The sequence below is a fragment of the Pholcus phalangioides genome, unplaced genomic scaffold (genome assembly GCF_987345545.1).
Source record: "Pholcus phalangioides strain wild (caught in Gottingen) unplaced genomic scaffold, Ppha-v1.0 ptg000017l_1, whole genome shotgun sequence".
Lineage (NCBI taxonomy): Eukaryota > Metazoa > Arthropoda > Arachnida > Araneae > Pholcidae > Pholcus > Pholcus phalangioides.
This window is the reverse complement of record NW_028301610.1, coordinates 42,077,384-42,575,332: the sequence shown is the minus strand read 5'-3', so window position 1 is coordinate 42,575,332 and position 497,949 is coordinate 42,077,384. Positions and strand designations below refer to the sequence as shown.

Here is a 497,949-nt window from a genome sequence, read left to right as displayed (position 1 = left end):
GATTTAAATTGTTGGAAGGATTTTTTTACTGGAGTAGAAATAGTTCAGGGTGATTTTTATAGAACCAGCCCAATGAATTCGCTAATAATTCCGCAGTTAATGCATGCAACCGCTAAACCTTAGGACATATTAATCTTTCGGCTTTGTAGAGTGAAATAATCGATTAATTTGCGAATGGCAAAAACACGTGGCAGCACATACGGTGCTAAGTTCAAGAACGCATAAGCTCCAGGACCTCTAAGTCTTGGTTGCTTTTTTTTGTGGTGTTTCTGAACAAAAGAGTGTACACATTGAACATCGAAAGACCGGAAACACACACACCCCCTGTTTCACATTTCAGAGAGGTATCGAAGCGTTCCCGAAGGATGGTTGTATACCAGTGTGCACACAAGCAAACTTCACACTCACGCGTAACAACATTTGAAGAATAATTCATTCTTGCTGCGATTAAGACAATCACCAAAGGAACACTGCAACATATCACTGAGAATATGAAATATCGAGTGGCAACGTGCCTTCAAGAAAACTGCATTCATTTTCAACGCCTGCTCTAATCACTATGAATAGCACTCGAACGTATAGTACACAATCCAAGGTCAATTATACGGGGTGTCCTGTAAGTGCTAATGCAGCCTTTATCTCATCAACCGTCCGTCGCGTCGTAGGGATATAGTTCCAATTTTAAAAATGCTCAAAAGACATTCAAAAATTACCCTGTGCCAATTTTGAGAGTGAAAATACAGTGTGTGTGACAAAAAAAAAAGTCTAAATTTTTATACAGTCCCCTGAGTTGTTGAAGTTGAAAAAGCTGTTGCTCTTTTTTAACTCCTGAGGTGAACAGAATACATTCCATGTTCCTAAGTGCAATATTCGCTAAGATATGTTTTGAATTCAAAAATTGGAAAAAAGTTATGAAAGAACAGCAGAAACTAATGAACAATGTACCTTTCCCTCGTTTATGCTGTCTTTCCGCAACTTTCCTCCGATTTTTGCATTCAAATATCTCAGTGAATATTGCACTTGAAACTTGGCATTTCTTTTGTTGGCCTCGGGAGAGACGTGGCAACAACTTTCTGATTGAAAGTTAGAGATCAAGGGGACCGCATAAAAATTCATATTTTTTATTTTGTTACAGTGTCTTTTCACTCTCAAAACTGGTACAGGGTAATTTTTGAACGCCTTTTGAGCATTTTAAATTGAAACTATATCTCTACGACGGACGGTTGGTGAGATAAAGGCCGCATTAGCAGTTACAAGACACCTTGTATATCAAGCACATAATTATATGTGTGGCAGCTTTTGTGATGTACCTCATTTTGTGGGGCCGGTTCTATATGAATTACCCTGTATCACGGCTGTTGTTACTGCAATAATTGAATTAGTTAAACAGTCACAAACGCTCAAAGCATTTTCTATAATCAGAAGATTCCATGGAAGCAATTTTCACCATTATAATAATTAAAGAAAAACAGTATTTTATATTACATCCAATACTATGTATCCTTAACCAACTTCTTAATTAGAGGCTTTTCAAAGAACAAACTATAATTTGTTTTACGAATCAATGCTTTTAAAATAAGACATTCCATAGACTAAGGATCTTCAACCTTACAGACATGGCTGTCCAAATTGAAACTTCCCACGAAACCCGAGGGCCACCACAACTCATGTTACTTACCGACATCTTAATTGAAGGGGCCAATGGGGCCCCGAGTTAAACAGGGACAAAAATAATTGAAGAAATATTTATCTTGAAATTATTTCTTTTACTAATTGCCAACTTCAATTAGTTCTGAAATAATTTTTTCACAAATTCTGAAAACGTTTTTGCTTAATTACTGATTAAATTAATTAATTCTGAGATTAATTGTAATCTTAAATCAATATAAATATTTCTTTATTATTGATATCGATAATTTTGAAATTATTTTCCTTCTGAATATATCTCTAAATTATTCCCTTCCATTTTTTTGCAATTATTTTTTTATTGTTTGTGAAAAATAATTTCTACTAGAAATTATATGAAATTATTTTTCTCAGTGATTTATAAGTTACTTTTTTAACTAATTCTGAAATTATTTCTATAAGAAATTACAAAATTATTTCTTTCACAAATTTTTAAAATTATTTCTTGACAGAAGCTCAATAGGAATAATATTTTGTACACTAGAATTTCACTGTAGAGGGGCCAGTGAAAAATTCTGGCCTTTGGGCAATGGTGGATTAAAGTCGGTCGAGGCCCCGGGCGCAAAAGAAAATATTGGGCCCCTTAAATTAAGAAAAAGTGAAGTTTGGGTTTTTTGAAGCACCCGGTGCGCCCGCCGTTAAATCTACCTCTGCCTGAGGGGACTTCCGAAGACCTCAGCCTAGGTATCAAGACCCCTTCTGTGCAGTCTTTCTCAAAGACCCTTTGAAACTGAAATTACACGTGTTCGTAAAAATGAAACAAACGCGCTCTTGGCGAAAAATAAAAAAAGCGAAGTTTTGAGAACGAATTTCTCTCTCTCTCCTCTTTCTCTCCCAAAATTCTAGCACCTAAGATTATCCGGAACCTCGAGCTTACGAGATTATAATGTAGTTGTCTCCAAAGTTTACCATCCGAGAGAGAGGGCCACATCAACATTTCCGTAAATTTACGCAGGCCACATTTAATGAGAGGGGTGAATCACAGGGGTTGGGTAGCCCCTCCCTCCTGGTTACTACACAATGAGTTATGGTAAAATTTGAATTTATTTTGCAAAAAAAAAATATAATTATCAATAATTAACTGATAAATCATCATTAATTATTAAGTAATTATTAATTAATTTGACAAATTTAGAGCTCGATCACTCTAGTTTTGTACAATAATACCTAGCACTTCTGGTCTGATGCTGAAAAAAAAACCCCAACACATTCATCTTGAAATAGCAAATTCCCCCTTCAACAAATTTATGCCAAGGTTTTACCACTATTGATAAAAAAATTTCTGATGAAATTTGCAAAATTTAATAAATTATTCTGTTACTGATTTAAAGTGGAAACTGGTCAAGTAAGAATTCTGGTCACGATTTGATTTTTCTCTAGATCAGCGGTTCTCAACTTTTTTTGACTCGCGGAGCCCTTTTAAGTAAAACAATTCTGTGGCGGAGCCCCGTAGGCCAATTTTTTGATTATTCATCAAAGTTACTGATTTATTTACTATGTAGTTACTATTTAAAAATATAATTATTTTTTTAAATTTAATGGGGTTTTTTTTTCATTTTCCTCGAGCGGCCGTGGAGCCCCTGGAGAGTGCACAAGGAGCCCCCAAGGGCTCCGTGGAGCACCGGTTGAGAACCGTTGCTCTAGATATACCTATTCTTTGGGTGCCTCGCAATCTCCCCGCTAATGCCTAAAGATGATTATACGTGCAATAGCGCCAAAAATTCAAAAATTGCGATTCTTGTAATGTTTCGGGTATCATTATTGTTGATGTAAAGGCAAAGCGGTAGTCAACCATTTTGCATCTTTCCTGATGAAACTCTTCCGGTAAAAATCAAGTGACCACGAAGTGTTTGGAAACAAATGGTGGGACTTTTTTTCGGAACTGTAGAACCGAAAATAAATAGTCGCTCCACAGTGATACACACTAGTTTATGAGTCTCAAGTTTTCGGAGAAAAACAGGCAAGACGTCCAAAACCTGGATTTTCCGGGAGTCTTACTGCACCACGAAAACACTTTGACATATTCAGTTAATCTTACAATGATTTTTTTGGACAGGACTTCTGTGAAAAATCAGTCTCACACATTCACCCTACATTCCTGATCTAGCACCCAGTGAGTTTTTTCCGCTCCCAATGGCCAAGGAAAAACTTCGAGGTTAGCAATATCCTACCCTTGGTGATGCTATTTTAGCTTATGCAGATACTCCAAGACAAAACGTCTATACTTGGCATCTTGACACCTTCCTCCTGAAGCTATTCTCAGGAGGAAGGACTTGGAACTTTTATGTTCGAAATGATGTGAATAACACTTCCCATCAATGCAATTATTCCCTTCCCCCCGATTTTCTCAAAACTTATCTAGTTATCTTCGATGGTATATGGAGGCTGACCCTTACTATGTATATATGCCAATTCGAGTTCGCAACATTCTCCGCGTTGTCGTGCTTCATACCTACATCCATTGGCAGATGAAGTTAATTGTATTAAACGGACCTTTTCAGCCAGTGTAGATGTCGCTTACGTGAAAGACTTTCACGTAGAAAACCTCCGATATACATAGAAAATGCTTGTGAATTGTTTGAAATTGCTACATTGCATGTTTGGAATTATTTGTCCTTACACTTTTTGACGACGATGGCGGATGAACATTAATTGCCGAACTCTATAGAAAAATGTTGCAGAATTTCGTGATCCAGACTTGCAGCTAACATCACCATTGGGCACAACTTGGTTCGACCAGGACTGGCAGATCTTCAGCAAGTCGTTTTTGATTTCCCGCTTAGGTAATTTTTGTGGCTTTACCATTCTAATACTCAAATTTAATACCGTTGGGAATACACGCAAATTTCCAAAAAACACATTTTCGAGTTTTTCAATTTTCAAATACTATGAAATTTTCTGCGTGTAACTGTGTTTTGTTCTACTTGTACTAGAAATATTTCAATATAAACTGCTGGCAGGCATTGCATATGCTATTTTTTTCCCACTAAAATGCTCTTTTCTCAAAACTAAGTTTTTGTTAGATAAAGAACATTTTTTCCAACACCACTCATTCAAATGTCTTGAAACTTTGTGTGTGTCTCAACACTATGGTGTTACTTTAACTACTGGTATACTTTAACACGAGGATTTTTCATTAAAATTATTTTTAAAAAATTTATGGCCCAAAATATGAGTAGATTCTGGTGATTTTTGAAAAAGTTGCGTGTTGATGAAGTTGAAATTCAAGGAAAAAACAGCCAACAATTAAAAACAATTTAGGATTTTAATTGTTGGCTGTTTTTTCCTTGAATTTCAACTTCATCAACAGGCATAGCATTTGAAAGAAAAAAATTGACTGAATAAAGTGGATAGAAAATTTTTTAATGTTCTTTAAAAAGGAAGGAGATTTTTCCCATAGGAAAGCATGGAACCAACCACCAACCCCTTTACTTTGCACATCCCCGTACTATAGTGTTGAATCATTTGATATCATCAAGGCGGATGAGAAGGGTGCAGATTTGTTGGGCAGGCCGCAAAATGCATTTGGAAAGCTGTCTTGTTGCTAGTATGGAGTGTTACGGTAGATGGTGCTGTTGGTTTATGGCTTTATTTTCAAACAATTGACGAATTGACATATTAAGACACGTCATCAAATGTTTCCCTTATCACCTCAAGAAGAAGGAGGACTTCCAGAGGACGTTATTTCAAAGTCCACTGATGCCTGTATTGCCCATATGATACATTAAAAGCTGATTTCATAACCATTTAAAGTTACTGCAGCCATTCACAGTCTTTCCTCTTCAATTGAAGTTAGTAGGTACAATATGCACCGCCCTGTACATTAAAAAGCGAGAGTGTTCAAAACTAATAACTCCGATCGTTTTTGCGCCCATCCTATAACGATAAATAACGTTTACAGCTTAACACGAGATAATACAAGACAAAGTGGGCCACCCACGGGGCAATGCTATCATTTTTACATTTAAACACGCTATAATCTGGAGTAAGTCCCAAAGGAGAAGATACAAAACGTGGGCAGCGGTTAAAAAAAATAGGCCCATCTCTTTTTTTTTTTTTTCAGGAAAGAAAGCCCGGCCTATCAAGTAGGCGATGATACATTGTACTGATTTTAATGAGATTCTCATTCATCAACGCTTGTTTTATGGCCCATAGTACTATCACCATCGTGGATTTCTCTCGCTCTCTTTCTCTTCCTGGGGGCCCGATCGGCTACTAAATACAGGCCCTGGTGATTTCAATTAATAAGGCCTAGAGCGGTCAATTCCCCTCTTATGGAAAAAAAGCCGTCTTTCATGTAATTAATCGAATATAAAAAAATGACCGCGTGGTTGTGTGGTTTGTTTTTTTTTTCCTGTTTTTGATGACCAGTGCAATAAATTCTCAGTTTTCACATCTAAATTTCCCTCATTAGTTTTCTTTAGTTATTTTTTTTTTTTTTTTTTAGTTTGAGGCCTAAAGAACGAGTTTACTTACTCTTCGGAAGATTATTTTATAGAGTGGAAAGGCGGAGGCGATCTCGTAACTCAAAAAAACAAAATAAAAATGGCCACGAGATTTAGGAATGTCCAAAAAACCAAAACGAAACAACCAACAAAGGGTTAGTTAGTAGGTTGGCCCCAAGAAACAGGTGTTGAAGAATTCCAGAATGGACCTTGCGAGAATCGTTTAAGGGATGAAATAAATTTTGTCGATTAATAGATTGATTTTTGTTGTTGTTGTTGTTGTTGCCATACGAAAAAGATTTATTTATTGCTATTATATTTATCTTCGTGCCTTTTATTCCAAAAAATGATCCGAGCAGATATTATAGAATGTTATATAATGTGAAACCGTGATGGTGATGCTTTTGGGCGTCGGTTACGGAATGAGAGAGATATCTCTTAAAGCCATCATTTACTTTTAAAAATGGCACTTTTGTTTCTGTTTGGAACAGAAACGATAACCGTATATATGATAGTGTTGAATCATTCGGATTCGATATTATCAAGGCTGATAAACAGGGGGTGCAGATATGTTGGGCAGGCCACAAAATTCATTTGGGAAGCTGTCTTGTTGCTGGTATGGAATCTTAGTTTTCTCCCCAGCGCGACCCAACCCGCAAGGGTAAAAGGCTTATATCCCGGGAGGGACAGAGCCTGGGTCGTGACTGGTCTGTCGGTATGGAATCTTACGATAGATGGTGGTGTTGGCTGATGGCCGTCCATAATGCTTTGGACCAAAGTGATAGATATATATCACTCGTTCGACCATGCGAAAAGATGGTTTTAATTCATGGGCAGTTCTGCTAGACTCTGAAATTAGTCACACTCTTTTCACTATATTTCACTTAGAACAGGAGTTCTAGATCTTCCGCGCTCCATGAACCCTTTGTGCCAATAAGATGAAATCCACGTATCCCTTTACAAAATAACATTTTATTTATAGCAATATGAAAGTAATCAGTATATTGTTTTCTCCTCCAAGCTCACGGACTCTCACGGACCCTTCAAGCCCTGTTTACATGGGAAACGGAAAAAAGCTAGTTTAAAACCTGTTTCAAAGATATTCATCAGAACCCGTTTACATGGACCCACTTTAACCTCACTTTTCAGATTTCGTCAGAGGTTACGTGGGTCAGCCGGTTCAATTCGCCGCGCAAAGGATTCATAGGAAAGAATGTTACACTCCCCAAGCATCCCCAACATAGAAGAGGGAATTCCTGCTCCCGATTTCTTTCACTACGAAGGAAAGAAGTCATCAAGAGTGTGCTAGAACTACCAATGCTGCCGCAATATTGCACATGTAAACGGGGTTTTTGGTATCTCTCGAGGAATCTTCCAAGCAATCCGTGGAACCAAGACATACTGAGGAGAGCGACCTGGGAGTCCAGTTGACTTGTATATATGGAATGCCATGGTTGAATCTATTCATCTCACTTTGGTTAACCCACATTTGGTCCGCGTGTCATGAGTTTAGCATAGAGAAGTGGCTCTCAACCTTTTTTAACTCGCTTTTCAGTGTATAATCTCTATGGTGGAGCCCTGTTTGACTCGAGGAGCCCTTTTTTGTTTCATGGTGGAATCCTGTAGGTCTCTTTTTTTATTTATCCCTATCAAATTTACTGATTTATTTTATTTTCCTCGAGTCGCCGTGGAGCCGCTGGGAAGTGCACACGGAGCCGCAAAGGCTCCGCGGAGCACCGGTTGAGAACCGCTGGCTTAGAGGGTGGGTCGCAATGAATTTCTCAAAGAGAAATTTTGAGTTCTTGGCCTTCGAACAGCATTGAAATTGAAATAAGTTGATTAAAATCATACACATTATAAAGGTATTTTCTTCCGAAATTTTAATTGTTTTAAAATATTTTTTCATCAGAACAATAGAAAATTCTATCGTCTGGGGGGATATGGGGGCTCGTGTCCCCCTCCCCCGCGTACTTCTCTGATTTCAATATGCGTTGGGGGGGGGGGGCAAAGGCAAAACTGATGATATTTTTCTGACTAGGGGGGAAGGGGGCAGAGCTTTGCTGACTTTTTCTGACAAGGTCGGAGAGGGGAGGGTCAAAAATGGCCAAAAAACTGCTGACGTAATACTTGAACAACCCCTAAGGCATGGTATTTATATTTGACACCCATCCTCAGACATGGTTTAATGGAGGTACGGTTTTACCCCGGGTAGCATTCCACGGCTGAAAGCATGTTTTTTATCGCACAAGGCGGTTAATGAATCACAACTTAAATACGTATATTATCCGCCAAAATAACATTCTCTAAAGAAGTAAGAAAATTCGTTCTTTAACATTGGTTTACATTCTCATTTGCATGTAATTTCACGCATGAGGAGATTGCAATTCCTATTTCCAGGAAAAAATTCGCCATTTACACGTGAAAAAACAAAACGATAACTAAACAACGAACAAAAATTTTCACACATTTTTAATTAAAATTTGAAAAAAAAAAATGGCATAATATACCAAACATTCTGTTTTCCTTGCAATCATTGACAAAAATGAAATAAAATTAATTAAATGCATTTTATAATTAGTTTTTTTTTTCTACAGCAATATTGATTCAAACCAATGGAGGAAAACAGGAATTTTGATAGATTCCAAATTTCAGATATTTAAACATAAAAATTAATAAATTTATTGAAATATTTGGTCATGGGTAAAAATAATAATTTTCCCCTGGAGTTTTAGGGTTGTATAAATGGGGTTTCTCGGTTTGGGTCTAAAATTATATTAATTAAAATCTGTTATGCATTTTCAATTGCATGTTGTATATTTTGATGCGCTTTTTATTATTGCTAGGGATACGTAAATTTCGCCAAAAAAATTTTAAAAAATCATAAATTTCGCATTTATTTGCAAAAAAAATTCAGGTCATAGAAATTTCGTATTTGTCACAAAAAAAAATTTTTCATAAAAAATAAAAATTTAAAAAAATAAATAAAATACTAAAAAAATAGCATATCACCACATAGGCCCTCGGCTAAAATTATTTTTCTGAGGCCTGTCCCCCTACCTTGCTAAAAATGCTTCCTCTCCATAAATTGAACCAGGTCTCATTTTCATGCGGCCCCTCTGCACTTGAGGTTTCTGGGCCGTGCTCGGTGAGACCCATGCATTAAGACGACACCGGTTGGATGTCATGTGTGAAGTCAATTTATTTTAACTCTTTTCTATTGCTGTGTCTTCAGCAGAATACTATGCCGTTCACCAATTCTAACATACAGTAGTCTCGTTTATCCGACCTTCCGTATTATCTGACGTCCCACCGCAAAAAAAAAAAAATGATCAAGCACCAACTGTTGAGCTTTCAGAATTTCACATAACGACGGAGTTCAGCTCTAGAAACAGCAATTAAATATATTAAGCAACAAGAAGAAGCTGCAGGAATCGACATAATGACGCTGCAAAGATGGCGAGATTTGGCAGCGAAGAAACGGCACTCATCAGAAACGCAGACTACGATCAAAAATTCTTTTTAAATCATCACAGGACTGAACTTTTTTAAGAATACTGTGTATTTAACTTCGACATATTCTGTAACTGTATAAGTTCATTTTCTCACTAAATTTTTTCTGTTGTTTTGCTGTAAACATGATTTTAGGCTCGTAATGTGCAAAATTATAACATAGTTTGACGTTTAATAGGCTTTTCCTTAACAATTCCGTATTATCCGACGTTCTGCCGGCCCGTTTATGTCGGATAAGCGAGACTCTGCTGCACTAGATCCTTTATTTTCGTATTTAGTTTCGTATTCTTTTAAGGTGTCAATTATAGCCTGGAAACACGGAAGAATTAACGATAAAATTTAAATTATCGAGATTTCGTAGAAATGTAGTAAAAATTCAAATTTTTGCATTTATTCGTCAAAATTGGCAAATTTTGCATTTATCGCATTTATTTCGTGAATTTCGCATTTATCGCGGTTATTTCGTAAATACGAAATTTACGTATCCCTAATTATTGCTCCAATTTCCAAATTCGCCAACCTCAGTCAAAAATTGCTGAACAGAGAGAAACTGAAGGTAATTGAAGGCTCTACACAATGGAACATTTTTATCCAAGGATGGATAGCCGAAAACTGCAGGACAGTCTTGTCAAAATCCATTTAGTGACCATATTTCATCGTAAAAATCGGGATCGAGAAAAAAACTTGTTATTTTCCATTGTTGCCAATTATTTCTAAAGATACCAAAATATGCTATAATGAATAGAGACCGGATTATATGCTCTACAAATTTGCAAATATGTACTTGAAAATGCTAAAATATGCACTTAAAAATGCTAAAATATGCACTTAAAAATGCTAAAATATGCACTTAAAAATGCTAAAATATGCACTTAAAAATGCTAAAATATGCACTTAAAAATGCTAAAATATGCACTTAAAAATGCTAAAATATGCACTTAAATATGCCAAATTCATTAAAACCCAAAATGTGCAGTATAAACCCAAAATTTGCACTAAACTTGTGGGCGGGGTGCATGTGTGGTGTAGCAGTAGTGGGTAGGGCCTCCAAAAAATGGCTCGGGGATCCATGATGTTCTTAAGTCAGCCACCTCGTGGGCAATTTGCCTGTTGTGGCGTTGTATTTGTATTCTGAAAGTAATACCAACTTAGGCTGACCATATTTCCTCGAGAGAAATACGGCAAATTGGGATTCCAAATACGGGAAAATACGGGACATCGCTAATTATCGCCAAGAATGACGCCAAAAGTGCACAAAGTTGCCAAATAATGCAGAAATTACGGAAAGATCGCAATGGCGGGAAACGAAGCGTTACTGCAAATTCAGTGGATTAAAATGAATTCCACGAAAGAAAACGTTCAACGAGACAAATGTAGGAGATTAATGTTCTTATTTATAGTTGTAATTATCATAATATAATTTATAAGTTGAAAAATAATTTCAATCTTTGACTTAAATGAAGAATAAAAATCGAAGTAGCGGACGAAAACCAGGACGCTTTTCAAAGAAATCGGGACTGCCGGAAAAAAAAAACCTGCACCGTCCCATGGAATACGGGACGTATGGTCACCATATACCAACTTATAGTTATTGATAGTAGTTTTCGATTAAAATGACAAATTCGAGAAAAATCCGACTAGAAAACGGGGAGGACGGGGAAATTTTTGCAAAAAAGTCGGGACGTCATATAGCCAAATCAGAAAATATCATTTTGCATCAGCGAATCATAGATCAAACGAGACTGTCGATTACTGCTGCCATCTATATTGGAAGTTTTCAACCTTATATATGATTAGAGTGACCATACACCCCATATTTCCCGGGACAGTTCCGGTTTCTTCTGTTTTTGCGGCTGTCTCGACTTTTTTCACAGAAATGTCCCGGTTTTTTACGTATTTTCAACGAAAAATCAACTTTTTTTCTACACTATTTTATTTTTCAAACCAACCATTAAAATATTACATTCCCAACTCGGAAATTACATTACGATAATGAGAAAATAATAAGAATATTATCTCACACACGATTTGCATTATGTTTTTTTTAAATTCACTGAAATTTGCAGTAGTGCTTCATTCCCCCACCATGGGCGGAGATACAGCGTCAAAGGTGGATTCGACTGATCTAATTTATATATGTATATATGAATTGACATCATCATCATAATCGTGCCCCCCCCCCCCCAGCAATAATGACGTTGCCCCCCCAGACTTTTAAGTCAATCTCCGCCTATGTCCCTCCCCCCCGCGAAGACAGAGGAGAGCGTGACCGAACGGCATCATCTCTCCGAGCGAAAAGTCCCGTTTTTTTCTACTTTTCTCCAGATCTTGAACTTTTCGGACTTCTGGATTGGACGCGGAGGGGTCACGAGGTCAGCACGTCAGGCTCCCTCGATGAAACCGCGCGGGAATTGATGAGTAACCCCGGGGAAGAGAAGGAGGGACATTGGGGGGGGGGAAGAGAAAGCAAAAGGCCAAAAAGCGTGTCGAAACACAAATATGCAAAATATCTTGACTTTCCGTTTGAAATTTGAATTTCTGCTGAAATTATGGGTTGAAAGTTCTGAAATTTAGAATTCGACTACTTAATTTTATTACCCGTCGAACGAGACCTTTTGCAGCCTCGACGAACAGAGTTAAGTGGGCCAAAAGATAGATTTAATTTTTGCACGTGGTTATATAATACCCGGCGCTAATTAAGGCATTTAATTAGCGTGGGAGATGTTATCAGGTGGGATTACATACATGGTGATGAGGGAGCAAAAATTGTGACGTGGGGATTGTTTTAGAATGACGTAAAAATGATATTTTTTATCCCTTTCCTTGAATATTATAACCAAAAAAATAATAACAATCATGATGCAATTTAGTGATTATGTGGCGTGTTTTGTGTGGGGTTTATATAATATGATGGGGAAATTATGTGTGTAGGTATGAATTTGTCAATCTCAAAATATTAAAAATAATACCACAATTTTTTCAGCCTCGCTGAATCATATAGAAAATAATAAGAGTAATTAATGACCGTGTAGTGTTTGTTTTTACGTGTGGGCCACATATTCGAATAGGGAGTATTTAAGTGTGCATGTGTGTATGGTGAATGAGTGGAATACTAGGTAGTCTGAATGACATTTATAGTAAATACTGCAGAGGCCTTCTATCTCTAGGAGGTGCTGGTTGGATACCATTAATGGAAAACTAGAATGCTTGAATCCACTCAGTGATCTATCAGAAAGTGTCAAATTCATGAGCGAGAAATTTCAGGAGCTGAAACTAACCATCAGCAAATTACAAGACGAGAATAGGAAACTATGGGAGGAGAACGAAATGAGATGTGGTGCCAAAATCAAATGCTGGAAGATAGGCTGGATGCCTATGCACGAAGAAATAACCTCATCATCCCCGAAATGTTCCTGAAGGAAAAGGAGCGGATACGGACGAAATTGTTTTGAAACTTGCGGAGAAGATGGAAGTGACAGTGGACAAAAGTAACATCGAAGCAAGTCACCGTCTCGGAAGCAGAAAAGACAAAGGCAAAAGTCGACCGATTATAGTCCGTTTTGTCAACCGTCGACACAAGGAGCGTATACTAAGGCGAGAAAGAGGCAGTCTACAACCAAGGATCTTGGATTTCCAGGAGAAGCAACAAAGATTTATTTCTGTTAACACCTGACACGAAGGACGCAAAAAGATTTACACCCTATCCCTGGCAGCAAAGAAGACTCACGATTGGCGCTTCCTATGGATGAAGAATACACCAGAAAGGACGAGGAGAACAGAGTGTTCCAGCTATGCTCCAAATACGCAGGGCCGTCTTTAGAGCATCATGGGCCCCCGGGCCAAGTGATTTGTCTGAGGCCCAACCTCAAAAAATTCTCAAAAAATCCAACTACTTCTCTTGTTTTTCCGAGGCCCCCGGGCCGTGACTGGGTGAGCCCATGCGTTAAGACGGCACTGAAAATACGATATAAAGGAGGTCTACGAAAGACAAGGTTTTTGAAAGATAAGTATTACCCCGAATTTTTTCTGATCTCATAGAATTTCAGTTAAATTTAAAACGTAATAAAAAAAATGAATAACACTAACACTGCTTATCAAATCTTTTCTAAACATTTTGAGGGTATATTGAAAAAAGCAGAAATAAAAAGAAGTTAGGATTAAAAAGTACAGCATCCCCAAACAACCTTGGGTCTCTAGCTCAATTCTGAAGTCTATTAAAAACAAAGACAGGCTTTATAGTACATTAAAATCCAATCCTTTCAACATTCAATTAAGAGAAAAATATAAAATCTATAGAAATATATTGACATCTATATAATATAATACATCTAAGTATTTTGAAGATCAATTTTTGAAGTTTAATGGAAATATTTCAGAAACAAGGAAAAAGTAATTAATCAAGTTTTGAATAAGAATACCAAACAATCTACTGTGATCCCGAGCCTAAACATTTTAAGGTCTGTATCAGAATCAACCAATACTCAAGAGATTGCAAAAACACTGAATCATGTATTCAGTAATCATAACACTGATACGCCACCTGCTGTTAATAACGAAATATTTGTAAATTATAATATAACATTTGTCTCGAATTCTTTGTCCCTGAACCCAGTTACTGCTGATGAACTAAACAGAATAATATCAAAACTTAGCTCTAAATCTTCCGTTGGTTTCAATAAGATAAGTATACGTATTGTGAGAGAAAATATCGAATTTTTTTAAATTTTTTCTGTTATATCTAATAAATTTGATCTCTGAAAGCGGAATTTTTCCAACTAAAAAAAAATTGCAAAAGTAATTCCATTATTTAAAAAGGGTGATCGAGCTGATCTCCTAAACCATCGTCCCATATAAATTTTGCCAACTTTGAGTAAAATCATTGAAAAAGCGATGTACAATAGAATTTTGAATTTTCTAGAAAACAATTGCTCCATATATGAAAAACAATTTGGATTTCGTAAAAACATGTCAACCTAAAACTGTACTTATATACTTATATGGCTCATTGACACAGTGCGATGCGCTATAGATGATGGTAATTTCACGTACGGAATATTCTTAGACTTTAAGAAAACATTTGATTTCGTTAACCACGAAATTTTACTAAAAAAACTCGCTCTCCATGGAATTCATGGTGTAGCATTAAAGTTGTTTGTGTGAGAGTTGCCTCTCAAATAGGAAACAATTTGTAAATATCGGAGCGTACAACTAGTGTTAACAACGTCACTTGCGGGGTACCTCAGGGATCTTGCCTCGGACCACTTTTATTTCTGGCCTATGTAAATGATATCTATAAAATATTCAGAAATTGCAAAGTGTTTATGTATGCAGATGACACGGCCCTTTTAAATACAGGAAAACAAATTCCTCAAATCATGTAGATGAAATCAACTATGATATGAACTTATTAAGCATCTGTGTGGATATCAGTGAAAATGCTACAGCTCAATCAGTTTGCATACTTTTCAGACCTTGGCAAAAGCCGTTGGACACTGTGCCATTGCCAATAAAATTCAAACAGGATGAGTTAAAGTTTGTGATTCGGTTAAATACCTCGGAGTTTTAATTGATGAGCATTTTTCATACTCTAACCATATACTGTACTAGAAGTCAGCAAATCATTAAAATCCTATATATACATATTTTCGAAAGCAAGGCATTTAGTAACTCCTGATAACCCCTGATAATCACTCAAAAGAAAATATTGAGGGCGATGAGATCTTTGCCTCATTTAATAAGCACACGGCTCCTCTTTTTAAACGCTGGCGAATTCTTCCGTTAGATAGCTTGGTAAAATATTGATTAGCTATAATAATGTATGAATCATTACATAAAGCAACACATATTCCCTCTTTTCCTATCCCTGCACACGGATTATTCAACAAGATTCTCCTCCAGAAACTGTATCCCGATCCCTACAGTGAGAACAAATTTCAAGAAAAATACGGTTTTCTTCCGGGGTATTCCATTTGGAATTCTCTGCCATTGAGTGTTCGAAATAAATCCTTAGCATTGTTAAAAATGACTGTATTTAACTATCTTCTGGATGAAAATCTCTTGGAATGAACAGTGCGGGCGTGCTCGTCTGTACATATAGTAGAACCTCGCTTATCTGAACATCAATTTTTTTTTTGTAAATAATGTGATCAACACGTATTCCCAAGAGATCGTACGATCTGTCCAAGGAATTTGTTAGTAGACATCCATGCCCGACCCGGGATTCGAACCCAGACCTGCACAGTTCAGAAGCTAGCTCCCTAACCACTAGACTGCCAGGCGGTAACTTGTCCGAACAACTTGGTCAACCGAACACCTTTACAACCTCTCATTTTCAGTTTTCTATAGTCAGTGATGCACAACAGTTGGCATTTTCTTGGAACTTGAACCCTCTTACCTCCCAACTCGATAGCTTCCTTCTAATGTACAATAATCCACTTCCAAACAATTGTATATACTGTATGTGAGCTACAGATGTAAGTAGGGGCGGATTCGGATATAGTTTATGTAGTTATAAACGATTGACAAGCAAAAAAGCGCGTGAATAGGAGCAGGTCTGCCATCTTTGTTTTTTTTGTCTCACAAACTCATCCTAATCCTATGGGTGTGCTTTAATGAGAGGGAGGAGTGCGTCTTCTTATCATGGTTTTTGAGGTGAGGGGGTGGGGGTTATAATTTGTCCGAATTTCAATTTATTCCTTTGCATTATCCAATAAGTTTTGGAATCGATTTACCGAACCTTTCACTTTTCCGAACACCCTTCGGTCCTGATGTGTTCGGATAATCGAGGTTCTACTGTATGTACAAAAGCACTTGTTGCTTTCACCGATAAGAGGTTTTCTTTTCCTTCACCCCCCCCCCTCCCTACCCCCTCCACTCGCCAAGAAACTATTTTCAACTCCTATCTTTGTAATTGTTTCTCCTTTTGCATTCTGTATTTTTCGACACCTGTTCTCCATGACAAAACTGTTGAAGTGACAATACCGGATTTTCTAATCGGCATGGGGTCTTCCATTCGTGTCCTTATCAGTACCCTACTGATAAGTAGGACTCACTTGGTCCTTCTTGAAAAATTCTTTTACAAATACAAATACAACGCCACAACAGGCAAATTGCCCAACGAGGTGGCTGACTTAAGACATCATGGATCCCCGAGCCATTTTTTTTGGAAGCCCTACCTACTACTGCTACATCACACATGCACCCCCCCCCCCCCGCGGAACCCCCCAACGAATCGGTACATGCGGGAATGTGCGTGTACGTGTAGTGCAACCTGACGTAAAGTTTGTTTCTGTGTAATGCTTGTTATGTGTTGTGCTGTCATCTGCCCCCAGTTTTTCTAACTATGAGTGAAGTGTTATGGTTGAATGATTTACCGTTGTAGGACTGGTGCTCTCTGTGGCGAGACTTTTTAACGGGGAGATCGGCTCGCATTTGCGCCTTGAAGTTGGGAACCACAGAAAACCAACTTCAGCCGACCACCGTTCGCTGACTCGTTCTTCTGAACTAATTATACAGTCAATTATGAACTTTTCACAGAAACTCAGATGAAACTCCTTTGATTGTGAAAGCAACTTTCCTTCTGTTTCATTAACTGTGGTTAGTAAAGTACTGCAATAGTAATGTCACATTAACAAATTATTGGATGGGAAGACAATAAATGAAATTTAAACAAATATTATGAAATGAAAAATTAATTTAACCTGATATCTCAAATAATGAATAATTCGACAGGTAAATTTAAATGGAAACAATAACTCGAACTTTTTCTCTCCCTTCTATATTATTAAAAATTTGTCATTGAATTAAACTGAAAAAAAAAAACCGTAGCATGAAATTCTCTTATATCAGCTTTTGGTTGCCATAATTCAGTTAATAAATATATTTACACCTATTGGGCCGATATACTTCGTTCTTTTTATCTTTCTTTCAGGTCAAAAGAAATGAGATTTATGTGTATCCAGTGTCGTCTTAAGTCATGGGTCTACCCGGACACGGCCCGGGGCCCTCAAGAGAAAAGGGACCTCACAAAAATGAATTCTGGTTAAAATTCCCGAGAATTTGCCTGGTAGGGCCTCAGAAAGATCACTTGGCCCATGATGTTCTTAGACGGCCCTGTGTGTATCACAAGTTCAAAGATACAAATACAACGCCACAACAGGCAAATTGCCCAAGCGAGGTGGCTGACTTAAGAACATCATGGATCCCCCGAGCCATTTTTTGGAGGCCCTACCTACTACTGCTACACCACACATGCACCCCGCCCACACCCCCCGCGGAACCTCCAACGAATCGGTGCATGCGGGAATGTGTGTGTACGTGTAGTGAAACCTGACGTGAAGTTTTTTTTTGTTTCTCTGTAATGCTTGTTATGTGTAGTGCTGCCATCTGCCACCAGTTTTTCTAACTATGAATGAAGTGTTATGATTGAATGATTTATCGTTGTAGGACTGTTGCTCTCTGTGGCGAGACTTTTTAACGGGGAGATCGGCTCGCATTTGCGCCTTGAAGTTGGGAACCACAGAAAACCAACTTCAGCGGACCACCACTGTGGGGTTCGAACCCGGATCCTCGCATCGCGAGTCCGTCACTATAACCACTCGACCACCACAGCGGCTTCAAAGATGTCATAGGGTCGAGAGCATTTTACTAGCCTTTAGCTACTGCTCTCGTCCCTGCCCCAGCTTTCTTCATCACATTATGAATCAACTGTTTACCGTGTCTATTCAAATATTTTTTCTTTCTCTTTGCATTTTCTTTCAAACATTGTAAAATATGTCATTTAATTGTAAACTCTAATTTGTATAGTGCTTTCGTAGTTGACTGGGGACAAATAAATTATGTTATGTTATGTTCGCCACGATCGATCGACTACTACGGGAGACGGGGACCTTCCACACAGCACGGCCTGATGCATGGAGATGCCACTTCCAAAAACTCTTGCTTGCAATAATTTTCAAATAAATCTTTTTGTAGTTATTAATTGTAATTTTTGTCGTTCCAGCGTGATGTCGAAACCCCTGCATGCGTTTTTCACCCTCTCAACGTGGTTCGCACCACCATGTTCCATTGCAATTTTTGTTCCTCTTGATGTCTACTAACAACCTTCTGAGTTTGTCGGTCCATTAACAGAGCACCCTGTATATACGGCGGGTATACCTCGGGTATATATACAGTAGCCACCGCTTATAAGAATCAATTTTTTTTTCAGCCATTTTGATTCTTGCAAGCGGTTGATCCTTATATCCGGAATTTTGTTTTCTGTTATTCTTCCAGTTACCGGTGGAGTACGGAAGGAGTGGAGTGGCGTGGGGGTCTTCAGGCGAGAATATGTTGTTTTTAATGTAAAAACCAAAAACATAAACTTTATAAATTTTTATTGAATATTTTAATTTCTAAAATTTAAAATTAGTTAACATCTATACCATATCGTTGTCCGTAGACATCGTTCGGTATCAAAGTTGACTGACTAAAATGTTACACAGTACTACTATTGTACTATTGTCATGGCCCTCCCCACAAGGGTAGGGGTTCCAACCCTAGGACCCGGAATGATTCTCATCATTTTTTTATTTTTTTTTCAAGCTATAAATTCACCATAGAGGTGCCCTTGAGAAGTCTGGCCCGGGGACCTATCAAAGATTCCAACCTAGGGCCTCTGTTCCAAGATATAGGGCTGTTGTTCTTGCGCATAACTCTAAATCAGAGGTTCCCAAACTTTTTGATCCACCTTCTGCCCCCCCCCCCGAATTCAAGCCAACCCATAGGATTCTATGCGATACCCGTAGCTCCTATCACCTCAGTAAGTAGTCCTCCAAATAACCTTGTGAATAATCAGAAGATCCTATTACTGAGATAAACGGTGGCAGAGAGAGAGTTTTGAGATAATTTTTTTTTTATTCTTATAAGCGAAAATCTGATTCTTATAACCGATGATTTTCCTATGTTAAAACAGCGTTTGATTTTTGTTTTGCAGATTTGATTCTTATAACCGAATGATTCTTATAAGCGGTTGATTCTGATAACCAGTGATTTTTATAAGCGGTGGCTACTGTATATGCATACCTCTTGGTACATGCACAAAACTTGGTCCCGATAGGTCAAACAGTTCCCGATATGATCAGGAGTTAAATGAAAACTTAACCCAAAATCGTAACCGCGATTTCCGTAACACAAAAACGTAACTGATTTCCATCACAAAATCATCACCAATTTCCGGGGGGCCCGAAAGGGCCCCAGCCAAAGAAAGGGAAGAAGCAACTAGCTGGGAGCAGGAGGAGAGCCGGGAACGCCCCTTCTGGTGTCCCGGGTACAACACCAGAAGGGGCTAAAATGTTTCCTTTAACCTCTCCTTCAACATCACAAGGAAGCACCAAAATGCGAGCTCGTCCCGGCTGACCAAGCATCTAGTTGCGGCCCTGGCTGTAAGGGTTAAAAAGAGCGATATTCAAAGTGGAGGTAAACCATGGGATGATAAATGTCCTCAACGATATTCAACTGGGAGATGTGGGAGTCCTAAAACTTATGAAAAATGTATGTAAACAAAGCACAGGACCAGATGATATTTATACAAATACAAATACAACGCCACAACAGGCAAAATGCCCAACGAGGTGGCTGATAAAAAGATGCCCATAAAAATATGGATGTCATATGTTTCAAAAATACAGGAACCCCATTAAAAATGCAATTAACACAAATTATAAACAATATATATGTTACCGGCAAAGTATGAAATCCAGGCATTCTATAGAATGCCTAGGCATTGTATAGAATGCCTGGTCGTTTCAGGCAAAGTATGAAATACCGGTTTTATTCTATACTTTGCCTAGGCATTCTATAGAATGACTAGTCATTCTATAGAATGCCTAAACACAATCCAGGCAAAGTATGAAATATCTTCTTCCAACAAATCTCTTTAGGGGTGGTATAAAATATTACATAAAATTAAAATTTCACAGAATTTTCTTTTTTTCCCGGAAACGTTTCCCTTTCGCTCTCGTGAAAAAGGATCTGTTGAGGGGCGGTATAAAATATTACAATTTCTTCGAATTAAAATTTCGCAGAATTTTCGTCATTTTTTCCCGGAAAAGTTTCCCTTTCGCTATCGTGAAAAAGGATCTGTTGAGGGGCGGTATAAAATATTACAATTTCTTCGAATTAAAATTTCGCAGAATTTTCTTTTTTTCCCGGAAACGTTTCCCTTTCGCTCTCGTGAAAAAGGATCTGTTGAGGGGCGGTATAAAATATTACAATTTCTTCGAATTAAAATTTCGCAGAATTTTCGTCATTTTTTCCCGGAAAAGTTTCCCTTTCGCTATCGTGAAAAAGGATCTGTTGAGGGGCGGTATAAAATATTACAATTTCTTCGAATTAAAATTTCGCAGAATTTTCTTTTTTTCCCGGAAACGTTTCCCTTTCGCTCTCGTGAAAAAGGATCTGTTGAGGGGCGGTACAAAATATTACAATTCCTTCGAATTAAAATTTCGCAGAATTTTCGTCATTTTTTCCCGGAAAAGTTTCCCTTTCGCTATCGTGAAAAAGGATATGTTGAGGGGCGGTATAAAATATTACAATTTCTTCGAATTAAAATTTCACAGAATTTTCGTCATTTTTTCCCGAAAACGTTTCCCTTTCGCTCTCGCGAAAAAGGATCTGTGGAGGGGCGGTATAAAATATTACAATTTCCTCGAATTAAAATTTCGCAGAATTTTCGTCATTTTTTCCCGGAAAAGTTTCCCTTTCGCTATCGTGAAAAAGGATATGTTGAGGGGCGGTATAAAATATTACAATTTCTTCGAATTAAAATTTCACAGAATTTTCGTCATTTTTTCCCGAAAACGTTTCCCTTTCGCTCTCGCGAAAAAGGATCTGTGGAGGGGCGGTATAAAATATTACAATTTCCTCGAATTAAAATTTCACAGAATTTTCGTCATTTTTTCCCGGAAACGTTTCCCTTTCGCTCTCGTGAAAAAGGATCTGTTGAGGGGCGGTATAAAATATTACAATTCCTTCGAATTAAAATTTCGCAGAATTTTCTTTTTTTCCCGGAAACGTTTCCCTTTCGCTCTCGTGAAAAAGGATCTGTTGAGGGGCGGTATAAAATATTACAATTTCTTCGAATTAAAATTTCGCAGAATTTTCGTCATTTTTTCCCGAAAACGTTTCCCTTTCGCTCTCGTGAAAAAGGATCTGTTGAGGGGCGGTACAAAATATTACAATTCCTTCGAATTAAAATTTCGCAGAATTTTCGTCACTTTTTCCCGAAAACGTTTCCCTTTCGCTCTCGTGAAAAAGGATCTGTTGAGGGGCGGTATAAAATATTACAATTCCTTCGAATTAAAATTTCGCAGAATTTTCGTCACTTTTTCCCGGAAACGTTTCCCTTTCGCTCTCGTGAAAAAGGATCTGTGGAGGGGCGGTATAAAATATTACAATTCCTTCGAATTAAAATTTCGCAGAATTTTCTTTTTTTCCCGGAAACGTTTCCCTTTCGCTCTCGTGAAAAAGGATCTGTTGAGGGGCGGTATAAAATATTACAATTTCTTCGAATTAAAATTTCGCAGAATTTTCGTCATTTTTTCCCGGAAAAGTTTCCCTTTCGCTATCGTGAAAAAGGATCTGTTGAGGGGCGGTATAAAATATTACAATTTCTTCGAATTAAAATTTCGCAGAATTTTCTTTTTTTCCCGGAAACGTTTCCCTTTCGCTCTCGTGAAAAAGGATCTGTTGAGGGGCGGTACAAAATATTACAATTCCTTCGAATTAAAATTTCGCAGAATTTTCGTCATTTTTTCCCGGAAAAGTTTCCCTTTCGCTATCGTGAAAAAGGATATGTTGAGGGGCGGTATAAAATATTACAATTTCTTCGAATTAAAATTTCACAGAATTTTCGTCATTTTTTCCCGAAAACGTTTCCCTTTCGCTCTCGCGAAAAAGGATCTGTGGAGGGGCGGTATAAAATATTACAATTTCCTCGAATTAAAATTTCGCAGAATTTTCGTCATTTTTTCCAGGAAAAGTTTCCCTTTCGCTATCGTGAAAAAGGATATGTTGAGGGGCGGTATAAAATATTACAATTTCTTCGAATTAAAATTTCACAGAATTTTCGTCATTTTTTCCCGAAAACGTTTCCCTTTCGCTCTCGCGAAAAAGGATCTGTGGAGGGGCGGTATAAAATATTACAATTTCCTCGAATTAAAATTTCACAGAATTTTCGTCATTTTTTCCCGGAAAAGTTTCCCTTTCGCTCTCGTGAAAAAGGATCTGTTGAGGGGCGGTATAAAATATTACAATTCCTTCGAATTAAAATTTCGCAGAATTTTCTTTTTTTCCCGGAAACGTTTCCCTTTCGCTCTCGTGAAAAAGGATCTGTTGAGGGGCGGTATAAAATATTACAATTTCTTCGAATTAAAATTTCGCAGAATTTTCGTCATTTTTTCCCGAAAACGTTTCCCTTTCGCTCTCGTGAAAAAGGATCTGTTGAGGGGCGGTACAAAATATTACAATTCCTTCGAATTAAAATTTCGCAGAATTTTCGTCACTTTTTCCCGAAAACGTTTCCATTTCGCTCTCGTGAAAAAGGATCTGTTGAGGGGCGGTATAAAATATTACAATTCCTTCGAATTAAAATTTCGCAGAATTTTCTTTTTTTCCCGGAAACGTTTCCCTTTCGCTCTCGTGAAAAAGGATCTGTTGAGGGGCGGTATAAAATATTACAATTTCTTCGAATTAAAATTTCGCAGAATTTTCGTCACTTTTTCCCGGAAACGTTTCCCTTTCGCTCTCGTGAAAAAGGATCTGTGGAGGGGCGGTATAAAATATTACAATTCCTTCGAATTAAAATTTCGCAGAATTTTCTTTTTTTCCCGGAAACGTTTCCCTTTCGCTCTCGTGAAAAAGGATCTGTTGAGGGGCGGTATAAAATATTACAATTTCTTCGAATTAAAATTTCGCAGAATTTTCGTCACTTTTTCCCGGAAACGTTTCCCTTTCGCTCTCGTGAAAAAGGATCTGTGGAGGGGCGGTATAAAATATTACAATTCCTTCGAATTAAAATTTCGCAGAATTTTCTTTTTTTCCCGGAAACGTTTCCCTTTCGCTCTCGTGAAAAAGGATCTGTTGAGGGGCGGTATAAAATATTACAATTTCTTCGAATTAAAATTTCGCAGAATTTTCGTCACTTTTTCCCGGAAACGTTTCCCTTTCGCTCTCGTGAAAAAGGATCTGTGGAGGGGCGGTATAAAATATTACAATTCCTTCGAATTAAAATTTCGCAGAATTTTCTTTTTTTCCCGGAAACGTTTCCCTTTCGCTCTCGTGAAAAAGGATCTGTTGAGGGGCGGTATAAAATATTACAATTTCTTCGAATTAAAATTTCGCAGAATTTTCGTCATTTTTTCCCGGAAAAGTTTCCCTTTCGCTCTCGTGAAAAAGGATCTGTTGAGGGGCGGTATAAAATATTACAATTTCTTCGAATTAAAATTTCGCAGAATTTTCGTCACTTTTTCCCGGAAACGTTTCCCTTTCGCTCTCGTGAAAAAGGATCTGTGGAGGGGCGGTATAAAATATTACAATTCCTTCGAATTAAAATTTCGCAGAATTTTCTTTTTTTCCCGGAAACGTTTCCCTTTCGCTCTCGTGAAAAAGGATCTGTTGAGGGGCGGTATAAAATATTACAATTTCTTCGAATTAAAATTTCGCAGAATTTTCGTCATTTTTTCCCGGAAAAGTTTCCCTTTCGCTCTCGTGAAAAAGGATCTGTTGAGGGGCGATATAAAATATTACAATTTCTTCGAATTAAAATTTCGCAGAATTTTCGTCATTTTTTCCCGGAAACGTTTCCCTTTCGCTCTCTTGAGAAGGGATCCCTAGAGGGGCGGTGTCGTCAAATTAAATTTTCACACGGTTTTCTTCGATTTTTCCGGGAAACCTTACCGTCTGGCTCTCTGGAGAAGGGATCTGTTTATAGGGTCGATATTCTTATTCATAGTTGTAATTATAGTGATATAATTTATGCGTCGAAAAATAATTTCAATAGTTGATTTTAATAAAGTATAAAACTATAAGCATCTAAAAGTAGGCTTTGTAGATTCTACAATGCAGAACATTCGCGACAAACCACGGCATTCTTGCAAAAAAAGTCGGGACAGCCAAAATAAAGTGAAAATACGGAAATGTCCCGGGAAATGCGTGACATATGTGTCATATGCATAAGGTCACCACAAAACGTTTGCTAAGTAGGCCTATATTTTGCTATTTATCTTTTATTTTCACTGTCCCGAATTTGTTTTTCAAAATGTCCCGTATTTTCGACTAAACTCACTTGACTCGCTGAAACTCGCTCAATCTTGACTGAAAACGTGGAGGAAGATAATTTTAATTTCTTACAAATCACGGTACGATTAATTATGATTGTAAACATAAACGTTCATGTCGTATATATATTTGTGACGTGTTTCTTTTTTACATAACAAAAACAAGACATTTTTAAATAAATATCAATAACATAACATTTATTTCGTAAAATACATTTTTATTTACAGCAATTTATTGTAGTCCTTCTTCGTACATACCCATCAGCATTTCTTTCCCATCAATTTTAACCATAATTATCAATTTTTCAAAATTTGACAATTTTTTGAGAGATAGAATAGCAATAAGCAGGGTGACCATACATCCCGTATTTCTCGGGACAGTCCCAGTTTTTTTCTGTTTTTTTGCTGTCCCGACTTTTTTGCAGAAATGTCCTGAGTTTTCAAATATTTTCAACGAAGTCAACTTGACTTTTTATTCTTCAAATCAACGATTAAAATTATCTTTCCAGCTTAGAAATTACATCACGATAATGAGGCTTTTGGAATAGACATCATAATCATCATCAGCATTCTCAAAGGGAAACCCCCCCCCCCCCCCGAGCCAAGATTATAGTGTTATTTTACAGGAAAAAAGGTAAAACCCCCTCAGAAGGTAAAAAAATCTCAATTCCCCCTCGAGAAAATTCTGCGTACGCCTATGATCATCAGTATCACTTGGAGGGATAAGCACAGCATGCTTTTCCCATGGAAATCAATGTTAAAATTGCCGAATTTACCGTAGAAATGTGGAAATTTAGTAGGGTTTTCCGCCTCATCAATAATTTTAAAAGTTGAACTGAATTCTCGATTTTCGAAAAATTGAGTTCGCTTAGAAATATGAAGCACAGAAAATTAAATATAAAATAATTAGCCGGACCTACTTTTGAGTTAGATATTCATGCAATAACATTGATTTATATCTTCTCAAGCACAAAAATGAGAATTAATACTTCTGTATTGTTTTATAATCCACCTATATTTATCAGCCACCTCGTTGGGCATTTTGCCTGTTGTGGCGTTGTATTTGTATTTGTATTTGTTTTATAATATCCAATATCATCAATCTATATAGTTTAGGATGTTTTGAAGTTAATTATGGGCCCATAAATTACACCGAGGAAATTCCGCAGCTTTAATCAAGCATTTTTTGAAGCAAAAGCAGGCAAATCCATAACTTGAGCTTCAAGAAAATTTTCGAAATATCTAGCACCCATCAAAAAGAAAAAAAAAACCAATTCATTTCTATGTTTCTTTAATTTTGATTTATGTCTTTCATGAGTTGCGCAGGAAGTCGCCATATTGGTTACCATGTATGTCTCTCCAGAAAAAGGGAAATATCATGTGATTCAAAAAGCCTCATTAAGAGACTAAAAACAAGAATATTCATCTCACACATTTGTCATGTTTTTTTTAATTCATTGCAATTTGAAGTGGCACTTTATTTCTCGCGATTGGCGAATTTTCAGTGATTTTAGCACGAGTTAACGACTTCGCTTACTTTTGGCATCATTTAGCGATAATTGACATTGTCCCGCACTTTCCCGTATTTCGAATCCCAATTTCACGTATTTTTCTCGAGCAAATATGGTCGGCCTAACAATAACCAATTCTTTACTTAGAATCTCTATCTCCCGTATTTCCAACGATAAAATATGGTAAACCTACGTATACCAATTTGTTTTCCGTGACCGACATACCACGGTCACTTTCCCTCGAATAGATGAGTTAACGGGCGCTTTATACATTATATTTTTTGTTCATAAATCCGTAGATAAAAATTTTGGTTACTTCAAGACAAAATGATATCGCATAGTCCGCATTTGCAAGTTCCATTTATCAATGATGAAATATTAACAGTAGAAAGACGGAACGGGGGTCTTTTTGACCCTGTACGCTGTTTAAGCTTACATATCTCTGCTAAGAATAAACCGAACCACCTGGAATTTCTGGACTTTTCCTAAATTAACATGTTCTTATTGTATACCAAAGCTTCCTTTCGTTACCTTTTTAACAACGAAGCTACGAGCGGATATACCTAGAAAGACCGAAGGGGGCATAGTGACCCTTAATTATATTCTAGCACATTATGCGGTAAATACTACTATCGTCGTCACAATTGATTTCTAAGTAGGTTATAATCCTTCTGAAAGTCTTTTTTGCATTTGACCTTGTGTGTGACCTTTCTTTTCCTCTCATTCTTATCTGCAAGTGTCGTCAGCAGGTGTGTCATTTTTGGTTTTTGTCAAGCATTCTTGCCATATTATCCGTTAAATTGTTTATTCTGGGACGTAGAAAATTTGAGTGCATGTGATCTTTTCAAACAGTTTAGAACATAGTTTCAAAAACTTTTTGTTCCATCGCCCCCTTCTTCAGATAAATTTTTCCCCCATCACCCCCCAACTCAAGCGAACCCATAGGATCCTATGTTATACCCGTGGCTTCTATCGCCTCCTTGGCCCTTTCTATCGCCCACCAGGAGGCGATATTGCCCACTTTGGGAAACATTGGTTTAGAATGACAAGAAAACGTATATTTACTGAAGAAATACTCCAGGACATGCAAAGATTAGATGAGAGAAACTCTGGAAGCAGTTATGATGAAAGTGCAGAAGAGCATAGACCTACCCTATGTCGAACTGTAGTGAAGAAAGTAGCGGTTCTGATGACGAAGATTTAAATCAATATAAAATTATTTCTCGGGCGCGGTAGCCCAGGTCGATAAGATACTCGCCTAAAGTACCAAAGGATGTTTAGAGGTGTCGCGAGTTTGATACCCGGTTCGTCTTTGTCAGAAAACTTTCCTGGCACAGGGGTACAACAGACACGGCGACTTGACCGCATGAAGTCCCTCACTGAGGAGTTAGTGCACCAACCTCTCGATGAGCTTAGAAACAAGCTTGCCGTTCGGAATCGGCAATAAATTGTAGGTCCCGGTCTAATTAGCTCTCGTGGGCAGAAAATGACCGTGGTGTGACTCATTATAACTCGTTGAAGCCACAGAAACGATCTAAGAAACTGTAGCAGATGGGAGCATATGGAAAATCATAGAACCTTCCTCAACTTTAGGATGTCGAGGATCGCAAAATATATTGAGAGAAAATCAAGGCCCCACATTTTATGCGCTCAAAAAACATAAATGAAAGTGTTCTGGGTTCGTGACGCCTTATTTTCTGCGACAAAATGATTCGACATATACAGAAGCTGAAGCCCATCGTCGTCTAAATAAAACTTCTTGGTCAGTTTCTTTGCTTGAACTGGATGCAACGATATCCGTTATGTATGCAAGAGGTGCAAAAAACTTCCTACTGAATTCATTGTGGTCGTCGAGATTTGGGGTCCTCTATTTTTTCCCCAAACAATGACAATATATCGTTTCAAAGAAATTTTGAAATTCATGCGATTCGATCTGACCAATTTTCTCTTGCATGTTCACAATGGATTTCATTCATAGAATACAGTGTGACTTGCTACAAAACAGGGCCCAATCTAACTGTGGACGAACAACTTCTACCCTCAAAAGCAGGACGTCCATTTACACAGTATATCCCAAGTAAGCCAGACAAATTTGGGATAAAATTCTGGCTTCTTGCCTGCGTTGATTCCAAATATATTCTGAATGGACAGAAAATCAGTTTCGATTACACTGGGACAGATAACACCAGACCAGCAAATCAACTTGTCTATGAACATGTAATTCGATTAGTCAAACCTTATCTAGGAGAACGTCGAAACAAAACAACAGATGATTATTTTACATCACTGAGATTATGTGCATTTTTGAAAAGGACAGGCTTGGTTGGGACCCTTCAAAAAGACCGTCGTGAGGTACCTCCAACTGCAAAAACAGGAACACAGGATCTATACTCGTCCATAGTATTGAAAACTGGAACTGATATCACGCTGACATCTTATCAGAGAAAAAAAAAATTAAAAATGTCTAGTTCTGAGTTCACTTCATACTGATGTAACTATCAACGAAAACGTGAAAAAGACCCCAGAAACAGTTGCCTACAATAACGAAATTAAATATGGAGTCGACATCGTGGATCAAATGGTGCGATTATACACCAATAAGAATGGAAGTCGTCGCTGACCAATGCATGTTTTCGGAAAAAAAATTACGAACCTCAACAGATCCTTTTTCACGAGAGCGAAAGGGAAACGTTTCCGGGAAAAAAAGAAAATTCTGCGAAATTTTAATTCGAAGGAATTGTAATATTTTATACCGCCCCTCAACAGATCCTTTTTCACGAGAGCGAAAGGGAAACGTTTTCGGGAAAAAGTGACGAAAATTCTGCGAAATTTTAATTCGAAGGAATTGTAATATTTTGTACCGCCCCTCAACAGATCCTTTTTCACGAGAGCGAAAGGGAAACGTTTTCGGGAAAAAATGACGAAAATTCTGCGAAATTTTAATTCGAAGAAATTGTAATATTTTATACCGCCCCTCAACAGATCCTTTTTCACGAGAGCGAAAGGGAAACGTTTCCGGGAAAAAATGACGAAAATTCTGTGAAATTTTAATTCGAGGAAATTGTAATATTTTATACCGCCCCTCCACAGATCCTTTTTCACGAGAGCGAAAGGGAAACGTTTCCGGGAAAAAAAGAAAATTCTGCGAAATTTTAATTCGAAGGAATTGTAATATTTTATACCGCCCCTCAACAGATCCTTTTTCACGAGAGCGAAAGGGAAACGTTTCCGGGAAAAAATGACGAAAATTCTGTGAAATTTTAATTCGAGGAAATTGTAATATTTTATACCGCCCCTCCACAGATCCTTTTTCGCGAGAGCGAAAGGGAAACGTTTTCGGGAAAAAATGACGAAAATTCTGTGAAATTTTAATTCGAAGAAATTGTAATATTTTATACCGCCCCTCAACATATCCTTTTTCACGATAGCGAAAGGGAAACTTTTCCGGGAAAAAATGACGAAAATTCTGCGAAATTTTAATTCGAAGAAATTGTAATATTTTATACCGCCCCTCAACAGATCCTTTTTCACGAGAGCGAAAGGGAAACGTTTCCGGGAAAAAAAGAAAATTCTGCGAAATTTTAATTCGAAGAAATTGTAATATTTTATACCGCCCCTCAACAGATCCTTTTTCACGAGAGCGAAAGGGAAACGTTTCCGGGAAAAAAAGAAAATTCTGTGAAATTTTAATTTTATGTAATATTTTATACCACCCCTAAAGAGACGAAAATTCTGTGAAATTTTAATTCGAAGAAATTGTAATATTTTATACCGCCCCTCAACATATCCTTTTTCACGATAGCGAAAGGGAAACTTTTCCGGGAAAAAATGACGAAAATTCTGCGAAATTTTAATTCGAAGAAATTGTAATATTTTATACCGCCCCTCAACAGATCCTTTTTCACGAGAGCGAAAGGGAAACGTTTCCGGGAAAAAAAGAAAATTCTGCGAAATTTTAATTCGAAGAAATTGTAATATTTTATACCGCCCCTCAACAGATCCTTTTTCACGAGAGCGAAAGGGAAACGTTTCCGGGAAAAAAAGAAAATTCTGTGAAATTTTAATTTTATGTAATATTTTATACCACCCCTAAAGAGATTTGTTGGAAGAAGATATTTCATACTTTGCCTGGATTGTGTTTAGGCATTCTATAGAATGACTAGTCATTCTATAGAATGCCTAGGCAAAGTATAGAATAAAACCGGTATTTCATACTTTGCCTGAAACGACCAGGCATTCTATACAATGCCTAGGCATTCTATAGAATGCCTGGATTTCATACTTTGCCGGTAACATATACACATGATAAAATATTATACAATGCCCATAAAGAATACTTATGGTTGTCTTATTCTAAGAATGGATAGCTTCTCGATTTACCCCAACATGTTTATCGTATTTCTTTTTAAACGTGTCAATTGTGCTACAATTTACTACCTCCGGGGGTAAGCTATTCCATTTATTAACAACCCTATTAGAGAAAAATTCCCTGCGACACCATAACCTTGCATTGTCCCTCACCAATCGATACTGGTGTCCCCTTGTAAAAGCAGTTGATTGGCGGTGTACTAAAAGTTCATGGTCCATCCTATCCATCCCATTGAAAATTTTGAACACTTCGATCATATCTCCTCGACTCCTGCGTTCATCCAATGTAAACATATTCAAAAAATGAAGTCTCTCTTCATAACTCAAGGCCTGTGTGCCAATAAGGACACGCGTAGCTCTTCTCTGCACTCCTTCAATCAAGTCTATGTCCCTCTGTAGGTATGGTCTCCAAAACCTTACAGCATACTCCAGTCCAGGACGAACTAAGCCTCGAAAAAGCGGAAGAATGACTTTAGGAGAACGCGAAGAGACCTTTTTGAAAATAAGACCAAGCATTCTATTCGCTTTTTTGACAACCGCTGAACAATGTTCAGAAAACTTAAGTCGCTCGTCAATGAGAATTCCCAAATCGGTGACTCTAGTTGCATCCGGGATAGTGACACCATTCAACTCGTAAGAGAACCGTGGGTTGTTCGAACCAAAATGAGCGACCATGCACTTATCTACGCTAAACGTCATGCCCCATTCATTTGCCCATGCTGCAATCTTGTTTAAGTTGGTCTGGAGCAACTCCCTATCGCTTTCATTACCGATTACCCCCATTAGCTTCACATCATCTGCGAATTTGCTAGTAATTCCATCGATACCCTGATCGAGTTTGTCGATAAAAAGTGAAAAAAGTATGGGACCAAGGACACTTCCCTGAGGAACTCCACTTGTGACGTCTGTCCAACCAGAGAATTCCCCGTTCACCATAACTCGTTGCGACCTATCTCTTAACCACGATTTATCCTATGGTTCTTAGGGAATGCATTAATGAAATGGTGCACAGATTTACAGGAGTAGTATTGCTTAAAGTTTGGCCTGATCTATCTGAATTTCCAAAATTTAATCGGGTTCAACATGATAAACTTTTGAAGCATTTTTACCTGAGATTGGCACCGGGGGCAACTTTTTGAATTGGATAGAATTCCTCAAGCAAATGTCCTTGGTCTCATACTTTCTTCACTTTTCACCGATGAACTTGATCAAGGTATTGATGGGAAATTCGCACATGACGTGAAGCTAATGGATGTAATCGGGAATCCAAGCAATAGGGAGATGCTCCAAACGAACTTCAATACGATTGCAGCATGGGAAAATGAATTGAGCCTGCCTATCAGCGTTGACAAGAGCATGGTTGCTTACTTTGGTTCGAACAGCATACGTTTCATTTATGAGCTTAATGGTAAAATTATTTCGTATGCAACTAATCTCACCGGTTTAGGAACTCTCATTGTTGAGTGGCCTAGGTTTTCTGAACATTGTTCAGCGAACTTTGTTCAAAGTTCTTTTCAATTCAGAGATCTTTCCAATAATGAACTGTTCGCATTCTGTTCGAATTTTTGAACAAATTTCTCAAAAAAGGTCTCCGCGTTCTTTTAAAGCAGTGGTTTCCAAACTTTTTGAGTCACGGCGCACTTTTTTGGTGAAAAATTCATTGCGGAGCACTGACGTTAATGATGGAGATAACGCCCGACCTGTGCGCAACTAAGATTTAGTTTCGATGTATGCCATGACCATACGTCCCGACTTCAACAGAAATGCTCCGTTTTTAGAAAACGAAAGTAATTTTTTCGAATAATTCTTTTATTTAGTCAAATTTTCTGTCCCCTGTGAACTACTGATAACTCTTTTTTTAGCCAATTTTTATTTGATCGTAGTTATTCTACGAACAAGTTGAATTAATTCTTTCTTTTCTTTTTCCAAGAGTCGCTTCATATCTGAGGGTTTCCGCAACTTTTTGTGGAAGGACTTGAACAAGTTGGTAGAGGTATGGAGACCAAAAGTAGGATCACTCACCTAATGTTGCCCAAGGTTGATCTGAAACCACTGGAATTTTCAAGAGAAAAAATTTTGTTTTCTTCACAACATTGTCCTTTCTTTTCCTACCAGGAGCTGTTAAAAAAAACAAGCCACGACATAGGTATTTGCCTATGCGGGCAGTAGGCAGCCTACTGCCGTTCGTTATGCAACTGTATGTGCCAATTCCACATGGTGAAACTGAGGGTAGAATTGATCGAGGAGCGGTACCGGAGGATGGCGAGGAACCTACGATCATACAAGACTCTGGGGGATCTCACGAGATTTCTTGAGGACAACATGGAGTAACTTCATGATAAACGACCTCCATCAGCCAGAAGAACAGATCACCCCCCCCCCCCCCCATAAGATCGAATAAGGCAGCAATCGGTACCACCACCCCCCAAAGAAACGTTGCTAGAGCATGGTGATGCAGAAGATTTCACTGACAACGATGGCGAATTTCTCCCACACTCACTGGTGGTCCCGAGGTGCCACAGAAGGGAATGGGATAGAGAGTGACGGAGTTATTTATCATGTATGTTCTTGAACTTACATGGGAATTTTTAAACTTTTGCGTCCATAGTCTCTTCATAGTCGTATATTTCCGTGCCCGCCACCCCTGCATTTGTCACCGTCTCCTGTATTACTTTGTTTTTCCATGTGTCTGCACTTTGTTCTGATCGATCATTTTCCGTGGCCCCATGCGTTTGTTTTGCACCGTCCACTGTACGGCTTTGCACCTCAGCCGACTATTAGTGTCGCACACAGAGTTTGAACCTGGATAGAAATACGATATTGATATTGGGGTAGATCGAAAAGCTATCCATACTTAAATGTGAAGACAACCAGAATTTCTTAGTGGCAATTGTATCATCGTTTTTTCATAGCTTTTAGTTTTTTTCATGAAAATTGCTATTATTATGAATTTTTAAATTTTTATTTGACATCCATATTTTTTTTTATGGACATTTTTTTTTCTTCACTCACCTCGTTGGGCAGCTTACCTGTTGTGTCCCTAATATTTATATCATTATAATATGCAAATAAACATGTTTAAATCTCCTTTTCTATTATTTTAATACGTCTGGAAACTTAAATTCTTTCGTGAAGGAGCTTATAAATGAAATAAATCTCAAGTTTACATCAGCTACAACTAAACAATAAAATTGACCTGCACAGATAAAAAAAAAAAAAGAGACGCATTTCCTGATGTTTGTGTGACCTCTTTTATTGACCACTTGAAAATTGTAACGCGAACAGAGATTGATTGATCTTTCACTGAGTCATTTCGCACATAAACGCTGATCAAAGGTCGAGGCCGTTCAGCATTGAAATAATCAGTCCAATGCTTGAAAGTAAAATCTACTCGAGAGGAAAAAATGAAAGGGTTTTTCTCTATTACGTAGTAATTAATGACCTTCAGAAGGTTTCTTTCACTAGTAAGAGACGTCAAAACATAAACAATGTTTTTGTAAACACTAAATGATACTCTGGTTTTTCACTGAAATAAAAAGTGATGCAAAATCTTATGATGTTTCATCATTTCTTATGTAAATATTACCAGAATGTTTCTTTTCCTGAAAATGATGAAAAAATCTCTGATTTTTCAACTTCCTATTATTCCATTCTAAACCCTTAATTAAAGGATAGGCTACTACTAATACTTATTACTTGACTGTACCAGCACCATCTATAGCAGAAGGCCTTCTTGCAAAGCTCGTGATGTCGCTGAAAAGGGTCATCTCACCTATACCCATTGGATATACTATAAAAGATGGTGCATGCTTTTTTTTTCGGCCTGCTATATCCAATAGTTATAGGTGAGATGTGACCTTCTTTAGTGACGTCGCGGAGGCCTTCCACTATAGACGATGTTGACCATATATGCACCTTGTACACATTCCCCTACTGAATCGGCACATGCCGGAATGCGTGTTCTGAGAGTATGTGTGGTCATAGCGTATTTATGTTGTCGAGTTGCGCTTGTTTCGTGTTCATGCTATCATCTGTCTTCCATTTTCTGAAGTAAAGATGGAAATGCTTGAATTTTCACGTTATGCCAGTATGGTATTGTAGGTCTGCCTGCTCTCAGCGGAGAGACTTTTTCAAATGGGAGACCGGCTCACACACACACATTCCCGCCTCGAAGCTGGAAAACCGCGGAAAAACAACTCCAGCTGACCACCACTGTGCCATCAACGGGGTTCGAACCTGGATCCTTGGGACGAGAATCCAGTACGATGCCCACACCACAAAGCGACTAAAGGATGGGCTATAAGCAATTCTGGTACTATATCAGTAAGGCTAATAATATGAGCGAACACTACTGAAAGAGCTCTTTCATACACTTATACAGATCCCGAGTTGAGTATCGCTCGAAGGTAACTTTTCCAACAATTTCCATACCGGTATGTTGCATCAGGGCTTCGACAAGCTTTTTACGCGTTATATCTGATCTCATAATCCAGTGGAAATCGAAACTCTTTGAAAGTTTAAAATCTCAAACACCTCACTCATGTAATTCCAATGAAAAATAATTGTTCAATTGTTCAACAATTCAAGTCCATACCTTATACAGTTGAAGAGTAGCTCTCGTTCATGAACTCGACTGTTTAAATAGATATAGGTTTTACTGTATTGACCTGAACACACACTTGGCCACAGATACAAGTGATATTATTTTACTAAAAAATCGGAAGAAAATAATTTATCAACAATTAACGTAATTTTATTAAGTGATTAATGCAGGGTGATTGTAAATTCATGGGACAAACTTTAAGAGGTGATATAAGACTCCAAACAATCATTATGGGTCATAGAGTGTGCGGTCGAATTGCAATAGCAACAGTGGTAGAGGGTGTTTTCAGTGCCGTCTTAAGGCATGGGTCCACCCGGGTACGGCTCGAGGGCCTCATGATAATGAGATTTGATTAGTTTTTGAGAGTAGGTATGTAAAATGATAGGAAAATATTTGTGGCCAGGTAGGTAGGCCTCCAAACAAATCCATATGCCCGAAGGCCTATGATGCTCTTAAGACGGCCATGGGTGTTTTTAGAGAGTGTGCACAACAACACTACACCAAATGCAAATATCATATTTTTCTGACGGGTTTGCTGCGATAAGTGCAATCAGCCATTCAAGGGTGCAGGGGGTTGTAATGTGGTAGATCTACTCATGGAGCAACCTGAGTAACGCGTATTGAACCACAAGTCATTGTACCGCTTCATCATTGTTTGGCGCAAAATAGCCTTGATGGCCCTTGCACCGATAAAAAAACCAACTCGAATCCAATCTGAAGGTGCATATGCACCATCGAATGGTTGGCAGCACATATCGCAGCAAATCCGTCAAAAAAATATATTTGTTTTGGGTGAAGTGCTGTTGTACTCTCTCTAAAAATACCCTCTATCGTCTTTGATATTGCAATTCAACTGCACATTCTACGAACAAAAATGTTTGTTTAGGTGTCTTATATCACCTCTTAAAGTTTGTTCCATCACTTTATAATCGCCCTGTACATAGAATAGCTAATACATGCCTTTATCTAATTTTTCTGCTCACAGAAAGACGTTATATAAATGTGAATTCGAAATCGATAATTAAATTTTTTTTTCAATCATAAAGTTTGGATGCAGATAATGTTGCACTAGGATGCAGATAGTTTTCATGTCTATTTTTAACATGGTTTCTAGAACTATGATTAGACCTATAGAGACCAAATTATTTTAGTTAGTTTTACAGGTCATCAATATCGACTCTTATTTGTAAGAACGTAGTTCCCAGAATCTCAAGATGATGTAACAGCTCTTATCCACCTTTGATGAAACTTGAGTAGCTGACGCATCAAAACAGTGGCTACGTCGTTAGAAACATTTTGTGCCAAAAGACACGAAACTCGGACATAATAATAAGGAGTTGAATTACGCACTTGGATGCTGTCCATTGAGTTGGGGTGAAAAGCCAAATGGGAACGATGAGTGATGATAGCGAAACGCCGATCTGCAAAACCTCACATGATTTTATGAACTTTTGGGGTCATCTCTCCCTCCCTTTCAAACACGATTCTTGCCAATGGAGTACATCAACGAAAAATCTAAAATTAGACATCATTATCGAACACAGAAAAGGTTAACAATTACACAATTATGCAGTAGTCGAAGTATAGTAATTTGTAGAGAGAAGAAAAAGAGTTTAAGGGGGTGTGTTTTTTAGTGTTTTATTTGTATGGTAAATATTTTAGCATACTATCTATTCATTTTATTTACGTGGTGCATGGATATTAAATAAAGTAACTAGACGGTACCGATAATGTATGCTATACATTGCATCAGGGCCGCAACTAAGGGTGGGGCAGGCAGGTCTGATGCCAAGGGCGCTAGACTAGAGGGGGTGCCAAATTCACCCTTTAACTGCTCCTTCTACATCACAAAGGCGCCAAAATGCTTGCTTGCCCCGGGTGACAAAGTATGCAATAGCAGCCCTGCATTATATAGTATCGACAAACGGTGATATGACTAAATGTTTCTAAATCAGAGTTTCCCGAAATGGGTGATATAGCCCCTTGGGTCACGATGGAATGGGACGAGAGGAGGGTCGAAGCTACAGGTACAGTGTAGGATCTATGGTTTGGCTTTGTCATGGGGGAGGGGGGGGGGTGTACTGAGAATATTTTTTTTTTCCAAAAAGGGAGCCGACAGTAAAATAGATTATAGACGACTTCCCTCTAAATGCAGCGAGAGCTAATAGTAAATGTCACGTTGTGAAAAGTAGATTTGATATCTGCAGTATGTTCAATTGGCTGATATTTCATTCCCTCTCTACACATCCCAACTTATTCTTAAATCCGTGTGTGTTACTCAGTAACTAATTTAGTTAGTAGTCTTTTCTCTCTTTCTCTCACGCACACACACCCGCCCCCTTTACTTTTAACATTAACGCATGATCCGGGACCTCATGGCAATTAGATCTGTTTACAACTTTCAAGAATAAGTATGTGAATTGGCAAGCAGGTACTATTTTTAAGTGGGGGAGGGGATTCAGAAAAATAATTTCACTCGAGGGCTATGATCCAACGGCTCAGGAATCCCGATTGATCTGGTTAAAGTTTTGGAGAGAGCACGTATGGAAATTGGTAAGCAGGCATTTATAGTTGGGGGGGGGGGGGGCTTATAGAAAAATTTGTTTCACTCGGGCGCCTATGATGCTGTTGAGCGGCTTTGGGCACTTTATGGAAATGAAACAAAATTTCAATCCAAAAATTGAGCATTGACACGAGTTCTTGTTCGCAATTAACTCAGTTTCTCTGTTTTTGTGTCACTCTCAGGGCCGCAACTAGAAACTAAAATTTACCCTGTCACTTTGGGCAATCTGTATCCATTTTCGCAGCCCCTCCCCATAATTCTTAACGAAAAAAAGAATATACTCAGCACCACTCTCGGTCGAGAGCCCGCCCTGCCCTCCATTATAGTTGCAACCCTGGTCAACCTTTCGATAAAGAGATCTTCAACTGTAAATCAAGTGCTCTTAAAATTTTAGGATTTTCTACCGGATGGTTGATGCTGGGGGGAAAAAAAGTACAATTTGATTATTTTTTGTTGTGCCCCTTTTCTCTTGATGCCCTAAGCACGTGCTTATTTTGCTTAATGGTTAATCCAGCCCTGAGTCTATTAGACGAATGTTTAGTTATCTAGGGTTAAACGAGTGGTCAAGATGATGGATAGTTCAAATCCCTTCCTTATAATATTGCTGGGCTTGGTGATAAGTATAACCTGAGATTGTGACAATCTCAGAGGAGAGAGGATGCATAGATGAATTATGTTTAAAAACCTTGTGATACATTATTAAGACTAAAATTGATTTATATCGGTATGCCTCTTCACAAAGTTACAGCTGTGGTAAAATATTTTCTCAAGATTTTCAAATGAAGGTCTTCGTATGCGAAAATTAAAATATAACTGATAGTTGTATGTTTATGATGTAATGGTTTTCATGTGATTATTATTCTTCTATTATTAAAAACGTGCTTTTGAATAGAACAAAAGATCAGTTGCAGATCAGGAAAAAATTTCTGGAGATAATAGGCAAAACCTTCTGACTTCCTGCTGATATGACGTCAGTACAACTGAAGATAGCATGTGTGACCTTCCACAAAAACTAGCCACGTCCGGCTATATGTAGTACGCGTTTTCTTTTCTCCTATTCAATATTTACAAAACATGTGACTACGAGTAATAACTATCTCTTTACTTGAGAATTATATCAACAGAATTCAACTTGCTCTATCAAATTTCATGTAACAAAGGTTACTGGATTTGAGTTTGTTTTTTCCTCCCTTTAAACATATTGCACATATGACTGTCTCAAAAGACTGGTAAATCTGAGATTTAAAGTTAAGCTGAATCGATCTGGGGATGGGGGGTCTCCCCTCCCGTATCTCCGGCCACATGTCTACACCTTAAGTAGTTCCAATTTGAGGAACCTTGAAATAATTCGTAAATTATCATATATTAGCAAAATATAGAGTGCGTTGCTTCTTATACAGAGGCGACGACATAACGAAACCATTAAGGGGGCTGAATATTGCCGTATGTAGGAAGGGAAATGGTGCGTTGCATTGCATATTCATTAATTATTGGGGGGACTCGGCCCCTTAAAGTTTATTGGGGGCCTGAAATAGCCTGAGCCCTCAGATTCCGGCGCCTCTGTTCTTATACGTAATATCTACTCATAAAAAAAACGCTACTCGTATGAAATCTGTATGAAGAATTTCGCGACAAAGAACACAAGCAGAACGCTTCCTGATAATCGTTTGCTTATAACACAAAAGCAGTAATCGAAATTCGATCTTAATGTAGCAAGATTTCGGAATGGTATATTAAAAAAAGTTGTTTACATAAAATCCAGAAACATGACAGCAAAACACCAAGTCAGCAGCACAAGCATCATATATATTTGTTGCCTAAATGAGGTGGTGTGTGATAAGAAAACTAACGCGCACAGCGAAATTTCCGACACTAAAAATGCATTTTCTCTATACAGAAAAAAAAAAATCTGTATTGGATATTGTTGGCCTATCTAAAAAAAAAAAAAATTTTAACCCATTAAAGTTGTGCAATTTTTTTGCAACAATAATTTATTTTAACTTGAAAGGAAACTATTTGAAAACAAGCGTCAAGATGATAATCACGAAACTAACAATTTTTTTGGTGCAAGAAACCGCTGTTAGACATCTGCCCCCCCCCCCCCGTCGTGCCAAAAGCACGAATGTAAAATGCCCTTGAAAGAAAAGACTGTAGGAAATGGCATTTGAATGTTTACTCTATGGAAGTTATTTTCCTAAAATGTTTTGTAACGTGTTTCAGGCAAAACTTAGCTAAATAAGGTATCCAACCAGCTGATGGAAAAAAGAAAATTTGCCCACATTCGTGCATCTGGCATGGGGGGGGGGGGGGGAGCGTTTTTAAAGCTGAATGAAAAGGATTTATCAAAAACAATCCTAAGGAATAAGAATGTAGTTATTACCCATATTAAAAACAAATTAAAGCCCACCAATGTTCTTCAGAGATAGCCATGCTCATTTGGAAATTGTGTGCTATCAGTTTTGGAAGAGGTGCTGCATCAATGCCAAAAATCAAGCATAATATTATGTTCTGAAAAAAAAAGTAGCCTATTTGGTAAAAATAAAAACTTTTCAACTGGTCAAATAAATCAACCTGCAGCAGTATTAGGAATAATGAGGGGAAAAGGTCTGAAATTAAAAATATTAACACTACCTTAAATCTTAATGTAAAATTTTAATGTTTTAAAGAAACTACACCGTCAAAACAACATTCAAAATTTTTATTACACTTCAAGAACATATAACTTCCAAACTTTTGTGTTCGATATCACTCTGGAATATAAGGCACATAAGTTCCACAATGGACAAAATTGCATTTATATGCATATTTTTCAAGGTAAATAAAAGATGTACAACTGACAATAACTTTTCCACATTAACTCCACAAGAAAACCATAAGGTGGTGCAGCATTTTGTGCAGCCTATTCAAATACTAGTTTTTTTTACACAGGGAAAACATTGTTTAACCCATTTGCATTCAGAAACAGAATAATAAGCAAATTTGAGTGCCCTTTATAACTAAACAGGAAGTAATGCACTTGTATAGCATGTAAGGTTTCCTCATTGATGAGAAACCAGTGTATATAGCCAAATGGCAGATTTAGAGAAAAGATACAATTTGCGTTAATCGGTTCTATGAATTTAAAAAAAGTGCATAGTAATTTTCCATGAGGAAAAAAACTTGCGGATAAATTTTACAAATACGCTAACATGACAATATACAGATGCTTCTAGAATACTTAAAAAAGCTAGTGAAAAGACTAGTTTAAAAAATTATCAGAATGTAATTCAATGTACAACGAAGTATAAAATTTTCTCTCAATAACAATAATTTCAAACGAATACAATTGAACATCAGTAAATCTAGCAGAAAACTTTCAAAATATTAATGTACATAAAATCAATGACAAAAATTTTAATGCATCCTTCTGAAATTTCAGAAGCGGAATAATCAAACTGACAGGAGTGAAAACTGATGTTACCAGATTATATCACATGTGCATAAAATCAGAATTAGGATGAAGAAATCCATTAGGAAAAATTTGAGCAAGTATGACTACCTTACAAGACATCAATATTCTAAAATACAATTAGAGACTGTGATGTGAGCATGTGTTGATTAACCCTTGCAGCAGCAATCCTGAGATATCTCGTCAAACCTGATCTGCTTCATTTCGGTCTCCCCGAAACATCTCCGGTGCTTAACATGCTTTTATTTCTAATGTGGCAATTATAATGCTGATCAGGAAAATTTTAAAAACTGCTTAAAGCGTTAATACATTTGCCAAGGCAAATGAAACACTGCTTGTTCCATCAACAGTTGCAAAAAATGAGATATAACATAATTATCTATTTCCTGTACACTGTTTTTTTTAGAAAAAAATGCATAAGTCACAAAACAACCTCCCTCCAACTCATATAAAGATTTTTTTTTAATTTTTAAAACAAGAAATTTGCCATTCAAGTTATCAAACTTTGCACATAGCAGATTCAATATTTAAAAAAAAATTTAATTTATCATAAAATAAAGAAGCTATTTCAGATTTTTTTTATATTCAGTAAGTTATAGATTTTAAAATTAACAGTTTTCAGCGCTGAAAATTAATATTTTACATCTTAGTGTATCGATGCATATAAGGTACAAATTGCAAATTAAAATTAAATTTGATAGGCAAAAAAATTCTCAATATTCATATGTGGCTAAGTTTCATGCAAGGGAATGACTCCAAACAAATCACAGAAAAGAAAAATATTTACATTTACATTCATTTTCCCTTCCAGTTCAGATAAAACATACACAAAAAATGTCCAGATTATGAAGTTTCTGCTAATGGAATAAATAAGAATGATAAACTTGATGAGAAATGTAAATGAATCTAGCAACTCAATAGAAACCAAAATAGTTCAGTCAACATAGAGATTCACACACACACACAAAAATCCATATGCCAAGGGTCACAAATACTGTTTTTCCACAATAACCAAATATAATAGTCAAAATAAGAATGATAAACATTTATGCATTTTTAAAATATAAGGAACAGATGGATATAACAGATATGAATCAAGCCATGCTGAAAAGAATTCATAAACTAATTAGTGTCATAATGTAGTTTCTTCACCAGGCACAGCTTCTTATTGGTCTGGTACCAATATTCCAGAACTGATCACGTATAACTGCAACTTTGACTTCGGCACAAAATGAGACACGGCGTGTTGCAGCGTCCGTTGTTTCAGCGTTTAATGCGAGTGGTGAAAAACGAGGGGAAGCAGATCTTGCTCTTAACAAAGATGACCGCAGGTAAGGCTGCAAAATTGGAATAGGATCAGAACACACAGTAGGTGTTTGAGGTTCAGAGCCAGCTACTGAGTTTGTACATATCGTTGGTATTGATGATTGATCATCACTGTCCCATGTTTCTGTTGCTTCAGATGCTATTTCATCAACGTCTGCTAATGAAGCAGAGTCAGTGTTATCTTCTTGTTCACTCAGTGAACCAAGACTCTCACCATAGTCACTTGATGTGTCAGAACTTAAATGGAAAAAAAAAAGAATTAAAGTTAGAATTTTCTACCTATAAAGTATGTACTCAAAGTAAATTTCAATCCACTGAGACAAGATTCTAATGTAATTAAAAGTTAGAAACCAAGTTCATAACACCAACCTGTAATCACTAGTAATTGAAGACAATGACTTAGGATATGTTTTTCCACCAGACACTTGCTCATCTATCTCGGCCATGGTACACTGGCTTTGTAGAAACAGATGAACTGTTCTGTCTGACAAATAAACTGGAACTTCCACAATGCTAAAGTATATAAAAGAAGCAAATATTAAAACAAAGTAATAAATTACACTTTTTAAAATTAAATGAATCCACATATCATTAAAAAACTATGCTTCAAGCAAGACAGATTCTTAAAATTTGCAACAGATTAGAGGTTTATATAAATGGTTGATATTCTTCAGAAATTTAAAGTACTACAATTTTCTATGTATAGCTTGCAGGAAAGAAAATACCCACTGAAATGAAATATAATAACTTGGTATATAGCACACATTTGCAGGTTTGTGATATTTTCTTCCCCAATTTTTTTCGCAAGGAAATGAGGGTAGATGGATGAAACCTAATGAAACAGTGGTAAAACACATACCATACCCTCTAAACACATAGAGGTAAGGTGTTCTAGGTATTCTAGAGTAAGGATACAAAGGATGGATAAAAATTAAATGCATATTTGGACTAAAAAATATTTCATCTAGTTCAGGAATATAAAAAAAAGATTGTCCACAGAGCATTGAAAAAAAGTTTTCTTAGGATATCCCTCCAATTGCATACAGGAAATTGTGGTATATGAAAAATATATAACAACATTTTTCTACTTTGATTAAATGCTAGGGTGGTATTTTTACCTAATATAATAATGACACACTTTTACTATGAATGATTTACTTCCCAAAATATTTGAGATTTCATGCTCTAATTTATTGTTTGTGTAACTAGTAGTCAATATGTTACTAATATAACTTCATACAATTTGTGATCAAAGTATTTTGGTGTATAATGCATTGCAGGTCTTGAGATAAAGCTCAGGTGTCAAGTCACCATGGCGATTAAAAAATAGTGTTGGTGACTAAAGCTTCTCACAGAGAGGTTGGTGCACTAACCCATCAATGTGGGACTCCCTGCGGTTACAATCTTTTTCTGTGGTCACGTCAGCATTTCTGTTGTACACCTTTGTCAGGAAAGTTTCTGGGCGATGGGTCTCTCTCGTTTGGGTCCGCAGACCCATGCATTAAGACGTCACTGACTGCATCTGAGGGATGTCCGTTAAGAGGGGTTTTCACTGTATTGTTAAACTGCCTAGATAAAAAGTTATTTTCTTTTATAATTTATCTTTATTTCTTTAATGTAAAAAAATAAACAAGTACATTTGTATATTCATGTAACATTGAGTGACCATTAATTTAATTTAGATTTTTAATTGATTTGGGGTAGTTTTCAATGGATTTGTATAAAATTTCAAGTAATAATTTGATACCAATTCAAATACTACCCCTGGCGGAAAGTGTTTGTTCACCCATGAAAACATCGGCAATGCCATGTTTAAAACGCAAAAAAAAAAAAAAAAAAAAATTTCCCAGTGAAAATTTTTTGTTAAAATTAATCATTCTGAATTCGGAATAAATAGAAAAAGAAATCAAATTTATTAAATTTGACCATGAAAATCAATTTATAAACTGGTAATACTCGAGAAAAAAATGTTTGATCACCTCAGTTTTGAGGAAAAAAGTGATCAATCACTATTTCAAACAAATGTATTGACTCGAATCATGCAAATGAAATTGTTTGCACAAACACAAAGTAACAAGACCATAGGCGTAAGCAGAATTTTCTTGAGGGCGGTTTCAGATTTTTTTCCTTCTGGGGGGGGGGGGGGGGGTTAGAACCCCAAAACCCCCTTTTGTGTACGCCAATGAACCAGACAATGTATAAAAAAGTGAACCCAAAAGGTTTTTAATCATCACAATTGTTTCTGAAGTGTAAGAGATGGCTACCAGAAAATATCTTTCTAATGATTTTAAAAAACGGATAGTTTCCATGGTTCCATGTTGAAAGATGGTGCTTCTCAAAGGGAGGTTGCAAGAATTTCCAGCTGTGTTCAAAGTATGGTGTGCTGCCTTTGGATAAAATGCCAGACGACTGGCGGTTTAGATAAATTTGCCTCGATCTGGTCACCCTCGTAGTACCACAAACAGAAATGATAGAAAACTGATCGCAATTGCCAAGAAAAATTGCCATGCCACCTTGAAACAGTTGAATGCAGAGTGGGTGAAGTACAACGTTTGTGTCTGGAACCGTGCCATACACAATCATTTGTGAGAAAAAGAATTCAGGTACAGCAAATCCACAACAAAACAAAAAAACATCTAAACCTCATTTAACTTAGCAGCAGAAGAGGTATCGGTTGCTATGGTGTAGAACAACCATGCCCACTGGGGCATGAATGATTGGAATAAAGTCATTTTCAGTCGCAAGTCAAGAATGGAGATAGCTACAATAAATTCATCTGGAAAAGAACAGGAGAAAAGTTTAAAGATGAGTGCATTGATAAAAGAACTAAATTTTGGTAAAAATGTTTGGTAACTGAAGAGTGTAGACTCCAAAAGGCCTAGTACCATCGTGCAACTGAAGCAAGCAATTAGAGACTGCTAGGAAGAAATTTCTCCATCATACTGCGGACAACTTATTGCTTCTATGCCCCAAAGGATGAAAGCTGTCATCCGGATCAAAGGTGTAGTTATATATTGAATTTCTTATTTTAGAACCCATTATCGATCATTTTTTTCCCTCAAAACTGAGGTGATCAAACATTTTTTTCTATGGGGGGTTACAGGTTTATAAATTTATTTTCATGATGAAATTGTAATAAATTTATGATTTTTTTAATTTATTTCAAATGATTGATTTTAACAAAAATTCACTCAAAAAAAAAATCTTTTTGTTTTTGAATTTTAAACGTAGCATTGATGGTTCATGGGTGAACGAACACTTTCTGCCAGGGTTAGTAGCATAGAGGGTATTTCACAATTAAAAAAAGTAGTAATAATAAATTAGTCTAGTTCCAGATGTTCCCTTCCCCCAATTTCCAGCATGATAGCTTTGATTTAATGTGAGAATGTAACACCACTACCATGTGATAACATGATAAGTGTAGCAAAAAAAAAAAAGACTTCAGACATGAGTCAATTCTTCTCCTGTCACAGAGACATCGCAAAACAAACGCAAAGAAATGTTTTACTTTCTTCTACATTTTTAATCCTATTCTTCCCAGCAATTGCATATAAAAAAAACCATGAGATAAAATACTGGCTTTAAAAATTTAACAATGATATAATTTGAAATTTTGAACACCACAAATAACATATAAATCTTTTGCAGAAATATGATGCAACATCTGTTTTACCTTTGCATGAACTTTTGTAGACCTTCTGTTCGGTCATTGATGAACGTCTGGCTGAAACGGCTGAAATATTTCTTTGGTGGGAGAGGAGCTGGTTCTCTGTTAGGAACAGAAAAATGAATATTGTAAATGAAAACTGACAAACAACTAATGTGAACACAACAAATCCAATACATAAAAATAAACAAGTTTTATTGAATTCGAATGGCATGGGCCTTACCAGTAGAAACCACAATTACTTCATATTTTTATTGTTTTTATGAAGATTGACTTTTAGATTAAATTATGTGATTTAAATGTTGTTACGCACATGAAATTCATTACTTTCACATAAGTTGATTATTATAAGTGAAGAAAGTCCAATTATGTTGTGCAAGCTATACTATAAAAATTGGTATTAAAGGTATAGATGAAAATTATATCAGTAATATAACTGATGTATTATAATATAATGAATAAGAGTTATAAGAATTGTAACTCTTATTCAATAAAATATTATTCCCTCCTTAAAACGATAAACTATTTATTCCACCAGATCATGGCCGGTTCTCGACATTTTTCACGTGTAAGTTAATGACATTTTGGTGATAGAAGGGAAAAAAAAACCTTTACCCCAGTTGGTGATATAAAAAAAATCCTTTAGTTTAGGTCCCTAAAAAATTAGTCTCTTTTAGTGGGTGCCTTTTGCAGCTGTGTAGTACACAGAATTCAAAATCGGGCCTTGCACCAGATATAATAAAGCTAATTAAAGTTACTTTTCTTCAGTTCAAAAACTTATAGCACAAATGTTTTTCAAAATGTTAGTTTTTCTAAAAAAAAAAAAAGACACCGTATTCAGTCTCAAGAGAATGCAAGATTATTATTGCTTTATTTAATTTTGTTACACTATTATTTTACACCTTTGAGAGCCAATTATGCACCAAACTTGATATTCAAAACTACTAATATTCATTGGCCTCCACTTCCTGCAGAAGGGCCTCTAGGCTGAGATCTTTGGCAGGCCCCTCTATTTTAAATTTATAGTATGAAAAAAAAAGGATAACCGTCAGTCCAACCCTTGTGAGTGACATACTAATATCTCGTAGTACTTTTGTACCATATTTAATAAATGCAGTACATTATGATTCTGTCATCTCAAGAATGATTATTAAAATGTTTAAAAAAATCAACAGAAAGAAAGATAAAAAGCTTACACATTGGGATGATGCCACTTCAGCAAATTTCGCAGATGAGCAAATTCTGAATATCGTCTATGAACGCATGAATATGGCTGTGCAAAGCAACAGTTATCACTCTGTGAATAAAAGAAAAATTATTATACTTAAATGAAGGGCTATGCACATTTTTAATAAAATATTTACAATTTCAAAGCATGTAACTATGTGGAGGCACCACAAGCTTGAAAAAATCTTTTTTCTCAAAAAAGACCAGCCATATACCCCTGAAATTAATATTCACCTTGCTTTTTTTCCTGCATTTCTCACAGTTAATTATTCAGTATTGTTGGCGCTTGTTTTAATAAGGAACATAAAAACTTGTTCGATATAAGAAAATCACCTAAATTTTGCAAAACTCTAAATGAGGGTTTCCCAAACTTTTTGTTCCATCACTACATTCTTCAAAAATTTATTCGCTCATCGTACACCCTCCACCCAAGCCAACCTATAGGATCCTATGTTATACCAGTAGCTTCTATTGCCCCCAGGGGATGATAGTGCCCACTTCAAGAAAAATGTTTTTAGAAAAACTGTATTGCATCCTACCCTTCCCCAGAGCCTTCATTTTTCATTATAATAATTGTAATAATATAATTACACAAACATTTGATGAATTAAATTGCTTCAAGATATTCTAGTAAAATATTTTGTTATAAATACAAATACAATGCCACAACAGACAAAATGCCCAACAAGGTGGCTGAGAAAAAGATGCCCATAATAAATATGGATGTCATATATTTAAAAAATAGAGCAACCCAATTAAAAATGCAATTACAAACAATATATATACACATGATGAAATATTATACAATGCCCATAAGAATACTTATGGTTGTCTTATTTTAAGTATGGATAGCTTCTCGATTTACCTCATAATGGATAGAATTTCACTCCTTAGGTTAGTCTATAAAACAATAAGCAGGGCTACAGCTTCAAATGCTATAATATGCTTCAAATGCTATAATATGCTTCAAATGCTATAATATGCTTCAAATGAAATTTATGATCCATAATATACCTTCCACTTACCATTTCACTAGTCAGATTTAACAGTGGGCACAGCAGGACTTGGGACCAAGGTCCTAGCAAAATCCCAATTTTCCACTTTTTGTAATTTGAGAGAGAGAGAGGGACCCCAATATTTTCTTCTACGCCTGGGGTCTTAATCTACCTTAACCCATTTGCATCATAAGCGCAGAATTTTCCTGACCAGTATTACCAAAACACATATATGGACGTATCACGGTGTACAAGGGCGCTACACCACCACCCATCTTTTCTCTTAGGGATTTAAAGTCCCGATATACGAGTGAAGGTTCAAGGTTGTCAGGGATGAAGAAAATTTGCACCATATTTCACATTCATAACATTTATCAAGACAACATTTATCAAGTTATTTCATTAAATATTTCAGAAAATGGAAAGCACCCTGTTAAAGGGTTAAGATGAGCACCCACAGGTCTAAAACACTTCTGAAACTCTAGCTGGATGCATTTCAGATACAATTAAATAGCCAGGCTACATAACTTAGATGTAAAAAAGCTAAAATAAGGGGTTTCATAGCAAATAGCTTAAAATTGAAGAAAATTACTTGCTATTTTCACACAACTTGGCATAAATCTTACAAAATTAAATCATTATTATTTGTGCTATTTATTCAGTGAACTCCTATATAACCTCTTAGGTTTGAATACGGTGAAACCTCGTTACAATGCTACTCAATACAACGATAAATCCCTCTACAAAGATAGGCCTATATTTTCAAGTCTTGTTTTGGAAATGCTTATAGCTTAAGTACTGCCTCTTGATATAGTGAGGATTTCACTACAACAATGTTTTTTCTAGGTTCACACCATGCACAAGGGTAGAGCTGACAGGGCAGTAGCCCTGAGCCAGAACAACTACAATCATTTTTTTGTTTTTTCATGCTATAAATTCACTACAGAAGGACCCGGGAAAAGTCTGGCCTAGGGGCCTGGCTCAAGGATGTGGAGGCCATGTACACTGCAGAGTATCGTTATATCGAGACTTCACAGTACTTAGGCTACATGTAAAATTGTTTGGTTTGGGATATGGGTGGTTGTAAATGCAATAAAAATCTTACAAAAAACATGCACGTCACACAAGGAAAAGTGGTAGAATCAGACAAAATAATGTCAATCACATGGGCAGAGATACGAGGGCCCCCCCCCCCCAGCGTCACAGATGGAGTCGACTTATCTAATGTATATATGAATTGACATCATCATTGTGCCCACCAGACTTCCAAGTCTATCTTTGCCTATGGTCAATCATTGCCTCACTCTCAGTTTGAGAGAGAGAGGCCAAACAATGACTAGTCAAAGATGGGGCTTGCAAATCAAAAATATATTTAGTCTCCAGCTAAATTTCTTAGGGGCCAAGCATGTTTTTTTTCTCAAGGAAAACAGTTTTAAATAATGTGTTCGTGATTTTTTCCTCATGTTGAAAGACGCTGCAATGAAATCAGGAAATTTTGTGTCAACCTTAGGCCACTTAAGCAACTAGATGTAGAAAAATTTAGGCACCAAAACCAATTTTCTAGTCACCATGGCGATCTGATGCCTGGGATTTGTCAAACCCTGGTCAAAGATGTTTGGTTAATCAGTGAATACACATTTTAAATTTAGGGACACCACTTGCCATAATGTAGACTTGGTTTTTGCATGGGCAGCTCAACATTTTGCACAAATGGTCCAACACACAGTTTCTACAATAAAAAAAAAATCACTTACTTTCAAACTGACAGCATAGGTCGTATAACTTGTCCCATTCTCAGATGATCTAACCACAGGACTATGCACAGTCACAGTAGTCTCCTAAAATATGTAAATTTGTTTAGAAAAATAATAAAATTCTCAAAAAAAAAAAATGTCGTTATTGCGTAAGCTCACTAACTTGTTGCCGCATACACATTTTCAAGGTCGACATCAAAGCTTATTTTTCAGTCCAAAATATCCAAAGATTTTAAAGGTTTATTGACTATTTAATTAAAAATATATTAATTAGTGACAACTTACCCACTGGTCTTGTTCTAGATCCATATCCTCTTTGCTGACCATTCCGTATATAAATCCACAAAGTAAATAATTATTAACCTGCTGGATAATAAGCACAACTTTCGTTTTTGACAACAAGAAGCAAAATGTAAGCTGCAGTTTAGTGACTAGACTAGATATTTAGTGATATTGAAAGTGAACGTAACGTGGCGCTGAAAGGAGATAAGATAGTACAATGAAAATAAACAAAAAAGGGAGGGAGAATGAAAGCATGTGCTACGAAAAACCTCGTGACACCGCGTCAAACCAGATCATCACTAAATTCTGGACAATCTGGTAAAAACCCGATAAATTCGATTGGCGAACATTTGGCTGCTTTTGCGAGTGACTTTGTTTCAATTTCGACGCCAAGTCCGACTACAATATGATACAGTCGGGCTCACTTATAACGAGAGAACTCGGATAATACAAAATTTTACATATAACGAAGTTTTCCCATGTCCCGTGAATTTCGTATTGTTTATCTATGCTGTTTTTCTTGCTTATAACTGGATCCCGGAGGTTCGTTTAGGCACTAAAATGCTTAATATAGGCACTAAAATGCTTAATATAGGCACTAAAAAGGCATTTACAATTAATGGAAGAAAGAAAAATAACTAAAAGTTTAGGTATTAAGTGCTCGAAAACTGGCTAAAAATATTGATTGCACTTACTCCGTCTACTGTTTCAATCATAGCTTATAACTGCAATATTTCAAAAATTAAATAGTTTTCATGCCAGAAATAGAGTATATGTGATCCCTCAGGATTAGGCAGACTCCAGGGCCAGCATTACCAGACGCAGAGCCCGTGGAAAAAATGATTATCAGGTTCCTTCGAGTTGCGATTCTCTTTTCTTTGTTGCATTATTTGAAAAATCCATTATAATTTTTATAGTTGAACACACACACAGCTACCATGTTTGATTGTTGCAAAAAAAAAAAAAAAAAAAAAAAAAAATAAATAAATAAAAAAATTTTTAATTGATATTTCCACATATGCGGACATAGGCTATACTTCAAGGGCAGGGCCTGGTGTGGTTGCAACTGTCACACACCCCGTGAGGGCGTCTCTGATAAATTCAATAGAAAACTAAACTAATTTTCAATGGTTGTTTGTAGTGCATTTGTGGTGTACAAAAATAGAATTGGACCCAAGGCCAGAGCCCTCTCAACTCCTGCACGGCCTGAGTGAGCCAAGACGCCAATTGATGATCTCTTGGGACAGCGATTGGTCAGCTATACATATGTAATGCAACCCAATGCGTGAGCTAGATATGTACTAGAAGAAACAAACTTTTAATTTCTCTCGTACATAGCTGCGTTCGTATGAAAAAAAAAAAAGAAATTCATATCCAACCTGGGCCGGAACAAGAGGGGGGGGGGGCAACTGCCCGGGCGGCAATTTTATGTGGGAACAAAGAACACCGTTATAAAATTATCGAATTTTAAAGTTGTGGGTGGGGGGGGGGAATAATGTTTGCCCGGGCGGCAAAAATTGTAGTTACGGTCCTGTACCACCAACACCGTCCGGCCTAAGCAAAGTTATCACTCAGACGCTTGCACCTATTTGTGTTTAAATGGAGCTGTAAGGTTGGAGGGGAAGGGGGGGTTGGCTTTCTGTTAATAATTATTACTAAAGAGCGATTTTGAAAAGATCAAGTCTTATAAGTTCACCATGCTCAAAATACTCAAGTTCTACAGAAAATGGTCTCTGATATTCCCTAAAAATTAAAACAATGTTAAAATAGGCATTTATGGCAGGAAAAATTAAAAAAAAAGGTGTTTTTACAAAAAAAAAAAGTTCGAAAATAGGCAAAAATAGGCATTTATGGCATTTTGCCTGAACTTCTGAATACCAATTTCAGTAAATTACGCTTACAACGCGAGAATTAATAATGCCCAGGAATAATACAAATAATAATGCCTTCTTCATTTCCCTGAAAGATATTCTATAGTCCGTTTCAGGTTAACTTTGCAGTGAAGGGGAAGCTACGAGGGAACCGCATCACTCGTTGCTATGGGAACGAAAGCCTCTTAACCAATGTATCGATGCGCGGCCTCGGTAAGGTATGGCCGATTCTCGCCAATCTCACTGAGAAAAATATTTTTTACGTGTAACGTAATTGCACAGTTAAATTAGTAATAATTATAGAATTAAAAGAAAACCATTGCCGATACTTTCAGAAATTAAAGTGAGGTTTTCGAAATCATGTGTTTTGTTTTTTGATTAGAAAGTGTTTTAAAATTTAGAAAAAATAATTATCTTCTATCAGCGCGTCACTTACTCTTCATTGATGTGCCGTAAGTAACACTAAAAATTTCAAAAAACAGTCATATGTTTCTGCGATATTTCCCTTCCCTCAGCTGAAATTTATTTACAAAAAAAATCCAAACAATATTATGAAAGCAACGACTATAGTTAAAATACTGTATATTAACCATGGCTCTCAAAAACTTGGGGATTTTTAATTTTTTCTTCAATTTATATGGAAAAAATTAATGTTAAATAAAATTTTTGAAGCCAATCAATAAAAAAATAATAAGAAGCAGATTAACTCTGTTTTCACGTGTAAATGCAGGAATAGCACCAAATAATAATAATGATACGGAAAAGTTTAGAATTTTTCTACTCACTTTTCTTGCCGAAATTTTCGTCGCTCGACCTTTCCCCCTTCCCCGAACGGTATACGTCGATGCCACTTGTTTTCACGACAGCTTTAGTCTTTTGTTACGGTTGATGTGGTGCGTAGCTATCTCTGGTGAAAACAAAGACACAACTGTCACATAAAAGATGAAAGCCCAAACCACTGTGGACCCCCCCCCTCTCATTTATTTTATCTGAAGAGACACTAAAGGCAAGGGGCATCGAGAGAAACAGGTGGGTGGAAGATGGCGTCCGTTCGTGTGAGTGGAAGTCGCGACTCTGTCAACACTCTCCGTGATCGGAAACTAAAACTATCCCATAAACATGGCAAAAAATAAATAATTAAAAAAAAGGAGGACATAAAACCAAAACTTCTGTACCCATAGAGGGCCTCTCATAACAATATCGGTGCTCTCGTGGAAGAAAAACACTTCTTGTAATCTATGAGTGAATATCTGAACTCACTGAGCCTATTTTTGGGAGAAAATGAACTGATTGAATATTCGTTTTTATATAAGCCTATAACTGCATGTAAAACAATGAAAAATTGTATCGTTATGGAAAATTCAACCAAATAACGAAAAAAATATACATATACAGTATACAATTGTGTAATGGAAAAAACACGAGTGATATTGGCGGGGGAAATTTCTAGGATATCGCGCCAGAGTGTCGTCGCCGTTGCTATGGATTTTTGATAATGGTAACCAATATTTTTTATAATTTAAAAATTTTAAACAAGTAAACATCGGTTCAAAACGATGTTTTTTCAGTATTTTTTCAAAATCATATAAAAAATTGAAATATTCTGTATTAATGTTCATCTTAAACCTCCGATATATGAGAACTATATTTTGCGGCGAAGGAATACACTCTCTACCTTTCTCTTCACTGCAAAGTTAACCTGAAACAGACTATAGCTTAAGTATTAAGTGTCCGAAAACTGGTCTATATAAAATCTTTCTAGTAGCGCGTTTTTAAGTATGTAATTGTGGAAATCTACATTTGCTTCACTTTTTTTACACTTTTCTTCGTTGTAAATCTTATCTTGTTTGCAGAAATCCTTACCGAGGAAAAAAGACTGAGGTTATATATTCCCAAGAGAATCTAACCTCTCCCCAACACACCTTTAGTACGCATTTACGAATCTTTAGTTAGATTCGGACATTGGTTGTGTTGATGTAATCGTGTGCGTGTTAATTTTTGTGAAATTCAAGTACAAAAACGCTGTCTGTTGCTTCAAAAATTGAAGTCACACAGTTTTATGAAAGCGAAAAACAGGAAAAAAAAAAGTGAGTTATATTATATCACACACAGCGATTCTGGATTCCCCGAAGTTTGTCATCCACGATTTTGAAGAGCAAAATGGAATTAAAGGAAAAAGTTTTCGGATTTTGAACTGAAAATCTAAAAGGATGAGATTCATAGAAGGCTCTTTTTAAATGATTTGGAAATAAGGGACGAAAAAAAACGTTCCGGTAACTGGGCTCTTAGTAAGAGAAAAGGCACTATATTTTGCATGTTAATTAGGTAAAAATGATTTCAACTCAAAACGTTTAGCGTCCACAATCATATCATGAAAAAAAACAACAAAAAATATCTTAATTTATGTATTTAATTACGAAAGATTTTAATTTGAATGTCGATCCCTTTTCTGATTAATTTAATCTCTTCTTATTTTAAGAATGATCATTGAAAAATGCGTATCGCGTGCATTTATAGCCAGGGTCTCAACCTTTGAGACATTGCGGGCCATATTTCTTTCATTTAAATTTGAATTTTTATTTATTTTCAGTTAAACTCCTTTGACCAACTAATTCATTGATTAGTTATCCGCAACTAATTCTTTTAATTAATTATCTGTAATGAATTCTTTTAATTAATTATCTGTAATGAATTCTTTTAAATAATTATCTGTAATGAATTCTTTTAATTAATTATCTGTAATGAATTCTTTTAAATAATTATCTGCAATGAATTCTTTTAATTAATTATCTGTAATGAATTCTTTTAAATAATTATCTGCAATGAATTCTTTTAAATAATTATCTGTAATGATTTATTTTAAATAATTATCTGTAATGAATTATTTTAAATAATTATTTCTTTTATTAAAGCTTAAATATGCCCGATAATTCTGAAATTATTTTTTCATTGATTATGAAATTATTTCTCCCAAAAATTCTCAATTTTTTTCATAAATTATTACTATTAACAATTTTAAAATTACTCTTGACAATTCTGAAATTACTTTTGACAATTCTGAAATTACTTTCAATAATTCTGAAATTAAAGTATTTCTATCAGTAGTTCTGCAATTATTTCTTTCAGTAGTTCTGCAATTATTTCTTTCAGTAGTTCTGCAATTATTTCTTTCAGTAGTTCTGCAATTATTTCTTTCAGTAGTTCTGCAATTATTTCTTTCAGTAGTTCTGCAATTATTTCTTTCAGTAGTTCTGCAATTATTTCTTTCAGTAGTTCTGCAATTATTTTTTCATTAATTATAGATTCTTATCAATTATGAATTTTTTTTTCAATAATTCAAAAACTATTTCTTTCATTAAGGTGTTTTTAGCATTTCTGTAAATTCTGTATTTATGTATACCTTTTGGATGCCAAATTTTGTCTCTCGACGTATGTACCCTGTATGAAATCATAGGCCTCAAAAACTGTTTTGGCTTCGGGTCCCTCAAATTCGTTATGGCTGCCCTTTCAATGATCAAATGCACAATATTACTATAAATTTGCAAAGTATCTCACAGTTCTAAATACAGCAATACAGATTACAGAAACCAGAGTTCTTTAATGAATTGTGTTTTTTTGTTTTTGTTTTTTTTTGCATTTAATAGTTTTTCTATGTAAAGTAGATATTTTCTAAAAATGGTCGGCGGGCCACAGCAACTCTGATCTATGTCCGCTCTACAAGGTGGATTTATGGTTTTGCCGCCTGTGGGCCAGTGCTGTCTTAACGCATGGGCACAAGAGAAGAAGGGGGGGGGGGGGGCTCACAAAAAATAGATCTTGTTGAGTACTTTCGAGAGTAAGCACGTAAATTTGCCAGGTAGGGCCTCTCAGAAAAATCACTTGGCTCGGTAGCCATGAAACTCTTAAGACGGCCCTGCTGTGGGCTACACAAATTTTGTCGCTTTTTTTCTATTCCGGTACAATTTTCTTGACCATTCAATCCACAAATTTGTTACCCTGAGCTATAGCCCCATTAGCATAGGCGGTGAAAGACTTGAAAGTCTTGGGGGGGGGGCATGGTCATTATTGCTGAGGGGGGCACGATGATGATGATATCAATTCATACATACACATATACATTAGATCAGTCGACTCCACCTTTGACGCTTGGGGTGGGGGGATGCCCCCATGCCCCTTATCCTTCGCCCCCTGTCTTAAAGTCAGAGGCCTGGGAAGTGTTTGGAATTTGTGGTGCTCGTCTTGATCTTTATGTAGGAGAAATTGTGATTTCTGAATCAATTCAGTGGGTGCACAGACCCGCACCGTAAATTGCCGTGAGTGGTCGAGCATCCACAGCACTCCCGGGTCCGACGTCACTACTCAAACTCTCTTTTTGTCATTTACGTGTTTGCACACGTTCTTGGTCACTCATTTGGTCCTTGCTCTCTAGCTCTCTAGGGGCCGTATTCACCGACATGGGTTAAACTGTAGTCACAATTTTTGGATAAGAGATCAACATAGATTGGTTAAAAACCTGAATTTAACCAATCCGTGTCAATCTCTTATCAAAAAATTGTGACTATAGTTTAAACCATGTTGGTGAATACCGTCCTAAGTCATTCTTTTGGTCACTCCCATACTTACACTCTCTCTATACAGGTGCGGATCCAGAGGGTGCCAATGCGGGAGATTGTCCCTCACAAGAAACAAACAAGCTAGGAAAAAAATTTTCTGTCCCGTATTTTACGGGACAATCCGACTGTCTTACACAATAAATCGCCCCTCCCGGCACATTACACTGGATCCGGGCGCCTGTATTTAAATCACTCTTTTAGTCACTCTCATGATTACACACTCTCTAGGCCACTCTTTTAGTCCCTCACATGTTTTCAAACTATCTAGATCACTCTTTTCTGAATTTTCATCAATTCTGGAATTCTGAATTTTCATCAATTCTGGAATTCTGAATTTTCATCAATTCTGGAATTCTGAATTTTCATCAATTCTGGAATTCTGAATTTTCATCAATTCTGAAACCATTTCTTCCATTTAATTCGAATTTTCATTAATTCTGGGGCATTATATACTTTATTTATTCTAAATTTTCATGGTTTCCATGGAAAAATCAGTTGCTAAGGGGGAACCTGCTATTATTTTCGCACCGGGCCTCGTAAGGGCGGCCCTGGGTTGGCGATGCCCTCAGAAGCCGCCGCCGACTATGAGAAACGCTGCTGTAGCCTATAGGCCTGCCGGACCTTCATATTATTTCATTTTTTGCCTTATAGATTTACTGAAAACTCAATGGTTTCTTGTTTATGACTTGGGGGGGGGGGGCAATCAAAAACCCTGGTGTCTAAAATGTTATAGCGCTTCTATAAATATGCATTTAAATTAATTAGTTTCCGCTCAGATTATTCAAATATTTCATTTCCCTTCACGACGTCCGTTTTTAATTAATGATTTTTGTTGCAGTTATGTCACATCCTCTGATTCTTCCATATCCTTCCTGGAAATTTTTTTCACTTTCGTTTTCCAATAATAGGAAAATAGTGTGAAAAAGAATTTTTAGTCGGTGATTAACTGTTTGCGGTTTTTAGTACGTTGTTATTCATGTTACTCATCGCCAATGGGTGAAAACCCGAGCGTCCATATGTTGTCTATTCATTTCATGTTATCGTTCAGCTCAACTATATTACAGTATTTTTATCATCGCAACTATTTGAATGATCATGTCATAATTCGTAATTTTCTGTCAAAATAAGATGAAGCATCAATTAGTCATTAACATGTTACGTTATTTTTGTTTTTTTCAATCTTTTATCATTGTTACAACCAGTGGTATGTTAATAAGTGGGCCCGAGCCAAAGCTGGGCCCACTTATCAAAACCGCCAATCAATGGGCGGTTCGAGCTTATTTGCCGCCCGGGTGCAAAGCCTCAAGGGCCGCCCTGAAGAAGACTTTTGCGGGAGGCTCTGACGGGGCGTTACCATAGGAAACCCTGTTAAAAAAAACACGATTCTTTGCAGCACAAAGTCACATACAATTGTTTACCAATCGGAATATGCGTGACCATATGTCACATTTTTAAAAATATTGTCCCGTTTTTTGGTCTATATTCATTTTACTGTTCTTAATTATGCCTAATTTCTCAACTAACATTGCAGCTGTTGTTATTCATCATTGAGTCATTATTGCTGACACTTTTACTGACACTGTAAAGAGGAAGTATAACTCAATTCTTAATTTGTTTTCATTTGGCGATTCCTGAAAAATTAATATTCTTAACATGTTTGTCGGGCAAAGTATGATTCAAAAGCATGGTGCCATGTGCAGAAGCGCATTTACGGGGGACTTCCCATGGCAGTAAATTTGAATGGTCAAGAAAATTAGCATAAGGGGAGAAGGGCTCCGACACATTTGCAAACCTATAAATCCGCCTCTTCCCAGACAGCAAGGGACTAGGTTGGTGAGTGATCAAACGAGTGATCTAGAGTTTGCAAGCATGCGAGTAACCAAAAGCTGGATCTAGAGAGTTTGCCAGCATGTGAGTGACCAGGTTAAGACGAAAAAATTAACTGAGAGATGAGCCACGTTTACAGGCTGAGCGGGCTATAGTAGCCGGGTAAATTTAAGAAATAAATGGTCAAGAAAATTAGCCTAGGATGAGAAAATTTTTGTAGCCCACAGTCAGCTCAACCATAAATCCGAAATTCTGAAATTATTATTTTTTCAATAATTTTCAAATCATTTTTAATTCACACATTCTGATTTTTTCAGTTTTTCTGAAATTATTTTTCATTAATTCCGAATTTCAGCAACTCTAAAATTATTTCTCAACAATGCTGAACTTCGACGAATTCTAAAATTATACATCTTTCATTCTTCCAGTCACTCTGAATTTATTTTAAGTAAAATGTTGATATTATTTATAATTAATTCCGAATTTTCACTAATTTTCAAATCATTTTTCATTAATTCCGAATCTTCACTAATTTTCAAATCATTTTTCATTAATTCCGAATCTTCACTAATTTTCAAATCATTTTTCATTAATTCCGAATCTTCACTAATTTTCAAATCATTTTTCATTAATTCCGAATCTTCACTAATTTTCAAATCATTTTTCATTAATTCCGAATTTTCACTAATTTTCAAATCATTTTTCATTAATTCCGAATTTTCACTAATTTTCAAATCATTTTTCATTAATTCCGAATTTTCACTAATTTTCAAATCATTTTTCATTAATTCAGAATTTTCATCGATGTATAGGGTTTTTTTTCATGCATTTCTGAACATTATGTAGCTAACTATGTAAGCCTTTTTGAATGCTGAATTTTCACTCCCAAAATTTATGAAATTAGAAACTAAAAAATCAGGAAATCTAGTCTAATTTTCTTGACTATTCTTTCCACGAATTTGCCCCCCACCGCTCCTGCAAGTACACCTGTATCTCTTAGTCACTATTTTGGTCACTCCCATGCTCACACACTCTCGAAGTCACTCTTTTAGTCATGAACATGCTTGTGCACTGTTTTGGTCACTCGCATCTTTCACATGATCTAGATCAGTAGCTTTCAACTTTTGGACACGGTTGAGTAATTTTTTTTTGAGTGGAAGGCCCGGTCTCGACTAAGGGGAAATGAATGGGGAAGAATTAAAAGATGAATCACTCACACGGCCTGGTTTGACTGATGCCGAAGCCCGGCGGTTGAGAAAAACTGCTCTAGAGATCCCCCTTTAAGGTCGCTCACCGAATTGGTTCGTTGCTTTATATAGGTCACTCTTTTTATAATTCACACGTTTATACATGTTATATCACATGTTATATGTTCATAAGCTTACACACGATTTTGGTAACTATTTTTGTCATTCACATGTTTTCACGAGCTCTAGGTAACTCACTGACCTGGTTTCGCACTCTGTGTGTCACTCTTTTGTTCACTCACATGCTTGCAAACTCTCTAGGACACTCTTTTGGTCACTCACTAACCTAGTCCCTTGCTGTCTGGGCAGAGGCGGAGTTTTTAAGGTTTATACAAATTTTGCTGCCCTTCTCTCATTTCACCAACTTTTTTGGCCAATAATTCCTCAAATTTACCGCCCTGGGCCATAGCCCGCTATGCTCCCTGTAAATACGCCACTTTTTGTCGGTTGTTTTTTTTTTTTCAAGTTTTGTAAAAGATCTTCCATCAAACTTCTATAGTGTAATCCGGCTTTACACTATAAAAGTTTGATAAAATCCCTTTTATAAAACTTGAAAATAAACCTCATAGGTTACATTACGAGCAAATGCAACCGATAATCTTACTGGTTGAATTTTTCAAATTTCATAAAAGAACTTTTAGAAAACTTTTATAGTGTAATCCCGGACTTAGAACCGAACTAAAAAGTTATCCATGTTTTAAAACGGTCCAAAAAAAAGCACCGTAAATGGCATGCACGTGAATCGATTGCACCATTTCCCGCTGAAAACAATGAACTTATAATAATCGAATTTTGATCAGAAAAGTGGTTCAAGATTTCATAACATTTGTGTTCGTAAATTCGCCATTGTTAGCGGCGTACTCATTTTTGCCGCGAGCAGGAGGATAAGACAAAACACATGAGAGAGTTTGGCCTTCGGTGCCGTTCAGAGAGCACCTTATCTAATAGAGACCATCAACGATAAGCATTACTGTCAACGCGAATTGTCCTTATCGCGTCAGGTAATGACTTCGAGCCAGATCACGAGTGATCTGAGAATTTTGTAACTGAATGAGGGGCAGGAAGCCTTATCGGAAGACACTGAACATTGGCATGCAAACTATTTCTATGATAAAGCCTGCCACGTGAATTTGTCTCAGCCGACTGCCAACATTCTACGAACAAGAAGTTTCACAACAATGCACCAAAACAGTGTTTCTTAACATTTTTTTAGCCCACGACCTCCTGAGGACAATATTTACTTCCCGTGGCCACATTGTCAAGGCACGGATCCAGCAATATGTGTCTGGCGGGGCGAATTGTGTGTGTAAGTTCTTTGTATCATCCCGTATTTTCCGGGGCAGACAAATTTTCCCACATTCTTCGGCTCTTATTTCGGAGAGGCGATCTTTTCTATCCCCCATCCTGCGCACTGGATCCGCGCCCGAGCGAAAGCAGGCATCTCCAGTGGTGAATGGAATGGAGGGAGACATCTTCAGATTCGAATGGCATCTTTAGCTTCGAATGAAACCTAAGCAGATATCTTCAGCTGCGAAAGGAGCGGATCCAGGGCAATGTGTAGGAGAAACGACTTATTGTATAGTTGCATTGGATCATTCCGTATTTTACGGGTCAGACAAATTTAACCACATTATTTAGCTCTTGAGAGGGGTGATCGGGCGATCCAAACCCCTCTGGAGCAGAGCTTGCCCCACCTGAAACTCCAACCTCGTCCAGGAGTGAGACCCTTTGTATTTATTGAATTGAATTTAGTCAAACTGAATTTTTAATAAACAAACAAAAATTTATACATAAGGTCGATCTGGACTCCAAGGCCCAGCATGAATCTACAGGTTGTGAACCACTGCACCAAAAAACACGATATATGTAATATTTTCAGTATAAACCAAAAAAATATATATTCTCGTCGCATTATATAATTTAGGCCGATATATATATCATCCATTTTAAATTTTCTTTCAAGAAGGGTGGGGTTGCCACCCGGCAGTGACTGGTTTTCACATTGATCGGCTGCGCAGGACTGGCTATGAATCTCAGCTGGGGCATGATCGACTGAATTCCAAATTGTGGTCCTCCTGTCAAATAGGATCTGGGAGCAAAAGATGACTCGGTTGGGATGGTTACAAAAAGACCTATAAGTCTTCTCTGGGGTTCTTTACTAACAGCTAAAGAAACAAATGTCAAGTTGATCAAGGTGCTGTCTTAACGCCTGGGGCCTACCGGGTACCTCAGTGAAGACCTCATAATTATGTGATCTGCTATTATGATTTTCGATTGTAAATACGTAAAATTTGTCGCAGGCTTCCCCCGGATCAAACCTGGGGTCAAACTTCACGGCGGAAGACGAGTATCTTACCACCACGCCACTCAGACGTAAACTGCCAGGCAGGCAATTTCAGCCAAGATAGGGGCGGGCCTCTGAACATACCTCTCTTGGTTGCCAAAGATGTTCTTTAGACGGCCCTGGGTGCGACCTAGAGTACAAGCTCATCCATACACGATGGCCCGTTGCTCAATATTCGAAGTGCAGGACTATCTAATTTTTCCGTGGCTTCCATATGGGATAGGATGACTGGTACCAGCTCTAGGATCCAAACCGAAAAACCGAACCCAATCTCAGCCTCAACCTAGGATTCAGAGTGAATCTCTTTATTATATTTGTTTTTTACGCTATACATTTACTATGGAGCGGACCGGGAAAAAGTCTCAGCCTAGGGGACCGGCTATTGAATGTCAAGAGGGTGGGTGGGAGAGGCATGCCACTACAATATGCAACCACGAGACGATGGTTCAAGACCTGGATCTCGCTCACACTAAAATATAAGCCCTCCATTCGCAGATCTAGATTGGTCAGCGTCACTAAATGACCCCCCACAGCCAAAGTAGGCATTAGCTAACGAGTTTTATATTGATATAAAATTTTATGAAGATGATTTCAAACTTCCTGTGACTTTGAAAGTCACCCCCATGGTTAAACTTTCACTATCAGGGTCGTCTTTGCGCATGGGTTTCTAGTGTATAGCGGGTCTCGTGATAATGAAATTTGGTACTATGATTTTTTTTTAGAACGTAAGTATGTAAGTTGATAGGCAAGCACTTTTTGCCAAGTTGGGACCCCAGAAAAACATCAAGGTGAAACCAAACCGGATTGTTCTAGTCGAGTGACCTCTTTCTCTTCTTTGCCTCGCTACTCGAGAATGTGAGGCGTAGAGCAAAACAATACTGTCGCTTTCGTCACTAGACGCTATTATGCACTCCCGTACTTCGTGGTCGCTTCAGCATGTGTTCGGCCTTAGGGACGTTTAATGTGATTTTCGACTGATATTCACAACAGCCAGGTAAATATTTCTACTCTTGCCGCAACTCTTTGTCAGCCAGGGCAAGCACGCATTGTGGCACAACGTGTAATGTAGAAGGAGCAGTTGAAGGATGGATTCGGCACCCCTTCGGATCCAGCACCCGGGGCACCAGAAGCCCAGTTTCTATGCCCCAGCTATAAAGATTCGAATCTAGGCAAAATTCGAGTCTAGGCCTGTCGAATCAAAAGCTCGTTTGCTGACCACGAAGTTTTTGCTGGTAGAAATGGCCGTCTTCCCTAAAATTTACCTTCCCACGTAAATTTTTTTTTTTTCTCTAAAAGAATTCTATTCTATCTATTCCAAAGGAAATTATACAATAGAAGTACCAAAAATCACATTATCATCACCATCACGAGGAAACATCTCATTCACTTAATTGATATGTCGCCGGCGTGTCACATTTTACCCTAGATCAAGCGCGTTCAAATATCTTTCTGATGAGATATGATAGATATATCACCAAACACAGACATAGAATATTGGGAAAAAAAAGGTAATACACAGAGATAAGGCAAGAAAAATCGAAATTTTTGCATTGATAAAAATCCATGCTTTTGACGTCAATCAGAGGAAAATTTCACTTTGTAGCTTCAACCGTAATTTCATGGACTCTTTGAACCTAAAAAAAAAACTAGCTTAAAAGACAAGCTGAAGTTGCGTTTCAATACAGATAACACTGTTTATATACAGGGTGTCCCACAAGTGCTAATGCGGCCTTTATCTCGTAAACCGACCGTCGTACAGGATTAGTTCTAGTTTAAAAATTGTTCAAAAGGCGTTCAAAAATTTCACTGTACCAGTTTTGAGAGTGAGAATACAGTGTGTGACAAAATAAAAAAACTAAATTTTTATACGTTCCCCTTGTTCTCTAACTTCCAATTAGAAAGTTGTTGTCCTGTATCTCCCGAGGCCAAAAGAAATAAATTCCATGTCTCTAGGTGCAATATTCGCTAAGATATTTGAATTCAAAAACTTTCAAAGTTATGAAAGAACAGCAAAAACTAACGGACAACGTTCCTTTCCCACATTTATGCTGTCCTTTTCCAACTTTTTTCCAAGTTTTGAATTGTATAATATCTCAGCGAATATTGCACTTAGAAACTTAGAATTTTTTCCCCCCTGAAAAGAAACAGAACAACTTTCTAATTGGAAGTTAGAGGACCAGGGGACCGTTTAAAAATTTAGATTTTTATTTTGTGACACACTGTATTTTCACCCTCAAAACATGTACAGGGTAAATTTTTAACACCTTTTGAGAATTTTTAAATAGGAATCATACCTCAACGCTGGACGGTTGATGAGATAAAGGCCGCATCAGCACTCAGAGGCCGTTCAAGTATTACGTAAGCAAATTTTTTGCCATTTTTGACCCCCTCTCCCCCTGTCAGCAAAAGTCAGCAAAACTCTGACCCCTTCCCTCCTTGTCAGCAAAATTTCGTCATCATCTCTGCCCCTCTGAATCCTAACGCATATTGGTGGGATCAGAGACGTACACGGGGGGGGGGCATAGGGGGAGCTCGTGCCCCCTTCCCACGATCAAATTTTTTTTTTTAATGGAAAAAAATATATTTTTTTGTAAATTTGAAATTTTCGAAGACAATACCTTTACATGTTATAATCAATTTCTGTTAATTTCAATGTTATTTGAAAGCTATGAACTCAAAAATTTATCTTTAATAAATTCATTGCGACCCACCTTCTAAACCATATAATGATAAATCGCATAAAGGCCCTTGGCCCGCGGACCAAATATGGCCCTGGGGGTTGTCTGATGCGGCTTGCCCTCCTCAAATCTAATTTTGTAAAAATGAACTAAGCGGCACATTTACAGATTGTTTAAGTGTCCCGTGGTACAATTTCAGAACATTCAAGTGTCCCGTGGCACATTTTCAGATCACTTAAATGGCCCGGGACACACTTCCAGAACACTTAAGTGATCCGTGACACATTTAGAGATCCCTTGAGTGACATGTGACGTAGTTTTAGAGCACTTAAGTGGCCCTCGATGCGGTTCTACATCACTCAAGTTACCTGCGGCACATTCTCAGATTATTTCAGTGATCCCCGGCATATAATTACGGATCACTTGGGTGATGCGTGGCGCAGTTCCAGAGCACTTAAGCGGCGCGTACACATTTCCAGAGCACTTAAGCGGCGCGTACACATTTCCAGAGCACTTAAGCGGGGCGTACACATTTCCAGAGCACTTAAGCGGCCCGCCGGACACATTTCCAGATCACCTGGATCCGCGAAACATTTAGAGATCACTAAAGTGGCTCTGTAGGCCACTTATCAATAGGGGGGGGGGATGTCACTTCAAGTGCCCACAAACTATCGAAAGGTTTTTCTCGTTTTTGGCGCACCGAGTAAGATGGCACTTAAAAAATATTTCGTATTTTTATAAACGTGGTTGATGACGTAAGCATCTTCCAAACCCCCCCCCCCCTTGTCATCAAAAGTAAGCAAATCGGAAACCCCCTCCCCCATTGATGATGACGTAATATATGAACATCCCCTTACAGGATACCCTGTATGTAAATAATTTGTAGTAGATTGCGCATTTCTATACATCATTTTAAAAGCTTTCGATGGAATCTAAGGAAATTGAAGTTTTTTAAAAAAATTAAGAAATAATTGGATTTTTGATTTGGTAACTTTTTTTGTCTTATTTGTCTTCTATCTTTGCCACTCCTCTGTAACAAGGAAAGGAACCCTTTTTGCGGTCCTATAAAATTATTTTTCACTATCCTTCAGTCTTGGCGCACGCCAGGTTTGCATTTGCACCCGAGTACGACTATCAAAAAATCGAATAGAATGCTCGATTTCATTCTCATAAAGGTCTCTTCGCGTTCTCCTAAAGTGATCCTTCAACTTTTCCGAGGCTTAGTTCGTCCTGGATCGGGGCATGTAGTCAGGTTTTGGAGACCATACGCACAGTGAGACATAGACTTGGTTGAGGGGATGCAGAGAAGAGCTACGCGCGCCCTTGTTGGCATACAAGGCTTGAGCTATGAAGGAAGACTTGATCTCTTTAATATGCTTGCACTAGCTGTTATCCGCGGCTTCGCTCACGGGGATTGGTAATCTGAAAATTGATTGGTTAGGTTTCCTTACAATAACTCTTGAATCCCTCATGACCCCCTTGGGTGTTGCATTTCCAGAAATCCCGTTATTTTCGAATCTCTATATTATAAAATACAGTACTGACCGAATTTCATGTTTATAGCTTCCAGCGGTTTAGGCTCGGCGATGATTGCCCCATATAACTTTTGACCCCTCCCCCTATGTCACCCTTACACTATGAATTTTGAAAAATCCATTGTTAGTGAGATTTCACATTACAAAATAAAACTACTCATCATATTTCATATTTATAGCTTCAGCGATTTCGACTCATCTATGATTGTCACATATAACATTTGAGTCCTCCCCATGACCACTTTAGAGGCCGAATTTAGAACAAAAATCCCTCTTAGTGAGTCTTTACGTCATGAAATAAAACTACTGACAAAATTTCATAAATATGGATAGCTTCAGCGGTTTAGGCTAGGCATGATTTCTCTGTATAACCTTTGAACCCCCTTATGACCACCTTAAGGGTCGAATTTTGGAAAAACCAAGCTTAGTGAGTCTAGTGAAAAAAACTATTGACCAAATTTGATATTTATAGATTCAGTGGTTCCGGCTCGGTAATGATGAATCAGAAAGTCAGGACATGTTATGTATATGTATAGATTGAGGAGAACGTAGGTGTGTTGGGGGATATCATCGAATTCAACGGGATGGATAGGATGGACCACGAGTTATTTATACACCGTCAATCGACTGCTTCAACAAGGGGACATCAGTACCGTTTAGTAAGGGACAACTCCAGGCAGTGGTGTAGCTGGGAGTCTTCTCTAATAGGGTGGTTGTGAATAAATGCAATAGCTTACCTACTGCGGTCATGAATTCTAACACACAATTGGCACGTTTAAAAAGAAATACGATAAAAATATTGGGGTAGATCAAGAAGCTATCCATACTTGGATGAGACAACCATAATTTTTTATGGGCAGTATCAATGTTATCATATGTTATCATAATTATTAGTGTTTTTTATTGCTCTTATTGGGTTGATGTATTTTTGATATACTAGTTTAGATAAGTATTGGACACCCATATTTGTATGGCATCTTTTTTCAGCAACCTCGTTGGGCATTTTGTCTGTTGTGGACTTGTGCATTTGTCTGTTGTATATCAAACTATATACTACGTACTATATTGGTGGTAAAAAAAGCCACTTGGCAATGAATTTGAGCCTATCTCCCAACGAGAAAAATTGTAAGTGTGCCCAGGGGCGGGCTCGAGCTTATCTGCCGCCCGGGTGCGAAGCCTCATATGCTATCCCTAATGGCGACCCTAGCAGGAGGCTGACAGGGCTTCAGTGACCTCGAGATAAACCTGATTTTTTTTCAGAAGAAAGCCACACACCATTGTTTACCGTGAGAAATGTGAGTGACCGTACGTCCCGCTTTTTAAGTAGAATTTTTTCTTTTTGCTCCAGAATTATTTTTCCTTTCTTAATAATTCCTGATTACTTAATCCTTGAAACAGCACTTATTTTTGTGAGCCATCATCACTTATCCTGTAAAGATGATTTCTAACGGGGCTATATTTTTATTAAGAAATTTTTTTTCAAAGGTGTTTCTGGTACTCCAGGGACCGGACAAATGAGAAACCAAATTTTTCCTTTGCTTTCATTTGACTATTGTGGAACAAATTCTGGGTGAGGGCATGTCTCCCCTCCCTCCCAGAGCAGGGCCCCTAGGCTTGGATCTTTTGCGGGCCCTTCTATAGTTAATTTGTAGCGTGAGAAAGCCAAAAAATTATGAGAATTCTCCCGAGCCCTGTCAGCCCCGCCCTTGTGGAGCCATGGGTGAGGGAACCAAAATGCACACTTGCCCCTTGTGATAGAGCACAGGGGCGGCGCTTGGCCATGCGACCATTGCGGCCGGTAATGGTAAAAAAAAGTTCCATTGGCAGAAAAAAAAATCAAAGAAAATGTTTTCCGTCTGTGCTCTGGAGGGGCGCAAAATCCGAGATCAAAGGGCGAAAAAATTTGTTATCGTTAGGAATTTTTTGGATAAGTTGTGAGAGATGGGCATCACTCCCAAGGATAGGACTGATAGGGCTCCAGCTTGGGGGCCCGGGACTAAGTACTTTTTTCACATTATAAATTGAGTGTAGAAGGGGCCTTATGGAAAATCTGACTTGGGTCCCGCGAAAGATTCCATCCCAGGGGCCCTGACAAAGGATGTTGGGCTATGGGGGGGGGGGTAGCAATAGGCAGCAGGCGCAAAAGTACCGCCCGGGTACAGATTTGGTGTCGAGACGCCCCGATAGCTTACATTCTTGTTTCTGGTAATACGGTCAGAGGTCCTATCTATTTTCTCAACGTTTATACTGCCGTGGGGCAGTGATGAATTTTCTTCCTTGTAATCTTCATCTCCACAAATAACCAGTCTTTCGATTAATCTTAAGAGCGACTACTTTACAATCATCATTGCCACCCCCCCCCCCCCCAATAGGGTGGGTCTGGCAGGGTTTCAGCCCAGTGGAGGCAACAATTCTTATCAATTTTGTTTCCCCACCTTATAAATTCACCATAGAGGGCCCGTGAAAAATATCTGTCCTGGATCCCGCCAAAGATCACAGTCTAGGGACTCTCTCTGCTTCAAGGTATGGGGCCATGTCTTCAATACCTGTACACAGCGCACCACAATGGAAGAGCTAGACGACGGATTATCATCCTAGAGGTGCAATTAAATACTCTTTCAGCTGGGCCAAGCTATTACTTCCTAGAGATACATCTCTAGGAGGTAATGGTCAAGCATGCATTATACTTCCCCCCCCCCCCCCCCCCCCGGTAGTATTGAATTACGTCGTTAAAAGAATAATTCAGCGCTCATTTTGGTCCATCATCATTTGGTCCAGCATCAAACCAGCGTGTGCTCTTAGCTTACTTAGAGCAAAGTCTGTTTCTCACGTGGGCAAACGGGGTACGTGGGTAGGACCACGAAATTGGTTGCTTTTTGCATCACAGAGGTCCCTCCCCATGTCTCTGCTTCAAAGAACACTCTACGTAAGGGACCCCCCGAAATTCCATATGTGTCCAGAGCACGAACTCATTGGTTGGTGGGGGGGAGGGTTCTGTCAAAACTCTTGACTTATGGGTTCCCTGTCTTCGACAGAACTCTGAGCTATTATTTTGTTAAGAAGTCATTTAATCAAAGTATTTTTATTCCGTTTTGTAGCTTCTCTAATTTAACGGCCGTCACGGCTGCACCCCTCACACCTAAAACACATTTCACGAAAAATTTTGAACATGACGCATGAACATGAAAACCTATATTCGAAGTTATAATTATCGCAATGTAACTTATAAGAAATGGAGGTTATCTTCATTGATGATTTCAGTTAAGATAAAAAATTTAAGTAAGTTCCTATGTGTGAAAACACGGTAGAAAAAACGTGTGCCATTCTTATAAAAATGTCAGGACAGCCAAAATCACAAAAATACGGGAATTTCACATAAAACATGGGTCATGTAGTCACTTTAATCATTCGGGAATATCTTATATGATCTCGGTGAATACAATCACGAACTGCTTTCGCAAATTTCTGGAGTGTTCTAATTTTTTTGAAAACTACGTGTATAATGCTTGTAAGTGTAGTTAATTTTTGTCATATTCTCTGACGAGTTAAAAAGCCTTTCTAATGATTCCGTAAAATATTTATTTGTACCTCTATATCTCGGACACCTCTCTAATAACTTGCTGTTACGGGGCAATTGGCCCAAAACAATAGAATTGTTCTAAATTCTTCTATACACCTCTCTAACTTGGACAGACTTTAATGGAACCGTAGGTGTCCAACCTAGACAGGTTTTATTGTATTAGAAGTAATTTGCGAACCGGAAAAAATAAATAAATAGGAGAAAAAATAAATAGTAAAGAATAATTTTCAGACCGTCAAAAAATAAATAAATAGCAGAAATAATTTGCGAATCGGTGAAAATAAATGAACGAGAGAAATAATTCTCAGATCTCTGACGGTTTAAAACCGAAATAAAAACCAATATAGGTTAAATCTAAATTTTTATTATAAATATTATATACATTATTTATTGTACGGACGAAATTTTTTTTATAGATACCACCATTAAATTCAACACACAAAACATTATGCGAAAACTATATTTTTGGAAAATAATCTTTTCTAAAAAATAGTTGATCATCACACATGGAGAGCCTTAGCTATATCCATAAATAATTGGCAAAGCATATCAAGACAATAATTAGCGTAAATTACTGTATTAGTTTCAAGTTGATATTCAGCACTGGTGTCAGTAAAACCTAGAAAAAATTTTGATGACCATGTAAAAATCAATCGAATAATTTATAGAAAATTATAATCATGACCTAATGTGATAGACATAATTCGTGAATATACCTTCACTTAATTAAGTGAAAACAGAGCACTACGAGGGTTCATAATTATTGATGGTTTTTCACTGACAAAAATATCATTTGTTATCCCCTCATTTTACTAATAATGACACGCGAATCGAACGTTTCAAGCATAAAATAATTAATGAGTTTTCTTATTGATTTTTTATAAGACTAGTTGGAAAAATGCGACAGTTTCAGCTTCTACTGTGTTCGACTAAAAATAGCTCTAGGTCATTTATCTAGTGAATACATGTTGAAAGTTTTTGTTAAACAGATAATGTTATCAATCTCAACAAGACAACGTAGGAAGCTTTCTCTTTTTGACCACAGCCAAAAAAGGGTTGAATAGCCAAGGCTGTAAAAATTATTCACGGATGATATCATGTTTGATAAGCATGTTACATCACGTTTTAACAGTTACAAAATAAAACTGAAATGGAGGACGTTCAAATGCGTTAAAAGCTAATATTAATCTTCAAAGCAGCTGGTAAACACGAATTTTACGCATGTAAACTTCCTAGTTGAATGTTTAAACAAACTTATTTCTCAGACGCTGACGTTAGAGGAAAGGACATCGTGTCATACAAAAGTACATTTGCTTTGTTTACTACAAAGATATACGTATTTACACGCGTAAAATGTGCGCGTATTCGGGAGTAATGTGTGTACATAAGAGCTTGACGTAGAAGAGCCAAGGGTCATGTTAGCATACGGGAAATGAGCCAAATACTGTTTACGGTTCGTAAACTTGAATTTGTTTTCCCATTAACCGACGGAAACTGAAGAAAACACCAGAGACGAATCCAAAAGAACTGAAACAACTTAACAATTTAATCACCGAGTACAGTGGCGTAGCCGACGGGGGTGGGGAGCTGGGGAGTGATTTCACCCCAATCAAAATTTTGCCTACATTGGTGCCTATTCTCCTAAATGACTTTTGATCTTCAAAAAAATGAGATAAAAAAAAATAGAATTTTTCATTATTCACCTTTAATGATCTTCATGAAATAATGAGTGAGAAAAAAAAATCTCCACTTATGCATGCTCCTCTTGCAGTTTCACAGTGTTTGGGTTTGTACGAATTTGAGAGAAGAAAGAGAAAAAGTGAAGGTTTTCATTACCAATTTTGAAAATTGCTCTCAAGCTTTTCATCTGAAAGCATGTTCAGAGCAGCCCCTGTTCCCGCCTTTATTAAAGGACAAAATCTTGCCCACTTCTTGCTGTAACTTCCCCCCCCCCCCCCTATTGGTCGTTCTCGCGTTAGAGCTGCTAGAAATATCTTCCATAGGTGCCTCAGTTCTGAGAATATGGCGTTCACCAAATGTTCGTTCTGTTGAGAAGAGCCACCAAGAGCTTTGATTAAGGTGCCTTCTGAAGAAATTAGGCGTGGGAACCTGTTGTGGAGAGACTACCGAACTTATGAAGTAATGGCTAAGATTCAAGCTCCAAGAAGTATCGCATTTTCTTTGGGTTCCTTGAGTAGAGCTTGAGCTCCTCGAAATACCACCACATGTGTAGCAGATTTGGCTAGATTTACAGTGCCTAGAAATGCCACGCTATCTGTAGATGCCTTGGCAAGTGCTACTAGCTTGTGTATAGGGCAGTGTCAAAGACTAGGTAAGGGGGAAAAGCAGCTCTGAGTTTTTGAGCTCTAAAAAACTCAAGATAATTCACAAAAGAGGTTCTGGAAGAGTTTTTCTTAAAGGTGGTGAAATAAAAAAAAAAATCTAATCTTATGTCAATAGCGCTCTGTAATGCAGAGAATTAGAGAGGAAATTGCAGTCAACTATATATTGTACGGTAATATATTGTATTATACGTTGATAATGCATAATTTTCTGCTCAAAATGCGACTTTTTCAGAATTATTGTATTTTTTTCAGGGTGTAGTTTCTCTTTTCTTTGAATCACTGTTTGTCTTATCATTATACATATACAATAGTGTGCTGAATCGGAGAAATTATTCCTCGGAAAAATTTATGAAAGGTATGTTTGACACGTATACCTCCTTTCCAATTAATCCAGTGTTTCTTAAGATTTAAGCACCCGTGGCCGTCCCCCCCCCCCGACTTCGTCATCGTTTATCTGCGGTTCCCCAAAATAGCCTAATGTAAAAAAGAAACACTTCAAAGAGACTGAATGGGCACGCATCAAGACACCAACGCGTTGCTACACCCTCAAAAAAGGTTGGCGATGAACCTAGGAGCTACGATTGCGATGTACACTTTGAGGAACCGTTGAATATCGAGGTTTCTCAGCCACCTCGTTGGGCATTTTGCCTGTTGTGGCGTTGTATTTGTATTTGTATAATATTTCACGAGCATCAAAGGGGTTTTTCCGAGACTCCCTAGCTGTTTAGAAATGCCTGCGTAGCATTTGACTCTCAAAAATTTTAACAGGATCTTTATGAAGAGCCTTTTGCACTCGAGGCACCCGAACCACTGCATTCGCCTGAAGTTACTGCATGGGCTGCGGTATGCGCCATGTGTACTGACAAATTGTTCCAAAATTGTAACGTAACGTTCAGTAGTAATCGTTTCTCGCATGAAGAAGGGGCCGATAATGCCTCTGGCGCATACCGCAGCCCATGCAGTAACTTTAGGCGAATGCAGTGGTTTCTCTTCACACAAATAAGGATTTTCGGAACCCCAAAATCTCCAGGTTTTTTTTTTTTAATTTTAAAAAATTAAAAAAAAAACTAAATTTTCGAAATTTCTGTACAACATTCTTACAGTTTTGCTAATAAACGTACCGTTTACCGCATAATTCTATTGATCTTTGTTGTAGAGATATTTAATTTTGAAATAAGGGCTTATTCGCTGATCACCCTGTATCTCCCTTGATGCAATCCCTATTAGGCTTATATAGTTGCAATAAACTCTGGTTTAACCAGTCTATCATTACTCATATTTAGTATTGGTAAATAAAAGCCCAACACACAACCTTTTTTTACTAAGTACCGAAGTCTGCGATTGGGAAGACGTCGGAACGTTGGGAAGAAAATCGATTTCTCCCGGTGACGATCCCTTTCACCCAAGAAACTCTTCAAATTGGCAACATCCACGAAAATCTTATCAGCTATTTAATGTCTGAAACGTATTTTGTCAGACTGCGTCAACGTATTTTTTTTTATGGAAAGCCTATTTGTTTTATTTGCATGAAACATTCATATCAGTTTCTTCCGATCTACTACGAATTTGTGTTTAATAATTGTTCAAACAATAGAACGATTGCAAAGTTGAGATCATTGTGTTAAAAGCCCGCTAGTGTCAAAGTCTCTTACACTTGTGTGAACCCAATAATAATATGAAGGCTAGACTACGTAAAACGTGAGAAGGAAACACACTCTCGCAGACTCTTCAATAAATAAATAATAGAACTTTTGAGAAAAACCGCAGGTGTTTCACATCTTAGATATTTGCTTTACGACTCCCCATTTTACAATAAGAAAATACAATTATATCTTACTGTAACATTATCTTGTGTTAAGCAATGTGTCGCTCCATGTTTTTTCCTTTCGGTTTCGATAAAACGGTGCATAATCAGAACCAAATCTGATATGAAATGAAGCCATTAAATACATTAAGATACTTGTAATTGTTTCACGTAAAGCCACTTTCAGAATTTTTCCATCGTATATGAACGATATAATGGTTTTATTACCAAAAAAAGTTGTCTTGATATTTTATCTTATCCTCATTCATAGAAGTTACAGAAAGTTCTTAATGCTGTTGAAAGCATTATTGTGTTTAAACCTACTATCATATCAGCAGATTGCCATGGGTAGGCTGCTTTCGTGATGATGGTGAAACCACGGTCTTTGTGTATTGTTAGGGTAATAGTTACTTTTGTACATCTGGCCCACTTGCTTTACCTTCAAGCATCATCATTTTCTTATCACTTTCAACCCCAAGCAATATTCGTTAAAAGATAGCGTCTGTGTGACGTCTATAGGAAATTTCCTTCGTCCTGAGAGTCAGTGGTTCCCAAACTTCCATGCTTTAAGTCGGTGTCAGCCCCAAACCCCAAAGTAGGCGATATCACAGCCTGGGAGACGCGATATAATGGCCCGGAGAGAGGTAGAAGCTATGGGTATAATATAGGATCATATGGGTTGGCTCGAGTTAAAGGGCGATGATAAAAAAAATTTTTGAAGGTGATGAAACAAAAAGCTTGGGAAACCATGCTTTAAGTACATCTTAAGGCGAGTGTACATTAGCGCGCTGATCTTGCAACGTACGACCCCGTACAGTGGTTCTAATTCATTCGCGGGTACACAAACCTCCTTTGTGTTCCTTGTCTTTTCGTCTTGATGTTTTGAGAGGAAGGTTAGCGGAAGTTTTCAAAGACCGGTTGGAATCAGTCGGGGTGGTAAGTCAATGGGAAGAATTTAGTACGAAGCTGTCCTCTGTTTTGCACGACGTCATACCCTTTTTTCGAAAAAAGCGTGTTTGTTCATCGCCCCCTAAATGGTTCACTGATAGCGTGCGTAACCTTTATCTTGAAAAGAAAAGAGCATTTAGAGAGTATAAAAGTGGACGAGGTGTCCTATCATTGTTTACTGATAAAAGAAGACTGTTGAAGAAAGCGATAAGGGATAGTAAAAAGGAAGGTGAATCTAGGTTGGCAGATAACATTGGCTCTGACCCAAAATCATTTTTTCGATACGTCAATAATGGATGTAAGGGGACAGTTGGCCTCCTCTTGATAGGAGGCTCTAGGGTAGAGAGCAATGTAGGCATGTGTAGCGCTTTCAATGACTTTTTCGCGTCGGTTTTCAATGGAGACAATGATATTCGATATGTAGGTGTTGCATGGGGTAATAAAACCCTGAACGATATTCAAGTAGAAGATGTGGAGGTCCTAAATCTTCTAAGAAATGTATGTGCAAGCAAAGCACCAGGACCAGATGATATCTATCCCAGGGTCCTCAGGGAATGTGCTAATGAATTGTTGGGGCCAGTCGCACAGATATACAGGATTAGTGTTGTAGAGGGTATCGTCCCAAGGGATTGGAAACTTGCTAACGTTGTTCCGATATTTCAGAAGGGTAGTAGAGAAGCGGTGTCTAGTTATCGTCCAGTGAGCTTGACGAGCTTCCTCTCGAAAATTTTGGGAAATTATCATCAAAAGGCAGTTTGTGAAGTGGATAGACGAGAATAATGCATTGTCGGATAATCAGCATGGGTTCAGGAAGGGGAAGTCATGTTAACTAACCTCCTTTGCTTCCATGATCATGTGACTAAGGCTTTGGGTAAGAGCAAAAATGTAGATGTTGTTTACCTTGATTTCCAGAAGGCATTCGATCGGGTCCAACATGGTAAACTCTTGAAGCGTTTACACGAGATTGGAATTGGGGGCAACTTGCTGAATTGCATAAAATCGTGGTTAAGAGATAGGTCGCAACGAGTTATGGTGAACGGGGAATTCTCTGGTTGGACAGACGTCACAAGTGGAGTTCCTCAGGGAAGTGTCCTTGGCCCAATTGACATTACTAGCAAATTCGCAGATGATGTGAAGCTAATGGGGGTAATCGGGAATGAAAGCGATAGGGAGTTGCTCCAGACCAACTTAAACAGGATTGCATCATGGGCAAATGAATGGAGCATGACGTTTAGCGTTGATAAGTGCATGGTCGCTCATTTTGGTTCGAACAACCCACGGTTCTCTTACGAGTTGAATGGTGTTACTATCCCGGATGTAACTAGAGTCACCGATTTGGGAATTCTCATTGACGAGCGGCTTAGGTTTTCTGAACATTGTTCAGCGGTGGTCAAAAAAGCGAATAGAATGCTTGGTCTCATTTTCAAAAAAGTCTCTTCCCGTTCTCCTAAAGTCATTCTTCCGCTTTTTCGAGGCTTAGTTCGTCCTGGACTGGAGTATGCTGTAAGGTTTTGGAGACCATACCTGCAGAGGGACATAGACTTGGTTGAAGGGGTGCAGAGAAGAGCTACACGTGTCCTTATTGGCACACAGGGCTTGAGTTATGAAGAGAGACTTCATTTTTTGAATATGTTTGCATTGGACGAACGCAGGTGTGGAGGAGATATGATCGAAGTGGTCAAAATTTTCAATGGGATGGATAGGATGGACCATGAAGTTTTAGTACACCGCCACTCGACTGCTTTTACAAGGGGACACCAGTATCGATTGGTGAGGGACAATGCAAGGTTATGGTGTCGCAGGGATTTTTGTCTAATAGGGTTGTTAATAAATGGAATAGCTTACCCCCGGAGGTAGTGAATTGTAACACAATTGACACGTTTAAAAAGAAATAAGATAAACATGTTGGGGTAAATCGAGAAGCTATCCATACTTAGAATAAGACAACCATAAGTATTCTATATGGGCATTGTATGATATTTATCACGTGTATATATTGTTTATAATTTTTGTTAATTGCATTTTTAATTGGGTTGCTGTATTTTTGAAATATATGACATCCATATTTTTATGGGCATCTTTTTCTCAGCCACTTCGTTGGGCATTTTGCCGGTTGTGGCGTTGTTTTTGTATTTGTATTCGTGTTCGTTGGAAAAACCGATTCCAGGTGGGTCCAGTCATGGTCCCCTCAAGGGTGGGGCTCTGCAGTCCTGGGACCCGGGAATTTTTTGCTTTTTTACGCTATAAATTCATCATAAAGAGACCCGTGAAAGTCTTGTTTGGGGGGGCCCCGCAAAAGATTCCAGCCAAGGGCCCCTACTCCACGATGTGGGGGCCATGGGTCCAGTTTTCAAACAGCTCAAGAATCATTCACGACACCATACAAACTACTGAACAACCGATTGCGAATGCTTTCATTGCATGATAATGTATACGCGCCTTTAGGAACGCGCAAGTGACTTACGTACTCACGAATGAACGGCCAGGTAGTCCTTGGCTACGTGTAGCATTGGTTTGGAGCCTTTTCTATATATATGGAGAAGCAAAGCAATATTTTTTTTACGTCACAAGCACCGTTCGTATGGTTTCCGAGTCCGTCTTAACAAATCATCAAAAGATGATCACCAAAGCATCGCTCGAGAGACTCGTGATATTGAGATTACGTACTATGGCCTTCGAAAGTGGTATAAATTAAGGAAAGTATTTTTTTTCATCTAGGTAGCTCAAAAATTTGCTTTTCCGTCCCGGCTCCAGCTGCCATTCGGAAAGTATTTAACTTTTTCAACTAGGTAGGGGCACGGAACATCACTTTCCCTGTTTCTTATTTTGCTGTCAAGATGGCCCTAATGATCCCTACATCATGGAACCTATTTCCTTGGCCAGGGGTTTTAACCCCCCCCCCCCCAGAGTAAATTTTTAGTAAGAATCAACTCGGGTTCCCGGGTTAGATTCACGCCAGTCTTTGCCATATGGGAGGGGGAGGGGCAAGACCACCCACGACTATCATCAGGGTTAAAGCATTCATAAACCAAATCTGATGTATTATCAAACTCAGAATTACCATAAAGCCAATCCTGGGATTGGGTGTTTTATTTCAGTTGATGTAATTGGGATGTACTCTGTGAGTAGAAAATCAGACTTCAGCACTCTTGGATGCTCACCAGTAACAGGTTGATGATGAATGTGTCAGGCCGCACACATAGTGCGGTGACCAAGAGGTACGAGAGTGCATAATAAAGACTAGCGACGGAACAATCGTATTGTTTTGTTCTACACCGCGCATACTCAAGGAGCAAGGAGAGAAAGAGGCCACTCAACGAGGTTCGTGACTTGAACAAACCTGTTTGTGTATTTTCACCTCGCTCTGCTGATTTTCACTATCTGCTGATTGGTCCGTTTCTCCCCTTTTTTTTCTTTCCCTCTTCTACGGAGGGGGGGGCCATCATCATCATTACACCCTTATATTTCAGAACCCCCTCCGGTCATTTTCTCTATCCTCCTCCTTATTTACTATGTGCGGACATCTCTTCCTCCAGCCCTATGCATTTTTTCTTCCTAGTCGCAATTCTTGTAAATCGTACCTCTTCTCTCCGCTATGAGCGCAGCCTAAGAGTCACTATTCAGAGAAACTGCGATTCAAACAACTCTCTACCAAACATATTTGTTGCTTAGATCAGTGTTTCTCAACCAATGGTCCGCGGTAGTCCGCAAGCAGACTTGATAAAATTGATTCTCCTGCAACTTAATTCCAACTGAATGAAAAACTATTCAACCTTTGCAATATTGATTTTAGTTTTTTACGTATGGGGTCAAATAAAAATTGAACCTTCACACTTGGATTCAGCATTTATCATCGTGAAAAATGTCGGGAATTGCCTTAAATGCAATTTGCTAATTACTTCTGAAATTGCTGAAGTGTGGAGGGGGGAAATGAAGAACTACTACAAATCGCACTAAACAAAAATGTATTTCACGGCAAAAAATATTTGAATGACCATATTTCACTGAGAAAAATACGTTAAACTGGGATTTTAAATAGAGTAAAATACGGGGCATTGCCAATTGCCATTGAAAACGTTGCCTGATGTATAGACACAATCACCAATTGCTATTAAAATTGATGAAAAATTTCGAAAGAAACGTTGAACCTGAAAAATATGTGAGATGAATATTTATTGTCATAATTATCATAACATAACATGAAAACGCTGTGTGTTCCTGACCTTAGTAAATATTACAAATTCAATATTCATTGTATAAGAAAATCGGAACAACCAAATTTAAAGGAATATCCCGTAATTACGGGACACAAGTGATACACATCCATCAAATTGTTTCAGGCATTCTACTGGTCCTTGGCTTCAGAAAGGTTGGGAAACGCGAGTGTAGATGTAGGTTGATACTACTACAGGTTGAAAAATAATTATGTTGAATATTGAGAAATATAAGAGTTTCTCAGGTTGTTATGTAGAAAACGAATTTTTGGAAGAAAGAAAGAGTCGTTGGTCTTCACCAAGGAACCAAACCCGGGTTCACCGTACCGGGTAAGTACGGTAACCAATAAACCAGAGTTACAACCTTTACTCCCTTACAGCACAGATTATATTCAACCATAATATTCTTTATGGGCTTTGTATAATATTTTATCATGTGTATATATTGTTTATAATTTTTTTGATTGTGTTTTTAATTGGGTTGCTGTATTTTTGAAATATATGAACATCCATATTTGTTATGGACATCTTTTTCTCAGCCACCTCGTTGGGCATTTTGCCTGTTGTGGCGTTGTATCTGTATTATTAGCGTCAATTATTACGTTTTCATGTTTATTGTTTTGTCTTTTTGCGAGTATTATTGACAAAGAATGCGTTGCGAAAATGAATGGCTTTTTTTAAAAATCCCTGAACAAAAAATGCGATTTTCCTACTCCGGTTTAAACATAACACATTAGTGTGACGTTACCACATGACATAATTACTAATCATTCGTTTTGGAAAACAGAGTCGCATAACCAAGAACTATCAGCGTGAAATCTTGTTCATCGGCTCTTTATGACATGGCACTACTACTGGCATCGAACTTTGATACGGCGCATTGCATTTCCTTGGTTTTACGTCGATTAAACAGGTTCACGTTGGTTTTCATTGGATTCTTATCAAAAACGACTTGTTCCGTGATACGCAAGAGATATAGTAAAAAAAAGAAACACCAATTTTTCACGCGGGAAAACCGAAAAAGAAGGTGGAGAAAAATAAACACACTTTTCCCATTGAAGTTTCTTCTCACCACAAACTATTTATTATTGATTCCCACTAGAGAGATTAGAAATGAAATCTAAGAACTCCAGTGTCGACTTTGGACTCTTCTACGCCCAATATTTACTCGTACATTTCAATTTATATATTGATTGATATCAGCCAAAAAAAAACCCCAAAATTTCTTGGAAATGCTCAATTTTAGTTCATGCAATCTGTTGAAAATCACAAAAAATATACATTTATTTGAACTTTAGCTTGCAAATACAATTATGATAATGATTGTTTTTCTTAGAAATAATATTTTTTTAGATCAATAGAGAGAGAGACCTCGCTACAACGATACTCGATATAACGATAAATACCTCTACAACGATAATTTTTCAAATTTTGATTGGAATTGCCTATAGCCTAATGATAAACTCCTCTCGATACAAAGATATACTTTACTACGATAAGTTCCCTTATAGCGATATTTTTAAAGAGATTTTGAAATTGCTACAACGATATTTTATTATATTCCGCTAAAAAAAATAGCTTTCGATATGTTGCGAATTCCCTAACTAGTTTTTGTTAGAGAGGGAGTCTAATAACATCAGTGTTTTGCGCGAAGTACCCCGAAAGTGTTAATGTAGTTGACATGAATTTACTTTTGGAGTAGTACACAAAATTGTAAAGCAGTAAACTTCTTTAGGGGAAAAACGTTTAACTGAATTTCATTAATTAACTAATTTTTTCTTGCGAATAAATACGAAGTACATTTTCTGGTGGGTAATGTTACCTCTAGATATAACGATAATCCCTCTACAACGATATTTTTCTGGGTACACAGAGTATCGTTATATCGAGATTTCACTGTGTATAAATATAAAATAATAATAATAACGTTGTGTGTCACGAATGAAAAATCTCGACACACGATGAGTTTCCGCCATTGTGATTTCACAAGAATGAATGTACGAGAATGTGGTATTCTAAATTGCATAAGAATTGGAAATTTGGCTCGATTCCCATATTATTTATGTGTCACGATGAACAGCTGAATGAGAATTCATCTTTTCTTATTCTTCACGAAAAAACTTACGTGATTCTTGACACATTGTCGTCTCTTATATTTCATTTTCTATCTCTCCCCGCAAGTAACAAACAAAAGATTTTTTCCTATATCATATTTTTTTTCTTAAATACAGCATGATACAATAAGAAACGGATCATAATAGAGAGCCGTAAGTTGAGGGATCATACTTCCAGTGATATTACAGAGCCACCCTTAGGGGTGAGCGACCGGTGAGATCGCACCGGGCCCCGAGCTTTGGAGCTCCCCGCATTTACGGTCACAATAATTTATTTCAAAAATTCTGAATTTTCATCAATTCTGGAAATCTTCATTTTCATCAATTCTGGAAATCTTCATTTTCATCAATTCTGGAAATCTTCATTTTCATCTATTCTGGAAATCTTCATTTTCATCTATTCTGGAAATCTTCATTTTCATCAATTCTGGAAATCTTCATTTTCATCTATTCTGGAAATCTTCATTTTCATCAATTCTGGAAATCTTCATTTTCATCTAGAAAGAAATAATTCTGAAAATTTCTGCATTTTTTTTTACCTAGATAGAAATACTTCTAGAAATCGGCATTTTAATCTCGGAAAAAAATAGTTCTGTAATTATTTCTTTTATAAATTCTGAATTTCCACCATATCTGGAATTTTTTTTTTTTTTTTAATATTCTGAATTTTCATCAATTGTGGAATTCTGAGCTTTCATCAATTGTGGAATTCTGAGCTTTCATCAATTGTGGAATTCTGAGCTTTCATCAATTGTGGAATTCTGAGCTTTCATCAATTGTGGAATTATGAGCTTTCATCAATTGTGGAATTCTGAAGACTTTCGTCAATTCTGAAGACTTTCGTCAATTCTGAAGACTTTCGTCAATTCTGAAGACTTTCGTCAATTCTGAAAACGTTCATCAATTCTGAAATTATTTCTTTCATTTATTCTGAAGTAACTTCTTTCATTTATTCTGAAGTAACTTCTTTCATTTATTCTGAAGTAACTTCTTTCATTTATTATGAAGTAACTTCTTTCATTTATTCTGAAGTAATTTATTTGACTAATTCTGAAATTTTTTCTTTCAGTATTGCTAAAAATACTTCTGTTACTAATTATGAAAATTATTTGTCACTAATTATGAAAATTCTTTGTCACCAATTATGAAATTATTTGTCACTAATTATGAAAATTCTTTGTCACCAATTATGAAATTATTTGTCACTAATTATGAAATTATTTCTTTCACAAAATTTCTGATATTCTTGGTCACTACTCCTGAAATTATTTTTTTTCATCAATTTCAAGTAATTTCTTTCACTAATCCTGAAATTATGTTTTTCCTTATGTCTTTTTTTTTAGAAGCTGGACTGTTCCCTCACAGAGATAATGAAATTAAGGGCACCAAAAAGTGTATAAGCCCCTCAACTTGTTAAGACGGACCTAGTAATATATCCATAGACTGAAGATATAAGATATTCTTACTCTATGAATATATCAGATGCGCAGCGTTATAATAGTAGTGGGATGTGCGGGCTTCAGCGAATTGCTTGTTTTTTTATTTAATTGTCTTTCAATGTTTTTTAGAAATTTTCTAAAAATGGCCGGCTGGCCGCGGAAAAAATCTTTGAGGGCCACATTTGGCCCGCGGGCCATGCGTTGAAGACCCCCTGCTCTAAGGCAAGGGTGCTTAATCTTTGGGAGAGCGTGAGCTGCTTCAAAGGTTTGAAAACGTGCCGCGGGACACTTAGGACCTAAGCGGAGATAGACTTAGAAGTCTGGGTGGGGGGCACGGTCATTATTGCTGGGGGGCACGATGATTATGTCAATTCATATATACATATATACATTAGATCAGTCGACTCCACCTTTGACACTGGGGGGGGGGCGCCCCTCCGTATCTCCGCCCATGGCTTAGGTTATCTGGAACCACCGCAGCCTACTTAAGTTATCTGAAGGTTTGTCGCGGATCACTTAAGTGACCTGGGAATGTGCTGCGGGCCATTTAACTGATGCGAAACTGTAAAGCGGGGTCACTTAAAATATCTGGGAATGTGCTGCGGGCCACTTTACTCAGGGCTGGACAAATCTAACACACCAGGTGACCATGACGACTAAAAAAAAAATCTAGATCGGTGCCTATTTTTCTATCAGTGATTATTGAATAGAAATCTCAGGACAACACGAGATTTTGGAACTTTAATATCAGCATGTCTCAGGTGGTCACCAAAACTCTGGAAAGTCGATTGGTGAAGCTCCGACTTGAGTGATGTGAAACTGTACCGCGGGTCACTCAAGTGTTCGCTGCGAGTAACTCAAGTGATCTATGAATATGCTGCTGGTCCCTTAAGTGATCTGTAAAAATGTGCCACTTACTGTAGTTCATTTTTACAATATTCGATTTGAGGTCAAAGACCACATCTGATGACGCCAAGGGCCTCCAATTATTAAGCAGGCCATGGGTAGTCCGGAATCAAAGCGATAGGGAGTTGCTCCAGACCAACTTAAACAGGATTGGAGCATGGGCAAATGAATGGATAGCGTTGACAAGTGCATGGTCTCTCATTTCGGTTCGAACAACGTACGTTTCTCTTACGAGTTGAATGGTGTCACTATCCCGGATGCAACTATGGTCACCGAGTTGGGAAATCTCTTTACGTTCTCCTAAAGCAGCGGTTCTCAACCGGTGCTCCGCGGAGCCCCGAGGATAATAAAATAAATCAGTAAATTTGATAAACAAAAAAAAAAAAAGGGGGGGCCTAAAGGGTACCGCCATATAAATAATATACTAAAAACGGCTCCTCGAGTTAAACAGGGCTCCGCCAGAGAAATTATACACTGAAAAGGGCTCCGCGAGTCAGAAAAGGTTAAGAATCGCTGTCCTAAAGTGATCCTTCCACTTTTTCGGGGCTTAGTTCGCCCTGGATTATACTCCATACTCCAAGAAAGAAATTTCATTCGAGGGGGGACCACTTCCATTTCGGGGGGACCAAAGTGACAGAGCAATAGATTTTGGCATTTTTTTAATTTTTTCGGTCATTTTCTAACATTTCAGGGGGCGGGACCAGACCCCCAAGTCCCCCCCCCCTTTCACCCTACAACCTTTGTCCCTACAACCTTTGAGTATGACATCAGATTTTGGAGACCATACTTATAGAGGAACATTGAATTGGTGTAGGGCAGCGGTTCTCAACCGGTGCTCCGCGGAGTCCTTGGGGCTCCTTGTGCACTCTCCAGGGGCTCCGCGGCCACTCGAAGAAAATACAAAAATCAGTAAAATTTAAAAAAATAATTATAAATATTTTTAAATAGTAAAAATAAATCAGTAACTTTAATGTGGATAATTAAAAGTGTGGGGGGCCCCACCCCTTGTGGGGGCCATGCTTACACATTCTTGTTTTTGGTATTACAGGCCCTGTCTATTCTCTCAACGTTTCCGTTGTCGAGATATGACTAAAAAGCAGGGCCGCAACTAGGGGGGAGCAGGCGGGTCTCCTGTCCCGGGCGCTGGACCAGAGGGGCAAATTTTATTCTCAAACCTCTCCTTCAACGTTACAAGGGGGCGCCAAAATGCGCACTTGCCCCGGGTGACGAAGCATCTAGTTGCGGCCCTGCTCAAAAGCGTGATGCCATGTAAATTTTTGCTGTGTTAAATTTTGGGGTCTTAACTTAAGTCTGCGTTGCCGCCCCTTACAACTTGCCCCTCCCCCTTGCACCCTCGCTTAAGCCGCCCCTGGTTAGACGAAACACTATGTCTTATAATTCTTATAGACATTTCCCGATTAAAACGTTTTCCCCGCTTATACGGTTTTTTAGTTGCGATTTTTGAAAAACGTTATAAGCGGGATCAACTGTATATTATTTTATGACAATTATTCTCTCTTTGACCTATACAGCTGCTGCCATCTAACAAACAAGACACTAAACATTTTAGCTATGGAAGCTCACAGAACAAATACGTTAGTAACGAAGAAGTTAATAAATTTTAGGGCCCTTATAAAATCTAATATTAAAATTTTAGATAGTCGAAATTTTTTTAATGGGAAATTTTTTTCAATGAATTTTAGTTTCCAAAGCCAATCCCATTTTCCTTACATCGAAATATTGTGAGGTGTCAAAATAGTTTTTATTTGTATAAGTTTATAAATGTTTGATCGATTCGTGCTGCCATCTATTTAAATTGTTAGTGCGTGATTGTTACCTATTCATTATGAGTGATTGTTATCCAAATTGTTATCTATTTAATTGTTAGTGGGTGAAGTAACGGTGTTTGTTCATAAATGCATGTTTATGGTGTTCCGAGTCTTTTTTTGGCTCAATTTCGATACTGTATATTTTTTTACACTGTTGCTATACAATCGTGGATCGCGAGAGGTTCGATGGGAGCGATCGCCTCTTCCAAGTGCCGAATAATATGTTAAAATTTAAATCTGTACCGTGAAATACGGGACAATCAAACGAACTTACTTTATTCGCCCCTCCCGCATGGGCGGCGATACGGGGGTGGCGTGGGGGAGCAGATCTAATGTATATGTTGTGTAGGAATTGACATCATCATCATCGTGCCCCCCCCAGCAATAATGACCTTGCCTCCCCCAAGACTTCCGAGTCTATCTCCGCCTATGCCCTCCCGTCACATCGTCCTGGATCCGCGCCTGTCCCTTTTCGTAATGAAAGTCGTGTTTCCAGATTTATCAAATTCGCAATGCGTCTACAAAAGACTACTCTAAAGACGATGGTTGTGAAAATGGAGACAGTAAATTGGCGACGAGTTATGTTTTTACAACATGGGCGGAGATACGGGGGTGAGGAGCGTGGGGGCATGCCCCCCCCCCCCCGCGTCAAAGGTGGAGTTGACTGATTTAATGTATATATGAATTGACATCATCATCTTCGTGCCCCCCAGCAATAATGACCGTGCCCCCCCCCCCCAAACTTCCAAGTCTATATCAGCCTATGTTTTAAAATAATAAAATTCGTATGGTGACACAGAACTGTTCCGCCAAAATAAGAGGGGGGGGGGGGGTGGTACTTTACGTCTATACAAAATTTTTTTTCCCAAAATGGAACCCAGGATCGCAACAAACCTGGGTTGGGCAGCCGTGGGCAACGTGATATATCACGTTTCACGTATTCTATAAAATTTCACGGGCTACGCTATTATTGTACTCTATGTACAGGGTAGTTACAAATAATTACAGAAAAAGCACATGGGGTATCAGGGTTGCCAGATGAAGCTAGTGATCGCTCTATTGAAGGGACCAAGTAAGTCCAAACAAACCGTGGCTTCCCATGCTTTCCTATGAGAAACATCCCCGTTTTTAAAAAAACATTAAAAAATTTTCTCTGTTCACTTCAGGAACTCGATTTTTCCCCCTCAAATTTAGACAATTGAACGAGGGCTTTTACAATTTTAGTTGCTATTTGTTTTCGAATATTAACTTCAACAACATGGAACCTATTGCGAAAGTAACCAAAATTTACCCATCCATCTTGTTCCACAAAATTTTTTTTTCTCTCTCTCTCTCTGTGGTGTTTGAACAAAATCTGACAATTTTTTTTTTGCGAAAAGAGCATTTTAATGCAAAAAATTAGTATATATATAATACCTTATAGCTGTTTATATTAAAATATTGTAGAAATACTTCTAGTCCAGGTAGAAGAAAAACTCGAACACAAACACGATTCGAAACTGTTTTTTGTCAAAAATTTTCGTACGCATACCACTTTTAAAGCAAAGTAATAGGTACAAAATGAAGAGGAAAACAAAACAGCCTAAGTGATTATTTTCCTAAGTACTATAGGCCAGAGAGATGACTCATCGCGGCTCGTTAAAAAAGTTTATTTTTAATATTTTTTTCTCAATACTATATCCACATAGCGGAAGGTTCGGATGGGCGGCGTATATTTCAGTAATACGTGTTCAAGATTATGAGAGTGGAACGGTAGAAGGGTGGTGAAATTTGTACTGCTTAACAGGCAGCTTCCAGTACTTTGAGGCACGTACCTAAGCTTACAATTGATTCTGAAATTGAAATATTTTCCGACATAAGGGGAAACGAAAGTGTTTGACTCATGGGGTTGCTCTGTTGAACTTTATTTACGAAATTTTCATTTCTGAATTTATCCTGCCGGGTTGCTCTGCCCAGGGTAGTAGCTGGGGGAGGGGAGCAAGTGGGTCTGGTGCCCCGAGCGTTGGACCAGAAGTGGCACCGAATTCCCTTTCAACTGCTTGTTCTACATGGCGATGGGCGTCAAAGTGCCGGTTTGTCTCTGGTGAGAAATTATCTAGTTGCGGCCCTGGCTCGGCCTGGTGCTCTCGACATGTTCCCCCCTTTCTGGAGCAGGATCTCTAGGCTGAGATCTTTGGCGGGGCCCCCCAAGCCAGACTTTTCAGGAGGGCCTCTATAATGAACTTATGGCATGGAAAAAAATTTAATCGTCACAGGAATGGAGTCCTGTCAGCTCAACGACCTCCGTCAAGGGCGAGGCTGACATGGTCTTAGCCAACACCCCGTAAAGAGGGTGTTGTCGAGTTATTTAGGGGTGTTGCCCTGGGCCCAGGACGATTCTCATCCTTTTATGGGCAGTTATTTATATGGGCATATTATTTCAGTAATACGTGTTTGTTTTTTCACGCAATAAATTAACTAAATTGAGGGTCCGTTACCTATCTAACCTGGGGTTCCGCTAAAAGTCCCAGCCTTGGAGTCATACTCCAGGATAAGATGCCATGGTGCATGACAAAAAACAGCTCTAATCGAGCCTCACAAGTTTGAAATACTGCCGAAAAATATTATGAAGTCAATCAGGACGGAATCAGAAGGCAGGATGTAACTAGAGGTGGAGGTGGGGGGCAACTGCCCCGTGTGCCAAAATTTAAGGGGGCGGCAGTTTTAGGTAAAACAAAGAACAACATTACAAAAATTAATTGAATTTCAAAGTTGTGGGGGGGGGGCAAAATGCTGGGTCCATGTGTGAAGACGGCACTGATGAATTTACTTAAATTTACTTGAATTCACTTGAATTTACGTTAAAAACCACACAAATCCAATTTTTTTTATGAAATCGACAATCTTTTACATTCTAGCATCGCATAGAAAATACTAATGTGGAAATTCGGTTCGAACTAGGCTGACCATATTTCCCCTAGAAAAATACGGAAAAAAGTAGGTTCACAAATACAGGAAAATACGAGGCATCACCAATCGCAACCAAACAGTCGCCAAATCAAGGCGAAATTGCTAATTTATGGCACAAAAAATAACCGAAACCTTCTAAAATGCCCCAATTAGCTGTTTTCAATCTCCAAGTTTGAAAAGATTTTTAGAATAAGTTCGTTTGTGGTGATTGGAGAATTCTAATATTTTGTCTCATCAATTGATTCTAATTTATTTTTCTACCTTTCTATACACGTCTATGTGAAGGAGAAAGGCTGTTTCTTTATATGTTTACATCATTACTTTGCGCTTTGAATGTGTTTACTCTGCAAAATATACAATTAAAAAAGGGATTTTTGGGTGAAATTCGCAGGCCATGTCCGCGTTTCATGTAAAAAATCAATGTTACTCTCATAAGATGTTGAATTAAATGTGTTGAATGAATTAACTCGTTCACAGTTGCCTGTCAAATGTGAACAGCAGCAGAGAACAATGTGCGCAGTGAAAGGGAATCCATGTCTTCAAGGGGTTGTTTGTAAATAAATGAAACACATGCTGCACATCAAAAAGGTTGCGGAGTGCGTGAAAGCTTCATAAATTAATTAAAAAGGAAAGAATTATGGCAAAATATTGATTGAGGTAGGGTTGTGTCGTAGACACGTCCACCGCTTTGACGTGAATACGTTTATTGTGCCTTGAATTGCGTAGTACGTACTGATATAACGAAATTATGTCATTATACCATTGCTTTTGACTTGCGTTGCTTACTTTTTGAGATAAAAGAATTTATTATGAATGAGGACAGTGGACCTGGTGCCCAGACGGGAAGAGATATTTAAACCGGAGTGATATCGTGTTGAATGCACGTTTGCAATGTGCACCTGATGATACGATTGCTTTAAAGTTACATTACGTTAAAGAATTTCGTCATGTAACTTTTTTTCGAATGCTCCCAGTATCGTCACATGATTTAAAAGACGTATTCAAGTAAAAAATGATGGTTTTTGCATGAATAGAATCAGACGGAGATAGTATTTGTTTTTAAAGAGAAGAAAAATTTCTTTAAAAGTCACCGATAGGATGCACCCTGGGATGCAATATTTGAATTCAGAATTTATGCAATTCAGGCCGTCAATAAATTGAATACACACGCGTGCATGATCCATTCGATGCTGGAAGCCTGATCAGCATAATCCGTATAGTTTTGCGCATAGGCCCACCCGAGAGCTGCCAAGGGGGCCTCATAAAAATGACATCTGGTTAAAATTTTCGGGACTGAGCATGTAAAAATTTGTGGACAAGCATTTTTAACCAGATGAAGCTTCAAAAATATCACCTTTCTCCGAGGCTCCCATGATGTCTTAAGACGGCCTTAGTTCTCGGGGCAACATTATCTCATTCCACATTCTGCTTAATTAATTTTTGAAGAGTTAAAGAAACTTTGACACACTCTGTACGGTTTCACTAAGAAAATATTCCGGCGAGAGTGAGGTGATGTTCCTCAGCCTAATAGATGAAGGAACGATAATTTTTTCTGGATAGTATGCTTAGGTGAACTTGGAAAGAAACGTCAACTTGTCTCAACCTGGGGGGGGGGGGCATTTGCTGAAGTCGTGGGGGGGGGGGTGGGTTACTATGCCTCTACTTCACGCCTTACTCAACAGTACTAATAAGGAAAGATCGGGTGCGTCCAAGTGGGGATCCAGAAGCGGGTGATCACCTTTCACAAGAGCCAAATAATATAGGGGATATTTTTCTGTTCCTTAAAATACGGGATGATCCAATGCACCCACATAATAAGTCGCTTCTCCGATATATCACCCTGGATCCACCTGCCTCATCCTCCTTATTCGCAGCTGTAGAAATCTGACTCGGCTTTATTCACAGCTGGAGATGTCTGCCTGCGCTCCATTTGAATCTAAAGTTTTCTAGCTTTGTTCCATTCGCAGCTGAAGATACGTGCCTCCACTCCATTCGCAGCGGAAGATTTGTGCCTCAGCTCCATTCTCTCCTGCTTCTGCTCCATTCGTAGCTGAAGAAGTCTGCCTTCATTAGAAAGTGGATCTGGGATGGGGGGGGGGGCGATGAGAATGACTACCCCTCCCAATAGCCGAATTAAATGGGAAAATTTGTCTGCCCAGTAAAATACGGGACGATCAGACTAACTCACACAATTCGCCCCTACCGTCACGTCGTCCTGGATCCGTGCCTCCTAGTGTCTCCAGTGGTGAATATGGATAGCGCACTTGCCCGGCTTGCAAAAGAACTAGGTCCGATTCCCGGCGGAAAAAAGTTGACTTTTTTTCCGAGTTCACCCCGGCATAATATCCCGAAAAAATTGTCTTTCCTTAATTTCAGCACAACTTATCTCTCGCCGGTCAAAAAACATCTTCAATAGCGACGAACCAGAATTTCGAGTGGTCTGATAACGAAAGCCTCTTGATGACGTCATATAAAACCAAGGTAATAACATTGGAGACCTCAACATAGAAGACGGAAAAATATATCTCATGAGTATACCGTATATCATCAAAAACCAAGAATTTCGAAACTTTTTCGTTTGATGTAAGCTTCCATTTAATTACATTTCCCTTTCAGAAAAAGAGGATAATCTCATCAAAGAATTGAATTTATTAGTTAATTAGCACATTTATTCCTTTGCCTAAAGGACAGTAACAATAAATTACGACGATAATGAATTGCCAAAACGCAAAAAATAACAAGGAACGTCATTTAGATATGTCTTGATATTTTGAGTAAGCGATATATATTTGTGTAATTCATTAGAATTTTCAATCTTAAGTTTTTCACTTTATTCGGTGTCCTAATAAAAGTATAAAATTGTTCGGCATTCCATCATGAATCTTTCTCTTTATTGAGTTGCTAAAACTGTCTTCTTGAAAGCATAGACATATATGGTTGCGTCAATATGTATGATTGCTTCACACGGATTAGCAAATTGAAAAGTCTGTCGACTTTATTGCCTTTGCAGTCGAATTAGTGAACCTTACGCTACAGTTTTCTGCTCGAGTGAACCAGTTCCGAAATTCTCGGAAACTTTTCATTCGAATTTCTAGCATTAAACGAAAAACTTTTCCCCCAAGACATTTATTCGAATCTCATTTATCACATCAGGGATGGTATATATGGGTACACGTCCTTTCGCTCAGAAGCGTTTTCACGTTGTGAATTCGCTATCGCCAGCCGCTTATTCTAAGTGCCTTTCGCTCAACCAGGTAATATAAATCGCCGAAATTCATCGATCAGTCCGATGTAACGGCCAACAGCCGAATTTTGTGTTCAGAGGGGCTTGTAATTACGGTGTGTCCATCGAGTATCGTCTGTATAATTACGTCTGTGCGCGTTGATCGTTAATTGTTGTTTCGCTTGGAGCTACGACATTCGGGGTGACATTCGGTTCTCGCCCCATTAGCGTGTAACTTGTCCTCTCCACCACTTATTCCAGAAAGAGAATTCATTAAAGAATTTCACCAATCCATCCGCATCCACAAAGCGTGATCCGAACATTTCATCGTTTCATCTGCATACACAAAACTATAGAGGAGATAGAATATCACTGCACAAATGCAATGATGTACCATAAAAATTTACCCACGCATTTTTAAATTTCTCAACAGAATAATTCTATTCTATTTCGAAAGGCAATTATCAAGCGTTGAAACAAAACATAATCCACTCACAATCTACAATTTTTTTATGTTTTACAGGTCTATTCCCCTACTATATAGAGTATTTTGAAAGGTGGTCCGTGCAGGTTGAATTTTGAAACTCTGTAACAATTGAGAAAGCACAAACATCACGAAGCATGTTTATCTAATGAATGTAGGTCTATATTATGCATTATTCATTTCAGACAAAGGTCACCCAAGATTCATCTAATCGTCCATCATTCCGATAGGAGTCCCATCATTTTTATCTAACATAAAAGTGTAGTGGACTTCAAGAAACTTGGTGGTTTGCCAGTTTTCTTAGAGTAAGAAGCCCTTCCATTTATGAGGAATTATTGAATTATTTGAGAGCCTAAGCCCTTTTTTGCAACATTTATCCATGGTGCGGGATCTTTTTCCATTCAAACGGTCTGTGCATGGTCCCCATATCCTTCAGCAGGGCTCCTGGGCTGCGACCTTTGACGAGCCCTATATTGTGAATTTATGGTGTGAAAAAGCAAAAAAAAAAAAATATATATAATATATAAGGATTGTCCCGTGTCCCCGGGCTGGAGCCTTGTCAGCTCCATACTTGGGGAGGAGAGCATGAGTGCGTGAGAAACGGGTTCTAGATTTTCTTAGAGAGGGCTACAAGAAGTCCATAGTTTGAAAGTCTTGTCTGTGTTCGTATCGTACTTTTTGTAAAATAACCAAAATGTCAGTTCTCAATCAATCACTCTTCAATCTTTTCATATCAATTAATTTTGTATGTGAAAACTTCATGGAATTTAAATTATACATGTGTAAAATTGTATGGCACGAAGCAAAACAAGGAGACGAGTGACGTTGGATTTCCTTATATTTCCCTCCGCTCAGTTTTTGGTGCCAAATTATTGGCATTTTACTTGACGCGATTTCGTTTTTCATCATGTTAATGACAGTACTTCATTTGTTGCTGAATTGCAATCAAGACCCACTCTCACCTCTTAAAGAAATATGGTCAGCCATTTGTGCCTGTAGTTATTTAGTTAGAAATCTAATAACACTATGATGTGTAACGGTCCTTGATTCACTCTCTGCGCTTCAAAACGATCTTGGCTGTACCGGTGTATAACAAAACAACTCTAATTTACCTCAGTATGTAGCAAAAGGATCCTCTATTCTGGTCGGAATTTTAGTTGGTGTGTAAACAAGTGGGGTTTTTTCGATTCCCCGGCATGTAAACAAAAATTCTTCAATCCACTCGTTTTGTAAAAATGGGGGGGAGGGAATGTCCATCGAATCCTTTGGTGGGGTGTTTAATAGAGGGTTCCTTTATTTTTCCCTTCGGTAAGTCGGTAAGTAAACAAAAGTTCATTGATTCCTTAGGTTTGTAAACAAAAAGCACTAGATTCTTTCGGTTTGTAAACAAAAAAACACTCGATTCCTTCGGTTTGTAAACAAAAAGCACTCGATTCCCTCGGCTTGTATACAAGACGTCCTCCATTACCCAAGTGGATTTTTGATTATCTCGGTATGTAAATAAGTGGGTTTTCGATTCCCTCGGCGGGTAAATAAGACGTACTCGTTTATCTCGGTGTGCAAACAAGAATTCTTCAATTCGCTCATTTTGTGAACGGGATTGTGGGGGGGGGGGGTCTTTAAGTCTTTTGGTGTGTGATAGGGGTCCTCGTTTGAGCGCTAATTTGACTATTTCGACCTTATTATGATAATCAATCATTTTGTCGTACTATCGATTCACGCGAAATGCTCTCTAATGGCCAACACTTCACGAAGTGCATGGATTTAGACACGATCGTAGCATATAGCAATCATGTTACACTCATAATCTATTAGAGTTCAGTGTATGTACAAATATGCATCTCTGAATATTACAAACTGAACCTGTCAATAAAATTTGATTTGAACATATTATCAGTTATAGATAATGCTCGGATTTTAATCATGTCATATTTTGGGCATTTTCGAGCTATTGGTCATATTTTGGGCATTTTCGAGCTATTGGACATATTTTGAGCATTTTTGAGCGATCGGTCATATTTTAGGAATTTTCAAGCAATAGATAATTTTTTTAGTCTCTTTTATTACCGAAAATTTTAATCTGTGGACATTTTTTTCAGAGATATATTATGCACTTGCAATGAATTCTTGTGCATTTTCTTTCAATTTTTTTTTGAAAAAAAAAATTTGCATTTCGAGTAGCCATTGTTTTGTTCTCGAAGGAACCTTTTACTATGTTTCTGAATAGCACGACAAGCACTTCCGAAAGATGTTATCCATTCAGACGCTCGAAATATTCGTGTTCACTGCATTTCATCATGAATAAACACAGGGAGTTTCGTCAAGAGGGGCAGATTTGGTTTTGCCACCCACACCCCGTCACTATAGAACTCCAAAGCTCTATAACAATTTTTTTTGCATTATGTTTTGAAATAAAAATCATTTTCTAATTTCGCCCCCCCCCCCCAAACATGCTATTTCCTCAAGCTTGGTATTTGCCCTCCCCCTTCCCCACACTTTGCCCCTTACTTTAATTCTGTTATTCGCTATCTGTGGTTGAGTGTTCAGAGTAAAAAATTACGAAATTTTTTACTTTTTACATCACGATTACCTGGGTTCGAATCTCACCGGTGGCAGAATGGTGGCTTGGTTCTATGTCGTTCTCCAACTTCAGGAGTAAATGTGAGTCGATCTGTCCGTTGAAAAGTCTCGCAACAGATCCTACAACCGTGACCGCAACCAAAAACAAAAATTTCGGCCCTCCTTACAACTGTACAAATATTCAAGCGTTACACTTCACTCACAAATCGGAATGAAAATGTCAGCACTAACTTCACGCACAACACTAGATACGCCCGAAGACGGTTAGGTATATCAAGTATCAGAACATCACACTTTCGTCACAACTCACATATCAAAGCGGATAAAGTGGTAGTAAATTGTTCCCAATGACAGTAGACTGGAGTTGTGCTCGGTTCAGAAGAAGGGCCGATAGTACCACAATGTATTTAATTTTGTTAAATATATTAAAAGTTCCAGCACAAAACCGATTTGATGTGCAGAAAAATTACAATTCAGCTTGAGAAACAATTAACAAGATTGCATAAACTGAAATTTGCTTTACGACAAGCCTTCAAATATTGCTCCATCTGGTAATTTTTTATCGAATTTTTAAGAAAACATTGTGCAAAGTAGTTTCTTCAAATATTTCTTGGAAGAAACTAAACAATAGCTTACTTTTTACAAAAAAAATGTTAAAAAAGTAACAATAGTTACTTTTTAAACATTTTTTTTTAACATCTCATAAAATTCAGGGTGATTCTAGAACGTACCAAAGAACAGTTATTCAGCATAAGGTAGGCATGGTTTTCATTTGAATTTGGTGAGAGAATTTCAATTAAAAAGGTAAACTGATAAATCTTTTGTTTATTTCTTAACTTAATAAGATAAGAAGCAATAACTGAAAAAGATAAGATGAAATAACGGGAAAATTATAAGGTCATATATATATATATATTTTTGAATTTTAAGGTCACATTTTCACGTGTACTAAAAATTTTGAAAATATGCAAGCATTTATGACCTTTTTTAGATCATAAATGCTTGCATATTTCCAAGATTTTTTGGTCATAAAAATCATTTGATCATTTTTGTCGCACCACGGTCATTTTATGCTCACGGGGGCTAATTTAGACTGAAATCTATAAATTATTGCCGATTCCGAACGGCAGCATTTTTTGTACTCACCGAGAGGTTGACGTTCTAACCCCTCGATGTGGGACTCCCTGTGGTAGCGATCTTTTTCTGTGGTCATGTCGCCGTTTCTGTTGTACCGCTGTGTGAGGAAAGTTTCTGACAAGTACGAACCGGGTATCGAACTCGCGACACCTCTAAACATCCATTTGGTACTTTAGGCGGAGTATCTTATCGACCTGGACTACCGCAGGCGCGTCATAATCCGAGCCCTAGCAATATCAATTAACTTCAATTTGAACACATAGTTATTACAATCCACAAATCGTTGAAGATTACCACAAAAATTACAAGGTATGGATAAATCGAATTCTACAAGAAAATTTTAAGCATCTCCTCGGAAATATTTCCACCATTAAGCTTATTACACAAGCTATAATACACACACGAAAAACTAAAAATTATTATTATTTTCATAGCATTAGACGCGTCACAAACGCAGATGCGCGGTAAATGAAACGAAACAACATCCGTATTTGATTTACGCATAAAAATGCGACAGATACCGTTTTTCGAGAGAAAAAAAAAATTAGATAAAATAAAAAATCGGTTTAAGATGAATATATTTTTTCGGTGAATTTAACACATTTGATGCAGATTTTCCTTGGAAAAAAAAAAAAAATATATATATATATATATATATTTTTTCCTTTTTTTTGGTATTTCCTATTTTTTTACGCGTCGTCATCCCAGTCATCGATATTCGTGTATTCAATTTGACAGATGGATGTGTAAGTCTATTTTTTTTTTTTTGGTTTATTTTTTCCTGTTTTCTCCAGAAAAAGGCTTTTTCCCGTTTTTTTCATATTTTTCCGAGATCGAGCAAAGACTCCTTTTTTTTTCCCTTTCCCATGCCTTTCTGATTAATAACGCATGGATGCCTTTCTCTGCTAAGGACGAAGATGAATGACGTTTCGCACCTGGCTTCCGCCAGACGGCGCTGATGAATCAGGAATGCTTTATGCGATAAGATAACCGGAATAGGAACGACATAAAGCAATTTCTACTTTCCTTTTTTTTTTTTTCCTGTACGTATATATCTTCCCATCCTATTCGAAAGCTTTCCCCTTTTATACTCGGCAAATCACGTAGCAGTTTTTATTCTGCCTTATGAGCTAATAGCATTGCTTGGAAAAAAAGATGGAGGGATTTGATATCAAATAACGACGGATATGAGGCTATGTGGAGAAAAAAAAAAGTTGCGAGAATCTTTATTAGACTTTTTACCGCGGTGTATTTGATGCAGTGTGGCAGCAATGTATGTGTGTTCCAGTCTGTAGAACGACCAATTCAGAAAAAGAAAGAAATACTGTCCAGCTGTTTTTGGGTTTAAAGCTAGCTCAGACAGCCTTGAAAAGTTTTTTGTAAGGATCAAGATTCTTTAACTTTTCTTAAGGAAGAAAGATGGCACTGGATGTTCTTTCCTATTTATTCCAATTACTACTCAGGCGTAGATGGAAGATATAACAAGTTTTTTTTTTAAAATCTGTAAGGTTATCTTATGTTTTTAGATTCAAGACTTACTGGCATAATGTACGTAAACGGCACTGGAAAAGTTTTGAGACTCGAGGAACAGCCATATAGAATGATATTTTTATTTTGGTGAAACTTTCGGCATAAACATCGGTTTGTTTGCAGGTGTGAGCAGTTACAGGGTGATCAGCGAATAAGCCCTTATTTCAAAATTAAATATCTCTACAACAAAGATCAATAGAATCATGCGGTAAACGGTACGTTTATTAGCAAAACTGTAAGAATGTTGTACAGAAATTTCGAAAATTTAGTTTTTTTTTAATTTTTTAAAATTAAAAAAAAAAAAAAAAAAAAACTGGAGAGTTTGGGGTTCCGAAAATCCTCATTTGTGTGAAGAGAAACCACTGCATTCGCCTAAAGTTACTGCACGGGCTGCGGTATGCGCCATGTGTGCTGAGAAATTGTTCCAAAATTGTAACGTAACGTTCAGTAGTAATCGTTTCTCGCACGAAGAAGGGGCCGATAATGCAGGGGCGTAGCCAGAAATTTCGTTCGGGGGGGAGACCACTTTCATTTCGGGGGGGGGACCAAAGTGACAGAACAATGGATTTGGCCATCTTTTTCCCTTTTTTCGGTCATTTTCTCACATTTCGGGGGGGGGGACCAGACCCCCAAGTCCCCCCCCCCTCGCTACGCCCTTGCGATAATGCCTCTGGCGCATACCGCAGCCCATGCAGTAACTTTAGGCGAATGCAGTGGTTTCTCTGCACACAAATGAGGATTTTCGGAACCCCAAAATCTTCAGTTTTTTTTTTTAATTTTAAAAAATTAAAAAAACTAAATTTTCGAAATTTCTATACAACATTCTTACAGTTACAGTTACAACATTCTTAAACGTACCGTTTACCGCATAATTCTATTGATCTTTGTTGTTGAGATATTTAATTTTGAAATAAGGGCTTATTCGCTGATCACCCTGTATTATTTACTAGTAAAAGCCCGTGTACGCTCGTCAAGTAATTTAGTAGATAAATAAATCGTCAAGTAGTAAAATATGTTCCAACGTAACATATATGTATTTTTATTTGTAAGTAATCAAGTAGTGAATGCTCATTGGGTAATACGAGGCCCCGCCCACTGACGCATGTGCATAGGGCCTACTTAATCGAAAAGAAACCGGATTCACTATCCTATACTTGTCTACTTGACAACCAAATCACTCCAGAACTTAACAACTGAACCCACGCAAGTGGTCTTCAACGTCTGTGTACATCTTAAAGTACTTGACGATTTAAAATTTAATCAACTACTAAATTACTTGATGCGTGTAAACGGGCCTTAAAGTAAAAAAAAACATGTCAGGATAGATGAAAGGGGAGCTTCGTGCGATTTTGCGCCCTAACTTCTCGTGTGGATTGAGTAGGATGCAGATGACTGTTTGAAAGAGGTTTATTGCATCCTAGAAAATGATTGTCAGTATTGGGTCATCATTTTCAGAAGATACAAGTAATTTTAAAGATGAAATTTTTTGAATGATTTTAGATGCTCGACTCCTTTTATTAGTCACTAAAAATGAAGTTAAAATTCAACAAAAATAATGGATAAAAGTCTGTTTCTAATTCCGCAGAAAGTCTATCTAAAGCAGTATGTGTGCAGCCTTCGAAAACCTTCTAGAAGTCCTTGAAAATAACATTTTTACTGCCACAATACCATCTGGGCATACCATCATTCAAGAAGAACGTAGGAAAAATTTGTTAGCTGCAAGTTACTCGTTCTTCCTCAGTGGAGTGTATGCAGTCAAATAACAACCCCCACAAATGCCGAAGAACTTTGAAAACGGAATCATTGAAAATATGAATGGAGTTCTGACAAAGGGATGAAACATGGTTTTATTATTTTTCACATTCTCACAATGCCCAAAATAAGGTGTGGTTGTTTGAAAACAAAGCAACGTCAGTCACTGTTAGGAAATCTAAGTCTATAGAGAAAAAGAATGATTAAGACCACATTCAAAGAGTTTCACCTAAAGTCCAGACTCCCCACGTAGCAATGCTCTAGTTTACAGTGTAAAAGAATGTGTGGTAAATCACAATTAGGGTACAAAATTTTCCTCCCTGTAAGATTTCCTCTCTGAACTTGCTTGAAACATCTAAAAATTATGATCGATGTGTGGACAATCATTTTATAATATAGGAGATATTTCTTGCAGATATCATCTCTCAATCGACTTGAGATGTTTTATTGCGCAAAATCGCACAATACTCCTCTTATGTCCATTCATGCAGCTGGTCTTGAAAATTTTACTGACAGAGAACAACTCACTCACTGCAGGAAATTACCTCGTGTTTATAGTTATAGAAAGCTAAAGTTCTCGCAAAATACGAAAAATTATCACTCCCGGTTTGGCTGTTTTCTGGAGTCACAAAAATTTCCTATTGGTCTATATGTGTACATTTATATAGCGATTCCGAATTTGCTGTGAACTGTAGGTGCCGGTTTAATTAGCTCATTGAATTCACTCGAATGAGCATTATGCGACAAAATGGAGCTCTGTCGTGATCGGTGAGACATCATTAGGAAATAACGAAGATGCCTCGCTGCTTACCGTCAAGATTATACTAGATGTACATCTTGCGGAAATATAGGTCGATGATGGATGAATATAAACTCGGAGGCTCGTCTTTTGTGAGTGTCTCATCTGTGTAGTGTCGCATTTGGTTGACACAGTTACCTCTTTGTTTTCACCATCAAAATCATACGATGTGCTTTCAAACCTCATTAGTTTAATCAGGTGCGACTCACGCCGAAGAGCTCTCGATAGCGATGAAGAAATAAACTCTTTGTTTAGCAGTTGACACCTCGTTACATCTTTAACCCTCTCATCATCATGGACGGGATATCTCGCCTTCTTAAAAGCTTTTTATTTTAGCTATGACAAGCCCAGACATTTTTTAAGCTGATTTCTCAATGGAAAACGTTTTTCGATGCTCCTTACTTTGCACTTGCTGAAAATCGGAAGAAAGCCTACTTCATTAAAAAAGATACGGCATTTTAAAGAAAGTTTGGTGATTTCTCTTCAGTGCCATCTTATGCTGAAAATAGGTTCTGTTATTTGGTCTGTCTTCCGAGTGCAGATCCAAAGGAATGAGTTGGAGTGGGAGGGGGTCCGACGGGAGTAAAGGTTTCACGGTTATCATAAGTCCCGTATTTTACGGGAAAGCACAATTTTTTACTTATACAGTCGAATCTCGCTATAGTGAAACCGGGATATAATGAACTCTCGGTTATAGTGAACTTTTTCAGTGGTCCAAACTGAACATCTATTTAACTAATGTTATTTTAAACGCTTATAGTGAACTGAGAAAATGAAAGTTTGCTTATAGTGAACTGAAATGTCTCTTCCACAGATTTTTTTCCAGTTTTTCAAAGGTAAGTTTACACATATAAAGATCCCAAACAACAGCATTCCTAGACTTTCGTGTCAAATCCCACTTTTTCATCCTCCCCACCGTTTTCAGGAATCAGCCACTGATCCACTACAAGACTCCACTCTTTTCAAACCACCTTTTGAAAAATCGGAACAATAATGGAACAGATCCACAGGTAAGATCTTAAGTGCATCAAGCTTATTTTTTTGCCTACCTATACAATTTCTGTGCTGCAACCGATGGATGGATCAGGGCGTTATTTGCAGCCTCAAATCTCACTACAGGAAGCAGTATGTTATGCGTATTTTGGAAAGGTATGATGAACAGCGAGTATAGCATCTCTCTTTTGTAAGCAATCGTTTTGCTGGAGAGGTCTTGGAGACAAAGTAACAGATGCAACAATTCGCAACCGCTTTCGACACACGGGTCTTTCCAAGAATTTATTGGAGCAAGGAAGAGACAGTATTGCGAACGACGAAGATGAAAACCTACCGATTGCTATATGACTGGAAAAGCATTGTGTAAATCTTTTTCGGAAGATGAAATTCAACACTTCGAATCTTGTGATAAGAGCCGTGTACTTCAGATATTAATACTGATGATGACATCGTATTAATATGTGAAGTATCGCAAAGAACTAAGATTCCCTACCCTCAGAAGAAGAAAGTGAAATGTCAGCACCTTCAATCTTTGAAGTGAAAGGGCTGCAAACATTCTGAATACTTTTTTTTCTACGGAAAATGTGGACAAAAAAAAAACTTTGGACTCTTTCCTAATCGTCGATAAGAAAATTGATGAAATTTACTTAAAATCGAAATGTATTCAATCAAAAATAACAAATTTTCTCCATAGGATATAAAAATAAAAGTAAGTAATACTACTTCAAAATTCTTCCTTTCTAATATTTGATTGTCTATTTAAGAAATTAATAATTTATTAGTAAATTCTGTGTTATCGCAGTGAATGTTTCTAACAAAATCACCATCAAATGCTAAAAAATATTAATGTTTCAACAAATTTCTGATAAAGTGAACTTTTTATAGGGTCCGCAGATGGTTCACTATAACGGGGTTCGACTGTATTAATTTTTTTCCTCTGCGATCTCGTTGATTTATTCCTTTGTAGTGTCTTTTAAGGAAGCGTGGATAGCACGCAGTGTCATCTATCAACAAAATTTGAAGCGAATTTAAAAATTCAGTATGGATCAAAACTTAATGACTCCCCAACAATAATGCAGAGTTAACAATGCATTTTCTAGTTGTTTTTTTTTATACACCTTACTAGTTGCGAATTTATTTGCGGATACCCTGTGTTTGCATGAACTTGTTGATTTAATCAGTTAATAACATTAATGACTCTGGTAGGTTTCAGATATTCTACACTCACAAACGTACTCGCTGTATTGCGATTCAAAGAGGAATCACATTGTTCCATATGATAACGCTAACGATATACCACTAGTTCGAAAATTATGATTAGTTCTCTTATAGCACTGATAATATCTCTGATAAGTGCACTTATAATACGTTTAAATTTGCTGAATTCAACGATGAAATTGGCTCAAATTATCAACCATACATTACGAGAAGTTGGTTGAAGTATGCGCAAAAACTTCAAAACGATTTTAAGAAAATCAGAAATGGTTCGAGAATCAAACCAATATTTTGCCACATGCTGTGGCAATTCCGACAGTGTATGATAATCTACGACCCACTTCATCAGTTGCCTTACGAATAACGTCGAATTAGTTGCCAGTAATTTGAGACGACTTACCTTTTGAAAATTAAAACCATGTAAGCTATTTTCCAAACTCGTAACAGATTTCCCAGAACGAAACTTCTGTATTTCTACGCAGCTGGAGAACGAAAAAAAGCATGATAAAGTAAATATCGTCCAGCCTTTGGGCTTTATCAGGTATTATATTAAAACAACAGTCGAAAAACTTCTTGTTGTTCTATTGAATTTAATCGACTCCGCTGACAACCCATGATCCATCTAAACGTGGAATGTCATCGCCCTTGTTAAACACTGACGCGAAGAACTCATTAAACACTTAACACATGTTTTCTTGGCCTCCAATTTCAACCCCCCAATATAATAGGAACCACCGGCCACTTTGCTTTTATTGTTAACATACTTTGAGAAAGGTTTCGGGTCAGCACCAAGATTGCCTGCCAATCTAGTTTCAGATTCCTTTAAACTTTTTTTAACTTCGTTCTTTTATCAGTTTAAGTTTTTCAATTTCTAAGCTTTTAAATTATAAATGCTATTAGAAAAGAAAATTTGTAACGAAATGTTAGTTTCTTATGAGAGTAAAGATTCCCTGACGCTTTAAACCAAAGAATTTGCATTGTTTGAACTCGTTTTTTACAAACAATCCCATCCAATATTGACAAAACTTTCTATTTAAATTCCCCTTGTTTTCAATTTGGAAATTTCCGAAAAAATTAAATTAACTTCCTGGTTTTCTTCATCGGTTGGCCTACCGTTAATCATCCTTTGAAATCGCACGGCAATTTTTTGTCACATTCACACAAGAGTGTTTATTAGACAGGGACCTACATTTTGAAGACAATGTTTCCGATTGTCCATGCTTCCACGGTTGGCGTCCAAACCTGTTGAAAAAAAAAGGGAAACTAATCTTATACCGTAAAATTTTCAAGAGTCGTCGAAATTGATCAGAAATGAATCTAATATTCAACTATCCTGGAAACTGTTGATACAGAAAACTATCTGGAATCACATTGAAAACATTTCCCCCATCCGTTGAAGAAAGTTTTCTTCCACCTTTTGACGTAAATACGTCGTTTTAATCATCTGATTATACTTGGTGCATCGCCAAAACGTTGCGTAACGAAATGCTTTAAACGCTCGTATCTCAGAAAGTTCGCGACGCAAATGGAAACCAATGATATCGTAACATGGGAATTGCAAATACCAATCCGATGACACGCTTTCGATTTCAATACATCTTCCCGTCCGGGCACCAGGCCACCGCCATGATTCTTAATGAAATTGTTTCTCGCTTATCTCAGAAAGTACTCAGTACTAGTCAAAATCAATAGTATCTTCAGATGAGCATTGCACATGCCAATCCGATGATATCACTCCGGTTTTAATACTTCTTTCTGTCCGGGCACCAGGTCCACTGCCCTTATTCATAACAAAATTGTCTTCCACTGTCTTGGAATGTATAAGAGGAACATCGATCCTGTTGAGAAAAATTTACACAATACTCTATGCTAGCGGTGAGTAAACTTTTTGAAGCGCGACTCCCCTTTTGACCAAAACATTTATCGGCGACCACCTACGTAAGCTGACCATATGTCCCGCGACCCTTACATGGACTGGTCATATGTCCCGGAAAACCGGGACATACAGATTTTTTGTGCCAATAAACGTGCTGTCCCGGAAGCCCTTTTCGGAACGCTTGTTTCGATTTTGATTAGGGGATGTTAACTTCCAAAGATATTCATTTTTTTAATATCATATAAATATTTACTTTGTTTTTTGATGTACTTGGTGTCCCTTATGCAAGATGGAAGTGTATGGTTCTTGATTTTCTTATACACGGTGATTAAGAAAGAATCATCCGATTTCAAAATGATTCTACACTTGAAATCGACCATTAAAAAAAATTTTCATAAAACGTAGACTCATTTCCCCCCGTATATTCACATATCACTTATCATTGTATTCTGTGTTTTTAATTTTGAAGAAATATACAATTTTGAGATCAAGTGGTTCTGTTTAATTCACGCCGTAAAAGCACTAAGTTGATAACATCCACCACATGCCAGAAGCACGAATGTACAAATTTTCACTTTATTTTGATCAGCTGTTTGGATACCTTGTTTTGCTATCTAAGTTGTGTCTGAAACGCGAATGTGTATCCCTATTTTGAAACACACATTACAAAGGAGATTTTAGGAAAACAATTTCCATAGAGTAACATTGGTGGAGTAAACATTCAAACGTCATTTTCCACTTTCTTTTTTTGCAAGCTCTTTAAATTGTTCAGCTGAAATAAAGGCATTATTTAGTTTTGACATATTTTTAAATAAAAATGAATTTCTTATTTGGAAATTTTTATTTTGCAGAATCTCGCATGACCCCTCTAGTTCACTGAGGGGTCTGTTTTGCGCACCATTGCTTTATGCAAGCAAATTTAATTACCAAACCAGATATGTCTCATTGCACTGTAGCTGGGTATAAAAGACGTATTCTGGTTTAAACTTGCGGCTGTATCATGACACAGCCTCTCTACCAATTTTTTTTACATCCGCTCGAGCGCAATCCTTAAAAATTACGACTGTGTTTGCGTTTAGACATGCACATCTTTTCATTATGAATCTTATAAATGAAATTTTTGGGTTCCTATTGTTTGTACACAACAAACGTCTATAGGAAGCATATGATTTTTCGCATCGTCCAACTCAATCGTATAGTATCAATCTCACTTATTACATGCTCTGGTTTACAAGTATGAATCCCTTGTATGTGTTTTTTTTCAAATGGAACACAATCCCTACTGACTCATCCAGGGAGCTTGAGATTCCCCGCCGTCCAGGTGCAAAGCTTCATGTGCTGCCCCTGGCGGGAGGTTGACAGGGCTGAAGCCTAGGGGACCCTGGGGTAAACCTATTTTGTTTTTAGAAGAAATCCGCAAACCATTGTTTACCGAGAAAATGTGCATGATCATACGTCCCGCTTTTGAAGAAAATGTTTTGTCTTGGAAACAAATACACAAATACAAATACACAAATACAAATACACAAATACAAATACACAAATACAAATACACAAATACAAATACACAAATACAAATACACAAATACAAATACACAAATACAAATACACAAATACAAATACACAAATACAAATACACAAATACAATACCTCTATACTATATTGAATCTTTTTTTTTTTCCAAACCGAGCACAACTCAGGTCTATTGCCATAAGCAATTTGCTACCTAGTGAGTTGTGCCGGAATTGTAAGTGTGTGTACCTAACAGTCTGAGTGCGTATCTAGTGTTGTGTATGATTTTTCAGTGCTGCCATCTATATCTCAGAAGTGAAGTGAGTGATGTGTAGTGACTGAATATTTGTACTGTTTGTAGGCCTGTTGCTCATCGTCCATCACTATCACCACTCGACCACCACAGCGGCAACTTACAAGAGTTCTTTTACTTTTATTTTCCGTTCGGAATTCATTCCGACCGTTCATGGTTATGCCAGATAACTCAATCCACAAAACAGCATTTATTGATGAAACATCATTACTTACACTTATCCTGTAAACGTGATGCATAAGCGACGCAATTTTTATTAAGAAATTTATTACGAAGGCGTTTCTAGTGCTTCAGGGACGGAGCCGAATGAGAAGCCGAATTATTTCCTTTGCATTTATTTGACTCTTCCAGAAAAACTACTGTTTAAGAGTGAAAAAATGCACACTTGCTCCTTGTGATAGATTATATTTTTGTTTCTGATATAACCGTGCCAGACCCTGTCCTTTACTTCAAGTTTGCTCAACATCCCCATTGGCAACGTGTGGCCCAAAAGCTGATGTCACGTGAAATTTTACTTTAGGAAGTTTTTAAAAATTTTTGTGTTCAACGAAAGCCTAAGTTGCGTTCCTTACAACCTGCCACTCTAATGCGATGCACCGCACCCCATACACCCTTGCTTAAGTCGCCTATGGACCCATCTACATGAGGAATCATATATAAATATCTGCAAATTCTATATCCATAGCCCTTATGTACAATATATAACTTAGTCCTGACTATTATCTATTTTCACAATGTCATCACGCACCCTCTAGCACAACTGTTCCATCTTGGTTGGACATCCAACATTAACTTAATCTCTAACATTTCCTTCACTAAGGTGTTTGGAAGTATGGTTAATCGCCCAAGAACAGAGAACATACCCATTAACCTCATTTGTTCCCACCCATAAGATGACCGAATCCCAAAACATTCGAAGAAAATAAAGAATGTCTATAAAAAAGACAGCAAAAATTCTGAAAAGAAGGAGGTAGACAAAGAAACAAATGGTTGACAGAATTGATTTAGTGTCGGCGGTGAATAGTGCAGAAGACGCCATTGCATGTACTGCATGTACATACGAGGGGGGAAGAGATATAAGTTTTAGTGATTTGCAGGGATGACGCCCCAGTGTTTTTTGATTTTTATTAATTTTAGTGCTTTAACTGGCCAAGCAAACAAAAACAAAATTGGAAGAAAAACCAACTTAATACATTGTTTAGTGGCATTAGCGATAGGACGCTCTTTATTTGTAAATCCGGATACTTTTTTAGACTTGCCAAATGAAATAAAATAACACACCGACTTACGATATACTCGTTTCCACGATTTTGGAGTTTCGGTTTCCTGTGAAAAATGCACATTTCTGAAATTCAAGTATAATCACGTGATTATTGTTGCGATACCCGAGATTATTAAGTGATGATTCAAATAAAAATTTTATTCGATTAGACCATATGCAATGAAAAGACAGTTTTTGAGAGGTCTTAAGTACAAAGATGAAACTTTGCCGTTTATTTAGTAATGGAATTCCAGAGAAGGTCACATTTTCTTACCAGGAGTCCAGTGCGAATCTTGAAAGAAATTTGTTCAATGTGGCGTTCATTGATGACAACGAAACCTGCAATTTTCAATTAATTTTAAACCGTGGGTTAAAATTTTTCTTTTTTTTTTCTGCCTCCAAACACAAGCAGCTTATTTCTTACGATGAATGAGCTATTATTACACCCTTCAAAGTGCTTATGGCGTGACTTTGCACAGATTTTAGGGAACGTAGCTTGTTTTTTTTAAAGACCGAATTGCAATCAAAAGGCAAATTAAAGTTATAAAGTTAGGAAAGTACGATAGAGTAACAAGGAAAAAACGTGTTTTTTCTAAATGTTTGTCTCAACAAATATTTGTTTATGGGTCATTCTTACGAAACTTGACAAAAAGTGGAAAAAAAAATAATTATCAAAAATAAATGTCAATCAAAAAAATTCTTAGGGACACTTCTTTACCTGATGATAGATAAAATATAGCCACCAGAGAAGTTTATTCAAATTTAATGGTTAAAAAATAAATTTAAGTGTCATAATGTTAAGAGATAGGAAAATCTGATAAGGCATTTTGCTTATTTCAGCACTAGTTTGATACTTATACTCAACATTCACAACATGTTCCATCTATCTTATCTTCATTTAGCACAAGTGCTGATACTCCGAACAATTTTTTTTGTCAAATGCATTTTTATTTCCTTTTTTTATTTGCATTTCTCCTTCCCTTTTTCGTCAAATTTATGGGGGATAACAGATTTCTAATTTGCGTTTATTTTGCTAGAGCACGACAGGCTTTCTCTTAAAGCAGCCTTTAGATGAAACATTACTGTAGCTTGATTTTGCAACCAAGAAATCTGTCCTAGGCTCTTTGTTATTTATCATTTTTTATCAATGATCTATCCGCACTTTTCAAAAATTGTCTGCTATTTGCTGATGATTTGAAGATTTTTAAAAGTATTGATTGTATTGATGTATGTTATTGTTTACAAAATGAGTTGTCTTTACTTCACGAATGGCGTATACTTAATAGACTTAATCTCAATATTGATAAATGCTTTGTTCTTTCATTCACTCACAAAAAGAATCCTATCTTTTTTACGTATAGCATTAATAATAGCCAATTGCTTAGAAGAACCTCATCGAACGATTTGGGCGTGATTTATAGTACCAATTTTAACTTTGCTGATCACATTAGAAATCTTTGCTCTGTGTCATGTAAAAAACTTGGCTTGCTTAAAAGAATGTCGAAAGATTTCAACGATAGTAATACTTTAATATCCCTTTTTAATACGCTTATAAGATCCAAACTGGAATATGCTTCAATTATCTGGAACCCATTTCACGCTTGCCATATTATGAATCTTGAAATTATTCAAAACAATTTTCTAAGGTATTTATATTTCAAAAAACATGGTCCTTATAATCATATTCTATCTGCCATTCATCTTCGAAACAGTTTCAATGTTATTAGTTTAAAAAAACGCAGAGATTACTTGCTCGTTATTTTTTTCAAGAAACTGTTGACTAACCAAATTGATTGCATACCCATTGTTAATGAAATCTGTTTCAATATTAAGTGCCACAATACAAGATCTAATTGTTTATTTGCCGTCAAATCATACAATACTAATATTGGTAATTACTGTGCTGTATAAACAGATTTTCCGTATTTTATAATGAGCTTCCCCGACATCTGGATATTTTTCATTCGTCTGTTACCGACTTTAGAAGATTTTTGCTGTGATAGCGTTGTATATAACTTTGTGTGGAGTTTTGTATTTTGCATAATTTTTGTTACTTTTTATTTGTCTTGTGTACTTTATCATGTAGTTGTATTTTCTATTCTGTGCTAATTTTTATTTTTACTGCAAGCTGTAATTGGGTTTTAGACCTGTAGCTTTGTATTTTAAATAAATAAATAACTAAAATAGTTTGTTAAAATTTTTATCACCCCGAACTCTTTTATGATCAAACCTTACTTTTGGTTACCTAATGCCAGGAGAAAGACATTTTTATGTTTTAGAACACTAATAAAAAACTAAGCACGTTCAAAACATGTACTTTTCGGAAATAATAGAATTTTCTAAAGTGAAAAATGAGGTGAAGTGAAAATAATTTCTCACAAAAAAATTAGCCAGGAGAAGGATATTTAATAAAATCACTCACCTATTTTTTCGTGAATAAATCTAATTTGCGAATGAATATTTAAAAGGTAGTTCAAGTGATGGCTATATTCTTCTTAACCTTTTCAACACAAACTTTGATAGATGGCAACTGGTGTTGTAAGACATGAACCAATGTTTTCCAAATGGCGCAAATGAAAAAAAAAAACTGGGGAAAATATTCATTTAGCTATAAACTATTGATAAAAATATTTAAAATTATGAAAAAGATGAAATATGTAGTATACTGGTCCTAAAATATATATATTATTAAATAAAAGAATATATTTTTATTTTAAAATTATCATTATAAAATTTGAAAAATGGGCTGGGGATGGCCAGGAGAAAGACATTTTCTTAAGAAATGGAAATTTGTTCAAGCAAATTTCAAAAATCTATTGGTGAAAAAATTAAATCAGAGTGGTGACTTGTCAGAAACTGTAAAGTTCCGTGTGTTAAATACATTTAATGTGAACTGCTTTGGACAAAATTTAGGCCAATTGCGTGAGAATCATCCATATAAAATCGTATTCCGTCTTACGTGGTTATAGTCGGTTGCACCTATCACGTAACTTTAGGATATTGCTGGTTTTTCGTCGCAGTTTGGTGCAAGGGAAATCAACAGCTGGAACTCTACAACCAATATACGTAAAGTGCATGACCACCATTTCTAGAACTCAATGATCATAACTTACAATGAAATTCAGTGAGAAGCTAACCATGAAAAGATTTTATAACCATTTTTCGATTTTACATGCATATTCGCACCCACAAAATTGACGATACATCGTTCAGTAATCGGAAATTTCAGCAGTGAAAGTCATCAAAGCAATCATTCATTTGGCGAACAGAGGGTTGAAGGGGAACCAAACGATTTTTTATAGTGGAATAGTGATTCCCGGACAAAAGATGTAAAATAGAGGAATTTCACATCCGAAGGTGTCAATACTCTGCGGGAGACATCATCAGGATGTAATATCGAACCTATCCATATTATTTTCCATTCAAGATGCCAATGCAAATCACGGACGAAGCCTTAAAAATTGAAATTTCTTGATACCCCGCTTCTTTAGCCCGCCTGGTGATTCTATACTGACAATTTGAATTTTTCAACTAAACTGACATTTGAATTTTTCAACTACACTGACATTTGAATTTTCTTCTCCAGCGAATTATTATTATTCCTTTAAAAATTATCTTTTTTTACACAGCATTGCTAGAAAAATAATTATTCGAGATAACGAAAAATCTTTTGGAGTTTTTAGTTTTGTTTCCAAATTTCTAGCGACTCACACAAAATTAATGAAACGGAACACGTTGCGTGTACCACAAAAGTTTGATACCGCATACCATTGCGAAAGGAAACGAACAAATATGCAGATTAAAATGAAATAAAATCAATTTTTCGCACGGATAACCCTTCCCGTCATTCATTTTTTTGTAGGAAAAATTTACACTTAAATGAATAACGAACGAATTATTATTATAAGAAGACGTAAGATAAAATATGCATTTTTTAATACAAATATGCAAATAAGAGTGATAGTCATAAACGTCTTGAAGATTAAAAAAAGAAAAATTCAAGTTGAATTCAGACTCACGTTTCCTTGAGGTTTTTTTCGCTGTCAATTGCGAGCATCGTAGAAATAATTAATTAAAAATTCAATTATCACATTGTCATCGCCATTTTTTTTACCCTCCTCTCACAGAATAAACAAAAGTAAAATAATGACATAAAATAATTACAACGAAGAGATACTGAGGATAAGAAAAAACACTATTTGTCAGTTAAAAATTTTCACGCGAAAAACAATGTGCTTAAGTTATTAACCGTATGCCCTTGCTACAGCAGCCATTTGGAAACTTTAACGAGTTTATCGTAATAACTGATTGTAGATTATTAATTATCATCATCCTCGGGTAAATGGAACAACATGCGGACGAAAGTGAGGAAACAAAACAAAAACAAAAAACCAGCAACATTTTAGCTGAGAATTTTTCCCCATTCATTCTCATTAGATTGTAATTAGCTGTTAATTTGCTTTTGTTAATCATTGTATGGCTATCAGTTTTAAATAGTGATTCTTTTTTTCAGAAGGAATAACGAGCGAATGTTTGCAGACAATGTCCTCTTTCTCTTGTTATTAAATGCGTTATGATTAAGGGGAGTTGAATAAAAGTGATTGGGAAAGATTATGTTACGGATTTCGGATAGAAACTTCGAAAAAATGCGGATGGAATCCTAGTTCTAGAATAAATTGTGTTGATCGCGAAAAAATGCAATTTACTTTTCTCTACCATTCAGACCTCGGATAAGTGAACAAGTTGTGACCTGTGAGCATGTATTTATTCACTTTTTATCGATAAATTCGATCAGGGTATCGACGGGATTGTTAGCAAATTCGCTGATGACTAGGCTGACCATATTTGTTCGAGAAAAATACGGAAAATTCGTCTTCGAAATACGGGAAAATACGGAACATTGCCAATTATAGCCAAAAATAATGCCAAAAGTGAGTAAAGTTGCCATTTCATGCGAAAATCACAGAAAAGTCGCCAATCGCGGGAAATGAATCTCCATTTGACATTGCAGTGAATTAAAATAAAAACCTTACAAATATGCGAGATGAACATTGTAATTTGTTATCGTAATTGTCATAATATATTTTCTGGGTTGGGAAGATAATTTTATTCGTTGATTTGATGAATGAAATGAAGAACAAAAAATCAAGGGCTTTGTTGAAAATACGTGAAAAACCGGGACATTTCTGCGAAAAAGTCAGGACAGCCAAAAAAAACCAGAAAAACCGGGACTGTCCCGGGAAATACGGGACGTATGTTCACCCTACAGATGACGTGAAGCTAATGGAGGGTAGTCAGGAATCCAAGCGATAGGGAGAGGCTCCAGACGAACTTGAATATAATTACGGCATGGGCTAATGAATGGAGCATGACCTTTAAGAACGTAAAAACAACGCTCATTTCAGTTCGAACAACCCACGTTTCACATACGCGAGTTCAATGGTATTACTATTCCGGATGCAACAAGGATCACTTATTTGGGAATTCTCATTGACCAGCGGGTTAGGTTTTCTGAACATTGTTCAGCGGTGGTCAAAAAAAAGCGAACAGGATGCTCGGTTTGATTCTTAAGAGGGTGTCTTCGTGTCCTCCTATTTAGGTCATTAAGATTCTCCCGCTTTTCCGGGGCTTAATTCGTCTTGGAGTATGCCGTTAAGTTTTGGAGACCATATACCTACAGAGGGACATAGGCTTGGTTGAAGGGGGGGGGGGTGAAGAGAAGAGCTACGCATGCTCTTGTTGGTACGCAAGGCTTGAGCTATGAAGGAAAGACTTAATTTCCTGAGTATATTTACATTGGAAAAACGTGGATGTCGGGGGAGATATGATCGAAATGCTCAAAATTTTCGAGGTGATGGATAGGATGGACCATGAGTTATTAATACGCCGTAAAGCAACTGTTTTGACAAGGGAACACCAGTATCGATTGGGCAGGGACAACTCCTGGTGTTTATAGTTATAGAAAGCTAAAGTTCTCGCAAAATACGAAAAATTATCACTCCCGGTTGGGCTGTTCTCTGGAGTCACAAAAATTTCCTATTGGTCTATATGCGTACATTTATATAGCGATTCCGAATTTGCTGTGAACTGTAGGTGCCGGTTTAATTAGCTCATTGAATTCACTCGAATGAGCATTATGCGACAAAATGGAGCTCTGTCGTGATCGGTGAGGCATCATTAGGAAATAACGAAGATGCCTCGCTGCTTACCGTCAAGATTATACTAGATGTACATCTTGCGGAAATAGGTCGATGATGGATGAATATAAACTCGGAGGCTCGTCTTTTGTGAGTGTCTCATCTGTGTAGTGTCGCATTTGGTTGACACATTTACCTCTTTGTTTTCACCATCAAAATCATACGATGTGCTTTCAAACCTCATTAGTTTAATCAGGTGCGACTCACGCCGAAGAGCTCTCGATAGCGATGAAGAAATAAACTCTTTGTTTAGCAGTTGACACCTCGTTACATCTTTAACCCTCTCATCATCATGGACGGGATATCTCGCCTTCTTAAAAGCTTTTTATTTTAGCTATGACAAGCCCAGACATTTTTTAAGCTGATTTCTCAATGGAAAACGTTTTTCGATCCTCCTTACTTCGCACTTGCTGAAAATCGGAAGAAAGCCTACTTCATTAAAAAAGATACGGCATTTTAAAGGAAGTTTGGTGATTTCTCTTCAGTGCCATCTTATGCTGAAAATAGGTACTGTTATTTGGAGTGGGAGGGGTTCCGATGGGAGTAAAGGTTTTACGGTTATCATAAGTTCCGTATTTTACGGGAAAGCACAATTTTTTACTTATACAGTCGAACCTCGCTATAGTGAACCCTCGGATTTGCTGACTTTTGATGACAAGGGGGGAGGGGGTGTTTGAAGGTTGCTTACGCGGCATCAACCACCTTTTTTGAAGATATGAAATATTCTAAGCTGCTGATGAAGTTTTGCTGACGGGGGGGGGGGGGGGGGTGAAAAATGGCTAAAAATCCGCTGACGTAATACTTGAATGCCCCTGTATAGCCTTACCCATCAGAAAATAATTGAAAATTTTAAAATATCTTAACCTTTAAGTAGTCAACCTTTTTACTGAACTGATAATTTTTTCATGATTGATCTGAAATTAATCAATAATCTTCGTGTCAGAAAAATCATTAAAAAAATGGATCACGCTTATAACGTTTTTTGAAAATGACCATCAGGAAAAAATGTTCTTAAGCGGGTTCAAAATGAACAAATTTGTGCGATTACGAAAAAGGAACGATTCAGTGCTACTACTTTACCATGCATCAACTCCAGTGATATCGCCATACAACACTTTACTACTGATCGAGTTGGGTCGAAGAAATGGAGGCGCCATCTATCGGCGGTCACCTCAGGATATCGGGAGGGAAAGAACTTGTTGTCTATGCCCTTCCTCAGAAGATCGAACCCGCGTATCTGCCGTCAGCTTCAGTGGTGGTAGACAAGCATCTTACTATTGCGTCACTCGGGCAAAGATTTATCGCTGGTACTACTTCAACTATAGATCGCTCAAATTCGTTGCTAAAAGCCTGCACGCAAGAGGAGTTGATGAAGGATTTGGGAAAATTTCTCAATCTCCTTTAAAGACCAAAATCTTCTTTACAACTTTTAACGCGAAATCATCGTTTTCGTGAAAGGGATTCATCAGTGAAGAATGGTCTTGTAAACTCAACGGCTAGTGAAGTGATGAAAATGTGAATTTTACTGCTAGAGATGTTTAGATATCCCGCCATGAGACTTGAGCAGTTTGGTCAAACATATTTATGAAAATTAGCATGTGCATTGTAACTTACATATCGCCCCCTCATGCTAGAAGATGAATGTGCAATGTCCTTGGAAAAAAAAGAACGCGGAAAATGACGTTTGACAGTTCACTCTACTAATGTTACTCAATGGAAGTTATTTTCCCAAAATGTTTTGTAACATGTGTTTCAATAGAGATACACATTTGTGTTTCAGGCAAAACTTAGATAGCAAAATAAGGTAACCAATCAGCTGATTAAAAAAAAGTGCAATTTGCACATTCATGCTTCTAGGACGAGGGGGACGATGTGCAAAATACCTTCTAGCGATAAATGTCAGAATTGTAGATTTTTTTTTTGCTCTTAATTATTTCCATTACTTCATTAAGAAGTGTCCAAAGTTTCATAACTTTCTCATGAATAATTACGGTTGATACCTCTGCATCGGCGAAATTTAATTATGAACGTTGATCGAGAATGTAACGTTGAAATTCATTTGTTTTCGGAGTTGCTATGCCGTGTAAAGACTTTGTCAAGTTCGGTTTCTTTTGAAATACATTTCAACCGTCCAGCAAATCTTCATCTCACGAAATACGAAGCCCTTACAACATCCCCACAGCCGCACAAAACATTTCAATTTCTACGACCGTTCTATATTGCTTAAATCTAAGAAGTGAACAAAGCATAAATTGCCACTTTGAATAGGAACCAAAAAGCCATCTTTTAATGTGAAAAGATCATCAATGGGTTCTACCCGATGATATTTCCGCAAAGGCTAAGACTAAGGCATAACACGAATCCAAAGAAAAGGCAATATATTCAGTGGGGGGAAACTAATCAAGCATAGTCATGGTTTCATCATCGTCACCACTAGAAGAGTAGTTAACAATGTCAGTAAAGCATTTGAATACGTACCAGACAGGGTTTCACATACACGCGATCAAACTAATCACGGAATTCCCTGGAGATATAGAACTTGGCCGGAGTATTATAACCGGAATAAGTTTCTAGACTACGCACAGCGGAATTGCACTTCCGCGAGAGGTGCAAAACCTTTTGCATGGGTGATTATTAAAGCCATCCACTTTGGAAATATCTGAGCATTTATTCACCCATCCATAAAATAGAGTATTGAACGTCAGAACTCGGAACGACCGCACTATTCTCAGTCTAGCTGACATAGGAGTTTGGATGCAGAAAAGTTAAATCCTAATGGTCGGATATATAATTGGGATTTCCCAACGCACGCACAGTTTCAAGATCCAGCTGTCAAATGAGCGCAAACGAATATCATTTACATGAGGTAATAGAATATCATTGGAGAAACAATTATTGGGGCCTCCACCACATTTTTTTATATATTTAATATTTTTCACTTCTTGTAGTGAAAAAATGTCCGAACTCTGATGGAGCACATGCGACAAACTAGAACAAGAACAACAAACATGCACAAATACATGTAATTCCACATAGTGTTTGCACGTATAAACAACGTGCTTGTCTTGACTACGCGTCAAGATAAACGAACAATGTTTTCAATGGAACTAAGGGTCGCAAATTACTTTTATTTTCAGCGCATGTTAGCATTTAATCTAAGCTAACGACACCAAAAAAAGAAGAGAAAAAAGGTCCTATAGCAGCCCTTGGGAAAAAAATTCCCTTTAACTATTAATAATGTGAGCGAAATTGCCATATTAGGCGATTTCTGAAGTGAGATAATGCGCTTATACTTTGACCTTCCAGCCACGGATGATTTTTGGAATTTTTGTTTAGAGAAACGCAGGGCATTTTTATCCGTTTATCCGCTATGTACAGGGTGGTTATAAATAAACTGACACTACTCAGACGTATGTAGCGACCATTCTGATGGAGGTATTTTGATGAAATTTGGTATATACTATATATATACTACTAGCAAAAATTCACGCTAATGCACGGGTTTTCTTCAATTACTGGGCGGATTGAAAAAGTGACAAACCATTATAATAAATTATTATACATAATACTGGCAGCATCAAAGAAGTGACAAACCATTGTAAAGGTATGTGCATGTCTGAAACGTATTGTTAGGGAACCATGGTAACCGAAGTATACATTCCGGAAGTGACTGTTGGGCCCAGGAATAATTGTTGCTCGACGGTTTTTCGAATATTTCGGGCATTTTCCCAGCTCTGATGAAATTTTAAAGTGACCTATCCCGGTCCTGTTTATATATAAGATGGCGGAAAAGAAAGATTCAATAAAAAAATAGTTCGATTTTTGACCACCAGGTTGAAAAGTGGCACTTTTTACCGCAATTATTTTTTTATACATACACTTGAGTAGTGTCAGTTTATTTGTAACTACCCTGTACATAGAGTGCAATAATAGCGTAGTCCGTGAAATTTTATAGAATACGTGAAACGTGATATTCACGTTGCCCACGGCTAGAGGGTTAAATAGGTTTGTTGCGATCCTCGGTTCCATTTTGGGAAAATTTTTCTGTATTTTGAAGTAAACTATATCCCCCCCCTCTTATTTTGGCGGAACAGTTCTGTGTTACCATATGTGAGGGTTCTAAAGCACAAATGTAATGTTAAGTATTTGTGTTTTATACCTCTCCTGCTCTAAACCGCTAATATGTGAGTTCAATCCGGATTAAGAAAATTTAGAAATCAACTCACATTGTAGGGTTTATGCGGTATAATCAAGAACTTACTAGAAACCAGGCTATCGCTATATATGCAAGTATAAGAAAGTATCACTTCATATAATCTCTATCTTACACTTTTTCATTATAGGATTTCACAAATTGACTCACAGCTCTAGGTTTAACATTGTTATGGACACAGGTTGACTTTCATTCACTGTGAATACAGGGTGATTCAGAAAAGATGGGAAAAGCTTTAACAGAGGATAGTATATACACCAATACAAATAATTATCATTAAAGAATGCATGGTCTAACATGAAACGCAAACGCGGTAGTGCGTTTCCAAACAGCCGCTCCACAAACGTTAAAACGGCATACCTGTTCAAATTTATCGGAAGAAAAAGAACACCATGCATGCAAATGAAACCTGGGGAAGAAGAAGAAACCGTATGCAAATCTGCGTCACAGTGAATATAAGGTACGTACGCCATCCCTGTGAAGTTATTCCAGCTTGTAACCGTTCTAACAGTTGTAACGTACGGGATAATGGCGCATTTTATTAATACTGAAAGAGCAGACATGCATTTCATTTACTGTACTGCAAACGAAAGTACCACAGAGGCAGCACGAATGTACAGGCGGTTGTCCAATCCGAAAACATTTGCGCGCTTGCATCGGCAGCTGTGCGAAACGGGATTCTTTCTTGCTTCCCGGTCTGATGCAGGTCGTACAACGATTGTCAGAACGAATGCATGCGGTTTTTTAATCTTCCCCATGTTACATTTGCATGCATGGTGTCCTTTTTCACCCGATAAATTTCAACAGGAATGCCGTTTTATCGTTTGCAGATCGGCCGTTTCGAAACGCGATGGCGCGTTTGCGTTTCATGTTAGACCATGCATTCTTTGATGCTAATTGTTTGTTTTGTTGTGTACTATCACCTCTTAAAGAGTTTTTCCCATCTTTTCCGAATCACCCTGTATATTAGTTGATTTTAGCGTATTTGTAAATGAAGTGACCTGACAGGAAGAAGCGGTTTTACCGCTTGAAACCACGCGATATATTCTGAACATACCTAGAAAATCTAAGCCATGGAAGTTCTGGTATACACATACACCATGCGACGTTGAACTTTCGAAAAGTTAGCGGTTGCCGTAACCCAATATCACACCCTTCTCGCATTTTCAATTTGCATGTCATCGAATTTCCTTATATATCTCAACTATATAACTTTTATTCATGGCCACCGAAGCTCCGATTTATAAGATTTATTCTACCCATGAGCCAAGTTCAGCTTTAAACTAACGATAAATGATATTGAATGCTTATTTGCATGTTTTTACCTAAGTTAACATGATACTTCATCCTTTCCCGGATACTATCCCGGATGCAACTAGAGTCACCGATTTGGGAATTCTCATTGACGAGCGACTTAAGTTTTCTGAACATTGTTCAGCGGTTGTCAAAAAATCGAATAGAATGCTTGGTCTCATTTTCAAAAAGGTCTCTTCGCGTTCTCCTAAAGTCATTCTTCCGCTTTTTCGAGGCTTAGTTCGTCCTGGACTGGAGTATGCTGTAAGGTTTTGGAGACCATACCTACAGAGGGACATAGACTTGGTTGAAGGGGTGCAGAGAAGAGCTACGCGTGTCCTTATTGGCACACAGGGCTTAAGTTATGAAGAAAGACTTCATTTTTTGAATATGTTTACATTGGATGAACGCAGGTGTCGAGGAGATATGATCGAAGTGTTCAAAATTTTCAATGGGATGGATAGGATGGACCATGAACTTTTAGTACACCGCCAATCGACTGCTTTTACAAGGGGACACCAGTATCGATTGGTGAGGGACAATGCAAGGTTATGGTGTCGCAGGGAATTTTTCTCCAATAGGGTTGTTAATAAATGGAATAGCTTACCCCCGGAGGTAGTAAATTGTAACACAATTGACACGTTTAAAAAGAAATACGATAAACATGTTGGGGTAAATCGAGAAGCTATCCATTCTTAGAATAAGACAACCATAAGTATTCTTTATGGGCATTGTATAATATTTTATCATGTGTATATATTGTTTGTAATTTGTGTTAATTGCATTTTTAATTGGGTTGCTGTATTTTTGAAACATATGACAACCATATTTTTATGGGCATCTTTTTATCAGCCACCTCGTTGGGCATTTTGCCTGTTGTGGCGTTGTATTTGTATTTGTATTTGTATTTCAGTTTATTGCAGATAAAATTGATCAAATCAATCGATCATCTAGAAAAAGTATCCAAATAATACGTAGAACTCATAGATACGAAATTCATGTTGCAAAGGGTTGTATAGTTATTAAAATACAAAAACTAGCTTTTTATACGGACACCCTGTCCTCAAAAACCCAATTAGAAAGTTGTTACCTTGTCTCTTCTGAGGCCAACAAGAAAAATTACACTTTTCCAAGTGCAATATTCACCAAGATATTTTGAATTAAAAAAGTGGAGAAAAATGGGGCAATAACCGCAACGCTTCCTTCCATTATTTATGCTGTTGTTTTCCAATTTTCGAATTCAAATATCTCCGTGAGCATTGCATTTCGAAACTTGGAATTTTTTTGGGAATACCTTACTAATTAGGTTTTTGAGGACAGGGTGTCCTTATAAAAAATCAGTTTTTACAAGAACTATACTACTCTTTGCAGCATGAATGACGTATCTGAGTTTCACACGTTATTTGGATACTTTTTGTAATTGGAAGTATGCATCTAGGATCAACGGTTCGCAAGTGAAATGCAGCAAGGGGAATTATGGAATCACTCTATATATGCTATGCATACTTTCATGTAATTTTCAACAAATGTACTGTCAAAAATCTAAGTGTTTTATCCCGTTGAGACCGAAGAAAAAGGCTCATTTATTCGGTCAAGCGAAATACTGTGGAACTCTGTACAAGTAATTTCTACAACACGTTCTTTACAAGTTTTATGCAAAACATGTACAAGTAAATAAATAGAAAAATTCAGTATCAACCTATAGAGTGTTGTTGGGATAGCGCGTAGAGATTGCGAACTAAAAATAAGCATTCAGTTAATTTGTTAAATTTAGTAATTGAGTTAAATGAGCATTCAGTTATTTTGGCAACTGAAGAACAGCATTTACTTTTATCAAATTTTTCTGATATAAGTTATTGAAACGGAAAACAAAAAATACTAGAAAAAATAATTTTCTACTAATTAAGTACATTTTCTTAACACACACTACAATGTGTGGAGGAAGCTCCGTCTTGCATAAAGATTGTGTCTGCAAGGCAGTGGCGTGCTTGCAGAGCTGGAACAATTTCGTTCTGTAACAGCAATGCAAATCGCTTCCCGGTGATCCAACATGTCACTGGACCTGTAGAACGCAACTCCTCGTAGAAGTAGGGACAGAGAATAAATGATGCAGTAAATCCACACCATACCGTCACTTTTGGTGAATGCAACGGAACCTCTAAGATAGCGTACGGATTTTCTGGTTCCCGAATTCGGCAGTTGTGAGTATTGACTGCACCATCCAAGTGAAAATGCGCTTCGTCTGTCCAGAGGATATTCATGATGGCCATCATTTTCAGCTACCATGTGAAATCGCAAGATGGCATGTTCCACAACTGACCGAAGTGTGTGCGAGGAAATGTTCAGCAAGTGGCGTGAACTGCTGCCTTTAAGGTCAGGTAAAGTTCTTGTATTGTCACGACTTACCAGACGTTTCAAATGCCCCCAAAAGCCAAAAATCGCATGGACTAAGATCCGGGGATCGGGGAGGCCATAGATTAGGGAAGTACCGGTTGATGGCACGTTCCTCTGTGAAATGTGTTTTAAGAACATTCTTAACACACACTGCAATGTGTGGAGGAAGCTCCGTCTTGAAACCTGGAAACATTCGCGGAGATCTTGTTTCTCAATGTGTTTGCTGCTCACAATGACGACAATTTACGAGATAGAGCTTTCTTGGTCAAATTGTTTTACCAAAATAGCAATTCCGCAGTAACTGCTCTACATAAATATCGGACTTGGAAGAGAATTCGAAAAGATCCAATGAATGTTGAAAACCTTCGGATAACGAAATTTGAAACCACGGGATCTGTTCGTCCTGGAAGAGGAAGAGAACCCGTTTCTATAGACGCAGTACATGATGTTTCGCTTCAGGTGGAAGAGGACAGAGCTTCAAATTGTCGTGGTAGCACTATAGTTCGTTTCAAGTTAACTTTGCAGTGAAGGGGAAGCTACGAGGGAGCCGCATCATACGTTGCTATGACAACGAAAACCTTTTAACCAGTGTATCGATGCGCGGTCGCAGTAAGGTATGGCTTATTCTCGCTGAATAAGATCAATCTCACTGAAAAAAATATTTTTTTTACGTATAATGGTAACAAATATTTTTTCTAATTTAAAAATTTTGAACGAATAAAGATCAGTTCAGAACGATATTTTTTCAGTATTTTTTTCAATCATTCAAAAAATGTAAATATTCGGCATAAATGATCATCGTAAGCCTCAGATATATAGGAACTATATTTTGCGGAGAAGGAATACACTCTCTACCTTTCTCTGCGCTGCAAAGTTAACCTGAAACGGACTACAGTGTCAGGCGTGTAGCACAGGCGTTTTATAGGCCACGTTAAACTGTCCATAAGATCATGCAGAATATCCTCCGATACTATCCGTGCAAATTTTCACTTGTGCAGCGTTTGCTTCCACATGATATGACTGGTGCCGTCTTAACGCATGAGCCCACCCGGTCGCGGCCCGAGGTCTCAAGAGAAGAGGGCCCTCACAAACCTGTTCAAATTTTCGAAAATTTGCCAGGTAGGGTCTCAGAAAAATCACTTGGCCCAGGGGCCCATGATGCTCTTAAGACGACCCTGATTATGGCGCTCGACTCCGGTTCTCACTGCAGTTTCTAGCTCGCGTCGAGGTCGATTCGGAATGGCCTTGGAATATCCTCTAGACAGACAAAGCGCATTTTCACTTGGATGGTGCAGTCAATACTCACAACTGCCGAATTCGGGAACCAGAAAATCCGTACGCAATCTTAGAGGTTCCGTTGCATTCACCAAAAGTGACGGTATGGTGTGGATTTACTGCATCATTTATTCTCTGTCCCTACTTCTACGAGGAGTTGCGTTCTACAGGTCCAGTGACATGTTGGATCACCGCGAAGCGATTTGCATTACTGTTACAGAACGAAATTGTTCCAGCTCTGCAAGCACGTCACTGCCTTGCAGACACAATCTTTATGCAAGACGGAGCTTCCTCCACACATTGTAGTGTGTGTTAAGAAAATGTTCTTAAAACACATTTGAAAGAGGAACGTGCCATCAGCCGGCACTTCCCTAATCTATGGCCTCCCCGATCCCCGGACCTTAGTCCATGCGATTTTTGGCTTTTGGGGGCATTTGAAACGTCTGGTAAGTCGTGACAATCCAAGAACTTTACCTGACCTTAAAGGCAGCAGTTCACGCCACGTGCTGAACATTTCCCTTCACACACTTCGGTCAGTTGTGGAACATGCCATCTTGCGATTTCACATGATATCTGAAAATGATGGCCATCATGTGGAACATGTTTTGTTGCAGTAACAATTGTAAAAGTGTTTAACGATTGTAAAAATTGTAAACGTTTGCCTAAATGTGTCGTTTCTTAATGAAACGCCCTCTAGTGGCGACATATGCAGTGCAACTAATTTTTTCCCCCCTGAAACAAATTCCCATCACTTCATGAAGTCGTCCACAAAATTTCAAAATTTTCTGAAGACCGGTTTCGCCTGTAGGCTACTTTAAAGTGGGGTCTTTTAATTATGGACGCCCTTTACTTTAGTGTTTTTAGAGAATACATGAAATCTCACTACAGTGATATTCGATATAACGATAAATTTCTCTACAACGATATCTTTCAAATTTTGTTTGAAATCGACTATAGTGCGTTAACTCCAATGTTAAACTCCTCCCGATACAACGATACCTCTACTACGATAAGTACTTCAATATAAAAATATATGTATTTTTAATTTTACTCAAAATCGTCTTGAATTCAATTTTAACGTCGTTACTTGTTTTCGCACCATACGATCACCGCAGGTATTGTCGAAGTTGTTGGTATTCACCCTTTCCGTGTAAGACGCATACGTGCAATACAGTAAAATTCTTTACAGGGGAAATGCATCTAAATAAATTTTATTAATGAACCAATCAATTACAGTTTTATGTAACGATATTTTTTCTTGGTCTGCAGAGCGTCTTTGTATCGAGTTTTTACTGTAATCTATTACAGTTAAACCTCGAGAAATTTGATTAAAATATTAATTCACATATTTTTAAATACGGCCACCTATCTGAAATGTTTTGTGCAGGAACATAATTTAAGTCGAATATATCGAATTTACAATTTAACGTTTAATAAAAATTTTAATAGAATTTCGATCAAATTAATCGAGTCGATTAACTCAACTAAAATTTTTCACCTATGGCCGATAACAACAATTAATCGATTAACCGACCCGATTAATTGATTAATCGGATCAGCCCTGATTTCTAATAAATATAAATTAACTTTATCAGCATTTTTTTGTTGTTTCTATAAGACTTATAGCCTAAAAACTATATTTTTCTACATATATATTTATGTTATACGTATTTTTATATATCTTTATTAGCCTAAAAACTATAGAAATCTTCTAGATTCAAAATCAGTGGAATTCATGGAAGTTTTTGATGAATTTAGAGTCATAAGGATGAGTCTTGCAAACTTTTTTTTAGGTATTTAACACTTTTAGGTTTCGTGATATTTCAGTAGGATTGAAAGTATGTGTGTTTATAAAGGAAACCCTTATCCAAGAGAAAAGAAGCAGCTCCCCCTGGTGGATGGAATCGATCGTATTCAGAGCAGCGGGTCCTGGGGTATGTGATCATCTCTCTCTTATTCTGTTTCAACCACTCTTTCGCTACGAAAGCGGCACACAAACATTTTCTTTGTTCAACTTCAAACATTTCTCACGTTTTCTTGATATCCTCCAGAACTTTTATTTCTCTCGTGCCAACGGGGGCGCAGTACATTAATTTGGCTTTCCCAACAACCAAGACAAGAACTTTTCTCTCCTTTCTTTCACCTGTGCGACCGACAAACTTTTTGCTGTTTGTTTCTTGTTGAGAACTTTTTCCTTACGTCAGAACTTTCTTAGACTGAACTTAGTGAGGAGAAGTCGGATAGGTACCGATCTACACACGAGACGGCTAACTGAAGATTAAATTACCTGAAAATAAAGTTTTTCCCGAGTATAAAATAAATTGTTACCGATCAAAATTACGTCTTATAATCGTAGATATAAAATAGGATAGTTAAATATATCAGAATATCAGAAATTTTTGTCCGGTAAAGCCAAAATGAAGGCGATTTTCATAATGTTACTGTTACTGATGGTTGGGACGTCCCATGAGGACAACTTTAAAGATGTTCAGTTCATAGGTCTTGTATCTGAACAGCAAGATAACGAGGTTGTGCCCTATATGGATGAAGGAGGCCAGTCTAAACCTTATCCAGAAGATGAGGAGGTTGACATGGATGAGGATGACGAAGAAGATCTTCCCCCATGTGAGCTGCACAACACGGATCAGAACTTTATGCAGTGGCAACTCATGTCAAAAAGTTATGACGTGTTCGTGGATGGCGATAATGTAAGTTACTTCCATAATGCATGTTTCTTATTTTTGTCGCATGAAGTTTTCTTGATGTTTCATCTATTGTCGTGATTATTAATTTCTTCGAAAAAAAATTTATTCGTTGCTTCAAAGCAACACATATCAAGTCTATCATAATTTTACAGGCAGATATGTTCAAGAATATTTCAATAGCTCTCGGTAATTCATGACTATTTCAATTTTTTTAAATTGACTTTTAAGAATATTATTAAATTATTTTTGATAACTGAACATGAAAACGGGATTTGCTTTTAATCTTATCAATTAATGTTTCCGTAAACGTGGATAAACCACACTGATTTTCAAGTTCTACCGTTGCGCTAAACTCTTTCAAATGTTGCCGGTTATTCTTTAAAAATGTTGCAACTTCATTGCATCTCTGATTGATTTAAATATATTTACGCACATCCAGTTTATTTTCGGAATTTAACGGAAAATTTTAAAGCGATTTCTTTGAACGGATTTTAACAAATGCTTGGGGTTTACTGAGGAAATGCACAGATGTTGGATTTGAGTTAATTAGAAAAGGAGGGAGCGCAGAACTATTCGAGAAAATTCTCTTACTGTGTCCGGGTATAAATTTATCAATTCCAAACTTATTTTCCATGTTTTAAAATTTTTGTGGAAAGAATTTTGAATATGTTTGCGTAGTGTAGTTAAATGTCTGTGTGCGGTTCTGGTTTCGTTTATTCCATCTCGTTTTCGCATCAATGTTCACAAAAGCTTTTATGACAGTTCTGAAGTTCATTAAAGGGTTCTCTTGTTGAGGACCGTGGACTCCAAATGCTTGGGCATTTGCAATACTTGGTTAATGCGATCTGCAATTGAATAGAATAGCTTTGATTTATTCTATCAGTTGAGGAATGACTACAAAGCAGCTTCGTTTAATGAAGTTTTATGAATTTTATACGTTATGATAAATTTTTAATTAACATACTTGTTGCACTTAGATTGTTATTTAAACTACGGATGTTTTGCAATAGGTATCAGATGAAAATAATCAGAAAATAAATTTATCCACCTAGCAGTTGAGTGGCTAGTTAATGCTTCTGATATACGTAAATACCATTACATGATACTCTACATGCATTTTTTGAAACATCATACAATTACATTGATTATTCGCATTTGCTAAGTAATTCTTGTGTGATAATTTCTTTTTTATTGAACAATGAATGGTAAATAAATTTTTGCGTTGGCGCTTTCATCGTCCAAACTACGTACATTATGTTCAGTGCCGTACAGGGCAAGCAATTTTCATTTGATGTAATTTTTTGCATCGAAAAACTGATGGTTAGATTTATACTTGTCCAGTTTAGCACCAGATACGCACAATTTTCAGTGTTTAAGTGGAATTTTTTTACTAAGCAACCACATTCTCGTAATTAATTTCTATTTATAATTATTTTCGTGTCTACCAATTTTTTACACATGAGTAAATATAAACGATTATTCATTTAATTCATTTCGAGAGTAGTAGATCAAGTAAATATGATCAAAGGATGTTTCCAGATTTGGTAAGTTTGAAACTGGCTCAGTTCTTGTGAGAATATTTCAACAACTAGATACGACTTCTGAATGTCTCTTAGGAATTTATTTCATTTTGTTGTGTTTTATATAGAAACGGAGAGCTCTCGGGGGACTTGCAGTCTTGGCACAGATAAGTTTTTTGTCACCCTGTCGTTTCACTAAGTTAATGTGTTTTCACCTCGGCACTAGAAACAAATTACATAGTACAGTAGACTCGCTAATCTGGTGCATATCAGACCAAGGTGTGTCGGATTATCGAAATCGCCGGATTACTTGAAGTTAGTTGAAAAGCCCCAATTGAATAATACAGAGATGCCGCTTATCAGAATCACGGATATTATCATCATTCGGGTATTGTTATGCAAAGTACGGAACGGACCGCAGTAGTAGCTGTATAATCCATGAACAAATGAAGTTACTTTTGCAGTGGCTCACCTATAGTGGAGACAAATGTAATGTAAAAACATACACAAAAGCCCTTTCCTCCAGTTATTGGTCAGTTTATTTCAGTTGACAAAATTCACAATTACTTGGCCGCCGAAAAACTGTCTTAGGTTATCTATGGAATGGTTATCTATCTACCGTACATTAAAAAATATCATAATTTGTAAAATCAATTAATAATCCCCAAATTCGATTTCATTCAGACTCCTCATAATGGCTGAATAATAATAATAAAAGCAGGATTTTAGCTTAAAAGTACAAATATCCTGTTTTAGAACAATATGGAAAAAGAAAACGGCAAGATTCAACATTTTGCAACCAGTTGTGAGGGTAAGAAAAACCGAAGAGTCCCGTTCGATTAAACTGGAGGTATGGTAATCATATTTGCTTTGGATGTCTTTTAGATATAGTTATCATTCGGTTATTGTTATCAGATACCTTAAGTCCCGATGTGATCACATTAAGCGATGTTCACTGTGTAAACTTCTGCACACACAGACATGCAGTGACATGTTTTCCTCTACTGCGGCTTGAAAAAAAAAAACCCCGTCGGATTACTGGATGGGCCGGATTAGCGCACGGCCATATTATCGAGAGGCTACTGTACATCGAAAGACACAGAACAAGAAAGATTTGAAGCGTAGTTACTCAAGCAATTCTTATGACAGCTGTAACAATAAAAAGATAGAATCATCTCATGCCCCATTTTCGCTCATGGAGGACCATATACCGCTACTGATAGTGATTGAAACGTACGGATAATGAAATATTTCAAGACCACAATGCTTCCATTAATGGCTACACGACGATCAAATAGCGTATTGATAACACACACACACACACACACACAAAAAGACTCAATCATTATAATAACGCGATAAAGAGGGATATAACTCAGATCATAACGTGTCAAAAACAAAGGGACAATGTTATAAACTTCCGAGTGGTATTAATGCTGCGACTCAAATAATTGTTTGTTGCCTCTTTTCCGATACAATGGTTTTCGTATATACTCTTTATATTTTTCTCTCTCTAGTACTTACGTTTCTTAACAATAGGTTCCAGTGTAATCGACCAATAAAAGGAAACCCCCGTAGATTGAAAAATCCCTTCGAAGCATATATATATATATATATACACACACATACAGTCAATCACCAATTTATTCTTCCTAGATAATAATAGATCGTTAGAGGAGCATTTTTGCAGCATTTTCCGTAGAGGAGATCCCAATTTTTAGGGAAAAAATAATTTTTGGTTTATGAGCAGAATTTTTGGAGTAAAGAAAACGTTATTATTGTTATCGTGAAAAATTACATCTGCGTGAGTTCGGCTCATTTTCGGAAAAGCATACATTGTTACTTACCACTTTTTTCTTTTTTACGGATTTCGTTGATTCAGCAGCTGTTGGAATGAGAATATACATCATGTCCTTTGATGAAGAACTTCCATATATTACATCAGCACAAAACTAAAACTCATAACACAACCCAATGAAATGGGATTTTTTTTTCTTATATTATCAAACTCTCTATTTATTTGCGAATTTTGCATTCGACGTTTATTAAGAACCGATCCTTAAATCACAACTCGTAATACTTCAACTGTATATATATATATATATATATATGTATTTTCATCCCTAGCTGAATACCTAAAAATGAAAATAATCATAAGAAGGAATGTATGTAGCTGTAATGATAAAATTTCGAATGAACTTTCTTGAAGCAATAACTCAAAGTTCTTCTTGGAATGGAAAGAATCAAAGGAATGTTCATATCAGAGAGGAGGGTTTGAAAGATGGCGGGCACAAATAAATAACCTCACCGAAAATACTTCCATTTTTTTATTGTTTTTTTTTTTTAGTAAGTAATTTTTGAACGGTCATTGGAAGAATGTTTGAACGGTTCTTGGGTATATCAAGAAACAAAACAAAAAAATGTTGATAAATTGATTTGTACTCATTCCTATTGAGAGGAGTCAAATACCTTTTAACATAGTGGAAATACACTGCTCAAAACAATTAGGGGAGCAAGCAAAAAAGTGAAGAAAACCGTGCGAGACAGCCACGTATTGGCATGCAATGGATAGTACACGCGTATCAATGCGCAATACAGAAAAAAGACGTAAAAAAATTTAGAATTAAGCTTTAATTCTTTGAAAATATGGAAAAAACATGAAAAGATGATTTAGGGCAACAATTTGGTTACATGTAAACGATAAAAAAAGTACTGTTTAGACATGATGCATGAGTTTTAATAGGGCGTGTGGTCTCCTCGAACAGCTAAGACTGCTGCACACTTGTTTGCCATGGATGCGATGAGGTTATCGATCAGACTTTGGGGAATACTGTTCCACTCCTCAAGAAGTGCAATCTGCAAGTCTCGGACAGTAACAGGCGGCCTTGGTCGCGGAGCAATGCGTCGTCCGAGCATACATGCTCGATTGGATTCAGGTCAGGAGAGTACGCTGGCCATTCCATACGCTGTATTGTTTCAGCTTCAAGCATGTTCTCCACCAGACGAGCTCTATGCGGTCGGGCATTATCATCCTGGAAAACAAAGGAATCTCCAATGGCTCCAGAGTAAGGGATGACATGAGGTCGCAGTATCTCGTCTGCATACCTTCGGGCCGTCAAAGTGCCATTCCGAATGATATGCAGGTCCGTACGTCCGCCTATGCTGATTCCACCCCATACCATCCAACCAGCTCGTCTGTATTGTGACCTTTCACGAACGAATGCGGGGTTATTTCGAGTGCCCCTGTCCCTCCATACCAGAACACGTCGGGTGTCACACTCCAGACTGAATCGGGACTCGTCTGTAAACAGCACTTGGCTCCAATCATGTTGCTCCCAATCTCGATGTTCAGCAGCCCATCTTCTTTGGACCGCACGGTGGCGTGGGGTCAACGGAATGCAGACCATTGGCGTACGTGCATAGAGCCCTCCCTCATGAAGCCGATTACGTACTGTTTGGCTGGACACCCTTCGTCCTGTTGCCAAGAGCAACCGTCTTTGCAGCTGCGTAGCATTCTCTGTTCTGTTTCGACGGGCTGTTAACCGTATATACCGGTCATCAGTTGCTGTAGTGGCGCGTGGCCGACCTTGCCTTGGTCGACGTCTAACATTTCCTGTTTCTTGGAATCGATTCCACAGCCTTGCAACAACACTTCTGGCCACTCCAACAGCGTCCGCGACACTACGTTGTGTTTGCCCGGATTCCAGTCTGCCTATAACACGCCATGCCATGGATTCCGGTAAATCACGTTGTTGAGACATCCTCAAGTCACCTTGTCTCAAAAAAAATACTGCGCAATCGAATTTCACAGTTACGGCAGTAAAACAGACGTTTCTGCAACATCCCGATTTGTGCCCTTATCTCCTTTTTCTGGTTTTTGACGTCATGAAATTTGATTTGCATATGAAGTTTTCTTCTTCCGTTTCCTGCTAGGCTTTAAATTATGGATGATTCATTTTATGTTACTTATCGGTATACATCTTTGCGCAATTTTGTTAAAACCATGTGCTCCCCTAATTGTTTTGAGCAGTGTAGAAACTGTTCTAGTAGAAATATCATTAAAATATTACAAAACCAGTGATTTTTTTTCAAATTTTTTACCCATATTTTTGATTATATGTACGGTCTTATGTCAGTATTTTTATATATATTCAATACTTAATTTTTTTGCAAATTTGTAAAAAAAAAGAAGATTAAAAACAGCTTGCGTGCATGATAAAATAGCATGATATCAATGCAGTTGAATAAAAATTGATTCAAAATAAAGGATACTATTCAGTTCGTGAAATGAAGCAAAAGATTGAGATTTCATTGACTCAATTTTATTTAAAATCAAATTTAAATATAATTTTTTTAATTTCACGATTCAAAATTTAAATTTTTTTAATTTCAAAATTTAAAATTTAAATTTTTTTTGATTTTTAAAATTTAAAATTCGAAATTTAATTTTAAATAAGATTGAATCAATGAAATCTCAATCTTTTACTTCATTTCATGGATTGAACAGTTCCCTTGATATATATTTTTTGTGAATCAATTTTTATTCAATTACATTGCTGTAATGCTATTTTATCATGCGTGCAAGCTGCTTTTAATGCATTATTTTGAAAATTTATAAAAAATGAAGTATTAGAGATATGTGAAACTTTGTACCTACATATGATAGCATATATAATCAAAAATATGTGTAAAATATTTGAAATAAATCAATGGTTAATTGGTATTTTTTACTAGAGCATAGGTTTTTTTCATTATGTCAAAAGATATGAGATCTCTTACGCGTGTGTAAATTGGGAAACTGCGAGGAATAACGTTGAATCTTCGGACATACGGTAATTGGTATTCATGACACTAAATAATTGACGCTGGGGACAATGTGGCCTGTGATTTGAGTGTCCACTAACGAGATTTGATTGATTTTATTTCTGTCCGTCGTCTCCACAAGTTTGGCTGAAACTGAATGTCTTTGCGTCTGTTTAGTGGAATGCTTTAAACCTGGGGCGCGCAACCTCCGGCTCGCGGGCTACATGCGTCCTTCCAGGGGATTCCATCCATTCCGCGAAAGGTGTTCGGTATCAATTGACACAACACGATAAATTCCTAGGCTGACCATATTTCCTTCATAAAAATACGGCATATCGCCAGTTAATTGTTAAATGCATGTAAATTTGCTAATTATCGCAAAAAATTGTCAAAGGCCAGCAATGTTGCCAATTACAGCACGCAGTAAAATATACAATATAATATAATAGTCAAAGACAGTTAAAGTTATCAATTACGGCCAAAAAATTTGTCAAAGGTAAGTAAAATTGTCAATTACAGCTAAAAGAATTGTTAAATGCAAAGTTGCCAGTTACAGCCAAAGTAGACCAACCTTTAGTAGTAGTGGACCTTTTTCTTCGGGTAAAAATTGTTTTAACGCCTAAAAAATTGGTCTGGCGAATAGATTTTTTGGAAATTTGTCCAGCCCTGCACTAAGCGTTATTTGGTCAAGGATCATCTCACAGTTTAAAACAGATTCCAACAGATTTTACTTTCATCTTTCCCACTGAGAACTTGTTGCACTAATCGCCCCGAAGAGACATTTTATTGCTAGAACGATTGTGTGGTCGTCTTGGTGGTATATCTCTTCTACAAGTGGAAAAGCAGTGTCTGTCTGTGTCAGTAAATATTCTTACGAGGACTAAGATCAATTTCAAACACATGGAACTTTAAAATTGTCTTTGGCACGTCAAGCCGGTGATATCTTGTTGGGAACAGAAAGTGTACTTTGTAATCCTTAGAGAGTTTGTTCGAAAATGAGATCGGTTCGTAAGGCAACTTGAATTGCATAATTAAATTTTTTAATTGTTTAATATAAGGACTGAAATAGGGCTCAAGTACACATTTTCGTTTAAGACGAGAAGTTGGTACATATCCTGGGTCACTACATCCTTATTTTCTGAGTATATTTCCTATAACCCATGGATTTTGTTTTTAATCAGCATTTATTTGAAGGCCACTTGGTCAAACACACAGGAAACCTAAGACCAAAAGTACCGACAAAGTCTCTGTATATTGTAGCAGCTTCCTCTGTATTTCATTCTAATTTCTGGTTTGTTCTGAAACACACATCCCGACGAAACCTTACCAACCCCGTACGGATCACCCAACAGCCCCATTTTCTCTGACGTGGACTCGTCCTCTCAACCGACTTAAGTGAGCTACTTCATTCCTATATAGAGTCGCTGAGTTTAAGATTGTAATTTTCATAGTGCAACTACTTATTTCACCAAACACCAACTCCGGCCATATCGCTATATTAAAATTTTTTGCCATTAACGAATTGGGTTGGAAATGAAAGCGCCATCTATGGCTGGTCACCTCAAGCTCATTAGGGAAAATCTTATCTCTATTCTTCCTCCGATTCGAACCTGGGACCTGACGGCAATCTTCATGGCGGTGGACGAGTATCTTACCACTACGCCACTCGGGTGCTTTCATAGTGCAACTGGAAGAATGTGTCATTTCGGGCATAAATTTGTTTTTTGGTGAGGGGGAAACAATTTGGTGTCCAGCAACCTAGAGCACGTTTTCGCGTGATTTTCAGAATATGTCGTAAAAAGTTAGCTCAGAACCAATTACTTTTCTCTACGAAGACGAAATGGTGCGGTGACAGGCCATTTTAGCTGCCAGAAATGGCATGGACGAAAAATACTCGAAGGCAACGGCAAAGTAAGTGATAAAGTATTTTTCAGCGACCATGCAACTGACTCGCAGTTTACAATGTGACAGAGCAGCTGAAGAGAGAGCAGAACGAAATTTTAATGAAGAAAACTCCGGATAAGTTTGAAAGTAGGTGCTTTTTGAATTGTAGAAAGAAAAGAAAAAAAAACTCATAACCTGTGTGTATTTTATTAACATGACTGAAATGAACATTAGAGTCTGTTAGACACCATGCGCGTCTTCGAGTCCAAATTTTAACACGCGTGCTGTCGGTTTAATCAGTAATATTCCCAGAATTGTTCCAGTTATTTTTAATAAATCAATTTAAATTAACAAAATCAAAAATGCCATTTTCAGGCACTTTTTCGCAAACCCGAGGCTACCATCTCGAGACGAACAATTTTTTCAATTCGTTACATCATTTAGGATAATCACAAACATTTTCGCAGTTGAATTGCGACCAAATTAATTTATTATTATCACAAAAAAAACTTAATTAAAACTTCTTTCATTAACATTACCGTAAATTCAAAGCCCGGTACAGCCCCACTTGTTGTACACGTCCTAAGTGTAATCACAGATCCAAGGCGATGTATGGAAGGTGTAAAACAATACGGCCCGTATTTTACGGGACAGTACCATTGTTTTTTATATTATTTTCCCAGGTCGGAGGGAGGGAATAGGGAGAGACATGGCTATCTGGATAGACAATTGCCTAAGGGTGGCTCTTGTTTCATACACTGATCGATATACATTTCGACAGAAAGTACCACGGTTTTCCACAACTCCAATACCAAATGATGTTGAATTATGCTTCTAGGTAGAAAGAGATGAAAGAACCAAGAAACCATATATTCATCATTCATTATGGATGGTCTATTTATATATACGCATATAAGTAAACATGACCCAAAAGAAGTATAACATTATGTACTATGTTCGTTTATTCGATGTTTTTCTCGTAATATAAGGAAAAAGAGCAGGTTCCACGATCTTGTTTCCGCGATAGCACCACAGATATATAATAGAGATTATAAGAGATTGCATATCCGATAACAACGACAAAACGTCACCATAAACAATTCGGCAGTGAGGATATACATCTATCCATATCTATATGTATTAGGTAAGAATGAATGAGGGCTATTGGAAATGGTCATGCATTAGAAATGGAAGATGAAACCTGAAACAGGAGGGACCTCCTTGATCCGCTTAAACGGAACCGCGTTTTCATCTCAAGCAAATCCATTAGATTTCTTTTTGACTTCGGAATGTAAGCGGAAAAGATGAAGGAAACAAAAACTGGAAACAATTTTTGTTGATTCTATGGAAACACTTCAGTCGACTTCAAATAAACATTTTTGTTTTTAGTAAAGCTTCCCACACACACATTCGGTACTTTTTTCACTGAACAAACTGGTTAAAAACAAAGCTATTCCTGCAACTTCCATTTTTTTAGTATCTCATGAAAAATACAATGTTTTTGATAAATGGTTCCCAAAACACATTGACCTAGTTCTTGCCTTATAAAAAAAAAGCTTTTTGATCAAAAATAAGTGTTGAAAATTCGACATAAATTTCAAAAAGACAGTAAGAAACTATTATAGCTATATGATGTTATCGAAACTTATTCAATAAGCTTCTGAACGTACTGGTTTGATTCCCACAAATGTAAGTTACATCATTTACCTCCATACATGTGTCTAGGGCTTCTTGACGCCTGTGGTATCTTATTTGCCATCTTTATGCGTATTGTGACGTCAGAATCGCCATAGCCAATTGCTATTCCCTTATTCTGCTTTTTTTGTACGATTAGACGTCGCTCAGAGACAAAAAAAAACTGGTTACGCCACTTTAAGATGGAAGATGAAGAGCCATCTTAAGATTAAAATGGCATATCGCCCGCCCTGTTATATAGATGCTGTTGTGCATGTGACTAACTTGCACGGACCGGTTTCCGGGTTCGTTCGGATCAAATTGCTGTGAGAGCAATAGGTTTGAACTGGAGTTTATGAAAGACATCGACGATTCAGTAACGGCCGACAGAATATTGAATATGATTAAGAGGTCAGAATGGCCTTCAACATCCGTGACCAATGAAACTTTCGATATTGTCAATAAAATTGCGAAAAATGACCTCTGAAAATCTCTGAGAAAAAGATAGCCGAAAGTGCTGGTATTCCAATTAATTCATTCTGTCATCTTGACAGAAAAACTATGCATGTATTAGTTGTGTCAATAGATTGTTCAGAAAAACTAGACATAAGGAAAAATGGATGAGCACATGAATATGATTAGACGTGTCATGTCTTGACCTTGTATCATTTTCGATTCCTTGACAACTGTTTTTCAGTCACTATACTCACTCATAAATTCTAATTCTTCTCACTGCTCTCTCACCATACGCTGACTTAGTTACTTGAAAAGTTATAGCAGGTTAGCAGGTTAGTCATATGGTGCTCTTTGCTTATACTCAGTGGGGGAATGATGTAACTTTCTCACACATAGCAGTTCTTCAAAAACTTCAGGAATTGTTTAACATGCTAGTATGCCAATGAGAGAAATACCATCCAACATGGCTTCGGTATTCTTAACCCACTATTAAACTACAAAAGTTTTATAAAAATTATTTTATAAATTTTGAAGAATGCAACCAATAAATTGATCGGTTGTATTTGATCGAATGTAACCGATAAGCTTATTGGTTGCATTTTCACATTCTATAAAAGAACTTTCATAAAACTTTTATAATGTAAACGTGGCCTTGGTTATATTTAATCTCTTTTATCGCTATCTTATTTTCAGAGAAATAAAAAAACTAGAATATTCATTAGAGCAGTCTTAAATCACTGCAAAAATATGAAGAAAATTCAAATCTTCATTTGTACACATACTGAAGTGCAAAAACGAAAAAAAAAACAACAAAAAACAGAATATGAGCATATTGTGTAGTCTATATAGTCTTTTAAGAACAAGAATCGACTTGGATACGTCCCATCACGTGACATCAGAAGACAGTATTCTGTTTTTATGGTAACGTAGTCCTGAGAACACCAGTTTAGCGACAGCTTATCAAATCTTTCCCGTTAGGTGTGTTCAGCGCTATTTTGGCATCCTGTAAAATTGGCTTGTAGTGTCGTGGCGGAATGAAATTGAGGACATTGATGATTAGGCGACTAAACTGATTAATGCCAGACGCGTATCAGCAACTTCACAGAGAGAAAATTCTGCTGTTTCTCTTCCCAAAACAAAATAGTTTCTCTTTCCGAGGGGCTTTTCAAAGTCCAATCTAGTTGTGTGTTCTAATACAGTGCTTCCCTCAACATTTTGTTTTATTGTGAGTGGAAGGTGTGGTCATATACACGACAAATGAGAAATAAAGGGGGGGGGGAATGAAACAAAATGAATCATTCACGTCTCGGTTTGACTGATGTCAAGGCCCGGTGGTTGAGAAACACTGTTCTAGTATAACTATTTCAGGTCCTGCACATTTGGTAGTTTTCCTGCCCGTGTGCGGAACTGAGATAATACGTCAAGCATGGAGTTTGTGGAATACTCTGTAGATAATTGGCATCAGCACCCTGTTAAAGCGAATATAGTCTACAGTTCTATTGTATTCAGAGATGTAGAATTTCTATGTTGTACTCTTGCTCCACTTCATCCCAAATGTGCTCTACAGTTTCAAGATTTGGCGACTTGAATGATCAGTCCACGCTTTCAAACTCTGATGAATGTATACCTAACATTGATTGAATAACTACACTTCAGATGTTCATCACTTTATACTGCATATATGCTCTAGCAGATGTAAATAATGAGTACATAGGAGGCAGCGTACAATAAAATTTACATGCGATAAGTGAGTTACATGTCTCTACTCAGCATATCTCACTACTGTAAGGAAAAAAACTGTTGCGTCTCTGTGGTATATTGATTAGTGTGCTTGCGTGCATTTTAAAAAGACCAGAGTTCGATTCCCGGTGGAGACAAACTTTTTTACCTAAAGGTCATCTCAGCATTAAATTTTTTTGTTCAGGAAGTCTCTTTCTTTGATGTGTTTTTCGGCTGAGAAAATGCCATCTTTCCCTTTGCATGAGGTTGTTTATGGCAGTTCAATGTGAATGTATTCATAACTGAATGTAAATTGAAATTTCATGATTAAATTATATAGAAAATGATACAGTATAGGAAATTGTGTGCGGTGACCTATGTCGTTCTAGTGGCATCATAGTTATAAATAAAATTTAGCGAGAAACATTTTGAACTTCCAAGAGTTTAGAAAGCAAGTATCGTACGATAGATACGATACACATATTTTTAGAATTAATGTTCTTGAGAAAATTAATGTCTTTAATTATAAGAAAGTCTCTAAAAGCTCGTAAAGGGAACCAGAAAGCAAGTCGCTACATAAGAGCTGACTCATTAAGCAGGTCTCCTACATATTTCCTGGAAAAGACGATTCTTTAAAACATGAAGGATATCAAGAGCGATAGCTGTATCCATGTTTCAACATTAAATAAAGAACCAGGTTTCTAATTTTCAAACGAAAAAGCTCAGAGTTAGTTTGCACGACTTCACTAATCTCATATTATTCACCGGTGAAAAAAACAATAAAAACAACCGTGACTAAAAGACGTTGATCGACTGCACATTCTCAAGGGGAATTCAAGTACTGTAGTCACAGTACTTACAAGGGAATCTTTTCCCGACACCATCTTCTTTTACCAAGTAACTGAGTTTTAGGAGAAATTCGTGAGAAGAACCGTTTCTTTCCATCTTCTTTTCCGTCCTGAAACCTCGGCCATTTTTACTTTTGAGGCCGGCACAGATCTCACGCAGGTTTGTAATTACACGAACCCTCCAGAACGTTTCTTTAACAAAGAATATTCTTTCTATGGTTAGAGCGAGAAAATAAGGCTTTCCCCTATTTTAAATGAGGTTCATTTGTCGGCTTCCAGATAATAATAATAATAAATAAAAGAAACCAAGATTAGTACCTTACGGAGTGAAACCGTAAGTGCTTTCACTGGAAAACTAGTTAAAAAACGCAATATTAATTATAATACTTCTAAGAGACCGTTCAACATTGTAGAAAGAAATAAGATATGGGCCAAGTCATGTAGGAAGAAAAAGGATAATAGCCAAGAAAAGAGTATGTTCAATTGCATTTTATGCGAGAGGACGAAAAGAAAATGGAGCGCAACAAGAGAAATAGATTGAAGTAAGTCCGATTTTATTTTGAGAATGTGATTGGGAAAGTTCCAGGAACTCAATAAATGGTGATCATCACCAATGGAACATGTCCAGGTAGTTAATTCGAGTGAAACTGATACTATCAAATCACTAGAGAGTACGTATCAGATGGTTAATGTTAGAAAAAGCAGTGGGGATCTAGGAGGGTACCACTTTCTCGTCCTTAACGAGAATCCAGTTCTTGAAAGTTTTTTTGAGGTGTTATCTAAGGACGAAAAAAAAACCCCTTTAATTCTCATACGAACCGGTCTTGACTTCTGTCCATCCTTTCTGAGAATGAGGAGGTGGAAACCCCTAAATTTATACTTTACCTGAATACACTAATTCATTAGTTCTCAAAGTGCGAATCGCGGCTCTAAAGGGCATCGCCAACCTCTCTCAGGGGCGTCACGAGGATCATTGATCATTGATCATTTTTGTCGCACCACGGTCATTTTCTGCACACGACGGCTAATTAGACCGGGACCTACAATTTATTGCCGATTCTGAACGGCAGGCTTGTTTTTATACTCATCGAGAGGTTTGCGCGCTAACCCCTCGATGGGTGACCCCCTGCGGTAGCAATTTTTTGCTGCGGTCAAGTCGCCGTTTTCTGTTGTACCCCTGTGTCAGGAAAGTGACGTCACGAGGAGATGATGCACTGGTGTGTGCCCGTTCAGTGCTCTGAAGAGTGATTACTTTCTAGACTATTCTGGTTAGCGATGAACGGATTAACAACGACAATGCCAAGGCAGCCGTGGGTTGAAAAAGTTTGAGAACACCACAAAATACATCCCTAACCTATGGAGAGGAGATTCATGCGTTAACCACTCCAATGCCAAGAGGCTAACATTAACTTCTTGTTGTAATCTAAGAGTTTTATATAACTTATATAAGATGTTGGATGTTTCACGAAGGAATTTAAAAAAATTCTATTACTAATTATGAATATATTGTAAAAGGTAAAAAAATATAATCAATGCAAAAGAAAGGATTGATCTATGATAGTTTTACTCCCGTATTGAAATTCGAAGGGAAATAAGGAATTAGAATTTTTATACGCCCCCAATTCCAAAATAGTTATATACATGTATAATATGTATAATTGATATAAAATTTGTCATTTTTTTTCTCAAAAAGAAATTCATTCCGTAATACTGAAGAAAAATTCACCGAGCTATCGATGACTGAAATTCTTAATTTGTTTAACTTTTTACGGCCATATCCTGATTCGTCTCTTCAGAATTGGTCATTTTTCCGCTCAAAAAGTTGCTAAAATCAGAAATTTCACCTCAAAGATTTTTTAACCCATTGTTACGGAATAAATTTCTTTCGGTACAATAAAGAAATGCGTAAATTTCATTTACTGAAATGATTTGAGCTAGGCCACATAAAAATTATAATTTTATATTTCGTCTAATTGTTACAAGAGTGAAAACTATCGGAACTAAATTATCCTCTTTTTGTTGATCATTTTACGTACTTTAGTTTCAGAATCAACCGCAGAATTTTTCATTTCTTTCGGACTCTCTTCGTGAAACACCCTGCATATAACCTGAACCAAACATATAAGCTTATAGTTTATAGTTTGCAGAATTAACAAGACATACAGTGCAGAGAAAACTACACAGCCGCTGCACGAATTATCTGAGCCTAAAGGATTTGCGCCACGAAATTGAACTGTACAAAGTGTTGTCTCGGCACAATTCAAGACGGGAATCCGAGTTGGAAATTAGTTAGAACAAACAACGAAATCTAGCTGTTGTCAAGATCGAGTAAATTGGTAGATAAAGGATTAATTACAGATTGCCAACAGGCTTCTCACACTCCCAGAAAATCTAATTGACACGAGGAAAACTTGTGTTTTGAAAATGACGTAACTACAGTTTTCACGCTTGCAAGTCTCAAACTGTAATCATAATTAAGGCACTAATTTTGTTGGTACCGATCAAAAGTTTGGATTAAGTCATTCAAGAGTCCAATAACGAATGAAGAAACATAAGGTGATTCTTTCACTTCGTGTTTCGCAATTCTTAACGTTATCTTGTAAGCATGAAAATAGAGGTTTTCGTCATCTTCAGTGATTTGTCGCGTACAATAAAATAGTGTCTCACAATCGACTGACTGCTTTCAAAACTGGATAGCAAGAAAACTGTGACAGATATTAAAGTCATTCTTGCGGATTATAAATGTCCGGAGCCAGAAATTTCAGTAACGTCATTCATGTTGCAAGGGATTGTAGAGTTATTAGAGATTTCAGTTAGGCTGGTATTGCACTATAAAACTTTGATAAAACTTGAAAAATGTAACCAATCAACACATCCGCTGCATTCGAGCGAAGTGCCGAGTGAAAGCCTATTGGTTGCATTTTTCAAGTTTTATAAACGAACTTTTAGAAAACTTTTATAGTGTAATTCCGGCCTTAGACTCCAAAATTTTTTAAAATTTTACACCGTAAAAATTCTCATTACATCACGCTTTTGAGCAATACCTCGACAATGTTGAGAAAACTTCAGGGCCTGGGACTTTGATACCAGAAACAAGAATGTATCTATCAAGGGCAGCTCGAGACAGAATCTCTATCCATGTGGGACTTATACTCTGCTCTCAGGGACGTCTTAAGAGCATCATGGGCCCCTGGGCCAAGTGGTTTTTCTGAGGCCCTACTTTGGAAATTATAGAAAATTTCAATCGGATCTCATTTTTATGAGGCCCCTTTTCTCCCGAGGCCCCGGGCATGCCCGGGTGGACCCATGCGTTAATACGGCCCTGCCTCATGGACCTCCACATCCTGCGTCAGGGACCCTAGGCTGGAATCTTTCGCGGGCCCCCAAGCCAGATTTCTCATGGGAGCCTTTTCAACAGTTAATTTATAGTGTGAAAAAAGAAAAATGATAAGATGATAAATGAGATAGTCCCGGACCCCCGGGCTGGAGCCCTGTCAGCCCCACCCTTGGGGGCTCCCCTTGTCCCAACTTGTCCCAACAATTGCTAACAAAAGTAGACATTTTTTTTTCATCCTTTTATCTTCGATTTGGCTCTCCTCCGGAGGGGACAGAAATAATTTTCTTTGATTTTTTTTTAAGTCAATGCAACTTTTTTTTTCACATATTCACCTCGTATTTCCCACCCCTCTTGAGCTGGGCTCGTGCGGCCGCAATGGGTCGCATGGCCCAAGAGCCGCCTCTGTATTCTACCACAAGGGTCAAATGTGCACGCACGCGCGCGCGCGCGCACGCACACACACGCACACATTTTGGTTCCCTCACCTAATATTTTTTCCAGAACGATCAAATGAAGACAAAGGAAAAATTTGGCTTTTCACTCCTCCGGTCACTTGGAGTATTAAAAATATCTTTGAAATAAATTTCTTAGTAGAAATGAACTTCATGTTGTGTGTGTGTTGTGTTTTTTACATCATCTTCAAAGGATAACTGTAAGTGATGATGGCTTACCAAATAAGTCTATTTTGAGGATTAAGTTATCTGGCATTATATTAAGAACGATAAAATAATTCTGAACCAATATCAGAAAAAAAATTGCTTTAAAAGCGGGACGTACGGTCACGGGCATTTTGCACGCTGAACAATGGTGTGTGGCTTTCTTCTGAAAACAGTCAAGTTTATCTCGAGGTCCTATAGACTGGAGCCCTGTGAGTTTCCCACCAGGATCACCTTTAAGGGACGACACATGTGGCAGGTTAGCTCGAGCCACCAATGATACTTACTGTGTTTTTATTCTTACTTAAGATATACAGAGGGGTTGGACAAAATAATATGCACGCCTGTGAAATGAGACAAAATCTTTATTAATAGGCTGTTGGCCCTCCTTTTGCATTAATTACAGCTTGTATCCGTCGTAGGATGAACAGATGCAAGTCATGCGCTACAGTCACGGGGGATACGTAGCCAATCCTCCTGCAAAAAGGCCACTAATTCAGAACGTGTCTTTGGAGGTGGAAACCTACTGCTTATTTTGGCCTGCAAAATACCCCACAAAGGTTCAATTATATTAAGATAAGGGGACCGAGCGGGCCACACGAGGTGTTGGAGTTCATCATGGTGTTCATCAAGTCAGTCTCCGACAATTCCAGCAGTGTCAAAGGGCGAATTATCTTCTTGGAACACAGGTTGAGGATCAGGGAACAAATATTGCACCATTGGATGAAGATGGTCGGCCAGAATACTGACATAAACCGCTGCATTGACCCCCCCATCCAGGACAACAAGTGGGCCGAGACCACGATGAGACATCGCGCGCCACAGCATCACTGATCTCCCTCCATGCTTAACAGTAGGAAGGAGACAATCAACGTCATAGGCTTGTGCTGGCGTTCTCCAAACATAAACACGCCCGTTAGTGTGGAATAGTGTGAACGACGATTCGTCTGACCAGATGACATTCTCCCATTGTTGTTGTGTCCAATTCTTATGTTCGTGACACCATGTTCGTCGTTTCAAGGCATTGCATGGTGTCACCGATGGTTTTGGAATAGCCGCTCTGCCGTGTATGTTTCCTGCATGCAGTTGACGGCGGATAGTTTTTGTCGATACACCTTCCTGTAGATGTGTGTTCATCTCAGATGTTATCTGGGATGCTGTTGTCTTGTGCTTTCTGGCCACAATCCGCTTCAAAACCCTTTTGGGTCTATCAGCCATCTTCGACTTTCGGCCACTGTTATGCTTGGTAGATGATGTCTTTCCCTGTTTGCTATAGGCTGTCATTACCATCGACACAGTACTTCTCTCGACACCAGCAAGGGTGGCCGTTTTCATTACTGTGGCCTCGGCAAGACGTGCTCCAACAATCATGCCTCTTTCGAAATCTGTGAGGTCAGCCATAACGAAGTTTTAACGCCCCAATATACATCGCACCGAACGCTATCACTGCTACGACTATACTGATGTGTGCACATTATCACCCACTAAGTGGAACTCTTCCACACTAGAGGGCGGGCGTATAGGACAGGTTCCCTCGAGCGTTGTTTTTTGCACAGGTGTTCACATTATTTTGTCCAACCCCTGTAGATATCATACGATGTGTTTTAAAAAATGAAGAATGTGAAAAGAGTGCGAAGATGAGAGTGATTGAGACGAGTGGGGATTGACAGACTGTTTTTACTCAATAAATATTCCTCTCAGTACGTATATATGCTGTATTTATTTTTATATTAGTTTATGGTTTATTAGACAAAGTATTGTCAGGTAGGATTTTAAGTAGTTTCACGAGATGAAACAGCGAAAGCTACGGTTCCGAGAGGCAAAAAATAAACTGTAGGCAAAACTAGAGAGAAAAAACATGAATTGCATGAATTGTTGTTTATCTTTCAGGGAATGATTTCCCCCGAATACTCCCACACACAGATGTGCGTGTACGTAATTTAAATTACAAACATTCCAACCAAGGGGAATGCTCAATGTGAAATTGCGACATCCTGGGAACATCCCTATGGAACATGTACTTGTTTAGGTACATTGTGTGAAAGTAGACAGTATATTTAAAATTCCTAGAGTTGCTTACCCAGGGCCACCCGTCTTAGAAGTATCATGAGCCCCCGAGCCGTGTGCTTTTATTCTGAGGCCCTACTTGGAAAAAACACTTGGTTACTCATGAAATTTTTACCAGATCTAATTTTCGTAACGCCCCATCTGCTTTTGCAACCCCCGGGAGGCCGTGCCCGTGTGGGCCCATGTGTTAAGACAGCACTGTGTTTACCACAGGCCCGTCATTTGGGTCATATATATATATATTTACATGGTGAGTATATGTTCTTTGCCCCCCTCGAAAAAGTTGAAATGACGGGCGTTGTTTACCATTTAAATTTCATCATAATTTCAAAATAATATTAATTTAAATAAAGAAATTGTATGAGCTGAAATTCTGTCACAATTTCATTAATGCTTTTTCGGTGATCTCTTTTTTTTGAATATCCTTTCAACTGATAATTATTTACTATGGATGCTTTTCAATTTCCGAAACGAATTTTTAATTTAACGCTGGGTCGCCCATCATCCAAATTCGAATGACGAAAATATGAAGGAATGCTAGGCGGTTTTGCAACAAAAGTTGGTATGCGACTAGCATGCCAGTCGCCAAGTGACTGAGTCGCGTTCGATATTTAGTCGCCAATTTCCTCGTGTGAGGGCTTCCATAGCCATATACGTGCTCGTCTTCTGGATACGGTTTCTCTTATCAGTCGCCGGACTTTAGTTTCTCCGTGTGAGGAGGGCCTTAAACTTGCCCCTCTTTCTCAGCGACCCCTCGAAAGTTAAAATGGTCTACGTCCAATCAAGGAAGTCTAATATTTTATTACATCGGTTACTCAATAGGGCTGGGGAACTCCCTTTTCAAACTGAAATTCACAGTACAATACATGCGTATTACATAGTATTCCTGGGAAAAAATAAAGAGCTGGGTTTTTGGAGAAGGAAAAAAAAGAGGGAGAAAGAGGATCTCAAAAAGGGATTTCAAAAATTTTCATTACCTCGGATTATCCGGAAACTCGAACATTCGGGGCTCCTATGTTCGAGACTCTACTGTACTGATAAACAATGTAACTGTTTTGTGTATTCACCTCTTTTCCCGGGCAACGAAGAGTATTTCTGCTAGTTTAGAATAGTTATGAAAAACGGTGCATTTTTTGCTTGATTTATTGTGAAAAAGCCGGACATATGCGTAATGAAGCTTTGAGAAGACTGAGCGACACATTGGAAACAATGCTCACACATTAAGCCATTTTTACGATTAATTTTCAGATGCATGGAATTTCCAGATTACGACTCCGTAGATGCTGCGAGGAAGCGAGAAAGGTGCTTTGGCGTATGGTCTCGAACAATTTCGTTCGAAGTATTTATTTTTATACCTCTGGCCAATTCAGAATTCACTACACAAGTTGCGGAAGTTTATTGGTACAAGAACATTGAGCTAATCGAAGTAGTTGAATGCAAGAGATTTTCCCACAGGAGTCGTAAACTTTTTCTTTGCTTTCTGTTGCATATGGCGGAGCATACTGAAGCCTTAAACACTAACGTTCGATCGGGATGATTTTACTCCTTGTTTTGGCTTATCTCAGTGTCTCCCTTTACCTAAAAGTTTGTTTTTTCTCCAGCAAGTTTTCCGAAGAGAGCGAACATTTTCCCGATTACCTTTGTCTTGATTTGATTAAGAGATACTGATTTTCGCGAGACGATATTCAATTGAAGATTCTCGCAGAAAATAAGATGCTATTGCCAATTTTCTGTGTCTTATTATTTCGAACGGAATGCAATGTGTGGTGTTTATATTTTGTAGGTGTATGCTTGGTCTTTATTTGAAATTTTTGCTCTTCTCTATTCGTATGAACACTAGAGTAGTACGGGGTGGGGTGTCTGGTCTAAAAGTATACAAACGTAACAGCTTGTAGAAATAAATTACCTTTCGGGTGAGTTATTTCTTCAGTAGTTAACGAAAAGATAAAATGAAAAAAAAATGTCTCTGTGTCATAGGCACGGCCACAAATTTTTACGTGAATACGTTCTTTGTGCCTACCTTTGCGTGGTAGATACAGAAATAATGAGATTTGAAATCATTAGATATTGTAATCATGATATTTGTCTTTGGAATAGCTAGCAGACGATAACAAGACTGCGTATTTGCGTTGCAAACCTCTCGAGATATAACGTGCAACAATTTTGTTACGGAAGCGGGCCGTGAGCCTTGTGCCCAGACCGGAAGAAGAATTAAAACCAGAAGTGCACCATATTGGATTTGTCCCATAAATACTTATCAGACGTCACCATCGGCTTCTGTTAGCATTGCGAACCCCTCGAGACATAGCGGGAAACAATTTCGTTACGAAAGCGTGAGCCTGGTGCCCAGACCGGAAGACGTATTAAGTCAGAGTGATATCATTGGATTTGTCTTAACTAGATCTACAAGCAGGCATACAAACACTGATATATTCTGAATACTTCCTCAGATACGAACGCTTAAATTATTTCGTTACGCAACTTTTTGAAAATGCACCCAGTATCGTCAGATGTTTACACGCATTCACGTCAAAATGGAAAAAAAAAACCCATATAGCCGGTGTTATTCGCTGTTCAGGATGCTGAGTCAGAAATCTTTCGACTTTTCGACCGCTGCTTTGAGAGGCTTTTCAGAGCAATCGCGCGCTGACTGCTAATCAGCATATAGATGCCACAACGTAAGACTCAGCGCACGTTTTGGCTAGCCGAATTTGAATCTGTGACGCGCGTGTTAAACATCGTGCATCAATGTAACGTGGAGCCTCTTACATCCGTATGCTAGCATATCTCTTCAGAAGCAGATGATTTAATAACACTTCAAATGCTACTAAACACTTGGCAAGAGATCGAGTATCGTTATACATCTACAGTGCCACTAATGGAGCTAACATTGAACTTTATTCACGTACAAATAAATTTGAGGAGTTGCCCACGTTAATACCACTAAAATGTATAATTAATCAGAGACGATTCTCTCTTTACAAGCTCTATTACTTTTGGATACCTTTAGCCCGGACAATCTGTATTTATTTGTGCGTTTTTGCATTTTAACTCATTAAAATAATGTTCCAATTCTCACTTTAGTGCTTAAATCTAGTTTTAACATTATCAAGTAAAATTTTCGCAGTCAATTAAAATATTGCTTAATTCGATGATCCTCTCAATCAAAAAGTTTCCGTTAAAAGGTGAAAAGAGTAGAGTTGATTTGTTGAAATTCAGTAGACATATGTAACAAATAACTCTATTAATGATATTACTATATTATTTTTAATTATCTCAGTGGCATCTCTCTTCTTAAAAAGCCTCTTATTTTAGCATTGACAAGCCCAGATATTTTGTAGAGTAGATTTCTCAATAGAAAAGTTTCTCTATATCATTACTTTGCACCTAGTGGAAATTGGAAGAAAGACTAGTTCATTAAAAAAGATATGGCATTTTATACTATGCCGCGAAAAGGGTTAATATAGCCAAAAAAAGAACTTTCACGTTTTCCGTTAAACAAAAACTTGGATAATTTTTTCATTTTCGCAACATTCCATAATATTTGTTACCATGAACTAGTTTTCTAGAATTTTCCGAAACGTGTTCAGGAAAAATCACAAATTCAAGGAAAGATTAGCATAGCTTTACATGAAATCGCAGTAATTACAGTGATGGCTGTGAATATAAGAGCTGAGAACATCTGCTCCACAGCAAATAATCTTCCGAAGTACGAAAACTAAAAGTAAATTCATTTATTCCCAGACGTTCATTACTGAGAAAACACCCATAACAACTATTTACTGGTTATTTTAGCGTAACGGCTATAGACTGGAAATTTCAGAGACAGACAGAGAGAGAGAGAGAGAGAGTGAGAGGAGTAATGGATCTCTTTCGAAATAGAACCTTTTATATGATCCAATCGATGATGGAGCACGTAAAATGCGACCGTTATTGCCTCCGCCACTGGTCGGATATTTATGGACGCCATTCTAACGGGAAGGGATAAGCGTTCGAGTTCGAACGGGTGCAAACGAGCAGTTCACAAGATGCCCTCCGAGGAAAACGGAACGGGAACAAACGGCTCCGAGACGCGAACCGGAATGGGCCACCATTCACTTTAGTTTCACCATAATATGTACACGCACAGTACCGAAGGAGAAAATAATAAACGAGGTGGCATCACCCCTGACATGGCCAATGATACCCATCTATCCATCTCCATTACTATTATTTTTTTTTTTGTTTAAGACTCAACGTCTCCCTTGATGGAACAATGCGACTCGAATTGTCACCGGTAGCAAAAAAAATGTTAAATATAGGAACTTTAGTACATAAGAGAGCGAACCAAAATTTATCAGACATGATAAGGAGTAGATTTTTTCCAAAAAAATATATACTCGCATCCTCTGAATTGAGTGAGAATCGAAAATCGGTATCAAAAAATACGGTATTTTAAGCGCTGATAAGCATGCAGTTTTATGAGATACATCATATATCAGATTTCACGCCTTTTCAATTCCTCCAAATATGAGCCCGATTCCAACTGGGTGTGAAATATCGCTCTATCGATGCCATTTTCCTCTGAAAGTTTATTCGCCAATCTCTTGGAGCACGAGTTTAAGCGTTTTCGCATCAAGTTCTCCTTTTGAATTGCACGGAAAGATTCGTGACACTGAGTGATAGCCCTTCGAGAAAGGCGACATATGCAAATTCTGACCTTTGCTTCTGGTGCTGGAAGTGATCGTAATGGCGAAACATTTTCCACATCGACTGAATATACCGTTTCTGAATATGGAAGAGGCACAGCTCATATACTGTTTCTGATATATCAGCTTCGAGAGTTAAATGACTTCAAACTTTTTGATTCGGATCCCCGTATAAATGAATTATATTCAGTCGTACGAAATACGGGGTGATTCATAAAGAAGTATGCAGTTTCCAGATGCTATAAAAGAGTAGCAGTTGAAGACAAGGACCACACAACTGCGATCCGTTAGGTAGATGTTTCTATAAACATTATGTTTGTGTGTCTCGCTACTGAGGGAAGTGGCATAAGAGTTAGCGTGTGTGTCACGTGATTAGTCAGTCAAAATGTCTGCGTCTGCAGCTGTCGCATCAACCAAAGGCAAACAAAAACATATCCAGACAAGAGCTTCCCGTGACAAGTTTATCGTGAAAAAAGGGCTGTATACTTTCTTTATGGATCCAGAACTAGAAGAGACTAGTCACACACGTACAAGCGCCCGAGTGGCGCGGTGGTAAGATGCTCGTCTACCACCGTGAAGATTGCCGTCGCGGTCCCAGGTTCAATCCCGAGGGAGGATATGGGAAAGATATTTTCCCTAACGGAGTTGAGGCGACCACCGATAGATAACGCTTTCATTTCCCACCAATCTCATTAATGGCAGTAAATTGCAACATAGCGATATGGCCAGAGTTTGTGTTTGGTAAAGTAGTCACAAGCGCGACAAATATGTCTCATGTCTTTCGTTGATACCACAGCTGCAGGACAGTTATTTTGACTGACTAATCACGTGACATAAACACTACTATGTCACTTCCCTCAGTAGCGGGATACAGACTTTATCAGTATATCTACCTAAGGCCCATGATACACATACTCCTAAGAAAGCTTGCTTATTTGCTACTAGGTAGCGTGATCGTTTACTGCAGGCTCGCCGAGGGTATACGTTTGCTAGGACCTAGCACAGTCACAGAGGCTTGCCTGTCCTCGGCATATTTTTAGATGTATGCTTTGTTTAGGTGTGTTCCACACTCAATAGTTGATGAATAAAGATACGTAATTTTTCGTAATTAAGAAATAGATGGTGATGAATGCGAAATGTGTGACAGTTTTTATGAATGAATACGAAAATTTGTTTTTCACCACTTTTCCGCGAATCTCGATAATTTACACTTTTTGAAGAGAACATATGTAATAATTTTACTGAGCACTTGAACTCTAGGTTTTTTTTATTTAGTACGGCACTTTAATAATTAACCTCGACATTAAACTTGAAAAAAAATATAATTCTGGCATTAATTCCGAACTTTTGATTTGAAAAATATTGTTGAAAACAATTGCAAAATTTTTTGATTCGAAAATTATTCTTGACAATAAAAGTGAAATTTCTGATCATTAAATTTTATCTTTTACAAAAGTTGGATTCTTTGTTTGTGAAATTTACGTGTCTCTATTGATTGAATAACACGAAATATCAATCAGTTCGAATCCCGGTACGGGCATGTGGATGCCTACCAACACTAACAAATTTCCTGGGCAGATGGTAAAGATCTCTTGGGAATACGCGATGTACACGTTTAAAAGAAAAAAATATCTTATCAATTATTCCTCCGCAAAAATGAGCAAACTCTTTGAGCAATTTTTATTGTACAGTCGACACTCCATAAATGTTCCTTTAAAAATAATAAATTTAAAAGATTTTCATCGTTCCATCGAGCCATTGTTACAAAATAATAACAATCTAGTAGACCCGCGCGCGCGCGCGTTCAGACTTGTTTATCAGCTTCTGTCCCTCCAATCGCATACTTACATGCACAGAACAACAGACCGTCTTGAGATTCAGTCACGTGCTCTTCCATATTATTTCGAATACACGTGCTAATCATTCGCTCATTGGTAGCATGTGCTCGAAATCAGCGTGCTTTCGTGCTACTCAATAATAAAGTATGTGCTAATACTGGCCCTAACGGATCGCAATCGTCGTCCGTTATTCTGAGTTATTGTGAACGCCAATATTACCAAGCATACAATTTCTTATGTATTGTTAACAATATAATATTATTTATGCCCATTAGCAGATTTTAAAATACAGGATACGGAAAAGTACATTAAAAAATACGGGACGAATTTCTCGAGACAAGATTTTAACTTGAAATATAAATGGCAGCATACTCATACACATGTATCATATGCGAGTCAAGATTAGTAAGACGTTGTTTGTCCCTGTCTACAACGGCACCACTACAATAATCGAACTTTCTCTGGTACTAGAATTGTAGTACAAAGTGTTCCTAACGTCTTTAACGGGACATTTTTTGTCCTGTATTTGGGAGAGCAAGAGAATTAAATTTTAAACAACTCTCTTGTAAAAGATTTGGAACTTTTATAACTACATTCAAATGATGTTAATTCTCTCTCTAAAATCAAAAGCGTCCCATAATTTTTTTAAGGAAAACTGGGACATTCATTTAAAATACGGGACATCCAATTTATGTCTAATATCAATATTCCGAATTCATGATTCCATTATGAACTCCCGAAACGTAAAAAATTCCTCTATGATATTTTCGTAGTAGTAAAAAAAAAAAAAAAAAAATGAGGAAACAAAAAAAGTACAAAATACCATAAAAAAAATATAGATTTCCAGCTTTTTCTTTCCCATTTCTCCCATTGGCTGACACATCGCTCCATACGGGACATCCGAGAAGACCTCTAACCCTCGAAACTGCTTCAAGTAGAGAGAGAGAGAGATGGCCATTCAACATCGATCGGCAAATAAGAGACTTTCTCCAGCAAAAAAAGAGAGAAAGGAAAAACGTCCCGGAACATTAAAAGGTGACTTTTATCGGAAAATGGAGGAAACAAGAAAGAAAATAAAAAAAAGGGGCAGGGGGGGGGGGCGGAAGGGCTCTCCCCGCCCCATAATCCCCCCAGAAGAACCCCCCCTACCCCCCTGGTCGATGGACTCTGAAGCAATATCCTTTAAAAAGTTACGATATTCCTTTAGAGCCGATGGGGGGGACCGTAAAAATCGGTTTGATAGGATTAAACTATCAAGAAAGATTTAAGCGCAGTGACGATGGCGTGGTTCCCGGGGTTCCCAAACCATCCACCCAAACCACCCTTGAACCAACCACCTTGATGTAATGTTTGTCTTGAAGGCGTCACCACGTCGTCCGTTTTCTGGTTGGCGCCTCTCTGGGTTGACGCCCGAACAGAAAACGTCTCAAGACATTTCTGAAAAGGATGCGGAAAAGAGGATATTTGGGAGCCCCCCACCCCCCCCCCCCACCGCCCTATCTCTATTCCTCCTTTTTATTCAATATCGTTTTCCCATCTTGAGTTTCCCGGAAGAAAAGGGATTGTTCTTATTGAATAGAAAGATATTGCTGTTGTTATATGATGGCATACAATGGCATGTTTCCACCATAAGCCTGGAATATTTCTTGCCTAAAAGACTAGATTTTATGATTTTTTTTGGAAATATGTAATATTCTTAAGTACGTTATTTAATCTTTGATATATTTTTCCTACTTGTACAGGGTGCTTCTAAACTAATACGACAAACTTATAGGTATAGGACACAACGAAACACAAGCTTTTGGCCATTGGTGCTCAAACCTTTATACAGTGTGGTCCACTTTATTGGTTTGGGAACGTGCCGCGATTCACTTAAGTGGTCTGAAAATGTGCAGCGGGCCGCTCAAGTGATCTTGGAACGAGTCGCGGGCCGCTTGAGTGATCTTCAATTGTGCCGCTGTCCGTGATCTGGAAATGTGCCACAGGTCGCTTAAGTAATCTGGAAATGTACGACAGGCCACTTAAGTGATTTGGAAACATGTCGAGCGCCGCTTGAGCGATCTAATGCGCCACGGTCTACTTCAGTTATCTGGAAATGTACTACTGGTCAATTAAGTGGTCTGAGAATACACCACTGGCCGCTTAAGTGATCAGGAAATGTGACACAGATCGTTTGAGTGATCAGGACGCTCGAACCTTCTCCAATTCGCCCGCGGTCTGCTCGAACGATGTCCAAGTTTGCCGTGGTCCCCTTCAGTGATCTGGAAATGTGCTGCGATCCACTTCAGTTATATGGAAATGTGTCACAGGTCCCTTAAGTGATCTGGAAATGTGCCACAGGTCCCTTAAGTGATCTGAAAATGTGCCACAGATCACTTAAGTAATCTGGAAATGTACCACACGTCGAAGTGAAAAATGCCGCGGTCCTCTTGAGTGATCTTCAAGTGTGCCGCGGTCCGCTTTAGTTATCTGGAAATGTGTCGCGATCCACTTTACTGATCTGGAAATGTGCTGCGAGTCATTTGAGTGGTTTGACAATCGGTAGTGAGTCGCAATTGACGAATTGTGGTCACGGGCCACATTACGCCAAAGTGCCATTGGTTGAGCATGTGTGCTTTTCACTCTAGAAAGTATGGTCAGCGGTTGGCACTAGAGGGTGCTTTCAATTTCAGCACGAACACATGGTCCGACGCAAGATGATATGGAGAAGAGACGTGGAGAAAAACTCTTTAATGAAGACAAATGAACATCAATAATTGCTTCACATGATTAAATAATTCAATGGAGTTTGAATAAAAGTTAAAGATTAACACTTAAGCTGTTCAAAAATTCAATCGCCAGTGCTGATACAAGCCTCACATCGCCGACGTAACGACTCCTATATACAGGGTGATTCAGAAAAGACAGGAAAAACTTTCAGAGGTGATAGTACACACTAATACAAACAATTGTCATCAAAGAATGCATGGTCTAACGTGAAACGGCCGCTCCTCAAACGTTAAAACGGCATTCCTGTTGTCTGGAGAAAAGAACACCATGCATGCAAATGTAACCTGGGGAAAAAGAGGAAGAAGAGGATGCAAATCTACGTCACAGTGAATAAAAGGCGCGGACGCCATCGCTAATGACGCACTTTAGTAATACCGAGTCAGCGCTTTTTATTCACTGCGACGCAGATTCGCACATACAGTTTATTCTTCTTCCCAGGTTTTATTTGCATGCATGGTGTTCTTTTTCTCCCATAAATTTCAACAGGAATGCCATTTTAACGCGGCCGTTTCGAAACGCACTAGCGCGTTTGCGTTTCATGTTAGACCATGCATTCTTTGATGACGATTGTTTAACATTGGTGTGTCCTATCACCTCTTAAAGTTTTTCCCATCTTTTCACCCTGTATTCTAAAAAATGCCTGACACATTTAGCAGAATATTTTAATTCTTCTATTTATGCGAATCCTTATTTCTCCACATCAAGCAGTTATTGGAACTTCAGTTCGATAGAGCGTGTTTGTGCTGAAATCGAAAGCGCCCTCTAGTGGCTAATCACTGTACGTACAATCATATTTCCTAGGGTGAAAAGCATTTATTTCATTGTGTTCTATCACCCCTTGAATTTTCCTGTGTTAGTTTAGAAACTGGAAACAAATGCACTGTATATAAAAGCGCCGGCGATGGTCTTCCGATCAATGTATATAAAAACGGTTAATAGAAATGCATCTGCTGCCACATGCACACAAAGAAAACACATCTACAATGGGCTAGGCTAGTGTTTATTAAGCGCCCTTTCGTCTGTGGCATAATTTAGGCCCGTTTCACACGGAGCGGATGCGGACGCGGGTCCGCATACCCTTTCACACGAGCATTAAAGATGCGGGCGTTCTCTTCAACCTTGATTCAGTGCCCATAGGCAGGCTAGAGCCATTCTTCGGTGGTTTAATCTAGAGTCCCATAGAATATGGATATGGGTACAGAGATGCCTTCATTCCGATCTTCACAAGTAGTCGATGGGAGAAAATATCCTGAAATATTTTCAAAATATTTTGAAAAAAAAATCTGTCTTTTCGGAAAAATATGAAAGAAAAATTCCAAAAACATACAATGTTCGGAAAATTCAATCCAAAAACATCCAAAACATTCGATGTTCCAAAAAAAAAAATATTTCAGGAGATATCAAAGACTTTGCAAGTAGAAAAAAGGGGAGGGGTGGAGACTTTCAAAATGTCTGCGCTTAGAAATCTTCACATCACAATTATGTCTTAGGCCGGGATTACACTATAAAAGTTTTGTAAAAGCTCTTTGATAAAATGTGAAAAATTCAACAGATAAGATCACCGGTTGCATTTGCTTGAACACAACCAATGGTTGAATTTTTAGACTTTTATAAAATATCTTTTATAAATCTTTATAGTGTAATCCCGGCTTTAAGCCCGGGTTACACTATAAAAATTTCATAATTTTCCTTTTAAAAATGCAACCAATAAGCTGATCGGTTTCGTTTGCTCGAATGCAACCGATAAATTTATTAGTTGCTTTTTTCAAGTTTTATAAAATAACTTTCATAAACCTTTTAAAGTGAAATCCCATCCTTAGATTAGTCACTTCTGAAATATAAAATTTCATTTTTTTTCAGTTTATAGACTGAATATCCAGTAAAATATACTTGTAGGTATCGGGGGGAGTGGCACCAAAACTATTCAAGTGCTTAGGGCCTTCAAACGTCTTAATCCAGCGGTGAGTGAAAGCTGTACGCGGATAACATTAATAAAAGTATTTTTTTTTAAAGTTAAAAAAAATTAAGATTGAAAATTTAAAAAAAACAATAAATATTTAAATAATTTCAAATATTTAAAAATAAAAAAATTAAAATTTTTAAATTAAATTCAAAAGTTATTAAAGTATTTAGTCAATTAAATATTCGTAATGAATAGGACGGCTTATAATTTTGGTCCCGTCAGTGGCCATTGTTAAGTTTTATTGTATAAAATTGTAAATTATGGACAAAAGGCAGTTAAAGTTGCTGCGAGGATCCGGGTTCGAACCCCACAGTGGTGGTCGGCTGAAGTTGGTTTTCTGTGGTTCCCAACTTCAAGGCGCAAATGCGAGCCGATCTCCCCGTTAAAAAGTCTCGCCACAGAGAGCAACAGTCCTACAACGGTAAAATCATTCAACCATAACACTTCACTCATAGTTAGTAAAACTGGGGGCAGATGACAGCACTACACATAACAAGCATTACACAGAAACAAACTTTACGTCAGGTTGCACTACACGTACACGCACATTCCCGCATGTACAGATTCGTTGGGGGGGGGGGGTTCATGTGTGGTGTAGCAGTAGTAGGTAGGGGCTCGGGGATCCATGATGTTCTTAAGTCAGCCACCTCGTTGGGCAATTTGCCTGTTGTGGCGTTGTATTTGTATTTGTATTTGTATTTGTATTTACCATGAGAACTAGCAGTAGACGTGCGCACGCCGAAGTTAAACTCAGGAGTTTTACTTCCCCCTTGAAAATAGGCAGGAGGTATATATACCGCTTGGAATGTGTGTGAAGATTAGCGAATACCTATAGAAATATGCATGCGAGAGTTGCTTACCCCTAGGAACGTACATTAGGAGTGCATATTCCAAGATGCCTAGGAAACCTACCTATCCCCCTTGAATATTCCCCTCCCCCCCATGACAGACTATTTTCTGGATGACCAAAGCAACCCATTTCTCTGGCCTAGTGCATCGGGCTCTTGTCTACGGTTACCATGATGCATCATTCAGAGGTACTCTCACATCTAGAGGGAGCCAGTGAAATTTCCCTGATTTAAAGCCTACAGAGAATTTGTGAGACTACCTTTGAAAATGAGTAAAAAATTCTTGCTGAGTTCCTTCCGAGATTAGTTGAATTTATGTCCACGAGAGAATTATAAAGTGAGTACTTAAGCCTCGAATAATTTCCGTACTTAGAATGTGCGCTTCTCGTTATTACGCAATAATTCATAACAAAATTAATTTTTTTTTTCTTCATGGAATATATACGACTGAAACATTTACCTGATTTGAAATAAATTCGTTCCAGTAGAATTTCCGTCATTTTAAGTGAATTCAGAAAAATAACAAATGCTTTGGAAAGTGCTCTCGACCAGATTCTTGGATGGCAGCCCAAATTTTAAGTAAGTTCTTCATGGTAGACTGGAGCAGAATTCTTCTTCTTGGGTCTCAAAGAATGAATTATGCTGAATACAATATACATATATGCATATAACTACTTTTTATATATTATAATATATTCGCGGCAAATTTTCTGGAATTTATGGAAAAAAGGCACGAGTTTATTTTTTTTTTTCTATAAAAATCAATTCAGAAAAGTGCAATTTTCTACTAAAATTTCTAAAATAAAAAAAAAATCCAAGCGTTTTCTCAATATTTAAATATTCAAGAATCGTCACGTTTATTCATAATATATGTGTGTATATAGTACAATCTTTGTCCCGTATTTTCCGCATTTTTTTTTTACCATCCTTACTTTTGATGATGCCCATTTTTTCCGGTTTTCTCCGCGAAATATATTTGTTATCTTCACTGTAAACATGAATATATAATAAAACTTCCTATTTTGAGACACGGACTGGCAAAAAAAAAATTTGTCCGTAAAAGAGGGGTGACCGTAAAACAGTTTTTTTTTATTGAAATCTTTAAAATAAAACTTAATCATTATTTGGCCGTAAAATAAGGGTGACCACATCTGCGGGTAGACTGTCAAGAGGGGGTTCACTGTACATAGCTTGTACAACTGTACAAGTATATAAAAGATGTCAACTGTCATTGCTGTCCGATAATTCATTCTTTAATGTTTAGTCTCAGAGTTCCCATTCAGAAACTGTCTGAGAACGAACGAACACACGCACAAATGTTGTCACTCATCAGTCTTGAAGCCATTGGAGTAAGAAAAAATTACAGGATTTAAATAATTTACATACGATCCTATAAGTCATGAATACAGTAAAAAATTAAATTGAATACAAAACATTCCACGTGTTTCTACGACCAAATCTAATTAACCCCGTCGTGTACAGGCTGTTGGCGATAAATTTAAATGATCTGTATAAGACATATAGGCGATAAATATGACATATACTTTGATCGCACGTTAAAAAGAGGAAAAAATTAAAAGAAAGAAAGAAAGAAAAGCAATAAGGATGGGATGAACAGTACAGACAGTAGATGATAGATAAGGGAGTTACAGGGAGATAAGAAATATATACAGTACCTTGCTTTTTCGCCCTCACCTACGTGTTCTCTTTCTCACTTCCATGTAAAGTATATAATAGAAGGATTAGTTTTGAGAAAGATACAAGGAAAGGAGAGGGACACACACACATCTTTGTTTTACAGGGTTACAGTAAGCTTCGATATGAGAAAAAAGAGGTTGTAAAAACAGTCAGCTAGATTGAATTCATTCCACTGGCATTTGGACGCAATATTACGTCCCTGATCATAAAGGGGTTAAAGCTGAAGCGCACTTTTTGATGAGAAATTGGCAGATGCACAGGATTATTCTAAAGACAAATAATTCTGATTAACTTAATTTATTCATCAGGAGCACGCTAATAACTCGTCATTGGATGAAATCCCGAGTTTTTTCACGATCTCTCAAAAATTGATTGGAATGGTGCATTTTGGTGATGAAAACTGTGCCCAAAATTCATAAACTTCAACGGTTTATAGCTCGGTAAATGTTGGTTCTGAAATTATGAGGGTTTTATTAAACATGAACGAAGTTTTTGGGATGGTATGAAAAATCCAAATTTTTAAAATTTTTTTTTGTAAACTGGCCGCTGTGGTGGTCGAGTGGTTATAGTGACGGACTCGCGATGCGAGGATCCGGGTTCGAACCCCACAGTGGTGGTCGGCTGAAGTTGGTTTTCTGTGGTTCCCAACTTCAAGGCGCAAATACGAGCCGATCTCCCCGTTAAAAAGTCTCGCCACAGTGAGCAACAGTCCTACAACGGTAAATCATTCAATCATAACACTTCGCTCATAGTTAGAAAAACTGGTGGCAGATGGCAGCACTACACATAACAAGCATTACAGAGGAACAAAAAAAACTTCACGTCAGGTTTCACTACACGTACACACACATTCCCGCATGTACCGATTCGTTGGGGGTTCCGCGGTGCATGTGTGGTGTAGCAGTAGTAGGTAGGGCCTCCAAAAAATGGCTCGGGGATCCATGATGTTCTTAAGTCAGCAACCTCGTTGGGCAATTTGCCTGTTGTGGCTTTGTATTTGTATATTTTTTAGTCTTAACGTTGTTTAGGATAATTTTTGATTTAAAAAAAAAAAATTCCATGTAAATAATTTTCACCTTCATTTCACGATTAAACACCACCATCAAAGAATTCGGACACGTGACACATGTCATCAACACCTTTAAGCGATTAAAAATTACTCATTCTATTGCACAAATAATTCCTATCGCAATTCCTTCAATTTAAAATGCCATTTCTGAAATTCAACTTGACATTTCAATTTCTTTTATAAGTACGTATATTGCTAGTGATTCCGCTTTTTTAATAAAAAATCACGAAAAAAAAAAAATTCATACACACACACATCTATCTTTTTAATTTCCCCCATCCAAAATTTCAATTGGAATAGAGAATATTTAAAATTTAATAAATAATCAAAAAAAAATTTCTACTTACATCTAATCTTACCTTAAATATGAGAACAGAAAAAAAAACCCATTCAATTTTATTTCGTAAATGCTCAGAGACGCCCACAAAAAATATGAACAAGTATGCATTTTACGTATAGATATAAAAATATTGAAAATTTCCTACAAAAGATTCCGAGGATTGAACCACAGGAATTTTTATGTTATTTTATTTCTTATTTTCCAGTATTCAATAGTGGGAAAAATGAACACGAAAATTTCAGACATTTTTTTTCTTTATATATATATATATATATAAAGAGAAGAAGTTTCTAGAAATAGATAAAGAAGTTATATAAAGCAAGAAATTCCAAGTAACAAACGTTGAAGAAGAATAAGAAACCATTTCGAAATCTCAGTATTGCTAACGTTGTAACATGCTCAGTATGGAATATATAAGGAAAAAAAAAATGTTTTGCCTGAATAGGCATCAGTGATGGATTTTCAAAAGAAGTCTTCCTCTCTGAAGGGAAAAAAAGATGTAAAAAAAATGAAATAAAATATAAAATTGGGGTTCCATCGTGTTCAAGAAAGGCGTGCAATAATTCAAAGACGATGCAGAATTGAAAGAGATTCAGCAAAAAAACAAAAAAATTGAGAAAATCCTCGGATTTCTATAGACAGTGTGATGGAAGAAATATACGAGAATATATTCTATTTTATTATTAGACTATTTATTTATTGTATTTTATTTTTGTTATTTCTTAATATTGATCTTTTAATTTTATGTGAAAAATGTTATTATCTTATGAATTTGGAGAATTTTTTTAAGGTATCCGACTACGTGTGGAAAACGTCATTTCGGAAGAAAATATGAATTTTAATTTTTTTTTAATTTTTTTATAGAAGCCCTATTTGTTGTGATTCCAAAACGGGCCTTGTTTTGTTTATATGATGCTTAGAATCAAAGTTACGTTCACTTTAGTGTTGGGTTTTTACATACAAGTAATACGCGAATAAAGATTTTAAATGTGTTTTATGAAGAATGCTATTTTTGATATTTTACTTGAATTTGTGACATGATTTGTAAAAATTGATGCATTGCATCCTTACGAAATTTTAATGTGATATTTTGCTATATATTGTTGAGGTTATGAACCAAAATCTAAGATCTATCACATATATTTTTTGAATTAGTGTTTTATAGACAAAATGTAGGATGAAATTTCAAAAAATTCACACGTACTTAAACATATTTTGGTGTAACTTATGAATATATCACGCAATCCTTTAAATTTTGGTTCATAACCTGCAACATTACTAGCTAAATGCACTGTGAAAATCACAAAGCATTTCGTTCATAAAATTTTTTTCAATCGTGTTTCGAATATCACATGAATTTTGCCTAAAATTTGACACAAAAACGACTTTTTCATAAAAAATATAATAGATAGACCAAAATTTGTCACTGTTTTCACCATTTCAAGACACTGTCTATCAAAAAATGTATTTAAAGTTCACTCCAGAACCATTTTAAAGAAAAGTGACAAGAAAGGTAGTCGGATACCTTAAGAATTTTGAATGATATTAATTTTCGCAGTCGCATGCTGCTGGCATAATTTTGTGGATTCCGTGATTCTTCTCTGAGCTATCAGTTACAATAGGACTAGACATTATTATTAAGGCTAGACTATTATTACTATAAGGTGTTATATTCCACCTTAATGAGGGGCCCAGTTGGACTTTCAGTGAATGGATCGTGCTCTGTATGGACTTCCGCACCCGAAGGCTGGTGGAGTGCATTGAGCTCAATGTCTTGCTGGGTCCAAAGAACACAGCGAATAGACCATCGGTGATTGGAAGGGAACAGCATTGAGTGTAAGTCGCGTTTCCAGCTGTATCTCGCCTATGGGAAGCCGAGAATGTGATGGAAATACTGCGGACATGAATCCTTAATGATAGGTTAAATCTGTATAGGGTCATCGTGGATCAATTGCGGTATTTTTTTCTTGGGATTGTTTGGGACCCTAGTTCCGGTAAAAATCAACCTCAATACATATCGGTACGTACAGCTGCTAATAAACTATATCCAATTTATGTCATTCATCCAAATGGAGTAAACGAGCGGGGCAACTTCTCGAGTCACAGGTCTAAGTGAGGTACTGTTTATTTCAAGGAGCATTCTTCGGATTTCATGGAAAAGTTTCTTAATGGACTTAGCGTACAACAGCAGGACACACTTGCTCTTCTCACAGGTGCAGATTCTACATGGGTTCAAAGAGCATTCCTAGTTCTAGGCAAACAATCCTACTACTATTAAACCACACATGCACCTCGTCCAAATTCCTCGACCTAACTTCTAACGAAGTGGTACATGTGTATGTACGTATAGTGAATCTGACGTGAAGTTTTGTTTCTGTGTAATACTTGTTGTGTGTAGTGTAGACAAACAATCCTGAATTACGCGGAGCGTAATAGCAGGACACCTGGTGGCCTACCAACCCCATGCTTCTAGAGGATAAACCGAGAGAAACTGACGTCTGCCGCTCGCGATTACTATAGGTGTCCATTCTATGAGCGCATGCGCATCAGAGACAAATAGCTGTTCGAGAATTGATATATTTAATCAAGACCGGCTAGCCGCAACTGTTAGAGCAGTCGGTAGGACGCCGAATCAAACGGAATCGGAAGGTTTATGGTTCGAATCCCGCCCGTAACGCTTTTTTTTACATCTTCAATTTTTTTTGAATGATCATTGATTTTTTTTTTCTTTTTCACTCTCTTGCACTCAAAGCTGTTATTAAATGTCTCGACATCCCCGGAGGTGAGCGGGATCACGATGCGCTTGCTGCGGGGGGGGGGATGGCGTATCAGCCAGCCCGCCCACACGTTTTATTACTTTTCGCATAATAACATGAAAGTATTTGATGTGCTTGTGATTGTACTGTAATTATTTTTCAAAAATTAAAGAAAAAAAACAAAAACGAATTTTTTCACAAACGCAGCGCCATCGCGAGTGTAAAATACCGTAATCCGAATGGCAGCGATTCCCTCCATTCCTTGAACAAGCATCGCTTTTGTACGGAGAAAAATTCAAAGAACCATCCGGAGATTTCGATTCGAATCTCCGAATCCAAAAAATTTGGATTCGAACGAACTGCTCTAACAGTTGCTGCAATTAAATATATGAATTCTCGAACAGTGCTCTTCTTACAGGTGAAGAGGTTAGCTATTGCTTTGTTCAAGGAGCTTTCACGGTGTTCTGTGTTAGCTACTGCTTGGTTAAAGGGGCATTTCTCGGATTTCTAGGCAACCAATTCCACTCCATGACGGGGAGTGTGCCAGCAGACAACAGCTTCTCTCACATTTTGAGGTTAGATACTGCTTGGCTCAATGGACATTCTCTAGACTTCTACACAATGCAACACGATGGACGTAGAGTATGCCAGCATGTGTGTGGACATCTGCTGCTTTCATAGGCGCGGGTTAACTACTGCTTTGTTCAAGGAGCTTTCGATGCGGTCTTTCTTTACAACGGCTTGGTTTAAAGAGCATTCTTCGGACTTCGCGGTAATCCATCCCGATGGACGTGGAGTGGACCAGTAGAACGCCTGTTCTTCTTACGTGTGTAGTTTAAGTACTACTCGGTTCAAAAAGAATTCTCCGGTTTTTTAAGTCAATCCATCCCAATTTAAGCGGAGAGTTCTAACAGGACAACTGCTCCTAACTAATTATATATTAAATAAAAAAATATTCAATCTGATTTTGTCACGAATTATCATTAAATTTTATTTTTTTTAAATTAAGAAATTAATATCTTAACGTGGAAAAAAATCATATAAATAGTTAATTTAATCAGAAAAAAAATATCAATTAAATCTATCGCTGACAGTATCCATTTTGCTGAAGACAATATGAACTGAAATTTTTTCCCTCCATTACCCGTGTAATATTCTCAACCAAGAAACTTTTTTCCATTATAATTATCATCCTTAAGAATGTACGTATTTGGGAATGGATTGTTTCGTGTTCGATTAACATACCAAAAAAATTACTTTAATTTAAAAAAAAAAATTATGTAATGATTCTTTAAGATACACACATGGAAAAAAAGAAAGAAAATCCACAAGAATTTTCTAAGGAATTATTCATAGAACTTTCTAGATATACGCTTAACTTATATATTCTTTTCACTGCAATGAATTGTTTCATTTCATGACTCCTCTTTTAATGAGTCAGAAAAAAAAAATGAAAGGAAGGAGAAATGATGAGAAATATATTTTTTTTCCCCTTGTTCTTAGAAAACGAGGACTTGGCGCACGTAATTGCTTAAGATAATGGCAAATTAGCATTTTTCTTTTAACACCATCCTTCTCTTTTATAAGAAAAACTTGCTCTTAAGACACACGCCTTCTCCTGACAATCAAAGGCGCCCATTACTGCCGAAGTTAAAAATGAAAATGAGTTTTCGAATGCTCTTGTATAAAACAATTCTAGGTGTAATTACCGCTATTTTGTTTCTTTAAAAGAAAAAAAGATTCAAAGCATTAAATTAGTACTTCAAGAGAAAAATTTATAATAATACAGAAAGAACTCTTTAATAATGGTAAAAAATATTTCGGTTATCTGATGCTTCTCTTTTAAAAACTCGATATACCCATGAATTTTAATATAATAAATCACATCCCGTTGACACACTCAAAGTTTGAGTCAAAAATTAGATTATTAATTATTGTTAAAGAAATTTTTCTCAATTATTAATCGAGTTGCGGAGAATTGGTTCGGCCACGTGTAAAGATCTCATTATTATTATAATTATTGTGTTGATCAATTACTTGAATTTTCAGGAAGGAATTTCAATAACTAATAAGTTGTCTAATTTTTTTTACGGGTTATTAGAAAACAACAGAAACTAATAACTATAATTAATATCGTATAATTTTTCTTAACGGTTTCTCTCAACTCGATAACAATGATGGATCGGAGTGATACGTATTTTATTTTTGTCCTTGTTGTAATTACTGGAATATCATGTTGAATTATGGTACAGGGTTTTCTTTACGTGATAATAAACTTTGGACTGTTTTAAAACCAAAAATAATCTGAAAAATTCAAATTTTGCGTATGATTTTGAAGTAATTGGAAAATTCGAAAAATTTCTGATGTATAAGTTTTATTTAAGATTACGTAAAAATTAAAGTAAATACTAAGACCTGAGATTAAAGTTTGATGACTTTTCTAAGCACAAGTATAGTAGGAATCGTTTGAAGTTTTTATTACGAGCGTTTTTATTTGGAACTTATGGAAATGTGTATTGATGATCTTGCCGGTTTCTTCATAACAAATTAATTACACTGACACGAGATATGGCAGTGACTTTTATATTTTTAAAAAAGATCACGAAACTTATATTGTCTTACAATTTGAACCAAGAACCCAAGGACGGGTTGAAGTAACTTGCTCCCGGTGCAAAAACAGCTTTGCGGCCTTCTAAAACGGGGTTTCCCAATCTCTCAGTGCCCATGAACACCCCGGTACATACCAGGTATGCGTGAGCATCCACAAGAATGGCTATCAAATTATTATTTCATGGTCATAAAAAGTATCATTCGACAATAAATTTGAGCGATAATGTCCGCTATCCAGCGATGAAATTGCAAGTGTGCCCCCACGCACTTAAACGTTGGAGGCTATCAAGGCTAGAGAACTAATTATTCACCCAGTGCTGCAAGTAGATACTCTTTCTGTCGGTCAAGCATGTATTATACCTCCCTCGTGTAATATTTTGAATAATTTGAAAAGGAGAATTTAACGTCGTCTGGTCCAGCACCCGGGTCACCAGACAACCTGCACCCTTCTCATAGCTTGGGAAGGGGGGTCTCTGTTAAAACTCTAGTAGGTTTTCCCTATCTGGTAATCGCAAAGTGCTTATACAGTGTTTATACTTCAAAATACCAACACCCAACAACGTATGTAAGGGATGTTACAGGTTTTAAAAAATTAGTGGTACACTGTAAAGTACCGTCAGTACTGAAAGTATTAAAGTCAAAATGTACTCGGAGCATTTTCATCTAGTGTTGCGGCCCAAATTTAGTGGCCCGATGATGTCGCACTATCGGCACATGCCAAAGTGCGGCCCCGCAAGAGCCTTTATCTAAGAAGTATCTTCTGAAATAACTATAATCCCCTGAAAATTCCGCCTCTTTCCAACAGGTATAAACCTAAGTAAATGACGTTTTAGAGTAATGAAAAGAGCCTTTGAGATATTGACGATCTAAATGTCTTTTTGCATTCTTTTATCATACTCATGTAAATTCGATTTAGCGGTTTACTCATTCGAGCAAAGTTTTATGTTCGCGATAAAAGCCATTGGAAAATTCCTATCCGGTTGAAGCTCAATAAATGCACAACTTTTACTGCAGAACTTTGAAGTGTTTGCTGCCAAAGTAAACAACGAGACAGTCTAATCCGTTTTGCTTTGGCCCCTTTCAAAGTATATTGGATGCCAACGAAGCGAGCACCGAATATAAATTTCTGTTATCGTATTCCGGCTGTTTTTCCTTTGGAAGTATCAGAAAGTTTAGTCTTTTACATGGATTATATGACTCCACGTTTCTAGAATTTTTCCTCTGCCTGCAACCAAGCAGTTGCTGCCTCGATAATAATAACAAATATATTCGATTGATACGTGGAATTATTCACGGTATATTAGATGATGTTGGCTTCAAATTCATCGCTTTACGTACAAAAAAAAAATTCCGAATTCCATCCCATCAGCAGCTTCGATAAAGTGGAACAATGCGCACCATTTTTATAATTAACATCGATTTTTCATTAACAGCTTCATTATGTCATTACAGCAAGGGAAATAGTCAGCGTTTATTTCTAAAATCAAGTCTCTCTCTATACATTATATATCCTGAAAAATATTCATCAAAATTGAATTAAGAGGGTGAAATTATTGTATATTCCCTTTATACAAAAATATCACAGAATGATAGTTTTATGAGCTATTTCCTTATACGTCTGTAACTTTTGTATACATAATCAACGAACTTTGGCCTTAGGATATATTGTGTTACAAAAGCTCTCACACAGATAATACAATATCGATCATTTTCTTCACTAATAACTTGTATTTCGCAATAGGGAGCATCTTTTCAATATGAAGTTACATTGCGATATCCAGTCCTGAGATTTTCAGTCTCGTAATTTGCGATCGAATGCGTTTATAATGAGGAAAAGAGATTGAAAAGCGAAAAAATAGAATCAAGTTATTTGCATTTCAGATTAAAGAATGAGAAAATTGCTCGATCTTTTCGCTGTATCTAATTTAAATTGTTCAATCTTTCGCTGTAATTTATCGGAGATCTGACGGTATGAGATACGTTTACACTTTACATTAATCAAGAATCCCATTTGTTCTCGATTGTTCATTTTAAGCCATATCAACTTTGTGAAATAGAGAACTCAGTTCCAGCTGGTGTCTAAGTGGTTAGCATACCACACTCTTGTCTTAGTTCGGATATTCCTTTGCGTAAATGCTTAAAAATATGTAATGGCTACTCTGTTGGGGTAATTAAACAATTCTTTATAATTCTAATTCAATTTCTCAGTTTTTTTTGGTATAAAATTGTAATATCATTTTGATTGATTTATTGCGCAAACGCGAAATGGCAATCATATACTGGCGACTCAGCCGCCTCGTTGGACATTTTGCCTGTTGTGGCGTTGTATTTGTATTTGTATATTTTACATTTGATTTTTCTTATAAGGTATAGATCCACGTTTCTCAACATTTCTAAACCCAAAGACCAGTAAAATGTCTGAAACAATTCAACGGACCATTTGTGTCCCGTATCAGGACTGTATTTTTGGTTGAGCTGACTTTTTCATACATTTGTGTCGCTTGTTCATCGCTACTTATTTGAGTTTGTAATAAAATTTGTGAATAAACAGCGTTTTTGTGTAACTTTATAAATTATATTTGTTATATATGGCTATAAATATAAATATTCCACTCACATATTTGTCAGGTTTAAAGATTTTTTTGAAATTTTAACAACAATTGCTGATTTTTATCATCTATGGCAACGTTTTCAATGAAAAATGAAAATTTCATCGTATGTTTCTTGTAGTTGATGATGCAGTGTGTGTGGTGTCAGTAAAAAAAATATTGCATTTGTACAAGAGTGTTACAAATGCAATATTTTTAATTTGCCACAAAACCATCAAGGTGAGCTCACAGAGAACAGAACACACATTGTTTCTAGACCTCTTTTCCCTTTTTACCTTACTAAACTTGACATTTTGAAGAGATATTGTTGCCCAACTCAGATAATACTTATAGTATTCCATATTATCCGACACACCATCTGTGAAAAAACAGCGTTCCATCTTAACCCGGAGAGAATCGCAATCTGCTAAAACCTAGCACAGCACAACAAAATAATACCCTTGTGATGTACATTGTGCTTAGTTTCAAATTAATGGGCATATTTCCAATAATTAATAAATACTTTTGTTAACTTGCTTGAGTAAATTTCAAGAGGTAGATAAATAAATGCTCTTCTATAGCAGCAATGGCGATGGCGACAATCGAGTGACGCTTGACTCTATAGAATCATGGGGTCATTATGAAATACTTTATCACTGCTCCTTTTCATTTAAATTCATTCTAAAATCATTTTAAATGTTTTATATATTTAACACGAGTTTTTCCTGAAGTTTCAAAAACGGTGCGAAGTACCGTAAACCCTGCGTTACGGTACTTCAAGGATGCGTTGCTTGTAAAAGAACACCCCAGGCTATGCTTCACTGCAACTATAACACTATTGCTAAGTAACAAACATTTATTGAACTTCAAATCGTAAACTAAGTATATTATAGAAATGCTATCCAAAAGCAGTACCTAATGTCTCGAGCTCAATACTTACACAATACTCTCTTCCGTGAGTATGATTTTTCTTTAATCTTTTCTGCGTTTCATCACAACGTTGCGAATTGTCTTGACATTTGCCAATGTAGAAAGGACATTCGTCGCGCTATGTGAGTTTAAAATATCTTTATTTAATTACTTTTATCACGCTGAAATTCTTATTTCAATGATAATACTCTGGTAGCATAACAAGTAGCTTCACCAGAGAAAGAAAGATAGATATTCTCTTTAAAGATGAGATTACTCTGACACGTCTTTTGTAGGATGTTCTTCGTTTTAATGAGACTACCATGCGACGAATGAAACATTTGTGAATATATCTTCAAAGAATGCGTTGATAAGACTGTGTCGAATATCTATCTACCGGAATAAATGTCACGAATTTCAAGTTCGTGCATTAACCCATCATGCTAGCGTTATTTCGAAAACGTTTAAGCTCTGTTGATTAAAAGATTTTTCAATCCGAGAAGAACTGCTGGAATTGTGCGATAAAACCCGCTCGGATCTGTTTGTTTAAGGATACTAAATGGCTTTAAATGGCTAATGCATTCATTTAATCGTCGTTTTACTGTTGTGAAGTATTGCGTCATCAAGGAAACTGGTACAAAGCGCTCTTAATGAATACGCCAGAATAAGTTATGAATAGAAATAAATTGATTTTGAAAAATTTGTGGATGTATGTATGTATGTATGGTATATATATTGGTACAGTAATGCCCTGAAGTTACGAGATAAGAGATGCCAACAACAAGCGCATAAGTCAAATTCGCGTAAGTCGAGTTGCACCTTTCATACAAATATTGGTTAATTGGAAACAAGATAGAGAAAAAACTCGTCTTTTCAAAAATAATTGCAGTGTAAAAATGCATGTTTTTCACATGTAATTGAAAAATTATCATTGAAATTTTTAAAGCAATCTAAAATATATGCAAACGAACATCATATATAGCGAAATATTTGGTAACAATTTCGGTCCAACGAAAAAAGTGAACTTCTTGTTAGAGCAGGGTAATTTTGTTATTAAATTTAGCTTCTTGAGAGGCTAGCATAAAGTCAAGTAAACTAATTTATAATAGTGTCGAAATTAATTTGATTGGCAGTCGAGTGACTGGCCACGTAAATATAAAATAACATCACTTTGAACGACATTTTTCAAGACCGGCAATAAAGTTTGACTCAACGTATTGGGTGGTGACCAAATCATTCTTTAACCCTTTAATCGACAAAGACGAGATATTTCACCTTCTCGAAAGCCTTGACTAGTCCAGATATTTTGTAAAGTTGAATTTTCAATGGAACACTTTTCCCTATACCACTTAGTTTGCATCTGCTGAAAATCAGAAGAAAGCATGCTTCATTAAATAACAAATGACATTTTGAAGGGGTTCTGGGGATTTCTGATGTGCCGCTTAAAGTGTTAAAAATTAAAGCTGTTGCCCAAGCCTTCATTACAAATAGTTTCAAGGCCAAAATAGATTTCCGAAATTTCTGGCAACGTTTACTTCTTCAGCTGCTCTTTCTCGGTTTCCACTTTTAGTACCTTGAAAATTAGCTCATTTTGGCTATATGTGATGTTCTGATTAAACGAACATACTTATCTGATTATATTAAAAACCTCATCATAATTAAAATATTGTTTCCATCTCAAGTAATAATCTCATAATGCTTACAAGTTGTGCGGAATTTAAGAACCAGGCATTTCTCACGGAAAACCGCGTAAACCGGTGTAACCTAAGTCGGAAATGACTGTATTTTACGTTTATCCATTTAGTGTTTTGTGTTTTATCAATGCTATGAAGCATTAAAGCCAGATACCAGTGTTTCTTGCTGCAGAAATTATTAAACTGTTACTTCTATTGATTTCATAATAAAAAAAATTAATTTTACTCTCCTGTAAAATGAGATTGTTAAGCCCTAGGGTTGTTGAGCCACTCAGGTTTTGAAGTACGCAGAATTTAAATGAAACGTAACTCCATGTATATTAATAATGTGATGATATCTTCGTCACGTTTTGGTGCTTATTCTCTTGACTATATTTTTCTGGAACACAATTTATTGTTAGATCTGAACCTAATGGTTTAAAAAAAGTCAACTCCTAACAACTATCGAGACTCACAAGAGGGTCTTGAGTCTAAGCTGTGAATAACAACTCCATTAAGAAAACACATTGTCATTTCCTCCACGATGAGCACACAAGTTGTCTCAGAGATTCATTTAACTGTAAGAAACAACTGCTATATTATACCTTTCTCGCAAAACACTTCAGAAAAACATTAAATTCTCATTAAGTTAATGTTTCACGTGGGGAAAAAATCCTCTTTTGTAAGATCAAAATTTCTATATATATATGTTACGGTAAAAGCCCGAAGACTGATAAAACCTAGGTTTTTACCAACGCGAGTTGGCAAAAGCCCGAAATGCGCTTGTAAACGTTTTCATTTCGTACTTTTACCAAGTTGAAGTTCTTTTTAAAGTAATAAATTAACCATTATGAAAAAAGAGTTCCTGATTCTCATTTATTAGTTAATAATTATAACTATTTAATAATTATAACTATTTAATAATTATAACTATTTAATAATTATAACTATTTAATAATTATAACTATTTAATAATTATAACTATTTAATAATTATAACTATTTAATAATTATAACTATTTAATCTCTCTCTCTCTCTCTCTCTCATTAACTATTGAATAAATCAACCTCCTATCGAGAGGGGGCCAACTGTCCCCTTGCATCCATTATTGACGTACCTTAAAAATGATTTTGGGTCAGAGCCAATGTTATCTGCCAACCTAGATTCAACTTCTTTTTTACTATCCCTTATCGCTTTCTTCAACGCACTTCTTTTATCAGTAAAGAATGACAGGTCACTTCTTCCACTTTTATACTCTCTGAAAGCTCTTTTCTTTTCCAGATAAAGGTTACTCACGCTATCCGTGAACCATAGAGGCTGCGATGCACAAACACGCTTTTTTCGAACAAAGGGTATGTCGTCGTGCAAAACAGAGGACAGCTTCGTGCTAAATTCTTCCCATTGACTTATCACCCCGACTGATTCCAACCGGTCTTTGAAAACTTCCTCTAACCTTCCTCTCAAAACATCAAAGTTAGTTTTCCGAAAACAAGGAACCAGTCTTTTGATATCAACCTTACCCGAAGAAAAGTTACAGTGAAAACTGACAACACAATGATCACTGGAAGAAAACTCGTCCCCCACCGAAACACAACAAGTTCCTCAGAACTAGTAAGAACCATATAAAAAATAGCAGTACACCTAGTGGCTTCTGATACATGCTGATGCAAAAAATTATCGAGCACCATCTTAAAGAAGTTCCTTTGATATTGATCTCCAGCTGAAAGATTCTCCCAATTCACCCGGGTAATTGAAATCCCCTAGTATTACAACCCTCTTACGCTTACACATGTAGGAAATTCCATCATGAAGTTTGGCGATTTAGTTTGGATCCCTATTCGGTGGATTATAATAAACCCCATCAATAAGTTTATGACGCCTCATGTATTCAAGCTCAACCCATATAGTTTCAATATCACTTCCCTGCACGTTACACTCTCTCTAGCCCTTAAACATGATTTTACGTATATTAAGACTCCACCCCCTTTCCTATCAAATCTATTTCTTAAAAAGTATCATATCCTGAGATTTGTAAGAAAGATTCATCCCCATCGTTTGTCTAAGTTTCTGTAATGGCTACAGGATCCATACCCTCCATAGCTATCATAGTTTCTAAAAAATCTTTCTTATTACCCAAGCTCCTGGCACACATTTTAATTTGCCCTGTGATTTTGTGTCAATCGAGAAGCCATCCAAGTCAGAGGTGGATAAATCACCGTTCATACTGTTATTATTAAGAATAACTAACCCGTATTCCCGTCTACGTGGTCTGGGAAGAAAAAAATCTGACCTGAGCCTATCGTGAACCTCCCAGAGCCCACTCCTATTCAGGTGAATCCCATCCCAACGAAACCACCTGTCGGTAATGGCGGGAAGCTCCAAGAACGTGGCCCAGTGAGAAGCAAATACCCTTTAGGTCTAAATTGAATTGGTGGATCCTACTCCTATACCCCTTACTTCCCCTTGGCAGAACTGGAATCACTGCCACATCTACCCCCCCCCCCCCTCCGAGCGGATAATAGTAAGTCCCGGTACTCTGACAGAGTACCTACGCTCCTACCTGATTCGTTCCCACCCACAGGATTACCCGCAAAAGCAACTTTCGGTGATGAAAAACGTCTCGAACGTTGCTAATCTTCCCCCCCCCCCTCCCGGAAAACATTCGGGATTTCACTGGAAACCCCCAAAATCCCTATACACTCGGTTTCCCAGTTCCCTAACCATAGAATCGCCGATGATTCAACCACTACCACTATCCCCCCACCTCATCCACGACCACCCATTCACCCTCTAAACTGTCGTTGTTCGTGGAGGTTGCTTCCTCACCGACAGGTGGCTCCGTTATAACCGGGCCCTCTAAAACTCTCTCTCTCCCGTAATGCTTCGAGTTCCAAAAACTTGACCTATCCAAACACCCCTTACACTTGAAAGTATCAGCTACCATTCCCCCACTATTCCCTAGATAAGGGAAACGTCCCGTCGCAAGCTCTACAACAACACCAGTCGCAGTCGAGGCATACTAACACTTTTGCAGAAAACTAGATACTAACACTTGAAAAAATGGAATGAGAATCGTTTGCAGGAAATTAAAATAACGTATATAAACGGGCTTTTACCAATTTGCGTTGGTAAAATCTTGGTCTTACCGATAAATCCTAGGTTTTACCAGTCTACGGGCTTTTAACGTAACATATATATATAGTAAATCTCTGATCTTCCAAAAGAGGATTATATATATGTACAGATACACATACATATATAAAATCAAGCTTAGTTTTTCAGCACAGACTGAATCTGTCACGACCGCAGAGTTCTTCAAGAAAACAACTCAAACACGAGTGCTGTTTTTTTTCCTGAAACTTTTCCATTTATTTCATGTAACTAAGTAATAAGGAGTGGAACTTTATTAAGGAAAAATTAATTTAATCTTTTAGAATTTTTTCAAAAATCTAGTTGGAAAAAAATGAAGTGGTTATTAAAATTATTTCAAATAATTCGTCACAAAAAAAAGAGTTTTTTTTGGGATTTAGCCAGCGGCAAACAAGAGTTTTCGATGAATGAGAAGAAAGTATAAGATATCTCCAACTGCATTCAATAGGTTTCAACTAAAAAAAAGCAACAACGTTAATTATCCATGATATATAATAGAATATTTCTAACAAGCAATGATGCATTTAAATTTGAGCTTGAAGCTAAAATTTTTGGTTCGATTAATCTTTTCATTTGAGACGAAAACTGACTGCAAGTCCAAATCATTAGTTTTGGCAATTTCAAAAACTCACAGGTGTCTAGATAATTTTGGTCATGTTGGGGAGAGGTACAAAACCTCCATACATGCGGCCCGCCAAAGGGTTGCATCATGTACATGGAATATGTTCCGGTAGAAAAACTGTCAATACATACAGCACGATAAATATCTAGGCTGATCATGTTTCCTTCATAAAAATACGGAAAATCCGGATCCATACAGAATATCTCTAATTATCAAAAAAGAAGGGCAAATTAAAGTGAAGTTACCATTTATAGCTTAAAAATTGCTAAAAGCAAGTAGGAGTGCCAATTACAGCCAGAAAAATTATAGTCAAATGAGACTGAAAACGCCAGTCACAGCCAAAAAAAAATTTGAAAGTTCAACGAATGACTAAACGCCAGAACTTTGCAGCTGGACTTATTCCGTTGCCGAGATCTCTTCCAACCCAGCTTCGTGGCAGGGCCCGGAACACTTTATTTTGAGTCAAAAAGGAAAAAAAGAAAAAAATTTAACAAAATACAAAATTTTGACAATATATTTTGCCCGGACAATTGGGTGCTGTCGCGTTTAATAGATTTTGTGGTGCTAACAGAGGATGGGGTTGAGAGTTGTGGAGAAATGTTCCGGGTTTTGTTAAGAATGAATGTACATATTATAATGAAGGTATATTTTAGAAGAGCAATTTTGGAGTGGGCCCATGTCGTCTCATCTGTTATCTTATACTTGTCGTATTATATACACTGTGATTATAATTAAAGTTCCCGTACTCTGAGTAGTTTTTCTCAAAACTACTTATCCGGTTACAGCCAAATTTTTAGGATATCTTAATGGGACTATGGGAGAGAGATTCATGAAATGGAACAAAATAGTTCCATTTTCAACCACCAGGTGAAACATGGCGCTTTTTATTGCATTTTCCATCTTTCCCATGGCTCATATAGTGTATATGCCAAGTTTCAATGGAATGCGTTCTCCAGAACGGGCGCTACATAGGTCGGAGTAAGTCAGTATACTGATCAGTGGTTTGAACTGCTTCAGTATACTGAAACTACTCAGGTCTATGTAGCTCCCGTTTTGATAGACGTATTCCATTGAAACTTGGTATACACGCTATATGGACCACGGGAAAATGGAAAATGCAAATAAAAAAGTGCCACTTTTTCATCTGGTGGTCAAAAATTGAAATATTTCTTATTTAATAAATATCTCCCTCATGGTCTCACATTAAGATTTCCTAAAAATTTGGCTATATTCGGATAAAAAAACTACTGAGAATAGAGTATGAGAACTTTAATTATAACCACTCTGTACATAGAATACAACAAACAAACAAAACGAAAATGTTATTGTATAATATAAAATATGCATCGGGGTGAGTCATCTAGCTTAACACCTTATTGGTGAGCAAATGGGTTTGATTATCGTTGACAACTTGTGGGCTAGAAGCCAACATCAGTTTTATTGGGTTGAGTTCACTCGCTGTGGTGATCTGATGAAAAAGTTTTCAAAGGTAAGTAAAGTTGCTAATGACAGCCAGAAAAATGTTTAAATGAAAATAATGTTGCCAATTATAGCCGAAAAAATTGTCAAAGGCTATCAAAGTTGACATCTATCCGTAAAATTGCTGAAAAATTACCAGTGGCGATGTATTAGAGGGCTACTTCAAGTCACAATTTATTAAAATGTAATTCACCAAAAAAGAAATCGTATATGTTTGGCAAATATGTCAGACGAATATATTTATGTGACTATAATTAATTATGATAGAGTCATAATGATCATAATATAGTTTATAAGTCATAAAAATAATATTAATTCTTGATTTCAAAAATTCAAGTAAGCCTCGTTGAAAATAAGGAAGAAAACGGGACATTTTTTCCTTATTTCAAACGGGACATGGGATGTCCCGATGAACTTTCGGGGATGTCCCGTAAAATGCCGGTCATATGGTCACTCTATATATGTATGTGTTACGGTAAATGTAATAAATCGGTTATATATATTATGCATACATACCAAGTTTGATAAATTTATCACTTTTATATGCATAATACCCAAGCGTCGTTGGTAAATTTGATAAATACTGAAACATTATCACTTTTACCGGTGATTATGCATAATAACCACACAAGTTTCGTTTATAAATTTGGTGAATACTTGAAATTCATCGCCTTTATCTGTGATCCGATATAATGATAACAAATTTTACGATCATACCCCGATATAATGATAACAAATTTTACGATCGTACCCTGATATAAAGATGCAATGTATAAATATATCATGTAATACAATTTATCCTGTTTATTAACGATGCGACGTTTGGGTACTATGCATAATTACCGGAAAAAGTGATAGATTTAGGGGAATTTATCAAACTGACCAAAATGATCTGCGATATATGCATAGTAACCGATTATTACGTATAATAACCGGAATTGTCACATTTACCTTTTAACATATACAAGTTACTGGCCCGCAAGGGGCAGAAATACTCCATATCCAGCGTGCGGACTGAAAAGCTTATGCAACCCTGATGTAGGGTATCTTTTTGAGTATCGGACGTAGAGATTAACGTGATAAATTTCATTATCATTCACATAAAAAAAATAATTTCAGATTCTATATCCCTTGATAAAACTAGAAATAATTTTTATTAACAAAAATCTCAAGTCTTATTTTATTAATACCCTCGTCTTTAAATGATTATCCTAATCATCCTAATTAATCTTAAAATTACATAAACTACATAAAATATTGTACGAAATAATCTACTATAAATTTCCAAATAACACAGAACATAAAAATATCTTATCAGCTTTTTTATGAGGTTTTTTCCCCCAAACTAACTTTCAAGATTAAAGTAAATTAATACTTATTAAGTGGAAATGCGGGAAATAATCCTCCGGGAATCCAGACAATTAAGACACGAAACTAATGATTTTTTAAACAGATAATAAACCAAAAAAAAAAAAAAAAAACGGGAAAAAGGGGTATTTGTGGGAAATTGCGGCTTTCGTAGTTTTAAGGAAAATAAGTGAAAGTAGGGGAAAAAATAAATAAAATAGGTGAAATAAGAACTGTAAGAAACTAGAAAATCGCTATTCTATGATCATTGGTTATTTATTATAGATAGATGTCGTACGATCAGGCACTTTGTTTTACGTCCACGATCGCAAAACAAAAATCCGAAAAATAGCATAAAAAATATAATAAATAAAGTATAAAAGCTATTGTCGGCGTAAGAGATGGAAAAAATCGTGGAAAAAAAGATTTTTTGGTACGGGAAAAAGAAAATTATTAGAAAATCGGATCGTTACGGAAGTATTTGAGATGACATTGGATGATATTCGCTGTAGTTTTACGCAATTTTGTTCTTTTTTATGGAAACCCTATAAGATGTGATAAGAAAAGTTTCGATCGTTAGTGTTTTTCAAAGATTTTTTTTGACTTTTTATTTCTTGATCATATACATATACGTACTTATAATGAGATAGAGATCGTCAGAGAAGAGATTTTTGTGTTGAAAAAGTAAAATATATAAAATCTGCCTGTAATATGATATTCATATATTCCCCGCGCCATCACGAGATAATTTATTTTGACGTTGACTTTTTTCCTGTTCATAAAGGTATGAAAAATTATATGATGTGGCGGAAAAAAATGTCTGGAATTCTCACGGTTTTTAATGGATAATCCTGGAAGTAGAGAATATTTTGTTGTTGTTGTTAAGAACAATAAAAAAAATGTTTCCCGAAGGTACATTTTAATAACAAGAGATATTCTTATTGATAAATAATTGCACGAGTCGGAGATTTTTTGTGTTTTTTTTGGATTTTTTTTTTACTGAATAGCGTTGAAAATATGTTTATGTTTTTATTGGAAAAACTTGACGATTCAATAAGGATATGTCTTAATCCGGTTCAATATTTTGTACTGATGTTTTTCTGTGTTAATATCAGGATTTTCTAGGTAATATGGAATTTGAAATTCGCGGAACAAAAATCGGAAAATAACGGAAAAAGCTATTCTTATCGTAAAAAAAACAAAAAAACGGGAAGGAAAAAATCGTGAAAAAAAGGATTTTTTGGTACAAAAAAAAAAAAAATCATTAGGAAAAATCGGATCGTTACGGAAGTATTCGAGATGATATTGGATGATTCGCTTCAGCCTTACGCAATTTTTTTTTTACGGAAACCCTATAAGATGCGATAAGAAAAGTTTTGATCGTTAGCTTTTTGTTTGAAAGTTTTTTCCCCATTTTATTTTCTTGATCATATACGTATATGTACTTATAATGAGATAGAGATCGTAAGAAGAGTTTTGTGTTGAAAAAAATAATAATAAATCTCTGCCTGTAATATGATATTCATATATTCCTCGCCATCACAAGATAATTTACTTGGACGTTGACTTTTTTCCTGTTCGTAAAGGTATGGAGAATTATATGATGTGGCAAAAAAATGTCTGGAATTCTCTCACGGTTTTTAATGGTTAATATTGGAGAGAGAGAATTTCTTTTGGCTAGAAAAACAATAAAAAAATGTTACCCAAAGTTACATTTTATTAGCAAGAGATATTCTTAATGTTAAATGATTACATGAGTCGGGGATTTTACTGGATAGCGTTGAAAATGTGTTTACGATTTTATTGGAAAAAATTGACGATTCAATAGTTATGTCCAAATCCGGTTCAATATCTTATGCTAATGCTTTTTATGTTGATATGAGGATTTTCTTAGTATAGGGTTTGATTTCTCTCTGCATAACTATAAATTAATATCACCAGACGCGATGGTTTGAATGACTTGTTGCAGTATCTCGGATGATTTTTTTGAGTTGTCGCAGAATATAATATAATATTGTACACTCGAGATAATTAAAAATGTAATTATGTTCAATACTGTTCTTGTTGTTAATGTGTGTAATCTCAGGAAATAAGAGAATAAAAATAAATTTATTAAAAGTAACGAGATGTTGCACTAAACTCTAGAAAAAAAAAAGTTAATGATATAATACTTTTTTTTGACGTTTCTGTGAGTAACTTGATAATATTTGGTAGGGATTGGTGGTTTTTTGGCGAAAGTTAGGGTATTTGGAATGCATTAGCGATGTTTGTCATAAATTTGCGATATTTGGGAAGATTTAGCTGTTTCTCGTTATTACACACACTCAATCTGGTCACCCGTACTATGAGAGATAGTTTCAAATTACCTTTACCAATTTTTGACGTAAGGATCTGAAATTGCAACATACTTTTCTTCCATCTGGCTATGAACTTCTATAATCCAGCAGTGAACTGCTAAAACGACTTTGTCAACCAAGCAAATCTTTTGTCATACACAATGTTCAACACCTTTGAAATAAGCTTACTTACAGAAGTTGCTGTGCTGCTTCTAAAAATATATCTTTCGAAAAAATCAACAATCCCAATAATCTCTACACCATTCGAACATTAACGAGCAAGTAAAAGTCTGTTATCTTAAAAAATGTCTTGTAGCATATTGGTTCGAAAAAGCTATTTTGGTTGTCAAACAGAACTGTGAACATTTGTATCCTTATTTCATCTCAGACAAGGTCCGTTATGTCGTCGCTTGCAGCTGTAGGTTGCATAGATCAAGCCCCACTAAACATAAGCAATTGCAAGAAAAGTACGAGAGCGTAAGCCTCCATAAGACTCAATACAAACGACTCGTAATAGAAATAGAAGTCCGTATGCTGTCATTTATGTTCTGAATGATGCACTTTGGCGAGATAGGAATTTCTATATGGAGCCATGTGTGCCTGCCACACACGTATATCAGCTTTAGTTTTTTTCCCCTCCATTATGCGTGAGCAATATTCTGCTGGATATAATGATACATAATTGAAATAGTATGGAGCTCTGCACGACGAGTAATGATGACATATATCATTGGTACCATAGAATGATGAAATCCAGATTTAACTGTTTGGGTATGTCATATCAGTATTAGTCTGAAAGACTATTCGGTTTGCTTTCAGATGAGAATTGACGGCCTCTCTTTCTGCAGTTATATTACGTTCTCAAGAAATAAATCGTGTGCTGTCATCTGTGTTCATACTTGACAACCTTTTAACGAAATCGTGGATGTAAAAATAAAAAAAAAAGTTTAATTGAATTTTTATCAATTTTACAACTAAGTACAAAATAGACAAGGTTAGCAATCGGGTGCGGTTCATAGGTGATGTATCAATAAAAGAAATTTAGTTAGCGTAAAGTATATTTGCTGACTTATGTCCCGTATTATACGGGACTGAACTATTGCAATTATAACTAGAGCCCGGACGTTTGGGCACTAAAAATGGTATAAACAGGCAGGCAGAAAGGCACTGAAAATGTTTAAAATAGACACTATGTTTTTGGTGTTTTTTTCGCAGAAGGAAGTAGAAATTTTTATGATAATGAAAAATTTATTGTTGAAATAAAAAAAAAATTACATTAACTACGCACGCACAAATAGCACTGCAATGGAAAACAACTGAAAATCGCCACCTTTTAGTGGCAAATATAACTACCATAACAGTGAAATTTTGTGTTATTAAAAAAATGTCTTTCTATGCATTTCGAATGTCTTTCTTCGAAAGTCCTTCTATTCATCCTCAAATTACCGAATGTTTACTTTTTGATCACTTGGTAGATGACTGCGATAAACTAATCTTGTGATCAGTAAAAGCAGAAATCTGCAATGTTTTAAAAGCATCGAATCTATACCTATTGGAAGAATATGCAAAAGCATGTTGATCAAGAAAAATTAAATTCACAAACATTCTTTTTTCATTCTATAAATGCTGACAACTTTCAATGAAAATCATTATTGTAGACTAAAATAATTCCCGTTAAATAAATAAAATTTAAAAATAAATGTATGCTTGTTTTGTGTATTCTGTATAGGGTTAGGACTAACTATAATCTAACAAATTTTCAGAATTTCTCAGGAGATATATGTAACAACCAAAAAACTATATTCATGCTATATTAAATTTAATTACGTTGATGCATTTTGTCCGGAACAATCTCAATAATGCACTTCATGCATGCATGCAACTGCTATATAATTTCAAGACCTCGTTTATAACATACACGTCGGTTCTAGCGTACACTTATCGAATCATCAAGGATATATGTTAAAACTGACTCTCGACTGTGTTTCCTCATGTTTTTACTCCTAGGCCAGGGATTTACAACGTAAAACTTTTCGATGAACCATCAACCATTGATGGTCATAAGGTAGTTCCGCGGAACTCTTGATGATAATGAGGCTGTTCCACGGAACTTAAACAAATTTTGGATATTTATCCAAATCAAACAGCGTCATAACCCTAGGGCAAAATAAAAAAGGGACTATGCATCCACCTTTTAATATACATATTTATTTTTATAAATCATTGTGCCAGATCTTACTGTGGAAGTCCTTATACAATTGAGTTCCCCTTGCCGTGCCCGGGGAAGATGGGCCATGTAAGATGGCCCTTGATGCAGGGCCGAAAACCCGGGCGGGAAAATTTATATAAATTCTACAATTCAAGAATCTCCGTTTGTAGTGAATAAAAAAAATTTCCAAAAAAGCAGTTTTTACGACTTATAATTTACTGATGAAACGAAAATTAAATTGACACATTAATACGTTATTTTTAACGACGTTATCCCGTTAAAATTCTAAATAAAGAACAGCTTTATTAGTATCAGTAACAAGAAAGTTTTCTTCTTATAAAGCTCCTACGGGTTGCAGGATTTTTGAGGGTTCTGTGAAGTTTGATTATGGGGGATCTCCAAATGAACTCCCACGGAATTCTAGGGATCTGCGAAACACCAGTTGGAAACCCATGTTCCAAGTTCTTAGAAGAGACGATCGCCTCCCTACGTATTCGCGCCTGCCACAATGAGAATTCCCCCCATACCGACTTCTTCACCGTTCATAAAAAATAAGTTATTCTACTCGCTTGGAATAAACCCAAATAATATGATCCAAAAGAAATTTATTGTTCCTAAATTACAGATGATCTCAACCATGGCGATTTTTCATCTTTAGAATAATCATGTTTATTTGGAAAGACAGAATTTCCATTATTCTTGAGCTGTGAGGAAACGTTGAAAAAAAAGTGAAACACTGAAAAATATAGCTGAAAAAACGGTAGGAATCTGCTTTTTTGGCAGAATCCAAACGCAAACATTAGAATCATTCTTTAGATAGTAAAAGCTCTTTTTATAATACGACTGACTGGCTTTACATGACGAATTTCACAAATGTGATGAATTTTATGCGTTCATTTGGAAGTGCAGCTATTCCAGAATAGAAAACTGTTTCATTTTTGTCACGACGATAACTAGACGCAAAGTTATTGCGGATTAAGTAAAACGAATATAATAATTTCAATCCGGTAATGAAATCTTTGAAGATGATTCTCTCTTTAAAGATTTGTGTTTTTGGCTTTTTCACTTCAAGAAAAACTTCATAGCTGAAGCATTTTTCAAAACATCTCTATGAAACTTTCCCATTGTGTATTTAGACACTTCAGGCTGTGCGGTGAACTGAAAACTAAGCAATATGTTGGAAACTTATTTAGATTTACATGATTTTGAATTAATAATATATCAAGTATTTTAACAAAAAAAATTGTATTTTTTCACTTAAACAATCATATCTCAAAAAGTTTTTACAGTATTCTAAAACTTTTAGTTAATTGCACAGAAAAATGTCAGAGTAATAATATATCTGGAAGCATGTTGATACAAGTTTTTAGTGTACAATGTCTAGTAAATGACACTAAGAATATGATAAATTAACATATAAAACTGACAATAAAATTTTTTTTGCAAAATATTCATGAAACGTGTATTTTCTTAATTTTATACCATATCAAAACCGCATTCGTTTTATCCGAAATAACTTTTTGTAAAAAAAACGTATCCCGAAGGCAGGCAATCACCTTAATGAGATTTTTCAATCAATGATTGTGAAATTATATCATTTAATACACAAAACACTAACGAATTAAAAGCTTTTCAAACTCAAATTAATTCAAAGTGACATTCTTGATCATTTTTTGTCTTTAAGAAAACATTATTTGGTATTCTAACCGATGTATAGAGTGATTAAGGTGATCGAACCATTAATGATAAGTAGTTGTTTAATTAACCGGTATCAAGTCTGTGATCAGGTTACACAGCATCTAATTCTGGTCCGACAGATTGCTTCGAATTCTCGTAATTGAAATTGATGCCGAAACTAGACCTAGGTCTATTTTAAGCATCGTATAGAACAGTGATTCCTAACGTGGGTGTTAACGCCTCCTTGGGGGCAATGGAATGGTTTCAAGGGGGCGGTAGAAGCTGCGGGTATAACATAGAATACTATGGGTCACATTGCGTTGGGGGGCGATGGGAGAAAAAAAATTTTTGAAGAAGTTTTCGACGAAATGATTGTTAATGTATTTTCTGCATGTCTGTACGAGTATGCTTCATTTTTTGAATGACTTTTCCCGAAGAGGGTTGTCTAGATCCGTGTTTCTCAACATTTTTTAGCCTATGGCTCCCCTTTGGCCCATATTTATTTCTCGTGGCCCCCTCTCTGTGTCTTATCCAAAGCCCCCTACGCTTCATAATCCCTCCCAGGAGCCGAATTATACTGGGGAAAATAGGTCGGTGCAAAATACGGGACAATCGAACGAACCTGTGGAGGGAAGATAAGTGGCCTCTCCCGACACATCACCCTGGGTCAGCGCCTACCCTGGGCAAGAGTTCTGTGAGCTTCCTTCTTGCGGGAGTTCTATGCCATGACCGTCTCGACATCATGTATCCTCGAGCAAAGGCTTCGATATTCTGGCGCCCCCTATACTTAGCTGGAAGTTATAACTTCACATATATATGTATTATATAATTACACTCGAAAATCATAGTACCAGGTCTCTTCATGTAGATCCCTATGGACATGAGGCCTAGGGCAATATCCTAATGGGCTGGCTCATTGGTATAAGATAGCCCTGGTTATATGGACAACTCCGCTGGATTCTGAAAATAGTCACATTTTTTTTACATATTGCATTTAAAGCTTTATCTTTTCACAGTTCTCTGTGGCCCCCCTTCACCACTTGTCATTGTTTCCCTTTTATTTGATTTTCATCCGTGCCCCTCCCCGAGAATACCTCAGGGTCGCAAGGGGGTTACGTGGCCTCCGGTTGAGAACCACTAGTCTAGATGAATGAAAAGGCGAAAATTTGTTAGCGCAAGTGTGCTGAACCTTTAGGCGAGTGCGGGCCACATCATTGATTTAAAAACGTGTCGCGGGCCATATAAGTGATCTGTAAATGTGTTGCGAATCACTTGATTCATCAGGAATATGAGTCGCCGTGGGTCACTTGAGCATCTAGAGCGGCGTGACGGGTTACTTGAGTTATGTGGAACTGCACTGCGGGCCGCTTGAATGCTCTGGAACTGTGCCACACGTCACTAAAGTAATCTGTAAATATGTCGTGGGTCACTTGAGTGATTTGCAAATGTGTCGCGGGCTACTTCAGTGATGTGGAACTGTACCACGGTTCACTTAATCTGTAAACGTGCAGCGAATCACTTAAGTGATCTGGAAATGCGTCGGCACCACTGTTTAGGTCTCTAGAACTGTGCCGTGGATCACTCAAGTGATCTACAAATATGTCGTGGGTCACTTAGTGATGTTAAACCACTCAACTAGCCACTCAAGTTCTCTGTAAATGTGCCACGGGTTACTTAAGTGCTCTGAAAGTGTGTCATTGCTCACAAAAGTGATGTCTGATGTAGATGTGTCCTGTTTAGTATGTTAGTATAGGGCTGTTTAAGTATGCTCTGGAACTGTGCGGCTGATCACTTGAGTCATCTGTAAATGCACCACTTAGCTCATTTTTAAAAAAAATAGGTTTGAGGTCACGGGCCACATCATATGATTTCGAGGGCCACATTTGGCCAGCGAGCTATGGGTTGAGCTTATATGTGTTAGCGTAATGTCTGGAAAGTACGGTGAATGGACGACACGTTGTCTCTTTTTCTACCCTAAGCCAACAAATTATTACCGCTTTCATTCCCTGATAAACGAGCTTCATGGATGCAAATGAGCCAGACTTAAGGCGGAAACACACTACACTGACGTGACGTGATAATCACATCACGTCAGAGACTGTGAATTCTGATTCGTGGAAATTATATGACGTGAAATTCACACGTCACAGAATTTCCACGAATTAGAATTCACAACGTCTCTGACATAACGGGAAATCACGTAACGTCAGTGTAGTGTGTTTCAGCCTTTACGGCAGGCACCCGCGGATATTCACGTCCAAGACACCCAATGTTTACTGACACGGCATTACACAGCTAGAAGCACTTCGGCAGAGTGCTAGATTCCAATGGGGACACTTTAGCTATTTGTTTGTAACAATCAAAATGGCAAGATATACAGATACAAATAAAATACAAGGCCACAACAGGCAAAATGCCCAACCAGGTGGCTGAAAAACAGGTGCCCGTAACAAATATGGGTGTCGTATATTTCTAAGATACAGATCCAATTAAAAATGCAATTATGAAAACTGAAAGCTATAAACAGGGTGATTCAAAACTCAACGTACAAACTTTTAGGGGCGGTAAAAAACCCAAAAACAAAACAGAATCACATAGGAATGCATGACCGAAACTCCAACCTGATCAGCTGGAGAATAATCGAATATACAGAAATGACGAGCCAATAATGGGTAGAAGAACTCTTTAATTAGCGACACTTTTACACAAGGACAGTACGTGTACACGTGAAGTTTCGAAATAAGTGCTCAATGTTCTTATCATCTACAGTTACACATGCTTGAGGGTACCGTTATCCGCTGGAGGACGCTGTTCACCAGCGTGGTGAATCCGTCCCATGGCCACCACGATCGCCCGATTTATCTAGCCTGGATTTCTTCTTGTAGGAGACCCTGAAAGCCATGGTCTACGAGGCACCCGTTGACACTGACACAGACCTCGTCGCAGCTACAAACGCCCGCGAAACTCCGGGTATTTTTGAAAGGGTTCGACAATCAATGCGTCGACGTTATGAAGCGTGCATAACTGTTCAGTTTATCTCAATATGTTTATCGTATTTATTTTTAAACGTGTCAATTGTGTTAGAATTCACTACCGGGAGTAAGCTATTCCACCTATTCACAACCATATTAGAGAAAAATTCCCTGCGACACCACAACCTGGAGTTTTTTCTTACCAATCGAAACTGGTGTATCCTTGTCAAAGCAGTTGTTTAACGCTATATCGATAACGAATGTTCCATCCTATCCATAACGTCAAAATTTTAACCATTTCGATCATTTCGCCCCCCCCCCCGAAATCCGAGTTCTTCGAATGTAAACATGATGAAGTCAAGTTTTTCTTCATGGCTCAAGCCTTGTGTACCAACAAGAGCATGCTCAGATCTTTCTTCACCCCCTTCAACCAAGTCTATGTCCCTTTGTAGGTATGGTCTCCGAAACCTCACGGCTTACTCCAGAACGAACTAACTCCAGTTCAGAATAAACCAAGTCTCGGAAAAGTGGAAGAATCACAATAGGAGAACAAGAAAACACCTTCTAAAGAATGAAACCGAGCATTCTGTTCCCTTTTTTTGACCACTGCTGAACAGTGTCCAGAAAACCTGAGCCGCTCGTCAATAAGATTACCCAGAAAGGTGATCCTAGTTGCATCCGAAATAGCAACACCATTCAGCTCGTAGGTGAAACGTACGTTGTTCGAACCAAACTGAGCGACCATGCACTCGTCAACGCTAAAGGCCATGCTCCAATCGTTATCCCATGCTGCAATCCTGTTTAAGTTGGTCTGGAACAACTCCCTATCGCTTTGATTACCAACTACCCCCATTAACTTCACGTCATCTGCGAATTTGCTAACAATCCCATCGATACCCTGATCGAGTTTATCGATAAAAATTGAAAAAGAAAGTATGGGGGCCAAGGACACTTCCTTGACAGATCCAATTGTGACATCTGTCTATTCAGAGAACTCCCCATTAACCATAACCCGATACATTTTACCTCACCTATTTTAGTAACCTTGTTGAACCATGATCAAGTCCACGTGAATAAAATTAACGGGCGTAGAATCCCCCATTATAAACGACATTTATTCCATAAAAATGTTTTCTTTCAAGGAAAATTAATGAATGTTGATATTTCACACCCTCTTGTTGACCCTTCGATAAATGTTTGCAGTGTCAAAAAATAATAGATTTTTGAATCGGTAAGAGGTAGTGGTTTTTCCTACCACTTTTTTTGTTATATTTTCCCCAAAAGAATAAAAATCTCGCGAAGCTGTTGGTTCGCAGAGAAACCTGATGGTCTTTTCAGCGGATGGCGTACCAGAGCCAAGCTTAAACAATTCGTTTCCTGTCACAATCTAAACAGTATCAATCCTTTCCTTTGATCCTGCGATCAATCAAGCGAGCAGTGATTGATTTTTTTGGATTAAGTTCCAATGATTGAGACTTGGCTGCCTCCAGACTCCACTCTTGCAAACGCTAATGCACTTTATTCCCTACCCATAATGGATTTCTGCGACCCCTTCGAAGACTGAGGAGATCTTTTCCCCCCCAACCAATGTAGCCAAGACGAACAAGGCTTTCTAAATGACCTCATGTCTGCAGCAGGGTATTGAAGTTTATTTATTTATCTTGATTTTTATTTTGTTATTACTGTATTTTTGTTTTGTTTTTTTGGGATAGTGTCATTATTTAAAAAGAAAATGGATGGATTCTGTTTATTTTTACCTTTCAGCTTCACATATATATATTTTTTTTTTCGGTTCTTGTTAAGCAACTAAGTACTATTAATCAGATTAAGTTTGACGGGAAGAGGTACGGGGACTCGGAAAAAATAAATAAAACCATCGTTTTTCTTCATTTAAAGTCAAGGAAAGTACGATGTGAAAAAAATATTCCGTAAAAATCCACGGAGTTTTTTAACTTTTGGGTCGGATTTGTTTTGTACCATGTGAAGGAATTAAGGGGAAAAAAATAGTTTTAAATTTTTATGTCAGTAACGATCTTCTAAAGGTTAAACTTGATTTCTAACAAAGATTTGGCTGAATCGAAAGTTACCTGGAATTAATGGTTTAGTAATGTCTTGATTTAAGTTACGAGCAAATTAAGGTATCGTGACTTTTCTAATCTCGGTCCTTGTGATCATCAAATTCTCTTGTGTAAAGTATCATTACGCGTTGAGCTAACTACCCGGACTAGGATATGGAGTCTATATCAAAGGGTCACACTAGGATCTACGATGAAATCAAATAAAGGGGTTAGTTATTGAGCTATTCCAACGCGAATTCGCAGTCTGTCCATGCTAATAAACGGCTATAATAACTGGACATATCTCATCTCGAATAAGCGATGGGATTCAAATCTCATACGTTACTTCTGACTTGATTTTACTATGATATCATTGCTTTTACAGGAGATGGTTTTAAGATACAGAACTTTGCATTGTTCGACGGGTTTTGAAATATTTGTCTGTACGAATATTCATCTAAATTTGTATTATAGATATTTCGTTGGTGAGCTGTAATATAGTGGAATAATTTTTAATTAATTTCTTTTTCTAATTTGGAGATCCTGCTAGTTCTAAATTATGTTCTTTATCTGGTCATACTACAGATACGAAAGTGATTTGTTAAATGTAATTTAGATCACTTATCACATAATATTCTGCAACAGTAAATTTTTGCGAAAAAAATATATTTTTTGTAGTTTTCTCAAATTAATGTTAACTTTGAGTTGTGTCATTATCGCAGCCCATGAACACAATTTATCTAGTACATAAAAAAGGACCGAAAAAAAAACCGGTGAAATTTCGTGGTTCCGTATTCCCATAACCAGCTGCAGACATTTATAAAAGTATTTACATGATTAATTATTTTTCAATTCTCTTTGGAAAACATAAATGGCGAACGCTTCGTACTGTTCAAAAGTAGAGACTAATGTATCACCTGTATACACTCTAGGTGTACCAGAACAATATCATGCTATGCTAGAGATACAGAAGAGATTTCAAGACGGGTACAGTATTAAAGATATATATGACAAATTCTTTAGCGTAAGCGCTAGATTTCATACTTTCTTTCAGAAGTATGCTATGCTATATGAAACCCCCAGAGACTTCCAGACGGCTTGTCTCGTATTCTGGGGACCCCCTGGTACTGGCAAATCTGCACTCAACTATCCTGACGCGTACTGCAGAATGTAAGTCCACAAATTTAAATGGGCCTTTTTTTATAATTTTTTTTGAAAATCATAACATCAAATATATAAATCGCAACTATCTTCATGAACACCCACTAGAAGCATTATAAACACGACAGAAGCCAGCCATTACAATGGAAGCCAGACCACACATTTTATTAGACTTTCAACTTTGCCGCAAAATTATTTTAATATTCAAAAAAGATAATAGCTGAAACATACGCCTAAAAATGCACAATAACGCCTTTATAAGTGATTTTTAATCTAATAAATATTAAATTAATATAACTGATTTTTTGCGTGCAGATTTCGCTACTTTGAAAGAAAATGGTCATCGTTTACTCCGCAGTGGCATAAAATCCGCATATGCATATCACATTCATCAATAATTGGGTTGTCACGTTTATCGATTTTTCTTAACACAAAAATTTAATTCACCATCTATTATATCTATGAAATTTTTTTTTACAAATTAATTTTCAATAAGCACTTATTTGTATTCCAACTTCTCAGAAAAATAGCTGCAGATAATACTCAGATATTTTTTAAAAATATAATTCACGGATTATAACTCAGGAAAGTACGGCACGTGTAATTGTTTTTCCATCACAAAATTGTCTAAACCAATCTATATGTTACACAAAAACATTACACACTTTAGACAGCAAATCGATAATTATCAGGTCTATCAACTTCTCTCACAGAGGAAAAAATTACGGTTATTCATAAAAATACAAAACGTACATGGCTGTAGAAATCATTGTCTAGGGAGTGAATACATTTCTTTATACCAAGACATAAAAAAAAAAAAAAACCCCATAAAGCTTTCAAAATGGAAAGGGGATAAGCGAAACGCAGTTCCATTAATATTTCAGAAAACATTTACACAGTATCAAAATGGCAGCGTTTATAGCAAATTTTAAAATCTTTTGTTTCAACACATATCTCTCTCTCTTTTCGCACTTGTTCCTTTAGTGGGGGGAATTTCGAATTCATTTCTCATATTTCCATTACTGTGTTTTCCCGTTTTGAAGTTCCATTTCTTTTTTTTAAAAGCCCTCTTTTCTCCTTTCACAGTTTTTACAATTCCCTATAAAAAAGACTATTTGGTTTCAAAAGAAATAGATTATATATGAAAAAATTCCTTCTTTTTTACAATTACCAGCAAAAAAATAGAGAGGTTTTAAATGAGAGATTATGCAGGAAATATATCCTCGAATTCAAAAAGGAATAAAAGAGAAATTGAGATTCTGAACAATATTGTGCCAAAATAAAACAAGTAATTTAAGAATTTAATTTATACTAAACCAACCTGCGCATAATCCACAGACGCAAATTGTGCTACTTTGAGGAAAAAAAAATGTCATCGTATACTCCACAGTAGCATATAATCCGCATATGCATATCTCATTCACGAATAATCGCAGTTTAAGCAATGGCAAGAGCTCTTTGTCACGTTTTTGTTGAAAAAAAAAATGTCGGTTTTATTCACATTTCCATAGACCATCTATCCCTCTGTGAAAAATAATCTTTACAAACTAGTTTTCAAAACATTTATTTCTATTCCAACTTCTATCCGCAGATAAGACACAGAGGTATATAATTCCCACTGAAAAATGCAGATGTTTTTTTTAAATATAGTTTGCGGATTTATACGCAGGAAAATACGCTACATGCCATATTTATTCCATCACAAATTTTTCTTACACCAATCCATACGGTATTTACAGACATCACACACTTTAGACAGCAAATCGATAATCATCAGGTCTACCAACTCCTGTCATATTCACAGACGAAAAAAATTACGTATTATTCATAAAAACACAAACCACATACATAGCTGTAGAAATCATTGTCTAGACAGTGAATATGTTTTTTTTTTTTTCATACCAAGACATAGAAAACAAACCCCCAAAGCTTTCGAAATGGAAAGTAGATAAGCGCGAAACGCAATTCCATTAATATTTCAGAAAACATTTACACAGTAGCAAAATGGCAGCGTTTTATAGCAAAATTTTAAAACCTTTTGTTTCAACACATATCTCTCTCTCTCTTTTCGCACTTGTTCCTTTAGTGGAATTTCGAATTCATTTCTCATATTTCCATTACTGTTTTCCCTTTTCAAACTTCCATTTTTTTTTTTAAAACCCTCCCTTTTCTTTTCCCAGTTTTCACAATTATCTAAAAAAAAGACTGTATTTGGTTTTAAAAGAAATAAATTATATGGAAAAAATTTCCTTCCTTTTCAATTACTAGCGAAAAAAAAATATATTCTGAGAGGTTTCAAATGAGAGATTATGAAAGAAATATCCTCGGATTCGAAAAAGACCAAGGAAAGAAATAAAAGAGAAATTGAGATTCTTAACAATATGTGCCAAAGTCAAAAGTAATTTAAGAATTTGAAATTTCCTTTAAAAAAAAAAATTCTTAGAGTTAATTTTTTTTTTTTTCTCGATTCAAAAAGAAATGCCAAAAAAGCATTTTTTTGAGATGAAAGAATAAGGATTTTATAATCTGAATTTTTGTTTTTTTCGTGAGGTGGCTAATAAAATCTTTAAAAAATTTAATTCATTATTTCTTAATGTACGTTTGAAGTTGTTTTTTCCCCCCCCCTCACGTGATTTTAGCTATCTACCGATACAATAATTGATATCTATCTTTCGCAAGTTTTGAAGTTTTGGAGTTTAAAATAGAAAATGGGAGAGAGAGAGAATATATATTATAAAAACATATATTCCCATGATTACACTGAACAACAAATTTTGATAGTTTTTCGGTGTTCTGAACAAAAATAGTCATTTCTTATGTAATTTTGTGTGCTGAACTTGAATCGGACCATAAAAAGCCGGATTGGATACGAGTTTCTCTGAAATCGCCCATATAGTATCACAATACTATATGCGCGAAATAATGTATTGATACACAGTACGAAGTATATAGAAAATAAAATAAATATACAGAAAAAACAACACAAATATATAGAAACTTCACCAATATACAGGACGTTCCATTAATGGACCGACAAACTCAGAGCGTTGTTAGTAGGCATCAAGAGGAACAAAAACTGCAATGGAACATGGTGGTGCAAACCACGTTGAGAGGGTGAAAATCGCGAAAAACGCACGCAGGCTTTGAGTCCAGAGGAGACGAAAGGTGGATGTTAGTTGATCGCTGAATGCGTTCGTCGGTTCGCTCACCATATCTGACGTAAGCAGCGTCACGAAACGCATGCGCTGAGGTAGGATCACGCACTGCGGACGACGTAGCGCTATTGCGGTAGTAAGCATGTGTAGCAGTTGGTTTTCTGTTTCAATGAGTATTGTGATGGCTGACTACACGAACGAGGAATACGCTGATATGCATCTGATTTACTGTCGAGCAGATGGCAATGGGCGCTTAGCACAGTGGATGTACCAACACAATATCCGATGAGGTTGTTGTCGCTGCGGCAGACACCAAAATCCTACCCGGTATCCTCGAGCGCGTCCGGGAATCGTTTTTACGGCGTTGTAGACTGTGCAATGACGTCAGCGGCCGCCACTTCCAACAAATCTTGTAATAATTAATCAAATAAATCTTTTTGTAGTTATTATATTGTACTTTTTGTCGCTCCAGCGTGACGTCGAAACCTACATGCGTTTTTCGCGATTTTCACCCTCTCAACGTGGTTTGCGACACCATGTTCCATTGCAATTTTTGTTCCTTTTGATGTCTACTAACAACCCTCTGAGTTTGTCGGTCCATTAACAGAACATCCTGTATAGAGCCACAACAACAACAATTATAATACACATGAAAATACACAAGTACCTAGAGACACAACAAAAATACTTAAATACGCAAATGTGTGTATTACATCATAGTAGTTTATTGTTGCATTCTCTTGTATAGGCCTTGGCCTAGCTATACTGTGTAAATAAATGAGTAAATATTTGATATTACTGAAACAAAATGTTCCCAGATTATTCTTTTATACAAATACAACGCCACAACAGGCAAATTGCCCAACGAGGTGGCTGACTTAAGAACATCATGGATCCCCGAGCCATTTTTTGGAGGCCCTACCTACTACTGCTACACCACACATGCACCCCGGAACCCCCAACGAATCGGTACATGCGGGAATGTGCGTGTACGTGTAGTGAAACCTGACGTGAAGTTTTTTTTGTTTCTCTGTAATGCTTGTTATGTGTAGTCCTGCCATCTGCTACCAGTTTTTCTAACTATGAGTGAAGTGTTATGATTGAATGATTTAACGTTGTAGGACTGTTGCTCTCTGTGGCGAGACTTTTTAACGGGGAGATCGGCTCGCATTTACGCCTTGAAGTTGGGAACCACAGAAAACCAACTTCAGCCGACCACCACTGTGGGGTTCGAACCCGGATCCTCGCATCACGAGTCCGTCACTATAACTACTCGACCACCACAGCAGTAGTTATGCATCACGTCTGATTTCTGTGTTCAATTTTCAAGTGATATACAACACTAGGTTGTAAAGTACTACACGTGGTGAATACACTCTTCTAAATTTTCAATATAAAACTCAAGCTATCAATATACCGTGAGAAACTTTTCTGAAAAGCCACAGCTGTAAAGGGCCACTTCTCTGAAGGGCCAGATTTTTGAATAACGAGGGTAGTGGAACTTTTGGAGAGGTTTTTATTTCATTTCCCTGGTTCAGTGCTCAGAATCTAACCGATCCGTATTGCGGTACTCAACAATATAAGTGAGTTCCGTATTAAACTGCTGCTACGTAGACTCTAGGTCGAATAACGCGAACATGAAATAATGTTTTTTACAACCATTAAAAATCGGATTTATCTATACATATATAATAACATATGTCCTGACAGACTGATTCATCATCACCGAGCCGGAACTACTGAAGCTATAAATATATAATTTGGTCAACAATTTTGTTTTATGACGTAAAGACTCACTAAGAAGGAATTTTTTGAAATTCGACCGCCAAGGGGGTCAAAATGGGGTTCAAAGGTGACATATTGAAATCCTCTCGAGCCAAAACCACCGAAACTATAATCATGGAATTTGTTCAGAAGTGTTATTTCATGACGTAAAAAAAGCAAATGAGGGTTTTTTTCGAAATTCGACCTCTAAGGGGGTCAAAAGGGGGGGTTCGAAGGTAACATGTAGAAATCATGCCGAACAAAAACCACTGAAGCTGTGAAATTTGGTCAATAGTTTCATTTCATAAAGTAAAGTTCTACGAAGAAAAATGATTTTTCGAAATTCGGCTCCTTAGGGGTCGAAAGGAAGTTCATAGGTAACAGAGAAATCACGCCAAGCTGAAATTGTCAAAGATATATTCATGAAATTTGGTCAGTAGTTTTATTTCATGAAGTAGAGACCCACTAAAAAAGGGTTTTCGAAATTCGACTCCTAAGGGGGTTCAAAGGTTACATAGAGAAAACACGCCAAGCCAAAAATGCTGGAGCAATATGTATGGAATTCAGTCAGTAGTTTTATTTCATAACGTAAAGACTCGCTGAGCAGAGGTTTTTTCCAAAATTCGACACCTGAAGGGGTCATAATGGGGTTCAATGGTTATACAGAGAAATCATGCCGAGCCAAAACCACTGGAGCTATCTATATTTATGAAATTTGGTCAGTAGTTTTATTTGATGACGTAAAGACACACCAAAAGGTTTTTCGAAATTCGGCCCCTAAAGTGGTCATGAGGGGGGCTCAAAGGTTATATGGAACACTAATTGCTGAGCCAAAATAGCCGAAGGTTTAAAAAATGATTTCGTAATGTTAAAATTCACTAATGATGAATTTTTCAAAATTCATAATTCTATAAGGGGCCGTTCAAGTATTACGTCAGCAAAATTTTAGCCATTTTTGAACCCCCCCCCCGTCAGCAAAAGTAAGCAAAACTCTGACCCCCTCCTTATCAGCAACATTTCGTCAGCACTGCCCCACCTCCTACCGCATATTGGTGGGATCAGAAACGTACGCGGGGGCATAGGGGGCTCGTGCGCCCCCCAGATGAAATAAAACTATTTTTTTAATGTAAAAAACATTTAAAAAAATTAAAATTTCGAAAGAAAATGCCTTTATAATCGATTTCTGTTAATTTCAATGCTATTTGAAGGGTAAGCACACAAAATTTCTCTTTAAGAAATTCATTGCGACCCTCCCTTTAAGCCATATATGGTAAACCCTTGACCCGCGGACCAAATGTGGCCCTAAAGGTTATCTGATGTTCCTTGCCCCCTCAAACCCAATTTCGTAAAAATGAAAACTAAGCGGCACATTTACAGATCGCTTAAATGGCTCGTGTCACAATTCCAGAGCATTTAAGTGGCCCGTGGCACATTTTCAGATCACTGAAGTAGGCCCGTGGCACATTTTCAGATGACTAAAGTAGGCCCGTGGCACATTTAAACATCAATTAAGCAACCCGCGACACAGTTCGAGAACACTTAAACGATCCGTGGCACATTTAGATATCTCTTAAGTGACATGTGACACAATTTTAGATCACTCAAGCGGCCCCCAGTGAGATTCTACATCACTCACGTTACCCTCGGAACATTCCCAGATAATTTAAGTGATCCGTGGCATAATCATGGATGACTTGAGTGATGCGTTGCACAGTTTCAGAGCACTTATAAGCAGTCTGGACACATTTCTTGAACACTTGAAGGATCCGTGAAACATTTAGAGATCGCTGAAGTGGCTGTGTAAGGGATTTATCATTAGGGAGAATGTTAGTTCAGGTGCCCACAAAATCACGAAAGATTTTTATCGTTTTTGGTGCACCGAAAAAGATACCATCAAGAATATTTCATATTTTCATAAAGCGTGGTTGATGACGCAAGCATCATCCAAACCCACCTCCCCTGCCCCTTGTCATCAAAAGTCAGCCAATCGGAAGCCCCTGCCCCCATCGATCAGTAATTCAATGTCATGACATCGCATTTTATATTCATCGACTAAGAAAGGGTTTTTCGAAATTCGGCTCGCAAAGCCCCGTTCACATGTGCAAGATTGGGGGTCGCTTTGGTGATAATTACCGGCATGGCACTTTTTTTCCCCTCGAGGGGAAAAAAAGTGGGAGGAAAGCTCATCACACACAAAAAAAGCCCATCTTTCTTGAGGTGGATTGGTGGTCGACACCGACCTTCTCTCCCATAATCCTTTGTGCCGCGAAAACTACTGCAAGCTCCTCCGCCAGCCATCTTGAATCAAACACTTCCGTTCAACCCACGTAACCAGTGACGACTTCCGGAAAGAAGAGGGGTATTACCGGCATAAACTAAACGTCGCGTGTGAATGGTTTATAGCGAAAATCCCCGTTACCGGGAACTTCCCGGGATGTTTTATTGCACATGTGAACGCGGCTTCACATGTGTAAGATTAGGGGGTTGGTTTGGTGATTAATACCTGCATGACGACTTTTTTTCCTTATGGGGGAAAAAGGGAGGGACAGAAATCTGTCAAAATAGTCCTATCTTTGTTGCGGAATAATGGTGGGGGGACTCCGACCTCCTCTCCCATAATCCTTTGTGACGCGATACTACTGTTAGCTCCTTCGTCAGCCATCTTGAGCCAATCTGCAGTTCAACCCACGTCGCCAGTGACGACTTTTGGAAAGAAGGTGGGGGTGGGGGATACCGGCGTAAACTGAACGCCATGTAAACGGGTTGACACGAAAATTCCTGTCACCCGTAATTACCCGGGATATTTTATTTCCCATGTAAAAGGGGACTTAAGAGGGTCATATTGGGGGGTTCAGTAGGGTGGGTCACACGGAGCCGAAACAGCTAAAGATTTAGACATGAAATTTGGTCAGTATTTTCACACAACAGCTATTATGATATAGAGACTCACTGACAAGGGATTTTTCAAAATTCAACCCCCAAGTGGGGGGGGGGGCGGCCTTCAAAGGTTATATGAAGCAATCATCACTGAGCCGAAATCACTGAAGCCATAAACATGAAATTTGGTCAGTATTATATTTAATAATGTAGAACCTAAGATGGGATTTCTGAAAATCCATCCGCCAGGGAAGGGGGGGGGTGAGTTCAAATGTTATATGGGGAATCATCACCGAATGATTTTCAAATTACCAAATCCACGCGAGCGAAGCCGCGGATAACAGCTAGTACGATATATTATAGTGTATAGGAAAGTCCCGTTACCCTGGAATAACTCGTGAACCGTTGATCCCAGAAGCCTATTTCCAATTGGGGAAAAGTATCGAAATACCGTGTAGACATCAGATATACGTCATTCATATTGCAAGGGGTTGTATAGGTATTAAAATAAAAAAAAATGCTTTATTTGGTCACCCTGTCTTACAAAAACCCAATTACAATGTTGTTTCCCTGTCTCTCCTGAGCCCAACAAAAACATACATGTTTTTAAGTGCAATATTGGCTAAGATATTTGACTTCAAAAACGCTTAAAATGAAGGAAAGAACCGCAGGAACTAACAGGCAAGCTTATTCTACGTTTCATACGCTGTTCTTTCCCTCATTTTCAGTTATTTCTGAATTCAAAAATATCTCAATGAATATTAAATGGATTTTTAAACTTGAAAATATGGATTTTTTTGTTGGGATCAGAAGATTGTGGAAAGAATAGAGAAAAGAAAAGATCTCAGAAAAGAGAACAGTTTTGTTTTCTGTGGTTCCCAACTTCGAGGCGTGAATGCGAGCCGATCTTCCCGTTGAAAAGTCTCGCCACCGAGAGCAACGGGCCTACAACGATACAACTATTCCATCCTTACACTTCGCTCATAGATAGAAAAAATGACGGCAGATGTCAGCACCACCATTAACAAGCATTACACAGAAACAGACTTCACGTCAGGTTCACAACACATACATGCACAGCTTCCAGCATGGCCCAGGTCTTCTTCGATCGCCTGCTAAAATCTCTTCACTGAGACAGTGCGGCGGGCCATGATCTGGTAAGGAGACCTCAGAAGAGGCAGGACAACAACTTTCTAGTTGGGGTTTTTAGGACAGGGTAAAAATAAATAAAAGTAAATAGTATCATAAAAGTTTTAAAATAAATTAAATAAAAAGTTAAATTTTTTATTTTAATAACTATACAACTCTTTCAAATATGAATGACGTATCTGAGTTCTACACGTTATTTTGATACTTTTTCCCCAATTGGAAATAGGCTTATCAGCGTTAGATTTGAATAAAGCCAATGATCCCAGGGACCAGTGAATATGAGAACCTACTGGTCCGCAGACATTATGACTGGTCCGCTAAACGAAATCTGTTCTAAATAATAATAACTAATTTTCCCAAATATATCAGCATTTAGCACAGGGATATACTATGAAAGGGGGGTACAAAAAGCCATACAAAATCCACTGCGGATCGGTGATTCTCCCAAAGGACGATTCTTCCACGATCAATTCATCACAGCGGGGAGGGGTCCGCTACTGGTCCCGTGGACCACCACAATGTTTCTCTCGGTGGTCCGATTGTTTAATCAGTGACCTCGAACCAGCGGACCACCAATGATTTCGAACGCTGCCTATACGATCAACGGTTATTCCAAGATAAAGGGACTTTCCCATGCACCCTGTCGATGTTTAAATAAAGATGGACAAAATCTAAAAATAAACTGAAATAACATTTTACACCTTTTTATTTATTTCGTGCACTTTTCATCAATTTTTAAGAAAACAAATTTTCGGTTACAAAACATAGCTAAAAACGTTTCTGAAAAATCATTTTCTCCGTCTTTCATCCCTCTTCAACCCAACTAAACTCTTCAAAAACGATTACATCCGTTAACTCCATGCTTCATAAACCAAACAAACTCACAAAAAATGAACAAACACATTCAAATAGCTTTATAAAAATATAACTACGAAATGAAACTTATCTAAGAAAGGGGGACAAAAAAAAAACCCACAAAACACAGATCAAAGGACTGTAAAATTTCCAGAACCTAAACCGGGTATTATAACCGTAAAAAACGTAATTTAATCTTTTGCCAAAAGTATTGGCACAGACATACGCTTTAAAGTAACATGAAAACCAAAGGAACCAAGAGGGTTTTCGTGTATTTTTCGTTTCTTATTCTTTTATGAATAAAGACAACTACACGACGTTGAACCCTCTGAATAATACATTGAGGGTTATATCCGTAAACGGAAGCAACATGAAAAGAATTCCATTTTCTCTCTCTCAAAAAAAGCAAAATTCCACAAAAAAGAAGCCACTGATCTATGCTGACGATGTTCCTTCCTTGAGGGTGCGTTTGAGAGAGTATTTGAGAGGCGTAGGAAACAGGTCATCTTCTTTATTTCGATCCATCAAATACTCCCTTCAGGCCATGACGTTGGCAAAAGGGAACAATAATATTAAAAAAAAAGACCAAATTTACCCCGTTCCAAATTTTTTTTTTCCCCTCCTACAATACATATGTTAAAGGGAAATTAAAATTTTGTACTCTCTCTGAAGTTTTACGCGGATATTTGTATAAAATGTGGATTCGATCGAAAGTTTTGTCTTATCCCGTTAATTATTTTATGTTGCATTTAAAGCGCTTTTAAAGTTTATTATATATTATATTGAATGTCTTTGCATGAATTGGATTCGTTTCGGAAATAATTCTTGTTGGGGAAATACATTTTGATGTATTTAGAATGTCCGTATACGGTATTGTATAAATTTCCGTACATCACCTAATGGACAAGGTAATTCGCTGAAGAATGGCTGTACTCCAGAGGCGCCGACGTGAAGAAAACATTGGAGGGGCTGAAAATTGATGGTCGTCCCGTATATACGGGACTCAAGCGCGTACGCAGGAGGAGGAAGGTGCGTTGAATTGTTTTTTTCAGAAATTATTGTGGGGGGGGGGGGCTCAAAAAATTTATTGGGGATACAAAATTTATTACATATTATATTATTATATATATATATATATTATATATTATTATAAATATATTATTATATTATTAAATTTGGGATACTCAAAATTTATTGGAGGGGAGCTCAAATGGCTTCAGCCCCTGGGTCCGGTGCCTATGCTGTACTCCATGTGTATTATTTCGTGTGCCATCGCAGATATGTATAGTGCACCGCAAAAGTTTAGACACTAGCTGAAATCACACAGTATCTGGAAATTAATTACCACCTATTACGGTGAGCATGTACTTTATTTTCAAAGTACTAAAATTATACAAAACACTTTATAGACAATATATTGACAAAATAAGTTCAGACAAAGTCAATTTTTTAGCAAAATAAAAATCATCAAAAACTTGTTGGGATGTCCCTTTCTTTATTGTCTTATGTGTCTCACTTATTAGTGAGATAATGCAGGTTTTCATCAAAGAAAGTCTTGGATTATTATGGAAGCTCTAAAATCTTTTACAGACGATCTTTTACTATCAATCATTTTTATAAATTTCTTGACAAAATGCCACAAAAATTCTCAAGATTTTTTAAATCGGGACCACATGTCGCCCAATCGAGAACTTCAATATTTCGCGCATTAAACTAGGCATTTGCACGATCTACTGTATGTAGGATCTGCCTACGACTACTACCTGCCTACATTATCTTGCTGAAACTCCCACTACAGACTGGCTAGAGCAAGGGTCTTCAACTTTTTTCCAGTCGCGAGCACTGCATGTACCCATAATCAAAAAAAGAGCACCGTTCCGGCAAGTTTAACATACAAATGCATGAAATGATGATTTCAATCCGTGAATGCAATTCCTCTAAGGGTCTAAGGTGTTTAACTGGAATATTGATCAAGTGCTCGCGAGCGCGAAATCGACCACGAGTATCGAGCACTCTTGGTACTTCAGGGAGCACCGTGGTGCTCGCGAGCAACGGATTGAAGATGCCTGGGCTAAAGGTTTACCAGATAATAATAGATCATACTCTAGCGTCTGTATGTAATGCTGAGCATATTGGAGACCTTTAAAAAAGGATATTGATACCCATTGCAGCAGATCAAAAACGAAACCATCAGTGAAGCGTGTGTATTACTACAATCAGTCCGTGGTTCCTTCAGCAAATCATGCAAGTATTGCCCTATTCTATCATAATTACTTAGATCTCACTTCTTCTCACCGCTGAAAATGGCTGAATACCATTTTGGTCCATATGGTACACGCACTTATGAGCCCACGGTAATCTTCGTGTTTTGTGCTCAAGTTGAAACCTGAGCGTGAAAAAGCTGGGTTTTTCATAATTTTTCGAAATGCTACTGTACCTATTTCTCGTATACGTGTACGAATCATATCCATTTATACTGCGAGTACAGCAGCCTACAGATTACTTTTGATTTGTCACGCAGTCATCCTTTGCGTGGATACCAGTTTATGGATTCTTCTGCCATCTTTTCTATCTACAACACGTGTCTTTCCTGATTGGCGTTTGGCTCTACAGACACCACTTGCACATAATACTCGGTAGATAGACATTTTAGAATGTTGTAAGAGAGCTGCGATTTCCGAAGCAGTGTCTTGGCTTCCGATTTAAACTTCCATTTTAAGCTTACTTCTTCAGGAATGTTCTCCGTAGCTTGCGACACCTCGAATAACTGATGCTATCAGATGGAAAACAAATACTGAAGAGCCTTGACGTCATTTGTACTGTAGAGCAAGGGTTCTTCAAGGGTTCACCACGTTACTCCCCGAAGTACCAAGAACCAAGAGTGCTCGATACTCGTGTTTGATTTCGTGCTCTCGAGCACTTGACCAATATTCCAATTAAACACCTTAGACTCTTAGAGGAATTGCATTCACGGATTGAAATCATCACTTCATGCATTCGTATGTTAACCTTGCCGGAAGGGTGCTCTTTTTTTGATTATGGGTACAGACAGTGCTCGCGACTGGAAAAAAAGTTGAAGACCCTTGCTCTTGCCAGTCATGAATTTGCATATTTAGATTATCAATAGCGAAAATTCTCCATTGTGTGTAAACTTTTGCAGATTCGAATTTCACTATTTTCGCAAAAACTGATTTTTATTACGAATCGCAGCACTGTTTTTGATATTCAAATATTCAAAAAATATTTTTAGAGAGAGAGAGAGAGAGAGAGAGAGAAAGAGTACATATCGAATAATCCTTATTATTTAAAGAGAGTGAATTTCAAACTTTTGCAGTGCACTTTATACGACAAATAAAATGTTATTTTTTCTAGAACTGGTCTAATTTTCATATCAAAATTATAGATTTGTGATAGGTGAGAAATTTATTTCTGCTTATGGGGGGAATAAATGTTTTTCGGTTTGCAAGGGCTGTCATAGATTGGAGTTTGCACTTAGTGTTTCACCAAGCTAAAAAAATTCATTCCTTAATGCGAAAACCTGATCAGACAACTTCGGATTGTTCAGTTTAAAACGGATATACTTTACCCATGGCCTCAAAAGCAAATGTAACCCATGCAGATGTCTAAAGTGGCTCATGATCCTAAACCTAACAAGATCCTGTTAGGTGACAAAAATCTGAATATTCTTCAGCTCATAAACTTGGCAGATAAATAATTCGAATTCGATAGTGTGGAATATTTTGGGAAGGGGATTATATTTTGTGAATGTAGTAATAAGTCTGTGGTTCCTAATAAGCGTTTCACTGCACTTCAGGGTGTATCCACAGGGCAGGAACGCGTCGAAATATTTTAAATTACTATAGTGTCACAAATGTTAAAAGCTTGAGTATCTCTTGTATTGAGTTTTATTTTTGAAACGCTAATTGGATTACAATATCTTCAGTTCTCGAAGCATCGTCTAGCTTCAGGTCACAAAATTATACGCCGCTACATTTAGTGTTGAATTGTAGTTTTTCTATATATTCGATGACCCACTGTGAAAAATACATCAATTCTAATTGAAAACGGCCTTGAAAAGAATTATAATCTCGATTTTTGTTTAAAATTTCTATAACGATGGTAAAAAATTCACAATTCAGAATTATTTCATTGTGGTCCACGACAACTTATCAAACCATTACTGTGGCGAGTACTTTTTAAAACTTTAAGTACCCTTGGTATACAACAAAATTACATCAATTCAAAAACGAAAAAGTATTTGCAATATCTTATTGGAATTCTTGAAGTAGATCGTGTACGGTTTATGAGATTAAAGCGTTAATAATAACAGGATTCTGAACTTATCACGCACAGAAAAATAAAACGAATTCTCTCTGATTATAATCTGAGTGAAAATAATCTGTTTAATATCTTGTATTAAATTATTTCCGATGCAAATAATGACAAAACAATTATATGATGACATACTTCAACTTCACTTGAGTATTACTTTCACTTAATTCGTATGGAAACAATATATATGTATTGATAATATGGAAGAATGAATATCGGACTCGAAAAATGTCTCAAAATATTAAGAAAAAGACGAAACTCTTTTATTTTTCTTTCGGATATAACTATACTTGGCACTAGCGATGGATAAGAAACCAAAACTTAAACACGAGTCTTATAGTTAGAGAGGGGAAAAAAGCAAAAACTCCATGTAAGAGCTAAGGTTTCACATATTCTTTTGTGGACAATGATGATTCATGACTTGTACACCGTTCCCTTGGGTCACAAAGATACTTCTCAGAGAAAAAAAGATTGTTAGATATATATCCTTCTCTTGTTTCTTCTCAAAGATCTAAGCTATAAATAATGACGAACAGAGAATATACCATCACCAATTTTATGGCAGGAAATGCCTCGTCTTGAGATGTTCAGTTCGAAGAAAACAAACGAAAAGAAACCACTCAGCCGTTTTTCGGAAAAATATCAATTGATCTTCGAGCTTAAATCGAAAGAGCGTACGTATATGTGTCCGATACAATTTCCTCCCAATATTTCTGAGAATAATTGTGAACGTAGTAAAAACTTACGCGAACGAAATTCTACTACAGGTCAGAAGTTCCTTTTTTTAGCCCAAGGCCCGCTTCCTACCATATTTTTGTAGCCCCAGGCCCTTCTGTCCTCCTGCGAGAGTGAGTCCGTTTCTACTTATTGAATTTTAGTCAAGAACAAAAAATTTTATAAATAAGATCGATCTCTGTAACCCTGGATCAGACACAGATCCAAAGGGGTGTGGGGGGAGGGGCTGATCATCCTTACTGAAAGCAGAATTATATGGGAAAAATAGGTCTGTGTGAAATACAGGACAATCTAACGAACCTACACAATATACCGTCCCTTTCGACATATCACTATGGGTCCGCACCTACCCTGGGCGAGAGCTCAGTGATCTTTCTTCTTGTGGGAAGGGCTTTCTTCCCCGTTCACGGACCCAGCTAGGTATAGGGCCCAAGAACATCATCTTGGCGGGGAGCTCATAATGGTAAGACAGTCATACATAGAACGGGTCCAAGCGAATTCGTCGTGGTTAATTTGCCACAGCGTTAATTCGTGATGTTGCAAATTTGTCGTGGAGTCATTTTGTCGTGTTACAAACTTGTTATTGCGTCATTTTGTCGTGATTTAAATTCGTCACGAGAAAAATTTGAATCGCTTTACATGTTCGTTGTGATCTTATAAATAGGGTTTATGTTTTAGGCGTAAAAAATTAAACTAATTTTTTTTCTCACTTATTGGAAACGTTCCCTCTCCCTGTCCCTATTTTAATTTTTAACAAAGGAAGAAAATTATTCATTGAAGTAATAGAGGGACGTTGGGGCGCATACCAAGATGATAAATTGGGATCAATCAAATTTTGAAAATTTAATTTCAGTGTATAAGCCGCTTTCTGAGTTTCCTGCCAGATTTTAATTTCTCGCAGTAAGGAGCGTTGGAACGCAAAAAATAACTGTTTAACTAGAAGAAAATATTCACAAATAAAAGTGGAGAGATATATTGATTTTTTCCTTACAAACCCATAGTTCAAAAAGCAAAATCCAAAAATCACCAAATCGTTTCTAGATTTAGCATATTGACAGTAATAAATATCTTTCTTAAAAATGCTCTCCAAACATATTAAAAATTCAAATAAAACTCCCAGAGATGATGTCGGAAAGAAATTGCCTTAATTAAAATTTCAAACAAAATCTTCAGAAATTGGTTAGAAAACGCTTCCATTGCGATTTCTCTCTTTTTGCTTTTGGTTATTATTAATAAATAATTTTTCTCATTTTTTGTACTTAAAGTATTACTAATTAATACATCTGTTTTAGTGCATCCTGGCATAAGCGTGATCAGCTATTATTTATAATTTCTTGAAAAAGTGATTTTTTTAACGATGAGTAAATAATACTTTGATAACATGCCACATAATTAGACCGTGGCCTACAATTTATTTCCAATTCTTAACGGCAGCCTTTTTCATATATTCACCGAGCGCTAACACCTAGGTGTGGGACTCCCTGCTGTAGCAATCTTTTTGTGTGGTCACGTCACCGTTTCTGTTGTACCCCGGTGTCAGGATAGTCTCTGACAAGGACGAACCGGCTATGGAACTCGCAACACCTCTAAACATCTTTTGATAATTTAGGCGAGTATCTTAGCGACCTCGGATATCGCGCTCATGCTTTGTTATGTACACTGAGCGTACACTGAACTGTGACCACCTACCTGTGACAAGATGGATGACTTGAACTGCAGGCTCTGGTTATGGCATAAGGCAGCAAATTCAAGAAATGAGTAGTCAAGAAAAGAAAACTGGAATGAGAGAAGGGCGTCAGAGTTCGGGTAGCCCACAGGCAACAAAATTGTGAATATTCTTGTTATTTATAAAGATAATTTATATTGTTATGATGTCATGTTACTATTAATAATGAGTATTTTTTACGTGAGAATTTTACCTTTTCGCAAGAATTTTACATCTCTAGTTTGATTACGCGTAAAAAGTTATATGATTACATTTTTTTCGACCATAAATAAATTTTTATTCAATTAGCAAACCCTATATACCTCAACTTTAAATCAATTTTTGCACATGTAAACACAATGAAACAAGCAATTCATAATTTTTTAAATAGTGAAATAGACTCACCTCCTGCCTCTCACCTTCAGTGGAAGGCAATGTGATGTGTTGCCTTGACAGTCCAGCAAGGCATTTCGACACTTTCTTGATGGCACGGCAACTGGATGGCTGGCTGACATAGGCCAAATCTCCTAATGTCAGCTGGAAACTGCCCGTGGCATAAAACCTTAGAGCAATGCACAGCTTCTCTTCAGGCGATAGGCTGTTGTTTACCCTATTATCTGGAGGCAAACTGTCTCTAACCAAAGGTAAAATTTCTTCTGCAGTGCTCAGACTTATTCTGTACCGGGACATGAAATCCTCATTAGATAACATGTCCAAGTCTGAGCACCTATCGCTGTAAACGATCCGCGATCTTCTTTCTACATTTTCAAGTTCCTCCAGAGCTTGAAGATACGGCAAATATCTACGATAGGAAGCTATGTTTCAAGAACTAAATAATACTAGCGCGCATGCGTTTACCAGCGCCGGTAATGCTAACCGCCCAAAAGCAGCGGTAAAAGTTAAAGGGGAAAAGGAGTGGTAACTCGCTGGTTAAACGTACGGAGAATACCTTTTTTCAAATAACCGTCATTTTTACAACTACCTACCGATTAACCGCTGATGGTGAATACGGCCGTTAGACTCACTGCAGTTTTGTGATTTTGATAACTATCACCAAAAATATCATATGTATCATTATTTATATATCAGAAAAATTACACCTAGAAATTTTAAGACTGAAGAAACCTCTATCTATAATTGATTCTGACGTAATAACGTTTCTTCTTTTGACCTTTTGACTCGGTATATGACTTTTCTCTTTTTAGGATTACGGATATGAGTTATATTTATTTAATTGCCTAAATTAAATCCTACTGCAACGTTTTGAAACTTTAATGGTTGTTTGTTTCATTTTTATTTCCCTTAATTCGATAAACCTTTAGACCAAATTTAGGTCTTAGGACACTATCAAAGCATCGGTGTTCTTTGTAGTGAGTAAGAGACTCGATCCTAATCCGATCTTTAGAAACTATCAGGCAAGTTTTCAAGAAAGTTGTTTTTATGAGTTTGTGTAGTGTTTCGTGTGGTTATGGATCTTTCTTAAATACCATTTAAACTAGCATAGAAGATACGTAACCAACCAAGACTTCAATTGCTCATCGATCGCCCAAATATTGCTGGTCCTTTGATCATAAATTTGACTTTTCATCAGCCAAAATTATTCGAAAATTCCCCTCGCCGTTTGACTTGAACTTTTACGAATTATTTCACATCTATAAAAATTCAAACCAACTTGTCAACGACCTAACTAGCACACCACCCTTCTCGAAAATCTGGCAACAGTTTCTACGATTCCCCGTCATCATCACCAACACATTCTCGTCTGTGATTGATTCCGCCATTTTTATTTCCTCCTCTTCTTCACGTGGCCGGTCATTTCATTTCGACTCTTTGTCTTGAACAGCGAGTAACTCCCACTATATGAAGCTTTTGCCTTTTTGCTATCTTCCCATTTTTCTTGGCTACTAAAGAACAAACATAATATAGTTCCGAAATGCGTCTAGCTGCTGTTCTCTTCATATTTTGGGTTCACTTGCATTGTTTCTCATGTGTAGTATTTTACCCGAAAAAGATACTTTATTTCTAGTATGCATTATCTCAAAAACTAGAGGCAATTCAGCAAAACCAACTCTAGTTTTAATATCAGCAATTCCAATGCACCCTAAAACTGTTAAAATATCCTTGAGAACATGCAAAGCATTTTTTTAGCCGTGTAACGCTTTATTATGAGTAATGTACACTGAGAGCACACTGCATTGTGACCACCTAACTTGTGACAAACTGAACGATTTCAACTGCATCCTTGGACTCATTGCAGGTTTGGGAATTTGATAGCTATCACCAAAAACATCATATATCATCATTTATATCTCAGAAATTGACGTTTAGAAGTTTAAAGACTGAAGAAACCTCGATCTGTTATTGATTCTGACGTAATAACGTTCCTTCTTCTGACTCGGTATATGACTTTTCTCTTTATAGGATTACGGATATACGAGTTATATTTATTTAATTGCCCAATAAAACCCTATTACAGAGTTTTGAAAACTTTAATGGTAGAGTTTGTTTCATTTTTATTTTCCTTTAGTTCGATAAAGCTTGAGACCAAATTTCCAATCTAATCCTGACACTAGCAAAGCATCGATGTTCTTTGTAGAGAGAGAAAGAGACTCGATCTTAATCCGATCTTTTAATATCCTTTAGAACCTATCAGACACGTTTCCGAGAATGTTGTTTTTATCAGTTTGTGCCGCGTTTCTTTCTTGTTTCGAAGTTTAACGGTCGACCATTCATTTTACTTTCAACCCTTACAGAAGAAAAAAAAATTATGTCGATTTTCTTGGCAGTTCCTTAGAACGGGAAAGGAATTAGCAGTTGACTGACGCGTCCACCATTTTGAACTGAAAGAAAGGCATATACGATATTCTGCTCAAGAGCGTAGCCTTTAATGATGAGATATCGGGGGGGGGGAGCTATAAGAAAGAAAAATAAATGAGTATTGCAGTAAATGAAAGGAGCCGAGGAAACGCTTTCCGTTAAACGAATAAACCATTCAGAGGATGAAGGACCATTATTTTATTGGAAAAACTCCAAGAATATGGAGAACGTATAAGTGCCTCTGAAATTCTTATGAAGTATCACTACATATACTCGTGTCACTTTGTGCAAGTATTTTCAGATCTTTAATATTATAATAGAAAATTCTACTCTTTTACCAAAAGGTTCTAGCAAATGTAGGTCCTCATCCAGCAACAGCATAACTTTTCACTTTGGACACCTATATATCCTGGCCATCCTCCTCCACATATTGGACAGTTTTGAATGAAATCGGGTATAATCCTTTATCAAAGCATGTTCACAATACTCTATATGTTGGACACCTTTCTATCTCGGACGTAGGACACCCTCTGGATTTTTCCTATCTTGGACTGATGCAGCTCATTGTGTGTCTGCTAATTATCTGCTTAAGTGTTGAATACTTAACAGTGTATATGAAGTTGTTTTTGACGGTAAGTTTCCCCACCTCTCAGGAAAATTTTAAAAACAGATTTATTGAAACTACTTCATTGTTAACCTACAAAATAGGGTGTAACAGTCAGATTATGGTGTTTTTCTTGCACCTGTACATCCCTTTATTTAAGTCTTTTTTTTAATCTCTCTGCATTTCAAACTTTCACTCAGTTTTCAATAGTGTTCTGTATGTAAATTATCATTTTAGACTTCCTGCAAGTGTGAAAGTAATTTTTAACCTTGCATTATTAGTAAATGTATGACAATTGAAAGGAAAAATAAAGTTATTGATTAAATTGTCATATTTAATTACTGCATTTAAATTTCTTAATTGTAAGATATTGTTATTAATTAAAAAGAAGTATTTTGTGCACATTTATTTTCTGACACCTATTCAAAAGATTATACAGGGTGTCCCTGAACTCATGGGCCCAAACTTTAAGGGAAGGTAAAATACACACAAAGAAACATTTTTTGTATAGCAATGTATTGGTTCGGAAATGAAAAGTGTTGGAGGAAAAACACGAAATGCTAAGGAAATGAAAAAAAAAATTATTTACACCATATTGTGCGAAAGCCTTGTTAAAAATGGTTTGGTACAATTTAATGCTGAAACGTCCGGCCATTAACAGTGATAAATTAACATTTGAACACTTACTGCAATTATTAATGTAAATAAAAAGCTTTTTTCATTTCCTCAGTATTTCGTGTTTTTCCGCCAACACTTTTCATTTCTGACCCCACATTGCTATACAAAAAATACTTTTTTATGTGTATTTTACCGTCCTCTAAAGTTCGGCCCTTGAGTTCAGGGACACCCTGTATATAATGCGTGTAAGTGTAGTTAGTTTTTGCCATATTCTACTTGTTAAAGTCTTTTAATGAGATGCGGTAAAGCGGTAAAATGTTCCCTTTTACCTCTATATCTTGGACACCTCTCTAACTTGGACAGATTTTAAGGAACCATAATTGTCCAACTTGGACAGGTTTTGCTGTGCTAACAACGTGCAGAGTGTGCATAGCTAACAGCTCGCACAGCAATTTACTGGCGAACCGTGGATTCTAGAGGCATACTTCCCATTAGAAAAAGGATTCATATAGCGTGTGAATCTCAGATACGTCATTCATTTAGAAAGAGGTTGTATTTGAATAAAAATTATCTTTTTATACGGACATCCCGTGCTCAAAACCCAATTAGAAAGTTGTTTCCCTATCTCTATTGAGAAGCCAACAAGAAAAATTCCATGTTTCTATGTGCAATAGTCGCTGAAAGTTTTGAATTCAAAACTGGAGTAAAATTGGGGAAAAACAGCATACACACATGAGAAAAATAACATTTCCCGTTATAAAGGTTAGGAAATACCCTTCGAGCACAGTACAATTGAAACTTGATATATACTCTATATGGGCCATAGGAAAAAGGACAATGCAGTGAAAGATTGCTAATTTTTCACCTAGTGGTCAAAAATTGAACTATGTTTTTATTGCCCAAATCTCTTTCCCATGGTCTCATTAAGATATCCTGAAAATTTGGCTGTATTCGGATGAGTAGTGTTTGAGAAAAACTACTCAGAGTACAGAAACTTTACTTATAATCACCCTGTACTTTCGATCTTAACCCTCCGTCAGGCGCAACACACACACACGGCCCTCCCTCACATTTTCTCCTCCCTCTCCTTTCCTTGATGGCACTGGCACTAGTGCTATTGAGTAGCTGTCTTTTATCCAGTCAGGTTTGAGTGCGTACCAGCCACAGTTCACTCAAAACTTTACTGAACAGCCGAACGTGGATGGTGGCCGAAGTGATCTGTTAGGCTCCTTGCGCCCGATTACACAACATTTTGAAATTTAGGCACTTTAACCCTCTAATTTACGGGTTGGGTCCATGAGACCCACGTACATGTATCTCTCTCATTTACCGACAGGTGACAGGAATAATTTCCTTGAGGTTCTCGCTAATTTTCTTTCGTCGGGAACATTTGATGCGACAGGCACAGCGCGGCCATTTCTTCCACTTCACCCCGCCGCATTAAAATTTGCTGGATTGGTTTTATGCCAAATACCACACACACACACACCATGGTTTTTTGAACAGAGTTTTGTGTTTTTTCTTCCATTGACACCCCTAATACTGGTGTTAATCACTTGGCAGTAGTATAAATAGACTTAATTGGGTGTTAATTATGTTTTTCGAAGGTGTGCCCATCAAGCACATTGCGCCCGAGGGTTAATACTGTTACTTGTTTCCCTCTTCTGCGCATAAAATGTACTGTGGGGGGAAGAGTTGATGTTCCTCAACGAAAATTGCTGTTCACTGTGGAGACAATACATTTTGGTCTTGCATTCTAGAACTTCCATCAAACTCAATCGGAAACTGAAATCATCACCAGTTTTTTTAAATATACTCGTATTTCCCCACATGTCGCAAAATTTGATCAAAATATCGATCCAAATTTTTTAAATATGGCCACATATCTGAATTGTTATGTATAGGAATACCAATTCAAAACATCTGATCGGGTTCATCTAATGAATCAATTTATAAATTATAAACCTTTACTAAAAATTGTATTGGAATTTTAATCGAATTAATGAGTCGATTAACTCAACTAAACTTTTTTACTGCGATTAACGTAATTGATTGATTAATCGGACCAGCCCCACTTTTCTCTAGACATATCATTTCATAAATTCTTTCTTCGCAATGATTTCTTAAGGACTGATGTTTCTAATTGAGAATTTGAGTGAATAATTAAAAGAAATTGATAGACTTATTCGAAAAAGTTTCCTGTTCTTAGCATCTGAGTTAATTAATTCCACTAAACGACTGAGACTAGCGATTGCAAATTCGTATAATTAAATTTTACTTCATCGTTGGGCCTAAAAGAAAATAATTTTCAGATGATTGTTAAATGTTGTTAATGAAGTGAATTCCTGGAAAAAATTCATTCAAATATAGGTGGATTAGAGGAAAATTATTACAAATAATGCAGTAATGCCCCGACTTATATATGTATAGGCCTACACTATCCCGAGTTGCACGAGATTTCGGAGTTACGTTATTTTCTAAGAAAAATTAACATTTCTGAAATTCAAGGATGATCACGGGATTATTTCTGAAATAGTAGAGATTATCAAAAGATAATCAAACACATTTTTTTTTATTCTTAGCATAGCACCATATGTAATGAAACTACACTAACTTTTAAAACGCTGCGATATTGAAAGATGAGAACTTCACTGTATTGCAGAAATGGAATCCCAAGGCTTGTATGATATCTGTAATTTTTTGCAGAGAAGGTCACAATTTCATATCTAAATTCCAACGTTCTTGCCAGTCTTGAAAAAAATTGATATGATGGTCATTGATGAAAATGTACCGGGTATGCAACTCACAATCAATTCCAAACCAACCACACCAACATGGTGTGTGAAAGTTATTATTTTTTTCTTCTTTTCCAAACACAAGCAACTCATTTTTTCCGATGGACCAAGGGGTTATTTACACATTCAAAACCTTCAACAAGTGACTTTTCTAATGTTTTAGGAAACACAGTCATTTTTACCGGACGGATTGCAGTCACAAGATAAGTTAAATTTTATAATGTGATACCGGAAGGAAAGTACGATGGTGTGTGTGTTACAATTATATACAGTAAGAAGGGGAAAACACATCTTTTCTAGATTTTAGTCATATTTACCTGGTATTTTCACGTATAAAGTCCCACGAGATTGGAAGCTGCTAATGTGGTTCCGATATTTAAAAAGGGTAGTAGAGGAGCTGTGTCCAATTATAGGCCAGTGAGTTTGACGAGCTACCTCTCGAAAATTTTGGAAATTATTATCAAAAGGCAGTTTGTAAAGTGGATAGACGAGAATAATGTATTATCGGATACTCAGCATGGGTTCAGGAAGGGGAAGTCATGTGTGACTAACCTCCTTTGCTTCTATGATCACGTGACTAAGACTTTGGGTAAGGGCAAAAATGTAGATGTTGTTTACCTTGATTTCCAGAAGGCATTCGATCGGGTCCAACATGGTAAACTCTTGAAGCGTTTACACGAGATTGGAATTGGGGGCAACTTGCGGAATTGGATAGAATCGTGGTTAAGAGATGGTTCGCAACGAGTTATGGTGAACGGGGAATTCTCTGGTTGGACAGGTGTCATAAGTGGAGTTCCTCAAGGAAGTGTCCTTGACCCCATACTTTTTTCACTTTTTATCGATAAACTCGATCAGGGTATCGATGGTATTACTAGCAAATTCGTAGATGACGTGAAGCTAATGGGGGTAATCGGGAATCAAAGCGATAGGGAGTTGCTCCAGAGCAACTTAAACAGGATTGCAGCATGGGCCAATGAATGGAGCATGACGTTTAGCGTTGACAGTTCATGGTCGCTCACTTTGGTTCGAACAACCCACGGTTCTCTTACGAGTTGAATGGTGTCGCTATCCCGGATGCAACTAGGGTCACCGATTTGAGAATCCTCATTGACGAGCGGCTTAGGTTTACTGAACATTGTTCAGTGTCGGTCAAAAAAACGAATAGAATGCTTGGTCTCATTTTCAAAAAGGTCTCTTCGCGTTCCCCTAGAGTCATTCTTCCGCTTTTTTAAGGCTTAGTTCGCCCTGGAGTGGAAATATTTTCAACGGTATGGATAGGATGGACCATGATTTATTAATTCGCCGTCAATCAACTGCTTTGAGAAGGGGACACCGGTATCGATTGGTAAGGAACAATTCTAGGTTATGGGTACGGGGAGGTTTTTCTAAAAGTATTGTTAATAAATGGAATAGCTTACCCCCGGGGGTACTAAATTCCAATAAAATTGACACGTTTAAAAATAAATACGATAAAGATGTTCGAGTAAATCGAGAAGCTATCCATTCTTAGATAAGACAATCCTAAATATTTTTTATGTGGCCATTGTGGTATATATTTTATCATGTATATAATATTCTTTAATTTTTATAGTTGCATTTTTAATAGGGTTGCTGTATTTTAGAAATATATGGCATCCGTATTTGTTATAGGCATCTTTTTCTCCACCACCTTGTTGGGCATTTGCCTGTGGTGGCCTTGTATTTCTATTTGCATTCGTATTTGGATGCAAAATTGCACCCCGACTTACGCGTTTACCGTTGGTCCCACCTATCGCAGAACTAGTGTTATTACTGAATTCGTGTTCATTCCAAAGATGGTGCTGAACCAAGCTGATTGCAGATACACGCAACTAAAACTTTCAGATTTTATGCACCAGTTTGTCTGATTTACATTAGCCCTTTTATCAAGTTTTGTGAATGCAAGCAATGACAGCTGCATGAATTCATAGCGTGAGACATACTCAACAATTATGCAACTGAAAAGACAGGCTCACTGTAAATCGCATTAACAGGTGCATAGCTCCTTGAACATGACTCTGCTGTTGCGATTAATTTGACGTTAACTCAGGTAAACAGAGTGTAATGCAGCATTTTCTTAGTAATAAACTGAGCATTAATTACGAAAGAAAATAAAGAAAATTTCAGACACACTCAAGTACATATAATAACTTTCAGATGTTGTGCACTTGTTTGTCAGATTTACAGTGGGCATTTTATCAAGTTTTCTTAGCCGCAAGCAAAGGCAGCTACATCAACTCACAGCGTGTGACAAAGACTCAACAATTACGTAGCTGAGAGGACAAGCTCACTGTAAATCGCACAAGCAAGTGCATAACACTTGGAACTTACGCGACTTGAGTCTGCGGTAGCGATAAACTTGAGATAGTTTGGGGAAAAAAAAAATTCGAATAAAAAAAAAAAAGAGTATAATGCAACATTTTTTAGTAATGAACTTCCATTCAAACCGAACCTTAATTACGAAGCAAATTAATTCTCGAGAAATCGTTCCAAAGAACTCCCTGTAATAACAATATCCGCAATCCCATAAATTTTTTTTTTTATGATCTAGGACAAAGAAATAAAGCGAATTTTTATGGGTAGAAAGAAAAGTATTATTCAAGCAAGAGAGAGACATCACCATTTATTTTCTTTCTTATATTATCATTATAGCTTCAGGAACCTCTTCCGCAACATCCTTTTCATAGTTGTTTTTTTTTTCCAATATAGATCCAGAGAGAATAACAAAACAAGTCCATGATTATTTTTTTATTTTATTTATAAGAGAAGAAGGAATAATCATTTGGTGAATCCAAGGAGCAAATGATTAGGAAAGATGAAGAAAAGAAACATCTTAAAAAAAAAAAAAAGAGGCAAGAAATTTTTCATGGCCTTGGCCGAGATCCAATCACGCACGGGGCCATCATCTCTTCCCAAAGAGCTCTTTTTCTACACACAAAATAAAAAATGGCTTGATTAAATTGTCTCCACAAATGCTGTTTTAAAAGCCGGTCTAGATCCCCACAAAAAAAAAAAAAGCTTGAATAACATAGATTTTGTGCAGTTTATAGTCTACAGACATTCATTTTCCTCTTATCTAGTCTTTATTTGCTCGTTTCATTTTAAAATAAACACGACATAAAACATCAAATAAGAAATTTCTAGAAAGTTTTATGAATTGTTTCCACGCTGGGAAGTTTAATTTTATCCAAAAACTCACTTAACGCTCACGTTGTTTACACTTTTTATATATTTTCGGCTTATTTCTCGTCATTATAGTGAACGTACGAACGTAATATATTTGTTTAACGAATTTAATTTCATCTATAAAAATATTTACAGTATAAAGAAAAAAATGTAAAGAATGTTAATCATTCACCCATAAAATATTATTCATAACTGTGGGAATCGAAACAGAGTGAAGTTTATGAATGACTGAGGTCGGTCGTTCACTGGAAGCGATAAACAAGTAACGCGCAAATGTCTGTATTCGCAAGACTGATGACTGATCCCATTGCACAGAAAGTACGAGAACTTCGTCCATTCCTTCGTCTTCAGCTAGTGATTTCCAGCTACAACAGCAGACGACAAAAATTTCCGATTCAAATGTGATATCGCTCCTCTTGCCACGTCTGCGCAAGCGCAGTACGGTTGTTTACATTTTCCGCGTCACCGCTCCAAATTTTACCTCCTCCATAGTCTCTCTTTCTCACACTCATTCTTTTTCCCTCCTTTCCTGCGTGAACATGGATGATGGAAATTTGATAATTGCCGTTCATGGATTTTGATGGTAAGTAGGAATCGATATTAAGTATTATTGTTTATTTATTTACAACAAGAACACCTTCTACGAGTTTGAGTCAGATGTCTCATTAATTAAGTAATGGACAGAATAAATTTTCTCAAAAATTTTAGTTACTCAAAATTTTCTCAAGATCAAACGAACACACTCGTCTGCATGGAGTGCAGTCACGAACTGAGTAGCGTATAAAGATCACTTTCAGTGGAAGACGTCCTCTGCCGTTGAACTGAATATCGGCTGTTGCGGATCACGTACCTTGCCGCATGTTGTCGCTTCCAGTGAACGATCAGCCTTATATGTAAATCAAACGTCTTGCCGATGTTTTAATATCGTCAGAAAACCGGTGATTCTTTTTGCCTTCAGGTCTAGATCTCATTAAAGCCGGTCTAGATTCTCAAGGAAATAAAAGCTTGAATAACATAGATTTTGAGCAGTTTATGTCCTAGTCTAGTCTAGGACATAATCTATCCCTCCTCGCCTAGTCTTTATTTGCTCATTTCATTTTAATATAAGCACAACATGAAAAACATCAAATAAGAAATTTCTAGAAAATGTTATGAACTGTTTTCATGCTGGTAAGTTTTATTATACCTAAAGGTTCACTTAACAACCACGTTGGTTACAATTTTGTATATTTTCGGCTTATATCTCATCATTATAGTGAACATACATCGATTGTTAAAAAGGAATTTATTTTATCTATAAAAATATTTATAGTTTGAAGATAAAATGTAAGGAATGTTAATTATACACACATTCGTAAAATATTATTCATAACTGTGGGAATCGATACCATGTGAAGTTCATGAATGTTTTACATGTGCATCAAACGTTCTTTTGCTCTATGTTTCAATATCTTCAGAAAACCATTGACTCTATTGTCTTAGGTCTAAATCCCGTTAAAGTCGGTCTAGATCCCAACAAAAAAAGCTTAAGTAACATAGATTTTGTGCAGTTTGTTGTCTACAGACATTTTGCCCATTGTTATTATTTGCTCGTTTCATTTCAAAATAAACACAATGTAAGTCCTCAAAGAATTTTCTAGAAAAGTTTATGAATTGTTTCCACTCTGGTAAGTTTTATTTTATCCAAATATTCATTTTTCCCATTTTTGACTGACGTTGCGTTTGCGCAATTTAAAAAAAAAAAATTCAATTAATTTTCTTTATAAAATGTTGCATGAAATTAACATTTTTGGGAATTAAAATATTTAATGAGTGCCATAGTATTTTCAAAAATTTGTTTACAAAAAAATTTAATTTTTTGTGACTTTTCAAAAATTTTTTTGGAAATTTTATCCTGCTTTTCGATCTGGAAATTTTTCTTTCCATGACTATGAACAGAAATTATTTCTTTAAAAATAGAAATAAAAGTTTCTCAAATTTCTTTCATTGCGTGATATAAGGAGATTTCTCAAAATCATAATTACTAATTATTCTAATTAAACGAAGAAAATTAATTTACATTAATTAAAAAGTTAATTTTTAAGAAATTTACATTAATTATAAAGAAAAACAAACTAAATTAATATCCATTTTTTTTAAAACTCCTTCAAATATATATATTTTATTTAAGTAACCAGTTATCATATGTAACAAAATTGTGAAATTTGATCATGAAATGGAAGAGTGGTCAAAAGTGTGTTAACTCCCACGTTGTTTGCGATTTTATACCGGGTGTCTTGTAAGTACTAATTGATCATTTTTGTCGCACCACGGTCATTTTCTGCGCAAGAGGGCTAACTAGACCAGGACCTATAATTTATTGTCAATTCCGAACGGCAGGCTTGTTTTTATACTCATCGAGAGGTTGGTGCACTATCCCCTCGATAGGGGATTCCCTGCGCTAGCAATATTTTTCTGCGGTCATGTAGCCGTTTCTGTTGTATCCCTGTGTCAGGAAAGTTTTCTGACAAGGATGAACCGGGTATTGAACTCGCGACACCTCTAAACATCCTTTGGTACTTTAGACGAGTATCTTATCGACCTGGGCTACCGCGCCCGGTATGTGCTAATGCGGCCTTTATCTCATCAACCGTCCGTCATAGAGGCACAGTTTCAATTTAAAAAAAATGCTTAAAGAGCATTCAAAAATTACCCTGTACCAGATTTGAGAGTGAAAATACAGTGTGTCGCAAAATAAAAAAAATCTAAATTTTTATACGATCCCCTTGCTCCTCTAACTTCCGATTAGAAAGTTATGCTGCCTCTTCTGAAGAAAACAAAAAAAAAAATGCAAATTTCAAAGTGCGATGTTCGCTAAGAAATTTGAATTCGAAAATCGCAGAAAAGTTATGAAAGAACAGCCAAAACTAACGGGCACAATGTTTATCTTGTTGGACACAGGGCAACAACTTTCTAATTGGAAGTTAGAGAACGGGGGGCGTATAAAAATTTATGTTTTATATTTTGTTGCACACTGTACTTTCCCTCTCAAAGCTGGCAGAAGGTTATTATTGAACATCTTTTCAGCATTTTTAAATTGAAACTATAACTCAACGACGGACGGTTGACGAGATATAGACCGCGTTATCACTTACAAGACACCCTGTATATTCCCGGCATTATAGGGAACGTACACTAATATATTTGCGCTAAAGGAATTTATTCTATAAAAATAGTTACAGTATAAAGATAAAAAATGTAAGAAATGTTAATTACCCACGCGTAAAATATTATTCATAACCGTGGGAATCGATACCGAGTGAAGTTTATGAATGCCTTATATGCACACCAAACGTCTTGTCGATGTTTTAATATCTTCAGAAAACCAATGACTCTTTTGTCTCTCCAGGTTATTACGATCAAATTAATCATTCATTTATGATAATTAGAAAGTGAAGACTGTGAGGGGGGAAAAAATCCGTCAAAAGTCCTTTCTAGCACGTATAATATTAAAATAATATATTTTCTTAATAAGGAAGATGACTCGCGTCTGTTTTCGTGATTATCAGAGCCATGCATTTTGCTAAAGCTACAGTTTTTGACAGTATTTTCTTTCTGATTTTCTAATAGCCAGCACATGACAACATGGTCGTTGTTGCATGTCATACACTAAATGGTGATCAATCTTTATTTTTACGCATCTGTTACTCATTAGGTACCCACTACGATTGTATGATGAATTGCATAGCGATTAGAAAAACAGTTTTTATTTCATGAGTCATTATAAGAGCTGATTAATAAAAAATTGCATTACAAATTCGTTGTTTCATCAACTTTTCGTAAATTCACGATTAATATAGTAGACTTTTTAAGTATTAAAGTTTTTATTCAATATCAAGTAATATTATATAATAAGCATTTTTCGAATTGCTAGTCTTGTTTGGTGAAATGGCACATTTATATCACAAACAACGATATTCATCTCTAACCATTTCACCGGCATTGACGAAATATCTCGCTTTCTTAAAAGCTTTCCATTTTAGCCAAGATATTTTTTGGAGCTTATTTATTAACTAAGGAATCCTTTTCCCCTATCATCCTTATTTTGCACCGCCTGGATATCGGAAGAAAGCCTGCTTAAAAAAATTATATTTTAAAGGGATGTGTGATCTCTGTTGTGTCGTAGGAAGACTCGATGAAAGTAAGCTTATTTAAGCACAAGGTTTCATTGAAACAGACGAAAACATTGAAAACAATGAACTTATTAAGCTTGCCTTTTTCCATGCAACTTCGTCTTTTTATACATCACATATTTTGGTTTTTATGTTTATACTACAGATTTGTATGCTAAGTCTTATGAAATATAACTTGACTTTCTCAAAATAAAAACTAGAGATTTTCTCTCAAAATATATATCTAGTATTTTTTAAAATTCTTTAAAACTCATGGGTGAGATCTAAGCTTGGATATCCATCTGTGATTCGGGACTGTTTTGATGATATTCATGTTGATAGAGTCAGAACCATGCAATTCTCTCAAAATATTTTGTTTGTTATTTATGTAAAAAAAATTGGGTTATCTTTCGAATTTTTATCCGTAACCTTTTTGCGTGATTTATTCAGTATTGTAAAACTCCAACAACAACGAAAATCAACTCTGGTTAATTTTTAAGAATTCTTTTGAACAATAAAATTGACTGTTGCCATATTTTAAATAACATTGGTTTTTGCATACTTCTACGCAGAATTGAAGACATTTTTGTTGAGGTATTGTTTCGAAGCGATATTGGTCATTATTGTGCTATTAATAGGTTATGTAAGCTTTATACTTCTGTGTTTTCTCATATATATTCATTTTCATAACATTCTATTTTTATACAGTTATTTGATTTATTTTTATCCGTGCTTTTGCTTCATGTTCTTTCTGTACTTTTTTTGTATATTTTTAAACTGTAATCGGATGTATTTCTGTTGTTGGAATGTAACAGTAAATAAATAGGTTGGCAGAGACTTTTTATTAAATGAATGATTAACATTTTTGTGATACATGTTTATGATGCACATTTATGATTTGTATTTCAATGTATTCGAAAATAGAGACGATTATCATTTCTGTGGTGTTTGGTCAGAACATGATAACTCCAAAATCGCATTTTTGAGATATAAGCATTTTCATTGTCATTAAGAAACCAAAAATAAAACATGCACGCAAATACAAATGAAAATATCATACATCAGCATGTTATTTAGCCATATGCATGTATTTGTGTATTTATCTCACTTCTAATTAGTTATATAGATCAAAAAGCCATTTTCTGGAGATATGTTTTGACCAAACACCACAGATTTTTCACACACAAACAAGTCAAATGGCGTAAAATCTGACAGCTATTGAACTAACAATCGCAATTACATTAAAAACCAGAAGTCAATAAGAATCATTTCGCTTTCATCTACAGTCCAAATAATTAAAACTTACATGCAGATAAAAATAATAAAAAACGCAATTTCGAGAAACTTTTATTCGACATTATTTAATTTGTATGTGAAATCTAATACCAAAGAACCAATTATGACTCGCATTCAAAAGCAAACTGGGTATCAGGTTTCCCTATTTCTATAAAAAAAATGTAGTTACTAACAAATTTCACGATAAAAATGACATTTTCCATGATATATAACAGCATATGTAGCTACGCATTAAAGTCACTTCACCAGCAATCAATATCTGAAAAACAAAATGCAAAATAAGACAGTTATTACTCAGATAAATCTAATTATTTTCCGACGATTCAGAGAAAAACTTCCATACTTCTTGAGATACTCATATTACCTTTTTAATAAAGAGATACCCTAAGAAATAAATACATTTAATTTTTTTTCTTTTTATGAAGCAAATTCGATACAAAACGGAATAAGACAAAAAATATATACGTATAAACAGTTCATACTAAAAGAATCCAACACAAATTCTCCTAAGATAAAAGAGAAAATTCCTCTTTTAGAAATTCTTATTCGTTTCCCATTCGCTTTTCCCGGAACGCATCGAAGAAATATTGAAAATGCTCTCTCTTTTTGCTCTTCTTCCCCCCTTAACCAAATTAAATAAGATTAATGCATCCAATTTCATATGGCGGAACATCGAATGTGATACTAAATTTCATCAAAACCAAGGAAACAATTTCTAGCCTTTACCCGTCCTTGTTCTCTGAGCGTCATCTGCTGAGCTCTGAGCCGTACAAGAAGACACACAAGCTCATGGTAAAAAAAAAAAAAAAAAGGAACGAGTGGAATAAGAAAAGAACTTTGATGGAAAAATGCCACTAAGAAGAAAAGATCAAGATTCCGAACTCAGGAAGTTATTTTCGGCTTTCGTGTAAGGCAAGTCTGTTCGTCGACCAAGGAAAAAGAAAAAATGAATGCGTGTATCTATATATGTATACATATATCAATGCCCTGACAGGCACCATGTTTTATGCATCGAACCCAGTCACACGAAGATATCGGATGCCTTATTATTTGAGAACTTGATACCGTTTTCAGTAGACGGAGGCTGGAAAGATTTCCATCAGGTGGAATGTCTGTAAGAATGGCCAATCATGTCACAAGATTTGGTCTACTATTCATAAAACGATTTAATATATTTAGAATTTTAAATTATGTAAAAATTTTTCCAATCCGCGCGCCAGATAAGCGGTATTTTTGTCGCCCTCGGGCCAGAAGCTTGTGTACCAGTGTAGGTGTGACCATATGACCCGTATTTTACGAGAAATTCCCATCATTTCAGCAGTCTCGACATTTTTATAAAATGTCTCGTTTTTCATAGTGAGAATTAAACAAAGATTGTGTATGTGTGTGCGCGCGTGCGTGTGTGTGCGTGCGTGTACAGTCAAATCTCGTTAATGAGTACTCTTTGGAGAGCAAAAATATCACTTACTAAGCGGAGTGACTCGTTAAACGGAGTAAGCCATAGCTGTGACAATTCATACCTGAGGACAACTGGGACTTCCAAAAAAGTGACCCGTTAAGCGGAGTGACGTGTTAACCTGGTGACGCACTAACGAGGTTTGACTATATTCAAGAGGGGTCAAATAACTCTTCAGACTTTTAAGTTTGATAATTTCGATCATTTTTGTCGCTCCACGGTCATTTTCTGCACACGAGGGCTAATTAGATTGGGACCTACAAATAATTGCCGATTCCGAATGGCAGCCTTTTTTTTTTTATACTCAACGAGAGCTTGGTGCGCTAACCCTTCGGTGTAGGACTCCCTGCGGTAGCAATCTTTTCCTGCGGTCATGTCGCCGTTTCTGTTGCACCCCAGTGTCAGGAAAGTTTGCGACAACAAACCGGGTATCGAACTCGCTACACCTCTAAACATCGTTAGGTATTTTAGGCGAGTAACCTGGGCTACACCACGCCCGACTTTCAAGTTCCAAGGCTGGATTGGATGTAGAAAGGGATTTGGTGTAATAAATTCTAAGTGTCGGAATATGATGACCGTTTTCAAAATTTGCAGTCACAAAAAATAAATAAAAATACAGGGTGTGTGAAAAGTCCATCACATGGACTTTTCTTCCATCTTGTACTTGCTTAAATACTCAGCAGACATCATTTTCTTGACAACTTTAGTCCAGAACAAAGAAGCAACTCCAAATCAGAACAATCCTACTTGATGGTCGCACTGTAGGTAAAATATGTTACGAATTTATTTTGGCCGGGCAGTGGATTTTGAATATTCTGTAGAATAAAACTGGCGTTAGGATATTTTTTGGACTTTACTTCATTGTATATATCGCCGGTGATCCTATATGGACATTATGTGAAGGGAAAGAAGGGAGAGGTTGACTCCGATGGAATTGCAAATTGAGTTGCTTGCATTTGCCAACATTGTCTAGGATCACACAGTTGAATTCCCTGATCCCTCTCTCTCTCATTGTTGACGAGGATGGTGATGTGGAAGTATGTGTGCGATGGTAATTTGTATCTGTTCTGTCAATTGGCGGATAATGATGCTGGTATTATCTGAATTGCTGATCATGAATTCATTATTAGGTACAGTACCTAGAGGATCTCCGATGCTAAATTACTGGAATGGAAACATGCTATTGCTCACCTCTCGCCTACCGTGCTGTTTTGCATTAACACCCTGTGAGCTGCATAAACGAATTTGCGAAAGTCATGAATTATGTTCCTTTCGTGAAAGCGCGAGGTAAAAATTAGGAGCACGGAATTGTAATAATGATTGATTATAGCATCCGAAACGTATAAGTTTAGATCGTTGCTAAATTATGTGTGGTGTTTATCGGTGAAATCCTTATAAGATTTTACTCAAATCCATTATAATCATTCATGGTTACATTTAATTACATTTTTCTGGTAAAAATGGTTAAATTCTACTTCTTGCAGTCGCGGAAGAACCCGATTTAACACTTTAAGGAGAGTTGATACCTTTTACATGGTGAGAAACTATGCTCTAATAGAAATATCATTAAAAATACTATTTAACCATTGATTTATTTAAAACTTTTTATGTATATTTTTGGCTATGTGCGCTATCCTATGCTGGGGTAAAATTTTACATATCATAAATACTTGTTGTTTTGTAAATTTTCAAAGACAATGCATTAAAACAGCTTCCGCGCATGATAAAATACCATGATATCAATGTAATTGAATAAAAATTGATTGAAAATAAAGAAAACTGTTCAGTTTATATGAAATAAAGGAAAAAGTTGAGATTTCATTCACTCAATCTTATATAAAATTAAATTTCAAATTCCAAAAATTATGCAAAACTGGTAAATGTTAGTAAAAAAAGTTATGCAAAACTTTATACCAGCATAGGATAGCACACACAATCAAGAACAGGTGTAAAAATGGTTAAATAGTATTTTTAATGATATATTTCTATTAGAACATAATTTTTAATAATGTTAAAGATATCAACTCCACTTAACGCTAAAGAACTACCGGAATTTCCATACCCCATAACTAGGGGGGCGGCCATTTTGACCGTTATTGCGAAATTAAATGATACAGCTGTAATTGTGGATTTCTTTTGGACTAAAACAAGTGTCATAAGAACTAGGATTGGCTATCTAGAAATACTGTCGCAGAGAGGTGATGGGGGACACGGGGCCCTAGCTCCCGTGAAAAAATCGTATGTTTATATTTTTCGAATTTATAACACGTATTACTTACTCATTGATTTCAAAATTTCGGAATGTAAGTTACTCCACAACAACCGGGAGATATCCTCCCCCCCCCCCTTCCTACTTGGGATTTCAATGAAGCAAACAATGTAGGGTTTCCCGACATTTGGCATATAAGGGATTCAATAGAGCACGTGGGGGAGGATACGTGCATTGCTTTGTATGTTCATGAATTATTGAGAGCGCACGCACTTCATTGAAATTCTTGGAGGCTCAAGTGACGACTGAATCCTCCTTAGAGTTTCGCCACCTATGCTCCCTCCCTGCCCATCCGCTCCCATCCCAGCTGGAGCAGTCAAGAAAATTTTACGTTTGAAGCTATTACTCAATTTACTAACAGAAAGAACGTGAGGTGTTGTTGCAACTTCGTCGCTTTTGTTTTCAAGTGGGTGCAACAGGCAAACCATTTTGTCACTTACATAATTGCTTGTAATGAACCAAATAATATGGAAAACAAGGGTAACTGTAAGATAAAATACGGGATCTAATTTCACTTTACAGCTAAGATCACCGTACAACTTTCACTCCCACATAGTCGACCCCTTGACACGTCGACCTGGGCCTGTGACCGTATAATACATGATCGGAAATAAAACGTGATTCACCACCTTTACCCAGAAGGGCACTCAGGCCTACATGTGCCCTGTTTTCCACTAAGTACTTATAAAACAAGAAATAAGTTTTAATTGGCAAGCATCGAAATATCCAGTGGAGAAAAACTTTGAGGGTCACATATTAAGCAAAGGATAACCTGATAACCTGTTCCTAATACATGATACAAAAAATTTATTGCCTGTTTAAAGTTTAAAAATGTTATCTTTTTGTTTGAAAAATTACCTTTCTAATATTGTTGAAGAATGCACAGCAACATTTCTCCTCCACACATGGTATTTCCTTCCAAAATGCAGGAGCCAAAAACCATTCTTGTTCGGCTTGTCAGAGATAGGAGACACGTGTACTGTTGAGCCATTCTGTTGGTTATTATAGAGGTGGTTATTATATTGGTTGGTTATTATATATAACACCTCACAAGTAAAAATCGAATGTTTAGAAGCATCAATGCCGAAACGAGCTCAAAATACAGGCTGTCCTAAATTGTTTGCTCAGCGGATATCTCTGCAACAGTTGACTTTCGAAACATACTTTCAGGTACAAAAAGTTTTCAAATCACACGGTGAGTTACTTAAAATCTAGAAATTGGTTTGAGTGGTCGTATACATGAAAAAATAAAGAAAATAACTTGTGTAGAATCCCTGTGTGCACTAAAACTCAATTAGAAAGTTGTTGCTCTGTCTCTCCTGATGCTAACAAAAAATTACACGTTTCCAAGTGCAATATCCACTGGCATATTCGAATTCGAAAAACGAACGAAAATTGGGAAAATCAGCGGTAGACGCGGAAAAAACCGTTTCACCCACATTTAACGCTGTTTTTCCCCAACTTTCCTCCGTGTTTTGAATTCGAATATCTCAGTGAATATTGCGCTTAGAAACGTGGAATTTTTTTTGTTGGCTTCAGAGGAGACAGGGAAAAAACTTTCTAATTCCGTTTCTGAGCACACGGGGAATGTGTAAAAAAGTTAGTTTCTTTATTCTTTCATGCATACGACCCATCAAACACATTTCGAGATTTTAAGAAACTTCACCTTCATGCACATTTAAAAACTTTTTGTAGCTGAAAGGATGTTTCGAAAGTCAACGGTTACAGAGATAAATCCGATGTGCAAACAATTTGGTACAGAGTGTATACAATGCCTTCATTCGAAAAATGTGAGAAACTCGTGCTGTGTTTTTGAGAGCAACACGGTCAAATAAAGGGTTAAAGACAACAATGTTTAGGAAGTTCCTGGATATTGGGTGTTTAGATCTCATCTACCACCATTTCTTATGCCATATTTACCATTTACAGCAATAAAGTCTACAGGGGATCCAAAACTCAACGTACAAACTTTTAGGGGAAGTAAAAAAACATAAAACACGATGGTTGGAACAACAAAACCTGATCAGCTGGAGGATAAACAAAGATGCAAAGATGACAAGCCAATAATAGGTGAAAAACTCGTTAATTTTCAACGAGTTTTGATTTACTGTTACATTCCAACGACAGAAATACACCCGATTACAGTTTAAAAAAATATACAAAAAGTACAGAAAGAACATGAAGCAAAATCACGAATAAAGATAAATCAAATAAAAAGACAAAAATATAATAAAACACAGAATTATAGAGCTTACATAACCTATTAATAGCACAATAATGATCAATATCGCTTCGAAACAATACCTCAGCAAAAATGTCTTCAATTCTGCGTTGAGGTATGCAAAAACCAATGTTATTTAAAATATGGCAACAGTCAATTTTATTGTTCAAAAGATTTCTGAAAAATTAACCAGAGTTTAGATTGAAATGAAACTTGTTTAGCGATATTTAGCCCGTATTTTTTCTTGTTGGGGACCCTGAAAGCCATAGCTTACGAGAGGCCCATTGACTCTTACACCGACCTCCGGCCATTACCTCCTAGATACATCTCCTAAATCTATCTAGGAGATGTACCTCTAGGAGGTAATGCCTCGTCGCAGCTACAAGCGTCCACTAAATAACAGGTATTTTTGAAAGGGTTCGACAATCAATGCGTTGCCGTTGTGAAGCGTGAATAACTGTGAATGGTGAGAACTTTAAGCACTTGTTGTGGAACTTAACGTACACATTAATACAAAAAAATTGACACGCTTTTAAGACAAATAAAATTTTAATTGGTCGACTGGTCGACGCGGTTCGGCTCTGCAATGGAGAGCCGTCATCAGGACCTCGTGGTTAGAAATCACACAAGTGAGTCGTTGAGGGGGTGATGTTTATGTTTGGTCGTCCGGAGAGTTTGCCTTTGTATTTGCTGAGGCCGGGTGGTCTTTGGATGCGAATTGGGGCGCCATCTGTAGTAAAGTATTGAAAATTCTGTCTCGACTGAGGTTAATAAAGCCTGTCCAAGTTGATAAATACAAAAGCGAACTCTCCGGACGACCAAACATAAACATCACCACCCCCTCAACAACTCACATGTGTGATTTCTTCCCACGAGGGATCCTGATGACGGCTCTCCATTGTAGAGCCGAAACGCGTCGACTAGTTGACCAATTAAAATTTTATTTGTCTTAAAAGCGTGTCAATTTTTTTGTATAAATTAAAGCCAGGCAAAGTTCTAATTTTTTTTTTTGTGATAATTAACGTGTACACGTACAGTCCTCGTGTAAAGTATTGCTAAATAGTTTTCCCACCCATTTTATTGGCTTGTCATTTCTGCATTTTCATTTAACTAATCAGGTTGGGGTTTCCGGTCATACATTCCTATGTGATTCTGTTTTTTGTGTTTCCTACCTTCCCTAAAAGTTTGTACGTTGGGATTTGAATCACTATGTATGTTTGTACAGACGTGTAAACATGCACCAAAAAATATATTTATCTCCTTTTTTAACAATTCAAAAATAGTGCTTGAAGATCAGGTCGAATGTGAAAAGATAATATTTTAGTATAAAGTAAAATATAAATAAAAGTGCTGTTATATGTGTACTTAGACTTAGTATATTTATACCTAGGGATTAATTATTTCTAATGCAGCAGTCGTAATATGTCTCCGAGGAATTGACATTGTAAAGCTCAGATAATCTATATCTCCACGGCAGATATATTTCACCGTCTTAATAGTCACCAAATCATAATGAAAGACCGGAAGAATTTCTGGAATCTCATTCTAATGGTTTCTTCCGGACGCCAGAATTGTTAGAGAAACACATTTTGTTCTCCGTAATCCTTGAAGGAGAAGCTATGGAAGATAGTTATAAATTTGTATATCCAATTATATTACGGTCTTAACTTGCCGTTATAAAGCAGCGTACCATATTTCGTAGGTTCTACAAAATTTCTCGAGAAAAATTTCAACTCGGGGCCACCCTTACCAGACGTGGGGCCCCGATGCAAAATAATAGCGGTAGAAGGGATAGCCTTTCATTTTTCTTTCTTCTGTGAGAGAAGGGAATCGAAAATTCAGAAAATTGAAAATGGCGAAATTTTGAATAAATGCAAGAAATAATTTTAAAATTGCTAAAAATTCAAAATAAATTAAAGAAATAGTTTCAGAATTGATGAAATTCGGAATTGCAGACTTGATAGAAAATTCAGAGTTTATTAAAAAACTATTCCAGATATAGTAGAAATCATAAATTTATGAAAGAAATAATTCCAGAATTTTTCTTTCATGAAAACGCACTTTTTTTCAGAATTAATGAAAATTCATAATTTTTGAAATAAATTATTGTTACCGTAAATACAGGGCCAGGTGTGGCAGCAACAGTGGTACATCCCTATGGGCGGCTCCTTTATGTGACGTATGTGATTGTATTATTATTGTTAATTACATATACTAGTATTATTATACCGTTCTAACTTATAATTCAAACTTTGAACGTGTTCCTTGAAATGCATTGCCATAATCTTTCTCAGCCCACAGATTATTCGTTCTGCCAGCTGTTAGGTAATGGACATAATAAGAAACTTCGTATCTGACGAACATGTAGATCAAGGGAAATAGTCTTGAACATTTTGGTAAAATGTTGTCGGCCATGGGCTTGTTGTATATAGTGTGCCTGAAGAAAGAGAACAACAGTCTTCGAAAATTCCCTGGTGCAGTTCTGTTGCTGCTGAGAGAACCCGCAAACTCATTCCAGCCGAGATTGCTTATGATAAAAAGGGAAACCCCAACCATAACGATATCATCCCGAACATGTGATACATTCTGCAAAATTCGCGATTTACCTCGATATCACCAACTCATGAGTAGGTGATCAAAACTGAAGTGTAAACAAATCATTGTGCTCCTATGCGTCTCTACGTCATTTTAAACTGAAGCATTGATAATTCAAGAGTTCGTGGGTATACTCAACAAAGGACTTTCTGCATGCAGTTCCAGAAGCAGCTGACATCGTCTAATAGTTTCCCAACCATTTTTGCCCCATCGCCCCCAACCTAATTTAACCCATAGGATCCTATGTTATACCCGTAGCTATTACCGCCCCCCTGGAACATTCCATAACCCCCCCCCCCAGAGGGAGTTAATGCCCACGTTGGTCTAATAGATAAACTGGTCAAATACATAGTTTCCCAAGCTTTTCGTCCCATCGCCCCCTTCATAAAACTTCCCTTCTCATCACCCCCCCCCCCAACCCAAGCCAACGCATAGGATCCTGTACTACACTCAAAGCTTCTATCGCACCCTGGAACTTTTCATCGCCCACTTTGAGAAACACTGATCTAATAGTAGACACAGACAAGAAAATACCTCTTACAGTGTTACAATGTTGTAATCACACTAGACAAGAGATGAATGTCCACAATCGTCATGCCCTTCAAGTGTCCATCAGCGTGTAACATTTCATTACTCATCAGCGTATTTTCGACTGGTACTAGTATCATAAATCCAGTAGCGCCCGCCTGGCGTGGTGGTAAGATGCTCGTCTACCACCGTGAAGGTCGCGGTCCCAAGTTCAAACCCGAGGGAGGATATAGATACGATACTTTCCCTAACAAACTTGAGGCGACCACCGATAGACAGCGCCATCATTTCCAACCCATCTCATTAATGGCAGTAAATTGCAATACAGCGATATGGCCAGAGTGGGTGTTTGGTGAAGTACTGTGGTATCATATATAAATTCAGTTTCCATAATCAAAAACTACTGTCATTTAGAGTTCTCATGAGCAGAAATTTTGAAGTACGAAAACCCGTCTTTACGAAGATTGGTCATTCGTCCCCGTTCAAACTTTTGCTTAAAAAGTTCTTTTTGACTTACACAAGGCATAGGAATGCTCGAAAAAAATTTTACAGTTGGTTGGAGGCAATAAACAACCAACCTGGCTATTCAACAGCACTATATTCCTATCCTCTTACATACTAGTTTAGAAGGCACCGCTAAGCACAGACGTGCTCCTGGTCCCCAATCCTGATCACATGTCACAAATTTCAACTTTCATGTGGTCCCTTGCTAGTATTACAATTTTCACAAACTAATAATTCGTGATATCATTTTTTTTCTTGAATAGGAATTTACAAAAATTAAATAACTAACAATATCGACCGAATGACTTTTCTCGTTTGAATTGGCACGTACATGTAATTATAACAAATATTTTATATTCTCCATTGTCTAATGAGACAAGCATCTCCGTAAGAGTTTGAATTGAAACCACTTACTCTTCCTCAATTTGGAACTCCTTTCCCAATTATTCGAGCACCACTCGTGAAACTCAACCAATTTAATACTAATCAACACGGACGAGTATAACACGATTCGATGACGTTATGTTTGTGGTTAATTTATTCCTGCTCTCCTGGAAATAAGAAAGAAAAATAAGAGTCAGCGTTGTGTGATTTGCAAAGTTTCGCTCAGATGAGTAATTAATTGATGCATAACTGGTTCGGTAGTAATCTTCGAATTCCCACAGGGTTACGAGAGAGTCAGCCCAATTCGTTAATTAAATTGAGAGCCGTACGTACCTCGTGACCACTCGATCCCTCACGCTCACATTTGTTTCACTCACATCTTATTCGTACTCATTTTAAGGAACTTATATCCGTATCTGCACCATAACACCATGATAGTTTTGTGATGGCGGTCGGTCGGATGCGAGTATGTATGTGTGTGTGTCGTCAGCGAAGAATGCTTTGCTCACTTTCCGTGGCATTCTTCGAAGGCGAATCTAATAGTTATTCGAGTTTGCTTCGATGCGTCGTTACCCCAGCAACGAAAACCCCGTAGATAACAAATGTGAGTAGATGAGCTGCCGGATGAGAGAATAAACGAGATGGAAGAATTCTTTTCTTCTTGTCTCGTGCAATGAAGGGAGGAGGTAACGGGGATTTTGGTGACGAATTGCCAAATTTGGGGAATTTTATATATATATATTTTATCATTACTTTACTCAGTCTCCCTCACTGATTCCATTCCACGTTGGCCACCTCTTGGGGCGTTGGTCTAGTGATGTGATGTAAATTCCACAGTGTGCTGCTCGCTTTCAGAATCCAGAATGAAACAGTTTATCGATTTTGTCGTCATTCTTTCTTTTTTTTTCGATTCCAGTGATTACCAAGGTACGGAATATAACTAAATCACACTACTCAAAGAATAAAAAACCACTCCACCTTCTGTTGCGTGAATGTTTGAATAGGATAGCTCCTTTTTAAAGCCAAGAGCTAAACTGTGAAAGAATGTAAATATCTAATGGAAGTAGTCGCCTCACTGATTCACTCAAGGGACTGTCCTAATAGTTCTATGTGAAAACAAAAAAATCAATTTGCATTTATTGATACGGAAGAAATTGCAATGCGAATTCAATCATCATTTCCTCAAGAAACTTTGATAGATAAGTTTCTATTTTATTCAAGTAAACTGAAAAACTGTTTTTCAATGTACAGGGTGATTATAATTAAACCGACGCTACTCAGACCTATGTAGCGCCCATTCTGGTGATCGTATTTCGTTTATCCTTATTATATACGTTATTTGTATAATGGGGGGAAAGAAAACTGCAATTAAAAAAAATTGTTCCCCATCTTCTCTTGTGTCGTGGAATGAAGGGGTGTGAGGGGGTTACGGGGATTTTGGTGACGAATTGCCAAATTTGGGGTATATATGGGCTAAATATATGCCAATATTTTGGTATATTGTCATTACCGTACTCAGCCTCCCTCACTGAGGAGAGAGATGCCTGGTTTTCCCCCCAAGGTACAGAATGTGACTAAATCCCACTATGCAAAGAAAAAAATATCTGCCTTCTGTTGCGTTAGTGTTTGAATATAAGCGCACTTTTTTTTTTTTTGAAGCCAAGAGCTAAGCTGTAAAAGAATGTAAATACCTAATGTGTAGTAGCCACTTCACTGCGCGACCGAGTGGCGCAGTGGTAAGATGCTCGTCTTCCATTATGAAAGTTACCGTTAAGGTACACGGGTTCGAATCCAGCCAAAGAACATCGGAAATAAATTCTTTACCTACCTAGCTTAGAGCGACCACCAGTAGATGGCGCCTCCGTTTCCCCACCCAACTCCACTGGATGGAAATTGCTGTATGGCGATATATGACCGGAGTTGGCGTGCGGTACAGTAGTCACTTCAGTGATTCAATCAAGGGATAATCCTTATGGTTCAATGTGAAAACAAAAAAAAATCGGTTTTCATTAACTGATACGGAAGAAATCGCATTGCATTCTCTCCATCATCATTTCCAACCAAAACATCGGTAGATGTTTTATTCAAATGAACTGAAAAATTATTGCTTTTGAATATACAGGATTTCTCAAATCATTTACACAGCTGATATCTCTGCAACCGTTGACTTCATACTTTTAATTACTAAGCATTTTCAAATGACGTGCAGTCACTCAACATATAAATCGCCAATGAATGAGGGTGTGGATCACAAATTGCGAAACGTAAACTAAATTTCAACTTGTAAAAATTCTGTAATTACCAAAATAATTGTCAAAAATGTTATTGTTATTTATTGTGAATAAAAAAAAAGTGATTGAGTTAGTTCTATTTGTATACGGTTCCTAAAAGTGATCATTTCTGTGATAATGAAAATTTCCCAACACAGTGATAACTTGCCAAAACATAGTGATTTTACATATTTAATGTCTCAATAAATATTTCATTTGGAATTATGAAATTTTTTTGCAAATGACTTTTCAGAGATTGATCTACATTTCAATTACTGGAAGTTTTAGCAAACGGGAACAGTATGAAAAGTTAATCTCTTTATTTTTTATGTGTATAGGATCCCTCAAACAAATTTTGAGATTTTTAGTAACCGCATGTCTCATTTGAAAACTTTTTTGCCATTTCAAGTATACTTCTTATGTCAACGGTTGCAAAGATATCTGATTTGCAAACAAATTGGGATGTCTGGTTGCGTTACATTATTATTACCTCTTTATATTTTTGACACCAACAGTGCTAATAAAATGAAATGTCATTTAAGCACTTCGAAGTGGAAATGTAACTGTGTTTGTGTAAACGAGGGATTTGACAGATTTTTCTAAAAGTGTGCGTGTAAAGTCGAAAAATTGGTTCGAGCTGAAAAATCACAGTATTTCTGAAATTGAGCATTTTTTGGTTAAACAGTGACTTAATAAACACCACACTCAACAGCCAAAGTTGAAACAGCAGAGAATCGTTTTGCGCTCCATGCAATGGATAAGTGTTACCATGTCAGGAGAGAAACCACTGGAAGCAAACACTATGAAACCATCACTGAATGAATACAAGCAGATTATGGCATAGCTATAGTCCGGAGAATATTTTCACGAATCCTTCGAGTTTACTCATACTTCTGAAATATTATTATAATTCACCCTTCTCTCCACTTATGAACAAATATGTTGATTGCTTCTCTTAAAAAAATACAGGATCTTTCAGAACGGTTATGCGATGGTCAAATGATCAAAAATGTCCGACAATTATTCAAAGAGTACGACCAACTACTCCTCATTACTTTGCATTTACATCATGACTCTGATTTTCATTTGCTTCATTAATCCCATGCTTTCCACTCCGTCAGACAGTATCAGCATTCATCATTAACAAGAAATGGTTTGCACGTATTCGTACTGTACAGAGTTCAGCAGGATTTGGGGAAGAAAATAAGATTAATTAGTAGAACTCAGGGGAATAATAACCTTTGAGCATTTCCTCTACATCCCAGCAATATCGTTAAATCACAGATTATTCCATACTTGGCACAAAGTGACTATTGGTGCGAGATGACTATTCTGTTTTCGGTGATAAAAATCAATCACAATCTTGCGGACTGTTCCGTGCTTGGTGATAAGGGACAATAAATATCCTTGAAATGATCCGCTTGGACACAAATTGGTTAACCCTTTGCGGTCCTATGCCCTATGCCAAGGTCGAATCAACATCAGAAAAAAACGGTACTTCATAATTACAACGGCCTTTTACAATTACAGGAAGACCCAAAGATGGTAGTTCTGTGTTTTGGAATAGCTTATAAATTCGCTAATGAAGTCCTAATAAAGTCGCCTTAGCAAAACTCATTAGCTAACAAAAATTATTAAGCTAACATCTAGGGGCTTTACTGTAATTGTGATTGTGGGGGTGGGACACTGTAAAGTACGAGCACAAAAAGGTTAAATCCCTAGACACAAATCCAAACTAGCTCATTTGGCACCAACTCGCACTTCATGTCCACCACAGATGTTCCACCATGTACCTACAAGTACAACTACAGTATGCTCCTATTACGTCACTATCCATTTATTGTCCGGGAAGCAGAAAGCCATTATTCCGAATAATAACCAGTATTCACAGCAACGTCACTGTACCATGCTAAAAAAAAATTCTAAAACTTCCACGAATGCTTTATTTTCCCACAAAAAATATAAGAAAAAATTCAGTATCATCCGATAATGATAATAAATTCCATACACTCACCACAAACATATTTCCGAGAAGAAAAAAACAGCCAAAAAAGAGAAAATTTGTGGTCGTGAATCGATCTACAAAAAAAAAAAGCACGTATTAATCCTATTTAATTCCTAACTCAATACAGATACGACAAAGCAAAAATAAAACAAAAATCTATAGATTTTTCTCTGTTGGTTCAATAATTAAAAAAAAAAAAATCATTTAATCAACTTAGAATGCAATCACTATGGAAAACAAATACCGAAAAATCTGGAAAATGAATTTAAAAGAAGAAAAAGTGAATATTATCTAATCACTATACACAAAAAAAACAACAAAAAAAAAAATGTTACTTATTTCTTTAACAGAAATCCAAAGTGACGATGGGAACGAAAAAAAAAAATCGAATGGAATCGAATTAATTTAATTATCACTTTTTCTTTGGGATTTGATTTTTCCCCTATTCTGTACACACACTCTTTTTCTTCGATTCTGTACTTATCAGAGAGAGTATTTCATTCAAACAGATATATCACCAATTCTCAGTCGTGTGTCCATTCATTCTCAAAGAAAGAAAGAGGCTTTTCTATGTATGTCGTTCTCTTTTACGTCATTCTTTTTTTTCTATACACTTTCATTCTCTATCTCTCCTTCATTTGCTGATTGATTTCTTGCAGTGTTACTTCAAGATACGTAAGCTTCGAAGCTGTTGCTTTGTTATTGGATTCTGTGCTTTTCCTCTCCCACCTTTTTATTTGCTAAACTCTCGGGTTGTAGTTCCTTTATTTTATTTTATATTCTGTTTTACTGTCTTCGTTTTTCATTTTTTTTTTTTTTTCAGCTTTCTTTACTGATTCTGTAAGAAAAGAAATAATGAAAAATAAAATATATATATGAAGTACAAAAGATATCGCTAGTGTTAACGAGTACAGATGGAGAGAGAAATTCTTTCGGAATTCTCCGAACAAAAAGAAATATCGAAAATTTTCATTTTAATAAGGTTTTATGCGATGTTTTTTTTTTTTGTTTTTTTGTTACTTTCAGGATGAATACTTGAATTTTTTCATCATAATAGATGTGATGAAGAATTCCGTAAATACACACCGTCTATACAATTTTTGTTTCATTTTCTATTTGTTAGTATAGAAACAAAATTCAATTATATGCATTGAATATAAAAAAAATCACTAACTCTAAAGTTCTTAAACTTTTTTCAAAATATATACTTTTTATTTTTTCATTTTACATTGCTAGAAATATATTATGTTCAATTTCTATTCAATTAATTTTTGTGTTTGATGTTGTAGATTAACGTGTTTTGCCTCTCTCTCACATTTAAAAATTTGATATTAATGAAATAGCAATTTGGAATTCAAGATTCATTTTTTTAGGATTTAAGATTCATTTTTTTAGGATTTAAGATTCATTTTTTTAGGATTTAAGATTCATTTTTTAGGATTTAAGATTCATTTTTTACGATTTAAGATTCATTTTTTTAGGATTTAAGATTCATATTTTATAATTTAATGAATTACTATATAATAATGTATAATATAATACTTGATATAAATGTAATTTTATAATTTCACTTTTATGTTTCCACCGGATATGGTGGAAACACATATTTCTCAATATGGGTTTGAAAATTAGAAGTTAAGTAGTTATGTGACGCTGGTATTATTCAATGTAGAAATTTAAAAAAAACCGTAATTGATAATTAATTGCCTGCATTTTTCTACTATCTTCGCAAAACTCTCAGGCCTGGTTGTAGTTTTTTAATTTATTTTATACATTTTTACTGTCTTCGTTTTTAATTTTTTCCAGTTTTCGTTACTGATTCTGTAAGAAGATAAATAATGAAAAATAAAATATGAAGTACAAAATATATTGCGAGTGTTAACGACTAAATTCTGGAAATATTCGTTTGGAATTTACCGAACAATATCGAAAATTTTCATTTTAATAAGGTTTTATCAAATGTTTTTTTTTTTTTGTTACTTGCGGGATGAACACTTGAATTTTTTCATCATAATAATACATGTTATATGTATTATTTCCGTAAATACATACCGTCTATACAATTTTTTTTTTCAATTTTCTGCGGAAATAGTATAAAAACAAAACTCACTATTATATATGCATTGAATATAAAAAGCACAAAAGCCGAAAAAGTTCTTAAAAAAATTTCAGAAAAAATTTATTATTTTTATTTTTATTATTTTCATTTTAGAAAATACTTTTTATGAAATATACTTTTTATGTATATTCATGAAATATAAACTATTTTTAATGATATTCGTGTTTGATGTTGTAGATTAATGTGTTATGCTCTCTCTTTCACCTTTAGACTTTGTGTGAGACTAAAAAAGTCTCAAAAGTCTAAATATGACACATTCATGTCATATTTAGACTTTTGATATTGAAATGAAATATCATTTTAGAGTTTAAAACTTATATTTTAGAATTTAAGATTAGTTTTATTTAAGAATTTAAGATTGGAATTTAGCATTCATATTTTATAATTCAATAAGTTGCTTATATTAAGTATACTATATTTTATTACATGTAATTTTTATAATTTCGCTTTCATTTCTCCACCGAATTACTCTCAATATAGGGTTGAAAATTAACAGCCAAGTACTTATATGGCTAATTTTGTTGAATGTAAAAATTGAAAAAAAACCGTAACTGATTTATTAATTATCTGTATTTTGACGCTATTTTTTTTTCATTTGGACGTAGAGTGCTGTTTTTCAAGATTATGGAGGGGCAAAATTAAGATTTTTTTTTCAATTATTTAACTAACCATGAAAGAAGGAATTTTTCGAACGATATCGAAAAATTTTAATTAGATAAGGTTTATGCAATATGTTTTTTTCTACATGTAGGAAGAATACTTAGATGTTTTACCATAACACATGTGACGAACAATTTCGTAAATGATATATTCTGTCTATACAAAACGTTTTGGTTTCAAATACCGACTCTGTTTCTCGCATCCGTTTAGTATTGATTGCGCGGCACTTTTGAATATATTTTGAAAGCTGGAGAAAAACCATTCTGAATCAACGTATGTAATATTATACAGTGTGTAATTTAAGCAGTATGTATAGTATGCGACAAGGTATTTTAAACGTCTTGATGTAGAGAGATTCACTGAGCTTTCATTTATATTTCTGTTGAAGTGGTTCTTGGAAAGAAATCAAACTTACAACTGCGTGTGTGACATTTCCAGTTTCTTAAAAAAATTATGAATTGAGAATTTTAACAGAAAAAAGGAGATAGAGGATTGATTTCGACGGCCCAGTTCAAAAAAGCAGCAATTCAAAATTCTATGTTTATAGAATTCTGTATTTTAAGATTCACTTCAGTTGCAGTTGATTCACATTCAGAGTTCCATACAGATTCAATTACAGAAGAGAGTAATGACATCTCTAAAATTTAATCACGTCAGCAGAGGTGGGAGTTGTTGCTGTTTTGAAATATGTAGAGACTTTTTTTCCACCATTCTTAAGACATGTATTAAGATTTAATCAAAACTGCAATTTTATGAGTTGTTGCTCTTTTGAACTGAACCGTCAATGTGTAAAAATATTTCTGTCTTGTAAAATACGGTCACTTTATTCATACGTAAATGAGGTATTTGAAAATAATGATTATATCGTCGACCGGAGATAGGGAGAAAAGAATTTCGATACATCATATTAACTATAGATGTTATTTTTAACAGATATTGTCGTAGTAAATACAAATGCAAAGGCCACAACGGGAGAAATGCCCAACGGGAGGCTGAAAAAAGATGCCCATAAAAATATGCGTGACAAACACATATCTAAAATACAGCAACCCAAAATAATAGCAATTATAAAAACAATTATGATAAAATATAATACATTGCCTCCCCCCCCAATAAAAAAATTATGGTTCTTTTATCTAAATATGGATAGCTTCTCGACTTATCCCAACATGATTATCGTATTTCTTTTGAAACGTGTCAAATGTGGTAGAAATCACGACATCTGGGAATAATCTATTCCATTTATTCACTACCTTGTTAGAGAGGGAGAGAGAAGACAAGACTATTGCAAAGGAAAAAAGTATTTCCAAAACATATTCAATCCAGAAAACATTGGAAATATTCTGAAATAAAATTTCTCTGTTCATGGAAATGATTGGAAAACGCAACAAAAAATAAATTCTTAAGTTTCATAACTACACTCCAAAAAATACCATCGGCTGAATTTTAGTTATTTGGTGCTTTTTTTGCAGAAAACGAAAAATTCAAAAGCAGAGCTCATTTGTCAGGTTTTTGGGTTGACCGAAAAATCCACGCGGATATTGAAAAAAAAATGCCAAGGCAACATGATACTTTGAAACATGAAAAATGACAGTACTAACTTGACAAAAATGGTCCTTCAGTAACATAAAGCCTTCTCCGCACTTCCTTAAAGAAAGAAATATCTCACTATATTTGTCGGAAGAGGTCAACGCCGATACAAGACGTCTCTGTTATCATTCTGGAAACTTCCTATTTACGTCAAGCTTATATTTGAATGAACATTTTTGACTGATATTAAAAATTCCAGTCAAGGAAAATATCTCTTTTTCCCCGAACATCGTAAAACCCGCTTTATTAAAATAAAACTCCGCAAGGGCAAAACTTTAATTTGGTTCGCTCTATTGAAACGACTACTTTTATTTTTAAGAGTTTCAGCCAAACCTGCAAAAACGATTAAATTGTTCCATTTATACGTGAATGTGCGAGGTATGGAAATTTGAGATGGGATTTTGCTAACGTTTTCTACGAAATAACTTATTTTACTTTAAGACTTGTGTGGTGAATTGATAAGCATCAATGAATAAGAATTGAATTCCGTATACGTATGCATATTGACTATCATCGAAAATGGATTCAAGGTTGAATTCATACAAATACGTAGATAAATTTTTACAAATACATAGTTGAATTTATACCATTGGATCTACAGAATTTTATTTAAAATGCTATTTATTACAGAAATACAAGTATAGTGTTTTCTCACGTGTGAGGAAACGAAATTTGTGCATAAAACTACGCGTTGACTCGTTTATTGAGAAAAATGTCTTATTTTATAGAATTAAATGACTAATTTTAATGCACAAGTGAGCGTCTCATCAAAATTGTCCAGCAGAAATATATTCTCCAGTCGATTATAAATTAAGTAAACTATGGACAAATATATAAAACAGATAAATTCATCTGTTATTGTGACTTGTTGCACCTTCGGGAAATAATAATTTAGGTGTAATATAAGCAATCGAAATTTATACGATCCCCAATAAAAAAATGTCATTTGGTGGATTTTTCGGTTTTCCTTATTGTATCAAAAGAAATTTACCCGTACTAGTGATTAAAATTCTTGATTTTAGCTATTTTTCACCTGCTACAATAATCAAGTCTCAAAACTTTTCGAGGGTTCGATAAGCGGCAAAAAGCAAAAAGATCAATCACTGATACCTTGGCAAATTTTCATTCAAATGCTACAGCGTAAATTTATTTTAGTACAATAAAGAGAAGTGCAAAATTTACAAATTTACTTTTTTTGTTTGAAGGAAATATAAAAGTTTCAATTTTAATATTTTTCCCAATAATCGTTTTTGAGGGGATTGAACTAGAACACTGTCTTTTTTGATCAATTTTAATATTTCACTTGGATTTTCAAATTACTAATTATGGAATTTTTACTCTTTTCGGACACTTTTAGGCATCAACTTGCCTTCCTTATATGAACCTTATTTAAAAAAATAAACTCAACCAAAGCAAAAGAGTATTATATTGCATGAATAAATAAACAAAAGTATATTTCTCTATGTATTCTTATATTAAGGGGGATTGGTGTACGATCTTGGCTTCCCATGCTTTCCTAAGGGAAAAATATCTATCCTTTAAGGAATATTTAAAAATTTTCTATCCACTTTACGCACTCAATTTTTTTCTCAAATACCACGAATATTTTTATACAGTTTATAGAGTGCATTTATATATATAGGATTTTGATTGTTGGATATTTTTTCTCGAATTTTAATTTCAACAACCCATGCAGCTTTTTTCAAAAATTACTGAAATTACTCTTACTTTGCGCCATAAAATTTCTTTAAATCATTTAAATAAAAAAATTCTCTTTCTTTAAAGTATGTAAAAACTTACTATTGAGAGATACACAAAGCTTCAAGATATTTAAGCAAGTGGTGTTTCAAAAACATTTTCCTAATCTGACGAAAAAAACAATTTTGGGAAAAGAGTATTTTAATGGAAAACATCAGCATATATAATGCCTGCTGGCTGTTTATATTAAAATATGCTATAAAATTAATTAAAAAATATATATATAAAGTGCAGGTAAAACAAAAACTCGAACACAGTTAAAAGCAGAAAATTTTATTGAATTTGAAAATTCTAAAATGTCTGTTTTTGAAAATTCGCGCGAACCAACTCCCTTAAAGTTTTATTCTAATCGTCATTTTGAATATTAATTATTATTTAACAACAATGAATGCCTATTGAATTACATTTTCGTCATTAAATGCCTTATTAAAGTAAAAATTGTTTGAGAAAGAAGTCATTTTAACATTTTTTTACTATTTTCAATCAGCCCTAGGAATAACGTCTTGTAACGCTTGTAACGTCAGAAAATAGCTATCCGAGTAACAAATACAAGGCCACAACAGGCAAAATGCCCAACGAGGTGGCTGAGGAAAAGATGCCCATAAAAAGCATGGATGTCATATATATAAAATACAGCAACCCAATTAAAAATGCAATCACAAAAATTGTAAACAATATATATCTCAGCTACCTCGTTGGGCATTTTGCCTGTTGTGGCCTTGTATTTGTATTTGTATATGTACATGATAAAATATTATACAATGTCCATAAAATGTATTTATGGTTTTCTTATTCTAAATATGGATAGCTTCTCGATTTACCCAACATGTTTATCGTATTTCATTTAAAACTTGTCAATTGTGTTAGAATCTACTACCCCCGGAGATAAGCTATTCCATTTATTAACAACCCTATTAGAGAAAAATTCCCTGCGACACCATAACCTCACTTGTCCCTTACCAATCAATACTGGTGTCCCCTTGTAAAAACAGCCCACTGACGGTGCACTAATAGTTCATGTGGTCCATCCTATCAATACCGGTGAGAATTTTGAACTCGTTGATCATATCTCCCCGACATCTGCGTCCATCCAATGTAAACATATTCAAAAAAATGAAGTCTCTCTTCATAACTCAAGCCGGCAATGGTGATAATGGTTTAATAAGTGCCGCTGGATGAGGAACGGACGTACGGTTCTTCCCCGTTGATCCGATGGACCGAGAGTGACGGATCATGTCGTCCTGCTGTAGGTCCGGCGGGACCATGGGCTGCCAGGGTGTTCTTACTGGTCATTTGCGTGGGTCGGAAATCCGGTGATGCGATGCCGGCCGGCGTCCGACCGGTAGTCTCGGTGGCTGGCGGGGCTTTCCTTTTTCCAACATGGCCCAGTCGTAAGGTGACCCGCTTATATCCCAGAAGGGACAGAGCGGGGGCCATGTTTGGTGTTTGAATAACTCAAGCCGCATGTGCCAATAAGGACACGCGTAGCCCTTCTCTGCACCCATTCAACCAAGACTATGTCCCTCCGAAAGTATGGTCTCCAAAACCTTACAGCATATTCTGTGTATATATTGTTTATAATTTTTGTTAATTGCATTTTTAATTGGGTTGCTGTATTTTTGAAATATATGACGTCCATATTTTTATGGGCATCTTTTTCTCAGCCACCTCGTTGGGCATTTTGCCTGTTGTGGCGTTGTATTTGTATTCCAGTCCAGTGCGAAATAAACCTCGGAAAAGCGGAAGAATGACTTTAGGAGAACGCGAAGACACCTTTTTGAAAATGAGACCAAGCATTTTATTCGATTTTTTGACAACCAATGAACAATGTTCAGAAAACCTAAGCCACTCGTCAATGAGAATTCCCAAATCGGAGACCCTATTTGCATCCGGGATAGTAACACCATTCAACTCGTAAGAGAACCGTGGGTTGTTCGAACCAAAATGAGCGACCATGCACTTGTCAACGCTAAACGTCATGCTCTATTCATTTGCCCATGCTCCAATCCTGTTTAAATTGGTCTGGAGCAATTCCCTTTCGCTTTGATTCCCGACTACCCCCATCAGCTTCACGTCATCTGCAAATCCTAACAATCCCATCGATACCCCGAGCGAGTTTATCGAAAAAAACTGAGAAGAGTATGGGGGCCCAGGACACTTCCTTCAGGAATTAGAATTCCACTAGTGACGCCTGTACAATCAGAGAATTCCCCGTTTACCATAACGGTTGTGATGTATCTCTTAACCACGATTCTATCCAATTCATTAAGTTTCTCCCAATCCCAATCTCGTGTAAACGCTTCAAGAGTTTACCATGTTGGACCCAATCTTATGCCTTTTGGACATCAAGGTAAACAACATCTAAATTTTTGCCCTTACCCAAAGCCTTTGCCACGTGATCGTATAAGCAAAGGAGGTTAGTCACACATGACTTCCCCTTCCTGAACCCATGCTGATTATCCGACAATACACCATTCTCGTCTAGCTACTTCACCAATTGCTTTTTGGTAATAATTTCCAAAATTTTCGAGAGGGAGCTCGTCAGACTCATTGGACGATAATTGGACACAGCTTCTCTACTACCCTTTTTATAGGCGTATCTAAAAAATGATTTTGGGTTGGAGCCAATGTTGACTGCCAACTTAGACTCAACTTCCTTTTTACTATCCCTTATCGCTTTCTTTAACGCCTTTCAGTAACAATGTAAACAATGGCAGTGAACAATGTCAGATCACCTCGTCCACTTTTATACTCTCTGAATGCTCAAGATAAACGTCGTGCATGCTTCCCATGAACCATAGGGGGCGCAATGTACAAACACGCTTTTTTCTAACAAAGGAAATAATGTCGTGCAAAACAGAAGATAGCTTTGCACTAAATTCTTCCCATTGACTTATTACCTCGACTGATTCCAACCGATCTTTGAAAACTTCTGCTAACGTTTCATTCAAAGCATCAAAGTTAGTTCTCCGAACACAAGGAACCAGTCTTTTGTTATGAACCTTACCCGAAGAAAACTTATAGAGAAAACTGACGCGACACGATGATCACTGGAAGAAAACTCCCCCCCCCCCCCGAAACATGTTCAACAAGATCCTCCTCGGAATTAGTGAGAACTAAATCCAATAGTGTCTTCTGATACATGCTGATACAAAATAATTATGGAACACCAATTTAATAAACTCCCTTTCATATTGATCTCCAGCTGAAAGATTCTCCCAATCGATACCCTGATAATTGAAATCCCCTAGTATTACAAGCCTCTTACGTTTACACATGTAAAAATCATGAAATTTTGCGGTGTAGTTTGGATCTCTATTCGTTGGATTGTAACAAACCCCAACATTAAGTTTATGGTGTCTTTTGTTTTCAAGCTCAATCTATATAGTTTCAATATAATTTCTCTGCACGTTACACTCTCTAGCCTTCAAACATGATCTGACCGTATAGCAAGACTCCACCCCTTCCCTATCGGATCTATTTCATAAAATATTATCGTATCCTGAGATATGTAAGAAAGATTCATCACTGATTTAACAACAATCAAACATTTCTATTTTTGCATTTTTCATAGAAAGAAGGGAAATATTTCTCGATATATTCTTTCATGGAAATCTTATATACTACAAAATCAAGCATTAATTTTGAATAATAAAATGTAGAGTAGTCACACACACACACACAATTCAAAGAATAAAAATTTTCAATGGCTTCTCCTCAGAAAAGGACTTTCTGCAGTGCAGTCTGTTTTACAGGCATTTTGCTATAAGTTTCTCCGCGATCTGTCTTTATTACTTATTATTTGATAATAAATACAGTCAAACACGGTTATACCGACACGAAACTTCGTCATTATGACCGAGGTATCGTTGGAATCAAGGCTGACGTTTTCAAGACCTTTTTTAAGAGATATATAATCAGGGCTAACCCCCCATATACATTGCATGAAGTTTTTATGTCTGTGATTAGGGTGACCAATTCGATCGAGAAAAAAACGTGTAATTGGGATAATTAATATGGGGGATCGCCGATTTTCAATAAAAATGTTGCAAATTTCAACAAACTTACCAAATATTGTTTATAAGTAATGCTTGACCAAAAAATAAAAGCTACAGGAAAAGTCTGGTAAAATTTTTCTCTCTGAGGAAAAACAATGAAAAAATGGGTAAACATGTGAGATGAATATATATATATATATAGTCATATTCATTATAACGCAATTTATAAATTATGCAAATTGTCTTCATTCCTGATTTCAGTAAAAATTCGGAATCAAAGCAAGCTTCATTGGAAAAAACGGATCATAAAAAAAAAAAATAGTCGGAAACAAAATACGGGAATGTTTCGTATAGTGGTCATGTCAATGAGCAAGTCGAACGTAAAACATGCAAAAAATATAAAAAAAAACAGCAGACAAACATTCCTTAAATGTGATTAGCACAATTTCTGATCTTAGGAATTGTTATTTCAACAATTTCTTGGGACAACGAATTTCATTGAAACGGAAACAAACGCGACGGAAAATTTGTCGTTATATCCGAATCGGTTGCCTTTCATCGACGTCAGGTTCATTAACATTGTTGTCTACGGCAGCGGTTTCCAACGTAAAACGTCTCGTGGAACCCTTGATGATAATGATGCAATTTCATGGACCTCAAACAAATTTTTGAATATTTATGAAAAAAAGTGTGTGTGTCTACTGTGTTGTCTCAACAGCATCATAGTCTCAGGGGAAAATGTAAGAGTGCTATCCGGATTCCGGGATTTTTAAGGGTTCCATGTCGTTTGATCATGCGGAACCCAAAAAACAAAAACAAAAAAAGCTGTCACGGAATCTCAGGGTTTCGTGGAACATCAATTAGAAATCCATGCTCTATGTCTACCTCGTCGAGAATGCGACAGCTTCATTGGTTTGGAAGCATATCACGGGAAACATGGGAATAACGGCAAATGTGCCGCGAGCAATTTAAGTGATCTCGAAATGTGCCGCGAGCAATTTAAGTGATCTCGAAATGTGCCACGGGCCATTTAAGGGATCTAGAAATGTGCCACGGGCAATTTAAGTGACCTATAAATATACAACTTACGCTTTAGGGCCGCTTACGTGATCTGGAAGCGTGATGTGGGCCACTTAATCTGCAAATAAACCGAGCTACTTAATTGCACCGGAGATGTGCCGCGGGTCACTCAAGGGGACACAGGACCCGTAAAAGTCGAGAAAGGCAAAAAAATGGTAGCATATATTAAAAATTCTTAATTCACCCAATTTTTCAAATTTTGAGAGTCACATCTAAAGTATGTGTAATTTTATGTGCATCCATCAAATTTGCAAAATAATTTTTGTTTGCTTTTGTTTACAAGCAAAAGTTGGAAATTTTTAAAAAAAATGATCACACACACACACCACTGCGCATGCAATTTCATCTGCTCAAATTTGAATTTCTGCATAAAAAAATTTGTTTTTTGTGTCCTAAAATGTTTGTTTAATGCAATGAACTAGAATCTTTAAAATATGTAAAGTGAAACTATTTTTAAAAATTCAGAAACTAAAATTTAAAAGTTTAGGAAATTTTTCAAAATTTAAATTTAAATAAAAATTTTAAATTTCAATCGATGTCTATACCATTCTAGTTCATTTTATGTGCCTAGGTAATTGCATAATCGTGCCTAGGCAAGAGACACATACAGGACAAATTTCATGGAAATAGCAATCATAATTCATGAGATATCATGCGCACAACGACAAAAATTGATGTTTTGAGAAAAAACGCGTTTAAAGATTCTGAAGTATGAATTTTGATGAAATTATTTTTTTCCCAAACCCAACACCATACAGTTCCATGGGAATAACCTTAATGTTCGATAATATAATCAGTTTTTAACATTATCATCGTGTTTTCATATTTTAATTTGCCATTTTAATGCTTTGAGATAGATGCCTGCCTCTTTAAATGCTCGACACACAGCAAATTGAAAAAAAGCCACAGATTGGGGAACTAATGAGGCAGCAACTATTTTGCAGTCTGTATTATACATTTAATGTGTTCTGTGAGTAATATTTGAGACAAATTAGCAACTGACAAAAAGGTTAGTCTACATAATAGTTGAGGACTCGTTGACTTTTGACTTTGTGATAAAAAAAAAATTCTCAATGTTGGTGCTTTTTTCATGTATAAGAAGTGGCATTAGCATGAATAAAATTTTTGGTAAGTGTGATGCAAAAAACATGATTACAGTTTGTTTTAGAAAATAAGCATTAATGTGTCCAAAGTGGGCAAAAGTTTGAGTACACGAGAAAGTTTTCAACAATCGTCAACTACAAATCTCATTGCATATAGACATGCAAGTACATAACACATTATTATGCTTGGAAGAAAAATCTTTTGAAAAAATCAGGTTCTTCTCATTCACTAGGTGTAAACTTATTTCTGATGTCCATCACCACACCATCACAACACAGGAATTCGCATCAAATCACACACAACAACACTACACGTGAATATGAATTTTTTCATTGTCTCTATTGTTTTCAGTGATACTTCAATGGAATTTTTTCCCATTTTATGAAAATGGTTTTATATTCATTGTTGAGATTGTAATCACACTGATAATATTCACTGAAGGTATGAACTACTGTTGCATATAACTTGAAATCTTTTAGTACGTTCAACATGTTGGGGTAAATCGAGAAGCTATCCATACTTAGAATAAGACAACCATAAGTTCTTTATGGGCATTGTATAATATTTTATCATGTGCATACATTGTTTACAATTTTTGTTAATTGCATTTTTAATTGGGTTGCTATGTTTTTTTTGGAAATATATGACATCCATAAATATATGGATATGTACAAAGGTTTTTAACAGCTGGCTGATGCGAAGATATATTTTGGAAAGAGAGAAAATTCAACTAGCCCTGTGGGGAATCGAACCAACGCCCTAGACCACTAGACTACAAAGGCAACGAATATCTCAATCTTTCCTTGGAGCTCGTGTGCACTGAAAGGGACCGTACGTGGACGGTCGGACCTAACTCAGGCCAAAGCTCACAATGGATATGGATATGTGCCGTTGTCAGCTTCACACTAGAATTACCGGAGCGGTCTTTCTAATGATCTGGAAATGTACCGTTGACAGATTAAATTAGTGATTCCCAAAAAAAAAAAAACATTTTCTGACTGGCGGAACCCTTTTCAGCCTGTAAATTTCTATGGTGCAGTCCCGTAGGCCTATTTGTTTTTTATTCATCAAACTTACTGATTTCTTTCATTTTCCTTGAGTGGCAGTGGAGCCTCTGGGAAATGCACATGTAGCCACAAGGGCTTCACGGATCAACGGTTGAGAACCGCTAGCTTGAATGATCTGGAAATGTGCCAGGTGCCACTTAATAGATTTGATGATATTTCGTGGGCAACGTGAGCGGTTTGGTTATTTCTTGTCACATCAGATGACTCCGAGGGCCACATTTGGCCAGCGGGGCATGGTTTGAGCACATATGCTATACTGCCAATTGTTAACGTTATAGCCGAGGTGTCGTTACAACCATGTTAGAGACCTATAATTAAAATAAATAATAATAATAATTAATAAATATCAATAAGTAATTAATTAAAAGTACACAAATTCCAATTTACGAAGAAAAGTCACACAAATTCTCACGCCCTGTCACATCATCATAGAGCATGTTTTAAGATGTTTATGATCTAACATGAAAACACACACGTTTTATGATCCATAATCCAAGTCCAAATTATAATCTAACGAGATCCAAATATCCAGTCATTACTAATTAAATACGTTTATTTGTGAAATAACAAATTAATAATGAGACACAGGAGGAAATCTAGCTTCTCTTCGGACTATTTATTCTCCGTTGTAATAAAAATGAATAAATAAAAACGTGAAACGACTTAAAATATAATTTATTATGAAAAAAATATATTCCGAGCAAAAAAACCTTAAATAAGAAAGAAAAAAAAATTGTTTTCGGGAATATTTTTCGAGTAATTAAAATCATTTTTTTTTGAAAAAAACATAAAAATCGGATACTTTTCTTCTTATACTGATCCATAAGCTTTTAATTTTGCAGGAAATTAATGAATGCGTGCAGTGATATTGGAACACACACACATATGCGAGAGGAAAAAAAATATAAAGAAAGGTTACACATATCTTAAGGTTACTGACAGTAATTATCTAAAAAAATGGAAAATACGGAATTGTTGAAATCTTAAAGGATTTATAAAAACGAAAGCAAAAATAAATTACTAAATGAAGGAGAAAAGCTAAGTATTGAAAGTACCGATTCTAGTCGAACTCACTTATCTCTTTCTGTTTGTTAATTTTGGAAAAACGAATTATATGCATTAAATATAAATTCACACGTTAAAAATTTTTCAAATTTTTCGAAAAATTCATTTTTATGGGGTTTTTTTAAATATATATTTCGCGGTTTTCTATTTTGTTTTATGTATATTTAATAATTTTTGATAAAATATTTTATGTTTGATGTTGTGAAGTAACGCGTTTACTCTAGAATTTAATTTTTTTTTATGATTGAAATATAATTTTTGAATTAATGATTCATTTTTTATAGTTAACTAAATTATATGATGCTTTTTAACATTTCTGATAGATAACATTCTCACTAGTTCCGAGGATGTTTTGATTGGAGACATGTTTTCTTCTTGCGATCATCGGGTTATTAACTTTTTCTGTAGCTTCCCTTTCGGTGATAGGCCTAACAATAAAAGAATGTTGAAAACTTGAAGAACCGGTTGGTATCAGTGGGTGTGGTAAGTCAGAGGGAAGAATTCAGAACAAAAATTTTCTCTGTTTCGCACGATACTATATCCTTTGTTCGTAAAAAGCGGGTTTGTTCATCACACCCCACCTCTGGCTCACAGATAACGTGCGTAATCTTAAGTGTTTAAAGTTATCAAGGGAGGGACAAAATACATCGTCAATCAACTGCATCGACAAGAAGACACCAGTAACGATTGGTAAGGGATATTTCTAGGTTGTGGTGTCGCACACAGGGAGTTTTTCTCTAATAGGGTTGTGATTAAAATGGAATATCTTACCTCCTGGGGTAGTTAATTCTAACACAATTGAAAAAAACTTTAAAAAAGAAACTTTAAAAAAGAAATACGATAATCTATTGGGGGATAAACCAAGAAGGGCTATCCATACTTAGATAAGAAATACTAAAATTTTTTATAGGTAGTATATTTATATTTTGTCATAATTATTGGTTTTTATTGCTTTCATTGAGTTGCTGTATTTTTGTAGAGTTTAGAGATATACAATATATTCGAACATCCAACTTTTTTCAACACCTCATTATACATTTTGTCTGTTACATCCTTTGTATTTGTATTTCATAATATTTTATATGTTTGATGTTGTAAAGTAACGCGTTTTTCTCTCTCTCTCGAATTTTTATTTTGTTATTATTGAAATATAATTTGTGATTAATCGAATATAATTTGATAAACCGAATTTTGGTGATTAATTTTTTGTAGTTTATTTAATTACTTTACGCTTTGCAACTTATAATATACTTATTAATTTATATATTATGCTTACTAGCATAAGTATTTTAATAAGTAATTAAATAATAGTTATAAGTAATTAAATTTTTATCTCTCCACTGGGCACTATCAATATGGGTTTATAAATGAATAGTCAATCACTTAGTTAGTAATCTCTACAGTAAAAATACCTTTATTGTTATTAATTACTGTATTTTTTATACTAGTGTTTCCACTCTAATATACAGTGATATTTTTGAAAAATTATAGACAAGTACTTTTTATCAAATAGTATTCAAATAAACGTGTGGCTTTTAGGAAGGGATTACACTGTAAAAGTTTGATAAAATATATTTTACAAAACTTTAAAAATGCAACCAATAAGCGTATCGGTTACATTCGAATGTAACCAATAGGCTAATAGACTCACTGGTTGTTTTCTTCGTGTTTTGAAAAATATATTTTATCAAACTTTTATAGGCGTTAGATATGTCTAATATCTTTAAGGGTCTTCCATAAATTTGCAAATAGTTTAAAAATTCATAAGAATTGAAATAATGGGTATATTTGAATGCGGTTAGCGTAAAAGTTGTTTTCACGAAAGATAATTTCTTTTTTGATACAGAAAAATTAGTTCAAGTTTTGGTCGATAGAGGGTGCTGCGCGATAGCAAATCACATAATTTTAGCCCCGAATCTTTCTTCAATCTCTTATGTGTCCGAAATGTTCGTAAAGCTCCAGCCGCCGATATTCGTGGCTGAAGTAAAACAACCTTACTAGTAAGTACTTTATCCACCAATATTAACATCCTAATCAAAACTTTATGCAAATGCCAAAACAGAGGAAATTGAGAAATGAACTATTAATCGTACATTTATGGGACATTTTATAGGACTCTGATTTGCATATTTCCAGTGATTTGCTGCCGTGCAGTACCCTCTATCGGCAAAAATCTTAACTAAATTTTCTTCTGCGTCAAAAAAAAATATTACTTTTCGTGAGAACAACATTTTCGCAAATCGCATGCAAATATAACAATTATTCCAATTTTTAAGAATTTTTAAACCGCTTACGAATTTATGGGACACCCTGTATATGTTAAAATATTTGGTATGTGTATTAAAATATAAATTATATTTTTAATTTTTTATGTATACACAAACCGCATTCAAATATACCAATTACTCCAACTTTTATGAATTTTTAAGCTATTTTTGAACGGTTTCTCTTAAAATCTGGAAGCGTTTTGTCCCATAATTTTATTGAGTCAAATAGAAAAACTTTCATGTAACTCAATGAAATATTTGACAAGATATGACATTCTGAGACATTTAACATGTAAGAGAGGTTACTTGAGAAGTTAGAAAAGTTTGTGTATTAAAAATTTTGTTAGTAAAAGTATTTTTAGTGAAATACTTTCACTAAAAATAGGTTCGCTAAAAACGATTAAAATCCTGGTAATTAAATTTAAATACCTCCATAAATATTTGAATTAGGAAACCTGAACCTTCCGGACAAAAAAATATATTAAAAAATTAAATTATACCTACAAATAGGCCAACAGTAGGAATTTCGAAGACCTTGGACTAAAATGTTTACTTTATATATAAGGGTACTGTATAAAGGAATTAACATTTGTATTTAATACGTAAACAGCACCTTGCATTAATATTTCTAAAATCGATTTAATTCTAAATTGTGAAAGTTATTTGTTTACTTCATGTAATGAAAATTATGTTTGTATGATTAAGAATTATTATAGATTATTATAGAAGTTAAAGAGTATAAAAACAAGTTTACTACACCCAGTATAGCTAGGTTTTCTCCACTATTACAGATGATAATCAATTTATAGTGTAGAAACCCAGCTCCAATATTGTTAATAATTATCAACCCTTTATGGTTCATCCCCATAAAAACGTATTTAATTTATTTTTTGCAAATTCGGGATGTAAATTTGTGCTATTATTAACATATTTCTAATTGAAACAATACATCAACACAACAATTCAATTAATTAGAAATGATTTTTTAATTAGTGATAATGGACAATTAAGGATAAAATGCACTGTTTGCCTTCATTTTAGAGTTATCTTTAAACAGATTTAATCTTGTGCTTAGCGAAGTTCATTAGTTATTACCTTGAGTTTTATTTCCGATTCCCTCAATTTGGTGTATTTTATAAATCTCTGAACACGTGAAGCTTCAACAGAGCTCTCCAAAAATGACGCCAACGAGGAATCAACTCTTTTTAGATAAAAAAAGTGTTGCACTTTTACAGCCTTTTTTTGTACAGAAATTAAACTAAAACATGTGTACTTCTCAAAATACCAAAATATATATATTAAAAAAAATTGTAATTGGTTTTTCACCACATGTATATTCAAATATACACCGAATCATTAAGGGTTAAGTATTGTGTTTTTTACAGTACTGTTTTCACAAGATTTAGCCTATATACACGCAGTGACGCTGATTTACTAGACGTTGATTCGTTTTAACACGTCTTACGATTTTTATTATTACCTTCACGATGTGTTAGTTGCATAGTTGCTTTTTGTTTCCATTTATCCTTATTAACATAGTAAACATATGAGACTAGACCTGCATTTACACACTTTTTCAGTACGATAATACAGTAGAGTACCGATAATCCGATGTGGATTGGACCGAGGCCACCTCGGATTATCGAAAAACTCGAGTTATCCGAAAAACAGTAAAAAAATGCTTTAAATGTTGGTTTTACTTACAAAAAAAAGGCAAAAAACAGTAGTAAGACCAGCAATGATGTTTGACTCAAATGGTGACCAGACCATTCTTTAAAAATGGAGAATTTTGCCAAAGTCTTGGTTCAAAATGGTTATAAAGCCGAAATTGTTTTGAAAAAAAAACCTCTGAAAAAGTTTACAACTTATGCCGCTTTCCAGATTCCAACTTTTATCACCATAAAAATCAGCTTAACATGGATGGATGTGGTGCTCTGATTGAATGAACAATATATATTCTTACCCGATTATCACATCATAATTCAAATATCGTTTACATCTCAACTATAATTACATAACACTTTAGCTAGGCATTTTTCACAGTAAATCGCGTAAATTGGATTATGAAAATGCCTGTATCTCTAAACAGCATGGTATAAATTGTAAATAACATTTTATATATGTTATGGTAAATGTAATAAATTATATAATATAGATAATAGCCATTTATTATGAGTATGTACTTACCGTCATGGTAAGTTTGATAAATTTATCACACACACACACACACACTTTCACCGGCGAATATGCATAATACCCAAGCGTGGTTGGTAAATTTGATAAATACTGAAAACATTACCGCTTTTATTGGTGATTATGCATAATAACCGAGTGTCGTTCGTAAATTTGACTAATACTTGAAATTTATCGCCTCTATCTGTGATTATGTATAATACCCTAGTGTAATTGGAGAATTTGATAAATATGAAGGAAAAAAATTCAAAGGAGTCCAGTATGTGTGGTGTATGATAGAGTAGGACCCCGATACAATGACTTCGGATTTTACGATCGCACCCCGATATAATGATATAACACATGCATGAATTATTTCTATAGTATGTCATATAATGTGATTTATTTATTATTAATCTTTTATCATTTTTACCAACGAGGCGACACTTGGGTATTACGCATAATCGCCGTTTGAAGTGATTAATATAGGAAAATGTATCAAACTTACCAAAATGATTATATCCGGTATAATAACCGGTATATCCGGTATAATAATGTATAATTACTGGATTTATCACATTTAAACCAACATATACATCGCATTTTATTGGTATTTATCATTGGGATTATTTTATTTTCACCGATAATGATATGAATGTTCCATTAACTTAACATTCCATAAAAATAATTTATCTCGTTTTATCCTTTTGGTTAGCCATCGGATTTTTCAATACTCTGCTGTTTTTGTGTGTGTGTGTGTGTAAGATTATTTCATCATCCGATTTTACTCGTATCATTTCCTTCATTCTGGTCATTTTGTGGATTCTCTGATCCGCAATTATGACTACGTGACTGGAAACCGTCTTTTCACATCAACCTATTACCAATAACGCTCTTTTGATCAGATTCCAGAATTCTTCTTCACGCCTAACTTCGTAGGCCCTCTATTCTATTTGTTTTCCTAGGCTTTCATTTTCTATGATGTGAGGTACAGTATTTATTTCTGAATCATTTGTTCCGTTTTCCTCTATTTCGCATCGGCTGAAAAGATAGGAGATAAAAAAAGAAACCCCATAATATATTTCAGAATTCTATCTTTAGGGTTCATGACGTAAATAGGTTTTTATTCGATTTTTGCGTTGGCACATTGTTATCGAGATCGAGCCTCTATACACACTAAAAATAGAACTTCTACTTATTAAGGGGAGTTGATACCTTTAACATGGTGGAAAAACTATGCTCTAATAGAAATATCATTAAAAATACTATTTAACCATTGATTTATTTCAAATTTTTTACACATTTTTTTGATTGTATATGCTATCATATGCTGGTATAAAGTTTGGCATATCTTGAATACTTGATTTTTTGTGAATTTTCAAAATAAATGCATTAAAAACAGCTGGGCACATTTTTAAATTTAAAATTTAGTTACTGAGTCAATGATATCTCAACCGCTGTGGTGGTCGAGTGGTTATAGTGACGGACTCGCGATGCGAGGATCCGGGTTCGAACCCCACAGTGGTGGTCGGCTTGAAGTTGGTTTTCTGTGGTTCCCAACTTCAAGGCGCAAATGCGAGCCGATCTCCCCGTTAAAAAGTCTCGCCACAGAGAGCAACAGTCCCACAACGATAAATCATTCAATCATAACACTTCACTCATAGTTAGAAAAACTGGTGGCAGATGGCAGCACTACACATAACAAGCATTACAGAGAAACAAAAAAAAACTTCACGTCAGGTTTCACTACACGTACACGCACATTCCCGCATGTACCGATTCGTTGGGGGTTCTGCGGGGGGGGGGCGTGGGCGGGGTGCATGTGTGGTGTAGCAGTAGTAGGTAGGGCCTCCAAAAAATGGCTCGGGGATCCATGATGTTCTTAAGTCAGCCACCTCGTTGGGCAATTTGCCTGTTGTGGCGTTGTATTTGTATAAAGTTGTATAAACCTTTTTGCTTCATTTCATGAACTAACAATTTCCTTGGGCAACCAAAAGGGAAATGAGAATATTTAAGATAGTTTCTTCGGTTAAAAGTTTGAATTTTTAGCTTCTTTCATTGAAAGTTTTACCTTCTATGGGTCACCTTCGACTACGAACCTATAAGCAAAAGCTGATATTTCTCATCGAAGAAAAAATAGAGCGTGCAGTTTATACCGATTCTTATTCGGGAACGCCTCTTCGTTCATTTATTAGAAGATACTAAGCATTAGCTAAGATTTAAAGGACATGAAGCTTATACAGTTTGTTTCAGCAAATTAGAATGCCCCCGAAACATGTAAGTACAGTTCATGATATCTTCTAGTTAGAAAGTTTATTAAGGGGTCTCCTACATTTTAACATGTTAAAAAACTTGCTTATGTAGAAATATTATTAAAAATTTATATTTATTCATTAATTTATTTCAAACTTTTACCACATATATTTAATAGTGTGTGCTATCCTATGTGCCAGTGCAAAATTTTACATAGCTCCAATATTTGATTTTTCACAGATTTCCAAAAAAAATACATTAAAAACAGATTGCGCACAGATAAAGTGCCATGAAATCAATGCATTTGAATAAAAAATGTTCAAAATAAAGGGAAAATGTTCAGTTCATAAAATGATGGAAAAAGTTGAGATTGTATATCGTCTCAATCTTACTCAAAATTAAATTTCAAACTTTATGAATTTAAAAAAAAATTTATAACCCAAATATTTATAAAGTGGATCTCAAATCATTTTCGACATTTTATGAACTCAACAGTTTTCAATTTCCTTTACTTTGAATCAATTTTTATTCAATTACATCGATGTCATGATATTTCATCATGAATGCAAGCTGTTTTTAATGGGTTTTTTTAATTTAACTAAAATTTAATTAGTAAAATTTTATACCAGCATAGGATAGCACATATAATCAAAAACATGTGTAAAATATTTGAAATAAATCAACGGTTAAATAGTAATTTTAATGAAATTTCTATTAGACCATAGTTTCTAACTATGTTAAAGGTATAAACTCCCCCCTGAAGACTTTTTAGTTTTTTTTTCACCAAAATGTAAAAACTTTGCAAGTGCTGACACGATCATCATATTTGGTTGTTTTTTTTTGGTCCCAACATCACCATCTATTCTCGTGAAACATCCATGATGAACAAGTCGCGTGCCATGTTTAGATGCGGCACGATATGTGTTTTTCCTTTTTGTTACTCGTAGGACTTGATGTTGCTCAAGATTTCCCGAATAAATTCCATTGGAGAGAGTGTTTGAGGAACCGACATGACTTTAGTTTTGTTTTTGTGAATATGCACTAAGAAATAAAAAATATGCATTTTAAAAACGTATCTACTATTTTTTTTTTGCACGGTAATTTTTTTAATGCGTATTTTTTTTCATTTTTCGGCAAATTTTGGGTTTTTTAAACGCACAGTTTCGCATTTTTAGTGCATATTTTTGCATTTTAAGTGCATATTTTTGCATTTTAAGTGCATATTTTTGAATTTTAAGTGCATATTTTTGAATTTTAAGTGCATATTTTTGAATTTTAAGTGCATATTTTTGAATTTTAAGTGAATTTTTTTGAATTTTAAGTGCATCTTTTTGCATTTCACTAGTGCATATTTCGACACATTTAGTGCATATAATCCGGGCTCTAATTATCAAATTAGGAATTAAGTATAGCAGTGTATTAATTTTTGTATTATCATGAAAAATTCTGATCAGGTCGTGATTTATAATTCAAGAAATGTTTTTTTTTTGGACATTCCAACAAATTTTTGAAAGTATGCTTCAAATGTCTTACATAAACCGTCTATACACAAAACTTGTAGGCTCCATATTCCGTACTTCAGTTTGTAGCGTCATCTATTGAATATTGAAAGGACTAGATACTACAAAATTTCATTCAAGCTTTATAATATTTGCGTTGTGAATATTTTATGTGAGCGTTGTGTGTTATAGGAAAACTTGAAGAATACCTTCAAGTTTTATACTTGAACACTAGATACGCACACAGACGGTTAGGTATACGTTTTTGATCATTTATGTCGCACCACGGTCATTTTCTGCACACGATGGCTTATTAGACCGGCACCTAAAATTTATTTGCCGATTCCGAACGGTAGGCTTGTTTATACTCACCGAGAGGTTGGTGCGCTAACCCTACGATGTGAGACTCCCTGCGGTCGCAATCTTTTCCTGTTGGACATGTCGCCGTCTCTGCCGTAACCCTGTGTCAGGAAAGATTCCAACAAGGACCTCGAAACATTCTTCGGTACTTTAGGCGAGTATCTCATCGACCTGGGCTACCGCGATCGTATATGTTTTTGGTATTAGTTGAACAAAATTTTAATTAAAAAGGCAGAATATAAGATAATAAGGTCATAATTTCGAACTTAAGATTTTTAGGTCATAAAAATCCAAACCCTAATGACTAACTATATAACTAACTAAGACTAACTTTGAATAACTTTTTCAAAATAGGAAATATATATATATATATAATACATATAACGCCGTCGAACTTCTAATGTTCCGAAAATTCTGATTCTACGAGAAAAGACTTGAATAAGTAGTATTGGGAAACACAGCAAAGATTTCAACTTTCAGTCGAAAAATCACGTCGTGAAAATTCTTTCCGGAGAAAACATAAAAATATTCTCTTTGTCTTGGGAGTAAATCGGGAAAAATTTCACAATATATACTCGTTCAGAAAAGTTCAAAGCGAAACACATACACCTAGTAAACTATAAGACTTTCATCATTACATACTGACTTTACGGATTCTCTACGACAAGTAAGAAAAATATAGGACATGTCGGATTATTGAATGGCAGCACAAATGAAAAGCAGAAACGAAAAAAGAAAAAATATATGGAATCGGTATTCTCTCTTTTCGATTGTACTTGCTTTCAAATCTAATTCGAAGAAGACACTTCACATTTTCCACCAACTTCATAGCGAATTTGCATGACTCATACAGAAAGAAATGAATAATGCATGATATGTATCGAATGGAAAAGAAGTGAAAGAGCTATTCCAAATGGATAGCACATCTTCATTCCATACTATTTTCTTCGCAAGAACTCTTGCCCTCTTTCTGTCAGTTTTTAAGCTTTTTCTGAACTTTCCCTAATTGCGCTGAAATTTCTAAATTTTCACACCACGAAAAATATAGGATTTTTGTTATGTCCGAAAAATAAATAGTAGAGTCATATTAACGTGTCTACTGGGTTATACCCAAAAAACATTTATACAGTTCGTGCTGTCACAAGATGGTTTGAAAGAGAAATAATAAGACACTGAGAAGTTGTTATATTAACTTTGATTGTGTGTGTGTGGAGCACACTGCAGTAAATCCAATAGCTGCAAAACCGCAAATTTCAGGAAAGGTCATTAAAACAGCCAGCTATTCTGTGCATTACAAATTGGGATATCAATTGGGAAACGTTTGTCCAAGGCACTTGAGCTTTGCTCACTCAAACGAACATAGAAACGACAAAAAGTGTGGTGGGACTCAAGCAACGATATTCACATAACAAACGGAGAATTTACACCGAATATCTACCAAAAGGACCTGCGTACCTGACAAGAACGAATTAGACCACTGGACCAAAAAGACTTCACCAACCAAGCAGACATTAAAGCAACTGTAGATATTTGAGGTTGAGAATCGAATTACTACAATCTTTTCACATAAAAGCGATCAGTTTCAAATCCACGCCCCCCGATCACTATTTCCAGATCAGGATACATGTTCGCAAAATTTAAACGTAACAGAGGTGGGATTCTTACGCATGTTTTAGAAGAGACTGTTGCCTAAAATGAGGACCTTGAAACACTAGACCACATTGACCAGCCGAATTGCCTAAAAAAAATTGCCATAAAAAACATGGTCAAAGTTTCCGGATCAGGATACACGTTCCCAAAATTTTCCACGCGACAGCGGCGGGATTCAAACAAACGACTCAGAAGACACCGGTGCCTAAAATCAGGAAGTTAGACCACTCGACCCCACTGCTCAGGCAAAGTGTCGAAACAACACGGTCAGTGTTTCCGCAACAGGATACACGTTCGCAAATATTCCCACATGATAGTGGCGGGAATCGAACCCATTCCTACGAAGAAACTGGTGCTTAGACCACTCGCCCACACCGCCTTCGCGGTTCCCCGATGAACATAAAAACGCGGACAGTGTTTCCGAAAAAGAATACGTCGAAAACGCCCGCATGGCAGTGGTCGGATTCGAACCCACAGCTCCGAAGAGACTAGTGCATTAAACCAACGCTTTAGAGCACAGTGTCACACTGCCGCCACGCTTCGCAAACGCGCATAAAAAATACGGTCAGTGTTTCCGAAACGGGATATACGGTGTCAAACGCCCGCTTCACAGTGGTAGTATTCGAACCTACGCATATATCCCAAGAAACTAGCGCCTTCAACCAGCGCATTAGAACACGCCGCCACACTGCCTTCGCGATCTCCCGATGGACATCAAAAACGAAGAGAGTGTTTCGGAAAAAGAATACGTCAAAAAGGTCCACCCAACAAAGGTGGGATTCGAACCCACGCCTCCGAAGAGACCAGCGCCACTCCGCGACACTGTCTTCATGCTTCTCAAATCCACATCAAAAACGTAGTTATTGTTACCCAAAAAGAATTAAGTCAAAAACTCCCCTATGACAGTGGTGGGATTCGAACCCACGCCTCCGAAGAGACTGGTGCCTTAGACCACTCCGCGACACTGTCTTCATGCTCCTCAAATGCACATCAAAAACGTAGTTATTGTTACCCAAAAACAATTAAGTCAAAAACTCCCCCATGACAGTGGTGGGATTCGAACCCACGCTTCCGAAGAGACTGGCGCCTTAAACCACTCGGCCACACTATCTTCACGCTCCTCAAATGCACATCAAAAACGTAGTTATTGTTACTCAATAATAAATAAGTAAAAATTTCCCGCATGACAGTGGTGGGATTGGAACCCACGCCTCCGAAGAGACTGGTACCTTAAACCAGCGCCTTAGACCACTCGGCCACACTATCTTCACGCTCCGCAAATGTGCATCAAAAACGTAGTTATTGTTACTCAAAAATAAATAAGTAAAAATTCCCCGCATGACAGTGGTGGGATACGAACTCAAGCCTCCGAAGAAACTGTTGCCTTAAACCAGCGCCTTTGACCACTCCGCGACACTGTCTTCATGCTCCTCAAATGCACATCAAAAACGTAGTTATTGTTACCCAAAAATAATTAAGTGAAAATTCCCCACATGACAGTGGTGGGATTCGAACCCACGCCTCCGAAGAGACTGGTACCTTAAACCAGCGCCTTAGACCACTCGGCCACACTATCTTCACGCTCCGCAAATGTGCATCAAAAACGTAGTTATTGTTACTCAAAAATAAATAAGTAAAAATTCCCCGCATGACAGTGGTGGGATACGAACTCAAGCCTCCGAAGAAACTGTTGCCTTAAACCAGCGCCTTTGACCACTCCGCGACACTGTCTTCATGCTCCTCAAATGCACATCAAAAACGTAGTTATTGTTACCCAAAAATAAATAAGTAAAAATTCCCCACATGACAGTGGTGGGATTCGAACCCACGCCTCCGAAGAGACTGGTGCCTTAAACCAGCGCCTTAGACCACTCGGCCACACTATCTTCACGCTCCGCAAATGTGCATCAAAAACGTAGTTATTGTTACTCAAAAATAAATAAGTAAAAATTCCCCGCATGACAGTGGTGGGATACGAACTCAAGCCTCCGAAGAAACTGTTGCCTTAAACCAGCGCCTTTGACCACTCCGCGACACTGTCTTCATGCTCCTCAAATGCACATCAAAAACGTAGTTATTGTTACCCAAAAATAATTAAGTGAAAATTCCCCACATGACAGTGGTGGGATTCGAACCCACGCCTCCGAAGAGACTGGTACCTTAAACCAGCGCCTTAGACCACTCGGCCACACTATCTTCACGCTCCGCAAATGTGCATCAAAAACGTAGTTATTGTTACTCAAAAATAAATAAGTAAAAATTCCCCGCATGACAGTGGTGGGATACGAACTCAAGCCTCCGAAGAAACTGTTGCCTTAAACCAGCGCCTTTGACCACTCCGCGACACTGTCTTCATGCTCCTCAAATGCACATCAAAAACGTAGTTATTGTTACCCAAAAATAAATAAGTAAAAATTCCCCACATGACAGTGGTGGGATTCGAACCCACGCCTCCGAAGAGACTGGTGCCTTAAACCAGCGCCTTAGACCACTCGGCCACACTATCTTCGTGCTCCGCAAATGTGCATCAAAAACGTAGTTATTGTTACTCAAAAATAAATAAGTAAAAATTCCCCGCATGACAGTGGTGGGATACGAACTCAAGCCTCCGAAGAAACTGTTGCCTTAAACCAGCGCCTTTGACCACTCCGCGACACTGTCTTCATGCTCCTCAAATGCACATCAAAAACGTAGTTATTGTTACCCAAAAATAATTAAGTGAAAATTCCCCACATGACAGTGGTGGGATTCGAACCCACGCCTCCGAAGAGACTGGTGCCTTAAACCAGCGCCTTAGACCACTCGGCCACACTATCTTCACGCTCCGCAAATGTGCATCAAAAACGTAGTTATTGTTACTCAAAAATAAATAAGTAAAAATTCCCCGCATGACAGTGGTGGGATACGAACTCAAGCCTCCGAAGAAACTGTTGCCTTAAACCAGCGCCTTAGACCACTCCGCGACACTGTCTTCATGCTCCTCAAATGCACATCAAAAACGTAGTTATTGTTGCCCAAAAACAATTAAGTCAAAATTTCCCCCATGACAGTGGCGGGATTCGAACCCACGCCTCCGAAGAGACTGGTGCCTTAGACCACGCGGCCACACTGTCGTCATGTTCAGCAAATGCACATCAAAAACTTAGTGTTTCCGAAAAAGAATTAGGTCAAACTCCCACATGACAGTGGTGGGATTCGAACCTAGGCCTCCGAAGAGGGTTTACGGAAAATTCACCGCCATGCAATTCAACGCGAGGAAAATTCACCGCCGGAAAATTAACCGCCAGAAAATTCACAGCTGGGAAAGTTCACCGACTAACATTTCACCGACAACAGTTTGATGAGAGTCAGAAAGCGAGGGAGTGAGCGATTGAGTTACTGAGTCAGTGAGCGAGGGAGTGAGCGATTGAGTTACTCAGTCAGTGAGCGAAGGATTGAGCGATTGAGTTACTGAGTCAGTGAGCGAAGGATTGAGCGAGTGAGTGATGGATTGAGTGAGCGAGCGAACTACTGAGTGAGTGACCGAGCTACTGAATCTGTGAGTGAGTGAGCTACTGAGTGTATGAGTGATCGAGTGAGTAAGTGAGTGAGTGAGCTACTGAGTGGATGAGTGACCCAGTGAGTGAGTGAGCTACTGAGTGGATGAGTGACCCAGTGAGTGAGTGAGCTACTGAGTGGATGAGTGTCCCAGTGTTTGAGTGAGCTACTGAGTGGATGAGTGTCCCAGTGTTTGAGTGAGCTACTGAGTGGATGAGTGACCCAGTGAGTGGATGAGTGACCCAGTGAGTGGACGAGTGACCCAGTGAATAAGTGAGTGAGTGACCCAGTGAGTGGACGAGTGACCCAGTGAATAAGTGAGTGAGTGACCTAGTCAGTGATCCTAAAGATATGGCGGAAAGTTTTGATAATGACTTTATTAGAAGAAATTGAGATGATACGGAAGAAATTACAAATTTGTGTTGCACAAGAGAATATATATTCAATAATTCCATTAACTCTACATTTTACTCAGAATCTTCTAACGAAACGTTAAAAGGTATAATAACATAGAATTAAAAGATAATAAAGTAAGTGGATACGCGATGAATGAACTTCCTAAAATGCTTAAAATCATCTCCTGTTATCACTTTGATATTATAAAAAACATTGTTGATCATCAGTAAGCAATGGATTATTTTTTCATTATGAACTAGCAGTTACCAGCGACTTCATTGGTGTGGATTCTGCAATCTCAGATTTACTCAGCAATGATTCCTCCTATACCACTTTAACACCTCATGATCCCCATGGGTGATGAACTTTCAGAAATCCCGTTTTAGTGCGTATCTACATCTATATACTGTATATAAAATAACATGTCCTGACTGATTCATCATCGTCGAGCCAAAACCGCTGATATCAAATTTTGTGAATAGTTTTGTTTCACGACGTGAAGACTCACTAAGAAAGGTTTTTCCATATTCGACTCCTAAGGGGGGTTCAATAATGGAGGGGTTTTCTTCCGAAACCGCTGAAGCTACAAATATGCCATTAGGTCGATATTTAATATATAATGTACAATAGAACATAGAACAATCAGATTTTTTAATCATTTGTGACACTACTAGGTTAAAACTGACTAATTCACTCACTCCCTCGAACTGTTGTCGGTGAATTTTCCGGACACGTCCGAAGAGACAGGTGCCTTAAACTACCGCCTTTGACCACTCGGCCTTCACGTTTCGCAAATGCACATACAAAACGCGGTCAGTGTTTTCGATACAGGATATACGTTGTCAAAAACGCCCGCTTGAAAGTGGTGGGATTCAAACGTACGGCTCCGAAAAGACTGGTGCCTTAAACCAGCGCCTTAGACCACTCGGCCATACTGTCCACACGCTCCGCAAATGCACATCAAAAACGTAGTTATTGTTACCCAAAAAGAATTACGTCAAAAACTCCCGCATGGCAGTGGTGAGATTGGAGCCCACGCCTCCTACGAGACTGGTGCTTAAAACCAACGCCTTAGACCACTCGGCCGCCGAAAGAAAATCAAAATCGCGGGCAGTGATTCCGAAACAAGATATACGTTGTCCAAAAAACTCCCGCTTCACAGTGTTGTGATTCAAAACCACGCCTTCGAAGACACTGGGGCCTAAAACTAGCACTTTAGGCCACTCGGCCACATTGCCTTCACGGCTGTAAAATGAACATCAGAAACACGATCAGTGTTTCCGAAATAGAATATACGTTGTCAACAACTTCCACGAGACAGCGGTGGGATTCGAACCCACGAAACCACAAGGACTGGTGTCTAAAACCAGCGTCTTATACCAATGTGACATACTGCCTGCTCGATTGCAAAAAAGAAGAATAAAAGCCAGTCAGTGTTTCCGGATCAGGATAAACGGTCGCAGAAATTTGCACGTGACAGCGGGGGGGGGGGCTGTTCGAACCCACGCCTCCGAGGAAATTTTGCGCCTGAGACCAGCAGTTTAGAGTAGCCACATTGCCCTGCTTATTAAAAACCAGCATGTTCGACCACTCGGTCACACTGCCTTTCTGGCTTTGAATAAACATAAAAATGCGGTCTATGTTTCGGTTCTGACTTGTGCATAATTTTTTATGTAACAGCGGTGGGATACAAACCCACGTTTCCAAGTTGACTGATGCTTAAATACAGCACCTTAGACCAGTCAGATTTCCAATTGAAGCAAAAGAATGTACAGGGTGTTTCAAAAAGAATCATCCGATTTAAAAAAATCATGACTAATCAGCTTTTAATCCGGTTTGATCGAATAATGCATAGGTAGAAATAGGGAAATCTCTAGTTTCACGCAATTGCCGACAGGTAGCGCTGACGCTCCTCTTTCGACCGCCACTTCGGTGTTTGTCAAGATGGCGACTGCACAACAGAAATCGTTTTGTGTTCTAAGCTACTACGAAGTGCGAGTCCGTAACAACTGTTCATCGTGCTTTTTTCGTCGACAATACCCTGGTGTTGAACTTCTTACCGCTCACGGCATCAGGCGATGGTATAAACAATTCCGACACCCGGGTGGTCTGTGTAAAGGAAAATCCCCTGGCCGTCCTCGCATGTCAGACAAAAATGTGTATCGCATCGGACAGACTTTCGCACGTAGTCCATAAAAAATCCACTCGCAGTGGATGCAAACATGCTCGCAGAAGTTTGGGACGAATTTGACTGCCGTATAGACATATGCCGCGCATGCCAAGGTGGGCATATTGAGCACCTTTAATTTGGTTTGTAAAAAAAAAAACTTTGATTAGCCATGTAATATAAAATTAATCTCAAGTGTCTATGCTCAATATTTTTCGTCATATACGCATTTCAAATTGGGTTATTCTTTTTGAAACACCCTGTATTATTGAGGACGGACTTCGAGTTTTGCATGATGTGAATTGTTAATTATTTTGCCACAGAAAAAATTCACGAAAGAAATACTAGGATGAAAAATAAAAGTATAAAAGTGACTTAATTAAATATGAAGAAGGAGAAATTTCAAGTAAACACTTCAAGACTATGTTTAATGTAAATGTAGAAACAAGCATCCGTATATATGTCATCATGATCCTTCACATTGAATTATCTTTCTCTTAAGAGAATTACTCAAGGAATGTATGAACTACTTTTCATTCGTTTCAGAAACACAAATCTAAGCACATTAGACATAAATTCAGACGCATATGTTGTTAGTCTTAGACTATTCGATATTTGTCTTGGAATACGATCAGGTATAATATTTCTAGAATATCATCACTGTAAAAGGAAGTGATTGTTTCATGAAAAACTTCAGCAAACCCTCTCATTAGTATTCAGATTAACTGAATAGTTGTACCAAGATATTGAGCTTCCATGCTTCTTTAGAGTGCTCACAACTGCGGTCAATCCTTATTGTTGCTGAGAAAGGTTGCTATTATCACTTAACCACATGTATATATACACGTCATACATATTCTTCTGGGGAATTCATAGCGAATTAGTGCAATTGGTACATTCTTGAATGTATGTTCTGAGTGTATGTTCTGAGTGTATGTGTGACTCACACGTACTTATGTTGACAGAGTTAAGCGTGCTTTTTGGTGCTGTCATCTGACTTCCGTATTTTGAACTGAAAATGATAAGTTCTTGAATTTGAGGTGAATTTCGTGGTTTAAGGTCCGCTTGTTTTAGGCGGAGAGACTATTTGAAATGGGATTTTCGGCCAGAGAGGCTAACCGACGTTAATAGTCATGTTTGGGACATACATCCAAAATTAGTTAGCTCTTGAAGCTACTTAATTGGTCTCTTATTGGTTTTTGTTTTTTTGTCCTATAAAAAAGCATTGTGCCATTATAATTGGCAGTCCGTGACATGCTAGGTTATAATTTAGTGAAACAAATTTCTGTTCTGGAAACCACTTTGATTCTCTTCGCATTACCCAAAAGAACCTTATAAGCTGCTTGAGAAGTGTTTTAACCCTTTCATTGGCAAGCATTGAGGTATAAAGAGGAGAAAAATTAATATATATATATTAAAAAAGCGAGAAAATGAGGTACCTTGAATGCTATTACATGACAAAACAAAATTGTCAGTACTTAAAAAATATGAGATGTTGCACTTCAGGTAACGCACTGTATTTATTTGATTCACAAAAATTTGAATAGCATAAAAATATCATGTATTCTTCGCCAATTACCTTTCTATCATTGTTGAAAATGCACAGTAATGTGTCTCCTCCACACATGATATTTTCCTCCAAAATTCAATGGTCAATAATCTTTCTTACTTGGCTTGTCAAGGAATAGGGAGACGTGTATACCTTCGGGCCATTCTCCGCTTGTAATTATAGAAACTTCATAAGCAGCTGATAAGAAATAATTGAATTTTTTGGAGTTGCTTAAAAGCATCGATGCCGGAACAACCTCAAAATATGCAGTGCCTTTATTTCAAAAAATATAAGAAACTCGTGTTTCTCCTTTTCAGAGCAACACGACCAAATAAAGATTATATACAAACCAAGCATTCTATTTGTTTTCTCGACCAATTTTCAGTAAACCTAAGACACTCATCAATAACAAATTCCAAAATCATTTATCCTATCCCAATACGGAATATTTGTATCATTCTGCTCGTGAGTGAAACGTGCGTCATTCGATCCAAATTGAGCCAGTCAGTGCTGGAAGTTATGCTTCATTCCTTTCCCTATAATGTGATCGCATTTAAGTTGGTCAGAAACCGCTCTTTATCCCATAGATTTCCAACTACATCCATTAGTTTCACGTCATCAGCGAATTTGCTACTCATCCCATCGATACATTGATCGAGGCTATCAATAAAAAGCTGAAAAAGTATGGACACCGATTGTGACATCAGCCCAATCAATGATTTCACCGTTCACAATGAAACTCTACCATGAATCAGTGCAGTTCAGCTAGCAGTCCACAATCCCGATCTCATATAAACATGCTTCAAGAGTCTACCATGTCGGACCCAATCGAATTCTTTTTGAAAATCGACGTAGACAACGTAGAGAAGAACTTTTAGATTGTTTTAATTTATTGGTTTATTCATTGTTGATGATTCACTCATTTTGGAAGCAGTTCATTGTGGCTCAGGACGATATGAGGTTAAACCTCGACAAAACGGAATTTATGCATTTTTGCCTCAGGGGAAGTCCCAACTCAGATCTTGTTCTCAAATCTCACGCAACAGGTTGTTTACTTCACACTTGTAGTTATCAATGTCTAGGAGAGAACTTCTCTTGGAAATATCTCGGTATCTACGTTGATTCTAATTTGAAGTGGAAATCTCATGTTGAATTCCTCAGGAAAATACTCAGATTTTTCATGTATAAGTTTTATCATTTGCGAAAAGTTATTCATCACACTTTCTTGCGCTCTGTTTATTATATGCCTGGGTTCATTCATCATTACAATACGGTCTACTTGCATGGGGCTGCGATTATAAGACTAACTTATTACAAATTATAACTATTCAATTCAAATTTCTCACGTTTTTAGGGTGCTCAACTTCAAATGACATATCTTTATATAATAAATATAGCCTAAACCTACAACTTGCCTTCTATAAATCAATAATTTTTCTGCGCAAAAACAAAAATCTTTGCCCACCCAAAATGAATGTTTCCTTGGGACGACGTCATGCGATCTTTGAGATTCCCTCACATAGAAAAAATATTTTTTGCAAACATTTTTTTTACATTGCTCCTAAAATTTGCAACACTTTACATATTGAATCGCAAAATATAACACCGTTTCCTGCTTTTAAACGACGATTCTTATACTCAGTACATGTATTTTCCAGTGATTTGCCGTTCACATATATGTATATTTTTTTTCATGCATGTGTTTTTTTTCTTTTCGCGGATTTAACATAGCAATACTAATTTCACTAGTGACTTTTAGTTTTAGATTCATTGTATGTTGTCAGTACGGGTAACCAAGTTACCTCTTGTCGACTCATATGTAACTCGGTGTATCAATAATTACTTCAGTCTGTAATATGTTGTGCATATATTTTTTCCTTTTTTTCTCATCTAGTATAAGTAAAAGTGTATAAATTTCTTTTTTTAGAAAAAAAACATGTGTTCAAAAATCACCCTATACCAGTTTTAAGATTAAATATACAGTGCGTCACAAAATAAAAAAAATCTAAATTTTTTATATGGACTATAACTTCTAATTAGAAACTTGTTGCCCCGTCCTTTCTGGGGCCGACAAAAAAAACTCACTTTTCCAAGTGCAATGCTCGATGGGATATTTGAATTCAAAAATTTGAGAAAAATTTGGAAAGAACAGGAGAGCCTGGTCTAGTTTTATTCTGGCTTAGTCTTTTTTTCTAATGAAGATAGCATATCCTTGATAATGAAAGGTACCAGACTCGCATTGCTCTACCTGGCACAAGGCAGAGAAACGTTGTCCGTTAGTTTATTTCCTATTGTCCGATTTTTAAATTCGAATATCTCCACAAATATTGCGCTTGGAAGCGTAAAATTTTTTTGTAAGCCTTAAAAGAGACAGATCAACAACTTTCTGTTTGAGTTTTTTAGAAGGGTTTTCTCTTTACAGGTTACTCATATAAAAATTTAGATTTTTTTATTTTGTGAAACACTGTATTTTCACTCTTAAAACTGGTACAGGGTGATTTTTGAGCATTTCAAATTAGAACTGTTCCTCTACGACGAATGGTTGATAGGAAAAAGACCGAGTTAGGACTCAGAGGCCACCCTGTGTTATCAAAGATTTGGGTCGGACCAATGTTGAGCCGAATTCTGAATTTCTGTAAAACATGTCTTCCAGCTGGTAAAAATCAATTCAAATCGCTTAAAACCAAATAAAATATGGAAGTAATAGATAAAAAATTTAGAATGAATTTAAATTTTCATATTTAGAGTCCCTCTTTGGCCCGGAGCCCTATTGGGCCACCCGGTCTTATACTTGAATCCATAAAATACATCCAGTCTATGATACCGTAATACTAAACTTTTTCCTCGAATTTGAATTTCAATGCATAGAAGCATTTAATACCTTTTGTATACCATTCTCACGAATAACATTGTTGATATCCATTAATCATTAGATTCATTTTTTCGCAATTCATAGTTTAAAAGAAAAATTCAATTTATTAACAAAATTTAAAAATAACCAGCCATAAACCCAAGCAGAAACGGAAAGAACATTACCATATAGTAATTTATTTCCTTTATTCGCGAAACGCATACGAAATATAATTTTCCGAATATGTTGTTTCAAGAGCAGTAGAATACATTACATCGGAGTTCTTGAGCGAAATGGAATTCCAAGAAATATTTCCTCTTTATCTTGAAGAAGCTTAAGGGAAAGAGAGAGAGAGAGAGAGAGAGAGAGAGCTGGGTTGTGGCCTCTCTCTCCTGATGTTTACAGAAGCCTATAAATTATGGTCTGCACGTATCTAAAATAGTAGCCAGTGCATAATGAGGGCCCCAAAGCTTTAACGCTGCAAAAGGCAAATTTTATGGCTCTTTCATTATAACAAAGATTAAGTTTTCTTCCTTGAATATCTAACCATGTATATATATAAAAAAAAGGATAAAAAAATAAATAAAAAGGGAGTATATTCCGCTCCAACGGAATAAATATTCTGGATACTGTACTAATTAGCGTTTGAAAAATAAGTCATTTGAGCGTGAGGCATTCCAAAGACGTATCAGAGTAAAGAGATACATCGGGAGAAAAGAGAGAACAAACATGCAGATTGCGGTATATTTTAATCGAGCTAACTAACTAACTAACGAAGTTAAAAAGCAGCGAAGGAGTGAGTAAATATAATGACAAGAACAAGGAAAAGAAACAAAAGGATATCGAATCATTAATCATTTGCGGTTAAACGAATTAATTGTTCTAGTAATTTGTTCTCGGATAAGTCAGCCAATTTTTCCAAAGCATTACTTTTCTTATATTCTCCTTTTTCTTTTTTATCTCAGTATTCCCCCAAAAAAAAATCGAAAAAGGGAAAAATCCCTTCCAGAAATGTGCCATTCACAGACTTCTCTGCAAGATTACCAGAAAATTTAGTGAGAAGAAAATGTTTTCCAATCAGAATGTTTTGCTATTCGTGTTACAAAACACGAGAACATATCTCTGGAATGACTTATGATAAAGCGAAACAAAGCGTTTTCTACGAAGAGGCTTTTTTGTAAATGGGTATTTGAGTAATTTATGACTGTTGGAAGTTGCACTTGAAGTTCTGGGAATCAAGCGTCAACCGAGTATAATAAACTGAAGTTATAAAGCCTACCTGGTAATGAGTGAGATACATACAGTCATTCAACACTTGCCTGAATACTAGATAGCCGCAGCTCATATTTAGAGGCAGGAATTCCACCCTCCACCCATACTGGTTGAGTCCATGCTTCTGTTAACAGGCTTGATAACGGCTGCCACAAGAAGAGACAAGGATTCAACCAGTATGGGAGGAAAAACTTGCCTCCAAACATCAACTGCAGCTGTCCGTAATTCCGACAGGGCCAGGTTTCTCTACTAAACCCAAGGGTTATGTGATGATTTTATCGATATTTTATTGTCCCTTCTAGTGACAAAGAGACCACACGGCCAGAACTTTCAGTTTAAAGTCTTAAAAAAAATTGCTACCGCAGGGAATCCCCCGTCGAGGGGTTAGCGCACCAACCTCTCGTAAGCATGAACGGCAATAAATTGTAGGTACCGGTCTAATTAGCCCTCGTGTGCAGAAAATTACCGTGGTGCGACAAAAATGATCAATGATCAGTGACTGGAAAAAATAGTGCTAAAAATTTTTCCGATTATAGCGGGAAAATGTTAACGAGTCCATACAGCAATATTATACTAATTGGGAATTTTAATTAATCAGTTGGTCGACTAAATCGCTTTGATAATACGAAACTGTATGCAAAAAAATATATTTTAAAAAATTAATTGCTGTGAAACAAAAACTCAATTTCAGAACTAAAGTTCTGTTCAATCGTTAGTATTTGAACGAAAAGATCTAAAAGACGTTTCAATTACAGATGAAGAAACAAATTTTTCTACAATTTCTTTTAACCTGACAGTGCAAAAAAAATGGAAATTTGCTTATAACGAGAAGTTCGTTACAACAGCAATTTTCCTCGTGATTGGGGACTGTTGTTATAACGGACGTTGTATCACTACGTCGTTCATCTTCCATTCACTCTCGCTCAGGCAAGATTATAGGTGTAAAGTTATTGAAATAATTGAAGGCTCAGGCCAAACTTTTCAATAGATGTAATGAAGATTAAGACGAATATTGACGGTGGGAGAGCTGCGGTCCATGAGAATAATACACGCATACGCCTATGGATAGGATGTTCATCCTGATGTTGTGTATTGAGTCAACGGTGCTCACGAAGTTCTGCGGTTCCTGAAGTCCATGCGGCGAAATGTGCGTTGCCTGACTATCTGGCTGGGCCCATTATTCAGCTGAGTAATCTTTCCGAACTACTGTCTGGTCTTGATGAAGACGGGCGACCAATGGCGTCAGAGCCGAGGGTACTTTGAGTGCTCCAGCACCCACGGTACTTTGTGGCATGAGTACGAGCACCCCCCAGAATTGATTCAAAAATCAAAATTCCCTATATAAAACTAAAGACGAGCACCCACTTCTTCTGACGCCCTGCGTACGTAAATACCATTTCCAACTACGACAGCTCAAAGCTGATGGCACTCAGCAGGGTTTTTTGTTTTCCGATTATTCGCTTGTTTTCCAATCGTCTATGTATTTCCGTCATCTCTTCATTTTTGAACGTGAGAAACCCTATCCTCTAATGATTCGGGATATTGAATGGTTCGTGCGCGCGTAGGACACACCATTATTCAGTTGAAAATGATGAATGCACACAAAGGTAGCTTCCGTATGACAAGCGATTTTCACGTCATTCACAAGAACTTACATCCGAGAGACTTTGGGAAGTTATTTACCACCAAAAATGTCATTAGTATGGATTATAAAGCTGGTTTAGTCAATGCATCGACTACCTCGTCAATAGACTGCGATATAATGAAAAATCAATAATTTCAAAAATGTTCAGAACTTCTACAAAGTGTTGTATCATTAGCTCGTAAGATGGTGTGTCACTCGGGATATGTACTATTATTTTACCAAAAATCAGAAAATCAGTTCTATAAAAACGGATTTATTGTCAGAACACTGTTTTTTACAATGCAAGATTCAGTGTTTCAATCTTCGCAATGGTTACATACAGTGCGTCCACAAAGTCCTTACAAAGGCCTTTTTATTATCAGCCTTTTTTATGGTAGACATATATTCCCTATTGCAAACTTGTTTTGAATGAAGTAGTAAATATTCATATTATATTGCATTTTCACGAAATTAGTTTTTGAAAAAAATGACGAAATCTAACTTTTTGCGTGTTCTCTCAGTCCCTGTAGAAAAACTTAGAAAAAGTTTGTCCTTTCCGAAATGTTTAAAACAAAACAAGTTTTATTGCTATACGATAATATTGACGGAGATATTAAATTTTAAAGTTTGAGAGAAGATTTGGGGTAGGGTCTATTCACAAATCAAACAGCAAAATATCCAAATTTGTATTTAACCGAATAATGAAATATCAGTTTATATTTTGAGTTTTTATTATTGATATTACGCTGTTTTGAGAAAAAAATTATCAATAAAATTTGATAATTTACTTGTTTGTTTAATCTTAAGTGATACTAGTGGACCTTAGGGTATAAACCGCCGCTGTGGTGGTCGAGTGGTTATAGTGACGGACTCGCGATGCGAGGATCCGGGTTCGAACCCCACAGTGGTGGTCGGCTGAAGTTGGTTTTCTGTGGTTCCCAACTTCAAGGCGCAAATGCGAGCCGATCTCCCTGTTAAAAAGTCTCGCCACAGAGAGCAACAGTCCTACAACGATAAATCATTCAATCATAACACTTCACTCATAGTTAGAAAAAAAACTGGTGGCAGATGGCAGCACTACACATAACAAACATTACATAGAAACAAACTTTACGTCAGGTTGCACTACACATACACGCACATTCCCGCATGTACAGGTTCGTTGGGGGGTTCCGTGGGGGGGGTGCATTTGGGGTGTAGCAGTAGTAGGTAGGGCCTCCAAAAAATGGCTCGGGGATCCATGATGTTCTTAAGTCAGCCACCTCGTTGGGCAATTTGCCTGTTGTGGCGTTGTATTTGTATTTGTATTAAGTACACTTTCACTGAGTGGCCTCTCTCTCTTGCTGGTTTCATGAATTTTCTACTAATTTCGTCACCAATCTTGATGTTGAACTCTCTTTAACAATTGCTCTGATGATTTCAAGTTGACATCTAGTGTGTCCCAATCTGAACAAGGGGGGTTCAACACCAAAATCGTTGACGAAATGAGTAGAAAGTTCGTAAAACCAACTGGAGAAACCACTTTAGGAAATATTACAGAGGCCACCCAATGAAAGTGTAGTTATACTCTACTATTCAATAGTCTCACACAAGATCAAACCGATTCTCAACAGTTTATTATATTCCATGTGGTGATTGCCCGCTTGGTTACATAGGAGACATACATAACAAGGAGAGTCATAAAAACTAGATTAAATGAGCATGCACGCTGTGTTAAAAATCAAGAATGTGAAAAATCGACCATATCGTCGCTAACTGCTGGAAAGAGGGCCATATATTCAAATTTCAGGAAGCGAGAGTTTTTCTCAAAGTAAAATCCGATTTAGACTTCTACGAAGGCACATAAATTCAAGCCTCCAAAAATAAATTAGTAAACGACAATAAATCAACGCCACCGATCGCAGTGCCAGGGCTTAAATTTATTAAGAGCGGGAATTGTAAGAAAATTCGAATAGACCAATCGGAAATTGGAATTCCGAAAAATACGAATAGGCCAGCTTTATTTCGCAAGCAGCCAATCAGGGTTGTTGCGAAAGACTTACACGCAGGCTCTCCGCTTCATTTTGGTCCCGACATTTCACCTGGGCAGACGTATCAGACGCATGCATTTTTCGTTCCACTGAGCAACCTAGATTAAAGATTTAGTAACCAATCCTAGTTGGATATTCGGTCAGCGCGACATTTTTTATTCTCTGAAGACGACACCCATAGCGTGTCGAAATACAAATACAAATACAAATACAACACCACAACAGGCAAAATGCCCAACGAGGTGGCTGATAAAAAGATGCCCATAAAAATATGGTTGTCATATGTTTCAAAAATACAGCAACCCAATTAAAAATGCAATTAACACAAGTTATAAACAATATATACACGTGATAAAATATTATACAATGCCCATAAAGCATACTTATGGTTGTCTTATTCTAAGAATGGATAGCTTCCCGATTTACCCCAACATGTTTATCGTATTTCTTTTTAAACGTGTCAATTGTGTTACAATTTACTACCTCCGGGGGTAAGCTATTCCATTTATTAACAACCCTATTGGAGAAAAATTCCCTGCGACACCATAACCTTGCATTGTCCCTCACCAATCGATACTGGTGTCCCCTTGTAAGAGCAGTCGATTGGCGGTGTACTAAAAGTTCATGGTCCATCCTATCCATCCCATTGAAAATTTTGAACACTTCGATCATATCTCCTCGACACCTGCGTTCATCCAATGTAAACATATTCAAAAAATGAAGTCTTTCTTCATAACTCAAGCCCTGTGTGCCAATAAGGACACGCGTAGCTCTTCTCTGCACCCCTTCAACCAAGTCTATGTCCCTCTGTAGGTATGGTCTCCAAAACCTTACAGCATACTCCAGTCCAGGACGAACTAAGCCTCGAAAAAGCGGAAGAATGACTTTAGGAGAACGCGAAGAGACCTTTTTGAAAATGAGACCAAGCATTCTATTCGATTTTTTGACAACCGCTGAACAATGTTCAGAAAACTTAAGTCGCTCGTCAATGAGAATTCCCAAATCGGTGACTCTAGTTGCATCCGGGATAGTGACACCATTCAACTCGTAAGAGAACCGTGGGTTGTTCGAACCAAAATGAGCGACCATGCACTTATCTACGCTAAACGTCATGCTCCATTCATTTGCCCATGCTGCAATCTTGTTTAAGTTGGTCTGGAGCAACTCCCTATCGCTTTCATTCCCGATTACCCCCATTAGCTTCACATCATCTGCGAATTTGCTAGTAATTCCATCGATACCCTGATCGAGTTTATCGATAAAAAGTGAAAAAAGTATGGGGCCAAGGACACTTCCCTGAGGAACTCCACTTGTGACGTCTGTCCAACCAGAGAATTCCCCGTTCACCATAACTCGTTGCGACCTATCTCTTAACCACGATTCTATCCAATTCAGCAAGTTGCCCCCTATTCCAATCTCGTGTAAACGCTTCAAGAGTTTGCCATGTTGGACCCGATCGAATGCCTTCTGGAAATCAAGGTAAACCACGTCGACATTTTTGCTCTTACCCAAAGCCTTAGTCACGTAATCATAGAAGCAAAGGAGGTTAGTTACACATGACTTCCCCTTCCTGAACCCATGCTGATTATCCGACAATACATTATTCTCGTCTATCCACTTCACAAACTGCCTTTTGATGATAATTTCCAAAATTTTCGAGAGGGAGCTCGTCAAACTCACTGGACGATAATTAGACACCACTTCTCTACTACCCTTCTTAAATATAGGAACAACGTTAGCCAGTTTCCAATCTCTCGGGACGATACCCTCAGCAACACTACTCCTGTATATCTGTGCGACTGGCCCCAACAATTCATTAGCACCTTCCCTGAGAACCCTGGGATAGATATCATCTGGTCCTGGTGCTTTGCTTGCACATACATTTCTTAGAAGATTTAGGACCTCCACGTCTTCCACTTGAATATCGTTGAGCGTTTTATTACCCCATGCAACACCCGTATATCGAATATCATTATCTCCATTAAAAACCGACGCGAAAAAGTCATTGAAAGCACTACACATGCCTACATTGCTCTCTACTTTTGAGCCTCCTATCGAGAGGGGGCCAACTGTCCCCTTACATCCATTATTGACGTATCGAAAAAATGATTTTGGGTCAGAGCCAATGTTATCTGCCAACCTAGATTCAACTTGCTTTTTACTATCCCTTATCGCTTTCTTCAACAGTCTTCTTTTATCAGTAAACAATGATAGGTCACCTCGTCCACTTTTATACTCTCTGAATGCTCTTTTCTTTTCAAGATAAAGGTTCCGCACGCTATCCGTGAACCATAGAGGGTGTGATGTACAAACACGCTTTTTTCGAACAAAGGGTATGACGTCGTGCAAAACAGAGGACAGCTTCGTACTAAATTCTTCCCATTGACTTACCACCCCTACTGATTCCAACCGGTCTTTGAAAACTTCCGCTAACCTTCTTCGCAAAACATCAAAGTTAGTTCTCCGAAAACAAGGAACCAGTCTTTTGTTATCAACCTTACCCGAGGAAAAGTTACAGAGAAATCTGACGATACGATGATCACTGGAAGAAAACTCTTCCCCCACCGAAACATGTTCAACTAGATCCTCAGAACTAGTAAGAACTAAATCCAAAATAGCAGTACCCCTAGTGGCTTCTGATACATGCTGATACAAAAAATTTTCGAGCACCAACTTAAGAAAGTCTCTTTCATACTGATTTTCAGATGAAAGGTTCTCCCAATCAATACCCGGGTAATTGAAATCCCCTAGTATGAGAACCCTCTTTCGCTTACACATGTAGGAAATTTCATCATGCATTTTGGTGATATAATTTTGATCCCTATTCGGTGGATTGTAACAAACCCCAACAATAAGCTTATGACGTCTTTTGTTCTCAAGTTCAACCCATATGGTTTCAATATCACTTCTCTGCACGTTACACTCTCTAGCCTTCAAACATGATTTCACGTATATCAACACTCCACCCCCTTTCCTATCAGATCTATTTCTCAAAAAAGTATCGTATCCGGAGATGTGTAAGAAAGATTCATCCCCATCGTTTGCCCAAGATTCTGTAATGGCTATAAGATCCAAGTCCTCCACAACTATCATAGTTTCTAAAAAATCTTTCTTGTTACCCAAGCTCCTGGCATTTATTAACACACATTTTAATTTGCCCGGTGGTTTGTTGTCAATCGAGAAGCCATCCAAGTCAGAGGTGGGTAATTCCCCGTCAGTACTGTTGTGATTATCATTAACTAACCCGCATTCCCGACTACGTGGTCTGGGAGTAAAAAACCTGACCTAAGACTATCGTAAACCTCCCAGACCCCTCTCTTATTTAGATGGATCCCATCCGAAGGAAGCCACCTATCGGTAAATGCGGGAAGCTCCAAGAACGTGACCCCAAGTGAGGAGCAAATGTCCTTCAGGCTTATATTGAATTGGTGGATCCTACTCCTATATCCCCTACTACCCCTTGGCAGCACTGGAATCACTGCCACATCTGAACCCCCCTCCCTAGCGGATAATAGTAAATCCCGGTATTCTGACAGAGACTCACTAATATTCGCTCCTACCTGATTTGTTCCCACCCACAGAATCACCCGCAAGGGCAACTTTCGGCGATGAAAAACGTCTCGAACGTTGCCAATCTTCCCCCCAGGAAGACAACAGCGCTCGAAACCCCGAAAATCCCTACACACTCGGTTCCCAAGTTCCCTAACCATAGAATCGCCGATGATTAAACCCCTATCACTATCCCCCTCTACCTCATCCACGACCTCCCATTCGCCCTCTAAAATGTCGTTGTTCGTGGAGATTGCTTCTTCATCAATAGGTGGCTCGACGACCAGAGGGTCCGTTATAACCGGACCCTCTAGCACCCTAACTTTTTCCCGTAAAGCTTCGACCTCGTGTTCCAGCCTTTTTCTATCCAAGCACCCTTTACAATTGAAACTATCAGCTACTATACCCCTAGACCAGGGAAACCTCCCGTCGCAAGCTCTACACAACACTAGTTGAGGTCGAGGCATACTAACACTATTGCTAAAGCTAGATAATAATAATAATACTTAACAATACGAAAATGAGAAACGTTAACTGGAAATTAAAATAATGTAAAATACATTACTATGCAAAATATACGTAAGAGATTATACGAAAAAATTACGTAAAGTAGAATGCTCAGCACTAAATCACGAAGAATAAAATAAATATGTATATAAAGAATACAACACCCTCTAAAAAAAAGTATTAAGCTACGAAGTACAATTTATACTTATTAGAATTAGCTAACTATCTCAAAACACTAACACTACAACAATAGGCCCAAATGGAAGGAAAACAACGTTATTGAGAGTACCCGGGAAAAAGTATACACTGTTTGCTAACACTAACGTCCAAAAACCTACGAACTTATATCAAAGAAGCGACCGAACCTGGCGAAAAAACAACGAAAATGAAATGCGAACGAGAAAAATAAATATAAGTCGATCGAAAATACACAACGAAAATTTAAAAAAAAATGAGAGCAATATAAAAAAAAAAAAACCACTTATCTCACAATCCAACGTGCGCTAAAAAAAAAAAAGAAAATCACCGCAGAATATGACCCAACAATAAACAACACGCTAAGTAAAACTCACGAGAACGAAGAAAAACACAAAGAAAGACACAAAATGGCGCACTGGCGTGTCGGTGAGCGGAGCGCGATAATAGCACGTCCGTTCCCCACGACGTCGAAGACGATTATGAAGTTTCGAAATGCAATAGAAGTTTTTGAATTTCCTTGTATTTGCCTTATTTGTTGGTAATTTTTTGAGTATTATCTCAGGCAAAGTTATCTACTATTTTTTCTAAGTTAATCGTTTCACCAAATTTATGGTTTTAGGCTGGAAATCTGATGGTAAATTAATATCACCCATATAACTGTTTAAATAAACACTGTTTTCAATTTTTTAGTCGTAAGTGTTAATTTAAAACTTAATGCAAATTTTGTTGTAAATGTTATTTCTACTTCACATCTTATTTTTCATGTATGATTATGAAGCAGGTACTGTATTTAGGACAGTGCTTGTTCAAAACCCTGCCGAATCTGCCCAAACACATTTATCTTTAAAAAATACATTATACTGAAGGTACCAAGTACGCATAGTCACAGTTATAATCATTGTATTATTGTGAAACTAAACATAAATATTTTTGTGAATAAATATCAATGGTGTAGTGTTTATTTAATGCAAATTGTTCTATTTTGACTTTTCAAACTTTTTTCTTTAAATTTTCAAACTTTTTCTTTAAATTTTCAAATTTTTTTCTTTAAATTTTCAAATTTTTTTCTTTAAATTTTCAAACTTTTTCCTTAAATTTTCAAGTGAACTTTCTATTTTACATTCTCAATTTTCAAAATCTAATTATAAATAAAGGAAAATATCCGAAGAAAATGAAACCACTATGTAGCACCTACACATGACAAACAGAACACAATTTCACAAACACTGATTACGCCTACATGATTATAAAAGACTTCAAGACCCAAACTTTTTGTTAAATTTAAATTGTTGCTCTTATGAGGCTAGAAGCTAATATATCACCGAATAAATTCAAACTATATTCACAATTCTATCACATGGGGGGACAACAGCAATAAGAAAAACACTGGAAGAAGGCATATCAAAAGACTGTCTTTAACACGTTGTTTTTTTCGTGTCCCTCAAGTTATGCATCAAGCGAAAGAATATTTTCAAATTTTGTTATCTTAGAAATCATCTTGGCACAGATAAGGCAGCTAAATTAGTTATGTGTTATCAAATGTTGAAAGGCGCAGCTGCGCTTGATTATTAGTGTTGGATTATTACGTAAGTTTAATTTCATTCTGTAGTCACATATCTATTGCTTTTTTCTAATTTTCATGTGACAAATTTCTATCCCATTCTTGTATCTTTCATGTTTCCATAAATCTAATATTTAACTTCAAGACAGTACAGTTTTCAATTGTTTGATAACCTAATATCAGTCATATAACCCTTTGCACATACTGTTTTGAATTTCAAAATTTTATTATATTTAATGTAATTTTAATAATATAATATCTAATTTATATAATATAAAGTTTATTATTTGATTATAGAAGTTACACCTCTTCATCAAAGTGCAAAGTTTTTCACTTATAGTTATAAATAGGAGGTTTTGGACAGTACGGTAAAAACCACGGTATTTACCGTACTGTTCAAAACCTTGCCAACCCTGGTTTCAATACTAGTAAATCACAAACGAGTAGCAATGATTGACATTAAAGGTGGAAAAATAAACCTCTAATTATTCCAATTAATATTTTTACACCGGTTCCTCAATGGCCAAAGATGACTCCCAAGCACCAAAAATAAAAATAAAAAGTCGCAAAATGTGAAATTAAATATCTCGACCAATTTTTTTCGTTACGATGATGAAACTCTTTTTATGTGTGATACAGTGATTCTGAATTCATGGGACAAACTTTAAGAACTTATATAAGACATCTAAACAATCACTTTTGATCATAGAATGTGCGGTCAAATCACGATAGCAAAGACAGAGTTTTCAGAGAGTGCACAGCAGCACTTCAAATCAAACATCATATTTTTCCTACGGATTTGCTGCGATATGTGCTGTCACCCATTCGAGGGTACGTCTGTACCTTCGGATTTGATTGGAGTTTGTTTTTTATTGGTGCAAGGACTATCAAGATTATGCTGCGCCAAACGATTAAGCGGTATAATGACTTGAGGTAAAATTTGCGGTACCTACGTTGCACCATGAGAAGTCCTACTACATTACAATACTCTGCACCCTCGAATCCTCGAATGGTTGATTGGATTGCACTAATTGCAGCAAATCCGTCAAAAAAATATGATATTTGCTTTTGGTGAAATGCTGTTGTGCACTCTCTAAAAAAGCACCCTCTACCACTTTTGTTATCCGATTCGACAGTGAATTCTGCAAATGCCGAATTCCAAAAATGCTTGTTTAGGAGTGTTATATCACCTGTTCAAGTTTTCCCATGAATTTAGTACCACCCTGTATAACTACAAGAACTAACTTTTTTCAGATATGACTATACTTCCCTGGGAAAAATATAAATAATGAAATTTTGCAATTTAAAAAGAAACTAATTTGTTTATGTTAAAGTGCCATAATAATAAATATTCATTTCATCTAAACCATTTTTGCAACTGGAAGTTTTTGTCTACCTCCAACGATCAGTGCATGGCCCAACCGGGCACGGCCCGGGGGCCTGAAGAGAAGAGGGACTCACAAAACTGAGATTCGGTTGAAATTTTCTAAAATTTATCAGGTAGGGCCTTAGAAATACCACTTGGCCCGGGAGCCCATGATGCTCTTGAGACGGCCCTGCCAACGATCGGTAAGAAAAATTCCTGGTAAGGACTTTATGACCACGCTGTATATGTACTCATAAAGGTAGAAACTAATGAATGAGTTTTATTTGTATACCACGTTAAATAATACTCAAGAATCGCAGGTTTATCATTACATAAGTGTCTATGACAGTGAAGAGCCTTCACACAAGTAAGCGCGTAAATGTTTCGACACATCGGTGTTAATTAATCGAATTACCATATTCTATTTATTCATCGCCGAATTAACAGCTGAACTAAACGCATTCCAAAGTGAAAACTTCCACGTATTGAGAAAATTTCTAGGAATATATATACTCTGAACCATATATCTCTTTTCATTTAGCTCGTGCACAAATCTCATTCATTACGGATCTAAATATTCTCGGAAAGGTATTCAACACATCTCAATGAATTAGACGCCCTTATCTATAGCGATTCTTCAACTCCATGAATAGCTTCGGATAACTCATTCAATGGGTAAATGAAGATACTACTCTTTCATTGTTCTTGAATCATCCAACAGTTTGTACACTTGATCGATGATAAGCGACTAAATCGGCATGGAATTTTAATTCAATTTATCCGGATAGATTCTCTCGCTTGCACGACGTTTAAGCTAAAGGGTACGTGGATATTCAATCCACGTTGGACTTTGGCACTTGAAAATGTTGCGATTCTGAATTTTCAGGAATTAATAATTACATGAAACTATAGTACCACCAGATAGATCGAATGGTCGCTTTTCTAGTATTGAGAAATAACGTTCGAATCAAAGTTCTAAATCTAGCCGTTTCCAAAAAGATTCCACTGATTAAATTCTAAATAATTATACTCTGGACGAAATTTTCGGCATCACATTTTACCACAGGCACCCATCAAACATGTAAGTTTATCTAATTTTCAGACAACACTGTTTAAATGAAATCTAATTAATCATTTGTTTGAAGGAAAATGGCTTCTTCTTACTAAACGTAGATTTCTGGTAATACATGCGTTTTTGTTTTTTTTTCAAAAAAGAATCATTATTCCAATAACATGAAATCGTTACACAAAATGTATGACCAACCGGTGGCTTATCTGGCATTTTACCGATTTTTTTGACATCGTCGATCAATACTGCTGCATATACTTTATTTGGATGTGACATAATTCCCAAATTCCTCGACAAAACACGGATTGTTCTCCATCCAAGCTAAAGAAATTTTTATTGAACTTCGTGATCGTCGAAACTAATGCTATCTAAACATGAAACGAGAAGAGGGTGAATCTATAGCGGATAACTAATAACCATAAAGGGAGTCTTCGTGCCATTGCTAGAAAATAATTGCTTATTTTGATGCAATTTAATTCGCTGAAATACTCTCTAGCTAATCACCTTCACGGAGAGGATGATGCCAATTTCGTTTCCATTCCTAATTACTGGCTCCGACTAGGAATTTCGCTCTCTTTTGCTTTAATTTTCCCAAACTTGTGCTCTTCATCAAGTGATGGAACGCGTTTGTTTCCATTTAAATGCAGCTTCTATTCTCTAACCATTGTTTCGCATTCGGTGCGACGATTCTGTTTTACATATCTCTCTGAAAATGACGACTTGGATTTATAAATGTACTTCTGGTTAGGGTTGGGTCGGAATTTCCATGAGGAATGTCAGCAGTATTCAACATCTCGCAAGATGGATACCTTTTTAAAGCAATGCCGTCTTGTCCTTTAAAATGAATCCGCCAAACTTAGCGACGTCTTGGCTTTCTTCACTTACTCGAATAATTTGAAATTATTAAGAAAATATGTACATGTACATAAAAGCGTTCATAGTTGGCTTCAGTACTCTTAATGCAGTTGTAATTTACTTTAATAGAGTAGTTCCCAGCCTGTGGTTCATGTTCTCTTGTGGGTTACGAGGAAAAAAATCAACAATGTCGAAAAAACGTGTAAGTAAAAAAGGATTAAACATTATTAGTTATGACTAGAACTCGGATTTTTATGACCTGAAGATGAAACGTCGTTGCTGATCGGTTAAAAAAAGCTGAAATTCAAGTTTTTTAACCTATCGGCCACGATGTTTCATCTTTAGGTCATAAAAATCCGAGCCCTACCTATGGCATGTTATAAAAAAAGCAAGCTTGCTACGCATTTCTATGACTTCGCGTACTTCTTATACATATCCAGTGATACGAAAGCTTCGTGCGCATTTCAGGCAGTACGCACAATTTTTTCCGAGTTTGTTCTAATTCTCCTGTGCATTTCAAGGGGAGCACGCTCAATATCCTGCTCATTTCTTAGATTGCTTCACGTCTTCTATGCATTTGAAAGGTTACTCACATTTATGCGTTTTTGGAAGGTACTTGAGCATAAAAGGCTGGGAACCGTTGAAATCCATCGAGGTTTTTCATAGTGTTCTATGGGGGGTACTTGCACGATCTAGGTCTCCCATGTTTTCTTGGGGGGAAAATCCCTCGTCTTTAAGGAACATTAAAATATTCTCTATTCACTTTAGACTATCAATGTTTTTGCTCTCAAAATTTGTGTGTAAACATTTTTACATAATTTAATGAGAGCTTTTGGGATTTTTTTTTTAATTTTAATTTCAACGAAATCATTTTTTTTTTTAAAAATCACCAAAATTTAACCATATTTTGTGCCACACATAAAATTTCTTATTAATCATGTAACAATTCAGTGTTGAGAGACAGACAGTTTCAAGGCATCTGAATAAGTGGTGTTTTACTGTTTGGAAAAATATTCCTTATCTTACAAAAATTATAGTTTCGAGATAGGAGAATTTTAATGCAAAAAAATAGTACAAATAATGCCTGTGTGTCTGTGTGTGTATGTGTGTGTGTGTGTGTGAAATATTTTATATTTAAATATTTTAAAAATACTTCTAGTGCAAGTGGAATAAAAACTCGAACGCAGTTAGACCCAGAAAACATTACGTCATTTAAAAGGTGAAAAATGTGTTTTTTGGCAAATTCACATGCACCTAACCCCTTAATAGGTCGTAGTACGTACTACAGTGCACGTGAAGCACTCGACAATAATGGATTCTTACTGTACTACTATTTTTCCATTGGGGTTACGTTAGGTTATTTTTTTATGCTTTCCGCTTGATCAAAATACTTTTTTTTTGTATTCTATTTTATAATGCTGCGTCATTCGTGGCAAAAATAAACATATTTCACTTCATGAATGTTAGGACAGTATTTTATCTTACAAATGAAATGTTAAATGCTGTAAAGAACTGAAATTACGAAAAATTGTTTTAATAGTAAAACTTGCATCTCTTTTCGTTACATTGGAAAAAATAAGCCCGAGGGAGATAAAGATAAAAATTCGCCGAAGTAATAAGTAGTGATTTACGCCATTTTCTGCGTCATTTAAAAATCTTAATTTTTGAGATTTGATAATTTTAGTATGTAAAAGGAGACAAAATTTCTCGATGTTTCAATCACCGACATCTCAGAAAATTTTCATTTAAATGGGATATATTTCTTTTAAATTTCATTTATGGATTTTTTTTTTTTTATCGGGAGCCAAATCAAAATTTCGTCTATTATATTTCTCTCAATAATTAATTCACTATCACGCAGTAGAGTCATTTTTCGCTGCTATTTTTTTCATATTTATTTTAGTTTCAGAATCCACTTATAAACGTTTTATTCTTTTTGGACACTCTTGGTGAAACATGCCATATTCTGTAACTCCGGACATGCCACTTCCAGAAGTATGGAGATCTCTACAAAGAAAAGACAACTCTCTCCAGAGTTCCCACCGACGTCATTATAAATATTGTCAACTGATATTTTTTTTGGTTTGTAACTTAACGCATTATCGTGAGCTGATTGATTGAACATAGACCACCACAATCTTTTCTCAAGGAACAAGTTGGCAATGTTTCAAATTTTACCTTAGATTCTTTCACAGCCATTTTTCCATCAGGACTTTTCTTTTCACTGAAGCGTATATCACGTGATTTTTTTTTCTCGTAGGCCTATATATTTTTATATCATAATATTTTTTGGTATTTGGCAAACCAGTGCTAATCGATCTTTCACGTGTTTCTTATTCATAGCAGAAACTTTTCTTTCGAAATAAACGTTTTAACACGAAGAAATCTAAAAAGACATTTTATTCGAGTTACGAAATTTTCAAAAAACATTTTAGGCAAACACTGATATTTTCAACGGTTGGGTTTTTTAATATTTTTTCACACGGAGCGAAACATTAAGGGACGTGAGCCAAAATTCTTTAAAAGCAATGTTAAACAGGCAAAGAAAAGTTTCACGAAAAAATTCGGTAATAAGAATAATATAATTCGTGAAAAATTCGACTTATTTTCTGTACACCAAAATTTACAATATTCTACATACAATATTTCTGCCACCAACATAGAAATATAAACGTAAATGATTAATGGGCATCAAATAATTGAAATCTCTGTTTTAACAATTTGAACAAAAGTATTCACCAACAAAGCTATTTTACCGTGTATTTTCCAAAAACTGCTATCCTACCACGGAATGTCTAGGATCTAATTTTCTAACAGCATCCTCGCCAGCCTAATTGCAATCTATTCACTCTAGGCCTAATTTTAGCTAGACGGCTTTTTCGTTTAAGTTAATAACGTTTCTTCAAACAAACGAGAAGAATTGGCAAATAAGAAAGAGGCTCCGTCCATCATTTTCCTCACAATATATCACAAGAAACTTTCTTACGTCTCAGAAGAAATCAACACATCCCTCTCTCTCTTCACACAACGTAGTCGACGAAACCTGATTGGTAAAACTTAACACCTCCCCTGATGGATTTTTGGTGACAAATTGCAGCATTAGGTCCCTGAGCACGTCGCCAAAACTGGAATAGGGCAGTCGATCATTATAAAGAACTTAAAATACCCAAAAAAAAATTCGTAAGGAAATAAAGAAGGTTGCACATCTTTTTCTAAAATTTCGGAATTCAAAAACTCTCCTTATTTTTATTCTATACTAAATCTTTAAATTGGATATAAGTCTTATGATGGAAATAGGCAATTGAAAATATCGTGAGTATTCGATGGTTCTAAAATTGTACGTTCTCGGTATCCCTTGACTTTTTAAATGATCAAAATGTGAACTTTCATCTGCATATTATGCTATATATATTCATTATAATATTTCCCAATATATTATTTCAAGAAATCTCTAGTGACTGCAATGCTTCATTTTCCATGTGTAATAATTTCGCAAAATAAACGCATGTTCAGCAGTTTTCACTCCGCCTCGCAAAGCAAAACCGAGAGTGCATTATTCCAAGAACTAATTTGCATATTCCAACGAATAATTCGTTTTCGAAAAGTAATTTCTTTTTTCATCCGTGTATGCTCTGATAAAATCTTCTTCTTTATGGAATTTCACTCGAAAGAGGAGACGATACATCAAATACTTTTCACAAAGGAAAATAGCTCAACATTAAAATACGGTTGATTAACAGTAAAACAAAAATTTCCGTTCATAAAGATACGTAACCTCATTTTTTAGGTATGAAATTCACGGTGTGTAAAATATATCTTCCCTTCATATTCCCATGTGCTCTTGACATGCGATAACAAAACACAAAAAAATAATTATTATCTCCCGAATAATCATTACCTCCTTAAATAATAATTAGGTTCTTGAAAAGCGTCGCCAGAACCGGAATATTGCACTTAACGGTTCACTATAAAGGAGCTTAAATATAAAAAAAAGAATTCGTGAAGTAAAGTTCCATACACTTTTTTAAAAAATTTAAAAATTCAAATTCCTTATTTTCATTCTATATATATTAAATCTTTAAATTGGATATAAATTTCATCAGGGAAATAAACAATTAAAAATATCGTGAATATTTGACGGTTTTAAAATTTCACGGACCTGTGCTTCCCTTGGTATTTTACTCGATCAAAATGTAAAAATTTCATCTGCACATATTATGCTATGTATTCATTTTAATGTTTTCCAATGTATTCTCATAAGAAATCTCCAGCGACGTCGATGCTTCATTTTCCATGTGTAATAATTTCGTAAAATAAACGCATGTTCAACAATTTTCACTCCGTCGCGCAAAACAAAACCGACAGCGCTGTATACCAAGAACTAATTTACATATTCCGACGAATATTTCGCTTTCAGAAGGCAATTTCTCTCTCTTCATCCGTATATACACTGATAAAATTTTCTGCTTTATGGAATTTCACTTGAAAGAGGAGCCGATACAGCAAATACTTATTACAAAGGATAAGAGAAAATAGCTCAACATTAAAATACGATTGATTAACAGTAAAACAAAAATTTCGGTTCATAAAGATGCGTAACCTCATTTTTTCAAGTATAAAATTCACGGTGTGTAAAATATATCCTCTACCATATTCCCATATGCTCTTGACATGCGATAGTAAAACACACAAAAAAAACAAAACTAATTATTATAATTATTTAAAAAAAAAATTAAGTATTGGTAATGATATTCACACTCATATACACACACAGCCGTGTATTTTTTTCATGTTTAGTACGCATAAAATACTCTTCAGCTGAGTTTTCTCAATACAATAGGCATAAAAAAAAAACTGGAGGAAAAATTCCAAAATTTATTTTTTGAAAGAAAAAGTTTGGTAAATTTAATCTCTGCGGAATTCATTAACACGCTCTGTTAGCCATCGAAAAATTAATTGGTTTAATGATGCACTCTGTGTTCTTAATTAGATTTTTTTCCCCATTTTCCTCCCCGAGAGCTAAAATTAGAAGTGCTAGTGAAATTCTGTGTGTTTGTGTATTTTTTACGGTTGTTAGGGTGTTTTTTTGTAAAACATATAGCGCTTATTACTGAAATAATTTAGGCCGAGAAGTAGTCCTTTAGAATTTTCTCTTAAAAGTCCTTCATTGTAAATTAATTAAAGGAAACATGGAAAAAAAAATGCAAGAGTTTATATGGAAACTTCTCAAGTGTATTTCCTCGCTTTTGAGAGTTATCTTGCTCAAAACGCTGTGAAATATTTAACATGAATGAATAATCAAAGCCACATCATTTTAGCGTGTGTTTTACGCGTAAATTTTTAAACACCGTTCTTATGTGTTATATCTCTTTTCTCATTCATCACGTATTTATTTCTTAATATAATTTTTAAATCTAGAGAATATAAACCGTGTAATTTTTAAGTCAATAGTGTTGATGCTCGAATAAAATTTAATTAGCGTGGCACTGTAAAATTGCTATAGATTGCATGTTGAATTTACGACTTATCTAAGTAACGTCGTATGTGTCAGACTTTTTCCGGCGCGTTTTGTTCATAAGTCGAATATTTTATGGATAATTTATTTTAAGTGTAAAAAAGAATATTCGAAACATGTATGGAACCACATTTATTCGTATATACATTTTCAGCGGACAATCTTATTTATAGAAAAGAATGTAAGATTCTCACTTTCATTCCGGATTTAAGAAATCCGGGACTAATTACACTAGACAATAAATTTTGCAAATTTTCCGGCATCCTCAATAAACATAATCAATTCTTATATAATTTCGTATGCAGTACGCGAATTTGAACATAGAAACTTCGCAAATATATCGAGACACAATATTAAAAATGGATAAAAATGCAATACTAAAATACATGAAAACACAATCTTAAAATCCATAAAAAAACAATTTTAAAATAAATAAAAACACAACAAAAATACATGAAAACACAACAAAAATACATGAAAACACAACAAAAATACATGAAAACACAACAAAAATACATGAAAACACAATCTTAATATCCATAAAAAAACAATTTTAAAATAAATAAAAACACAACAAAAATACATAGAAACACAAGTATATTAGAGCACTATAGTTCATTCTTAACATGATAAGCCCTCGTGTGCAGAAAATGACCGTGGTGCGACAAAATGATCAAATGATCAAATTAACATCACAATACCTCCAAAAGATAAAGCCGATAGAACTTTTTCATTGTGATATTCGTATTCAGCAGGTGAAAACCATTCAGAATCATGTATTTTCATGTCGGACGCACCTTCATTGTTGTCCACAGATACCGCTCGTTAAGTACTTTTTTCACACTTCACATGATAATAACCCAAAATCAAAGCCAATAAAACTTTTTCATAGTGATATTCACGTTCAGCAGGTTAAAATCATTTGGAATTGTATATTTTTATGTCGGACGCAATTTCATTGATGTCCAATATTATTATATTGAAAACATGATTGTTTTATTTCCAGTTTTAATTCAACGCGCTTCTGTTTAAACCCAGTTTCTTTATTACATCATGCTCATTAAAATAGCAAAAACCATGTAATTTTGTTAATATTTTTCTGAAATTTCGAGTTTAAAATAAGAGACATGGAGGACTTGCGTGTGTACATGAAATGAGTTAACATTAATTGCTTATTTACTATCTAGTTAAGATTTGATTGGCAATGAAGCGAGTGATGGTAAAAATGCGCTTCGGCTAACATTTGCCAATTAATAATGCTTCAAGGCAATGAAACATTCAAAGTTCAATTTCCGACGGCATTTTTTGTCTAAACGGCTTTAATATGTACTGTGATAGTGTAAGGAATGTAAAAAGCTCCACCTTTTTAGATATTAAAAAGTCATCGGAGTTCTCCGAAATTCATTTATTCGAGTTTTTTTCTTGTAAAACGTGTCATCATGTTTGTACGTAAATTTGTTTAACTGTACTGTATTTGTGTATGAGAATTTTTTATGGCGATGTTCATTTTCCCGAAACAACGGCATATATATACATGAATAAATCATTATAAATGATTGTTATGGAAAATTCAGTTTTCCCAGGAATTCAGTTATGGTGGCAATTTCGGATTAATCTCTAGGGGAGCTAAATGCGCATAAAGTAGATTTAGACTTTAAAAAGAAATTATACAGCAAAGCTGTGATAAATACCGAGTCAATGAAGAATTTCAAGAGGCATATTTTAGCACAAACGACAGTAAAAGTTCGTTATAACGACAGTTCACAATCACGAATAAAATTATCTTTATATTGGACTCAGGTTATAAAATCGTAGAAAATTGCTGCTTTATCTGCATTAAATGTCTTTTAGACCTTTTTTTTTTTCTAATATTAACGAATGAAAAAAACTCTGAAATTGATTTTTGGTCTCACAACAGTAAATTCTTTGAGACATTTTTGCTTAGAATTTCGTATTATCAAAGTGATTTTGTAGACCGAGTGTGCAATTAAAATTCTCAGTTATTATATCTCTACTCATTTCCATTGCTTCATGAACTTGTCAACATTTTCCCGCTAATCGGAAAGCTTTTTACCGCGATGCGATTTTTTCGGTGATTCGGAAACGATTTCAAACTGAAAATTCTGGTCTGGTGGTCTCTTAGTCACTTGAAAAGAGTGAAGCCGAATAAAACGATCACATAGCCGATATATATGTAAGGAAGCTCAAAAATAGGAGAAAGAAGTGAAAACAATTTGACCTTTTCTTGATCCATTCGTTGTTCGAATTACCTCAGAACAATTTTTACGAGGAGCATGTGCTATGATAAGAGTCATCATGTTTAATTCTTAAAGAGAAAGAAGGAAAAACTAACACTTTTGAGAATTTTTTTGACATTATAGTGATAATTCTGCCTAATATTCAACTCGCTATATAACCGTATATTTTTTTGTATCTTCAACATTAGCTATTTGACAATCAATCACTTGCACATCACTCATTATAGCGAGATTCTCGTTATAATGAGTGATTCTCAATGGTACCGTTATATCTTTTGCTGATGACACAGTTTTATATGTTGAGGATACAGAAATAGACAGTCTGGTTAGAAAAACAGAAAAATATCTATCAAAAATAAATCAATGGCTAGTTAAACATAAATTAAAAATAAATACACAAAAAACTAAATTTATGTACACAAAAACAAGAAATATAAATGATAGTACAGGAATCCACGTAAAGCTGCATACCCACTGTCAATCTCAAACTCTATTAGAATGTGATTGTGAAGAAATAGGTGGACTTTTTAACTATGAATACTTCGGAATAGTTATACAAATACAAATACAACGCCACAACAGGCAAATTGCCCAACGAGGTGGCTGACTTAAGAACATCATGGATCCCCGAGCCATTTTTTTTTGGAGGCCCTACCTAGTACTGCTACACCACACATGCACCCCCCACCCCGCGGAACCCCCAACGAATCGGTACATGCTGGAATGTGCGTGTACGTGTAGTGAAACCTGACGTGAAGTTTTTTTTGTTTCTCTGTAATGCTTGTTATGTGTAGTGCTGCCATCTACCACCAGTTTTTCTAACTATGAGTGAAGTGTTATGATTGAATGATTTATACAAGATAATCTAAAATGGAACATACATAGTGAAAAAAATGATACAAAAAAAAACGCAGAATGTATTCAGGAATCCTTTATAAACTTAAATACATAGTTGACAATAATTTCTTTAAAGATATCTTCTATGTATGGATGTACTCAAATATAAATTACGGAATATGTTTCTAGGGAGGAGCGTATTATGATAACATACGCAATTTAGACAATCTTTATAATAAATTAAGGGAATTAATAAATGTTCCAATAGATAAAAAAAAATCCAGCGCCACATATTGGCACTGAGACAGAACTACATGTACATAATTTTTAAATGTATCATCAAAAATGAAGAATGTTTAGTAAAAAATGAAAAGCGAGAACCTCGAATAGTCAAGAATAGTTATCAAGTGCTTAAAAGTAATAAAAAATTATTTCAAAAAAGTTTTTGTTACATCGGCTCCAAAAATAATGAACTTCATCTACTCTAATAATCACACAAATACTAATAGAAACACAGAATACAATATTTTCAATATGATCAAAAACACAGATATTAATGCAGTTATTGCAAATTAATTATTGTCCAATGTGCATGTTAATAATACATATATATAGTAAAATGCATCTAATATATAAAAGAGCTCTTGTTGAAGAAAAAAAATCAATAATGAAAATTATATATAGGCCTGCTGGAAGGACCTTACCGTCTCTTGGGGCTACATAGTGCATGTAATATATGTGTGTATTTTGTGTCGTTGTTTTTGTGTAATGTACACTGAAGAGCCAAAAAAACCCAAAAGCGGAAGGGTTGCACGTCTGTCACGTTTAATGATTCTCGTCAGTCGTCGTTGGTCCCGTTCTTGCACGATCTGTTTCCGGCCGCAGCGATGTCGTAGATTTAATTTTTTACCGGATTCTCGATATTCACGGTGAAAATCCAAATTTCATCGCTACCTCGGAGATGCTATGTCCCATCTCTCGTGCGCCGACTATAACACCAGTTCAAACTCACTTAAATCTCGATAACCTGCCATTGTAGCAGCAGTAACCGATCTAACACCTATGCCAGACACTTGTTGTGTTATATAGGCGTTGCCGACCACAGCGCCGTACTCTGATTGGTTCCATATCTCTTTATTTGCATACGCATGCCTGTACCATTTTTTTTGGCTCTTCAGTTTATGTTTGTATTTGTATATTGTCAAAAAAATCGTACTCGTTATAACGGACTTTTAGCGTTTAACGGACGTAGCGTTCTTATAAATGCTGTATAAAAACTAATTTTTTCTCTTATTTCTCCTAAATGCGAACCAAGATTAAACTTTTGTCGGATTTTTTCGATTTTTTTATTGTTGCAACAGAATCCATCAGAGAAGGGGAATACGTACATTCCTATTATTATAAAGTACGCGTAATGTACATATTTACAAGATTTTTTTTCACACCCATTACATGTTTTTTTTCGACATTAAAATCGTGATTCTAAAGAATTAAACTGATTAGGCTGATTTTTTTTTTGTCTTTCTCTGATAACATAAAAGAAAAATGTTTGATCCACTTAACGATTAAACATGACGAAAAAAAAGGACTTGAGTTTTTAGAAAAGCGTTGATAATAGTGAGAAAAAAATTCTTCCCTAAAAGAATCGTTTTTGCGGTAATCTTGTTGAGCAATTTATCTCGAAGTTTAGAAAATTTTAGACTTAAACAACATTGACAACACTTCTCTAATCCCATAAAGTCTTCAAGCTGAGAAAAAATAAAAAATAAGATCTTAGAATGAAGTTTTAGACAAAAACAAACAAAAAAAATTCTCTAATACCAAAGTTTTTCCCAAAAAAAAAGACAATACTACTATAAAAAAAAAATCACAATTCAGCTTTTAATTAGTTAATGAGGCAAAAAATTAAACATAATTTGTGAAACTGAATGAAAATAATTGAAATCCTCTTAATTCTCAAAATAAAAATTTAAATCTGGAATTCAATAGACATAAATAAAACTTTTAGAAGTACATAATAAGAGATTATCTTATTTTTCTTTACAAAGAATAAAATCGTAAATTATCAGCGTCTAGCTCTCAAGAATTAAAAATTTCAAACATACGTTACATTGCATCAGGTGTGCGCAACGCTGCTAGTTGCGATGTGGCAGAATAGATGGAAACACTAATTAAACGCAACATTTGACATATTTAAACACACCGTTAGGTTTTTCAAAAATGTCTTCGGTGGCAAAACGGAAGTGAATTGCAAGGCCATCACTCTTTATTAGTTTTTGTCAATTAGTACTCTTACCCGAGGATACCTTGGTAGAAAAATGAGGGAACCAAGCACTTTCTGTGCTATGCCGTGAACCCTCTAGCAACCTCATGTGTCTATGGACCTCTCTTTGAAAACCACCATTATATGCACTCAGTAGCAGCCCGAAATAGACACACACAGATCAAAAATAAAATTCCAACAAAGACAGCTTAGTAACTGATGGTAAATAAAAATGAAAGTGAACATTCATCGCCAAAGATTGCTTTGATTTCAGAAGCTGAAACGGCCCTGATATGATCTTATAGAAGGATTGTTTTTCTATAACCAGTTATTCTTGAATGGGTAAGAACCTTCACAGAAGGGCGTTATAAGATAGCAAAGAAGACTTGTGAAAAAGCAGCATGCGACTGTCGTTAAATTTTAAGGACTCATACACGCTATGATCACGCTTTTGCAGATGTAAGTAACGTCAACGCGCCATGACTTTGAACAAGTAAACCACGGTTCTGCAGGTGCAAGCAACAGAAACGCTCTATGATCCTAGACACACAAGCCACTCTTCTACATATATGAGAAAAACGTCAAGGTTCGATAAGCAAAAACCGATTGAAAACAATATCCTCATATTTTTCATGATCTTAAACAGAATCAGTACATGATCTTGAAGAGAGAACCCGTGCTTCTGCAGATGTGACCAACGTCAACGCTCCATGGTCTTAAACAAGCAAACCACGCTTAAACAGGCAAACCACGGTTCTGCGGATGTAAACAACAGCAACGCTCTATGATCCCAGACAGACAAGCCACGATTCGGCATATGTAAACAATACCAAGGTTCAATAAGCAAAAACCGATTGAAAACAATATACTCACGCGTTTTATCGTCTTGAACAGAATAGTATGCGATCATTAAGAGGTAAACTAAGGTTCTACAAATGTGAAGAATACCAACGCTTCATGATCTTTAACAAATAAACCTCACTCCTGCAGATTTGAGTGACACCAACGTTCTATAAATAACAGCTGACAAAAAAAGAGGTTCTCTTATATACTATACTGTATATATGATCTTGAACAGACAAGTATATCTAATTCTCACCGAATCGGCAAGGACTTCAGTGAAAGGCATCTCATAATGGATGCCTTATCGAATCGGCAAGGACTTCAATGAAGGGTATCTCATAATGGATGTATTATAACGACGTTTCACTGCATTTAAGTAGTTTTTTAAAAAGTAAAAAAATAATAATAAATACATTATTTTTAGGACCCTTCTTCCTTTCAATGATTTTGCACCATGGACGATATCACATCTCAAAGTATCGAATGCAAACAATCAAATTTCGATTTCGTGTGTCATCTCCATTCTATTCTCGATCGAATGAAGTCATTTCTTCCTTAAAGTAACGACATTAATACGAACATTTTATCTAAGAAAAAGTTTTCTTTATCTTTTTCTTCTCAATCAATACATACAACCATTCAATCCTAAAAGAACAAAATCGGGAGAAGACAATAAAGAAGGGAAAAAAGCAAGATTTCGCGATTATTCTTTTGCTTTCGAAATGCGATTTCGATGCTGGAATAATCGTGAAATAAAATAAAGTAAAAGTAACCTGTCTTCTTACATAGCCTATTTTCTTATTCTTGAATACGGAATCTCTGTCTCACCATTCTCCAAAGAAGAACAAATGAAAAATTGGGCACCAGGAAATGGATGAATGAGTTTAACGTGCTTCCAGGAGAAACGAAACAAAACCAAAAAATAAAAAGGACAATAGGATGTGTAATCCAAATTCGCTCGCTGTATCTTTATGCAAATAAGACAATGCGAATAAAGACAGCGAGTGTAAAAAAAAATAGATGTCTAGTTGAAATACAGTTGAAGATTCCGTATAGCCCGATGTACTTTATACTTAATACGCTATGCATATGTAGGTTCTTCTTTTCCCATCTGCCTTAAGTTGAGAGTAACTTTGAATATAATTATCTTATTCCGAATGTTCTTTTTATAAAGCGTTACTAAAAATGTTTGACCCAGGAAATATAAATAAATTTCTCGAAGAGAGTAAATAATAAATATTATTATATTATAATACAGGGTGGATAATATCGGCCACCCAATAATTGCACACGTGATTCATATACCTTGATACACTTTGTTAAAAAAATCATACGGAAAAAATGTTTTCAGTTGTTTGATTGAACCAAAGTTATAACGTTTCGAAGACTTATTACGTATCTTCAAAATCCTACTAAATTCTCCAAACGTACATCAAACGTATTACTTGGCATTTCTAAAGCTGCTAACAATGCTAACCCTGAGAGGAATCAAGGAAGTTAAAATTATGTAAACCAGTTTTCTTTCCTTGCACTTTCCCTCGAAAGATTTGACATAATAATGGAGAGAAAGTTAACACATTTTGGTCAGACAAGTGTTGATTTGGGAAAAACGTTTTTTTCGAAAATAGATCTCGTATGACTAACATTTTACGAATCTGACAATAAATTTGCTAATATAGTGGGCGAAGGTAACACGTAATAACAAAAGGTTATAACATCACTCTACACGAAGAGAAAAATCACCAATAGTGGAATAAAAAACCTGAATTTGGCATTGACTATTTTAGTTATCTGCAACCAGCTGTAGGGAGAGACAATTTTACTTTTGTTGGGTGTTTGGGGCGTAACTGAGCGTTACAAGACTGATACGTCACAAAACTTCAAAACGTTATACCTCCTGACATATTAGTCCGGTCCTAAAACGGAAAACACTCTCCCATATTAGTTTTTCACAAGGAATCACGTGTAATTATTTGGTCGATAGTATCCACCCTGTATATTATTTCTCTTACATCCCCTATGGGGACGAGCGGGGGTCAAGATTGTTCTGGATGTATATTATTTTCCGAGAATTATAAATATGTGATTCTATGAATTGACGGTATGACTACTTACATCTCACCGTATATTGTATATAAAGTTTTTCGAGCCTAATTACATTTTTAATTGTCTTTTTTGGTATCTCATGGCCACCGTATGAAAAACCCAGAGGTATACAAATAAAGTTTTCTCATGCTTTTCTTCCCCCACTTATTAGAAAAGGAGGTATTTTACATGAAAACGGTGTTGTTACATAGCTAAAAAATAATGTGTATCTTACGTGACCAACCAGAGCCTTTATCCCTCACTTCCTGAAAAGATGAAAAACACACTTTCAGCCCTTTTTGTCAACTGTGTTACCATGTGAACTGTGGGTTCAATCAAAAATTGAGGATTGTGCTAAAAAGTAGGTGCTACAGTTTTTGAGTGATCTGAGTTATATATCCTTTCGGGTATAAAAAATAAACTCCTTGGATTTTTTCAAGAAAAATTTAGCTCCAAGCTTGCGTCTAGAATAACTAGAAAAAACTGATGAAAATAAAAATGTATAGACCATGTCATAGACGCAGCAACAAATTTAAACGTGAATACGGCTTATAAACCTCGCAACTGTGCAATAAAACCTTTTTGGTCCAGTATCTTAAACAGAAGTCTTCATAATAAATGTGGTGTAGTGGGATTTATCCAACGAGTTATATTTTCCGATACCATTGACACACTTTCTGTCTGCGTCAAAAACTTTCCGAGATACAACATAAAATAATTTCGTTACGGAAGTGTATCGCACGTCTAATGCCAAAACCAGTAAAGAACAACTAAATTTATCTCAACAAGATCGATCTATCCGCGTTGACACCACACATCACACACAAAACGTCAGATGTGATTCACATACTTCTAGAGAAATATGCGTGTTAAAAATTTCGTAACACCAACTTTGTACGACGTGCAACGTAACACCAACCAGATGCACCTGATTTGATCAGAAAGATGATTTAGAAGACGTACTCACGTGAAAAAATTAATTTAATTTATTTGTTAAAATTATTAAACAAATTTAAATTTAATTCAAAACATTTAAATTTGAGGTTTTGAAGCCTCTGCATTAGATGCACGCAAAATCCATAGACAAAACAACAAACAACCCCAGACATTTTGAGTGACATGCAGAGAAAAAATTTGTAATATTGAATAATTTCCCCAGCAATCGTAAGAAAAACTAAACAAAATGGGTATCTACGGACAGCTCTTGTCAAGAAAAGTTCGTCTATATAGCAGGAAAAACAAATTCCTACAATTTGTATCGAAGAAACGAGAAAAAAAATCAGTTTAAAAATATTTCACCACAATTCTGACTCCGTGTTCACAGATAGCTCTTGTTGAAGCAAATCCTGGTGTAAGACACTGATGTTAGAAACAAATCTCAAACATTATTTTCTCTTGAATCTCACGTTTACCATACATTGAACCACAATAATAATCATTCTCGTCTTGACCACGGACGTGTTTTTATTGCTCTTCGCTTGCCGGAAAATAGCCGTAGTTTTAGCCGCAGCCGTTGCCTAAGGATTAGCGAGGGATTATCTGTGGCGTCGGTGCACCATTTTGTGATTTTTCTTCGTTTTCGGGAGATTTATGTGTTTGTTTATATTTATTTATTTTTTTGTCATACTCTCTCTCTCTCTCTCTCCTCGGTGTTATCTTTATTTTTCTAGATTGTGTGTTTATCATTCCGTTTAGTTTGATTTTGCCACCGTATTGTAGGACAGCTTTTTTTGGATTTGCGAGATTAGTGTTTTATTAGTTATGACTCTACACTTTTTTAATTTCCATTAAGTATATATTTTCGATCGATTTAATTTTTTTCTCTCTCGCTTCATTTCATTTCATTGTATTTGCACCATATTTTTTCCGTTGCTTTTTTGTTGATTTTGAAATTTTTTCGTCCATTTTATCATATGAAAGGGAACATCTGGTTCTTTGTTAACCGCCATTTTGGTGTTTTTCCGGCTTCTTCGATATAGTTTTGTGGGAAATTTTTAGGCGTTAGTGTTAACAAACAGTCTAGACTTTTTTTCCAGGGTATTCTCAGTAGATTTTGGTTATTTTGCTTGGGATTTTAGTGTTAGTAAAAAAGATATAATACCAATAAGAATAAATTATATTTTGTATCTTATAATTTTTAGGGATGTGTTATTTTCTTTTCTTATATATATTTCTGCTAACGTTTCTCATTCTTCTATTTTCAAGTGTAGTTGTTTATTATCTAGTTTTTAGCAATGGTACTAGTATGCCTCGACCTGGATTAGTGATGTGTAGGGCTTGCGACGAGAGGTTTCTCTGGTCTAGGGGGATAGTAGAGGGGATAGTAGGGTTTCAAGTGTATAGGGTGTTTGGAGAGGGCTAGGATGGAACTCGAGGTCGAAGCGTTGCGAGAGAGAGTTAAAGTTATGGAGGGCCCTTGTATAACAGAGCCACCTGTCCTCAAAAAAACAATCTCCGCAACCAACGACAGTTTAGAGGGGCAATGGATGGTTGAGGATGAGGTAGAGGGTGATAGTTATAGGGGTTTAATTATAAGGGGTTCTATGGTTAGGGAACTCGGGAACAAGGTGTGTAGGGATTTTCGGGGTTTCGAGCTCTGTTGTCTTCCTGGGGGAAGATTAGCAACGTTCGAGACGTTTTCCAAAGACGAAAGCTCCCTTGGCGGGTAATCATGTGGGTGGGAACAAATCAAGTAAGAGCGAATATAAGTGAGTTTATGTCAGGGTACCGGGACTTGATATTATGCGCTCAGGATGGGGTTCAGATGTGGTAGTGATTGCAGTACTGCCAAGGGGGGGTATAGGAGTAGGATCTACTAGGGCTGTAACTTAGGGCTGAAGGACATTTGATCGTCACTTGGGGTCACGTTCTTGGAGCTTTCCGCATTCACCGATAAATGCCTTCGTTGGGATGGTATTCACGAAAATAGGAGGGGGTGGTCTGAGAGGTTTACAATAGGCTTAGGTTAGGTTTTTACTCCCAGACCACTTAGACGAGAATGAGGGTTAGTTAATGATAATAACAGTATTAACGGGGAATTACTTATCTCTGACTTGGATGGCTTCTCGATTCCCACTAAATCACGGGGCAAATTAAAATGTGTTCTAATAAATGCCAGGAGCTTCGGTAATAAGAAAAATATTTTAGAAACTGCGATAGCAGTGGAGGGACTAGATCTTGGGCAAATGATAGGGATGAATCATTGTTACACATCTCAGGATGCAATAATATTTTAACGAATAAGATCTGATAGGGAAACTGATGTCTTGCTGTACATCAGATCATTGAAGGCTAGAGATTGTAACGTGTAGAGAAATGATATTGAAACTATATGGGTTGAGTTTGAAAACAAAAGGCGTCACAAGCTTACTGTGGGGGTTTGTTATATTCCACGGAATAGGGATCCAAACTCCATCGCCAAACTTCATGATCATATTTCGTACATGTGTAAGCATAAGAGGGTTGTAATATTAGGGGATTTAAATTACCCTGGTATCGATTCGGAGAACCTTTCAGCTAGAGATCAACATGAAAGAGTGTTTCTTAAGTTCTTGCTCGATAATTTTTTGTATCAGAATGTATCAGAAGCCACTAAAGGTGCTGCTACATTGGATTCAGTTCTCATTGATTCCGAGGATCTTGTCGAACATGTCTCGGTGGAGAACGAGTTTTTTTTCTATTGATAGTCGTGCCGTTAGCTTTCTCTGTAGCATTTCTTCGGGCAAGGTTGATAACAAGAGAATGGTTCTTTGTTTTTTCAGAACCAACTTTGATCTTTTGGGAGAAAGGATAGCAGGAATTTTTAAGTACCGGTTGGAATCAGTCGGAGTGATAAGTTAGTATTAAGAATTTTGTACGAAGCTGTCCTCTCTTTTGCGACGCTATACCCTTTGTTCGAAAAAAGCGTGTTTGTGCACCGCAGCCTCTATGGTTCACGGATAGCGAGTGTAACCTTTATCTTGAAAAGAAAAGAGCATTCAGAGAGTATAAAAGTGTAAGAGTTGACCTGTCAGTCTTTACTGATAAAAAAAGAGCGTTGAAGAAAGTGATAAGAGATAGTAAAAAAGAAGTTGAATCTAGTTGACAGATAACATTGGCTCTGACCCAAAATCATTTTTAGGTACGTCAATAATGGATGTAAACAGACAGTTGACCAGTTGACCCCCCTCGCGATAGGAGGGTCTAGGGTAGAGAGCAATGTAAGCATTTGTAGTGCTTTCAATGACTTTTTCACGTCGGTTTTTAATAGAGAAAATGATATTCAATGTACGGGTGTTGTATGGGGGTAATAAAATCCTCAATATTCAAGTGGAAGATGTGGAGGTAATGAATCTTCTATAAAACGTATCAGCTAGCAAAGCACCAGGACCAGATGATATCTATGCTAGAGTGCTCGGGGAATGTGCTAATGAATTATTGGGTCCAGTCGCATAGATTTACAGTAGTGTTGCTCAAGGTATCATTCCAAGAGATTGGAAGCTTGCTAATGTGGTTCCGATATTCAAAAAGGCCAGTAGAGAAGCTTTGTCCAATTATCGTGATTTGAGCTTGACGAGATCTCTCTCAAAAATTTTAGAAATTATCCTCGGAAGGCAATAGATGAAGTGGATAGACGAAAATAATGTATTGTCAGATAATCAGCACGGGTTCAGAAAGCGGAAGTAACCAACCTCCTTGGCTTTGCTTCTATGATCAGGGGATCAAAGCTTTAGGTGAGGGAAAAAATGTAGATGTTGTATACCTTGATTTCCAGAAGGCATTCGATTGGTCCAACATGGAAAACTCTTGAAGCGCAAAAAAGAAAAGGCGTATATTTTAAGCTCGTTTCGGAATTGATGCTTCTAAAAAAATCTAAACAACTCCTAAACATTTCATTTTTACTTGTGAGATGTTCATGAAATTTGTATAATTACAAGCAGAATGGACAAGAACAATTCATGACTCTTGCATTTTGGAGGGAAGTACTGAGGGAAGTTTGGAAGAGACGTATTGCTGTGCAATCTTCAACAATTAGAGAAAAGTAAGTTGGCAAACATTAAATGACATTAACGAAACAGATATTTTCTGGATATCATGCTGAGGTAAACTCGGAAAAAGTCACCTCCGTATGTATGCTTTCGTCGGGACTGAAACACAGGCCCTCTTGCATATAGGTAGCAAGCATGCTACCATCTACACCACTTAAGACACGACCCTGCCTTTATTATTTCATGCACTGTGGCGTGAGACACTCAAGTAGAGGCATTAGTAGCCTCTCTTAACTTCAAGGAATGACCCCCAGGTGGAACTGTAGAGAGAGATAGACGGCTTTTTATCAGATCAAGATATCAAGAAAACAGATATTTACAACCTGGGGGCCATTTCCTGAAGTTAAGAGAGGCTACTAATGCTTCTGCACTTCAGCGTCTCACAACACAGTGCGTGAAATAAGGAAGGCGGTGTCGCATCTCCATTGATGTAGTTGATAGCATGTTTGCCCGGTGTGTAAGTGGTCCTGGGTTCGAGTCCCGCTGAAGACAAGATGACTTTTCTTGCCGAGTTCACCTCAGTATAATATCCAGAAAATATATGTTTCCTTAATATCTTGTGAGCTGAGAAACCGTCAATCTCAATAAATGACATTTTTAAATTATCCAAATCTATGTATGTTTTGGAGACCATACCTACAGGAGGACATACACTTTGTCGAGGGGTTGCAGAGAAGAGCCACGCTCTTGATGGCACCATAAATACTTTTTATGGGCATTGTATAATATTTTTTTTAATCATGTATATATATATAGTGATCTCTATTAGTTTTTATGATTGCATTTTTAATTGGGTTGCTGTATTTTAGAGAAATATATGACATCCATATTTGTTATGCGCATCTTTTCCTCAGCCACCTCGTTGGACATTTTGTCTGTTGTGGCCTTGTATTTGTATTTGTAAACCATATAAATGTAGATGTTGTATACCTTGATTTCCAGAAGGCATTCGATTGGCCCAACATGGAAAACTCTTGAAGCATTTTACACGAGATTGGGAATGAGGGTAAATTGCTGAATTGGATAGAATCGTAGTTAAGAAATAGGTCACGACGGGTTATAGTGAATGGGAAATTCACTGATTGGACAGGCGTCACAAGAGGAATTCCTCAAGGTAGTGTCCTTAGCCCCATACTTTTTTCAGTTTTTATCGATAAACTTGATCAGGGTATCGATGGGATTGTTAGAAAATTCGCAGATGACGTGAAGCTAATGGGGGTAATCGGGAATCAAAGGGATAGGGAGTTACTCCAGACTAACTTAAACAGGATTGCAGCATGGGCAAATGAATGGAGCATGACGTTTAGCGTTGACAAGTGCATGGTCGTTCATTTTTGTTCGAAAAACCCACGGTTCTCTTACGAGTTGAATGGTGTCACTATCCCGTATGCGACTAGGGTCACAGCTTTGGTAATTCTCATTGACGAGCGGCTTAGGTTTTCTGAACATTGTTCAGCGGTGGTCAAAAAAGCGAATAGAATGCTCAGTTTAATTTTCAGAAAGGTCTCTTCGCGTTCTCCTAAAGTCATTCTTCCACTTTTTCGAGGTTTAGTTCGTTCTGGACTAGAGTATGTTGTATGGTTTTGGAGACCATACCTACAGAGGGACATAGACTTGGTTGAAGAGGTGCAGAGAAGAGCTACGCGTGTCCGTATTGGCACACGGGGCTTGAGTTACGAAGAGATACTTCATTTTTTCAATATGTTTACATTGGATGAACGCATGTGTCGGGGAGATATGATCGAAGTATTAAAATTTTTCAGCGGGATTGATAGGTTGGACCATACACCGTCAATCGACTGCTTTTACAAAGGGGCACCAGTATCGATTGGTAAGGGACAATTCTAAGTTATGGTGTCGCAGGGAATTTTTCTCTAATAGGGTTGTTAATAAATGGAATAGCTTACCCCCCAAAGTAGTAAATTTCAACCCAGTTGACTCGTTTAAAAAGAAATACGATCAACATGTTAGGATAAATCGAGAAGCCATCCATTCTTAGATAAGATACCCGTGAATATTTATACGGGCATTGCATAATATTTTATCATGTATATATAGTCTTTAGTTTTTATTATTGGATTTTTAATTGGGTAGCTGTATTTTAGAAATATATGACATCTGTATTTGTTATGAACATCTTTTTCTCAACCACCTCGTTGGGCGTTTTGCCTGTTGTGGCCTGATATTTGTATTTGTAATAACCAACGCCGAATACTCAATAACACTAAAATAAAAGTCATTGCAAAATATCCAAAAGGAAATTGGAATTCACTCAATAAGAAACGTGGCAAGAAAATAATTACACATAAAATAAATTTAAAGGTAAATGCGATGTATTATGTCTACATGCATGTATCTAGAAAAGCAAACATATACTTCATTTCGAAATCCCTTGACGCAAGCATTTTGAAACGTTATACCAAGCATCATTACACCCAAATATATATAAAAAAAGATAGTAATCCAAAACTAGATTGTCAGTTCTTGTATTGCTCTTTTTTATTGCCAAAGAGAAAAGAATTTATTTCAATAAGATATTTAAGAAATTCTCGCTGTTTTAAGGTGTTTGTTTCTTCATATAACTAAGAATAAAAATGTTCTAGAAAGATCTCGGCATGAAATAATAATAGTGGAAGATATCGTCTATATTGTTTTTGTTCTGTTAAATGCGACTTATTCGAAGAAAAACGGAATCGGTAATCGTTAAGTTTCCGATGCGAGACCTAAAAGACCTTAAAAAATAACAAATTTATTATTCAACAGAGTCAATCCTTTTATATTTCAAAATACCAAATTTGAATTTTTAGAGGAAAAATTCTATCTATAATTACATTGTTCTTGTGAAAGAACTGTTTGCCTTGAAGAACAATTTTCCGATAAATTTTGTTCTTTTTTTTTATAATACTTTCGTCATCGTTCCAATTCATTTAAATGTTCGATTCGATTCAGATAATTTTTTTCTTTGGAATTTGATCCTCTTTGAAACAACAATGTCTATCTGTTTTCTTTGCATTTTGGTTTTTCTACAAAATATATTAAATTTAAATTATGGATTTTAAGTTGTGGGACTGTCTTCAAATTTACTAAGTTTTCGTATCAATTAAATCAAAATATTTTCAAGCACAATTTAGATATGCGATTTCTAATTGTATTGATAATTACTCGAATTTTTTGTTGTTTAATGTATAATTTCCTAAAATTTGATCGATAAGAAACAGCTGCTAGTAAACATCCTAAGTCGAATGAAAAACTTATTAACTCATCGACTGACATCTCAAACCAACCTCGTCTGATTAGAATTTGAAACTCGTTCTTCAGCTGAAGAAAGTTGCCGAGAAAGGAATCCTTCAAATTTTTAAACCGGGGTGAAAAAGATGATGTTTGCGCAAATCAAGATCTTTTTCCCCTTTCCTCTTTGTGTGCTGATGAGAGAGGGGAAAAAAGCAAGAAAGCGATATAAGGTTGCAACACATCACACCAGTGTTACGCTTAAAAGAAACTATAAAACTCTTCCACCATTACAACTGAAAATCACATGAGTAATGTTAATGAAGAAAACGCGACTCGCAGTTTCGTGGGTTCTGAAGCAGCTGCTGACATTAATGAAGGTCTTATTCAAGATCAGAAGTATATAATTTCTTTTTAAGAAAATAGATGGCACTCACACTAGAACATCGCGAATAAGTTGAAACAATTTCTAAAGATCCTTCTTGAAAAAAAGACCAGAAAAAATTGAGCATCCATGATTGTAATTGAATTAGGATATGAATAGAATTAAAATACCCTTGCAGGGGATTAGACTTTATACACAACTAATTATTTTGAAAATTAAACGTCTGGAAACGGTTAAACCACCTGAAAGAAATGCTAGATTGTTTGAATGATTCTTATCATGTATGCTTACCTAAGAATTTCAGAAGGCTCTCCACAAAACTTTCCTTAGAAGTCCATGGGATCTCCATCTGTGCATGAAAATTCTTATAGAGCAGGGGTTTTTGACCCTTTTATTTGGCAATTGTTGCTCTTTCAACATCAATTTATTTTATTTTTAAAAAAGAAAAGGCGTATATTTTAAGCTCGTTTCGGAATTTATGCTTCTAAAAGAAAAAAAATCTAAACAACTCCTAAACATTTGATTTTTACTTGTGAGATGTTCATGAAATTTGCATAATTACAAGCAGAATGGCTCAAAAAAGCTCCTACTTTTTTCAAGCCAAGCAAGAACAATTTATGACTCTTGCATTGTGGAGGGAAGTACTATGTTTGGAGGAAACGTATTGTGCTGTGCAATCTTCAACAATGAGAGAAAAGTAAGTTGGCAAACATTAAATGACATTAAGGAAACAGATATTTTCTGGATATCACGCTGAGGTAAAATCGGAAAAAGTCACCTCCGTATGTATGTCTTCGTCGGGACTGAAACACAGGCCCTCTTGCATATCGGTAGCAAGCATGCTACCATCTACACCACTTAAGACACGACACTGCCTTTATTATTTCATGAACTGTGGCGTGAGACACTCAAGTAGAGGCATTAGTAGCCTCTCTTAACTTCAAGGAATGACCCCCAGGTGGAACTGTAGAGAGAGATAGACGGCTTTTTATCAGCCCAAGATATCAAGGAAACAGATATTTACAACCTGGGGGCCATTTCCTGAAGTTAAGAGAGGCTACTAATGCTTCTGCACTTCAGCCAATAAGACGAAGGCCAGGGACCTCTTCTACCTAGAAGATAATGGCCACGCACGGTCACCTTAACACAGTAGTTCTCAAAATTTTGTCACCCGCGGCTCCCTTGCCTAGTTCATGGTTCACTGTGTCTCCCCATAACAGTTTAGTGAATATTTTCTCTTATAAAAAAAAACATTTCGAAGCATAAATAGGCACACAAATGAATATCTCTAGCTCGCCGCGATGCCCCTGACAAAGGCCGACGACGTCTCTAGGAGCAGCGACGCACATTTTGAGAAACACTGCCTTAAAAGAAAAATATTCAATAAATAATAACGCAAAAACAATAAGCTGATTGTTTTTTTATTCAACCTCACGGACCCCCCCCCCTCCTCTTACCCTCAAACCGCTCAAGGAACACCTAAGGGGTTCATGGACATCAGGTTATGAACCACGGATATAGAGTGAATTCATATAAACCACTCTCACTAGTAACTATAGTGAAGAGTGTAGGGGTTCTTGATTCCTTCTGTATTTGACCAAGTGGTCATTGGATACGTTCTACTCTAAAAGTACTTCTATAATGTCACCAGCTTCTGGGACGATGATCTTCCTTTCGTGGAACTTCGACTAACTTCCGACCTCGACATGTCTGGAAATTCACCTCCAATCGTAAAAACGACAATATTTTCGACTTTGATCAAACAACAGAATATTTTAAATTTTTCATTGAAATATTTGCAAATCAAATAATTACCGCAATATTAAGTTTATTATTTCAAACAATTTATTCCTCATTTCTGAAAATATCTCGCATTCAAAAACGAACAAAATCCCTTCATAAATCTCTTATACTTCAATAAATTTTCCACCCGTCCTTGATATCCAGTTACAGACACACAAAAACACAAAGTTTAAAAAAAAAAATTTACTGAAAACAGCAGCAATTTGTTTCTTCGTGCCTAATAATTTGATTTCCCTCTCGCTCCTTTGGTAATTATCTCGGCTTACATGACCACGCGACAAGCACCAGAGTAATGTACCGCAAACGTTGTTCGTTGCGAACGAATCGTTATAAAAGAAGCAAAAATGAAAACTAAACAACAACAAAATTTCCATCCAGGACTCTCTCTCTCAGCGTTCATTTATTTGATTCTAAAGAATGAACGCGGGGGGTAATACTAGAAGCTTCTAAAAATGTTCCGCCATTAAGAAAGGCGAAAATACTAGCAAGAATAAGAAGAAGAAGCATAGAGAAACAGATGTTCGGGCTTTTAAGCATCCATTACACGGCTCGTCAGTTCTTCTCTCGCATTAAACCGAGAAAATGACTCCTACTTATGTTCAACTTTGCTTTTCACATCATGAACAGCAGAAAGAAAATGCGTCATGTTCCTAAAGGAGAAATAAAAAAATGGCAACCAAAAGGGAAATGGGAATATTTAAGATAGTTTCTTTCGGTTAAAAGTTTCAATTTTTAGCTTCTTTCATTGAAAGTTTTACCTTCTATGGGTCACCTTCGACTTCGAACCTATAAGTAAAATGCTGATATTTCTCATCGAAGAGAAAATATAGAACTTGCAGTTTATACCGATTCTTATTCGGGAACATCCTCGTCGTTCATTTATTAGAAGATATTAAATCATTATCTAAGATTTAAGGAACGCGATTTATATATAAGTTCGTTTCAGCAAATTAGATCACCTCCGAAACGTGCAAGTACGGTTCATGAAATATTCTAGTTAGAAAGTTTATTAAGGGGTCTCCTACCTTTTTACATGGTAAGAAACGTTGTTATGAAGAAATATTCTTAAAAATGATATTTATCCATTGATTTATTTCAAATTTTTACCACATATGTGTATGCTATCCTATGTGCGAGTACAAAATTTTGCATATCTCTAATATTTAATTTTTTACAGATTTTCAAAAAATTACATTAAAAACAACTTGCGGACGGGATAAAATTGCATGAAATCGATGTAACTGAATAAAAAAATGATTCAAAATAAAGGAAACTGTTCAGTTCATAAAATGGTGAAGAAGATTAAAATTACATTTTTAATTTTTTTAATTTTTAAAAATAAAAAAATTTGTATACACAATATATAACCCAAATATTTATGAATGGATCTCAAATATTTTTTATTATTTTATGAACTGAACAGTTTCCTTTATTTTTAATCAATTTTTATTGAATTTCATTGATTTCATGTTCTTTTATCATGCGCGCAAGCTATTTTTGATGCGTTTTTCTGAAAATTTGTAAAAAATTAAGCGTTAAAGATATGTAAAAATTTGTGCTTACATGGGATAGCATATACAGTCAAATATATGTGGTAAAATTTGAAATAAATTTATTGGTAAATAATATTTTTGATAATATTTCTACATAAGAAAGTTTTTACCATGTTAAAAGAGGTAGAAAATCTCTTAATTCTACAAAATGATTCGAATTTGTGTTTTATTTTATTCCAAATTTCTTCTTGAACACACATAAGTTTAGAAATATCGCCGTAAATTGATTGAATGCCCTCAAATTGTCAAAATACTTTTCACCTTTGTCGGTCAGCGTTGCTGTTTCTCTCAATGTTTCCAAAACGGTAGTAGTTGGCATTCATTAGATGTTTGCATGAAAATCAGAACATTTTCTTTCTAGCTACAAGTCCAAAACTTTCAACAGCTGAATTGCCACGAGCGACTGTTTGCTTGATCCTGCAACGAAGCTCTGCTGGAAGAGATATCGGCAACGGGATAAGTCGGATGGGAGAGTTCTAATGTTCAACAGACTTGCCGAATGAGGAGGGTGTCACTCTGACAACAAGTCTAAGACCATCTATCAGCTGACAAAAACGTTTTCCAAAAATTGTCGTTTCAAACCAACGATTATAAGTTTTTTTAATACTTTTAGCTTCAAGCTGCGAAGAAGGCTGAGTGGCGTGTGAAGGCTTGTGACATCAAGTTTTACGTCAGTGGGATCGCGCCATTGGGCTTTTCGTGCTGCTCCTGTATTGGACTTAAATTGATGTTCTGTGAGTTTCAACCGAGAGTCCAAAAAGTTATGCGAACAGTGGCGTAGTTGAAGTTTTCGCTCTTCCGAGTTTTCTTCACAGCTGAAAACATTAATAATAATCGTACTGACAATACATGGTGGCGTTGCCATTTTACTTGCAAAAATTATGCCCATTGACCGTTTTTATCCCGATTTTGTCAAAAAATTTTCTTTTTACACACACACACACATGCATTCACAATGACACAAACATTACGCCCTTGTCTTTCCCTTTACACGTTGTTTCTATGCGACAGCAATTTGTAAGCCGGCTGTTGGCCCGGGAATATAATTTTAATTCTGGTCTGGTCTGGACGGGGAATCCACGATCATCCCGTCATGCAAAAGTCTCAGACTTGTAGCTAGTAACAAACTTTACTCCTGTATTCAGTAATGGCACCTCTTGATGATGCCAACAACTAGCATTGGAGAAACATTGAGAAGAAAATAAACTCGTAACAACGACTGTTTGTCCCGCGAAATTCTCTTCCCATTGACTTCTGCCGCGGAAACTTTATCAGTTTCCCTCAAACTTGTTTAAAAAAATTGGAACATCTCTGAATACAGAAACCTTTCATTACGTTAGATATTTATATCGTTTTCTGTAAAGTGTTGTATTGCATACCGATGTCGTAAGAATACATTGAACATCAAGATTTTACTCACGCTCACGGAAATAAATGCTGCTGCAAAATTCACATGGGCAAAATCTCGATGACAGATGTTATTGTCATCCTTGAACAAGTCTTGAACTTCTAGAATCAGAAAGTAGGGAGCAGCATTCATCTGCATTCAGAGTAGGCTTCTGATATATCGGCCACTATTTTATAATCTTTCGAGTTGAAGACTGTTTGGAGATGGAAAACAAAACTTCAGCTCAGTTATATGTGCCACACACTTATCCATTTACTACTTTGTTACATAAAATTCATGACCGAAGCCGGAGATGGTCATTCATCGTACAATGTATTCTTGCGATATCAGCAGACGTTTTCCAATACTGTTGAAGCACATGCACAACTAGATTTACGTTTGTATAGAAAGGTCCTCTTTTTTTTTTTTTTGCTCATAATGTTAAAATGGCGGACTAGACTTACATTCACAACCAAGGAAGAAATACAACACTTATTCGAAAAAGTGGTGACCATTATGAATTCAAATATTTATGCAGTAAAGTGTTTTATTCAGATATTCCAATTTATTGAAACGAAAGTGTAAAAGTATTTTGAAATTTCGGGACGCATTCAATTTATTATATGCAAATTTTGTACTACAAATATGCTCAAGAAGAGTCGTGAGGAAACTAAATCAAATTTAAAGCATAGTACGGTACGGTAAGATAGGGATTTTCAATTTTAAAGTTTCATGATCTGCCAGCAAATTTCTTGGATATTCTAATTTTTGTAAGCAAAAGTTCATTTGTTGTTACTAGAGAAATATTCTTATTTTTACTGCAAAAAAGTATCTGACGAAGAACAGTATTTATAGGCACTGAATCTGATGTTTCCGCGTCGTTCCTTTACGATTAAACACTACCCGTAGCTAATCTCCATGAAGCAGTGGTCTTCCTAATTCTTCGAAAGGTGAGCACCGTTTATGCTCATTATTCTAAGAAGAGCATTCAAAAAGCTTAAAAAAAACATGGTGCTTTTACCCTCTTGTTTCTTTAAGGTATTGCCTTCAGGATTAATTTTTTAAACTCATGAAACCACAAACCAACTCCACTTACTTCTTTTAGCCGGGTCTTTTTTGCCATCCGAGCCAGTTTGGCCTGCACGCGTCCCTTCTTGGCAACTTTCTTGTGAAAGCTGCTCCATCAATCTTCTCTAAGGGTCGTTATAATCACTATGTAGTTACTATATCCTTCAAATGACTGTAATATTGGTTTAGAATTCATGAAACCGCAAGATGTCTTCACTTCCTCAGTCTGTTTTCTCTGACTGGGTAGTTTCGATTGCGGTAGTGCTGCACTGGTAGTCTACAACTAAACCAGGCATGCACCTCGTTCATATTCCTCTGCGGAACTTCTAACGAAATGGTACATGTTGGAATGTGTGTGTGTGTGCGTGTAGTGAACCTTCCGTGAAGTTTGTTTCTGTGTAATGTTTGTTATGTGCAGTGCTGCCACCTGCCATCAATTTTTCTAACTATGTATGAAGTGTAATGATTGAATAGTATAGTTTACCGATGTAGGACGCACTTGGTGATCTGAGAAACATCAAAATCAGGTGTATTACATGTGACCCATTTACATGTGTAAGATTTGGGGGTTGCTTCGGTGATTATTACCTGCATGACAACTTTTTTCCTCGTAGGGAGAAAAAAGGGACATCCCTCAAAAGAAGCCCATCTTTTTTGGGGGGATAATGGGTGATTCCGACTTCCTCGCCCATAATATTTGCCCCACCATTAGCTACTACCATTAGCTCTTTTTGTCAGCCATCTTGAGCCAACCACTTCCGTTCAGCCCACGTGACCAGTGACGACTTCCAGAAAGAAGGGGGTCAAGGGGAGGGGGGATGCCGTCATAAACTAAACGCTGTGTAAACGGGTTGTAGCGAAAACCCTGTTACCGGTAACTTCCCGAGATATTTTATTGCCCATGTAAACAGGGCTTAAAAATTATTGAAATTTTGCAGACCATAATCATATCAGAATATTTCTTCACATCTTTTCCAATAGCCGAATATTATTATTCCAAAACAAAAAAGTGAATATGTAGACAGATTTCTCCTGCACTTCAAATCGATATTGTTTTGTAGGTATGACCTCTAGAATTTATTGCATATTCAAGATGAGGACAGAACTCAGCCACGAAAAGAAGAATAACGTTCCAGAGATCTCGTTAGACACTGTTCTAGAAATGACTCCCAATATTTTATTGACTTTATCTCCCAACACTGCCCCGAACAATGGTGAGAGAACCCAAAGCGTTAGTCGATACGAATCTCTCAATCTCTGAACTTACCGTCTTTGGGTTTATTACGCGTCTACTAATGTTATAAGAAAAACGACGGCTGTTTTGCTATTTTCTCACAGGAAAATAGAAAGGATTCGTAAACATCCTGCCGAAGATGAAGGTATATCCAAGTAAGAAGCTGAGATTATACCCACTTTTTCCACTGATAGGGATTATACAATAATGCAATTTCTCTCAAAAATTTATATTATTAAGATAAAAGAATGAAAACTTAAAAACACGTACCGTCAGTTATTAAAATCGCATGAAACTTGCAGCAACACATTGGACTCGTCGAGTACTGACATGTGCCTTTGTTGCGGTCTAGATCTAAACAGGCAATTGTGAGTCCTGAGTACATTCGGCAAATATGCTTATTAGCAGATAACCTTAGCCCAATTAAGCTTACCTGTAAGACAAAGAGTTCAAAAGTTACCCCTCATCGCGTCGACTCTTCAAAATAAGTATTGTATGGTTTGTAGACTTATTCAGGTGGTATTCTTAGATGTAGAAGTATGTCATGTTTCGAAATAGAGTGAGATGATGTTTTTCAGCCCAATGGATGAAAAAAACACTTTGTTTGGATATTATCCCGAGGTGAACTCGAAAAGAAAAGTCAACTTGTCTCAACCAGGAATCAAATCCAGTTCTCTGGGAAACCGGGCAAGCACGCTGCGTAAATAAAGAGGGATTGGTCACGTCGCTAGTGATGTATATGCACACTTGCCCGGTTTTCAAGAGGATTGGGTTCGATTTCTGGTGGAGACAAGTTGACTTTTTTTTAAGTTTACCTCAGCATAATATCCAGAAATAAATTGTCTTTCCTTCATCTATTGGGTTGAGAAACATCGTCTAACTCTCGCTACTGCTGTCAGCTGGGGTGATTATGTGAAATTAAGGGGGGTCTACTATGCCTCTACTGTAGCACCTTACGCCACAGTGCGTGAATAAGTAAGGATTGGCCATGCTCCAGTGGTATATACCCAGTACGTGCAGCCGTCCCACCTGTACAGCATAGGCGGAGATAGACTTGGAAGTCTGGGGGGGGGGGGCACGGTCATTATTTCTGGGAGGAGCACGATGATGATGATGATGTCAATTCATATATACGTATATACATTAGATCAGTCGACTCCACCTTTGACGCTGGGGGGGGGGGCAATGTTCCCCCCCGTATCTCGACAAACCCCCGTAGAAGGACAAACTTTATTAAATATGACTATAGGACTTGGGGGAAAATATAAAATATTAAAGTTTGTTTTAAAAAATATTCATTTGTTTACGTAAAAGTGAAATATAAATATTTATCCCATTCGAAACATTTTTGCAATTGGAAATTTTTCTCTATGACCAATGGCTGAGAAAAAAACGGCTTGAGTAAGGACTTTCTGGACACTCTTCATAGATTTTGTATTTATATTTTGCATCTTTCTCGAGGGTTTTTGTAATTGGCTATTCATTGCTGCTTTAACGCGCATTAAAGAAATTTAACAACTTCATCACTGATTATGAAAAAATCATATTTATCATCGTGTTATCTATACATATACAATAACATGTCCCGACTAACTGATTCATTGACTAATTTCCTGACTGATTCATCAGCCGAGCCGAATTCGCTGAAGCTATGAATATAATATTTGACCTGTAGTTTTATTTCATGATGTAAAGACTCACTATAAGAAGGGATTTTTCAAAATTCAGGACATAAGTGATTCAACGGGTATATGGGGGAATTATCGCGGAGCCGAAATCACCTAAGCTATAAATAGAAAATTTGGTCAGTAATTTTATTTTATAATGTAGAGATTCGATAAGAAAAGATATGTTCAGAATTCACCACCTAAAGGGGTCATAAGGGGGGAATTTCCAGATTACTAAATCTCCACGAGCGAAGCCACGGGAAACAGCTAGTAGGTATATAACAAATTTCCAAAACATTCTCTTTATAAAAACAATTCATTTTTACAGACATTAGTTGTTGCCTTTGCCGAAAGAATCACCCTGTAGACAACACCACTTAGTTTATTCTGAATCTTCTCCATTGAGAGACATTAAACACAAAAAATTCCACTAATTATTATCAATTAACATCCATTTCAAGCTAAAACTCAAAACAAACACTTATTAACACTGTCTTTTCAGTTGATTCGATTGATTCCAAAAGATTTACTAACGCATATCAGAGAAAAGAATGAAACATTCTTATTGAGCGTTAACGTAGCATTTTCTTATACCTTTATTTCCCATTTTTTTACTCTTTTTTTCTGGAGAAAATAACAGGGGAAAAAGTTTTTCGTTATGTTTTCGTCTGTGAAAAAAAAAGTCTTGAACTATTAAAGAAACTACTGTTTTTATTTCCATCTTTTTCTTGAAAGTTTTCTCCTTGGTAACAAAAAATTGTTGTTGTTCATTGTACTATTTCTTATTTCGTGGTTGAGGTTTAAGAAAAGGTGAAAACTTTTTTCTCTGTGACAGCTTTTAAACGACTTTTTTCACTGTTTCTAACATTGCATGTAGTAGAGTTTTTTAAGATACGAGCAGAAAAAAAAGATTAAAGGGTTATGCTAAAGGCATGTTCAAGGAATAAGAAAGAACTGAAAACACACCCTTATAAAATATTTGACGAGGGAAGACGAAAAAAAAAATTCAATGGAATTTTCGAGGAAATTCGAGCGAGTAAAATAGCTTTTTTGAAAATTTTCACTTTTAATTGGTATCTTTCATTGTTTAAAAAAAAATTGTATAAAATATAGACTTTTTCCTATTTTACCTCTCGTATTATATATCGGAAATCGTTCGCAAGATGCGTGTTTTTGAATTGAAAAATACGTGAAATCGCTTAAAAAATGGTATTAAGGGATTAAAATCCGTTGTTAATCCACTATTTTTGTCATAAATTTTTCAACATGGGAAAAAATTTCTTGATGTCAGCTTGCCATATTGCCGAGTGATTTCAGAAAGCGTGCGGAACTCCTGAAATTGTGATTTCAGAAGGCATCACTCAAAAAAAATGTAGCCAATTATGAGGATATCCCAATTATTACTGAAATTGCTAAAGGCTAGGAAATGAAGATCTATTGTAAGTTGCAGTGAAGTGAAATGCATTTTACTGGAGAAAAATTTGAACATGATGAATACGAGAGGTGCATATTTATACTCATTGTCATACGTATCGTAATATAATTTAAAAGTTATAAAATTTGTCCACGATTTCAGTAAAGATCCCAAATTCAAGTAAGCCTCTCTGAATGAAGATATTTTGGGAATAGCATTGACTGAATGAAAGCTTAACACAAATTTCGATGACATCTCCCGGGGGGGGGGGGCAATGGAACTTGTCGGGGGGGCGGTAATAGTTACGGATGGGATACCATATATAGGATACCATGGGATCACTCAATTGGTGGGGGTGATCAGAAAAAAAATCTGAGCAATGAGGCGATGAACAGTAAAGTTTAGGAAACTGTAACCTAGAATGTCTGGAACACAAAAAGCACAGAATAATACAGAAATGTCATGTATATGATGTGGCTTCTCTCTTCAAAGAAGATGAACTGTCCTCTATGCATTCGCGAGTGTTATCATGAACACTATGTTATTAATTCTCAACCTAATAGGTTCACATAAACATGCAGACAAAATCAGTGGTAAACTCATTTCGCAAGCCAAAAATGTCTCCACACACATACATACAATACAATACAATACAAATACAACGCCACAACAGGCAAATTGCCCAACGAGGTGGCTGACTTAAGAACATCATGGATCCCCGAGCCATTTTTTGGAGGCCCTACCTACTACTAGTACTACACCACACATGCACTCCGCCCACACCTCCCCCCCGTGCAACCCCCAACGAATCGGTACATGCGGGAATGTGCGTGTACGTGTAGTGAAACCTGACGTGAAGTTTTGTTGTTTCTCTGTAATGCTTGTTATGTGTAGTGCTGCCATCACTAGTTTTTCTAACTATGAGTGAAGTGTTATGATCGAATGATTTATCGTTGTAGGACTGTTGCTCTCTGTGGCGAGACTTTTTAACGGGGAGATCGGCTCGCATTTGCGCCTTGAAGTTGGGAACCACAGAAAACCAACTTCAGCCGACCACCACTGTGGAGTTCGAACCCGGATCCTCGCATCGCGAGTCCGTCACTATAACCACTCGACCACCACAGCGGCAGTGCATGCAATATCATGTGATAATACCATGGAAATTTGTATTTCCTAGCACCATTTAACATGTATGGCAGACTTCTTTAAAGTGATGCTCGCGAGCGGCGAGTTGCTCATCTTAACTTCCAAGAGTGTTCAATGTTTGTTCCCTACTTTGCGTTTGCGAACTGTCACAGACACCCCAAGTTGCCTTCAAGGCTTCACATCATGCTGGTTTGAGTTCACTTTTAGTCAAAGCTGTCATTATTCGTGCTCTTTTTCAGATGATAGGTGTAAACGGTGCTCAAGACCCAAAGAAGATTGAAGACCCTAGTGCATGAGATGAGGCGCAACGGTATCTGAAGCTGTAAAGGTGGCTAAAAGACGTAAAAAAAGGACAAGTAGATGGCAAAGAAGTAGAAATAGAAGAAAAACATTGATTTTATCCATGAGGGGGGACAAGAGTATTTAAAAAAATTGTTACAGGTGATTATGTGCTCACACACACACACACACACACACACACACTGATCATGGATTCTTATCTGATAATCAGGGGATGTTAACACAAAAGACAGCACTATTTACACCATAATATCCATTTAAATAATAGAATACGGAGTTTCAGCCATTCTCAAATGTACAAAAATGGACTTGTTGAGACTACTAAATACAATGGTGTTGAAAATTTTTGTGTTGAGGCTGCAACAAAAGCAATAGAGATTTAAAAATGCATTTAAATCATGTGAGGTTATTGAACATCTCTTACAAATTTTAATCATTAAATGTCTGAAATAAGGGATGCGTAATAAATTGAAGCTTGCTTCATGGTTAGCGATTTACTGATAGCTTCATTCATGTATAGCATCATTAAAACGATCCAGACAGATTTTATGAAAATATTATATACACTATATGGATTGAACGTTTATAATAACGCAGAGTTATATCAACAAGCCACTTGTGAGCAACATCATAAGCTACATTATTCCAAGTAGAGCAGCTTTCATTCGCATCGGTGAGCTTCGTGAAGTTCACGAGTATTCTAATCTATTCTCCGGGATGCGATTTTAATTGCTCCACTTAAGGTTTCACATTCCAACTAGCGTTAATTAGTTTCAGTTAATGGTTTAACAAAAGCTCTCTCACTCTTCCTCTCTTCTCTCCTCCCAATCTCTTATATTTACTGCGTTCCAGCTCGTACAAGACGCAGAGTTATGCGGTTGGTCTTTTGTTAAGTTTGTATGGCTTTAGAGGAAAAACAAAGCTCAAACAACACGCCAAATTCAAGAAAGGTTATAGAGAGGGAATAAATGCCTGTTTGTCTGAGTGCCATAAATTTCAGTTCATATATACTGGTAGAAATGGGAATAAAAGCATGCACTCGTATTTATAAATAATTTTTCTTGCAATTCCACGAATTCTTCTCACAAGTTCGTTTCGTAAACAGAAGCGAAATACCTCGAATTTTCTCAATTGGATGCCCATTTAATTAATTTGTAAGGAATCGCGAATCGAAGGAATTGGAATGATCGTGTTACGAATGAAAAGATTTCCTAGAGATTTTATAATGTGATTTCCCCACTACCATGATTTTTTTTTTATTAATCGGCTATCTGATTCAACCGGCTGCATTTACGGAAAGATTGGTGTAACGGAAATATCTTAAACGCTTGTATTTCGAGAAGTAAATAGAGAACGCAAATGAGTTCTTAGTACCTACGGATAGAGGTTCCAATAAGAAAAAGTATATAATTACTTGTTTCGATATGTTCTACGGCTTGGGTAGAACATATCAAAGCCAGTTTTGCAGCACTTACATGACGAAATCACTCTAAGCTACTGTATCTCTCGAGAAGTATCTGATGTAGATAGAAGCCAATGATATTCGCGGATAGACTTCTTACAGAAAAATTAATCGATTCTTTATTTATGTGAATGTATCTTTAGCTTTTTTTTTTTGGTTACGAAACCAAAGAAGTCTCAAAGCACTGAAACGAGATGTAAAAAACGTATTTACGTTGAAACCTGCGGCCGCGTCAATGACACAGCCTCCACTTAATTTTATTTTTAGTTGCTGTAGAAAGCAAGACATGTTATGCACTTAAATATTCATTAATGTGTGAGGGTTGATCAAATAAAAAAGGTGAAAGTTCTCGACGATAAGATTACAGATATTTGTAGTAACCAGATGGAGCCTAGCGATTCCCAATGTTTCTCAAAGGCGGTGTCAGTGAAAATCATGCTCTTATTGAAAAGCCCTTGGGCTGTTACTACAACCAGTCATTCAGACAGCTAAAACATCCAAAAATACTCGATGCTTATGCCCGATTTTGTACTCGCGAGATATTGATGAATTTTAAGAACATCATTCAATTGAACACTCCATACAAATTGCTTTCAATAATTAGGAATATGCAGATTTCAATCTGAACCTAAAAAGTAGAAAAAGTTTGACACATCTGGAATCAAACAAAAATGTATCTACCCGTTTTACTTATGGAAGATAGATCCCGACTTTTTGAACGTACTGTTATTGCTAGAAAAATTCATTTTTTTATCCCAATTTACCCTGTTTTCTTCAAACTTTTCTGTTTCTTGAATTCAAATACCTCAGTGCATCTTGTTGGCATCAAGAGAGAGAGAGAGAGAGACAGGGCAACAACTTTCTCATTGGGATTTTGAGAACAAGGTGCGAGTTTAAAAAGTTAATTTATTATTTTAGAAATTTTACATCCTTTTTGCAATCATGTTTCATGTGAGTTCTACACGTTATTTGGATACTTTTTTTTTCTAACTGGAACTATGCCTCTAGTATCAATGGTTTGCCAGTAAAATGCGGTGCGTGCTGGTAGATGTGCACCTTTAATAGTAAAATGAGCATGCCCGATATTTTAAATTCGATTGTCCCTAGTGGCAAAATAAGAAACTTTGTTAATATACCTTGGTAAAAAAAAACAACATAAGGAGTCATAATATATGTCAATTATAAACATGTTTTAGAACATTATGTATTCTGAAGAGAACAATGAAGTATCTTCTATTTAAGGTGCGACTTTTATTTCGTCTTGATCAAACTTAATTCGGGGTTTACAAGCTTGTGTTAAATGAAGATATTACTATTATTTTTCCAATATTTTTTGGCAGAACAAATATTTAATTCGTACTAAGCGATTTTGACTGCATTTCTAGTAGATTCGCCGTAAGTAGATTTACGCTGTGTCATTTGAGAAGACGTGTAAAAGATTTTACTGTAAATAATATCGTAGAATTGGATATTGTTTTTTGTCAATGACTACTCTACTTCCTTTCACTCTAGAAAGAACAAGTTCTGCGAATATCCAGACAAATTCAACTGAATCGCGTAACATTCAATGAAAGAATTTATCTTTAGTTTCAAATTTTTCAAGTGTTCATGTAGCATTATTTAGACAATCCTAGAAAGAGAAAGCATTCTACAGCCTTTTCCGTCCTGTAAACATATTCCTTTTTTTTTTCTTCACGTATTTTGTTACCGAATGCAATACGCGATGGGCAATACAGAGATATCTTGTCTGCTATCGTTTGCAAAAGCTAAAAAGAAAACTTTCATTGACTTGACATAGAGAAGTTTTGAATATAAAGGTTTAAAATCCTTTTTTCTAGGGTTTTTTTCTTTTGAATGAAACTGCTTTATCTCTGTCTCCTTTTTCCCTGTTTTTCCAAAAAATATGTCGTCCACAAAGTTCCACCGAATCTCATAAAAACTTCAAGGACTCTTTATCCCCCTTTGAATAAGATTGTTATTTTTCTTTTAAATTTTCAAAATACTTTTATCTTCCATTGGGATTTCTATGCTTTATGGAAGAGTTAAATCATTGGAATAAGTAAAAACGAAACAAAAATTTTCTTGTTTGCAATGTGTGATAAAAACTATCATACAAAATTCTTTACTGTGTGCTGCTCATGAAAAATATTTACATTTTTATTCTTTTTTGTTTCTGCGAGAGAATAACAATGATAAACATCATTATTTCAAGGATAAAGACAACAAATGAAAACTTTATTCAAAATATGTGTGTGTGTGTGTATATCTCTCTACATACGAGATTGTATCATGCGCCAGAATTCCTATATTAATGAGGTAGAAAATTCCACTTTTAAAGCGAAAATTGATAGATATATAATTCACATCTCGGGGAAAAAAGTGCGAATACAGAGTGTTCTGTTAATGGACCGACAAACTCAGAGGGTTGTCAGCAGGCATCAAGAGGAACAAAAATCGCAATGGAACATGGTGTCGCAAACCACGTTTTGAGAGGGTGAAAGTCGCGAAAAACGCATGCAGGTTCTGTGTCCAGACGAGACGAAAGGTGGATGTCAGTTGATCGCTGAATGCGTTCGTGAGTTCGCTCACCATATCTGATGTAAGCAGCGTCGCGAAACGCATGCGCTGGAGTAGGATCACGAGCTGCGGACGACGTAAATTAGTTGTTGCTGTTGCTGTAATAAGAACGTGTAGCAGTTAGTTGTCTGTTTCAAGGAGTATCGTGATCTCTGACTACACGAACAAGGAATACGCTGATATGCATCTGATTTACGGTCGATCAGATGGCAATGGGCGCTTAGCACAGCGGATGTACCAACAGCAATATCCGATGAGGCGTTGTTCGCACCTGACGAAACCTGCATGTGCTTTTTCATGTGTTTCTCAACGTGGTTTACGACACCATGTTCCATTGCAATTTTTGTTCCTCTTGATATCTACTAACAACTCGTCGAGTTTGTCGGTCCATTAACAGAACACCCTGTACAATGCACGTGATATTATGGGATTATCCGGCTGAGAAATTTGAGAGAGTACGTTGAAATATGTATCTTGCAGCACTGGCGTCAGCTTCGTGAAAATGATTGGGTTTGAGGATTGTAAAGATATCTATCAGCAAATAGATTATAATATATAGTGAAACCTCGATATAACGATACTCTGCGTACAAAGAAAAATATCCTTGTAGAGGAATTATCATTATATCGAGCTGCAGCAGTTCAACATTATTAATATAGACATTTCCAAATAAGACTTGAAAAACTGTCGTTGTAGAAGGATTTATCGTTATATCGGGTATCGTTGTAGCGAAGTTTCACTGTACTTACAAACAGGATGTCCTGTAGGAGAGTTGATACCTTTAACATGGTGAAAAACTATGCTCTAATAGAAATATGATTAAAGATACTATATAACCATTAATTTATTTCAAATTTTTACACATGTTTCTGATCGTATGTTCTATCCTATGCTAGTATAAAGTTTTACATATCTGGAATACTTGATTTTTTGTAAATTTAAAAATAAATGATAAAAACGGCTTGCGTACGCGATGAAATACCATGACATCAATGTAACTGAATAAAAATTGATTCAACATAAAGAAAACTATTCAGTTCATGAAATCTCAACCATTTGCTTCATTTCAAGAACCGAACAGTTCTTTTATTTTGAATCAATTTTTGTTCAATTATTTCGATGTTTTGTTATTTTATCGTGCACGCTGTTCTTAATGCATTTTAATTTTTGAAAATTTACAAAAAATTAAGTATCAGAGTGTGCAGAACTTCATACTGGCATAGCACAGCACATACAATCAACAACATGTGCAAAAAATTTCAAAATCAATGGTTTCGCTAAAGTAAAATTCTAGCAGCAGATTTTTGTGGGACAGGCCAAAGAATTCGTTCCGAAAGCTGTTCAATTGTTGTAACAAAACCTTAGACATATAGCGCTGCTACACCAGCAATGAGCAATCAACAATGAATGAAAATCATGTCACTATACGGTAAACTCTCGATAAAACGGCCGTGAGCTAGTCCGGCCTATCCAGAAATTTGGCGTTTTTTAGGCGGATTTTCTTTGCCTTCCCCCATAGAAAAGTATAACATGCCACTGCATATCTTTCCGCAGAAGTTTATATTATTTAAATGGGCTTTTTTCAATTGACTTCCAGTAATCCAGCACATCTGGTCTGATATGTGCTGGATTAGCGAGAGTCTACTTTATTCCTAAAATGTTCACTGTCACCCGCAATCACATGTAATCGTAGAATGAAGTTTGCTGACATTTTGAGACTCCTTACCGATTAGGAAAATGTACCGGTTTTTGACTTCAAATATTTCAGGGAATATTGCACTTAGAAACATTGAATGTTTTTGTTGGCCTTAGGAGAGACAGGGCAAAAACTTTCGAATTGGGTTTTTGAACACCAGGTGTCTCTGTATAAGAAGTTAGTTTTTGTATTTTAATAACTTCACAACCCTTTGCAGTATAAATGGCGTATCTGTGGTCCACACGTTATCTGGATATTTTTAAATTAGAAGTATGCGTCTAGGATCGACGATTCGCCAGTAATGTGCGGTGCAAGGTGTTAGCTATTCACTGTGTATGTTCAAAATGCTCTGAAGACCGATCACTAATAGTGTGATATGTACGTATATAAAGTTATGATAGGTACGCAGTAGCCCAGGGCTAAAGTACCAAAGGATGTTTAGAGGTGTTACGAGTTCGATACCCGATTCGTCTTTGTCAGAAACTTTCCTGACACAGGGGTACAACAGAAACGGCGACGTGACCACAGAAAAAGATTGCTGCTGCATTGAGTCCCACACCGAGGGGTTAGCGCACCAGCCTCTTGGCGTATAAAAAAATGGCTGCCGTTCGGAATCAGGAATAAATTGTAGGTCTTGGTATAATTAATCCTCGTTTGTAGAAAATTGCCGTGGTGCGACAAAAGCCATAAACGATTTTTATAGATATGATTTTCCATCAGCTCTTATACGAATATATAAAAAGATTTTCATGAATGAAATTCGCGTGTGAAATATTTTTTGTTATTTTAAAAATCGTCTTTTTGAACATGATAGATCTTATCGAGAGAGAGAGAACTGCAGAGTTTCTAATAATGTATCATTTTAGTCTGAATATTTCAATTACGTATTATATGAAAGTTCTGCTACGGAAGAGCTTCTTTAGTTTTCGGAACATCATGTCATATATTAGTTCGCTGACGAAAATGTTATACAAGCAGAACTAAGGTATTTCGCGAAGTTTCAACATGATACGGTGTATGCGTAAGCTTAAAGCAAACAGCCTCTCCAATCTCATTTCATAGATTTTCAATAGGATTCAGATCCGGATATTGATCTGACCTCTGCAATAGAGAAGAATAGTCTCCACACGTATTCCTCGATTCGATTCATGATGTGATTTTAGGAGCTTCATGTAACAGTACACAGTACATTATCCTGCTGAAAGCACCCACGCGAATGACGATTTAATGTCAACAGGCAGAGGAACGCACTTAGTAAGATACGATGTAAAACTTCCTAGTGAATCCATGAATACCAGAAGGACATACATATCAGGAATAACACATTTACTACAATAAAATCACTCCTTATATCTTACATTAGGTGCCTTCAATGTATGGCCCTCGGAGTCAGAGCCGCCCTTAGAAGTGTGCAACAGGTGCGATCACACCAGTCCCGACGTTTTTTTTTTCGGTTTTTTTTGGGAAGTGGTTGCATTTGCGGCAATTCATTCTGATCAATTTATTCTGATGGAATTAAGCATTTCATATTATTATAATTTTATAGCGAAAATCTCGTTTTAAGGAACACTTTTCTAACCCCCGCCCCAGATAAGTTTACATAGAAACAATACAAAAACCTGGAATTCCTTTATAACGAAATTTCGTTATAACAAAGCGATTTGTCCGGTCTCTTGGAGTTCGTTATAACGGGTTTCGACTGTAGTTTATGAATGAATCCAGAATTATTAATACAAATACAAATATAAATACAAGGCCACAACAGGCAAAATGTCCAACGGTGGCTGATAGAAAGATGCCCATAACAAATATGGATGTAATATATTTCAAAAATACAGCAACCCAAATGTAATTACAAACAATATATACACAAGATAAAATATTATACAATGTCCATAAATAATACTTAGGATTGTCTTATTCTAAGTATGGATAGCTTCTCGATTTACACCAGCATGTTTATGGAATTTCTTTTTAAACGTGTCAATTGTGTATTAGAATTTACTACCTCCGGGGGTAAGCTATTCCATTTATTAACAACCCTATTAGAGAAAAATTCCCTGCGACACCATAACTTGGAACTGTCTTTTACCAATCGATACTGGTGCCCCTTTGTAAAAGCAGACGATTGACGGTGTACTAATAACTCATGATCCATCCTATCCATCCCGTTGAAAATTTTGAACACTTCGATCATACCCCTTCAACCAAGTCCATGTCCCTAAGGTATGGTCTCCAAAGCTTAGAGCATAGTCCAGTCCAGGACGAACTAAGCCTCGGAAAAGCAGAAGAATGACTTCAGGCGAACGCAAAGAGACCTTTCTGAAAATTAAACCGAGCATTCTATTCGCTTTTTTGACCACCGCTGAACAATGTTCAGAAAACCTAAGCCGCTCGTCAATGAGAATTCCCAAATCGGAGACCCTATTTGCATCCGGCGGATAGTGACATCATTCAACTCGTAAGGGAACCGTGGGTTGTTCGAACCAAAATGAACGACCATGCACTAGTCAACGCTAAACGTCATGCTCGATTCATTTGCCCATGCTGCAATCCTGTTTAAGTTGGTCTGGAGCAACTCCCTATCGCTTTGATTCCCGACTAACCCCATTAGGTTCACGTCATCTACGAATTCGCTAGCAATCCCATCGATACCCTGATCGAGTTTATCGATAAAAACTAAGAAAAGTATGGGGCCCAGGAAACTTTCTTCAGGAATTGGAATTCTATTTGTGACGCCTGTCCAACCAGAGAATTCCCCCGTTCACCATAACTCGTTGTGCCCTATCTCTTAACCACAATTCTATCCAATTTACCAAGTTGCCCCAATCCCAATCTCATGTAAACGCTTCAAGAGTTTGCCATGTTGGACCAGATCGAATCCCTTCTGGAAATCAAGGTAATTGGCGTACTTAAGGCATATGCGAGTAATAGCTAAAATATATGTATCGCTCTATCCCTCCGTCTCCCCGCCGTCCACCCAAAAAAAGGAATATGAACATCAATTCAACCTGAACTCTCGGGGGCGCCCCCTTCCGTTCCCTTATTCGTACGAAATCAACTATATGAAACGAAATTAATGTTGTGATTGAAAATTATGCATTTTCTAGTTATCTGAATTAAAAAGTATTTGCTGCGGTGAAACTGCGTTAGGGTTATTATTGAGTAAAATGGTTTATTTTGTTTGAAATTTCTTTACGATCACTGCCTCCCCACTACGTCAACAGGTAACTTCATAACAATTGTAACAAACCCCAACAATAAGTTTATGATGTCTTCTGTTTTCAAGCTGAACCCATATTGTTTCAATATCACTTCTCTGCACGTTACACTCTCTAGCCTTCAAACAGGATTTCACTTATATTAAGACTCCACCCACTTTCCTATCCGATCTATTTCTCAAAAAAGTATCGTATCCTGAGATGTGTAAGAAAGATTCATCCCCATCCTGTGCACAAGATTCTGTAATAGCTATAGGATGCAGGCCTTCCACAGCTATTATAGTTTCTAAAAAATCTTTCTTATTACCCAAGCTCCTAGCATTAATTAGCACACATTTGAATTTGTTCTGTGATTTAGTATTAAAACAATTAAGTTTTGAATTTTAGAAAAAAAAATAGTTTCAGTAATACCGAAAAAAAGGAAGAATCGATGAAAGAAATGATTTCGTAATTAGTGATAGAAATTATTCCATAATTAATAAAAAATAATTGAATAATGTTGAAGAAAATAATTTCAAGATTTATTGAGAATCAAATTTGGTCACTTTGGCCGCTGTGGTGGTCGAGTGGTTATAGTGACGGACTCGCGGTGCGAGGATCCGGGTTCGAACCCTACAGTAGTTGTCGGCTGAAGTTGGTTTTCTGTGGTTCCCAACGTCAAGGCGCAAATGCGAGCCGATCTCCCCGTTAAAAAGTCTCGCCGCATAGAGCAACCGTCCTACAACGATAAATCATTCAATCATAACACTTCACTCATAGTTAGAAAAACTGGTGGCAGATGGCAGCACTACACATAACAAGCATTACAGAGAAACAAAAAAAACTTCACGTCAGGTTTCACTACACGTACATGCACATTCCAGCTTGTACCGATTCGTTGGGGGTTCCGCGGGGGGGGGGTACATGTGTGGTGTAGCAGTAGTAGGTAGGGCCTCCAAAAAAATGGCTCGGGGATCCATGATGTTCTTCAGTCAGCCACCTCGTTGGGCAATTTGCCTGTTGTGGCTTTGTATTTGTAAATAATTTCAGAATCATTCAAATTTCAGAACAATTAAAAGAATAATTGATCAAAAAAATTTTCAGAATTGGTGAAAGAAATTATTTCAGAACAAATCAAAATTGATAATTATTATAAAATAAATAATTTCAAAATAATTGAGTCTTCAAATATTTTTACTCATGTATAACTCGGGACCCCCTGGGTACTTACATCAAGATGTCGCTGCAAAAGTACTAAAATACCCTTGTAAATCTGGATTCTTACAGATTTACAAGGGACAATTATAATACAGTGAAATCTCGCTACAACGACACTCGATATAACGATAAACACGTCTACAATGATATTTTTCAAATCTTGTTTGGGATTGCTCTCACATTAATTCTAATGTTATATATAACTCCCTTCTCAATACAATGATATACTTTACTAAGATAAATCCCTCTACAACGATATTTTTTATTTTTCATTCGAGAGATCACCTTCAATATATTTTTAAATTTCTCACCAGAGTTTATTCTTTCGAAGATTTCTAATAACATCGATATTTCCCACTTTCTGGGCTCCGAAAGTTATAATGAAGTTGCCGTATCGCAATTTTCTATGCAGTACATAAAGGTGTTGTGCAGGAAGTTACTTTACAGAGTGAAACAACTGAGTTTTATTCAAGTAATCAATTAGATTGTTTTTTTGCTGCTGAATAATTACTAACGCTACGATAAAATGCATTTTACCGTTAACAACACCAATTCAGAAGAGACGCCAACAGCAGCATACATTTTGTGGCACCTGGTGATAATGCTCATATATAATGATAATCCCCTCTCTACAACGGTGTTTTCTTTGTCCGCAGAATATCGTTGTATCATGATTTCACTGTATCTCAGTATGAGTCGGCCCGGGGGCTTCGAGGAAAGTTTCAATTTGACCCGCGATGTCTGAACGGTTGAAAACAATTCAAAACCCCTGTCTTACATAGTAATAAATTCATGTTGATTCTACACTTCTGGTTTTTAATAGAAATTTATGAAATATTGTAATTTATACTTAAAATATTTTTATATATATTTCATCATGTTTAATATTCATTTTGCAATTATAAATGATCAATTCTTATTTGAAAGCAGTTGCTTTCACATCTCAACATGCCAGCATCTGGTCAACTTGCTAGGAAAATATTTGCTTCCGATATACAAGTTGCACATGCATTATTTATGAGAACTCGTTCACTCGACATTCTCGTCGTCTATGTCACCTTGTACAGAAAAAGAGAGACTATTGCTTCGATTTCTCAACTTTTGTCTTGTTTATATTTTCCTGCTTTCACAAGAAATGTGGAATTTTTTGTTGTTGTTTTTTTCACATCGATGTCCTTGAAAGATAAGAAATAGAAAATTTCATTTGACTATGTGAGATTCTTTAAAAAAAATGTTTTGGCATTTCTGACAAGACTATTGCATTTTCAATGCGAGTATATCTAAGGAAAATCTGCAATCATTAAATACAGTCAAGTGCCCATACTTAGGGTAATTTTGAACTTTGCACTGAAAAATAAACCCCTTAATAAAACGTTAAAATTTTAAAAAATACCCACATTTTACAGGATGTTTAGGCTTCGTGCACTGATAATTTTAAAATTTAGGTGTACATTCTATGTCTAAATAAAATGGCATTTGTCGTAAGTTTGCCGTAAGACACGAGTACCCTAACTTAAGAAAGTATAAACTTTGTGTGCTGTTTTATGTTTAAGTGCCTTAACTCTAATTTGGGACCGGTTAAATCCTCTTAGAAAGAACTTCTAAGACAATACCCGACTAAAAACAGTTCAGAAATCATTTTATTCATCAAAAATAACGTCACAACCTTATGATAAAGTAAGTTCTCTGGTAATAAAATATCACACATCACAGAACACATTCAAGAAAGGAACAAATGAACTTAGGAAGTAGAAAACTTGAACTAACTTGAAAAACGTTAATGTGTGTAGCGAATTTCGTTGTTACGAAGGAACAAAAAACAAGTTACGAAGGAACATTTAAATGTTTCAAAAGGTAAAGGACAAAAATGTAGCAATCCTCAGAAGACACTAAGAAGTTTCACAATTCTCATTTCTTCATCAGTGTAATCAACATTAGGAAATGAAAACACATCTATTTTACCCATGCAAGTTCTTATAAAATGGATTGTGAACAGCTATATATCTGAACAAGCATCTATGATCATTCCTCATAATGACCATTCCTTTCCTTCCATACATAATTAATTTGTAATTCCATGTTATTTGCCTAGCATGGGACAGTGTCCCAAGTTTAGACAAACTTGTTGAGTTTTTTCTACTCGAGCCGGGTTGTAACTAAAATTACTGGCGATAAAAAACAGAAAGATTGAACCGACATATTTTATAGGGGAGAGATTACCTAACATTGCCCTAAATCATGAATTCCCCATGTTTAAACTTATCTGTGATGCAAACCATAGTAGTTCATTAAAAAAACCTGGCGATTTTCAGGAAAGCACATGAAAAACTTTGTCTCCACTGAAACGCGTTCTACACTCTACTGAGAATATCATGAAATGTTAAGGAGTCTCATACCCTTTAACATGGGCAAATACTATGCTCAAGTTGAAATACCATTAAAATGTACTATACATTCAAAAATACTATTCAGCCATTGATTTATTAGAAATTTTTCAAATTTTTTATTAAATATGTTATTCTATGCAACTATAAAATTTTTTATATGTCTTTAATACTTAATTTTCTGAAAACTTACATTAAAAACAGCTTGCACGCATGATAAAATGACATCACATCAATGTAAGAACGCCAAAAACAGTTCATTTAATAAATTGAACTAAAAGATTGAAATTCCATTCACTCATTCTTGATTAAAAATTAATTTAAAATTTAAATTTTCAAAAATTAAAAAAAAGGAATTAATTTTTTTATAAATCACATATTTGTGTACGGATCTGAAATATTTTAGTTCATTTTAATTTTTGTATCCATGCAAAAAACTGCCAATTTTTTTGTAATCGGTTAATTATTTTTGGAGTTATCATGTTTTTTGGAGTTATCATGTTGAAGCGTTGTTGAAAATTGTGATTTTGAGAAATCGCAAAAAAACATAAAAAAAACCTTCATCATACAATAATCCTTGTTTGCATTTTTATTTTAAAACATGTTTCCGATAGACAAATAAAAAAAATTCGGTTTTTTTTTATGTTTTTAAGGGGAATGTGACCCCTTAACACAGGGGTTCTTAACCTATGGGTCGCGACCCTAACTCCGGTAACAGGTGCTCCTGAGATACGTCGTCTGAATCTGATAATCTGGTTGTAAATCCATTTGTTGCACCACTGGTTTCACGGGCGTCTTAACGATTTCGGTGGCCCCTCTCTCTCTGTCAGACCAGACACGACCCGGGCTCTGTCCCTTCAGGGATGTAAGCCTTTCACCCGTGCGGGTTGAATCGTGCTGGGAGGCCCCCTCTCTCTCTCTCTCTGGGATAAGATCCAGATAGTTCTGGGGCCACGATTTCATACACAGTAATTGAATTCAAAATGGCATGACATTATTATAGAATGCATAGGAATGCTGACAATCATGTATATAAAAATATGAATACATTAAACAAACATTACTGAAATTCAGGGGTGATGACAATTTCAAATTATGAAAGAACTATAAAAAATTCCGGAACATACAAAAAATAATTGCTGAATTTTAAAGAAAATTAGTTTCCTTCTGAACAAAAGAATTCCAGAATTTATGAAAGTAATGATTCCGGAATCAATGAAAATTCCGAATTCATAAAGAAAATGATTATGGCATCAATGAAAATTCAGGATTTATGAAGAAAATAATTCCAGAATTTATATATGGAAGAAATATTTAAAGAATTTATGGAAGAAATATTTAAAGAATTTATGGAAGAAATATTTAAAGAATTTATGGAAGAAAAAAATTTAAAGAATTTATGGAAGAAAAAAAATTAAAGAATTTATGGAAGAAATATTTAAAGAATTTATGGAAGAAATATTTCCAGAATTTATGGAAGAAATATTTCCAGAATTTATGGAAGAAATATTTCCAGAATTTATGGAAGAAATATTTCCAGAATTTATGGAAGAAATATTTCCGTAATTTATGGAAGGAATCCATAATTATGGATTCCGGAATTAATAAAAATTCAAAATTTATGAAAAAAGATTTCCCAGGGGCCCCGAAAAGACACGCTACGGCCCTTTTCAGGGCCTTAGGTTCACTCCCTGCTGGCTTACCTATTAAGACGCAATTGACAATGACTTCCAATAATTTCAAAAAATTAACATAATAAACATTTTGATAACCAAAACTATTTAATAAGATTTTTACACTAAAAATAAACCGGTGGGTCGCGAAGTCGGTCATGCCGTTGATTTTAGGTAGCGGCTGAAAAAAAGGTTAAGAACCGCTGCCTTAACCCAACAGCAAAAAAACGTGATGGCCTGCTTTTAAACGTAATCTGCAAAACAACCATACCGGGGCTACCAACATATTAGAACAAAAAGCACCAAATCGTCCCGAGTCAGGCCGCTGTCCCAAGTATAAGCACTTGACTGTACCTCATGCAGTTTGGAGATTTTTCAAGTGGAAAATCGATCGCTGGTTAAGTACAGATCAAGTACGAAGAACACAGACGCATAAAATTAACTAAACATAATATCAAGCAATATCCAAAATAAAGTGAGCAGGGAGAACGAGTTATAAAGTTAAAACTCTCCAGGGAATTGTCCATTGAGTATACGTTAAAAGTGTAATTTTGTTCCATATCAGTGATGGAATTCGATAACTTATCCATTTTCTGGAACACCGAGTTAATTAAAAGCTGAAAGTTTTCACTTCCAATAATCGATTTTTATTCTACGCTGGGGCTGGTTACACTTAAATGTGTATCAGGTTTCCTTGAGAAACGAAATGATAACGCTTTCTCACATACACCGACACACACACACATCATGGAGAGAAGTGGGATTTTTCTCAATAGTTTTCTCTTCGGTTTACAATTTTTGTATTAAAATTGCTTACGGTGAATATCGAAAAAAAAAATCGGGCTTGCATCAGAATGTATAAAACATTTGAGACTGTACGAAGCCATATGATATTGTTATTGTTGAAAAAATTATTGATGATAGGCTATACATGGCGTTTTTTGCTCAAATTATACAGGGTGTGAGACATATACAGCCTTATATGACGAAAGACGTCACTCTCCCTTGTTAATTAATGCGACAGATACGGAAAACTGGCTGAGTGAGGAGATATCGATGTTTCAGGAAAAAGGAAAATTCATGTCTGAAAGGAAATTTCTCACCTGGTGTCATCTGCAAACTATTAGCAGAATGTTACCGCCGTCCATTGCACGGAGCCATTCAACATATACATACGCTCCAAGGAGGGGAAATTATATTTGTCTCCATAGTTTTGTTGGTAGAGCACTCGTCCGGCAAACGAGAGACCGGGGTTCGTGTCCCCGTGAGGGCAGAGATGAATTTTCCTTTTCCTGAAACATCGATATCTCCTCACTCAGCCAGTTTTCCGTATCTGTCGAATATACGGCCTTATATACTGTCCCACCTGGGGGCCATTTCCTGAAGTTAAGAGAGGCTACTGATGCCTCTACATCAGCCCCTCACGCTACAGAGTGGAAAATAAAGAAGGCAGGGTCGTGTCTCCAGTGGTATAGATGATAGCACACCTACCCAGTATGTAAGAGGGTTCGGGTCCCGACGGGGACAAGATGACTTTGCTTTCTGAGTTCGCCACGGTATCATATCCAGAAAATATGTGTTTCCTCGTTATACAGGGTGTGCTGTAAGTCCTAATTCGGCCTTTATCTAATCAATCGTTCGTCCCAGAGCTACGGTTTCTATTTTAAAAAAAATGCTCAAAATGTGTTCAGAAATTACTCTGTATCAGTTTCGAGAGTGAAAATACAGTGTCATAAAATAAAAAAAATCTGAATTTTTATACGGTCCCTGTGTTCTCTAACTTCTAATTACAAAGTTGTTTTCCTGTCTTTCCTGAGGTCAACAAAAAAAATTACAAATTTCCATGTCCAGTATTCACGGAGATATTTGAAATCAAATTCAAAGAAAAGTAAGGAAAAAAATGGCTTAAAACGAAAGAAAGAAGCAATGTCCGTTAGTTTATATGCTGTTTTTTTTTTGCTAATTTTTCTCCGATTTTTGAATTCAAATATTTCAGCGAATCGCTTATAGAAACATGGAATTTTTCATTGCCTTGTCGGTCTCAGGAAAGACAGGGCAACAACTTCCTAATTGGAAGTTAGAAGACCGAGGAAACGTTTAAAAATTTAGACTCTTTAATTTTATGGCACAATATATTTTCACTATATCGAAACTGGTGCAGAATAATCCTTGCACGCATTTTGATCATGTTTTAAATTATAACCATACCTCTACGACAATCGGCTAACGCGATACAGGCCGAATTAGGACTTACGGGATACCCTGTACAATGTTTATTGTTGAATCATTCAAGAAAGGACAGTAAGTTAGATAAGAGTAGTAAGTGATAAGAGAGAAAGAGGGGTGCATTCTGAATGCATATCTCTGCGAGCTTGCATAGTTTGTGGCATTTGGCACAGCACTTGCATCGGTATGGTACAAAACCAATTGAAATAGGTTATTACACCGTGAGTCGCCAGAAATTATACAAATATATTATCAATGACAAACGTTTCCAAGCACTACCTTGATAAGGATAGGGCATGAGATTACGAATTCGGATTTTGGAATCCTTGGAATATAGCCCTTGGAGAGTAGGAAAAGGGCATCCCCTCTCTCTCTCTCTCTCTTTCTTCGGTGTCGGTGAGGTGATGCTGGTCAGTGATGGTGCGAGATGTCAGTTCCCATTTAATGGATTCTCGAGAAAGCATTTGAAAGCCCTTTCTGTGATGGGTTGTACTATTCATATTTTGCATTCATTCTAGAGCAGTGTTATTCAGTCTTCTCACAACTGCAGACCGGTGTAAATGGAAGAATAAATAGGGGAAATAATTTGAAGACTGACAAAAAAATGCGTAAATACCAGAAATGATTTACGAACAGACAAAAATAACGTTACACAAAGATGGAAAATGATAAAAAGACTAGCAAAAAAAAAAAAACGTGAATATAGGAAGAATAATTTGTGGACCAGAAAAAAGTATATGTAAACAGCAAACAATACATATATATATGCTGCATTTTATTTATTAAATCTGAAATTATGTAGCAACCTTATGAATTGGGTGAAATGATTCGCGGGCGCAGAAAATTCTCACAAACTGGCGCTAGTCCACGGACCAGCGGTTGAAGAACACCTCTAGCGTATCTGGTCTCCTCTTCCAACAGGATAATACGCTGTGATATTACTAGGGTCTTCTAAATCAGGGTTAGAAGAACACTCATCTATGGTCATGATATGGTCACCAAATTCACTTGTCGAGCAGATTTAGAGCGACATGCAATGCTACATGGAACAGAAACAAAAACTGAACACGTCAGAATACAAATAGGGCTTCGGACCATTTTCAAATATATTTTTTTACTCCAATTTCCTATGGAATACGTCCGCAGGCTCCTATAGTCCCTGCCCCGCCGTATATCTCTGTTGTTCTCGCCCCCCCCCTTCCCCGTTTAGCTAACAAAAAAAATTACACTGTTATAACCAATTCTCCTGACAGTAAATTGTGGTATAAAAGAATATAAATCTCACGAATTTGGTTTCAATAAGTATATAATGTCTTATGCAAAATATATTTCACCTAGTATTTTTTACAAATTGAATAATCTTATGTGAAGAGTTCACGTTCGGAAGTAGATGATAATCAAACAATACATTTTATGTTTTCAGTCATGCTCTAAATATGAGTCCTGTTTAGCTTCTTGAAACTACGATTCTACGATCTATACAAATACAAATACAACGCCACATCAGGCAAAATGCCCAACGAGGTGGCTGACAAAAAAATGCCCATAAAAATATGGATGTCATATATTTCAAAAGTATAGCAACCCAATTAAAAATGCAATTAATAAAAATTATAAACAATATATGCACATGATAAAATGTTATACAATGCCCATAAAGAATTCTTATGGTTGTCTTATTCTAAGTATGGATAGCTTCTCGATTTACCCCAACATGTTTATCGTATTTCTTTTTAAACGTGTCAATTGTGTTACAATTTACTACCTCCGGGGGTAAGCTATTCCATTTATTAACAACCCTATTACAGAAAAATTCCCTGTGACACCATAGCCTTGCATTGTCCCTCACCAATCGATACTGGTGTCCCCTTGTAAAAGCAGTCGATTGGCGGTGTACTAAAAGTTCGTGATCCGTCCTATCCATCCCATTGAAAATTTTGAACACTTCGATCACATCTCCTCGACACCTGCGTTCATCCAATGTAAACATATTCAAAAAATGAAGTCTCTCTTCATAACTCAAGCTCCGTGTGCCAATAAGGACACGCGTAGCTCTTCTCTGCACCCCTTCAACCAAGTCTATGTCCCTCTGTAGGTATGGTCTCCAAAACCTTACAGCATACTCCAGTCCAGGACGAACTAAGCCTCGAAAAAGCGGAAGAATGACTTTAGGAGAACGCGAAGAGACCTTTTTGAAAATGAAACCGAGCATTCTATTCGCTTTTTTTACCACCGCTGAACGATGTTCAGAAAACCTAAGCAGCTCGCCAATGAGAATTCCCAAATCGGTGACCCTAGTTGCATCCGGGATAGTGACACCATTCAACTCGTAAGAGAACCGTGGATTGTTCGAACCAAAATGAGCGACCAAGCACTTATCAACGCTAAACGTCATGCTCCATTCATTTGCCCATGCTGCAATCCTGTTTAAGTTGGTCTGGAGCAACTCCCTATCGCTTTCCTTCCCGACTAACCCCATTAGCTTCACATCATCTGCGAATTTGCTAGTAAAAAAGTGTACTTTTCTGTAGATGGGTGGGTTTGAACCCATGTACCCTTCCCATCTGTAACTCTGTATCTTACCAACCACCATATCTACATACACTACAACAAATGTCAGCTCGATTTCATGAGCTAACATCAATTATATTTGTGTGTGTGTGTGCATAAACAGCACTTTGACTTGCGTGAGACAATTTTTATGTTTTCAGCAACCTAAAGAGATATATTTATAAATCTCTTTGGCTTAATTAAGTCATAATTATATAAAAATGACAGATGAAATAATAAGAAAGGAAGAAATTGGCACTAAAACATTTATATTAGGTCAACTCGTACTTTCTGAAATAGTCAAAATGTAAAAGGCACAGCAGGTAGCGACATGATCCCAAACTAACTTCTCCATATGAAAGCTCCTTGTAACCTTGTATGAGCATTTATCATATCAATTACATTTTTACTGAAAACTAGACTAAGTACGAAAGAAAAATTACACAAGAGGTTTGTCTCATTTACCCACAATTTCCACTTACCTCAGTTTACCTTATTGTTTTTCCCAAACTTAATAATCACATGTAAAGTGCTTCACGTTCGGAAGTAGATGATAATCGAACAACAAGTTTTATGTCTTCAGTCATGCTCTAAATATGAGTCATGTTTAGCTTCTTGACACTACGATTCTACGATCTGCATACACTACAAGAAATGTCAGCTCACGTTTATGGGCTAACATCAATTATATTTATGTCTGTGCATGAACAGAACTTTGACTCGCGTGAGACAATTTTTATGTTTTTCTGTAACATGTTATATTTTATTATATTCGTCATTTTAAACGACGGAACCGTTGCGCAGCTCTCCAATTTAAAGAGTAAGCAAATTTGAGGATGGAAATTTTTGAAAAGGGAGAAAATATATAGGTGGAGTAAAAACGCTTAAAATTTATTACCATCACAAAAGAGGAAAAGCCAGTATTCCTTCGATAAAAAGCGAAATAAATAAAAAATGGGAGAAAGCAATCTTATTCTTAGTATTTTGCTTCAGCACTGAGCAGCAAAGCATTCATCTTCTTGCGAAAGCAATTTATGCCAGCTGCCACTAGTGCCGAGGTTCCCGAAAGAAATATGACGTGTTCGAGGAACTCGCACACACACACACACACATACACATAGGCTTGCTCCTCCAGCATAAAGTTTGGTCCATGGCACGCTTCTGGACTCGCAGAAAAGTGAAGACAAGAGGAGTGGAATAATAGAGGAGACGCCGTGTATCGGTAAAAACAAAAAGACGCCGACAGGTATAACGCTCACTACAGAAAAGTACACATCATCCATACACCCCGCCATCTTCAGATCCGATGCCTCTCACAAGAAATTGCCGCTGTATTTTCTGCTTCGACTTTTATATATATCCCTTGTCACCTACAGTACTTCGCTTCACACTTCCTCGGAATCTGGGACATCGCTGCTTTGGCTTTTCAATATTGGATTAGCTGTGAAACAAATCATAAACCAGGATCAAAAGCGAGCGAATGATAAAATCAAGACGAGAGTTTGTCGGATATAATAACCTTGTATCATCAAATCTTTGACGAGATCCATTGTCACATGAGCGTTTCCACGTTATCCCATTTCGACGATGCGTCTTAAAGCCATTACAACTTTTTTGCTTCTGTGCTAATATAGAGTTGTGGCCAAAAATATTGTATAAATTTAAAGATACATTTGTCCATGATGAAAGTGCCTTGTGTTTTCCTCAAGTGTAAGTATTATTTCCAGCCGTACAACACCATTTCTTATTCCAGATATAGCTATAAAGTTCTCGACATCCTAGAAGCAATCTATATATTGATCAATAAATTTTGTGAGCGGCGCAATGCGCCAAAAAGCTATTTGTTCAAATTCCGAACTGGCTGAATTTGGGAATAGGCAAGCCATCGCATGGTGGAGTAGAGCATCACCTCCGAGAGATAGAAGGCCTCTGCACTGTTTGCCATAAACGTCATTCAGACTACCTAGCAAGTTTGCCACATTTTGAAACACAGCATCCTATTTCGTTTCTTCTTATTTTGGCGTAGAATCTTCCTGATTGGCTCACAAATACGCCGTAGTGATTGGATGTGGAGCATAGAAATCGCCAATTCTGAACCCGATCATTTTTTTTCCTCACAACGATGATACTGGCACGAGCAGGGAATTTTTTCCCTGAATATTCAGAAGGAAAATGGACTGCTTACTGACGTCACAAACTGAGTGCGGAGGCCTTCTATCTCTAGGAGGTTCTGAGTAGAGATCCTTCGAGAGTGTCGCATTGTCTAAGGTCTCGAAAAATCTAGAATGCGCATGGAAGGAGCCAGACCCTATGAAGAATATTAATCTTGCTATAGGTCAGTAGGTCAGAGCTTCTTGACCAGGGGTGCCGACGTGAAGGTCCTTAGGAAGTTTTCGGGGGATCCGTGAGCTTAGATGAGGGAAGAGTTAATTCATTATTTTTATAGTATGTACTGAATATTATTCTGATATGGATCGGTGGCCTTCATTCTATTGGTACAAGGGGTTGGTCTTCATTATATTGATACAAAACTTCCGTAGCCTTCATTTTATTAGCATAAGGCAGTGGTTCTCAAACTTTGTCATCCGCGGCTTCCTCGCCCAATTCATGATTCATCTTGTTTCCATATAAACGAACTACTTCAAAGCATAAATAGCCCCTAGGAACCGCGACGCATAATTTGAGAAACACTGGCATAACGGGTCCGTAGCCTTCATATTATTCATGCAAGGGATCCATGGGGTGCAAAATGTTAAAAACTCCTGCTTTAGGCTATAATTTCTTCCTGATGGCGAGATTTGGTAGAATTTGTCGAATTTACGTTCCTGGTTGTAACGGATCTACTCATTCTCTCTGTTTAATGAAAATTCACATTTGAATGTAAATTCGCTTATTTGCGTTTCGGATGCAAGTAATCAGATGCCGCCCTTTTCCAGGGCCATATAACAAGGATTGTCTCACGAGGCGTTGGAGTCAGTACCAGCAGACGTCACGAGTGACGTCATTAGCCTGCCCGGTTTGCTACCTTGTAAACTACGGTAGTTTGCACAATCGCTGTGTACTGCCCATTTTACTAACTTTTTTCCAAAATTATCTTTTCGATTATTTCCATTAGTATCTGTTTATTCATTGGGTTGCTTCGTTCAGCTATTCAGACATTTAAAATAAGAAGTTTTGCATTTGCTTATAAGGAAATTCTACTAAGAATATTTTGCTCGGGTCCATTTCAGTTGAATCACGTACGTTAAATTTTATTGGGTTGATTGAGAGCCAACACTCGAGACAAAATTTCAATTATCTTCTAAACTTTCTAATAATTTTTTATTACCTTTTGTTTTCATTTAAATTATGTCTAGATTTAGAAGTGTTAACTTCGTTGTATAACCAATATAACTGCAACATGTGAACATGAGAAAGAAAAAAATCCTAATATAAAATGTTTGAATTATTATTGAATATTGTTATTATTATTATTTTGAATGTTAAAAATATCACAAGACACATTAACTACTTAACAACTATTTTTCTTAGATACTACTTCAACTATTTTTATCCATTTCTTTACTTTTTCATCTCTTTCCGAATGCACTTTTTATCCCTATTCAAATTTTTTCAATTCTGATAAAATTCCTTATCCAAGAATAACTGTGGATAGCTTGTGGACATACACTGGTGTGAAAAAATTAAGGACGAGATGGTTTTTCTATTGTACGTCGTGCAAAAGTGTTCCAAATCGACACAAATAATAACATTAGATCCCCAAGGCGTAAGAACATGGGAAAAGTAAACAAAACGTTCCAAACTAAATAAATCCCAAATATAAAAAGGAATTTTATTGAAAAATTAGCTTTGAGCGCAATTGGGCAGAAGATCAAAAGTGCATGTGACAAGGCAAGGAAAATTCCGCCTTTAGTAGGGGATATGATCATCCCTGACTGCTATACAGGATTTACATCGTCTACACATGACGAGTACAAGGTTGTCAACGAGTTGCCCATTCCTGTTGTAGCACCAATCGCTGCTCTGGAGTCGTTGCTGGCGGCTAGTGATGTACTGCCAAGCGTCTCCCTAGAGCAGCGGTTCTCAACCTTTTGTGACTCGCCTTTTCCGAATATAATTTCTATGGCGGAGCCCCGTTTGACTCGAGGAGCCCTTTTTTGTGTATAATTTCTATGGCAGAACCTTGTATGCCTCTCTTATTTACTTATCTGTCAAATTTACTGATTCATTTTATTTTCCTCGAGCCGCTGAGGAGCCAATGGGAGGTGCACACGGAGCACTGGTTGAGGACCGCTGCCCTAGAGTATCCCACACGTGTTCGATTGGATTTAGATAAGGGAACCTTGCCCGTCAATAGATGCGTTGAATATCTTCACTCTCCAACAGCTCTGCGACAGCCACTGTACGATGAGGTGCAGCGTTGTCGTCCATGAAGAGAAACTGAAGCACCCATATGAACCCATAGCCCCTCTAAATAAATGCACGTAAGGGAGGAGGACTCACAAAAATATTATAAACACTACCAGCGCACATCAATGACATTAAAGCAACACCAGATACAAGAGATCACTCACTTAAAAATAGTAAAATAAGCAACTACTATAAAATTTAAAATAATCCCGCTTACAAAACATAGTATTGAAGAGATGTCTGCGAAAAAAACGTAACAGAGCCGTGACGTCACACAGCGACTGCAAGACCACGCCTACTGATCCAAGGCGGCAAGCGCAACATCAAAGAGATGAAACAGCCCTTACTACATAGCCCTGGCCTTTTCAGCCAAAACAGGAGGGGGCAGTCCGGTAATAAATAATCATTTTAAAAGTTAAGGGATTTGAGTAGAGTAGTTATTACAACTTCCTTCAAAATATCACATGCGAATCAGATTTCGAGCTTTCTACAGAGTATTCTAAAAATCACAGTAAAATACAAAACTATCTTGGAATAGGAATTCGTAGCAAGAAAAGTTTGAAAAAAGGAATTTTTGGCAGGAAAAATTTGCAATATACATTCGTTGCGAAACAAGTTTTAAAAAAGAGTATTCGTTGCAGGACAATTTAAAAAAAAGAAAAAAAATTTACATAAGAATTTTTTTTTTTAAATTTCGCAGAAGTTTGTAAAAATTCATTTGTTGCAGAAGTTCGGAAAAAAAAATTATTCGTTGCAGAAGATTAAAAAAACGCATTCGTGGCAGAAAAAGTATAGAAAAGGCATTTTCGGTATAGGAAGTCGTCAAAAAAATTCAATTTTTAGAAAAAAAAAAATATCCTAAATTAAGCAAAAAAGGGAGTTTACGGCACCTTCCTGCTATATTAATAGCCGCACGACAGCAGAAAACATAAAAATCATATAAATTCACAAACATTTATAACCAACCAGCTCAAAAAAAAAAGCACAAATACCACCGAAATGTCAAATGAAGGTCAAACGCCTCCGCCTCGATTTAAATTGAATCCCATTAATCTACCGGATGATAAGAAGCAATAACAGGCTTAACTGGATAATGAAAGAATTAATGAAACCCTTACCTCAAAAAAAAAACACAATCGTCCATTCCAAAGTAAATTTTAGAAATATAACTATTTGTTTCAGAACTAAAAAACAAAAACAAAGCTTTAACAATACATTCAAAATTACATTAAGTCTTATTACATTTTTCTTTTCCAAAATAACATTTTTTTTAAATCCCTTTATTGGATTTCATGCAATCTGTAATCAATGAAAAGGAATAAAAATACCAAAAAACTCATATATATATTATACATTAAACTTTTTTTTTTTTACAAAAATATTTAAATAACAAAATTACTACCAGAAAATTAAATCCATACAAAGAAGCTCCCGATTCTATTCAGAATATTCAAATGAGGTCTTATAACAAAGAAATAAGATTCTTTCATTATATTACGTTTTAAAAATTCTTTATTTGTTGTAAATTTTTCTATTTATTTTGGAATTAGAAAGATAAATTCCGTAGTGAATTCCTTTATTTTTAATTTCCCAATTTTTTGGAGTTTTTTATGATTTATGCAGTTTTTTTTTTTAATAATAATCACAAAAAAAAATCATTATTTTATCGATTTTTGTGGAAAAATAAAATAATATAAAATTTACAATGAATCTTTTCGATGTAAAATGTTGGCCATTTCTTGTTTTGAAAAAAATATTTTCTATTATTTCCTGGTTTTCTCGGATTCACGCGATTTATGATGTCAATGTTTTTTTGCAACATTAAAGGCAAAATATGGAATGAAAAACATTTAGATTTCCTTAAAAATTTATATAAAAATGTGAATAAAGAGTAAATATTTACCAGTTTTCTTCCTCGAGATAAATTTTTATTATTTTGTTGCAATAACTTGCGTATTTTTGCAGTGTTTTAAGACTGCAACGGGTGGGATTTTCTTGGTGTTTATACAGCGTGTCCCACAATCGACTGACGGTTTTCAAAGCGGGATAGCAAGAAAACGGTGACAGATATTAAAGTCATTTCTGGGAAATATTTAAATATGCAAAGTCTGGAATTTCTGATACGTTATTCATGTTGCAAGGGTTACGGTTATTAAAATAAAATAAATTAACTTTTTATACGGAAGTAGTATATAGGTACCCCTATAGGACACCCAAAAATCATTCGAAAATCTCAAAATCGTGCAAGATCTTTAATAATTTTATTATTTACATCAGAGGTCTTCAACCTTTTCCCAGTCGCGAGCACTGCCGGTCATAAAAAAAGAGCACCCTTACTGCAAGTCTGACGTACAAATGCATGAAATCGGGATGATTTCAGTCCTTGGATGTAATTTGTACAAGGGGAACGTTGATCAAGTGCTCGTGAGCACGAAATCGAACATGAGCATCGAACACTCTAGGTGCCTTAGGGAGCACCGTGGTTCTCGCGAGCAACGGGTTGAAGATGCCTGATTTTTACATCATTAAATCCTTCATTTTAACACTTCAAAGCTATTCAAAGTTCAAAAATGACCGTAATTGTTAGAAAAAACAATTTATCGCATTTTTCACATTTCTAGTTCTTATATCTTTATTTTCAACATAATCATCATTCATGAATATCATGTTTGATTCTTTAATATTATCATTCATTTTTATTTTACAAAAACCTCCTAGTTCCATAACATAATCAGCCTTTTCCATATTTTTTTCTCTGTCCAAACTAAAAGGTTTTAAAAGCTGGATATGAATTGATTGTTTGGGATTGTTTGGGTTGATTGCATGGGAAAGTAATTTTAATAATAATAAGGAAATTAAGAAATGTATATAAAAATGCATGAAAAATGCTTTTTTATAGTGGTAGGTGTGAACCCACCAAATTGAAATATGAACCCAATTCATGAATTTCTTTTAGCATATTTGAATGATTTTTGCGTGATCTCACTGCCCTGTTGTTGCCCTGTCTCTCCTGACGCCGAGAAAACAATTTTCACGTTTCTAAGTTCAACTGCATGTGTGGTGTAGCAGTAGTAGGTAGGGCCTCCAAAAAAATGGCTCGGGGATCCATGATGTTCTTAGGTCAGCCACCTCGTTGGGCAATTTGCCTGTTGTGGCGTTGTATTTGTATTTGTAACTGCAGACATACTGTATTTGAATTCAAAACCGGAGGAAAGTTGGGGGGAAAAAGCAACAAAAACTAACGGACAACGATTCTTTTCCAACTTTCGTATTCAAATATCTGTGCAAATATTGCATTTAGAAACGTGGGTTTTTTTGTTTATTTTTATGATCAGGAGAGACGGGGCAACATCTTTCTGATTGGGTTTTGGGGCACAGGGTGCCCGTGTAATAAAAAAGTTTTTTGTATTTAATAATTAGGGTTTTTATGCCTTAAAAATTTCTAAAAAATGTATTCATGCCCTTAAGAAACTGCAAATATGTCTTATAAAGCAAAAAATATGTCCTAAAATTTTTCATTCCCTTCTCAGATGACATTAGTTTTTGCAAAATAATATGATAATAAGAAATGTTGGTGCAGTCTAGATTATTTTAAACCATTGCTTATTGTATCCACATAAATTCTTCATTTTACTAACCACTAGGAAAAAGTCAGAGAATCATATAACATGGCTTTCTTTTTGCATTCAAGTTCTACCCACAAATTCAGAATTAACGTGCCGCCATCTATCGTTAAAAATATCTAATGAAGTACAGTCGACGCTCGATTTTATACACCTATTTACGAACTGTCGGTTTTTTACGAACTAATTTTCTGATCTTAAACAATATACTATTCCTTTAAACGTCTTTCCCATTTACGAACTATTTTTCACGTTCGTACTGGAGAATAGAGAAAATGACCTGAGCGATTCTGAAGAAGAGTGAGAAAACTAATCTACAAACTTTCTTACTAGAAATATCTCAACAGTTAGAGTGATTAATCTATCAATTTACTTTCCATTTTTAAGTATATTCAAAAATGCATAAAATGGATCAAATGGATATCACTTACCGGCCATATATTTAATTTTTTATACTTAAAGGATATTTATTGCCGACGCTTAAAATATTTTTCCACTGTATCCCTTCTCTTGTAAATTTTATCATCATTTAAGGGGAAACGTTCGGAAATTTATTAACTCGATAAACGCTTTTCAATCTAATTAAATCTATAAGTCTATAATTGCCGTTGAAAATATTAATTACTTCCGAAATTACGTGCCAGGTTCGGTCACATTAATTTTTGAGGATTCGGGTACGGAATTTAGGGAGCAGTGGCGACAAATCTGGGGGCTGTTATTCAAAGTAATGTCCTTAATATCGGATTTCGACTCTGATGGATTTTCAGATATTTTGGCATTTATCCTAGATTCTCGTTCAGGCTCATGAAAGGCTTTTTAATGAGTTTTTCTCTTGTGATAATGCGTCTCGCTGTTTTCACTCATTGATCCTGGATTGACTACGCATCATCAATAAACACCATGATTAGTGTAGTTTAGTTTACAAAATACTAATTTTCGTGGATTTTTTTTTCATCAAATATCTTTGATAATGGAAAGATTAGATACTTCATTAGTACTTCTGACACGTGTTGTGCTACTTTCATGTGTCAAATATAGATGGTTCCAAGGTATTAAGTTTCCGTGAAGAGTTTCCAATGTTTGAAAAATGAAAATACAGCATACAGCAGTCAACTTAAAATATACAGGGTGATTATAATTATAGTTTCCGTACTCTGAGTCGTTTTCCTGAAAAACGGCTTATCCGAATACAGCCAAGTTTTTAGGATATTTATTGAGACCATGGGAGAGAGATTTATGAAATTTAAAAAAAAAATTCAATTCTCGAGACCATCAGTTGAAAAGTGGCGCTTATAATTAAATTTTCCTTTTTCCCATGGACCATATAGCATATATATCAAGTTTCAATGAAATACGTCCTCCAGAACGGGTGCTATATAGGTTGCAGTAGTGTCAGTAAACTGACTGGGGCTACATTGGTCTGCGTAGTATCAGTATACTGAAACAACTCAGACCTATATAGCGCCCGTCCTGGTAGACGTATTCCATTGAAACTTGGTACATACGATATATGGACCATGGGAAAATGTAAAGAAAAGGAAAATGTTAGAATGAGAAGTTCCACTTTTTCATATAGTTGTCAAAAATTGACCCTTTTTTAAGATATCCTAAAAATTTGGCTGAAAATTTGTCAAAAATGTCTAATTTGTTTGAAAAATCCCTTAAATTTGTTCTCTGAGTAGTTTTTCAGACTCAGGGAACGGGAACTTTAAATATAATTACCTTGTATAATGACAGCTGTTGAAGTGCATAATCATATGCATGCCTCGAGAAATTTGTCGATATTTACTTGTTTTTGTCTTCATTAGATGCAACCACTAGAAGTGACTAAACTTTCACTTCTCTTCCGGTACTAAGTAGGCTGAACAAATATTCCTCAAGAAAAAATTCAGGAAATTGGAATTTTCCAATTACGGTAGATACAGGAACTCGTGTCATCACCACAAATTATGCCAAAACAAACAAAATTGTCAATTATTCCTAAAATCTAAAAAAATGTGGGAAATAAAAATACCAGTACAAATCGGAGTGGATTATAATAAATTCTACGGAAAACAAAAACGTCCAACTAAATATGTAAGATGAGTATTCATATTTACATAGTAACAATTATCAAGTTTTTTATAATAATTATCAATACTATCAATTTTATAGTAATAATTGAGAGTTACGAAATTATTTAATCTTTGATTTCATTGAAGAATAAAAATTCAAGTATTGGTTCTTTAAAATACGAGAAAAAAACGGTCATTTTTATAGAAATGTTGGGACGGCCAAAATTACGTGAAAAAATGTCCCAGGAAATACGAATAATATGATCACCCTAGGTATTTAGGATATTTGCGAAATTACTTTATATTATATTACTTTATTTTCTGGAATATATCAAAAAATTAATAGTAATCCAATATACAGGGTGATTATAAAAAAACTATCCCGACATATGGGCCCCTAACTATCATACCATTCACAGAAACTGAATGAAATTTTGGCATAAGGTATTTTGATGTATGCGCTCAAGAATGATATGGAAAACAACGGTGTCACTCTAACAGTTACGGTTACAGTGAGAAAACTTCGAAAATATCAAATGGCAACACCAAGTTTTTTGTATTGGAATGTGATCTCCATTGTGAAAAACCCTAAATAGCGTTCGAACGGCAACTGCAGCATGAAAATCACCGGCGGTAGATAGGCTAAAAGTGAGGACAACCAATAAGGACAGAGAAGCAGCATAAAATAAAGCATTTTATTGTGTTTCACAAATTTTCCACATGACCTTGTGGAGGACTAATCAGGCTGGGATCTCAGCCGAAGAAACGGTGTGACGAATCAAACGAACATTAATGCTCTAGTGCACGGCAAAGTCCTTTTTACTTTTTCCTTGCCTAGCTCCGGGGATTTTCGCGCTACAGGTGAAATTCCAACGCTATTTAGTGTTTTTCAGTATGGAGATCGCATTCCAATACAAAAAACTTGGTGTTGCCATTTGATATTTTCGAAATTTTCTCACTGTAACCGTAACTGTTAGAGTGACACTGTTGTTTTCCATATCATTCTTGAGCGCATACCTCAAAATACCTTATGCCAAAATTTCATTCAGTTTCTGTGAATGGTATGATAGTTAGGGGCCCATATGTCGGGATAGTTTTTTTATAATCACCCCGTATATAAACATTATAGTAAAGGTAGGTTTTGAACTTCTTTAAGCTTTTGTAATTGATTCAAAATTGTTTTTTTCAATTAAAATAAAAAATACAAGACACATTGGGATACTCTGAAATACGTCTCACGACTCTAAATACAACGCTATCAATCTTTTTGACTCTAAAGTAGGCGATTACGACGTACGAAATATAGTTACACCCCAAGAATCTCGAAAATACGGATACCGGTTCAATAAATCCCGATAAAGAGAATTTTTTGTTAATTTGTGTTCTGTCAAGGCGTGGTAACTAATTATCTTCTATTTTTTAGAATAACTTGTGTGAGTGTTAGCTCAAATAGGATAAGATTAATGCGAAATCGATTACTTGGCTTAGTCCCGGGAAGAATGCCCTGCATTTTTCCGCTGACATCCGAGTACGGCCTTCCAAGTTCTTGCTATAACGATAAAATACAGGAACTGATATTGTTCTATCAACGTTGTTTTTGTTTTGTTTTTTGCTAATTAACTCGGGACTTGATGCTCGATACTGAAACCTAGGGATTACTCGATCTGAAGGCTGTTGCTTTAAATATTCGATCATTTTGTGTCTTCTTATTATAATTAGTTTGACCGTAAAATACGCTGAAGTGCCTAATAGTATAGGGTAGTAGTAGTAGTAGTCTAAAATAATTCCGCGAATAATAAATACCGTAAACACAGGCTACTTTGGCCCTCTGGGGGTGTTATTTCGTCCCAAAACGGAAAAATGATTGAAACATGCGCGCTACAAGATGATTGCTTCAGGTTCGCATAGTGGTCAGTGATTCCGTAAGGCCATAGCACTGTTTAGGCAAGCCCACCTTTAATAGAGTTCTAATATTCACCGCTAGGTTGCAGCAGTGCTGTTTTCATAACCCTGTTAAATACATGTGTTTTGTAGTTGTCAAACTTTCGTTTGTGCCAGGAGTCCAGTACATGTTTTAGTTTAGGTGGGTACCAAATGTTAAAGCCAATATCATCCTAATTAAGAATATATAAAATTCTTTTAATGAACTATCAAGATTTTTTTGGTAAAATGCATAGATCGAAAAATAGTACTGGCAACTCCAAAAAAAACACGTAAACTTTGTCCCAAAAAGAAAGTGGGAAAAAGTAGCGAAAAATGCTTGGGCCAACACCGTGAACTGGTAGTGGTGAAAATAACAAGTCTGTTGAGGAAAATGAGCCATTGGAATCATCTCCACCAAAAACTGTGGAAACTCAATCTAAAGTACACTTTGGAATAAGGAAATATTGAAGTAGTTGCTTGGAAGGGAAAATATTTTCCGGGACTGGGGTTATGAGTATAGCAAAAACTGGAACTATTGTGAAGGGAGCCCACAAAAGAGACTTGGAAATGTGTGTGTGTGTGTGTGTGTGTGTGTGTGTGTGTGTGTGGCCAAAGATAAAAAATACACCTTTTCTACAAATGGTCTAAAGTTTTCTAAAAGTAGGCCAAAGTAATCCGTGTTTACGGTACTTTAATTGTACTCATGTGTGAGTTTTGGGTAACGTGTTCTAACGTGATTATGGCTCCATGACTACAGTCATCAAAGTTTGAACTTGGATTGATAACTCTGTTTCTGAAGTTGATCGGATGTACAACACAAGCGCTCCTCGATCCCTATATATATACAGTGTCAAGGTTATACCGAAAATACTCCACACGCGTTACCTAACGCCATGGACAACGTAGTATCCTGTCACGTCTGTTTGATGACTGACTAGAGGTATCTCTGACTAGAATTATTCGTGCAAACAGACTAACAACGCTGAGTCAAATAATATCCATATTCAATTAACAGCGTACTAAAGAAGTGTCTATGAGGTCGGCACAGCAAAATATGGTATTGAAGAGGTGTGGCAGCAGAAGATGCATACTAGAGTGTCTTTTTAACAGCTCGCCATCAAATGCTTCCTCTCTTAGGTTAATGAACATAAAGATTGGGTCGCAGATGACTGAGAGAACCTGGTTTGGTCGATGAGCCACGGTTCCAGTTGGCACGAGCTGTTTGCAGGTTTCGGATGTCGCACCGACTCCATGAGGCCGTGGACCCAAGTTGTTAACAAGATACTATGCCAGCAGGTGGTGGCCCTGTTATGTTGTCGGTAGTCTCTTTTCCAAGTAAACCTGTCATTGGCTGAGGATAGCTATATTCAGCTTCTTGGTGACTATTTGCAGCCCTTCGTGGAATTCGTGTATCCTAATAACGATAGGATATTTCAGGATCAAAACACGCATGTATCAAACCATGATTGTTCACTCCTGATTTGAAAAACATTCTGGACAATTATAACGAATAATCCTTCCACTTAAATCACTAGACATTGATCTCATGGAACATTTATTATGTATTTATGGAACATTTTAGGATATAATTGAGAAGCCTATATTCATGTTCAAGATCTTGCACATACAACAACCACGCTATTATGGAAGAAGATAAAAGATTTTATGGTTCGACATCTCTTCAGTGAACTTGCGCCGACTGAAAAACATGACAATTTACGCACACGATATTAAAGACAAATAAATATAAGAATAAGTAACACCTGTGATTCGTTTCACTCACCAACTGGGTGCCGTGGTAAATAAAAATATGAAGAAACAGTTCAGTTTACCATTTAGGGCCCCGAACCCGAACTAAGGCTCCCCCACTCCTAAGTTCGGAATTCTCAACGGTCAGCTGAATTGTTTGCTTGTTTTATCTTTTGTTTTGTTCGATGACGGCACCCAGACTGGAACGCGTCTTGTATTACTTATTTTTAAATTTATTTGTATTAAACCCTCTATTTGGCCAACACCATCCATATCAAAAAGGCCTGTGGACGAAGGTTTAACGTCACTGAAGAAGCCCATTTCACCTGTAGCCATTGGATAAAGCAGGCAGACGCATGCGATATCTTCACCTTTTTTGCAGTATATCCAATGACTATAGGTGAAATAGACTTCTTCAGTGACGTCATGAGCTTCGCTTCTGCTGCAGATGGTGTTGATTTGGCAGTGTTGCTCTCAACCAACATGAGTTTCTTATACAGGGCGTCCATAATTAAAAGGCCCTATTTTAAAGTAGCCTATAGGCGAAACTAGTCATCAGAAAATTGTGAAAGTTTGTGAAGGACAAATTAGGAGGGAAAAATTAGTTGCACATGTCGCTTCCAAAGGGCGTTTCACTTTGAATACCTGTAGTAAACGTGTAAATTTATGTAATGTCACGCAGCAGCTGTTATAAAACCTAGAAGCATTCTCGGAGATCTTGTTTCTCAATGTGTTTGCTGCTCACAATGACGATAAGTTTACGAGATCGCGCTTTCTTCGTCAAATTGTTTTACCAAAACAGCAATTCCGCAGTAACTGCTCTACGCAGATATTGGACTTCGAAGAGGATTCGAAAAGGTTCTCAATGAATGTTAAAAACCTTCGGATAACGAAATTGGAAACTACAGGATCGTTGGCTGTTCGTCCTGGAAGAGGAAGAAAACCCGTTTCCTATAGACTCAGTACAGGAACAATAAATCATATTTTTATACTATTCACATCTATGTAAATCACATAAATACAGTGTGTTCCCGGAATTACAACATCCCATAGTTTTTAAATATCGGCAATAATTTTTTTTGTCATGTAATATCATTCAGGGTACCTCATTTGCTTAATATAAACCAGAGGTTCCCGACCGGGGGTGAGAGAGAGCGTTTTTGGGGGTACAGGATGGAAGAAAAATTACTACATGTTGACTGATTATTCAGGAAAATTGAAATGATGATAAAAATTGAATTTTTCAATTCCTAAAGAAATAGGAATCATACCAATACTTCGACGCATCATCTTCTGACTTCTACTCGCAGAAATATGTCATACCAGTTTTGCGTTATAAAAGTTTCTTTGTCAATTAGCGATCGTACTTGTTTTCCACACACACATTTCGGTTTAGCAAAAATACCATTATTTACCTAATTGCCTAAATTATTTCGTGGTTTGCTTACATTGGTACCTCGTGTTATTAGCATGTTGCGCTTAGATTTGATATTGTCGTGAACACACATGACTCAAGAAAAACGTCAAACAATTCAGTTAAGTGTCAAAGAAACATTAATTTATAGTTGTTGCGGCTGGAACCAATAAGTGAAGAACTATATTGGACAAATCTTTTTTCCAAAATCTCAAAAAATGTTTAAAAAATAGTAAGTTCTTTTAGTTTCGTTTTTGAATTAATTTTCAAAAAAAAAATGAAGCCAAAATTAAGTATTAGCCATAGCCGAAAGTGCATTAAACAATAAGTAAAAGAATTCATAGAAATTAATTATTGGATAATTAATGGAATCAATTACAGAAAAACCTGAATATTCTAACTGATAGAAAACTTTATCCAAGGCGGGTGCAGGAAGTGTAAGTCGCATTGCTCTGGGGGTGCGGGAAAGAAAAAATGTTGGGAACCACTGATATAGAGCCCCCTCAAAATTTTTCTCTTCTGGATATTTCAATGCTTGCCAACTAAAGGATTAATAACGTTGTGTGCGTAAATTTTCATGTATTAAGGCAAAGTGTTATTATTCTTTAATTGGTAAAACAATGAACGACGGCGAGTTGCTGCAGTTCGCTGAGCGAAAGATGGTCCAACACGATATTAGGCAGCTATTCCGACTTCTGACACTTCGGCGTATAATTAGATTTTCTCTCACTAATCAGTTCCTAATTAAGTAATTTCCAAATTAACTCAGCATAATTGAATTTTTCTAAAGCATTATTGAATAAATCTTTAAAAATTCAACTTCCAATGGTATTTTAATATCTTTTACACCGTTATAAAAAGACATTTTTGTTTGATTCCAAAATGTAAGTTAATTTTTAAATAGTGACATAAAATGAACCACGAAGTTCAACATTTTTAGGGAAAAAAAGAGCAGACAACAAATATTGAAACTCAATTTAAAAACTTCAAAAATACGTCGAATAAAGCCTCGGGGAAAAACTTGAAAGGCCATAAAAATTATGTCTGTTTAGAAAATAATTAAATTTACGGATATTTTTAGCTGTAATGGATGGCGGAGAGGTAATTTCGAGAAATGTAATAAAAATATGATCGAGAATAATATTTACTTAGTAAAGTAAAGATAATAATCGATTGCCGTCTCCAAAAATTGGCGAATCGTTTGCTAGGGTGTGTCGTTTAAACATTAAGGGAAAACACATGAAATTCGATTTACGTGATATTTTTATGATGACGATGGAGCTTTGCGATAGCGTATCGTTAGTATTTTTTTATGTCATGCAAAATATTGTAACGGGAGAAAAATTTGGAAGTTATTATTTTTGGAATAGCATCAATCGTTTTCAGTCTATTGATGAATGTAGGCGTTCCCTATAAATTTACCTTCATCTTCTTCCTGATGTTTTCCCATCTAGTTATCTTCGCTCAGCTTCCCGATCTCAGTGTTTAACCTAATTTAGGGGTGCCTTCTTGGATATTTAACACGTCTAGAGTTCCGATTCAGAATGTTTGTAGTCCACCTGCTTTCCCGTCTTCTAATGATGTCAGCAGCCCGATACTTGAAACATTTGATTTTCCTCTATAATATTATACGAGGGTGAATCAAATATAAACAGTAATTTTGCTCTTCTGCTTAGCAGCAAGTTGCGAGCTAGATAATCTCGTTTGGCTTCTTTTGCAAGTGGTTTAAAGTTTAAAGCATTGGTTCTCAACCTCTTTTGTCCCATGGGTCCCCTTTGGATCATGTTTTCTTCTTGTTCTACCTTCATGCAGGAGCCAGATAATTTCTAAGCTTTATTTCTTCACATCTCTCTGGGGCCTTCTTCACCATTTGACGTGGCTCCCTTTTCATCTGATTTTCACCCATGCCCCCCCAGAACATCCCAGGAGCACAAGGGGGCCATATGGTCCGAGGTTGAGAACCACTGTTTTAAAGTAACAAAATTTTAGTTTATTAGTCTTTTCGGGAGTGTCGCTGTCATGTGGTTATCGTCCGAGGATTCGATTCGATAGAACACGGTGATGGTCAGCTGAAGCTGGTTATCTTTTGCTTTCAATCTTCAAAGTTACAAATGCTTTCTTTCTATGCCGTACACCACTGGTCTTCAAGATTCCAGACATTTCGGGCAGAATAAAAACTTTCAATGATGCCCACACAAACATTATCATCAAGGATGACCGTGGCTCCCCATTGTCTCCACATAAGCGACGTGTCCCGACACGTGGACAATGGCGATGATGGGCGAGATGGACCCGCGTCAACAAGTTATACTAAAATATATGTGAACATGTGCTGCTTCTTCCCTACTGTACACATAGCCCAGAGAAAGGGCTCTAATGTTTTAGATCAAGTACAACCCTTGATAGTTACTTCAATCGCGTCATTGTTAACAAGTCCTTGTGAATCTGTGGATACTATGTTACAATTCTCAATCTCACAGTATAGTGTCATTTAATTTTAAAGGCAACTTAATCACCTTCGGGCATTGGCAAATTTGTTTGTTATCGGCACTCTAGCCACACAAGTGCGTGAGCACTTATACTAGTTATTCCATAACTGCAAAAATGACGTCACTCTCCGCTACCCTACGAAGGTTTTTAACAGCTGGCTGATGCGAAGATGAATTTTTGGAAAGAGAGAAAATTCAACTGCCTTTGCGGGAAGTCGAACCCACGTCCTTTCACTTTCTGGGTGAACGCACTAGGCTACAAAGGCAACGAATCTCTCAATCTTTCCTTAGGGCTCGTGTGCTCCAATGTGTGATTTGATGCCTTCGTAGTCTAGTTGGTCTAGGTTGAATTTTCACTCTTTCCAAAATTCATCTTCGCATCAGCCAGCTGTTAAAAACCTTCGTATTCCATAACTTACGTACGTGTTAAGCCTATTGCACGCGTAACATCTCCATACTAAGTGTAAAAAATTTCATTGGGTAGCTTCGAAAACGTGTTGAGACATTTACCCAGGAAATGAGCTTATTTCGGTACCAACTAGCTATTATATAGATGATTGAAATATGTCTCTTGGTACGTATACAAACACCGAGAGATACTAAAAGATGGTGATTATGTGTGTGTTGTTGGGGGAATGAAATATCGTGATAGATGCAGACGGAGTATAACAGGCGATGCATCAGGAAATGAGGTTGTGTCTTCTGGGAGAGCGAGCAGCAAGTCACTTCATGCTCGAGGGGAAGCTAATGATCAGATCTGATCTTTCTCCTGATGACTCGCCGAATAGAAGAAACCTAATCGCAAAATAATTGATCTAAGAGGTTAGAGATAACTTAGCCCTTAAAGATGGACACGACTGATGTGTAAATCACAAGCATGTGGAATTGGTTATTATTGTGCAAAAAAGATTAAAAGAGATTTGAATTCGAGGTTTTATCTATTAAATATACAGGGTGGTTCTAAATTCATGGTACAAATTTTAAGAGGTGATATAAGACACCTAAACAAGCATTTTTGATCACAGAATATACTGTCGAATTGCAATAGCAAAGACTGTAGAGGGAGTTTTTACAGAGTGCTCAAAACAGCACTTCACTAAATACAAACATAAAATTTTTCCAACGGATTTGCTGAGATATGTGCTATCAACCATTCGAGGATGTATATGCACCTTCGGATTGGATTGGAGTTTGTTTTTTTCAAGCCTTTATGGTCCTTGGTGCAAGGACCATAAAGGTTTGAAGATTATGCCGCGTCAAACAATGATCAAGCGGTATAATGACTTGTGGTAGAATTTGCGTCATCCAAGGTTGACCAAGAAAAAGCCTACCACATTACAATACTCTCCACCCTGGAATGGTCGATTGCACTTATTGCAGCAAATCCGTCAGAAAAATATGTATTTGCTTTTAGTGAAGTGCTGTTGAGCACTCTCTAAAAACACCCTCTACTGCCTTTGTTATGCCGTTGCGATTCAACCACACATCCTATAACCAAAAATAGGTTTAGGAGTCTTACACCACCTCTTATAGTTTGTCCCATGAATTTAGAATCACCCTGTAGATTAAATTATAGAATGCATGGTCGGATCGCAATTGCAAAGGTGATAGAGGGTGCTTTATATAGTTGTATATAGTGAGTGTACAATAGCACTTCACCAGTTGCAAATTTTCTATTTTTCCCACTGACTTACTGCGGTATGTCCTTGAATGAGTTGAGAATCGTTAGAATGTTTGTTATCAAAAAACTCTCAATTCTAAAGTAACCACCTGAAATATTACGTAGTTATAAATTCAAATTATTTTTATTGAAGGAAGTTTCATATTTTTCTCGTGAATTTTGAGCAACGGAAAGACTTCTATTGCCCAAAGTATTGTTTTCTTTCAGTTTTAAGGGATCGCATACCTTTTAACTATTGAAAAAACTAAGCACTACTAGAAATATAATTAAAAATACTATTTAACTACTAATTTATTTTAAATTATTTTGCGCATATTTTGATTGTATATGCTATCCTATATCAATATGAAATTTTACACATATTTAATACTTAATGTTTCGCAAATTTTCAAAAAAAATGCATTGAAAACCGCTTGCGCGTATACAAAATAGCATGACACCAATGTGATTGAACAAAAATTGATTCAAAATAAAGGAAACCGTTTAGTTGACGAAACAAGGCAAAAAATTGAAATTCTATTCACTTAATCTTATTTAAAATTAAATTTGAAAATTAAAAAACTATATTTATAATTTAATTTCACAGAAAAGTTTGAGTCAATAAAATCTCGATATTTTGCTTCATTTCATGAAATAAACCGTTTCCTATATTTCGAACCGATTTCTATTCAATTACGTTGATGGCGTGCTATGTTATCGTGCGCGCAAGCTGTTTTAATGGCGTTTTTTTTTTTTTTTGAAAATTTGTAAAAATTAAATATTAGATATATGTAAAACTTTATACTGCCATAGGATAGCATATAAAATCAAAAATATGTGCAAAAAATTTGAAACAAATCAATTGATCAATCAACAAATGATTATTAGTATTTTTAATGGTATTTCTACTAGTGCGTAGCTTCACCATGTTAAAAGGTATGAGACACCCCCCACCCCCTTAAGCTGTTTTTCAGGTACTTTCAGAAATCCGTCCATGTAGAATTTAGCTGGTTTAGAGTCGAAAAAGCCATCTACGTGGCTGTTGATAGCATAACTTCAGCGAGTGATTTTTCATATAAAGAACTTTGATGGGAGCGAAGGAAATTAAAGTGAGCTGGGGAGCGATGTGATTGGTCAGTATGGTAGATGTGATAAAATATCCCAGCCTATCTCCCGAAATTTGTTTTGGGTGACCAAAAAAAAAAAATTTTCTTTAAAAATAGGTCCTTGATGCGTTTCAAGAAGCATATACACTGAATATCGATCCATACTAGTTTCGTAAAATGTTTATGAACTGTACTTTTGGGAATGTTTAGAATCTCTGCCATACTTCTAAATGGGTGAAATTTCGGGTTTTCGTCGATTTCCACGTTCACGACAATGGCTTTCGCTGCAACATCATTCTCCAGACTGAAATTCTCGAATTCAAACTTCAACGAACCGTTGAGCTGTGGATTTATATTGAAACATCACTTTCGTAGATTTCATAAAAACGTTTAAGCGTATAATATATATATTACGGGGAATATGATAAATCCAGTTATTATGCATTATCGCCGTTCATTTTGGGAAGTTTGATCATTTCCCCTAGTTATTAATTTATTAATTTCCCCTAAATTGATCGCTTTTACCGGCAATTATGCATAGCACCCAAGCGTCGCATCGGTGGTAAATATCGTGCCATATGATAATACTATACATGATAATTCATACATGTATTGCATGAATCGGGGTACGATCGTAATTTTTTTATCTCCGTAAATTTGTTATCATTACATCCGGGTCGACTAAATATAATTATTCAGTATACATACTAGAATCGTTCGAAATTTTTTTTCATATTTATCAAATTCGCCAATTACACTAGGGTATTATGCATAATCGCAGATAAGGGTGATAAATTTCAAGTGTTTATGAAATTTACCAACGACGCTTGGGTAATATGCATAACCTCCGTAAAAGTGATAAATTTATCAAACTTTATCAAAGCAAGACGATTGGCAAGTATGCATAATAACCGGTTATTGCGTATAATAACCGATTTATCACATTTACCGTAACGTGTGTGTGTGTGCGCGCGCGCGCGTGTGTGTGATATAAACATTATCTTCAGTTTCAAAGCGAAAAAAAGTTCATGAAATGCAATTTATTTTTGGATCAGCCATATTGTATATAAATATGCACAATTCACCGATTACGATAGACGAAAAACTGGGCACATCCCAGTAGATTTTCAGCTTCCTCATATAGCTCCAAAATGTCCATCTCAAGTAAAAAAGACAAAGAACAGCGGCTGAAACTATAAAAACACTCGAAAGTTTTGAGACCAACTAGTATTGTGATATTTCAAACAATTCGACGAACCACCAACTTACAGCATGAGTAGAGTGACTATATGACACTTATTTCACATGACATTCCTGTATATTTTGGCTGTTCCGGCTTTTTTGGCACACAATTGTCCCAATTGTCCCTTTTTTTTCAACGGAGCTTATTTGGCGTTGTAATCTTTACTAATATCACGAATAAAATGATAGTTTTCGTAACTTAAAAATTATATTACGATCGCTATGGATAAAAATAGAAATATTCATCTCGAATATTTTTCATGTTTAACGTTTTTCTTGAGCTACATTTCAATTCACTGCGATTTCCAGCATAGCCGTACATTTTCCGCCTTTTGGTAGTTTCAGAAATTTTAGCATCAATTGGTGATTTTGCCAATTTGTGGAAACGTTTTCGGTGATAGCGAAATCCCGTATTTTGCCTCATTTCAGATCTAAATTCTCGTATTTTTTATTTTTTCCTCAATGAAATATGGTCATTCGGTCTTAATGAACATAAACACATTTTTGCTGCAATTCGCAGTAGTTCACTTTCTCACCCTTCAGCAATAACTGGCGATTTTGTTGAAAATTGTATTTTTCGGCTACAATTGGCAATATCGCGTACTTGGGTTCGCAATTTCCTGTATTTTTCTCCATTAAACATGGTCGAATTGTGAAGGTCTAGTTCTTCATTTTTCATCCATGAAGATATTACTAATATCACTCTAGCAGCAGCTGAATAACTTTCCATTCAATTAAAATGAAATAATCAAGTCTGCCTACAGACCACCTGTCCCGGCGTCACGGACCACCTCAGGTCCGCAGACCATAAGTTGAGAAACGCTATAGTACATACAGCACCGACGAATTGACATCTCGGTCTATTATCTAATCTATTATGAGATCTATCAACTCATGGTAAAAGAATAAATTTAGGGGTTGTTTTTTTTTTCATCAAAAGATGCTCTTAGTAATCTCAAAATATTCGAGTGCCAAAATCACAAATAGCTTAAAACAGATCATTTCTAGCAAAATTCGCTGCGTAAGAGTAAATCGGATTAATTCCAAGCAGTAAAAGTATAAAAGCCGTATTTCTATAGAACAAGACTTTAATTTTTCGGTTCGAGGTGAGAAAATTCTGTGCAAAGTCTATTAAAATCGACAACATTAAAAGAGGGAACGGCTTTTTTTTTTTCTCCTTCTCCGGAATTATCCACAACCAGCTGGAACGAAATCCACTTTCCTACGGCGACCACATTCTCCGAAATGTTCATGGTTCCGCAATTTCCATTCCACCTGTCTTTCCATTCAACGCGGAAGGATTTATTAAAACATGGTGTGAGAAATATTCTCTCGCAAATCTTTCTCCAGTTTTGTGCGGAAGCAGCAGCAGCTACCCTTTAATTCCAGTAATATCTGAATTTATAATTACGAATTCTTTTCGAATTCCGCAGTAAGTATGAATTATGCATTTGCTTTTGTGCGCGGCCGAGAACGTTGAAATAGGCAAAAGCTTTATTATTTTCGCACTGCTTTCATTACGTATGCATAGAATCACGCGTAATTTCTCTCCTCAACCATCTTATTCCCTGGAGATTTCTCGTGTATTTTAAAGAAACTCTTGTAGCAGATATGAAATATATATAAAAAAAAGATGTAATTCCATTGTAAATTTCGTCGAGAATCATTGTTCACGTTATCTATTCGCATATTTGTTATTCCAAAGACGTGTGTTCTTTGGTAAATGCTCTCTTGTTTGAAACGACTTTTTTATTCATTTTCAAATTAAAAAGCTGTATTTATTTTTATACCATGGTCTTTTTTTTTCCTTGTAATTCCAGTAATTATTTATGCATTTTGCACCTACAGAATACGGTTACATAAAAATGTATAACATCGTGTAAATTATTCTACGTTCACCCTGATACTTACCGTGTGTAATGTGAACATGAGTGAATTACTCTTTCAATGAGATTAGATTTTGAAAAGGGGGGAATTGTTGTTGAGAAAAATGAAGGAAAATGTCGATTTATCAAGGATCTACGGTAATTTTTAGTACAGGGTGGTAATAAATAAACTGACACTGCTCAGGCGTATGTAGCGCCTATTCTGGTAGAGGTATTTTGATGAAACTTGGCATATAGGATATAAGGACCATGGGGGAAAATAATGATTCAATAAAAGAAAAGAGTTGAATTTTTGGCCACCAGATAAATATTTCTAAGAAGAAACTTATAAATAGCAGTTTTCTCAAACATAAAACAGCATCTCATAAAATTCAGTGTGATTCTAGAACGTACTAAAATACAGCTATAATGCAGAAGTTATATAACACAGTTGATATACAAATACACATAAGGTACGATTTTCATTTGAATTTTGTGAGAGAAATTTAATTTAAAATATTAATAGATGAATTTTTTTGTTTATTTTTCAATGTAATAAGACAAGCAATAACCGAGAATAGATGAAACAATATTGGAAAATTATAGGGTCATATTTTTGAATTTTAAGATCACATTTCCACTTTTCTTAGATCATAAATGCTTGCATATTTTCAAGATTTTTAGGTAAAAAATCCGAGCCCTAATAATAACCGTTTATTATATATAATAACCAGATTTATCATACCGTAACATATATATTGGAATATAATTGCTATAAAAACTGGTGTGATGTTTTGGCTTCGATACAATAGCATAAACTTCGAATTAATACTCCAATATTACTCATGTGATTGAAATGATAGCTTTATAATTGAAGAAAGAATCAACTTAAAATATAGTAAAAATCTCACAGTTTTCTCCCAGAATCATCAAAAACCAACAGAAAAGACATGGGTTTTTCTTCGTAATCGCGATCCGTCACATTGAAATTTCGAATCACCGAAACTAAATCATTAACAAATATCTTGTAAGTCAAGGAATCGGGGATAGAGTGAATAGTTCGTTTTTTCGGGGGAGGAAGAGATAGAGAGGTAAAACAAAACTAAAGCCATTATTTGTAATTCACGCTCACGAGCCAAAACCAAAGCACTTCCCAACGATATAACACACAACTCGCTCTTTCGTAAAAGTTCTTTCTGAAGCAAGGCTACCTGCGAGACTAGAAATCGAAAATTCGAGAAAGAAGCAGCCGATGCAATCAGCTTGCAATGTCTTTGAAACTAATGTTAGAAATCTTTAATGACATGGCAAAAGCGCAGTTTCAAAATCGAAATTAACGCTTGGTATAAAACGAACTTCCGAGAATATTTCTCGAGAATTTTGGGAGAAAATTGCGGAAACTCTCGCTCTTCTCTTACTGCGAGTTTTCTCCGAAAGAGTTGATTGAATTTCTCACAATTGGGAAGAACGGTATGATGATGTTTTTTTTTTTTTTGCGCTTTCACTTTTAACTGCAGAATCTCTAGATTCAGTGTGATTCTTCATATTTTTTTTTCCCATCCTGCACCAGCAGTGCAATACGATTTACATTCCCGCACCCGCTTGGATAATCAGTTTTCTATTTGTTATTTTTTTTTCTGTATTCATTTACATTAATTATCTATGCTAATTAATTTTTATACTCTTTCCTTTTTTTTTTTTGATTACTGTTAATGTTTAATTTTGGCCTTTTTTTTAAAAATAAATTCAAAAACTAAACTAAACATTTTTCGAAATTCGAAAAAAGTTGCAATGAATTCACTTATGGTTCCGGCCGGTGCAACAATATACAGGGTGTCCTGTAAGTCCTATCTCGGCTTCTATCTCACCAAGCGTTCATCGTAGAGGTAAATGGTTCCAATTGAAAAAAAATTTGTGAAAATGTATTCAAAAATCACCCTGTACCAGTTTTGAGAGTAAAAATACAGTGTGTCATAAAGTTAACAAAAAACTCTAAATTTTTATATAGACGTCCTGTCCTAAAAAAAAAAACCCAGTTAGAAAGCCGTTGGCCTGTCTCTTCTGAGGTCAACAAAAAAAATTCATGTTTCTAAGTGACGTATTTGAATTCTCTGATATATATAAATTTAAAATCGGTGAAAAGTTGGGAAAGAACAAACAGCATAGACTAACGGACAATTTCACACACACGTACGCTTTCCTTCATTTGTGCTATACTTTCCTAATGTTTCTCAAATTTTTGAATTCAAGCATGTCTCAGCGAATATTGCACTTAGATACGTGTAACTTTTTTTTTTGTTGGCCTCAGTAGAGACAGAGCAAAATCTTTCTTACTGGATAGGACGTCCATATAAAAATTTTGATTTTCCATTTTGTAGTATATTGTATTTTCACTCTCAAAGCGTGTACAGTTTGATTTTTGAACACATTTGAGAATTTTTTAAACTGAAACCATTCCTCTACGAAGAACGATTGATGAGATAAAGACCGAGTTAGGACTTATAGGACACCCTGTTTATATATGTTTGTTTGCCACTTGATCACATTTTCTGACGTTTTCTTGAATCATGCTCGCGACAGTATCATATCTTAGCGCAGCATGCTAACAACACGCGGTACAATATAACGTAAATAAACCGCGAAATGTAAATAAATCGCGAGGATTCGATCCCCCACCATCGAAACAGCGGCGGTTGGTTTTCTGTGGTTCCCAACTTCAAGACGCAAATGCGGGCCGATCTCCCCGTTAAAAAGTCTCGCCACAGGCCAACAGGCCTGCAACGATACAATTACTCAATCATCACACTTCAGTCATAGAAAAATTGATGGCAGTTGGTATCACACTACACATAACAGCATTACACAGAAACTAACTTCACGTCACGTTCACATCCGTGTCCGGAAAATTCAGCGTCAACAATTCACCGCTAGGAAAATTCACCTATCAGCAATTCATCTACGGAAAATTTACCGACCAACAATTCACCGACAACAGTTCGACACGAAGCTACCGAGTCCGTGAGCGAGTGACGGGCAAGTGGGTGGGCGAATGAAGTGGCGAACGAGCTACGGAGTCCGTGAGTGGATGAATGAGGGAGTGAGTGAGTGGGCGAGTGGGTGGGTGAATTCTCCATCGATGAATTGCTGGTCGATGATTTTTCCTGGCTATGAATTGTTGTCGGTAAATTTTCCGTAAACTATTCGCAACACGTACACGCACATTCCAACATGTACCAATTCGTTAGAGGTTGTGGTGTACGTTATGGTTTAGTAATGCGAACGCTGGTCAAAAAATCAAATTTTGCAACGTGAATTATATGTGACACATTTTCATACTTAAAATACAAGGTGTCAACATCTGTATAATTCATGTTTTCCAAAAATCCAAAAATTCAATTTTTCTCGTCATTTAAATTTCTCTGAATAAGCGAATCAGTCAACATGTAATTTTTTCTATCTATATCTCGCACCCCCCAAAAATTCTCCCCCGGACCCCCAGTTGAGAACCACTGATCCAGAGCAGTGTTTCCCAACCTTCTTTTCGCCATGCCCTACCTAAGCATCTTATGAAAACCTGATGCCCTCCCCCCCATAAAAGACACGCTCACACCCAGGGAAGGGGGATATTTGTGGCCCAAAATGGTCAAAAATTGTAAAAGAAGTTAAAATATCAAAAAAAAGAAAAAACTTTAAATGTTGTTTCAATCTATTTCTGAGAATTTGAAACTATTTTTGAAGGATCAAAATGGCGCGATGGAACATAAAGTTTGGGAAACTACGACCCAACACCACCCAGAGCCCTAGGTTATTGGAGAATTTTACTTGTGTGTGATAGCATTTTTTCACTAAATACGAATTTTTATCGATACTTGAATTATATCTTCATTAAATATGAAATTTCATTAATTTTTGTGAATTATTTTTTCATTGTGTATGAATTTCTTTCATTTGGAAATTTTTTTTCATTAGATGCGGATTTTCATTAATTCTGGAATTATTTCCAGAATTAATGAAATTCCTTATCATATTAATATTTTCATCAGTTCTGCAATTATTTTTCATTAAATATGATTTTTTATTAATTCTCAAATTATTTTCCCGCTAAATATGAATTTTTCATTAATTCTGAGAAATTATTTTTTTCATCAAATATGAATTTTCATAAATCAAGATTGCTCCCTTAAAAAATCTAATTGTGCTCCCCTTAAACATAATATTGCACCCCCTCTCCCCCGTGGGTCAGAGGCCCCTACGTTGAGAATCACTAGAACCATGTTTTTTTAAGGGTTTTTAACCATTCCATCCTGACATCAAATTGCTTACAAATACGGGAGCTATTTTTTTACATGCGTATACAATGAACCTCGGCTAACGAATTTTTTTTTCATGATTTTTCTGCCTCGGATAAGGAACACAGATTCAGTTAACGAACATTTTTGTTGATATGAATGCATGGGCTAACATAAAACGGCCGCGTCGTGAGCTGAACTTTCAGCTTTCAGAGGCAGAGTTTGCGGAAACTAAGCTCTGCCTCCGACATTTCGCCGCTTGCAAGTTTCGTTCCTGACATTAAACCTCGGACGTTTCGCTTGCCCTGACAGCATGAGTGACCAAGAGAGTGACCATGTGAGTGATCATGGTAGTGATCAAGAGTGTTGGACATTTACACCTTCACATTTTCCCTGACATTTCGCCTGCCTTGCCATATGAGTGACCAATTGAGTGACTGTATGAGTGACCGTGGGTAACCAAGTAAGTGACTATGAATGACCGAGAGAGTGACTGTATGAGTGGCCAAGCATATGATCATATGAGTAACCAAGTTGAGTGACCATGAAGTTACTCACACCCACATACTCATACGGTCACTCACTCACTTATATGGTCACTCACCTAATCACTTGGTCACTCACACAGCCATTCACTCATACAGTCAGGGCAGGCGAAAAGTCAGGTGCGAAATATGCCGGATATGAAACGTACCAGGGGCGAAAGTTTCCCAAACTTTTAATGTGTTCCATCGCTACTTATTCAGAAATATTTTTTTCCTTCATCGCCCCCAACTCAAGCTAACCCATGTTATACCAGTCGCTTCGATAGCCCCCACCGAACCATTCCATCGCCCGCCAGGGGGCGATATTGCCCACGTTGGAAAGCACTGTTCCAGAAGCTCATCTTTTCCATCTACATGTATCAGACACAAAAATGAACTGACCAAATTACAAATGGATTGGGACACTTATGAACTTGACTGGGTTGTGTCAACGCCACAGTAGACTAAAACTCATGTTGGTTGTGCACATAGGGCAAAATAAAAATATCTTCAGAATTTCTATCTAATTTTGAAGCTATTCGTTTCAGCCTTCGGGCCGTTTTTGCCTTTTTTATAGCGCTTCTTAATGTTTTAAAAAAATTATTCTCAAGTTGGTCTCCTCTACCTTTCAACATGGTAAAAAACTTTCTTATGTAGAAATATAAGTAAAAATGTTATTTATCCATTGATTTATTTCAAATTCTTACCACATACTTGATTGTCTACGCCAGCGGTTCTCAACCTTTTTTGACACGCGGAGCACTTTTCAGTATATAATTTCTATGGCGGAGCCCTGTTTGACTCGAGGAGCCCTTATTGTATATAATTTTTTATGGCGGACCACTGTAGACCTTTTTTTTTTATTTATCTATCAAATTTACTGATTTACTTTACTTTCCTCGAGCCACCGCGGAGCCCCTGGGAAGTGCACATGGAGCCCCGAGGGCTCCGCGGAGCACCGGTTGAGAACCGCTGGTCTACGCTATTCTATGCCTGTGTACAAAATTTTACATATCTCTAATACTTAATTTTTTTTTACAAATTTTGAAAAAAAACTCATTAAAAACACCTTGTGTGCATGATAAAATAACATGACCGTCAATGAAATTGAAAAAAATTTGATTCAAAATAAACGAAATGTTTAGTTTATAAAATGACGAAAAATATATTTGAGATCCATTCATAAAAATATTTTGATTATAAAAAAAATCTAATTTAAATTTTCTTTTAATTTAAAGTAGATAAAATTTCAGTCTTTTTCATCATTTTATGAATACTGAACAGTTTTCTTAATTTTAAATCATTTTTATTCAATTACGTTGATTTCATGGAATTTTTCATTCGCGCAAGCTGTTTTCAATGCATTTTTTAGAAAATTTGTATAAAATTAAATATTGGAGGTATGTAAAATTTTGTACTAGCATAGGATATCATAGACAATCAAATACATGTGGTAAAAATTTAAAATAAATCAACGGATATATAAATATTATTTTTAATAAACTTTTCTACATAAGAAAATTTTTCGCCATGTTTAAAGGTAGGAGACCCCTTAAATTTCGGGCAGTACCTGGAGTGAATTAAACGATATTCTATAGAAACCTACGGGAAATCACGTTGCGGCTAGCTGAAATCTTCATCTGCGGAAAATGATGAAAATCATCATTTTCCGGAACGAATTATCTTCGTTAGCCCGAGGTATTACTGTATAAGTAAAGATCTTGATCTTGACGTTATTTCACATGCTTCATTTAATCCCCTGTCCAGTTGATTTTCTTACGCATTTTCATCAAACAAACGAATCGCACACACTACTGAGGTGGTTCAAAATGGTTTCTGTTTGTGTTCAAGGGATGCCGGGATACGCAAATCATCGATCTTCCGATCTTGAAAAACCAGGGGGTTCTTCAATCAACAGAAGTTCACGACCCATGGGACTGTTTTGAATAATTAGTGAAGCCAGTGACGCAATAAGTTCATTCATAAAAGTACTGTCAATGGATTTGTACGAACTATCTCTCGGAAGTCGCTGCGAACCAAGTTTGAATCGTGACCCATAGCTCCTGGGTGTTAGCGGATTTAAACAACCCATCTCGGAAGCCAATGCGACCCATACGTTAAGATATGAACTGTATAGTATAAAAATAAGAATTACTAATTACTTAAGTACGAATAATTAAATGAATGACTTTATTTGAATGCCTTTCTTTTCAATCAAATGCTGTAACAAAAGTGGGCCAAAATTTCAGAAAATTAAATAATATTTCAAACAAATCTATGATTTCGGTTATTATTTTGAATAATTTTTATAGCATTGTTTTTATTAGCGTTTATTGATATATAAGTGAAAATAAATAGGATCACATTCAACTGAATAAGAAAGCTTATACTGTATATATAATATATAACATAAATGCGCATTGCGGTTCTTGTCAGTCCCACTGGGATACAAGTAAAGTCTATTATCATTAGAGACATCTTCATTAAGTTTAGTGTACTGCTGCAGATGTACTATTTTCATAGGTCACTGGAAATCCAAATTGTTGGACTCTGGTCACTTGTATAACGGAATAAATGGCACAAATTTTTTTCCCTTTTTTTCCCGAGAAAAATATATTCTTCCCTCAAATACGCAAAAATTCTTAACGATTCCAGGGAGAGATATCACCCTTTTCACGAAACTTTGTGCATTGTGTCGGGAAGTGTTTTCACTTATATTTTATAAACAATGAAAATGAAATATCATTCGAGTAGTCCTTGTTGTGTTTATATCCGTGTATAGAAGCCAACTTAAATTTGCGTTGCATTACAGGGTTAAGATCACATTGAGAAAGAAATCTGTCAGATATCCCCAAGTCCATCCCTCCCATGTTCGCAGTTTACACAAACCTCATAATAGGTCAGGATCAGCATGTTCAGACAAGAGTTTCAGCTATTTCAGAGGTGATCCATCTTGGAAGAAAAAATGCGAGAAAGATATAAGGATACAACACATACAGTATATTCTCTGAAAAAACTCGTTCCCTTCTCAGGATTCGTGCAGCTGGTTCACCATCGTGACAAATAAGAATGAAATGTTTAATTTGACTTAAGGATCTAGTTTACCATATGAGTGTGTCTATTCGTTAATATTACCATACCAATTTGGTCACCATTCAATTTTCTCCTAGCATTCTCATCCAAGAAGATGGGATTTTGTTTGAATCAAGCTGATCAGTGTATATTTTATAAACGTTTGTCACAAATAGGATGTTGACATTTTCTTCATGGCTAAGGCGAGAACAAATGTTCCCGCTAAAAACAGCGATTAAAAATGAAAAAAAAGTCCGGCAGATGGACAACATCTGCTGTTGCTTTAGTCAAAGAAAGTGTCAACATTTTCTCTGTATCATGATATAAATGGTGTTTGCCAAACGTTTACACTAAGGTGAGAACAAATACTAAATTGCGAAATTTTGTTATTTATTTATAAATAAACAAATCTGGCATACGTTTAGCATTGGTTCTCGTATAGCCAAGAAAAAGTATAAACATTGCCTTTGTAATCAGGGATTCGAATGACCTTTGGCAAACGTTCAGAAAAATACAAGATTCATTGAAAGACGGGTTATTTGTGGAGATGAAGATTACAAGGTAGAAAATTCATCGAACCCCGGTCTCTCGCTTGCCGGTCGAGTGCTCTACCATCTAAGCTATGGAAGTAGATAGAATATTCCAACCTCGGAGCGTATATATATGTTGAAAGGCACCGTACATGGACGGCGTCAACAATCAACTAATAGCTCGTGAATGACATAGGCCAACCAGATGGCCACATGCATATAGAAATGTACTCTCCACTTGTCAATACACAATTCAATGAATCTTGTATTGACAAGTGTAGAGAGGACATTTCTATATGTTCAGAAAAATGCTTCATTCAGTTAATAAAACATCTTTCTAGATAAATTTCCTCACAACACAATGTAAGTAACAGCAGGTAGAAAATAGTCTCTAAATGCTGAACAGATATTTTTACTTCTAAGCCATTAATGAAAACAACTATTTATGAGCATATATTGTATATCTATACAGGTATTTATTGAAAATGCTGTCAAAACAGTGACAAACAGATTGGTTCCTCTGTTTTGAAGACTTTAGAAGCGAATTCAACTTTTATCGTAAATCTTTCAGACATTGTAAACAACGGAAATAAAAGTTAAAAGAATAAAAATAAGAATTTTTCACTTTTCTGGATTTCTTGAGAAGAAGACGAAGGAGAAAAAGGCGGAGAAAACGGAAACGGAAAAATCGCTAAACGCAGATTTATGACCAACCTCAAGTTTTACTCTTTTTTTTCCTACAGGCTAACGATGATTTATTTGGCAGAAATAACAGTACGGTACCGATTTCTGACGTGATTCACACTTTGCACACATTTTCTCCGGATTTATTTGGAAGCACCAATCGGAGGGACTAAAAACCTGAATTACTTATCTGTCCATCTAAGTATTAGAAAAAGGAAGTATATACTGCATATGCATGTATATTTACATGAGCATCTCTTTCTAATTGACTTTTTACCATTGCTACTTTTCTAACATAATTAAGTGGTATTGTTTGGGTGGAATGGAGATTTAAACAGTGAGCCAATATGGCTACCTTTTCTCCCATTTGGCACGAACTTTTTTTTGTATGACTCGCGAAATAGATGTAATAAAAGCCATCGGAAAAATCCTGCTGCTTTTTCACCAAATATTCGAGTAGAGCCGACCGTGATAATCGTATTTTTGTAATGGAAAAATATACCTCCGCTAGGAATGAATGCATAGGGTTACACTAAGGGGTAAAGATTTGGCGTAAAGAAGGAGTTTAATCTCCATGTACACCATTGCGACTCAAAACTAATGACCATTTTGGAAATCACATTGAATGAAATAAAGATTTAGCCGTCATTTCAGATCAGAATTTATGCCATAAAGAATTTAGAACTTTTTCGAGTTCTTTTATTACCACACTGGGATTTCAAAAGCTAATCAATATTATTGCTTCAGAGTTCGGATCACCACGTGATCTTCTGAGATATCGAAATCATTCTCAGAGTCATCAAATTAGCTTCACAAAAGAAAATTTCCAATTTACTATTGGATTTACTATTACTTATTTCCACTTTTCAATAGATTTAAGAAGCAATTTTCATTTTTTTAAAATCCACACAAATCCACTTTAAATCCATTTCTGTGGTTAATTTTCGGGTTCTCTGTCTTTCTTCAAAGTACCGTATATACTCGTGTATAAGCCGAGTTTTTTTGTGGAAAAATTCGTTCCTCAAGTAGCGGGGTTGGCTTATACTCGGGTTAGTTTTTGACGAGAAAACATCGACCCCCGCAATCAGTAATCATTTTTGTAGCAGTGTTCGAGAAACCTGCATTATTGGTATGGGATATGTTCAAACCCCACAGAACGGATAATGTCAAAGCCGAGGCAAAGAAATCGAAAACATCATTGGCTTTGATACCAGGTGGGCTAACGTCGATTTTACAGCCTCTAGATGTGAGCATTAACAAGCCTTTCAAAGACTATTTGAGATGGCTGTAGATCGAGTTCCGATGATAAAGAAACTACAAAAAGTGGTGCCTTGAAGAAACCTGAGATTGGCCTAGTGTGCCAATGGGTACATGAGGCGTGGAATTCTGATCCTTCAAAAAGTGTTGCATCAGCAATGCGATGGACGGAACTGAAGATGATATCCTGTTTCAAAGTGACAATGGCGATAACAGCCCAGATGAAGATAAAAACGAAGATGCCGCACCCCCCTATGATGATCTGATGGATTACGAGGAGCTTGGAGACTTGGCAGAAACGGATTAAAAAGTTTGAATCATTTTTTATTGTAAATTTCCGTAAGCTGTTGAGATTTTGCATGAAAATATAAGAATTTTTTTTCTCTAAAATGCACGGATTTTTTGGGGTCGGCTTATACACGGGTTTTCAATTTATTACGGTTTTGGTGGTCCTGAAGTGGGGGGGGGGGGTCGGCTTATACACGAGTATATACGGTATTCTTAAACCCCCTGTACATATTCTGACAATTGATCAAGAAATACTTATATACGAATCCATTGTTAAAACCATAAAAGTCAATACTGATGTTTATTTTAGAAGCTATTTCGAAAGTATATATAGTTAGGGAAAACTATCTAAAAATGTCCGAAAAATAAGCATTTATTTGAATTTAAAATAAAAATATTTTACCTATTTCATCACGAATAAATCTTTTAAATGTGATACCCAATAATTATATGCAGAATCACACACTCATCGTATTGTTGTCCTGAGAATAACTGTAATTTTCTAAGGCAATCTCATTTGGATTTAATCCTGAAAATGTATTCAAAGAAAAACATTGATTTTTGAATTTTATTATTTTTCTTAATCATCATCATTGGGCTTCTAACGTTGACTTAAATTGGACGTGACATTTACTAAATTAGATCCCGCTGTGCAAAGTCACGAGCTGATTCCATCATAACATATTATAACACCTTTAAATACAGTAATATCCGTGGTATATAGCGTTAAAAGCGAAACTGTTCTAACTATTCTCTTTCGAGATTGATCCAAAATAATGATGATAATAATTTTTTAGGTGTAAAAGAGAGTGGTGATGCAACGGTAGTATTCCTGTCTACCATCCTACCACCGAAAAAACTGTAACCGCACATGTACCTCGTAAACATTCTTCTTAGGAACAAATCTGTAATGAATAATGGAAAGGGTTATGTTTCCATAAGGTATGCGTGTGGTGCTGCCATTTATCTCCGAATGGAGTGAGAAATGGCGAATTGTACCACAAAATGCTGGAAAATATTATCTTCTACATACCTGAGGGAAAAGAGCCTTTTTTTAAAACAGGCAGAGATAGCTTCCTTGTTTTTGAGATTTCCTTCATCTACGCGCGAAACATTCCAAACAACTAGTACCTCGACCATAACTGACAGAAGTTTGTGATAATTACCTGGAACTAAAGCTATTTTCTATCGACATTCCTCACTATTAGACAGAAAAAACATAGATTGCCAGCTACTTGGCAGAAAATGCAGTACCAGAGTAGAAAATCTGGATGTGTATAGAGACAAGAAATTTGCCATACTTTAATTTGACATGTCCACTCATGACATTGAATTCTGTAGTTGAATCTCGTTTATGCTTGGGATTGTTAGACATCCCGCTTTTTCAAATTGCCTTAATATCCCGAAAAACCTTCTCAGGGTGCTTGTTGTGGTTCCGTATAAAATTTTCAAGATAGGAAAAAATTTTGAATCCTCGCAGTTTTTAAAAAAAAAAATCTAAAACTTCAAAACGGTTTATAAACAATACACACCCGTATTTCATTCCATAATAAAATTAAATGTAAATACAAATACGAAAAATTTTGAATGTTTTGCATCAGACTGGAGAAATTCCGTAACTTTCACACAGTAAACAAATATTGTCTGAGGCTTTTATGGCAGGCGTTCAATGACTTTTATATTATTCCAGAAAAATACGTGGAAGTAAAACATATCGGTGGCTCAGTTCAAAAACGTAACAATTCAGAAAATTTCATTTTTATTTTTGAGTTATGCACGCCATGAGAACAGTGCAAAATGTCTCTACATATTACAAAACCGTAACACAACTACCAAGTCTGCGCATACGCTTCCAACTGTAATTAAATCTGAGTTTTGAGATTACCATTCAGTTCCATACAAAATGAACTTGTAAAATGTAGATATCTCAAAACCGAATTTTGAGTAAATACGTTTTTGAACTGAGCCGTCGGTATAATCTTAATAACTGAAACAGTGTGAAAGTTTATTTATTCTAGACACGTCATCTACCGAAGAAAGCAGCAAGCAAACGCTACTAAATTCCCATGATAATGCACACAATTATGCGCGTCAGATGACATATTTCAAGTCAACAACTCTCCAGTAAATAAATGTACCGTATTTTGATTTTTGAAATCTGACAAACTTATTCAAACTCATTTTCGTGGATGATGACAACAGTATTTGGAAGAGAGATTAGACGAATGAATGATTAGAAATTGATCTCTCTCTCTCAATCCCTGTTTATTCATCTCTTACCTCTAGTTACAAAAAAAAACCGATTATCAATTCAAACATTTCCTTAAAAATAGAAAGCAAAAAATTATATTCCATTTTTACGCATAAAAAAACTACAAACTTCAACGACAACTATCTGTATAAAGTATCTATCTGGTGCAGAGTTTCCACCAGAGATACTCGAGTTGATGGTATCGTGTTCGTTGCAGGAAAGCATCGTACGGAAATTGATGAGAGATTCCTGTAATAGCATTAGACCCTATTCCGACTTTTCCTCTATTTCCAGGATGAAGACTGTCTCGGATTTTTTTTTATCCTGTTGTTATTTTTATTTTTTTTTTGGTCCTGTAGCCTCCCAATGGCAGTCGTCTCTTTTACTTGCCTCCAACTTACGGGGTAAGAAGCTTGGCGATGGTGCAGCTCTGAAACCTATTTTGATTGCAGCAGAACAGAAAAAAATAAAATAAATAGCGAAAGAAAAAATTTCCGGTTCGCCGAGCATTTCCATTAAGTTGCCGGAGCCTCTATCAGTTACTAAAATGGAGCTCGTCTTCGTCGTTCGTGGAACTCGAAGCACAAGCAATGAGATTTCTTCTCTGACAAAGTCTCCAGAATCTACAAACGAACCTACAAAAATGCTTCTCGTAGCTACTATTTTCCACTCTCCCTCCACAGATTCAGAAATCCGTATCCGATTTTACACGTGCAAAAAAATGCAATGATCCTCTAGTTTTCCGTGTTTTGTTCGTCGTGACGACGAGGTTGAAACTTAATACAGTTTGTATGATGAGACTAATGAACTATTTGAAGACTTTAATAAGGCGGGAAGAGAAACCTTATAGTTTCCTTAAAGGAATCTTATGCCGTCTGTGTTAGTATTGGGCAATTAAATTCTTTACTGGTGATCTATTTGAAGACTTTTTCGCTTGGTAAGGGTCAGGGATGCCGGGAGCCGAAAAAGGAAAGAGCGGGGGGGGGAATGGGCAGAAATTATAAAAGGAGATCAGGAAACCGGAGGAAGAGGCAGGGGGAGAAATTCAAAAAGTAGCAGAAATTCGGAAAAGGGGCAGTTGGGCAGACAATCAAAAAAGACAAACGGGCAAAAATTCAAAGAATGGCAGGTGAGCAGACAATCAAAAAAGACAAACGGGCAAAAATTCAAAGAAGGGCAGGTGAGCAGACAGTCGAAGAAAGACAAACGGGCAGAAATTCAAAGAATGACATTTGAGCAGCCAGTCAAAAAAGACAAACGGGCAGAAATTCAAAGAATGGCATTTGAGCATTCAGTCAAAAAAGACAAACGGGCAGAAATTCAAAGAAGGGCAGGTGAGCAGACAATCAAAAAAGACAAACGGGCAAAAATTCAAAGAAGGGCAGGTGAGCAGACAATCAAAAAAGACAAACGGGCAAAAATTCAAAGAAGGGCAGGTGAGCAGACAGTCGAAGAGAGACAAACGGGCAGAAATTCAAAGAATGACATTTGAGCAGCCAGTCCAAAAAGACAAACGGGCAAAAATTCAAAGAAGGGCAGTTGAGCAGACAGTGAAAAAAGACAAACGGGCAGAAATTCAAAGAATGGCAGGTGAGCAGACAATCAAAAAAGACAAACGGGCAAAAATTCAAAGAAGGGCAGGTGAGCAGACAGTCGAAGAAAGACAAACGGGCAAAAATTCAAAGAATGGCAGGTGAGCATTCAGTCAAAAAAGACAAACGGGCAGAAATTCAAAGAAGGGCAGGTGAGCAGACAATCAAAAAAGACAAACGGGCAAAAATTCAAAGAATGGCAGGTGAGCAGACAATCAAAAAAGACAAACGGGCAAAAATTCAAAGAAGGGCAGGTGAGCAGACAGTCGAAGAAAGACAAACGGGCAGAAATTCAAAGAATGGCATTTGAGCAGCCAGTCAAAAAAGACAAACGGGCAGAAATTCAAAGAATGGCATTTGAGCATTCAGTCAAAAAAGACAAACGGGCAGAAATTCAAAGAAGGGCAGGTGAGCAGACAATCAAAAAAGACAAACGGGCAAAAATTCAAAGAAGGGCAGGTGAGCAGACAATCAAAAAAGACAAACGGGCAAAAATTCAAAGAAGGGCAGGTGAGCAGACAGTCGAAGAGAGACAAACGGGCAGAAATTCAAAGAATGACATTTGAGCAGCCAGTCCAAAAAGACAAACGGGCAAAAATTCAAAGAAGGGCAGTTGAGCAGACAGTGAAAAAAGACAAACGGGCAGAAATTCAAAGAATGGCAGGTGAGCAGACAATCAAAAAAGACAAACGGGCAAAAATTCAAAGAAGGGCAGGTGAGCAGACAGTCGAAGAAAGACAAACGGGCAAAAATTCAAAGAATGGCAGGTGAGCATTCAGTCAAAAAAGACAAACGGGCAGAAATTCAAAGAAGGGCAGGTGAGCAGACAATCAAAAAAGACAAACGGGCAAAAATTCAAAGAATGGCAGGTGAGCATCCAGTCAAAAAAGACAAACGGGCAGAAATTCAAAGAAGGGCAGGTGAGCAGACAATCAAAAAAGACAAACGGGCAAAAATTCAAAGAATGGCAGGTGAGCATCCAGTCAAAAAAGACAAACGGGCAGAAATTCAAAGAAGGGCAGGTGAGCAGACAATCAAAAAAGACAAACGGGCAAAAATTCAAAGAATGGCAGGTGAGCAGACAGTCAAAAATACAAAGAGAAATAAAACTCAAGAAACAACAAAAAAAAGAAATTAAAAAAAAGCAAGGAAGGGTAGAAATCCGAGAAAGAGCAGAAAGGAATGGGCAGAATTTCAGAAAAATGGCGGGAGGGGGGGGGGATTATCCAAAAAAAATGGCAGGAACAAAAAAAGTTCGAAAGAAGTCAAAGGGAGAAGATATTCGAAAAAGCAAAGGAAGGATAGAAATCCCAAAAGAGGGCGAGGGGAGACAGAACTTCAGAAAAATTTCAGAGGGAGAGAATTTAAATTAAAAAAGGGGGAAAGGGAAATAAATACGTGTAAGGGGAGGAAAGAAATGAAGGGAGGGGGAAAGAAATTCAAACTGAATTCAAAATATTTCAGACAAGAAGAAATATAATAAAGGGTGGGGGGGGAGGGCGGGAAGTCAAAAAAAGACAAATGGAGAAGAAATTCCAAAAAAAGCAAGAAAGGACAGAAATCCGTAAAAGACCGACGGGGAGGGCAGAAATTCAGTAAAAATGGAAGGGGGGGGTGGCAAGTGTAAAGAAAAGGATGGACAGATAAATTCATAGAGATACAGGAGTGGCAAACGGAAGAAATTCAGATAAAGGACGGGAGGGGGAGCTGAAAATCAAAATGTGTAATGGTTGCATTTTTTTGTAAAAGTGAGAAAATTACAAAAATTCATACAAGGGAGTGGGGGAGCAGAAATTTAAAATAGGCTGGGGGAGGGGATAGAAATTCATCTAATGTCAGGACGGTGTGACACAGGTCTCATTTCATTTTTTGAGATATTTTCTATTCTAGCGTTTATGGTACGTTCATAGAAGTATATGTCTAGATACCCGGGCTGTAGGCAAGAACTTTGGAGGGGGTGGCAGTATTTCAAGGGGGGAACAAAGTGATAGATCAAAAAATTTAACCTTGTTATTCCATGAAAATCAGTCATTTTCCAACATTTCACGGAGGGCGGCTCTCAGTTACCCCTCCCCTGCTACGGCCTTCCCAGATACCTATAGTCCTATCAGCCTCCCCTTGTGTGCGGGTACTGCAAATATGAAATAGCTACTTTCACCCCACCATATTTAACTTTATACAGTAAAACCTCGATGTAACGATACTCTACGGACTAAGAAAAAATATTGTATAGAGGGATTATCATTATCTCAAGAGGCAGCAGTTAAACATTAGAATATAGACATTGAAATGACATGAAAAAATTTCATTGTAGAACGATTTATTGTTATATCGAGTATCGCTGTAGGGAGGTTTCACTGTACCTTATCTCTTCATATCTGTATATTTCGTTTCAAGGATCTCTATGGCCCTCTTAGTTCCTCTCATTGCTCTCTTCGCACTTGATTTTCACTCGTTACCACCAGCATAGACCTTATTAGACGCGGGCCCGGTGCTCAGCCCCGATTTTATATATCTGGATGGGGGGGGGGGGAATCGGCGTCCTAAGATTCATGAATTATCACAGGATGTACAGGAATACTGAAAAATACGATGAAAATGTAGAAATTCAGAATTATATTGAGAGAAGAAAATCCCAGAATGTGGGGATGAAATTCAGAATTAATGAAATAAAAAACATTAGAATCGATGAAACTTGAGAATTAATGAAATAAAATACATCAGAATCGATGAAACTTCAGAATAAATGAATGAAAGTTTCCCAGAATTGATGAAAATTCATAATTAATGAGAGAAGAAAATCCCAAAATCGATGAAAGTTCAGAAAAAAATCTCAGAATTCAAAATGTATTTCATATGGTTCTTTTTATCACTTCTATTACCGTAGGTGATGGCTCTCCTAGCCATGGGGCTCAGTGTGACCGCACTTGTCACACACCCTTAAGGGCGGCTCTGGTGACCACCCTAGAATGTCCCTGGTCCACAACAAGACACATATGGTTCCACGTTTGAAAGCCAAAGCCTTTAAATCAGTATACGAACCATACTCTGAAACATTTTTTTCCATTATACATATATACTATATATTCAATTATATCCTCAGCAACATACCACACCGCGAAATTTCAATATCTCTATCATGTATTCACCGAAATCTCTTGTGAACTGAAATATCTTACTTCCATAACATTAAAAATATCAATAAATTATAAAATAAAAATGTCAAAAAAAAAAAAAAATGCCATGATGGTTTCTAGGAGCATACCTTAAAATAGTTATAAATATTTTTCACTTCAACTATTTTTGCTATACGAAATCAGCCATTTTCCATCCACTTCGAGATTATTTCGAGGTACATGGAACACGATATGGAAAATACATTAATGTATTTCTCATACAAAAGCGAAATTGCTTTCCGAAGTTGTAAGCAGAAAAAACAGCCTGGTCTTATGAAGATAAGAAACTTTGAAATTTTAGTTGTTTTTTTTTTCCCCCCGCATTCCGAAAATATATCAGTATTCATTTTGCGAGAGTGCTCTTAGGTTTTTAGCGAGAGAATTTTCATGGCAAGATTTCAATGATGTAATCTATCTATCTATGCTTCTTTTAAAAGTATTTCCTTAGACATCAAGTATCAATAATGAGAAAAAAATAAATAAATGTCGCCGAAAGAAATTATGTAAAATATCATTTTTTTCCCCCCAAGGAGATGAAAACTTCCGTATTTATGTAGGGCTTGATTCTCCATAAAAAATTAAAAAATACGTTTAGATGAAGACGTATTTGTTAATTTTTTTAATTTGAAACGTATTTTTTAATACTGTATATCAACGTTTCCCAGTCCAAGGACGAGTAGAGTGTCGTGGCGGTAAGATGCTCGTCTACCACCCTCGAGGTTGACGTCACGGTCCCAGGTTGAAACCAACACTTTCTGTAGCAGAAAGCCACCACGCGAAGCTGAAGTCACTGAAGTCGTCAATTTCAATTTTTTTTCAATTTAAAACGTATTTTTTAATACTGTATATCAACGTTTCCCAGTCCAAGGACGAGTAGAGTGTCGTGGCGGTAAGATGCTCGTCTACCACCCTCAAGGTTGCCGTCACGGTCCCAGGTTGAAACCAACACCTTCTGTAGCAGAAAGCTACCACGCGAAGCTGAAGTCACTGAAGTCGTCCATTTCACCTAGTCATTGGATATACAGCAAAAAATAAGGTAAAGATTTCGCATATGTCGGACTGCTGTATCCAATCTCTACAGGTGAAATAAACGACTTCAGTGACGTCAAAACTTCGCGTGGAGATTTTCTGCTGTAGAAGGTGTTGTTCAAACCCTGGGAATAATATAAATAAGGTATTTTCCCAAGCGAGCTTGAGGCGACCGCCAATAGATGGTGCCTTCATTTCCAACTCGTTAACGGCAATAAATTGCAGTATAGTTATATGGTCGGAGTTGGTTTTTGGTGAAGTAGTAGAATGTCTGAAACTTTTCGACAGACCACTTTCAGTAGTGTGACCTGATGAATTGCATTTTATGGGGCATTCCTGTATTTTTAGTAATGGCTTTTCATACAATTATCTCATGTTTTAACGATGCTTATTTTATTTCGTTATCGTCATCAAGCTTGTAAATGGGGATAATTTTTATAACTAGCAAACTATGTTACGATATGATGTTACGTTATATTACTAACTATGTTATGTTATATGACCAACTATGATATGTTAGGGCGCGGTAGCCCAGGTCGATAAGATACTCGCCTAAAGTACCAAAGGATGTACAGAGGTGTCGCGAGTTCGATACCCGGTTCGTCCTTGTCAGAAAACTTTCCTGACACAGGGATACAACAGAAACGGTGACATGACCACAGAAAAAATTGTTACCGCAGGGAGTCCCCCATCGAGGGGTTAGCGCACCAACCCCTCGACGAGTATAGAAAAAAAACAAGCCTGTCGTTCGGAATCGGCAATAAATTGTAGGTCCTCGTGTGCAGAAAATGACCGTGGTGCGACAAAAATGATCAAATATGTTATATGACCAACTATGATAATTACGACTTTATAAATATCCATCACATATTTGTCAAATTCAACGTTTTTTCCGAGAATTACATTCAATTCACTGCGATCTCTGGTAGTCCTTCATTGAAATCTCATTAGTGATTTTTCAGCAATTTTAGCAATAAAACTGCTTATTTTGCTGATTATGGTAATATTTTTGGCAACGAGTGGTGATGTCCAGTATTCTGTCGCACTCGAAAAATATCCCAATTTTCCATATTTTTGGTCAATAAAATGATATCATTCGCTTATCAATGTGTCAAAAAAATGTTAATGTAATACATCTTTGTTTACTGAGATTTTCAATAGCCTAAATTTCAACTAAAATCGGCAATTTTATTGAGAATACACTGAGGTTTTGGCGCCGAATAGAGAGAGAGAGAGAGAGAGCAATACCTTATATTTAGGATCGCAATTTCCTGTATTTTTTTCGATTAAATATGGCCGCCTGAAGTATGAGGGTTCAATTTTTTTTATTTTAACCCAGAAGTATATTACTAATACCAGTTTCATAACTGAATAATTTTTCATTCAATTAAAATTAAATTGTGAAATCCGCCTGTGGAACACCTGTGTTATCGTCACGGGCCACCTCCGGTCCGTGGATCATTGCCTGTTTGTGGCCTTTTAATTGTATTTGTATTTACAGCTCACCTAAGTCCCATATCATTTAATGAAGTGGCCCGCGACCCATTTCCAAAACAATGTAGTCCACACTCTTCCGAAGGCTGAGCATCTGCTATTTACGGCATGCTCTTCAAAACGTTGACCTGTCTTGACGTGGAAATAGAGTTTTACATTGCACGTGAACCAATAAAAAGGTATCATTACAGTAATTTCCAGGAAATAACCCGCATTTGGAAGAAGAACACGATAAAAAAAGTTCAAGTATAGAAACACCGTGTTTTTTAACACGCCAGTTTCATGTAAGTCGCTTGTAATTTTCATTCTAGCACTTAAAAAATACAAAAATACAAAACATCGAATTCTGTTTAACTTAACCATATTCATTGATAACACTACTCAACAAAATTAAGGTCTTTTGGGGCTGCTAATTTCAAAACTGCAGGATTGGCTATAGGTGTGGAGATAGCGCGCCCAAGTGGCGAAGTGGTAAGATGCTCGTCTTCCATTGTGATGGTTACCATCAAGCTTCACGGGTTCAAATCCGGGCATAGACTTTCAGAAGCAAGTTCTTTACCCACCGAGCCTGGGCAACACCACCTATGGAACAAGGCTTCCGCACGAAGCTTGTGACGTCAATGAAGAAGGCCAGTTCTCCTATAGTCATTGGATATACTGAAAAGATATCGCATGCGTCGGCCTGAAATGGCAACAAGTGAAATAGCCTTCTTCAGGGCACGAGCTTCGTGCGGAGGCCTTCTGCTATGAATGGTGTTGGCCAAATAGAGGGTTAAATAAAATAAGTAATACCTGACGCGTTCTATAGGTGGTGTTGGCCTGGGGCGACCATCGATGGATGGAACCTTCATTTCCAACTACACTGGTTGGAAATTGCCGTATGGCAATGTATATATAACTGGAGTTGGTGTGCGGTAAAGTAGGTTTTGAAATAATGCATGTCCTTCACTATTTCAATGTAGTCTGTATTACTATTGAAATTTAATTTTTACTTTTTCTCTAAAACTAGAGACAATCTGACAAAACCAATGCGAGATTCGGAATCAGCACTCTAAAATAACTGAAATATCTTTGTGAACAAAACTAGTATTGAGCAGTGTAATTTAATAATTGTACTGATTAAGAACATTAGACCAAGGGTTCTTAACTTTTTTCAGCCGTGACCCAAAATCCATAACACAATAAACTTTGTGACGCAGTTTCATTTAACTTTTAAATGATTTTCCTTCGAAGTAATGAGAATTTTCATCAAACCATTTTTTAAAGCTCTATTAACCCTTTGAGCGGCATTGACGAGTACCTCACCTCCTTAAAAGCCTCTTATTTCAGCACTGACAAGCCCATACATTTTGTAAAGTCTATTTTTCAACGGAACACTTATATAGGACTACCCTTTCGTTTGCACCTGCTGAAAATTGGAAAATAAGGCTACTTCATTTAAAAAGACGGGGCTGAACAAATCGGAAAAAATCTAGGTGCCAGAAAAATTTCTTAGGTGCCAAAAAGGTTTTTACGGGAAGAAAAAGATCCAAAATAATGCTTCCTTTTGACTTTTTCAGGGCATAGTGGCCCACTTTCATGTTGACAGATATGCTGCCATACGTTTCAAACATTTTGTTCTGCTCTCAGAATGCAATTCGGAAACTATACAAAGTGTAATTTAGGCGCCAATACCAATTTTTTAGTTGCCAGGTGACCTAGCTTATTTTTTTCCGCCCATGTAGAAAGATATGACATTTCGAAGGGGTTTACTGGTATCTGCTGTGCCGCTTAAAGGGTTAACTTGTAGCAAGACGTTACGGCTATGAAATTTAACAAAATTAGACTTAAAGTTGCAATTTTCACCCCTCGTGTCAATAAAGTGACCATGGTGGACCAAGAAGAATTCGAAACTTGAAGCAAAAAATGTCGAAAATACGAGATTTTATAAAAACATCGGACGGCATATCACATAACAAATATCAGCTTTGAAAAATACTTTACTTACCCTATGATAAAAAAAAATTCACAGCGATGTACGTGAGAGAAATATTTTGTGCAATCTTCTCTGAACACCGCAAGGCAGACATGAAAATGTTTATTTGAATTCGATATCATTCCCTGCAATGGCAATGGCAAATATATATATTTCTTCTCTTTTCTCTTTTTTTTTTTCCAAAGAAAATACACGCGGATGGATTTAAAAATCTCTTCCTATTCATCGCTTCTAGATCCTCCTGCCAAGAAATAAAAAAGTTACAAAAAACTACATAAAAAATAAGGTAACTTCTAACAATACAATACAGTCTCAACCAAGGAATTCCTTTGGGAAAAATAAGACGTGGGGTAACTTCTTTCTCTTCCAAGAAGCTATCATACTCTCAGTTGAGCCTTCACTTGCCTCCATCTTTGGCTTACGAATTCCATCAATTCATACTAAGTGTCGATGGTCTTTAAAGAATACAACAATTGTGGAAATTCATGGATATAAGTGTGATTTATCGTTTTAAAATGGACACCCGGATCCACAAACTGATGTAAAATCAAGCTTAGAAGTTTTACACTGATGTTCAAAATTAAGAGAATCTTTACTTTTGGTCGGTTATCTCCAGAACTTCTGGATAAATTTTACTGAAATTTGGTATGCACATAGGTTGATATAATACAAACAAAATAAGTTATCGTTCAACAGTTATCGTTCACTACAAAAATTGAATGTCAACAGCTACAAGAAGTAACATTGTTTAAGTACTTCGAGAGCGTGATCGTGGAAGATGGCTACTGCAGCAACAACATCAGATCTAGAATCGCCCTTGCTAAACAAGGATTGTTGACTAACAAAACCTTACCGATTAAACTACGGAAATGAGCCTGATTAATGTATGTGTGTGTTCTACAGCACTATATCGTCACTGGGGTCACCGATTTGGAAATTCTCATTGATGAGCGGCTTGGGTTTTCTGGGCATTGTTCAGCGGTTGTCAAAGAAGCGAATAGAATGCTTGGTCTCATTTTCAAAAAGGTCTCTTCGCGTTCTCCTAAAGTCATTCTTCCGCTTTTTCGAGGCTTAGTTCGTCCTGGACTGGAGTATGCTGTAAGGTTTTGGAGACCATACCTACAGAGGGACATAGACTTGGTTGAAGGGGTGCAGAGAAGAGCTACGCGTGTCCTTATTGGCACACAGGGCTTGAGTTATGAAGAGAGACTTCATTTTTTGAGTGTGTTTACATTAGATGAACGCGGGTGTCGAGGAGATATGATCGGGGTGTTCGGGGTTTTCAATGGGATGAATGGGATGGACCATGAACTTTTGATACACCGCCAATCGACTGCTTTTACAGGGGGGACACCAGTATCGATTGGTGAGGGACAATGCAAGGCTATGGTGTCGCAGGGAATTTTTCTCTAATAGGGTTGTTAATAAATGGAATAGTTTACTCCCGGAGGTAGTAAATTGTAACACAATTGACACGTTTAAAAAGAAATACGATAAACATGTTGGGGTAAATCGAGAAGCTATCCATTCTTAGAATAAGACAACCATAAGTATTCTTTATGGCCATTGTATAATATTTTATCATGTGTATATATTGTTTACAATTTTTGTTAATTGCATTTTTAATTGGGTTGCTATATTTTTGAAATATATGACATCCATGTTTTTTTATGGGCATTTTTTTCTCAGCCACCTCGTTGGGCATTTTGCCTGTTGTGGCGTTGTATTTGTATTTGTATTTGTATATGGATCAGAGAACGGGACCTTAAACAAGAGAGACTCGAAACGATTGGAAGCACTGGAGATGTGGTGCTAGAGGCACATGGAGCGCATAAGCTGATCTGGGCATTGAAAAGGTCAAATTCACAAGTATTAACACAGGTTGGAGAAAATCACCAAATCCTGGAGAAAATTAAGCATAGATGCCTACACTGGTTGGGACATGTTCTCCGGCACGGTGGATTGCTACGAGGCGTGATGGAAGGCAGGATTGAAGGGAAAAGGCCCAGAGTCATCTGGATCTCAACGCTACTAAATGACGCAGAAGTGTCAGCTATAACCACCTAAAGAACGAACAAAGCCCAAGACAGAGATGAGGGACGGTTGCTTAACATAGGGTCGAACCAGTCTTAGGACTGATGTACCATTGATGATGAGTTATTATATACATGCATGGCCATAGGAAAGACGCATTAGTGTCGTGCGATCTAACACAAAGCTTAGGATATCGAACAAAAAAAGCGAGATAATAGGGGGCTTATGGTCCCCTCTTACTGTAATACAGGTCCCACAACATTTGTCTTCAAAGATGAATACAAATACAAATACAACGCCACAACAGGCAAATTGCCCAACGAGGTGGCTGACTTAAGAACATCATGGATCCCCGAGCCATTTTTTGGAGGCCCTACCTACTACTGCTACAACACACATGCACCCCCCCCCCGCGGAACCCCCCAACGAATCGGTACATGCGGGAATGTGCGTATACGTGTAGTGCAACCTGACGTAAAGTTTGTTTCTGTGTAATGCTTGTTATGTGTAGTGCTGTCATCTGCCCCCAGTTTTTCTAACTATGAGTGAAGTGTTATGGTTGAATGATTTACCGTTGTAGGACTGTTGCTCTCTGTGGCGAGACTTTTTAACGGGGAGATCGACTCGCATTTGCGCCTTGAAGTTGGGAACCACAGAAAACCAACTTCAGCCGACCACCACTGTGGGGTTCGAACCCGGATCCTCGCATCACGAGTCCGGCACTATAACCACTCGACCACCACAGCGGCTGAGTTCATACTGTAAATACAGCAGTTTCTCTATGGCACTCAGCCCCATTACTATATCAACGCTGTTTTCAGCTCCTGGATTCAGCTCCAAATGCTCCCATTTCATTCATGTTATCATGTTTCCAAAAAATTCAATTCATCAGACGTAAAAATGCATGAAATAAACTTATATAATAAATTTCCAATCGATACAGTAAATATTCAATGCCTCTCAACCCACGTTATAAAATAAATGAAAATTTGACTTTTCATTTCTATGATAATATTACTTTTTCCTTTCATAACGAGTTGTCCTCTTGAAAAATGCCATTGAATCGTCTAGACAAATCCCATTATACAAATATTTAAAAAAAATAGTTTTTTTAACATATATTTTGGAAAAATATTTTCCTATTAAATAATAAAAAAAAAATGAAAACTCCCATTCAGACTTTATCAGAAATGATATTGCCTTCACGGATTCTAAAAAAATCAAATCGATTTTATTCTATTCTTCATATCCTACTAGACATTGATGCCAACTTGAATGTCATAACTTTCTCGTTCCGTCGTAACGTTAAAATGAAATTCCCTAAAATTACTTAGGGCTTATTTTTTTTAATGAAAAATATGTATCTGAACAGCTTATTATTAAATATCAATCTCTTTTAATGAGTTCCAATTTGATATCGATGTCACTAAAAGTTTAACGAGACTTGATTATTTCTCCAAATTCTTTCAGACATAAATGACATACAATTTAAAATCTCTCAAGGTTTTTCAACAGAAAATTATAAAACGATATATAGAATGTATATTAAATACGGATCACAAATTATGTTTTTAAAGAGTTTTTTACATCTTCGTGGAAATCTTTTGCAAAAAAGTCTGTGTGTTTATCATGTGTGAATCGAGAAAGAAGCCATATTTCATGAAGAGTGGGTTAAAGTCAGTGCTCGTTGATTATAGAAATAAAAATCATGTGTTCAATGCTGAAATTTTTGTTTTGGAAAATGGTAAAAAATTTATAAATGTTGGCTAAATAGCAGTAAAAAAAAATTTTCATTGGTAGATAAGTAAAAAATTAGCATTACTAAACGTTCAGAATGGGAAAATAAACACTGGGGAAAAAAATTTATCACTGAATCAAGCAAAGTCAATAGTGTTGCTAATTTCTTTGATGTAACATTGAATCGAACCAATACAGTATTATGTACTTTAGTACTTAAGTGTTCATTCGCAACTTTACGTGTATTTTTCACTTATCCTTTCACTGATAATATTCCTTAAATGAAATCTGTGGAAATAGAGCAATGTTAGTAGTTAATAGAGCAATGTTAGTAGTTAATAGAGCAAATTAGTAGTTAATAGAGCAAATTAGTAGTTAATAGAGCAAATTAGTGTTTTTCACTTATCCTTCACTGATAATATTATTTGAACAAAATCTGTGGAAATGCAGAAATGCACCACTTGTCTTCGTCAATGTGGTATATTATCTAACCCTTTGATGTACTTCATATAGAACAAGAAAGAATTCCTCCTATTACCTATTTTTCTTTCCTCACCGACGGAAAAACATGACTTCTAGCTTGAATCCACAACGCTGGGTGAACGGGAATAGCCACTTTCTGCATATTCCTATTCAACCGTAACAAGGATTCTCACTTCAGATCGTCATTGCGCCAAATAATGACGAAATAATCCATTTGGTGAGTGAATAAAGAATCGAATTCGCCAAATAATGAATTTTTATTCAGCAATGTCACCAAAATTGGAGTATATATTCATAAACGTCTCCAAATTGCTGGAAATTTTTCTAATATCCTCCGATTCGGATATACTTTTTTGTCTAATTAGCCGAATTTTTACAATTAATATTGAATAGGCAGCTAGAAAAGCTTAACTCATACAATACTTATCCTATTTCTTACTTACAGATAAGATACATCGCCAATCGGGCATTTCCACACCAATTCAATACTAACAATATAATGAAATTTATTCAAATTAATCAATTCAATTTGAATAGAATCAATTCAATTTGAATCGAATCAACTCAATTTGAATAGAATCAACTCAATTTGAATAGAATCAACTCAATTTGAATAGAATCAATTCAATTTGAATAGTGGAAGTATCTGTAGCGCAAAGTTGTCACGGAGCATGTCTCTACAACAACTGAAATCTTATTTGTTTATTCATGCTACGGTACAACATTCAAAATACTGTAGATATTTTTTTGCAACGAAGAAATAATATATGTTGTATCTGAAAGAAAATCCTAATTTTGAAACTGTATGAAAAGTAAACATGACAGTATCTCTTGAAAAACTTGCATGTATCAAATAAGTCAGAGTATGTTGGAATTCCTTACAACACCACGACACACACACACAGTCAATCTATACACATATATAATACTGTTGAACATTTCTTACATGCTCTACATTCGTTGCAAACCTAATCTTCACAACATCGTGGGTCTGTATCCAGAGATAGAAATGTTCGTATATCCAGATACATTCGGATGTGGAAGTGCTTTCTTGTTCTTTCACTATACCTAGTACTCGCTTTCTAGATAAAATATTTCGTTTTAAAACTTTTGGTTCTTTCTCTGTGTGTGTGTGTGTGTCTCTCTCTCTCGAGTTCTATTTCCCAATGCATTTTAAAAGCAAATATTTCCTTTCGAAGAACTCACCGACGGAAACCAAAGTCAAATAGAATCTAAACGACATGATAAAATAATATAAAATAAAAACGGAAGAAACATGAGAAATATCAACTCAAAATAAAATTTGAAAAAAATAAAGCCAAATCAAATACATAGCGTCAAAGGAAAATCCTTTCAAAACTAATGAACCAAATCATTGTTGGAGAGCTAAAACTCTCGAAACCTATCGCAACAAACAAAAACAAATAAAACCTCTTCCTTACCTTACATTTCTAAGAAAATTAAATAAACAACCGCAAATCCCAAGACAAAGTAAAGTACGGTTTTATAGAGGGGGTTTTTTTCCCCTCTTGTTCCTTACCCTTCAAGTAAACAAATAGCTGTCTTTTCCATGACATTTCGCTATTGATACGTAGAAATTTGAGTCAGCCATGTTGGTGCTGAGTATATACATTCGCTTTTTCGTTTTCCTGAGGAGAATATATGTGACTATATCTTTGCTTTTCCATTGACTAAATTTCCAGTATAAAGTCTGTCATCTTTGATGTTTGAGAATCTATTGTTGGACTTTTTGTTTCTCTGTTATTTATACAGTGGAACTTGGGAAATTTTGAACGGGGTTAATTCGAATTTTAGGAATTCCCCTCGAGTTTTCTATTCAATTTAATGTTGGAAAATTACCTGTTTAATTTGAATTTTTCCCTGATGTTTTGGATAATTCGAAGTTTGATATACAAATACAAACGCAAGGGCCCCAACAGGCAAACTTCCCAATGAGGTAGCTGAAAACATGTGCCCTAAAAAATATGGATGTCAAGTATAACTAAAATACAGCAACCCAATACAAAAGCAAATTCCTTGAAAATAATTATTAATATATAATACACTGCCCGTAAAAACGATTATGGTCGTCTTATCGAAATATGGATAGCTTCTCGATTTATCCCAATATGTTTATCGTATTTCTTTTTAAACGTGCCAATTGTGTTAGAATTCACTACCCCGGAGGTAAGCTATCTCATGTGTTAACAACCCTATCAGAGAAAAATTCCCTGCGACACACCACAACCTAGAATTGTCCCTTACCAATCAATACTGGTGTCCCCTTGTCGAAGCAGTTGATTGACGATGTATTAATAACTCAGGTTTAAGTTGTAAACACTTAAATCATATCCCCCTCGACACCTGCGTTCCTCCAATGTAAACATATTAAAAACCATACGGCATACCCCAGTCCAGGACGAAGTAAGCCTCGGAAAAGCGAAAGATTGACTTCAAGACAACGCGGAGATACCTTTTCAAGAATGAAACCGAGCATTTTATTTGCTTTTAATCCCAGTGTAGTGAGAATGTTTTGGAGATTCGTGTCTTTCTTAGCATCATTGTTCATTTATTTTGGAATATAAACGTGTTGCTTAGCAACATTTTTCACCATGTCAAAACGAGATTCATACGCTTGTTCAAATCTATGAACGAAAAATTGTGGTTGACTTACGGATGCGGTGAAAAAGTAGAAAATGAAGTCACATGGAATCATCTTATGAAAAGAACGAAAACGGAGAAAGCAGCAGAGGTCCCTATTCCAACAAAAGTCCCTATTAATTGCTGAAGCTACTGACATGTTAGAAAAAATAAGGCTGTTGAAGCTTGAAAATCGCATCTTTCATTTTCTAAATCAACCTGAATATTTCGTACAATGTTTAAGACAATCTAGAGTAAAACAAATGAAAATTACAAATTTTCATTTATTTCATTAATGTAGACGAATTAAATAATTTAACTTTTTTTTGCTGTCACTTGAGTTTCAAATTAACCGAGTTCTACTGTACCAGATATTTTAAAGAATGATATCTCTACCTTCAAGACGGTGATTCCCAATGTGGGGCCCACGGGGGAGGGGGGGGAATCTGCTTTTTAAAGGGAACAATTTGAGAATGAGTTTTTCTATTAAGGCTTGGAACTGAACACCCTCCTATTTTATATCAGTCTAAATTTATACGTTTTAAAATTTCTTTGAGATGACTCTTTTTTATTCTTCTCTTTCAGTGTTTTGTTTGGAAAAGGGTTTGGCCAGGGGCTCTTAACGTTTTGTGTTCCACGGACCCCCCATGTTAATAAAATGAAGAAAAATGAAATCCAGACCTATATAAAATAATATTCGGTGTATAGCAATAGAAAAATTAGTTAATTATTTTATCATACAAGCTCACGGGCCCTCTGAAGTCTCTCCAAGATCGGAGCTTGTTTAATAATAGCTCATTTAATAATAGCTCATTTAATAATAGCTTTTGACTAAGTAAATGAACTTTTTGGCTTCCTTAACGTGAATAGGGGTTTTGCGTTTTGAATAACAGAAATTGCAAGTATTGGGGAGGTGACAGAACTGGAGGGGCGAAGTTCCCGGGTTACAAGATTTAAGGATGCAAAACAAGAAAGAATGGTTTTTACAACTTTATGGAACTATGAAGTTTCACTGAGAAAGGGCGTGCCTAAAAAGGTTGGGAACCACTGCTTTAAGCTATTCATATACCGTAGATAGGAATCAAGGTGGGCGAAACAATTTCTAAAGTAACTAAGCGTCTTCACATTATAGCCGGAATTTACTGCATCTATATTGGTTCTGCAAGACACTCGCTCCTTGATACAGTAAATCTAGTTTGGACAATCTATTGGTTAATTAATTGAGTACCGGTGCATGTGTGTGTGGCGTTTTAGTGCCATTTCACCTTCTCTCCCTCTCTCTTTACACTTTATAGTTGAACGTATATGCCGACAATCTATTTCAAGCATCTCTCGTCTCTCCCTATCTATTTAATATGGTGTGTGGGAGAGAGGAAACAACCTCTCCATCCATAAATTAAATCAGTTCTCCTACTTAATCTCCTCATTTAATAGTGATTTATTTCGTGGTTGGAGAATAGGCATCGATATTAAATCTGACAACCACCATGAGCTTGACTTCCAACTTGCACTCCATTTTCGGCAACTTTTCTGTTAAATAGCTGGATAATACCTCGCTATACTATTTGACAAGAAATATTATCAGCCATCGCGTAATATACTGGCTAAAATAGCACAAACATGGCCTATGTATGCTGTTTAAGCTGGAAAATATACATACTTATTGTGTATGTAGCGAGAGGTTCCGATGCCATAAAACTCGACTGTCTCTTACGCGATATTTTTGATTTAATGAGACAGTTAAACATGAATTTATGCCAGTTATCTAAAATCGATAAGTTCGATAATTCTAGAAAACCGATAATGACCAAATCGAGGATCATTTCGGTTGGTAGTATTAGTTAGTTTATATAAGTTGTTCATTCTGGCATGGTACATGTGACACTTCGGCTTGATTTAATGTCCATTAATGAAATAATCATATTCTGTGTTAATCAACACCAACGACATTTATACCAAATGGAAATTTTTTAATATTTTATCGTGACTTAGATTTTAAAGACTATTCTCATTAACACTTAGATTAATAATCATTGATGGCTATAAAAGCCGGAGTGATTTGTACAGTTGTGTTTTTATGTCATTTCCATTCTCAAAAGCTGTAGAATTGTGTTTGTAATAACCACTTTGTGTGAAAAATGAATTAATCTAAATTAATTATTTCATTACGTAAAATGTTCAGCTATATTTATAAAATACTGATAAACATTCATTAAAGTATCCGACTACATTTAAAAACGTCACTTTGGGGGAATATATCGATTTGTTTTAAACTGTTATATGAAAGCCCAATTTCTTGTAATTCTAAAACAGGCCTTATTTTGTTTATACAGGGTGGTTGCAAATAAACTGACACTACTCCGACATATGTAGTGCCCATTCTGATGGAAGTATTTTAATGAAACTTGGCATATAGTATATATGGACCATGGGGAAAAGAAAGATTCAATAAAAGAATAGTTCAATTTTTCACCACCAAGTGAAAAAGTGGCGTTTTTTATCGCAGTTATTTTTTCCCCATGGTCCAAATAACGTATAAACCAAGTTTCAATGAAATGCGTCCACCACTATAATTAAGCTGAAAAGGGTCAGTATAATTCAACTGACCCTACTCCAACCTATGTAGCACCCGTTGTGGTGGACGCATTTCATTGAAACTTGGTGGATGTTATTTGAACCATAGAATAACTGCAATGAAAAGTGCCACTTTTCACCCGGTGGTCAAAAATTGAAGTATTTTTTTTATTTAATCTTTTGTACTTGGTCCATATATCCTATATACCGAGTTTCATCAAAAATACCTCCATCTAAATGGGCGCTAGATATGTCTGAGTAGTGTCAGTTTATTATAACCACCCTGTCTGATGCTTAGAACACAAAGACGTTATTCCCAATTCAATGTTGCGTTTTGACACCAAGTAAATCTGTGAATAAAACCTTTAAACGTGTTTCACGAAGAATGCTACTTTTGACGTTCCGATTGAGTTTGAAACACGATTACTAATAATCTGTTGATTGTATCATTAGAAAATTTAATATGATATTTTGTCATATATTATTAGAGTGATGAAAACCTAAGTGTAAGGTCTATCACGTGTATTTGTCTAATTACAGTGTTTTATATACAAGATATGTACAATGAAATTTCAAAAAATTCATACGTACATCAACAGATTTGGATGTAACCTATGAGCATACCATACAATCCTTTAAATTTCGGTAATAAAGCTGCATCATTATTAGCTGAATCTACTTCAAAAAAAAAACTTCATTCATAGAATTTTTTGCAATAATGTTTCGAATATTAGATGAATTTCGCTTAAAATTTCACATAAAAATTACTTTTTCATAAAAAATTATATAGGTCGTCCCAAAAAAACCTATTACTGTTTTCACCCTTTTGAGACACGTTCTGTCTAAAAATATTATTAACGTTCACTCTAGTATCATTTTATAAGAAAGGTAGTCGGATTCCTTAATGTAAAACTAATTATTTTACCAATTCAAATATCTGCACAATTGAGTACAGTAGAGCATTGATTATCCGAAACAATTGGGGACTGGGTTGTATTCGGATAACCTATCATTCATGGATTGTACCAGTGTCATAGGAGCAATATGAAACAAAGAAGCAGTGATATTAAACACAAAACTGTATAGGTATATTTTGTATCACACGTCTTATAAGTAAGGGAGGGGGAGAAGCACTAGCGGCCTCTATCGGCTGCTAGCAGAACTTCATGGCACGCAAATTAGAATTAGCCGACTGGAACGCTTCCGGTCAACTGATGTTTCGGTTGATCGGTATTCGGATAATCCGTGTTCTACCGTACTATATTGTACTCAATCAAACGTTTTGTCCACGAACTAGAATTTAATTCTTCACTGCCAATTTCTCGCGGATCGAAAAACATTTTAAGGTTTTTTTAAGCCGTATTTATAATCCGCTAAAACTTTCCAATTTTTGATTTCGAAAATTTTCAAACCACTCATACTTTTTTTGTATGATAACAAATAGTTGTTATCATACAACTTTAGAGATACACTATCTGATTGGCATTCATCGTATGAATAAACCTTAACGCAGTAGAACTCATTCTCTCTTGATACCCTCAAGAAACCCCACGCTGATGACATTTTAATGATTTTCACCAAAAAGCCAAAAATAAAATCTACATCGAAGATATGGATCAATCTTCACTGTACGATATACTTGGATCGATACAATGTTACGGTCTAACTCACAGCCATAAATGAAAATTTCCATAAAGTACTATCCTCACCTTCTCTCTGTCATGGTTGTTTTTACTGCACATTAGATCTTTTTTCGTGACTCCCGATAGGATATTGTTTCCATAAATATGGTGAAATATAGAATTTAGTAGCTTTTTCACCGATGCGTTTTTCTGAAATTTCCAGGAAAAACATTCACGGTAAACGATTCAATCTTTGAAGCCGCAATCGATTACCGTTTACATTATATTTCGTTACTGAAATTTCTTGAGGACCGATACTTATTTGAAGGACATCACATGAATTTCAGAGTAATCATAGTTATTTTTATTCATCAAATTACGGGAATTAGGAATTTAGACCGTGACTTTTACCTTCGAATATCCATAATACCCAAAAGTCGTTCGTAAATTACATAAATACTAAAAAAAATTATCACTTTTTCCCTGAGATTATGCCTAATGCACAAGCGTCGTTGGTAAATTTGATAATTACTGAAAACATCACCACTTTTACCGGCGATTATGTATAATAACCAAGTGTCGTTCGTAAATTTTATAAATACTTGAAATTTATTGCCTTCATCAGTTATTATGCTTAATACCCTAGAGTAATTGGTGAATCTGTTAAATATGAAAAAAAATTCCAAATGAGTCTATTATGCGTGATGAATATAATCGGACCCCCGATATAATGATAACAAATTTTATGATCGTACTCCTATATAATGGTACAACACATGTATGAATTATCATTTATATATTACGATTAGTCACGTACACATCGATGCGACGCTTGGGTATTATGTATAATAGCCGGTAAAAGTTATTAACCAAGGAAAATTTGTCAAATTTACCAACGACGCTTGGGTATGCATAATCGCCAACAAAAGTGATAAATTTAGGTAAATTTATCAAACTTACTAAAATTCGTGGTAAGTGCGCATGATAACCGGTTATGATATATATAATAACCACATTTAACATAACATAATTTATCGTAGTTCATTTGCAACCTGGTTACAGCATAACACAAGGGTCACAAACCGACACGACGTCCCGTGCGTAAGATAGTCCTCGAAAGTTTATATCCGGGATACGGCCTAATAACATCTAATTTCGAACATAAAAATGATAATTAATTCCAAAATTTGAATTATTTCTACTACTGTCGATGTGAAGCCTCGACAACAAGACCTTTTGTTAGGCAAGTTGCTTTCGTTCACAGAATACGGCCGCATATGCGTAGAGTATAATTGGTTACGGCCTATGTCTGGTATACTAAATCTAATGCTGCATATAAAAATTCGTTTGAGACCTATGGCCTAACTAAAACATAATGAATATTCAGTTTCCGTTTTTCAAAATTAGACTCTTCAGAGATATGACTTCTGATAGAGGGTGAATTAAAGTTTCGACCACAGAAACGAATTTGGCTTAAGGGGATGTGTCCCTTCAAAGAGGTTTCATAACTCTTTCAGCGGCATTGACGAGATATTTCGCTTTCTTAAAAGTCTCTTATTATAACATTGACAAGCCAGGAAATTTTATAACGCTTATTTCACAATGGAACACCTTTCTCTACACCTTCAGTTTGCACCTGTTGAAAATCGGAAGAAAGACTACTTCTTCAAAACAGGTATGGCATTTTGAATGAGGGGTTTAGTGATTTCGGCTATATGCTGCTTGAGGTATCCGATTAAGTTTAAAACGTCATTTTTTGGGAAATTTTTTTTTTCCAATGGAAGCCCTATTTTTTGTGATTCCAAAACAGGCTGGTTTTGTTTATATGACGCTTAGAACCGAAGATACGTCAACTTTAGTTTGCTTTTTTACATTCAACTAATCACTGAACTAAAACTTTAAATGTGTTTCACGAAGAATGCTAATTTTTTGGAATTTTGCTTGATTTCGAAACATGATTTTCTGAAATCTATTGATTGTACCATTACGAAATTTTAATATGATATTCTGCCATATATTGTTAACGTTTTAATATTGTACCAGAATCTAAGGTCTATCACATGCACTTGTTTAACTACAGTGCTTTATACACGATATGCACAATGAAATTTCAAAAAGTTCAAACGTACATCAACAGATTTTGAGCATACTATACAATCCTTTGAATTTTAATACCAAATCTACATCATTACTTGTTAAGTCTACTGTAAAAAAAAAATTTCATTCATATAATTTTTTGCAACAGTGTTTGCAATGAATTTTACTTTAAATTTGACATAAAAAATGCCTTTTTCATACACTGGTGAAATAAATTAAGAGAATTTGCATATTTTATCGAATTTCATGAAAAGAACTGAACTGAATGTAAAACCACTGCCTCTAGACAAAAATGCAAATCTTGTACGTCAAATACGTAAGCGTACACGTGTGTGTAGGCAGAACCAGTAGAGAAACAGGCTTTATAAGCGCGCGTAATTTAAGACGCATTTCGTTCGCTAGCACACCTCGGCGAATTTCTTGGTGTTATTTTGCAGCAATCGGTTAATTTCAAATTTTAACAGTAAAAATGAGTAACCACCAACGTTTAGATGACGGAATGGGGAGGCTAGAAGCAGGCCAATCTCAAGTCCAGATTTGTAGAGAGTTCAATTTAACGCCCAGCGTCGTGTGTAACTTATGGAAGCAGTTCCAGGATACCGGATCCATCGAGAGAAAGCCTGGGCAAGGTCGTCCAAGAGCCACGACGGCCAGAGAAAATCGCCATTTGTCGATTATAGCGAGGCGTAACAGGAGTGCTACAGCTTCTCAGCTCTCTCGTGACTTGTATGCAGCCACAGGAACCCGTGTATCAAGGGTAACTGTTTCCAAAAGACTTCATGAGAGAGGGTTGTTTGCAAGAAGACCTGCTGTTTGCGTCCCGCTCACTTCTACGGACAGAAGAATCCGTTTATCATGGTGCAGAGAGCATAGAGATTGGAGTATGGATCAATGGGCGACCGTTCTCTTCACTGATGAGTCCCGGTTCAGCCTAAACAACGATTCTGGCTGTACGTCCATATAGAGAGAACCAGGGACCCGCTACCTACCCTCCAATGTCCGCGAAATCGACCATTATGGCGGAGGAGGTTTAATGGTCTGGGCAGGCATCATGTTGTATGGCCGCACACCTCTCCATGTCTTTGAAAGATTCACTGTGACTGGTGTGAGGTATAGGGATGAGGTCTTGGAGCCCTATGTTCGCCTTTTCAGGAGTGCAGTTGGCCCTGAGTTCATTTTAATGGACGATAACGCGAGGTCACATAGAGCTCTTCTGCTCGACGATTTTCTAGAGTGGCAATATCTTCCCTTGGGGGGAGATGGAACAGTCCAGGCGGGGCGCCATAGAAGCTACGAGTATAACATGGGACCCTATGAGTTCTTCTCAGTTTTGGAGGGGCGATGAGAGAAAAGCATTTGAGAAGAAGGGGCGATGGAACAAAAAGTTTAGGAAACTATGCTCTAATCTAAAGCAACATATTAATACCTTATATTTTTGAAAAAAAGATATTGTATATTTTGAGCCCGTTTTCGGCATTGATGACTCTAAGCAACTCCTAGACTTTCGATTTTTACCTATACAGTTTCTATAATTACCAGGAGAACAGCTCAAAAGTACACGTCTTCTATTTCTTGACAAGCCAAGCTAGAACGATTTTTCGACTCTTGAATTTTGAACGGGAATATCATGTGTGAAAGAGAAATATTGCTGTGCGTGCTTCAACAATGATAGAAAACTAAGTTGGCAAACAATGACTGTCATTTTTATACTATTCAAATCTCTGTAAATAATATAAATACAGAGATACCCCGAAGTTACGTGATAGGCGGGACCGACGACAACCGCGTAAGTCGGGGTTCACTTTTCCATAGAAATACATATAAGTACTAGAGTTAATTGGGAACAAATTTTTTTGGAAGAACACCTGTTGATCATTTTTGTCGCACCTCGGTCATTTTCTGCACACGAGGGCTAATTAGATCAGGACCTACAATTTATTGCCAATTCCGAAAGGCAGCCTTTTTGCATACTCACCGAGAGGTTGGCGCGTTAATCTCTGAGTGTGGGGTTCCCTGCGGTAGCAATCTTTTTCTGCGGTCTGTCGCCATTTCTTTTATACCCCTGTGTCAGGAAAGTTTCTGACACGGACGAACCGGGTATTGAACTCGCGACACCTCTAAACATCCTTTGGTACTTAAGGCGAGTATCTTATCGACCTGGGCTACTGCGCCCTCTATGACTATAATGGTATAGTACACTTCTATGGCTTCATAAAATCCAACTTTCACCGTAACTGCAATCCAGCACAGTAAAAAAGACTATATTCCACTAAAATCTGTGCAAAGCTGTTGAAAGTCATGTATTAAACGCTTTGAATGTTTCGATAAACATTGCAACGCCTTGGCCCATAGAAAGAAATGGACTGCTTGTTTGCGGAATCAAGAACTCAATTTTCATGAATTGCAAATTACTGTAATTGAAAATCACATAACTCCGAAATCACGCAACTCGGGGTAGCATAAGGGCTTGTTACTGTACAGTGCAACATCCATATTACTTTTAAAATATTGACAATAATTTTTTTTTGCCATGTAATAGCATTCACAGAGTACCTCATTCGCTTAATACAACGGTGCTCAACCTTTTTGAGAGGACGAGCCACTTTATTGGTTTTGAAATGAGCCGCGGGCCATGCAACTGATCTGGAAGCGTGCCACGGGTCGTTCAAGTGATATGGGGAATGCATCGTGGGTCACTTATAAATCTTTAAATGTGCCGCGGACATCTTAATTGGTCTGGAAATATGCCACGAGCTATTTTAAATGATCTGAAAATGTGCCAAAATGCAACGTGGACCAATTGAGTGGTTTGATAATCAGTCGCAGATCACAATTGAATAAAATTTTTCATGATTTCTCAATTTATTATAAATTTTTATACAGCAACATGAGATAACCACTGTTCAATAAAACCAATGATTTAATTAATTGTTATAAAAATCATCAAATTTTTTTCCCACGGGCAATGGGTTGAACATGTATGGCTTAAGCAAGGTATCCAACAACGTTGAAAATGTAATTTTGAAAAAAATTCCGATTTTTTTATGAAAGCCCTATTTCTTTTGATTCCAGAACAAGCCTTGTTTTGTTTATATATCATACCGATGCTTAAAACCGAAGTTACGTCCACTTTAGCGTTGCGTTTTTACATACAAGTAAATCCGTGAATAAAGACTTTAAGAGTGTTTTACGGAGAACGCCATTTTTTAAATTTTACTTGAGTTTGAAACATGGTTTCTAAAATCTATTAATTGCATCATTATACAAAATTTTGATATAACATTTTGCCATGTATTGTTAAGGTTTTCTATCAAAATCTAAATCAGGCATGATCGTGAAAACCATGGTGCTCTCTCAAGCACCCAGAGTGCTCGATGCTCATATCCAATTTTGTGCTCACGATCCAATTGATCAACGTTAGAACTAAACACCTTGTGCAAATTGCATTAGAGGATTCAAATCATCCTGATTCGATTCATTCACACGTCAAACTAGCCGTAAGGGTGCTCTTTTTCAGATGATGGGTACAAGCAGTGCTCGCAATTAGAAAAAGTTTAAAGACCTCTGATATCTAAGGTCTGTTTTGCATTAGTCTAATTATAGAGTTTTATACAGAGAGGATATGTAGAATGTAATTTCAAAACATTCATACGTACATCAACAGATTTGAATGTAACCTATGAGCATACCATACGATCATTTAAATTTTGGTACCAAACCTGCATCATTATTAGTTAAATCTATTTCAGAAAAAAAAATTCCATTCATAGAAATTTCTTGCAATCCTGTTTTGAATATCATACGAACTATGCTCAAAATTTGACATAAAAATGACTTTTCCACAGAAAACGACATAAGGTAGTACGAAATGTACTATTGTTCTCACCATTTTGAGACACTTCCTAAGGAAAAATGTTATTAAATATTCACTCTAGTACCATTTAATAGAAAAATGACAAGAAAGGTAGTTGGAGATACCTTAATATACATAATCCCTTAAAATTTTTCTCCTCTGGGTATTTCAATGCTTGCCAATTAAAGAGTTAAAGATGGTAGAAGAGAGAGAAAAGAGAGAAGTCATCAAATGCTTAAATTTTAAGCAGAGATGAACAAATGAAAAAGGCCGAAGAGTGTAGTTTTTTTTTTTTTCTTTGAAAGGTGGATTTGAATGGCATTGGGAGGAAAAGAAGCTTAAGGTTCGGGTGGAGCATGGAACTGGCTGTTGGAAGTTCTCTCTCTCATGCTTATCGATCCGCGCATCTTCCACCTTCTCTACACGCAGGCAGCATCCAAATTCACCCTCTCGCCATGTCTTTTCCCGTTACTCCCACAGAACGGATGCGGACGTGCAGACCTACGCTTTTAGGAGACCCCGAAATAAAAAAACACAGCCTCTTATATATATTATCCTAAAAACTCTCTCGAACGATTACTTTACCAGCAATTCTCGTTCGTGTGAGCTGCTCGGGGGTCCCCTCCGACGAAGAGATATACACACGTAAAAATCCCTCACATATAATAACCCGCCGGTGAATAAGACGTTCGAATCGTATCGAGATGATGTTGTTTCATCTGGTCGTTTGCCTGCTTCTATCGTCGTCGTTGGGACTAGTCGTTTCGAAAGGAATCCCAGAAAAAAGCCAATCCGAAAGCGGGACAACAACCGTGTTAAACAGCACCAAGCAGCATGGCGCACCTCTGGTTCTTGCAGTTTGTCTGCCACCTACCCCTGAGCCTGATCAGTTGGAGTGGAAACGAGAAAACAAGCAACGAATATTAGCGCTAACTCAAGATAACGTAAGTGACAAGCTTCGTTTTGTGCTATCAATTATGCACCGGGTTTTATCGAATTTCTCCGCTCGTTTATAACTGTATTTTATTTTTATTTTCATTTTAACCTACTAAATCGTAAATGGCATCGTTTTTGCTCTTCAGTATTATCTCTTATCTACAAGAATTTGATTTTACTTTGATTTTCATTTAAATCCATCAATTTTCTAATCCGAAATAAAAACAATAAATGTTGTATTAAATGGTTTTTGAATTTTAATTCGTATTATTTGTAATCGATTTAATGACAATCTTTATTTTTAATCTAATCTCCACAAGCATAAAATTTCCAGAATTAAAATTTATTTTAACTTTGGGAAAAAAAATCGATTTTCGAAAGAAAAATCATGATTAAAATTTATAGATTAAAATAATAAATCCTATATAAATTTCTCATCTCGTTTTAACTGGTATTAAAGTAATTGGATTCATGGCTTCGTTTTTCTTCTTTCATCTAAAATGTGTTTTTCAAAATTTTAAATTCGTCTTAATTAGTGGAAACGTGGTTTTCTATTATCAAAACTGAAGAGAATAAATTATACTTTATATGAACATATTTTACTTTATTTTTATTTTAACCTACGAAATGAATGATAAAGGGCCTTGTTTTTGCTCTTCCATATACTCTCTTATCAACGAGAATTTAATTTTACATTAATTTATTTAACCTTTTAACGGCCAATGTTCCCAATGGAGAAACATCGGTTTCATTAATGAGAAAAAAATATTTTTTGTTCATGAAAACACTTGATTTTTTTTCCCCGAAAGGTGTGAAATTTCAAACTGAATTCACGAAACGAAAATTTCAATCATTTCAACACGTGCTATCAATTTACCTGTTTTTAAGAAAAAATAAAATTTAATATTTTTTATTAAATATTTAATTAAATATTTTTAATGTTGTTTCCATGGACATGGGCAAGTCCAGAAAAAAATACAGGGAGGTTTTTTCACGTATCTTTTTTCATTGATGTGTCTAAACTGAAGGACCAGAAGAGGGAAATGAAAGAAAAAAATTGTAAAAATCAATGTAAATCTGAATTCGGTGAATACATCAAATTTCTAATCCAAGTTTAAAACAATAAGTTTTATATTAAATGTTTTTTTTAATTTTAATTCGTATCATTTGCGATCGATTTTATGACCTTGTTTATCTTAAATCTATCTTAAGAATAACATTGCTAGAATTAAAAATTACTTTAACTTTCAAAAAATCGATATTCAAAAGAAAAATCATGATGAAAATATTAATAACTTAAAATAATACATCCTATATAAATTTCTCATCTCGTTTTAATTGGTGTTAGTGTAATTAAATTCATGGCTTTTTACTTCTTTCATCTAAAATGTTCGAGAATATGCATTTAAAAAATTTAAGTTAATTTTAATTACTGAAAACATGGTTTTCTAATCAAAGCTGAAGATAATAAGTTACTTGTATATGGAGTTTTACTCTCTGTATTTAAAATGATTGTCTTATTTTAATTTATATTTTTCTAATCTATTTCATGGCTTCGTTTGTTTTTTTTTTAATTTAATATGTGCAAGAATACTTCCGAAATTTGAAGTAATTTTAATTATAGAAATAAATTGAATTTTCTAAAGAAAATTATAAAAGTAGTAAATCGTATATTATTAAATAAGCAAGTTATTCGTTCAACATAGTAAATTTTAGTCCCATTTCTCATACTGTAATTGATTCCATTTCTTCTTCTTTCATTTAAAATCTACGAGAACATTTCCCAAATTTAAATTTAATTTTTTTATAAAGCACAATTTTCCAATCAAAATACAAGATAATAAGTTTATAAAGTTTTAATCATTCGACAAAAATGTCACATTTCAGTTTGTATTATTGTAATCTATTTCGCTGCTACGTTTTTCTTCTTTAGCCGAATATCTACAAGAATATTTCCAAAATTTAAGTTTAATTTGATTATTGAAAATTAATTTCCTCAAAAAATTAAGATATAAATCTTTAAATTTACTTTTTGTAATTATACTTTTAATTCTATAAAATTGATGTTTTTAATTTGTGGTGCTATAATTGATTTCATATCTTCTCCTATTATCTAAATTCTAAAAGAATATTTCCAAGATTAAAATTTATTCTAATTAGTAGACAAGAATAAATTTTCTAAAAAAATTTGGATAATAAAGCTATATATATAAAATTGATTTTCTGTCTGTATGTATGTTTGTTCTCTATACAAATCTACAATTTTAGATCGATAGTCACCAAATTTTGCATATATACCAAATGGGACCCGACTTGAACGATAGGTTACTTCAAAAGTTTGTCAGACCTGGGCAAGTGCCCGAAATGGGCAAAAAAACTGTCGGGCAACAATGGTTTCTTGGCCTCAACAATCACTTTCGGAACGTTTACTTTGGTTACCGTGGTTTCCTAGCAATGCGTTTCAGACGTGTATATGCCTTTACAATGGTTTGTCACTTCTTCAATACTGCCAGTATATATTTACAATAGTTTATGCCTTAATAATGGTTTGCCACTTTTTCAATAGTCGTCAGAATCATCATAAGCATCACTTTGAGGGTCAGTAAAAGAATGATCCCCATAGAAAGCAGTGTTAAAATTGCCGATTTTACTGTAGAAATGCGGAAATTCAGTGGGGGGGGGGGGGTTCCTGCCACATCAATAATTTTAAAAATTCTATTGAATTCTCAATTTTTGGAGAGTTCGCTTTGAGGTATAAGAAGCCCAGAAAATTAAATATGAAGTAATTAGCCGGACCTAATTTTGAGTTGGATATCCATGCAATAACATTGATTTCAACTTTTTATTTATATCTTCTTAAGCATGAAAATTAATGTCTCCGTATTGTCTTTTAATATTCAACTGCATAAATTCATATAGTTTAGATTGTTTTAAAATTAATTATGAGCCCATAAAGTACATCAAAGAAATTTCACACCTTTAACTAAGCATTTTTTGAAGCAGAAACAGGCAGATGGATAACTTGAGCCTCATTGATAAAAACCCGGGCAGCGCCATGTATTATAGCTAGTCACAAATATATAAATTTACTCACTCTATTAAATCTCTACCGAATTTTAATTTGTATTATTATAATTGATGTTTCATGGCTTCGTGTTTCTTCTTCAATCTAGTATCTACAAGAGAATACTTCCAAAAAATCAAAACTATTTTAATTATAGAGAACAATTTTTATTTTAAAAACAAATTTAAGATAATAAATCACATATAAATTTACTTTTATTACCAGATTTTACTTTTTATATTTTCACTTTTAATCTTCTTAATAACCTAAACTTCTTGATTTTAAAATTGATTTTTATCTCATTTGTATTACTGTAATTGATTCCACATTTTATTTTTTCTTTTATCTAAAGTTTACGAGAATATTTGCAGAATTTAAATTTATTTTGAAAAAACAAACAATTTTCTGAAGAAAATTTAAGATAATAAATAATATATAAATATTCACTCACACTCTATCAAATTTTTATTACATTTTAATTTATATTATTTTAATCGATTTCATGTCTGTTTTGAATAACTAATTTTGCTCATTCTTTTCCACATTTTCATGATCGCAGTTAATTTGCCTGTCAAAATACTAGTGAAATGTGGAAAGACTACGTTAACTAATGAATACAGGGTGTCCTGTAAGTGCTAATGCGGCCTTTATCTCATCAATCGTCCGTCATACAGGTATGATTCCAATTTAAAAAAATGCACAAAAAGCGTTCAAATATTACCCTGTGCCAGTATTGAGAGTGAAAATACAGTGTTTCACAAAATAGAAAAATCAAAATTTTTATACGTTCCTCTTGTAATCTAACTTCCAACTACAAAGTTGTTGCCCTAAATCTCCTGAAGCCAACAAAAAAAAATTCATGTTTCTAAGTGTAATACTTACTGAGATATTTATGTTCAAAAATCTGAGAGAAGTTATGACAGCAAAAGCTAACGGACAACGCTCCTTTACTTCATTCATGCTGTCCTTTCTCAACTTTTCTCCGATTTTTGAATTCGAATATCTCAGCGAATACTACAGTTTAAAACATGGGATTTTATTGTCGGGCTCAGAAGAGACAGGGTACCAACTTTTAACTTCCAGTTAAAAGACAGGGGGACCGTATAAAAATTTAGATTTTTTAAAATTTTGTTACACACTGTATTTTTACTCTCAAAACTGGTACAGGGTAATTTTTGAAAGCCTTTTGAGCATGTTTTAAATTGAAACTATACCTTTATGACGAACGGTTGATGAGATAATAGCGGCATTAGTACTTACTGGACACCCTGTATATATTCACATTGGTGAAATACAGTAATACTGTACGCATGGCATCATTTTGATTTGTTGACCGTACATAATATTTAAAAATGAGAAAAATTCAAAATCTATTGAAATCGATATTCCACAAAAAAAATTTTACCATTTTTGTATTAAAAAATATCGAATATAAATGTTTCAGTAAATGTATTCATGAAAAATAAAATAAATTTTTTTAGTAAAGAAATCCATAAAAAACCGAATAAAATTTTTCCATTGAAAGTACAGATAAGAAATCGAATGAAAATGTTTTAACAAAATAATTGATTAAAAAAATTGAATAAAATTTTTCAAACAAAACAATTGATAAAAAACATGAAGGAAATATTGTGAACAAAACAAAAAAATAATTTAAAAAAATATTAAAAAAACATATAAAACAATTAGAATGGGAATTTTTCAACCAAAAATTTATGAAAAAAATCGTAAGAAAATTTTTAAAGGAAAACATTCATGGAAAAATCGAAAGAAACATTTTATGGAAAAAAATTGATGAAAAAATCGAAAGAAACGTTTTATGGAAAAAAAATTGATGAAAAAATCGAAAGGAAATTTTTAAACAAAAAATTTATAAAAAAATTGAATGAAAATTTCAAAACAAATAATTGATAAAAAATCAAATATTAATTTCCAAACAAATAATTGATGAAAAAATTGAATGAAAATTATTGATATAACATCAGGGAAAAAAGACTTGGATAATAAAATTGAGATAGAAAATCGAATACTTTTTTCACACGAAAAAATGGCCCAAATTCTTCCATCAATAAAAATTGGTACAAAATCAGAGAATTGAATTCCCACCCGTTAGTCGAGTAGTTAGGGAGCTTGCCTCTGACCATGCAGGTCTGGGCTCAAATCCCGGCTCGGGGCATGGATGTCTACTAATACTAACATATTCCCTCTGGCCAGATCATACATATCTCTTGGGAATACGTGAAGAAGGATCCCGTTATTTAAAAAGGAAAAAATTATTTTGGAAGAAAAATATTTTTAAGAAATTTTGTAGATATAAACTTATTTTAAATTTATAGTCAATGTTCAAAAGCATTTATTGATATGCTCATTAGATGGAGATTAATATACAGGCTTAGCATAAATGTGTGTGTGTGTGTGTGTGAATGACACGAGTTTAAAAATTCATATTTTTAAAACTATTACACATATAGGGTGGGCAAAAAAGTCCGTAGAAACTTTAAAACTTCTTAAAAACCGGAAAAATAACATGAATAAAAAACGGTTTGCAGGGTTAGCATCACTAAGACAGGAAAAAAAATAACTCAAAAAAACAGCCAATAAGTGGCGCTGACATACACAAGTCAAAGAAAAGATACGGAAATAACGAACAGAATGCTTCCAAGCCGTTTATTACAGCAGTATGTGTTCCACATGACCACCACCACAAGGGATAACACATTACAGGCGAGTCACAACTCCAGCAACGGCAGAGTGCAGCAGGTCTACACACACGGTTTACAACGGTGAACTGGTTGCGGATTAGGAGCGCAAGTTAAATTTTTTTTCAATTGATTTGTGTTTATTATGTCAAAATACCCTTTAAAAAGAAAAAAAAATTGAAAAAATTAATTAATTCATTTTTTGTCGATATCTTTACTATTACCATTTGAGTTGGATACCCTTACGTGTACCTTAAGTCTTAACTTGAAAAAAGAATCATTAAAACCATTTAAAAACCATTAAAAACTGCGTTAAAAATGAAAGTACACATATTTGTACCTCCGGAACGAAGAGAATACTGACAATTCATTATTTGAAATAGCTCACTCGTCATTCAAGCACTGGACTCATTGTTGGACTCATTCAGTACGCATAGGCTTTTTATGAAATTAGATAAAGTTCCGCCGGTTGTCGAATTGAGTTGTTAAAAAGGTAAATCTAACGCGAAAAAAGCAAATTAAATTCTATTCTCACATGCAAAGTGTGCCGTTTTCAAAGAAAGTAGTACCCATTTTTTACCAATAGTCTCTTATAAAACCTGGGTATATCTTCAAGACTGGCTCCACATTTCTTTTCACATTGCTCAGCAGACAGAATAGCAGTTCGAACCGGAAATCAAGATCGAAAAAACTGCATCCATAGTGTGCTGAAATTACGTCAGAATTTTCAAATTCTGTATTTTTGGTGTTCAAAGATTTGTTATATAACAACTTGGTCGATAAGAACAAAATCTGAGTGCTTATAGACTTTTTCCAAACTAAACACGCTCATACAAAAAACCATAGCTTTTTTTCATCCCACTTCGAATTATCCCGAACATTTGAAAAAAAAATTCGAACTAAACAAGAAATTTTAACATTAAATTCGATAGAAAACTCATAAAAGTTCGAATTAACCAAATTCCACTGTATTATGTGTAATAGTTTGAAAATATGAATTTTTAAAATCGTGTCATTTATTTACGCTAACCTCGTCCATAAATCATCGTTATAAGAAATTTAAAAAAATGGAATCTAAATATTTTAATATATGATGTGATTTGATTATTATAACTGGTAGGAACTCAGCATATCAGCGTGCGTGATTTGAAAAGAAAAATAATCCTAAATATAAAAACTCACATTAATGCTGCATCATTTGATGAATGTCGACGTCAGCATATTTGGCGTGTAATAAAATAAAATACACGCCAAAGGTGAGTGAGTGATTGCGTAGAGAGGGTGAGGAAAGATGGCGAGAGAAAACAACACAAAAGGAAATTTGCCGAGCATAGCAAATGATACAGGAGAAAAAATTCAGCTGACGTAAGCTGAATGTGTTGTATGGAATCCTTTCTGTTCAACGGCTCATTTGGCATGACCTCTTCTACTCGAAATATCCATCGTTATGCTTGTCCATAGCCATCTTAAAATCACTCTAACCCTCTTCAGAAAAAATTCGCTCCAACACGCCAAATAATTTCCCAAAAAGTATGGAAATACCTATGTGTTGGCATATTATTAAAGTAGGACTTGATTAATTCGATTTTTGGAAAATTTGAGCTTTTTCGAACTCCCCTTCAGTTTTCTATTTAATTTAATATTAAAATTTCTTTTGTTTCATTCGAAATTTTTTTCGAATGTTTTAGATGATTCGGAGTTTGAGGGGAAAAATTATAATTTTTGTATGAGCAAATTTACTTCGGGAAAAATTCTACAAGTCAGACTTTGTTTTATTTGACAAAGCTTCTAAACAACAAATTTGCAACAATGAAAGTGTGAAAATTCTGGTTTTTTTTTTTTCTACTCTTTCTTTAATAATTTAATGCACTTTCATATTTCATTGTTCAGCTGTAATGCATCGAGAATGTGTTCCACTTGATACCGATTATGTTGTTCAACCTATGGATCAAGGTCTACCATTCGAAATCCGAATCTTTTTACCGTCATTAAGAGAATGAAAAGTACCAGAAAGTACAAATTGTAAACGTCAGTGAAAGTATATGACCGTGATGGCATAAGAATGATAAGCGAAATTTGAGAAACAGTTTGGTAACGGATGCTCATGAATTGTTTCCGTTAATCAGACTTTGAGCATGGTCAAGAAATTCTGCATTGATGCTCATTCCAGAACATTGGAATAATGTAGCAGCTAAGATTACTTATTAATTAAAATTTGGAAAACTCTGTTTCGTAACTGATGATAAAATTTTAATAATTGATAATTATTACCCTATGTGAACGTTGGTGATTAAGTTGCAATATGTAGTCAGGTTACGGATGCAACATAGACTAATTGGATAATTTGAACTTTTCCCAACGACTTTGGAATTTGAATTAACCTAATTCGACTGCAATCATCATGCATTGTTTAAAATTGTGAATTTTAATTAAATTATTTTTATAATTACTGATTGTTTTTCATACAATATACTGAACTGTTTCATAATGTAAATGTAATTCAGTAAATGTATGAATTCTTGATGTCAATTGATTGTTTCTTACGGATATGTTAATGCATCGGATGTAATTACTCTGTGCGGGAAAAAATCTTCCAATGTGATATCTCCAATGTGCTTTCTTAGCTACATGTGCGCACGGCCGTACATAGTAAACATGCTACCGAGTGAAAAAAGAAAAAAATATCTAAATTTACCATCAGTGTATGAGTAGGGTGACCTCATATGACTCATATTTTGTGGGCAATCCGGTATTTTAACGTAATTTTGGCCAACCCGATTTTTTATAAAACTTTTCCGTTTTTTCAACAAAGCTTTCTTGAATCTTTATTTACTGACATGATTTTTCATACATGATTTTTTCATACCTTATGTGATTATAATTTAAATAATTACTATAAATGCAAATATCCATCTCACGTATTCGTCTTACATATATACATTTTTTATCGTGAAATACATTTTGACCCTTCATTCGATCGTGTTCCTCTGAAGCAATACATGAGTTTCTTACATTTTTCAAATAAAGGCATTATATAAGTGGCCATCTTTTTCCTAGCCTCCTCGTGCAGCATTTTGCATGCTGTGGCGTTGTATTTGTATTTGTATATTTTGAGATCGTTTCGGCATTGATGCTACGAGCCAACTCTTAAACCACCAATTTTTGCTTGTGAGCTGCTCATGAAGTTGCTAAGATAACAGATGAGATGGCATGGGGGACCACTCCAATTGCTTTTAAAATATACCTCCGTCCTAATATGTGTACATTCATCCGTCTTAACGAGACCCCGAAACTTTTCTCCAACTCCCAACCCAATCTCATTTGTAATCACCACAAAATTTGTTAATCGCGGCAGTACCCAATTGTCCGGGGAAAATATGTTGTAAAAATTTTGTGTGGTTTTTTTTTTTGACACAAAATAAAGTGTTCCGGTCTCTGACATGAAGCTGGACTGGAAGAGATCTCGACAACGGGATAAGTCCAGTGAGAAAGTTCTGGAGTTCATTCATTCATGTTCATGAAGTTGCTATACTTATCAATAGAATTTAAAAAAGGTACACATATCTCCCTATTTCTTGACGAGAAAAGCAAGAACGATTTTTAATTCTGTTCTGACATTTTGGAGGGAAATACCATGTGTGGAGGAGACATATAGCTGTGCATTCTCCAACAATAATAGAAAAGTAAGTTGGCAAACAATAAATGTCATTTTTAAACTAATCAAATCTATATAAATTACGTAAATACAGTGTGTTCTCCCTGAAGTGCAACACCCGTATTTTTTTTAAATATTTACAATACATTTTTTGTCACATAATATGTAGCATTCAGGATACCCCTCGTTTGCTTAATATAATCCCTCAAATTTTTCCTCCTCTGGATATTCTAATGATCGCCAATTAAAGGGTCAATCGAATGCAATTTGCAGAAGCTTTTCATTTCTCGCCATTGATGATTTTTCAGCGAGAATAATTGACAACTTTACTTGCATTTGGCGACTTTTTTCTGACAATATTCGCTGTTGCTTAGTACCCAGAATTTTTCTCGACGAAATTTTGTCATTCTAGGGATGAGGCATATTTCTTGCCTGCAAGTAGGCTTTAGCAAATGCACAACTGGAGCGAAGTACGCTATTTTCTCATCATTTCAGGGCCTTCAGATCTTATAAGCCCTGGTAGGGAAAGATGACTGTAGTGTGTATCTCACGATCTCAGATATATCGATCGGAATTACCATCATTATATTTCCAACCAAAAACTTGCAGATTTCCACTATTGGCCATATTTCTTTGAGACAAAACTGTGTATGCAAACAATCTTGGCCAATTAGCGGCTAACAATAGTTTAAACTTAAAGTATGTCATTACCATGATAACAAAACAGAACCAAAAAAAAAAGTCTCCCTTTCGGACCACAAAATGGTCTTATACGTAATTCATATACTATAACAAATGCCACACTTTCTTTTTGTTTTGATTTCTATCATACAATGTTGAATTTGAATTATAATTGGGGCCGTAATGATATATTCCAAGCATTTTTGGAAATTCCTCGAGACAAAATTTACGTAAAAAGATCATATACGAATATTAAACATAATCGTCAATAATTTAATGTATCCCATTGCGCCAACCGTTTCAAGATGACACTTATTAAAACTGTAGAATTTCAATTCATCTAAATTTTCTCAAAAACTTTGCACGCATAGAAATTTTTAAATTTCCTCTATTAATGCATCGAATGAAAAGAAATAAATTTCAAACAAGTAATTAACACGCTAATGCATTGTAAATAATCAGAAAAAAAAGAGAAAAAAAGAACCCTCTTTTATCCTCTTTTATCAGCCACCATTAATTTTCTCCTTATCATTGTTGAAAAACAGAAACAAAACAACTTTAATACCCATCTGCCATTGAATTACTAAAACTAAAATATATTCTCCAGATCCATAAGCTAGAAAGTACTTCATTATTCGCTGCAGTTAATTACAAAATAGAAAGAAAAAAAATACTGGAAAGATCATTTCGGAGAAAGGTGATTCTTTTTCCTGTTGTTTATATGAAAAATATTCGAAATGTGCCCTTTATTAATCCTAATGACTTTGTACATTTTTACCAAAATTTTATGTATTAGAAAAATTATAATTAAAATATACGCTGGGAAATATATTATATTATCTTTTATCGCTGAAATTTCTAATACAGTCAACCCTCGGTTTACGGACTTAATTCGTTCGTGAAGTCCGTTCGTAAACCGAGTTGTTTGCAAACCGAAATAATTTTTTTCCATAGGAATCAATGTAAAATGCAATGTAAAAGCACCATCAGCAATGCAAGTTGCTTTAAAATGATGGCATTACTCTAAAACTGCTATTAACCCCTTTACGAAAATTTCCACTGGTGTTTCACCAGTGGAGTAAAATCAATCCAGTTCTTTGTGTTTTCATTCCTTTCTTCTCACCATCGAGAAGCTTTAGTGTAACCCTATGAACCGAAGTTGTTTTTTTTCCCCTCCCCATTTCTTCTATATTCTTGTTGGTGATTTTTTTTCTCGCATGTAATATCTCTTTCTACTTTATACATATATACATGTAAGAGCAAAAGAGAACACACGTATTGTGGGGATGAAAGAGAAATCTAATGCATACTCTCTTATCTTCATTCTCGTCTTGGACGCGGAAGGTGAAGGAGGTGTTTTTATGGCGCTCCGTTCGCCTGCCAATAGCCTAGTCCTAGTGGGCCTCTAGGCGGGACGTTTACTGAGAGATTGTCTGTGGCATCGTTGCACCATTTTGTGATTTTCTTGTGAGATTTCTTTAGCGTGTTTACTTATTTTTTTGTTTTTGGGTCAAACTCTTCGGTGTTTTCTTTATTTTTCTTAATTTTTGTGTTTAATATTCTCTTTAGTTTGATTTCGTCACCGGATTTTTCGAAGGACCACCATCTTTGGATTTTCGAGATTGTTTTTTATTACTCTATACTTTTAAATTTCATTAAGTATTTTCGATCGATTTAATTTTTTTTTCTCTCGCTTTCATTCATTTTCATTGTACTTGTTTCTACTATACGGTTTTTCCCGTTTTCTGTTTATTTTTCTTCCCTTTTTCTTGCATTTTTTTTTCAATTTTTTTCCCTTTCTTCTTACTTTTTCTAACGTGTGGTTACTTTAGGACGGGGTTACCAGATTTATCGCCAATATGCCAAATAGAGATCATTCAAATTTGTTGTCAAAAGCCTGTACGTGAAGGGTTTAAAATGATGTTTCCAGAGGTCAATGAGTATTGATTCTGTGTCAGAAATTATTGCGAAACATCTCTGAAAAAAATTATTCGAAGTAAACCTATATAAAAAGTTCGCAATGACTTGCTGATTCATGAGTTGGATAAAAAGAGTCGTATTTGGAGAAAAAAATCGGCATGGGGCCGTAGACAATTCTCAAGTTTCTCTATAGTTCCTTCGAATTTTCTCCAATTTTCTACGACATCATGTTCGTAAATGAAGACAAGTTCGTAAACCGAATAAATTTTTGTAGTTTGTAAACCAAATTATACGCAAACGGAGAAATTCGTAAACTGAGGGGTGGCTGTAAAGTCAACTTTAATTGATCTCGTTTACTGCGCCATCTATTGAACATTCATATCACCAAATATTATTGAATGTCATCTAAGCCACCTTCCTCAAATATTTGCATTCGTTTCGAGTTATTGTGTTTTGTTTTGTTTTTGAATTGAATATTGGAATTTTCGTGCATATGGTGTACGTTCAAAATTAATTGAATTTATAGCTTCTAATATATAAAAGATGGGAAAAATAAATCACGCAACTAATACTCATCTTCAATATTGATTATACATTTAAGAATACTTCAACTGACGATGTTAGTCTGCATTTCGCTAATTATATCTTTTATTTTATAACCTAAATTGTATAATTAGTCGATTGAGGTCATTAAATATGTAATTAATACTTTTCAAAATGAATATTGCCATTAATAGTAATTAACACATTTCGGAATAGGAAATATCTGCTCAAGAAGTACATATATAATTACTTCCCCACCTGTGTATAATTTTATACGACTATAATAATAATGATAATAAGCAATTTTAAAATAGATGATATATATATATATAGTAAGCGTTATTATTATTACCAGATAGTCTCTCTCATCACAAAAAATTAATTTCTTAAACCTAATTATTTTCAATAGAAACCACATAATTAATATATGGTAAAAAGAATTGATACAACAAATGTTTTTTTTGTTTTATTAATTTTAAGTTTTATTAAACTTTATTTTTAATTTTGAATTCAAAAAAAAAATTTGTGAATGAAATTAAATTTATAGCTTTTTTTATTTTAAAATTTAAGTGTGATCATAATTTCCTTACAATCAGAACTATTAAAATAAATTTCAATATTTAAAAATTTTAGTAAAATTTTCTCTAAAATTGTATTACCACAACGGTAATAACAGTGTGTCAATCATCACATTTATATCATCATTAGACGTCAGTGGTCTTTATTTATTGATATTAAGTTTATTATTGATTTACATTTCATACACTTCGAATGTGTTTGGCATGCTGCTCACGTATTACTATTGAAACTTAATTTTCACTGTATCTTAAAAACCAATGCCAGATTCGGAATCAGCACCTAAAATCACTAAAACATCTTTGGAAACAAAATCAGCGTTGGGCAAACGGTTTAAAAAAACTATTCAAAACGGTGAAAATATAATTTAGCTCACGTCTTGGCGTTATATTGGCGAGCTATTCCCGCAGTACTGTCGAGAAATGAATGGTATTTTTCCCGCTCCTTCCATTATCGCTCTTTTTATTTCTTTGTCGTCTCTAAGTGATTAGAAACATAATCAACCGTTAGTGAGACGTTTTATTTCTCATTCAATTATGTAGCTGGTTAAAATGCACTCGATTCATATAAGACTGTAATTTGAGTAATTTCACCTTCCGTTATGGCTCTAACACTAACAGGACACACACACAGTTAGCTCACAACATGCATGCTCAACCCATGACTCGCAGGCCAAATGTGGCCCTCGAAATCATCTGTTGTGACCTGCCACACATAACCAAACCATTCAAAAGGCCCACGAAAGATTATCAAATCACATAAGTGGCTCGTGACACATTTCCAGATTACTTCCGTGGCTTGCAGCACATTTCCAGGTCATTTAACCTTCAAACAGTGCACATCCAGATCACATTTCCAAATTACTTGAGCGACCCACGACGCACTCTCAATTCACTCAAGTGGCACAGTTGCAGATTAATTAAGTGGCTTGAAGGCACATTTAGATTACTCAAATGGTCAAAGGCACACGTCGAGATCACTTTAGTGGCTCATATAGCACACTTACAGATCACTTAAATTTCCCACGACGCATTTCAGATCACTCAAGCGGCCCACGGCACACTCCCAGATGACTCAAGTGACCCACGGAACGTTTCCATACCACTGAAGTGGCCCGCAATCCCCCGAAAGGTTGAGCAGCATCCTTGCCTTACATGTAAAAACTCGTATAGCCATATAAACATCTTTTAATTCGTCTCCGGATATCTCCACTCTTTATATTCTATTTTAGAAACAAAGAAACACTTTGTTACAAACCTTTTATTCCATATCACATAAGTATTTTGTGTGTTTTCCATATTTGTTTTCTACATAAATAAAAGAAAACCCTATATATGTCTCGAAGGATAAACATAGACTGTGTTTCCACATGAAAGGAAGGGTCGTTTCTCTCAAAGGAAAAGAGTTGGAGAAATGAGACATAGTAAAAGAAAAAGCAATAAGATACATATCTCGCTGAAAAGAAATATATTTTCCGGAAATAGCGGCAACACTCTACACTACAGCACGAATTCTCTCCGCTTATTCCACACAACGGTGATGTGTTTATATGTGAGATGTTATTCTGAGAAAGAGTTTCCTTGCTAAAGTCATCTTCTATGACTTTGATCTTCGTAAAGAATTCTGACAATAAAATGCAAGCGGAAGTGGTAAAGATAAATTATTCCGTTTGCAATTTTGTACATTTTCATGTTCATTCTGGAATATTCTGTAGGTTCTTCTTTCGCAACACTCTTGCGAATTGGATTTTCAGACTTGCGAGAATGTTTGTCTAGAAATTGAAATGAAATAAATATGTCTTTCGCAAAAGAGTAGGAAATACAACTCTTCCGTGAAAAGAGGCAGTGTTTCTCACACAGATATTTTTAGTGATAGTTTGACTCTTTGATTTTCATCTGTTTCTCTGAATTGTAACACCTCCGTTTGTTTTGAGGCTTTTCTTTCTCGAGTTGTTATTAGCATTATTTGCATCCTCGCTATTATTACAAAAGAAGGCTTTTGTGTAGTTTGAAGTTAATATATATTACAAGGTTTCTATAATTAAGGTTCCCATGTTCTAAGCTCTCTACAGCCATAATCAGAAAGCTTCGAAACTTTGAGAACGTCTTGGGGAAAAGATAGAAATTAAGAGCAAGAAATAGTTCCGAAATTCACCGTTACAGGGCGTTTCCTCATGAAAAATGTTGCATTCACGCTAATTACTGCAACTACAGCCACGTCTGCTTCCGCATCACAGCAGGGTATTCAAACGCCTTCAACAGAACCATTTACATTATTACTTTTTTACTGTGTATATATATGACGTTAAATATTTTTACAAGAGCTCTTTGACGGTCAATATATGCTTCTTCGAAGATTTTGGTCTTTGAAGGGGCTTCGTAAAAGGTCCAATAACTGCCAAAGGATTTCGGAAAAGGATCACGAATTTCAAAGATTAATGATGTTATTCTTGAGAGTCATCAACCATCATTTTCCTAATGTTAAACTGCATTTACTAAGACCTGTGTGAATCCATGTTATTATTTCTCTTAGGCCGGTATTACGCTATAAAAGTTTTCTAAAAGTCCTTTTATAAAACTTGAAAAATTCTACCAATAAGATTATCGGTTGCATTTGCTCGAATGTAACCTATGAGCTTCATTGGTTGGATTTTTTTTAAGTTTTATAAAAGGGATTTTATCCAACTTTTATAGTGTAATACCGGCCTTAGGCCATCGGACAGATCTGAATGTATATCACATTCTCATCTTTAGAGAGCGCTTTGACGAAAATTACGACCAATTCGTAAAACAATCAAAATTTCGTAAATGAAATTTCTTACAAAATAAAGTGCTGAAGGACTAGATTTCTCGTTAAGGACGAGTAAATGGTACACCCTCTAGTCTGAGAACCCAACATTTGTGTGTCAGATCTCAAAAACAGTTAATCGCACCAGGGCTACATAGTACACTACATAGGCTGCAGTATAGGCTACATATTATATATATACTGTATATATATTGTAATAGTTTCATTTTTATGTATGAAAAACTGAAAACAAATTAATTATGTGAACTGGAAAGTGAAAGCAAAAAATATGAACATTGAAAATTTCAAACAGAAATTAATCGAAGAATTCCAAAATGAAAAATTCAAATAGGAATTCAAAAATGCAAAAAGTTATAGCCAATGTCTAGAGCTCTCATCGGGGGGGGGGGGGGGGACACCCTGACATTAGCTTAACACAGAACGTTTCCGAGAGCATTTCTTGGCCTCCATAGCCTAAATTGATGCCCCCGACGTTCTGCTGTAGTACCACTGAATTCATTCAAAAATCAAAAGAAAAAGCCAAAACACATGTTTTTTGCGAAGTTGAAGAAAAAAGCAAAGTTGCAGTCAATATATAAAATAGATGCAGAAGGTGCAAGTACATACTATGTGCTAGTCCTAGTTATGGCGGTTATATTCAAAGTGAAAAGCACATGGTAAGTACTTGCACCTTCTGCATCTATTTTATATATTTTATATATTTTTATATTGACTGCAACTTTGCTTTTTTCTGCAACTTGACAAAAAACATGCATTTTGGCTTTTTCTTTTGATTTTTGAATTCAATGGCACTGCAGCAGAACGTCGGGGCATCGAGCATCTATTTGGGCTATGGAAGCCAGGACGTTCTATGTTAAGTCAATGTCATGGTATCCCCCCCCCCCTCCGATGAGAGCTCTAGACATTGGGTATAACTTTTTTCATTTTTGAATTCCTATTTGAATTTTTCATTTTGGAATTCTTCGATTGATTTCTTTATAAAATTTTCAATGTTCATATTTTTTGCTTTCTCTTGTTTCCATATATAAAAAATGCAACTATTACAATGTTTTTTCACAACACTGCATATCACAGCTGCCTATGGCGCTGGTAGAGTACGAGTTTCGACAAAAATTAAATTTTCATAATGCACTTTTTTCTATATATATATATATATATACATAATATATACATACAAAAATCGACAGTGTAGGAAAAACAATTTTTTCTGAATATTAGCGAGGTGAACTCGGAAAGAAAAGTCAAGTTGTCTCCGCCGGGAATCGTACCCAGTTCTTTTGCAAACCGGGCAATCGCGCTATCCACCAGTATATACACCAGTGTTTCCCAAAGTGGGCAATATCGCCCCTGCGTGGGGGGGGGGGGCGAAGGAAGAGTCTAAGGGGGCGGTAGAAGCTTTGGGTTTAGTATAGAATCCTATGGTTTGGCTTGAGTTGGGGGGGGGGGGGCGATAAGAAGAAAAACATTTTATAGAAAGGGTCAATGGAACAAAATGTTTGGGAACTATGATATACATCTTTGGGAACCAATCCCTCCTTATTTATGTACTGTGGCGTAAGCCGCAGAAGTACAGACATAGTAACCCCCCCCCCTCCACCACCAACTTTAGTATATGGCCGTCAGGTGGCGGCAGGAGCGAGAGTGAAAGGTTCCTCCATCTGTTGGGCTGAGAAGCATCATCTCATTTCTCACTGTCGCAACTGCTACCACCTGGGGGCTATTTGATGAAGTTAAGGGAGGGGCTACTATGCCTCTATTTCAGTGCCTTATGCCACAGTGCGTAAATAAGGAAGGATCGGTCGCGTCTCCAGTGGTGTATATGGATAGCGTGCTTGCCTGGTTTGCAAGATGGGTTCGATTGATTCGCGGAAGTGACAAGTTGACTTTTCTTCACGAGTTCACCTCGGCAGAAGAAAAAAACTGTCTTTCCTTCATCTGTTGGGATAAGAAACATCTCAATTTCGCTGTAGACAGCGTAGTTTAATGTTTAGTTCTCAATAAAACAATGATATAATTGTCCTCCAGTGAAGAGTTTCTAAACTGTTTTTCCCATCTTTTATCAAGTTCCCTAGTATCATGGATTTCTGATGAATAGCTACGGATGTGGACAGCTTAGAAAAATGAAACTCTGACACATTCACTTATTAAAAAAAACAATATAGAGCAGTTTTATTTACTAATCATAGCAAACAATATTCCGTGAGTCTATCAGAAACGATGACACAAAACACATCACTGAAAAATATTTCATTTGCGTGTGTATTATGAATGTTCGAACAATAATAGCGATGCTTTCCAGTTCCGGCAAATATTCCTTTCCCAAACTAGCGAATGATGAGGGAATCAACAAGCTTATCCATATCTAAGAAGGGGAAATTCATTTCCCTGAGGAATAAGGGAAGTTTGGTTGTCGTGACCACACACACACACAAGGCCCCGTCTTCCCTTCTCCTTCCTCTAAGGGAAACATATGCTTTGTAATAGACAAACATAGTTGAAATCCGTGGTGTACGTTCAATCAACACGAACTATTGCGTTCGATTAGAGTTTGTGCGAGTTGTTAGCGATATATCCATCTCCTCTCTCTCTTTCTCGGTGTTTCTCCTCAGTGCTAATCCCATCTAATGCCTCGAGATATTAATCTTCACGTCGTACCGCTGATGCGAATTGTTTCCAAGAAACTGGAAGGGAAGAAGACATCTTGTTGTTTTAACAAACTCTATCTCTCTCTTTCTCGTGCTTTCGTCGACGACTAACGTTGCGAAAGAAAAACATACCTAGCTCTCATTTCTGTCACTGAATTTCTGTGCACTTCGAAATGAAAAGTCTACGACTGCTCCATCACATTAACATAGTCTATCTCACAAACGCGTTAAAATAGTATAATTTCTTATATATTTAAAAAAATCCGTAATTTTTTTTTTTCTTACTCGCATTGATGCAATTAAATCTGAAAATAATTTAAATTATTTCTAAAAACTTGGTAAATGAATCGAACCACCTTGAAGTTGAGTTTTTTTATTTTTTTTTATGGAGATTGAAATCCTTTGGAGTGTGTGTGTGTGTGTTTTGTTGTCTGAAATTTTGTTGTCGAATACAATCATCTTTGAATAGATTAATGGAACGTGCTGTATGCAGGGTGTCCTGTAGTCCTAATGCGGCCTTTATCTCATCAACCGTTAGGTCGTTGAGGTCTGATTCCAGTTTAAAAAATGCTAAAAATGTGTTCAGAAATTACTCTGTACTAGTTTCGGAAGTAAAAATACTGCGCGTCATTAAATAAAAAATTAATTTATATTTATTTCTATTTCCTGTCCTCTATCTTCCAATTAGAAAGATGTTGCCCTGTCTCTCTTGAGGCCAACAAAAAATATTGTTTCTAATCGCAATATATTCGCTGAGGTAAAAATCCTGGGAAAAGTTCGAACAGAATAGCATAATCTAACAGAGAACGGTCCTTTCCCTTATTTATGCTGTTCTTCCCCAACTTTTCTCCGTTTTTTAATTCAAATATCTCAGCGAATATTGGACTCAGAAACATTGATTTTTTTCCCTTGACCTCAGGAAAGACAAGTAAGAGACCATGGGGCCAGAATAAAAATTCAGATTTTTTTTTATTTTATGACACACTGCATCTTCACTCTCGAAACTGGTACAGAGTGATTACTGAACATTTTTTAAACTGGAATCACACCTCTACGACGAATATGGTTGATCAGATAAAGGCCGCATTAGAACACCTTGTATATATAGAAATGCCCTCTCCACTTGTTAATACAAGATCCATTGTGAAAGGCTGGTTATTTGTGGAGATGAAGATTACAAGGAAGAAAATTCCTCTCTGCCCCCACGGGGAATCTCTCGAAGCCCGGTCTCTCCCTTACCGGACGAGTGCTCTACCATCTAAGCTATGGAAGCAGATAGAGTATTTCAACCTTGGAGCGTATATATATGTTGAAAGGCTCCGTACATGGACGGCGGCAGCAATCAACTAATAGCTCGTGAATGCATAGGTCACCAGATGGCGCAGGGGCGATATTGCCCGCTTTGGGAAACATTGTTGTATATACTGGTGGATAGCGCGATTGCCCGGTTTGCAAAACAACTAGGTCAACCAGGCGGAGACAAGTTGACTTTTTTTCTTTCCGAGTTCACCTCGGTGGTGGCCTATGCCATTCACGAGCTATTAGTTGATTGCTGCCGCCGTACATGTACGGAGCCTTTCAACATATATAAGCTCCAAGGTTGAAATATTCTACCTGCTTCCGTAACTTAGTTGGTAGAGCACTCGTCCGGCAAGCAAGAGACCGGGTTTCGAGTCCCCCGTGGGGGCAGAGATGAATTTTCTTCCTTGTAATCTTCACCTCCACAAATAACCAGTCTTTCAATGAATCTTGTACACCTTGTATATTCACACACATTATTAACTCATCAAATACCACGAAAAAAATGAGCGAATATTTTATAATTACAGTGTGTAAACGGCAATTTATTATACATTTCTTTTTAACGAAAACGTACATTTATGACAGTTGGGGACTCATTCGCAATTTATTTTAGATCTGTTTTTGTCCTTTCGAGAAAAATAAGAACAATATTAAGAATGGCTATAACTGTAGAAAGAATAAAAATTCCCTATCCTGATCCTTTTTATTCTTTCTTAGTGCGATACTTCTTGCATTTAAGAAAATGAAAAGAGCTAAAGAACCGAGTTCGTGCTTTGAATATTGAATCAAGTTTACCTATAACAAGGTTTTTTTGTTTTCTTTCTGCTTCTCACTTTGAATCAGTTCACGTCTACGATTCGCAATTTGCGCTTCTGTTTCGAACAAACTCAACCATAAAGTCTGGAATAACGGGATATAACGAAAAGGGAAAAAAATCTACGAAGAAAATCACTGAAAACAAAAACTGATGTCGTGCAGTTTTCTCATACTCTTTGAAGGTAATTTCAAAACATATATAAATAAAGGGAAATTTTTCTTATATTGAACGCTGAAATTCCAGTGAATTAGGACACCCCTAACCTTGATAACGGTTGTCACACGATGAGGAATCGATTCGATTCAACCATGGAATTGTGCCGGAGGAATACCATTTGCCAAACATTGCTGTGACTAGAGATGTATGATGATTTTTGCTCGGCCAAGATACATGAAATCAATAGGCTATGTGGATAATATTCCGAGGTGAACTTGCAAAAAAGTGTCTTTCTCTCCACTGGGAATCGAGCCTAGTACCTCTTGCATACCGGGCTCTCTATATAAGGCATTACACCTTATGCACAGTAGCACGACTTGCTGAACAGAGGCATTGCACAGCTTCCCTTAACTTCAGCTAATGACCTCCAGGTGGCGGCAGTCTCTATCCTACTGTCATCCATCTCTACTGCTGCCACCTGGAGGCCATTACCAAAAGCTACGAGAGGCTGCAGTCTCTATCCTACTGTCATCCATCTCTACTGCTGCCACCTGGAGGCCATTACCAAAAGCTACGAGAGGCTGCAGTCTCTATCCTACTGTCATCCATCTCTACTGCTGCCACCTGGAGGCCATTACCAAAAGCTACGAGAGGCTGCAGTCTCTACTCAGTAAGTCACGCTACTGTGCGTGTTTTAAGGACAAAGGATCGTCTTTCTGTGGTATAATGGTCAATGCACTTTCCCGGTGTCCAAGATGACCTGGGTTTGATTCCCGGTGGAGAGAACGACTTTTTTTTCCAATTTCACCTCGACATAATATCCAGATAGTCTATTGATTTCATTAGGCTGGGCGCACACCGGTTAGACACAGGTCAAGACAGCTTGAGACAAGCTTAGTCATTTTTTTTACATTGATTTGCATGACGTAACGTTTTAAATTGTCTGGCAAACCAGTGTGCGTTGAGTACCAAGCCTTTAATAAGCGACTATATACAGTTGACGTATAGAGTCCGACGTCATTTTCTGAGAATCTTTCGTTTATTTCGATTATGTGCATTAAGCAATGATGATCTCGTGAGTTTTTGGCTATTGAAACCCATATAGTGAAATGCACGTTGCCCGTCTGCTGACTGTTCGACTGAACCCTTCATTCAGTGGGTGGTACTCTGAGCTAATGAGACTGGCCTCGGTGGTGGAATGCAGTACGACTTAGCGGTCTCGATGACAGTCACTTCTTCGCAGCTTGCTCAGTAACCCATTTTTCCCCCACTATCCTTATATTCTCGCCATATTTGTCACGCAATCGAATGCAAAATGCTGGGTCATCTGGCTGCGCCAGATATTGACAGCACATGCATCGGACATCTATTTTTGAGCCGCTTCCCATGACGTTTAAATCACAAGCTTTACATACTTTTCTAGTAAGAAAGATTGGCTAATGACAATTACACTATTATTTACACATATATATGAGGTGCTCCCCTCCCCACATGCTCAGACGCTTGTTGGTAACTCACGAGATCTCCATCACGCTACATGATTTCGAGCTGTGGAAAAACCGGTTTTGAGGAGTGTGTACGAAAAATCGATCATTAAAGTCACCCGCTCTGTGCTAGTCACACCTCAAAACCGGTTTAACGCAGGTTGGAGTGGCGTAGAGCTGTGAGTACGTATTCATAAAGCGTTATATGACTCTTCATAATTCCCAGATCTGTATCCAATTAGCATTTGTGTAAAAAAAACCCAGCTTCCCATACTCAACGAACAACATATGTTATTGTCTCTTGAAACAGTAAAGAAATTTATAATAGAATTTATGAATTGACAATTCCCTCATCAAACTGATACGGCTTTGATTATCATTCGTATAAAATCTCCACGATTCCAGCTCTACTTGAAAATTTACGTGAATTTATATTCCGCGATATCTAACTTAATATCGTCCATTCAACAATTATAGTATGTGGGTGATATAGTCATCAATGTTAATTATAATTTATATGCTTGGAAATTTTGGTAATGTCCTTCATTACTCAAAATGAAAGATACACCGATGGAGTGCTTCAACAACTCATGACACTGTCGAATAAAATTGGCTTAAAAAATTTTGATAAAGAATTTTGTTAGAAATATAAATACGTATATATATAAAGATATAAGAATTTTTCCAAACAGTTTTTGAAAGTTTTCGAAGTTTTTTCTGGAAATGTAAAGACATTATAGACTCGTTTTTTGTTCATATATATATTCTATCCGGTTATATTACAGATCCGATAGAAAACCCTGTATATTTATGTTTAAAAAGTATTGTCTAGGTTGAAAAATGCGTCGGTCTAGAAACGGATGGTCGACAAATTGCCGAATTTCCAGCCTGGGTCATAGACTAATCCATCATATCTGTCTGATAGAGGCCAGTTCTTTCTTTACTTTCCGTAAAGACAAATATTTGTCTAGAGAACGAGAATAACATCTTCCAATAGTTGAGTTTGAGTTCTACCAAAGAAAACTTTACTTTTTCCTTCAAGTTTTTTCTGATTATGACCACTCACGTCACACTTCAAAACATTCTCTTTTATTCGTTTCTTTCAAACTGTCTATATTACGCTATGAATTTTTCGAACCCGAATCTCAAAGATCTTTCATTTTGGTAAAGAATTAAATGCCGGTACTTTTTAGAGGGAACTATTATGATGATGCAAATCAATCGTACGGGGATGGATCAAATATAAACCGGAATTATTTTATTGCGATTTTTCAAAGGAATAAAAAGATTAAATAATAATACACTAGTTTCTACACAATCTTTAGGTTTCGAAATACGGTACATTTTTCTGAACATATAGGTAGTTTTTTAATCCCTTCCTCTCGAAGAAAGAGGAGAGGGGGTGCAGCCAGTTGAGCAAAAGCTCCTCCATTCCTGCATCACCCTCGAATGGCTGTTGTTTTTAAGCGGTCCAAACAAATCGTAGTCGAAAGGGTATATATCCGGACTGTGGGGAGGATGTTCCACAGCTATCCAGTGAACCGCTCTCAGTTTTTGGGTTATTAATAGAGCGTTGTGTGGACGTGCGTTTTCGCGTCGAAAAATACTACGAGGAACCAATCAACTTAGCAGACAATTTTTAGCATTCCAGGGGCCAAGACATTCTCAATGATGGATTGAACTCTCTCACAGCTAATACTATATCCAACTGTTGATGCTAAAGTGGAACCTCCCATAACAAACACTCCCCGTTAGCGGACGCCTCCAGTTAACGGATATATTTTTCGAATTACGTCAACGGGCTTCAGTGTATTTTGCTACCTATTAACGGACACTCCCCGTTAGAGGACAAAATGTTCTGTCCCAAAGGTGTGCGTTATCGAGAGGTTCCATTGTGTTTCTGATATCTTTGTGTGGCCATCTACTTCAATAATTCGCGAAGTGCACGAATGTATTCTGCAGTGATGCTCGTTCGTGGTGAGGCTCATTTTCGACCAGATTACGTAGGGTTACTGCTAAAGAAATTATGCTAATCATACACTTGAATTTTGGAGGGATACTTTCCTTAACTGTGCATAGAACCTTGTTAGAATTTCAGACGTTTTTACGGCCGCTTTTGCCAGAAATTTTATTATAATAATGGGCTCCGCAACGGATGTTACTCGCTTATTGTGTTCTTGAATGCAGACTTGCTGCGTGTGCAGACAAAAGGAAGATGGAAGACACTGCAAACATCCAAACCCCGTGCAGTAACCCTTAAGGCGCTACACACTACTCTCACGTGACGTAGTCTCGAATCCTGATTCATGGAAATTCTGCGACGTAGGAATTCGACGTCACATAATTTCCACGAATCAGGATTCAAAACGTCTCTGACATGACTTGAAATTACGTCACGTCAGTGTAGTGTGTTTCGCCCTTTAGACGGCAATCCACTAATGGTTAATATTTTGTCCAACAACCTATTGTGGAATTCTGCATATTTTGGAATATCATCTCCGTAGGTGATACGATATACAGAGTGATTCAGAAAAGATGGTAAAAACTTTAAGAGGTGATAGTACATATGAATACAAACAATTGTCATCAAAGAATGCATGGTCTAACATGAAAAGCAGACGCGCTAGCGCGTTTCGAAACGGTCGCTCCGCAAACGTTAAAACGGAATTTCCGTTGAAATTTATCGGGAGAACAACATGCATGCAAATGCAACCTGGGGAAGAAGAAACCGTATGCAAATCTGCGTCACAGTGAATAAAAGGCCCGGACGCCATCCTGTACATTACAAGTGTCAGAACGATTGTACGCTGCAATAACTTCACAGGGCTGGCGTCCGCGCCTTTTATTCACTATGACGCAGATTTGCATACGGTTTCTTCTTCTTCTCCAGGTTACATTTGCATGCATGTTGTTCTTTTTCCTAAATTTCAACGAAAATGCCGTTTTAACGTTTGCGGAGCGGCCGTTCCGAAACGCACCAGCGCGTTTGCGTTTCATGTTAGACCATGCATTCTTGGATGACAATTGTTTGTATTGATGTGTACTATCACCTCTTAAAGTTTTTTTCCATCTTTTCTGAATCACCCTGTATATAATTGATTTGTGATTAATTACCTTCTAAGTCGGCTGCAGCACTGAAATATGTTGCGAAGATGTATAATGGCATTTTTATTGGTGGAAAGTAACCGGAATTTAAATTTTTTGATTGTACAGCCTTCGTATTTTTATTTTTGTCCATTCCCTAAATATATCTGTTATCCGTGTATGTTTAACATAACATCAAGTAACAAGACAAGCTCAAGTAGTAGCGGGACGTCACACATGACGTGAAATGTGTTGTCAACGTTAAATTGTTGTTTGAATGACATCAGTGAGAAAACTTTCGTCCTCCAGACGTCTTTGTATGTCGTAAATATGAAAGTCATAAAATTATGTTTTTCCCCGTCATAACATGGCGTAAATAGTTTTAGGACATAGAATGACGTCTATTTTTGGTTACAAAATTATTCAAATAATTTCAGAGTAATTCCACCCCCAAAATAAAATTTAAAATCTATCACAAAAACCAACCAACTCTCAATCCACTGCCATTCTTTGGCCACCAAATGCCATTTTTAAATGAAATGAACAAAAGAGAACCATTTTGGATGAACTTTAGATTCTGGTTGACAGACGTTTTTGAAGATAGCCTATAGCGTTATAAGAAAATTCTATACGCAACGTGGGATATAATAAAAGTAACAAAAAGTAATAATCCTTCCACCTTTGTTATTGTCACGAGGCACCAAAAAGTAATCTCTATGTAAATTTGCTAGCATTGTAATGCCCAATATTAGTCTGTGTCAGTGTAGATGTCTCGCATGATAATATAAAATGCATCAGGGATCACTCTTTTGTCTTCGAACCAAAGAACAAGAGATATCGGGTGAAGTACTTACTTTTGTTTTACTGCTATTTACTCAATGCGTTTTCCATCGTCATCTGCAGCTGGTGCCACCTCGAGGGCCTTTGTCTGGATCCCTTTTATTTGACCGAGCATTAGTAGTTGTTGTGCAGTTGTTGGCTTCACTTCAAAAATATCCGAAAGGGGAAAAAGAACAAAAACATCACGCATTTTAGATCTCACTCTTTGTATTATTATTGTTATCATTTCCCACTTTTTTTCCCCTCATAGAATGTTTTATCACCCTAAGATGAAGCGACGCTTCTTGAAAGAAAAATCAAAAAACTTTATAGGGTCTGTAAGATATCAAACGGGACTTTTCTGATATACCAATGAAACTAGTACTTCGGGGTTACTGGTAAGGGGAAAAAGGGCCCTTATGATTGTGTTGTTAACTTCCAATCAATCATTCAAACGATCAGACACGTATGACGCTAAAAAAACTATTGTCAAAGAATTGAGATCTAAAACTTTTATCGACAGGTATATATTTTTTTACCTTTTTCTTAATGGCTTTCAATGGCTCTGCAGACAGCACTTTTTTTTTTTTGGCGTGACTGGGAAAGTCATCAATCATGTTAATTAATGCTAAATTTCATATATTATTTTTTTTGTTTAAATTTTTTAGCTTGATAAAAAAAAAAACTGTTAAGCCAAGCTCAATCAAACTTCGTTCAAATGTTTAAACTATGAGATTTTTGTTTTTAAATATAAAAAATAGTCCAGATTTTCGTCGCCAGGGTCTAAAAAAAACATCGTAAGCTCTATTTTTTGGAGTAAGCGTGGAGTAATACAAATTTGGAAATAAATGGGGATCGATGAAGACACATTTGGAAGTAAAATTATATTTGGGCCGAATAAAATTGAAAGACAGATAAATCAATCGAGATTTGTCAGTTTTCTGCATCTGCTATACCTATTCTGCCACAAGAAGGGCTTGAAATGACATTTTGAATCCTGATGATGAAATTCTAAGCTATGTTCCTTTCGAAAAGCCAAACTCTCTATTGTTTAAGCAGTATTTACATGAAGCTTAGTTGAGTTAAGCCCACATATTTTCGTACAGTTGGATTCTGAATATCTCTATTTTAATTATGGCCATTTATATGTATTGTTTCAAACTAATAAATACTTCAAACCCATTGATGCTGACGCAAATCGATTGACATTTCATTTTATGGCGAATTTTGAATGGCGGTATGCAAAATTTTAGTTTTATATCCCCCTTTCCCTTCCGATTATTATTTCAAGCGCTGCTGTTTGTTGCATCTGGTCGGGCGTATGGGGCATATTTATGGGGAAGGAGGAGGCAGCGAGTAACTATAGAATAGAGCAGCGATTCCGAGTAGGTGGCATATTTAAGGAGCGAATGGTATAAGTTTGTATAGCGACCATGACGGATTTTCATCTACGGAAGGTGTCATTTTCTGAAAGCGACCACCTTTGTTTTCTCAATGTTAACAGCAAATCATTCTGAAGGAAATAAAAGACAGTTCATTTTTCACTGGAGCTGTATTTTTGTATCTTCCACCAACAGCATGTTATCGGCGTACAGAGGCAAACTAATTTCTGTATCATCATCGATTTTGGTTCCAAATATGCCGCTAACACACATGGAATACTAATTTAATATCACTAACAAAAATTGACTAGCTGGTTCTTCCTACGATACTCCAGAACTCAAGGGAAACAAGTTCGATAACTTATCACCAATTCCAACTCTGACAGAAACTCGACAACTGACTACCGGTAAATGTAAATAAATCTTTGGCTTATGCCAGACTTGGCCATTTCAAACGTTAAACGTACTCTGTTTACTGAATCAAATGCAGATCAACAAAAAGGAGCAATGACGCTTTTGTTTTTCGTAACTGAGCCGAACTAAGGCATTCAAAGTAAAAACATGATCAAGGCAGCATCTTTGTTTACAAAAAGCACCTTGGTATCGCGCTGTAACAAAGTTCACACTTTGTGACGTCAATGAATATCAAAGCCGTAGTTCAAAATTTGATCGGAAATATTTTTGCTCTAACAAAATGGTATTAAAAATGAATTACCAAAGGCATAACGCTTAGCCTGTATTGATATATGAATATATATTTCCCCTCCATTGGAAATCCATCAATCTTTCAGAACTTTTGTCGATCGAAACGTCTAAAGAAGTGAACGTTACATTGAATTTAACTTTATAATACACTTATATCAGTATTTCTTTCTCTCTCTCAAAGCTATAGATAGGTGTTTAGTTTTTGAATAATAATATTTTTCACGGAAGAAATAAAAACTATATAGTGTTTTGGAAACTCGCCAGACGAGATCTTTAAAAAAAATTTCTTTCCATCATCTGCAGTATTTAGGTATTGAATAGTGAATCTCACAGATAAAGTTCGAACTGAAACCTCACCCAAAGACTGACGTAGGTCAATTGAAATCATCCATCAAACTTGATACTGTTGGTGACAGAGACGTTCGAATGGAGAAAAGGGCTGGCCGAAGTCAATATAATGTTTTTGGGGAATGGAAGGAGTAGAATTTCTCTCTATCGTTAGAAATTTGAATAGAGCGTGCGCTTTAAATAGATTCGGTACACAATAAAGATTTCAGAAACGCGGTGCTGCGGAAGCTTCAACTCATTTCTAGTCTTTCAAAATTTTGAAATAGAATAACGTCTTATCAAGTAAATCCACGTCTTCGGTTTGGTTCCGAATGTCATTGAAAACTGTCATATGCAGAAAAAGTCTGACAGCAGGACAATGGCATCACTGGCAATAGCTCCAACTCATCAACTTAATGTCACGTTCCACTGAGTAAACTAGCTTATCAGCTTATCAGCCATGTCTCAGCTCAGGCATCGAGTTACCACACAACAAACAAGTCGGCGACTCGGTCAAACTGAGCTTTCAACTGTCTGCAAAATTTCATTAATTATTGCGGACATTTTCATCAAGTGGATAGATATCCCAGTTTGTGTGAGCATTCGACTAAAATAGAGACGGATTTGATTGTTCAAAACTCGGTATATATAAGATAGACACTTTTTACTGTTAAGAATACACAGATTTGAAAGAATATAGATAGCACGCGTGCACGTGGTGGGTACTAGCAGACTAGAGTTGCAACCGCTAGGGCTGACAATGGATTAAAATTTTTGACTGGTTAATCAAAAACTTTTAATCCATTAATCGACTGATTAATTGAATTTTAATCGAATATTTTCAAATGTTATTTACTTTATAATAAACGTATTTGATAACTTTTTATTATTAAATTGATGCTAAAAAATATATTTCATTCAATTTCACTCACCTGTTCGATTTTGAAACTACTTTCAATCTTCATACTTTTATTTTTTTCTAAAAAACAGCCTATAGATGGCACTGGTACCAGCGACTTCGGTAGAAACGGTTATAAGAACTTGCGCGTGCTCCTAATCCACAATCAGTTCACCGTTGTAAACCGTGTATGTGAACAAGGATGCCGAATGCGAAGGATAAAGCTTTGTTGGTGAAGTTGTTTTACGTGAACCAGGAATCAGCGACCATTGCCTTGCCTAAAATCCGAGTTCAGACGATTGTGAGGACTAGAAAGGGGCCTTTAACAGCGACAGGCCTCATAAAGCTTGTTCAGCGGTTTGAGGAAACTGGAACGCCGGAGGATCGTGTAAGAGCCGGACGACCATGTTTAAGGAAGGCACGTTCGCCACGTGTTGCAGCCGAAATGGAAGCGTTAGCGTCCGAATCAGCTGCAGGGACCAGCAGTGCTCGTCAAGCTGCCAGACGCTTGGGCTTACCACCATCTTCAGTACGCGATATTCTTCATTAAATCCTTGATCTGCACCCATACAGATTGCAGTCGTGCCATGAACTTTTATTAGCGGATACCGTACAGAGGGGAAGCATTTGCGAGGTGGGCTTTCTCCAAAATCGCACAGAATCCCACCTGGGTCTTTAACATCTTGTGGACAGATGAAGCTCATTTTTCGCTTCATGGCGACGTTAATACCCATCACTGTTGCATCTGCGTGGCGTCTAATCCACGTGAGAACACGCAGAAACCATCGCATTCCCCAAAAGTGACAGTGTGGTGTGGGTTCACAGGTTCGTTCATCGTAGGACCCTTCTTCTCTGAAACGCAGTGCCCAGTAAATGGGTGGAAAACGGCTACGGTGAATGCGCAGCTTTATTTAACGCTTCTGCGCGAGAAGCTCATGCCACGTTTGCGTGAAAGAGATGCGCTTTCTACCTCCACGTTTAATCAAGATGGAGTAACTAGTCACACTGTTACTCCGGTCAAGGCATTCCTGATACAGACGTTCGGGGAAGACGAAATCATTAGCAGGTGTTGCAGGTTCCCATGGCGTTCTCGGTCTCCAGATTTGGCACCGGCAGACTTCTGGTTATGGGGATATTTGAAATCCCGGGTGTATGGATCCAGTCTACCCAATCTGTCGGAACTGAAAGATGCGATCCGCCGAGAGGTGTCATGTATACATACGGACCTGCTGCACTCTGCCGTTGCTGGATTTGTGACTCGCCTGCAATGTGTTATACCCTGTGGTGGTGGTCATGTGGAACACGTACTGCGTAATAAACGATTTAGAGGCATTCTGTTCGTTATATGCATATCTTTTCTTTGACTTGTGTACGTCAACGCCAACTATCGGCTGTTTTTTTATTTTTTTCCGTCTTAAAAAAATTCCCGTGACGTGACCTAGCGATGTTAACCCTGCAAACCGTTTCTTTTCTGTTATTTTTCCGGTTTTTATTCATTTTTAAAGTTTCTACTGACTTTTTGCCCACCCTGTATCAAAGAACATAATTTAAGACATCTAATCAGTTTCCTCAGACAAAATCAAAATAAATAGTTAAATTTTAATAAAAATTTTAATTGACTCGATTAACAAAACTAAAATTTTTAACTGTGATTAACAGTTAAGTGATTAACCGACCTTATTAATCGATCAAAATCGAACCAGCCATAGTAAAAACTACTAAAAAATATCTCAACCTTTTTATATGGAATAACAAAAAAATGTATATATATTCAATATTTTTCTTCATATTTCGTAGATGATATATTTCAGCTGATGCACATCCATTTACTCGATTTACGAAGCATAAATAAGGGGAAAAAAGTCTTTTGTGCAGCTTCCGAAGAATAATTTGTGTCCAAAAAAAATTACTTCGTGACTAATGTCGATTCGTCAATGCCCATCACATCCATCTATTACGATAGTCACGCATTAGCTTGAAGGAAATCGCATAGAACATCAGTACGAACGTTTCCGAAGCATCAATCCATAATACACGGACATCGAAATATACATTCCCTTTGGACAAGAGAACCTTGTTCTATATATATTAAGCTTATATTCAATACTAGATGTTCTAACATATTATTACACTTTCACAAATCAACCTCCAATATTTATTGCTTCTGATCTTGCTATTTATGCAGATTCATTCATCAGACCTTCTATGAAACATCGTACGATGTACATTATTTAACTAAATCAATTGCAACTAGATTCGGGACTGGATTTCAGTGTTTAATGGAGCAGAGATCTGCTATATGCAAAATCGGTGATTAAAGCCACAACCGCGTCTATATTTCGCATCGTGTATTTAATGCTCATTCAAACAGCTGTAAGGTGAAAAATTTAATTAAAAACAACGTTTTTAAAGACAAACCATTCGTGGTAATGAAAGACCTGACTCATTTCGGCACACCTTGGTGCCGTTATCATTGGTTAATTTAGGCCGTTATCAATTACGTATCTGTCAATCTTAAAACTTTTACAATGGGACCGTTGCAATTTCTGTAGTCTGTCGTATTTAGCTGTGATGACGATCATCTAAGCAGTCTGTTCGGATTTGGCTATATAATTGGTGACTTCGTAGTTCGCGTAGATATCATCTAGAAAACAAAGTTAGCCATGGTAATGTGTAGACAACAAACAAACAAGCATGGGAAATGCAATGGACGTTTCATTGTCAAAATTCAATATCAGCAGAAAATGTCATTCTAATTTTAACTTTTGATATTGGTGCCCAAGGGTGTCGAAACGCGTCAGGTCTTTCATTATTATGAATATTTGTCTTCAAACATGGATATAATTTAACTATATAGGGTGATTATTCAATTCCCCTTGTCGCATTTTACTGGCGATCCTAGAGAAGCATGCTTCCAATCAGAAAAAGTATCCAAATAACTTGCGGAACTCTGATACGTCATTCATGTTGCAAGTGGTTGTATAGTAATCAAAATAAAAAAAATTACCTTTATATGGACACCCTGTCCTCAAAAACCCAATCAGAAAGTTGTTGCCCTGTCTCTAGTGCGACCAACAAAAAAAAATTCACATTTCCAAGAGAAATATTTACTGAGATATTTGAATTCAAAAATCGGAGGAAAAGTTGGAGGAGAGGGGGAACAGCATCAACTAACACAGACAACGTTTATTTTCCTTTACTTGGACTAAAAAATTAAATGCTTAAAAATCTTCCGAAACGACAAAATATCGATGCGTTGTTGAAAGTAATTAAAGATTTCTCGAAGATGGCAATTATACCTTTCATATGGAAGCCATTTTGCATTTTTCTTGAATATATATTAATTTTTAGTCAGTTGAATGTTTGGCCTATTACACTCTCCGCTCGATATTTTGTTTCTAAAACAGTTCCTTGCCTTTTAATTGCTTGAAATGCATCATTCATGTAAATTAGAATGTTAATCATGATTGTGGTTGGTTTCAAATGAATATAATTATAATTAATATTTTTAAAATTAATTATTCAGAATTCTTGACTTAATATGATTTTGGTGATTTTTTTCACATCGCGTGTGTGTGTGTGTTTTCAGAATGAAAAATATCCAACTCTTGTGCACTTTCAAAAACTACTTTGATGAGAAATAGTTTTAAAATATTCAATTAAATTTTGTACGATTTATGTGTACTGTGAAATTTTATGACCTTACAAACCAATTTATTTCAAATAGTTATAAATTATTTAAAAAATTTTTGTGAAAACGACCATCTTGCGCAAAACCAGGTGACCTCTTCCCACAAAAATGTACTTATTCGTTTAAAAGAGTATCAAACTCTATGTAGAGAATTTTCAACTTATTGGAGGTGAGCTTTTTATCTATAAACTAAGCTTCAAATCTCAAAAACAGATTATGTTGAGAGTATTTTTTATATGAAAAGTTCTTTTGATTCAAGAAGGAAACGTTTTTTAAAAAAAACTTATCTTAAAATCCTGTATTTTAAACTTTTGCCTATTCAACAACGGAATGAAAGGGTAAATAGAGAATTTATCAAGCAAAAATAGGGTAAATTCACAAAATTTTGATTAGAAATCGTATTCTCTTCTCTCCCGAGGTACACATGTGTACCTTCATTTTTAATGGTTTTAAATTACTTTAAATGATTTTAATGCTCAGGTTTTGAAAGGTTATCAGTAGAAGTTGGACATTCCCCCGTAAGCTTAAATAATTATTAAAGTTAAGTATCTGTTCTGGTACTATAATCTTAAAAAAAGACACTGTTACCATTGGTTTCAACTCACAAAGGTTCTTTTTCAGTGACCAAAGCGTCCGTTTAGTTAGTCCATTTCCTGATTCTAACACTCAGGTTAGCTTTATAACCATATTGCAGACATAAACATGCCACCTAAAGCTGCTAATATTCTAGTTTATATACACATTCGACTAAAAAAAGCGAAACGTAATGGGTGTCAAAACAGACTAGAAATGCCACTCTAGATGGAAAACGCTGTTCCTTTAAGAAAGAAAGAATAAAGACCCAACTCAGATGGTGTAAATGGCTCTGTGTTGATATGACCGAAGTTTGTATACGTTAGAAACTTCTGACAGCTGACATCACCACACATACAGAACACATATATTGTATGTACAAGATAATGTGGACATGTGAAAAATCACATGTTCCCGAGGCTGTAAAACAGAAACCACGAGAAGACGTATGGAAAACATAAGATAATTTGCCGTATCCACGCGAAAACTCAGCTCTGTCTTACCACGCTTTTACGGAGGAGATCTAATATATCCACTTCCAAGACACCAAAGTTCTTTCAAAAACAACCCATCAATTTCCTCAGAATCGTAAGATCATAGAAGTCTATAACCGTTCGTATAATTTTAGCACAAAAGAGGCTTTAGACTAAACAAAACGGAATATTACATTACGTAAAATCAGAGTAGACAGTTAAAACACTCCAACAAGAAAAAAAATACTCTCACACACATGAATTTATGATTACTAGTACCCACAGGAGATTTTAGTTGCTCCAACAGACAAAACATCTGGATCTCTTCTGCATTTTCGACCATGGTTTCATGTAGCAGCAGCCCAAAATAACAGTCATCAGATTCGCTCTCTTTCGATCATCCTAATGAAATTAACGGCGTAATTTCGATAATTACCATTCTCCATTCGAAAAATCTCAACAGACTTGGAGTATTCATTTGTGAAAAGGTTTCAACATCAATCTTATTTAGATGCCGAAATTACAATTTTCTATTAAGAGACTGTCTAACTTTTTAATAAGAAGAATTTAATCGCATTTTCGTTTCCTTTTATCTAATTTACTCGAAATGGAAGAAGCCTTTCCTTCACAAAAGTGAACGTGATTTTTCTTTTTTTAATTTGCAAAAAGTCCCATCAAATTCAAAAAAACAGAAAAATTTGCATCCATAAAAAATTCTTTTTTGTCAAAAAACAAACTCCAAGTTATACCGTCACTGAACTTTCTTGTAATTAGAAGCAAAAATAAATAACTATGGCAGAAATTTCTTCATGAACAGATTACGAGAGAATTTTGTCCCAATTTTAACAAAAAAAATATATATATATTTATTTTATTCTTTATTTTTTTTCGTAAATTCGCCGAGCCAGAAAATTGAATGCCACAAGATAACAAGAGTTTGGGAGCAGAATTAATGGCGATCGATGGGATGGACTCTCTTTCTCTTTGCAGTATAAGTTTAATTTTTCCCTCCTAAGCTGCTCGTTTATATCTGCAACCGGAACCAGTAACTACTTCCGAACTGATTCTGTCGTTTACCGAAAACATGCCAACATTAACCATCTGGTAATTACACATCATGTGACATAATATATCTATCATGTCAGCGGTTAATATACCTTCTCTTTGTAACTTACATTTTTTTTTCTCGTCTCTTACGTTTCGGTTTCATCCAACCACCTTTATTTCATTAATTCACATGAAATATTCTCATGTTCTCATGTCCTTTTTTTTCATTTTCAATACAATGTCAATGGATTGTTGTCTATGGACGGTTTATTCTAAAAAAAAAAAAGTGTCATATGAACGTGCGAAATTTTATCACAATTTCGTGAAAAGTGTCGAACTCATATACTACGGGTCTAAAGAAAAATATTGGCAACACTGGAAGAACAGGAGAGGACATTGTGGCTCCCAGCATGTGCAGAGGAGTTATATAGCTGCCAAAAGCGTTCATTGTCCATAGTGCTGTGCAGTAAAAAGATGGATGCAAAGCTGTTATTTGGCAGTGTTGAATCGGATCGATTGCTCTGGAGGATGTTTTTATCAAGAAGAACAGTGGGATGAAATTGTAGTGATGAATGACAGAAACTTTAAAAACAATACCCTACAAGTCAAACTTGGTGAATGGTACTTACACAGGGTTATAAGAAAATTCATATACACCCTTTTACAACTAAAAGAGATGTCTTTGATTATAAATGTTTGGTCTATCTACAGTAGAGTCAGTAATGAAAAAAGGTAAAAACAAATGCCAATTACAAAGTTATAGATTATAGTCGTCAGGGGCGTAGCAAGAAATTTCGTTCGGGGCAGACCACTTTCATTTTGGGGGGGACTAAAGTGATATAACAATAAATTTTGCCATCATTTTCCCTTTTTTTCGGACATTTTCTCACATTTCGGGGGGGGGGGGGCCCAAGTCCCTCCTCGCTACGCCCTTGATAGTCGTATTATTAAGCCGGATCCAGACCTACGGTATGCCTCGCCACAAAAAAACGGGTTTTTGAGGGCAAAATCACCTTAGCCGCACCTCAAAAAACATGTTTTTGAGTTGCTCGGGGTTTTTGCTGGTTTGGAGCCGGCTATAGGAATCACAAAGGCAGTGTCACCAGTCAATGAAAGCTCCACACCATCTGGAGTTTTAAGAAAAAGAATCGGATTCTTCTCATATGAGATGCAGTCGCCATTTTAGATGAGTGTTTGTATTAAACGAAAAAACATTACTATTATTTTCCAATATAAATCCAACGTTAAAAATATTTAATTCGTATCGTGTTTTGATCATTTACTGATGCACGATCAATTATTAAATTCGAATCTTGGTTGGTTCGGGTGAGCCCTTCATCTCTGTAGAACTAGCCCATTGTATAGGCTGACCGTATTTCGGCAACTAGACATCAAGCCGATCATCGCCAATTAGCATCCAGCAGTAGAGAAGTTAGATAATCTGCCACTACTGCAATCATAGCAAACTATCGCCTACCAGAATGTTGCCGATTTAGGACCAAAAATGCGCCGTTTTATCAACCTACGGCGTATATCAGTTGTGTCGAATATCATAAAAATGTGAAAAATAATGATAGCGAATGCAAGATCATCTTAAAATAATTCGGAAAACTAAACAATAAAAGCGGGATATACAGTCAATTTTTTTAAATTTGGTAGATTTCAAATAAGTGCTTTGTTCCATTTGGAATTTGTTAACTTATCATATCTACGAGGTATATAGAGGGCAGATCTACATACAGCCATAAAACCCTGAAAGTTTATTGGGCCAAGAAGAATATGATTCGCAATATTCCCATACCGGAGCATGTTATTTGAAGAAAACTCAAAAAATAAGGATAAAAATTTTGATAACATTAATAAAACTATACAGAGCAGTCATAATTTCCAGGCCATAAGATGCTTTTCCCTCGAAACACCTAAGCCGTTATTCCTGTTTCGAAGTTTTAAGCTTTTGGGGCTACACAAACGGAAATCTTCGCCATAAAATAGGACTTGAGCATTTCAGCGATACCCCCGTACGTGTACCTCTTTGCCATTTCGCGGTCATTTTTCGTATGCAAGTTTAACTTGTCACATATTTTACCTCCTTCAAGTCGACTTCCGCATTATTCTGAGCACGTCTCTTTCTTGAAAGCTTCTTCTTCTTCTTCTGCCTCCTACACTACATCCAGTCTTACTTTTAGGGCTTGAAAAGGAAAGCAAAAATAAAACATCAAACACCATGAATCGACTTAATTTATTCCGTCGCAGCTGTTCCTTTTTGCAAATAGAAGTTGAGAGTTATATAGTATGTGCGCGACGGCTGAAATCTAACGCCGCTGCACAGTACAGCTATTAAACTAAAAAATAAAATTTACTTTTCTAAAACCGTAGCTATATATTCTATATCTTAATGTAACATCATGGAAATGATTGAATAATATCGTGACATCAGTCTCTTTGAACTTACTAGAAGGCCAACCTGTTTGAAATACATCACTTTCTTTGAAAGTTCACTGACTCGATTTTTAATGGCCTTGTTTGTTGCGCCATCTAATAAAAAACGATTTAACTAGTTATTATGAAATGTGGTCTAAGCCCCTAAACATTTGCGTTCCTTAGTAAATTGTTGTCGTTCATTCCAATTGAGATTTTTACCGCGTCAATTTTTTTTACATGAGCAGAGATAGAGAGATCTGTACCATGGAAAATTATTCATTGAAAACTTGTGAAGGAAAGTATAATGTAACTTATGTCAGCCCCTCTATACAGTCATCAATTCCCCATTTTTGGAATCCTCTGCAGGACCGTAGCGTGCCGTCTCAAGGCCCTGGGGCAGATTTTTTTCCTGGGGGCCCCCCTAAAAGATTTATGCTAAGAAAAAGGATGTTTGGGCCCCTATTCGGCTTGGGCCACCGGAGCATTGCCCCGTTTACCCCAGCCTAGTTACGGGCCTGATCCTTTATTATGAAACTAAATTTAGTGGACGCTATCTGTATCTCTGTTTATATCAAAAAATCTTGTGACCAATTAACGACAATAAAACTTGCAACGGAATATACCTAGGAGGCTTAAATAAAATTTAAAAGTATCTATATTGCTATATACTTTTAATAGATGGCGCAGCAAACATCACAAAAAATGGAGTATCGGAATTTTTTTTTACCAAATTTAGATGAAGATTCATAACCACTCTCCTTCTTCCTTCAACCGGATATTTTACAGACTGGGAATTTTCGGTTAAGACTTCCTGAGAAAACGTATATACAGTGTGATTCAAAAAATATAGGCTAAACTTTAAGACAGGCATCTTCAACCTGTTGCTCGTGAGCACCACGGTGCACCCTGAAGCAACCAGAGTTTCCAATACTCGTGTCCGATTTTGTGATCGCGAGCACTTGATCAACGTCCCAATTAAATACCTCGTACAAATTACATTTAAGGATTAAAATCATCCTTATTTCAAGAGCATAAGTATGTCAAACTTGCAGTAAGGGTGCTCTTCTAAGGCAGTGCTTGCGACTAGAAAATGTTTGAATACCTCTGCTTTAAGCGGTGGTAGTACACATCAAACCAAACGTTTATCGTCATAATTTGCCAAGTCGAAAAAAAAACGTAAAGGTGCTACAGTGTGCTTACTGTGAAATTGATGAGCTGAGGTGAAAATACAAGAATAACTTAGGTGTTCAAAACACCTTCAAATAACTTAGGGGACATTTAATGAGCAGTAATTACAAGAATGGCTCAAAACAGTGACTGCCAGGCTGAATCGTTGAACAGTGGAGAGATTGGTGAACACTCTCGAGCAAACCAGGCACGTCGCGCACTTCTCCTGCAGCGGCTGGAGTTCTGGTAATGAGAGAGTTCCTCTTCAGATTCATAGGGAGTGTCATAGACATACATGGTTGTTTTCTTCAACCACAACCCTTTTAAGTTTGCGAGCGGGCACTCTATATATAGACCCTGTAGTGCCTCTACGTTTCATTTCTTACCCAGTAAACTATGACAATAAATGTGTGGTTTGATATCTACTATCATATCTCGTAATAATTCTCCCATCTTTTTTTTTGAATGACCCTGTATAAGAGTAGTATTATAAGCAGCAAGTATGTCATTAAAAAAAAAACTGATGACTCAATAACCGTGTATCGAATTTCATCCTGCTAAAATCTATAAAATACCAGAGAGTTTTGTGCTTATAATAACATATTGATAACAATCTCATATACACAAGCTTCCGAAGAGTTTATTTCCCAACACTAAAATCTCTTTCGGTGCTTAATACTTAGATACACATATATCCATTCATACAAAGTACATGTGTATACTATCAATATATACACATTGTAGTACGACATTCTTGCTTGCTGGATCGAACCGCTTATGTTCAGTCAATACAAACTTTTCTGTTTTTTCCCTGTTAAAACTTAATCTCACACTGAATGCTTCGAGATCTGAAACGTTTTATTTTCTTTGAAAAAAGTACACACACACACACACACACACGAGAAAATATCGCTAATCGATACACCGATTACGTGCTCAGAAGACTTTAAGCAAGTTAAAAGGAAATCGATTTGTACCAACTTCAGTTTAATGCTCCGTTTAAGGATATCCTTCATTACAATCTAAGGGTAAAAGGCTTACTCCATTAATGATAGTTCAACGGATTATATTGTAATACGCGCGTATAGAGATTCTCTTCCACCTTACCCTTCCATTAGATGGATCTTTCAAGCGTGTATACAGTACTTGTCAGTTCACACAGGCGACAACGGAATACTGTATCTATATAAATGTCGTTAACTAAAATTGGAACCCCCAAAACTAATTATTGTAACCCCTGTCGAAAGTTTTCGGAGACAACCGCTCGACGTTAAAAATCGAAAAATCTTCGGTTGCTAATAAATGATAACGGACCGACGTTTGCGCAAACTTTGTGAATGCGGTCGATATTGGAATTATTTTTAAACAAAAAATTATTAAGTTAAAATACTGTATTCTAAAATATATATTTCGGATATTGTGTTAACTTCAGTACTTTTAAATAGAAACGTGACATACTGAAAATTCAATTACATTCAAAATATGTGTTCTACCTATTTTTCTAACTATCAATAATGTCTTAACGCAGGGGCCACAAGAGAAGAAGGGCCTCACAAAAATGAGAACCGGTTGAAATTTACGAGAATTTGCCAGGTAGGGTCTCAGAAAAATCACATGGCCCGGGGCCCATGATGTTTTTAAGACGACCCTGCTAACTATATCTTATGACACAAGATATACAGAAGACTGGATGTTGTGAAGATATTTATTATTTGAGATGTTAATTTTTTAAGGAAGGAAAAAACTCATCTCTGCCTCTACCGGGAGTCGAACCCGGGTCCCTCGATTGCCGGACGAGTGCTCTGACCACTAAGCTACAGAGGAGATAGAGAGTTTCCTTCGCTAGAGCGTATATATGCCGAACGGAACCGTGCAATGTATATTATAATTTGGTCATAATTATATCTTATGACCAAAATTCACTGGACACTCCTTCACTCGAACAAGTGAACTAGCTCAGTATAGCGTTTACAAACCTGTTTGACGCTAGTGGAGGCAAATGTCATCGGGCATCTCTTTACACCTGTTTAACGCTTTAATATCGGTGACGGCAGAAGTTATCGGACACCTCTTTGCTCTAAATGAACTGGCTCAGTATGGCGTCTAATGAACCAGTTTGACGCTATATAATTGAAAGCAAAAGCACTTGATGATCAAACACGGGTTTGTTGTCAATTAAGAAGAATCTACAGAATAATTTTGATGCGTTCAAAAGAAGCATTATTTTATTGCTCATAAATTCAGGCATTTCGTCAGTGATTTTTTAGCAGTGAAACGTGCCTCGATACACTATCAAATGGACAAATCATGAACATAGTTAACAAAATAATCACTGTGGTAGGCCACGAAACTCGTCAGGACTGAAACAGAACTTTGAAATACGTAATGAAAAACTAGTCGCGATACATGTGATCTGGATCTCGTATATAAACCTGGTAAATACCAGGGGAATGGTATTTAATTCGTAATTTTTAATGGTTAATTACTGATTTTATACACTGAAGAGCCAAAAAACTGGTACACCTGCCTAATATCGTGTAGGACCCCGCGAGCCCGCAGAAGTGCCGTAACACGACGTGGCATGGACTCGACTAATGTCAGAAGTAGTGCTGGAGGTAATTGACACCATGAATCCTGCAGGGCTGTCCATAAATCCGTAGGAGTAAGAGGGGGGTGGAGATCTCTGCTGAACAGCACGTTGCAAGGCATCCCAGATATGTTCAATAATGTTCATGTCTGGGGATTTTGGTGGCCAGCGGAAGTGTCTAAAATCAGAAGAGTGTTCCTGGAGCCACTTTGTAGCAATTCTGGACGTGTGGGGTGTCGCATTGACCTGCTGAAATTGTCCAAGTCCGTCGGAATGCACAATGGACATGAATGGGTGCAGGTGATCAGACAGGATGCTTACGTACCTGTCAGAGTCGTATCTAGACGTATCAGGGGTCCCATATCACGCCAACTGCACACGCCCCATACCATCACAGAGCCTCCACCAGCTTCAACAGTCCCCTGTTGACATGTAGGGTCCATGGATTCATGAGGTTGTCTCCATGCCCGTACACGTCCATCAGCTCGAAGCAATTGGAACCGAGACTCGTCAGACCAGGCAACGTGTTTCCAGTCCTCAACAGTCCAATGTCGGTGTTGTCGGGCCCAGGCGAGGCGTAAAGCTTTGTGTCGTGCAGTCATCAAGGGTACACGAGTGGGCCTTCGGCTCCGAAAGCCCATATCGGTGATGTTTCGTTGAATGGTTCGCACGCTGACACTTGTTGATGGCCCAGCATTGAAATCTGCAGCAATTTGCGGAAGGGTTGCACGTCTGTCACGTTTAATGATTCTCGTCAGTTGTCGTTGGTCCCGTTCTTGCATGATCTTTTCCGGCCGCAGCGATGTCGTAGATTTAATTTTTTACCGGATTCCCGATATTCACGGTACACTCGTGAAATGGTCGTACGTGAAAATCTAAATTTCATCGCTACCTCGGAGATGCTATGTCCCATCTCTCGTGCGCCGACTATAACACCACGTTCAAACTCACTTAAATCTCGATAACCTGCCATTGTAGCAGCAGTAACCGATCTAACAGCTATGCCAGACACTTGTTGTGTTATATAGACGTTGCCGACCGCAGCGCCGTACTCTGATTGGTTCCATATCTCTTTATTTGTATACGCATGCCTGAACCGGTTTTTTTGGTTCTTCAGTTTACATGTGATTAGTTTTATTTGAAACATTTTATTTGGATTTAATTATACTAGCTGGAACTCACTGATGATGTGCACGATTGCACTTGCCCATGTATAAAAACTTGTATTTACTGCCAGTAATGACCGCCGATATATATGTAATTTTAATGTTCAATAAATCTACGGTGGCACCAGAGTTCCCACGGGACAATGTGCTGAAACCACCTTGTGTGATGGACCCTGGGTGTCTATCGGTTCTCAGGATATTTAATTCGGTGTGTTGTGTCAATAATAAAATTTGGTGGTGGTAACGTGGGGTTGTATGTAGCTGTTTTTCATAGTTTGGCAATTGATTCGTTGGATTTAATTGATGAACGCGGACATGTATAAAGACATTTGAAACAATAGCATACATTTTGGAACAGACCCCTATCTGGATCAGCTCGTGATGCTCCTATCAAAAAAAAGCTAGGACAATTGCACTATAATTTGAAGACAATCATGTAGAAATACATGACTGGCTGCTCAAAGCACCGGCTTGAGATTCCATTAGAATATCTGTGGGATGAGTTGGTGCATCGGTTGAGTTCTAAGCACATTCGACCAAAATTCTGTACACTGTATACAGTTTTACAAAAAGAATGGGAAAAAATTTTCCCATCACAAGTTCATCCAAACTTGGTGAGGAGCCTTCCTTGAACTGTAAAATCTTCAATGACAGAGAGCAAAATAAAGTGCGACATCTTATTATTTACATGCCTCGTGACAGTAGCAATTGATGCGATTTTTGGCAACGTAACCCTCTAGGGTTCACTCCCCCCCCCCCCCATAAAAACGTATTAAAAAATTTTATTTTAGAAGAAAATACGAATATAAATGGGTGTTTTTAGCATATTTTTAATTTAAACAATACATCAGCACAGCAATTTAATTAATTAGAGTGGATTTTTGAATTAGCTAAAAAAATGGTTAATTGATTATAAAATATACAGCTCATCTTGTTGCTTATGTTATTCATAAACAGATAAAATTTTGCTTAACGAAGAGTCGAGTATTTTTACCTTGAATTTTACTTTTAATCCCCTCAATTTAGTGTGATTTCTATGAATCTGCGAACACATAAAATTTCAGTAGCTCTCAAAAAATGAATAAGGAATCAACTCTTTCTAGATAAAATAACGTATTATATTTACATAGCTATATTTCTAATGAAATGACACTAAAAAAGCTATACTTTTCTAAATTACCAAAAATATTGAGTAAAGAAACTGATATAATGGATTTTTTTACCATGCATTTGCCATGTATATTCAGATACATGCGGTACCGACCTGTGTGTGTGAATTCATGTTATTATTTCTCTTGAGGCCATCGGTCACACTTAGATGCGTACCGCGTTCTCATCTTTGAACAGTGCTTCGTCGAAAATTAAGACTGATTCGTAAAGCAATTAAAATTTCGTAAATAAAATTTACTTTTCATCCTTGGCTAAGGACTAAAAAGTGCTTAATGACTGGACTCTCGTTCGTTAAGGAAGAGGTGATATCTGACTATCATGAGAAGCGCAACATCTTCAGATCTCTCAAAAATAGCACATCGTGCCACGTCCACACATTTCAAAGGCAATTGAGCACGATCTTATGATATTTGAGACGGTGACCATCATGCTCAGCATTCTTGGTCGGGATTATAAAAATCGACAACGTAGTTTCCGAATAAAACTGTGATATTATCTGTCCTCCGAAAATTACATTAACAAGGAATCAACTATTTCTAGATAAAAAGAATATTCAAAGGTTTTTAACAGCTGGCTGATGGGAAAATATATTTAGGAAAGAGAGAAAATTTAACTGCCCTTGTGTGCGAGAAATCGAACCCACGTCAAATGCGAGGACGTGGGCTCGATTCCCCGCAAGAGCAGATGAAGTTTCTCTCTTTCCTAAATATGTCTTCGCATCAGCTAGCTGTTAAAAACCTTCGTATGGATAGCGGAGAATGACATCATCCCCGGAACAAGAGTATTGTACTCACATAGCCGTGTTTTGTATTGAAATGACACTAAAAAAGATCTACTTTCTAAAACCAAGGTTCCCAAACTGTGCCCCGCCAAAGATTTCTTGGTGCTCCGCGAAGACATTCGAAAATGAAAAATTTTTCCAAATATTTTAAAAATTTACATTTATACAAGGTTGAAGGTTTTCCATCCCTAAGAGAGTTGGGTTCTTTTTGAATCAACTAAAGCAAATGTTGTTTTTAACATGATAAAATGTATCAGAGCAAAGATCGGAGGGGATTCGTTTTTGAACAAAACTCGATTTATCCAACCAGCGGGTGAAATTCGCGGATTTATTTTTCCCCGGGTTGAACCCCTGCGTTTTAAGACGGCTCTGCATCATACCATAATCGAATCATGATGAACTTTCACGATTTCAGTCTAGCATACTGGATCATAGTTTTAACGGACTCCATCATATTTTTAGCAGCGCAACAGCCCTATATAGTGTGTAGCTGGAAAAATAGGAATAGACACTCTCTCTCTCTCTCTCTCTCCATATTATTTATCTATAATTTTCGATGATCCATTCACTGTGTTTCCTGGCCTGTAGCTCCTAGAAATGTCCATTATAAGCGCATTACTTTGGCTTAGAAAAATGTTCAGTGTGATGACCTGCTTTCAATAGTTACCCTATGAGTTATTGGCTCTCGAAAACCACACGATAAAGTGTGCGTTGCACTGTCCATATACAATCCCCACTGTATTCCTCATTCAGCTGGGTGGTAATACGTTTTAAATATCTGACCTCGATAACAACATCCAATCCAGTTGAATAGGCTCCGAAAGCGATCACACTATATCATCCATATCACCCAAGGCTAACTATGCTGCTCTGTGGCTTTCCCACTCGTTCTATCTACTCTCGCTACTGTAACACGTGAAGAGCCCAGTTCTACCATACTAATTAGTAACTAAAACATGTGGACATCACATGCTGTACTCTCGTCGTGAGGATACAGGTTCGAACCCATTCGCTCCGTGACTCAAAAAGTTTGGGAAACACTGTGCTAAAATACCAAAAAAAATTGCCGAAAGGAATACTATGTTTCCCGAAAATAAGTCCACGGTCTTATATTAATTTTTGCTTCAAAAAAATTCACTAGGGCTTATTTTCGGGGTAAGGATTATATTAGGAGTATTCTGAAAAATATCACGCTAAGGCATATTTTTTGGCAGAATCATCTTTTCAAAAACATTTTTGTATGATGGTTACACAAAAATCAACAAAAAATTGCAAACGCTACACTTCATAAACCGTTTCTTTTGGGTGCCTTTGTTTAAAGTAAACAAGCAGTTCAATTCACCTAAGTTTCAGAACCAATCGAGGCAATGCGTTCGTTCAGTCCTCAGCGTTGAACAGTGCCGATTGTTTACTTATGACAACTGCATTCATTGGGTAGCCGAAATACGTCATATATTGCTTTTTTATATTTATTGTTAGAAACGCTGTGGCAGTAAATACCTACGAAGGTTTTTAACAACTGGCTGTTGCGAAGATATATTTCGGAAAGAGAGAAAATTCAACTGCCCCTGCGAGGAATCGAACCGACGTTCTTTCACTTTCCGGGTGAACGCCCTAGACCACTAGACAACAGAGGTACCGAATCTCTCAATCTTTCCTTGGAGCTCGTGTACACTGATAGGGACCGTACATGGACGGCCGGACCAGACTCAGGCCAAGCTCACAACTGCTGACGCTGCCACCAGATGGCGACTTATACAAGGAGGACGTCACTCTCCGCGGAGAGTGACGTCATCCTTGTACAGTAAATACCTGTTTACAAGCGAGAATCGGGATGAATCCGTAATCTAATGAAGCTCCGAAGAAAAAATCTTCAACAGTGCTCAAGAGTAAATTAGACTGGGTGGTTTCAACTGCCTTGGCGGAATGGGGTGCTCCGCCCTTCTGTCATACAATTCTTGATCGATCAAACTTTTGATTACGTCTTTTGCGATAGGATTTTATACAACTTTCTATAATTGTTTACTATTGGTGCCTGTTTCACTTTGACTTGCACTTGATTTATTTGATTCTCCGATTTACATAATTTTAATTACGATATATGTAATCTTTGACATATCAATAAATTTTGGTTTGGCCGGAGATGTCCGGGTCACCCTGAGGACCGAAGGGCTTACGCTGCTGCTTCTTCCGGCAGAGCCTGGGTGTCTCACGGTTTCTCCAGCATTTTTCTTTGATAAAAGTTCAAGTCTCAAATTTATCCGTTTACGTAGGCGTTCACCTCTCGTTCAAGGATGCCTATTTGGGTATTAGCGAAAATTTAATTATAGTTTATATTATAATTTATTTCAAGTACAATAAAGCCCCTCTTGACGGACGAGGCCAAGATTAGATGCGGTCGCCCTTCTTTTCCGGCCAAATCATAATTTCCCCCGTATAATAAAAGCATGCATTTCAAATCCCTGCTTAACGGTCACCACTGTTTCACGGGCGCATTTTTTTGTCCCGCCGGTGCCCGCAAAAAAAGAGGTTTTACTGTATTAATTTAAATGAAATCATTCATTTATATTTTTGTTTAATAATAAATAATAATAAAGCCATCATTTTATATGGATCAATACATCCGTCGTGTGTTGCAACGACGTACTAAATGCGTCCGATTGGCGATTTTGACGACGGTTTCGGGGAAAGGCTTATATTAGGGGAATCCTGAAAAATCATGCTAGGGTATTATTTCCAGGGAAACACGATAGGATTATTGTTTTTTTTTCATGACCATGTAATCGCCATTTATATTCAAATATATACGGGACCATAGAGCGTAAAGGTATCTTTTGAATCAGTAGTGAGTATGCGTTCATGTCTGCATCATGTGCAGTGAGTGTTTCACCTTTTCACCATCGTTCCATCTACACTGCTCAAAACAAATAGGGGAGCAAGCAAAAAAGTGAAGAAAACCGTGCGAGACAGCCACGTATTGGCATACAATGGATAGTACACGCGTATCAATGCGCAATACAGAAAAAAGACGTAAAAAAATTTGGAATTAAGCTTTAATTCTTTGAAAATATGGAAAAAACATGAAAATATGATTTAGGGCAACAATTTGGTTACATGTAAACGATAAAAAAAAAGTACTGTTTAGACATGATGCATGAGTTTTAATAGGGGGTGTGGTCTCCTCGAACAGCTAAGACTGCTGCACACCTGTTCGCCATGGATGCGATGAGGTTATCGATCAGACTTTGAGGAATGCTGTTCCACTCCTCAAGAAGTGCAATCTGCAAGTCTCGGACAGTAACAGGCGGCCTTGGTCGCGCAGCAATGCGTCGTCCGAGCATGTCCCAAACATGCTCGATTGGATTCAGGTCAGGAGAGCACGCTGGCCATTCCATACGCTGTATTGTTTCAGCTTCAAGCATGTTCTCCACCAGACGAGCTCTATGCGGTCGGGCATTATCATCCTGGAAAACAAAGGAATCTCCAATGGCTCCAGCGTAAGGGATGACATGAGATCTCGTACAGTATCTCGTACAGATCTCTGACAGTATCTCGTCTGCATACCTTCGGGCCGTCAAAGTGCCATTCCGAATGATATGCAGGTCCGTACGTCCGCCTATGCTGATTCCACCCCATACCATCCAACCAGCTCGTCTGTATTGTGACCTTTCACGAACGAATGCGGGGTTATTTCGAGTGCCCCTGTCCCTCCATACCAGAACACGTCGGGTGTCACACTCCAGACTGAATCGGGACTCGTCTGTAAACAGCACTTGGCTCCAATCATGTTGCTCCCAATCTCGATGTTCAGCAGCCCATCTTCTTCGGGCCGCACGGTGGCGTGGGGTCAACGGAATGCAGACCATTGGCCTACGTGCATAGAGCCCTCCCTCATGAAGCCGATTACGTACTGTTTGGCTGGACACCCTTCGTCCTGTTGCCAAGAGCAACCGTCTTTGCAGCTGCGTAGCATTCTCTGTTCTGTTTCGACGGGCTGTTAACCGTGTATACCGGTCATCAGTTGCTGTAGTGGCGCGTGGCCGACCTTGCCCTGGTCGACGTCTAACATTTCCTGTTTCTTGGAATCGATTCCACAGCCTTGCAACAACACTTCTGGCGACTCCAACAGCGTCCGCGACACTACTTTGTGTTTGCCCGGATTCCAGTCTGCCTATAACACGCCATGCCATGGATTCCGGTAAATCACGTTGTTGAGACATCCTCAAGTCACCTTGTCTCAAAATAAAATACTGTGCAATCGAATTTCACAGTTACGGCAGTAAAACAGACGTTTCTGCAACATCCCGATTTCTGCCCTTATCTCCTTTTTCTGGTTTTTGACGTCATGAACTTTGATTTGCATTTGAAGTTTTCTTCTTCCGTTTCCTGCTAGGCTTTAAATTATGGATGATTCATTTTATGTTACTTATCGGTATACATCTTTGCGTAATTTTGTTAAAACCATGTGCTCCCCTAATTGTTTTGAGCAGTGTATTTCTAGTATTTTTAAATGAAAAAATATCGGAAACTAGCCAGGCATCATTTGAGATATATATATTCCATACCGTATTCATAATGTAAAATTTCCATAATAGTATTCTTCGTAAATACCCCTTTTCTATATCTTTTAAAAAATAACGCCACACACAAGTATGTACATTCTCAAAAAATAGTTTTCCCTTTCAACTCTTCACGAAATGTTCATCGACATCCTAGGCAATACAGATGGTGGCCATTCACTTCTCAATATTCAAACCACATCCCAACTATTCGCGATTATTCTCTAAAGAAATTTCAGGTTTCTTTTCCCATCCCAAGGAAAATAGAAACTCCTCCATCTTAAAAAAAATGGAGAAATAAGGAAAAGAACCCTTATATGTAATTTTTTTTTTTTTGAGCCCGAAAAGTGGGCCCTTGAGGCTTATCGTGTTCCTTTGCCGAAAAAGGTTTTCCATCCCTTTAAACCAGTTTTTGGTAAAGTTCTATACTTTTTATTCTTTTTTCCTTTGGTCTCCGTATATAGAAGGACTTCTCTCGCCCAAGAACTTTTTCCAGGCACTTTGACAGTGAAGATGCTTTTCCAAAAATTTTTCCTGGATCCGGGAAACGAATTTTTTTTTTTTTATTATTATTGTCTTCCCTTTTGTACATTGCCTAAAGGGAATATAAGGTTTCTCTCACGTATTTGTTAACTACAAGAATGTCTTGAATTATCCTGTGAAGGAATTCCGCTAATGTTTCCGTTTCGTTCATTAACTTTGGTACTAACCTCTGACTTTATCTTCTTAGAAAGAGACGGATTTAGACGTTGGTATGTAGTGCATGCTTCCTTTTTTTTTCAGTGATGCAGCCGACGCCGCTTATTAAAATCACGGATAATGTTATCACTCGGGTATTGTTATTATATCTCTTCGTTGGGTCAGAGCGGCGGGCCATGTTCGGATTAGGAGGAGAGGTATTGCTATCACTTTTCCAAATAACGGAACGGAGCGATATCATAACATGGGAAAAAATTCGTTTATAGTTATCAGGTCTAGCGCCTTCTGAAGCTAAGGCATTATATGATAATGCATTATATGATAATGCATTATATGATAATGCATTATATGATATGATTATCATTGATAATTAATCATTTTTGTTGCACCACGGTCATGTTCTGCACACGAGGACTAATTAGACCGGGATACACCAATTTATTATAGATTCCGAATGGCAGTGTTAGACATTTTTCCATTTTTCACATTCACCGAGAGGTTTTTGCGCTGAGCCCCTCGGTGTAGGACTCCCTGCAATACCAATCTTTTTCTGCGCTGAAGCTAAGGTTTTACCAAACTTATATTTTCCCCTGTAAGTTATCGTTATCGGACTGCAAGATTTTTTTTTTATTGCACAGAACACGTAACAAAATGCAAAATAAAGACCGATAACAAAACAAAAGAAAATGCACAAAAAATAAACAAAATTAAATAGAAATGGACATGTAAATACACCCACTCTGTGACCTTCAAGGGACTTTTCATCCTTCCACACAGAAAGTCAGTAATAATTTGTAATAAAAAATTTCTATTTCTGATAAAGAAACCTGTCATAACATTCTATTTGCATATACAGTATACGTATGCACACACAATAAATTTTATATGTCACAAGAAGAATTCATGAAAAATTATATACTGCTCATAGCATAATCTCTTCACACTTTGATAATTAATAATCATACAAATTACGAAGTATAGATGACCGAATACCAAGCAAAGATAATTGGAAAGAAGAGTCACATTCCTCTGTGGGGAATTGAACCACCGACCTTGTATTTCCCGGGTGCGTGCTCTACCATTAAGCTACAGAGGACAGATTTTTCCTTTCCTATGATCACTGTGTTCCTTTTGGGCTGAACGGGACTGTGCAATAGACGGCCTCCTAACTCAGCCACAGCTCGTTACGAAATTAGCCTCCAGATGGCGACATAAAACGAAACGATGAACCTCTCCGCTAATTATACGAAGTGCAGATACTTTTTTCCCTCGACGGTCCCAGTTTCTTCTGTTTTTGTTTTTGTTTTTTTTGACTGTCCCGACCTTTTTGTGAAAATGTCCCGGTTTTTCACGTATTTTCAATGAACCCAACTTCACATTTTATCCTTCAAATCAGTGATTACAATTATCTTTCCACCTCAGAAATTACATTACGATAATTACGACTACAAAATCTTGCACATTTCGTCATGTTTTTTTTAATGCACTTCAATTCGAAGTGGCGCTTCATTTCCAGCGATTGGCGACTTTTCTGTGATTTTATAACCATTTGGCGAGTTTGGAGTTACAGAGCATTTAAGCGGCCCGGACACATTTCCTGGGCACGTGAAGGATCCGTGAAACATTTACAGATCACTAAAGTGACTGTGTAGGGGACTTATCAATAGGGAGAATGTTAGTTCAGGTGCCCAATAACTATCGGAAGGTTTTTTCCAATTTTGGCGCACCGAATGAGATGCCATTAAGAATATTTATATCTTCATAAAGGGTGGTTGATGACGTAAGCATTATTCAACCCCTCACGTCATCAAAAGTCAGCAAATCGGAAACCCCCTCCCGCCCCCCCCCCATCAATGCTGACGTAATACTTGAATGACAACCAACCCGATTTTTTTATAAAGCTTTCCCGTTTTTTCAAGGAAGCTTTCTTGAATCTTTATATATTTACTGAAAAATCAAAGATTTTTTTCATAACTTATTATTATATGTATATAACTTATATATATATATATATATTATCGTGAAATACCTTTTGACCCTTCATTCTACCGTGTTGACCTCAAACAACACACATGAGTGTTTCTTACATTTTTCAAATAAAGGAATTGTATATTTTGAGCTCGTTTTGGCATTGATGCTTCTAACCAACTTCTGAACCGTTGATTTTTACATGTTCATGAAAAGTTTTTATACTTGCCAGTAGAATTCAAATTTAGGTACACGATTCCCTATTTCTTGACAAACCAAGACAACGATTTTTGATTCTTTCATTTTGGAGGGAAATACCAAGTATTGAGGAGACATATTGCTGTGCGTTCTTCGACAATGATAGAAACGTAAATTAGCAAACAATAAATGACATTTTTATACCATTCAAAAATCCATGTAAATTATTAAAAAAAACATTGTGTTGCGTAAAATGCAACATTGACAATAAAAATCATATTGACAATAAATTTTTTTGTCATGTAATAGCATTTGAGGTAGCACTCATTATCTTAATATAACCCCTCAAAATTTTTCTCCCCTGGATATATTTGCCACATATTTATACATTGCTTGCCAGTTAAAAGGCTAACAAAAACTGCTGATATTCAGTTTCAAATTGAATTCGATAGGAGTTTAAGAAAAGACAAGACTAGAATTTATTGTCTCCACTGTGAACAGCAGTTTTGGTATTCGGGAAGTGTCGCCTTGCCCCAACACCAGGGGCGTAGCCAGAAATTTCGTCCGGGGGGGACCGAAGTGATAGAACAATAGATTTGGCCATCGTTTTCCCTTTTTTCGTTCATTTTCTCACATTTCGGGGGGGATCAGACCCCCAAGCCCCCCCCCCCCGCTACGCCCTTGGCCAACACACCATTGCGAAACCCACTCTTAGATATTTCCTACACTTTCTAAAAGAGACAAGATCGAAAGTAGTTTCGAAATCAGTTATATTCGAATTAGTTATAACTAACCTAACATAACTGTTTTTCTACAAAAACGATAAGAGATACAAATGAAGAAAATCTAAGTGCGGGAAATAAATAAAAATATATATCTATCCCATGTTATGCATTTGAAAACATGGGTGATATACAAGTCAGTAAATATTTGAGAGTTCAGTGATTCACGACATAATATACGTCTTGAATAAAGATTGACTGACACATGCTGGAAACGACATGGGGTTTTATTGGAACCTTAAAAAACAGTAACAAAAATGCCATCAACAATGCATCTGTTAGCAAATATCAGTTAATATATTAATTAAATATAGGTTAAAAATCTGTTCAGTGCCATCAGTTGGCCATTTTTGTAACTATTTTTTTTAAGGTTTCAGTAAAGCCCCATGTCGTTTTCAGCATGTGTGTCAATTTTTCATCCCTCTCTACAATATATACATTATTCCATGAATTATTAAACTTTCAAATGCTAACTTACTTTTGGATCATTTTTCATTTCATTTCATACCGTGCACCGCCAAGGCTCTATCGACCATTGTCAATTTTAGCCATTGCCCCGGATGAGGGGGCGTTGCGGTGTCGGGTACTTTATTATGCATTAAAATACTGTACATAAATATACACATTATTATAAAAAGGTATGTATACAAATTTTAAAAATTTCTATCATATTATATACAAAATTTATATCGATGAGCTCTTATAATGTCTTTGTAGCTCTAGTGAACCCTTTGTTGCCACTCTGTGGAAAGGTGCCAGGTCCTGAACCACGTCTTCCCTCCTTGGCTTGTTGGCTAGGGTGAGCCATCCGCTGTGGCCAGGCCATGTCCTAGACTACGTCTTCCTTCCTTGGCTTGTTGGCTCGGGTGAGCCCTTCCCCGTGGCCAGGTCCTGGTCCTGGATCACGTCTTCGCTTTTTGACTCGCGTGAGCCCTCCGCCGTGGCCGGGCCAGGTCCTCGACAGACCTCCTAGTCTTGTTAACTCGATTTTACTGTATTAACCCTTTCAGACCTTGGTGTGAGAAATGTGTGAGTAGCTTTTCTCACTGTAGAATTTTTTTTTTCTTTTGATCTCAGGGAGTTCAGTCCTGACTTAAAGGATTGTGTAAGATTTGAGAAATATGGTGAATATGAACTTTGGGGCTTTCATCAGAGGGCAGCACTTAAAGTTAAACTTTCAGGTAGTTTTTAAGATGGTTTCCAGGAGAAAGTGCCTCTGGGAAAAGTGTGATTTATCACAAAAAATTTAGCAATAAAATTCTGGAAAATTGTATATGAAAATGAACACACATTGTTGTATCATCATCTTGGGTGAAAATTTTTGAATGAACTCAAATTTCTTCACAAAAAAAATATTTAAAACATTGAAAATTTGAATTAAAAAAAATTTTAAAAATAAAGATTTTTGATGTGTTTATGAGTTTAATGCATTTTTTGAATATCAAAAATGCAAAAATATTTTGGGAATTCCTAAATATGAATGCTCGGGTCTGAAAGGATTAAAATCTCATGTCGTCATTAATCTTTTACACCGACGAATCTGCTTATAATTGGGGTTGTGATATATGATTGTGGGTTTGTTTAAGCATTTTGGATGACTTCAGTGGTTGGACTGTATTCTAAACTTCCGTTTAAATTCACACATTGGGGCTTAGTTAATTCAAATACAACATCTCGAAGCATGTAAATGCATCCGCGTAAACTTTTACACTGTAGAGGGTAAAGAACGAAGCTTTCACTTGGAAAACTTCTCGATCATAGACTCGAGAATTCTGGCTACATCATAACTGGAATTATTCCATCGACGAAGAGAAACTCCTTTTCCTTGGAGGTTAATATTCAGTGGCTTAACTATGCACTTAAGAGATTCTGGCGGGTTAATGAGAAAGCCGCATATACGACGTGCTTAATCGTGGTGTTCCTTCTAGACAATCTTCTTAAAGGATTAGCGGTGAAATGTTTAATGGAAAACACAGGCTTGTTTCTTTTACGACCAAAGCTGAACCAAATAAATTATATTGCGGCTTTAATTTAAAAACCATTAAAAAACTGCTTATTTTTCAATGTAGGTGCTCTTTCCTGTCTACTACTAACCTATACTTAGTGAGGTTGTTATGATTTTCAAAAATGGTTCTTTGAGAAAGTTTACCGTGTTTCGCTATAAAAGATAATTAGAGTTTTTTTTTTCAAAGAATTAACGGAAGAAACATTTCATGAGCTCTTTGAAAAATACTCGTCGTTTGAAGTTATTTCTACGTAAATTATATCAAGTTTAACAATGCAAAGGAAAATAACAGCTGAACATTTTGTTAGAGTCTGAAACTAAATAATAGATTTATTAATTGGTGCATTAGTCTTTACTATTGTCACGTTCATAAAAATACTTTATATTATATGTAAAAGCATAAAAAAACGTTATCATTGCTGATCAAGATACAAGCCTTCACAGTTTAGGACCTCTATTTCGAGGCGCAAATGCGAGTAGACTTTATAGTTCAAAGAAAATTGGACTGCGTCGCTGTGAAATTACTGTAAAAGCACATCGTCAATCTATAAATCAAACTTACATCACATCAAATTTGACTGTCGGAATTGGTTTTTAGAAATCCGAGTATTTTTAACCCCTGGAACTAAAATGACGAGTCCAGCTCACCATGAACTTGTCTGGCTGGGTGATGATTAATCAGAGAATCAGTCAGTGAATCAGTGAGTCAGAACATGTTATTTTATATGTATGGATTCCCTTGTTAAATGGTCGAAAATTGTTTTATTTCGCCTCGAAGAAGCTTACAAACTACTGTACTTGATATAAAAATACGTCCAAAGTGAGATTTAAATTCATTAAAAAAAAGTTGTTCTGAAAAATGCTCAATGATTGATCCATATCAGTCTAAATCTATATATATACAATTGATTTTCTGTGTGTGTGTGTGTTCTCTATACAAATCTACCATTTTAGATCGATCGTCACCGAATTTTGCATATACACCAAATGGGACCCGACTTGAACGATAGGTTACTTTAAAATTTCGTCAGAGAAGGGCAAGTGCCCCAAATGGACAAAAAACTGTTGGGCAACAATGGTTTTTGGGCCCCAACAATCACTTTCCGAACTTTTACTTTGGTTACCGTGGTTCCCTAGCAATGCGTTTCAGACGTGTATATGCCTTTACAATGGTTTATCACTTCTCTAATCCTATATATGTATAATAGTTTATGCCTTTACAATGGTTTATCACTTCTCTAATCCTATATATGTATAATAGTTTATGCCTTTATAATGGTTTGCCACATTTTCAATACTCCCAGTAATGAGGCTTTTTGAATAGACATCATAATCATCATCAGCATTGCTTTGAGGGTCAGGAAAAGGGTGATCCTCATAAAAATCAGTGTTGAAATTGCCGATTTTAATGTAGAAATGCGGAAATTTGGTGGGGTTTTCTGTCACATTAATAATTTTAGAAATTGTATTGGATTCTCGATTTTTGAATAATTGAGTTTGCTTAGAGATATACGCGAAGCCCAGGAGATTAAATATGAAGTAATTACCCGGATCTACTTTTGAGTTGGATATCCATGCAATAACATTGATTTCAACTTTTCATTTATATCTTCTCAAGCATGAAAATTAATGTCTCGTATTGTCTTTTAATATTCAACTGCATAAATTCATATAGTTTAGGTTGTTTTAAAATTAATTATGAGCCCGTAAAAAGTACATCGAAAAAATTCCACAGCTTTAATTAAGCATTTTTTGAAGTAGAAACAGGCAGAAATGGATAACTTGAAGTTCAGAGAGGGAATCGAAATACCTAGCACCATAGGGGGTGATAGAGTTGGAAGTCTAGGGGGGGGGGGCACGGTCATTATTGCTGGGGGGCACGATGATGATCCCAATTCATATATACAAATATACATTAGATCAGTCGACTCTACCTTTGGCGATTGGGGGGGGGGGGGCAATGCCACCCCACGCCCCCCCCCCATATCTCCGTCCATGCCTAGCACCCTTTAAAAAAAGAAAAATATATATATATTTTTTTTACGTTTCTTTTTAAATCTAGATTTGTTTCTTCCATGCGTCGCGCAGGAAGTCGCCATATTGGGGAACTTAGACACGGTTTGCATGCCCCTCAAAGAAAGAAGGAGATATCACGTGATCCAAAAAGCCTCATTGAAGAAAACCCGGGCAACGCCGGGTATTATAGCTAGTAATTAATAAAAATAATTCAAATTTCTTTCAACACACAAAATAATTATTTTCGATGAGAAATGTCATGTTATAGAGTTTTGGTAATTTTTTTTTACAAATTTCTTCAACCTATTATATAAAATAACTGAAATCTGAATAACTGAGTTCTCAAAGACGTTTTTTATTCTATTTTAGGTCGTATGTCATCTTACAAGAAAATGTTTAGACAAGAATGCAACTGAGGAAGACATAACTGTCCAAACAAATAACGTTATCCAGTTAGAATTGCAAGAAGGTGACTGGATTGTGTGAGTAAAATATGATTTGATGCACGTCGATTTGGTGATTTAATATAAAGTATACTTTTCTTCCAACTATATTGCTGTGAGAATTTGATTTCAATGTTCCAACACATAAGATAAAGAAGAAAATCAATACGAAATTTTGAAATTCTAATCTCCCTAGACGACAAATATCTAACACGAAGTTTAACTATAAGTTTTATCAAAGAGTTTTATTTACTTATATATACTGCCGTTTCCTGGTTGGAATTTTACGCCATCGGCGTAAATCCGTTTCTCTTTTTTGTTGTGTTTGGCGCCTTGAGGTTAAAAAAGTAGTTTTTTTCGGTTGCAAAAAATTTTACTTACGAGCCCCGAAGCGTTTGGGTATACCGGAAAGAGACGCATCAGCCGCCATTTCGTTTAGCGTAACTAGCTGCAATTTGTGACATAAGCTTTCAATGATGTTGCGTTTCGTTATTTTTTTGTCGCTTTATCATTTTGCATTGCGTTATATTTTTTTAACAAGAAAAAAAGTTTATGGTCTATGTAGGAAAGTTTTGCGACGTAAGATAACAGACTGAGAGTGATAGCTTTTGTTTTGACGAGAACTTCAGCTTTTATAACACATTAGAGCATCGATAACTCGACATACGGATAACTCGACTACCCTGATAACTCGACATTTCTTATTCTCACGGTTGATACGAAACTCAATGGGGGAAAAACCTCTCTAACTCGACACAAGATGACTAAACCCCCGTTTAAGTCGACTTCGATTTGTGCTGTGTTGTCGCAGCTAATTATTTTAAATTGCCAAGAAACTTCATAAAAACAGAATGAAATAAAGAAATGTTGAAATACACGAGAGCAATGCCGTGAGAATTAATGGGTCATGCGTTGGGCAAATCCATAAATTCTCACGACATTCCTCTCGTTTATTTCAACATTTCTTCGTTTCATTGTTGTTTTTTTACGAAGATTCTCCTTCACACCTTGGGATAAGTCACTTCCCAATATTTCGGGGGCGGGTAGCCCGGTCGATAAGATGCTCGCCTAAAGTACCAAAGGAGGTTTAGAGGTGTCGCGAGTTCGATACCCGGTTCATCCGTGTCAGAAAACTTTCCTGACACAGGGGTAAAACGGTGACTTGACCACACCAAAAAATTGCTACCGCAGGGAGACCCCCCCATCGAGGGGTTAGCGCACCAACCTTTCGATGAGTATAAAAAACAAGCCGTTCGGAATCGGCAATAAATCGTAGGTCCTGGTCTAATTAGCCCTCGTGTGCAGAAAATGACCGTGGTGCGACAAAAATGATCAATGATCTTCCCACACTTTGGAATCTGGAAACGATTTGAGAACTACAAGTAGCCAAGAGGTGTAAATGATACCCGAAATTTTTTTGAGTGAGTAAGATCAAAATTTTTGAGCGAGAACCGATATTTTTTTCGTAATTTTTAACACAATTGCACTGCTCATTCACCAGTAACAGATATTTCGAAACTCTATGCTTTTTTCACCCTGATTCGAGATTATTCCGAAATTTTTCATAAAAAATTGCAGATAGTTTTTTTTTGTGAATTTATGATGATGGACTAGAATTGTTCAACTATATACAAATACACTTACATGCATGAATGATATTGAAACATAGTGAGAGGAGATGAAATCAAATGTAACCTTGCTAACTTGGCATCCGCTTAAGTCGACATGTTTATCGACACTCTTGGGGTTGGGGTGTCGACTCATCAGGTTTCATTGTAATAAACACCTGATGGTTTTAAGCAGTGAGCAGTTATTTTTTTCACAAAATTCATTCAATATGTTAAGGCAAGTGAAACGGAGTATCTTGCGATGTAATGCTTTTTATGTCGATTGAGACAGAATCATTTTCTTAAACACAAGAGCTTTTAACCAAAAAATCCCATGCGCTTAATCCATGTAAAATGTTATAGCACTAAATCATACGTTACTCCACTTTTACATCCACCCTAAAATATTCTTACATTTGAAATTTCAGTGATAAAAAACATCTGCAAACCACCTGGTGTTTATAATTGTGGAGAGCTGAAGTTCACCAAGACACCAAAACTACCATTCTCGGGTTTAGCTGTTATCTCGTGTCACTGATATACTGAATCAAAGAACTTCTCAAGATGTTGTTAATATGCGGGATTGATTGTATTACGATTATCCAACACATTAAAAACATGATTATGTATATAACTTTATAGATTTCGAATGACCTACTTACTTGCGTCTAAAATAAGAGTTCTGAAACATTATCAAGGAATGAAAAGACCAAGAAAGTTATAAATATTTGAAAAAGAACGATATATCGCTATTAGTAATACCAAAATGCCAATCTCTCTTCTGTGTAATCAATAGTTTCATAAACTCTTGCATAAGCAAATGCGTGGTAAATCCTTACCCCATCAAAACTTAAGCATACTCAATTTTTTTTCTCGTGACCAGTCAAAAATTTGTCTGATACGATTCACTATCAATGAAAAAGCTCTTTGAATGGTGACACGTGCTGAAGTAGGTGTTTTTTTTAATTTACTGCAATCTGATATCCAATGGTTTCGATCCCAAAATTTCCCACAAAAAAGTCGGTTAAACCGAAGTCCAAACATGTCAGCAATTTGCTGTGAGTTTCTAAAATCATTCACCAATACCTATTCATTTCTTGTCATTTGCGCTAAAAATTTCATCTAGCCAGAAAACCCAATTATTCACTATAGACCAGCAAAGTTCAAGCTCTGGATCAGCAACAAAACGTAACAGCCATATACATTGTACCGTCTTATGACTCTTTTTTAACAAGGCACTCAGTTCACTGTGTGATGTGATCAGCGCTTGTTAGACTTGGAATTGCAAATAATTTTCGGAAACATGGTTTCCAGAACCACACGTATAAACTAAACTTCACTGGAAATTTTCAAAAATTTTCTTAAGATGATATTCTGTACGAATGTTCCATCTACTGTAGAGTTTCGAATACACATCTTGTCCTTGAAGCGCATAGAATCCTCATTTGGCTTCGGTTTAGAGTTTCCAAATTTCTCCTCATTCTCTATAATTTTTCAAAAAAAACTGTAGATAACCGGGAGATGCCATATAAATATTCAAAACAAAAATCAAGCATCTAATCAAATGTATGTAGTAGATCCAGAGTCAGCGCTTTATGTTCTAAAAAAGAGCTTTTTCTTCTTTTTACGTTTATATGAGTATCTTTTCCGTCAGAGATATATCACAGACCAATGACCGAATCGATTCTCTTTGATAATCAACTAGAGAGCATTCCAAGGAGGTGGTAGCTCTTGAAAAGTAGCGCGAACTTCTTCTTTGTTGGTCTTTCCAAGTAATATTTCGGGAGCTTTATTATTCGGCAAACTGCTGACTGAACTCCTGAATTGTAACAGCATAGCGAGATCTCTCTCTCTCTTTTATACGTGCAGTTTCTTGATTAAATGCTTCGGCGAATTTCCTGACGGAGCCGTACTGCTCGAAATCGATTTTTCCAAGTAAATGAACCGCGTTTATGATTTCGAGAAGCGATCGTGACGAAAAGAGCCTCAAGGATCTCTCATCGCCGCGATCAGCTATCAACATTATTCTCAACAATCCCCGCCGGAAGAGGAGATTCTTTTATCTGTGATGCAACGGTTAGTGTAACTATCCCTGAAACTTGCAGTGACTCTTTTATGTTTTCAGACTTGCTGAAAGAAAACAAAACAATGTTAACCGAAGAATTACATAAAAATAATAACGCACAACTTCAAAGTTCAAATCAAAATTTTACACATGAGCTCGTAACTAGAATGCAATTGAAAATTAATCAAATGCAGCCCACGACGCTTAATGTGATCGCATCTAGACTCTGGGTTTCTGATAACAATAACAGATTGATAACTATATTATAGAAAAAATCCTGGTTGTAAGTACGATGACCATGTCCCGTTCGGTAATGCGAGATGTATGGAAACTGCACAACTTTTTTTTCCCCCCACGTAACGAAAAATAGACATAGCGAAGTTATCTTGGTCTCATTTTAAAGAGGAAAAATGAAAATTTGTGACAGCACCACTTTGACATTCGTGGCAGCTGACCGTCATGAACTGTGAACGTGCAAATTGGACCCACTATTTTCGAATTTTGGTATTCAACATGTGTCCAGAAACGGAATCATATCCCAAAGACTAATTATCCGATCTGAGAGAATCGAGTGTTGTTTTGAAAAAAAGCATACGTTAGTGACAACTTATTTTGAGTTTCAAGTCAGTATCTCTAACAACTCAGGGATACGAGGCTGTGAATTTGAAAAAAGTTGGAAAATTACCCGTTTTTTTTTAAAAAAAACGCCGAGATATACGAGGGCAAAGTACAATCGGAATTACAAAAATTGGACGCAAATGCGTAGAACAAAAAATTTCAAAGATAATAACACCAAAAATGCCTGGCCCGAACCCAAAACCAACGCGCAGTGCGGTCGTGAATATAGAGGTTGATGCCTTGAGTCCGTTGGCCATAGTTTATTGGTCAACACCCATATTGTATCTGGCATGTGATACATTTATTTTTCGCGTATTTTTGGGTGTAGAATGCGAATCTGCACTTAAAAATGAGTTGACGCGTGAGGTTTTTATGTAATTTATATTTTTCTGTATTTTTTCTATGGTTTTTGTGTGGTTTTTTTTTTTTTTGTTCTTTATACCGTGCTGCACGCAGAAATACATTTATCAAATTAAACCTCTGATTATTCTAAACTCTCTGTAATTAAAAATGCTAGACAGCGAGTCTAATTTGGAAAGCACTGATTTACAAATGTCGGAAGAAAGAGAATCAGAAGATGTACGTACTACAGAATAGTACCGACCTGATTATCACCTCACCTCATAGAATAGAAGGACCTGAACGATTTAGTCCGCAATTTAAAGCTTTCCCAATTAAATGAGAGTGTGTGTGTGTGTGTGTGTGTGTGTGTGTGTGTGTGTGTGTGCGTGCGGAATCTTCAGCTTAGCTGAAGAAATAAGGATTCCCAGTTTTAGATCAAGATGTGACCGTTATTCTATGTGTGTGCATTCCGACATAAATGGACTAATGGTGGAAATTGGTGTTCAGTAGAACCTACAGGAGGGGTGGCTATTTATTTATCCACTTAAATTGAACTTTAAAGCATTTAAAGTTTATTGCATATAATGCAAACAAACTTCCTTCTGTACCTGCGAATTTGTACAGTGGACATAACGTATGAAAGCGTTACTCTGCTACATATGATGGTATGCTGTTATAGTTGTTGCTCTTCTCGCTCCTCAACTTCGTGGTGGTGGTGGAGTAACAGTGGAGTTGTAGCTCTATTCTTTTAACATAATGTAAAAAATACTCATGGTTGAGCTGAGTACTAACATTTCACCTCCAAAACACATCAAGTAAATTTTGTAACCGCACTCTTAAGAGATTCAGGCTTTTAATCATTTGAATGAAATATTTCTCAAATTCAGTGACGAAAAGCTAAAATAAAACATATTTGTTGGACCATAAATCAGAACACTGTTGATAGATCCAACTTTCGGTACCACGCTGGGAAATCATGAATTGACTGTTTGGTCCTCTTTCAAAGCTTGCTTTCTTGGCAACAAACTGTAACTATAAACGGCTTTTTCTCAGCCTCAAGATATCAAGGAAACTGATATTTCTGTATATTATGCCGAGGTGAACTTGGAAGAAAAAGTCACCTTGTCTCCACCGGGACTCGAACCCAGGCCCTCTTGTATACTAGGCAAGCATGGTACCATATGGAGACACGAACCTGCCTTCCTTATTTCACGCACTGTGGCGTGAGGCGCTGATGTAGAGACATTAGTAGCATGTCTTAACTTCAGAAAATGGCCCCCAGGTTGGACGGTTTGAGAGAGAGATGTTCTCTAAAACCGTCTTGGGGATCTCTCTAAACAGAGAAAATATTTGTCTCCTAGATTATAACTATGTTTCCATAGCGCATGATTCGTTGGACAACAACAAGAACAGGGGATCAAGATATGCTGCTTTATTTCAGTCACCCCGAAGTATCTCGTCAAACTTGATCTGCTTTATTTCATCCACCCCGAAATATCTCGGATTTAAAAACGCATCGAAGTTGTTTTGACATTAAAAATATGTTTTCCATTCCCCCCCCCCCACTACCTCCAATCAATCAACTGCCAGTAGGCGGAGTCTGCTCTCTTGTTGAAGCTTAGATAAGAGAAGGAGCGAGAAAGAGAAAATCCCCCCCCTTTCTTTCAGCACTGTAAAAAATATACAATGTGTGTGAGTATAAATAATACAAAACGATTTTTTACAAAAAAAGTATTTCTCTTCTTAGAAAGCCACTCACGTCATGGCAGTTGTTTTTGTATCATAGTGAGGGAAATTAAAAGCGATGGGCGGAATAAATTTTCTTGTTGGGGCGAAAGCAATTATCAGCTCTACACACACATACACACACACACACACACACAATCGGAAAAACATTCTTCTTGAAAATAGGTGGCAATTTCGGAAGGTTTCGCAAAAGTGGCAGTTATAATGCAGATCAGGAAAGTTTGAAAAACCGCTTAAAGGGTTAAGACATTACACTGTAGGTAACGTAATCACGCTCGGACAACTTAGGTGGCATCTGACGATCCTGGGTCAAGTACAGATGTGGATTATAATTTCTTCTTTACATTGTTGGCGTATCTAAACATGAGCTAAGATCCCCATCACAGCATTCTATAGCATGAGAAATTTGATCTCAATTTACTCTCTCTCTCTATACGTGATTGACGTTTTCACGAAAGTAACTGCGGCAGTGTCCGACACTTCCTATCCCTTTTTTTCCCTTTAAGCGAAAATCTTTTTTTTTATATGGAAATTGAGAAGAGTTAGAATGGAACTGCCTAATGTGTGTTGCGAATGACGATACTTTTTATAATGTACGGTACGTTAGACATAGATTCCTTTGTGAAAGTCTTCCGGCCAAGAAGCTGTGAATGTGCTCAGTCGAAAGAAACTGACCAAAAACTATTTTGAAAGGAGTTTTTTTACCTTACACATTCCTTCTCTATAGGAAAGCCATTCAAGAAGCAGCACTACACGTACATGAATCATACCAGCTAGATTGATTCACGTACTAATTCAGCAGAGTGCTTGATTAGGACACAGTGAACAGCGTACGGAAATTTTTGCTATCAAGGTAGCTTTCTGACCTCCTACTTAGTCTTGCCAATTGATGACTTATTGGAAAAAAAATGAGTCTGGTTCAACCTTAGCTTCAAAATATGCAAAAAGAAAAACTTTCGACGAAAAAAATTGATAACATAAACCGAAGTCTTTATAACAATAAATGCATTTTCTCCCATATTACCCATATTAGTACGTTCCGTCCCTAGCGAAAGCGATAACGTCACGCGAATGATACATTTTCCGGGATTTTGATAAGCGGATTTGTATATGAATTCAAATCTGTTAGCCAAAAGTTGATTTTTCACTCAGTTGATAGGTGGCGTCACTTACTGATTCATTCCGAATGCAAGAATGTGGAAAAACGAGATTTGGTTAAGGGTCACACTTCTACATGATCATTTCCCTAAAATGAATGAACGCCAGGACTCTGCGACTAAACTTACCCCGTTGTCGAGATCTCTCCCAACCAAAATTCGTGGTAGAGCCTGGAACAAAGTGCGTGTACCTAACAGTCTGTGTGCGTATCTAGTTTTGCGTGTGAATTTTTAGTGCTGTCATCGATATTTCAAAATGTGAGTGAAGTGTAATGATTAAATATTTGTACCGTTAAGCCGGGTTTTCTTAGGAGTAGAATTTCTGCGCCGTATGCAGCGTGAAAACGCTGATTGGTTAAAAACTTGAAATTCAGGGTTTTTTTGACCAATCAGAGTTTTCACGCGTGGCACGCGCTGTAGAAACCTGCTTCTAGGAAAACCTGTCTTTATAGACCTGTTGGCAAGACTTTGTAACGGACAGATCGGCTCTCACTGGGGTAGAATCGCGCCTCGAAATTAGTTACCACAGAAAATCATTAAATATTTTTAACCCTGAACAATACGTGCCCAATATGACACACCTCCTCGAGTCATACATCAAAAATTTGTATCATAATACCGTTGCTCACAAGAAAGAAAAATATCAAAACAAAAAAAAACGGGAAAGATTGCAAGAGCTTAACACTTTAAACCGCTTAACCCTTTAAGCGGTTTTCAAATTTCCCTGATCTGCATTATAACTGCCACAGTGGAAGTCAGAAAACCTCAAAATTGCCATTTATTTTCGAGAAGAATATTTTTTCCCGATCTCGTGAGCTCATAAATGCGTCCCCCCCCCCACACAAAATAATAATAATAATAATTAATAAAGCAAAGAAGGAAAAAAATTATATATATTTTTCCGTTATTTATGTTGTGACCATAAGCGTATGCAACCTCGAAGGCCGGGTTTACACTGACGCGATACGACAAACGATGCAGCATGCAACTCGGAATTAAAAAAATTCGGATTTTTAACCAATCCACGTCGAGTTGCATGATGCGACGTTTACCGTATAGCGCCAGTGTAAACGTGGCTGAAGGGAAAGGAAAAACATCCTTTCTCTTCCCCTTTTGTTATCAGACTTTGAACAGAAGCTGACTTCGGCAACACCTTCGGTAGCAGACAGCCTCCGCGCGAAGCTCGTGACGTCACTGAACCATTTCACCTATAGTCATTAGATATACTGCAAAACAGGGGTAGAGATTTCACATACGTCGGCCTGCTTTATCCAATGGCTACAGGTGAAATGGACGACTTCAGTGACGTCAAAGCTTCGCGCGGAAGCTTTCTGCTATAAGTGGTATTGACTTCATCCACTGGCAGTTGATTGACAGGACGGGGGGAAGAAAACATGCTATGAGAAGAAGAAAACTTATAACAGTATCTGGGCTCGGGGTTGCCGTTTTGAGAGTTTTAAGAATCGCAGTACACGGCGTCCATAATTAAATTACCCTATTTTAAAGTAGCTTACAGGCGAAACCATTCATCAGAAAATTGTGAAATTTTATGAAGGACTTCAAGAAGTGATGTGGGAATTTGTTTTGAGGGAAAAATTAGTTGCACGTGTCACCACCAGAGGGCGTTTCATTTTGAATACCTGTAGTAAAGATGTAAATTTATTTGATGTGAAGCAGCAGCTGTTATAAAACCTAGAAACATTTTTGCGGAGATCTTGCTTCTCAATGTGTTTGCTGCTCACAATGACGATAAGTTTACGAGATCGTGCTTTCTTGGTCAAATTGTTTTACCAAACTAGCAATTCCGGTAGTAACTGCTCTACGGAAATATCGGACTTCGAAGAGCATTCGAAAAGGTCCAATGAATGTTGAAACCTTCGGATAACGAAATTTGAAACCACGGGATCTGTTCGTCCTGGAAGAGGAAGAAACCCCATTTCTATAGACGCAGTACAGGAGGTTTCGCTTCAGGTGGAAGAGGACAGAGCTTCAAATTCTCGTGGTAGTGTCAGGCGTATAGCACAGGCGTTGGGTAGGCCTCGTTCAACTGTCCATAAGATCAGATCGTGAGGAATATCCTCCGATATTATCCGTACAAACTTTCGCTTGTACAGCGGTTGCTTCCACATGATTATGACGCTCGACTCCGGTTCTCACTGCAGTTTCTAGCTCACGTTAAGGTCGATTCGGAATGGCCCTGGAATATCCTCTAGACAGACGAAGCGCATTTTCACTTGGATGGTGCTGTCAATACTCACAACTGACGAATTTGGGATTCAGAAAATCCGCACGCTATGTTAGAGGTTCCGTTGCATTCACCAAAAGTGATAGTATGTTGTGGATTTATTGCATCACTTATCCTCTGTCCCTACTTCTACGAGGAGTTGCGTTCTACAGGTCCAGTGACATGTTCGATCACTGGGTAGCGATTTGCATTGCTGTTACAGAACGAAATCGTTCCGGCTCTGCAAGTACGTCACTGCAGACGCAATCTTTATGCAAGACGGAGCTCCTCCACGCATTGCAGTGTGTGTTAAAAATGTTCTTAAAACACATATTACAGAAGAACGTGTCATCAGCCGGCACTTCTCTAATTTATGGCCTCCCCGATCCCCGACCTTAATCCGTGGAATTTTTGGCTTTGGGGGCATTTGAAACGTCTGGTAAGTCGGGACAATGCAAGAACTTTACCTGACCTTAAAGGCAGCATTTTGCGCCACGTGCTAAATATTTCCCCGCACACACTTCGGTCAGTTGTGGAACATGCCATCTCGCAATTTCGCATGGTATCTGAAAATAATGGCCATCATGGGGAACATGTTTTTTGCAGTAACAATTGTAAAAGTGTTTAGCAATTGTTAAAATTGTAAATGTTTGCCTAAATGTGTCATTTCTTAATAAAACGCTTTCTGGTGGCGACATTTCCCCCCCCCCACCCCGAAACAAATTCCCATCACGTAATGAAGTCCTCCACAAAATTTTACAATTTTCTGTGTGATGAATGGTTTCGCCTGTAGACTACTTTAAAATACAGTCTTTTAATTATGGACGCCCTGTATTTCGGGATTGCTGCTGTAATTGTTAAAAAACGAAATAATACGAAGTTTGTGCAGAAACATACTTAGAGGGGTGATTCATCTGATATATTATTATAGCTTGCCCTTCGCAACAATGAATTAAGGCAACCTAATTACTCAGTCATTTATATTAACATATACTGATTGCACTCAACATTCAAATACACTTATTCAAATATCCAGTTACTCACAATATTACCCTATTCATGATTACCTCAAGTAAGTAATCTGGAAGTGTGCCGCGGGTAACTTGAATGATGTGGAACTGCAATGGGGGGGGGGGCCCGCTTAAGTGCTCTAAGAAATGTCACTCACGAGTCACTCAAGAGATCTCTAAATGTGCCACGGACCACTTAATTGTTCTGGAACTATGTCGTGGGTCACTCTTAAATAATCTGTGAATGTGACACGGTCCTACTTAACTGATCTGAAAATGTGCCACAGGCCGCTTAAATGATCTCGAAATGTATCACAGAACAACACATGAGCGATCTGCAAATATGGCGCTTGGTTCATTTTTACAAAATTAGGTTTGAGGTGGCGAGTTGAATTAGATATCCCGAGGGCTACATTTGGTCCACGGGTAATGGGTTTGCTCAAAGGGTGGGACACAATGAATATTTTAATTGAAATTAACAGAAATTGATTACAATAACATATAAAGGTATTTTCTTCCGAAATTTTATTTTTTTTTAAATATTTTTTGCAGCAAAAAAAATAAATGTATGATTGTCCGGGGGGGGGGGCAGCATGAGCCCTCTCCATGCTCTCCTCCGCGCGTACGTCTCTGATCCCAATATGCGTTAGGAGGTTGAGAGCAGAACTGACGAAATTCTGCTGACGGGGGAGGGGTCAGAGTTTTCCTGACTTTTGTTGCTGGGGGGTGGGGGTCAAAAATGGCTAAAAATCTGCTGACGTAATAGTTGAACGGCCCCTAAGTGTAAAAAGAAACACTATATATATATACAAAAAAGAAACATTTGCTTAAAACAAGAACTTAACCACACAGAGATATTCAACAGAGAATAATGAGATGCTGTGAGAAATAGTATTTGCCGAAGAAAATAAGTATACGTTCCGCCTTATCAAGAAATCCAAAAATTCGAAACATATAACACGGAAAATAACAACCTCTGTTAAACAACATCAAACTAACATACACCAAAAATACTTGATAAAATACAAACAACAAAATGATAGAACGAATTGAGTAAATACATGTTCCATCTAGAAAGACCAACCACCACTATGGAGCACGAACACGGGTCTTCGCGACGGGAGTCCATCAATTGAACTTCAGCACTCACACGCGGAAAGTGTCTTGTCGAAGTCCAACAAGTCACTCGTAAGGTCGTCTGGGCCATTCACCTCAGTTCCGGCGATGGTACGACTGTATTTCGCATATGTCTTTTACCCTCACTTGAGTATGGCTCAGTGATATGGGGGCCATATTCCTGCTGTGATGAGCGTACGTATTGAACGCGTACAGAAAAAGTTTTTGAGGTCATTATTCCGGAAGGCTTTTGGTGTGTAGGTCCCAGATGCGCCTACTTCGGATCTTCTCTCTTTTCTTTTTCAAGGTGACATCTCTCAGACGTACAAAGCGAGATCTATCATTCCTTCATAAAGTTATTCACGGCAGAATCGATGACTATTATCTGACAAGCCTAATATCTCCGTGCCTAATTAATATCGCGAGCGACGGGTTCATAGTTCCCGAAATGTTTTTTATTTACCTCGTGCACACGCACGAACATTTTAAATGCCTCACCAATTTTGCGAGCATGCAAAAATTACAATACGGGTGAATTCCCAGATATTTTTCACAAGGATTCCATGTTCTACTAGGTGATATATGAATTTGTATAATATTTTCTTGTTTTCTCATCTATTTTCGGTTTTTCATTCTTTATTTTGGACGTTTTGTCTCTTCCTCATATTGAATTCTCAATGTGTGCTTCTGTTGCGCGTATATATTTTTGTATTTTATGTTTGTTGAAGATTTTATTTTTAACGTGTAAATTCGATGAATTATTATTATTATTTGCTTTTCTATTAATTTTCATTACTTGTATTTTTCGTATTCTTATGTCCGTGTGTTTCCCATCTCTGTAATTGGGCTCATCCTGTTGAGATGTGTAAATAAATGAATAAATATGACCACATTTCCCTGTAAAATACCTAAATTTAAGAAGATGAATAATAAATATCAAAGCCTGAATTTCTGTTTTACGTTGGTGAAAATTATCAGCGTATGTAATTTACGAGAAAGTAAAGTTGTTTTTATTCCGCATCCTTGCGATATTCATTGAAAAACGTCATTTGAATCTAAGCTAAAATACCTCCAAAGTTCTTTAATTGGACGCTAATGAACAGCTTGTTAAAACTTCAAAGTTTCCCATGTTTAGAAAATGCCTTTCATCGAGCTTCACAAATGTTGAAGAAAATTTTTATTCATTTATTTTAATTTAGACCAAAGTTTGTGTAGAAACTCCTATAATGGAAAATGAACGCGAAATAAAACCTCCAAAAAATAGGGAACCACAAAAACAAAAAGGAAAGATGTCTCATTGAAAAGTTGTTCCGAAGTATTTCCATTAAAATTTCAACATAAAATAAACATTTAAAAAAAAAAAAGCGTCTGGTTTCCTAAATTAAAATTTATCTTTGATTATATGTTGAAAATAGTAAAAACAACAGGAAAAAAGGAAACTTCTTCCAATATTTTAAGGTTGGGTATTCAGTAGCCAGAACAAAACCCTGTTGATAAATCAATATCCGGAGCCTTTTCAGTGCTGCCAGTAGTAATTACAACAAGTTTACAATGATTCTATTATGCAAAGTAGAATAGAAGAACTTAATGTATTGTTTGAGAGAGAGAGAGGAGGGAAAAATCTTTGTTTCATTAATGAGTACGATGTATTGCTTTGAATTTGCATCGACAAGGCGTCATCCCTCGTTTTTCACATACAAAATATCGATCAGCTACGTGAGCCTCAACTGGAGGTTCTTCCTCTCATTGTAATTATTTTCAATTTTTATTTGAGTATTGCTTCTTGTTTGGTTTGTTGTATAATTACTGTTAGACCCTGTCCCTTTCTTTTTCAATCGGGTTTTCACCTTTTAATGAATTAATTTTTTTTTTCGATTGTGGTAGAATGAAGATTCTGAGCTAAAGAATTGTGGTGCAATGGTAAATTCAATTTCGAAGCGTTATATAAGTACTACAGCAATTCTGCTATAGATATCATCTGGAAAGAATGAAAATCAAATCTTCCATTGCAGACATCCACCGCAGATGCAGACGAAACGTTTCAAAATGGCCATGAAAGCCGTCATTTGACCCTCGTGGTGTGTTCGCAGTCGATTTTTCTTGAAATCCGGTGTTGTCATCACTAAGGAGAGGTTTCCGTGGTGTTGATTAATTTCCCATGCAACGATCACATTCGAGTTGGTCTGGAATAATTCCCTATCACTAGGGTTTCCAGTTACACCCATTAGTTTCACGTTGCGAATTCTCTACTAATCCCATTGATTTGATCACTAAAAAGCAAAATTCCAGGACACTTCTTTTAGGGACGCCACTTGTGACATCCGTCCAATCAGAAAATTCCCCGTCCTTTATGACTCTGTGACCTATCTCGCAACCACGAATCAATCTAATTCAACAAGAACCCCCCCCCCCCGATCCCAACAATTTCATGTAGACGTTTCAAGAGGTTATTGTGTTGGACCCGATCGAATGCTTTTGGAAATCTAAGTAGACAATGTCTACGTTTTTGCCCTGCCCTTGAAGCTTTAGTCACGTGATCGTAAAAGCAGAAGAGATTGGTTGCACGCGACTTTCCTTTATCAAAACTCTTGTTGTTTCTCCTACAGTACATTATTCTCATATATTCATTTCATCAGTTACCTTTTAATAAATTTGCAGAATTTTCGAGAGGGTGCTCGTCAAAGTCATTGAACGATGATTGGGCACGGTTTTTCTACTATTTTGTAAATTCAGCAATCTTCCAATTCCGTTTGACGGTACCCTTAACAGCACTACTCCTGTTTTAAATCTGATAGTGTCATAGAGTGGGTGATATAGTTCCTTTGGGTAACACTGGAACAGACCGGGGGTGGTAGCACCCACGCACACAATATGGGAGCTATGGATTCGCTTAACCTTTTATCTACTGACGGTACTTTAAAGTACCAGGTTATATAATTTGTTATGTTCTAACAAATTGTTTGAAAAAAAAACCTTATATTTTTTTCCCCCTTTTTGTCTTTAATTAGAACTAAAAATGGCTTATCAAATAGTTCACATGATAATTACAGTATTTTAATTCTCATTTGTATTTATATTTTCATTTATTATCATTTTCTTCTTATTCTATTTCTTGTGATATTTCTTATATAAAGGGTTAAAGAAAAAAGCAATGGGAATTGTTTTTATTGACAAACGGTAAGGCAAATATGTTTGGAAACCTCCGACATAATTGTTCAATCAGGTTGAGATCAAAACTCGAAGAGTGGTATTCACCGACAGAGTTTAAACTATATAATCACAATTTTGACCTTTTACAAACCTGATTTTTTGGGTGAGATCGACACGGATTGGTTGAATTTGTGTCGATCTCCTAATAGTTTATACCCACGATGAATACCACCTTAAGCTGACCAATTCATATTTTGTATGTTTTATTCTTAAAACCAGGATTTAAACAGTATACTGATCTATCGCGAATAAACTTCGTAATAATCATTGACATAATTTCAGTATGCACTGTGATCACCAGTCATTTCCTGTAGTTTTTGTCAAATTTGGGGAAACAGTTGGATTTTGAGCGGTGTACGGCTGATAGCAATAGCCGTCTACGGAAGCATCGAACAGCAATACGTTTGGTTTGTCCTACAGGGTATGGCTGGTGCTCTCTAGTGCTTTTTATGGTAAGGTAATTTTCAAATAAAATAATTTTCAAGTTATATTTTCATTTTAACCCTACATTATTGAGAATCTCGGGACCAGGGTATTTTTATTTCAGTCAGTTTGCACAATCGTTTTTGATGAACTTAGATCATTCTATAACCTGAAATAATTGGCAATCGTATAAGAATGCCAACCAATAACGGTATTTATAGAACAAGAGTTCATCAGTGCAATCGTTGAATTTTGGTCATCAGAAGGATATGGGTAAGTCGTAGTTGAAATTAAACCTCTATTTTAGTGATATTTCAATATTTTGCGTGCCTTGAGTGTGCCTTTTGGAAAGGAGGTGTACTTTAAAGGTTTGTATTTTAAATTTCATGCGCAGATTGCATGTCAACTTATCCTCAAACGACAACGGTAACATGACCGATGATGACGAAGCAGTTGCGGAAGTTGCCATGGACCCAGTTCCAGAGCGAGAAGCCATTTCTTGTGATTTGAGTGCTCTTCCTTTGGAATCTCTTGCCCATTGGAAAGTGAGTCCTCACAGTAATATTACCCTGAAAGAAGACATATTACTTGCCGGAGTTCATATATTTAATGGTGAGTCTCTTTGAATATTTCATTTTATATTTCAGTTTTAAATCCGGATATTAAATTTCTAATAATTTTTTATTGCGTAAATATTCTGGAACTAATTCGAAGTATTTTTATTGCAGTACGTTCTAGAGTACCATCTACTGGATGCGAGGTTTCCTGGACACTTAACGTAACTGTCAGGACTCAAGAATGTGCCCGACTAGCAGAAGATGATATCTGCTCTGGCAAAGGAACTTGCCTTGCTGATCATACTTTGGTGAGTATATTCAATTGAGAAAATAAACTTTTATGGTCAACTTTATATAATCTGATGCCACTTCAAGTTTCAATTATTCATATCATGCTGTGGGGTTAAATTAAAAATCAAACAATCAATAAGTACAGTGGAACTTGGTTAATTCGAATTTTGGATAATTAATAAGCTCCCCTTCAGTTTTCTATCTAAATTAATGTAACATTTCTTATTTAGTCCAAATATTTTTGGTAAGTTTTATGACAGTTTTGGTAAAAAATTAGCACTACTTTCTTTGAAAACGGCATCCTTTGTACGCTAAGTCATAGTTTATAATTTGCTTTCGCGTTAGATTTATTTTTTCAGCAACTCAGTTTGACAAAAAATTGCCATTGTTGATCGAAAACCGGCACAACTCTCTGAACTAATTTCATAAAAAGCCTATCCGTGCTAAATGAATCCAACAAAAGTGCTTGAATGACGAGCGAACTGTTTCAAATAATGAATAATTCATTATTTATTCATATTTTAATAATATACATTCCTATACTAACAATTATTGTCAGTATAGGAAATGTATTGAGTCGTCAGTATAATTAATAGTAGTATATAATTAATAGTAGTATATAATTAATAGTAGTATATAATTAATAGTAGTATATAATTAATAGTAGTATATAATTAAAATTTACAAATTAACATATTATAACAAAATGCCTATTTGTGAATTTTAAGTGATTTTTTTCTTTGATAATTTGATGCCCATTTTAACATTGTTCAGCTGGAGTGCATCGAGAATGTTTACCACTTGATATGAATTACCTTGCTCAACCCATGTATTCAAGGTGTATCATTCAAAATCCGAAACTTTTTATTGTCATTTTAAGAGTAAGAAAAGTATCAGAAAGTACAAAAAAATTTATTATCAATTTGAAATTTTGGAAACACTTTCGTAACTGATGATCAAATTTTAATAGTTGATAGTTATTATCCTATGTGAATGTGCTAGAGGCCTAACTTGAAATTTGTAGTCATTTTACGGATCCAGTATAGATAAAAATTGAATAATTCTCCAAATTAGCTGGAGTGCATCGCAAATCTGTACCACTTTATAAGGATTATGTTGTTCCACCTCAAGGTGTGCTATTCAAAATCTGAATCTTTTCATTGTCATTAAGAGCATGAAAAGTATAGGAAAAAGTACAAATTTTAAACGTTAGTGAAAGTATATATTCTTGAAGCATAAGAATGATGAGCAAAATTTTAGAAATAGTTTGGAAACGTATGATCACATGAATTGTTTCCGTTAATCAGACTTTGAGCATGGTCAAGAAATTCTGCAGTCATGCTGATTCCAGCACGGTGGAATAATGCTGCAGCTAAGATTAATTATTAATTAAAATTTGGAAAACTGTTTCGCAACTGGTGATAAAGTTTTAATAATGATAATTATTATCCTGTGCGAACGTTGATGATTGAGTTGCAATTTGTAGTCAGTTTACGGATGAAGGATAGATTGATTGAATAATTCCAACTTTTTTCCAGTGACTTTGGACTTCGAAAATGAACCAAGTTCGACTGTAATTATAAGTTCTCATTATTTCCACCGAAAAATGAGTAGAAATAATTCTTCATTATTTCCACTTAAAAAAGGGCTGCATTAATCTCGAAACCAGTTGTATGGTGTTTTGATTTGTGTATTTCAATCTTTCCTATGTTGAATATATTTCTTCGTTTCACTATATCCTGATAAATCTTCACAACAGGAGTCACTGCTGTAATTGGCGTCACAAACTGAGGAAAGCAAAAGGGAACGCGAGCTTGTAGCTTTAACAAGAACACTGATCTCTTGATTTCACTCACTAATTGACTTAATAGACACCGGTTTGTCTTGGTTACACAGTGAGTGGTATTAAACCAAGCCCTTCCGTGACAATGACTATTACGCTGCAACACCACGCGAACCATCAAACTGCATTCGACTGCATTTGACTTGTTGCAACTTATCACGATCAAGGAAAAGAACATCGTTAAAATGGCGGAAGCTGTGAACGACACTTCCATTTAATAGGTATCTCAGATATATAACAGTCATTTTCTTCATTTTATTCCATCGGAAACATTACTTTTCTTACCACAAACAAGACATACACATTTTTTTGTTTTTTTTGTATTTCCAATCTGTCATAAAATGATCTTGAATTGTTTTCGCAATATCCTTCGGGTGTCACAGTAGATAATGTGTGTCCAGTATCTTTGGTCATTTCTTTTATTTCGAAAACCAATCGCTGGAGCGGTTTTCAGTGTTTGATCCGCTTCACTTTTTTTTTATATGTTAAAGCTCTAGATGTTTTACCACCGAAACCTCAAAAATAGAATCGGTTTTTGTTACTTTTTTAACGATAACTTTTTTCACTCTCCTTTATTTTATTCTTATCTTTCTTGCAGACGACTTTCACGTGTCACTGCTGTCCAGGTTTCGTGGGTAGATTCTGTGAAGAGCGAGATGGTTGCTATGCCAACCCTTGTCAGCATGGAGGATTCTGCGTGGACATCACTGAAGGCCTGTCCGGCTCAACATACCAGTGTCTCTGCCCTCACGGTAAGCGGACTTTGAAAAATCACTCTATATATTTTTTTTTTTTCCTATTTTTCTTCGTCCACCACCACCATCTTTCTCCATCCAGAAGCACCGTGGAATACTCATGACTACGGCAGCAAAGAATAACGACATTGGAAAGGCTCCATTGGATGTGGCTCCACCATGATGTATACGAAACGCCAAAGCTCCCGTGATCGAGCTATGTATAACAGGATAAGGGTAATCCATGGCACAAGTGTGGGGAGGCAAAAGATAAGCATTTGCACGGGATGGGCTATGACCGTAGATCGCTTAAGTAATGGGAATCGCTACCAGAGAGATGTACTTCCCAAATCTTGCGGGGCGGGAACTCTTTTTTTGGGAGAGGGATTATCTTCGTGCGTACTTTTTTTATCTACGCTTACATGTTTCATCTTTGCTGTATGGGCGAAATTCATTTAATGGTCTGGAAAGTCTCACAGTGCAACAAACTGACTATGGTTTATTGCTGCTATCCAAGGGATTCAACGAAATCGGGCACGGTAAACCCAGAAATACTTTGAAAATACAAAATATATAGCGATAAATCGAAACGGAAAGCTTTGTAAAAAAAAAAAACTTTTAATATGAAAGTTCAGTCAATTTCTTGTTAGATACCATTTGTAATGGTGGATTTTGAAAGAAATATTCTGCTCCATACTTTTCATTCTTGTTTATTTGATACCTTGTATAAACAATATTGAAGTTAATACCGATTGACCGGTGAACGATGAGAATTTTGGGATCAATTTTCGTCGATGGCATATCGTAATAATAGTAAGACTTGATGGATGTTTACAATTTCGTGAGAGAACAAGGTACAAACAGAATTTCTTGACGATTGCTAGTGAGATTGCAACAGCGAGATTCAGTGCCGTAACTTATAGTGCACAGTATTGACAAAGGAATAGAATATACATAATGCTGAGTAGAGAAATTTCGTATCTTTATGAAATTATAAAACAAAATGGTGTAGAGAGATTGCGTATCAAGGAGGAGTATGTTTTCGCTCATCACCTTCTTGTTTTTGCCAAAAATTTGCCTAAAATATCGTCTCTATATTGGTCTTTATTTTCCATTGCCGTCAGTAGGTCTGTGGAATTATTTATATCTTTCGTCGGTCCATGAAATCGTTCAATTATTTTCATTGGTCTGCAGGTGTAAAAAGGTTGAAGAGCACTGCTAGAAAGCATAAAAAGATCATTACCCAAAATACAAGAGATCTCGCAGGCTTGTCCGGGAGTTGGCATCCTCGAACCAATACACGCTCTGTATCGGTTTGTTTCATTGTCATGCTCTTCACGAGACTCTTCGGAGGTATCTCAGAGCGTAACTTTTCCATTAATCTTGTAAGGCCGTTTGCAGATCGTACACATTCTGAGGTGGTGTTTTACTGTCTGTTAAACGTCAACCGATAACATCACGGGTACGTGATGATAACGACAAATTTTATGAATGGGAAATATGCAGACAGAAAGTAGCAGGCCAGGTCATACATATGATATTCTCGCTGTCCTATACATTAGCCCTGTACGGACGAGCATTGGCACGTCCATATACAGAAAATTAAGACCCATTACCCCCAGGGAAAGAACCAAAAAGATCCAGAAGAATCTGAGAATTGTTTGTCGTGACGGACTCTGTTGCCAAGATATACAGCATCATTACAGGTGTTATTAGAGTGATTAATGGAGATTGTCTCAAATGAATCACTCGAATGAAGTGCACCGTGGAGTGATCAGAGCTATGAAATGGTATGGCGGGAACAGAAATTATCGTCACCAACAATGATAGGTACAATTAGTTAGCTGTTATGCTCGGGGAATAATGGTGTAATAAATAATAAAGCGTGTGTTATACCACAGCGCTGCTGCATATATTTGCATCAGGGTCCGTTGCGGAAGAAAATTGTGTAATTATATATGTTGCCATTATTGAGAAAAATTGCATTTTATGCGAATCTCATTAAGCTCAGGACAACTTTTCTTTCACCTTGCTGCGCAGTCTGTATCATTTCAGTTTCAGGAAGACAAGTGCATTCTTTGCTAGGAATTACGCATATTCCCCTTCCTTAAATAGTGTCCATCGTAAATTATAGCAAAAAAAATCTGGCTGTTCCTTAGTAACTGTCAAATCGTTTATTTGATCGTATAATCGTATACATATTTCATTTCAGGTTTCAGAGGTCAAGCCTGTGAAGAAGAAGTTAATCTTTGTGACCGTAAACCTTGCATGAACAATGGAACTTGCAAAGGCAATCAAACTTCGTATTGGTGTGAATGTCCACCGGGTTTCAGTGGAAGACACTGCGATGCTAATGTCAATGAATGCCTTTCGAGCCCATGCGTTCATGGAGTTTGTGAAGATGGTCTTAGTGGATATAAATGCTATTGTTTGCCAGGTAAATACCACCTAACGACTATTCTAGTGTTTTTAAAAGAAAGTATGCGTCGCGTTCCTAAGGGCATTTTGGTAAGCTAGAGATATTGATTTTTTGTGCCTATTTATGCTTTGAAGTGGTTCTTTTATTAGGTAAAATAGCTACTTATAACTATTCTGGGGAGCCGCAAATGAATCATGAATTGGGCAAGGGGGCTGTGGGGGGACAAAAGTATGAGAACCACTGGGATACTTTATTGAATGATAGCTGTTACCCGCGGCTTCACTCGCGTGGATTTGTTAATCTGAAAATTATTCGGCGATGATTTGCCCATACAGCATTTGAACCTATCATGATGCCCCTGGGGGAGGGGGGGAATTTTCAGAAATCCTTAGTGGGAATGCTGTTCAGAATCTTAGTGGGTGTCTACATTATGACATATATTACTGACTAGATTTCATATTGATAGCTTCAGCGGTTTCAGTGCGGCACCATGATTTTCCCATATAACCTTTGAACCGCCTGCCTTATGAATCCTTTAAAGGTTTAAATTTGAAAAGTTCCTCCTTAGTGAGTCTTCATATCATGAAATAAAATAATGACAAAATTTCATATTTATAACTTCAGCGATTTCGGCTCAGCGATGGTATAACCTTTGAAGCCCCTTTAAAGTTTCAATTTTTAAAAATCCCTTTTCTCAGTGAGTCTTTGCATTACAAAATAAAACAATATATTGACCACATATTTCAAAAAAATTAATATTTTTCACTTCAGTGGTTTCGGCTCGTCATGATGCTTCTATAAAACCTTTAAAACCCCCCCCCCCTTGTGGCCCTTTTAGGGGTGGAATTTCAAAAACCCTTCTATAGTGAGTCTTTGCATCATGAAATGGAACCACTGACAAAATTTCATATTTGTAGCTTCAACTGTTTCGGCTCGGCGTGATTTCTCTGTGTAACCTTTGAACCAATTTATCACCTCCCCTAGGAGTCGAATTTCGAGAGAAAAAAACCTTCTTCAATTCAACCTTCAAACCAAATTTCATGTTTACCGTTTGAATGGTATCGGCTCGGCGATAATGAATCAGTCAGTGAATGAGTCAGTCAGGACATGTTATTTTATATGTATGTATAGATTGTTACCTTGAATTGACTGAACTGTTTTGTTCTAATGCATTTTCAATTCTCTCTTTTCAGGATATGGTGGTGACCACTGTGAATTTGAGTATGACGAGTGCGACTCTAGCCCATGTATCAATGACGGTGCTTGTGAAGATCTCGTCGCCGGGTACAGATGTCACTGCGGACCAGGATATCAAGGTCGAAGATGCCAAGTGAAAGTAGACCTCTGCCAGCCTAATCCATGCCCTCCACCAGCTCAGTGTGTTGATCGAGGCAACAATTACAGCTGCATCTGTCACCCAGGATATAATGGTGAGTTTCTTTGCCAGCTTTGATAAAAATATTAGTTACCGCAGACTCTGGTGCTGAATAGTATACCATACTAAGTGCTGAGCAAGAGGTTTTGCGGTCTCACGAGTCCGTGGATATTACGTAAAAGCTATCGCGCCAGTAAACAAATTCCATTTTAAAACAAAGCAAAATTATACTATATTATTTTATACCTAAAATAAACATAGCGTACATTGAATATTTTATCTTTGTCTTAATGGCACAAAACTTCGTTCGGCAGGTCCAGGTTGCACTCAGCATTATGATCCATGCTTTCCAAACCCATGCCAAAATGGAGGAAGCTGCTGGCCAAGTTTGGATTCGTTCTTCTGCTCCTGCCGCCCTGGATACACTGGTGACACGTGTGAAGGTACAGTACTGGGTAAACCTTCTGTTAGATGAAGAATACTCGGAATTCCTCGTTATTATCCCTTCGTAGACAATAACAGATATTTCGAACTTTCGGAAAACGATCAAAAAACAATGCGTGATATAAGATATGTGTATATATTGTTTATAATTTGTGTTAATTGCATTTTTAATTGGGTTGCTGTATTTTTGAAATATATGACATCCATATTTTTATGAGCATCTTTTTATCAGCCACCTCGTTGGGCATTTTGCCTGTTGTGGCGTTGTATTTGTATAAGAAAGTCTGCAAGTCAGTAATTTTTCAAAATGCTTTAAAAGTATTTCTAAGTTGTTATTGTTTTCCTTTTCTTGTTTTCATAGAGCTTCGCTATCCCGGGATGCCAATGGCTCACACTATGGAAGATACATCTGTCTACCGCAGTGCTACCATTGGTCCTGCTAGTGCTCCTTCGGACCACCTGCACAACCTGTACATCGCAGCAGCTACTCTGGGTGGAGCTTGTCTTATAGTCCTCGGAGTGGTAGCTGCTTGTCATTGCCGAGTGCACAAGACCTATCGTCGATTCAGCAGGAAATTGAGCCGAAATTCTGAGGATCTCAAGCAAGACCAACTGTGAGTTCATGATTGCCATCTTTTTAATGCTAAAGTACATGTGTATGGCGTAGTTTCTAATAATTTTTATTAATTTTATTTATTTTTTTTACATCCAACAGGTTTTTCTACAGTTTTTTTTTCATTATTTTGGCATTTGAGGTTAGACAAGAAATAACTCTTAATGATTTAACGTTTTAATCAGTCTTCGGCTCAGAATATAAATGTGACAGAACAATGAACCATATAAGGCTTATGTTATCATTATTGGTATTATGGTGGTAGGGTTTCGAACAGGAAGACAAACATAAATATTTTTATGGGTATTGTATAGTATTTTACCATGTATATATAGTATTTTACCATGTATATATAGTATTTTACCATGTATATATAGTATTTTACCATGTATATATAGTATTTTACCATGTATATATAGTATTTTACCATGTATATATAGTATTTTACCATGTATATATAGTATTTTACCATGTATATATAGTATTTTACCATGTATATATAGTTTTTAGTTTTTATGATTGCATTTTTAATTGGGTTGCTGTATTTTAGAGAAATATATGACATCCATATTCGTTATAGGCATCTTCTTCCCAGCCACCTCGTTGGGCATTTTGCCTGTTGTGGCCTGGTATTTGTAATAGTCTGAAGTTATTCTGCGACGAGAGAGAGAGACAATCTCTTGTTGGTTTATGTACCTATTCCTGACGCCCGAACACCCCAAAATCCGTTCATCATGACACAGAATAAATTTTCGAGATTCATCCATAAACTTTCTCTAGTTGTTTGATTAACTTTATTACCTAGTTTTACTATCACGTAATGTTTTATCATTTTTATTGGAAAGTTTTACTCACGTATATTTTATATGTATAAATTGTTTATTTCTCGAACATATCTATTTAGTATAAGGGAATTTTTAAGATTTTCTGGCTTGTTACGCTACATTTTATAAAACGATCTAACGACTTTTATATCATACGTAATTTATTCACACAAGGTTCATAGTAAAGTTAGTCAAGTCCGTATACACCCCTTTAACGTTTTAACTAATGATTTTAGAGAGACATTTGCAATTAGAAAAAAGTATTCAAGTAACGTGCCCATCTTTAGTTGTGTCCTTTATTTCGCTAGGTCCTCTAACTTCTAATAAAAAAGTTGTTGCCTATTTGTGTTGTTGTTTCTCTCTCTTAGTGAGCCCAACAATAAAACATTTCATTTATTTGAGTGCAGTATTCACCGAGATAACATTTCAACGCTTGCACAAACAATTCATGAAGACGGGCTTGTTCTTCGCTCACAGACATAACACAAGTCGAGAAAGGAATTTGAGAACGTTAAATCTCTCTATCGGATGAAGGCAATCCTTGATGCAGTGGACGACCAGCCTGATCAAAGCACGCGAGCAATAGCTCGTGTCCAAGGTTTTGACCATATGATGGCATGTGGCATATGTTAAGAAAGGGTTACACCCCTACCATCTCCAACGGGTCCGGGCCTTAAAATGAAACGGATTTCCCCCCACAACCTGTAATATTTGTAAGCTGGTTCCTGCAACAGGGCATACTGCAGCTATAGTTTGCAACATCTGTTTTGTTTACGGACGAGGCCACGTTCACATGTGGCTGGTGGTCGCTCATTTGAGCATTTGTTGTAAATTTTTCGATAAGATTGTTTGTCTTTTATTATTCGTCTTTACTGTGTTCTCCATTTTCACCAAGCAGGCGCCCTCTAGCAGCTCGCCGCTTGCTTTCCGACCCCACATTGTGTGGTGAAAGTTCTTTGCTTTGGCGAGTTCTATCACCCCTTACAGTTCTGACCATCAGTTTAATTATATACCCTGTATACATAAAGAAATGAAACATCTAAAATAGCACGTTATTTGGATACTTTTCTAATTGAAAATATGGTTCTATAACCAACGGTTCAAAAGTTGAAGGGATGTCAAAAGGGAAAAACTTCACTTTGCACAGTGTATATTCTATATTTAAAGCTATCGCAGTTTTTCATTTTTCAAATGTTAAAATTTTGCATGCATGTTTCTTTGTACATCTACCATGTTTAATCGTCGCTGCGTTCTCAGTTCAATTTGGCTTTTTCCCAGCGAAGACCCAGACAAGTATTCACTGAGGTGGTGTGGGAGCGGTTTTGAAGTCGAGAAGTCCAACGCAACAGGAGGAGGTGGAGGCAAAGATGCAGAGGATCCAGGACCCAGACATTCACTGGACACTGTTCGACAACCCCTCATCAACTACTAGCCCCCACCATACTATATATTTAAACCAAAAAAAAAAAAAAACTTGTGCTTTCTTGAATTATGAACCGTTCCATTTGATGTCGTCTGACACGCACCATCGACAACCGCCCAAAACACCATTAATTATTATAATGTAACCAAAAAAAAGAGAGAGAAAAGAAAATAATTGTATTTGATCTCACATTTCAGAACATTTAGGTACTTGCACAAAACTTTATAGTTGGTGTTTAATTCGTTTTAATTCATCACAATAAGTTTGTTAGCTATCACAATTTTTTCTAAACGCAATTCAACCCATATATTTAATCAGTTCTTGAATACATTCCCTATTTCAGTCTATAGACTCAATTTTGATTTGAAGTTAATCATTTCTAACTCTTCACTTGTCACATAATTTGGTGAATTGATTGATTACACACCAACTATGAAGTTCTTTGCTATTGCTGTTCATATAACCATTGGTAGTTTACATAACTTGGAAACTACGTAGTGATTCTATTATATTTAGTCTTCAGATCAACTTGAAGGTCGAGTCTTGTATCAGTGCTAAAAAAACGTGGATCTGATAAATTTGAATGCATTTTCCAATCTTCGTCGCCTCCTGTGATTGAAAGTCATTTACATGTCTATCTCAGAAATTGTGTTACACTGAAATACTGTGAAGTTTAAATATAGACTTTTTAGTATAGACTATCCTGAGAAGACTTGTTTTTGAGTTATAGATTAGAATCAACCTAAAAATAAAAGTGTTAATAAAATTAAGACTCCAAACAAATAAAATTAAGACTCCATACTTTATCGTTCACAAAAAATTCTCTATTGAAATTATCCGAGTCCATTTTAACACAAACGGCTAATTAGTTGATTTTTTTTTTTCAAACCGTATTTCATATGTAAATCATTGTGTAACACGATATTTTCAATGAGACTATTTTAAAAAGACGAAAAATGTGTCTGTTTTCAACAATATCCTGACAAATATTTGGATATTCTATCAAAAATCAATATTTGGAAACGTTTATTTCTTGGTACTTCTAACTGAATTTCGGAATCAGTCGTAACGTATTTGAGATGAACATGTAAATAAATTGAACGTGTTTGAATAATACAAATAAAAAAAGAAATAGGCATGTTATGTGTCTAAATATAACAGGCCATGAGAACATATGCTCCCCTTATTTTCCGATCCATTATCTAAACAACGTCCATCGTCGTCTATTATAAAGAAAACGAATAAAGTCCTTATATTGATTCGCCATCCTGCATTCAAAATGAACTTTTTTGGCCAAATGTATCATGTGGAAAGCGATTTAAAATTTTTTAAAAATTAATTAATAAATTAATCCATTTTTTGCATTTAAAATGATTTAATCGATGTACAGGAGAAAGAAAGCTCGTAGACACATCACAATAACCCACGTACCAAGTCTCAATTAGGAGAAAACGTAGGTGTCTTAATTAATCACTGTTCCACTGAAGATCAGCGTCAGTATTTAGATGACGTATTTATATACAGAGAATGATGAATAATGTACTGGGTTTAATGCTGAGTATTCGCACAGAATTCGAAACTGAGAAATAATGGAAGATTGATTCCTCGTTTGAATATGAGTTATCATTAATGTGTATTTGATCGAAAAATATTTCTCGATATCTTTGTGGGTTTTTGCTTTTCACAAGGTGCAAAGAAGTTGGTATACACAGTACTACTTTACTAGCATTAAGTTGACATACATGTCTTTGTATTCTCTTCTCAGCGGTACACAAAATAAAACCTGTGTGAAGTGTCTGCTGGATTACCGTTGAGAATGCATTCACAGTGATTTTTAACTGTATTTTTCCCCCCAGTATTTCGAATGTTTGATATATATACATATAAATGAATATATATATATATATATATATAGCTGAAAGGCAAAAATTCGTGGCTAGTGTAGAATAGGTGGCAAAGACGCTAATAACGGTGAGAGCGCTCATAGATCAATAAAAGCTTTGAGCATTTTCTTTTGTTTTCAATTATTATCATTATCATTTTTTCTAAAGCATCGCACACCTTTACCGAACACAGTATTAGCAAAACATCCCAGTTGTCCTGAAAGATGGTGGTGAAAATTTACTTATACATAATATATTATAATCAGAATAATATATTCCTACGAGTGTGAGGTCTAAAATGATCTCATGTAATATAAATGTAATTATTTTCTATTTAACTTAATTTTGAATTAATATTGTGTGGTGGTGTTTTTTTTTCCAATTTAATTTTGGCATGAATGGTATTTTACGGCGTATTTATGGAAAAAAGTCGAATATTTTTGTCAATTTTATTTATGTCCGAAAGATCATTTATAAATGCATAATTACGAATTTAATGATGAAGTCAATCATTATGTATGATACAAATTAAAACAATAATGCGATTTCTAAAAATAATAAAAATAGCTATAAAATTGCTGAGAAATAAAGGGCCAAATTCTATTTTAATTCAAACCCGTTACAGCAAAATTATGGAGCAAATCTGCAATTAATTATAGTGTATTTCACTAAAAAAAAATCAAGTAATATAAAGTTATGCAGATCATCTATGTGAAGATGACAAATGCAAGTAAGCTGCAGTGAGAAGAAACGGGACAGTTTTCTCAAAGACTCGAAACAGCAAAGGAAAATATATAATTGAATAATTAATTTTTCCCAAAAGTTCATTATAATCAATTTTACATATTAATTAGAAAGTGAATATGAGCATTGAAATGATCTCGAAATTGATTGAAACTGAATTGACTTCATCTTTTTCGTACGATAATATATATTTTGCTATTCATGGTTGTTATCTGTTGCTGAAGAGATTAGAAGACCTCTCTTTCAGTTTTGCAAAATACAGTAGTACCGATCGTTACAAACTAAGTGTAAAATTTGGATGCGGTTACAAAAAAGTACCGAGTAAAAATGGAAGAGATTAATCAGGTCATAAGTTTGAATTTAAAACTGTCTCAGTCGTTGTCAGAAGGTTTCCTGACCAGAGGTACTAAGACTTTTCTTAGCATTCCATTCATCTCTTCAACATTAAAACCCGTGCTTGATGGCAACTTGAAGTTCCCAGATGCACTTCCCTGATTGGGAATGCCCTTAAAAAGGAATTTTTAACGTTTTTTGCTGCATCAAATCTAGTTTGAAAAGATCAAGCCGACTAAAAAAATAAATTGATATATTACCCAAAAAAATCGCTTCACACAGGCTTAAAAATGTGTTTTTGGTCTTGTTTCTCTTAGGCGACTTGAATAATTAGTATCGTCCGGCCCGTCAAGAGGTCTTCGCTCTCTGTAGTTTTTTAGAGATTGAATTTTTGAAATTTATTATAAATGCGTCGATTTTTTTTTTTTTTATGAATTCCTTTATTGTCTTTTTGGTGATTCTAAAATTTAGTGATTTTTTGTGAACTTGAAAATGGTAATATAATTATAATGATAATAACCTCTGTCAATATATTCAAGCCTCTGCACCTTGCCCTCTACGATGTAATTGCATTTTATTTTTGCATTTATCGTTCGTCGTATATATTTTGCATTAATCTTGTTATTAATTGTGGAACGTTTTTTCACACCTTTTTGCTCGACATGTGCATCACTTGACATTGATGAATAAAAAATTGCTTCGTTGTTGAGTCTGACATAAATTTCTTTAGTGTTTTCTTGGCATTTTGTATTATATTATAAAATTTTAACGAAATTGGTAAAGAAATAAATTTAATATGGAAATTTACAAATATATAGACAAGTAGATATCATAGTACTCCAACCATATGATTGGAATGATTCTTTTTTGGAATAATATACTCTAGTAAACCGTATAGTCATGTTGAAAATAACAAATTTGGTTTTTGTTCTATTACCCATATGAATAGCTTCAAAAATGCAAAACGTGGAATCGGTATCATCCGTACGTCACTATAGACATCTGTTGAGCAAAAAACAATGGGATACACCTTATTAGTGTAACAAGAAGGTTCTTCGGAGTTTCCAATCTCATTTTTATTGGCTTTATACTCGGGGAAAACAGACGGGAATGAAGAACGTTGAAAAAAAACAATAATGCAACTCTGAACTGTTTGTAAAAAAAACTCTCCTACGGTAAATGCATTGCTTGTTGATTTGGATTGCACCAGAAAAACGCGTAAATAACAAAAATATATGGGGGCTGTTTTCAAATAAAGACAGTTTTGCAACATCTTTTGATCACTTAAAATCCGGGATTTGAAGTTGTGCGAGGGTTTTATCAAGCCCTAACGTTCATTTTAGTTTCATCAAAAAGCATAGTAAATAATCTTATCAAGAGTTTTCTCCGTTTGTTAAAAAGAAATGAGTTTTTCGCGCTCCCTCTCTCTCTCTCTCTGGCGTCTCTTTTTTATTATAAACTGTGAGTCAGTGTCATGGTCGCTGAAAATCGCTTCACTTTAGCGTTGCCTTAAAGAATTCTTTTTTCGCAACCAAAATGACCTTTCACTGCCCTATTTCGTCTTCATAGGGATCAGTAGTTCCTTCTGAGCCAATACTTTGAGACATGTTTTAAAAACGCTGGAAAACGTACATTGGGCTGTTAGACACCAGTTTGTATTTCTTATCAAAGAAAGAATTCTTGATCAAAATGACACCGGTTTTTCTCTCAACAGCGCTTGAAAATAACTACCTTGAACTCAGCTGGTGAAGGAATAATAAGTTCACGTGCGTGTAGGTTGGCAAGACGAGTCCACTTTATAATGAATGGGGTCTGGTGGATCTTACATGCGTTGTCGAGCTGAAACGCACGCGATCACAACTTTACGCAGTGTCAACCGAAATCTCACGTAAAGAAACGGACGCATTTTGAATCATGTCAGCAGGGTTTCAAATATTAAAGATTGAACTGCCCACTGTCTTTGAAGTCCATGAAGGCCAGATTACGTCGCCGCATCCATGGACTGTATGATTTGCATGCTGTGTTGAGGCCTGTTTGGCTGAGAGAACAGGTACACATCTGTAATTGCCGACGAACTTCGGCATACATTCGACACCATGATATTCTTACATTATCCCCAACTCCCTTTAACTGTCTCACCCAATTACGAATCTCACCATCAGGGCCAGAACTAGAGGAGGGGAGCAACTGCCCCGGACTGAAAAATTTAGGGGGCGGCAGTTTTACATGGGAACAAAGAACACCGTTATAAAACTATTGAATTTGAAATTGAGGGGGAGGTTTGGCACAATAATGTTTGCCCCGGACGGCAAAAATCTCAGTTACGGCCCTTCTCACCATCACTCTGGCATTCAACGCATACAATCCCTGGATCTGGAGATCAATATCTGTCTTTCTCACATTTCTTGCTGTCGAAAATTGTATTAACATATCGCGTCTGCTGAGGAGAGAGGAGAGAAAAGCAAGAAAGACGATATAGGATTGCAATATATCATGCCAGTGTTGTGCCTGAAAAAGTCTAAAATACTTAAGCCATTACAGCAGAAACTCACCGCATAAAAAGTGTTACAAACCTTATTTTAACAGGTGGTGGGCAACTCGACCTTACCAAACATTTCTTTCACACTTTCTTTCTTTCAAATCGGGCACAACTCAGGTCTATCACCATCTATAGGCGATTTACTACCTCGTGAGTTGTGCCGGAAGTGTAACTGTGTGTGTGCGTACCTAACAGTCTGAGTGCATATGTAGTGTTGTGTTTGATTTTTCAGTGCTGCCATCTATATTTCAGAAGCGAAGTGAGTGATGTGCTATGATTGAATTACATTTGTACTGTTTGTAGTTCTGTTGCTCTCTGTGGCGAAACTTTTTAAAGGGGAGATCGACTCTCATTCGCGGCTTGAAGTTGGGAACCCCAAAAAACCAACTTCAGCCGACCACCACTGTGGCGACGGTGGGGTTCGAATCCGGTACCTCGCAACGCGAGTCTGTCACTATCACCATTCGACCACCACAGCGGCTTTCTTTCACACTACATGTTACGCACATAGTGACGTCATGATTAAACATGTATTTTGTTCAAGGGGGTACGTGATGGTCTCCATCCCTGTGACTGAGCAATTGTATTCATCTAAATCGTTGCTATTCGTGCGAAATGGCCTTTTTTTTATGTCACTAATAGCTTCTTCACATGTGTTTCCCTGTTGTGTAAAAATTTCATTTGTTTCTGATAATAGAGAGCTGTAAAAATGTCATAATACATTTTTACAGAACATGGGAACGCATGCAAAGAAGCTCTTTTAGTGGCCCTTAAAAAAATTTGACAATGAAATTTTGACATATGGCATGTGTTCTGCACGAGCACATGAAATGGTTTTCAGTGGTTTCCCAAGTTCGAATTGCAAATGTTATTCCCGTTCACGTCTGAAAATTTATTTCAATTTATCCATTGCCGATTTGCATAATAGATGGCGGTACTTCACTGGTGACCGTTTCTGCTTCTTTCCCCCCCCCCTTTTTTTTAGAAAGGTGCGCTATATGCTCACATTGATGAAATCTGAATCTGTTAGTAGGCTTAGACCAGGTTACTGGAAGAAGGAAACGAACTTTTCCAAGTCACGAGTACCGAGATGCCCCCATCACTCATATGGCAACTCCGATACCTACTCAAACTCAAATAAGCATAATACTAATTATTCAATGCAATTTAAATAAGTTTCTCGACGCTTTTTACACGGGAAAATTTCAGCCCATAATAGTGAAAGTATTTTATCTTTTACTCTTGGCGTAACACTGGCACACACGGTACTTTATAACCCCGTCAAGGACAAGATTCTTACACGCACGCACACACCCTCATCTTGTTCTCACCTTTTTTAACGTGAATTTTAAAATTCTTCAACTTTAGAAATGGGGTACCGAGACAGAAAACAAAGTGACACGAAATTAGGCGTGCTTTCAAGTCTAATATCTTTTCTATAGCCCTAAACTTATTGCAGCAATTGAATCGTTGAAGGTGTTTCCTAAGAGGTGTCTTTGGATTGCACAAGGTTCAAAGCTTCTTGGGCGATTTAAGTATTATCTAGGTGGGTTAAAATATCGAATTTCCTCAGGAGTAGGGATGACTCGTAAGCTTCTTTCTGCGACCCCCTTAAAGCAAGTCCAAAACCGCAGCACTATGCCAAGCTGAGGTATGGATGAGGTTATTATGACTGATTTTACTGTCAAAAACCGGTTTTGTGCGGTTCGTCATCACATGTAGTGTGGTTTCGCCCAAGAGGGTTGAAAAAAAGGCACTGGCCCATTCCTGCCAACTTTGTAGCGTTATAGCTTGTGAACTATGAGTCCGAACAAGATGAAATAAGTGTTAAACGATAGTTTTTTATGAAGTCTTCTATCCGTAGAATAAAACATAAATCCAATGGCAAAACAATAATCGATTTGAAACAATAACTGTAAATTTGTAGCAAAAAATTCATAATGTCGAAGTAGTAATTCGTTAAAAATCACAATCAGAAAATACACAAAATGGTTATATACAGATACAGCGCATACATTTCAGACCGAAAGTTTTGAGGAACTTTTTAAATAACTGTTGACAAATATTGACAAAATGAATGGCTATAGATATATCTTGTGATCAATGATATTGATCACGGTAGCAAAGTTCAAAGCCTAAAAATAAAAGAGTGGACCATATCCTATCCATCTCCCTATTCAGTTATGGGAACATAAAATTATGAACGTTATAAGTTAATTTATAACAATAAGTACTTTACAAGTTGAACGCTTTTGTCTCCAATGCGAGTTTAAAAATAAATTTATCATTTTATCATTTTCACAAACTATTTACAATGACTTCTTACTTAAATTGGTTGCAATTTCTGTGGACATTCATCCTGTATATTACGGGAGAGAATTATTTCTTTTATATTATTAAACTGTGTCGTTGTTTTCTCCAGATTTTTGAGAACCAACCTATATATTTCTAAATCATGAATTCCATAGTGAAATGCATATTGTACATTTATAAAATATATCAATGTTTAAGAAACATTTTCAACCTCCAGTTACAAAAGTCATTTTGACGTATGTATTGAGAATGCCGGAAATTTCAATTTGATAATAATCATATTGACTATGTCTAGCACCTAAGTCTGGAGCACCTGTTTCAATATTTCTATGATGTATTTCATAAAGCACTGAAATTTATGACTTTTAGAATGATTTCAATCAGTTTCAATTATTACTGTACTATACAATGCTTGTTGAAGGGAAGTGGGGTCTTTTACGAATTCAAGCCAGCTCGAATTAGCGTCACAAGATTAGGAAGCTACAGAAAACTAACTAATTTCTGGCAGTTCGTTAACCAGAAAGCTCTATTCGAAAATGCGGAAGCCGTTATGTTATATACTTCGCGATCAATTTTGAACATTCCCTAGTTTCGTGAAAATGAGCGTCACAACCGCTATTTCACTTATACTCTCCTCTTTGTTTCCCGCTGACTAATGCACAAATGGGTCTAATGGATCAACTCGGAGACAATTATTCGACACATCTGACTAGACTGACTATGTATCTCAGTGTTTGTAGGAGAAATGGTAGCATGTTGTATGAATGTAGCAGAAGAGGAAGTAGTGGGCCCTTCACAACCAAGACATTAATGTATCATTATTCTAATAACTATTGTAGTGGAATGAGAGGGAATTTATTACATGTATTTAAAAACCATGAACCGTCATTATCGTGAGATGCATTTCACTTATCACATTTACCTTTTACGGGGATTCTGCGTTGTTTGAAAAATAGTATTTGACGAAAGATAAATTAAGTATTTCGCCCATTTCAAAATTTTCTCTCGCGTACGTGTTACAAGCGTTCATCTATTTTGCGCAATACTCTTCAGATCAAAATTTATTGCAATTTTATATCGAGAATATAACTCATTAGGAACCTATAATACGTTTTTATTAGGCTTTACAAGTAGCATAGCTTGAAAAAGGAAAAAAAATGTCTTGCAACAGCTTGAAACGCCATTCCACCCGCGTCCGTCATCATTAACCAACTCGCTCCAACAACTTATTATATATACATTAACATCATTACTTGCCGCTCACAATACTGCTAAATTACTTTCAGGTCTCGCATTTTTTTTTCTTTTTCAAGGCATAAGTATCGGTTATCTGATGCAAATGAGCTCGTAATATCTTGTTATTTGAAAGCCACACAGGATCCAAGACAACCTGCAACCGTTTTCATTGTTCACAGTATCTGTAATTCATATGTAACGTTTTGATACAAAACCGTCGAAGAAAAGCTACCACACATCAGGAAATCCAAAGGATTTTCTAATAAACATTTTGATAGGAAAAACGAACGAAAGAAACATCACAAAGTCAAATGTCCGAGCGGAATGATGAGTATTCTGTGGAAATTGTAAAGGAACAGCAGGAAAGAAATGTGTCCAATGCTATTCTTCGGTATATTTCGCCACTTTTGACAATAATTGTGTCCCCCCATAAAATTTGTATCCACCAGTATGGATTCTACATCTCACCTCAGAGCCTACAACAGGCTTACAACGGTAAACTCTTCAATCATTACACTTCACTCATAGTTAGAAAAAGTGATGACAGATGGTAGAACTACGCATAACAAGCATAACACAGAAACAAACTTCATGTCAGGTTCACTACACGAACACGCATATTCCAACATGCACCAATTCGTTAGAAGCTCCGTAGAGGAATATAGACGAGGTACATGTGTGGTTTAGTAGCAGTATCAGTAGGGATCCTGTAGGTCATCTTGTTGGATTTCTTTTGTTCGCTTTATTTTCTGTAATAGTAATAATAAATAAATGAAATTAAACATATTCTGCGGCTGATGTTCCGAATTGTTGAAGGGCTATGGATGGTGACCTTGATGATTGAGTACGTCCTAAACATGTTTTATGGGGGCTAAAATGGGCGCGGTAGCCCCGGTCGATAAGATAGTCACCTAAAGTACCAAAGGATGTTTAGAGGTGTCATGAGCTCGATACCCGGCTCGTCCTTGACAGAAACTTTCCTAACACAGGGGCGCAACAGAAACGCTGACATGACCACAGAAAAAATTACTACCGCAAGGTGTCCCACATCGAGGGGTTAGCGCACCAACCCCCCGGTGAGTATAAAAAAGGTCGCCGTTCGGAATCGGCAATAAATAGTCCGACCTATCTAAATGGTCCCGGTCTAATTAGCCCTCGTGTGCAGAAAATGACCGTGATGTGACAAAAATGATAAAATCTGGGGGATCTCGCTGGCCAATAGAGAGTTGAAACACGACGTTGACAAACCTGAAAGATGCTGCTATGTGTGACAAGGCATTATATTATTTAAAAATAGCTGCTAAAACACCATACTACTGAGAGGCCGCGGAGGCGCATCCTCCCTAGAAAATTTCAAGTTATTAATTTTACTCTTATACAAATACAAAAACAAAGCCCAACAGGAAATGCCCACGAGGTGGGTGCGAAAAAGATGCCCATAACAAGTATTGATGTCATATATTTCAAAAATACAGCAACCCAATTAAAAAAATGCTCAATTACAAACCATATATATACATGATAAATTATTATACAATGTCCATAAAAAATACTTATGGTTGTCTTATTATAAGTATAGATAGCTTCTCGATTTACCCAAACATGTTTATCATATTTCTTTTTAAACGTGTCAATCGTGTTAGAATTTACTTCCTCGGGGGTAAGATATTCCATTTATTAACAGCCCTATTAGAGAAAAATTCCCTGCGATACCATAACCTAGAATTGTCCCTTACCAATCGACACTGGTGTCCCCTTGTAAAAGCAGTCGATTGACGGTGTACTAATAATTCATGGTCCATCCTATCCATCCCGTTGAAAATTTTGAACAATTCGATCATATCTCCCCAACACCTGCGTTCATCCAATGTAAACATATTCAAAAAATAAAGTCTCTCTTCATAACTCAAGCCCTTTTCCAGCATGGCCCAGCCGCAAGGTAGCCTGCTTATATTCCTCAAGGGACAGAGCTGGGGCCATGTTTGGTGTTTGCATAACTCAAGCCCCCGTGTGCCAATAACGACACGCGTGGCTTTATGGTCTCCAAAACCGTACAGCACTCCAGTCCAGGACGAACTAAGCCTCGAAAAAGCGGAAGAATGACTTTAGGAGAACGCGAAGAGACCTTTTTGAAAATGAAACCGAGCATTCTATTCGCTTTTTTTACCACCGCTGAACAATGTTCAGAAAACCTAAGCCGCTCGTCAATGAGAATTCCCAAATCAGTGACCCTAGTTGCATCCGGGATAGTGACACCATTCACCTCGTAAGAAAACCGTGGTCCATGCTCCATCCTGTTTAAGTTGGTCTATAGCAACTCCCTATCTCTTTAATTCCCGATTACCCCCATTAGTTTTATGTCATCTGCGAATTTGCTAGCAATCCCATCGATACCCTGGTTGAGTTTATCGATAAAAAAGTAAAAAAAGTATGGGGCCAAGGATACTTCCTTGAGGAACTCCACTTGTGACGGCTGTCCAACTCAATAGTAAACTAAGAATGGATTTGATACCAAAACTTAATGCCATTGAATTACATCAAATGAATATAATAAATTAAAAAAAGAAATATTTTTGAAACACCGCTAATTAAAAAAATATGTCCCGTAAAATGCGGATCATGTGTTTGGCACACGAGAGTCAAGCGCCAAACACCAAACGAGAGAGTTTTCGTGCAATTGACTTGACTTGACTAGAATATTGTTCAGGGCTTTATGCACCCATGGCCATACCCTGGAATGAATCATGGTAAGAGGAAAGTAGAAACATAAATATTAGAGGAGATACTCCTCTTCCACAAAATTGTGTAAAAAAAAAAATCAAGGAATGTATGATGACAACAAATGGGGATGAAATGGAGACGGAGCCTTCAGACCAAGGGGACGATGCTTGGTCACTTATATTCGTGCAATTGAAATGTGGGGAGGGTTGTTGTAAAATGTGGTTGTTGGTTACAGTTTTGCACTCTTTCCAAGCGCTCGTAAAAAGTATATTAATGCTGCCGTCTGTCTTTTAAATTAAAATAATATTGAGGAAAAATTGATACATTTTCACAACTGACAATAAATAATTGCAGATGGCAACTACTAAACCTAAACAATGATTTTCAACGTTGAAAAATATCAGCTAGGCTCCTGCACAAATTATTTACGTCACTGTTGCGTTGATAAAACATTATTTTCGTAAGGGTATAGATATCTACAATGTAAAACAACAATTTGACTAACAAAAATAGTACATTACCCGTATGCTTAAAAACAATGCAATGTCTACATTTCTAGAGCTACATTGTAGAAATTTAGTGCATAGTGATTGGCTGAAATGAGTGATAAACCATTACGTCACTCCTGGTGAAATATTTGCTGGCGACGTTTTGAACAATACATAGATTTAATTGTGCTGGAATCCAGCATCCTCTAACATGCATTTTAACATTCCTTCGCATGTTAGTCGATTGCCCGTTTGACAACCGCGCCGTGAATACGGCCATTACAAAATCTCACGAACTAATTTTCCACAGAGATTACTACACAAAGAAGCTAGCCGCTTTAGAATGAGATGACTCCCACTATATCTGAAGTACTGAAATGATGTGCAAATAATATTTTTTACCCAGCGCATGGAGTGAAAACCCATTCCCATCGACACACTTGTGATTAAACATGAACACATTACCACAATGGCATCCCTTGTACTAGCAACGATTCGTTATCAGATACTCGCTGGCGTTGTAGATGTAGTGATGAAAGAGTTTCAACTTTCGAGACAATGATTTTCTATGAAACTGCACCTTTTTATGAATTCACTGCACGTCCTAAAAAAAGTTTCACTTCAAAAAACAGTTACCTATCCTCATTTGATCATTTTTGTCGCACCACGGTCATTTTCGGCTCACGACGGCTAATTAGACCGGGACCTACAATTTATTGCCGATTCCAAACGGCAGCCTTTTTTATACTCACTGAGAGGTTGGTGCGCTAACCCCGTGATGTGGGACTCC

The 497,949-nt window shown here is 36.4% G+C and overlaps 2 protein-coding genes and 6 non-coding genes across 12 annotated transcripts; 1 reads left to right on the top strand and 7 right to left on the bottom strand.

The window, feature by feature from the left end:
• Nucleotides 1-40,683: 40,683 nt before the first annotated feature.
• On the bottom strand, nucleotides 40,684-51,005 carry LOC149073483 (uncharacterized). 2 transcript variants are annotated; one of them, XM_089246446.1, is made up of 6 exons: nucleotides 50,703-51,005; nucleotides 50,418-50,501; nucleotides 47,638-47,738; nucleotides 46,448-46,543; nucleotides 43,144-43,287; nucleotides 40,684-43,011 (listed from the first exon to the last, which is right to left on the bottom strand). In XM_089246446.1, the coding sequence occupies exons 1-6, from the start codon at nucleotides 50,742-50,744 to the stop codon at nucleotides 42,597-42,599; spliced, it is 882 nt and encodes a 293-aa protein (XP_089102572.1). In that variant the 5' UTR covers nucleotides 50,745-51,005; the 3' UTR covers nucleotides 40,684-42,596. The 2 variants fall into 2 exon arrangements, with proteins under 2 accessions (XP_089102572.1, XP_089102573.1); XM_089246447.1 differs by lacking the exon at nucleotides 50,418-50,501 and having other exon boundaries at nucleotides 50,703-50,877.
• Nucleotides 51,006-125,312: 74,307 nt separating this feature from the next.
• On the top strand, nucleotides 125,313-485,049 carry LOC149073476 (uncharacterized). Of its 4 annotated transcripts, none has more exons than XM_089246414.1 (10): nucleotides 125,313-125,697; nucleotides 458,788-458,900; nucleotides 474,774-474,991; nucleotides 475,108-475,244; nucleotides 477,669-477,822; nucleotides 480,017-480,241; nucleotides 481,417-481,653; nucleotides 481,913-482,041; nucleotides 482,404-482,656; nucleotides 484,758-485,016. In XM_089246414.1, the coding sequence occupies exons 1-10, from the start codon at nucleotides 125,407-125,409 to the stop codon at nucleotides 484,909-484,911; spliced, it is 1,911 nt and encodes a 636-aa protein (XP_089102540.1). In that variant the 5' UTR covers nucleotides 125,313-125,406; the 3' UTR covers nucleotides 484,912-485,016. The 4 variants fall into 4 exon arrangements, with proteins under 4 accessions (XP_089102540.1, XP_089102542.1, XP_089102543.1 ...); XM_089246416.1 differs by having other exon boundaries at nucleotides 484,763-484,909; XM_089246417.1 differs by lacking the exon at nucleotides 125,313-125,697 and adding an exon at nucleotides 401,085-401,558 and having other exon boundaries at nucleotides 484,763-485,049.
• TRNAL-AAG (transfer RNA leucine (anticodon AAG)) lies at nucleotides 261,533-261,614 on the bottom strand. Its single transcript has one exon. It is a non-coding gene; the product is annotated as a tRNA-Leu (tRNA).
• TRNAL-AAG (transfer RNA leucine (anticodon AAG)) lies at nucleotides 261,843-261,924 on the bottom strand. The gene has a single exon. It is a non-coding gene; the product is annotated as a tRNA-Leu (tRNA).
• Nucleotides 262,153-262,234, bottom strand: TRNAL-AAG (transfer RNA leucine (anticodon AAG)). The gene has a single exon. It is a non-coding gene; the product is annotated as a tRNA-Leu (tRNA).
• On the bottom strand, nucleotides 262,463-262,544 carry TRNAL-AAG (transfer RNA leucine (anticodon AAG)). The gene has a single exon. It is a non-coding gene; the product is annotated as a tRNA-Leu (tRNA).
• Nucleotides 262,773-262,854, bottom strand: TRNAL-AAG (transfer RNA leucine (anticodon AAG)). The gene has a single exon. It is a non-coding gene; the product is annotated as a tRNA-Leu (tRNA).
• On the bottom strand, nucleotides 263,083-263,164 carry TRNAL-AAG (transfer RNA leucine (anticodon AAG)). The gene has a single exon. It is a non-coding gene; the product is annotated as a tRNA-Leu (tRNA).
• Nucleotides 485,050-497,949: the final 12,900 nt, after the last annotated feature.

Coding starts and splice junctions, on each gene's coding strand:
- LOC149073483 (XM_089246446.1), bottom strand. CDS start 50,744: ATGGTCAGCAAAGAGGATATGGATCTAGAACAAGACCAGTGG. Junction 50,502..50,702: donor ATCTAGAACAAGACCAGTGG/GTAAGTTGTCAC, acceptor TACATATTTTAG/GAGACTACTGTGACTGTGCA. Junction 43,012..43,143: donor TCAATTACTAGTGATTACAG/GTTGGTGTTATG, acceptor TTTCCATTTAAG/TTCTGACACATCAAGTGACT.
- LOC149073476 (XM_089246414.1), top strand. CDS start 125,407: ATGAAGGCGATTTTCATAATGTTACTGTTACTGATGGTTGGGACGTCC. Junction 458,901..474,773: donor CAAGAAGGTGACTGGATTGT/GTGAGTAAAATA, acceptor TTTCATGCGCAG/ATTGCATGTCAACTTATCCT. Junction 480,242..481,416: donor TAAATGCTATTGTTTGCCAG/GTAAATACCACC, acceptor CTCTCTTTTCAG/GATATGGTGGTGACCACTGT.